Source organism: Cnephaeus nilssonii (assembly GCF_951640355.1).
Source record: "Cnephaeus nilssonii genome assembly, chromosome: 3".
NCBI classification, from domain to species: Eukaryota; Metazoa; Chordata; class Mammalia; order Chiroptera; family Vespertilionidae; genus Cnephaeus; species Cnephaeus nilssonii.
Window position 1 is genome coordinate 24,068,363 of NC_137074.1, and position 576,716 is coordinate 24,645,078.

The 576,716-nt window shown below is 40.6% G+C and overlaps 5 protein-coding genes, 1 long non-coding RNA gene and 2 pseudogenes across 12 annotated transcripts; 5 read left to right on the forward strand and 3 right to left on the reverse strand.

Annotated features, from left to right (window-relative positions):
* The first annotated feature begins 10,353 nt into the window (after positions 1-10,353).
* LOC307097274 (large ribosomal subunit protein uL30-like) lies at positions 10,354-10,950 on the forward strand (annotated as a pseudogene). The gene has a single exon. The product of its transcript is annotated as a large ribosomal subunit protein uL30-like (transcript).
* Positions 10,951-13,798: 2,848 nt separating this feature from the next.
* KPNA4 (karyopherin subunit alpha 4) lies at positions 13,799-58,984 on the reverse strand. The gene is made up of 17 exons (XM_079766651.1): positions 58,657-58,984; positions 47,157-47,201; positions 46,212-46,301; positions 46,073-46,102; positions 45,924-45,976; positions 42,497-42,592; positions 41,907-41,992; positions 39,681-39,767; positions 36,943-37,112; positions 36,798-36,842; positions 33,054-33,185; positions 30,625-30,753; positions 29,143-29,247; positions 24,672-24,743; positions 22,958-23,120; positions 20,754-20,848; positions 13,799-18,596 (listed from the first exon to the last, which is right to left on the reverse strand). Exons 1-17 carry the CDS (start codon positions 58,723-58,725, stop codon positions 18,498-18,500), a joined length of 1,566 nt encoding a protein of 521 aa, XP_079622777.1. The 5' UTR covers positions 58,726-58,984; the 3' UTR covers positions 13,799-18,497.
* Positions 58,985-124,439: 65,455 nt separating this feature from the next.
* Positions 124,440-130,413, forward strand: ARL14 (ARF like GTPase 14). Its single transcript, XM_079766962.1, has 2 exons — positions 124,440-125,547; positions 129,157-130,413. Exon 1 carries the CDS (start codon positions 124,938-124,940, stop codon positions 125,514-125,516), a length of 579 nt encoding a protein of 192 aa, XP_079623088.1. The 5' UTR covers positions 124,440-124,937; the 3' UTR covers positions 125,517-125,547; positions 129,157-130,413.
* Positions 130,414-138,272: 7,859 nt separating this feature from the next.
* LOC307095694 lies at positions 138,273-142,162 on the forward strand. Its single transcript, XR_013813218.1, has 2 exons — positions 138,273-138,359; positions 142,044-142,162. It is a non-coding gene; the product is annotated as an uncharacterized lncRNA (long non-coding RNA).
* A 31,615-nt stretch (positions 142,163-173,777) lies between these two features.
* On the forward strand, positions 173,778-415,870 carry PPM1L (protein phosphatase, Mg2+/Mn2+ dependent 1L). The gene is made up of 4 exons (XM_079766399.1): positions 173,778-174,993; positions 350,465-350,639; positions 408,358-408,519; positions 410,926-415,870. The coding sequence occupies exons 1-4, from the start codon at positions 174,595-174,597 to the stop codon at positions 411,270-411,272; spliced, it is 1,083 nt and encodes a 360-aa protein (XP_079622525.1). The 5' UTR covers positions 173,778-174,594; the 3' UTR covers positions 411,273-415,870.
* Positions 415,871-430,179: 14,309 nt separating this feature from the next.
* On the reverse strand, positions 430,180-447,232 carry B3GALNT1 (beta-1,3-N-acetylgalactosaminyltransferase 1 (Globoside blood group)). 5 transcript variants are annotated; one of them, XM_079766700.1, is made up of 5 exons: positions 447,092-447,232; positions 445,053-445,143; positions 441,328-441,424; positions 434,581-434,682; positions 430,180-433,597 (listed from the first exon to the last, which is right to left on the reverse strand). In XM_079766700.1, the coding sequence occupies exon 5, from the start codon at positions 433,563-433,565 to the stop codon at positions 432,573-432,575; it is 993 nt and encodes a 330-aa protein (XP_079622826.1). In that variant the 5' UTR covers positions 433,566-433,597; positions 434,581-434,682; positions 441,328-441,424; positions 445,053-445,143; positions 447,092-447,232; the 3' UTR covers positions 430,180-432,572. The 5 variants fall into 5 exon arrangements, with proteins under 5 accessions (XP_079622826.1, XP_079622823.1, XP_079622822.1 ...); XM_079766697.1 differs by lacking the exon at positions 447,092-447,232 and adding an exon at positions 446,861-446,975; XM_079766696.1 differs by lacking the exon at positions 447,092-447,232 and adding an exon at positions 446,570-446,849.
* Positions 447,233-512,795: 65,563 nt separating this feature from the next.
* On the reverse strand, positions 512,796-513,480 carry LOC307096588 (pre-mRNA-splicing factor SPF27-like; annotated as a pseudogene). The gene has a single exon. The product of its transcript is annotated as a pre-mRNA-splicing factor SPF27-like (transcript).
* Positions 513,481-524,985: 11,505 nt separating this feature from the next.
* Positions 524,986-554,778, forward strand: NMD3 (NMD3 ribosome export adaptor). Its single transcript, XM_079766766.1, has 16 exons — positions 524,986-525,108; positions 525,665-525,727; positions 526,847-526,981; positions 528,344-528,440; positions 531,590-531,670; positions 533,208-533,336; positions 533,594-533,684; positions 534,771-534,849; positions 536,040-536,136; positions 538,763-538,880; positions 540,732-540,877; positions 549,385-549,497; positions 550,268-550,340; positions 551,824-551,930; positions 552,987-553,057; positions 553,474-554,778. Exons 2-16 carry the CDS (start codon positions 525,684-525,686, stop codon positions 553,602-553,604), a joined length of 1,512 nt encoding a protein of 503 aa, XP_079622892.1. The 5' UTR covers positions 524,986-525,108; positions 525,665-525,683; the 3' UTR covers positions 553,605-554,778.
* The last annotated feature ends 21,938 nt before the right edge of the window (positions 554,779-576,716 follow it).

A 576,716-nucleotide genomic window follows, 5' to 3' on the forward strand; every position in this document is an offset into this window, starting at 1 on the left:
GGATGAAGATTCCCAGAGTTACAGCTTTAGCTAGGCCTCCTTCTCCACGCCAGAGCTGCTGATGTTCCTGCTCACTGGACATCTCTTCTTGGATGTCCTCCAGGTACCTCATCATTAACATGTCCTAAATCATAGTCTGTGTCCCCACATCTCAGTGAATGGCTCTATCACTCTGCTAATTGCCCAAGACTAGGTGTCTCTTCATTCCCACTTCACCTTCACTCTCTACAATCTCTCATTTACAAAGTCTAGAGTCAGGTCCTGACCTCTTGGTTCAGGTCAATAGGATTCCTCTTGGAAATTCTATCTCATGGGACTCCCCAGCTTGAGTTTTGCTCTCCTCCAAGGCAGGGCTTTCCAATCTGCTTCTCACCGTGGTACACACAGCTTTTGCCCAGTGGATACCATTTGGGACTGTGGGATGAAGCTATCGGGTGATGCCTTTTGCCTCAGAGACTAAGGCGTTTGTAATCTTGGCGCACGTCAAAGCTGTTCATGCCATGCTGAGAAGCTCTGGGCTAATTGCTTCACCCTCCGCCACAGAGTGAGCTTTCTAAAGCACAGACCTTCCCGGGTCCCTGTCCTGCCCAGAGCCCTTCCGTGGCTGCCCAGCAGCTTGCGCCGCTCTTCAAGGTCAAACCCTGTGTCCTCCTCCAGCCTCCTTGCTTCCTCTTGCCTTCTCCTCGCAGCCCCTTCATCATCCTCCAATCACACCAGAAGGACTCGCCTTTATTAGCCAGAGAGGCCTCTGAGCTCTCCCCCTCCCACAGGACCCTGCACCTCCCCCATGGCTGGCACTCACTGCCATCTATCACGTAAATTAACCAAGGGCAGGGACTATGCTGGGAATTGGGTCTGACCCATAGTAAGAAGCCACATGTATCCTGAAGAGTGAGTGAAAGAGTCAGCTTTTGTGATAGAGCACTAAACTAGGGAGGAGAAACTTGGGTCCTGGCTGTGCCACTAACCTGCTAAACCACCCTAGAGACCACTAACCTGCTAAACCATCCTAGAGCCCACTAACCTGCTAAAACACCCTAGAGACCACTAACCTGCTAAACCATCCCAGAGACCCCTGTCTGAGCCTCAGTCTTCTCATCCACCACCCGAGGCACCTGACCTCTGAATTCCCTTCCAGCTCCAAAGGCCCATGCTCCCCGGCTCTTTGGATCCCGGTAGTTCTTCAAAGCCATGCAATTCTTCACCTTTGCAAATAAATGAAGGTTTACATTTGTAACAAGGACTACAAATTTCTGTACTAGTGGAAATCAGAAAGTAACTACATGTAAACAGTATCTTTTTAGTAATACTTTTTTAAAATCCCCAATTTGTGAAGACAGCAAACCTGCCCCCCCCTCCCCCACTGCCACTCCTCTGCGCCTAGTGTTGGGTGTTTAATGCTTGGCGTGAGGAGGTGAGGCAGGTGTCCAGGTGAAGGTGAAGGTCCCAGAGCCCTTGTGCCTCCTCTCTTCCTGCCTTCATTCCCTTTTCTCTAGGTTCCAGGGAACAACAGATATGCTGTTTGAAGGCTGACTACGAAATAAGGTTGAAGTGAAGGAGGTAGAGAGGTAGGTAACACAAAGTCAGAGCAGGCTCTTCAGTAAGTCCATTCAAGGTTATCCTGATCTTCCCAGACCAGTCACCAAACAAAAAGCTTTAGTCATAAAGAAAATGGATTACACGAATGCTACACGTTATATTGGGCAGCGACTCTAACTGAAACGAAGCCAATAAATGACCCAGCTCAAGAAGAAAGAGAATGTCACTCCTCCCAAGAAAAAGAACATAAGGAACTCAGCCACTGTTGAGGGCTTCATCCTGAAATTCTGTTGGGTTGTTTAGGACTGAAACCAAGTGTCAGACCAAAGTCATTGCTTCTATTAGGGTTCCTGCCAAGTAGTAAATTTACAGTTCAAAGGCCTTGCTAATAACGGAGATCTTATAATGCTGGCCATCAAATGCTAAACCATTGAGTTGTTGCATTGATTGTGGGCAAACTGAAGCTTATGCTATGGTATTCTTGATCATTTATATATTTCCTCTTTAGTTTGTGAGGAACAATAGCTATAATAACCACATACACATATATACACATACAAATACATCACTAGCCATTCTGGTATGTAATCTAAGCCATATATTAATGATTATTTTTATTTCTATAGGTTTTTTTTAACTTTTAGGTATATATTTCTTATTTGACCTTTATTCACATTTGCTTTTAATTTTTTTTTCTAATACACCCAATAGAGTAGTAGGCAAGCAGTGAGATTTGATGGGCTGAGAGACGAGAAGCATGGCAATGATTGGATGTGAGGAGTGATGAGGGAGAGGCATGCTTCAGCAGCTCATCATTTGCAATATGTGCCCCTGGAGATAAAATTACTTTTCTCCTGCCTTTCAAGGAAGAGATGGCGGGGTTGTTGAACTAGACCTGCCACACCAGGGTGGCTTCCTGCAGGAGGATGGGCCCAGAGCTGTATTTTCCAGGAAGTGATCGGTCCCCTGGGTTGCGAGGGTTGGAAAGGAGAAACTGACCAACCTGAGGGAACAGGGACAGGGATGGGATGTCACCCTGAAATTACAGTATGTTTATAAGACTTCATTTTGCTAGTAGTCTTGTTCTTGCTCTCCTGTTGGTTTTGGAGAAGCAAGCACCCCTGTTGGGAACTGGCTGTGAAGGGACCCACATGGTAAGGATCTGCATGTCACGTGAAGGAGGCCTACAGCTTCAGGGCACTTCAGGCCAATAGCCCAGGCGGGCCTCCGAGGGAATCCTTCCCCAGCCAAACCTCAAAGAGAGAACACAGCCCAGACAACTCCTTGTCCGCAGTCTGGTGAGTCCCTGAGGCAGAGCACCCAGGACTTTTCACCCTCAGACACTGTGAGGTAATAAAGGTATGTTGTTTTAAACTGCAAGAGATAAAGTTGAACTAACTAGGAATATTTACTTTTCCAGCAACTCTGTATGCACAGAAAATTTTTAAGTCCAACAATTCTCCACTGCCTAATTTCCCAAAAGCCTTATAACCTATTGCTGTCCAAAAGAAGGTGAAGTTTTTAAAATAAAAATATGTTTTTATTGATTTTTAGAAAGAGAGGAAGGGAGAGAGATAGAAACATTGATGAGAGAGAAACATCAATTGGCTGCCTCTTGCACACCCCCTACTGGGGATCAAGACCACAACCTGGGCATGAGCCCTGACCGGGAATCAAACCAGCGACCTCTTGGTACATGGGTTGACGCTCAATCACTGAGCCACACCGGCCAGGTGAAGGTGGAAAGTTTTTAGAAGGAAAATAAAAAAGGCATTTATAGAAGCAAAATTCAGCAATAATATTTCGAACATGAAGGAGATAAAATTTGCGAGGAGGGATTTTGTGACATGACTGACCATGGTCATTTTTTAAAATTGATTTTTTAGAGAGAGAGGGAGAGAGAGAGAGAAAACATCAGTTTGTTGTTCCACTTAGGCATTCATTGGTTGATTCCTGTATGTGTTCTGACTAGGGATGGAACCCATAACCTTGGCCTGTTGGGATGACATTCTAACCAACTGAGCTACCCGGCCAGGGCACCATGGCTATTCTTAGTAGCCACCTTTTGCTGCGCTCTTTTCTTTGTCCTTTTCCTTGTCCTTCTCTTTCTCTTTCCCACTCCCCTCCTCATGACCCCTCCCCTACTTCTCCTTCTTCTTCTGTCTCTTTTATATTCCAGAAAGGATGTTTGGCACTTTGAGTATGTCCTATCAGGAGACAGAACATGTGTATTTTTCTCAGACCAACAAACTGAGGCTGAGACAGATGAAGAAGTTGATCTCATCTAGTAAATGAGGCAGAAGTAGGAGTCAGAGCCAGGCCTGCTTGGCACAGATGCCCAGGTTCTCTCTACCACCCCCGTGTCAGCAAGTCAGCAAGTACACAGGGCTTGGTGGGCAATCTGCTTCATTAGAGGCCACCTCTTCCTTCTCCTTCTCCTTCTCCTTCTCCTTCTCCTTCTCCTTCTCCTTCTCCTTCTCCTTCTCCTTCTCCTTCTCCTTCTCCTTCTCCTTCTCCTTCTCCTTCTCCTTCTCCTTCTCCTTCTCCTTCTCCTTCTCCTTCTCTTCTCTTCTCTTCTCTTCTCTTCCTCTTCCCCCTCCCCTCCCCCTTCCCTCCTCTCCCCCCCTCCCCTCCCCTCCCCTCCTCCCCCCTCTCTCTCTAGTTAGGGAGCCAGGAAACCTATAAACCCTTAGGAAACAGGTAGGTGACAATACAGGGAAGATACAGCTAATTGCTCAAAGGACTGATATCGATGGCGAGTGCTCCGGGAGCATGAGCGGTGAGGTGATTGTGAACTCACGGAGAGAAAGGAGGCTTCAGGAAAACTCATAGAGAGAAAGGAGTCTGAGCTGGACCAGATATGGCTCCACCCTGGGCCCTTTCTTCGAGGGCCCACTCTGGTCCTTCTTCAGTCACACCCACCACGGGAGTGAGGGGTCTGTGAGGAAGTGCCCACCCAGAGCCTGCACCCCCCCTCTTTGCCCCTGCTCTGTGTACTGGGACCCCAGAATCTTGGCCAAACCCCCTGAAACCACTTCTAGGGACTGCACAGGGCTTCTGCTGACATCCACAGGTAGGTGCCGGGTTGAGCAGAAAGTGGAAAGGAAGCAGTGCAGGCCAAGGCCCTGAGGCTGAGGACTAGCGGCAGGCTCTTCCTGTAGCACCACATGCTGGCCCAGAACAAGAACTGCAAATGAGGCCAAAACCGGTTTGGCTCAGTGGATAGAGCGTCGGCCTGAGGACTGATCGATGTTTCTAACTCTCTCTCCCTCTCTCTTTCTCTCTGTAAAAAAAACAATAAAATATATTATTTTAAAAAAAAATGAGAACTTAGCCTTCCTGGGCTATCATGAAGGTCAGGGGAAGACGGTAGAACATTTCTTCTTTAAACGTTTTATGGTTAAATTGCAATATTTGAACGTGAGTAATATTGATTCAAACGTGCACTTTTGGGCTGAGCCTGGCCAGAAAGAATGTGGAAGGGGGCGGACGTGTGAGGAATGAGATGTTAGGAAGTGAGTCCATGCAAGTGGTACAGGTGGATCTCGCACAGTGCTCGGTGGGGGATGGGCTCTTCTTTCCAATGCGTAAGAAATGAGAAGCCCTTACCTGAATTTGTGTACACTCAAGTTTATAAACCACAAGTTTCATATGAGGTATTATGATCTTGTGGCCTCTCTAATTTCCTTTCAATGAACTCCACACAGCTTAAATCAAAGAGTACGTTTCTGAGCAGCAATTCAGACCGGTATTACAAGCAGGCAAGAAAAGCCGGGGGCCAGGGATGATAGATATGTTCTATAATAAATTAAGAAACAAACAAACAAAACCGGGACCAAGCAAAAGGACCAACAACAGGAGAGTTATTAAGTAATGAAAAACTATGTAGCCATTAAAAAATCATGTCATAGAAGATAATTTTGTGACTTGATAAATTATTCGTGATGTAAGTGAAAAGAGCAGGGCATAAAATTGAACATGGTATAATACCAAGTTTGTTTTAAATAGATATCATATGCCTATTTAAAAGATTGAAAGTAGCCCTGGCTGGTTTGGCTCAGTGGATGGAGCGTGGGCCTGCGGACTCAAGGGTCTCAGGTTCAATTCTGGTCAGGGGCACATACCCTGGTTGCGGGCTCAGTCCCCAGTGGGGGGCGTGCAGGAGGCAGCCTATCAATGATTCTCTCTCATCACTGATGTTTCTCTCTCGCTCTTCCTTTCCCTTCCTCTCTGAAATCAATAAAAATATATTTTAAAAAAAGATTGAAAGTAAATACATCATCATGGTTAACTATTTCTGGTTGGTGAATTATAGACATTTTTTTTATGTCCCCATATTTCCAAATGTTATTCGAGAAATGTGTGCTATAGTTATAAACTACTGTTATAAACACACACACACACACACACACACACACACACACACACACGCGCGCGCGCGCGATCTGAAGAAAAGAATAAAAAGCAGAACTAGGAGTTATTGACAGAGGATCCCATGTCAATAGGGTGATGAGTATTCCCCTGTGAGAACCTGCTTGAAATGTGGAAATGATGACCGTGTAGAAGAGCTAAAAGAAAGAAACCCTCACCAGGAAGGAGAGTGGGTGAAAGAGGGTGAGTCCGAGGAGGTATCAGGTGATTTCAAGGTGAGAAGCAGACCGAGGCAAGTTAATCAGAGCAGAGGAAGCCCACAATGCAAGTGTGAAGAGACGGAAGTGGAGATGACAGCCCACCTTAGCTGCAAAGGCTGAAGAGGCTTTGGCCAGGTAGATGGATGAGAAGGGCCTAAACACAAGCATAAACATCTGGCCCCTTAAACCCTCTACCCACATGTGCATGCAAAACAATTGACATTTAACTTCAAGGCAAAAAAGTGAAAAGGAAAACAAGTGGGCTCTTATCCAAAGAAAATTATCTGCTTAGGGCAAACTAAGCTTCCTCCCTCCTTTTCTGAAATGCTGAGGTGCTCAGCCTGTCCAACCAGCATCCTCTCTAAACACCTTAATGCCAAGTCTTCCACAAGAACTGCCCAAAGCATGCAGCATTCTGTCTCGTCAGTTTAAGGAGAGGCTCTAAGGGGAAAAGACTGCAATGCAACAGCAGAGCAAATGTAGACTAGCTACCTGGAATAATCAACAGGCTCTTCATTCTTAAGCAGGAGCAGAAGACTCAGGTATACATGAACACCAGTGACAAAAAAAGATAAGGATCAAGATAAGCAAAACTTAGCTGATCACAGAAAAAAAAACAACAAATATAATTCTTGAAATACAAGGAAGAATAACCTTTTGATTAATATTTAGCAAGATTTATGAAGCCAGTAGCCCATGAAATAAGGATGGAATGCAATGAAGAAGGAAGCTCCTGAATATGAAAAAAAGGGCAAAATTAAAAAAATTAATAAAAAGACTGATAAAGTGAAAAAAACAACAACAACAAACCACCCCCAAAAAACAACATTCCCAGAATGTTAAAAAAACAAAACAAAAAAAGACAAAGGGATGAAAAGTAGCATTTAAGACTCAGCATTTATGTTCCAGAAGGAGATAAGAGAGGAACTGGAGGAGAAATCAGGTGTTACAGAACAATGAGGATAAATTATTTTGAAAAATTACAAAACATTTTCAAGCCCTGGCTGGTCTGGCTTGGCAGTTAGAGCATCAGCCCAGGGACCGATGGGTCGTGGGTTCGATTTCCGGCCAAGGGCAGGTACCTCGGTTTCAGATTCCTCCCATGCCCCAACTTTTGGGAGACAACCAATCAATGTGTTTCTTTCACAATGATGTTTCTTTTTCTCTCTCTCTCCCCCCTCCTCTCCTTCCTTTCCCCTCTCTAAAAAAGAAACAAAAAATTTTTTTTTCAAAATCCGAAGTCACACGTCTGCCAAACATGATAAATTAAGCAAGATCCAGGGTAGATATGTCATCATAAAGTTTCAAAACACCAAGTGTAAAGAGATCCTTAAAAGATTCAGTGGAAAAGGGCAATAAACAGACCACCAATAAGGGAATGAGGATCCAATTGTTATAAGAATTATCATCAGTAATATTAGGTGCCAGAAGACAATGAAAAAATGTCTTCAAGACTCTGAGAATTCTAGATTCAAACATAGATTTCTGTACCTGGTTAAATTAATGCAAAGGAAAAACAGATATTTTCAGACAAACACTCAAAAATTTACTACCTTCAAGAAAATTACTTGAGGATAAATGTCTACAGAATAAAAGGAATAAATAAGAAAGAAAAAGACATGGGATCCACAAAGGAATTGTCAACCCCTGGATTACCTCTTGCAATGAGTCCACATTGGAGCAGAGAATGGAAGGCTGTGGAAGAGATACCTCAGGGGGAAAAAGGAAATAGTGCTGTTAATTTTATAGAGAAGTAAATATAACCCTAGCACACTATTTTGCTCTGCAGTGAGCAATATATACAAACTAATGTAATCCCATTAGTTATTTTTCAAGTTTTAGAACCAAATCACAGTCAAGACAGACAATTATAGTTACAGAATAAAAGGAAAAATAGCCCTAACCGGTTTGGCTCAGTGGATAGAGCGTCGGCCTGCGGATTGAAGGGTTCCTGGTTCAATTCCGATCAAGGGCATGTACCTTGGTTGTGGGCACATCCCCGGTAGGGGTTGTGCAGGAGGCAGCTAATCGATGTTTCTCTCTCATTGATGTTTCTCTCTATCCCTCTTCCTTCCTCTCTGTAAAAAAATCAATCCTATATAATAAAAAGCTAATATGCAAATTGACCGAACAGCAGAATGACTGGTCGCTATGATGCTCACTGACCACCAAGGGGCAGACACTCAGCGCAGGAGCTGCCCCCTGGTGGTCAGTGCACTCCCACAGGGAGAGCACCGCTCAGCCAGAAGCTGGGCTCGCTGCTGGCAAGCACAGCGGCGGTGGCGGGAGCCTCTTCTGCCTCCAGCAGCACTAAGGAGCAGTGAGCCGAGCAATAAGGAGCAACAAGCGAGGGGTCCTGGACTACAAGAGGGTGCAGGCCGGGCTGAGGGACATCCCACCCCCATGAGTGCATGAATTTTGTGCACCGGGCCTCTAGTAAAATTATTTAAAAAGGAAAAATAAATCTAACAGTTTATAGCAACATTATTCATAATAGCAAAAACAAAGTGGAAACAACCAAAATGTGTATCAACTGAGATGCAGAAACAAAATGTGGTATAGCCATACACTGGGATATTATTCCGCCAATAAAAAGGAATGAAATAATGATACACACCAAAACTTGGATGAACCTCAAAAACATGCTAAATGAAAGAAGCTATATGGAACCACATATTGTATGGTTCCATTCATATAAGTGTCTAGAACAGATAAACCTATAAAGACAGAAAGCAGATTAGTGGTTGTGTAAGGCTGGGGAAATGAGGAGTGACTGATAACAGGTATGGGTTTTTTTGGGGGTAATAAAAATGTTCTAAATTTATATTATGGTGATGGCTGCATAACTCTGTAAAAACTATTGGATTGTACACGCTTTTTAAAAAAATAAAGTTGGGAGGTGAAAGAGGTACAGAGAGGTGAAAAAGAAGAATTGAATTGATAATACCCTTATTTTACTTATTGGGAAGTTGAGACAATGTTGAAAACTGGCAAAATAAAAAATGGAGGTTTAGGAGAACAATTTAAAGTATAACAGGTAACCAATAGAAGAATTAAAAAACGATAGATCAGAAATGGGAGAGAATAGAAGTGGGAGGTGATATTAGTGAGCTAAGTGTCTGTCTTTCATATTTCAGGTGGCATATATTATCTAAAGTTGGTAGAATAAAAACTAGAGATGTATGTATATATTATTTAGAGTTTTGGAAGTAACCCCAATTATAATAAAAGGTAGCTGTCTCTGGGGAATGAAAGTGGGATGGAGAAGAAGACTAGATGTTTCATTACAAGTGCTTTAGCATATCTGTTGTTTGTTTTGTTTTGTTTTACCATGGGCCTGTAGTGCTTTGATTAAAGCGGAAAAAAAAAATAGAGTGATTATAAAATTGAAAAACAAAGGAAAATATTTATATGGCTTTCAAATATGCTATCTTGTATGAAAGTACATATTTTCAATCCTCAACTAGACAATTAATTACAGGTCAAGTTAAAATATCTGTAATGAGACCAATTTCCGAATACTGCATTCTTCCATAGAGCCTGTAACACCGCCACCTTGTGGCAGAAAAACACTGCCACCTTGTGGCAGGAAAGGCAACTTTATGTAGAAATTATATATTTATTTATATAATTCACCTGGTTCAAAATTAAAAAATTTTTTAAACACATGTGATTAAGAAGTGTCTCTCCATCCCTGTTCTCCACAAATCCAGTTCCTATCCATAAATAATCCAATGTTAATAGTTTCTTGTGTATATTCTTCCAAAAATATTTTAAGCATATTCAAGCAAATATGTATTAACACAAATAGATTACTATATGTAATTATATATTTTGATTTTTCAGTCTTTTACTATTTTAGAAATTTTTCCATATCAATACACAAAGATTCTTCCTTATTAGTAGGTGTAAAATATTCCATTATATGAATGTCGATTGATTTAACCAGTCCCTTATTGATAGTTAATTCAGCATTTTGATTTCTCAGATGCTGCTGCAATGAATAAATTTGTATATGTGCCATTCCTCACATTTTGGGAAGGTTACCTGTATTTATAGTTTTGAAAGATTTTATTGAATTCCCCTTCACTGAATTTGTGCTCCAAACAGTAAGACATGAGTATACTGTTTTCCTACACCAATGACGTTAAAGACTCTTCTGATCTTTAACAATCTGGCTGGAACCATGGAGGGTGTAAAAGAAAAAAAGGTTCTTACTGTTCCAAAAACCCTTAAGAAAAAGTGAAGGAATTTCTCAGAGCTGAAGATCAAGTGCCTGAGAAGTTTGACCAAAAGATACTCTGAAAGACAAGGAGGAAGCTTATTTATGAAAAAGCTAAGTACAATCACAAGGAATATAGGCTGATGTACAGAACTGAGGTCAAATGGCTAGGATGGCAAGAAAAGCTGGCGACTTCTATGTGCCTGCAAAGCCCAAATTGGCATTTGTCATCGGGGTCAGAGGTATCAATAGTGTGAGCCCAAAGATCTGAAAAGTGCTGCAGCTTCTTCCCCTTCGCTTCAGCGGTACCTTTGTAAGGCTTAACAGGGCTCCCATTAACATGCTAAGGATTGTGGAACTCCATGTTGCATGGGGGTACCTAAACCTGAAGTCAGTAAATGAGTTAACCTACAAGTGCAGTTATGGCAAAATCAACAGAAATGAATTGCCCCAGCATTGATTGCTTGATTTCTTGGTAAACATGGCATCATCTGCATGGAGAATCTGATTCGTATATCTGCAGCCCAGATGGTTCTAAATTGTATATTTGTGGTTTAAACAGCATCATTAAAATACTGAGGACAGATGCATCCACAGATTTTGATTACATGGTTCTTTGCCCATTCTTTACTTTCCCGAATATGGTTCAAGGTACAATTATTCACCTCCTATTTTGTCCACAGCTTTTCTTTTCTTTTTTTTTATTAATCCTCACCCGAGGATATTTTTCCATTGATTTTTAGGGAGAGTGGAAAAGAGAGGGAAAAACAGAAACATGGATGTGAGAGAAACACACCTACTGGTTGCCTCTTGCAGGAGCCCTGACCAGGGCCGGGCCGGGGAGGAGCCTGCAACCAAGGTACGTTCCCTTGACTGGAATCAAACCCGGGACCGTTGATCTGCAGGCTGATGCTCTATCCACTGAGCCAAACTGGCCAGGGCTTGTCCACTGCTCTTTAGGCAAGATCTGCTATCTCGTGGACAGGACCAGTGCTCTCTTAATGCAAAACATCATTGTTGTACAAGTTCTCAGGAAGCCTTCTTATGGCTGCTTTCACATCATCCATATCATCTTGCACGAACCTGTTGATTGAACCCCCAGCACTACAATACTATTTCCAATACACTCTAGCCACTGGTCTGATGCTGCAACGGCAGGCCTGCTCACCCTTTGACTTGAGACTCCATGGTTTTGTCTATTCCAGATTGTCATATAATAGGAATCAGATGGTATAAAGCATTTATTTGATTCTAGCTTTCATCAGGCATAGTGTATTTGAAGTTCATTCATGTTGTCATGTGTATTAGTTTCTTTTTATTGATCACTAAAGCCATTTGTTGATGGATATACCTGTTTATTCCATTCACCAGTAGAAAGAACTTTGATCCAGAAAATAGAAGATCATAGCCATGATAATGATTTTGGCTTAAATCAAGGACATTTGAACATGAACTAGATACTTGCTATTAAAAAATCGTCAGTTTTTTAAAGAGGTGATAATAGAACTGTGGTTATGCTAAAAAAATAAAGTCAATTTTTAAGAGCTACATAATATCTAGGATTTGCTTCTAAATATCCCAGAGAAGTAGGAAAGGTGGGTGGGTCAGAGATAAAAAGATTGACCATATGTTGATGATGGTTGAAAATGGTGATTAGTACATGAGAATTCATTATTTTATTCTAGTTTTGCACATGCTTAAAATTTCCAATAACTTGAATAAAAAGGATGTTGGTTTTGCCCGGCTGGAGTGGCTCTGTTGGTTGAGCATCATCCCATGCATCCAAAGGTTGCCAGTTCGATTCCTGATCAAGGCACATATTTGGGCTGTGGGTTCGATCCCCATTAAGGGGCATGTACAGAAGGCAAAATGATGTTTTTCTCTCTCCCTCCCTCCCTAAGAATGTCTTTGGGTGAGGATAAAAAAAAAAAAAAGATGTTGGTTTTTTTTAAAAAAATATATTTTATTGATTTTCCACAGAGAGGAAGGGAGAGGGACAGAAAGCTAGAAACATCGATGAGAGAGAAGCATCGATCAGCTGCCTCCCGCACACCTCCCACCAGGGACGTGCCCACAACCAAGGCACGTGCCCCTGACCAGACCCGAACCCGGGACCCCTCAGTCCGCAGGCCGACGCCCTATCCACTGAGCCAAACCGGTTTAGGCAAGATGTTGGTTTTTATTCTAAGAGCAGTGAGAAGATACGAAGTGTCCAAGTTAACAATGATGGCACACTCAGATTTGATTTTTAGATACCTCATTCTGTTTTCAATGCAGAGATCAGATTGGAAGCGGGGCAGAGTGGCTGAGGGAGACCATTTTCACACTTTTGTAATGGTTCAAGAAAAGAGATGATGGTTTGACTAAGGAATAAAAATGGAAATAAGTGAAAGGATGCAAGAACCATTTTGAAGAACTTTAGAGGGGAGTGGACATTCATGGAGATAGGGAACAAAGCAGCAGCTGTCAAATCAATTTTATAAACAGCAGAGCTTGAAATGGACATCCTGACCCAAATTTGTCACCTAAAGGGCCCGAATTTAAAAGCATATTAAAAATTAATGGAACTGCTAGGGGAAAATATTTAATTTACCCTCCCTGCACATTATTGACGTGCTAGTTGGCAATACAGTCCCCTGTTGCTTCTGATCACACTGGAATGCCATCTTCGTTTAACTTAGGGATTTAGATTACAATATCAATATACACCTTGATTTGATTTAAAGACATCTATGTGTAACTTTTATTTTTATTGTACTTTTTAAAAGCATGTATTTTGTTAATGTGTTTAACCAAAAAATTATTTTAGCTCTAAATGTTCAAAATATCAAGTTGTTAGGCATGGATCTGCTAGTAGTGCTTGAAAATGTTGGAACAAATGTCTGGGCAAATTTTTCCCTCCTAGTCATATTAAATTATTGGCTTGTATTTAATGAATTCTGCCAATGAGTAAAATAATCAAGACGACAGTAAGGCCCTGGCCGGTGTTGCTCAGTGGTTGGAGCGTGAACATCAGCCTATGCACCAGAGGGTCTCGGGTTCAATTCCAGGCACATACTATAGAGGTGTGTTTGGGAGGCAACCGATCGATGACTCTCCCTTTCCCCCTCCCTAAAAATCAATGGAAAAAATATCCTCACTCCTTGGGTGGGTGGGGGGGGGGGGAGGGAGAGAGTACAAAAACACATCAGATACACCGACCATCAAAATAGTTGACAATGGATTCTTATTAAATTTTATACTCATGAAGTAAATAATCCATCAAATCTAAGAAATTAACAATGGTAATTGCTTTTGATTCAAGCTAAGTTGGCCTATTTATTGTTCACTATAAATAGGCCAACTTAGCTATCTATCTATGATGGAAGATTCGATTTTGAAAACTCAAAAAGAAATACAGGCATACCTCGTTTTATTGCGCTTGGTTTTACTGCACATGTTGCTGTTTTTTACAAATTGAAGGTAAGACCCTCCACCAGCAAAAAGATTATGACTTACTGGAGGCTCAGAGGATGGTTAGCATTTCCTAGCAATAAAATATTTTAAAATTAAAACATGTACATTGTTTTTCTAGGCAACGCTATTGTACACTTAATAGACTATAGTATAGTGTAAAACATAGCTTTTATATGCACTGGGAAACAAAAAAAGTTACTCGCTTTATTGTGGTGGTCTGGAACCAAACCCTGAAATATCTGAGGTATGCTTGTATTATCAAAACTCGGAGACACGTTTCTATAATTAGCTATTCCTCAAAATATAGTTGAAAAAGCTGTGTAAACATTGTTTGTATTGGTTCACAAGCTTAAGTGAATTTTAGATCAATACCTGGAAGCACAGCTTCCAATGGTACGGGAGTTGAGATCTGGGTCTTATCTGACCCTTAGTAATTAATCACCTCTCATCTGAAGGGGAGGTTGGTACAGATTGTTCATCCATGCTCTGAAATTCATGGAGCCCAACAGATCCTCTAAAACTATACATATATGCATGGAGGCGGAAGGGGTAGGAGCTAGTCCAATTTTCCTACGATTCGCACAGGTGACCTTGATCTAAAGATAAACTTATTAGCTGATCACTTTCTAAATTGCTCCAGATCTAAATACTGTTATTACCTTGTGGTTGGCGGAACTCTTAAGATGACTCCCAAGATTTCCTGATGTACATGATCTTTTTAATCCCCTTCCCTCAAGTGTGGGCAGGATCTGTGAATGTAATGTGTATCACCCTGTGATAAAGCTACAGCACAGGCAAAGGGAGATTTTGCAGGTGTAATCAAGGTACTAATCAGTTCGATTTCGAGTTAATGAAAAGGGAGTTCACTTCTGGTGGGCCTGACTTAATCATGCGACTCCTTTAAGAGCAGGCTTAGGACTTTCTCCGAAATCAGAGATTTCTCCTGCAGGCCTTGAAGCAAGCAGCCATGAGTTCTAGAGCTGCAAGGAAATGGATTCTGCAACAGAAGTATGGAAGCGGACCAGCTTCAGATGAAACCTTGACTGTAGCCTGTGAGAGCCTGAGCTGTACCTGGACTCTTGACCCACAGAAACTGTGCAATAATAAATATGTTGTCTTAAACTCTAAGTTCTCGATAATCTGTTATACAGCAACAGAAAAGACGTAATTTCTTAAAGCCAAAGCTTAGCTTAATTTCTCTTCCTGAGGAAACTGAGGCCATGGAGAACCCAAATAGGGTTCTAGAAATTAAATTATATTACAATAAACCCAGTCACTTTACAAAAAAACAAAAAATAAATCTGTAAGCTGAAACTAAATATTAAAAAATCACCCAGATATATTTTTAATAGTCATGAACTTCAATTATAGGAATATTCTGGGTTTGGTTCAGAGTAATGTGGAAAGTACTAAATCCATCATGACACACAATAGAAAGAAAAAAAAAACTTTAAAAAATATATTTAGACCACAGCTACTCTCATACTGACATTCATATTTTTATAGCACTTGAAAGAGCTCAATACTCCAAAAATGCATTTTAAACATGAGAAGCCAAGTAAAGGCTTATTTCATTTCCCCCCTCATCACAAATAATGTTCTATGTTAAAAATGAATGTTTCCTACGTCACTGGCTGTGGTGAATTGTTAGCTGAGCTGAAACAAATTTCACACATGGTAAAGTCCTTCCTAGAATTCTATTAGAACAGGGGTGGGGAACGACCAGCCCCAGGGCCATATAGGCCCTTGAAATCATTTGGTCTGGCCCTACCAAGGCATTAGGGGTGAGTTAATTAAAAGTTTGACCAAATATAGCAGGGTAATTTTTAAGTTGATAACTTTGTATGGCCCCCAAATGATGTTATAAATATCCAAACGGTTCCCCACCCCTGTATTAGAATATCAAGGTCCTGTATGGGACCATGGACCATGGGTAGAAAGGAAATATTTAGACCATCAGGTAGCCCTTGTACTCAGAGATGTTAATATCACCTACAATTAGTAGCTATAATAATAAAAGCGTAATATGCTAATTAGACTGGACGTCCTCTGGACAACCTTCCAGGCAAAGCCAGGGCTGCGAGGGAAGCCGGTGCTGGCAGCTGGGGGAAGGAAGGCCTACTCTTGCACAAATTTCGTGCATCAGGCCTCTAGTGTATATATAAAGGATAACTATTCTATAAAATCATTTGGCCTACTATAACCTCATCAGCTTACTTCGAACAAAATTTTTTATTGCTAAGAAACATGAATCATGTATTGTTATGTTCACCTTGTGATAACTTGAGCCTTCTATAAAAACCATGCCTTATACGCAATCTATCATTAAGAACTGTATGTTGAAGTTACAGTAATACTTAAAATATAGCTCAAGTCTCTCAGTCGATTTTGCTGGAAGAATGAAGAAAGGTCAAAACTTTGATTTTGATAGGGAGAAAGCAGAAGTACAGATGGTGTTATCTGAACAAATTCAGTGGATTAAAATATTAATGTTTATATTGAAATTACAGAACTGAAGAAATATGTTCTGTTATGTTGGTTCTAGGTCAAAAGCTTATTTAGAAAGACAAGCGAATACAATACATTGAGTTATACTCTAACTTTACATTAATGTGTATAAAAAAATCCACACAGCAAACAACACACCCCATGTAAAACATTGCTTAAGTTTAATGTTTATTTCCCCAACACAGCCTAGCCTGCACTCTACTTGGATAAATTTTACAAGCTAGTTTTCTGCTGCTTCTAGTTTTAAACTTTAACCATGTTTCTGATGACAAGGAATGCTGCAAAAATACTCTAGTTCAACAAAGAGTTATGATCACAAAATAATTTTTATCCATTCTACAGTGTTTCAGATTTACCAGTTGATTCTTAAACACAAAGTAGATATAGATGCTAATGGTGGCTAATCTGGTATGTTTCTTATAGCAAACTGTTGTTCATGCAACACTTGTGCTCAAAGGGGAAGGCACAGGATTTCCTACAATGAGCCACCTTATAAAGAGTTCTTTTTGTACAAATTAATTTATGTCACATTTAATTTAGTGTGCATAACCTCAAAACTGAGGTATTATTCCAATTTATAAAAACCACTTGCATAACTCTTATGCAAGTCTTAAAAATACAAAGTTTTCTCCCTAAAGTGGCTCAAAATAGATTGTTCATGGCTGCCTACATCTAAGATAAAAAGATTCTAAAACAATTGAACAGATTAGGCATATTATTAAAGGTGTTCAAACCATTACTTGATTTGTACATCTATTCAAACCTCTTCATCAGTCTTTATTCAGCAGTACATATGCACCAAATTCGATTTTAGAAGTTTCCATATCATTTTCATAGAAAACAAAGTTTGAAAACAAATAACATTTAAACACAGCACGGTATTCTACTACAACTGAAACTTTTTTCTTCTTCTTTACAGGACTTAACAAAATCTAAAAATAAACTATGTTGTAGATTTACCTCATGCAAAGATCTTTATGTTATCTCTGAAAATGAAAAGGATGGCTTTTTAAAGCACATTTTACTGTTTATACTATTATGGCAACATGTGTACTGCAACACAGTCTATTTTGAGGGAAATTTGATTTTTTTTCCATGCAAAAATCTACACAAATTAGTTCTGATGATATGGAAAGCTTTTCATAGCATCAAACATTCATCTGGTGCAAATGCACAGGGAAACCTTCCTGAAAAGTTTTCTGACTTGAGAAGCAACTAAAAAGCCATACTAGGTAAACTAAAAAAAAAAAAAAAAAAAAGAAAAAAAATCCCCCAAAACAAAAAACAAAACTTAAAAAAAAGAAAAAAAGTAAAAAAAAAAAAAAAAAAAAAAACTAAAAAAAAAAAAAAAAAAAAAAAAAAGAAAGAAAGAAAAAAAAAAGGAGGGGGTGGGGAGAAGGAAAGGGGAAATAGAAAACACAGGCTGCAGAGTAAACCAATGTCTGCTGCTAAACCGGTCTTTGTTTTCATGTCCAGTGTACATTAACACTTCTGATCTCATTTTGATGATTTACTAGGTTTGTTATCAGCCCCCTGAAGGCGAATCAAGCTTGCATGCGTTCACATACAGCACCACAACCACACTCTCATACACAGTCACTCCAGGACTAGGAGTCTGCTTCATGAGTGAAGAGCCCTAGATTTGAAAGATGAACCTGGCTCTCTCATTGAGCCAGACATTCACTCAACACTGTCCATTCACACACTGCTTCATAGCAAGGCCTGGGCTCATTTTCCTTTGACTTAAATGGGCATCCTATTCTCTTTTATGCTTACAAGGCTTGAAGATGACAGTACTGCACTCTCCCTCAATTGATGTAGAGTAAGTCAACGTTGAATGTTTCTTCTCAGGCACTGAAGATCTGTGACCTGTAGCCCTTTTCACTTTGATCAACCTAAATAAGCATTCATGTAAAGTTTTCATTACACTTTGCCACTCATTCTCACTCGCACCCACTCGCCATCTTGACCTCATTTGGGCATTTTCTGTGATTCCAAATGAAATCTTCACATTTTCTTTCCCGATTTAATGCAGCAGTAGATCCCATGAGCCAAGCTTGATGGATCAAACCCTTTTATATATATGAATATATATATATATATCTCAGTGCTGCATTGTACCTAACTTCCACAGCATCTTTCTAAAACTGGAACCCTTCTGTTGGTACATTGGCAGATGAATTGAAACCAAATGTTCCACCTTGTATTGCCTCTGGAACAAGGCTAGCATCTTCATCAATCTAAGAGAAAAAAGAAAAAAAAAGATAATTAGTTTAAAAGTATATATAAATAGCATTATAGTAATATTCCCATTTCCCTTTAAAAAGTATGAGTGAGATAATGTGTCAACATTATCCTACCATCCCTTTTAGAAAGCTGAAACATTTTGTAAAGACTTTTTCTTAAGGATGCCAAAATGAGAAGAAACTTGAGAATATGCAAGATGGATATCTTCTAAAAGAATGAAATATAAGTAATAAATTGGAGATGGTCATACATTTTAAACTGAGAGGATACTCACTATAATTTCCCTTGTACCTGGGCAAATAGATAAGATGACATTAAAGAATTAATGCCACCAGTTTTAAAATAGGTATAATCTCTGGTTAATTTTTGTTTCAGTTGCTTTCTGTATGCACTCCGACTGGGGATCAAACCCGTAACCCAGGTGTGTGCCCTGACCAGGAATCAAACCGTCAACCTTTTGGTGCACAGGATAAAGCTCTAACCAACTGAACCACTCCAGCTGGGAGACAAATGACATTTGGGCTTAAAATAGTAAAATAATAGCTATTAACTGATAAATAATGTTCTATATGCTTTATATCTAAAGGTTCTTTTATAAAATACCACAAAATTATGAGCCTATAGTGAAGTTCCTATAAATGTGCACACCCCCTGAATTATCTTCACAATGTAAGAGAATAACAAAAACTGCATGTTGAGGTATTAAAAATCATAATGCCTTGTGTATATCTACTTGCAAATTAGGACTTCCAAAAATCCAACTTTAAAGACTTGTGATAAAAGCTACCCTTAAAAGAATATGCTTTTTCTGGATTTTATTTCTGATTTACTTAAACTGGCATTATATTCTAAATAGGACTTGATCATCTAAAGGACTTGATATTTAAATGGTTTAATCACCTATAAGTAGAATCCACAACTTCCTTTTCTAGTAGTCATGAGCTGCATTAACGATGGGGATACGTTTACACAAACCTAGATGGTACATATTGTCTATCACTGTCATTGTAATGATAAACTTCTGTATGACTGGCAGCAGAGTAGGTTTTTGCTACACCAGCTTCACATGAGTAATCACTGGGGTATGACACTGTGATGTCCATGACATCACTAGGCAATAGGAAGTTTTCAGCTCCATCATTATAATCTTATGGAACACCATCATTTGCATGGTCCATTCTTGACTGTTATATGGCACATGACTGGTTTTGTCTTTGTCAGGTTGTGTTTGAGTAATACATGCTTAACAAAATGTTTAGCTCTGGTCGGGTGGCTAAGTTGGTTGGAGCATCGTCACCAAAAGGTTGCAGGTATGATTCCCAATCAGGTCACATACTTGGTTGTGGGTTCGATCCCTGGTCTGGATGCATATGGGAGGAAACCGAGCAATGTTTCTCTCTCTCAGATCAATAAAAAATATCCTTGGGTGAGGATTTTAAAAAAAGTTTAATAATATTCTACGCTTTTGATAATGTGAAAAAGTTTGTGTATAAGACTAATTCATTAAAATGTTGAGAAAATCATTCAAGAAATTCACTGGTGGTGGTATCTAACCATTATAATTTTCTAAGGAACAATTGCTTTTAATTTAGGCTTACTTTTCCAAAGAGGCAATACTAAAAATTAAGTTAATACTTTAATTTCCATTACCACATAAGATACTTTTATATATTATACTTCACATTATATGGACACATCTTTTTTGATGATTTATTGTTTTCAATTTATCTACCTATCTTCATATTTGTTTTGGGTCATCAACTAAAAGTAACAGTGAGAATATAGTCAAAAGTGGATTAACTAATTATTGTCATGAAGAATTTATTACAGGGCATCTACTATCACTGTTTTGTTTATAAACATATTATGCTATTAAAATATAAAATATGAGAACTATAAAGACATCAAGTGAAAAACAAAGCTTGTCTTGTTCAGTGTCAAGAAAATATACCTAACTTTTCTGCTATCAGAGCTAGTACTACTTTTTAATGCCCTGAGGGACTTTGAAATATTAAATAATTATGTTTCTGAAACAAGTGATATTACCGTCATATACCTATTTTAATTCCATTTCCCTTAAGTATATACCCTAGCTTAATATATTATTTCATGTAGACTTATATTAAGAAAACTATAAAGTTATTAAATACATCATCTGTAGAGAAGAACTGATCAATGATCTCATAGGCCAATTTGTAGATGTCTTCATTTTCATGATTTTGCAGTTGTTCAATTTTCTCCAGTCCTGCAAAAGATTTTATAAAGTAAAATAGAGTAATACCTAAAAAGTACTGACAAAAAAAGTTACAATAATCTTGAACCACATATCCAATTATTGAATTGCAAATCTACAATTTTTGGGAACCTATTCTAAGGGTGAATCTTAAAAAATAAAAAGATTTTATGCACAAAGATATAGCATGTTTACTTAAAAAATTAACAACCTGAGTGTTTAAATGCATATAAATGATTAAGCAATGGGACATCTACCTATTCAGAAGAGTATTATATAATCACAATGTTTATATGGAGCAATAACATGTAAAATTGCTTTTGTTTGTTAAAAGCAGATTCATTCCACTTTCTAGCATCTGCCAAGTTTTTCTAGCGAGTATATATGAAAAAAAATTTACTATACTGGTAATTAATAAATAAATGTTAAGACATCAGTTAATTATAATAAGATCAACCATAGTATTTCAGGGAAAAAATGGAATTTGCCCTGTAAACATTAGTGAGTTTGTTAAATCATAGGTAGAAACATTAAAAATACATAAACTTAACCTGTTGGTATGCAAATTAGGTCTTGTTTTGCTTTTTAGGAGTAGTAATTTCAAGGTCTCTGAAAAATAATGAAATTGCCCTTTCACGACTGTTCTTCCTGTATTTTCTTAAATGGTGATAATTGTTTTGGGCTCATTTTCCATTCTACATTTTCCTTATGAGGCCCTCCCATTAAAAAATTTGGCTACTAATATAAGCTGAGGATCTGTAAATCTATTGAGCTTCACATTCACAAAATTTAAATGCCGGCATGATATAATTCCACCAGGACATTTCACAGTTACCTAAAACTTGAACTGTCCAAAACACAACTTGTTATTTGCCTTTACTCATTTAAACTGTTAGTTCTAATGTATTACTTGGTGATAACAGTTTGAAATCTAAGAGAAAGCCTAAGTTCTCTTTTCCTCAATACTCTACAATCAAATCTTAAAAGCCTAAAAGCCTCCATTTCTTGAATTTTTCGAACTCCCCTTTGTCTCTATAATCACTTACTGGGCCATCATTTGTTATGGCCTAATTACTAATACTTTCCTACTATGCCCATTTTTAATTTTTCTGGTATTTACTTTCCAATTAGTCCCCTAACACTATTTCCCATCTTCTGTTCCTAACTTGATAGTTATGCATTATTTTCTTTGTTATTCTATTTGTCACTTTAAAAATACTAACCTCTTAGTAATTTTCAAGCCTCTGCACTCCTTTACTAAGTTGAAGTAGTTCTGTTATTATCACCTTTCTTCATTTACTTCTCAACTTCTGTCAAAAATACCTTTACTTTTATGCTTATCCAGGTTAACATTTACACTTTGTTCCACAGTCACATGTGAAACTTCCATGTTTTGTGTACTTGTTAATTCTAAGAGTTGAAAGCTAAAATGTGCTGTTTACATTCCAGGTGGCTGATACACAGCCAGATTTGGGAACTACTGCCCTACAGAATTAGAATAAAGTATCTAGTGTGCTACAAAAGCTTATAAGATTATAGGGGCCTGCTTATTTGCCATGTCTCAGCTTCATCTTTTGGCAGTTCCTACCCCATACTTTGTGATTCAGCAACACTGAACTGCTTATAATTTGCTGAATGCTATTTCTCACCTCAGACTTTGCTCATGGTGTTATTTCTGCCTGGAACACCTTTCATCCCTTTTTACTTTATTAATCCTTATTCATCTCTCAAAATCCAGCTCAGGTGTGACTTCCTGCTTCTTCCAGGATGAATTAGGTATTTCATTTTGTTGTACATTTCTATTAGGGTAATTAGCACATTAAATCAGTTTATACTTATCTCCATACTAGACTACATGCCTTGAGGGCAAAAACTGTGTCTTATTTACCACTGTCTTCCAAGTACCTTAGTACAATGCCTGTTCAATATATGGCAGCAATTCAGTTACCTAAGAATATGCAAGAAGCGGAGCAGGACTGTACATATAGAACATATTTAACGTATTTACTTTATTCTGTTATTAATTATCTAAGACAGAAAAACACAGGAGTACTTTATTAGTCAGAAAATAGTTACAAAAAGAATATTAGAATGTGTAGTAATAGCTTATAGTAAACTTACCTCCACATTCTTCTATAAGATTGGCTATGGTTTCTGCCTCATCTTCAGCCATTTTTAATATATTACTTAGTCCATCGAGCACTACTTGCACAACTTGTGCATCTTTTACAGTCAGCAAGTTGCAAAAAGGTGGAATAACATTTTGTTGAATTAGGCAGGCCACCTGAAGAATAAAGACACCATGATATATTAAGCATAACTGAACTTTGTGTACCTTATTATCTCATTGAAGTAAAATTTTGAGTATGACCTCATCTCTCACATGTTGTTAGACTACATTAATCAAACTTCCTTTTCTTTTTTATATAGTAAGTTTATTTTTCTTAAACTTAGAAAATAAATTAACTGAAAGTGAATGAATCACTCAACTTCATATGAAACATTTCATTGCCATAAGGAACACTTTTTTCAAAGATCCTTTCCCCTTTAAGATGAAGAAATTAAAATATTAGTTAAGAGGCTGAATATTTTTTAAAGAACTACAACTGTTCAACGTGAGAGCATCCATTGGCTCTTTACTGTTGCATTTGGCATTCTCATATCCGTGGCCACCTTCTATTCACTATTCTATTGGTTCTGTAATATTTTCATAATACTTTCCTATCATTTCTATATAGTTAGCTGTTATTTACATGCATTTTTAAATTAAAATTTTTTTATATTGATTTCAGAGAGGAAGGGAGGAGAGAGCTAGCCTCTTGCACGCCCCCTACTGGGGACAAGCCCACAACCCAGGCATGTGCCCTGACCAGGGACAGAACTGTGACCTCCTGATTCATAGGTCGAAGTTCAACCACTGAGCCACACCAGCTAGGCTACATGAATTTTTATCTTCTGCTCTGTATTCCTATTTAAGTGGATTCACTGCTCACCATTAGTCTATAGCTTATTTGTGGTAATTATCAGTTTATTGCTTATCAGCTCCAAATTCACCCTTTTAAAATTATCTATGAAACATATCTGGGACCTTTAAAACCCATTTTTTTTTGCCACTTGGCACAATGTTAAGCTGTGACACCTGCACAACCAGAGTGCATGCCTTTCTAAATTTTGTGCCCTAAGGACTTCACTCATTCACACATTCCTCACTCTAGTTTGTACTCCCAGCCTTTTTTGGTTGAGTATTTAGACGCTGTAAATTTTTGTTGTTCATTTGTTAGAATCTGTGAGGCAGTTTCATTCTGCCCAATTCACCTAAAAAGTCATCTGGCTTAATACTGTGAAAGAGCCAAAAAACTCCACAACAAACAAAAAACACCAACCCAACCCTGACTATAAGTGCTTCGATCTTACTGTAAATTAGAAAGAAGTAGAAATTGTAGGCCAAGAAGTTGGAAAGAGAATACTTCTCATCTATGAATTATAACTAAAGGAAGTCAAGGTCACACACACACACACCTATCACAGAATGTCTGTTATCTTTCTACTATTTTAAAATTTTAAATTATGATTTTTTTTTTGGTTAATCCTCACTGAGGATATTTTTCCATTGATTTTTACAAAGAGTGGAAGGGAGAGGGAGAGACAGAAACATCGGTGTGAGAAAAACACACTGATTGGTTGCCTCCTGCACGAGCCCTGACCTGGGCCTGGGCCTGGGCCTGGGAGGAGCCTGCAACCGAAGTGCATGCCCTTGACCAGAATCGAACCCGGGACTCTTCAGTCTGCAGGCCGACAGTCTATCCACTAAGAAATAAATAAAAGCTGAACTTACCTGATCTTTCCTTCCACTAATTGTTAAGTTACTTATGGCCCAAGCAGCTTCTTTCTGAGTGCCAAAATCCCCCTGCAAAAGCAAAGCAAAGGATACAAAATGCAATACAAAGTAAAATGGAAAAAATGTTTTCTGAAATGAGTTTTCTTTTTCCCACCTTTCTAAGAATTTATTGGGGTAATACTAGTTAACTAAATTATACAGGTTTCAGATGCACAATTCCACAACATATCATGTGTACACTGTATTGTGTTCACTACTCCAAGTCAAGTCTCCGCCCATCACGATTTATCCCCCTATATCTTCCTCTAATACACACCCCACCCATTACCACACTGTTATTCGTGTTCATGAGTTTTTTTCTCTTTTTTTGCTCAATCCTTCCACACCCCACCCCAATGTAGAATATGACTATAATTTAGCGAACTTAACAGATTTATCTGATTTTTCAACTGCTAAATATTTCCCCAGGTTTACTGCTAGCCTTTCTATAGGCACATAATTTTTACTTATTAAAATACGCCTTAGAATCCAATTTACCCTAAATACATGGAGACTTGTTATGACTTGATATATATTATTGTTCAATAATATCAGATTAAATAAAGTCAAGGATAAAATAAAATGGTAAAAAAAACCCCTCAGAAAGATGTACAATTTAATCAAAGAAATGTCAAATTAAAAGAAAGTATCATTTTAAACATATAAGTTTTAGAAATTATAATGCCCACCATTATAAGATTATGATGAAAACATTACTATCATATATTTCCTTTCAAATATAAATTGGAAAATATAGTTAAAAATTATTTGTCATGTGAGTTAGTAATCTCACTTTTAATAATTTACCAAGAAAATAATTTAAAACAAGGTAATACTATATATCTATCTATATATTGTTTTAGCAGCACATAACAGTTAAAAAGTAAAAGCAGCCCTAGCCAGTTTGGTTCAGTGGCTAGTGTGTTGGCCTGTGGACTGAAGGGTCTTGGGTTCGATGCCGGTCAAGGGCACATGCCTGGGTTGTGGGCTGGATCCCCAGTAGGGGGCATGCAGAAGGCAGCCGATCAATGATTCTCTCATCATTGATGTTTCTCTCTCTCTATCCCTCTCCCTTCCTCTCAGAAATCAATAAAAATATATTTAAAATAAAAGTAAAAGCAACTCAAATTCTCAACAACAGGGGAATAATTAATTATAGTAAATCTACTGAATGAAATAATAACTAGTTATTAAATTTTAAGAAGGCTAGCAACCTGGAAGAATGCTTATGATGTATTAAGAAAAATATATATAAATAAGAGGAATGAAAAGTAAAACTGCAGCGGGATATCTACCCTTATTAGATTGATTAACTCCAAATATCTGTTAGGAGTGCAAAACACACACACACACACACACACACACACACACACACACACACACACACACACAAATTTACAAACTACTTTTTAAAGTACGACTTAATAGCAAAACACTAGGAACATCTCAAAAATAAAATAAGTTGAATACATTATAGCACATCCATATATACAGTGGAGTACTATGTAGCTACAACAAAAATAAGAAAAAAGAATAAGAAAGCTCATGTAATGGGAGTGATCTCCAGGATAATATTTCAAAAGAAGTATTTTTTAAAAAGCAATGCAAGAAAAAAAAAAGAAATAGTAGGTGCCAGCAGCTAATTCCATCATGTTAGCAGGGCTGAATCATCTGGAATGGCTGAGGGCATTTCCCCAAACCCTTATAAAAAGGATGCATTAAATGATTGCTTGCTGCTAGACAGCTGAGGGCATTTCAATCTACATGTTATTGCCTCCTACTGGCCAAACACCTGAACAGCCTTAGGCAGTTCCCCCAATCTCACAATGGATTCTAATTACTAAACCTTGGCCTTTGATGTGTATTATCTACCTTGCCTTAGGACAATTTGTGTTAATAAAAAGCAAGGGGTCCAGAGAGACAAGAGAACTTGGTCCCTTTAGCTAAGTCTCCTCTAGCTCTCCAAAATGCCTTTCAAAATTATGTTTCGTCTCTGGACTCTTTATTAATTTCTACACAGCACCTTCTCCAGATTCCTGAACCCTTCTAGATGCTGGATTAAGACCCCCGGCAGGTAGGAAAATGAGCATGTACAGAGGCATTTGCTTATATTTAAAGAAGAAACAATGAAGATATAAACCAAAAACAAAAACTATTATCTGTAAAGGAAGGGAGAGAATAAGGAGAAATGGACAGAAATGTAGGTTAGCCCTTTTAACTAAAACAAAAGGTATGTATTTTTTACTTGGAAACCACATAAATGCATTATATAACCAAAACCAATATTTTAAAAATGGAATATTCATGTTGTTATGGCAGTGTGGTTTTATTTTGATAGATTTTATATCTCACATATCCTCAATCTTTTCAGGAAGATTTCCAGAATAAAGATGAGAATATAAAAACAAAGAAGTGAAAATAAAACACTATTATCTTAAATAGACAGCAATATCCAATAGCTTCCTTTCATTCATGATTTGTTTTTTATAAATTTTCATGTTCACAACATTACAATATATTTTTCACTTTCTAAAAAATACATTATCACCTCTTTTGTTCACTCAGGCCTAGAAACAAAGACAACCTTGTACATACAGTAGCAATGATCATCCTTAGTACCTGAACTATGATCCGGAAATACAATTCTCTACAAAAAGGAACCAGGACATCCTGCAGAAATAGTTCAAGGTCTAGGTCAGAAAATATACAGGATAAGCCTGGGAATCATGTCATACCTAAAAAGAAGCTCTCAAAACTATAAGGTGATGTAAAAAAATAAAACAAAAACCAGACACCAAATTTAAGAGGTTCCTATTGGTCAGGGAACCTGAGTGCCAGCAAGAACTATAATGGACAAAAATATCCATAATTTCTTAATAATATTAAAAATTCCACCCTAGTCTACTTTTGAGGTTGTTAGGAAATGCAGTTATTCTAAAAATTGAGTGATAATAAGCAAGAATCAAGCATTTATCCGGCCTTGCCTATGTAAAATGTTACCCTGTAAAACTATAGTTAATAAGGAAAAGTTCTTTATTGAAGAATAATGGCAAATACATAAAGAATGACAAAATTAGAAGCATTTTGCATTTCTTAGTAAAATAAGGATCCAGGCAATGATCATCAATAAATGCCATTATGTGAAAGATTGATGTCTAACTTAATAATAATCAGCTGGCATAGGCTGAGAACACCTGACCTCACTCATCAATCTCAGTATCACTTGAAGCAGGACAGAATGTGTCTCCTGATGTGAATCATTAGAAAGTAGAGTAGTGCATAAGGATTCTTGCCTTACAAACTAAGCCTAATCTAACAGTTTATAAGAAATAGCTTCTACCCAAAGTTTGTAGAAAACATGGAGAAAAATAAGATAGAAATATTGTCTCTTTATAGACCAGTGTTCAGAAAAAACCCTCATACTGTGATTGTGACATTTTATTTTATTTTAATTTTTAAAAAAATATATTTTATTGATTTTTTTACAGAGAGGAAGGGAGAGGGATAGAGAGTTAGAAACATTGATGAGAGAGAAACATTAACCAGCTGCCTCCTGCACACCCTCTACCGGGGATGTGCCCGCAACCAAGGTACATGCTTGAACCTGGGACCCTTGAGTCCACAGGCCGACGCACTATCCACTGAGCCAAACCGGTTAGGGCTGATTGTGACATTTTAAATGGTCTCTTTCTCAAATGTTAATGTAAACATGAGGTATGATACAAACATATGATTAAATTGTACACTTACTTGCAGTTAGATCTTGGGCAATTTATTGGTCTATACCATAGTTTCTTCATCTGTCAAATGGGATAATTCTTAACCTCATATAGCAAAGGTATTAAATGAGGTAATATATTTAAAGTGCTTAGCACAATACATTAAGCATGTATAATCAGTAGTAATAATATGAATGTTTAACAAATCCAAGGACAATAGTAATTTTAGTAAAAGAATGATATAGAAAGATCAAGGGTTCCTAAAAAGAAATGTTTCTTGTATATAAAAACTGCTGGGTTTGAAAGTTTTAATATTAATACCACTTTGTGATAGTATTCATGCCAACTGTATAGGTTCTACTTAAATAAACAGAAAAGCATACATTTGCATAATTTAGTTTAAAAAAAATTTTTTTAGTTTTTTTAAAAATTGATTTTAGAGAGAAGGATGAAAAAAGAGAGAGAGACAGACAGACACAGAGACAGTGAAGAGAGAGAGGGAGAGAAAGAGAGAAGCATCGATCAGCTGTCTCCCGGCATGCATTCCAACTGGGTATTAAACATGCAACCTGGGTATGTGCTTCTACCAGGGTGGAACCCATGACCCTTAGGTGCACAGCAACACTCCAATCGAGCCACATAGGTTAAATTTAATTTGTTAAATTTAAACCCTTTACTCTTACTCAGATACAACAAGATAATTTTCTTACCTTATCCAAAAGGTGTATTATCATTGGGACAAGATTGGCGTCAATTACTGCCTGAACCTGCTGCTGATTTCCTGCCGTGATGTTAGAGAGGAACCACACTGCTTCCTGTAGGACAAGACCCCTTCAATGTTTCTCATTAAAAAAATAAAATCTGCATCCGAACTAAGAAAAAACATCTTCACTACAATGTCCAAATGATTTTATTATTGAATAATAAAAAAATTTTCCATAATAAAAATTTTAGGAATCTCAACCTCTCTATCCCTTTTTCATGTTTTCTTTGAACAAAATGCTAATGGTCCTAATTAAAGTCATAATGAACTAAATAACCCTTCTAGAGAATTCTTGAAAGCAATTTCCCAAACACTAAAACCGAAAAGAAGATTGGCTGAACAAATACTAAGGAGTCAATGGGCTGTAACACAAATACAAATGCTAAAACTACTGTAAACAGATTCAGCATCCCTTCACATAATGTGCTCTATTTTCTATCCTATTCTGATCAAGAGTCCTAGCCAAAGTAGGTAAATCTCAATTATCCATAATTGAGACATGAAAAATGAAATAGTGGGTTGCTTTAATGTACTTATTTGTAATAATTCACTGACCCAAGTCTCTCAAGAGCTAAAGCAGAACCAGATGTTTGACTGCTTTATTGGTCTACCTTAAGGATCTTTTTAAGCTACTCTTTATACCACAATGGCGCCACTTTGGTTGAAATGTTCACAAGTTTTTACAAGTTTTATAGATAATACATGAACACTGAAACCAGTTAGCATGAAACAAGGCAAAATATCTACGTAACATCCTATGTAGAATATGACTATAATTTAGCAAACTTAACAGATTTATCAATTTACTAAAGATAACATTTTCTCTAAGAAACTAGTAAACAAGTTTTATTCTAAAAACTATTAGTATTAGCTAGTGTGCATTAGGCTCTTTTGGATCAGATCACAGGAACACATTTAATGAACCTGTTAAAGATTTTAGGGTGTTAGGCTACTTAGGTGAGCTGTTTTTGGGTCATAATCATCAGCAATGTTGTAATCAACAACCCATATGTTTCTACAACAGCCTCAGATGCACTCCAATATCAGCATCACCAGTCAGTGCCCCCTTTCAATAGCCTCCACGAGCACGCGCACACACACACACACACACACACTTTCTATTAAGTACCTATAAAATATTAAACCTAGATTACTTAACTTACATATTAAAAACTTCCAGTCATACAACATTCAACACCCAATTATCTTTATTTCATCATTTCCAAGAGAGCCAATTTTGCACTGTTTATAATTGGCTTATTTATGGAAAATTACATACTAATTCATGTTAAGAAGAATAAAATATTTTATCTTGATGTCTAAATGACAGTTGACATTGATATTATACACAGTTCTGAGTCCCTAAGTTTACAAACAAAAACTGCTGATATTTTACATTATTTATTAAATAGTGTTTAAAAATACTTACTTTATTAATTTTCTCTTTGGGATGTGTCAGGAGTGCTGGGAAATGTGACAGAGCATCACAGTTCAAAACTACTTGTGTCTGCTCATCAGTTCCAGTAACAATGTTGCCCACAGCTCGAAGTGCAGCAGTCTGACACATAAAAAGATTTAATGAGATGTTGTTCTATGTGAAATATTCCTTCTTACCAGAGAGGTATGTCTGGCAGATTATGAAAGATCCATCCATTCATTCAAACCTATCCTTTTTGAAAAAGCTGTGTCAGACACTGACTTAGGAACAGAAGAGTGAATACAATACAAATCCCCCTCTTATGAAGCTTACATTATTGTAGAAATCAGTCAATAAACAAATAAGGATAATTTTAGACAGTAATTTGGGCCATAAAGAAAATAAGGTAGTACTTTAGATTTTAGGTTTAGTGTTTCAATAGGTTAACAAAAACAAAGTGCCTTTTCTGAAGGAAAGCAGGAGTCTGCTTAATATATAAGATTAGAGGCCTGGTGCACAAATTCGTGCCCCACTGGGGTCCCTCGGCCTGGCCTAGGGGATCGGGCCGAAACCAGCTCTCCGACATCCCCCCGAGGGGTCCCGGATTGCGAGAAGGCGCAGGCCAGGCCGAGGGACCCCACCAGTGCATGACTGGGACCAGGGAGAGACGCGGGAGGTTGGCCAGCCAGGGAGGGACTGCGGTAGGGCTCCAGGGTGTGTCTGGCCCATCTAGCTCAGTCCTGATCTGCCAGACCCCAGCAGCAAGCTAACCTACTTGTTGGAGTGTCTTCCCCCCCCTGGTGGTCAGTGCACACCATAGCAAGCAGTTTAGTGGCCTTAGCATATCATTAGCATATTATGCTTTGATTGGCTGAACAGCCGACTGGTCAACAGGACACTTAGCATATTAGGCTTTTATTATATAGGATTTCCTTATTCATATGAATTTGAATTGTCAATTATTTTCTTTAGTTGTATCAGGTCATTTTCTGGTAAAGATTTTTTTGGCTAATTTTTCTGTCTACAGACAAACAACCCAGTTTCCTTTTTAAAAAATTGAGATATAATTCACATAACATATAATTCATCTTTTCAAAGTGAATAATTAGTTGTTCTTAGTATATTCAAAGTTGTACAACCATAACCAATATATAATTTCAGAACATTTTCATCTGGACCCATTAACAGTAATTCCCATTGCCCTCATCACCAGGTTACTGGCAATCACATTATGCTTATTCCTGTGGATTTGCCTATTCTGGACATTTCATTGGAATAAAATAGTAGATGATGGCTTTTCACATTTGGTTTCTTTTACTTAACATAATGCTTTTAAGGTGCATTCATGTTGTGGCATGTATGAGTATTTCATTCTTTTTTGTGACTAAATAATATTGTACTGCATGGAAAGACTTCATTTTATTTAACCATTCATTAGTTGGTGAACATTTGTATTGTTTCCACATTTTGGCTATTATGAATAATACTGCCATGAACATTTGTGTACAAGTTTTTGTGTGAAAATGTTTTTTCCGTTCTCTTGCATATATACCTGAGAGTGAAATTGCTGGGTCCTGTAATAATTCTATGTCTAACTTTTTGAGGTACTGTCAAACTAATTTCCAAAGAAGCTGTGTCATTTTACAATCCCACCAGCAGTATATGAGGATTCCACTTTCTCCTTTGCCAACACCTGTTACTGTCTTTTTGATTATAGCCATCCTGGTGGGTATGAAGTGGTATTTCCTTGTGGCTTTGATTTGCATTTCTTTAATGACTAATGATGCTGAACATGTCATATGCTCATTGACCAACTACATGTCTTCTTGGGAAAACTATATTTAAATCTTTTGTCCATTTTTAAATTGGGTTACTTATCTTTTTATTGTTAAGTTGAAGGAATTGTTTACATATTTTGTATACAAGTCCCTTTTCAAATATATTATTGCAAAATTCTCTTCTATTCTGCAGGATGTCTTTTCACTTTCTTGATGGTGTCCTAAGAAGTACAAGTTTTAAATTCTGGTAAAGTCCAATTTATTTAATTTTTTCCCCTTTGTTGCTTGTGGTGTCATATCTAAGAAGCTACTGACTAACCCAAAGTCATAAAAATTTATGCCTGTTTTTTCTCCTAAGAAGTTTATACTTTTAGCTCTTACACTTAGGTATTTGATTCATTTTAAGCTATTTTTAAAATATGGTATGAAATAGGGGTTCAACTTCATTCTTTCACATGTAGACATCCAGTAGTTTCACCATCATTTATTGAATAAATTTTATTTGCTCATTGAATTTTTTTGACACCCTTGTTGAAAATCAATTGATCATATAGGTATGGGCTTGTTTTTGGACTCGATTAGATTTCATTGTCCATTTCTGAATGTCATGCTTAAGCAATTAGTGGTAAGAAAAACTTACACTTTTATCAACAACAAACTCACCTGAACTTTCACTTCCTGGTGGCTGAGCAGAGGAACCAAATGAGGGACTATTCCAGAGTCTATTACCATCTGTATCTGTTCATTGCCAGCATCAGTAAGGTAAGAGAGGGCCCAGACCGTATCTACCAGTATCTAATGAATAAAATGAAAATTTAAATTGCCTTTAAGTATCTTCTCATTTTAATAATTTAACCATTCAGACTAATTTACAATTGTTCTAGTACTGTCTTTTTCTCTCACCTCAACTCATTGGAATCTTTTTATTATACTAAATATTAGCATTTATGAATGTCTGTATTAAGCATGTACATCTTTAAGCCATATTCATAATGTTTAGGTTAATTAAGAATCTCAATCACAATTTGGTATCTAACCTTAATTCATTAAGATAAAAACACACTACATAGCACATGAAATAGGAGAAAAAAGAAATTCTTTTCCAAATGCTCAGACTGAGGGATAAATACAAGGACATTGTGGTAAATGTTTAAAAAAAACACATTCTAGGTAAAAAACAAACAAACACAACATAATTTACACAAGCTATCAAAACCACTTAACTTTGCTTTCAAAGACTTTCTAAATATGGACTCTGTCAAAAGACAAGCCAGAGAAGTTAGAAACCTTTTAAATTCTAAACCAATGTTGTTTAAAACATCCAAGAAGCTCTTAGAAGGAGGAAACATCATTTTGCTGTTGCTCCTTTCAGGAATTTAAGAAAGTTCTACGGATATTTTTAATATAAAAAGAAGATACCAAATGAGAAAATTCATACACATAAAGTGGTATTAAAATATGTGAAACAATGAAACTTCAACTTACAAATGTAACTTTTTTTCCCCTGGAGTACCAACATATGCCAAAATTTGTTTATTTTTGTTTTATTAATCCTCAGCTGAGAATATTTTCCCCCCAGATGATTTTTAGAGAGAGTGGGAGGGGGAGAGAGACACAGAGAAACACTGATCTGAGAGAGACACATTGATTGGTTGCCTCCCAAATGTGCTCCGACCAGTGCCAGAGATCAAGCCTCAACTGAGGTACCTGCCCTTGACTGGAATCGAACCCACGATCCCTCGGGCTGATGCTCTAATCACTGGGCAAAATTTTAGAGAGGTAGTAGGGAGAGGGAGAGAAAGATAGACAGCTAGGGCCAAAATTTTTTTTATAAGCAAAAAATTTCAAGTTAATTGTGCATGACTGTATATAAAGTTTAGATAGATTTTTTAAAAAGGCCCAATAGTGTCAAGCCAATGTGGCTCAATGGTTGAGCGTCAACCCATGCACGAAGAGGTCACTGGTTCGACTCCCTGTCAGGGCACATGCCTGGGTTTCAACCTCGATCCCCAGTGGGAGGTGTGCAGGAGGCAGCCGATAGATTGATGATATTTCTCTCTCATTGATGTTTCTCTCTTTCTCTCCCTCTCTCATCCTCTCTCTCTCCAATCAATAAAAATATACTAAAAAAAAAAAAAGGTCCAATAGTATACAAGTCATTGATATGCTATCAAAATCACAATTTAAATCAGATTCACTCTCTGATTTATAACAGACAAATTTAATATTCCATGATAAGTTTACTAAATTTGAAACTTCAGTGTTTCACTTATGGTTTGTAAAAGCCGTTTTGTTTTTATTTTATTTTTTACTTCTTTGATAGTCTGATTTAAGAACTTGCTGCTAAGTGCTAACCTAAAAATATTTTATTTTTAGTAAATGCTGTCACTTAGTAAACATGTACTAAAAAAGAACAATGCAAACTGGCTTGAGAAATTAAAGGTATATAAAAGCAAGAAAAATCAAGTTACAATCTCAACTTGATTGGTGTAAACAGTATAAAGACCACAATACATCTCTGAATAAGGTCAAACAAGATGTTTCGTTTTTTGGTAGAGGTATAAACTTTGAGATTACCCTTTCTTGGAAATCTTGCAAAAGTAAAATATTAACATTTATAATTTTATCAAAGACTTTGGCTAGAAGGAGCAAAACCAAAAAAATCCTAAACTATGTGGAGCTAAAAAATATATAAAAGATCATATTCATCTAATGAGTTTTGTACATTATGTCACTGCTTGATATAGTATAATTATAACTTTAATTTGTTCCATATGCTTTAGAGATATCCTGACAAAATGATATTACCCTAGAAACTGTAAAGGAATGGAACAGTTGATCAAACACTGGTCATCATACATGTGTTTTTATTTTGTTTTTTTTTTAAGATTTTTAAAAAACATTAAAAAAAATATATTTTAATGATTTTTTTTTACAGAGAGGAAGGGAGAGGGATAGAGAGTTAGAAACAATGATGAGAGAGAAACATCGATCAGCTGCCTCCTGCACACCCCCTACTGGGGATGTGTCCACAACCAAGGTACATGCCCTTGACCGGAATCGAACTTGGGACCCTTCAGTCTGCAGGCCGATGCTCTATCAACTGAGCCAAACCGGTTAGGGCATACCTGTGTTTTTAAAGAACCACACAAGTTCCTGACTGCTACTATGCATTTAATCCACATGATTTCCTTGACCCATTACATATAATGCTAGCTTTTCTAACACACTGAAGGCTACAGTGGCTTTATAAGCAGTCAGGACAGTTTTCCATCTCATTCATACTTCCTGAGTTGCTTTTTCCTTTGCCATCTGTGTTAACAAGAATGAGTAAGATATATTTTTTATGTTTAAAATCTAGTTGCACTGATTTTTTTCCTTATTGTCTGGATTTCAAGTTATCTCTATACCAAGTGAAGCCACTTCCAAGGTCACTGTAAGTGGAGAAACAGAGTAAAAATAAAATTGAAGAGCAAAGAATGTCCACGGTTTGGTGTATATATAGGAATACAAAGTCATGCATAAAGGCACAAACATTTCTCTTTTAACTTAAAAAAAATTGTTTAAGGATTTATTAACCAACAACTTATTTAGGTCCTCTTTCAGGTTTTTGTTGTTAATCCTCACCTGAGGATATTTTTTCCATTGATTTTTAGAGAGAATGAAAAGGAAGGGGAGAGACAGAGAGAAAGAAACATTGATGTGCAGCCTGGGGATCGAGCCTGCAACTGAGATACATGCCCTTGACGACTGGAATCGAACCCGGGACCCTTCAGGCTGCGGGTCTATGCTCTATCCACTGAGCTAAACCGGCTAGGGCTCTTTTTATCTTTCAAAAAACAAAAACAGCCCGAGCTGGTTTGGCTCAGTGGATAGAGCATCGGCCTAAGGACTGAAGGGTCCCGGGTTTGATTCTGGTCAAGGGCATGTATCCCCAGTAGGCTCGATCCCCAGTAGGGGGTGTGCAGGAGGCAGCCAATCAATGATTCTTTCTCATCACTGATGTTTCTATCTCTCTCTCCCTCTCCCTTCCTCTCTGAAATCAATAAACAAATTTTAAAAAGTTGGGCATATGTATTCTCTTATTGGTCAAGCTATCAAAATGAGATTCCATAAAAAGCTCATGAACAAATTGAAGAACTTGCAATGTAACTTTTATAACACTAATAGACATGTGTATATACTTGATTGCTTAGACCAAAATAACAATTAGTCTTGATTTTTTACTAAAATTAAATTTAGTGATGTAAGTAAACACAGAGTATAAAAATGGCAAATTATGTATTTTAGCTCTTGAATGGAAAAATCTGATAGAATAAACTGACATGATGTCCAGTGTAACATTTTCTCCCCTATCTCACATGCATACATACACACACATAAAAAATATATGAAGCATTTACTCACATTTACGTCTGTGTGATGAATTAAAACACAAAGAGCTGGAAGAATCTGAGGAGAAAAATATACAGATTTTAAAATACACATAGATAAAAACATACACCTAATATTTACCTCAGTTTGAAAATAAAAACAAAAAACACTTGTTTACCTCCTGAATGGTTTCCATTGGGGGTGGTGGGTCTTTGTGCCGACATAAGTTGACCATAACCCAAGTAACATTTCTTAAGAATGTTATAGGAATAGATGGACTTATGAAGGAAAGTAAAGGTTTCACAACTCCAAGACTTATGACATAATCTCTACACTGTGGCCCATCACCTGTAAGAAGGATTTAATAATTTAATAAAATATGTTGACAATAAGCAATTCAGAAAATAAAGCACTAGATTCAATATGCTGCATTTTAATCAGTTATACTATTTAGTTTTATATAAAAGTTCTAGACAATAATAACCAAGCTCACATATTTAGGTCTTTGAGCCAAGAGAAGCAATATAAGGTACTAAGTTTTTTTGAAAAAAATATTACTCACATATTCAGGGTTATAAGCTGTTCCACCTATAAAACGTTTTTATGCTATCTTAACGCTAGAAGCCTAAGGGTACCTTAAAATACTTTGCGAACAGAGAACGGGTGCTTTTATCTTTTCTTTCAATGGCAATCTCAGTTTAACAAACTTTCATGTAATAAAAAGATATACCACAATACTACTGGAGAGAAAGTATTTGTAGAATTTATACTGATGATCCAATATCAAAGCATTAAGAGTATTAACTATAAATTATTCTCCACGATAGTCTTTTGAATTTGGGTGAAGTGTAGGCTCAAGTTAAAAAACAATCCTTGAAACATTAGAATTGTCTTTAATTATTTTTCCTACATTATTTATTAGAATAAACCTGAAAGTATGGTAATCATGATATTCAACATTTAATGAGACTGTAACAGGGGTGAGGAATGTCTGGCACTGGACTATGACATCATTTGGTCTAGCCCTGCCTAGGCATTAGGGGTGAGTTAATTAAATGTTTGACCAAATATAGCAAGCTAATTTTTAAGTTGATAATTCTGTATGGCCTGTGAATGATGTTATAAATGTCCAAATGGCCCCTGGTCTATATGCTCTAGATTATCTTCTATATACTGATTTCATTATGAGAGTAGATAACATTACTATAATGTACTAAAATCTACTAGGTGTACCAGTTAATAATGGCAGATTTTGTAATCAAAGAAAACAATAATTTCAAGAGAAACATCAAAAGTGCTTTATTCAAAGTAATGTCCATCACTACTAGCTACACATTTCCCCCATCCTTCAGGTCATTTATGGATACCGTCCCAATAGAATGTTCCTTGTTTTGAGGCAAACCATTCAGAGACCCAATTTTCCACTTCTTCATACATTTTGAAGTGTTGCTCAGAAAGTGCATGTGCCATGGATCGGAACTAGTGGTAATCTGGAGCAAGGTCTGGTGAATACAGCGGGTGGGTTAATACTTTCCAGGCAAGATCTTTTAACATGTCTTTAACTGGTTTTGCTTAAGGTGCGTCATCATGAAGCAAAATTACTTTGCCGTGTCTTCTGGCACATTCTTGTTGTTTTACGATCAAAGCGTGGTTAAAATTGATTGTTATTGGTAGTGATCAGTATTAACGGTTTCACCTGGTTTTAGAAGTTCATAATACACACCTTCCTGATCCCAAAGCAGAGCATTGTCTTCTTTCCGAAGTAATTTGGCTTTGCAGTAGATGTAGATGGTTGACCTGGATCAACCCATAATTTTGTGCATTTGGGATTCTCATAATAAACCCACTTTTTATCGCCAGTCACAATTCCATGCAAAAAAGACTTTCTTTTATGCCATTGAAGGAACATTTTACCAATGACTTTTCAGTTTTTCATTTGTCTTTCGTTCAGTTGATGTGGCACCCATTTTCCTTCCTTTAAAATCTTTCCAATTGCTTGTAAACGATCAGAAATTGTTTGCTGAGCAATGTTTAATCTTTCTGCAAGTTGTTTTTGAGTCTGACATGTATCTTCATCCAATAATGTTTGTAATTGTTGGTCTTCAAACTTTTTCGGTTGACCTGGACGTTCTTTGTCTTTCACATCGAAATCATCAACTTTAAAGCATTTAAACCAGTGTTCACAAGTATCTTGAGATGGAGCATGTTCACCATAAGCTTCCCGAAGTATACGATAATTTTTTCTTCAAAATAAAGTAATGCGTTAAAACTTCCTGCAAATGTTCTCTTTTTGGCATGAAATTTGACATTTTTAAGCGTAAAAATATCTATGATGTTAACACCTTCAGCAGATTTGACATATGAAGTTTTGAAGCTTGTTGTCAATACAACAAAATAGCATACATATCAAAACGCATATATATCAACATATGTGTAACTCCATCTATTGAAAAAAAAAATCCGCATTAACCGGTACACCTAGTACAAAAGGTATAAAAATTTTAATTCAAAACTCTTCTTAAAACTGATATTATGGAGAAAAATTTTAAGTTTTGCTTATTCCTTATTATTACATACTTTCTATGACAGAGGGGAGAGCTAAGAAAATGGACCCCATCATAATAAAGGAGCAGGAAAAGATCTAAATCATATACATACTTCATAATTTTCAAATAACTAAATATTGACTAACATGCCAAAATATATTATGTCATCATAAGCAGCAAAAATATTCATTTTGTTTACTATCAGTTTATACTTAAACAGCTTTAATTTCTGTAAACTATTTCATAAAATATTCTATAACAGGGTATTATAGTACTGATCCAGACTAACTATTTTTTCTTTTCAATTACTAAAGTTATTTTCATTAGTATATGATAACAATGGCTGGACTATTATAAGTTTAAGACAAACCTATGATATTTCCCAATGCCCACACTGCTTGCTCACAGACATTTTGATGGGGTGAATGAAGAAGCCTCAGGAAAAGTGGCACGGCATCTGAAGGAGGAAAACATAAGAGCAGTTAAGTCTAAGCAGTTAAGTTGCAAATGCAACTGTGACCTCCTGGTTCTGTCTATTCAGTATAATTATACGTCAATTATATTTCTAATAAAATTGGGAAAACGGTTGAAGATACTATAATCTAAACCAAAATCAATCTTTTTTTTTCTGAAACCTCAAAAGAAACTTATCTAAAATATACTTTTATTACATGATTTTCATTACAATAGCAGCAGCGGAAAATTTTGACCAGCAGATTGCTTAGTTAGCCTTAAAGGACAGTTTTAACATGCAGACAAATGTAAATTTAAGCTGGTAAGATTTCATTCACAATTAAACTTGGATTTAATTCCAATTTTAAGGTTAATTCCTTATAGATTAACATTATTTTCAAATTAAAAAAACAAGAGTCCAATTGTTAAAGTAACTTATGAATTATATCACATGGGTCTTTAGACAGACCAGCAATTCCTGTGCCACATGAGACTTTCAGATAGTGACTCTGTTGCTTAATAACAAGGATGGGAAACACAGAGAAAGGTTTGTATCTGAACAGAATACTGAATTGAACAAATGATTCTTCATTGGTACAAGACATCAGTTACATACTTAAAGTTGGCCTACTTCAAATATCTTAAGTATTACTGAATAGCTATCCTATATAACAATCCTATATAATAAAGAGGTAATATGCAAATAGACCACCACTCCAACACACAAGATGGCCACCCCATGTGGTCAAAGATGGCTGCCCCCATGTGGACACAAGATGGCCACCAAAAGATGGCCAGCAGGGGAGGGCAGTTGTGGGCAATCAGGCCAGCAGGGGAGGGCAGTTAGGGGTGACCAGGCCAGCAGAGGAGGGCAGTTGGGAGGGACCAGGCCTGCAAGGGAGGGCAGTTGTGGGCAATCAGGCCTGCAGGGGAGAGCAGTTAGGGGTGACCGGGACGGCAGGGGAGGGCACTTAGGGGCAACCAGGCCCACAGGGGAGGGCAGTTGGGAGCGACCAGGCCTGCAGGGGAGGACAGTTGGGGGGGACCAGGCCTGCAGGGGAGGGCAGTTGGGGGGGGGGGACCAGGCCTGCTGGGGAGGGCAGTTAGGGGTGACCAGGCCTGCAGGGGAGGACAGTTGGGGGCAACCAGGCTGGCAGGGGAGGGCGGTTAGGGGTGACCAGGCCAGCAGGGGAGGGTAGTTAGGGGCAATCGGGCCAGCAGGGGAGCAGTTAGGCATCGATCAGGCTGGCAGGGGAGTGGCTATGGGGTGATCAGGCTGGCAGGCAGAAGCAGTTAGGGTCAATCAGGCAGGCAAGCGATTGGGAGCCAGCAGTCCTGGATTTAGGTCCGGTGGGATTGGGCCTAAACGGGCAATCGGACATCCCTTGAGGGGTCCCATACTGGAGAGGGTGCAGGCTGGGCTGAGGGACACCCGCCCCCCCATGCACAAATTTCATGCATTGGGCCTCTAGTTATTTTATAATATAAATTAGAGGCCTGGTGCACAGATTCATGCACTGGTGGGGTCCCTCGGCTGGCTTGTGGGGTTCAGGGCTGAGGAGGGACCGTATGAGGGCTCCAGGGCGTGTCTGGCTCATCTTGCCCAGTCCTGATCAGCCAGACCGAACCCCAGCAGCAAGCTAACCTACTGGTTGTAGTGTCTGCACTCTGGTGGTCAGTGCGCGTCATAGCGACTGGTCAAACGAATGGTAGGACACTTAGCATACTGGGCTTTTATTATATAAGACTAGAAGCCCGATGCACGAAGATTCGTGCTAGAATGGGCCTTCCTTTCCCTGGCTGCCGGCACCGCCTTTCCACTCCGGCCCAGCCCCAGAGCCGCCTCTTTCCGCTCCAGCCCCGCCTTCCCATGCTGCCCAGAGGCTCTGAGAGACCAGGGGGTGGGGCAGAACACCTGCGTCATCACCATGGTGACAATGCAAGCGTCCTGCTGCCCCAGTCACTTGGCGCCTGTGTGTGCAAATTAACCACCATCTTTGGTGGGTTAATTTGCATACCCACTGTTTGGCTGTGGGCGTAGGGGAGGTATGGTCAATTTACATGTTTGTCTATTATTAGGTAAGATAGCTCTATTCTTATTAGTAGAGTCACTACTTATTTTGTCTGTTAATAACCAACTTACTGGACTGAACTACTGCTTGAGTTTGTTCAGAGGTTCCAGACGCAATATTTGTCAAAGCCCATGCAGCTTCAAACTGTAAAGAAGGACTATAAAAAACATAATAATTAAAAAAGAATTATTTTTATGTATCAAATATCTATCAACCATTCCTCCCTTATAGAGCATTATAAAAGCATTGAATATTTTGTTTCAAAAGGTATCTATGCATCCAGAACTTCTTTTAAACCTCCAACAATTTAAAATTTCCCTTCAGTATAAAAAGCATATAACCTACTCACATGATCTTATTTCTTAGTAAGAATTTCTTATTAAGATACCTACACATTACAATCTAAACAGTGTTCTCAAGGACCTATCTGGCCAAGATATTTCTTGCCAATTTTCAAAGCTTAAAAGTTATATGTATCATTCTCAAATTCTTCTATGGCCTCTACCTTCATCTCTTGGTATAATTACCTTGCATTGTTTTTCATGTTGGCTTTTCAACTCCATCTCGTAGCCCTTTTCTTTAAAGATCAAACTAATTACTAGGAAATCTTATCTTCTGCAAAGAATACATCCTAAATTATTTCTTAAAATAATGTACTTACTTGTCATCTCTTTCAAGACAATGGACTAAAATAGGCAATATTCCAGATTTTATTAAGTCATCAATTGGTGGATTTCGATCACTGGACAAAAGCTTCCTATAAGAGATGTACATATTCGTGAAATTTAATCATACATAATTAAATTCAAGTTCATATTTGATACTGATTACAATAAATGTGACTATCTGGTACTAATACTTGCTCTGAAAGTTACTTTAAAAATTTATAATGCAAACTTTTCTGTATTATAAAATTAATTCATAAATATATAGATTATTAATAATAGGAAAAATGGTAGACATAACCACTTTACCTCTTTTTTTATTAGTATAGTAATATTATTCCCACAATGAAGTCCTAAATATGACAACTAGATGTTTTAAGTGTTACCTTTGCAATTTTTTTTTTAGAATATATTTTATTGGGTTTTTTTTCTTTTTTATAGAGAGGAAGGGAGAGGGATAGAGAGTTAGAAACATTGATGAGAGAGAAACATCAATCAGCCGCCTCCTGCACACCCCTCACTGGGAATGTGCCCGCAACCAAGGCACATGCCCCTGATCGGAATCGAACCTGGGACCCTTCAGTCCGCAGGCCAACGCTCTATCCACTGAGCCAAACTGGTCAGGGCTACCTTTGCAATTTTGAGGTCAGAGAAAAAAAGTGGGCAGACTCCTTCACCATGTCCTTGACCTTGCTAAGGAAAGTCACCAAAATACCGCAAATTATTCAAACCATGTCATAATAGAAGATAAAGGACAAAAGCACGTAGACTGCTGGTACAAGTTTATAGCTGATACTAGTGTCCAATATTTCATCTTACTGCATACACTAAATGAAATGTCATGTAAGATCTAACTTTTCATCAAAGTAACTAAAGTGAAGTGAAATAAGTACAACAATACAAAGAAAAATATCCAGAGATACTGGAGATATCCTTGCTCTTATGAAGCTTAGAGGGTAAAACAACAAAACTTGGTGTCTATTTACACATGTGGTAGACTGTAGGTTTAGCTGATTTAAGTCCTCAATGTGGCCTAACCCAAATCTTTACCCATTTGAATACCATGCACTACTATATAAATGCAATGTTTTAAGAAAGCTTACTGAGATCATTCCCCTGTATATATACCAAATGATGGCTACTTAATGTAAACTCCTAAGCTCAGTTCTCTGTCCCACCACTTCTATTCCATTTCCAAGCCCTTTTCCTATTTTCCACGCTTGGAATGCCCTTTTCTGTCTATTCAAAATCTACATAATCAAAGTCCATTTTAAGTTCTATGTTTTCATAATATCCTCTCTGAATTCTAAATTCTCTGAATTCTAAATTCTCTGAATTACTAAAAGCATATTTACGTAGCATACACTTAGTTTCACCTTCCTAATTAAGGCTCCCAACCTCTTATAGGGCAAAAATTATGCCACATGCAGTATTTTCCATAACACATGGCACATAGCACAAAGTAGGAAATAACCGAATCATTCTTAATTGAGGTACTACTTCATTGAAGACATTCTCTTTTAAAAAAATATTTTTATTGATTCAGAGAGGAAGGGAGAGGGAGAAATAGAAACATCAATGATGAGTCAATGATCTGCTGCCTTCTGTATGCCCCGCGACTATAGGTTGAGCCTGCAACCTGGGCATGTGCCCTGATTGGGAATTGAACTGTGACCTCCTGGTTCATAAGTCAATGCTCACTGGCTGGGCTCATTGAAGACATTCTTTAACAGAAAATGCCTTTTTTCTTTGAGTGCATAATAGTACAAATAATATCTGAAAAATAGTCATAGAATCCATTTTGTGCCAGTCTTGATCTGTGCTAAGGTACCAGCAGTTTTACTCAGTTGCCTCTGCAACATCAATGTAAATGTTTACACAGTGAAAAGAGGCAAATAAGGTCTTAGAATTATTGTGAAAATAGGCTTGATCTTGTATACCCCTTGAAGTTGTCTCAGGATCTCTTAGGGAGATTGAGAATCCCTGCCATAGGGATTTAATTATCTTATAGAACTCATATTGAGAAGATTTGCTCCAAAACTATAAAATAATCAATTCAGACAATGGTGAGCATAATGTATCAATTACTTAATCATTCTTCCTATAAACATTAATTTTACGTTTTGAGGTGTGAAAACCTCTGTAATTTTCTTCCTACAAAACAAAGTCTTCTCTAAGAAGTTCTGTTACCTGTAGTGGGCTAAACATTGTATTTGTATAATTCTGCCATCTGTTCTAGGTAATTTAAAGTGAATATAAAAGGTCCTGGCTGGATAGGTCAGTTGGTTAGAGTGTTGTCCCCAAATGCCAAGGTTTTGGGTTCAATCTCTGGTCAAGGCACATACAAGAAGCATACAATGAATGCATAAATAAGTGTAACAACAAATCAATGTGTTTTTTTTTTTTTTATTCCCTCTCTTTCTTTAAAATCAATAAATAAAAATTAAAAATACAGCGAATATTACAAAGTAGAAAAAGTCTATAAAGGGTTTTATGCACAAGGTAAGATATTGGATGGACCTGTGAAATCTTTTTCCACTTTAAAATTCTCAAAGTAGGATCAATTTCTTGCTTAACTCTGTCCTACTACTAATTGCAACACAGGGTGCTATTCTTATATTTATACTAGAGGCCTGGTGCATGAATTCGTGCACGGGTGAGGTCCTTCCCAGCCAATGGGAACCGTCTTGTCCAGTCCCTATATAGGTGATCGGGGTTGGCCGGCCAGGGGGAGGGAGTGCAGGAGGAGGGACCATGGGAGGTTGGTTGTGGGAGCACAGTGACCACCAGGGGGTGGGCTCCTGTGTTGAGCGTCTGCCCCCTGGAGGTCAGTGTGCATCATAGCTATTGGCCGGTTGTCCAGTTGTAACGGTCACTTAGGCTTTTATATCTATAGATATACAAAGCAAACACTATGATATAACCATATCTTCCCCAAACTATTAACTATGAGAGCATAGGTCTTACAACAGAAATATTTTAGTATTCTTACCTGGAAAGAGACTAGGAGTCTTTGTAGTCCTAAATCTTAATGTCTTCTTGCCTATACACTGCTACATTAAGCTTATAACTTAATTTGTTATTTGATCAATATGAGGACTATGAGAAGAATTAGCTACATGGGCAGGATCTGAACAATCTAAGTTTTTATTAAATTAAACCTATAATCAGTAAAAGGTAAAGCTTTTAAGTAATGTTTTCCAATTGGTCTATAGCGATAACCCATCAAATCAACTTTTTCCTATCATCTGTACATATTAAGTACACTAAAGTTCAGTGTATTTGTGAGTTTAAAACATTGCTACCAATTTTAATATTCTAAATCAGAGACTAATTTTAAAATTAATCCAGTTGGTTTATGATTGGTTCTATATTGTTTGCCATCAAAGTTAAATGAGTGTATATCCTCAAAATTTAACTTACCTAGCAGCTTGAACTGCACTTAATTGAATTCCTTGGTTATCACTTGAAGCATTCTATAAAAACAAACAAAACAGTTTTAGATGTAGATACACAGTAATTAGCTAAGTTCAAGAAATGTAATGAAGAGAGGAAATAATAACTCAACTTACTTGAACAATAGCTTCTAAGGAGGTATTTTGCTGGGAAAAAAGTTAAAGTGAAAACTAAGTTAGAAAATCACCTTAAAATTCTATATTTATATAAAATATTCACTGGTAGTTTTAAGTAACCAGGATATCAATAACTTACCACTCTATAATCACCATCTATATCAGAGTCTTCACAGATATCTTCATGTGGTACATTCCTCCTCTTTAAGAGATGTTCATCTCTTTTATTCTTAAAAAAAAAATAAAAAAAGAAGTAACGTTAAATAAAGAAAGCTAAATACTTTCATACAAAGGTTAGGCTATTCTGTGCCTACAAAGTGAAATATGAAGTGCCTTTTAAAAGTAAAATGCAAATGTAGAAAATTAAACCAAATTGTGAATTAAACACTTAAGTAACTCTAATTTGAGACCAGAACCCCAAATATTACGGTTTTAATAAACGGTGTACTATGTAAAAACAAAGTAAAGAACAAAAAAAAAAAATTGATTAAAAAAGTGTGTACAGTTTAAGCCAGAACCAAACATACATATTTATTTAAAAGTACTAAACCATTTATACATCATCTGGGAGCTTCTCTTTACCGCCTAAAAAAAAAAAGTCAAAGCAAAAGTTGGGCAGTTCAAAAATCAGACAAAAATCAACATTGCTTTACAAAAATCAAGGGCCACTTGAATTTCACTTAAAATGTTTGGGACAAATTAAAAAAATATGTTTTCAACTACTTTAATACTTAAAAAGTTGATGAAATATATAAGTAACAAGTTCCTTTCAGGGTGTAACTGCTATTGTAAATAGAATTATTTAGTATAACTACTAGTATACTCATGACTTATAACTTATATAAATCATTAACAATTACAGAAGGAAAAAACCATCTGATAACTAGTTTCTCTGTTTTTTTGATAGTGGTCAAGCTGTATTTTGCCAACTTCAAAAGCTTGCCAAATTTAGTCAAAATCTTTCAGTTTTCAAAAGAAAAAGAAATGCTCAGCACATGAGATTTACATACATTTGATATCTTCTATACCTACTGTAATGTTATTACAATGATGCTTACAAGTACCCAATAATAATCAGACTTACCTTCCTTAATTCAACTACAACTTCATTTCGTTGTCTTCTCATAGTCTACAAGAAATTAAAGAAAAATATTTTTAAAAATTCACTTCAAATTTCATCATCCACAGAAAACCACCACTAACATTCTGATGTGCATCTCCTTATCTTTTCTTCTAGTCATGTATGTACCTGTAATATTTTATTCATAATAAACATATTATATGAAAAAATTTCTATCTTTAGTTCACATACATATTCTCAATTAACAATCTCTTTGAAATTATTAACAGATCTATAATATTGGATATATCATAAAATTTTAAAACTATAACATAATAAGTCCATCCAGTCTCTCTTTCTAAATATAAACACTGTTAGATTTATTATGATTCTGACACACTTATCTATTTATACTATTCTTCACCTCATTTGTAGATTTTAGAGATCTTTCATGGTTGTATACACAGATCAATTTCATTCTTCCCAATGACCACAATAATTATTCTATCAGGGACTATAACAATTCTCATATTTTTTAACATGCTTTTCTCATTTTAAAGTCATGTAACACATGGATATATGCTCACTATAAAACATTCACATATTCAAGAACAATACAAGTTCAAGCTCTTTCTATGTATGGGTTCACCTTATTCTTTCTAATGACTGCATATGCCAAGACATATTAAGTGGAAAGAGTAAATCACAAATTCATACTTAGGTGTCTAATAAGTATCTCAAACTTATGTCCAAAACTGAATTTTTGATCTTTAACAAACATACGTACTCTATCCCATCTCACATAGTTTATATATGGAATAAGATTGTTATTTTTAATTAAAAGCCTTTGTATTTTTATAAGCCTTATGTTACTGTTTAAAAATTTGATCTATCCAATATTACAGATTTATTAATTACTTCAAAGAATTTCAGCATATGGCAATTCTATCCTTCCAGTTGCACAGATCAAAAATCTATGAGCCATCCTGGATTCTTCTTTATCCCTCATACATTAAATCTGTAAGCAAATCCTATTGGTTCAACTTGTAAAACTTATCTGAAATCTTCGTGCATCGGGCTTCTAGTACAAATATAAAGCCCAAGACAGTATTTGGAAAAATTAAAACAGTAGCTGAGTTAGCGTCTGGCAGAGCAGTACAGAGAAGATACGTGATTTCCTATCACCTACCTGAAACATCTTATATAATAAAGAGGTAATATGCAAATTGACCCTCATGGCAGCACACAGCAGAGGCAGGGTTCCCATAAGGAGCCTTAACGAGCGATCAGCACGGACCTGAGGCTGCGTGGTGCAGGAGACCTGAGGCTGCAGCCCCTGCCCGCCTGGCAGGGCTTGACGGGGGACCTGAGGCCACGCCCCCTGCCTGGCGGGGCTTGATGGGGGACCTGAGGCTGCACCCCGTCTGGTGGGACTTGACCTCAAGGTGCACCCCCACCTGGCGGAGCTTGATGGGGACCTCAAGGTGCACCCCCCACCCTGGCCTGAGGGACCTCAGGCAGCGCCCCCTGCCCAGTGGGGCTTGACAAGGGTGGGGCTGGCCGGGTCTGGATCTCGCCCAATGCGGGTGGGGTTGGCCAAGTCTCGCGCAATTTTGAGGCGCGCATGGGTGGGTGGAGACTTGACTCTGGGTCTTGCGGCATGCCCCAGACTCTGACAGGAGGAAGATTTTCATATACATTTTACTAATTTTCTTTCATCTGACACTTCTATTATAGAGAAAGGGAAAATAGCAATATTAAAATACTAGAGGCCCGGTGCACAAAATTCGTGCATGGGGGGTGGGGGTGTCCCTCAGCCCAGCCTGAACCCTCTCCAAACTGGGACCGCTCGAGGGATGTCCGACTGCCCGTTTAGGCCCGATCCTACTGATCGGACATCCCTCTCACAATCCAGAACTGCTGGCTCCCAACTGCTCGCCTGCCTGTCTTCCTGATTGCCAGTTAACCGCTTCTGCCTGCCAGCCTGATCACCCCATAGCCACTCCCCTGCCAGCCTGATTGATGCCTAACTGCTCCCCTGCCAGCCTGATTGCCCCTAACTGCCCTCCACTGTTGGCCTGGTCACCCCTAACTGCCCTCCCCTGCAGGCCCGGTCGCCCCCAACTTCCCTCCTCTGCTGGCCTGGTCACCCCTAACTGCCCTCCCCTGCAGGCTTGATCGCCCCCAACTGCCCTCCCTTGCAGGCCTTGTTCCTCCCCTGGTGGCCATCTTGTGTCCACATGGGGGCAGCAATCTTGTGTGTTGGGGTGACAGTCAATTTGCATATTACTCTTTTATTAGATAGGTTAGAGGCCTGGTACACGGGTGGGGGCCGGCTGGTTTGCCTTGAAGGGTGTCCCGGACCAGGGTGGGGGTTCCCTTGGGGCGTGGGGTGGCCTGCGCGAAGGGCCTGTGGTGGTTTCCAGGCCGGCCACGCCCTCTGGAGACCCAAGTGGATACCCTGGTATTTGGGATTTATTTATCTTCTATAATTGAAACTTTGTAGCCTTGAGTGGAGGCTAGGGCAGGCCAGGGCGGGCGGAAAGCTTGGCTTCCTCCATCGCCAGGGAAACCCAAGCCTCCTGCTTGCTCAGTGGCTGCAGCCATCTTGGTTGGGGTTAATTTGCATACTCGCTCCTGATTGGCCAGTGGGCATGGCTCGTGTGTGTAATGGAGGTACGGTCAATTTGAATATCACTCTTTTATTAGATAGGATTTCCTCTAATTAATTCCCTTTTAACCTTTTGCACTCTGATGTCGAGTGTGACTCGACACGGTTAGCATCGGTAGCAGCTTGAGAAAAAAGCAAGCGAGTAAAGGGTTAATGTGCACAAATTTCGTGCACTGGGCCACTAGTTGTTAATAATGTGAGAACTGGTTCCTTAATTTTCCTAAGACCCCATCTTTATTTGACCTAGTCTGAGTGTGTTCCTTGCATTCTCAAAAACTTCATCAAAACAAGTACCCACTATGGTGGAATTTTAATTTTCTAGGTATTGAAATTAAATCATTACTATTAAGCTTTTCTAATGACATATAGCAAATGTGATACAATCCTAGTTCTTCTGATTATAAAAATCAAGCTTTTCCACAAATCTCATGGGGAGAGTTATTGAACACCAAACATTTATTGAACATCCTTTCCTTTCAAATTTGAGGTACACTCAGGCTAGTAAGGCAAGATAAGGGATCTACTACAACTCTTGCTCACAGTGGTTGAATATCCCTACAGGATCAATTTAGAGCAGTAATCTGAGAAAACTTGACCTGCCAGAATGTAAACTCCATGAGAACAGGATTTAGCCCATGTTATTTCTTGCTCTATCCTGACTGCTTACAACAGAACCTCGGACACAGAAGCTGAACAAATGAATTCAATACAGAAAAGAGTAGATGGAGAAGTTAGTAAAAAAGAGTTGCCAAGAGTTCCCCTGTGACCTCCGGTAGTAGAAAGTTGTCACAGCCTCTACTTATTTCTCTTAATTAAGTTTTGTGGTGTTTTCTTTTTTTTAAACATACAACTTTATTGAGATATAATTCACACACCATACAATTCACCCATTTAAAGTGTACATTTCTGTGGTTTTTAGTATGTTTAAAAACTTGCACATCAATCTTCACCATAAAAAGCCCCATATCCATTAGCCGTCACTCCCTATCTCCCTGTCCCAGGTACTGGCAACCACTAATCTACTTTCTCTATGGATTTGCCCACCCTGGACATTTTATACAAATGGAATCTATCCTATACAATAAAAGCCTAATATGCTAAGTGTCCAGTCGTCTGGTCGTCCATTCAACCAATCAAAGTGTAATATGCTAATGATATGCTAATGCCACTCAACCGCTCGCTATGATGTGCACTGACCACCAGGGGGCAGACACTCCGACTGGTAGGTTAGCTTGCTGCTGGGTTCTGGCTGATTGAGCCTGAGACGGGCCAGACAGGCCTTGGAGCCCTTCCATGGTCCCTCCCCTGTTGGACAACCTCCCACATCCCTCCCTGGCCTCGATCATGTACTGGTGGGGTCCCTCGGCCTGGCCTGTGCCCTCTCACAATCCGGACCCCTCAGGAGATGTTGGAGAGCCGGCTTTGGCCCCATCCCACAGGCCAGGCTGAGGGACCCTACTGGTGCATGAATTTGTGCACCAAGCCTCTAGTATATATATAAAAGCCTAATATGCAAAGTGTCCCCTCCGGAGTTTGACTGACTGGGAGTTCAATCACTCGCTATGACGTGCGCTGACCACCAGGGGGGGGCGCGGAACGAATAAAGGCCCTGGCCTGCAGCCACGAGGGACCCTACCTGTGCATAAATTTCATGCTTTGGGCCTCTAGTTACAGAATAAGTGATCTTTTGTGATTGGCAAAATGTTTTCAAGATTCATCCGTGTTGTTGCAAGAAGCAGTATTTCCTTTTATGGCAGAATAATATTCCATTGTATGGATGTGTCACATTTTGTTTATTCACTCATCAGGTGATGGACATTTGGGTTGTTTCAATGTTTTGGCTATAATGCATAAGATACTTATAAGATTGAGAAAAATGAGAATACAATTAAAAGCATATACAAGAGGTACTCAAAGAGTTAGTTCCCTTCAATCCCACTTCTCTGTTTCAAGACTAAGCCAGCAAGTACCAAAATCAGCATTCAAGGTTAGATTTCACAAGCTCTCGTTGTTATTATTGGCCTAAAGTAGATGAATGCTGTTCCAGTAAACATTTAAAATATTTTAAGGATCCACAACCACTATCAGGTATTAGGAATCAATGTTTAAAAACTTACACATTTTTTCTAGTTTCATTTTTTTAAAGCTAAAATACTCCTACAATTCTTCTAATCTTGTATATTCATTTGACATACTAGTGACTATGAAAGACATCTTGTTATCTCTTAAGAAAATTTCAATGAAGCAATTCTGAAATTGGTTGCCTTGTAAACTAGGAAAACTGACAGGAATCATGAAAATAATTTAATTTTGAACTATATTTCTATCAGATATTTCATAGTGTCACATGCTTGGACTATTATATGAAAAATTAGACAGTAGTTATTTTAAGTATAGTAAATATGTTCCAAGATTTGTGATGAGAAAGGTCAGTCTCTAAAAGTTAACAAGACTTAATAGCTTAACAATGCTTTTCACTCTGTACAACTTAACAAATCACCAAGGCCATTTTAAAACAAAACAGCTGATCATTTTTTAAATAGCTGATCAATTTATTAAACTCCTGGCAACCAAGAAACTATTTTTTTTTTTAAGTTCAAGCTGATTTCATATTTTATGTTGTGTGGACAATCAAGTTTCCAGTATTTTAATATTCTTTTGTATTCAGGGTGAGTTTTTTTCCTTGAAGCTGTGTGTTTATAAGATCTAATTATTCTCGCCCTAACTGGATAGAGCGTCGGCCTCCAGACTGAAGGGTCCCAGGTTCGATTCTGGTCAAGGGCATGTACCTTGGTTGCGGGCACATCCCCAGTAGGGGGTGTGCAGGAGGCAGCTGATCGATGTTTCTCTCTCATTGATGTTTCTAACTCTCTATCCCTCTCCCTTCTTCTCTGTAAAAAATCAATAAAATAGATTTTTTTAAAAAGATCTAATTATTCTTTGAACATAATTTATGTTCTATTCAAACCTGGATACTTTCATAACTGGATACTAGAGAATTCCCTCTCTACTTTTAAAACATAAATTAGATGTGCCCTGGCCTGTGTGGCTCAGTTGGTTAGAGCTCGTCCTGTGCACTGCACACCGAAGAGCCTCAGATTTGATTCCGGGTCAGTCAGGAGAGTGCAGAAGCAACCAGTCATGTTTTTCTCTCTTAGGAATCAATGAAAAACATATCCCCAGGTAAGGATTAAAAACAAAACCAACAACCAACCTCCCCTCCCCCCCCCCCAACTAGATGAGCTTAATTTGCTTTATCCTTGACAAATTTTTTATTTGAAGTTTGGTCACTACCCATTTCCTATGTTGCATTGTGCATATCCTTCCTATAGTTACTGTTCTCAAACTAATAATGATAATCCTCTACATTAAAGAAGCCAAGATTGGATATAATCTGACAGTTCCTGTAAATTATTTTAAATGGATTCTGACATATGCCTTGTTTGGTGCTTTTGTTTCTCAAGAAGTTAGCATGACCCATTTGGAGGAGCCAGTATGGCTGAAAGAAAGATAGGAATGAATATGAGATTGGAAGCCATGAATAAGTTTTGACTCAATGACTTATGACTTTAGAAAAGTCACTGATTCCTTGTGCCAAAAATACTCTTCAATAAGCAATAAGATGTTTCTACTTTAAAAACTTTCCCCATTAATTGTAAGCTCAACTTAAATTATATATGAACCCAGAGAAAAAAACAAAGAGGCAATTGCAAATAAAGGAGTAAAAGAAAAAGTTACACAGAATCCTTTTAAACTCTCTTCCTCCCCCTCAAGGAGAAAAGCTGAAAGTGATAAAAATGCTCAGAGAATTGCTAGGCATCTTCCCAACAACCTATTAAACTATACAACACTCATGAAACAGTACCTCTAGTTTTAGAGAACCCCAAGTCTGATTTTCCCAAGGTCACAAAGTTAGAGATCAGATTAAACTAAGCTCTAGGACTTTGTACTCTTCATAATTTCGAAAGAATGTTAGATCATAAACCAAAAAATGCTACAATTACTTCACTATGCTATATTCTATATCTGTGCTGTCCAATAAGGTAGACAGTCACAGGCAGCTATTAAGCACCTGATAAGTAGCTAGTCCAAACTGAGATAGGTGTATGTGTAAAATATGAACTAGATTTTGAAGACTTAGTATGAAAAAATAGAAACCATTTCATTTTTTTTTTACATTGATTACATGTTACAATGGTAATACTGGATTACATAAAATTCACTGGACAGCACTGGTTCATTCTTCTTGCAAGACTTTTCAATGAAACAGGTAATGTCTTTACAACCAAACCAAAAAACAGTACTGTCTTAGAATTTGTTGCAGTACAACATAGAACCATATTTAGAAATGTGCATAATTAAGTGTTCCGAGACACAGACATATATGTAATCAATAAATACATAAACTAGGCCATCCTAGTGTGCTCTAAGGATAATAAAAGATGTTTCTATCTCAATACAGGCATATGAGACTTTGAGTAAGTCACAAGTGAGGAGAAAGTATGATTTTCCATTACAGTAATTTGTCATTTCCTTAGGTGGAAAAGTGAAAATACTACTAATGTATACACAAGGCTATCAAAGTTAGTAGAAGATGCCCATAAGGCACTATGAACATCTCAAAAAAAGAAAAATTCTGTCTAATGGGTGTATTTTTAGAAGTCATATATAATAATATTGTTCTAATGTAGAGTCAGCACTTAATCTTATTTTGACTAAATAAGAGATACACAGTAAGGGGGAACATCAATTAAAAGAAATAAGGATTACTTAAGAAAACAGTTTGGCAATCCACAAAGTGTTACACATAAAGTTACAACATGACCCAGTAAGTCTATTCCTAGGTATACAACCAAAGAGAAATGAAAATATAGGTCCACACAAAAATGTGTATGTTCATAGCAGCATTATGCATAATAGAAAAAAAGTGGAAACAATGCAAATGTCCTTCAACTGAATGGATAAACAAATGTGGTATAGCCATACAGTAAAATATTATCCTATATAATAAAAGCCTAATATGCTAAGTGTCTGGTCATCTGTTCAACCAATCAAAGTGTTATATGCTAATGATATGCTAAGGCCTCTCAACCGCTCGCTAACACGTGCACTGACCAACAGGGGGCAGACAGTTGACCGGTCAACCAGTTGCCATGACATGCACTGACCACCAGGGGGCAGACAGTTGACCGGTCAACCAGTTGCTATGGTGTGCACTGATCACCAGGGGGCAGATGCTCCGACTGGTCGGTTAGCTTGCTGCTGGGGTCTGCCTAATTGGGACTGAGTGAGACAGGCCGGACACACCCTGGAGCCCTCCCTCAGTCCCTCCCCGGCTGGCTAACCTCACATGTCCCTCTCCAGCCCTGATTGTGCACTGGTGGGGTCCCTCAACCTGGCCTGCATCCTCTCGCAATCTGGGACCCCTCGGGGGATGTCAGAGAGTCGGTTTCAGCCTGATCCTGCAGGCTAGGCCGAGGGACCCCACTGGTGCACGAATTCGTGCACCGGGCCTCTAGTTCAGCTATAAAAAGGAATGAAGCACTGATACATTCTTGTTACATGTGTGAACCTTAAAAACATGGTGCTACCTGAAAGAAGCCAGCCACAAAAGATCATATATTGTGTATCTCTATTTATATGAAACTAGAGGCTCACGCCACTGCTGCTGCACTCGCCAGCTGTGAGCCTGGCTTCTGGCTGAGTGGTGCTCCCCCTGTGGGAGCTCACTGACCACCAGGGGGCAGCTCTTGCGTTGAGTGTCTGCCCCCTGGTGGTCAGTGCGTGTCATAGCAACCAGTCATTCTGCAGTCCAGTCAATTTGCATATTAGCCTTTTATTATATAGGACTAGTGACCTGGTTCACGGATTCGTGTACAATGAAAGGAAATAAATTAGAAGGTGGCCAGTGGGGCAGGACACATCTTGGAGCCAACCTCCCATGGTCCCTCCCTGGCCAGCCGCACTTGGGGCAGCGCCACAGCTCAAAGGGCTTCTGTGGAGCGAGCGGAGTCCTTCCAGCAGGTCGGGTCCCTCGGCCTGGTCTGCAGGGATTGGGCCGAAACTAGCTCTCTGACATCCCCTGAGATGTCATACAGGGTGTGGAACACAAACACAAGTGTGCAGTAAACCAGATTTGGTGCCAACAGTGCCCCAGCAACAACATAACCCACAGCTGAAGGTAGAATTGCGCAGCCCTGCGAAGAATCGGGCTCCTTCTTCTCTGGTTTCGTGGTGTGTCACCCAAAAACCGCTGTTGCCAAGTCACTGCAGCTCGGCAGCTCCTGCATTGAGCGTCTGCACCCTGGTGGTCAGTGTGCATCATAGCAACCGGTCGGTCAGTCAGACACTCAGCATATTAGCCTTTTATATATATATACTAGAGGCCCGGTGCACGAAATTCGTGCACGGGGGGAGTGGGGTCCCCTCAGCCCAGCCTGCACCATTTCCAATCTGGGACCCCTTGGGGGATGTCTGACTGCCGGTTTCGAAACCGGCAGTGGGACATCCCTCTCACAATCTGGGACTGCTGGCTCCTAACTGCTCACCTGCCTGATCGCCCCCAACTGCCCCCCCTGCCAGCCTGATCACCCTTAACCACCTCTGCCCTCCCACCAGCCTGGTCGCCCCAACTGCCCTCCCCACGCCTGGTTGCCCCTAATTGCCTTCCCCCCGCCCCCCGCCAGCCTGGTCACCCCTTAGTGCCCCGCCCCCGCCGGCCTGGTTGCCCCCCAACTGCCCCCCTCTGCCATCCTGGCTGCCCCTCACTGCCCCCCCCTGCCGGCCTGGTTGCCCAACACAGCCTGCTGGTCAGTTGTTTGGTCGTCCCTTGCTAACCCCCTGCCGGCCAGGTCGCCCCACGCAGCCTGCTATTTGGTTGTTACTGTGAGGGTGTCATGACTAATTTGCATATTACCCTTTTATTAGTATAGATTATTAGTATAGATATGTTCAGAATAGGCAAACCTTAAAAGACAAAGAGTGAATGGGAAATACAGAGTGACTGCTAATGAGCTTGGGTTTCTTTTTGGGGTGATAAAAATGTTCTAAGAGTGACTGTACTGTTAATTGCAAAACAATGTGAAAACAACAAAAAACACTTTAAATGGGTGAACTGTAAGAATTATGTATCAATTAAAAAATGTAGCCAAGCCCTAGTTGGTTTGGCTCAGTGGATAGAACATCAGCCTGTGCACTGAAGGGTCCTGGGTTCGACTCTGGTCAAGGGCACATGCCCGGGTTGCAGGCTTGATTCCCACTGGGGGGTGTGCAGGAGGCAGCTGATCAATGATTCTCTCTTATCTTTGATGTCTCTATTTCTCTCGTCCTCTCTGAAATCAACAATAATATATATATTTTTAAAATTTAGCTAAAAATGGAGGGAAAAGGATTTGTCAAGCACCTAATTGCTATTTTTCTGGATTTTGTAACTGTATTTATGTTTTTAAGTTTTGCCATTTGTGACACTCCCCCCCCGCCCCCCCATTTTAACTTTAAAACAGAGAATAGCCTAGTCCCAGCTACGGAATAGTTTCTCAAACTATGAAACCCACGAAGACAGCACAAACTACTTTAGAGATCAAATGGCTCTGTGGAAAGCCCCCCAAAGTTACTATTTCAGTCAAGCAAATGGGCAAAGTTCAGAGAGGGGTGATGGGAATTTGAACATCTCAGCATAAAAAAGTACAGAGGAACAACATAAAAATATTACTTTACCGCTTTCTCTTGAAAACTTTCGATTCAGATGCAGAACGGATTTTTAAAAAACCCACGAAACCCTACATATCTAAACTCTTCGATTGAAGGGAAGAAATCTATCAAAAATCTGTGGTGTGTGTGTGTGTGTGTGTTTAACCCACACACCTTATGTAGCCTAGGACCCCGGGAGCAACTCTATGTGTTAATTAAAGTTGGTGGGTGCCCTCCCCCCCCCCCCCGTCTTTAAAATAACAAAATGTGATGGTGCCATTCCACAGCCCACCCCATCCCCCACTACCATCACCAGCAGGTGGAGGGAAAGGATACCCATAGACTAGAGGATGAAAGCTTTGTATAGCCCTTTGGACTTTACATGTCAGAATGCAGCTGGTGGTCTCTCAGGAGGGGGTAAAGAGGTCTGTGAACAAGCTGAAATAAGGGGCATCCTTTGCTCGGAAAAGGGCACACCGTGAGCCACATCTTGAATCAGCTGTACCCACAGTTAAGACAGAGGCCGCAGGAAGGCAGTTTTAGCATCACCAGAATGGCCCCTCACGCCGGGGGCGTTTTTTAAAACAGAAGTTGACTCCTGCAGTTTAGATATTGGGAGGAGGCAGAGGTAAAACGGGAGTGGGGAAGACCAGAAAAAAATGGCTTTAAGTGGAGAGGCCTCGGGCCTCGCCGAGGAAGTTCCGAGTCCCACTCTGTCGCCACACGCTCGCCGCCCCCTACCCCCCGTACCCCCCACCGCACTGCTTCCCGCGGCACCAAATGCCGGTGCCGGAGCGAAAGCCGGAATCTCCGCGGCTGCCGGGATGGGGCCCGCGCCGGGGCGCACACCCGCCTCCTCCGCACTCGCCGCGCCCGGCGTCCCCGCGGCGCGGCCCAGCCCCTCACACCCGCACCGGACCGGCTCCGCCGGGCAGGCCTAGGCCGCGCCGGCCGTACCCCGGCACCTCGCTTCCCCGCGGAGGCGGACCAGGCCCGACACAAACTTCCCGGCGCGTTAGCAAAGGCGTCACGGACGGGCCGGCCCCCAGCGCCATTCCCCCGCGGCCCGGCGACGGCTCCCGCCCCTACTCCCCAAACTCGAAGTCCCGGCGGAGATCGGTCCGAGGTCCCCGGCCCCCACCCCTCCGGCGCCCCCGAGTGTACCTCCAAGTCGCGGCCTTTGTTCTTGAAATTCTTGAGCCGTTGGTTGTCCAGTTTCTCGTTGTCCGCCATGGCCGGGCCGGTGACTCCTTCCCCCGCCCGGGCCCCGCGGGATCCGCCCCAACCACCACGCCGCACCGACACTCCCAGGAACCGGGCCGCCGCCTGAGCTGCTGCGCTCGCCGCGCCGCCGCTTCCTTCCTCCTCAGTCACCTGCTTCTGCCGCGGCCTTCGCCTCTCCCCACCCGTCCCGCCCCCCGCCCTAACCCCAGCACGACGGCAGCTCCAGCAAAGACAACTGCGGGGCCGGGCGGCGGCAACCGCGGCGGAATGTGCTGCCGGCTGAGAGGGGGAGGCAGCCTCGATCTGAGGGCCCCGGCGCCGCGGCCACGCCCTTCGCCGCTAGCCTGGCTCGCCGATTGGTTGACCAGGCCCCGGTGCGCTCGGCCAATCAGGAAGGACGATGGAGAGCGGGGGCGGAAGAGCGAAGGAAAAGGGGAAGCGAGAGGCGCTATGAGGAAGGGGTTTGCGGGAAGGTTGCGCTGGCCGGGGCACGGCGGGGGCCGGGCAGGGGTGGACCACGTGCCTCCGGAGCTGGGGCGAGGGAGCCCAGAGAATTAGACCTGAGAGGTGGGAAGGGAGGGACTTGTTGGTCCCAGGTCTAGGGGCGGCCCAGACATCTGGGGTACAAGGTAGAAGCCGAGTTAAAGTACGCTCTTTCTTCTGTGTGGCTCCCTCTCTAACAGGGCGTTACTTGCGCACTCCGCTAGCTTTACAGGAAGTGGGAGCTGCGCCTCGGCTTCACGCCGGGTCGGAACACCCCCTTGATCCTGGTCCCGGTCCTATTACCTAGCTCCGTTACCAGGCAAGGGGTGCCTGCCTTCCGAGGGCCGGGCCTGGGGCCTGGGCTGGCCATGGGGACGCGTTCCGGGGGAGCTGCGGAAAGCCGAGGGGCGGTGGGTGGGAAAAGACGCGTTAGGCAAAACGCATTCCTCCCCTCTGAGCAAGTCCCCGCAACAGGTAGAAACTTGGGGAGCACTGATGATCGCCGACTAGGCATTTCGTTCCAGAAAGTTAAAGTAGCTACTTGGCCACCAAGCACTAAGTTCTGTAAGGCGGGCACCGTGGCACCTGGCACAGTAACGAAATATTTTTAACTGTCGAGAAAGGAAGTCAATTACAAGGATATACGTCTTTATCAGGAATGTTATTGCCAGAGGTAGAACTAAGACAAACTACGAAAGAACGTACTCAGATATCTCAGAAAATGGGAGAAAGAAATGGTTAGAAATATATTTAAGTACCAACGAATAACACTTCAAATATGCAGGAAAACGTGAGGTAGTCAGCAGCAGCTGAGGTCAGAAGGAAAGTGTGTGTGTGTGCACGTGTGTGCCTGTGTGGGCGCGCATGTGTATGTGTGTGCACGTCTGTGCCTGTGTGTGTGCGCGTGTGTGTGTATGTGTGTGCACGTGTGTGTGTGTGCGCGCGCGCGCTCTCTCGGAAGCTTGGGATGTGTTTAAATTTGGCGAGGTAGGGAGGGGAAGATGACTCTAAACTCCTTTGTGAACTTTTACTCCTCGTCTCCTTCTCTCCCAGTTTACTGATATATATATATATATATATATATATATATATATATATATATATATATATATATATATAACAACGTGCAGAGATAAAACGTTTAAAATCAGAATAATACCTTTAAAGTCCTGGATATTTTTTATACTTTGAGCTATCTAGGCAAACAAGCTGTATCTGGAAGTAATTCGCACTGAAGGTTAACTTGAATGTAAATTCAGTGCTGATTTTAAATTTAAATGATAATGTTTCTTATAAATCTTTATAACCCCGAGTCATTTAATTGAAGTAACATTGCACACTGGAGCACTGATGTTTTCAAAAATATGTTAAGGATAAGAAAATTCAATGGGAAAGCTGGAATATGTGTGTTCCACCAACATGGATTTTGTCATGCACAGAATTCAAGAAAACAAATGACGAGTGAATTCCTACCCTATAATTAGAAGTTTTCTTGCTAACATAGGTGTATAGACAAATATTTTGTACTTTTTGGAATAAATTCCATGATAGCTCTCATGATAAAGGCTATTAAATTGTCTACCATTATATGTCTTCAAGTCTCCCAGCTACAACTGATTGTCTCTGATGATTAAATGACAATGGAGCTTCTCTGCAGAATACTCTTAAAAGGGTGTGATCACAGTGACCTACTGAGAAAGATGCAATACAAACAGGAAATAACCACAACATATAATTTCAGTTCTTTTTTTTTATTATTTGTTTAATGTCTAAGGCAGTGGTTCTCAACTTTTTTTGGCCATGCCCCACCTAAGCATCTCTAAAATCCTGATGTCCCTCCTCCCATGACATATAATTCTTATTCAAAAAGTGAACTCCTATTCACTTGGAGAAAGCCTAAAAGGCCATTAACTTGGTCTAAACAAGCTTCCAAAGAATATGGCATCCATGAAGGAGAAAATTAAAAGAACGAAGGGACAGTTGAAGTACTGAGGAAGAAATCACTAATTGTTAAAAAAAAAAAATGAAGTGATATGAAAAAATAGCAAATAAAGTTTTAAAACATAATAGAGAACTGAAATGCATAAGTATGACAAAGTATATACTTATATACTGTATATGAGGCCCCTAGAACCATAAGAAATCCAAAAAAAATTCACTGTTAATAACTCATTCTCAAATTGACCCCTCCCCCCACCCCTTAAAAATCAAATTGCCTCCTGTGGGGCATGTGCCCCACGTTGGGAACCACTGGTCTAAGGCCTGTTTCCCCTCCAGGCAATAAGCTCTCTGAAATCAAGGACCATATTTGTTTTCTATGTGTATCCAGCACGTGGTAGTACATGGCACATTGTATGTCCTCCGTGACTATTTGTCAAATGCAAGACCTGACTCTAAGCTACTCTGAGTGTATGTTCCATAAGTTTAAAAACAGGCTAATACTTCTTGATTAAAAATGTGGATTGAGTTGTTACTGCTTCTAATTTACACTGGGTTCCTTCTAAAATTTCTTAATTTGGTATCATGTTCATTCCAGGGTTAAGGTTCAGAGAGGAGATCAGACATGGGTTTCAGGGCAACTCCCCTCCCCCCACTCCTACTACATGTTTAAAAGTAGTCGTGACAAACTTTGCTAAGATGAACAATTATCCTTAATTATCATGCTTAGGTAGTCTGCTTGCTGGCCTAAATTTTTCATTTGAAATTGGTATGTTTTTCCAACCAGTTTACATGTTTGGTGGTTGTACTTCCAGTTGTTCTAGAATCTAGATAGAAGATACATAATTTATCAGAGGAGTAAAGAAGTTCATCCAGGAGTTGGTAATAGCTCTAAATGCAGATTGGCAACCTAATTGGCAATATAAGGTAGAGATTTTAAAAATTCAATTTGCTGAACTAAGAAGGTAGTAGTAGTATTCAGTCATCAATACCATTTTAACATGGACTATTTAACAAATGCTCCTTGTATATATGAAACATAATTATAACCAAACACTATAAAACCTATACAGGCATACCTCAGCAATATTGTGGACTTGGTTACAGACCACTGTAGTAAAGCAATTATCGCAATAAAGCAAGTAAATTTTTTTTTTTCTGGTGGAGGGTCTTGCCTTTAATTTGTAAAAAATGCAACACCTGTGAAGCGAAATAAAGTGAAGCACGGATAAAAGGAGGCTTGCCTGTATATGAGACATGCTTTCAAATAGATGTTCATATCCTGAGTTGTTACTACTTCGGTATAAGAAAAGTTTAAAGTATTATGAAGATAATTGCTTTCAATGTGTCACGAAATTCTCTTAGAGTCACTTTTCTGCATGAAGAAACTTTCTGTGTTCTGTAGGAGAGATTTGTGAGAGCAAGATTTGTGAAGCTTTACACTGGATTTTAGTTGATTAAATGTAACTTCAAAAAATTATAATTGATAATTATTTCATTTAAGCAGTTTGAAGTACTCTCATGATATATACATTAAATTGAAAATTGTGAAATCCCTCTCTATCTGGACTATGAGTCTTACAGTTTCTGTCACTGTTTGAGGGATTATATGTGATTTCTTGAGCAAAACTCATGCATATGAGCCTAACCAGTGATCACGGACAACAGGGGGGTGGGGACATGCGTGGGGAGGGGTTTGGGATGGGAATGGGGGGATGAGGACAAATATGTGATACTTTAATCAATAAAAAAATAAAATAAATAAAAACAAACAAACAAATAAACTCTAGAATTATTTGCTGGAACAAAAAGCAATTTTATATGTTGCTAACTCTTACTAAAATGTAATTGTGTTTTTTATAGTTGTACTGGTTCTTTTTTTTTAGATAAAGACACTGGACCTTTGGTAATATAGTATACCTTTATTTTCTTAGGAAAATATAGTTGATCAATTATTGGGGACTTCATTTATTCTTCTTCATTGCCAAAACTTTTCTGGCTTACAACTTGAGGAGCCTGGGAAAAATTATTTTGAGTGAAGTACCTGAATGGTAAGAGACGATGATTTAAAAGTCTAGCTGTTGATATTAATGTCATTGAAATAGATGAACCACTCAGTTTTTCTTTGAGTTAGTTTTTTAAGCTTAGTTTTGACTAATTAATTGGAGAAAAACTTATAATTTATGTGTACAAATTATTGGTTGATATCTGCTACTAGGCAAACATGCATAGATTTTCAAAAGCTTTTTTTCACTTGCTTTTTATTTGGGCCTAAAATATTGGAAAATGAAAGGATATACTATTAATTTTTAATTTTTAAAATATAAATACCATAGAAGGAGCAACTTAAGAAGCCAAATAGTCAAGGAGACTGATCACATGACCTAAAGCAATGTTACTCAAACAGAGAATCCCTTAGAACTAGACGTTTGTAAGTGTTCCTTAAAAAAATTTCCTTGGTCTAACAATTTGAGGAACTCTGAGACATTAGTGTTAAGTAGAACACAATTTGAAAACAAAATCAGTGAGCCTAGAAAGGTCACTTCCGCTCCTCAATTAAAAAAGTTGTGTTACCTCAGAGAGAAGGTAGGCGGGGTTGGGAGGGTTGAGGGGTAGAGGGATGGGGGGGGGGGGTAGGATGGTAAGAGATCAACCAAAGGACTTGTACTAGTATGCATGCATATTAGCATAACCAATGACACGAACACTGGGGCAGTGGGGGCTTGTCCTGGGGGGCGGGAGTGGCGGCGGGGGGGGGGGCGTCAATTGGGGGAAAAAGAGACATATGTAATATTTTAAACAATAATAATAATAAAAAGTGCTGAACAAAGAATTGGGCATGGTCCCTGCTCAGTAGGTTTTGCGATCTATGTGAGCCTGATTTTCTTTCTGCTCAGACTCTAGATCAGAGCACACACTTGATAGGAACTTGTTTAGTATTGCTAAGATCTGCTCTTGTGCCCTGATATCTACTGAAAGAAAGTCCACAGTCCTTTGAAAGACCAGGCCCTTGGGCATGATGGAAGGGTAGGCACAATAACATATAGTTTTATCAAATAAAGGAGAGTTCTGTGTCAAGAATGGAATTCTAATAATGACTTACCTTTTTTTAGTTTACTACATAAGAAAGCTTGTCAGGAATATTTGGAGAGCCAACTTTACCTCTGAATGTGTGTAAGTCTAGCACAGTGCCTGGAATATAAGTATTTGTTAGGATGATAGGACCAATAAAAATATATATTTGAAATAAAGCATTGTATGTCAACAATAAAAAAATAAAAAATGTTGTGTTAATAGCATCAACCAAGTATAGTGACTTACAGATGGGTGGTATTGAAAAGTTTCCTTACAGATTAGTTCTTTGAAATATGTCTGTAAGAACATGGTCATGACCAAGGGTAGATATTCAGGTTAGCCCACAAAGGCTTATTTAATTGTAAGTACTTATATGAACATCCTAGAACCTAGTCACGCAATATTCCCATGAGGAAAATATTTAGATTTACAACTTTTATCAGCAGGAGTACATCCCATGTCTTCGTTATTTGTATTTCTGCTATTATATAACAGATAACCAGGAACTGTGTTGGTGATGAAGTTACCAAGGTCACATTGTTCCTTGCACGTAGAATTCCATGGATCAAACATTTTACAAATTCTTTCCTGACCTGATATCATGGGAGCCTGGCCTAGCTCTCACCGGTCAGGCTCCCATGGTTTCCAGTAGCCCAAACTGGTAGAGGAAAGTTAGAATTCTAGTGACTGGGAAATAAGGAACTGAGTAGTATATGGGTTATAAATCCCCAATATTCTCTTGCCCCAATATTGTCACTTCAGGCAAATTCCTTACCCCTATCTTTAAAAACAAAAATACCCTCAGTCAGCCCCCAAACCCCCATGGTAGCATCTCGTATAACTATAGCACACTGTCAAAACCAGGAAATTGATATTGATGTAATCCATAGAACTTATTTAGAGGGGAGGGAGGACATTAGAATGTAAAGAAAGTATCAGGGGTTGCCTATATACTGGAACCTCTGATAACCCTATGCTTTATGAGAAAGAGTTTTATGACAGTAATAATAATTATTACCACATATTGAGTACCTACCATATTCTCGGTCTAGGTGTTTTATCTGTGTGAATTATTTTGTTGTTATTGTTATTTGTATTTCTACTATTATAAACAGATAACAATTATGGAGCAATTATGTGGTAGGACGTCTTCTAAGCAATTGATATATATTAACTCATTGAATCCTCACAAGTATATTATTACTCACTTTACAAATGAGAAATTCAAAACACAGTTTTAGTAATTTGCCCAAGATCACACAGTAAATACAAGAGTTGACATTTGAACCGGGTCTGACACCAGAGCCAGCACTCCTGATTACTATGTAGGTACATACATTTCAGTGTTCATGGTAACCTTTCAAGATAGGTATTATCACTTCCATTTCCTCTATGAGGAACCTGAGCTTCAGAGAGGCTAAGCAACTTGCTCAAGACCCTACACAATGAACAAGTGCTAGAGCCCCAGTTTGATTCCAGGCCTGACTAACTGCAGAACCCTCACCATTTTTAGTTGACCATTGCTATGGGCTGAATGTTTATGCACCCCCTCCCCCCAAAATCATATGTTGAAACATCATCCCCAATGTGAGGGTGTTTGGAGGCAGGGCACCACATCAGCCATTGCCTTGAACTTGAACTTCTTAGACTGAAGAATGTGAGAAAGAAATTTCTGTTTATAAGCCACCCAGTCTATGGTATTTTGTTATAGCAGCCTGAACAGACAAAACAATTATACTGCCTGACTGGCCTGTAACAGATCTGTGCTGGACCTCTGTGTTATTGTGATTTATATAAAGAAATATATATTTGGTCTTCTTCCATGGTTTCTTGCACATAGCACTTAAAACTTTTATAATTTCCTAAGTGATAAGAGTTAACTGGGGGGAGGGGCGTATCTTTCCTTTACAGCTTCTGAAATAGCTCCAGAATGAATATTTGGGTGTCCTTTGTTATTCATAGCAAACCCCTTTCAATGACATCTGAATTTATGTTAATTCAATGACTTTTGGAAAGTCCCTAAGATTAGGGGGCTGGTTGTCAGGGGAAGTAAATATGTGATTAGAAGGTTGGAACTTGCAGTCTTACCCCCCTCTGACCTCTGGGAAGGGAGAGGGACTGGAGGTTGAATGGCCAGTGCTTTAATCAATCATGTCTCCATAATAAAGTCTCCTTTAAAACCCCAAAAAGAACAGGTTCGGAGAGCTTCCACTTGTTGAATGTGTGGGGGTGCTGAGAGGGTGGTAAACCCCAGGAGGACATGGAAAGGAAGTGTTTTGCACCTTACCCCATACCCTGCCCTACGCATCTCTTCCATCTGGCTGTTCCTGATGGAAGATCTTTTTATAATAAACTGGTAATCCAATCAGTAAGCCTTTTGGAAGTTCTGGGAGGTGCTCTAACAAATTAATCAAACCCCAGGAGGGGTTATATGAACCTCCAATGTATATCTGGTCAGTCAGAAGCACAGGTGACAACCTGAACTTGTGATTGGTGTGTGAAGTGAGGTGGGGAGGCTTTAACCTGTGGGATCCATCACTATCTCCCAGTAGTATAAAAACTGAGTTAAATTATAAGACACCTAATGTGTCGCACATTGTTTGGTGTGAGGGAAGAAACTACTACACATTTGGTGATCAGAAGTGAGGGTAGTGCTGTGAGTACAAAGAAAACAAGAGTGTTTTTTCCTTAACAGGCTCTAAAGAGATGCAGTTGTGAAATGCCTAAGGCAACAGTTCTCAACTTTAGGGTGTGCTTTAGCACCACCTGCAAGACTTACAACCCAAATTGGTGGACTCCATCCCCAGTTTCTGATTAGTAACTCTGGGAGATCACCTGAAGATCTGAATTTCTAACAAGTCCTCACTGATGGTACTGGTTCCTGGAACATACTTTGAGAACCACTAGATCTGATGTAACATGTCATGTAAGGTGGTTTCAGCCTCAGGTAAGGACAGAGTTAAATTAGGCATAATTAGGCATCACAGTAATAGGTGATGATATTTCATGCAAAATTTCAGAGTAGTGCAAATGTAAAATAATGGCTATATAGCGCTTACTCAAAAAAAAAAATGCTCCAAACAATGTTTCAAGGACAGAATTTACAGGCCAGTAATATCCAATTCCATTTTACTTTCTGAATAGATTTTTGTAATATTTTCCTGGGTCCTTTCTGCCTCTAGTTTTTTTCTTGAGTTTTTCAAATAGCATTTTCTAAATGATATTCTTCTAAAAGACTGGCTCCATTGAGTCTGTGAAGTCTATTCTGAGTTCTTAGCTTAAATCTCATATCCTCTGCCACTGCCTTCTCTAGCTCCTTGAGGGTTCAGGCCTGTCCCAGTTCTTGAGTCAATTACCAAAGAGACAGAACCTGTCTCAGTTAATGGTTCTAGATCAGCTCCTGAATTCCAGCCCATTTGCCAGGCATTCTGGTTTCCCCCTACCTGCCTCCTCCTCGGGGCCATGCCTTCACAGGTCCAGGGGTGGGGTCACTTGTCACATCTGGACTGATCTCCTGGAACCATCTCTGATACCAACAAACAAAACAGAAATGCAGAGTTAACTTCTCTGTTTTTAGTCACCCTGTTCAGGGGAATTACTTCATAATGAGAACAATGGGAGAAAACCTGTTCATTCTTCATTCCTTCTCATTTCTATTGTGCTACTCAGTTTCTTGAGCTGAAAACCTTGGGTTTGCTCTCTTTTGGATTCTTCATCCTTTTCTTCTATGTTCCTTGTTCAATCAATGGCAAATTGTATCGAGGTAATAGGATATCTTCATAGTGTCTCATTTGCCACCTCTCCATTCTCCCTGTCATCATCCTCTGCCCTGTTCAAGACTTCTAAAAATTGTTTCAATTTCCTGATGTCTCAGAGTTGGAGAAGAGCACAAATATTATCTAGCTCAACTATCTATTGAATGTTTGAATTATCACTTCTACATTCTCATTAAGTACAACACATTCATTACAGGGGAACTCAGTATTTCTTGAATCATAGCCCATTCACTCTTCAGAGGATATCATTTAGAAAGTTCTTTATGTCAAACACATGTATGCATATAATATCTTTTTAAAGAGAAAGTCATTATAATATTTAAGGTAGGAGCAATTAAGTATCTATGGAGATAATAAAAAGCAAATACATTAAAAGAGCTCTCTCTTTTTTGGATTTGTGGAAATAATAGATTCCTACCTTCAGTAATATCTTTATACCTGGATTTTGGGTCCTTTTTTCAAATTTGAGAATAGTAGTGCTAAGTCAGATTGCTGAAAGTTAAATCTCACAAATATGAGTGATTTTAATAATGTTAATGAAGACAGAACTGATGGTCTAAGACAGATGTCTGCCTTGGATATTCACATACAAGGAGGACTCTGATATATTTATTAATTGTTTTTTCCCATTACTGAGCATTGAATATATGTAACATATGGTACCATTTGTACTCATATAATTCTGGAAAATGAATTAAAAACAGTACAATATTGGACACATTTAAGGCACTGAATGTCTTGAAATACACAGTATACCTCATAGGATTTATCAGTTTCTATTTATATTTCTGACACTATGTTATACAAAACCCCAAAGTCTCTTGGAGAGCTTCTCAAATAGTTTCAACAAATTCTCCAGATGCCTATGAACTCAAAGGTCTATAATTCCTGGTGTGTCATTTAGACTTAGTCACCACTGATCATCTTAAGATGGACTTCAAAAAAATCTTTCACAACAAATCTTTTAATGTTTTTCTCACCCCTGCCCCACTCCGTTGGATCTTGGAAACCCTTGTCCTCTCACCTATGTGCGTATCCCACCACTCATTAGGCCCTGTTAAAAGTTGTTGTCCTCATTACTAGTAAGAATCAGTGCCTAATAAGTGTTAGACCATCTTATTTAGAGCCTATTAGATATAAGAATGTCACGTTCTCTTGCCTTTTGGCTACAGCCCTAAGATCTGCCTAATCAAACCCTGATCTTCTGCATGGCAGAACATAAGCTACCATGCTGATCCCAAATTAGACTTCCCAGGTTTTTAATTCTACTTATAAATAGAAGTATCAGAGAAAACATTCAACTTGTAGCCAGATTAAGTCAACTTATGACTAGTAATACTATTATTTGGATAATCAAGGATATCATAAACCATTTAGAGCAGTAGAAAAATATTTGTTGATTCCTAGGTGGCCTGGAAGAGCTATTTAATTTTTAGAGATAGGAAATTTCTGTTTATAATTTTTATTTTTATTTTTTCTTATACTTCTACTTGCCACATAAAAGGAAGGAAAAATTACCCATCATTTATCTGTCTTGATAGACACTATTGTAAAACCTCTTTAAAAGTAATTAAAATTTGCCACAGAAATCTCTTTTGAGAGCTGCACATCTCTGTCTCCTCATTGAATCTCTGTCAGTCCTCTTGGAGGCACTCTCGTGGCATGCAAAGTGATCCAAAGGGCACACCAGAAAATCTCCAATCTCAGCATTATTAATATGCTAGCTTCTTTTAGGAATAACTTAAACATGCTTTGGATTGCATTTATCACAAAGTATTTCACTTATTATAATTCCCCAAATAACAAAGAGGTGTGTGTGTGTATGGCACGGGGGGGTGGGGGGGGTGGGGGGGTTGGGGGGGGGTTTGACAACATGTACATTTCCAACCACTCACCCATATACTACTATTGAGTGTGGTTTATATCCTAACATTTACCTTGCACTGTAATGTACAAGGTATGGCAAAAGTAGGTTTAGAGTTCTTCATATGAAAATAATACAATCTATATATATAAAAGCCTAAGCAACCGTCACAACCAAAACAACCAAACAGATGACCAAACAGGCTGCGTGGGGCGACCAGGCCAGCAGGGGGGACAGTTGGGGGTGACCAGGCCATTAGGGGGGGCAGGTAGGGTGATCAGGCAGGCAGGCAGGTGAGCAGTTAGGAGCCAGTGGTCCCGGATTGTGAGAGGGAGGTCCGACTGCCGGCAGTTGGACATCCCCCAAGGGGTCCCGGATTGGAGAGGGTGCAGGCTGGGCTGAAGGGATCTCCCCCCTCCCCCCATGCACGAATTTTGTGCACTGGGCCTCTAGTAATTAATAATACAAGAATAAACTGTTTCACATACACACAACTATAAACCTACTTTTGCTCCACCCTATATAGGATAGTGTAACATACATCTAAGTGTATAGTGTAGTATATAGCCAAGGCCAGCTTTATGGACAATGCACCTATATAGTTGCACAGGGCCCTACACTTAGAAGGCTTAATACTCTGCTGTCATTATTTTGAAATTCTTAATTTTTTAATGAGGGGCTCTACATTTTTATCTTGCACTGGGCCTTGCATGAATAATAGTCTGCCATGAATAATGCAATGCATATTTAACTATCTACCAACAATTTTTTTACATGTTATTTCAATCTTTTAAAAAATGCCTACATCATATTTCTATTTTAAATGTAAATAAGTAATATAAATATATATAGGACCATACAATAAATACTATTCTGCAACCTGATTTCATTTAATATATAGGGATATTGCTGACATTTATCTCATATTTTGTGATGGCTGAAGAATATCCTCTTGTATAGATAAACCATAACTTATTTAATCTTTTGATGGACACATAATGTCTCCAGTTCTTTGCTGTGACAGAGTTAATGGCCTTGAATATAGATCTTTCTTCACTCAGCTCACTATTTCCTTAGGATAAATTTCTAGAAGTAGAATTGCTAAGTCAAAGGGTACAAACATTTAAAATGTGATACTATCTGATTTGCTCCTCAAAAAGATTATACCAACCCAAATCCCACCAACAGATTACAAATCCCATGGTTGCCGCGCATGCCAATTGAGCATAATAATTCAGCTTCATCTTTGCCAATCTGAGAGTGCCTGCTATTTTTAAATGGCCTTAGCCTGAGTGATTAGCTCACTAGGATATCATAGATTCTGCTAATATGGAATGGTAGTAGAGTGAATAAAAAAATGAGTGCACCTATCAGAGTACTTTCTAGGGAGTGCCTTCCTAACCAAATATTTGAGGCACTGTAAGCCCCCAATTTTTCTTTTAAAGTCAGGTTTTTTAAATGCTGTAAGTGCTCAAAAAGACCTTCAGGGACATTAATCTTACTGTCTTTCTGCTCTTAACACCCAACTTTTAAAAACCATTTTTATTTTGAAACAAATAGACTTTCACTAAAGTTGTAAGAAAATAGTAGAAAGAATTCCCATATACCTCTCTCCCAGAGTCCCCAAATGTTAACATTTTACCACATTTGCTTTCACATCTTCTCTTTCTCTGAACTCTGAAAGCAAGTTGCAGGCATGATGCCTCTTCACCCTAAATATCTTAAGTTCATCCCTTGTCAGGAAAATTAATACAAAAATTATCTTACAGACATTGTTTAAATTTCATCAATTTTCTCAATGATTTCCTTTATAGAAAAAGAAGAATTTTTTTTTCTGGTTTAGGATTCAAACAAGGACCACACATTACATTTAGTTGTAATGAGTTTTCCTGACACATACATTTTTCTGGTAATATATATTTTTTCTAGATAAATTCTAGGTTGATGTAGAAAGATACTTTTTGGCAACCCAAATTCCAAATATCCTGTTGTTTAGCTTTTTTTTTTTTTTGTATTCATATGTTTTAAAGCAAAGTTGCTTAAAAAGGAAAAAAAAAAGATTCAACAAGTTAAGGAAGTGGCACACTCTTACTATAGGTAATAGACATTTACAGCAGTTAAATCATAAGCTATAAAAAAGGAAAATTTCAGAAACCTTTGAAAGTGGCCTGGAATATTAAGAAAAAATTTTCCAGTGCCTTTCTAAAGAGATTGTTTGCTACTTTTACTAATGGTACTGGGTGTTGAAAGTCCTATTTGATTGTATACAAATCAAGTTCTTAGAGATCCTAGGGAGGGGAAAAAATGAAACAGATGTAATGAGAATTGACTCAACACCAGGGACAAGGGCATTTGTGTTCTTTGTAGGATGAAAGCGAACAGCTTTCCTTTCTCTTGGATCTTTTATTAATAACCAAAATAGTGTGAGGTATATTGACTGGATAAATTAAATCTTTAACTATGGTTAGCACTTGAATAGACTTCATGAGGCACTAAAGATTTTGAATAGTTGTGATCAGTTGATCTGAGAGTTTCTACAGTTTAAAGGAGTTCATAAAGAAGGTGCAGATAGATATTTTACTTATTAAATAGACATTAAAAATTTGATCACTGAGTGTCAAACAATGTTTTAACCACCTTGAATGAAAACTCATTATCATATAACATTTTCTATGTTATGAATGGGGAAACAAGGCACAGAGAGATGGAGCAAGTTGTCTAAGGTCACACAGCTTACATGGCTAGGAAAATGAGGATCTCAAAGGAAGGCCTACAGGGGCCAGAGTGGTTTAATCCCATAAAATCTCAAATCTAACCCATCAGTTTTACTTTGAGGCTGGGCCTTCATACTGAGGAGAAATGGTTGGGAGCACAATCAAAATTGAGCAGGACAGGGGCAGTGAAGAAGGAAAGAGAGGGTCTGGACTAATGTAGTAGAGGGTCAACAGTCAGAAAAGCTCTGAAAGCAAGCTTCCATATTTATTTCTTTTTTATTAAATTTATTGGGGTATCATTGGTCAACATGAATATATAGGTTTCAGGTGTAGGTTTCTATGTTACAAGATCTGTATATTGCATCACCACCCAAAGTCAAATTTTCTCCTGTCACCATAAGCTGCTATATTTTTAACATACGAAGTTATAAACACTCTGTTCCTAGCTTCCTTTTTAAAGTTCAGGAAAACTAAATTCACGTAAAAACGAGCAACAGAAAAATATCAAGGTCTGGTACCATAAATAGTTATTACTGCTATAAGGAACAGGAATAAGGGGTAAAATAACAATAAAAGCATACCAGAAAGATGTACTCCAAAAGGAGATCTGAAGCATTATATTACTTCAAAATGAGATAAAATACCTTAAAAATTATATAAGAAATGAAAGAGCAGGAGAGATCAAAACAAAGGACTTGTATACATGCATATAAGCATAACCAATGGACACAGACACTAGGGGGGGTGAGGGCACGAGCTGGGGGTGGGGGTGAGAGGCAATGGTGGGGAAAAGGACACATATGTAATACCTTAATCAATAGACAAAAAAATAAGTAAATAAAAATAAAACCCTAAAAAAAAAAAGAAATGAAAGAGCAAAATAAATTAGAATTCAAAAAAGAAGTGTCTGAACTCAAGAAAGAATCTACCTAATAAAAGAGTAACATGCTAATTGACCATACCTTTGTGATATACTAATTGCCCGTCAGCCAATCAGGAGTGAGTATGCAAATTAACCCAACAAAGATGGTGGGTTAATTTGCATACACAGGCGCTGAGAGGCCGGGGCGGGGAAGGACACTTGTGTCATCGCCATGGAGACAATGCAGGCGTTCCACTCCGGGCCTCTGGGCAGTGTGGGAAGGCGGAAAGGTGGCTCTGGGCTGGAGCAGAAAGGCAGCTCCAGCCAGAGCGAAGGTGGTGCCAGCAGCCAGGGGAAGGAAGGCTCATTCTTGCATGAATCTTTGTGCATCGGGCCTCTAGTTAGAAAATAAAGTAGCAGAGTTTAGGTTCGCAGTCTAGAGCCTGACTGCAGAGGACCACACCACGGGCCACCCTCCAGGTTTAATAAAGGTCCTGAATTTCCTTACTCTTAAAAATGGCTTTAAAATATTTTAAAATAATAAATGTCATTGAGTGGTTTTAGTAAAGATGATTATTTTAAATAAAATATGAATATTTTCTTTCATATTTTGTGGCTGCTTCAGTAGAGAATTATAATTTAAATCTCAGGTCCTGTAATTTCAATCCAAAGACTGTGGTGCCTTACTACATTAAATGCAATTTTTGTGAAAAGCAAATGAAAATTTTTTTAGAAGCCAAAGCCATAAAAGTGAATTTAATAAGTGACAGCATATGTCAGAATATATTATGGAGACATTATACTTATGTAGAAACTCACCCAAAATTTACGAGTGCAATCTTTTGTAATGTCACATTGCATTATTATATATTGGAATTTTGCCATCATAAAGGTGTGAGGAATGTGTTTAAGAAGATGGCGCTGTTGGCAGAAGAACCGAGTGGTAAACTGAGTCATTTTCAGGGTGGGAGAGCATGTGTAATTTTAAGACGTGTATTAAATGTGACTATTGTTTTCCTAATACAATTCAAGAAAATTAAGCTTGATAAAATCTATTCAGTTGGTGTTGTACTGTGAGAAGGTACTATAATGGAATAGGGTAAAATCTAATATATAGTGACATAGACCTCAGTGTGTGTGTGTGTGTGTGTGTGTGTGTGTGTGTGTCCACACTGGAGGTGAATAAGTGCAGACTACATGTATTCAAATTATTTTGGTAGATTTACCAAACTAGTACATAGGCCAACCCCATTCCACCCTTGTTGAAAAGCACAAATACAAAATATTAAGGCTAGTTAAAGAGATATTTGGATATTTGGACTATGTACAGAGGCTGTGTATTCTAGCACAGATCATCCCAGAAAAGTTCCCTACCCCTGAAATTTTTTTTGCACAAAAACAATCAGCAAGTTGTTTTGAAGTTCTCCATAACTGTGAACCAACACAGAGCTGAAGGGGAAAGAAGCATTGTTTAAAATCAGATTTGGATGAAAATGGAAGTCCTAGGTTCTGATTTGGACCTTTCCAAAAACAATTTGGACCTGGACTTTGGAGCCCTAAGTGGGCCTACCTCACGAAGAATGAAAATGGAAGTGACTTAGATCTCTTTGCCCACTACTCGTTAATACATTAATTTACTAGTGCAGCTGAGCCACAGATGAGCGCAGATGACATTAGCCAATTTATCTGGGGCTCACTTCCAGGGTGACTATGGACCCTGGGCCCCAGGTGAATTCTGCCTGCTTTGTTTCCTAGCACCTTAACCTCAATGTCTTACACAGCCTGTCCTTTCTTACCCAGTTACTGAATCCTTTCATGACTTGTTCAGATTCTTGGCCTTTTTTGGGGGGTTTGTTTTAAATGCATTTTCACCGCCCATGACGCATTCATTGGAGCTTGGAGGTTAAGAAATAAAAAACAATTTAACTCAGCACATTTTATTTCTTCTGAACAGGTTTAACAAAAAGTTGGTGGGGTGGGATAAAAACATTTGATTAAAAAGAGATTTGAATTTTGAAGAGTCTGGTTTATTTTTGGTACTATGACTCTGGGAATACAGAGAACTAACTTGTTCCTCCTGACTATACAGAGATTCAGTTTTGTTTTTACATAATATAAAAGAGAATTTTATAGTAAGAATATTAGTAAGTTTCAAGAAACTTTGGGGAAAGCACTTAATATTTTTAAGGAAGATACAAAAAACTACTTATATAGTTTTGTTTTGTTTTTAATTTTCTGATTTTTATTTTATTTATTTTATTTTTTAAAGTCCTCACCCAAGGGTATTTTTCCATTGATTTTATTTAAGAGAAAGTGGAAGAGAGAGGGAAAGACATAGAGAAATATTGATTGGTAGCACCCAGACCAAGGCCCGGGCTGGGGAGGTACGTACGTGCCCTTGACCGCAATCAAACCCTGGACCCTTTGGTCCACAGTTTGACACTCTATCCACTGAGCCAAACCGGCTAGGGCTATAGTTGTTTTTAATGTAGCTAACTTTATTTTTTAAATTTTGGCTTGTACTTACCGTAAGATAATACATACATGTGGTAAAATACATAAAGGAAATAAAACAGTAGGAGTTATCCAGTAAAAATCAAATTTTCCTCCCAGATCTGCTCTCCAATCTTCAAATTTCCCTCTAAAAAAGACATGTACAACAGTTTCTGAAGCTGAGGCTGATGAGCAGGTGGGGAATTAATCCTTTTGCAACTCAATCTTTGTCTTTAAAGACTTAAAAAAACCCCAACATGTTGGACTGTAAACCTCAGCACTGCTGGAAAGAGCCAAATAGCATCGGTTTCCTAAGAGTCATCAGTGGTGTTGCTATGTAAAGTGGATAGAATCCAAGGTTTATAAATGATTGCACAATAAAAAGTAGAATGCCCTGTTGTGGATCACTGAGTAGGTACTGCTCAGGTTACAATTTAACCACTCTAAGGAAAACAAACTATGGAAACAAATGCTAATAAGTGAGACATTCATCAGAGATTTGCAACAATTTTTTTTTTGATTTGCAACAATTTTGTTTTAATTTATAGTTTATGGAATATTCCTCCTTCCTCAGTGTCAGGAATTTGAATGACTGTTTAAAGTAATTGTTATCTTTGATAGAATAGTAACTTCAAAGAGATAGATGTATTCAAGATAAATTTATTTTATTTCTTTATAAACCTAATTGTAAATGTTTATCTTTGTGTTATTCACTGCTAATTGATTTTTTTAACGTAAGAAATTCTTTGTCTTTTTCTGTTCAATACCCACTTGTCTTTGATATATGAATACTACATTTCTAAAATTACGGCAAATATAGTCTTCCTTTACAGTTATTTGCATTAAGCTACTATTCTAAAGAGAATGTAGAATAGGTAATTTTTAAAACAAGTTATTTATATTCTAGATTATTTTTTTGCTTGTATTTTTGTAGCTCAGAGCCCAATATTTCATTAGTGTGATCTGACTTATTTTTTTCTAATGCATTGTCTTAACACTTGTCTATATTGAATTCACCTTCATCTTTCTGCATCTTTAGAACCATTATTGATTTAACTGCATTTCACAGTCCACATAATAAACATTCATTTCTTTATTCATTCAGCAAACATTCATTGAATATCCACTATGTTTCAAAGCTGGATAAGACACAGTGCTGTTTCTAGCAGCCTCACAATATTTGAATTGAGAGGCCAACCAACATGGAAATGCAAAACACACTTGAACAAATCAATTTTATGAAATGTTAATACAGAAGATATGTTCACAATTGGGTACCACTTTGGCGATGAAACATAAATAATGTTGGCATAATAAATTGTATTCTTGCTTTGAAAACCAGTTTCCTGCTATCCTCAGGTAATTGGACAAGAGCTCAGAAATGTTCTGTTGTATGCAGAAGAGAAATATTTTGGTTATTCATGATAATTTCTGTTCCACAAACTCTGAAAAAGTTGTTTGGTCCTATTTCCAAAGGTTTTACTTTCTGGTAACTATTACATCAGCAAATGTAAGATTAGTCACCTGCAGGGTGCTTGGTTTGCCTAGTTCTAAGATGCTAGAGTTGATTATGAGGAATACTGCCCAACTAAGAGAGTGTCCTTAGCAGTCCCATTCAGAAATAAATTGTAGAAAAAGCCCAAAGGTTGCTTCTTAACATGGTGGTGTGCTTCTGTAGCATATATATTTTATCTCCTAACTCTTAAGACAATTCTATATTGAAAAGCAAAAATCATGTGTTTCAATTGTTACCTAATCACTAAAGCAGAACATACGTTCACATTGGGCACCACTTTGGCGATGAAACATCTGGTTCTCAGATGTAAGTCCACATGCTGCTTGCCAATGATGTTGGTACTGTTACTCCTGGTGATTTCCATTGGCCATTCTTTGCTTGACCCCATCGTCATGACATCTTACACTCTATAGAAATTTATTTCTATTGAAAAACTGATAAATTTTGTTATTTTCCTCTCTTCCAGATTATTATTATTTTTAAAACGTTCTTTTAAAAAATATATATTTTATTGATTTTTTACAGAGAGGAAGGGAGAGGGAGAGAGAGTTAGAAACATCGATGAGAGAGAAACATCAATCAGCTGCCTCCTGCACACCCCCTTCTGGGATTGTGCCTGCAACCAAGGTACATGCACTTTACCGGAATCGAACCTGGGACCCTTGAGTCTGCAGGCCAATGCTCTATCCACTGAGCCAAACCAGTTAGGGCTCTTCCAGATTATAACTAAAATAGTACTAATACAGATTGATTTTTACTGTGACATCTCCTCCTAGTTTTTATCCCTAAGCCAGTTCCCTATTGTGTGGGGCAGAGTCTAAGATGGGCCCATGATCTCTGCCTCTGGTATTTATGTCCTCATGCAATCCCCCTTCCTAATACCCCTTGCTTGAGTGTGGGTGGGACCTGTGACTTGTTTCTAAAGCAGAAGAACACAGCAAGATGATGGGATGTACTTGGTTACATGGATGTGATTACTTACTAAGACTGTAACATTTGTCTTGCTGAGAGACCTTCTCTTGTTGGCTTTACAGAAGCAAACTGCTATGCTGTGAGCTTCCCTAGGAGAGGACCATGCCCAGGGCAGCCTCCAGCCAACAGCTAGCAAGAAATGGCAGATCTCAGTCTGAAAGTGAGCAGATCCTTCCCAGTTGAGTCTCAGATAAAAACCAGCTCTGGCAAACATTTTAATTACAGTCTAGCAGAGGACTCAGCTAAGCTGTACTACAACACCTACTCACATAAACTGAGACAATAAATGTCCGCTGTTTGAAGTCACTATGTTTACAGAATATTGTTATGCAGCAAGAGATAGCAAATACATCGAGCCTTGACTAATATGCCTTTCTGGTACATTCTTTCTCCATCCATTTATTAGTATCTTTCAGCATGGAATTTGGTCAAGGCTTTTTGAGAAAATAGATATTATGGCTTCCTCTTTCTACATGTAATTACTTACCTGCCAAAAAAATATCTAAGCAAGTATGACTTTTTGCCTTAAGAATCTGCATAATTGTTTCTTCTGCCCCCAGGGATCACATATACATATGTACATATTGAGTAATTCCTTTTATAATTGATTCTATCAGTTTCTGTCTTAAGAAAACAAGGCTGTAGCTACTCCTTCCTTGATAAAATCTCTCTCACCAATAGGATAGCTCCTATTTGAGCACAGTGTAATGTAACACAGTGTCATTTGTTAAGCATGTACACTCTAAAGATTTCTCTGGAAAATGGCGTGTGAATGTTTGGTTCCATACCATGTGTATTTTTTCAGCAGTATGTCTGAATTGGAATGTACCTGGTCCTAAAAATGGACATATGTGTAGGGTAAGCTCTAGATTAGTGCCATCCAAAATAGAAATATAATGTGAACCACATATTTAATTTTAAAATTTCTAGAAGCTACATTTAAAAAGTAAAAGAAGCAGGTGTAATTGATTTTAACAATATATTTTTACTCAAAATCAAGATATTCAAAATAGTATAATTTTAACATGGAATCAATGTAATCCAATTAATGAGATATTTTCTATTTTTAAAAAACGGAATCTTCAAAATTTCACATATTGTTTGCATTCACAGCAAATCTCAATTTAGATTAGCCACGTTTCACATGCTCAGTAACCATAGGTGCCTGTTGGCTAGTGTGTTGGACAGTACAGCTTTAGAGAGTTACATGAGCATGTTAAACTATAGACATAAAATAATCCACATAAAATTCAGCTTGATATGGCCTAAGCCTTCTGGATTGAAAATGCATATTATATATACATGTAAATATAATAAGACCTAAGATGTGGGTCAAAGAAGGAAGCCATGGTAGGTACTATGATTTAATAATTATACAGTGGGCCCTGGCTAGTGTGGCTCAATTGGTTGAGGGTCGTTCCAAAAGGTTGCCAGTTGATTCCTGGTAAGGTTGCAGGCTCAAGCCCCAGTAGGGGGCTACAGGAGGCAGCCAATCGATGTTTCTCTTTCCCTCTCCCTCTCCCTCTCTTTTCCGATCCCTCTAGAAATCATTAAAAATACTTTTTAAAAATTAAGTGTACAGTGTATCCTTGGCATGTACAGATTTTACATTTGTAGTATTACCTGCCCAAGAGTGATTCTTGTAAATTTGCTGTGGTGTAAATTTAAATCACCCTGACTATAGGAGCAGTTCCTTGGCTGGCTGGTGTGTAAACCTGTCTGACCTCCCTGTATCTGTATTTCTTTATTTATCTCACTAGAGGCCCAGTGCATGAAATTCATGCATGGGGAGGGGGGGTCGCCTAAGCCCAGCCTGCACCCTCTCCAATCCAGGACCCCTCTCAAAATCCGGTACTGCTGGCTCCTAACTGCTCACCTGCCTGCCTGCCTGATTGCCCCTAACTGCCCCCCACCCCCACCCCGCCAGCCTGATCACTCCTAACCGCCTCTACCTGCCGGCCTGGTCACCCCTTACTGCCCCCCCCTGCTGGTCTGGTTGCCCCCAACTGCCCCCCCCACCAGCCTGGTTGCCCCCAAATCCCCCCCCCCCCCCCCCCGCCAGCCTGGTCGCCCACGCAGCCTGCTTGTTCAGTTGTTTGGTTGTCCCTCACTAACCCCCCTGCCCGCCTTGTTGCCCCACGCAGCCTGCTGGTCATTACTATGATGGCATCCCAAACAATTTGCATATTTCTCTATTATTAGTATAGATAAGCATTAATGTTCACTAAAATTCTGAAGGAGTCACTTAATTTTTACCATGTATATTTGTGGCATTTTATGGGAGAAATCACATGCTTAGTGGAATACACAGACAAGGTCATGCCCATACTAAGACTGAATCTTTCACCAGTGCCAGATTTTGATGGAGCTGAGGGGCTCATAAGACTAGATTGTGTTCTCCTGTCTGATTCATTTAAGCAAAATCTCCATGAAATGTTATGCCCCATTTATTGAAAATTTTCATCGTAACACATAGCAGTTTTTCTTTCTTTTCCAGATACTGCTATGCTATCTTAATGTTGTTTGTTAATATTGCTTAGTGAGCCAAAGAGAAAATTCTTTCTCTTAATTTAATAAATTATTCCTTTCAAAAACTTTCTATTTTAAAGTTCTCTGAAGGAGAAATGAAGGACATTTACCTGAAGATATTTAAGTATGTTTCTCAAGGATTATCTGACTCATGGCTCTACCTCCTTCTCCTTGATGTAGAAGAGCCACATTATGAATATCTCTTACATTTTGCTACTAAGTATGTGGATGTTTGTTATATTTAAAGTATGTTTTAAATATTTCATAATTTTTTTAAAATTGAGGAAAGGTCATTCAACTTGTTCTCTGATTTCTTTCCATCAATACAAGGTTCCTTAACCCTTGGCACTACTGACTTTTGGGGCTAGACAATTCTTTGTTGTTGAGAGCTGTTGTGTACACTGTGGGAGCCTTGGCCCCTACCCACTAGATGCCAGTATCTCCCATTCTGTCATTTCTATTCTAACAGTCATTACTTATTTTGGGTCCTCATCACTCTCACCTAGACTCTACATCAGTCCCTGAACGGGGGCCCACGTATACTAATTTGTTAATACACCCTCCACATTACCATAAAAAGAATAATCTCTATAATTTATTCAGCCTCTAGTGTGCCATGAAAGTCTTGGAGTGCTTTCTTTTGTTAACTCTTGTCTGACATGATGAAACAAAGAAACAGAGAAGTGAAATGCCACTGCCAGTGAGTATAAGACAAGATTCAAATTTAGGTCTGCTTAACTTCAAAGCCTGTGATCGTTATGTTATCACACTGCCTAACCATGACATCTTCCTGAAACACGAGTGGAACTTGTTCCTTCCTTATCACACACTTTCAGTGGTTTCCCAGTGCATTCCGAAGGTGGATGATCTGTTCATTGCTTTCTTCATCCTGCTCCCATTAGCATTTTCATGCACACCGCATTCTTATCTTGCTTATTTCTCCAAACTGCCATGTATATACATGTTTTCATGCCTTTGCCCATGCTGTTTCCTCAACTTGACGTACACTTTCTATCTCCCTTTCCCCCCTCTAAAATGCTAATCACCTTTCAAAACCTAGCTTAAATGTTTTGTGTGTGTGTGTTTCAGGGAAAGCTTTCTTGATATGCCCAAGATAACTTGTTTCTTCTACTTCACCCCAACAGCTCAATGCTTACTCATATCTGCCTGCAAATACCTGGAAGGTAGGGATCACTCCTTATTTACACGCTGCCCCACTTAAAAAAATTGAGGCAACTACAAGCTTCCTCTTTTTAGCTCTGTATTTCCTAGAACATATCACATAGGGGTTTTTAGAAAATACACACATAACTATTCAATAAAAATTGATTGAATACATGGATAAATGAATAAGTAAATAAATAAAATATTAATGATTTTTTTTTTTTGCATTGTAGAAAGTTTGGAAAATACAGGGGGAAAGAGTAATTTCTATCCCCACCACATAGATTTTGGAAAGTATTCCTCTGGATAGCTGATGCTGTGATATGGCTTAGAAAATCACCAATATGTGTTGTTTGGTCTAGAGTAGACCTAATGGGCAAAAGGCAACAGTTGCACAGATTCCTATCCTCTCAGAGAAGTGTACTCGTCTCAGGTGAGGCTACACATACCAAGGACTGGATAGTTATTTTTATGTATGGGTATAAATTCAAAAGCTACAAAAGGGTATGGAGTGAAAGCTAAATCTCCTCCATTTTTGTTGTCAGCCACCTAATTCCCCTTCCCAGAGGCAACCATTGTTAGCAATTGATTTTACATATTTTAAAAGGTGATTATTCCAAATAATACTTATTTGAAAAAAATTTTTTTTTTTTGTTAATCCTCACCTGAGGATATTTTTTCATTGATTTTTAGGGAGAGTAGAAGAGAGAGGAAAAGACAGAGAGAAACATTGATGTGAGAGAAACACATCGATTGGTTGCCTCCTTTACGAGCCCTGACCAGGGCCCGGGCCTGGGAGGATCCTGCAACCAAGGTGCGTGCCCTTGACTTGGAATGGAACCAGGACCCTTTGGTCTGCAGGCCGGTGCTTTATCCACTGAGCCAAACTGGCTAGGGTGAAAAGTTAATTTTTATACATTACTCTTATACCATATACAAAAGCGACTATTAAAAAATCTAATATCTAAAAAATCACACTCGTTTAGCTAGAATTGCCAGTAAATTGATTTTGTGAACCACCAATTCTTTTTAAATAGAGATGAATGAATAGTCTTGAGATTGCAGTACACATGCCATATTTGTCCATTGTGGTGGTTTTTGCTTCTTAGTGGCTCACAGTAAGGCTTCTGGAGAAAAAAAGGGTTTAGGAAAGGCTTTAAGGAGGAGGTGAGCGTCTGGCTGGGCTTTGAATGTTAAAAAAAAATTTCTTTTTTTTTTTTAAAAGATCTTTATTGTTGAAAGTATTACATATGTTGCCTTTTTTTCCTCATTGACCCCTTCTAGCCCTCCCCTGCCTCCCATCCCAGGCCTTCACCACCCTATTTTCTGTGTCCATGGGTTATGCATACATGCATACAAGTTCTTTGTTTGATCTCTACCCACCCACAAGACAGCTGGTTTTCAACAAAAATTTGTTTTTTCTTTCTCCCACAGAGGCTGTAACTATGTCGTGCCTGCCCAGCTACGAGCCACAGTGCCGGCCTTCTTTGCCTCTGAGTGTTTCATGTGGCCAAGCTCCTGCCAATAGAAGGCAGCAGAAGTCATACATGCCCTCTGGACTGTGCTTTCAAGAGAATGGGTGTTGTGCTCCTCTCCCTCTCATGGGTTAGGCAGAATGACTTTAGAAGCCAGATGTTGGAGATGACAGAAAGTCTGTCTGGCTGAGTCTCTGAATGACTTCATGGAGCAGAGCCTCTACCCCTCCAGGCTGGGACACCACTCTGAACCATTTCCTTAGAGAAAAATACGCTTCTCTTGTGCTTGAGTGATTATTGCTTAAGGTCTATTTATTAAAACAAGTAAGCCTACCCTAAGTAGTTATGTTCCTCAAAATTTAAATGCTTAATCATTTCTCTAGAGTCTAGTCTTACTGTTATTTATTTCTGTATTTGTGTGTTAATATAGTAACATTTTATTCTGTAAAATATCAGATATATAAAAGTAGAAGAAATCATATAATGAAGCCTAATATACCCATCACTAAATTTCAATATTTATGTTATAAAGCCATTCCTATCTTCTATGTGTATGTGCCATTTCCTATATATTTATGGCTATTCTTTAAAATATATTTTATTGATTTTTTACAGAGAGGAAGGGAGAGGGATAGAGCGTTGGAAACATCGATCAGCTGCCTCCTGCACACCTCCTACTTGGGATGTGCCCGCAACCAAGGTACATGCCCTTGACTGGAATCGAACCTGGGACCTTTCAGTCCGCAGGCCGACACTCTATCCACTGAGCCAAACCGGTTAGGGCTATGGACATTTTTATGTCATTGGTACCCTCTTCCCCCTGTGCTCCCTCCTGGATAATTTTAAAGCAAAGCTCAGAATCTCAAACATCATATCATTTCATTGTGTCCATTACAAATGCCATGTAAGAAACCTCCTTCACTTTCCCTGGAACTCAGTGCTCTTTATGAAACTGTGGCTGTGAAAAGGCCACTTCCCATGGCTTGACAACACATGATGAAGACAGTGTGAGCGGTAAGGTTAAGCTTGCCTGCCAGTGTGAGAAGCACAAACTCTCCAGAATGTCCCAGAATCTACCTTCACCCCATTCAAGCTGGACGTTTTGAGCTTATAAAGGGGCGTGGCTGGGCCAGGAAGGCTGAAAGTATGGAGTGACTGGCATCGGGTCAAGAACTGCCATCAGATAACTTGGGTTCTAAAAGTCTAAACTTTTTGCTCAGTTACTTACTAGGTGTATGTCCTTCAACAATTTACTTAATTATTCAGATCCTCATGTTTTCTTATTTATAAGATAGAAATGAGCCCTGACTGGGTAGCTCAGTTAGTTAGTGTCATCTCATACACCAAGGTTTCAGGTTCGATCCCTGGTCAGGGCACATACAAGAATCAGCCAATGAATGCATCAATAAGTGGAACAACAAATTGATGTCTCTCTCTCTCTCTCTCCCTCCCCCTTCCTCTCTCTCAAATCAATAAAAAAAATTTAAAAAATCCGTTTTAAAAAAAGGGAATGATACTCATTCTATCACTAGATTGATATAATAAAATCAGCTAAGGTTTTTAAAATTATCAACTTTCTATATGATAATCAATTTATAATGTGGAAGCAAAAATAAGCTAAGTTTTCATTCTTATTTAATGTTTTCCTCTGCAGTGGCATTTGTAGTCATTTAAGCTATAGGAATCTATTAAAATCAGTGTTATTGGTGGGAGAAATTATTTTTTTCTAAGTAGGTTTTGGATATGAATCAGCACCACCATCCATGAAAGGAAAAATGACGCTGCAGTTTGTATATTTCTAAACACCTTTTGTCTGAGAATATTGGACAGCACAGTGTGAGCTCCTGCAGGGAAAAGAGCCAATAGAATCTTAACTGAATTTCCCCCTCAGCTCGGCTTCTCTGCGTCCTCACCAATATCCAGGTTTTGACCCAGACAGTTCTGGGTAATCTGGGGTGTGGAGATTTCCAGATCGTAATGACTTCCCTCATACATCACAATGCCTCTTTCTGCATAACTGAGCTCAATTCCAACTGGGTCACAGTGCTGAGTGTTGACAGGACAAGGCCAAGCAGGTTGCTTGGCTCTGGGCTCCAACCTTGTGGTGCCTGCTTGGCAGCCTCTGAGTCCTCACTTGGGCTTCCCTAGCCTTCACCCTAATCTCTGACCTGCCTCTTACTCTTTTACCTCCCTATTTTCTCTCTTCCTTTACAGTATTTTAGTAACACCACTGTAAAGCTGTTTTTAAAAAAGAAAGTATACAATAACTCATGTGAAAAATAAGCAATATATTTTTTCTCCTCTTCTGCTGAATCTGTATGCAATGTTCCTCCTTTCTGGTTTCTGTTTTTTTAAAATTACATTAAATATATACCTGGTAAGTTAGAACCTTTTTGGTTGTTTTTTTTTAACTTTTAAATCTAGTTGGTTAAACTAACCCCAGACTTTATTTGGATTTCACTAGTTTTTCTATTAATGTCCTTTTTCTGTTTCAGGAGCCCATCCAGGACACCGCATTACACTTCGTCATCATGTCTCCTTGGTCCTTGTCTGATGTGCGACAATTTTTTAGGCTTTCTTCATTTTTCCATAACCTTGACAGTTTTGAGGAGTACTAGTTTTCATGACAGTCAGGAATTTTGTACAATGCATCTCAATTTTTTTTCCTCGGATTAGAGTGGTGTTATGGTGAGTTTTGGGGGGAAGGGAAGTACCATTCTCATCAAATTACATCAACAGTATCTGCTAGCAATATGACTTATTGGTTATGTTAACCTTGATCATTTAGTGTAGGCAGTGTTTGCCAGCTTTCTTCACTATAAAGTCACTTTCCCCCTTTTCCTATAGTCTATTCTTTAGAAGCAAATGACTAAACTCAGCCCACAATCATGGGGGAAAGAGGGATTAAACTCCATCTCCCGTAAAGGAAGTATCTACGAAAATTATTTGGAATTCTAATAGAAGGAAGATTTGTTTTTTCTCCCTTGTTCATGTTTTCAATAATTTATTTATATCACATGGACTTCTGGACATGAAGAGATGATGAAACCAATACAGGAAGTTTTGTAAATGCCCAAGCTTGGGCCCCAGGAGTGGGGTTTCCCATGTGGTTGGTCTGAAATGGGGCTGAAGCATGTGCCCTCTTTTTAAATTTCTCCAAACTCTACCATCCTGCCCAAGTTGAGAACCACTACTTTGTTTTTTTCTTTTTAAATTTCAAGTTCATAGGACAGATTGGATCCTACTCAGTTCATGGCATGTTATCATCATTGGTCCATGCGATGTCCTTCTCTAATTTTGTTAATTCCGTTTTGTTTCCCATTTACACTGCCCCCAAAGATTACCATTCTAATGTATTAAATGAGTATATTCTCTTTGTATGTGCTTTTGTAAAATGTTTTGTTGTTTTCTGTACATGCATGTCTCAATTATTAAAACAGCACTTTGTAACATAGCCCATTTTCTGTGTGTGTGTGTGTTTTAACTTTAAAAACATTAACAGGCTTCATTTTTTAAGAGCACTTTTAGGTTTACAGAAAAACTGAGTGGAAAAATACAGAAAGATCCTATATACTCCTCCCTACCCCGGTGTCTCCTTTTATTATCATCCTGCATTAGTGATTAACTTTTCAACTTTAGCTGTCTGAGAAATGAAGAAGAGGACAGTGATGTGTGATAAGAGAACCTTTTGACTCCCAATAAATAATTTTCTTATGAAAGGAAATAAAAAAGATGTCTTGGGATGTGGAGATGGATACCATGAGACTCCAAGCTCTTTAAGCAAAAAGAGCTGGATCATTGAAAAATTTCTTTCCCTTCTGACTTTAAAATTCTTGACTCATCTTCAGAGAAAAAAGAATGTAGGTCATTACGAATAGCATAGCAAGATTTCAAGTTTTGTGATTTCATACTTGTGAGAACTAGTTTCAAAGTAAGTTCTCAATTCATTTTTTTTTTTGGAATTAAATTGAAAAAGAAAACTGCATCCAGGAGGACGGGTCAGTATCTGAGGGGGTGGTTGAGGCTCTTCTGATGGTGACTGTCATGGGGAGGTGGCACAGGACACTAAGATCTCCACAGGAAAAAGCAGTTTCTGTCTCTACCGGGGAGGCTGCGGGGAAACTAACACCTTCTCCGTTTCTGGGGAATGCTGTAAACCTCTCTGAGAGGCATTTGGGGCATTTATCTGTCAACTTTTCACAGGTGTCTACCTTCAGATCCACGGAAATTCTATTCAGTTTGGACTCAATCTGGAAGTTATTTCTCCCCCAGAGGAACTGAACTGGCTATAAATCTTACGGAACACCTCAATATAAGCGGAGCACAGAGACTGCTGATCAGAGACAGATACAAAGCTTCGAATGTGGAAAAGGCGTTGCTCCCCAGCAGTAAGAAACTGGCAGCAGGTTCAGGGTATTCAAGGGAAGCTAAGCCCCCGTGGCATTGTTCAGAGAGATGTCTCAGTAAAATCCGAACGTTAAGCAATTGCAAATGCAGATTTGAAGGATCCTCCTAACTGATTTGTTAAGGCAAACTGATATGTGGTAAGAACAAAGTGTGATATCTGGAGGAGGATCAGTGACGTCTAGATAATATGGAAAGTGAAATTCAGTTGAGAACTAACACTTCCTGAGAGTTGCCTAAAAATTTCCACTTCCTTAGTGGAGACATTGAAAGATGACACCAGAATGCATCAGCTCAGTATTTGTTCTGACATATTAGGGGTGGGTATAATTAGTGGACTGCATGCTTTTTCTTTCACACTGTGATTCAGTCAGTTTCGATTAGTCTTTGTATTGTTTTCATAAAACCCCAAGCTGAAGAACCCCTCCAGATTGCTATAGATAATCATCGGGGCTGGGTGGACCCAGATGACAGTTGCAGGCAGTTGCCTGAGTGAGGTGACCAGGTGGCCCGTGGCCCTGGCAGTGTGGTGCCCGACTGTTTTGTCTGGTGTGCAGCCGTTCCAGTGGCACTGGGCAGGAAGTAATGTTCATTACGGAGACTTGGGCCCCACAAGGAAGGAGCACTTTATGTTTAGTCTGTTCTGTCCCAAAAGGCAAGGAAGTATGTGATGTATTATAGAAGTAGTTTCAGGGAATGAGTGATTTTTCAGTTTTTATGGTGGAGAGCAATGATTCTCTAACATGACGGTGGATCAGAATCACCTAGAATGCTGTTGAGACACAGGTGGCCGGGCTCTTCCCTCAGAGATTCTGATTCAGTAGGTCTGGAATAGAGCCCAAGAATTTGCATGGTAAGCTTTGGTTATCTAGAACATCCAGATACATTTCTCATTCCCTCATGACGCTGGACTTAAAACTTCAGATGTTATCGCCAAATGACATGGAAAGCAGGATGCTCCTGACAACGGGCCCTACTTCCTTTCCTGCACCAAGGGCTTCTGGGATCAATCTGCTCCACTTCCTCCATCCTCTGCCAACGCCCACCTCCAAATCAGAATACAAAATGAGAACGTCACTCTCTTCTTCTCTTTCCCTTAGTTCCTGGTGCTAATACATGTAAAAGAATAGTGAATAATATGTGGCAGTATATAATTGAGCAATTGTATTTCAGGAGTTCAAAGACAGGGGCAATCAAGAAAGACCCATGGTGAAGGGATTAAGAAGAGAAGAAGAAAAAGAAAACTCATAGACACAGACAACAGGATGGGAAAGGAGGGGCTGGGGGAAGTAGAATAGGGTACAGGGGGAATAAATGGTGATGGGAGGAGACTTGACTTGGGGTGTTGAACAATACAATATACAAATAATGTATTATATGGAATTGTACACCTGAAAGTTACATAATGTATTAACCAATGTTACCCCAATAAATTCAATTTAAAAATAAGTAAACTAATAAATTAAAAAATAAAGGAAGATCCATGGTGGAATTGAAATGGAACTTGGATCTTGCCAGAAGAAGAGCACTCGACTAGGCAGATAGGAGACATCATACATTTCAGATCAAGGCAGTGTCTTGGGCAAAGGCCCAGAGGCAGGACAAGTGAGACAGGCCTGAGAGAGGGGTGGGTGCTGGAGAGAACTATGAAGGAAGAATGAATAGATAGGGCGGGGCTAGGAAGCCAGGAAGAGTTCAGAGTTGACTTCCTAAGACATGGGAAGGCCTTGTAGGTTTTATAAGTGATTAAAGGCCTGCTTCAACTGGTTTGTTAAGTGATGGAGTGTGCGGGATGGCATGACAGTGGAGGACACCCAGCAGGCTGTTCTGGAAATTCACATCTGTGTATGCCAGAAGTTCCTTCTTATAACCTCAAAAGCACCTAATTCATGATCTAAGACATCCCTACATATTACCTCAGTGGGTCTGGGCGAGCTGGGCTACCCCATACTCTGCTCACTTTCTTCCATTTAAACTTTCTGAAAATCACTCTCACTTACGTCCAAAACTTGGCATGTAATTGTTCAAACATTTAATTTTAAATAAAGCCTTATCTTTTTCAGCTTAAAACTCTACTCTCCCCTTTTCACAATGTCAGTTATTGTTTCTGAACCAGCCTTTAATGTCTTTGTACCACCTCACTTTCTCATCCCTCCAAGCTTTTTCTTTCCTACCTCAGTAACCTCTATTCTTCATTTGATCATTGAAACCTAAATTATCGTTACTTTTTTTATCCCACCTGGCTTAGTTTAGAGGTAAGGATTTTCTTTTGCCTGATGATCAAACTCATTAAAAGATACACTGACAGATTTTTCCCCCTAATGTTGCTTCCACTTAATTTATGTCATCTATGATTCATAGAGCATCGCAGAATAAAAATAGGCTATTTTCCTCATTTGAGTAAGGGAATGTGAGTCCTGTCCCCTCTGTTATCTGTGTAACCACATTTCCCTAGCTCATGTTGATGAAACAGCAGCCTGTGCCTCTCAGTCTTCACCGGCAAAACGTGGAGCTGCCAGGCCTCAGGTTCTCACAGAGGCCATAGGGCATCGGCCTCAGAGGGCGTGCTCCCGGCTCCAGCATCCTCATTTGCCCTCCTGATGTCAGCCCTCTGGTTCCCACTACCCTCACACCCCCCTCACTCCAACACAGGCAAGTTCATGCTTGCTCCTTAATTTCACTTAACGGCTGTCTGTCACCCTCCCCTCCCTGCTTACCCTCCTCCTGGGCCCCAACGCAGATGTGGTTTTTGCTCTGTGGTTTTCAGGGGCTCTGCTCTTTATTACTGCCCCTTTCCAGGAACAAAGCACCAGCCCGGAAGCTGAGCGCAGCTGCAATCACAGGGACACTGCACGGTGCTGCCTCATTGCCATCCCCCCTTTGATCTCCTCCAGTGTGCCCAGACCTAGCATCTGCGCCTCAACTCTCTTCTCAGAGAACAAAGAGAATCATGAATTATGCTGTGAGATTTATATGGTGATTTCATAAACGTTGGGTGGTTTTACCATGGTTTCCACAACGCTAAAATGTTGACTTTGGGTAATTTTGAAATGATGATGAGGTACTGCAGGGGTTAAAAAAAAGTAATGCTTTTTCTCCCACCTTCGAAGTTCATCTAGCTGGGCTCAAGGGAGACAGATTAACAGGAGAAAGTTCAAATTGTAATATTTGTGGATAGGGTATATATGACATTATGGACAAAGGAGAAGAGGGGGGTAGGGACCGGGTTCTTGGATTTCAGAAGTGAGAATGGATGATTTACAGGTAGTTGAGGAAGAGTGGAGCAAATGTGGCAGGCAAATTCTTGCTACTTGACTGAGAAACAATGAGACCCAGGGGGATCTAGCTAACAGGCCTCTCCTATTTACCACACTTCATTCAAATTAGGCTATTCAGGCTAAGGGGACCATCCTGAAGCAGATTTTATATATATATATATAGAGAGATTGATTTTAGAGAGGAAGGAGGAGGGAGAGAGAGCTATAGAAACATCAATGATGCGAGAGAATCATTGATTGGCTGCTTCCTGCATACCCCACTGGGGATCGAGCCTGAAACCCAGGCATGTGCCCTGACTGGGAATCAAACCATGACCTCCCAGTTCATAGGTCGACGCTCAACCACTGAGCCACGATGGCCAGGCCTGAAGCAGATTTTTTATTTGAATCTCTTGGACAGGAAAGGGGGGAGTGTCAGTACATTTCCCCGTGCTTTCTGTTTCATACCCCAGATACTGTACATGTGGCTTCAGTGTGCCCAGGAATGGAGTTTCTGAGGCTCTCATCCAAAACCAAGTGCAGCTCTCAGCACCCCAAATACCATCACAATGTCTACGTTTCCAACGTACACAAATTAGGTCTCTTTCATTCATTCAAAATGTATTTTTTGAGAATTTACTCTGTGCCAGGCAATAGTCTTAGCACCTGGGTGATAGCCGTAAGCACAGCAGACAAAATCTCTGTTCTCAGAGAATACATATATAACCAAATAATATCAGACAGTGAAATGTGCTGTGAGAAAAATAATACAAGGTAATGTGATAGACAGTGATGGGGATGATAAGGGAGGCCCTCTAGTTGAAGTGGTGATATTGATCTGAGATCCCCAGAATAAGAAAGAGGCAGTCATGAGAAGCCCTAGTCAAAGAATACTCCAAGCAGAAGGAAGATTAAGTGTAAAACATGAGTTAAATGGGGGGCGGGGGGGGGGGCAGGGAAGGGAAATGAACCTGCAATGAAAAGTCAGTGAGGAATGAGGAGTAAAGGGAGGGATGGGGATGAGATGAGAGAGGCAGATAGGGGTCATATCATACAGAGCCTTATAGGCCTAGGTAAGGGGATTAGATTTTATCTGAGTGCTATCAGAAGCCATTGCAGAGTTTAACCAGTACCAGTGGAAGATTATGATCTGGTGTAAGGTATTTTTTCCTTTTGAGTGTTTCAAAAATTTATAGTTCAGATAACACAAATGTCACCATTTTAAAGTACATAATTAATTGTGTGTTTTTTAGCACTTCATAATGAGTGCAACTATTACCACTAATTCCAGACATTTCCATTACCCCCAAAAGAAACCCCCTATCTATTAGCAGTTACTTCCCTTGCCCCTTTCCTCAGCCCCTGGCAAAAAAATAATATTATTGGTCTCTATGGATTTGTCTATTCTGGACATTTCATCTAAATGGACTTGCTATAGTAGGCAGTTAGATAGACATGAGCAGAGTAGGAAAAGTAGGCCAGGTATAGAAAGCCCTGGGTGCCTAGCAACAGACAATTGTTAGGTGGGACCTTTCGTCCCCTAGTATATCGCTAGTTGAGGGGTTTAGACCCCCTGACTTTTCATATCTCGGGTCATGTGGTTTGGACCCCTCCACCCCACATTTCCTCTTCTGGCATGTCGCTAGTCACGCGTTAGACCCCTTCAAAAGAGGAACAAGGGGCCTGGAGAAAAGCCTCATATGACTCCCATACAAGCCCTTGCAGGACCACTCACTTCAGCATCAAGCCCTCAGGACAATGAAGTTCTGACCCGCATCAAATAATCTTAGGAACAAAGCGTCCGGTCTGTTGACCACAGAGACAGAGTTTGGGTCAAACTAGAGATAACATCTAGCCCTCACCTGAGCTTCAGCTCCAGGCCCAGAAAAGCAGCAAAACCAGAGGGACCCCGCCATAGTTGATATCAGGACCAGCTGCAATGACTAATGACCCTCAATCAGTAGAGACCACGACCTCCCCTAAAATCCCTGCCTTTGGAAAGCAGATAAAAGCCCTTCAGATGAAAAACCCACCTCTCTCTCTCTCTCTCTCTCTCTCTCTCTCTCTCTCCCTCCCTCCCTCCCTATCTCCCCCCGCTCTCTCTTTCTATCTCTGTTTCTGTCTATCTGTCTCTCTCCCTCTTCCTTTCTCATGCTCATGCCTTCCCCTCCCCCTTTCTTCTTCCAGGTGCGTTATCTTTGCCTTTCTTTCTCCTAAATTCCGAAGACCCTTCTTTTGCCTCCAACTTGTTTCATGAGTCCACGCAGCAGAGCTGGCTCAAATCTTCTATCTCTGTGACTTTCTAAATAAACTTTCACTTGTGTTTGAGTTTGTTGGCTCCGAATTATTTTCTTAGCCCAACTCAAGGACGGAGGTCCAACATCTGGAGCTGTTTGCCATTAACAGAATCATACAGCCTATTGTGTCTAACTTCTGTTACTTTGCATAATGTTTTCAAGGTCATTCATTTTGTAGCATGTAACACTACTTCATTTCTTTTTATGGTAAAACCATATTCCACTGTATGTGTATGCCATATTTTATTTATTCATTCATCTATTAATGGACATTTGGGCTATTTAACTTTTTGTCTTTCATGAATAATGTTGTTATGAACATTTGTATACAAGTTTCTGTATGAATATATGCTTTCATTTCTTGTGGGTATATATTTAGGAGTAGAATTGCTAGGTCATATGGTAACTCTGTGTTTAACTTTTTTTATTTTTATTTATTTTTTTATTTATTATTTTTTAAAAATATATTTTATTGATTTTTTACAGAGAGGAAGGGAGAAGGATAGAGAGTTAGAAACATCGATGAGAGAGAAACATCGATCAGCTGCCTCTTGCACACCCCCTACTGGGGATGTGCCTGCAACCAAGGTACATGCCCTTGACCGGAATCAAACCTGGGACCTTTCAGTCCGCAGGCCGACGCTCTATCCACTGAGCCAAACCAGTTAGGGCTTAACTTTTTTTTTTTTTAAATAAGTCTTTATTGTTCAGATTATTACAGTTGTTCTTCCCCCCCCCCCCCCCCTATAGCTCCCCTCCACCCGGTTTCCACCCCACTCCATGCCCTTACCCCCGCCCCCCCACATTGTCCTCGTCCATAGGTGTTTGATTTTTGTCCAGTCTCTTCCCACACCCCCCACTCCCCTATTCCCCCAAGAATTGTCAGTCCACTCCCTTTCTATGCCCCTGATTCTATTATATTCACCAGTTAATACTGTTCATCAGATTTTTTATTCCCTTGGTTTTTAGATTCTCTTGTTGATAGATACGTATTTGTTGTTCATAATTTTTATCTTTATCTTTTTTTCTTCTTCCTCTTCTTAAAGAATACCTTTCAGCATTTCATATAATTCTGGTTTGGCGGTGATGAACTCCTTTAGCTTTTTCTTATCTGTGAAGCTCTTTATCTGGCCTTCAATTCTGAATGATAGCTTTGCTGGTAGAGTAATCTTGGTTGTAGGTTCTTGCTATTCATCACTTTGAATATTTCTTGCCACTCCCTTCTGGCCTGCATAGTTTCTATTGAGAAATCAGCTGACAGTTTGTATGGGTACTCCCTTGTAGGTAACTAACTGTTTTTCTCTTGCTGCTTTTAATATTCTCTTTGTCTTTTGCCCTTGGCATTTTATTTATTTATTTTTTTAAAATATATTTTATTGATTTTTTTTATAGAGAGGAAGAGAGAGGGAAAGAGAGTTAGAAACATCGATGATAGAGAATCATCGATCAGCTGCCTCTTGCACAACCCCTACTGGGGATGTGCCCGCAACCAAGGTACATGCCCTTGACTGGAATCGAACCTGGGACCTTTCAGTCCGCAGGCCGACGCTCTATCTACTGAGCCAAACCGGTTTCGGCAAGCCCTTGGCATTTTAATTATGATGTGTCTTGGTGTGGTCCTCTTTGGATTCCTTTTGTTTGGGGTACTGTGCACTTCCTGGACTTGTAAGTCAATTTCTTTCACCAGATTGGGGAAGTTTTCTGTCATTATTTCTTCAAATAGGTCTTCAATGTCTTGCTCTCTCTCTTCTTCTGGCACCCCCATAATTTGGATGTTGGTACACTTGAAGTTGTCCCAGAGGTTCCTTACACTATCTTCATATTTTTGGATTCTTTTTTCATTTTGCTTTTCCAGTTGGGTGTTTTTTGCTTCTTCATATTTCAAATCTTTGACTTGATTCTTGGTATTCTCTAGTCTGCTGTTGGATCTCTGTATATTATTCTTTATTTCAGTCAGTGTATGCTTAATTTCTAATTGATCCTTTTTCATATCCTTGAGGATCTCACTAAAATACTCAGAGGTTTCTAGAAGATTCTTGAGTAACCTTATAACTGTGGTCTTGAACTCTATATCCTGTAGTTTGCTTTCCTCCATTTCTTTCATTTGTGACCTGTTTCTTTGTCTCCGCATTTTGGCTGCTTCCCTGTGTTGATAGGGTGGCTTTGTGTGCTATGTGTCCTATAGGGCCCAGTGGCTCAGCCTCCCCAGTCACCTGAGGTGGAAGCTCTTGGTGCACCCCTTTATGGGTTGTGTGCACAGTCTTGTTGTAGTTAAGCCTTGATTGCTGTTGGGCAGAATTGACCTCTAGACCAATTGGCTGTGAGGACCAGTTGTGTCTACAATGGGAGAACCAGTTGTGTCTACAATGGAGACACCCTTATGGGGCAGGACTTGCTTCAGTGGGGCTTTGGTGCTCACTGAGTCTTCCCCCTGAGTGTGTCTCTTACCGATCTGAAGAGTTGTAATCTGGTGTGGTCTCACTTTGACCACTGGGTGCACTGGCTCTTGGATTTCCAAGGAGGTGGTAAGTCAACCCCTGCCTGAGGCCACCCAGCAGGAGCTACAGAGAGATCTGCAGTTTCCTCCTCTTAGTTTGGGGTTTGGAGGTGCCCAGATGAGGCAAAGCTGTGAAGCAATGCAGACTGCTGACGAGCCTTAAGCAGTCTTTTGGAAACTCTGGGGTTCTTTGACCCAGCTGCAGTTTGTAAGATTAGGTTGCAAAAGGACAGGCCATTCATATGCAAATGCCTCTGCACACAGCTTGGGTGGGGTTGTAAATTGAGTTGGGCGTGGTCTTAGGGAATCACTGGGCAGAGCAAACCTCAATGGCTGCCAGTCTGCTCTGCCCTGGATAGGTCTCTGGGTCTTTGTGTCCCGTGGCTCCATGCAGGAACAATGAATGCTGCGACCACCTCTGAGAGAAAGCTGCCCTCATGTTCCGGCCTGATGCCAGACAGTCCAGTTTCTCTCCATATGAGTCTGGGTCCCCTGAGTCTCACCCGGTACTGGAATTCAGAGCAGTTGGGAGCTTGTGTTTCCCTCCTGATTGAAAAAGACCACAGCGTACTCAGTTGCCAGCTCATTTCCGCACACGTGCACCTCCATACGTTCGCTCTTCCATACTTCTGCACCTCCTACCAGTCTATATGTGCTTTTCTCTTTCCTTCTTGTTGTAGAACCTCTCAGCCAGCCTTCCCATGGTTCTGGATGCTATCCATTTTTTCTTTTAGTTGTAGTTTTTTTTAAAATATATATTTTTTTATTGATTTCAGAGAGGAAGGGAGAGGGTGAGAGAGATAGAAACATCAATGATGAGAGAGAATCATTGATTGGCTTCCTCTTGCATGCCCCCTACTGGGGATTGAGCCCACAACCTGGGCATGTGCCCTTGACCGGAATCGAACCTGGGACCTTTCAGTCCGCAGACCAACGCTCTATCCACAGAGCCAAACCGGCTATGGCTAGTTGTAGTTTTGATGTGGTTGTGCAAGACAGCAAGTTCAGGTGTTTACCTATGCCACTATCTTCTCTGTGTTTAACTTTTTGAGGAACTGCTAAATTCATTTCTAAAGTGGCTGTACCATTTTATATTCCTGCCAGCAATGTATGAGGATTCCACTTTTTCCACATCTTTGCCAGCACTTGTTATTTTCTGATTATAGCCATCTTCAGGGTAAAATATCTTATTGTGGTTTGACTAGCATTTCCCTAATGACTAATGATGAATCATTTCATATGCTTATTGGCTATTAGTATATCTGCTTTGGAGAAATGTTTATCCAAGCCCTTTCACATTTTAAAATTGGGTTTGCAAAAACTTTCTCCCATTCTATGAGTTATCTTTTTACTTTCTTAACAGTCCTTTGAACTTATGCAAGTTTTTAAAAGATCATTCAGGCAGCTATGTAGCAGATGACCTATTGGGAAGCAAGAATGGTGGTAGGGAGATGAGTCAGGTACAGTGGTAGTGATCTAGGCAAGAGATGATTATGGCTTGAATGGTAGACATGGTCTGGCTTTAAATTGTTATTGCCAGATCTAACTAGGCAGTGTTAGATCAGCTGCCTGAGATTTTGTTCCATTTTATATTGTTTTGAGCTCAAGAGAGGAAATTGTGGCACAACTAACATTCAAATGGCTTGTCGATGGACTCAACAAGCAGGCCTATCATGTGACCTTAAGTGGCTGTGGATTTGTTATACAAGTTTAACCATGGCTTTAGATTTGGAATGCTCAAATTGCAAATTTCCCACAAAAAGATGGTAAATTTTATCAGTAAACTCACTTTCATGGAACCTCTTAAGGTGAAGAGAATAAGCATTTTTATTGGGTTGAGGTAGAAAAACAACCCAAAGGCCTGTGCCTGAACTCTCCGTCCCCTGCAACAGTTTCCTCAGGAAATCAAGGAGGAATTGGAATAATTTGAAAGTTATGTAACAGCCTGATTATAAGAGTAAAGGAAGTGGAAGAATGGAATCAAAGTAAAGGAAGACAAGATGATTATCTAGAGGGAGTATAAATTTTTCTTAGGAAACTCCCTTAGTCCAATTGGGATGCTATAACAAAATATCATAAACTGGGTAGCTTATAAACTGCAGAAATTTATTTCTTACTGTTCTGGAAGCTAGGAAGTCCAAGGTCAAGGTGCTGGTAGATTCAGTGTCTGGTTCATGGACACTGTTCATAGACAACTGTCTTCTCACTGTAACATCACCTGGTAGAAGGGATAGGGAGCCCTCCAAGCTCATGAGAACTCCACTCTCATGACCTAATCAACCCCAAAGACGTACCTCCATTTAACATGAATGTGGAAGGCTACATTCAGTCCATAGTGGAAACGGGGTGAGCACTTAGTATATGGTAGTAGACTGGGCATATATGAAGACCAGCATAAGCTCTTGGAGACAAAGGTGGATATGCACAAAAGGAATAGGATGTGTACTCAGACCTAATTGTTTGTAAAGAGGGTATTAGAACAGTTAAATATGTTTTAATTATTACTGGTTCAGCAGCAGGTGACTGGACCCATTAAAAAACAAACAAAAAGAGGTAAGACCTCTGACTAAATTCATCCCCACTGCCTGCAAAATGCTAGATCCAGGAGTGAACTGAGAGGCCCTCTGAAAGGAGCAGATGAAGACTCCACAGTAATAGCAATTGGGGAACAACTTTTGAAGACTGGGCAGTTATATCAAGTGGTCACAAAGAATCTGGACAGATCTGAGAGCGGAAAAGCATGAAATACTCAAATAATGGTTGTATGGGTAAGATTCGGAGACAGGCCCTTACTGCAGGTGGCAAGCAGGTTTTGCCTGTGCCTTTAGGGCGTGTGTTGGAGAAACATAGGAAATTGGCATTCTAACATTAATCAGCTAAGTCTAGGCCCAGATTGGATGTTGGTTTGATGGAATAATATCTTCCAGGTGGGACTATCCAACATGGGTAGGAGAGAGTGGCCAAGATTTGTTTGAACAGTGTAGCTTTTAGTAGGCTTATAATTGATTGATTTCATATGCCTCCCTAAAGTGGACCTCTATGCATCAAACACCTAGACGGATATACTAGACAATCTATTTTCTGGGTTAGAAGGTAAAGAGAAAAATTAAAAAGGTCTTTAATCCCAGCCGTTCGTGTGTTAGAAAAGGAAAGTAACCAATTTAAGGAGTAGGTTGAACTTTTAGAAAGTCAACTGAGTCATCTGGAAGGAGCAGAGTAACAGTAGCGGGAGGTGAAGCACTAGAAGCATATACTAGTACTTTAGTTAAAGATGTCCCAGTAATAAATGCCACCCCCGGCCTGGAATATTTAAAAGTGGAGGAAAGACAGAGAATCGAGGGTCCCATTGGAGAGGAATAGATTCCCACAGACCACAAGAAACACAAGCTTTGAAAGCATCACAGTAATTCAGTTCAGGAATCTGCTAAGAGTAATTCTTCAGGGGAATCAACCTGGTGACAACTAGGTGAACATCTCTTTTCTAAACAGATTTTAGAGTTCTAAGCAATTTCATAGCAAGAGGCAATGGAAAGTATCCTCTGTGGCCTGGGACCGAAGAGGCCTGCTGATGGGTCCTTGATGAGGCCCACATTCAGTTCAGCACTGGGATGCCAGAAACATGACGCTCAGAGGGAAAATGGAAAGCTAGAGATTATGAATAATTAGAAAAGTAGGAGCACATTAAAAAAAAAAAAAGCCTGGTTATTTGGGCTTCCACCAACACAAACTTCTAACTTTACAAGAAGATTGTAATGTCTCTAATGCTACTATCTTAGAAAGAAGGCTATGTGCATATATCTTCAGTACGACTGCCACCCTCCCCTCACCACAATATGTCAAAATTAGTTACTAGACGGGAGATTGATCCTGAATCAGTATAAATTCAGAGATTGTGAATTTCAGATAACTAGCCTGGACTCACGGGCATCATGAAGAGGTTTTCTTTCATCCAGAACCACCGAACCTATACTAGGGTCACTGGTGACACTAACTGTGGGCTCTGGACACATCATTTTACTTATAACAAGATTGAGTTGTTCCCTAGATTTGGTGAGTTGGGCTAGTGCTGGGATAGTCTTTTGTGTTCTGGTATGTCTTGGAGTTTTTAAACACAAGACATAGTGGAGATGCATTCCATATGCTTCCTTTAGGACCTATTTCCATTACATAGAAGATAGCCCAGCTTTAGTTACCAAAGACAGCATATGTACCTGACAGCAAAGACCCTTTTAGCTGAGAGGGGGCAGAAATAGGACATTGGAGAGGATAAAGTTTGGACTTTAACTTTTGGATCTTTAACTCACAAGTGCAAGAGAACATGATTTTGAACTTCAATTCTTTTGACCTCTAAAATCTTTGGACTAATTTGCATGGAATTTAATCTTTAACTTTAATTTCCTCCCAGGAAAATCCATTAAAAAGGCAGTTAATATTCAAATTTGGGACGTTGTATGTTGATGGCATTTTTATGATTGGAATATGTTTATGTTGTTATTTTATCCCATTGCCAGACCTTTGACAACCCTCCCATGGTTGAAAGTAAAACACTGCCTACCAGCATCCCAGAAGAACCGTGGTTCATGTTGAAGGAATAATCTTTTGACTGTGGGGCTGGGATTGCCCAAGTAGATTGTTAACATTGTCTCCCAAGGAGGGCAGTCATACCACTAGTTCAAAAATCTGGGGAATGTTGGCAGAAGGGAATCTTTCCTGTGACTTCTCAGTAATCTTCCTGGTCTTTCCTCATTCCCACTCACTCCTCCCAGAACTTGTCAGGCAGTGCCCAGTGATACCAGCAGGCTCCTCCTCCTTCTCCCTCTTTCTTCCTATTGGAGAAGCCTGCCTGCTGCATGTGCATATTCTGCCCGGTTCCTCCATGTTGTAAGTGTTGCTAGGACAGGCATTCTGCCCTGCACAGGGGGGTCTGCGACTTGCTAGCTCTGGGGTCACATTATTAGGATTCGTTTACTTGCAGGTAGAAGAATGAGCTATCATTCTGATTTCCATCGGTGTGACTTCTGTGTCTACTCCTCAGTTGATTCTTAAATCAGCTTGGGCACGTAACATGTCAATTTAACTCCTTTTAGCTCTGTTAGCATTACTATACATTTTTGAAGGGAGAGCTGATGGTTGCTGATTAATTTGGTGTGGGGTATGAAGGAAAATGACAAACCAAAGATGATTCCTAGGTTTATTGGCTTGAGTGACTAGGTAAAGAGTGGTACTATATAAGATAGAAGAATTAAATATTCTATATTTAATACATATCAGAGGTATACATGTGGTGAGGTATACATGACTAGCATGTGTTGAGGGAGGTCTTCCATGTGGTGAGTCTTGACTGGAGGGTGGATGGGTACCATACAGATAGTGAGAATGACTTGGAAGAGGTGGGATGGCTTGAAGGCCAGGAGAGGAGGAATCCATTGATGTAGATCTGGTATGGTTCAGATAAGAGATTAAGGCTTCAAACTTGGTGCTGGGAGTAGGGAAAGGAAGATTAATGTAGGAGATATTTAGGAGGTTGAATCAATAGAACTTAACCAGTGGATATGAATAGAGGGATGAGGAGAGGGAGTCAAGAACAACTTTAAAGTTTTACATTTATGAACTTGCCCATCTAAATTAAATATCTGGTAGTTACAAAAATATGCTAATTTTATAGATTCTTCAATTTTAAATATGACAACTCTTTTAGCCACTATGAAGGCATGCAAAGTATAGGGAGAGAAAAATGGAAGGATTAACTTCTCCAGAGTCTATGTCTTCTATTCCAAAGAAAAAACTATCCCCAAACATTAAAAGCAGCAGCTAAGATTAATCCCTCTGGCTGAAGTGGTCTTCCTTTTAGATGTGATATACTACATCAGGGGCTGACAATGGAAAAATATCCTCTGGTTTTTCTGTAAGGAACCAGATAGTAAATATTTTAAGCTTTGTGGACCATAGGGTCACTGTTGTAACTACTCAGCGTTGCTGTTGTGGAACAGAGACAGTAATGGGTATGGCTAGGTCCAATAAAACTTTACTTATAAAACAGGTGGTGGGCTGGATTTGGCTCACTGGCCATAGCCACAATATGCTGACATCTGCAATTTACATAATACCTTACATGTATGATGAGGTTGCCTTTCCTTCCACTCTAGAGAGCAATGGCTGATCCCCAAACTAGTGAATTAGAGGGCTTTGCAATGTTACACAAGGCTGGGAGGAAAGCAGTACTTGTTTGATTAATGAGTTACTAAGTTACAGTATCAAGGGAAATATGATCCCCATATATCGACCTGTAGAGGGCTATTGGTAGGAAATGAACAGTCTGAGGCAAGATGTCTGAATTTGTTTAATGGATGGCCAATGCAGAGGGGAAGGGGAAGAAACAGAATACAAATCTCTCCAGCCCATGTCCTTCTGACCACATCTTCACCTTCAGGATATAAACCTTCCAGTTCCTTCTATCCAGCGGCAGGAACAGGTAGAAGAGAGAAATGTTGTGACTCATAGCGCCTCAGCAAGGACTGAGAATTTCCAGGACCAGGAGGAGGACAAAGGCTTGCTAATGTTGGGGAAGGGTCACTCCTGGAGAGGAAAGGTGGGGACCCCATAGGGGCAAAAGAAGTAGGTAAGCCCAGCTGGTGTTGCTTGATGGTTGAGCATCAACCTATGAACCAGGGTGTTGCAGTTTGATTCCTGGTCAGGGCACATGCCGGGTTGTGGACTCGATCCCCAGTAGGGGGTGTGCAGGAGGCAGCAGATCACTGATTCTCTCTCATCATTGATGTTTTTATCTCTCTCCCCCTCTCTGAAATCAATAAAAAAATGTATGTTTTTTTAAAAAAATAAAAGCACAGTGATTGTAGAAGAGAGGGGTGGTGTGATGAGAGACGAGGGGTTATGAGAACACTCTCCATTGCCATGGGAGTATCCGTGGGGGAAGCCCTCTCAAGGTCTGGTCAACGAGGCCTGTGCTCATGGACCATACTCAGAGATGAGTCAGTTCAATAAGGACGGTAATGGTGAATTTCTTTCCTCTACTAGACTTACACAGTTTGGAATCTGTGGGAATACTTGAGTTAAGAATTATTTGACTCCCATTTAGCAATTTCCTCACACTTCTATGCAAACAACCAAGAATTTCTTAATAAATAAGTATAGCTTTTTAAAAAATTATTGCATACTAATTAAGGAAATTAATATGCAGCACAAATTCTATTGTTTTATTGTGTGAGAACTAAAAAAGCATAATCTAATAGCTGTTTTTAAGATCATTAAATATTTAGGGTTTTTCATAATGTGTTACTTTTTTTGTTGTTGCTGTTTTTCCTTTCAGGCAAACCCAGATATAGTTATTTGATACAAAATAACAACAAATCTTTACTCCACTCTTTTTGTTGTTAATCCTCACCTGAGGATATTTTTCCATTGATTTTTTTAGAGAGAGCGGAAAGAGAGGGGGAGCTAGAGAGAGAAACATTGGTGATTGGAGAGAGACACATCAGTTGGTTGCCTCCCGCACATGTCCCAGCCAAGGCCAGGGATTGGGCCTGCAACCCAGGTTCTTGCCCTTGACTGGGAATTGAACCTGGGATCCTTCGGTGTGGGGGACGACACTCTAACCACTTAGCAACACCCATCAGGGCTACACATTTATTTATTTTGATTATGAAACACATCTCACTTTAGATACCATTTGTGTATTGATCAGGCTAGGTTAGGCTATATGCTATGGTAACAAATTAACTCCCAAATCTCAGTGGCCTAACCTAACAGATTTATTTCTTGATCACATTACATGTTGTATTTGGGTCCCTGGGGAGTGCTCCCCCACACATCTTGTAGCTGCGTCATCTGGAACATGAGGCCCCAGGGTTGCTTCCACAGAAGAGAGCTGCAGGGTCGCACACCAACTCTTCAATGTTTTGCCCAGAAATGACACTCATGATATTTACCTGATAAAAGGTGTTTTAATATAATTACAGTGCTCTTTTGAAGTTCAGAATGTCACCCTTCACACAGCTCTTATTGGGTGAATTCCAGTTTTGTTAGCCCAGCATTCTCAGATGTACACAAAGGAATAAAGCCTAAGTCCTTTAAATGAGAAGGGACTTATAAAGGGAGATTAGAAAGTCCAGGTAATCATTGGAAAGGCTGGAGGAACAGGTTCTAGGGCAAGTAACCACCAATCCCAGCACCAAACTGTCCTTGTTGCAATGGGGAAGCTACGGCTCCCACTGCTGTCCACAGAACCGTGACGTTGAAACCACCCCTGCCAGCAGAATAGCTATCGGGACCCTGCCTGTTCTTCAGGTAGTTTCTGACAGGTGCAACTGAGAGCCAGAAACTGAACTAAAGAACCTCACCCTAGACTCAGACAGAGGCTCTGGAGATCAGGAAATTTTAAGTTTTAGAATTCACTTATTCGAAGACAGAATTTACACTGTGGAGAACAATAAAAATGTGAGGCTGCTTTGAATCACAAATGTTTACTATACTTTCTTTTATAGAACTCATTTTCTTTGCACTTGTTAAATTTTTTTTCTGTTACAGAAGTAATATAACTAGAGATAAGAAAGAAGCACTCATATTGCCACTACCCTAACACAGCTGTTATTATTTCGGTATTATATTTTTTCTGCCCCTTTTCTGTGCAGAATTCTTTTTCTATAAAATTATGTGACAATGAATACTGATTTCCTGGTGAAATATTAGAACACAAACATTCCTCCCCATGTTGCCACATTATCTTCAAGGTCATGAATTTTAATGGCTGTGCAATATTGCAACCACTGGAATGACTTTACTATGTAAATTTACTGTGTAAATATAATACTGTGATGTAAGTCAGTAGGTATAACTTTTCTGATTACAACTGTAAACGGATTCTTTCATTGATACTGCAATTACATCAACATCTTGATAGTTAACTTATTTTGTAGTTTTCATCAGGATGTTTGGCCTCACAGAGACATAGCCCAAGACTCAATGATAGGGAAGGAAATGTGAACATTTCAAGTAATTGTTTCATTTAAGTACAAAAACCATCTTTACTCTTTAGAAAAAGGGACTTTAGTATGTATCAGCCATCTTGCCAGTCAGTCTTACTTTATATAATGCCAGATCATTTTAAAAGATTCCAGGTAACTGTTCCATTATTCATTTGCTTATGTCAGCACAACTGCAATGTAGTTTCTAACTATTATATACAGCAAAATCCAATGTTGTTAAACCATTACCCTTCCTCCCAAAGAAAAAGTCACATACACTATAGCCTTAAGAAAAATCCATTAATTCATTTGAAATGTATGTATTGAACACTCACTCTTCCAAAGAACTCTGTTATCCACGATATATGGCATGATTCCTGCCAAGAAGAGGTTTCAAATCTCTGATCAGGAACTTTTGTCCCCCTAAAGCAACAGTATATTGTAAAGCCTTTTAAGTTTTATTTAAAGGCACCAAAACAACATTGGACTGATAGTCAAGAGACTTGAGTTTTATTCATGGTTGTAGCACTGTGTGATTTTATTTTATTTTATTTTATTGTCTAAAGTTTTACATATGTCTCCTTTTCCCCCAATTGACCCCTCCCCGCCAGCCATTTGCACTGTGTGATTTTTGACAAGTTACCCAAACTCTGGACCCCAGTTTCCTCATCTATGAAGGGAAGTTATTAATTGGGTGACAGCTCAAATTTCTCATTGCTAACATCCTAAAAGTAGGTGAAATATTCCACAGGCAACCAGTGGTTCTCTATCAAAAACAGAATAATAAAAATATATTTATTATACATGTGTATTTTTATATACACACATGCACATAGGAAAGATATTTGCTTTGAAAAAACTTATAAGCACCGGTGGTGTCGCTCAGTGGTTGAGCATCAGCCTATGAACCAGGAGGTCATGGTTTGATTCCCGGTTGGGGTACATGCCTGGGTTGAGGGCTTGATCCCCAGTTTGGGGCATGTAGGAGGCAGCTGATCAAGGATTCTCTCTCATCATTGATATTTCTATTTCTCTCTCCCTCTCCCTTCCTATCTGAAATAAAAAATATATATGTTAAAAAAACCTTATAAAATGTGTGTGCTGTGTAAGATGTATGAAGTACTAATATAATCTTAAAGTCTATCATGAAAAGAACCATTACCTCTGAAGAGTCATCTCTAACACTTGTAGCTGTGCAAGTCTTGATCCGTGTCAGTTCTGTAAAAATGCTAATGAACTGTTGGACAACATTCTCTCAAATGGGGTCATTTAGGTACAAAATCATGTTTAGGTACAGGATTCAATGTAAAGAGAATAGTTACTACACTGAGTGGCCAGATTATTATGATCTCTGAATGCATAATAATCTGGCCACTTAGTGTGTGTGTGTGTGTGTATATATATATATATATATATATATATATATATATATATATATATAAATATTAGAGGCCCGGTGCATGAATTTGTGCATGAGTGGGGTCCGGCCAGCCTGGCCAAGGGGAGGGGACATGGGCGGTTGGCCGGCCTGCCTGCTGGTCGAACTTGTGGTTGAGGGGACAATTTGCATATTAGCCTTTTATTATATAGGATATACACCTAGTGGCCAGATTATTAATTTGTTCAGAGATCATAATAATCTGGGCACTCAGTATATTTTTAAGTGCCTAATAGACAGCCAGCCTCTGAATAGGTGCTTTTCCAAATGAAATCTCACTTAATTCTCACAGCAGCCCTATGATGGAAGCATTATTATTTGTTTTATAGAAAAGAAACTGAGACTTAGGAAGTTAAGTAATTTGTCCACAGCCATCCAGCTAGCAAGCAGCGGAGCCAGCCAGCCCAGGTCTGCCTGACTCCGAAGTCCATGCTTCTTCCATCCCAACCTAGTTTGTAGCCTCTCTCACTGGACTTAATTAACATTCCCCTTATGGTAATAATCATATCTTATTTGAATTAATTTCTCATATCCTGATGTGGTCAAAACCAGTAAGTTTTCCAAATGAAGTTTAAAATATAGTCTTACTTAAAATCTAGTCTTATTTAAACATACACACACACACACACACACACACACACACACACACATGTCCTGGCATTAGTAGAAAGCATCATTACTTAGCGCATAAATAATTTCCTTTATAGGCTGTCTGTCTTTCCCATGAATCATTCTAAAATGAAGTAAAAAAGAGCTTTCCCCCCTGAAACCTGACTACTCAAGAACGTTTGAGTCAAAGTTTCTTTCTGAGTCTCAGATGAACCCCAGAGTAGTTTTTTTGGAAGGATGCCTCATTTGTAATCATTGTCACTTAGTGTGTAACTACTCCATCAGACTTGAAAGGCCCTTTACAATTATTGTCTAATAAATACTTCCAACAGCTTCTGGTGACACCAATATTTCACAGAAAAGCATAATGAGATATAGATATGTTCATGCACTTGGCCAGAGTGACATTCTGCAGACACAGCCAAAGAAAAGCTGAAGCAGTCCTGGACTGTTAGGACAGAAACTCTGCTGCTGGAATAAAACCATTTAACAGTCTCACTGATCCTGTAATTGCAGAAAATGAATCAGTGGTAGAGGTGCCCTTAAAAAAATCTAGTTTCCAATTTGCTACCCAGAACTGATTCACTTTATTTTCCAGTTACCTTGAAATCAAGGGTGTGCCCTTGAGTGAACTGATATAGCTCTTCATTCTTACCTTTACATTTTGCACTGATTTCAAAATGAGAGAAACAATGCTATTTAATGTCCTAGGCTTCCCTCTCGCCATTTTGGATGGCTCTTTTAAATTCCTGTATTCACATAAGGCTTGATGCAAAATAAGAAGTGTGAGAGAGAAGTTGCCGCTCTCCCCATAAACAAAAGTCCTCTTGTATTTGACTTCTGGCCAGATCCACATGAACACAGGTCCGTGTTATTAAGTTGATACTTTCTGATCCATTTTATTGTTCACTCTTGGCAAGAGGAGCTTTCTGATTTTAACCTTTCTGATGACTAAGCTGAAAGTGTTTGGATGAAAAATTATATAGTTAAGAGAAGACAATAAATCTTTGCGGTGTGGCTAATAAATACGACTGTCTTATTTTATACTTGATTTCATGATGCTTCAGATTTGTCATTAATAAGCAGACTTTCCAGCATCACATTATAAATGAAATGCCGACTTCACTTAAAATTTTATGTTAGGTCATCGGATAATTTGACAGTAACTTCGATAGCTACAAAGGAAATCAAACAGCAGCAGGATTTACATAAGAAGCTGTGTCATCTTGTGCATTCAGAATCAGAAAAATAAAATTCCTGTAATAAAAGCACTGGTGTGTTTTATGAGGTAAAATCTAAACAATAATCTTTAGATCAATTTGTGGGTAAATTTACGGATGGGATATTTATTAATTTCTCTGAGGTATAATTTAGAAATTTTGGAAGACAATGTCATTACTTGACAAATACTGGCAGCCCCCTTCAGAATTGATTTTTCTCTGAATGGTTTGTGAAGGATGTCTTCTTAAAATTAATTATGATGAAATTTTGTTTAACTAGTTTTATTTAATCTTCTGAATTAAATAACCTCTTTAAAATATTTATGTAAGGTCAGATTTCTTGGGAAATCCAGAATAAGTGGAAATAAATTTATGCAGCTGAGAAACTTAATATATATATATATATATATATATATATATATATATATATATACATACTAGAGGCCCAGTGCATGATTTAATCATGCACCTGGTGCACCAGCGGGCTGGCTGTCCGCCGGTGCCCCAGGCCTTCCGAAAGCCTCCGGCTGCTGCGGAGGCTTTCGAAAGGCCTTGCGCCGGAGCAGACAGCCGGCCGGGTCCCCCGCTTTGGCCTTTGATCGCGGGGGACCTGGCCGGCTGTCCGCCGGTGCCCCAGGCCTTCCGAAAGCCTCCAGGGCAGCCGTGGCACAGACGCTGAGCTCGAGGCGCCAGTGGCACTGCGAGCTCAGCGTCCTGCTGGCCCAATCAGCTACCCCGGCCACCCTGAGTCCCGCCCCCTGCGCCTCCTGCTGGCCCAATCGTGGGCGTAGCGGAGTGATGGTAATTTACATATTACCATTTTATTATGTAGGATATGTCTGAAATGTACATAAACCTAAATTCAAACATTTCTGTTTGATGGCCCTAGTGTGATGAATTTTAGTCTTAATAGAATTAATTGGGAGAAAAATTTAATTATCAAAATGGTGTTTCTGTTACCAGATTAGGTAATTGACTCATTTCCTGGCAGAGGGAGCTATCCATATGAAGTTGCCACTAGACTGGGGACAGAACGATTGGGTCCAAACCTGTCTGCTTGATGATGAGTCACTGATGTCTGGTATCGGCCCTCACCCATAAAATGTTATTATGATATTTTTAGACTTCAGTGGGTGGTGAAGAATATTTTATTAAGTACCTATAGAGTGCTTTGAAGGTTCCAAGTTCTGAATGTTATTAGATCACAATATACAGAGTAGACAGATATTTAAAAACTGCTCACTCATTACTGTCATGCTTGAATGGATTTCCTAGGATTGGGAAACTTAGTTAGCTAAATATAGAGCCCAGTTGCTGGCATTGGGAGGAAAACTGCTATGTTAGACTCACTGAGCAAGAGTACGTCAGTGTCTAACAGAGCATGGGTCTAGAATTACCTCCTCTATTTGACTTTACTTATTGTGGTGTCTTTCAAACTGGTCCTATGGAGATTTCATAATTTTAACTGTGAATTATTTATTTTTAATATTACTTTCGGTTCCATCCAATCCTTAAGGGCAGGGAGATATTTACTTAAACCTGGTCACAGAAATGTAAATGGTTCCACTATATATTGGTGACCCTGTTATTACCAATGCTCTGTTGATTGTGTCACTGATTGCAGGGAGCTCCGGTTTTTAGCTGACTTGGTTACGTGGATGTTACTGGGACTCCTCCTCTCTAAACCACAGAGACACCTTTGTTAATAGCCCTTCTGAGAATCTCCAAAGTAAAACAAACATAAAACCTCAAAATCCTGAATATTAGCAGGCACAGATAATTATATGATCAATAAAGTCTCTTCTAGGCTCCAAATGCTGTAATGCTGCAACTTAAAGAAAACACACACACACACACACACACACACAAAAGCTCTCCTGACAGTTTCTACTTATCCCGCCCAGTGGACGGCACACAGGTGGATCTGCTGCTGCCTAGCAAGTTCTTCACTGTTCCATGAGGAGAGGCCTGGGGCATTGAGGTGCAGATAGCAAGGCTGCCCACAAAGACAGAGGGGCCAGGATGTGGAAGACTTGGCGGCTGTCTTAGACACACGTGGTTGCCACTTCTACCCTTTCCTGTTTACCCTGGCCCCACCTGAGATGTGCTCACAGGTCCCTCTGCTCTCAGATCCCTCAGAAAGAAGTTTTATTTCCAGGTGGGAGAAAGCAGCAGGACGTAGGCTACGGTAAAGCAGTGAGGCACCTGGGATGCAACATTTAAAGAGGCATCTGCTGGCTTGATCCCCAGTGTGGGGCATGCAGGAGGCAGCCTATCAATGATTCTCTCATCATCATCATCATTCTCTCTCTCTCTCTCTCTCTCTCTCTCTCTCTTCCTCCTCCTCCTCCTCCTCCTCCTCCTCCTCCTCCTCCTCCTCCTCCTTCTCCTCCTCCTTCTCTGAAATCAATAAAAATGTATTTTTAAAAAATACAGAGGCATTTGCTCTTAGGGGCAGTCTGAGGGTGAGTGCCTCCTTAAATTTGGTACCCCAAGAGCCAGCCCTGGGAGAAGGTCTTAACAAGGTCCGTGCCAGGGAGAAAACAACCAGCCACAACCTGAGAATCTCCAAGCTGGCAGTGTGAGTTGGAGAAGCCAATCAAATCAAACCAAACAAAGAGCTAGAAGTTCTTTGGTTTCTGTTGTTTACTGTCCCTGGCTTCAGGGCACTAGATTTCAGCAGTTTCACAATCTTAATGGCCCCCACAAAGAGGAAAGGACTATTAATTATGGGGGTCAATATGGAGACAGCAGGAAGAAATAAGGTGTGTGTCGGGGGGGAAAAGGCAAGGTCAGAATGAATTGTGTACACAAAGGTGGGACCATGAAGTTCCTTCTATGTCAACATTCTGTCTGCAGGGCTGGGACCCAGGCCACCTCAGTCAAGGACCCAGGGCACCCAGCGTTAAAGGCCTGGCTGAGCTCTGAGAAACTCTTTCACCCTCTCGGTAGTTATTGCTCTCCTTTGCACAGAGATCAGGGTAGAAAGACCTGTTTTCATTTCACAAAACTGAACTTAAAAATCTAGAACTGAACTTAAATTTATATTTCATGCTTTCATTCTCCCTGATAGCAGAAATATAGTGAATAGATTGCAGATAAGCTTACTTCTGGTTTTTAAAAAATAATTTCTGGTAAAGTCTATGAATTCAGAATTCCCCCTTTCACCTCCATCTCCTTAGAGTCGCACCAACGTTCTAGGGGAGGGGACATGGGGTGGAGTGTGGAGTTCCAGGCTGGCATTACCATGTGAACTTGAGAGCAGGGACTCTGTCTGTAGCATTCACCACCATACCTCCAATGTTTAAAATATAACTGACTCACAATTAAATGTTTACAAATATTTGTTACTGATTGATTTTTATTGGACTGAGTCAACTTACTGATTAAATTAGGAGTGAACTGGCATTTTTACAATGCTATATCTTAGCCTTTACTTGGTTATTTTTTTAAGATTAACAGTAAAAATTTAATATTTTCTTCATACAGGTCTTGTACATTTATTATTGAGTCTGTCCTTCGATATTGTACAATTTTTTATTGCTAATGAGAATGGGATCTCTCTCAGTTATTGGTGGCTGAGAGGAATGCTACGTATCTTTGTATGTTCATCTGGTGTCTGGCCACAGTGAAGTCTTGATTTGTCATCCAATTCTCTGGGTTTTTTAGGTAAACAGTCATGTCATCTGCAACTCTCCTTCCCTTTTCTTATGGCTGAGGACTCTTGGATGACTGTCTTATGTTTCTGGGTTCCCTGGATGCTATTCAAATTAATATTTCATGACTTTTCTATGTTATACGTGTACGTGTTTGGCATTCTGGATGGCAGCTGAGAGGCTAAGCCCCTCCTTTTTCCTTAGTGAAGATTATGCCTGTTCTTTCAGTAGGCTGTGTCAGGTATTGGGATATTATGAGCCTGTAATGATAGAATCCTGGAGACCACTTACATGTGGGTGGGAGAGAGAAATCATTAGTAAACACCTGTGGAAATGCAAGAAGCTAATAACCTGAGCTGAGGACCCGCTTGGTCAGGTCGTCAAACTGCGGATGTTGGCCAGCTAGCTCCTGTACATGATCTGAGAGTCAAAGGTGCCCCCCTCCAACCACAAATGGGAACTCTAGAGGGTAGCTGAAACAGGAGGTATCAAGATTCTATTCAGAGCCCCTTCTGGCCAAACCCCTAGAGAAGTAGCACTCCATTGGAGGAATACTTTGAAGGAAGAGAAAGCTGTGGCTCCTATGAAGGGCCCCCACAATCTAGACTCTCCAAGAAAGGTTCAGATCTTCCTGGAGCATACTTGGTTATCCTTTGCAGTGGCATCATCGGTGTAATTTATGGAGGCTCAGACACACAGCCACCCTGGGAAGGATCCCTTGGTCAAAGGAAGACTGAGTCACAGATTCTTCCACTAAAGCTTCTTAGGCGCCTTGGAATCTAACTTTCAGGATAAAGCCTTTTTTATCTCCCACCACCTGGCTCAGTGGTTGGCACATGCCAATTAATAAATATTTGTCTAATTGCTTACATATAGATATTTTCTGATGAATACATTTTATTTCTGTCAGCCCATAAAATTGAAAAAAATAAAGATTTTCTATACCAAATTCAAGGGAAAGCCACATTCTTTTTTTAAAAAAATATTTTATTGACTTTTTACAGAGAGGAAGAGAGAGGGATAGAGAGCTAGAAACATCGATGAGAGAGAAACATCGACCAGTTGCCTCCTGCACACCCCCCACTGGGGATGTGCCCGCAACCAAGGCACATGCCCTTGACCGGAACCGAACCCGGGACCCTTCAGTCCGCAGACCGACGCTCCATCCACTGAGCCAAACCGGTTTCGGCAGCCACATTCTATATTTATGAACTTTAGACCTTCCTTACTTTTGTAGTTATATTTCATGCTGAGATTTGTGTAAATATATTTTTTTTAATATATTTTATTGATTTTTTACAGAGAGGAAGGGAGAGGGATAGAGAGCCAGAAACATCGATGAGAGAGAAACATCGATCAGCTGCCTCCTGCACGCCCCCTACTGGGGATGTGCCCGCAACCAAGGTACATGCCCTTGACCGGAATCGAACCTGGGACCTTTCAGTCCGCAGGCCGACGCTCTATCCATTGAGCCAAACCGGTTTTGGCATGTGTAAATATTTTAATGCAAACTTATGTGTGTGTGTGTACACACACACACACACACACACACATATATATATATGAATTACAGAAGCCTTTTTTTAATTAAAAATATTTTAATCAATTTTTAGAGAGAGGAAGGGACAGAGAGACATCGATCAGTTGCCTCACACACCTGCCCCAACTGGGGATCAAACCTGCAACCTGGGTATGTGCCCTGACTAGGAATTGAACCCACCACCTTTTGGTGTATAGGACAATGCTCCAACCAACTGGCCAGGGCCTTATGCATATATTTTTGACCTGGCAGGTATTCAGTAAAAGGTTGGCAGAGCAAGATATACCAACATGTAGTTGGGTATAAAATTGATGGAGAATATAGAGTGGGCAATAATGAGAAGCCCATACTCAACAATCAAGAAGTTTTTAATGTTTTTTAAAAAGGCTTTATCCTGGAAGTTAGATTCCAAGGCTTAGGGATGCTAGTTTTAAAAGTTTTTTTTTTTTGTTTTTTTTTTAAACTGATTTGAGAGAAAGAGGAAAGGAGAGGGAGACACACACATCAATTTGCTGTTCTACTTATTTATGCATTCAGTGGTTGATTCTTGTATGTGCCCTGACTTAGGATGGAACCCACAACCTTGGCATATTGGGACAAAGCTCTAACCAGCTGAGCTACCTGGCCAGGGCAGGGATGCTAGTTTTAGAAAGTGTATGGCAAATGTGAGTGAGGGTACCTATTTCAGGAATTGGAATGCAAGAAACCCAGTACCAGACTTGAGTTTAACATTTGCAACTGGGACTTATTTAAAAAGCCCCCCTCCCAAATTAAATTAAATTTACAAAGGCAGTTGCCTAGTTGTTAAAATTAAAATACCCATGTTATGACCAGGTTAGTGGTAAGGATGACTGTGCTGAGTCTTAGAAAGGAAGATTGGAGCTGCAAAAGTACATGATGTCTCAGATTAGGATTGAGACTACAGTTAACTTCTAAAAGAGGATCAAGTGGCCTCAACTATGAGAGGAAGAATTATAGGCTTGGGAACCATGCTGTATCTGAATCCAACAATTGAGAATGGCAAATGTGGTACTATGACCCTCCTACACTCATAATAGACTGTATTAGTCAGGATTCGGCAGGAAAATAGAACAGATATAGTTAGAAACGTATAAAAAGACATTTATTACGAAGGATTGACTCATGTGATTATAAAAGCTGAGAATTCCCATGATCTGCTGTCTGCAAGCTGGAGGCCTAGGGAAGCTGGTAGCGTACTTTCAATCCAAACCCAAAGGCCTGAGAACCAAGGGAGCCAATGGCATAAAACACAGTCTGCGTCTGTAAGCCCAAGAACCAGGAGGATGGATGTCCAAGAGCAGGGGAAAATAAATGCTCCGTCTTAAGCAGAGAGCGATTCACCCTTCCTTTGCCTTTTGTTCTATCAGGCCCTCAGTGGATTGGATGATGCCCGGCTGTATCGATGAGAATGATCTTCTTTACTCAGTTTACTGATTCAGATGCGAATCTCTTCCAGAAATACTCTCCCAAACACACCCAGAAGTCATGTCTATCTGGGCATCCCTTAGTTCAGTCAAGCTTGACACATAACATTAACCATCACACAGACATTGATAATGGACCACAGTACTCTTTCCCATGAAGCCAAGATATAACTTTATATCCCCTCTCAGAATGTTGCTGACAATGTATCTCATTTGGCCAGCAAATATAGATCCACCTGCTATCCCTGTGACCAATCCGATATAATAAAAGGGTGATATGCAAATTGACCTTGAGGGCGGAACAACCAGAACGACCACTCAACCAGTCACTATGAGGCGCACTGGCCATCTCTTGGTCCCTTTCCCTGGCCGGCAGGCTCTGATCGCCCAATGGCTAATGGGGAACCTGGGTGGTTGGTGGGGGACGCGCGTGGTGCCAGGCCAAGGCCCCCGCCCCACCAGTTGCCCCAAACAGAGGGAAACCTGCAGTGGGGGCAGGGCCAGCAAGCAGGCGGGAACGGCAGACCTCTCGGTCCCTTCCCCTGGCCATCAGGCTCGGATTGCCTGATGGCAAATGGGAAACTGGGGGTGGGTGGCAGCAGGGAGCAGGGCAGCTGCAGGCAGCCAGGGAAGATTGCCCTGGTCACAGGCCAGGCCTAGGCACCGTACCCACGCACGAATTTCATGCGCCGGGCCTCTAGTAATAAAGTAATAATAGCTACCATTTACTGAGTGTGCATCATGTGTCATGTATTAGGCTGTGTTGTATCTCATTTATTCCTTACAATAACCCTGTGAGGCAGATAATATTATTTTCCAACTTACCAATGAAGAAACAAACTTGCTTAGGTTTATACTAGGGCATGGGGGGGGGGGGGGTGGTGGGGAGAGATACAGTTGTGATTGGAAGCCAGGTCTGTCTGATTACAATCTGTGCGTGACTAAACCTGGAAAGTTTAGGGCTTCAAGCCTATATGAAACTAAATACTTTGATTTACTTCTAGAGTATTTAATTTGTGTCTTGAAATTTCTCATACCGGAGTTAATTTTAGCTATGCACTTGAACCAGTTGTGCACCGTGGGTTGCACTATTTTGAGGCAAGAGGGCTACTTATGGAGAATAAAAGTGCAAGGGCCAAATCTTTGATAAAAATAATTTCATCTCATCTGACCCTTGATTGGTATTCCTGGAAAACCAATCCTGAGAACCTGCAGCAATGGGCGGGTTTGGGGAACCTTGGGGAGGATGCCATATCCCTTGGTGGCCTGACTTATTATGTCACTTGTCACTTTAAGTGTGATAACATTTTCTTTTCTCTCTTACTCTACCATTTCTTTTCTCTCTTCTTATTCAAAAATTCCCTTTGGCATTTCTCATCAAAAATTGTTATTTGGGTATATTAGTATACGGATAATTATTTATACAAGTATTAAACTTGGTCATAGACTTTATTCACATCCATTAAGAAAGTGAGACCTGAATCATATTAAGTAATATTTTTATGCTCATCATTTTTACTTTCATGCTTATCATAGGAAGGAATTATGTTTTAAAAGATAAGAAAGAAAAGAGTGAGGCAAAAATAAAATTTGTTGCTTATATGAGTACTAGCGCTCTCTGAAACATAGTAGTTTATTTACATACTTTTAACAAGTGTAATTAGCATACATTAAAAAGGGCACAAGATGAGCTTTTCCATTATGACCATATTAAGGACCATTTTATTTTAAAATGGAACTTTGAAGCTCATATGGATCTCAGCTTACTAGTATATCTTGATGCCCTTTACCCATGTTACAGGTCTGGGCAGAATTTTTGAATTTATTTTCAATTTAATTGGTGCAAACACCCAGGAGAATGTTGACACTATTTCCCTCTACAACCTCGTGGTTCAGAGCTGGGGAAAGGGACAGCAGGGGCTAGTGGGCAGGGAACTTGAAGAACTTAAGAAAGGCTCTATTGCCGGCTCTGGGTATAGGAAATCATAATGCAAAACAAAAACAAACCAAATTTGTAAAGTGAGAAACTTGTTTACCTAGGCTGTAATACATAATAACAATTCATTACCTTGTTCCTGGCCACTACTCTAGCATTTCACAGACCTAACCCAAACAGATAGAAGAAAGGGGGGCAAAATTAATTGAGAGGAAGAAGGATAGAGCAAGGAGGTAAGAGGGTGAAAAGAGAGAACCGAATGACCTGAATCCTAACCACACTCTCCACATTGCTGTCCATTCTCCTTGGAGGCAGTATGAAGTAATAACTACGTCAAGTAGATTTTATTATCCACCGACGTACATCCTCTTACGACTTTGACTTCTTGGTTTAGCCTCTAGAAAGACCAGAAAGGAGAATGCCAGTGAGTGGCAGTGGACACACTTAGATAAGGTGACCAGATTTTAACATTGGTAAAGTGGGACACCATTGACGGGGGTGGGGGGGGGGAGGGGGGATGCTCTTTTTTATTTTATTGATTTTTTACAGAGAGGAAGAGAGAGGGATAGAGAGTTAGAAACATCGATGAGAGAGAAACATCGATCAGCTGCCTCTTGCACACCCCCTACTGTAAGGTGACCAGATTTTAACATTGGTAAAGCGGGACACCATTGACGGGGGGGTGGGGGGGGTTCTTGATTAAAAATTTGGTCTATATGGAGCAACAAAAATTTTCATAGAACGCAAAAATAGTATTGTAATATATTTTTTTAAATTTCAACATAAGTACAATTTACAAATATAATAAATAAAAAATTATGTATAGTATTATTTTATTCTTTGGCATATTTCTCATTTGAGTGAATTTTTTTTAGTAGATTGCTGTCGTTGTTTAAAAGGTCATGAATTTGCCGTAACGTAAGTCGTAAGTGTCACTTTTAAGGCCGGCGCTAGACTTTTTGCCGCCACTATAAAATATAAATAATACAAGTACTGTCTGCTAAATTCAAGAAAATTTATGTATTTATGAAATAAATAAATAAATTACTTACCTAAATTATCTGAATAGCTGATTTGTAATGACATCACTTGTTTAACTAGCTTACTAGCACGCAGTACGATGTGTATCATCTGAGAGACAGTTACAAAATGTTTTCGTCGTTGCCAATCCCAAAAAATGCCATTGTTCATTAAGTCCAAACAATGTGGTCGAATTCTAACAACTGATCAACAATGCGAACTTTGATAAGCAGTTCTCGATAATCAGTTCTCAACAATTATTTGTTATTATTAAAGTTTAACATAAAATTAACAAAAATAATATAAAACTCATATCCTGGCTAAATAGCCACATGGCCACCGAAAACCGTATATTCCCTTCCTGTTCTCCCGTCGTTCCCTAGCTTGTCGTGCATTCTTTCCAAAAATAGGGACTTTTTTAAAACGCCGCGGGACACGGGACAAATTGTTAAAAATCGGGACTGTCCCGCCAAAAGCGGGACGTCTGGTCACCTTACACTTAGAAGACGCTATGCGGACATGGCACTCGAACCTTTCCTCCTGACACTAGCTCCAGCTTCCTCCTCTCATGAAGCCAGGCAAGCCTCAGGGGGCCTCTGGTAGGGTGACCAAGAGCCTAGTTTTCCCAGGACTGCCCTGTTTTCTGACATACTCTCTGTCAGTACCCCTTCCACTTTCAAAACTGTCCAAGTTTGGATGATAAAGGATGTGAGCACCCCATGCATGAGCCAGGCTTGCTTGACACCCACCTACAGCCTCCTCTCCTCTTATTCCTCTGCCACCACACGCGTCAACTCCACAGAAACTGCTTCCAGTTTCCCGGACACAACTTGCTATCTCACCCTTCTTTTTGATGACTTCTGTGCTTCCTTCAAGTTTTATTACCTTACTGATAGCAATATCTCTGCCATGTTAGTGTCTGTCTCCTTCTTAGACTATTAGTTCCTTGAAAATGGAGACTAGTTGGATTACATCCATATCACCAGTGTTTTCATTATATCCAGACATATTACATGCTCAATACAAGTTTGATGAATGAAGCATGTCAAAATTATATATGTACATAAACTAGGACAGGAAGAATATAGACAAAAGTGAAATTCAGAATCACATTCGATTTTTGATGTCTCAGATGACTTGAGTTTGTTTAAATATTGTTTTTTAAAATATATTTTTATTGATTTCAGAGTGGAAGGGAGAGGTAGAGAGAGATAGAAACATCAATGATGAGAGAGAATCATTGATCGACTGCCTCCTGCACACCCCCTACTGGGTGGGGATTGAGCGCGCAACTCAGGTATGTGCCCTTGACCAGAATTGAACTTGGGACCTTTCAGTCTGCAGGTCTGACACTCTATACACTGAGCCAAACCAGCCAGGGCTTAAATAATATTTTAAATAAATTTTTTATTTTTTAAAATAGCAAGGTTGTGTATAGTGTTATTTTGAAAGGCTTAAAAAATAGTTTAACCTTCAGTTACTTCTTAAAAGGTGAACTCTGTTATTCTGAACACAGCAGATAGAACAGGGCTTGCCACTTAGTGTGTTCCACTCCGTAGATGTTGATTGAATAATCACAGATTTATCATGAATTAGAAGAGAAATGAGAAACTATAAAGAATGGAGACCTATGAAAACCTGTGATTTGCATAATTTTTTTTAGCTGAAGTGAAAAAGAAACCAAATAAGGTAAGGTGGTCAGGTTGCACCACCCAGTTCTTTGGTTGCTGGCTGGGCAGACACACAGAGGGTACTATCTATAAATTATAATAAATCAATTTTAACCGAGGAAGAGTGGGGCTGCCCCTCCCAAGTTCCAGATGGCTCTCACGGCCCCTTTGCTGTTGTATCATCTCCTTGTTCATTTTAATCTCCTTTGGGGCGGGGGGAATAAAAATGTTGGGGTGCTGGGAGAGAAGTCCAGCACACAGTAATTTATTCTGCTAGGGGAACACACTGATGGTAATTATCAAATGAACAATTTGAAAATTGCAGGTATTTTTAAATATTAGCTCATATACAAAACTTGTAAGAGGAGAGAAAGAAAGTTTTTATCGGTCATGTGCCAGGTTCGGTGAAATGTGTTTTCACACTTATTCTATGTAATACTATAAGTAATTATCACAACAGTCTTGATTTTATCACCATTCAACACTTGGTAAGTGCCAGAGGCTGGATTTGAAGTCAGACCCAGTGGTCTACTCATATGACCAAGAGAGTTCTCTGCCATTGGGGATGTGGATAGAAATGTTGGTTCTGTCCTGGAAAAATGGCATTTGGAAAAGCTTTGAAGGTTGGAAGATATCATTCTTCACAGCATCAAAGAATCTCAACTATGATAATGAGTACCTGTTGTTCACATCACATGTTTGAGAACAGAGTATATATCTGACAACTGGTGTAGAAACATTTGAAGTCTGGAATTTTCGCTTGCAACAAAAAATGGGAAATTAAAATGTAGCCTAGCGTCAGTGGTGGTTGCATATTTATGATTTTTGCATTTTTCTATGTGTATATGCTACTTCAGTATTCCAAAAGTTTATTTTTTAAAAGACTGGTAAAATAGTTCTTGTAGATAAAGCAGGGTATATTTGAAGTCTGCATAAGCTAAGCAAGTCGCATGACCACATCCTGATTCTTTCTTTTTTATCTGTGAAAAATAATGATAATGGAATAAGTTGCCACTTTCTTACAAGAGATAAGTTTCTATATCTTTACTTGGTCAGTACATGGTTGAGTTTCTAATTTATGTCTATTTGCCTCCCATTTCCATGGTAAGAAATTAAAGAAAGTATTTCTTTCATTCCTGTATTTTAAAACAAATTTTCTGTGCTACTCAGCCTGCCAGTAACTCTCTCCCAATTCTACCTTTTTGCATAATCTCAGAATGATTTACAGAAAACAAATACCTTGCCTTTCCTCAGGTTTGGCTGGGACAAATGAATCCATAAATGTTGTGGGACAAAAGGAAAGGATGCTGAAATATTTATACACCTTTAAAATGAAAATTAGCATGGAAAATAAGTTATTTTACTCCCTTTCATAGGAGAATTATCTTCTCACTTGGATGTAATATTCATCCAGAACTTGACCTCTCATTTGCTTGGCTATCCTGAAAATAAGGCACAATTGGTCAAATAGAAAACAGAGTGAAGGCATATACATACCAACAGTGGGTCTCATAAAGAATAAATCAAGTTTAATAAAAAATAAATGTTAAACATTTAAAAAGTCAATTTATTGAAATATGGAATTGGGAAGAGCTCAAGTGGTAGTGTAGTCAGGGTTCCTAAATTCGCCTTTGGAAATACAGTCTCATCACAGGTGTAAGCTGAATAATATCTCTACATTACTTCAGACTGCAGCCTAATTTGATTAGCTCATTTCATTAAATTCTTTTTTTTCAAGATGTTATTTTGAAAATTTTCAAATCTACAGGAGAGTTACAAGATAGTACAATGAACACCAAATACCCCTAACTTAATTCCACCAGTTATTAATTTTTACCATATTTCTGTGAGTGCTCTCTCTATATGTGTGTGTTTGCTGAATCAATTGAAATTAACTTGCTGATATCACCCCTAAGTACCTTAGCATGTGTCTCTTTAGAATAAGAACATTTCTTATACTAGTATAACCACAATACCGTCCCTGTACACAAGACATTTAACATCTATAATAATAAAAGTGTAATATGAAAATTGACTGAAAGGCCAAACAGCGGAACGACTGTCCATCCGGATGACCACACTATGACACCCACTGGTGCCAGACCAGCCAAGGTGGGTGTGATGCGATTGGTGGGGGGCCCCACCATTGCCCCATGATCGCTCGCAGAGGGAGGCCCAGGCCCCTGGCCGGTGGGGTGATCAATTGGGGGGCTCCGCGATCACCCCAAAAAGGCTCAGGCCACTGACCGGTGGGCTGTGGCGGGTGGGTGGGGCCTACCTCTTTGGAGTGATTGATTGTGGAGCCCCGTGATTGATCACCCAACAGAGGGAGGCCCAGGCTACTTGGCCAGCGGCTCCGCGAGAGGTCGCAGGCTGGGCTGAAGGACCCCACCCCCCAGTGCACGAATTTCGTGCCCCAGGCTTCTAGTTGATAAATAACAGCATCTAATATATAGTTCATAATAGAATGTCCTCAATTGTCATACTTTCTTTAATCATTTTTTTGGACAAAGAATCCAATCAAAGATAAACAATCTATTTAGGAATAATTTATCTTTTAATTTAGAATAGTCTTCCTCTCCTCTTTTTTCTCTTTTCTATCTTTCATGATATGGACATACTTTGACGAGTCCAGGCCTGTTGTCTTGTAGCATCTCCTACAATATAGATTTGTGTGATCGTTTTCTCATAAAAGTTAAACATGTTTGTAGGAAAAAAACACATGTGTATATGCTATGCATTCCTGTTGATTTTCCCATATATGTTATATTTTCCCATATGAGACCTTGCTCACACAGACCATCTCTTTAATTACTGCCCTTCCCCCACCACATCTTTACAAGGCTCTGTTCAATATTTAATCTTGTCTAGGTGATTTCCCTAATGCCCTCTATCCTGAAATAATCTTTCTTTTTTTTTAAAAAAAAAAAATATATTTTATTGATTTTTTACAGAGAGGAAGAGAGAGGGATAGAGAGTTAGAAACATCGATGAGAGAGAATCATCGATCAGCTGCCTCTTGCACACCCCCTACTGGGGATGTGCCCGCAACCAAGGTACATGCCCTTGACCGGAATCGAACCTGGGACCCTTGAGTCCGCAGGCCGACGCTCTATCCACTGAGCCAAACCGGTTTCGGCCTGAAATAATCTTTCAATATCCAAAATACTTTAGCTTTTCTTTTCTTATTAGAATTTACAAATTTTTGTTTGTATTATTATTTTTATTTATTCACATATTTTACTTTACCTTCTCTCCAATGAAATCCTCCTAAGGGCAGACCTAATTTATCTAGATTTCCTGTAATCTAGCATGTTGGTTCACAAAGTAGGCAATCAATATATATAGTTGAGTGAATGACAAGATAGATGAATAAATGAATGAAAATGTTATCTCTATTTTCTGAGATACAGTGAGTTGGTTAAAATATTTCTTTAAAAGGTTAAAATAATTTCTTTATAAGTGTATTTCTGCACCCAGAATAGTCTACTTAATTAAAAAAATAAGAATTTAGTTTTAATAAAAATAAAATATGTATATTATATGCCTTGGTATAAGCTGTTTTAAAAAGCAACTTGCTAAGCATTGAGGGAAGCCTTTCAATCTGGACAGTTCATTCTTTCAGTTTGGAAAATAGTCTTATATTATTTTTCTTATATTATTTTTTTAAAATAATTTCTTCTTTTGCAATTTTCTTTTCCCTCTGGAATAAAGAACTATGTCAAACATTGAAACTTCTGGATTAATCCTCTACAACTCTTACCTTTTCTTTCATATTTTCTATCTTTTACTTTCTAAACTATTTCCTTCTAACCTATTATTGATCTTTATTTAAAATTTGGAAGTCGTGTTTTTAATTTTCAAGAGTTTTGTTTTTTGAGTGGTCTTTTTAACAGCATCCATTTATTGTTTTATGGATGTGATACCTTTTTAAATCTTTGGAAATATTGATTAAACTTATTTTCTTCTGTTCCCTGCACTAACTGTTTAAACTTTCTTTAAGTGTTCTTATTTCTATCTTGGTCTTTCCCTCATTCACATTAAAGGCATTTTAAATATTAAATATAGAAATCTCTGTGTGCTGAAAAGCTGATTGGAAACTCTGTGTATATGAGCAATGTTTGCCAACTGCCAGGATGGCTATAGGTTACTTGAATGTTGAGTTAGGCATTATAATGTGAAAACTCCCAAATGCCAAAACATGGAGGTCTCTTTTTCTGACATCATTCAGTTTCTTTAGAAAAGAACCGTTCAGTTTTTGTTTTGGTTTGGGTTTTTTTTTTGTGTGTGTGTGTTTGTTTGTTTTGGCCTGGGGAGTAACTTCTCATTGCTGAAATGTCACTAGGCAAAGGGGTGTGTGTGTGTTTTGCTCCTGATTCAGAGTTTTAGCTTGACCTCCTATGTTTTTACACCCTCATCTCACTCCTTCCCTCTGTAGCCTATGAATCAGCACCCAAAGCCTCAATTTCATCCTGTTGCATCAGTTAACCCTCATCTCCCATCTATATTCCATCTGCCAGAATTTTCTTAAAATCCCTAACCCTTTGATGGACTCTCCTGTCTTCTTGTCATGGGTTTATATGTTCTTTTTATTTTTGTTTTATCATGATTTTGGTGGAATCTTGAGAAAGAGAGGAGATAAATACAAGAAAATATTTTTTTAAGATATTGATTCCAAATAAATCAATTTGTCATCTTTAATCAGACTGTGTGCTTAATTTTAAAAGTGTTTGTGTGATAAGCTTCCTCCTCTGTAAATTTGGCCTTATGAATAGGGCAAATCTTCTGCTTAGAAGATTAAAGAAGTGATTCCCTATGTGATTATGGGAGTAAGGTTCAGACAACCTTGGGTGGTTTCAAGTTTCCTACTGAGTAATCTGGACAAGGGGAAAGTACTAAAGATACTGCATAGGGAAGTATGAGATCAACTCTCTCTTTATGACTTCAGAAGGCTGGTTACTTATTTGCTGCTGGGATAAGATAAATGGTCAAATAATTGGAGAAGTTCTACAAACCACTTGTCAAGTTAAGCTTTATTCTGCCGCCAACTCTTGCTCCCATGCATGTCTGAACCTTTGGTTACCTTAGATTTCCATCACCCGGGCAGGCCCCTCCTGAGCCCGACTCATCTACAAAACATTTCCCCTTTGAGCTCTATGGCATTGGCTGGTTACTCACACCACGGATTCCTCAGGATTGGTTGGAACTGCAAATAAAACACTGTTTGCCCATCATCAAGCTGATAAGGGACAGCATAAATACACACAAGTTCCTCTTCTCTGCATATAATGTGAAGTATCTGCTCTCTTCCTTCCTCCTACCATTTTCATGCAAGACCCGGGGAAGAAACGCGGTCTCTGGCCGAAAGGAGAATTCATGAAAAGCTTGAAATGGGCCTGTCGAGTTCTAAAAATCCCAAAGTCAAGCAAGCCCAGATTCTTCTTCTGGGACTGGACTCTGCTGGGAAGTCCACCGTCCTGTATAAATTAAAGCTCGCTAAGGATATCGTGACCCTGCCCACCGTAGGGTTCAACGTGGAGATGCTGGAGCTGGGGAAGCGCCTTTCCTTCACGGTGTGGGATGTCGGCGGCCAGGAGAGAATGAGGGCCGCGTGGGACTGGTACTGCGAGCGTGCCGACGGGCTGGTGTACGTTGTGGACAGCACGGACCGAGAGCGACTGGAGGACTCCAGGAGGGAGTTTGAGCGCCTTCTGAAGAATGAGCACATTAAAAACGTGCCGGTGGTCCTGCTGGCCAATAAACAGGATAAGCCGGGCGCTCTGACCGCGGAGGACGTCACCCGGCTGTTCAAGGTGAAGAAGCTCTGCTGTGACCGCAGCTGGTACGTGCAGCCCTGCTGTGCCGTCACCGGGGATGGGCTGGCCGAGGGCTTCCGCAAACTGACCGAGTTCGTGAAGAGCTACATGAAAGCACGGGCAGACACGTTCGCCTTCTTCAAGCAGAACTGAGGTCCAAGCAGGGGAAGACGAAGTTGAAAGGGTAATTTTTTTTTTTTTCCCTTTCTCTCCATGCCGAGTGAGAAAAGAAAGTTGCTGAGATGGCAAACTTTTTTTTTTTTTCCTGAGATGGTCTTTCACCCAAATTAAGTTAAATAAATCATAATAATAGCTATAAAATATTATTTTTGGCCAGTCACTTTAGCAGACTGTGGTAATAATCATTGAGAATGAAAAATCTACTATTTTGTGCATGTTGAGTGGTTCAGAATAATTATATTTGGGACCAAATACATTATGGCTTTATTATTTTTATATGACTACTAAGTAAACTGTCTGCTCATAGAGCCAGAATTCTTTCAGGTTGTTTTCAGCTGTTTCCACCACACTCCTCTGTAATAGTTGGATGGTGTTAAAAAAAAAAAATCAACTTTAAATTATAGAGAGGAAAAAGTTTGATGTTACCATTTTGTAAATCCCTATCTATTCCCTATATAAAATTTCTCTTCTGGATTCCTGCCAGCTTTTTGAAACCTATTGCTGGGAATTTTGAATCAAACAATGAACTGCTAATTTACCGGAGGCTGTGTTCCCTCATAGGTGGCAGAAGTTTGTATCTTAAAGCTCTGGGGATCAGGATAACACCTTAGAGTTTAGGGCAAGGCCTGGGATTTAGCTCAGCTTGAGCTGCGGCCCCAAGACCGGCTTCAGTATAATTCAGCAAAACAATCATTACTTGAGAACTGTGTACAGCTCACTGTACTGATCAAACAGGAATGAGAGCCAGACTTTGCTCACAGTGGGTAACGACATAAAGCTAATCAGTAGAAAAGGACAATGAGTGCTTTGTGATATAACAGGAGAGACACTTTCTGACCTGGAAAAACAGGAAGTGCTTCATGCAGGAAGTGGTATTTAAGAGGGCACCCAACTCCTGGGACCCCACAAAGTTATAGGTTAGTCACTGGAAGTTCCCATCATGAGGAGACTCTCTAGAGATGCCATGGGGGGGCGGGGGGCGGGCAGGAAGAGTGAAAGAACTAGAGATTGAATTGGAATTCCCCTGAGAGTCTCAGAATGCCTAAGGAGGCCCTGGTACTAACTATTTCATCCTACCCCACCTTTAACAAGGCTCATTTGGGCTAGAACAGTGGTCGGCAAACTCATTAGTCAACAGAGCCAAATATCAACAGTACAACGATTGAAATTTCTTTTGAGAGCCGAAAACCGACTTTTGCGCATGGGCCACGAAGTTTCAATCGCACTGTACGTGTGCGCCCGCACGTGGTGTTTTGTGGAAGAGCCACACTCAAGGAGCCAAAGAGCCACATGTGGCTTGCAAGCCGCGGTTTGCCGACCACTGGGCTAGAAGAAGGCTTCAAACCTCCATGGCAGACCCTGGGACTCCAAATCTTAATGTCACAGAGAGAAATAAAGGTATAATAAAATAAGGGTGCCAGGCCCTAGATTCCTTTCTTGGTTTTCTTCTCTTATCTTGGCCATGATTTGTTTAGCAAATATCTGAGCAGCTACTTTTGTGCTATGTGGTAGCAATTCAAATAATAACATAGGCATACACATAATACTAGTTACCATTGGTTGAATACTTGGGTGTGTTCTATAAACACTTTCATACATCTTCTCATTTAATGTTCACGACTGCCCTGAGAGGAATAGGAGTTACCTCAATTTTACAGATGGGAGTACTGAGACTAAACAAGGTTAAACAACAACAACCACAACCACAAAAAAAAAAAAAAAAGACTTAGTATTTTAACTAAGGAGTGGCAGAGCCAAGATTAAAATTTAGCTGTGTCTAACTTCAAGACCTGTGCTGTTAATTGCCATGATATTGTTTTATAAGTCAGGTTTGGTCTCTGTCCTCAATGAGCTTACAAGACACAATTAAGAATAAATCCAGGCTAAATTAAAAATAGAACTACCATATGATCCAGCAAGCCCACTTTTGGGTATATATTCAAAAAAATGAAATTGCTCTCTCAAAGAGATATCTCTACTGTCATGTTCAGTCCAGCATTATTTACAGTAGCCAAGACATGGAAACAACCTACGTGTCTGTTGATGGATGGATAAAGAAAATGTGGTATATACACACCATGGAATTTATTCAGCCACAAAAAAGAAGGAAATCCTGCCATTTGCAATGACATGGATAAAATGGGAAGTCATTATGCTAAGTGAAATAAGCCAGACCGAGAAAGACAAGTACTATATGATCTCCCTTACATGTAGAATCTTAAAAAGCCAAATTCATAGTAACAGAGCAGATTGGCAGTTGTCAGGAGCTGGTGGAGGTGGGAGGATGGGGAGAGATTGCTCAAAGGCACAAACTTTCGCATAAGATGGGTAATTTCTGAGGATCTAATGTACAGCATGGTGACCATAGTTAATAATACTGAATAACATACTTGAAATTTGCTAAGAGAATACATTTGAAGCATTTCCCCCCCAACACACACACACAAAAGTTAACTATGAGGTGATGTTAATTAACTTGAGTGTACGAATCCTTTTACAACATATATCAAATCATCAAGTTGTATACTTCAATATATTACTATATGTGAAATATAAAATGTATTTTGTCAATTATACTTCAGTAAATCTGTGGGGGGAAAGACTAAATCCAGGCCAACATATGGTATTTTTATAAGAAGTTTCTTTGAAAAAACAAGCCAGACAGAATAAATTGAGTATAATAACAGAGTATAAGAAAAATGCTGAAAGACTGTGGAAAAGAGTTTCTGATTTTAGGAAGACCTCTGGGTAGTAGCAATGTTAAATGCTTAATAGCAGAGTTTTCCCAAAGTTTCACAAAATGATTAAAACCTCAAGAAATGCATTTTTAAAGAATATGCATCATCCCTTAATATTTTCCCTATGTGTTTTTAAAAAATCTTCTTAATCTTAAAACTAGGAGTCACTAACTTATGTCTATAGAAAATGTCTAAATAGAAAATGTGTCCTGAGATTTTGGTAGTTTGAATTGTCAAGTCCCTTGTGGCCCAGTCTTAGCATAATATATAAAATTCAGAGAAACTGAAAAAATATTGAAAGCAAATAAAACCTTCACTTCAGAAAGCTCTAGGTGTGTGTGGTGGGTGTAGTGGACAGATGTACTCTTTAGAGCAAAACTTATAAAGTAGCTCTTTTCTATCTGTCATTTCAACATCCCTCTTCCATTCAGTGGCTATACCTCAACATCTCTACTAATATTTCTCAGAAACTTGAGCACTTTCATGCTGTTTCCCCTTTCTTCCCTGAGACCAAATTTATTTTCTTCCATCAGTCATTTGCTTTCTTTTCAATGTAAATTTTACCAGTCTTTCTTTGGTATTTCCCTCCTGCTTTCCTAGTATTTTCTCCTCCCAAACACGCGCGCGCGCGCACACACACACACACACACACACACACACACACCCCTTCACTCTGATCTACTAATAAAGCTCCAAACTGAGGGAAGAAGAAAAGGTTAGGTGGACAATAGCAAAATATTGCTTAGCAGGTGAGAAGAAAGAGGCTGTGAATAGACATGCCTTGATATTTATTATTGTCATACATTTTATTCTTTGTTATCTATATGTAATAAAGCAAAACTTTAAAAATATTTTTTATTGTGTTTTGTTTTTAGAGAGAGAGGAAGGGAGAGAAACATCAATGTGAGAGCAAAACATCGATCAGCTGCCTCCTGAACATCTCCTGGGGATCAAGCCTGCAATCCTGACAGGGAATCGAACCCGAGACCTTTCAAGTGCATGGGATGATGCTCAACCAACTGAGCCACACTGGCCAGGGCAAAGCAAAACTGTTAATTTATCAAAATAAAATACTGACATGGATCTACAACAACCAAAAGCAGAACACTTCTGAAATGTTCCTTGTTTAAAGATTTAAAGAGCCTGAAAGGAAATATCAGTTAAGTATTTCTAGCTAACGTTCTAAGTATTCCCAGGTGGAAAAAAAGAAATCCCTCCAGGGCATAAGAATAAAGAATGGCAAATAAATAAAGCAGCAGCAGTGACTGACATATGTTAAAATTAATTTGTCAGTTTAAAAAGCTGATGTTTGGACTTGATCTTTTGCTGCAAGCAGGCTGGTGTTGACGCCGGAAGACTGTGTGAAAAATGTGGTGGCTAGTGTGTGACCTGTGACTCCGATGTGCACATATGTGAAGAGTGAAACTGTGGCTCCTCTCGGGGCTGTGTGATCTGTGGAGGCCCTGGAATCTGCTGCCCATCATTATAACGAGTGCGCCATCCAGGAGAAAGATAGAGATGGTTGCCCAAAGACCGTCAATTTGGGGAGCTCTGAGACAGATGTCTTCTATGGATACAAAAAAATAGGGCTTCAAGAAGAGGTGATTGGTGCACGGCCTCTTCCTCCCCATCTACTACCAGCAGAAAGGTGGGGAGAGCAGAACATCGCCCGAATGGCCTGGCAGGACACTGGCACCTTCCCACCCTTCTGTCTCCTCTTATCCAGATAAAGTGGTGGGAATGGAAAGGACTCTTCACAGACCACTCTGCAGACTGTACCAGAGAAGGAAATGATAGATTCATTCATGGTTTTTCTTGAATTCAAAAACAAGACTGTTTTCCACACTGATAAGTCCTCTCTGTACCAAGAACCTCTAAAACAGGAATATCATTTCAATCTTCTGTTTGAAAGAACTGACTACGATGTGTTCTTACAGCAGCTCTGATGGTGGTTGTCCTTGACGAAACATCTGCAGTGTGGTGGGGAGCTCTCAGAACAACAAATGTGGGCATTTAAACTTGTAACATGTACCAGGTAGTGCTGGTCCATGTTATTTTTCTTCTAAGAGATTGGTAACCCTTTCTTTTTCTATTGTATTAATAAATGTAATCATTTTCTGGTAGTCAGCCACTGTCCCCATTAAACACACACACACACACACACACACACACACACACACACACACACACACACACTCATGTTTTCATTATGTTCTGATGATGAACAAGTTGGTTTCTGCTAAAACAAGGAAGACCGGGAATTAATTTCAGATGGAGAGTCCTGAAGTTCTTGTCCCTTGTAAGTGGCAAGGAGAGACAATCCACAGAGGCTGCAGTGCAGTGAGTGGGTGGAGGAACAGCCCAAAGACAACGTCTGGAGGGCTCTTGTAGACCCTGTGATTGGCTGCTTTTGTTTGCATGAGCTCTCTCTCCAGAGAGAGACCACGATATGGAAAGAAGACGGAGGGACTTCTCCTTTGGTGGCTAATGATTATTTAACATAATTTGGGATATAGGGTCACAGGGGTTTCAGTCCACCAGCTTTTTAACATGATATTAACTATGAGCAAACTGAATTGCGTCAAGCACAAGAAAGCACATTTTACCTTGAAAGTGCCACACAAACACTAAAGTTGGTTATTATGTGACTTAACCATATGAGTAGTATTTTTCACAAATATTACCTCATTTTGTTCTTGTCAAGTCTCATAACGGATCTCATAACAAATATCAACACTATTTTAACAATATGAGGAACTGATTGAGAAGTTACTGAATCTAGTCCTCTTATTTCCAAGATTTAAAAACATGTAACTTTTACCATACAATGGGTTTTATAATAATGCGGCACATACCACATTACCATTAAATTTCTCTGTTTTATAACCAAGTGGGACTGGTGAGAGTATTTCCTGAACCCCAAACCTAGGAGCCATCTTCCTTTTTTCCTCATATCTCACATCTATCAGCAAACTGTGGTACCTCTCCCTTTAAAATACATTTCCCTCTGGCCATTTCTCAGTCCCCACTGCTACCACCGGACCACCATCCATTCTCAGCTGGATGGCTGCATTCTCCACACAGAATTCTGCAGGAGGTCTAAAATGAAAGTTAGATCACATTGCTGCCCTGCCTTAAAACCCTCTCTTTACTTCTTACTCTGTCTTGTACCTGCCTCCTATATTTCCCACCTCTCTCCCTCTCCAGCCACACTTGCCTTAATGTGCCGGTATCACTTCTAATTTGTTACAGCCTCAGGGCCCTTAAACTTACTGTTTCCTCAGTTTAGAATATACTTTCCTGAGGCCTTCAAATGGTTCAGGCTTTATATGCTTCAGGGCTCCAAATGTGCAGAGGTGTACCTGAATCCTTCTCTAAATGGACCTCCTCCTCCTTGCCACTCAATACCTGTTTATCCCGCTTCATTGTTTTTTTTCACAGCTTTTATCATAGCTTCAGTTTATTATTATTATTTATTCCATGTTTCTTTCCCTCCCTAGCAGGTAAGCTCCTTGGGAGTGGGGACTTGGTTCACTCTTGAATCCTAGAATAGTACTGAGGATGTTAAAGATCCTTAAAGGATATTTGTAGAACAAATGAGTGAATGGTCTGGATCTACTGCATTTGGTTATATGACTTTTAATTTAGAATATTTAAAATGAGGTGTTCTCAGGATCCCAGGCTGCCTCTCAGGATGGAGTATTGATCCAATCATGGAGAGTAAAAAGAATATCGCATTTGGGTTGACAGCCTTATTCTAACCTCAGGAGCATGTATGTGCTGTGCTGAGAAGAACATGGGCTTTGGAGACAGAAGTGGTTGGGAATTCTGGTTGCCTCTGGTTTTGGCTATTACTTCACCTCTGAGAGTCTCCGTTTTTTCTACTAGAACAAGAAATCAGTTTTTATTGTATTAAGCCATGGAAATTTGGAGGCTGTTCCAGTCATCACTGTTAATTACCCTAATAAATTAGGACCATGGGCCTTGCTCCTCCCGTATGTCTGGAAACCCTCCTTTTCCTCATAAATCCCCTCTTCCCTAGACCCATTCTAGGATCTTCATTGGACTCCTCCAAGAACAGGAAGGCAAAAAAATTTTTGCCTCAACTTTGTATTTTGAAAATTTACAAACCTTCAGAAAACTTGAAAAAAGAGTAAAACTAACACTGATGTGATTTTCACTTAAATTAACCAATTATAACAATTTTGCCATATTTGAGCACACTCACCTCTCTCTACATACAGACACACACACAAATGCAGTAATTCTGACACTTCCCACCTAAATACTTCATCATCCATCTCCTTAGAATGGACCTTCTGTTATATAACCACAGTATCATTCTTACACATAAAATGTTAAGCATTAAATATCATCTCATAGTCTATAGTCAAATCCCCCCAAGTAGAATTTATTTATAGAATTTATTTGATCCACGATCTATTGCATTTGGTTATATCACTTTTAATTTAAAATATTTTCTCTGCCTTTTCCTGTTGTTTTTTTTCATGACCTAGAAATTTTGAAGAGCCCAGGCCAGATAATTTAAAGACTATCCAGCAGTCTGAATTTGTCTGATTGTTTCTTCATGATTAAATTCAGGTTAAACATTTTTTACCAGAATATTGCCCAGGTGATGGTATACTTCCCACTGCATCCATTTAGGAGTCTCTTAGTGTCCGTTTGTCCCTTTATTGATGATGTGAAATTTGACCACTTCCTTTATGATAGGGTTGACTAGATTGCCCCAAGGTAAAAACATAAACATAAAGCCACTGTTAAACATTGTTGAGCTTAGTTAAAAAAAAACAACAACAAAAAAACAGGTCATGAATTATAACACATTGAATAAATAAAAACAAAAACTGGCCATGGCCGGTGTGGCTCAGTTGGTTGAGTATAGTCCCATGTACCAAGAGGTCACAGGTTCGTTTTCCAGGAGGGGGCTTGTAGGAGGCAAGCAATCAGTGTTTCTCTCTCATTGATGCCTCTCTCTTTCTCGCTCTCTCAAATCAATAAAAACATATTTTAAAAAAGAAGAAAATTAAAAAACAAAAACTATAAATTCATTTAATAAATATCATTAACAATATAAGAATACAAAAAGAAAAGGTATGGGGAAGGGGAAAGGAAAACTCTTTTATACAGAAAAAATGTGGAGGGCATGATAAATTGGAAAGCCACTATTTTGCAACTGCAATGTAATAGCTAACCTTGGGTAAACACATCTTATTTATATAATAAGATCACACAATGATTTCCTGAAATATCTTTTGGCTCTTCTGTGACCTAGGATTAACAAACCTTTGAAATGAAAAGCCTTGATCAGATAAAGGAAAAGCTAGGGGATCCTTCTTTTTGTATATTTTTCCTTTCTCCCAAAGCTGAAAAAGTCACCATTTACAAGTCTAAGATGAGAAGATTTCCAGTTTTCTGACCTTGGGTTCTTTTAATCTTTTGTCATGAGGCTACAAGGTATATTGGAACTACCTGCTAAAGGAGGCTTCATTGTAAACAAAATTGAAGACAAATGTCAAATTGTGAGTTAATATTTATAATATATATGATAGATAAAAATCGAATGTCCCTAATATAAACCTTATATTGTTTTATATTGCTAAAGCACTAGAGAAAAAATATCCTGTTTAGTCTGTTGAGCTAGATAGTGTCTGATTTCCAGCCTAAAGCACATATTTTCAGAGCAGAGTAAAGCCTCCCAATGTTTCCTTGATTTCTTTCTAAGAGAACAGGCTAGAGTAGAAGTCCATAATAATGTTGCTCCAACTCAGGGTAGGGTCACCATTTCATCCTGCTATGTCTGATCAGTCCATTGTACACCTATTGGCCTGGTATAAATGTTAATAGTACTCCCTTTCACTCTCCAAAGTGTCTAAGTTTGGGCTACAAATGGTTTCTCTACTTCTAGGAGACCCCTGATGCTTTTTAAGAAGACTTCATTTGGTTGATGTTGAAGGGTAAATGCCGAACTGGAGAGAGGAGCAAGAAAAGACTGGAATGTGATAGGCAGAATAATGATCCCCCCTAGGATGTCCTTGTTTTAATCCCTGGTTGTTACCTCACAGAGCAAAAGGAAAAGTGATTAAGTAGGTTGAAGTAGAAAGATTAGCTTGGATTATCCAGTTGAGCCCAATCTAATTACATGGAATCTTTAAAATTGGAGAAACTTTCCTGGCCAAGTTATTAGTTAGAGGAAGAAGGGACTATAAAAGAATGCTCAGAGAGATGCAACATTGCGGACTTTGAAGATGGAATAAAGGAATCATAAGGAATGTGGGCAGCCTCTAGTGGCTCAAAAAAGTAAGGAAACAGATTCTCCCCTAGAGCCTCCAGAAAGGAATACAGCTCTGCCAACATCTACAGAACTGTGAATTTGTGTTGTTTGAAGCCATTAATTGTGTGGTAATTTGTTATAGCAGTAACAGGAAACTAATACATGGAATTGACAGCATTTCTAATGAACCTTGAAGGGTTCAATAAGTCATCCATTCATTTAACAAATATTTCAGTTCTAAGATATCCCTGACCCAATGGTAAATAAGATGAACTTCTCAAGGATGACATGAAATATTAACAAGCTCAGGGTAGTAAACCAGGATATGTAAATATGGATGAAGGATATCCCAGGTTGAAGGGATGGCATGGTTGAAGGTTCAGGCAGGGGTTGGAAAGTATATAGATTAAGGCTGTAAATAGCCAGTAGTACAGTTTGGCTGGACCATAAAATGAATGGGAGAGAAGAAATAGAAGTGCAGTTTGGACTTTATCCTTCAAGCAATGGGAAGATACTGAAAGTTTTAATGCAGGGAAGGGGACATAACCACATCTGTGTTTTACAGAGATACCTCTGCTATACCACTGGGAAAGAAACCAAATTTGGTTTTGCTCACTATGTAGGTACTTATCAATCAGAAGAGGCTAGCTTATGCTGTGGTAATCAACAATCCCAAAAGTCTATGCCTCAAGACAAAAGAAGTTTCTCTTTCCCATGCTACATGTCCATCATGGGTCAACATGGGGGATCTGCTCTTTTTTTTTCTCTGAACATAATATTTTAATGTATTAATTTGAAAGTGCTCGATAGCATAAAAATTTTAAGGCAAAAGAGAAAGAACATAGCAAGAAGCTATTTAAACTATTTTTTGTGACCATTAGCTAAATATGTTAGTTGGATCTTTGAGAGTTTTCACATGAATGCACAGAAGTTCATACTCTACTATTACATATGCCTGTATTTGAACAAAAGATAACCAATTTCCCCTTAAGCCAGAACATGGAGTTGAGTTTATTAACTGAACCAAGTGCCATGGGAATAGGAGAGCTTAGGTCAAAGAGTAGTGACTAGTGCCAGAGGTCAAGAACATATTACTGTATTCGCTTTCTTGGCTTCAAAGAGTACTAAGAAGGCATTACAAGTGCCAAGCCTATACAACAGCCAAGAGAAGCTGGTAGAAGAGAGGGGTGCTAAGGTTGTTCTTGGACATGAAGAGGGAAAGGGATTGCACATTCTCCAAATGACCTCTATTTTCACATTGGTGAAGCTGACTCTGTCCTCAGCACTCATCAGCAAACTGGTCACAGAGTTTTTATTTTCTCATAGGGATTGGGATTGTTCTGTGTCTAAAAACTGTTTCTTGTTTTTGATGAGATGAGATGTGCTTTTTTTCTTCTTTTCTCCTCCCCCTCCCAGTGCGCCCCCCGCCCCCATTACTTTTAAGCAACTGGGAGCTGAGAGCCTAAAGAAGAAGGTTCTCTTTTCATGGGCAATTGTGCGACTTTATACATGGTGCTGGGCCAGGCCCTGGGGATGAAGGGCAACATCCTGGCCACAGGAGCTAGTCCCCTTGGCATCCACAACGGCATTCTCACAAGGGCCACGGCCTGCAGAAGCATCCATGAGGCTGTGTCTATCGGACGCCTTCATGGGAAGTGGATAGCAAAAAAGAGAAAGCCAGAGAAAGAGAGTGACATAAGGGACTTCTGCTGAGGACACATAACACACAAATCTGGTACGTTCAGAAAATACAGACATTAATAGGAACTGTACTATTTTTTCCTACATGGATCAAGATAGATTTCCCATTTCCTGTTCATTTGGGTAACTGCTTGGACGGTATCTTGTAAATGTGAATGCCAGGTCAGGGTTAGGTGCAGAGTTAAATTAAATCGTTTATTTTGAAAACTGACATCATGTCAACATTAGCCGTGAATATGTATATGGTTTAAAAAACATTTAATAGTTTAGCTGACCTATAACTTAAGATGGTTCCCGATGAAGGAGATAAATAAATTATATGGGAAGTTAAGACTTAGGGGAAGAGGCAAGAAAACGTAAGAGAATGGAAATCTAGGTAACCCAGTGGACACTTCATGTCACCACTGAGGGTCATTATTAGAAATAGGATGCCTCTGCTCACTTTAATCAGGGATGCAGGCTGAGGAAGCTATCACCATTTCGTGTTAAAATAAAACCAGTTTAGTCATTAATTTAGCTTAATTATCAACCACTGTGAAGACACTTTTTCACTATGTAAATAAACTGCTTACCCCTGAGCCTCATTCCATGTTTTGGTCTGAGTGCTACAAGGTTGCAAACTGTCTCTTTAGTGTGTGCACAATGCATTTTTACCAGTAACTCATTGGCTTTCCTTTGGCTCTTTCTGAACCTTTGGCATTGGAAAGTTGCCTGTTGCTGGGCCAGAGGGAAAAAAGCTCTGGAGCGCCTCAAAGTGGCAATTAATTACAAGCTGTGTCTGAAAGTAACCCATCCCATCCACTTTTATCTCATTGATCCCCGGGTCCCCCTAAGTGGGCAGAAGGAGTAAAATTGGCAACGTTTGGTGATGCTTCATGACTAAACATCAATAAATATTCATTGGACAAATGAATCAATTGGAAGGGGTAGGTTAGAGGTCATTTGATGAAGTCTTATCTTGTGGAAATAGAGAACAGGAAGCAAAAGGAGACGGGAGTCAGTGACTAATCAGATGTGCAGGACGTGAAAGAGCAGTCTGATTTTCAGTCCGGACTGCAGGAAGGGTGATGCCAGTAAAACACACACACACACACACACACACACACACACACACACACACACACACACTGAGATAAGGCGGGCATTTGGATGTGTGCCTACGCGTGTGGTTAGTAGAGTGCAGCTGAGACACCTACATTTTCTCACCTTTTGCTGGGTAAACTGCAATCTCGGCTTCAGGCCTTTTGCTCTGCACACAAACTGTTTCTCTTTTGTGTCGAGGCGCTGGGACCCGTCTGGAAAGCAGAATCGGTCGCTGTTCTGGGGTGGATGGCCAGACCCACCACAGGAACGCAGGATGTGAGGCGCTTTACGTGAATCAACTCACTACATTTTGTAATATATGGTTATATATTTACGGTGAAGAGAACTAGCAGATTGTCTGGAACGCAGCTCTGCTGGGTCACCTGGTGCAGATCACTTCGCTGCTCTGAGCCTTAGCTCTTTCCATGTTAAAAGCTGAATACCACCTACACCGAGTTTTGTGAGGATGTGGGGAGGAAGGGCCGAGAGTCCGATAGCGCGCACACCACCCCGACCTCCCCTCGCACCTGCCGGGGACTGAGAACCAAAGGCAGGGTCTGGGGTGGGGATGGGAATGGGGGTGGGAGTGGAATTGGGGCTGGGGCTGGGACTTAGCCCCGCCCCTGGCCGCGCAGAGAGATGACGTCAGCCAACCCCTCTCCACTCACCTGGAGCCGCCGGGAGCCGAAAAAAAAAAAACTAGACTCCGTTGGCGGCTCGCGCGAAGTGCTGACGTCACGCCATTCGCAGCCTCCGCTGCGCGCTGACGTCACCGCGGGCGTCCTTGCCCTCCTGGATTCTGACGCTAGTTTGCTAGACGGACAGGTGTGTGTGGAGAGAGGTGGGGCTTTCCTGAAGTCAGTGTGACGTCAGCTAGTAGGGAACGATGGCTTTGGCCTCCTGTGTCTGGAACAACGGGGCACCTAGACCGACGGTGGCACTTAGACCGACGGTGGCACGGAGGCTGCGTGCCGTTGGGGTTGGGTAGCTCCCCAGAGCAATGTAAGTGCTTCCTCTCCGAAGGGATCTTGGAGGAACGGGACCTCTAATCCAAACTTCTTTATGTAGTTAGTTGAATTTATTGGGGTGACACTGGTTATCAAAATTGTACAGGTTTCAGGTGTGCAGTTCTACAGCACATCATCTGCCCACTGCATTGTGTGTTCACCACCCCAAGGCAAGTCACCGGACATCACCGTTTATTCCCCCCCCCCCCCCCCTACCGTCTACTTTATAGAGCTGTATACACGTGTTAGCCGCTACTCATTTTCCATTCCCTATGCACCCGTGTCATACGTTAAAGATTATTTATTTTAAAAAGGTAGAGTCACAAATATTTTTGTATGCAAATAAAAAAGAACTTTAATGAGTTTAATTCATTAATTAATGAGGAACCTGTAAGATGTTACGGGTTCCTAAAGACCGTAAAGTTTGTAAGGTATTCTGAAATGAATTTACACCTTTCCTTCCCTGACTTCCCCTCCATCCAATAGATCAGCAAGTTTTTTTTTTGTTTTTTTTTTTACTCAATTTTCAAAATTGGATTCCTCTTCTCTCCATTTTCACAAACACTATCTCAGTCTGAGCAGAAATTTTCTATGGATCGGACCACAGCCTTCCAACTGACTTCACCCCCCAAGCACCTCCCCCCAATTAGCCTTACCTCCCAAATCCATTCTCTACACAGCTTTCAAAGTGATCAAAACAAAACAAACAAACAACAACAACAACAAAAAACAACAACAGTAAGTATAATCTAGATTATGTTACTCCCTTTCTTAAAATCCACCAATAGTATCTAGTTTGCCTGGAGAATTAAATCCACACTCCTTATGCTTGCTTACAAAGAACGACTACATGATTTCCTGTGCCTCTTCATCTACCTCATCCGACACTTTCTGAGTCTCTCACTGTGCTTCAGGGCCTTCTGCTTGGACAAGGGAGGGAGAACATGCTGGGACCCTTCGTTGTGAGGGGTTTTAAAGGCTGGAGGCTTAGGGGAGGTCTTGGAGAGGCTCTCAATAGAATATTCATCATTTTATGTGGATGCACCAAAATGACATTTATTCCCTTAACTTCATCTGTCCTTGGGTGTGGTTGGCACAAATGGCACCAATTGGATTTCTATCTATCTATCTATCTCCCCAAGTAGGGTGATTTCAGCTATTTACCCCCTGGTTGGGGAGAAGTGCAAACCATTTACTCTTAAGTGTCTTTGGTTACAGAAGATATGGTTTTGTGACTTATTAGATGGCTATATAAACTGTCTGGCTATCTAACTGCCTCAGTTTCCCTATTCTGCTTGTCCTGGCTTACTAGCCAGCCTCAAAGGCAAGGGGAATATTCACAAGGGAAAAGTAATACAATTCAGATTCCACCTTTACACAGTCTCTTTTATGTAGAAGTCAAACCTGCTTTTCTTCCTCTACTTTCCAGCTCAGTGATTGATGGCCACACCACCATTCATTCAGCTATAAAACCCAGAAGCCTGGGCAACATTTTCAATTCCTGCCTCATTTTATTTCTCCTATTTAATTACACGTCAAACTATTGCCCCCAGTTCTGAAACTTTTCTAGAATGTTACCCTCTTCTTTATTCATGCTATTATGGCCTTGCTTGATGTTATAGGAAACACTTCCTTCACGACACTATAGCTTTTTCCTTTGCTTTGCAGAGTAGGTAGAATGAACAAACTGTTGAGCAAACTGAGGTCCATGTGACCCTGTCCAAAAAGATAAATTATGTGTAATGCAATAGGGAAGAAAATATGTCATATTTGTCAAGTTCCTGTGAGGTATCCTTCTGCACACAGGAGTTATACTTGCTTAGATATTTATTTTTTTTATTAGTGTTCTTCAGTGTCCTGCATGAGCTAGAAAGTTGTGATTGGTTATCATAATTGAATCTGTTTCAAGTGATGGAAGCAGGTGTGATGGGGTGTCACCACAGGCTCACCATTCCTGCCTCTGGAAGTTACTGGTATAATGTGGCTACATCACTCCCCTTCTGGGCCAGTTTGGCCTGGTGGTGTTCATGCAGAAATGCGTGTAATAACTCATGGCTAGCATTGTCATAGATAGTGATAGGGTTTCAGACATGCTACCCCAAATATGGCACCTTGGCAAAGTGAGTATTTTAAGCTGAAAGAGTCTGAGAAAACAGCAGAAACTGGAAGGTCACTTTGACTCCCCTCTACACCTTCGCCCCTGAAGCAGGCCAAAACACCCTCGAACATGAGGGTTTTATGACCTGGAAAGGAGCAAGACAAAGGGACAGGGAGAAGAATCCAAACAAACAGGTTTTGCTAAGTTTCTCCCAGTTTACTACACTTAACTTCATACTTTTTGACCTATCATATTTCCCCACAAGTATCCACTCTTCATCAACCTGGCATAAAAATACTCTGGATTAACCCTTTCTTCAGGTCTTCATTTCCTATGAAGGTTTCCATGTCACATAAAATTTATATGCTTGCTCTGGATGATTGCAGGTTCAGTTCCTGGTCAGGGCATATACCTAGATTGCTGGTTCGATTTCTTATTGGGGCATGTAGGGGAGGCAACCGATTGATGCTTCTCTCTCTCATAGATGCTTCTTTCTCTAAAAATCAATAAAAACATATCCTCAGGTGAAGATTAAAAAATTATATGCTTTTCTCTAGTTAATCTGTCTTTGTCAGTTTAGTTTTCAGGCCTATCCCAGGTAGGAGGACCCAGGAAAATGTTTTCCTCTTCTACAATAGGTAATAAAAGTAAAGTTAAAGACACACACACACACACACACACACACACACACACACCCCCAAACAAACACACAACCTTTCAGCTTATTCTACGTCCTTAAACTACTACCTCTTTGCAATTAAACTAAAACCTAGCCTAGTAAGGTAGAAGTTGCAGTTGCCTACCCAACAGCCATTTTTTCTCTTTTCTTATAATATTTGGCACATAATAAAACAATTATTTGAAATTCAAATTTAACTGGAAATCCTGTATTTTATTTGGCAACCCTAACATTTATATATTCAATGGTTATATTCCTTAGTAACATGTCCTTATATGAACACTAGAGGCCCAGTGCACTGGTAGGGTCCCTAGCGGCTACCAGCTGCCAGCCGGGTACTCCCTCCTTTCCCCTGGTCGGCCCTCCCCCTGGTCGAACTCCCTGACAACTCCCAGTTGGGACAATTTGCATACTACGCTTTTATTATATAGGATAGTCAGATTAGTAAACAAATAATTTTTAAAAAAGCACTTGTGAGCATATATATCCAATATCAAGTCCTCAAGGTCCATATCCCCAAAAGTCCGGGGTCCCAGTCCATGGCTCCAACTTTGTGCACATTGAAGAGCCATGTCATATGGCAGAAAGTATAGCACCTGCAGGGTCATGTTAGCAAAGGAAGTGAGGTTGTTGTCCCAGATGAATCCTCTGGAGGGAAACTGTGATGCTGAAGATCCATTAGTGAAGACAAAATGACATCCAGCCAGCCTCCCCACCCCCTGCCCAAGAGAGAAATGATGCAGCCAGGCCTGCTTATCCAGGTCCTTCCAGTTACCACCTCTGGGTCTGAAAGGGCAAGGGGAGGGACAGACTGAGAACTTTCACTGAGAGATCCCTCCCTGGATGGGGGTCTGGGGAATCTGGGCATAGGTACCATGATCTAATTCTCCTTCCTCTTGAAGATCTCTTGCCAATGCCTCCTCACCACCAATATTTTCTGATTGGACCTGGAGGTCAGTGTGTGAGAGAGTTAGAGGAAGTCCACACTGGTCAGCCTTCAGGGGAACAGAGCGAGACAAAGGTGAGTGGAGAATGTATCCAGCGAAGCAAAGGAAAAACACTCCACATACTTTCTGAGGCTCTGGGGCTTGCCAGCATTATACCTCCCCTTGTTTCCTTCCCTACTGCTGGGAAAGAACCAGCAGAGATGGGCAGAAGAATCCTGCCTAGGAAATTATTTTCATAACAGAAAGCCACATAGAATGGACTCAGCGTGGCTATCCATAATTTTTGGATTATGCTTCTTTGGGAATGATTTTTTTGGTTGCCTTCACTACCCCAACCCAGGAAGGGTGCTCTGTCCTGTGACAATATTTTATCAGTACACTGTGACTGTATTCTACATAGTGTCTTATCTCATGTGCCCAGAGCTTAGCCAGGGCTAGCACAGAGTAAATGTTGAATGAAAGGATGAATGAATGCATGAATGCTTAATCAGAGGATGCTAAGGAGTTTAGGGAGATAACAGTATCTTGAATTTCTTTCACTCTCCCACAAGATGGCAGCAATTACCATGGTCCAATTTTCCTGTGGATGGAACTCAGCACATCTTCATTGAGTGCATTATGAATACAATAAGTCTATTTTTCAAATCATTATATCAAGGACAGAGTAATACACTAATGACAAGGAAAAGAAAAAATAAAACGTAATATTTACTATCACTAATATTGGATATGGCACAATAAATTTTACTTTAAAAATCATTTGGGAAACACATGTTACTGAATTTGTGAAAGAAAAATTGCCCTCTGTGCAAATGTTAGATAAACAAATGAATTATCTCTGCCCCATCTGGTACCTGGCTGTTATCTGATCTCGTAGAATCACTGTTGGGCTCTTCCCATACACCTGGCTCTGTTTTCTTGCTCTCAAAGTTAAAAAGTTCATAGGTTCCAGGTTCTCAGGTGGCTTGCCTCTTATTCCAGCCACTTCAGTCTGTGCAGAGACCATACAGTGCTTCTTATACTGGACAGTGAACGGTTAAACTCATCACGGTGTCAGATCATACTTACTTCTGAAAAAGGACACGACTTTCAGAAAATTGTCACTGAGTAAGTATTCTTGACAGGCTCAGAGATCAGAGTGTCCCAGTGAGGGTGAGGGTAACTTAGTTTTCTTAAAAGTATTAAAAAATTATTTACACACACACACACACACACACACACACACACACACACACACACTAGGGGCCCAGAGCACAAATTCATGCACCTTGAAAGGAACTGTAGGCCATGAGACTGTGGTGAGCACAGGGGCGGGACTTGGCCAATCCTCCGCACCCCCGCCCAGCCCCTCCCACAGCAGCCCCCCCCCATCACCTGTCTGCCAACAGCCCAGTTCCCGCCACTGCTGCTCCCACCCACTGAAGGTGCAGAGTGATTGGGGCTGGCGCTGTCAGCAGGTGCCAGTGGCAGCTGCTGCCCCAATGGTCCCTCAGGAGCTGGGGAGGTGGAGTAGCCCTCAGCTGCCAATCAAACCTGCTGATGGCACTGGGCACTGGCAGCGGATGCGAGAGGGGCCAGTGCCGACTGCAGGTGTGAGTGTCGGACGGGACCACTGCGCGCGGGAGCAAAGAATTTTCAGTAACCACTAGAGGCTTGCCCCGATGTCAGCGACCGGCACCCCGCCTTGGTCTGGCGCCCCTGCTCACCTGCTCCACCATCCTGCTGCGGCTGACACCCGCCATGTTCCGTGCACACCTCTTGGTGGTCAGCACGCCCCTTGGTGACTGGTTGTTCTGGTTGTTCCGCCGTTCGGTCTATTTGCATATTAGCCTTTTATTATATAGGATTATTTCAGAGGAAGGGAGAGGGGGAGAGAGATAGAAACATCAATGATGAGAGAGAATCATTGATCGGCTGCCTCCTGCACGCTCCCTACTGAGGATCAAGCCTGCAACCGCAGGCGGATGCTCTGTCCACTGAGCAAAACTGGCTAGGGCCTTAAAAGTATTTACAGTTTCTGAGTGTCTTAGAAATCAAGAGCATGGTTCCTACATTAAAAAAAATAAACTTAACTTGCAAAAATCTTGCTTGGATTTTGCTACTTTTGCACTGCAAGATTGCCAAGACTTGTCTTCAAATTTACCAATTTTGGAATTAGTATATATTTGCCCTGTAACTTTAAGCAAAGCTATGTCCCAGAGACATGTCTATGTTAGTAACACACAAGAATACAAAGGATGAGGAGGTGGAATAGAATACAGAGAAGAATGATCACAGAGCACAGTTGTTCTGGTCCCTGGGCAGTGGAGAGAGTCCCTAAGAGGCTGGTTCTCCTGAATCTCAGTTGCTAAGGGAGAGCCCACACTCCTGTATCGTCTCCCAGGAGCTATATTTATCTTTTTTATATGATATCGTTTAAGCATTACAACTGCTCCATGTCAAAGCACAATTTAAAAAAGTTAAAAACATGATTTTCATATAAAAATAGAATGCATATGTGCCAAAATATATTAAGCTCAATATTGAATGAAGGAACTAGTAACATAACAAAGTTGGTTTCCAAAAGCATTTAAGGAAAAGGGAATTATGTAGCATGCCAGGAAAAAAAATGTTAAAGATAGTGAATGTCCTATAAACAATAAAATTATAACCTTTGGTATGTCTTTTTTTCTATTTGACAGAAATCTAAAAGTTAATATGTAACTTCATAATTATGGGACTCTAATCAAATAGCAAATAGGAAAATCAAACAAAGGTACTTTTCCCAAGGGAATCAAATCATCCGTGCAGGCCTGATAAATAATGACCCAGCATGACATTGAAAGGACATATAGTGATCCTCTTTATTGCTTATAATTTCTTTGTTTATCCTCCAGGCTTTTCCTCTCTAGACTGAAAGCATCATGAGGTCAGGGGCTGGCGTGTCTTTTCACCATTGTGAAGAACGTGCAAACACATAATGGGCAGTGACGGGCGCTGAGTATGCAGTGAATCAATGTTTGTTTAGCTGAATTGAATTGAGTTTTACAAAGATGAATAACTTGCATAAGTGGTGAGTGGCAGATTCCCTGAGATTTCTTATAACTGCTCAGTAAGGAGGTGTACTATTTCCTAGGAGTGCTATAGCACGTCATCACAAACTGGGCCCCTTAAAGCAACAGAAATTGATCTGCTCACACTTCTGGAGGCTTGAAGTCTGAGAGGGGCTGGCAGGCCATGATCCCTCTGAAGGCTCTAGAGACGAATCCTTCCTTGCCTCTTCCTAGCTTCTGGTGGTTGTCAGCAGGCTCTGGTGTTTCCTTTTAGCTGCATCACTCCGTTCTGCCTGTCTTCCCTCCATGTGTGTCTGCATCTCTGTGTCTCTTTTTATAAGGACACCAATGATTGCTAATAAAATATGGCCTCATCTTAATTTATATCTTAATCAAAGCTGCAAAGACTATTTTCAAATAAGATCACATTCACAGTACCATCAGTTAGGACTTGAACGTATTTTTAAAAAAATACATTTTTATTGATTTCAGAGAGGAAAGGAGAGGGTGAGAGAGCTAGAAACATCAATGATGAGAGAGAATCATTGATCGGCTGCCTCCTGCATGCCCCCTACTGGGGACTGAGCCCACAACCCGGGGCTATGCCCTGACAGGGAATTGAACCATGACCTCCTGGTTCATAGGTGGATGCTCTACCATTGAGCCACACCAGCCAACTTGAACATATTTTTATGGTGGACACAATTCAACCCATTACAGGAGGCTTGGAGTCAGAAGGTCTAGGGTGTGAATACCTTTAGTACATTTAGGTAAGAATCTCTCAGCATTGTGTGTAGGCTTTCTGCTTCCCCAGGTGTTGGGGAAAAAATCCTGTTCTTAGCTACATGCAATTTCAGGAGCCCCAGGCACTTATCCTGACTATTTTGCATCTAGTCACCTTGTTTTGATCTTTTATCTCTAGTTCTAATAAAAAAATCCCTTTCATGTTCTCCGAAATGAAGTACTTGCCTTTTACCTAGGTTCTAGTAAATAAGTTCTTACCTTGACCCTGTGTTATCTGAGGTTGTGGTACCTGTTCAGGAGACCAGTTCTTCTGGGACCTAGTCCATGCCCTGATCTTGCCAAAGCACCCAGGTGCAATCAAGTACCAGCTGAGCTGTAAGTTACTAGAGAACAGGGAGGGAGCAGGCCCTCCACTGTGACTGGCAAAGAGAAAAGTGGGCAGAGATGGCTTGCTTTTTTGTGTGGTTGGCCTGGCATTCATAAGGTGTGCTTAGCAGATTTCTGATCTGATGGGTGTCAGTGGCATCCTCTCATGGTGCCTGTACTAGAGAGGCCTTTTGGGGTTTGGGAGCAGCGCAGTTCTCAGCATTTGGCTGAAGAAAGCAGTAATATTCAAGTGTTTAGCTGTAAAAACCTTCCAAATCAGTTTTTTATTTTTTGCACATCTCCTATAGTAAGCATTTGTTAGTTGACTAGAAGTCCAGTGCATGAATTCGTGGACGGGTGGGATCCCTCTATCTGGCCAGCAATCGGGGCCGGGGCCAGTGGCTGGGGAGGGACTGCAGGAAGGACTATGGGAGAGCTCCAGGGTGTGTCCGGCCCTGTCTTTCCCAGTCCAGATCACCGGATCCCAGCAGCAAGCTAATCTACTGGTCGGAGCATCTGCCCCCTGGTGGTCAGTGCACATCATAGCAACCAGTTGGTTGACTGCTCGGTTGGACACTTAGCATATTAGGCTTTTATATATATACTAGAGGCCCGGTGCATGAAATTCGTGCACGGGGGAGGGGGTGTCCCTCAGCCCAGCCTGCACCCTCTCCAATATGGGACCCCTCAAGGGATGTCCGACTGTCTGGGATCGGGCCTAAACGGGCAGTCGGACATCCCTCTCACAATCCAGGACTATTGGCTCCCAACCACTCACCTGCCTGCCTGCCTGATTGTCCCTAACCCTTTCTGCCTGCCAGCCTGATCACCCCCTAACCACTCCCCTGCCAGCCTGATCGACGCCTAACTGCTCCCCTGCCAACCCGATTGCCCCTAAATGCCCTCTCCTGCAGGCCTGGCCACCCCTAACTGTCCTCCCCTGCAGGCCTGGTCGCCCCCATCTTCCCTCCCCTGCAGGCCCAGTCACCCCTAACTGCTCTCCCTTGCCAGCCTGGTCTCCCCTAACTGCCCTCCCCTGCTGGCCTGGTCCCCCCCAACTGCCCTCCTCTGCAGGTCCGGTAGCCCCCAACTGCCCTCCCCTGCAGGCCTGGGTCCCCCCCCCAACTGTCCTCCCCTGCTGGCCATCTTGTGACAACATGGGGGCAGCCATCTTGTGTGTTGGAGTGATGGTCAATTTGCATAATACCACTTTATTATATAGGACTAGAGGCCCGGTGCATGAAAATTCATGCACTGGAGTGGGGGGGTCCCTCAGCCCAGCCTGCCCCCTCTCACAGTCTGGGAGCCCTTAGGAGCAGGAGGCGACCCGGCGATCAGGGGAAGGCAACGCCCCCATCACACCTCTGCTGCTACCATTGCTGGCAGTGCAAGCCTCGGCCAGCCCTGGTTACCTGAGCCTCAGGTAGTCCTGAGTGGCTGGGCAGCCACTATCTGAGGCTTGCCTGCACCTTGGGCCAGCCCTGGGCAGCTGGGGGGGCTGAGAGGACTAGGGGACTCCGGAGGCAGGCGCGGAGCGGCTGGATCCACCTGGGGGTGGGCCCGGCTGTGCCATGCGCCTGCTGCTCCGGCAGGGCTGAGAGGACTGGGCACTGCCATCTTGTGGCTGTGGGCGCCGCGATCTTTGAGGGCGTGGCAGTCAATTAGCATATCCCCTCCTTATTGGCTGTGGGCGCTGCCATCTTTGTGAGGGCGTGATGGTCAATTAGCATATTCCCTCTTTATTAGATAGGACTAGAGGCCCAGTGCATGAAATTTGTGCACTCATGGGGGGGGGTGTCCCTCAGCCCAGCCTGCACCCTCTCACAGTCCGGGAGCCCTCGGGGGATGTCCAACTTTCAGCGTAGGCTCGCCAGTCGTGAGCCTGGCTTCTGGCTGAGTGGCGCTCCCCCTGTGGGAGTGCACTGACCAGCAGGGGGCAGCTCCTGCATTGAGCGTCTGCCGCCTGGTGGTCAGTGCACATCATAACGAGCAGTTGAGCAGCCTTAGCATATCATTATCATATTATGCTTTGATTGGTTGAATGGCCAATCAGACAACCAGCCACTTAGCATACTAGGCTTTTATTATATAGGATATATAGATGAGAAAATGTGTTTCTAGAAAAGGTTGTCCTAACTGGGAATTCAACCAGTGACTCTGTGGTGCACAGGACAATGCTCAACCAACTGAGCCACACTGGCCAGGGCTAGTTTTTTTTTAACTTAAGTTTTTTATTGTTGACACCATTGCAAATACCTTATCTCCCATTGCCCATCCCAAATTAGTTCTGAAAAACTATGAACCGCCTCATACATTTTTAAGTTAGCATCTGAAACTTTTCACCAAAAGTTTAGATAATTGCAAAAGATGAAATATTGGGTATTTTGTAATATATTAACATTTAAAAATAAAACTGCTCCGTCACCCTTTTAAAAGTGTCCAGTGGAATGTAGATACCATAATACTTAGATACCACTAGCATGTCTTTACATATCCATGGATAAGTTCTAAAGTGGTTGGATTTTTGCAAATTTCTTTTTTCTTCCTTGAATTCATATTTCCATTTTAATTCTTTCTCAGAATTTAAACCCTCAAGTAATATATTTTTAAGCATAAAAGTCTTTTATTGTTTGTTCTTTGCAAAAAAAAATCAAGTTTTAAAATTGTCCTCTTGAAAAATGCCATACAGTTCTAAGAGTTAAGTTTTTTTTGGATTGAGTTATTATCATCATTATTAGAATAATAATAAAATAATAAGGATAATAAAGTTTGATAATTAGTAAATATAAAATGTAAACTTTTAGTAGAAATCTAATTTCAAATGAAGTAACTGTTTCCCCCCACACTCAGTTCTGATATCTATGAATGATTATTGCTTACTGCTAGAATGAGATAGAGTTTTGTATAATTCTATTACTTTTTCATTTTTTGCAGATAAATGTGCCAAAAATATTTTCAATATAAATAATATATCAATATATCAAATATTTAAAAAAGGCTTTATCAAGACTTAATAAATGATTATTAATTATAGTTATTACTCTTTCACTTTGAGATGCCTTGATTAACTCAATATAATCACAGAGGATTAGAAAAGTGGAAATATTCCTTATTTTCTATGTCTTTGCCAATACAATATGTTTTATAAAATGCTTTTATCTTAATTACATAATTTAAACATATTTTTACTGTAATCTTGGAGCTGAAAATTTTCTTCATTTGTATAGTGGAAGGTCTAATTGGCAAACCAGTCATCTTTGTTAGTCCCATCTGTCCTAGTCAGATGACTTATTGTCCATCAGAAAAAAGTTTGACCTCATTTTTCAATTTAAATATATGTGTGTTGCATTTCAGAAGAGAGTATAAAAATCACTGGAAGAATTATGGAACACATTTTATAAGACAAATTACTAAAAGCAGTCAAGATTTAAATGATGTAGATATAACATAGTTAATTTATCAATGTCTTATCAAGTTATAAAAAAGTAACAAATCAAATGCTATTTTTCATTACTTAATTTACAATAATGCAGTGTAATTTGTAGCTTAAAATACTATTTATTTATGAGCGAGAGAGTATGATAAAAAGTATGCTTAGATGCTGGTGTTCAGCTTTTGGAATTAACTAAATAAGAACAATGTATACAATTAGAATTAACTCCATTAATTTTATTAGACATCATGATCAAGCTTTCCTATGTATTTAAAGAAAAGAAAAGGTAAATAGCACTATTAAAATTAATTAGTTCAGCAGCTAGCATTTATTTAAAAAAAAACAAAGAAATACTAAACATTTTAAGATGACATCAAATCAGGATTGTAACTGAAGTAAATATTTCCTTGTATGATTTGATAAAAATAGATATATATCAATTCTAAAAAAGGTTTGTAAAGTTTTATGTGTAAATTTTTATCTACTTATTCTTTAAACTCTTGGTAGATCAAGATAACATGTTAGTTACATTAAGAGTCAGCTACTCAAAAAAAAAAAAAAAAAAGTCAGCTACTCACTAATGTAGAGAGCGGCTATAAGGTCAAGCCTCAGACTGACCTGTGGCAGGGCCACAAACAAGTCCCAGCTTGGAGGGCAGAGCTCTCCTAGCATAATTAAGCCTGACCTTATAGTCCTCCCTAGTTCCTTCCTAGGTAGCTAATGGGCTGTGGGAGGTGCAGCAAGTGCTGCCAAAACAAGGTGAAACTCACAAGAACATTGTAAGCATGTTGACCACTATCCTTGTTTTGCTTTGTGTGCTCTGACTATAAAATAAAGACTCGACTTGCAGGCCATGGAGCTGTCTCTCCATCAGAGAAGCAGCATCCCACCAAGCCCCAGCTGTATTCTCTTGTCTGTCTTATTTAATCCTTCACCGCCCCTTCTCAGGCTCACCAAAACTGCCCTTGCTGGACGCAGCCCAACTATGGTAGACCACAATCCTGCCCCTTGGAGTTCCCACCTTAGTGTAATCCCTTTCTTTTGGTTCTAACTAACAGAGTATGGCAAAGGTGATTCTATGACTATGTAATGTTATATGAGATGAGACTGTCTTGCTAGTAAAGTCACTCTAGAGCAGTGGTTCTCAACCTTTCTAATGCCGCGACCCTTTAATACAGTTCCTCATGTTGTGGTGACCCCCAACCATAAAATTATTTTCGTTGCTACTTCATAACTGTAATTTTGCTACTGTTATGAATCGTAATGTAAATATCTGTGTTTTCCGATGATCTTGGCGACCCTGCTAGCGGTTCTCAACCTGTGGGTCGCCTAAGACCATTGGAAAACACAGATATTTACATTACGATTCATTAACAGTAGCAAAATTACAGTTATGAAGTAGCAACGAAAATAATTTTATGGTTGGGGGTCACCACAACATGAGGAACTGTATTAAAGGGTCGCGGCATTAGAAAGGTTGAGAACCACTGCTCTAGAGCCTTACCTTCCTGGTCTGATGAAGTAGTAATTGGCCATATTGAGGAAGCTCACGTGGCAAGGAACTATGTGCTGGTGGCCTCTAAGAGCTGATGTTATTCTGAAGAGCTGAGGGTTACTGCCAGCAGAGGGTCAGCAAAAAGCAAAGGTCCTCAGTCCTATAACTGCAAGGAAATGAATTTTCCAATAACCTGAGTGAGATTGGAAGTGGATCCTTCTCCAGTTAAATCTCCAGATGAGAATGTAGCCTGCCTAACCCTTTACTGCAACCTTGTAAAACCACAAGCAAAAGACTCTAATAAACTCTAGCCAGACTCTTGACTCACAGAAACATGAAATAATGAATGTATGTTGTTTTAAGTTGCTAAATTTGTGATAATTTGTTGTTCAACAATAGATACCTGATAAACTAATCTATTCAGTTTTGTCATTTTTAGGTGCTTTATAAATAATAACAAATCCAAGAAAATAATATTAGAATAGCTGAAAAGAATTGTCTGTGTTTAAATATGAGGGGAAGCCTTTTTAAAAAGAATTTAATATACCCTATTGATTCTTTCTTTGCTTTTTTTTTTTTCATGGAACATTTCCAGAATAATGTATGTATGTTTGTTTGTTTATTTGTGTCAGTAGAGAAAAAATAGGAAGAGCCCTAACTGGTTTGGCTCAGTGGATAGAGTGTCGGCCTGCAGACTCAAGGGTCCCAGGTTCGATTCCCGTCAAGGGCATGTACCTTGGTTGCAGGCACATACCCAGTAGGGAGTGTGCAGGAGGCAGCTGATCGATGTTTCTCTCCCATCGATGTTTCTAACTCTCTATCACTCTCCCTTCCTCTCTGTAAAAAATCAATAAAATATATTAAAAGAAAAAAGGAAGAAAAAGTAGGAAGAGGCATAGTCCTTACATAGCAGAATTCCCCAGGCCAAAATACTATTTTTAATACAATGCTTTACTCTTAACCGAAATGTATGTAAGACTAGGAAAGACAAGAGACTCTAAGGGTTTATTATATCCTGATTATTCATTAAAAGATTCCACTTCTTCCTTTAGGCCCCTGGAGGTTTGTACACTCAAAGAAATTCTCCACTGTAAGACTTGGGATGGGTGAGAGGTGTGTCTTTATTTAAAGAGTGGGAGACCTCTTGGTTCTTGGTTCAGTTCCCGGGTAGAGCACATGTCCTGGTTGCAGGCTAAACCCCCAGTAGGGGCCGTGCAGGAGGCAGCCAATTGATGATGTTTCTATCTTATCGATGTTTCTATCTCTTTATCCCTCTCCCTTCCACTCTCTCTAAAAATCATTAAAAAATATTTTTAAAAAGTGAGCAAAACTCTCATGTGAACATAGGCACTCTGTCTGGCTCATCAATATTGGGAAAGATGATCTCGGGAAGTTGAGGACCTAGAATTTAATTCTCTTTACATTTTCTCTGCTTTCATACCCCTTGGAAAGTTTTAGGACTATGCGATTAATCAAAGGCATCTCTAACAATGAAAAAACTCAGTCTCCTGATGCAGAGACTTAGAGCCTATTTAGTTCTCATGGGAAAGATAAAGCGAAGGGGAAGAAAAAACTCTCCACCCCTTTGAAACTTATATTCTGGTGGAGGGAGACATACACTAAATAAAATAAATGTATATAGTAGGTGAGGAGGTTAATTATTATAAAAAAATAAAGATGTGGGATAGAGGTTATTTGAAGACGGCAATTTAAAGAGTTGGTCAGAGAAGTCCCCACTGAGCAGGGTAACTTTAATTTCTGGGGGAGGTTCCATGCAGGTAAAGGAAATCCAACTGGTATTAGATTTCTAATCTGTAACCTTATGCAATGGAAAACAATGGATTAATCTTTTTACAGGGTTATGAGCAGAATGGTTGTATCCCTAGAATTCTATACCTTGCTAAACCATCATTCACATATTGAAGGAAGAAAAGGCACCTTTAAATATGCAAGAACTTATGTCTCCTTTTTAAAAAGTATACTCGAGGAAGTTATTGCAGTCAATTTAATGTGAGTCAGAAAAACTACTGTGGTCTATAAGAAATAGTGGTGAGCAATAAAACCAGTAAGAACTATAATTAAATCTAAGTAATTATTTGAATTGTAGTTGTAGAGATTAATTTAGTTATTTAAAAGGATTTTTTTTTTCATAGAAGAAGAAAATGTAAAATTTTAAAGAGTCTGTTAATTCAGAATCAGATATTTTACCTGGCCAGAATGGCTCAGTTGGTTAAGCATCATTCTGTGCACCGAAGGTTGCTGGTTTGATTCTGATCAGGGCACATACCTGGGTTGCAGGTTTGATCCTCAGTCGGGGAATATATGGAAGGCAGTGTTTCTCCCTCCCTCTCCCTTTCTCCCTCTCTCTTTCTCTCTTTAAGCATGTCATTGGATGAGGATAAAAATAAAAAAGAACTGGATATTTCAAAAGGAAACCTGAGACATAGCACATTATAGAAGTGAGAAGTACAGTAGAAAAGGGGCAAGTAAAAGCATTATAAAATTTTTATCTTCTTGGGAGAAAGATATAGAAACTTTAACTCTGGACTTTTTTTCTCTTTGACATTTAAAGGTTAATACAATCAGGATAAAATGGAATATAAAGCTTCATCCTTATAGTGGAGAGCAAAAATGGGTGGCACGGGTAAAGATTGTGGCTTTATCTCGAAGCTTCATTTCACAATAATAGTAACGAACAGAACAACAACAAGAAAAAAAATTCTAAAGGGAAGAGAGGGGAAATGTGAGAGAATGTTAATATATATTTAAAACAAGGAGTCAGCAGTAATGATGAAGTAGATAATTAACTTAGTAGGCCCTTGATATAAACTTCTTGTTGGGAAAAACTAGAATATCTCAAGAGAATGTTTATACCTCTTTCCCCCTTTCTCTGTCTTTCTTAGAAATGTGAACCCATTTGGGGCTGCTTTTTCCTAGTGATATCTGCCAACTCTAGAATAGGCAAAGGACAAAAAGCCGAGCAGGGCTCCTGAGAGACTCCTAAGATTTGGAGGAGTAAATTGGAGTTCAAGGCCCATGAAGGCAAGAGGCCTTGGTAAGCCCCCAGTTTTCGGACTGTGATATGGAAGGGCTGCACCCTATGAATAAATGAGAAATAGACTGGCCCTCCTACAGACGGAAGCTTGGCTTTCATCTCAATCAGAATTAAAGGAATCTGGAATTTCTAGTGTTTCCAGCTGTTGGCCAAAAATAAACGTATTCTCTGTACAACTTTTCATATATACTGTCTGGTATTAGTAACAAGGGCATTTAAGATATAATACAACATGTTCAAAGCCAAGAGAAAAAACACAACAGAAATGGATTCATGGAGGATCTAGATAATGAAATCATCACTTGTGGGTTTCAGCTATGTGACTATGTTCAAGAAAATAAAAGAAGAGTGAAATTTTCAGCAGAGAACTGTAAAGCATGTACGTGCGCCTGCACACACACACAAAGCAGATGGAAATTCTAGAACTTAAAAAATTATGGTAATTGAAATTAAGAGCTCATCTTTTAAGGTCCTGGTAAGTCTATTGAATTAAAGTGCATTGATCAGGTATTATCTATTTGTTCAAGTTGACGGGGAGGTAACAGAATATGCATCACTAGATCAGTGAGAGGGGCAAGGTACTGGGTTAGCCTATTAGTAGTTAAGTTTTTGGGGAATCAAAAGTTATATGTGGATCTATGACTGAAGAAACCCCCACATTGTTCAAGGGTCAAATATATATATATAAATTTTGTGTATGATGAAGATCATACCTGTCAATGGGTGAATTATTCAGATTGTTTAATGTATGGTGCTATGTTAATTGAATAACCATCTGAAATATACATTATAATTTAATATACATAAGTATATATTTCTACTTCATATCATACAGTAAATTAATCTTGAGAATGTGAAATGTTTACAAATAAGTACCATGAAGTAATAGGAAAAATGTTAGAATATATAATCTTTGAGGGAAGATGTTAGCATTTACCAAATCTAGAAATAATAAAGAAAAGATTGAGTACATCAAAAGACACCAAAAACAACTGAAATGAAAAATTGGGGAAAATAGTTAAGCATATATGGCAGAAAAAAATTAATGTTCTTAATGCATAAAAAAACTTTTGCAAGTAAATTATGAGAAAAGAAATCAGCTTGATAGATAAATGAGCAAAGGACATAAAGGGGCAATTCAAAGAATAAATGCAAATAACAATAAGCATTTGAAAAGACCTTAGACTCAGTAACAATGAAAGGAATGCAAATTCAATGAGATGACTTTTTTCCCCTGTTATATTGGCAAAGGTGAAAAAGTCACATTGGTGAGGGCATGTGAGGATATAGACTTTGTTGGTGGCAGTGTGAACTGGTGCAGCTTTTCTCGAGGTTAGTTAGGCAATATATTGAAAATTTTTAATGTGTAAGGCCTTGAATTCAGCAATTCCCGTTACAGGAGTTAATCCTAAGTAAATATCATATACAAAGTTGGACAAAATGTATATTGCAGTATCAGAAACAGCCTAAATTTCCTGATAGAGAATTGGTTAAACAAACTAATATAGACACATAGAAGAGAATAAGTAGCCATTAAAAATAACAATGTAGATCTATGAAAGCCTGGTTACTACACATTATTGAGAGAAAAAGAGTAAAAATGCATGCATATTTACTAGTGGGAGAGTAACTTGGTAGAGCAGTGTGGTAATATCAAAAAGGTAAATGCAGAAATGCTTTAATGCAGATGTTGCACTTTTTAAAAGATATATATAAAGATATGTTCAAAACAATACAACAGGCCCCAAATGGAGTCACTGATACTAAGCCTCTTGTTAACAAACTGAAACTTACAGTCTCGGCCTCTCCCAGAAATGGATTCTTAAACCAACAGGGATCTACCGGGCACATTAAGTAGTGCTGAGCACTACTTAATGTGCCCGGTAGATCCCTGTTATTTTCTAAAGGAAAGTAATCTTGCCTTGACTCAGAATAGACCTGATTGTCTGAGAACCTCCAAGTCCTGGCTTGAACACTGGTGGGACAGGACTTCTTTTTATTTCTAGAACTCGATGTCAAGGCAATCAATAGTGATTTAAGCAGCTGCTTCAGGAGAAATGTCAAACGCTTTGCTCTTTAAAAATATTAATGGAAAATTTAAAAATCTGTGAACTCTTCAACACCTCCACTTTTCTGAAATCCAAAATTACTAATATAAGAAAAGAATGCACTGCAATTCAGTCGAATTCACAGATACTTACTGGCACAGCTGCCTTTTGCACCAGAAAATGAAGCAAAAGTGGCAGGATACGCAAGTAGCTATTTGCAGAGGCACTTGAAACCCACAGTCTATGTTTGCATGGATTCCTGGCACTGGATGCTCAGTGGCAAACCGGCATCCAAGAGCCTCGCTTAGGTACGTATCATCCTGCAAACCTTAAATTTACTTCACACCTGCTTTTGAAACCTGGAAGTACTGCCAACTTGTTTTCACAGATGGATTTGGCAAAAATTCCAGCATCTTGTACAAAATTGTAGATCATAGTAAATCCATGTCCTAAATTCTTTGGACATCTGGAATATGTAAAAAAAAAATGATATCTACTTCAGAAAGGAGCCCAATGCCCTCACAGGTCCTTATCATTTTGACCAGAGCAGTACAAACCAGGAACGGGAGAAGCTGTGTCGGCTTGCCCAGTATTCTCCCCTCAGAAAGCATTCCTAGGCGAGACTATCCGTGCCCAAAGCTTTAATGACTTTGCTGCATTCTCTCAGAAAATAATTCTACAAGGTAATTGCTTTTATTATGGAATTGTATTTCTGGACTGAAGTTCAGGGTATTTTGAAAATTCAATGCAGTGCCATGTGTATACAAATAAGCTGCTTAGGAGGGGAAGAAAGAGGCAGCCAATGAGAATTCTTTACTAATGCTTTGAGATTGTCTGTGGTTTAAGCAATTAACCTTGTAATTTTGTCTTCAACTCTTAGAAAAAACAATTTGGGTACTTTAAATAACCACAACAGTGCTATATTCGCACTGTAAGTAGAAAGTGCAAGTAATGGAAAACATTGATATTTTCCTGACCATACACACAGCTTTCCTCTTTTATGTACTAAAAAGGCTGTATAGAGTAGTGGTGAAGAGCTTAAATCTAGACCACAGTGCCTGAATCCTGGCTGTACCATTAAAATATATATATATATATATATATATATATATATATATATATATATATATATATATATATATATATTGATTTCAGAGAGGAAGGGAGAAGGAGAGAGACACATCAATGATAAAAGTAAATCATTGATTGGCTGTCTCCTGCACGCCCCCTACTGGGGATGGAGTCCACAACCTGGGCATGTGCCCTTGGCCAGGATCAGACCTGGGATCCTTCAGTCTGCAGGCCAAGGCTCTATCTACTGAGCCAAACCAGCTAGGGCCTGGCTCTGCCATTTGTTAACTGGGTGATCTTGGATAGATTACAAACTTTTCGTGCCTAGGCTTCTTTATCTGTAACATGGAGAAAATAGCTGCCTGTGTCATGGGCTATTAGAACATTTAAAGCAGTAAGCACTAAGTAAGCACTATTTAAGCATCAGTGGTCATTATGAACTTTCGGATACATTTTTTTTTTTTTGTGCACCGTTCCCGGAGGTACTGAAATACCGGGTCGATGCGTGGAGTGGACGGAGCAAGCTCCTATTCCAACTCCCAGCTTCAAAAATCCATTTAATATATTGTCCTCGGATAGAGGACATATCAGATATTAAACTGATAAGAACAGATACTACACTTGATCTTAGCCAAAAGGCCAATAAGCGATCGGATACATTTTTTTTGTATTGGAAGTTTTATTGGAATCCCAAGATAACTAAATCAATAGGTACTTCCATACTATATTTTTGCAGACAAAAGTATTTGCTTTGAACAGTCATTTAACTCTTATTAAAAGATGAATAGCATACTCATAGTTAAAAGTAATTTAGAATATTATACCAGAAGCAGTCTTTGTCTGTTATAAACATTCCAAAAAGTATATCATTTGGGAGCCCTACAATTTATTTAACAAATATTTATTGAGCACTTACTATGTGTAAGACACTGTTCTAGCAAGGGATTGGTGTGTGTGTGTGTGTGTGTGTGTGTGTGTGTGTGTGTGCGCGCGCAAAATCCTTGCTTACATGGTGCTTATGTCCTTTAAGGAGGACACAGACAGCAAATAAACAGATGATAAAGCTGGTGGTGATAGTTCTATGAAAAAAATATAAGGCCAAGTCAGGGTAGAGAGTGATGGAGAATAGGCTCCTATAGGGAAGGCCTCTCTGATGAGGTCACACTTGAGAAAAGAGCTAAAGAAGTGAAGGAATGAGCCATGTAAATATTTGAGAGGAGGGGTGTCCAGGAAGAGGGCACAACAGGTGCAAAGGCCCTGAAGTGAGAGAGTGCTTGGTATATTTAAGGATTGGCAGTATGGAATGTAAACCCAGGAAGTTTGTCTCCAGAGCCTACGTTCCATATTCCCACATTATCTTCCCCTGTAAACTCTCTGCTTCAGATCTGAAGAGTATGTGAAAAAGTAATCATCACTATTATAACATATATAAGTTACATAGACTTACATTTGTTGTTCTGTTGACTTACACATTCCAAAGAATCAGTGTGGACAACAAATTTGACTTTTCCCTTTTCAAAAGCAGCTCAGATTAGCAAGCAAAAATATTATGAGAAGCAAGTAGGACACTGTGAAATGCTCCTTAGCCTACGAAGACCCTTAGCCTAAGATTTTTGTGTAAGAATTTTCATGCCTAATTTTTTTTTCTGAGGCCAGTACTGGGTCCCTGAAGGGTCTCTGAACCCAATAAAAGTTGAGAATCATCACATCACCAAACAGTGTTTCAGAACCTAGAAATCTTTTTGGTTTTGTTTTAAAAATAACATCTCAAAGAAGCAAAAATGTAACAAAAAATTAAGCATGTTTTTTAAAATATAGAAGAAACCAATTGCTTTTTTTTAAGGTTTTGTGGTTATGACACCATTTAGAGAATAATTACTAATTAGATGAATTAAAGTTCAGGATTTAAGTCTGGAAGAGCTTATTTTAGGGGAAATTATAAAGAGTAGCAGATAACGTCATAGAAAAGCAGCCACCTGGCTAGAGGAATATTCTGAAGAACATGTAAAACTGAGTGGTATAAGCTTTCTATTTCTAACACAGTGCCGGAAATTCTGGGGATGGAGAATCTAAATCAGTGGTTGTAAACTGAGAAAGTGTGTTATTCTGGGTCCCCTGGGAAGCCTCCAAAATGGGATTAGATGTGAAAGGATTTTAGTAAGGGAAACATTTGTTTGAGAGAAGATGGAGAGGAAGGCAGATAAGCTGGGGAGCCATCACACTGTGATGCAAGCCTGACTCTGACTGAAGGAGACAGAGAAGGAAAGTTTGACAGAAACATCCTAGATCACCTACAGTCTAAGGAGGGTTCAGCAAGGCTGCCATGGAAGTCCTTGAGCCAGACACGGGCTAGGGAAGTTCCCATCTCCCAGGACTCGGCTTGTCTTGGTATTTAGTGTCTTTGCAGCACTCGGTCATAGGCTGGGAATAGCCTGCTGGGATCCTGGTCTCTCCACAAACGCAGCGATGGGTTTCAGCGCAGGGCTCTTGGTCAGTTATGCTGCAGCTGATGTTGGAGCAGTGCAAGGTCATGGCCACAGGGTTGGGTCTCTGAATCACCTGGGGAGCCATCTCTCTTCATGTTCCATCACCTTCAGCCCCAGCCCTTCCACTCCAACTCATTTTTTGGGTGGTGGTGGTTTAAGTGTTACATTTTTAATCACTGAGAATGCCATTTCAAAGTTATACTCTCATCAGGAAAATGTGATAAAGTTATAGGTACATTTTCTGTGATTTTATGTCACAAATAACAATATTTAGTAGATCGTTTAATATGAAACAGTTTCTACTGACCTAGCTTGTTTCATTTTCCCATTAGATAGAAATACAACTTTAAGATGGCTTAAACATAACCATTAATGTTATTCTACAAAACAAGGCCATGTGGTCATTAGCAACCATAGGGACCTGCTGCAGCCTTGCCCAGGCAGCCAGAAGCTGGTGGGGAGAGAGGTACCATGTCCCGCATGTGTTCTGAGGTGGTGGTAAAAGTGGTTGAAACCCTAGGAAACAGAAAAATATCTTCTGTGTTTATGTTTATTTTATGCATGCGTTATTGGAAGTGATCTTTTCTAAATGGCTTACTAAGGATTTGCAACAACGTTACTTAGTAGCTGATACACTACTATTTCTGTATCTCTGATTCGCTCTAAAAACTTCGAGGACACAGTTATTTAGCAAACAGTTCTCATCTATCTATATAAAACCCTAATGAGGCAAATTGGCCAAACAGCGGAATGATCGGTTGCTATAACGCACACTGACCACCAGGGGGCAGATGCTCAATGCAGGAGATGCCCCCAGCCTGAAGGCCCCCCCGACTGGTGGCGGTGGTGGTGGGGGGCAGGGCCAGCAAGTGGGTGGCGCCAGGCCAGCCAGGGCGGGTGTGAGCGGGGGGACCCCGATTGCTCTGCTGGCTGTCCAGCAGATCAGCCCTGATTGCCGGCCAGGCCTAGGGATCCTACCCATGCACAAATTTTGTGCACCGGGCCTCTAGTGGTCATATAAAGATGGAGCCCAGTTCCTGTTGTCCCAAGATCATTTCAGCAATGATAAGTTTAAATGCTGGCTGGGGAAGGGTAGCTCCAAAAGATTACACTGTGGGTTTGCCATACCCGCTGCTTTCCGCTCTTCCTCCTCACTCTCTCAGACTGTGCAATGAAACACTTCCCACCCCCTGTGGCGCAGGCACAAGGATGTCTCTTTTCCCACTGTGGATCTGGCCTGGAGTAGAGCACTTGATTACAGGCATCTCCTCTAAACATGAGTATTCCAGTCCCGACTATCAGGTGTTATATGCAACAAAGGCTGATGGTGTTCTATTTGCCATTATTTTAAGCGGGAAAAACTGCAATGGCTATTGGTCAATGCTTAAGCATTTCCTAAACTGTAACACAATAAAGAGCCTGAATATAATAAACAAAATGTTCATGTTCAGATATAAATTGCTCAGTCATCATTTTCTGATCACCAAAAAAATTAATACAATTATTAACTAACGATTGCTTTGTGTGCAGTAAAGTGCGCTATTTGAGTGTCCTATGTAGCTATGCTGGCTAATTTTATGTGTTGACCTCACTGGCCTAAAGTGATGCCCAGATATCTGGTAAAATGTTACTTATGGGTGTGTCTGTGAGGGTATTTTTGGAGGAGATTCACATTTGATTCAGTAGACTGAGTAAAGAGATCACCCTCACCAATGTGCGTGGGCATCATCCAATCTGTTGAGGGCCTGAAGAGAAAAAGGCAGAGGAAGGATACATTTCCTCCTTCTTCTTGAGCTGGGACATCCATTTTCTCTTGTCCTGTCAGAGCTCCTGGTTCTCGGTCTTCAGGCCCCAGGAAGGTTCTGAGGCCTTTGGCCTCAGACTGAATTGCACCACTGGCTTCCTGGTTCTCTGGCTTGCAGATGGCAGATTGTGGGATTTCTCAGGCTCCATAACCGCATGAGCCAGTTTCTATAATATATCTCCTCCTATATCTCCTCCTGTATGGGTTCTGTTTGTTCTGCTTCTCTGGAGGTCCCTGATTAACACAGTAGCAGACACCGTCTGTGACTGTCCATATCTCCCCTGGCCTTTCTGGCCCATAGCTGATTTCCAGCGCCAGCACCAGAGATTCTTTGCCCGAGGGCTCTCAGAGGCCATGAGCTCACTAGGTCTTTGTCACCGGGTAGAACTGTGGGAGCAGTCCTCACCCAGGGACTGACCAGAACAAGGACTGCTGCTCCCTCACCCTCTGGGGGAGTAATGTTGAGGCCTGTACTCTACACTGACTTCCTTTACTGGTATTTCCCAGATCATTAGCCAAAAAGGTATTTGCACTTGAATCCTTGTCTTAGGTTTCTGCATTTAAAGAACCTAAACCAAGACTTTTTACTGTAAACTTTATGCACTAGGGATGACTGTGATCTCTTTCTTAGCTCCAGCAATATCCCACATGGACTTCCCTTCATTGGCCCTCAGCATGCTTTTCAAAGTACCTATGTGTTAGAATATAAACCGTTAATTTCCTCATACATCATTTTGTTTAAAATGTTGTATTGAGTTTTGAGGATGGAAATATAAATTTTTCCTATATAAATATCTCTGAAATACATTGGCATTGTATGCAGCTTGAGTACTAAAAATCAAGAAGTATAGAAAGTTGGAAACAATTAAAATGTCCATCAACATTGGTAAATGGGGGTGGGGGGGGGAGAGACATACAAACAATGGAATATTATTCAGCCATAAAAAGGAATAAAGTACTGCCCTGGCTGGGTGGCTCAGTTGGTTGGAACGTTGAAAAATATTCCTCATCAGGGTACATACCTAAGTTGTGGGTTTGATCCTGGGTAAGGGTGGGTATGGGAGGCAATACATCAATGTTTCTCTCTCACAATGATGTTTCTCTCTCTCTCTCTCAACAGAAAAACAAACACCAAAAAAATCCCCCACAAACATATCTTTGGGTGAGGATTTTTATAAAGGAATAAAGTACGGATACGTGTGCAACATGGATGGATTTAAAAACACGCCAAATAAAGGAAGTCATGTACAAAAGGCCACATATTGTATGACCCCTCTCCCCGCCTCCTGCCTTTAAATGGAATATCCAAATTAGGCAAATAAGAAGACAGAAAACAGATTAGAGGTTGATAGGGACTGGAGGAAGGGCAAATGGGATTGATTGCTAATGTGTAAAGGTTTCTTTTGGGATGACAAAAATGTTTTGGAATGAGATAATGGTGATTGTTGTACAACATGGTAGGCATACTAAAAACTGCTGAAATCAAGAGGCATCATACCAGGGAACTGATGACTGGGAAGATGTTCTGTGGGATATACACATACTGACTTGCATTGATTTGTATATCAATCTGTTCTGGCTATGTATGGTGTCAGATGGGTACTAGACTTATCAGCATGTTCACTTTGTAAGTTATATAAATGTCTAACCACTATGCTGTACACCTGGAACTAATATAATGTTGTATGTCAATTATAATTGAAAATAAATAAAATATCATAGACTGGGTGGCTTAAACAAAAGATGTTATTTTTTCACCATTTTGGAGGCTAGAAGTCTAAGATCAAAGATCAAGATTGAGGCTGACTAATTCAGTTTCTGATGAATATTCTCTTTCTAGTTTGTAGATAGCCACCTTCTTGCCGTGTGTGTGTGTGTGTGTGTGTGTGTGTGTGTGTGTGTGTGTGTGAGAGAGAGAGAGAGAGAGAGAGAGAGAGAGAGAGAGAATGTGTGAGATGCCTCTTCTTATAAGGACACTAATCCTATTGGATCCCATCCTATGATCTTGTTTAACTTTACTAACTTCCTTAAAGGCCCCATCTCCAAACTCAGCTACACATTTGAATGCTCAGGCTTCAACATATGAATCTGGTGAGGGTGGGGAGGGACACAGACTTTTAGTCCATAACAGATGGCAACTGATGTATTGGTCATGGTTGGAAACTCTAACATGACAAGATGCGGTTATAGAAAAGGTCATTCAAATCATGAGAAGATTTAACACTTAGTAGAATATGCTTTCTTCTTTCTCCTTATATTTCCTTTTAAGATTTTTACTCTAAAATTGTGTCTTTTTTTCCTAATAGTTGAGCTCATTTTATATTAAGATAAATTTCTGATTTGCTCTTATTTCTATAATCTCACATCCACCCTCCACTATGTATCTCTTTACCCTGAGATGAACTAATTAAAAATGAGGCTATTCATTTTTGGGTTATTTCAGATAGTTCAGTAAATTATCTTTAGTTCTTATTTATTGACTTTGGTTGGTTCTATTGGTCAAAATAAAACAAACAAATAAGTTACTCTGCAAGGTGAGCAAGGAAATAGAACACATACTTGCCCATCCACAGACTACTTTACATATTGCATTGTTTCAGAGATTTTGTTATTCTCTAAATAAATACTGTGAGAGACATTAAAGCATAATGAGCCTTCACAGTGTTTATCATTAGATTGCATACATGATAATATTTGAACAAATTCATTATCAGGTACAAAGAGAGCAGAAGGAAACGAGATGGGAAGACCAAGGGACTATCTGGAAAAATATCTAAAGATTTTTGTCCATAAGATAATTACATGATTTTTTTTTATGAAACAGAAGACTTCCATCAGGAGCAAACATTGTTCTGTGGTCAGGAAAAAATCTGGCAAGGAGATGTTCTACGGGATTGCTAGATAGAACTGGAAAAAAACAAAACAAAAATAACAGAGGAGAGACCTGAAGAAAAGATAAAGTCCTGAGGATAAGAAGAAAGATATAAATAGGAAACAAATGAAAAAGGTTTTATCTCAGAGTAATATGTTTATCATTGCCTAATTCCCTTCTCTCCCCACTCTCATGGATGAACTCAAGCCAAAAAAAAAAAAAAAATGCAGAAAGAGAGATTTAGATATAGTTGTAAGGAACATTTTCTGAGAAAACTTGTTAAACACTGTAATAGGCTAACAAAGGAAAGTCCAGAATCCTTTTCTTTGGGTATTCTTAAAAGAAAAACAAGTGTTTTTTGTTTTGTTTTTTTCATTTTCCCTGAAATGTGGCTCCATTCCAATAGACTTGAGAGGAGATATAAATTAAAAACAAACAGAAATTGACTAGTCATTATTCACCATTAGAGCTCCGATGTTATAAAAATAGCAATAATAATAAAGAGCTATTATTCTCTTTCTCCTCACTTAACTGGGCATTCATTTCCTCAGTTCTTTCCAGTAGATCTATTGAAAAAATTATAAAGAATAGTATTTGTTTAATGCCACAGCATAGTTTTAGGATGTGAATGAAATGTAAAGTACCATGAGAGAAACTTTAGAATGAGAAACCATATAGTCAAACAGACTAAGTAGACCAGTGCTAATGATCATTTTGAGGTTTCCTTTTGATGTCACATGAAGGAAACAAGCAGCAGCTAAGGATACATGTTATATGAGGATTCTCTGCAGGAAGAAGAAAAATGTAGGTGCTTCCAGCAGACAGGTATTTAATATCGGGAATTAGGTAATTACAAAAGCATTGCAAGTCTCTGAATAGCTGAAATCAAGGGGCTGTCATTAGGCAGCTTGCCTCACTTCCACAAAGCTAGAGACTACAAAGGAGAACCTGGAGTCAGACACTCAAACATTCAGTTTACCAGAGCTTGACTATTGAACAGAAGAGCTATAGCTTCTACTTTCTAAACCTCACACCAGGTCATCTCATCAGTGGAACCTAAACTACATCCAAAATTCCAGCTGCAAAGAATTCTGGGAAAGGTGGTTTTTATTCTTCCATTTCCCATGATTGGGAGGATGTTTAGAAGGTGGTAGAGATGACTATCGAGGTCCAAGAGACAATATCCAGGACACACACACACACACACACACACATATATATATATATATATATATATATATATATATATATATATATATATATATATATATATATTTTTTTTAGCAGAAAAGAGTCTTGCCAGTCTGTTGTTAAACACAGCACATAAAATCTTTAATGAAATAAACTATATTAAAAACAGAAGTAATAAATATTCAAAACTCATCACTTTCTAATTATTTTACTACATTTTAATATTATTATGTTCTTAAAGTTATTCAAATCAATGGAATCTATGATTGAAATACTATATAATATTGTGCTATGATCAACTCTAACTTCATATTCATTGATATAGCTTCAAATCAGCCATGGTGGGAGTATTTATACTATAGAAATTGGCAGACAATACAGACCTGGGTCACTTCCCATCCCCAACCCTCCAGAGCAAGTGGTTAAACATTTACCATCACTGGTTAAAAGTATTAGAAGAGTTGTGCAATAAGGAGAAAAATAAGGTAATTAATACGTTTTCAGGCAGTTAGAATAGGAGGGTCAAAACTGGAATGATGATTCACGACCCAGAAAAACATTGGGAAGTAGGAAATAACCAGTAGATAATTAAAATTCAGTGAAATACATATTTGTTAATTGGTTGGGATCTATCATTTGGAATCTTAGAAATTATGATATTTAATTTCAGTATTTAGGCTATCTGGTCAATCTCTGGAAATTCCAGGGCCACACATGGTCCAAAGAATGTTCTCTAGGGGTCATTGAGGGTTGAAACCCTTTTAAATTATGATACAATTTGGGAAATATATGTGGAAGTGTAACAGCTTTGGAGAGAAGGATGTATGCTTTGAATAGATGGAGAGAAGTGGGGAGCCTTTTAAAGAGTCCCTCAGCAGCACAGGTAGGACCGGAGACAAGGAATTGACCAGCTACTTTATAAGCAATGCAGGAGTAAACTAAGGTTGTGGCCACAGTGTAAGAAGTTATAGGAAACTTAGACTCAGGTAGCAATGAATAAATGTTGGAGACTACTGAGGCAGCCTAAGACCCAGGAAAGAAGAACTCCAAGTGCCATGCAAATGGAATGTGTCCTACTTTTACTTCTATATAATCTCAGATCATGTGATTATTTTGTCATAACCATCTTTACCTGAAGTATCTCATCAGGAATCAAACCTCAAATTATATCATGTGTGACTGAAAGGCTTATCAAGCATTCTACCAAGAAGAGTAAAAACAGAAAGGTTTTGTGAATAATCTTATATTCAAAGTACTCTGACTCCCTAATTTAGTCTTTCTACCAGTGCCCCCAACATAAAACAAATGTTTTCAACATAAATAATTTCTGGAACACAGGATAACCAAAGGGACTCCAAATTATTCTCAGGGTGTTCAGAGAAGTCATCAGAAGAATTTGGGTATAAGAGTGGGACATAACCATTAGTCTACTTTGGTATACTACAAATAGACATCACATGTGGATTGACTCCAGCTCTCAAGGACCCTGTTCTTACTGTTCTGCCAGACTACCAACCAGGGTTAGTTGTGTTTTTGAGGTTGATACAAAATTTTGTTCTTTTTAAATTGCTCTAAAGAAAAAATATCACTACCTCCTATAGGGAGAGAAACAAAATTTTATCTTTCCACCTATGCTATTTTTTGTTAGCATCAGATTATTCAACTATTCAGAGTGCTTCATACTATGAATTAGAATGTTGATGTGTGTTAAATTAGGATAAAGCAATTTAGGTAATGCTTTAGATTAACATTGTCATTTAGGAAGCTTGTTTGGAGATTATCAGAGGAAAGCCTAAGGCAATTAGATGAAAGATTCTTAGGATAAGTATGGTTTCTGTAAACAGAGTTGGTGCAATGCAATAAAAATTTTATTCTGAAAACAAGTATTCTTGATATATCTCTGTAACTAATGTAAAAACTTGAATTGTAAGAAAAGGACCTTGTGCTTTTTGAGTCCAGTAAAATAAAAATCATATTGCACCCTAACAGGATTAGTATTTGCCAAATTAGTTCTCCATTTGACAGAACATGTGGGATATTAAAGTAAGTTTAGATCAATACACTATTATCCTAATATATAAAAACTCAGGGTCCGTAATGTCCAAAATGACTGAAGGCTCAACCAACTGGAAGTCAGTCCTGCAGTCAGTGCTGGGTTGCCGTGACGACCCAGCACTGACTGCTGCTGCTGTGGGCGTGGCGACCCACACTGACTGCCAAGGGGGCTGCAGATCAGGCCTGGAGAGAGGCCTAGGGGGAGAGAGGCAGGGACTGATCCACAGCCTCCGTAGCAGCTGTTGATCGGCACTTGCCTCTCTCTTTCTCTCTGGGCTTCACCAGCAGCCACGCCTCTCTTTCTCTCCCGGCCTCCATGGGGGCTGCTGATCAGACCTGCCTCTCTGATCAGGCCCGGAGATAGGCCCGGAGACGCTGACATTCATAGAAACTGACCAATCAGAACCAAATCTGGGTGAAGTGCGAGGAGCCAATGGCTGCCTAGGAGGCGGAACTTTTGATGCTGACTGGCATAGAAACCGACCAGTCGGAACCTAATCTGGGTGAACTGTGAAGGCAGAACCTAAGGTGGGGCTGAGGATGAGTTTTAAGGGCAACAGCTGTTTGGTGTAAGGTATAAGAAAGCGATTCAATTTTTAAAAAAATATATTTTATTGATTTTTTACAGAGAGGAAGGGAGAAGAATAGAGAGTTATTTTTTATGAGAGAGAAACATTAATCAGCTGCCTCCTGCACACCCCCTACTGGGGATGTGCCCACAACCAAGGTATATGCCCTTGACCAGAATCGAACCTGGGACCTTTCAGTCCACAGGCTGACACACTATCCACTGAGCCAAACCAGGTAGGGCACGGTTCAATTTTTTAATGACTGGTTTGGCAGCATAGTGCATATGGCTGGCTATCAGTCCAGATATAGGGATTATGTATTTTTGTCTGCAAAGAACATCTCCTTCTGCTGAAAAAGGCTTTTTCCCACCCATTTAAGCAATCCTATTCTATATAATCTATCTATATAAAAGGGTAATATGCTAATTAGACCGGGTCAACTGGCCATCTTCCTGATGTCCAAATTCCTTCTGGACAAAGCCATGGTGGTGGGGGCTGAGGCAGAGAGGGCAGTTGGGGGCAAGATCAGGCCGGCAGGGGAGGGCAGTTGGGGGCAACCAGGCCAGCAGGGGAGGGCAGTTGGGGCGAGATCAGGCCGGCAGGGAGGGCAGTTAGGGATAATCAGGCAGGCAGAGGCAGTTGGGGGCAAGATCAGCCGGCAAGAGAGAGCAGTTGGGGGCGAGATCAGGCCGGCAGGGGAGAGCAGTTAGGGGCTATCAGGCAGGCAGGTAGAGGCAGTTAGGGGCGATCAGGCAGCAAGCAGGTGAGCGGTTAGGAGCCAGCCATCCCAGATTGAGAGAGGGGGGACGGATATCCCCCAAGGGTCCTCAATTGGGGAGGGTGCAGGCTGGGCTGAGGGAACTCCCCGCTCTGTGCACAAATTTCGTGCACCGGGCCACTAGTACTTATATAAAATGAATTAATTTTGTTAGATTAACTGCTAAGATTAATTTTCACTTAAAGGGCATTTAAAACACAAGATTTATTATATTTTACATCTAGAAAGGTTTTATGAGAAGCACTGCAGATTTAATATAGTTCAATAGTCATGCTCATGATTAACCATTTAGCAAAAGGACAAATATCATTTTTAAGATAAAATTTATAGTAAGGGACCCTTATAAGAAGGAATTTTTATCACACTTTGGAAGTATATATAGAAGCAAAGTATTTTCAAAAACCATTTGGCGATAAATTGTGAGGTTAAACATTTTTATTCCCAACTATCCAGTAATTTCACTCCTATAGATATACTTTAGAGAAACTTTTGCATATATATATATATATATATATATATATATATATATATATATATATATTAAGATAGTAAAAAAACAATTTGTGAAATCATTGATTATAATAGTAAAACATTGGCTTAATCTCCACAGAAGAAAGATGAACACATAAATTATGAAACAGTATACAGTGGAATATTATATAGCAGTGAAAAGGATTGAATTACATGAAACAACATGGAAATATCTATAAATATTTCACTCAATATAATATCAAGTTAAAAAAAGTACCAGAAGACTATATACAGTAAGACAACCTTTTAAAAAAATATATTTTTTTATTGATTTTAGAGAGGAAGGGAGAGATAGAAACATCAATGATGAGAATCATTGATTGGCTGCCTCCTGCATGCCCCCTACTGGGGATCGAGCCCACAACCTGGCATGTGCCCTTGACTGGAATCAAACCTGGAACCCTTCAGTCCACAGGCTGATGCTCTATCCCCTGAGCCAAACCAACTAGGGCAAGACAACCTTTTTATAAAGCTCAAAACCAAGCAAAACTAAAAGACTATATCACCTAGTGATGTAGACATATGATGACCTTATTTTTTTAAAGATAAGGAAAGATAAAACATAAAATACAGGATAGTGGCTTCCTGTGGAGTATGGACAGGAAGGTGGGATGGGAAAAGAATCCCTAGGCTGGTACAAAAATTGGTCACAATCCAGTTTTTAGGTTGGATAGTGGGTTCATAAGTATAGAACTTAGGGTTTTGCTTCCTAAAAATACTTTCATACACTCTTTTGTATGTATAGTTTATTTTTTTGTCTTTCTTTGACTGATTTCACTTGTATGTATAGTTTAAAAGGTTATACACACATAAGGTGTATATCTACAAAATATTAGTAAAAGAGTCATACTCAATACCTAGTACATATTTATAAGCAGACTAGAGGCCCGGTGCATGAAATTGGTGCACTGTGTGTGTGTGTGTGTGTGTGTGTGTGTGTGTGTGTGTGTGTGTCCCTCAGCCCTCTTGCAGTCTGGGAGCCCTTGGGGGTTGTCCAACTTAGGGGAGCGGGCCTAAGCCGTCAGTCGGACATCCTTAGTGTTGCAGCGGAGGCAGGAGAGGCTCCCGCCACTGCCACTGTGCTTGCCAGTTGTGAGCCTAGCTTCTAGCTGAGTGGAGCTCCCCTGTGGGAGCACACTGACTTACCACTAGGGGGCAGCTCCTGCATTGAGCATCTGCCCCCTGGTGGTCAGTGCACGTCTTAGTGACCAGTTGTTCCATCTTTTGGTTGATTTGCATATTAGCCTTTTATTATATAGGATGTCAGGACAATTTAAGAATACAAATCAAACTGGGAAATTTTAAAATGTGCAGAAATTTCTGTGTGTAAGAGGCTCATTTAAAATTCAGAGATTTTTATTTACATTCATCATTAAGAAGCTCTGCTGATAAGTCACTTTACATTTGATTTTTACAACTTTGTAATAAGTGGCAAAACCAAAAAAGTAATGAGGACATTATGGAACAACATCATACTCAAAACAGATTTATAATTAAACTCTGTTCTAAAGATTTCTTAAACCCAAAAGATACAATTCTGAAAGTTTCTTCTGAGAATTTATTATTTTTAAAAGCTATTTTTTATGTTCTTTATATACGTGCAAGGCTGACATGAGTTAATTGCATAGTTGAAATAGTAATTACCTGGTAACTATTTATCACTATTATTATTATCTCAGGAAAACCTAGGATTGCAACTAGCTTTGTTCATTATCATGTCACTTGTAATGGTAAAATATTTGCATAATGTACATTGTATGATACTCTTTTCTTCCCTGTGAAATTCAGATAATATTTTACTTTAGCAACAAATATTTTAGGCTTTTATGTAGAGATTAAGGAAAGTTAACTTGTACTTGTTTTCTGCCCCACAAATATTCATAGTGCTTGTCTCAAAGACTAAAGTCTTTGTGGAATAAGAACTTGTGTATTCTTTTTGAGATTTATGTAACAGATTTACTAAAATGTTACTAGAGAAGTATAAAAATTAGACTAATCATCTCAGTATCAGCAGGCAATCAATGGATGTTAAAGTATTGAATTGGTGGTCAGAACTGAGCTTGAATTCCCAACCTCTTATTTGCTGAATTGTGATATTCATTTAACATCTTTGTGTCTTACTGCCCTCATATTTATAAATAGAGATAATAGCTCCTCTAACCTCCTCACAGGCTTGTTATGAGAATGGAAATATATATGAACCTTTATAATCTCAAGGAATATGCAAACGTTAGTTTGTCACTAGAGTAACGTCTTTTTTATTTCTCAAATATATTAAAATTCACAGTAAACTATATCAAAAAGTTTATTTAGGTCTCTACAAATTACTATGTAGACGACATGTATTTCTTAATAGAAATAAGAAAATGCTGATAGGGTCTGCTTGAAAAATCATTCTACTGATTTTCACACAAAGTAACTACTTAGATGTAAATATCAAAGACTCTATCCACAGACTGCTTAGAACATTTAGATTTATTAGTGAAGTCAAGCCCTCCTTTTCCTATTTAACCTCCAGAGAGACCAGTGTGGTCTTTTCTCATCTTTATTTAGGTATTATGGAAACAGAAATCATGCCTCTCACTAGTATCTGCTGTTATCATCATGACATTAATGAATTACCTTTGCTTTATAGTTCCCAAAGGCATTTGAACCCAATATCTCATATTTGAACCTCATAATTTATGAGTTTGGGACAGAATGACCTAATTTATTTCTAAACTGTTTCTTTATTTACCAGGCACAAAATACCGAAAAGTAGAAAGCAGAACAGGAGACCATATCTTAGTTGTCAAAAATTAAACACTGTTAACAGTTTTTCATATTTCCATCCTGTTTTTTCTATGCATGTTTATGTAATTGAGGTCATATGGTATATGCCGTTTAGAAGTCAACGTTTTTCATTTTTTTCTGGTTATGATGGCAATCTATGCCTTTCGTAAAAACTTTGAAAAAGTTGTAGAAAACAGACAAAAGTCCAAAGCAGAAAATGAAAAACACACACACATATAATATACTACTGTGGTTAACCTCCACAAACATTTTGGTGTATTTCCTTCCAGTATTTTATTCCTTCTTCTTTTTTTTTTTAAAACGTAGTCGGGCTCACACCGAGGCAGGAGTGCTTGGGCGGCCTCCACGGTCCAGTGCAGCGATGGGAACTGCAGATCAGCACTCTGCTTCCTGGACAGGGGTAGTGAGAGGGAATCGTTTCCCTTCACGCTCACCCGTTTCCGTATCCTAAGCGGATGTGTACATAGTTCTCTTCTTTCCCCAACATCTTCACGGCCACTGACACCTGCCCATAGTTCAACAAGTGATCCTGATGGCGTCTGGAAGCCCCTACTCTTCTCCGCGGTCTCTCCCTTCTGCCCATTGAAAGACTCCCGCCCCCCACTTCACCTTCGGCGAAGACTGAGGAAGTGGTAGGAGCTTTACAGGGGCCTTCAAACCCAAACAGCAGTCAGAGCCCTCGCCCCGCCGCAGGGTCAGGCGACCACCGTGTCTCCCCGGGAAGGGTTGTGATTAAGTGGGGCCTTCGCGGCGAAGTCTCCGTTCTAGGGATGCCGGCCGCCCGCAGAGAGGCCAGCGCATCTTCGCCTCTCCCGAGGTTATCGTCGGAGTGCATTTCCCTGGGGCTCCGACTCTTCACATCCTACTGTTCTCGGGAGGCTCTTTCTCCTCTAAAGCTCACGGATCGTCCTTCGCCTCTCGGGGATCTTGGAAAGCCTCGGCCACCGAACCCCAAGGTCCGATCCCCTTCGCTTCGCTTTGCGAGCCCGGAGAAGTGCGTCCCTCCTCGCTTGCCTTATGCCTGGCGAGGCGGGGACCGCACTATTGTGCCGCCTGCCGGAGGGGGGGACGCTCACGTGCGGCTCTCCGCTTTCCAGCCGGCTGCAGGGGCTCCCGAGATACCGACGTTCAGACCACCAGGCTCGGGATTACATTGTCCTGGGAGCCCGCGCTGAAGGGAGGAACGGCCATACACTGAGCTAGGCAGCGGGCGCACCCCTCTGCTCCCCCTCGATTCGCCTGGGCCGCACGGGGCTGCCGGCGCGCCAGCCGCCGCCGAGCTTCCTCAGCCTTTGACAGCTCGGCCCGAGCACCTCGCGGCCCGAAGTCCCCGCTCCAGGGGCGGGGCGGGGCGGGGCGCGCGCGTGCGGCGAGGGGCGGGGCGAGCGGGAGGCGGGAGGTCGGGAGGGGGCGCGCGATCGGAGCCGAGCGGAGCCGAGCCGGGAGGTGCTGGGAGAGGCAGGCAGAGCCGGGCGGCTGCCTGCGTCTCGGCGCCGTTCGTGCCGCGTCTCTGGGCTCCGCGTACCCCCCACCTCTGCTCAGGCTCCCGCAAAACTTTTATTCTCTTGGGCCCCCCGGGGTGTCTGAAGGAATCGGAGCACTCGGCCGGCTCTGTGCTCCCCTGCAGCGCCGGCCATAGAGGGGGACCTGCATCCTTCGCCCGCCGGGCTCTCGCGCCCCGCGCCTCCTCACCTGCTGATCCGCACCCCGGAGCTGAGAGGGTGCACCCGAGCCGGGGCCGCGCGGACGCCAGCGCCCCCCGAACTCTCTCGCCTACCGTGGCAGACCTGCCCCGCGCAACTTTAACTTGATTCCTTGCGCCCAGCTCGGGCACTAGCTGCTGCCGCTGCCGCTGCTGCCGCCGCCGCCGCCGTCGTCTCGGCCGCCGCCGCCTCACAAAGGCGCGCAGGGAGGGGAGGCGGCGCGGGCGGCGAGCACTGGCGTCCGTGCGCTAGGCGCGGGCCGCCGGGTCGCCGAGGCCGGGAGACAAAAGGGAAACTGCCTCTGTTGGCGGTGCCTGGTCGGAGTAGGGTGCCTCCTGCCTGGCTCCGCGGTCCTCCTTCCCCCCCGCCATCGGCTGCTGCTCCGCCTCCCTCCCGGCGGACCGTCCCCGCAGTGCTCTGGGACCCGCCAGCCTTCGGGGCGCGCGTCGCTGCTGGTGGTTCGGGCGCTAGCGATAATAAATGATAGAGGATACAATGACTTTGCTGTCTCTGCTGGGTCGCATCATGCGCTACTTCTTGCTGAGACCCGAGACGCTCTTCCTGCTGTGCATCAGCTTGGCGCTGTGGAGTTACTTCTTCCACACGGACGAGGTGAAGACCATCGTCAAGTCCAGCCGGGACGCCGTGAAGATGGTGAAGGGCAAGGTCGCAGAGATCATGCAGAACGATCGGCTCGGGGGGCTCGACGTCTTGGAGGCCGAGTTTTCCAAGACCTGGGAGTTCAAGAGCCACAATGTGGCGGTGTATTCCATCCAGGGCCGGAGAGACCACATGGAGGACCGATTCGAAGTTCTGACGGACCTAGCCAACAAGACGCACCCGTCCATCTTCGGGATCTTCGACGGGCACGGGGGCGAGGTAGAGTTTTCTGGGGCTGTGTGTGTGTGTGTGTGTGTGTGTGTGTGTGTGTGTGCAAATAACAGGACGTTGTGTGCTGGAGGGGGCGGGGAAGGGGTAAGACTTGGGTGCGAGGGGTGTGGTGAAGACCTGGTGCCAGATTGTCAAGCCACTAGTTCCAAGTTGCCAAAAACATTTTTGGACTCAGACTTCTTGGGACTGAGGGTCCCTTTGGGAAGAGGGAGGGTCATCCTTAGCTTATATCGTGCCTCATCATTTACGGTGTTTCTCAAGGCCAGAACCCAGCAAATGACTGTGCTGGTTTTGCGGGGAGAGTTAATGGTTTCTACAGTGAACTTTGGCCTGGGGTCTCGGCGCCTCGGTTCTAGGGTTTGAGACCTAGGAATGCACAAAGAAGGAAGAAAATACCTTTGATTCTAATTAGGGAAAAGAGACACAAAATGCAGAGCCGAGTCAGTGAGGATGAAGGAAGCTGTGACTCCTTCCCATCGCTTTCGCCTTGAGGAGGAACCCTAGGGACTTCCCTGCGCTTCTTGCCAACTCCATTAACTTTGCAAATGCAGTCGGGCTAGTTGACAGCAGCGCCTCGCTGGCCGCTTGTGTTTAGCTGGTTCTGCAGCCCGGGACCGGAGATGCCCCTGGCATTTGCAGAGGTGGCGATGCCAGATCTCGCCCCTGCGCCCTGGTCGAAGTGAGGCGCAGACGGCTCCCAGCTTCTCAAATCCTTTATTTGGGGTTCACGTGTTGAGGTTAGAAGGCCGGCTGAGGTCCCTCGCCCTCTTTTCTGCGGCACCCTGATTGCGCGCTGGGGCTCAGATTTCCTGGAGGTCCGGGGAGGATTGGCTCTGGTCCTTGGGCATGGGCCCAGTAGAAATGAGTGGCAAATGTGACTCCAAAGAGCACCGGGCCAGCCACCCCATCTCTCTCAATTTGGCAGTTTATAACAGTTTCATTGTTGCATATTCTTCTTCTTCTTCTTCTTTTTTTTTTTGGCAGCATACTTTCTTCCTTATGTCCTCCCTACCTTCTTCCCACCCCTTCTTCATCATTTCCCCCCTCTCCTCACAACCCCATGCTCCCATCCAACTTTCCCCCAAACTCTCTTCTTAGCCCTTCTGATCTCTGGGTGGGCTGTAGGGGATGTCATTCTCTTCCCATCTTTGCTTGTTCTTTGGCATTTGTTTTGGGTGAATATTGAGAAAGCTTTCAATTAGTTATCTTATCTGCATTCTATCTCTGATATTAAGTCACTTCACCTACCACTCTGCTAATCTGTCCACGATGCTGTATCTACCTGCCTTGTAGAACCAGGTTTGCCAGGAATGGCAAACTTAGTTGGAAAATTTATTTGGTGGAGCTGAAATCAGTTTTTGCTCTTTCCCATTCACCCTAGCTCTTTCTATTCTGACTTTAAAAATGAAGGTTTCCCATTGGTTGTAAATGTGTAGCCTCCTGTGTAGTGTGGGTTCCTTTCCCCTTGGTCAGGGAGTGGGGGAAAGATGTGAAGTTAATTGGAAGAGATGCTGTGTACTTGGGTACTAAATATTGACATGGTTGCCAATATGATAACTGATATGTTTTCTTGCCTTGAGTCAGAATGTTTATATTTTCATTTTGTGTTCTATTCTGTGATGGGTCTTCTAATAAAGCTTATATTTCTTAAACATTTTTATAATTAAGTTGTTGGCAGATGATAATCTGTTCCTGGTCTTAGAAAGCACAGCTTTATTTTTAATTTAGAGGTCTGTATGTAATGTTAATGTTGTGAAACTTTGGCTTTTGCTTGTCTGGTGTGCTCTGTTGGCATGTTTTATTCTGCATGTGTAAGTGAGTGCTATTTTAAATTTTCTTTTACGTTGATATTTTAAAACCTGAAAATTGCAGACCCAAATTGGTTGAAAAATTTTCAGTACTGTCTTCTGGTAAATGTGTCACCCAGAAAGGGGACTAGATAAATGCTTTTATTTAACCAGAACTATTTTACGTGTACAGGGCTTTTCATTAAATTTTTAAATAATAGAGAAGTGATTATTGTTAGAAAAATTATGAAATGCTTTTTATTCTGCCTTACATTAAAAATCCCTCTCTTTGTAAAATAATCAATATTATCACATTTTAAGGTAATTTCTCTCTTGCTTTTTCTTTCTTTCAAAGGAAATCCCACCATCTAATTCTTACCTTTTGTGTTGTTGGGCTCCTTTAACATTCACCAGAGGAGGGTGCTACTGTTTGGTTTTGGTAGAGATGATAGTTATCTTCTTTCAGAGAAGAGAAAGCTTTTTCTGAACTCTCTGTTATTTATACAGTATATATATGCTGCCTGTAGAGTGCTACAGAAGGTAACTGAGGAGGCTAATTTTATTTCTAATAATTCACACTAATAAGATAGGCTATAAAAAACCCACCAGGGCCCATCTAGAATGGTAGTGCTTTTTAGATCCAGGAAGTAGGACCTAAGCCACATCGTGTGTTCATTTTATCCCATTTTTAGATGAGATGTTTGTTGATGGCTGGAGAAGTTGTGACCTTCCTAAGGCTACATGCCTAGTTCAAGGCCTTCCGTTTGGTGATTTTTATATGAAACCACTGGACAGATTAGTTTGCACATTAACCCGGAAAGGCAGATAACACACTAGGGATACAAAGGTGAATGAGACGTGACTCTCATTCTCAAAAAGTTTCAGTGTAGTGTCAGAGATAGACCTATATGCCAAAAATTTCAGCTATGGTATACATGGGGTGATAGGGAAACACCGAGGGGGGCATATAAATCAGACTGGGAGGTGGGAGGCCTGGGAAAGACACCATTTACTTCAAGGTTGAAAGCGTGGGTTTTGGCTTGACATCTAGCTTTGAATCTCTGCTCTGCCTTATACTAGCTATCACCTTGGGCAGGTTGCACTTTATCTGGGAGCTTTTAATTTGAAAAAGAATAATAGTGCATGCAAACTGTACCCTCATCAATTGTATCATACACTACCTAGAGGAATGCCAATGGAGAGAAGGATATGGAAGAAGAAAGTTTAGAGACCAAAAAGTATGCAGTGTTGGGGCAACAATATCCAAGGAGAGAGGCCATACATGTGAAAGCTACAACGTTGATCACTAGAAAGGTGTGTATGTTGGATATGGATCATTCATTAGGAATACCCCAAACTCTGTCTCTCTTTATTCTAACTTCTGGTGAACTGACTATTAAATCAGGATTCCCAGTATCCTAATATTGGGATAGCAATACCCTGGCTTCAGGTACAAATTTTAGGATTGGTTGAAAGAATATTCTCTATGATTAATTAATAAATTAGTATTTTTTTGAATCATATATGAACATTTATTCCAATACTGCCAGCAGTATGGGAGAGCAGCAATAAATTGGTATTCTTATTTGTACTTCAGGCTCTTATGAGTTGGGTTAGCATGAGTTAGTTCTCTTGAGTCTATTCAACTGTGTATTTTTGGCAAAGATATCTTTGGCTTTGTTATGTCAAGGACCAGACTCTGGATGACTGCAATTTCTAGATGGGTGAAATCTTAAAGAGCCTTGTCTTGATGGTCCTATAGGCCAGCTTCCTCGCTTGATATGCTTGGGCCCTTGAGACATTCTAAACACCAATACTATGGGTAGATGGTTGACTGCATGTGTGTATATGTGTGTGTGTGTGTATGTGTGTGTGTGTCTAAAGCTATGGCAGTGATTGTTTTGCTGTATAACAAAGATTAAAACAACTAAGAGGTAAAAAAAAAAAGCTCAGGTTGTATCAAGTGATGTGGGAAGTTTATTTTAAAAATTAAAACATAATGTTTATCTATGAAAATTTTTGTGTGCTTACCTATAATTTTTATCCACAGGCAAAGGTGGGTTTTGTTTTATTTTTATATATTATCTGAAGAAATATCACCAATTCTTTGAAGCAACTTTGTCAGTGTCCATGGCTGAAACCTATCTAGAAGAACAGATTGTTATGTATTCCATATGCTTATAGGCATTACTATATTAAAGGTCATATATTATTATATCATACATTTGACAAACAGCTTGGCCAGTGGTTAAGCTCAGAGTTCCACACTTCTCAGCAGAGAGAAGCTGTACTTCAGATGCTTGTCAGGGGCTACAGTCTTGAGGCTCAGCACTTCTCAGGAGCTCAGAAGAGAAACAGCTCATGAAGGGTTGCCTGAAGGAACTAAAAAGTCTAGTTCTTTCGATGAGTGGTTCTTAACTTTTCTGGAGTCCTGCTTCTCTTTGAGGATGTTGGGAAACTACAGACATATCCCCCAGAAAAAGGGACATGTGCATCAAGTTTTGTTTATAATTTCAAAGATAAGTGGATGCATGAAGCCTCTGGATTTTAGGTTAGTCTAGATACAATGAAATCTGTTTCTGATAAATCTAGACCTGCAGGGAGCTGTCTACTTGGACTCCTTGGCCCGATCGCCTTCCTCTCCATCATTTGCAAATACTGATTTGTGTGCTGGCTAGTGAGGGTTGTTATGAGGGGTGGTCTTCCAAAGCTGTCTGACAAATCAGCTGCAAGGATGTTATTGGGGACTTTTTATGCGGACCAAGGGAGAGATAGTTCTCTGATAGCTTTTTGTTTTTATCCGAAGGATGCCAAATCATGTACCTGATTGGATTGTTTTGTGTTTGTTGGCAGCTTGCAGTGTTAGAACCAAACCTCTGGCCTGCCTCTAGCAAATATGTGGAATTTTACTGAAAACATTCATTTGGTGCATGAACTTCACTCCCAGGACAGCTTATCTTCCTACGTTTGGCTCCCCTTTGTCCTGTTTCTGTCTTTCTCGTCTTACATATGTCATTTTATCTTGCTCTGGTATATGTATTTGTGTAAGCTTCATTGGATCCTTTCTGAAATGAGATATGATTCTGAATAAATAAATTATGAGTTGCACAATGAATGATCTGCTTTACAGACATTACAGCTGCTGCTGGTAAATGTTGGGCTCCCATATTACTGACGTACAAGAGGCCTATGGATTTAGTGTGGACAGATGCCTTATGGTTTAAGAGAACATTTGCATTATTTTGGTTTAAAATGGCACATTAGCCCTGGTTGGGTGGCTCAGTCGGTTGGAGTGTCGTCCATACACCAACAGGTTGTAGCTTTGATTCCCAGTCAGGGCACATACCCAGGTTGCAGGTTCAATACCTGGTCGGGGCAGGATGTGTTTCTCATATTGATGTTTCTCCCCACATCCCTCCCTCCCTCCCTCCCTCCCTCTCCCTCCCCCACCCCCCCTCTCTCTCTGATCAATAATAATAATAAAAATCTTCAGATGAGGATTAAAAAAGGCATATTAGCATTTCTGACAAAAAGAGCGGGTGCTTCCCTCTTAATACCCATTCCCCCTATGCTTTGTAGGTGTAGGTGAATGTAGGATTCTGGCTGCTTAACTTGGTACATCTTCTGAACAGATTGTTTAGAAATTCAGTTCAGTTAAACCAACGTTTTCTGTATACTCTGCCATAGGTGGAAAACAATGTTACAATGTAGTGCTCTCTATGATACCCAAAGATGAATCAGTGCATTCTCTGCCCTCCAGAAGTATTCTATCTACTGGGAAAGATGAGCTTTTTAAAAACAGCAGAGCTTACCAGACCCAACTGGACCACCTACAGGAGGGGAATGGCCTGACTCAGGGAGCTTCGGAAGTCTTGGATAATTTTTTAAAAGTATACATTTTTATTGATTTTAGAGCAGAAGGGAGAGGGAGAGAGATATATAAACATCAAAGATGAGAGAGAATAAAAAATTGGCTGCCTCCTGCAAGCCCCCTACTGGGGATCGAACTCGAAACCTGGGTATGTGCCCTGACTGGGAATTGAGCTGTGACTTCCTGATTCCTGGGATGACGCTCAACCACTGAGCCATACTGGCTTGGACAGTCTTGGATAATTTTGAAGAGGAACTGACATTTGACAATATTCTAGCAATTCAATAGAGACTGGTGGAGGGAGGATGAAAAGATGACATTACAGGTGGAAGAGCAGTGTGCCAATGGTCTGGAGGAAGTAAAATGCAGGCACAGTTGGGAGAAAGGCAGGTAGCCCCATGTCATGACCCAACTGCTGTCATTCTAGGAGCCCACTCATTATGTCTTTCCATATTTGAGGAGTACCCTCTGTGTTTTGATATACTTAATATTGTTTTTGGGCTGACTATTTTTAAGTTAAGTCTATTATTTAAAAAAGAAACTTCTTATCAGCACTATAGTGGAAAATCCATACAATGAAACTCTTGGCCTCCAACTCACTAGAAGCTGTCTCCATCTTGATGGCATAGAGTGATTCTGAAAAGATTCCTCTCCTAGTCTCTGGTTACCTCTGTCTCCCTCCTTATTCGTTTTATGAGTAGAAGGGTGGCTTTTAAAATTTAACTGTTGGCCAGAATTTGAAGCGAGGCAGGCTGCTTGCTCCCTTCGCAGAAGGAAGTTACCTCTAATGATGCCATTCCTTGAGGTACCCCGGTTTGAAACAGCTTTCCACCGTGACTCACATGGCAGATGAGATTTCATATATAATATACCTCGGTGGGGAACGCAGAGTTATGGGCAGTTCCCAGTGTTCTCACAGAAACCCCACCTCATTTCTAATGCAGGTAAATGAGACGACATTATAGGAATAAACCTGAATTCTTTTTAGCTTATTTAAAAAAAGTAAATAATTCACAAGTTATGGTACTCGAGCCATTATTGGTCACAAATTGTGACATATTTACAATGATAAGACACACCAGTGCGCTGGGACCACAGTTGAGGAGGCTGGCCTGGGTTTAGTGTACACTCAGGTGATGCTCTGGAACTGTTGTCAGCACTGATATTGAAAGCCACGCTGAGGAGCCTTGGGCTGTGGGCTGTAGATGTTGGAGAACCATTGGATAGTTTTGAGCAGAGGAATGGCATGTGATCCATGCTTCAGTACTCCTGTCCCTATAATCTATAGAGAAGATCGATGTGAATAAACAAGAGAGAAAGGGGAGGGGAGGTAAATTGGTAAGGCTGGGCCAAAGTAGTGAAGATGAAACCCAGGGGTGTGGGCCATTGCTGAGAGAGAGGGGGAGGATGAATTAGAGACGCTCTGAAGTGGTAAGACTGCCGTCTGGGCGGCACCATCAAAATGAATGAGGGCAGTTGGATGGAGGAGGAAATTTGGACAATAGTGAGTTCGGCTATACATTTGTTTCCTTTTTCCTTAGATTTACACATTTTTCCGGGATTCATAAAACGTTTGTTGACCATTTGGTTGTTCCATTTGTAAAACATTATATCTGTCATACCTTATCTAAATGGACACATTTTAAAACAGAAAAATATACATTGTTTATAATATCTAATTATCCAAATGGTAAGACATTTCTTACTATTTTACCTTGTTAAGTTTAGGTGTTGTTACAAAGTCTGGCTTTTCCAAGACTAAAAAACAGCATGTTTTCATTCCTCTTCATTTCCCTGGCACTGATTTTAAAATAAAAAATGTGTACATCATTCAGTCTCAGATCTAAGTGGTCCTCTAGGTGGTTCCTAGGCTCTGATCAATTTATTTATTTTTAATATATTTTATTGATTTTTTACAGAGAGGAAGGGAGAGGGATAGAGAGTTAGAAACATTGATGAGAGAGAAATATCGATCAGCTGCCTCTTGCACACTCCCCACTGGGGATGTGCCCGCAACCAAGGTACATGCCCTTGACCAGAATCGAACCTGGGACCCTTCAGTCCGCAGGCCGATGCTCTATCCAGTGAGCCAAACCAGTTAGGGTGGCTCTGTCCAATTTAAATAGAGGCAAATAATTCTTTAGGAACTCAGTTTTTTATAAAAGGTAATATTTTTATTTTGAGTGTTAATATTTGAAGCATTTGTTTTATTCTTAACTTCTATTTTGATCTTTGTCTACTTAAGTAATATTTTCTTATGGTTTAAATTTTTCACTATTTTAATAATACTACTTAATGGATATTAAAATAAATCCAGATCAAGTTAAAATATTTTAAAATAAATTAATTTTAAAATTATAAAAGTAATATGACTACATGATAGATAGTATAAACCCCCAAATTAATCCAAATCTTATTATCCTGTGATATCTACTATTAAGATTTTGGTGTATTATTTGCTTGTATTTTTTATATGCATTTTAAAAAATACGTTTTTAGTGATTTGAGAGAGGGGAGGAGAGAGGGAGAGAGAGAAACGTGGATGAGTTGCCATCCCTACAGGGATCAAACCGGAAATCTGGACATATCCAAGATCCTGCATTTGGTGTATTTCATCCCTGGGAACTGCTCTCAAGGAAGAAGCAAATGCAGTCCAGCAGGATGAGACTTTTCATCTAAAACTAATCTCATAGATAAGAGATGATAGAAATAGCAGTGGGGAAATGTTAGGGGCAAGAAAGGAATATTGGGGACTGGCTATGGTTGTGGGAAATATTGATCATGTTCTGTTAACCAGGATTGCCTTGTGTTGGTTAAAGAAAGGACATTCTGACCTGGCTGGGAGTTGTACACCCTCGGGACCTGGGAGTCAACCTTGGAATATGGTCCATTCTCATGGAAAGATTTTGGTTGCCCAAACAATGGAGTCCCACTCCAGCCTCCTACTTTCCCATGCCTGTAATCCCTACTTCCCCATGCCTATAACCCAATTCCCCTGTGTGATCTTTGTCCTGCCCTATATAAGCAGCTGGCTTATGGGGGCAGCAGAGCAGATTTTTGTGGATGACCTGCTGTTCTCCCATACTGCAGGCAGTATTGGAAAAAAACAGGTCCTTTTCTGAAAACAAAACAATACAACTCTCCCACCCCCATAAACGCCCCCCCCCCCAAATAGCCATTCACAATAAACAATAATGGTTTATGTTTTTAAAAAAAATATTTTTATTGACTTCAGAAGGAAGGGAGGATAGACAGATAGAAACATCAATGATGAGAGAGAGTCTTTGATCGGTTGCCTCCTGCACACTCCCGGGGGGATCGAGCCAGCATCCCAGGCATGTGCTCCTGGCCGGAATCGAACCTGTGACCCTTCAGTCCACAGACTGTTGCTCTATCCACTGAGCCAAACTGGCTAGGGCAGATTTGTGTTTTATTTTAAAGTAATAAAGGCTTGACTTTAGGAAAGTGTATGGGGTGAATATATCCTTGCATAATTTCTCTTCATCCAGAAGCACTGTTTTGTTTTTAGAAGACCAAATAATGTCTTACTACCAAAATGATTGTTAATTTTAAACAGCAAAATATTATTTTTCTCATTTGTTTATAATACTGGAGTTGGTATGTTTAGTTTGAGCAGATGCTAGTCTTGTGTTTCCATTCCAGGAGGCTACTTAATAAATTACTCTCTTAGTCAACCTTAAGTCAAGCCCAAGCTTTGGTGATGGCTAGTTATAATCTGTTTTTAATATAAATATTCAAAAGCAAAGTTTAAATAAACAAAGGAAGCCATCATTTAAAATAGTCACTAGCATTATAGTACTCTTTATAGCTTTCTTTTATAGTTATAGCCCTCCCTTGAAAAGTATGAAATATTTTAAGTAAATATTCATGTAGAGAAAAACCATGCATACTGATAAATTGATATCCTTTCAATGAACTTGAAATCTGTGCTATGTGAAGCTGTGCTTAAAGAGTGAAGATATAGCCCAGCTGGTGTGGCTCAGTGGTTGAATATCGACCTATGAACCAGGAAATCATGGTTCGATTCCCGGTCAGGGCACACACCAGATTGCAGGCTCATCCCCAGTTTGGGGCCTGAAGGAGGCAGCCAATCAATGATTCTCCCTCATCGTTGATGTTTCTATCTCCCTCTCCCTCTCCCTTCCTCTCTGAAACCAATAAAAATATATTTTAAAAAAAGTAAAGAGAAAATATTTTACATTTGAAAAACAAATCTATAAATTTAATTACTTGATTTCTCTGGATAATTTTTTACCCTTTCACTATTTAGTGAGAACAGGCCCCAATGTAATGGACCCTTAGCTGCCTCAACCCTTCCTAGAATGAGGGAGGGCTATGGTAATTGAGTCTGTAAAGAATGAGACTTCCTTTCCTCCTTTCCTTGAAGACTAAGGAGTTCCTGTCTGCCTCGGGGCATGGGGTTCCTCTGAAGGTAAGTTGGGGGCCACTGCATATAATTGTGCAAGAGGGACATGTACAGCAATACCAGAGACATCATTTTATAATGTGTCCAGAAGAACTGTCTGCTCCCCAAGCTAGGTAGCGCTGGGTCTATAATCACTTGGAAAGAGCATCCTTCTCTAATTTGTACAAAAATGAACGGTTCCATAGCATTAGGTTTCTTTCTGAGACTCACATTCTTTATCATACCATCCATCACTGTTACCCTCCATATTCTACACCTGTGTGAGCAGCTGACAGATAATCTATGTGTCTTACTTGCTAAACCAAAGACCAGTTATCCATTGCACAGCGTGTCAGAAAACCTTATGACTTCCCTGGAGAAGTGAACACTTATTTGCATTTGCTTTTCCATGATAATATTCCAGGTTTTGGTCATTATAAATGTGAGTGGGAATTTAATGCCCTGTAGTAATGAATCTTAAATATTTCAAATTATATCTTTAATAAGACAGTCTCTATTCAGCACTGCTCTTGGACAGTAAAGATTTTAATCTAAAACCACTTAAAAATTATTCTTTTAGCTATAGAATCACTACAGAGTTGGAATGGTTCTATTCTAATAAGTATATAATGCTATTTTAAAAAAATCTAATAAGTATTTCATTTCTCTTTTTAATTAAGTAAATTAACTTTCAGTTAAATTAGTCACTGGACATTTTCTGGCCAAAGAAGTCTGTACTGACATTGTCAGGATTTTATGGAAATTGATTCATAGGATTTTAGTCATGTTTGCTTTTTTCCTCCCTAGAATAATGAGGTGCATTTGCTACAACAACTGGTTTACATAGGTATATGATAAATATGGGTGTCCTAGAGTTTGGGATTAAGAAGTTTTTACTTCTCTTTTATTTTAGCACTTAGATGTTTTTCTCAATTTCTGTTGAGAAAGAAGATAAATTTTGTCTTTAGATAGGCTTGGCAGGAATCTTGAATTGTCATATAATCCAAATATAGTGCCTAAGGCTTCACAGCTACATGAATAATCTATTTTTAAAGACTTTCATCAAGGAGATTCCATTTGTCCCTGAAGAATTTTTTTTTCTCTGTAATCCTTTCTTTCAGGAAATTCATCTTATTATGGGAACTAGATCTCTTTGGTTTAAGCTTATTTCTCTTTATTTGGCCCTCAGCCAACATACATTAGGATTAGGTTGTTGCCATTCATATTTCAGTAAGATTATAGTAATAAAAAGTTTCCTTTTTCCCCCTCCCCCATTTTAAATAAGTGCATCAATGTATGAGAGAAACACTCATCTCAAAGGAAAAGGAGACACAAGGTAATTTCTACCAAAGACAGTATCGAGCTAGTTTGGTAATAAAGGGAACGTCTTCCAGTTTTACAGATTAGTGGAGTAAATTCTAGCTAGATACCTAGATGGTGCATTAATTGGAAGTTTTTGGTGGCAAGTGATAGAAAACTCAACTGGCAGCAGCTTAAACACTAGTGACATTTATCGTCCAACATAAGGAAAGGAATGGAAGTAGTTGTTTCCAAGACTAGTGAATTCAGCAGTTCAGTAACTTCAAGCCTTTTCTAAAACTACATCCAGAGATACGAGAAAGAAACTGTATTCTTACAGCCTGAGGAAAACCTCTCTAGAAACTACCGCTCATATCTCCTAGGTCAGAATTGTCTAAACTCATGACGTGGCCATGGGGATACTATCGTCTTGGTGAACTCTGACCCAACATAGTTCACCTTGGGTTTGGGGAGGAGCCCAGCCCCCTCTGGAAGTCCTGAAAGCTTGAAGGTGAACAAAACTAGGGTTTTGTTAGCTGGGAAGAAGGGGAATGGTTGGGAATGGTTGTTGGTGGGCCCCACAAGTGGTAATGGGGTTCAGAGATGGTGGCCTGGAACATTTCTTGTCTGCACATTAGCAAATTCATCAGACAGTGGGGCTATAAAAGTATATAACACTGACATGGGGAAAATTAGCTTTAGAAGACTTTTAAAAAGGGTAAACCATCATATTTTCAATTGGCTTCAGGATGACTTTGCCTGGGAGCTGAGATGTAAATTTGGTATTTTAGGGCCCTAACAAATCTTAAGAAACGATTAGGTAGTTTTGTAACTCAGATTTTCTCTCTGTTCTGTGTAAACTAGCAACAAGGAGGGGCCTGAGTGTTTAGAAAACAACAAAGTGGATTCTTTTCCTCTAATATATGTTGTTCAGTATGGTTAATGCTGCTGATGAATGTGAAACGTATTAATGTACCACAGCGGTTCTTCTGTTGTCTGTCCATTTCTATTTGACTCTCTTCCTGTTTTAGACAATGAATTTGTTGGTAAAATTCAGTAGAATTTTTGTCCCTTAAATATTAGATATTGTAACTTAACATTATTATTTTAAATATTTTAATTGATTTCAGAGAGGAAGGGAGAGAGAGAGAGAGAAAAAAACATCAATGATGGGAGAGAATAATTGATCGGCTGCCTCCTGCACACCCCACACTAGGGATCCAGTCCACAACCCAGGCATGTGCCCTGACCAGGAATCAAACCATGACCTCCGGTTTCCTAGGTTGACGCTCAACCACTGAGCCACGCTGGCTGAGCTATGATTTTGTTTTAAGGTATTTGTCCAGCCAGTGTGGCTCAATGGTTGAGCATTAACCTATGAACCAGGAGGTCACTAAAATCAATAATAATAATAATAATAATAATAATAATAATAATAAAAATATATTTGACTCCACTTCAGGTCAAAGAGAAGAGATTCCTGGGAGGTTCAGAATTTTTGTACACATTTTGGAGGGGGACAACCTGGCAGTGGTCTAGGATTCAGAGAGAGGGGAGGGCGCTAAGTCTTCAGATTTTTCTATAGACCAAATGAATGCACTTGGAGTAAATTCCATGTGTGAGGATGAAGTACTCATCCTACCGCTGCTGCTACAAATTGGTTACAATGAGGGCATCTTTTAATTATGTTGTTCTGACTGATCATTGCCAGTCTATACAAGTGCCTACTGACTAACCTTCCCATTTAGTTTTAATAGCCTTTCTGGTGATTCATTCTCTCCTTTTTTCCCCTCAAGATATGCAATCATATTGTCTACAAAAAATGTTAATTGTGTTTCCTACTTTCTAAATAATTGTACTTTTTGTTTTTGATTTTTTTTGCCTCATGACATGAACTAGAACAGAACAATGTTTTGTAATAGTCACGATAGTGGGTGTTGTCCTGTTCCTGTACTTGAGATTATTTTAAAAGTTTGAGATGAGCCCTAATTGGTTTGGCTCAGTAGATAGAGCGTCAGCTTGCGGACTGAAACGTCCCAGGTTCGATTCCAGTCATGGGCATGTACCTTGGTTGCGGGCACATCCCCAATAGGAGGTGTGCAGGAGGCAGCTGATCGATGTTTCTCTCTCATGGATGTTTCTAACTCTCTATCCCTCTCCCTTCCTCTCTGTAAAAAAATCAATAAAATATATTAAAAAAAATAAAATCCAGTTTCTATTTAAAAAATAAATAAAAGTTTGAGAGGAATGTGAAATGGCTTCCATTTATGGATAACAGGGCCAACATTTTTTTTTATTAATATAATGAAAGATGAAAACCAGTGGTAAAGTAGGAGCCAAAGAAGAAAGGATGGTCATAGTATAGAAACATAGAGAATGAATGATCACAAGAATGGATTAGAACATGTGATGCTGAAAAGCAGTGGGCATTGATTGCATTGATCACACAAACACTGTCTTTGAGGGAAATTGTCATCCATTTCACAGAAATGTCCTAGGATCCAGTGGTCGGCAAACTGTGGCTCGCGAGCCACATGGATAGGGGCTTAATCACAAAGAACAACAACAGCCTGTAATCATTGGAATCGAGAGTCTAGGTCAGTGGTCGGCAAACTCATTAGTCAGCGGAGTGGCAAACCGCGGCTCGTGAGCCGCATGTGGCTCGTGAGCTGCAGTTTGCCAACCACTGTCCTAGGAGAGCATTAGTCTAAATCATAGGCACAATATCGACTGAACAGGATACTGATCTGCAGGTTGTGGACGACCTGGAGAGATACACACACACACAGGAAACTGTCCCCCTGGAGCTGGAGGTCTGGTGCTATCTGCTCTGGCATTTCATCTGGTTTTGATGAAGGGTGTCCTTGTTTTATCTGGGATTCCTTTGTAGAAAACCCTTGCTCTCATTTTCACTACCTGTCTTGTAAGGAAGCTGTAGCTGCTTAAGGAAGAGTCTCATACTGTGTGGGGTTTAATGTACAAAGACAAAATCATGCATAGCCAAAATTTCCCTTGCAAGATTTTTCAAATCGTCCATAAAAAAACAGTGATTTTGTACCTCTCATTCTGTAGACTATATACTATGTAGTTATAAACATATAATATCCAAAGTAATGTATAGTATAGAATAAAGTATATGCATATAAAATAGAGCTTAACAGTGTTTTAAATGATGTAGAGTATCTTGAGTTTGTGTAAATTTGTGAATAATACCATTTCTCTGTATCTTCTATAAGATAACAGAGTAAGAAAGTGAAGAATATTTTGATTTTTCAGGTGGTGACAGGAACTTTTTTGTTTTAAAGAGAGCATATTATATATATCCTAGTGTGATCACTTTGAGAAAATGTCATTTCTTAAAATTTTAATGATACAAAGCAGAGTAAACATGTGGCTTTTTGGAGTTAGGAGTAAGATGAATATATCCTGATTATTTTAAAAGTCAATTTTAGAAAGATAATTATAATGCCATATTGAATACTTTATTTTTGATCTAAGTGCCAGCCATATCTTTGGCAGCAGATGGGAATATAGAGAGATGGGCGCTCAGCCTGGTAATTTATACTCATAAACACATAGAAAAGGTTTACACTTGCTGTTTCTTTCTGACCTATATGGCTTGAGACCCTGCGGGATTTTATTATCCTTTGATTTCAGAGGAGAGACCAATGGGGAATCCGACCTCTCCTTCTTTTCTGGCATCTCTCCTGAGCATCTGATATGGTACCTTCAGGCCTAAAACTGGTTTGGTAAATGTCTGCTCCTGGGTTTGTCTGAGAATGAGACTCTTTGAGCAGCAAAGAATTCTTGGAAAGGAAGCTTTTATTTTTAATACCTATGAGATCCAAGTGGCTGCCGATGAAGAAATCACACGGGTAAGGAACTGGGATCCTGATAGTGTCCAGAGCAGCTCTGCACATCTCTGCGCACCCCCCTGTCCCAGCCACAGACCCTGCTCTGATCCGCAGAGCCACACAGAGGTGGAAGTTCTTTATCCCCAAAGGATTTTGTATTGTACAGTTTTAGACGTGAAAGAGTTCAGGTAAGCATTTACTTTGGAAATATTGCTTAAGTAGGCATTCTTTGATGAAAGGACAGCTATTCCCCCCCCCCCCCCAAAAAAAAATAGAATAACAGCGAGAGTGCCCAACTAATATTCCCACTTTACCAGAGTGATACCTTCATGGTGACTTTATGTTATGGTTATTAGGACATCTACTTTCTTCACTTACGACATTTTAACATTGATGCAATGTTTTTTGGTATGAATTCCCTCTTCAGATTTTTCCAATTGACCCAATTCTTCTTCCTTTTTTAAAATAGATTTTTATTGATTTTTTTACAGAGAGGAAGGGAGAGGGACAGAGAGCTAGAAACATCAATGAGAGAGAAACATTGATCAGCTGCCTTCTGCATACCCCCTACTGGGGATGTGCCAGCAACTGAAGTATATGCTCTTAATTGGAATCAAACCTGGGACCCTTCAGTCTGCAGGCATCTGCTCTATCCACTGAGCAAAACTGGCCAGGGCCCAATTCTTCTTTTTAAAAACAGTTTTATTGGGGTATGATTGACACACAATACACTACACACATTTAATATATAGTTTGATTAGTTTTGTATATGCCTGTGAAACCATCATCATCATCAAGATAACAAACATATCCATCACCCTCAAAAGTTTCTTCACGCCCCTTTGTCATGCCTCTCTTCTGTTCTTCTTCAATCCCTCCGTCTCTAGGCAACCACTAATCTGCTTTCTCTCACTATAGATTTAGTTTTCATTTTGTAAAATTTTACAGAAATGGAAAGTTACAGTATGTACTCCCTATTTTTTTGCCTCCCCCTGCACATAATCATTTTGAAATTCATCTATGCTGCTACATCCATCAATAGTTTATTCGTTTTTATTGCTTAGCATTCTATTATGTGGATATACCACAATTTGAACATCCATTCACATGTTGTTGGACATTTGAGTTTCTTCTACTTTTTGCCTGTGAACATTCATGTACATGTCTTTGTATGGCTTTTATTTCTCCTGGGTATATATCCTAGGAGTAGATTGGCTGGATACTATGGTAGGTGTATGTTAGTTAAAAAAAACACAAACAAAAACTACTAAACTATTCTACAAAGTGGTTGTGCTATTTCACATTTCATTCAGTGGTATATGAGAATTCCAGTGGCTTTACATCCTTGCTGGTCTTTTAAATTTGAGCTGTTCTAGAAGTGGTTTCTCAACGTGGTTTTAGTTTGCATTTTCCTAATGACTAATGATGTTGAGTATCTTTTTAGGTACTTCTTTGTAAACATGAAAGAGGAATGATTATTAAATCTTGTTATCTTATAAAACCTGACTTTTGTCCTTGCCTCTGTGGTGTGAGTGAAAGAAAGAGCAAGAGAGGTGAAAGGGCTAGACATGATTAGACATGACCCCCTCTTACCGAAAGGAGAGAGGCCCAGAAGTATAGCCTGGAAATAAGAGGTGTTGACAGATTGCACAAGGTAACCAAGAAATCAGATGAAACAAGGAGAGCGGGAGAGAAAGACTAGGGCCTGTGACTACTAACGATGGTTTGTATTATCAGATTCTTTCATTTTTCTAAAACCACATATTCTTTTTTAAAATATATTTTATTGATTTTTTACAGAGAGGAAGGGAGAGGGATAGAGAGTTAGAAACATCGATGAAAGAGAAACATCAATCAGCTGCCTCCTGCACACTCCCCACTGGGTATGTGCCCGCAACCAAGGTACGTGCCCTTGACCGGAATCGAACCTGGGACCCTTGAGTCCGCAGGCGGACGCTCTATCCACTGAGCCAAACTGGCCAGGGCTAACACCACATATTCTTGTATTCCAGAGTAAAAATCTGAATGAGATTTCTCTTAGAAAAAATGCCTTTTAAAGCACAGACTATAGTCATTGCTTCTGCTTTCTTCCTACTTACTCATTTCCTCTTGCCACCGGCCACCTTTTCAAACCTGGTTTTTGGAAGGTTTTCAGGGTCTCATAATTTCCACATGTGCTGGCTTGTTTTCAGCCTCATCTTCTTAGATGTTTCTGTGGGATTTGGCTTTCTTGATCACCTCTCTCTTTTTGAGACTCATCTCCTTGGTACCACTTATATTTTTTTGCTCCTTCTCTGACTTCTTTGGGGGTGTGACTTCCTTCATAAACCTACGTTTCAAGGAGGGTTGTACACGGTGAGCTGGTCTCATTTTGTTTCTTTGAGCCAGAATTTTTGCAGCTTCCATGGATTCAGCCATTCTTTCTGAGTGGAGGGCTCTTCTTCCCATCTAGAACCCATATCACCACATGCTGACTTAATATTTTGTTTCTGGGTATCACTTCCTTAACTACCTATCTGAAACTGAATTTGCCTCCTGTGTCCCAAGATTCATTTTTTCTCTAGATGTGTCTCTTCCTCTCATGGGGCTGTCATTGCCTCAGTCTCCCATTCCTGAAACTACCATGTCATCTTTTTTTTTTTTTTTTTTTGTATTATTGATTTCAGAGAGGAAAGGAGAGGGAGAAAGAGAGAAACATCAATGATGAGAAAGAATCATTGATCAGCTGCCTTTTGCATGGCCCCCACTAGGGATTGAGCCCGCAACCCGGGCATGTGCCCTGACAGGGAATTGAACCGTGACCTCCTGGTTCATAGATCGACACTCAACCACTGAGCCACGCCAGCTGGGCTTACCATGTCATCTTTGTTTCTTCCCTCTTCATTTAAGTCTGTGAGATTTTGTATAATACCTCTCATCTCTGTCTCCATCTTTATAGTTAGACCGACAGCATGCTCCTTCAGGCTTTCATTTCTTCCCACTAGAATTGTGACAGTGGCTTCCTAACTGTTCACTTAGTCTCTGGTCTCTCTCCATTGAATCCATTCACTGATGATAGATCGGTCTTCTAAGAAGCTCTCTGGGCGTGTACATGGTTTCTTTTGAAAAAGTCTATGATTTCTATCAACCATGATTTATTGCTCTGAAATTTGGCTTTTGGGTTGTCCTGATGGCATCCCTGACTGCTTTACCTTATTCAACCTTATCTTCTGTCATTCCCCTACAAAACTCTGCACTACAGCAAAATTGGTCTCTTCACCATTCCCCGAATACCTGATGGACGCACATGCCCACTGCTGTTGTTTTGTTAACCATTTCATTCTATGAGAGATTTCTCATTCTTTATTTCAAGGCTCCTTTCAATTTCCAGCTTAAAATAGTCATTTCCTCCTTTGAACTTATGGTCTGTGACAGGCCATTGAACATGTTGTGTTAGTGTTCATTTTTAAGGTACTTTTCTTCTCTAACCAGAGTTCAACTTCCTTGAGTTTCTTGTCTCTGTTAGGTCCCCACGGTGTGCCTCCACTGATCCAGATGGCTTGCATTCTAAAAATAATGCCTCACAATAATTCTAGAAACAGTGATGCTTAACAAATGGAAAGAAAATGCTAAGTTGCATGACTGCATTTGTTATCACTTATATCTGTTGGATACCAGAGAGCTCTGCTCATTCTGACTGTCAAGTGCCTGCGGCATGTGGGACGCTTTCATCGATGCGCTCACTGAATCCTCAGGGTCCTTTGAGGCAGCTGTTGTTTATCCCCATTTTATAGTTGGGGAAACTGAAGCTCAGACTTCTGTGTGCCCAGGGTTACACAACTACTAAGTGGCAGAGCTAGCATGAAAATACTTTCCATGTCTGCCTGACTTCAAAGTCCTCCTCTTCTCTGCACCACACTGCCTTTTGCAGGCCTGGTCTGGCAAGACATTCATATGGGGGTTGTTTCTGAAGTACTGTTAGCACTCTGCTTCTGACACGTTAGATTATCTGTAATACATGTTTCAAGTACATGTGAATAAAATCAAATTGAGATGAAGTAAGTTATTTACATTATTCATTGTATTTACACTTCATTGTTTGTTTGTTTTTTTTATCAACTCTTATGTCTTGTGCTTTGTATCGTCCACACAGAGCCCTTTAAATAATGAACAAGGAAAATGCAAATTAAATATATAGATTTGATTGCCTTGTCACAGACCATAAGGAGGGAACTGTTACTTAAAGCTGACATGACCAAGCAAGAATTCATGGAAAAGTTGGAAATTGAGAGGAACCTTGAAATAAGGATAAAAGACAGATAGCTGTGGGGAAGAGAAATGAGAAATCTCTCAGAGAAGGGAATAGAGTTAACAACAGAATTAAAACCTAGGCAAGTGGTTTTCCTCAGTTTGACAGGTAACTATTTCTGGTTGTAAGGCAGGAATTTTGAGAATTGAGGCTGGCTCCTCAGAAGAAGCTGGCCAATATTCTCAGATTTAACTCCATCTGCCCTTCAAAAGGTGGTTCAGTTATTTCCTCAGGGGTGTTATGGATTATCGGACATTAGACTTGCCTCAATTTTCAAACATTAAGTACAAAAGAACATGTCCTAGAGCTCAATAGAAGAAAATTCAGTCTAGAGTTTTCCTTTCCAAAAGCATCATGCAAAGTAAAATTATACATAGTATTTAGTGAGTATCAAAGAGTGGGGAAATGTAAATGAACGATTTCATCTGCCTGGGGGTGGAAACAGGGATTTGTAGACTTAAGATTTGGCACTCAGACATTCTTGGTTTGTACTCAAAGAATGGAAACATCAGATAAGTTGCACAATAGAGTAGAAAACAACGTATTGATACTGTGAAAATACCTTAGAAAGGAATAGAAATCATCAACTCGGTCTTATTTTGCCAAATGTCATCAGAATATATTTGTTTCCTCTACCCTAATTATTGAGTTAAAGGAATGACATTTTATTTTATTTTATTTATTTTTAAAAATATATTTTTATTAATTTCAGAAAGGAAGGGAGAGGAACAGAGAGATAGAAACATCAATGATGAGAGAGAATCATTGACTGGCTGCCTCCTGCATGCCCCCTACTGGGGGTTGAGCCCATAACCCAGGCATGTGCTCTTAACTGAAATTGAACCCAGGACCCTTCAATCCTCAGGCTGACACTCCATCCACTGAGCCAAACCAGCTAGGGCAAGGAATGGCATTTTAGAAAATGTCCAACATGAGAAATTTATAAATTCTCAGGTACAAAATGGACATTTTCTACTTTGGGGAACTTTATGAATCACGTTGAAAACCAAAGTAACTCAATTCATAACACCATCAGCTACCTTCTTCTCAGCTCTTCCAACTGTGCGAAACAGAACTTGCTTGTGGGTTGTTTTAATAAACCATGCAGTTATTACTAATCACCATTTCAGAGAAAAGTGAGGTATCCCAGGATAAAAACATGATATTTCCTCAAGCATTAGATTAAGTTTCCCCTTGGCCATATTGCATCTGAGTTGCAAAACATTTTTACCTTCCTGAAATTGGGGAGAAGTTATAGCTATAAATGGTTAGGTTAGCATTATGTCTGTTTTTCCTGTTTAGTTATTGTATGTCTACTTTCAGATGTACTGTACCACCTCAGTGCCTTATTCATAGTGGGTACCCCATAAATGTTTGTCAGATTAGCCTTATCGTAGAATTAGGGAAGGTTAGCACTATGAAGAGTCTTTTCCATTTCTTCTAGAATGAGCATTTAATCTAAATACTTTCTAAAACATTTTCCTAAAAATTTTAAAATTGTGGTAAAAATCATTTAACAAAATTTACCAGCTTAACCATTTTTTAAGTATAGAGTGCAGTAGTGTTAAGTATATAGTAATCCCTTCTTATCCACGGTTTTGATTTCTGTGGTTTCTATTACCCACTGTCAACTATGGTCTGAAATAGTAAGCAGAAAATTCTAGAATTAATTCGTGAGTTTTAAATTGTGTGCTGTTCTGAGTAGTGTGATAATATCTCTCGCCATCCAGCTCTGACCCTCCAGGATGTGAATCATCCCTTTGTCCAGCAGGTCCAGGCTGTATACACTCTGCACCCATCAGTCACTTACTAGCCCTCTTGGTTATCAGATCGACTGTCACAGTATGACAGCGCTTGTGTTCATTACTTAATAATGGCCCCAAAGCGCAAGAGTAGTGATGTGGGCAATTCAGATATGCCAAAGAGAAGCCATCAAGTGCCTCCTTTAAGTGAAAAGTATAATCAATAATATATTTTAAGAGAGACTAATATTCACATAAGTTTTATTATATTATATTGTTATAATTGTTTTATTTTATTATTATTGTTGTTAATCTGTTACTGTGCCTAATTTATAAATTAAACTTTATCATAGGAATGTATGCATAGGAAAAAACATAGCATATATTGGTAGGGTTCAGTACTATCCCCAGTTTCAGGTATCCACTGAGGGTCTTGGGATGTATCTCCCATAGATAAGGTGGGTGAACTCCTGTATGCACATTGTTATGCATCATCTCCAGAATGTTTTAATCTTGGAAAACTGAAAGTCTATACCTATGAAACAACAATTTCCATTTCCACTTATCCCTATCTTCTGGTAACCAGGAGTCATTCTGTCTCTATGAATGACTACTTTAGATACCATGTAAATGGAATCACTCAATATTAGTTAAGGAACTAATAAAATCTTCAATAATATTTTAACAACTCAATTTCCCTTTTATTTATTTTATTTTTTACTTTTTATGGACATACACACATTCAAAAAGTGCATGTCATAATTCTATAGCTTGATGAATTTTTGCAAACTGAACACACTCTTGCAGTCAACATCTAACTCAAGCAACAGTGTTACCAGTAGCTTAGAAGCTCCATTCATGTTCCCTTCTGGCTATTATCCTTTCATTTTTAGAAAGAAAAATGTTTTTTTCTGACATTAGAAACATTTTGTGACATTTGAACCTATTCATGGCATTATGTATACTTTTAATAGCTATGGCTGACAGTTATAGCCTTAGCGATGGCCTTATTATATGTTCTTATTTTCTTTTGCTTTACAAAGCACATCTGGAAAGGGATTTCGGTCCTGCAGGTTTTTACATTTGGACATGGATAGGCTGAGTGATCTTATAGATCTTTCTCGACAAATAGGTGATGTGTTTCTTGCTTTTATTGGTTCATAGATAGAAGTCCATTGAAACCAAAAAGCCGTCCAATTGTATTAAAAGAAAAGGAAAATGGCTTGGCTGCACCGCCCCCTTAGATGTCCTGTCTAAAAGCATTCCACATTCAAAAGAGTTCAAGCACATGAAAGAAATCCTCTGGTGGAGGCAGGCCACACAGTGCTGGGTGCACTTGCAGGCCCTTGTCTCCCACCATCCAGTGAGGTGAGTAGGCCAAAGGACTGGCAATTTCTGAAAGGAATGGACTGCAGAGTGTTTACCCTGCTTTTGTCTGGACATATTTAGAAAACCAATGGAATTTTTTTTTTTTTCAGAAAGCAACTTCCCTGGAGGAGAATAAAAAAATGGAGGTTGAGTTTGAGGCTTTTTATATCTTCTTTTGGAAATCAAAGTACAGAACACAGTAACTCTGAAACCACCAGGAATTTAGCCTTGCCTTGTGTGTCTTGTTGAACTTGCTGGTCCCCGCTAATGGCTCTGCTAAAATATTGTGCATGCATTTCAGAACGCCATTACTTATTTTTGGTCGCTCTTTTATTTCTTGAGATTTACTTTTTTTTTTAATTGAGGTAGAATTCATATAACATAAAATGTACTTGCTTCAAGTGTACAGTTCAGTGGTTTTTAGTATATTCATAAAGCTGTAAAAACATCACCCACTATCTAACTCGAGGGCATTTTCTTCACCCCAAGGAGAAACCTCCTGCCCAGTAGCTGTCATTCTCCATTTGATTTATTTAGTTTTGCCAAATAAATGTTGTCATTGTTATCTTTATTCCATAGAGTTGTTTCTTCTGGACGGTGTCATGACAGGTGTATGCCCTTTCACACAGAGTTTTGCCCCATCTTGTGTCTGTTCTGAAGTTGATTTGGGAGTGCATTTTTCAGCACTACCAGCAACACCATGTTGACTGAAACTGTTATAGGACATTAGTCACAATCACTTATAAAAAAAATTTCAATGCAGCTGGTGGGAATGAAGACTGGTGCAGCCACTGTGGAAAACAGTATGGTGTTTCCTCAAAAAATTAAAAATGGAACTTCCATTTGACCCAGTAATCCCACTTCTAGGAATATATCTCAAGAAACCAGAAAGGATATATGCACCCCTATGTTCATAGCAGCACAATTTACAATAGCTAAGATTTAGAAATAGCCTAAGTGCCCATCAGCAGATGAGTGGATTAGAAAACTGTGGTATACAGTATCTACACAATGGAATTTTATGCTGCTGTAAAAAAAGAAGGAATTCTTACCATTTGCAACAGCACGGATGGACCTGGAGAACATTGTGCTAAGCGAAATAAGCCAGTCAGACATGATCTCACTCATTTGTGGAATATAATGAACAACATAAACTGATGAACAAAAATAGAACCAGAGTCATAGAAGCATCGAATAGACTGTCCAACCTATGAGGGAAGGTGGGGGGTGAGGGGGTAAGAGATCAACCAAAGGACTTGTATACATGCCTATGAACATAACCAATGAACACAGTAGGGGGGGTGAGGGCATGTGCTGGGGGGTGGGGGCAGCCAGGGAGAGGTCAATGGGGGGAAAAGGAGACTTATGTAATACTTTAAACAATAAAGAATTTAAATTAGAAAAATTTTCAGTGCAATATGAGTAACAGTTCCCACACTCAGTTCCCACAAAACTAACTGAGTGTGACGAGGCATTCTGATTACCTGCCAAAGTTGGCCTGTGTTTTAAAAGTTCAGTTGATTGAAAAATCAAGTCTTGATTGTGGAAAAGCTAGGTTTTGAACAAAAAATGCATAAAATGTATTTGTAATTACACTTAGTTGATTTCTGAAGGACTGGGATTGTTTCTAAATGAATGAGATTACCCTACTTAAAAAACTTTAGATTAAAAAATTTTTTTTGAATCTGTATTTTTATTATTTAAAAAATAATGTACGCTCATTAAAAAAATGTGTAGAAGGGTTATGAAGATTTAGAAAAGTTGTTAAATAAAAAAAGAGTTGTCATCTCACCTCTCACTTCATAGAGTTTATATGTTAAGTACTTTTGTCTAATCATATAATCTGCTTAATTTGTATATAATTTTAAAAGATATGATGGAAGTGTTCACTTATTGAATTGCATTACTCCATAATTTAACATTGTTTAACATTCCTGTAAGGTTTAAAGTTCTTTTTCTTTCAAAGTAGTGATTGTTAAAAACAAAACAAAACAAAAAACCTCCTAGTAATCTTTCTTAAAAATTACTTTGGCCTGTTCATGGTCCAGTGGAATTTCTGAGCCACTGTAGAAATGTACATACTTCCAGAGGTGGTCTGTTTATCATCCAAGAAGTCCACACACATCCAGTACTCTTAAAGGGGCCTCCTCCCTCAGAGCAGCTTCTTTCCCAAGGCTTCAAAGCCAAATGACTTCCAAATTCTCATCTGCATCTTTTTTTATCTTTATTGTTGAGAGTATTACAAAGGCCCCCCTTTCTTCCCCCTCTTGACCCCCCCCCCCCACCTGGTTCCCACCCTGACCCAGGCCTTCACAACCCTATTATCTGTGTTCTTGGGCAAATTCTATATATATAAAAGGCTAAGCGACCATCCGACCGGCCGACTGGCCGGTAGGTATGACGCGCACTGACCACCAGGGGGCAGACGCTCAACGCAGGAGCTGCCGAGCTGCAATGACTTGGCAGTGGCGGTTCTCAGGTGATGCATCCCGAAACCAGAGAGGAGGGAGCCTGATCCTTGCAGGCCAGGCTAAGGTACCCCATCTGCCAGAGGGACCGCACTCATTCTGCAGATGCCCTTTGAATCCCGGCACTGCCCCAGGTGCAGCTGGCCTGGGAGGGACCACGGGAGGTTGGCTCCAGGACGTGTCTGGCCCATCTCGCCCAGTCCTGCCCCACCAGCCACCATTTAATTAGTTTTCTTTCAATGTGCATGAATCCGTGCACCGAGACTCTATTCTGCATATAAGTTCTTTTGTTAATCTCCTTCCCCTCCTTTCGCCCTGAGATTTGTCAGTCTGTTCCATGTTTCCATGCCTCTGGTCCTATTTTATTCATCAGTTCATTAGATTCCACATATTTAATCTTTTAGTAATTTTCAGGAAGAGTATGCATTTATCTCATGTACTATGTATAGAAATTAAATACTAGAGGCATCAAAATTCTGTGGTTGACTGGATTCACTAGAAAAAACTCCCCTTCTCTGGGACTGAATATTTCTCTCTTTTCACTGCTGAATCATAGAATTCTGTGTTGTCTCCTAGAGTTTCCCAGAGGCTTTTTGTAATTATATAGAGATGTTTGACTTCAGAATTGTGTTCCTGGGAAACAGGTATTGGACCAAAGAAAGATCTTGCAGGTAAAAGAGATGGCTCTAGCAGTAAGGTTTTTGAAGTACCAAAAAGGGGATTTGGAACAGAATCCTCAATTTTTTTAAGGTCAGATGTATCTAGGAAGACTAAGTGAACGGCGACTTAAGATAAACAAGTTAGAATCAGTTATTGCCTGAGCAACTACCTAATAATGAATTTAGCATCTTTGTGCAATAATGTTTTCATTCTAGGGTAACTTGTAGCAAATTAATTTTAGAATACTTAATATCTATTTCTACAGCTTCACTGTATTTTTAATACTATTCTTATCTACCATACTGTTTCATTCATATAGTATCATTTATTGAAGTTGTGTGGTTATTAGACTATGATGATAAATGATAATGGACTGGAGAAAGTTGTAGAAAGCCAAGCAAACAATTTTTTACTACATGAATAGTTAATCAGGAATAAGAGTATTTTGCAGAAATTCTGGAGCTTTAATGGATATTAGATAGCACTTACTGTTGAAAGAGAAAATGGAAAAAAAGTGTAAAATGAGGTCAGGTTACGCATACTCTGTTTCCTCAGTAAAACAGAGAAGAATTTGTTGGCTCTGAAGCTTACCTTGTGTGTTCAACATCCACACAAATTGAATAGTAATTTTAAAAATTGTTTTTGTTTCCTCCCTGCATGCTCTTTCATCCAAAGGCAAATTCATTATCTTGTGTAATCACCCTGCCAAACATTGATTTATCTCAACCAATCCTTATTATGTTCCTACTCTGTCGGGAGCACTGAATTTTGGATAAACACTGAATTTTGGATAAATCAGTGGTGAGTTAGGTTCGTTGAATGGAGAATACTTCTTTTATTTGTCCAGATAAACTTTCCCTAAGGGAAGAATTGGGAGGTTGAAGAAAAGGTGTGTTGATCAACAAACTAGGAGTGGAAAGACAAAAGTGATGATTGTTTGGGGAAGAGTACTTTTGCAAGAAAGCACTCTGACCAGTCTATCTGGCTCTGTGGCTGTTCTGAGGGTGACTGGGAAACTTTCTAAGCCTCTGACAAAACCAGCAAGTTGTTTCTCCTATTTGAAGAGTAGGGTTGGGTAATACGTTTTGTTTCATCCAGTTTATTTTTTCTTTATCTTATCCAACAAGCATTTATAAAGTGTTTGCTCACTCTCTGTTCGCCAGTGTGCTAAGTATTTAAAACCAGGAGTTAAATCATCAGAATTATGCTTGGGGGTCTATATATACACTTTTTTTTTTTAAGGAAAGAATTTTAAAAGTTTACTTCCTGGAATATTTTGAATGTTCTATATAATTTTAAGCTTTGTATAAGAAACAGTAAATGATTATTTTATTTACTTAAAAGAGAAAAAGAATTATATACTTAAAAGAAACATTGGTGATTTGTAGTACCATAAGTCTGAAAGTAAAAGGAAAGATATTCTTTTTTTTATATTATTCTTTTTATAACTTAAAAATGCCCAAACTAAAAAATTCAAACAGTGTAAAAATAGTTCAATAAAAATAAATTCCCTTTTACTCCAGAGCTCTAAACTCCCTTTCCAGAAGCAACTATCATTTACCAGTTTCCTGTTGTATCTTTTGAGTAATATTTTTAAGCTTGTACAAATATATCTATGTTACTCTAGGCCCCTTTCTATACAAATAGGAGTATATTATGTCAACTCTTCTGCTCCTTGTACTTTTGCAGATCTATTGCATTCTTGTTTACTGGCTGCTCAGTATTCCACAGTATGTGTGAACCATTCATTATTTAACTACTAGTAGCCCTGTGCACGAATCTGTGCGTCAGTAGCTCTCTGCAGGGCCTGGCCGCTCTGCGCCTGCTGTCCAGAGGCTCTCTGCGGCCCAGAGGCCCATCCGTGTTCTGGCCTGGCCAGAGGCCCATCCGCAGCCAGGCGCGGAACACTTGCCTCGTTGCCGGGCGACGACGCAAGTATTTCCTCCCCCTCCCCCTCAACTCCAGCCACTCCTTGCCCGCTGCCCAGAGGCCCTCCACGGCCGGGGTGGAACGCTTGCCTCGTTGCTGCGGCGACGAAGCAAGCATTCTGCCAGGCCGCTCACGCTGCCTGCTCTCAGCGGCTGCCTCCCCAGGACTGGGGGACTCTGGCGGGGCTGAGAGGACTGGGCACCGCCATCTTGTGGCTCTGGGCGCTGCCATCGTTGTGATGGAGTGACGGTTAATTTGCATATCACCCTTTTATTAGATAGGATTCCTTGCTGATGGACATTTAAGTTTTACTCCGGTTTTTACTCTAATAGGTAGTGCTACACTGTGTGTTTTTTTTTTTTTTTTAAATATGTCTTTTCCAAGTGTATATTTTTAAGGATAAATTCCTAGAAGTGGAATTGCTGAGTTAAAGAGAATATAGTTCTGATTTTGATAGATATTTTCAGAAGGAGCTTCATGGGATTTGACCAATTTATATTTTCATTAGTGCTAGGTGAGAGTTCCTAAATCCGCACATTCTTACCAGAACATTACATGTATTTTTAAACTTTTTGACCTTTGCCTGTTGGATAGGTGAAAATGGTATCTCATTTTAATTTCCATTTCTTTAACTATAGCTAAAGTTGAACATTTCTTATGAATTAAAAGCCATTTGTTAGTATTTATATTTTGTGAACTTCTGGTTTGTGTCCTTTACCATTTCCTCATTGCATTATTGGTCTTTTTCTGGTCAAGATGTAGAGTTCTTCTTTCTCTCAATAAAAAAATTTACCTTTTGTCATATGTGCTGCCATTATATTTTGAAGTTTGTTGTTTGTGTCATGACTTATGGCATTTTTTCTTTGCAGATTAAAAAATTTTATGCTATCAAATTTAGCTCTTTTCTTTTATAATTTTGGGATTTTGTGTTTCACTTAGGAAGCTCTCACATTTAGAGGTGATAAGGTTATTGTTTTCTTTTAGTATTTTTGTGAATTTATTATTTTTTGTCTTTGATCAATCAGAACAGTAGAGAGAGCTTCAGAAGGTCTTTGATTTGTAAACCTCTCACTAGTTCACAGTATTTTTATTTGCGTGTCCAGCTCGATTAGCGCTGCTCCGTTTTCTGGTCACACTCACTAGTGTTATCAGGCTAAGGTCATAATGACAGTCACTGTAGTCAGTATCTACTAGACTCTCAGTTGTCACGAGACCATTTTTTAAAGAGAGTGATAATACGAAGATGTAGGTCTACACACTAAAGGAGTGGAAAGAGCACAGGCTTAAAGTCAATCAGATGTGAAGTCCTGTCACTTCTGCCGTTGAACTACTTATTAGACTTCTCCCAGCCTTCATCTGCAAATAGTAAATAGGAATAATAATATGTACTTTGCAGAGTTTTGTAAAGATTTAATGAAATACTGAATCTGAAGAACCTGGAGCATAATTAGCATTTAATACATTTCTTAATAAATTCACTTCCCCTTCTCTTCCTAGCTTATCATTTAGTCTTCTTGAATAATTTTTTTTTCACAGCTCTAGTTTCATGTATTAATGCATTCAAAATCCATTCATCGAGTACGTACTTTGTGTACTTTGTGTCAGGCACTATTCCAGGGGCTGGCATTAGAGCAGTGATCAAGGCAGGCAAGGTCCTAGTTCTTATGAAATTTGCATGCTAGTGCATATTTTGACAAAAAATAAAGCAAACTAGAAAATGTGGCGATGTGATAAAAAAATTTAAAAAAGGAGAAATAGAAATAGAGTATTGGAAGTGCTTCTTTAGATTGGCTGGACGGGAAAGGCCTCTTGGATAAAGTGACATTTTACTGAGACCTGAACTACAAGAAGGAGCCAGCTGTATTAAGGTTTGGAGGAATAACATTCCAGGCAGAGGGACCAGCCAGGCAATGGTGGCAGTCAAAACTTGTTATACTTCAGGGAGAGGAGAATGGAGCTTTTCAGATAAGGGCCAGCTCTTGAGGGACCTCACAGGCTAGCATCTGGAGTTTGGTGGGAGGGGAATTTGGAGTTTCTCATAGGCCTAAGATCTATGGGTGTGTGTTAATTTTCATGGCTGAATGATTATGATAAAGTCAACTCTCAGCATGCTCTGGATAACATACATAATATCCTTTGGGGAGAATGAGAATGAGAGTCTTATCTTAATATAGTGAAGTTGGTGGATTAAAAATAAAAGTGAGGCCTAATACACATAACTAATTTTTCTGTGAGCTAATGAGAGGTGATTAAAATAATATGCTCATAGAATTAACTTTTAATTATTTTTTTCTTAGTGCCATTTAGTTTATGATAATTCTTCTTGGGATATTGTGAAAAGTTATGACCACTTAGCTACAAATTTGTACTGAATATCACTCATATTTGATGGTAGTTTAGGATTAAGACAAAAGCCTATTATTTATTTATTATTATTTTTTATGTTTTTTTTTTATTTTTTTATTTCAGAGAAGAAGGGAGGGAGAGAGAGATAGAAACATCAGCGATGAGAGGGAATCATCGATTGGCTGCCTCCTGCACACTCCCTACTGGGGATCGAGCCCACAGTCCGGGCATGTGCCCGGGGCACAGACATCTATTTTAAAAAATAAACTTTTTAGAATAGTTTTAGGTTTGCAGAAAAGTAGCAAAAAGAGTACAGAGTTCCTATATACTCCACACCCAGTTTCCCCCATTATTAGCATCTTACATTTGTATGGTACATTTGTGGGAACTGAGGAACCAGTAGTGACACGTTGTTATTAACTAAAGTCTCCACTTGCAAGGCAATTCTGATACTACTGATTACCAGGAGTTAGTGTAGACCTCACAGGCTGAGGTCTCAGTGCTCTACAAGGCTCTTCTCATTTCAGATACCTGCCACACCAACTTTGGGGTTCTTAGACCACCTGTGTTTCTGACCAAGTAGGTACAAATTCAGGGGTTTTCAGTACCCCCTTAGGTTCAATGATTTGCTGGAATGACTCAGAACCTAGCAAAGCGCTATACTTATGATTACAGTTTTACGTAAAGGATACAAATCAGGACTAGCAAATGAAGAAACTCATAGAGTGAGGTCTGGAGGGTCCCCTGGGAAGCTCTATTGACCTCAGGATGCATCACCCCCTTGGCACATGGATATATGCAGGAAAGCTCACTGTGGAATGTACCTCAATTTGAGCTTGTCAGATGTTTTTCTCATGATTAAATTGGGGTTATGAAGAACGCCACAGAGGTAAGTGCCATTCTTATCCCACCATATCAAGGATACATAACTCTCATGACTTATGACTGTTGATGTTGTCCTTAATCATCTGTCTGAGATCCTGTTTATCAGCTTTCTCCACCCTCTTTCTTTCATATTGTACTCTTTGGGAAAAAGTTACCATGTGCAGCACATACGTAAGGAGCAGGGAATTATTCTTCATCACACCTCCAGCATGGAGTAAGATAAAGGTATTTTTGGTAGAAAGAGAAAGAATTTGAAATTTATAAGTCATTAAGAATCTGTTAACCTTTTCAAATATTAGAAAAATGGAATCTTAAAGCTGGATGGGATCATTCTTTGTTTTGTTAATCCTCACCCGAGGATATTTTTTTTTTCATTGATTTTTTTTTTAGAGAGAGTGAAGGGAGGGGAAGACACACAGAGAGAGGAACATCTGTGTGAGAGAGACATATCCCTTGGTTGCCTCCCACACACACCTGGACTAGGGATCGAGCCCGCAACTGAAGTGTGTACCCTTGACCGGAATTGAACCCGAGACCCTTATAATCCCAGGGCGGACGCTCTAACCACTGAGCAACCGGCTAGGGCATGACCATTCTTTTTTTTTTTTTTTTTTTTTTTGGTTAAGTAAATTATGGTAGATCCACACAATGGCATATTGGGTAGATATTTTTTTTATTGTTTAAAGTATTACAAATAGTAGTACATATGTCTCCTTTTTTTCCCCCATTGACCTTCTCCCAGCCTCCCCTACCCCCTGGCACATGCCTGACCATTCTTTATACAAGCAAATTTGGAGGAGCCATCAAGTTAGAGGCGAGTAGAGTCCACTGAAGGGGAGAGGGGCTGCAATAATTCAAGTGCTGCGTTTACATGGTTATCTCAAGTTGCCTTCAGTCTGCTCTGACTACCACTTTAGGCCTCTGATTTGCTTTGTGATGGGAGATATGGTGGGAGTCGCTTCTTTCCATGTATAAAGCGGTGTGCACATTATTTAATGCCAGCTTGGTAAAGTGGTGTGCATGTTAACTTCCATGAAATTTAATTCTTCCATGGGTTGACTTTTAGAAATTGAATTTTGGAGATTTTGTTATTGTTGTTTTTATCTGGGCAGATTCAACTTCTGGCTTATGGGAGCATTGTTTAAAGTATCATATATGTTCAGGTTTTGTGGTTTGGGATGTCAAATTACATACTTGTGGAACTACTTAGAGGAAAAACAACCACTATGTTAAATCTGATAGTTGGTGAATGGGTAAACGTGCATTCTGAGTTGCTGAAGGATTTGAGAACCATACTGTAACTGGTGTCCTCATGTAAATAGCTTCCCTCCTGATAAAATTATAGCTTCCAGTCAAGTGGAAATAATGAAATTTTAAGTCACATTATGTTCTGAAAACCATTTTGACTGGGGAGGGGGATGTTGTTCACCTTGTAGTTTTGTTTGCATCTTTTAAATTATTATTCCTTCACGTGCTCCAAGCAGCAAGCATCATCTCTACCTTCTAAAAACACTTAGCCCTCTTGTCTTCATTGTAAACCTTGTGGTTCTTAATGGGCTGAGTAACCCAAACAAAACCCTCCGAGAGCAAGAGCACTGTCTTCGCTTTATGGGAAGAAGAAACTCAGGGAGGGACTGTGAAACATCGGATTCGAGGCAGTGGCTGAGCTAGGAGGTTAGCCTTGGTTGTCTTGACTGGTTCCATCTCTACTTGAAGAAGAAAAGCTGCTGTGTCTGCTTTAGCTGGTGAGCCTCAGGGAACAACACTATGGACTGGGCAACTGGAAAGTGCCACCTGGAAAGCAGACTTTGTCATGTATTGCCATATCTTTTCTCCTTCAAAACCCATCAATAAGTATTTCCCCCCAGTAATTTTTCCAACTTAAAAAATTGTTTTTTAAATCCTTACCTGAGGACATGCTTAGAGAGAGGGAGGGAGAGGGAGATAGGAACATCCATCAGCTGCCTTCTGTACGCTCTCCAACTGGGGATCAAATCTGCAACCCAGGCATGTGTCCTGACTGGGAATCGAACTGGCAACCTTTGGTGCATGGGATGATGCTCAACCAACCGAGCCACTCCGGCCGGGCCCAACTTTTCTTTTCTTTTCCCACTAGAATATAAGCCTCCTGATGACAGGGACTCTTCATGAATTTGCTGTATGCTCGGTGCCTAGACAATACTTGGCCTGAATTTGGTATTCAATAAACATTTATTGAATGCATGAATAAATGATTTTTTTTTTATTCCTGCTACATTTTCACTGAGTTTTAAGAAAAAAGCATTTGTACTGGTTTTAAAAAATAGTTAACATACTTAAACCATCTCATTGTTATTGCCTCAAAATGTTATTCACTGTAGAGGTGACCATTTTTAGCCTTTACTGTTTTGTATTAAAATATGATTTCTTCTGAGGCTCGTTTCCTTTATGCAGTTTTAATTTTAGAGAACTTTTAATTGTATCATTAACATTCCTGTCTGTAGGTCACTGTTGTATGGTGGATTGGGAAAACAGGGAGAGACCCTGTTCTACTTATACCAACTTTTTGTGACCTTCAGCTAACTGTGCTTTTCCCTTTTTTTAATGGAGAGGTTGAAAATACATGATATATTGAGGTAGATTTTCTCAATAACTTAAAATGATATTGAGAGATGTTTTGTGGCCAAAAACCCATGGGGGGAAATCCGAATTGTTTTTTAAAAAATTTCTGTGTTTTCTCTGAAAGGATAGCATGCAGTATTTAAACACCCACAACTGTGGTCATTTTTATTTTAGCAATTTTGATGATAATTACATTTGCTGGCCAGGTGATTCGCCATGTGTCTTTAAAACTCTCACCTAAAATGCTGTTTTATTTCTCTCCCTATTTGGTACTTTACCTTGGATTCTGAATCCAGACTCCTTTGAATTAATAAAGTACTGTAAGAACAGAGATCTTTGGTATTCTTATAGCTCTATGGTTTTCATATGTTTTCTGTATTGTTATTTCAGGTAGGGAACAATGATTTACAGTTTAAACAATTGTTTTAATTTTATTTTTTATAGTTCTGGAGGCTGGAAGTTTGAAATCAAGGTGCCAACTTAATTGAGTAAGGGCTTTCTTCTGGCCAAATACTTTTCGTTGTATCCTCACCTGGCAGAAGGGGTGAGGGAGCTCTCTGGGATCCCTTTTTAAAAATATATATATTTTTATTGATTTCAGAGAGGAAGGGAAAGGGAAAGAGAGAAACATCAATGATGAGAGAGAATCATTGATCAGCTGCCTCTTGCACGCCCCCTACTGGGGATCGAGCCTGCAACCCGGGCATGTACCCTTAACCAGAATCGAACGTGAGACCCTTTAGTCAGTCCACAGGCCGATGATGTATCCACTGAGCTAAACCAGCTAGGGCTGGAGGTCTCTTCTTTAATCCTCACCCAAGGACATGTGAGAGAGAGCGAGAGATCGAGAGAGCGAGAGCGAGAGCGAGAGCGAGAGAGAGAGAGAGAGAGAGAGAGAGAGAGATATGAGAGCAAAACATCAATCAGTTGCCTTCCATATGTGCCCCCAGTGGGGATCAAATCTGAAACCCAGGTATATGCCCTGACCAGGAATTGAACTGGCAACCTTTCAGTGCACAGGATGATGCTCAACCAACTGAGTCACTCCAGCTGGGCCAAACAATTTTTAAAACAAACTTTGAGCCCTAGCTGGTTTGGCTCAGTGGATAGAGCATCGGCCTGTGGACTGAAAGGTACCCGGGTTCGATTCCAGTCAAGGGCACATGCTCAGGTTGTGGGCTCGATCCCCAGTAGGGGGCGTGCAGGAGGCAGCTGATCAATGATTCTTTCTTATCATTGATCTTTCTCTCTCTCTCTCTCTTTCCCCCCCTTCCTCTCTGAAATCAATGTAAAAAAACACGAAAAAACAATCTTTCATAAGATAGATGTTTTTATGAGCTAGTACACAAGCTCTGTGTGTGTTTAAAAATAAGACTCCATACAGCTTCTATTTTCTATTTCTTACTATATATAAAGCCTGTTTAGAAAGTGTTATACTTTGCTATAGGTCAGCTTTCACAATTTATAGTATTTGAGAAAACACAGACTAGAAATAAGTCTTTTCTAATGTGGGAGTGACGAGATTTACTAAATGTTTACTAATATTCATTGGGCTCCTTTTAGTATCGATGAGAGAAAAAAAGCAAAAATATTCATGAGGTTGTTTATTGTACCTACCTAGATTATCCTAAACATTGGTGATTTTTATCTAGCAGGTTTAAACAGCCTTTTCTGAATATGAACATAAAACCTTTACTTTGAAGGGCATTATATACTTGGAGCAAAGTTTGTTAAGCAAATGGGTTTTATATCTTGCAGGGCTAGGGGAATAGTTATAGTTTATTTTTGGCAACCGAGGATAAAGAACACTGTCCAGTTTAAGACAGCCAGTCCACAGTCATTTACCAGTTGAGTGGTTTTTAAAGCAGAACCATCTACATTTTCTAAGTTTTATGTACATCAGCAATTGATTCAAACTGTGTTTGTTCCCATGGGCCAAGGGGCTCTTGTGCTGAAGTGATGAAACTTGGCATAGTACAGCCCCACTGATCGTGCCTGGCCATTTGTGCCAAGGTAACTTGTACTCTCTAGACTTTACTCAGGGGGCTTTTGCAATTCTTTTTCCCCTTTCCAAACTGTGTCCCCTGCCTCCAGTGCATTTCTCTTTCAGTATTTTTCCTTCCCTATCGTGTTTAAGCCTGAGAAAATTTAACTCGCTCTAGTATATGGGAATTTGGGGACTTACATTACCTATAGGTTAAGATGTTCTATGGAGACACATTGCTCAGTCGTGGTTGGCTCAGTGTCACACATAGTTTGAACTTCTATAGTCATTTCCAGCTCAACTTCCAGTTTCTCTTTACTTTCAGCCACTGTCTAATCTGGGCTGGAGCTATTTCTGTTTATTGCCTTGGTCACTGGGATAATAGGCAGCTTAAGAATTGCTTTCTTTGCAGCTTCACAGGAGTCTTACTTGGGTCTTGCCTGGCATCCCCTACTTAGATGTATTGTTCTAGGCATGAACTCGACCAAACTTCTCTTTTCTAAACGGATTCCTTACATTGGAAAGGTTAGTCTTTGTCTTTTTTAGTTCTGCAATGTTTCTGAAAGCTCTCGTTTTTTCTCACAACTCTGCCTTCATGGTTTTGCCCTACTTTCTCCTACCCTGGATCCCCACTCTCACCCCGACCCCAGGTGTTGTCTGGGATCTATGACAGTGCCTGGTCATGTGTTTAGAGGAAAAGGATGTGGTCAGCATGTGGCTAGGCAGTCATGTTACCATCTAAGCAAGCGGCTAGAAACCTACAGGCCAAAGTTCAGAGCTGAGGTTTAAAGAGCCCATGTGATGGATCCTATGCAAGTGAGCAGTTATGTCAGAATTCTTTTGTTTTTAAAAGATAGCAACGGGGTCTTAAAAGATAGGCAACTGGGTCTTAGGAAGAACACTAGAATTTATTGACCCCTGATCTCATTCAGCCCTCACAGCATTCCTGAGGAGCAAGTGAGGGACAGATGCATTTGGGAAACAGGCATATGGATACAAACATGCACATATTTATACTGTAAATCTTAAATGAGCCTAATAAATCACCCTAGAAGACAATGTGGTATAGTATGGGCTTTGGAAAGTCATGGAGGCCTGAGTTTAAATCTCTTTTATCCTGGCAAAAGTAATAGTCTCCTGGGACAATACTAATTAACTTTTTAAAAGTTAATTTTTAAGTGTTTTTATTGATTTCAGAGAGAGGAAGGGAGAGGGAGAGATGGAAACATTAATAATGAGAGATAATCATTGATCGGCTGCCTCCTAAAAGCCCCCTACTGGGGATCAAGTCTGCAACCTGGGCATGTGCCCTAACCCGGAATCAAACCGTGATCTCCTGGTTCATAGGTCAAGGCTCAACCACTGAGCCATGCCAATGGGCTAAAAGTTAATTTTTAAAAGAAAGAAAAGCTTTGGTTTTAAAAAAGTATAATTAAAAAAAAATTCTTACTATTCATCCCACTGGTGTGATTGTACAGGCTCTTTGTAGCTGGAACATAGACTCTATTAAGAAAGAGAATGGCAAAATTCCCTTCGTGGATTAACTGCAAGATTCCTAGATTCTTCATTGAGCCCAAACAGGTGAAATGGAACAAACAGTGCTGGCCAGCTGGTCTGACTTCAGCAGTTAAGCTAGCCCTGGGGATAACTCAACACTCAGTGTAAAATATGCATAAGGGAAATTTAGGGTGCTACTCAAAAGCTAATCCAGGAGAAGCAGAAAGAGATGTGTTTGTTTGTTTCCCCCCCCCAAGAGGCAGTCGTATACTCACAGTTCATTTTCCTTTTTCCCTGGGTGGTGTCAGTTATCTAGGCCTCTCTTCTTGGCATGACCAATCCTATTCCAGCATCTGATGGTTTGTTTAATCAAAATTACATTTGAATAAGAACATCAGAAATTAGGAATGGTACCAAATTTAGAGAAACCATTGAAGTGTTTACACAAATATTAATTTATGTATCAAGAAAAATGTTAAATAGTAGAGTGGACAAGTTTAGATAAGATCTAATGAAAAGTGTTCATGTTATCCACCCAATCTAATACATCCTAGATTGCTTTATGGGCTCATGAAGATGACCCTTTTCTTGCTGGGGAAAAAATCCCACTTCTAATGATTTTTCTGCTATTATTTATTTATTTAGCTATTTAATTATGCATGATAATTGATGGTTGGAGAATATATTTTCAAATTAAGCTTCGAGCCTTCATATTCAAAGATATTTTCCCTTCTCTATCTTTAGAGATCTTTTTTTGAGTCTGTGTAATATTTAATCTTTAAAAAATATTTGAGAGACTCTCAGCATAGAGATTGTTAAAGGATCATTGTGCTGAATTATAAATGTTACTGTATAATTTCAAGCTTTCAGATATTCTAGTATCTCTCAGTTCAACGACCCCTCTCGGGAAGTCAGAATGCCTGAGAGAATCCCATTTCCATATCTAAAATTGGAAATGACATTCAGAGACTACAGGCATTTTACCAGACAGTGGAATGATATGTTTTCTCTTTCTGTTAAAACCTGAAGGAAAAAATCAAGCAGAGCTCTTCACTAAATAAACTGTCTGTCTTTGGACAGTACTTTTTGTCCATTTATTCAAGTTGGGAATCCATTGTAGCCATGTATCTATGATGTGCTCCTTACCACTACCCATTTTTAAATTTAGGATATATATTTTTCCCCTAATCAAATCTGTAGGGTTTCAGTTTTCTTTCTTTTTTTTTTTGTTTTACATTTTTTTATTTGTTTATTTTTAGAGAGGAGAAGGTAGAGAGAGAGAGAGAGAGAGAGAGAGAGAGAGAGAGAGAGCAAGAGAGAGAGAGAGAGAAACATCGACCTGCTGCTTCATCCATTCATGCACTCATTGGTTGATTCCTGTATGTGTCCTGATCAGGGACTTAACCCAAGACCTTGGTGCATCAGATGATGCTCTAACCAACTGAGCTACCCAGCCAAGGCCAAACATTCTTGTTTTCTAATTTTGTTTATAGACAGCTATATCTGTGAAATATACCTTTGCCACATTTAAGCTAAGTGCCTTGTATAGATTTTTTTGAGACTCTAAGTGCTCTGTTTGCCATGCAGGGGCCTTTTCTTGTGACTAAACTGATACTAACATTTTAGAGAGAGTGCAGAGAATTCACATTTGCTCTTGCAAATTTTGGTTTTTACAGTATTTGACAACTGATCATCATGTGAGAGGAATCTGCCTTCTCCCTTACATTTGGGAAATAGACCTTAGGGAAGAGATTGAAGGAGGCCCAAATGGAGGAAGCAAAATCCTCTCTGGGGACTGAGTGACCTTCCCCTGGCATCTGGGTTTTCCACCCCCTCCTGTGAGGCTGCCCTGCTTGGCAGCTGGCTGTATTCCCAGCCTACAGGCGATCACTGCCCAGGGCCTAGAGCTCTACCCAACTTGGCAAGATCATCTGTGATTTTTGACTGCACCTCCGTACTCCAGCGGCATCCGTCATCCAAATCTGACTGTAGTTTGCATCACCTTGAAGCCTAGTAGTAAGTGTGGTCTCTACCGGGTACCTAATATTTGTTAAATTGTTTTTTTCTTCTTTCAGTTACAAGTAAGAAAGTCCCGTATTGAATGTGAGAAATGACAAAGTAGGGGCCTAATTTCAGAACAGCGGTAGCTTGACCAGCATTACCGTGGGGAAAGCTTTGTCCTGTGGGATTTGTCAGATTGCTTGTCTGCCACACTGCAGTTCAGTTAAAAAATGTACTTAAACCTAAAGTGGACACTATTTAATCCTTCAATAATTCTTTATAATGCAGTAAAAAGGTATAGTCCATAACTACAGCCCATAGGCCGTTTCTGGCCTGCACACTTGTTTATTTTTTTCTGTTCAGCATTTAAAAACCTGTACGTTTCACACAAGGACCAGATTCTCGGCATCCCTTGAAAATCTGGAAAGATGAGTCAATATTGAGCCTTTGTTCTCACATTGGCTGGAGCTAAGAACCAATAGCTCCTCCATCCCCCAACAGCCCCCTGGGTTGGGCAGTCGGCCACACCAACTGTTGCCTTACACTCAAGACTACGTTACCAATCTGGGCCCTCTAGCCCTCATTTCCAGCCTCATTTCCCTCTTATAGTGACACCCACCCCCTGTCTCACCTGTAAAGAACAACGTGCAGAGCTCCAGGGAAGGGACCATGCTCTTCAGCTTCGGGGCCTTCACACATGCTAGTGCCTCTTCGTGAGATGCATTTCCCCACTGTCTCCTCCTGGGGGACTCGCACCTAGCCTTCAAGGCCCGACTTGATCACTGTATTTGAGAAGCTCACCTGGACACCTTGCCCGCTGGCTTGGTTGTGTTAGATGCCCCTTGGCTGGGCTCCCTTCACTGCTCTCCGCACCTCGGCCACAGGACGCGGCACACCGTGTGGTAACTGTTGTTACATGTCTTTCTCCCCCTCAGATCGAGGGCATTGAGGGCAGAGTCTGTCCTACACTTTTTAACTCAAGAACTCAACAATTCTTGGCACATAACAATTGCAATACATATTTTTAATTGGTATGTTTAATGTTGTCTAAGGCAGTGGTGGTCTGGCTTGGCTGCACATGACCTGGACGCTCTGAGAAATTCCAATACCAGTCCTCACCCCAGACCAATTACATCAGAATCTGTGAGGGTGGGGTCCAGGCATTGGTCGTTTTTAAAGCTCCTTAGGTGATTCCTGGGTGTGGCCAAGGCTGAGAGCCACTAAGTCTCAGGTGTTTGACTAGGGTAACCTAAAGAAAAGTGGTTTGCTGCGATGTTAGTTTGGGATTAGCACATTTGGTGATGATTTTAGGGAAGTCCACCTGGGATGAACGTTTGTATTTAACTTTGATAGCACAAATAAGTAAGAACCTATCTTCAGGAAATTAGTTTCTTCTACAGCAGTCAAGTAATTCTGCAAGCTCTAATAGTGACAAGTAGCTAATCAGCAATGCCACTGCAGTACATTAACAGCGCTTCATCATTTTAATAGTTGATGTTGTGTAGCCACGCACCATTTCCCACCTTGCTGCATTTTTATTTAAAATTTAAGTGGATTATTTTTCAGTCACTCTGCAAATTAGCTTAGGCATTTGTTGAGTTTCCAACACCAACTGCTTCTCTTTTGTGCACATCCTCCCTTGTTTTATGTTGGGACTGCTAGTTGGAAAATAGACAAAACCAAAACATTAACTGGTGTCATGTGGAAAACACACTTGGGATAAAAGCTATTTTAATTTGGTGAAAGCTATCACCAGCTGCATTGTCCAAAGATAAAAAGATCAGTCCTGCTCTGGCCGGTGAGGCTCAATTAGATGGGCTTCATCTTGTGCATCCAAGCGTTGCCGGTTCAATTCCTGGTCAGGGCACATGCCCAGGTTGCAGGCTTCATCCCTGGTAGGGGGCATGCAGGATGCAGATGATCAATGTTTCGTTCTCACGGCAATATTTCCCTTTCCCTCCCTCTCTCTATGAAAATAAATAAAAATATATTTAAAAATGTTTCTATCTCTCTTTTCCTCTCCCTTCCTCTCTGAAATGAGTAAAAATAAATTTTAAAAAAGAGATCAGCCCTGAGATAATGAATAGTTTGAAGAAGGTTCAGAAATAAATAAACAACCAAATAAGGAAAAGGAAAATAGTGAAGAATTGAGGAAGCACTTATGAATTGGGATTGTGTTTATTTTGGAGAATAATAGGTGAAAAAATTTCTGTATGGGCACTTTTGTGTGGATGATGACTGTTGTTTCCACTGAGAATGAGGTATAGTAGGTATTTGGTTTAAAATTAAAAAAGTTTTAGAGATTTGTGTCTAAACAATCATTTATAAAGACTGTTAGATAGTGATGTGAACTGTGCGATCTCTTCTAGAAGAGCTTTTGGAAGATGACTGACTACTGTCTGTCTGACCAGATAACTGCTTGAGATTTCTTTTCTCTCTGGATTGAAAAATCACTTCCAATTAATCTTTTGTGTCTTTAGCAAATGATCTTTTTAAAAAGTGCCCGTTTATCTCGCCGAGAAAGCTGAGTTATCTAGATTGAATCTAGCAGTAGTACCTTATTGGAGTATTTTAGCTTTTCTAAAAATTTTCTGCTTATTCAACTCCGTTTCCCCTTGGGCTGAGGCTAAAAGGGAGTGATCTGGTTCTGACCTCTCTTCACAGGGATTCTCTTCCTTGTGGGAGGAGGATGGGAGGGTGCTGGGCTTCTGGAGAGATGTGGGAATTTATTAATGCGATAGAGTCAGCTCAGTGGCTGCCTGAGGAGCCCTGGCCAGGAGCTTTGGACTCGCCTCCAGCCCCACCTCTTGACCACTGGCTGGCTCATTCCCACTTGACCTGCAGCTCGCCCAGAAGGGCCAGACCTGCAGCTCTGCCCAGCCTGGCTGTCACCTGCAGGGACCTGAGTGAGGACACCCGGGATGTAATTACCTGCCTTGACATGGCGGCTTCCGGCACAGCGCAGAGAAAGGGCCTGATTAATCATCTAGTCAGCCCAGCCCTCCCAGCTGGATCCCTCTCTTCAGTCACAGCCTGGTGAATCAGGGGTTGAATTTTGAAATCCTGCTGCCCTTGCTCGAGTATTTGTAGGGCAGCCACTTTTTTTTTTTTTTTTTTCTGGAGCGGAGAGGGCGGTTGCCAGTGGTGGCATTTTACCTTCCTGGTTCTCTCCCTGTCCTTCTGCTCCCTGTTCCTGCTGCCAGCCTCCTTCCCTCCTGCCTCACGCCATCCAGAACTGGCTTCATACGTTTGCTTGGACGGCTTGGGTAAAGTGGTGGTGGCAGCCCACAGAAGGGTGAGGGTGCTGGCAGTAGGGCTGGGGAGAGATGCCAGCTGCTAATATTGGCGTGCCTGGCACCAGCGCTCTCCCGGAATCTGCTCCCGAGGCTCAGCTCTGCCAGCACCAGGCTGCTGTTTGGAAATAGAAAAATTCTGATCTAATTCTGGCAAAATACTATTTTTTTTCCCCCTTGAGTTTGCTTAGATTATTATCTAGATTTCCCTCCGTTCCTTTGATTGTGGGGATTTGGCCTTCTGTGAAGGTCATCAACGTGGAGAAATGCAAAGGAAAGTTGTGTTTGCTGTGGCCCTGGAGTAAAACATTGGCAGTCCTGTCTCATAACCCCTGACCTACTCCCTCTTCTTCCTCTCGTGGGATTTCTCCCCTGAGACTCAACTTCAGTTCCTCGGCCAATCTGAAGCCACTACAGACACTATTTAAACAGCTTCAGCCTCTCAGGCGGTGGGGTCCAGGCTACCTTTCCAGACAGGTGACCCCCTGGACTCCCGTGGTGCATCTGAGTCTCAATTCTCCCCCCTCCCTACGTGGTACCCTGCTTTCTAGCTTCGTGTTGACAGCTCTGGACCTTTGGAGCTGACTTCGGGAAGATCACTGGTGCCAAGTATGACATCGGTTGCAACTGTGGCACTTGCATCCTCAAATGCGCTTGACAGGAAAGCCCGGGCCGGAGCGTGGAGCTCTGCTCCAGGACCACCTGCCTGTTGACCTCCTGTATGTGGTCTGCTCCATGCTCTGTTTTAGAACTTTTTTCCGTGGGAGATGAAGCCTGATGAAATGAAAGGGCACATGTGATCCCAGACAGACCCCCGTTCAACTTGCCTGGCACTTTTTACTCATATGCTCTTGGGTAAGTGTCTCTCCAAGCCTCAGTTCTTCAGTAAAACCAGGGTGCTATTATCTATCTTACAAATTAATGATAGTTATGTAATATATATAATAATGATCCTATCTAAGAAAAGCCTAATATGCTAAGTGTCCAATCCTTTGTTCGACCATTTGACCAGTCGCTATGACGCCCACTGACCACTAGGGGGCAGATGCTCTGATTGGTAGGTTAGCTTCTTGCTGGGGTCCGGCCAATTGGGACAGGGTGAGACGGGCTGGACATGCCCTGAAGCCCTCCCACGGTCCCTCCCCGGCCAGCCAGCCCCGATCAGCCCCCACAGGCCAGGCTGAGGGAACCACCAGTGCACGAATCTATGCACCGGGCCTCTAGTAGTTATATAGTATATAACATAATGATGACTTATAAAAGCCTACGTGACCATTTGACTGTTCGACTGGTAGCTATGATGGGCACTGACCACCAGGGGGCAGATGCTCAACGCACAGACATGGAAACATGGAACAGACTAATGAATCTCAGAGGGAATGGGGGTGGGAGGAGGGTGGGAAGAGATTAACCAAAGATCTTATATGCATACTGGAGGCCAAGTGCACAGATGCTTACTAGAGGCCCAGTGCACCTGTGGGGTCCCTTGGCTTGGCCTGTTCCCACTCGCAATCCAGGACCCCTTGGGGGATGTCAGCTTTCTGGTTTTGGCCAGATCCCTGCAGGCCAGGCCGAGGGACCCCACTGGTGCACGAATCCGTGCACTGGGCCTCTAGTATATAATAATAAAAGCGTAATATGCTAATTAGATCGGGCAGCCGAATTACCTTCTGGATGACCTTCCTGCCGAAGCCAGGGCTGCTGCGAGAACTGAGGCAAGCTGCTGTGGCTGCGAGGGCCGAGCCCCTTGCACGAATTTCGTGCATCGGGCCTCTCTCGCTATATATAAAATGCCTAGCACACTTCTAGCCCTTAGGAAGAGCATCTAATTCCTTTCCTTCCTCTGCTTGGTGTCTTCATCATGACTGAGGTTGCCATGCCGTTTGGCCACAAGGAAGCACTTTCCTTGCCTGACTGCATCCTGTAATTGGCTTTTGCACTCTTGGTCACTTTTTCTGGTCTTTGTTGAATTTGTATAAGTAGGTCTTGGGCCAGGCAGGTCTTTTTCCTGGCTGTCTTGGGTTTCACAAGAGGGGATTATGCAATCGGACAAAAGGGGCAAAATCCAAGAAGGTAGCTGCTTTTATTGCTCTCGCTCCTGTCCCAATTTGCTAGCTGTTCCTTTGTTCCTGTATATATTTACCTGTTGGCTGAGCTGTGTGGTTCCACATGCAGCCTTATGAAATAAGATGCCAGCCTTTCGAATCTGGAGTCTTCTGGCTTCCAACTTGTTTAGCTCAGCAGTGAAAATAACATCCGTTGCTATTAAATTGGTCCCTAGTGGCCATCTTCTGTTTCTACTTTGTAGCTACCAAGCAGCTGGCCATGAATCAGCACAGTTGAAAATATTTTAACCAGACACTTGGACCAGGCACTAATGTTGTATTGCCCAGACCAAGGCAGAGGTCAGCCAGGCAACAACTGATAGGGCACATGGCTAGCGTGTGCTTCTGAATGGTCTGACAGCAAATCCTGGATGCAAGTTCAGTATCTAAAGAGAAGATTAAGGAGGTCATAAATTGTACAATATTTTGCCTTGTGTAGCAAAATCTCAATGTGATTTAAAATGCATCTCATTATGTGCTCTAGTGTTGGTGAGCCGGGTCCAGCTTGCAACATCTGTTAGGCTGATTTGATGGTTATTGCAAGTTGCAGGGAGTGTTCAAAAGCCTGTTTTACAAGTGTCATAAAGTGAAGGGAAAATATTTTCTATAATTTCAAATAATAGAACCTCAGAGGCCTTTGATCATATTGAAAAAGTCCACGTCAGCTCAAATCACCCTGGGTTTCTGTTCGTTATGTTGTGGCCTTCTGAAATAGTCAGTTTTAATTAGACTGCAGAAAGCATTTATTTTCAGTGACAGATTAATACTGAGGTTGGTATATGAAAAGGCATGGAAATAGAATGAGGAAATAAATGAAATAAATGCCAGATAGCTTTTGAAACTACTCTAATGGAAAAATCTATAAGTAAGGGGCAGCTCTTCCTTCCACTTTACTTAGTAATGGAATATAGATGAGGTGACTAGATTGAGTGCTGCTCCTCTGGGAGCCTCCTCTTTTCTCCCCTTCCTGAAATGAAGAGTGCTTTGGTAAATCAAGGCATGGAGTCCATGATACGTTTCTCATGCACAGAGTCACCGAGCCTCGCTTAGATTGTGTGTTCTAACACGGGTCAGCAAACCGACCTGTGGCCAATTTTTGTACAGCTTCATGAGCTCAGCATGGTTTTTATGTTTTTAAAGGGGTGTGAGCGAGAACAAAAGGAAATATTTGACAGAAACCTTATATGCTATATGGCTCACGGAGCCTGACGTATTACAGGAAAAGTTTGCCAACTCCTGTTTTTAATATACATACTATAAATAAGATCTTTCTCTTGATGAGCTTAAATTGAACATTCTAAACTGTACTTTTTGTCAGATGAATGAGAACAGTGGGAAACGTGTGCACTTCAGGGCTGGACAAACCTGTTGTGAATCCTGGGGTGACTTTCTACCTGAGAACTCAGGAGAGTTACTTCACTCCTCTGAGCCTCAGCTTCCTGGGAGTTGTCACTCTGTGCCTTGCACTTTAGTAAGATCTTAGCAAATGATAACCCTTGAACATCTGTAAAGCCCTTGAATAGTTGCAAAGAGATTGCAACAGGCTTGTCAGTAAATGGGCCCAGGACATGCCAGGCACTTGGTGTGATGCGGAGCGGACATCATCCTCTCTCTTCAGTCCCAAAGCAGGTCCCCTGGACTGTGGTATTGCTATTACTCCTCCCAGCAGCCCCTGCTTCAGACTCGATGAGGCCACTTTTCTCTCAGCTCATTGCTTTGGTGCCTTCTGTGTCCTTCAGGTTCCTGAAGATGTTCGTGTCCTTGAGCCTAAGCTCTGGGCACTTGTCCAACTATGTGTGAACATTTGGGCCTTTGATGGTGATTTGCTGCCAAGAACTGTTCTTTCTTCCCTCTTCTCTCCTTCCCCTATTCCTTAAAAACAACGTGTGTATTAACTGAGTCAGAAAGAAGAACTTGATCCTTCTTAACTGCCCCTTTCCCAAATTGTTCATTGGGATTTCCAGATGACTTCAGGCAAGGAATGCAAACTGTTGTTTGTTTTTCTTTCCTCATAAAATGAAATAGACAATGTCTTTGCTTTATACCAGGAGAACTCAAAAGCATTGCATTCTGGAATGAGTACGCCTGGGATGAATACCTTTCAATTGCTGAGGTTTTGGGTGTGGTTTTTGGAAAAAGCCTCAGTTTGCAGTTTCAGAATGATTGGGGCTGAGACGTTTGGTTATGTAGTTGTGCACTGCTTGACTTTTTTCAAGGAAAAGTTGGACAGGGTTATTCCTTTGGAGCCCTGCACTCCATCTCAGAGGTGTACCCAGGAGTGTATGCGAAGATCAGGCTGTTCTTTTCCTGGAAAGGTGGGGCTGCTGGGCAAGTCTAGCTTTGGTGCTCAGTGTGTAACCTCAGGGCTGGGGCTGCTGGCCCGGTTTTCTAACACTGATTACAGGTGGCAAATGCTAAATGAAGGTTCTGCACCCCTAGCACATGGCTGCACTTAGCAGGAAGTGGAGAAACCCAAATGTGAGAAAGTCTCTACCAACCTTATAAGAACGTAAATAAGCCCTAGCCAGCAGTCTCCTCCCCCGCCTGGGCCCTGATCAGGATTTGTGTAGAAAGCAACCAATTGATGTATTTTTTTTCACATCAGTGTTTCTCTCTGCCTTTCCCTCTCTCTTCCACTCTCCCTAAAAATCAATGGAAACAAATCCTCAGGCGAAGATGAACAAAAATAAAAAACAAAGAAAGTAATATTTATAATGCCCTTTTAAAAAATTATTTTTCAACTAGAGGCCTGGTGCACGAAAATTCGTGCACTGGAAGGGGGAGTCCCTCAGCCCGGCCTGACCCTCACACAGTCCGGGAGCCCTCAGGGGATGTCCTACTGACAGCTTAGGCTCCGTCTGTGGGAGGCGACCGGGCCGATCAGGGAAGGTGCTGCCCCTATCACCCCGCTGATGCTGCCACTGCCGGCCCTCACAGCTGCCGGCCTTCCTCAGCCAATGCAGCCTCTGCAGCTTTGTCCGGAAGGACGTCTGGAAGACGTCCAGTCTATCTGGTCTAATTAGCATATTACCCTTTTATTAGTATAGATTACAATTAACATTCAATACTCTTTTATATTAGTTTTAGGTGTACAGAGTAGTGGTTAGACAATCATATAATTTACAAAGTGATTCCCCTGATATTTCAAGTACCCGCCTGGCACCATACATAGTTATTACAATATTATTGACTATGTTCCCTCTGCTGTACCTTTATTATGCCTTTTATTTATGTAGCACTTTCCTACAAGAACAGAATGGTTTTATTAAGATACTAGAGGCCTGTTGCAGGAAGATTCCTGTAAGAATAGGGCTTCCTGTGGCTGGAGCAAAGCAGAGAAGGGAGCAAAGCCCGCCTCTGCTCCCTTCTCTGCTGCCTTGCTCCCTCCCATCTCCACTGACTCATTCCCTTCCTTCTCCGCTGCCTCGCTCCCTTCTGCAGCGCTTGGCTTCCTTCTATGCTGTCTTCAGTCTTCGCTTGGTGCCTGTGCATGCAAATCAACTGCCATCTTTGTTGGGTTAATTTGCATACTCGCTCCTGATTGGCTGGTGGGTGTAGCGTAGGTATGTCAATGCATGTTTCTCTTTTATTAGTGTAGATTACTTAAATATTATGTAAAGATTTTTTTGACCTTTTATGTACTATTAATAGTGTTTTGTTTTTGTTTAAGGGCTAAATGGCATTTTTTACTGAACTGGCTTGAGAAACCCAAATTTTCTAGATGTCAAAATCTAGTTTATGTAGTTAATGCCCATGAACTGCATACTTAAAAATGGTTAAAAGGGTAACCATGTTATGTGTATTGTACCACAATTTAAAAAAGTCTACTGTAGATGATCAAAATTCAGTTTCAAATAAGTTATTAAAAAGCAGTTATTCTTGATATCTTTTATTTTCTTCTTTGGATTTTTTGCATTTTTCAAGTTTTTTTAAAAAACAATAAATATGCAGTACCTTTTTAATCAGATAAAAATTTTAAAAGGTTTTTTAGTACTGTTCTACAAATACTAACAGTGCTTTCTACCCTCTCACACTTCTGTTAGTTTAGCTTCATGCATGCTTTTGAGCCATACATTTTTATTTTCAAATTAAAAAATATTGTTCTGTAATCATCCTTGCCTTAGAGATTTAGAAGTGAGGAGAATGAGTTTAATTCAATGGAACAATCTGCACACACCGTGTATCTACTTTATTCTAGAAAACAATATTTTTTGACAACTTGACATACAGATCTCCAGGTCTGTAACAAAGTAAGGCAATAAGTATAGTTTACATATCTCTTCTCTATGAAAAACAGAACATTTTATGAAATGGGAAAGAAAATTCATTTTTCTTTGAAGATACAAATATGCCTAAAGAAAATGCAGTTAAAATGTGAGATTTAAGATAAAGAGATTTTTGTTTTTTTTAACCCAACTAATTACAGGTTCTGTAAAAACTGAATATTCTTGAGTTGGTGGGGGCAGGAAGGATAATATATATATTTTTACATTTCTTTATTGATTAAGGTATTACATATGTGTGAAGGATAATATTAACAATTACCAAGAGTCCTTAATTTTGCCCGGCCTTTTTGGCTTGGTGGTAGGGCGTCGACCTGTGAGCCAAGAGGTCACATTTCAGTTCTTGGTTGGGGTGCATGCCCGGGTTGTGTGCTCAGTCCACAGTGTGGGGTGTGCAGGAGGCAGCTGATTAGTGGTTCTCTCTCATCATTGATGTTTCTATCTCTCTCTCCCCCTTCCTTCCTCTATGAAATAAATAAAAATATGTTAAAAAAAAGAGTCCTTAATTTTATATTGAGTTCTTCTCCACCTGAGATTTATCACCACTGGAGGAAAGCACAGGGCCCTATTTAGCTTCTGATTAGATAGAGGAGAAAATCTAGAAAAATGTAAAGAGAGGAATTATGTTCACGCTACTTCTGTATTCCTGAATAAGTGGCAGCAAGGCATACTTTTCATCCTCAATGAGGCCTCCATTGTTAGATCTGAGAGCTTGTATGGCCTCAATCCAAAACTTATTTTAGAATTATTGGCCCAGTGCACAGATTCGTGCACCGGTGGGGGTCCTCGGTCTGGCCTGCGCCCTCTCGCAACCTGGGACCTCTCGGGGGGTGTCAGATAGTCAGTTTCAGCCTGATCCTCACAGGCCCGATACCCCCAGGCCTGATCCCTGCAGGCCCGATCCAGACAGGAAGGGAGCCCAATCCTGTGCGTTGAGCGCCTGTCCCCTGGTGGTCAGTGCATGTCATAGCGACCAGTTGTTCGGCTGTTTGGTCGTTCAGTCACTTAGGTTTTTATATATATAGAGTAGGGGCCCAGTGCACACATTTGTGCACCTTGAAAGGAACTGTGGGCCACGAAGCTGTGGTGGGCACAGGGGTGGGTCTTGGCCCATCCTCCACGCCCCTGCCCGGCCCCTCCCACCGTGGCCCCCGGTCTCCTGTCTGCTGGCCGCCCTGCTCCTGCTGCCACTGCTCCCATACGCTGACAGTGCCAGCCCCACTCACACCCACTGATGATGCAGAGTGATTGGGGATGGCACCATCAGCAGGTGCGAGTGGCGGCTGCTGTCCCGATTGCCCCTCAGGAGCAGGGGGAGGTGGAGAAGCCCTGAGGGGTGATTGGGGCCAGCAGCAGGTGCAAGCAGTGGCTCCAGCACCGGCAGCAGGTGCAAGGAGGGCTGGTGCCAGCAGCAGGTGCAGTTGCAAGTGCCGGATGGGACCTTGGTGCGGGGGAGCAAAGAATTTTCAGTAACCACCAGAGGCTCACCCTGATGACAGCAACTGGCACCCTGCCTTGGTCTGGCGCCCCCACTCACCTGCTCCACCATCCTGCCACAGCCAATGCCTGCCCTGTTCCACGTTTTGCTGCCTGCTGGCAATGCCTGCCATGTTCCGTGCGTGCCCCCTGGTGGTCAGCGCACGTCATAGAGACTGGTTGTTTGGTTGTTGGGTTGTTCTGCTGTTAGATCTACTTGTATATTAGCCTTTATATATATATATATATATATATATATATTTTTATTGACTTTTCACAGAGAGGAAGAGAGAGGGATAGAGAACTAGAAACATCGATGATAGAGAAACATCGATCAGCTGCCTCCTGCACAACCCCCACTGGGGACGTGCCCGCAACCAAGGCACATGCCCTTGACCGGAATCGAACCCGGGACCCCTCAGTCCGCAGGCCGACGCTCCATCCACTGAGCCAAACCAGCCTCGGCAATATATTAGCCTTTTATTATATAGGATTATTGTATAGGATTGCAGCGAGAACCTTGGCTACACAGTTATTCCAGAGCTCAGAACTCCTTCCTACCACCTCCCATTCTGTTGTGCCTGAGTCTTTCTTATTAGTAACTACTGATTAGAATAATGATCAAAAATCGTTTTAGTTCTTAGGGTTACTAAGGATTAGAAATTCCTGTTGGTGCCCTGACATAGAGAAGAAGGTGGAAAAGAAATTAAACATAAGAAAGTGGTAGGAAAGAAGAAAAGTTATGAAGAGAAAAATAGGAGAGAAAGAGAATCAAAAGGAAGCTGTAGATTCGGGTTGAATAAATTAGTTATTTCTTTTTAAAAAATATATTTTATTCATTTTAGAGAGGAAGGGAGAGGGAGAGAAAGATAGAAACATCAATGATGAGAGAGAATCATTGATTGGCTGCCTCCTGCATTCCCCTCACTGGGGATGGAGCCCACAACCCTGGCATGTGCCCTTGGCCGGAATTGAACCTGGGACCCTTCAGTCCGCAGACTGATGCTCTATCCATTGAGCCAAACCAGCTAGGGCTAGTTATTTCTTTCTTGATCCCATACCTGCATGGGTACTTTCAGTCTGTGAACTGTGAGGATATCTCCGCATTGAAAAGCTCCCAACCCCAATGCCAGGAGTGGAATATAAGATTATATGCCAGACAAAGGAGTTTGAGGAGTCGTTGAAAATATTTGGCAAATGAATGGCATAACACACTTTAGGCATTGATTGATGTCAGCGGTTGATGGGCAGAATGGATCGGAAGAGGGGTGGGACATGCTGAGAAATGAGGTGATGGAAGCTTGAACTAGAGCAGAGGCATTTGTAGGTAGAGAGGAAGGGATGGTGGTGAAGACAAGAACTGGTAAAACGGGAGTGACAATAATTGGATGTGCATGATGATCATGCATCTGGATTGTTACATAGCACATACTGCAAATAGTCTGGCCTCAAACAGTACTATTTGGGAAACCCCAACATTTTAATATTCAAACTATTTTTCTTTAATACTTTACTTTTGTGGTGGTGCTTTTCATTTTTTTACTTTAGTAGACCATGTCCTAATTTTGGCTCTCTAAGTAAAGGTTTCAGTACATTAATGGACTGGAGGAAACAGAGTCAAAGATGATTCTGAATGTCTGTATCTTAGTAACTTAGAGAGCTGTGGTAAGACTGATGAAGAGAAGTTGAGGAAGGGAGTTGGTTTGATTGGAGGAAGGGGATGGTTAGGGTTAGATTGAAAGGCATGATAATTTACATAGTCTTACCATGGTGAAAATGTATTAATGTTGCAAATGGCTGAACCGACTACAGATACTTTGCTACAATTATTTAACAAATAGCTGAAGTGTCTATTATGTTTAAGACACTATCTCAGGCCCTGATGCATAAAATTGAATGCTAAATTAAGGAAAATTGAATTAGTATTTCTAAAAGGAAGAATTTTAAAAAAACGACTAAGACAACATGAGATCCAAAGGGGAAAACATACAAAAACTACAAGACAAAAGGAGTATGAAAGTGAATCACAGAAGACAAAGAAAGTAAAAAAACAAGTCACCACTTACAATAAGATGGAACTATCGTCTGTTATCTCAAGAGGGAAAAATGCATAATTTGTACATAATTTGTATGGGCACTGGATGCCTGGAAGGTTGCCAATATAGCCTTGGGTGAGAGTCCCCAAAGTTCAGGGGACTTCTAATTTGCAGGAAGCCAGTTAATGTTCTTTTCTGTTATTTATCTAGTTGTTTACTTTCTTTGATTTTTCTCAGTGTTGTTCTTGATTACAGATGGCCAGAGTAGTGAGGGAGTTTTAAGAAATAGTTGATGTGTGACATATTAATATCAAATAATGGTAAGGCTCTCAACCTGTTGTTCACATGGACAAATAAATGATATTTTTATCTTTATATATAAAGATTCATCTTTTAATATTCATCATTCATTTTCTATATTTATAACATCATTATTGGCCGAAACTGGTTTGGCTCAGTGGATGGAGCGTCGGCCTGCGGACTCAAGGGTCCCAGGTTCGATTCCGGTCAAGGGCTTGTACCTTGGTTGCGGGCACATCCCCAGTAGGGGGTGTGCAGGAGGTAGCTGATCGATGTTTCTCTCTCATCGATGTTTCTGACTCTCTATCCCTCTCTCTTCCTCTCTGTAAAAAAATCAATAAAATGTATTTTAAAAAATAATAAAAAAATTATAACATCATTATTGGCATAGATACGACCAGAGATAATTAGTATAACAGTAATACTGCTTCCATGTCTTCAACATTTTACTATATGCCAGGTACTCTGCTAAGTACTTTTCATATATTAGCTCATTTAGTTCTTACAAGAACCTTGTGTGTTAGTACCTCTCTTCCCCCCATTTACAGATAATGAACATGAGGCACAGAGAGGTTAAATGATTTAAGTTCCTATAGCTAACATGGCTGGGATTTAAATCTTGGCAGTGTGACATCGAAGCCTTTGATAGCAATGCTGTTCGGTATAGATCACCAGGTCTGATTGACTCAAAAGCTGGTTTATTAGAATTATTGTGGACATAATATCCAGAGAACAGAAGAGCGCTCACTTTTATTTTGCAGTTCAGATCTAGACATAAAGTTCTCACTGAATTTAAGAAAGGGTTATTTATGAGTGCTTGTTAAAGTACTGAATCATAAAGATGATGGTGTTTTGGCCGAAACCGGTTTGGCTCAGTGGATAGAGCGTCGGCCTGCGGATTCAAGGGTCCCAGGTTCGATTCCGGTCAGGGGCATGTACCTTGGTTGCGGGCACATCCCCAGTAGGGGGTGTGCCAGAGGCAGCTGATCGATGTTTCTAACTCTCTATCCCTCTCTCTTCCTCTCTGTAAAAAATCAATAAAATATATTAAAAAAAAAAGATGATGGTGTTTTGAATGAATGTGTTAGCAATGTTAGTGTGTGATTAGGGCAGGAGTTCCCTTGTGAGGGAAAGGTCATGGCTGGAATTCTGTGGGTGTCAGCCTGCTCCTAATATGGTCAAGGTCTACCTTTTTACCCTAGTTCCCCACATGACAAAAGCAGGCATTTGGGCATGAGGGGCACCACCGCATGTGAGGATGGGGATGGATCACTGCACCTCCATAACTAGGATGGTGGCCACAGTCAGAGCTCTGTCATTGAAAGCCTTTGTGGGGAAAAAAAAAGTGTTTTTATATGTAATTATTTTTTATCTACTTGAGTGCATATATATATATATATATATATATATATATATATATATTTGTCTCATTTTTATACTCTTCTTGCTTCTTTGGGCCTCTTTATTTTCATTGAACCCAACCTTATTTTTGAAATTGTCACTTTTGGGGTCTCCAAGCCACCATGTTTTAATGTAACTTCCCTTAATTTGCAATGCCTGTGCTAGGACAGTGTCATAAGCATGGTAATGGCGCACATGGTTAAACTATTTAGTGAAAAAGTCTTGTGGTCACCTCAGCCATTTTTAACATTCTGTATCCTGATGTAGACTGGCTTTCCTGTGCTGGGAGAAGATGGGTGGTGAATCTGGCTCCTTCTGGTTGGCCTGGTTACCCATGGTTCGACCTATCTGTCAGGATTCCACAGTTTTCAGATGTGGCCTCACTGTAGGTAAAAGTAATAGTCTTGCTTCTGAGATAACTCTTATGATGGACATAGGAATGCATTGGCATTTAGGTGTTTTAAACCTTTATTGTTGAAAGAATATAATGAATTGCAATTGGGATTTTACATGCATTTTAATCTATGGCTCAGAATATGATTTAGGGTCTTTGTTAAACTCTGGCTTAATGATATTATTTGTTTTTAATTTTTTCTTTGTTATACTTTTTTATTATCATTAGAGGCCATTGGGACAATTGGTAAATTGAATATAGTAAATGAAATAAAATGTTTTGTGAAGTTAATGAATATGGAGATCTATTAATAGCAACAAAAAAGTCACACTTGAGTATTATAGAGAGTTTCTTTGGCAGTTTTACATATTAATTGCTAAAAATGTGTCAGTATATTTTATGTGATTATGCTTACCAGGTACAGATGAATTCCCTTCCTAGTAAAATTATTATTCAAAGTCTATTTAGATTTATTTCATCTTTTTGTTTTTTAAAGTCCATTTTTTTAAAGTAATATGATCTTGGAGTAGGGGGTGAAGCAAATGGTGGGAATATTATCACCTGATTCTACTGAGCCTAGTTTTTCTTATTGAAAAGTACTATCTATAAAAGAAAATGTATATTTATAACACTCATTGAAACAAATTTATTGGATAATGACAACAATCTTTGGGTCGAAAATAGCAATGCAAAATTAGACGTAGTTTTATCACTTGCAGGAATTTTCATTATATTCCCTGTACAGAATTATCAGCTATAAATAGGGATCAGCTAATTTGATGAAGAGGCTGTAGGTCTACGGATAATTGAACAAATATATCATGGTTTTAAAAAACTCACATGAGATGACAGTAATAGTGAATAGGGCAGAGGAGAAAAATAGAAGGGGGAAAGAAAAGGAAATATAAAGGAACAATGATGGATTTGTGTGCAAGAAAATGTAGTTCCAATACCGACCTACTTACATGCTTTCTTACTAGAGGCCATTGTTCATTCTCAAACTTTTTTTGCTTGGCTGGTTTCTTTCCCCATTTAGAAGGAGGACAATCCTCCTCCCTCCCACTCTGGTCCTGTGACCAAAGACTAGTGTTATTGAGGTTGTTGGGAGAAGTAATGGAAATTTTCATCTGCAAATGCGGTAAGCCTTTGCAAGGACTGGCTTCCAGCAGAAATCCTGTCTTCTTTTTCTTTTTGTTAATCCTTACCCGAGAATATTTTTCCATTGGACTTTAGAGAGAATGGAAGGGAGAGGGATAGGCAGAGAGAAACATCGATGTGAGAGAGACACATTGATTGGTTGCCTCCTGCATGCACACTGACCAGAGCCGGGGAACCTGCAACCAAGGTACATGCCCTTGACCAGAATCAAACCCAGGACCCTTCAGTCCATAGGCTGATGCTCCTTCCACTGAGTCAAACCTGCTAGAGTGAAATCCTGTTGTCTTCTGAGATACTTTTTCACTGACTGATTAAAAAAAAAAAATCTTAATGCTTAATGAGATACCTAGAGACTGATCAGTAATATTCCTTTTTGTTGCTCTGTTCCTTTTCCCCCTTAGGGGTTATGCATGCCTTCTGTACAAAATGCCTATTGGAAGGTGTGTGTGTGTGTGTGTGTGTGTGTGTGTGTGTGTGTGTGTGTGTGGTGTGTGTGTGTGTGTGTATGTGTGTGTGTGTGGTGTGTGTGTATGTGTGTGTGTGTTTGTGTTTTGAGGAGTGGGGAGGAGTGGCAGAACTGAATAAAATATGTGCATATTCTAATATTCTAGTATTCAGAAAGACTTCTAGTATTCAAGAAGACACTTGGAGAGATAGGATAGAAAGTATAAAAGCATGTGGCTAGATCATAATGCTTGACAAAAGGATGGCTGTTAGACTGGGTTTTCACATAGGCCTTTGCATTCCATTCCGTTGACTTAGTGTCATTAATATAGATTAACGTGTATAGAAACCATGTGGATTAGAGAGTTAGTACTTCTTGAAGCTATGTAAGTATAATTAATTAAGGAGACTGATGATCAGAAGGAAATAATAATTTCAGGGCAGGAATGTTACACAGTGAGAACTGATACATGTTGTCATTTATTGGCTCAAGGAAGAGCAAGCAGTAGAAGACTGGTCTTCTCCATGCAGAATCCGCTCTGCACTTGTGCCTACCTACCCCTGCATCTCTTGTTTCCTCTACCACTGAAATGGGTTTCTTTTGTTGATCAAAACTCCACCCATCTCCTGGAAGATAGGGACTCAGCTCTTTATCTCTGTATCCTTAATAGCTTCTGTGGTATCTGGCATCAGTAAGTGGTCAATAAATGTCTAATACGTGAATGAGTGAGTGGGACGAAAGAGGTGAGCACAACCCGCATTTCTCTACCTCACTTTTCTGTCCACAAATAGCTGTTAGAAGCAGTGTTTCCAGGCTTTGTCTCATATCTGACCTGTCTTAGACTCTCCTTCCTTTCACATTCCTCTAATTAAAACAAAGCAAAACTGTGGTTAACGAGGCTGCCAGAAAACTCACTCAACTAACAGAGAGGATGACCACGGAAGCAGGAATATACAGTGGGGGAAAAGACAGTCTCTTTGATAACTGGTGTTGGGAACACTGGACAGCTACATGCAAAAAATGAAGCTGGAACACTTTCTTACACCATATACAAAATAAACTCAAAATGGATTAAAGACTTAAATGTCAGCCCTGACACCATAAAACTTCTAGAAGAAAACATAGGCAGTAAACTCTTTGACATTGGTCTTAGCAATATATTTTTGTATATGTCTGGCTCCTCAGGCAAGGCAACAAAAGCAGAAATAAACAAATGGGACTATATCAAACCAAAAGCTTTTGCACAGCAAAGGAAACCATCAACAAAATGAAAAGACAACCTATTTGAATGGAAGAAGATATTTGCAAATGATATATTTAGTAAAGGGCTAATATCCAAAATATATAAAGAACACATACAGCTCAACATAAAACAAACAACCTGATTAAAAAATGTGCAGAGCACCTGAATAGACATTTCTCTAAGGAAGAGATACAGATGGAAAGGTGGAAAGACAAACATGAAAAGATGCTCAACATCACTAATCATCAGGGAAATGCAAATTAAATCCACAGTGAGATATCATCTTAAACCTGTCACAATGGCTATCATCAATAAATCAATGAATAACTAGTGCTGGCGAGGATGTGGAGAAAAGGGAACCCTCGTGCACTGTTGGTGGAGTTGTAAATATGGAGGTTTCTAAAAAAATTAAAAATGGAACTATGATGTAACCCAGAAATTCTACTTCTGGGTATTTACCCAAAGAAAACGAAAACCCTAATTTGAAAAGCTATATGCAGCCACGTTGTAGCATTATTTACAACTAGAGGCCCAGTGCATGAAATTTGTGCATGGAGGGGTGGGGTGTCCCTCAGCCCAGCCTTTACCCTCTCCAGTCTGGGACCCCTCGAGGGATGTCCGACTGCCCGTTTAGGCCCGATCCAACCTGGACAGTCGGACATCCCTCTCACAATCCAGGACTGCTGGCTCCCAACTGCTCGCCTGCCTGCCTTCCTGATTGCCCCTAACTGCTTCTGCCTACTAGCCTGATCACCCCTAACCACTTCCCTGCCAGCCTGATTGATGCCTAACTGCTCCCCTGCAAGCCTGTTTGCCCCTAACTGCGCTTCCCTGCAGGCCTGGTCACCCCTAACTGCCCTCCCCTGCAGGCCTGGCCCCCCCCCCCAAACTGCTCTCCCCTGCAGGCCTGGGTCCCCCCCAACTGCCCTTCCCTGCAGGCCCGGTCACCCCTAACTTCCCTCCTCTGCCGGCCTGGTCACCCCTAACTGCCCTCCCCTGCAGGTTTGATCGCCCCCAACTGCCATCCCTTGCAGGCCTAGTCCCTCCCAACTGCCCTCCCCTGCTGGCCATCTTGTGGTGGCCATCTTGTGTCCACATGGGGGCAGGATCTTTGACCACATGGGGGCAGCCATCTTGTGTGTTGGAGTGATGATCAATCTGCATATTACTCTTTTATTAGATAGGATAGAGCAGTGGTCGACAAAGTGCGGCTCGCGAGCCACATGTGGCTCTTTGGCCCCTTGAGTTTGTTGATCGCAAGCCGCGGTTTGCCGACCACTGCTTTAGGACAATGATTTGGGTGATACCTTAGAGCAGTGGTTGGCAAACCATGGCTCACAAGACACAAACTCAAGAGGCCAAAGAGCCGCATGTGGCTCGCAAGCCTCAGTTTGCTGACCACTGGAATAGAGGCCTGGTGCATGGGTGGGGGCCAGCTGGTTTGCCCTGAAGGGTGTCCTGGATCAGGGTGGGGGTTCCCTTGGGGCGTGGGATGGCCTGGGCGAGGGGCCTGTGGTGGTTTGCAGGCTGGCCACGCCCCCTGGCAACCCAAGTGGAGGCCCTGGTATCTGGGATTTATTTATCTTCTACAATTGAAACTTTGTAGCCTGGAGCGGAGCCAAGCCTTCTGCTCGCTCTGTGGCGGCAGCCATTTCTGTTGGGATTTATTTATCTTCTATAATTGAAACTTTGTAGCCTTAAGTGGAGGCCAAGGCAGGCCAGGGCAGGTGGAAAGCTTGGCTTCCTCTATCGCCAGGGGCAACCTAGCCTCCTTTTCTCTCCAGCTTTGTGGCTGCCACCATTTTTTTTGGATTTATCTATCTTCTATAATTGAAACTTTGTAGCCTTAAGCGGAGGCCTGGGCCGGCCAGGGTGTGCAGATAGCTTGGCTTCCTCCATTGCCGGGGAAACCCAAGCCTCCCTCCTGCTCTCTCCATGGCTGCAGCCATCTTGGTTGGGTTAATTTGCATACTTGCTCCTGATGGGCTTGTGGGCGTGGCTTGTGGGTGTGGCAGAGTGATGGTTAATTTGCATATTATTATTTTATTAGATAGGATAGCCAAGGTATGGAAGCAATGTAGGTGTCCATAAATAGATAAGTGGATAAAGAAGTTGTGGTCTGTATGTACACAATGGAATATTACTTAGCCATAAAGAAGAAAGAAATAATGTGGATGGACCTAGAGGATAATTATGTGAAGTGATGTAAGTCAGACAGAGAAAGACAAATACCATATGATTTCACATTTATGTGGAGTGTGAAACAAAAGAAATGAATAAATAAAACAAAGCAAAACAGAAACAGACTCTATAGATACAGAGAACAAACTTATGGTTGCCAGAGGGTAGGAGGTTGAGGGGATGGATGAAAAAAGTGATCAGAAATAAGAGCTACAAACTCCCACTTAGGAAATAAATAAGTTGTGAGGATGTAGTGTATAGCCCAGGGGAAAATAGTCAATATCATAATTTTTTATGGTGTCAGTCAGTTACTAGTTATTGTGGTGATTACATTTGTGAGGTATGTTAATATCAGACCACTTTGTTGTACACTGAAACTAATATAATATTATATGTCAATTATACTTTAATAAATAATACAGTTTTAAAAATAAAGTGCTTCTCTTGTAGACAGGAAAAAATAAACTAGCGCAGAGGGAGGCCCTTTCGGTCTTCATGTTTCTAAGTGGACATCAGCTACAGCTTACTCTTTCCCCATCTACTTTGAAAAAAAAGGCTGATAGTCCCTTATCAGGGGCCTTCTGTTCCCTTCTTGCCTCACTTAACTCCCTTCACATCCTGCAGGTAGACAGGCTGGTACAGGATTTCATTTGTAGCCTGTCAGCTCTACTTGTCAGCTGGCAGAGATACGGTTGAGTATTAAGAGGGGTTGGGGAGGTAGAGTTATTATGAGAGCAGCAGCTCTGGTTTACCAGGGGGTGAGAGGTGCGGGAAGAACACACAGATATTTTCCAGTTCATTAAAGCGAGCAAAGATCGCCAGCTTTGGTCTCATCAGCATGCCACTCCTGGCTTGTTTCTTAACACATCAGGGTGTCCTTCACACACTACACCTCAGCCTGCAAAGGGGCCGCCTGGCAACTGCTTCTCAGCCCTGGGAAATTCAAGTGGATCGGCCTGTCACATAAACAGGGCTGAAGTCCTTAGGGCAGCTGAGAAAACAAGAAGGGATTTCAGAAACCTGGCATGAGGAATCTTGGCTTTGTGAGCTGACCTTGCTCTCTGTATAGGCATTTCTTCGGGGGCAATGGCTTTTTAGCTTAATTTAAAACGAAACTTAAGGATTTTTCTTTTGTTATCATCATCATTCTCATGCTCATTATTTTTTTTTTTCGGTCATTGTCATTATTGCTACTTATTGAATGTCAACTCTGAGCCAGTGTGGGCCTGTGCTTTGCTCATTTTCCCCAGTGTCCTTCCCAAGGAGGGATTGACCCCAAGCTTTAAACTACACTCTAGCACTAGACCCGAAAGAAAAATCATATACATTTTCCTATGGATATGTAAGTTGAGGTAGAACAAAGCCATGAAGAAAAGTCATTTATAAACTTTATTTTTCTTGGGAGTGAGAATATTTCATAGGATTGCCACCCAACCCTAAAAGTTAAGTATTTAGTTTTCTAAGTGGATTGGAGAAGTTTGGATTCACATAGAATAAGTCAAACCATCATTATATTTTGCTGCTCTGAAAAATTAGACTTTGAGGTCTTTCCACTTATTGCTAAAATTTTAAAAAATGTTTTTATTGATTTCAGTGAGAGGAAGGGAGGGGGAGAGAGAGAGAGAAATGATCAGAGAGGATCATTGTTGACCTGCTGCTTCCTGCACGCCCCACTTGGGATGAGCCCGCAACATGGGCATGTGCCCTGACCAGGAATCGAACTGTGACCTCCGGGTTCATGAGTCAATACCCAGCCACTGAGCCACACTGGCTGGACTATTGCTGAATTTTTTTATCTTGAGATCCATATGAGATTGATAGGTCAGATCCTGTCCTTTCTATAGTTGTACATTCTGTAGTGGGGGAAATGAAGACCTAAAAATTGCACTCAGAACTTCTTTTCTTGTGAATCTTGATATAATATTTTCTCATGCAATTTCAAACTATTTTAAATAGGTCAAAAATAGCCTACTTCTGTTACTTGTAAGCATAAATGACTTTATAGCAGTAGTAAACTTAATACTTAAGAACTATTTAAAGGAGCTTTCTAAGTACCCACTTTAGCAGAGATTATAAATCAAAACATATTCTAAATTCCTGTTCCATGTCAGGAGCTATGTTAGGTGTTGGAGGAATTCAGTTGAGCAGTACCAGTGATGGCCAGCACCCAAACGGGTTTAATATTGGATGCATTGGAATGCATTTGTTCAAACATGTTTCATATTTTGCCAGGGAGAACTTAGGTTTTTATTAGTGGCCACATGATTAAGAACCAACCTCTGTGTGGTCTAAATTAACTTTTTAATAAAAATTAGTAATGAGTTGGAGGAAGAGAATATTAGCTATGGTTCAAATATGAGTTGATGAGAAATAGAGGTTTGTTTATACGTATTTTCATTTTTGTCAGCAATCCTTCATGATGCCCCAGTATCATGATCTAATTTGAGTGGAATTAAGTTTAAATAGCTCAAAATCATATAAGTAAGACACTCTGCTTCAGATAACTATATTCCAAGTTCATCTAAGCCAGCTAGCATGACCCCTGTTACACAAAGACTGGTGCAGAAAGGATGAGGGGCAGGTGGCTACGGCCTCTGCATCACTAGTTCATGGGAACTGATTTAGTTTTAAAAAAATTGATTTTTAGAGAAAGAGAGAGAAGGAAGAGAAAGAGAGAGAGAGAAGGAAGAGGGGGAGAAAGAAAGAGAAACATTGAAACTGATCAGCTGCCTCCTGCACAGCCCCTACTGTGGATTGAGCCCTTAACCCAGGCATGTGCCCTGATCGGGAATTGAACCGACAACCTTTCGGTGCATGGGATGATGCCCAACTGATCCACACCAGCAAGGCTGGGCGGTTTTTTTTTGTTTTGTTTGTTTTGTTTTGTTTTGTTTTGTTTTGTTTTTGTCCTCTAATCTGTTAGGCCACCTTCTAGGGTTAGACAGGCTGTTTGTGAGAAGTTTGGGATCTGTGTGAAGCAATGAGTAGAGGTATGAGAAATCTAGATTTGAGTCCCAGCTTCATCCTATTTACTACCTCTGTTAATGAGACTTAAACTCTCTGAGGTTTGGTTTTGTCATCAGTGGAATGGATATAATAGTACCTTTGTTGTGAAGATTAAATCTAAAGATTAAATACAGGCCAATGTTGGCAGCCTCTCCTCAACTCTTAGTGAACTCCACCTGGGAAATTAACTACATACCCTGTTATGTAGTTAATGATAGTAACTAGTTCATATGTTGATTAGTTTGGAATATGGTATTTTCATTATAAATCAAGTGTAAATTAATCTACATATATTTACTTAATACCTTCTATGCAGTAGGCTTTGTGAATATTAAAGATATAAAGATGAGTAAGGCTTTATTTTATTCAAAGAGTGCACAATGTATTGAGGAAAGGGATGCAAAGTTAACCATCCAGAGTATAATATGGTGAAGTGTTTTACTCTCAGAATGGATACACTGCTGTGAATTATGGGGATGGAGAAGAACAGCCAGAACTCTGCCTGGTGGGATAGGGGAGCCCAGGACAGGCAACCCTTCTCAGAGATGTCACTGAACTGGGCCTTGAGATACGATAGAGTTTAAAGAGAAACTGAAGGGGTTGTGTAAAAGGGTATTTCAGGCAAAGGAGATGGCTAAGAGAGACATGGGATGCTGGCCAGGGGACTCAAGAGCCTTCTGCTCTAGTATTAATTTTGTAGCTTTTTAGCAAGAAAGTATATGCCTTTGAACAAGTCATTTAATTTCATTTTCATAATGTAAAATATAGGGGCTAGATTGAGATTTTTCAACTCTAAAATTTTGGTATTTGTGATTCACAGATGCAGAGAAGCTAAATGAGTCTTAGTCCATTTGGGCTATTTTGTAACTAGATACCATTGGCTGGGTGCTCTAAACAACAAATATATATTTCTCACAGTTGTGGAGGTTGGGAAGTCCAATATTAAGGTGTCAGCTTATCTGGTGTCCAGTGAAGGCTTTCTTATATCCTCATATGGTAGAGAGAGAGACAAAGCTCTGGTCTCCTCTCATCTTTTAAGGGCACTAATCCCATTACATGGGCCCAACCCTCATGACTTCTTCTAAAACTGATTACCTCCCAAAGTTTTCACCTCCAAATACCATTACATTGGAGAGTATGGCTACAACATATGAATTTTGGGTGGGAACACAAACGTTTAGTCCATAGCGCTTAAAGTCACATGATCCACCTGTGGTAGGGCCAACAATGGAACTCCAGTGTCATCCCTGTCTTCCGCTCTCCTCCTTCATCTTGCTCCCTGTAGCACCTGCCTTGTATGTGCATAGTAGATTTGCCTCATGGAGGTTGAACACCTGTGCTTTCTGAATGTACTCCTTGAGTCAGCAAGCTTTAGTCGACCAAATACTCTTGGTTATTACCATGTACATTCCAAGCCTTTTAGGTTCTTTAGACTGGTTGGTTCCCTTTTGACCTTTCAGTGGATTTTTATAAATTTCATTTGTTAAGGATTATGAAAGCCCTAAATAATGTTCTGTAAATGCAAATTGGTATTCCACTTAACTTCCTAAAGAGACGTTAGCTCTGCTGGAGGAAGAAGACATGAAAGCTTATTTTTACCTTAAGAGTCAGAGTTCTCTTGCCCTACATTCTAAAGCAGCATTTTCTACATTAAATTATTGAAAGTAATGATTTTTTTCCTTTCTGGTTGTCACCCCTACTCTTCTGTATTTTTATTTTTTCTTAATCCTCACCAGAGGATATTTTCCCATTGATTTTTAGGGAGAATGGAAGAGAGAGGGAAAGACAGAGAGAAACATCAATGTGAGGGAAACACATTGATTGGTTGCCTCCTCCACGAGTCCCCACCAGGGCCCAGGTTGGGGAGGAGCCTGCAACCAAGGTCTGTGCCCTTCACTGTAATTGAACCTGGAACCCTTTGGTTTGCAGGCCTGATGCTCTATCCACTGAGCCAAACTAGCTTGGGCATCTCCCCTACTCTTATATCATTAGTATTTATTATTAAGTTGACTTACTTTATTTTACTTAAGCACATTTAACAATTTTAATAACTGTGGGCTCACAGGTTGATTTCATTATGTCATTCATTATATTTGCTCATTATATATAGGAGGAATTGCAAATCTGGATTTTTGTGATGGTAACAATAAAAAAAAATACTGTGTGGACTAAATAAAACCTGTGGACTAAATAATTAAATTATTTTCAGTCCTTAAGAAAAAAAAAATTAAAAAAACCTTATTTTCTAAAGATAAACATTGGAAGTGACCAAGTTACTGTTTCATGGGAAGAAGCCATAGCAATGTCCCTAATTTTAATATTTTTGAGGAGGACAGCCCTAGCAAGAGATGGATTGGAGTAGGGGCAAGAGTTGCCAATGGATGTTAAGGATTATGATACAGAAGGAGCTCCAGATTTTCTATTTGGAGGGGCTTAGGGCTTAAAAGAGAGATTTTGGGGGGAACCTGTTTTGAAGCTGTGTTTGCCTAACTCAGTGGTCAGCAAACTGCGGCTCGCGAGCCACATGTGGCTCTTTGGCCCCTTGAGTGTGGCTCTTCCACAAAATACCACGTGTGGGCGCGCATCTACAGTGCGATTGAAACTTCGTGGCCCATGTGCAGAAGTCGGTTTTCGGCTCTCAAAAGAAATTTCAGTCATCGTACTGTTGATATTTGGCTCTGTTGACTAATGAGTTTGCCGACCACTGCCCTAACTAAATCACTCTTTTTACTTAGACTGTATGACATGGATTGTAAAAAATAACGCAGCTTTATAATATTATTTTCCTATACTTCAGATAAAATGGAAAAGACAGCAACTGCCCACCTCCAGGAATGGACAGAGATGTTTTAGGGCTGCTAGAGATAAAGGAAGAGTAAAAACTTCTCACATCCCCAGGCCAATCTTTTACTTACTAGTATTATGGTTTATTGTTAAAAGAAGGTATGGTGTTGCCTTCTTAGTCTGATGTCATTAATAATGCAATTATCCATACCCTCCCACCCCCCAATTGTGTGCTCACCTTCTCTTAAAAAAAAATAAAAATCAGTTTATTGATTTGAGAGAGAGGAAGGGAGAGGGAGAGAGGGATAGAAACATGGATGAGAGAGAAACATCAACATGGACCGGCTGCCTCCTGCATGCCCCCTACTATAGATTGAGCCTGCAACCCGGGCATGTGCCCTGACTGGGAATCAAACTTGTGATCTCTTGATGCCTGGGTTGATACTCAACCACTGAGCCACACTGGCTGGTCTGTGCTCACCTTCTTTACACATTTTGACGTTCCAAGTGTATCTACCAGAGGGAGGCAGTGGTTGGGTTGTCAGGGTAGAATATAGGTGTTTCTGTGACTGCTTATTGCTAATTATAATTTGATAAATTGACATCCTAGTGTTGTACCTATGACAGTGGCTACTAGGAATCTGCTAGTGAAATTTGGAATCTCTGGTGTGCTGACAAACTCAGTTGTTGTTTTTTTTTTAAATATATTTTATTGATTTTTTACAGAGAGGAAGGGAGAGAGATAGAGAGCTAGAAACATCGATGAGAGAGAAACATCGACCAGCTGCCTCCTGCACACCCCCTACTGGGGATGTGCCCGCAACGAATGTACATGCCCCTGACCGGAATCGAACCTGGGACCCTTCAGTCCGCAGGCCGACGCTCTATCCACTGAGCCAAACCGGTTTCGGCCAAACTCAGTTTTGAACTTGCACAGCTCGGGGCCGGACCCTATACTATGGCAAATTTATCAAAGTAGTGAATGCCACTTTGGGGAGGCCCTTTGGGAGGACTTCCCCTAAGTGATGCCAGAACTATACCTTGAATGTATGCCCATTTGAATTTCTTTAGTAATAGAGATGAGATATATAATGCATAAAAATCATGAGGTACAGAGGGATAGCCCTGTGGAAGTATTAATAGGATTTCCAGATAAGCTTGGGAAATGCTGGTTTAGGTGAAGGTAAATTGATTTCTTTTTTAAGAGAACTCTTTTCCAGAACATTTCATCTTCTGATGGGTGATCTCCAGTAGAAACACATGTTTAAGTAGTGTTTCCCGACTTCATTTTTTACTGGCACCTTTTCAATGTTTCCTTTGGCGACACCTTTGGAAAACCCCATGAATATTTTTTAAAGCATAGTCCTAAGAATGCACTGAAATGGAGGTATTTCTGGAATTCTCCTTGGGGGTAGAGATGTGTGTCAGTTTGGGGAATTTTTGTTGAATACCAGTTTTCACTGTGTTCCCCAAGATCTACCCGAGTGTTCTGAAATCCATAGAAAAACTTGGTATGACCATTTGCTTACTAGGCATTTGAACCTGGAATTGTCCCAGCATGGACCTGGGCCGAAATGGAGGTTGGCTATCTGGTCTTGGAAATTTGGATCTACAGTTTGTGGGTCAGCCTAGAATTCCCAGAGTCCAAGACTTCATCTGTTTTCTTGTTTGTTTGTTTTTCCCCTGGTAGCTTGCTTCTTAGAAAGGAGCTTGGGAGGTTGCCTATTAAGATCTATTCCAGAACTCAGCCATATTCTCACAGGTAGGACCCAATGAACATGGTTAACCCATCTTATAGAGATTATTTTCAGAGGATCCAAAGATCAGGATATAGAGTAATATGGTTTTATAGACACTCACGTTATTCTGATTCTAGGATAAGGAAAATGAATGCAGAACTCTAGTTCCAAATATGAAATGGTGATTTTAGGTTCAACTCAATTGTGAATTCTTAGTGTGTAATGACAACATTAAGAGGGAAATTGATTAACATTTTTAAAACAGCAGGACAATTATTTCCTGCCCAAACATTGATTAGTCTCTGAATAGGCTTTCTTATAATTCTTTTCTTGCATAGACTGCAGGGTGCAGCACACTTATATTTTATGTGGAGTCAAGCAGGGAAACCTACTTGCTGAGATTAAACTTATTGCTGCTTTTTTCAGCAGGTGCAAATAGCTTTGTCTTCAGTAGTTACACTTTCCTGGCTTGATAACACATCAGGACTTCTTTAGTTTTATTTTGATTAAAGGGATTAAAGAAGCTATTGTCTTATATTGTGAAATGTGGAAACAATGAAATACTGAAAATTTCCAATGATGTATAGTCCCCCCTTTGGCTTACAGATAGCAATTTGCTTAGCAACCTTGCATGAGTGCTTAAAAATCCTATTAGCTGAAGCTCATGTAACGTTACTTTGCTCCTGGTTAGGTGTTATGGAAAAATATAGGGATAAAGAAGACTGAAGCCCTTCTCTTCAGGGAACTTAAGATCTATGTGAAGGGTTAAGGCATAGAAATAAGAGAAATAAATATTGGTATGAGCGTGCTTATGGTGAGTCTCAAATGAATAGTTTATACTATTACATAACTGGGAAAGGATTTTGTAAGGGGAGAGATTTTTTTATGCATACTGTGGTAGTTGGGGGTGGGGGCCTGGAACTGAAGCTAGTCCCTGGAGGTGGGAAGGATTCAGCCAAGTGGAGAAGGTTAGAAGGGATGCTAGTGGCATTACCAAAGGCTGCTAGGCTGGAATATGCCTGGCTTTTCCAAAGCGAGTAGACCTGTTTGGCCCTAATAGAGAACTCATGAAGGAGAATACTTTTGGGAAATAAAGCTGGAGAGGTAAGTTGAATTTAAATTGAAAAACACTTTGAATGCCAGGCAAAGGAATTTGGACTTTATTCTGTGGAAAATGGCTAAACAGTGAAGCTTCTTGGACAAGAATAAGTGGAAAATGCAAGAAATGGCTTTGTAGTTAGAGCAGAAGTGGCACACAGCCCCTTAGGATGGAAGACTGTGAAAAGAACTGTGAGCAAGCGCTGTCTTCACTTCTGATGGGGATGTAGGGTCAGCTCCTTATTTTTCATTCTTCCCTTTACTTTTCCTGTTCTCTTTTAAGGCTTGTATAAAACCATTTCTCAGTCTTAAAATACATTAATTCAAACCTGACCTTTCTTACTGCAAGATGGTTTGAATATCCAAAGCTATTTTAGGTTGTTCCAGATTGTCACAAGAGTTGGATGTCCAGGTGCCAATTGGAAGGGCCAAACCTGGCCTGTGGAGGATTGTTTTTAAAATCCGATTCTAAATTAAGCACTTTGGGACAGAAAAATGAGATGTGGCCTACTTCTCACTCACCATTTAACTAAAAGTATATGTATTTTTCTTCTCTGCCTAAATATTTGTCTGGCTTTTTCAGACTTAAAAGGGATATAACTCAGAGCCAAGACTATTTAGAATCATCTTTACTCCATTTTTTTTCCAGAGTAGTTTCCACTGTGCTTAAAAAGGAATTTCTCCAAATATTAGGTAATAATTCTTAAAAATTTTTTTTTTTACTCTTGGCCTTCCTATTCTGTATCTCACAAATTATTGAAATGGAATTTAATTTTTTTGAAGTGTGAGACATTGATAGAAGACTTTTAAACATCTAAATTTAATGTGTAATTTTAGATCATATTAGTGGCAGGAGTATAGGGTAGTAGATCATAGAGCCAGAAATGGAGCTAGAAAAACTTGATTTCAAACCTTTCCTCTGCCACTTACTACCTGAGTGACCTGAGTGTGTGACTGTGACTATTTGTCATTTTTCGAGTTCCATGGATGGAATTTTCTCTCTATGTAAGTGGAATTATCCTGAGACACGTAGTGACAGAGTATGGGTAAAAACACAAATAGGCTTTTAAGAGTGTCTCAGCCTAGAGACTTTTTGAGACCTGCTGAGATACAGAGTAGAAGCAGTAGAGAGTGTTTCTAGGCAAAAAGGGGGGTTAAGGAATATGTTTCTTCAGATTCCAGACCCTTATCTTGTCTGAGCCTCAGCTTTTCATCATTAAAAATGGAGACTAAGAAAATGGCGGCGGAATAGATGGATGTGTCCTGAGCCTTGTCCTGGAGCAGATAGAATGAGCAGCTGAAACAAATAACATCCACCCCGAATTGGCGAAGGAGACTTAGCTGGTGAGACAATTTGCAGCCGGGATGGGCAGAGGACCCCTGGAGAAAGGTAAAATCAAGGATCTGGGCAGGAGAGATCTGCCAGATCTCTGAGCCCAGAGGGTCAGAGGGAAACTGCACAGACCTGAGCCGCATCCCTTGGGACAGGCACAGTGTCTGAGTATGGAAAGGAGGTCTGCAGGATTGCTGGTGGCAGGGGATTCTAGATCTGGGTCCACAGTCACAAAAGACTGAGCCCAGAGGGGGCAGCCTGAAGGGCTGACCAGAACGCGCAGTGCCAGCAGGAGAGGGGGTCACAGAGGCACAGTCTTTCCCTTCTCTGTGGCCTGTGCTTTTCTTCACTGAACCTAGTTCATAGGACCTTCTGGATATGGACACTCACCCATGGTTGAGGTGCAGAAGAAGGTGTGAACTTGTGGAGTCTGTGGAGAGGCTTGGGGAGAGAAGGGGGTCCAGGAGAAGTGGCAGCAAGTCTGGAGCTGACTCATACCAGAGCCCGGGACCTGGGCAGCCATTTTCTTCTGAAGAGATAGCCCCTCCCTCCAGTCTCCAGCAACCAATATAGCCACACCCAGAATACACCCTGAATGGTACAAAGGATTGAAAAAAAAAATCTGAATAGTCCCTGAGAGTCCACAGGGACTGGCCTAAAGAGAGGCGTTCAGTCCCAGCAACAGGAAACTGAGAAACTGCAGACAGTACAGAAGACTGGGATCTTAAGCCAGCCTAAGGAACGACACTTCACTTTTTCATTTTTATTTTAATTTTATTATTATTATTTTGTAATCTTTTTTTCTTTATTTTCCTTTTTTTGTATGTTGCTTTATTTTCTATTTCTTTTCGCATTATTTTTACATCATTTTATTTGCTATTTTTTATACCATTTTTTAAATAAATTTTTTTGGTAAATTTATTATTATTATTTTCTTCTTATCCACTCATCCCCTTTCTACTTCCTCTATACTGAACTGAGGTTCTCCCCATATTCATCCAATTCTTAACCTTATTTTCTGTATATAAGCTCAGCCTTTACAGATTCTGCCCCCACCCTCTTTGCTGGGTGTTTGATATATATATATATATATATATATATATATATATATATATATATATATATATTCTCCTTTTCCCTCTTATATTTTTCTCTCTCTTCGATATCATTTGTGCTCTCTTTCTTTCCCTTAATTATCTTTTCTCAGGTGGTCACTTATATTGGGGTTATCGGTGTCATGAGTACATTCATGTTTTGTTCTCTTTGTGTCATGTCTTGTTGAGGTGAATTTTATCCTGTCTGGCCAATGTGCTAGAGAGCGAGCCACATAACCAGACACCTGGAGAGAAAACCCCATCCACAAATGGGTCAATAATACTCCAGACTCAACTACAGAGGAAGGAAGAAGGCAGCAGTAAGGGAGAGAGTGTGAGTGAATGAGGGAGCAAAAGAGGAGTGTGTGGTTGTGTGTGGGGTGTGTGTGTGTGTGTGTGTGTGTGTGTGTGTGTGTGTGGCACAGTTAGATCCCACAGGACCTTCGGGGGGCAGGCTAACCAGGTTCACCTAACTAGGAAGCCTCTGCTATCATTGCAAACAGTACCGGGAGGCCGGCTCTTCCTCAGAGGCCTTGCCTTTTTGAAGAGGAGAGCTGCTGTAACTGGGAGCCCAGCCTCACCTCCACTCAGGGTGCCCTCAGATAACACCTGGGACTCTACAGCCAACCCTGCCAGGGACCTGCTACCTCGGCTGTGGTCCCACGGTCACCGAGTATCCAGCCACCCTGGGGGCAGGCTCCTGTGAGTTCCGAAGCGTGCTCACTTCTGACTGACCCAACGCTTTAGCCAGGGCACTGTGATCAAGCGAGCAGCAGACACGTGAGCAGCCCGCTCCTGTCCAAGGAGCAGCAGCCCTGCAAGCAGCCCACCCCAGGCCGAAGAGCAGCAGCCTCACATGACCTGCCCCTGTCCAAGGAGCAGCAGCTGTGTGAACTGCCCGCTCCCCTGTCCGAGGAACAGAAACCATGTGAGCAGCCCGCCCCCGTCTGAGGAGCAGCAGCCGCACAAGGAGCAACAGCCCCATGCAGCCCATCCCTGTCCGAGGAGCAGCAGCTGCGCGAGCAGCCTGCCCCCATCCGAGGAGCAGCAGCTGTGTGAGCAGCCTCCTCCCACCAGCCAGAGGAGCCACCACTGCTGCGAACAGCACCCACCAGAGGAGCCGCTGCCAACTGAGGAGCAGCCACTGCCATGACTGCCTGAGGAGCAACCACAGCCTGAGGAGCCACTGCTACCCAAGGAGCAGCCCCTGCACAACTCGACATCTAGATCTGTCGGTGAGATAAAAAATGGGTAGACAAACCCCCAAAGGAAAGAAAAGGAGGAATTGCCAGAAAGGCAGCTAAGTGAAACAGAGGCATGCATTATGTCAGGAAAAGAATTCAGAATAAGGGTCATACAGTTCATAAACTGGATGGATGAAAAAATCAACAACTTATGTAAGAATCAAGAAGAAATGAAGAGTGATATAGCTGCAATAAAAAAACACCATGGAAAGTTTTGGTAGTAGACAAGGAGAAGCGGAAGACTGAATTAGTGAATTAGAAGACAGAGAAGGAAAACACACCCAAACTGAACTGCCGTTGGAGAAAAAAATTAAAAGACAGGAGGAGAGCCTAAGGGAGCTATGGGACAACATGAAGCAAAGCAACATATGAATAATAGGGGTTCCAGAACAACAGGAAGAGGAACAAGGGTTAGAAAACCTATTTGAAGAAATAATGTCAGAAAACCTCCCTGATGTGGGGAAGAAAAATGTCACACAAGCACAGAGAGTCCCAAACAAGATGAACCCGAAAAGACCCACACCAAGACACCTCATAATTACGATGGCAAATGTTCAGGACAAAGAGAGAATCTTAAAGGCTGCAAGAGAGAGACAAAAAGTTACGTACAAGGGATCTCCCATTAGATTATCAAATGATTTCTCAACAGAAAAACATCAGGCCAGAAAAGAATGGAAGTAAATTTACAAAGTGATGCAAAGCAAGTGACTGAATCCAAGAATACTCTATCCAGCAAAGCTATCATTCAAAATTGAAAGGGAAATAAGGAGCTTCACTGACAAAAAAAGGCTAAGGGAGTTTATCACTACCAAGCCAGAAATGCAAGAAATACTAAAGGGACTGGTATAAAAAGAAGAAATAAAAAGGTAAGGAACACAGGCACAAAAAATAAAAATGGCTACAAAGGAGTACCTTTCAATAACAACTTTAAACGTAAATGGACTAAATGCTCCGATCAAAAGACATCGAGTGGCTGAATGGATAAAAAAAATGACCCATATATATGTTGTCTACAAGAGACCCACCTCAGAACAAGGGACTCACACAGACTGAAAGTGAAGGGATGGAAAAATATCTTTCAGGCAAATGAAAATGAAAAAAAAAAAGCTGGGGTAGCAATATTTATATCTGACAAAATAGACCTCAAAATGAAGGCCATAACAAGAGATAAGGAAGGCCACTTCATACTACTAAAGGGATCAATACAACAAGATGATATAACCCTGAAAAACATATATGCACTCAATGCAGGAGCACCCAAATACATAAAAAAAACCTCCTGAAAGATATCAAGGGAGAGATTGACAACAAGACAATCATAGTAAAGGGCTTCAATACACCACTGATATCACTGGATAAATCCTCTAGACAAACAATCAGTAAAGAAACAGCAATCCTAAATGACTTACTAGAGCAGATGGACTTAAGTGACATCTTCAGAACATTTCACCCCAAATCCACGGAATATATGTTCTTCTCAAGTGCACATGGGACATTTTCAAAAATAGACTACATATTGGGTCACAGGCAAAGTCTCCCCAAATTCAAGAAGATTGAAATCATATCAAGTATCTTCTCAGACCACAATGGCATAATATTAGAAATAAATTACAATAAAAACAATCCAAAAAATTCAAACACTTGCAACCTGAATAGCATGCTATTAAAAAATAATTGGGTTACCAAAGAGATCAAAGAAGAAATTAAAAACATCCTGGAAAATAATGACAATAAAAACACAACAATGCAAAATCTACGGGACACAATCAAAGCAGTCCTGAGAGGGAAGTTTATACCTCTGCAAGCCTACCTCAAAATACAAGAAAAAATGGTAGTAAATCATCTAACTCTACAATTTAAAGAATTAGAAAGAGAGTAACAAGAAAAGCCCAGAGTGAGCAGAAGGAAGGAGATAATAAAGATCAGAGCAGAAATAAATGACATAGAATCCAAAAAAACACACAACACAATACAAAAGATCAATGAAACCAAGAGCTGGTTCTTTGAAAGGATAAACAAGATTGATGAACCTCTAGCCAAGCTCACCAAGAAGCAAAGAGAGAGAACCCAAATAAACAAAATCAGAAATGAAAGAGGCGAAATAACAACAGGCACCATAGAAATACAAAAGATTGATAAAAAATACTATGAACAACTCTATTCCAACAAACTAGACAACCTGGAGGAAATGGACATATTCCTAGAAAAATACCACCTTCCAAAACTCAATCAGGAAGAATCTAAAAATTTTAATAGGTCGATAACTATGGAAGAAATTGAAGCAGTCATCAAAAAGCTTCCAGCAAACAAAAGCCCAGGGCCAGATGGCTCCACAGGGGAGTTTTACCAAACATTCAAGGAAGAACTAAAACCTATCCTCAGACTATTCCAAAAAATTCAAGAGGAAGCAACACTTCCAAGCTCATTCTATAAAGCCAACATTACCCTAATACCAAAACCAGCTAAAGACAACACAAAGAAAGAGAATTACAGACCAATACTCCTCATGAGCATAACTATATGCCAAAATTCTCAACAAAATTCTAGCACATCGGCTCCAGCAGTACATCAGAAAGATCATACACTATGACCAAGTAGGATTTATCCCGGGGATGCAAGGATGGTACAATATCCACAAATCAATAAATGTGATACATCACATAAACAAATTGAGAGATAAAAATCACATAGTCATATCAATTGATGCAGAAAAAGCATTTGACAAAATCCAACACCCTTTCTTGATAAAAACTCTCAACAAGGTGGGACTAGAAGGATCATACCTCAACATAATAAAAGCCATATATGACAAACCCACAGCCAACATCTTACTCAATGGGCAAAAACTAAAACCATTTCCCCTAAGAACAGGAACAAGACAGGGATGCTCAGTCTCATCACTCCTGTTCAACATAGTACTGGAAGTACTAGCATTGAGATTAGAAAAGAAGAAATAAAAGGCATCCAAATTGGAAAAGAAGAAGTAAAACTGTCCTTATTCGCAGATGACGTGATACTGTACATAGAAAACCCTAAAGACTCCATAAAAAACTTATTAGACTTAATAAATGAATTCAGCAATGTAGCAGGATACATAATTAACGCCAAGAAATCTATGGCATTTCAATATACCAATAATGAACTTACAGAAAGAGAGACTAAGAAAGCAATCCCATTTACCATTGCAACAAAAAATTAAGATACCTAGGAATAAACTTAACTAAGGAGGTAAAAGACCTATACGTGGAAAACTACAGGACACTGAAAAAAGAGATAGAGGAAGACATAAACAGATGGAAGAACATACCATGTTCATGGATTGGTAGAATAAACATCATTAAAATGTCCATACTACCCAAAGCAATCTATAGATTCAATGCACTCCCCATTAAAATACCAATGGCATATTTCACAGACCTAGAAAGAACTCTCCAAAAATTCATCTGGAATAACAAAAGACCCCGAATAGCTGCAGCAATCCTGAGAAAGAAGAACAAAGTAGGTGGGATCTCAATACCAGATTTCAAGCTGTATTACAAAGCCACTGTTCTCAAAACAGCCTGGTTCAGGCATAATAACAGACATATAGATCAATGGAATAGAATAGAGAACCAAGAAATCAACCCAAACCACTGTGCTCAATTAATATTTGATAAAGGGGGCATGAACATACAACGGAGTGAAGACAGTCTCTTCAATAAATGGTGTTGGGAAAATTGGACAGAAAATTGGTTTGTCATATATGGCTTTTATTATGTTGAGGTATGATCCTTCTATTTCCACCTTGTTGAGAGTTTTTCAATGCAAAAAAATGAAACTAGAGCACCAACTTATACCATACACAAAAATAAACTCAAAATGGATAAAGGACTTAAACGTAAGATGGGAAACCATAAAAATACTAGAGGAGTCCACCGGCAGCAAAATCTCAGATATATGCTGAAGCAATTTCTTCACCAGTACCACTCCTAGGGCAATGGAAACTAAAGAGAAAATAAACAAATGGGACTACATCAAAATAAAAAGCTTTTGCAAAGCAAAAGAAACCATCAACAAAACAACAAGAAAGCCCACTGCATGGGAGAACATATTTGCCAATGTTATCACCAATAAGGGTTTAATCTCCAACATTTACAGGGAATTCATACAACTTAACAAAAGGAAGATAAACAACCCAATCAAAAAATGGGCAGTGGACCCAAATAGGTACTTTTCAAAAGAAGACAGAAGGAAGGCCAAGAGACATATGAAAACATGCTCAAAGTCACTAATTATCCAAGAGATGCAAATCAAAACGACAATGCGGTACCATCTCACACCTGTCAGAATGGCTATCATCAACAAATCAACAAATGACAAGTGCTGGCGAGGATGCGGAGAAAAAGGAACCCTCGTACACTACTGGTGGGAATGCAGACTGGTGCATCCACTGTGGAGAACAGTATGGAGTTTCCTCAAAAAAACTAAAAATGGAACTCCCATTTGACACAGTGATCCCACTTCTAGGAATATATCCCAAGAAACTAGAAACACAAATCAGAAACGATATATGCACCCCTATGGTGATAGCAGCACAATTCACCATAGCTAAGATTTGGAAACAGCCTAAGTGCTCATCAGCAGATGAGTGGATTAAAAAGCTGTCATACATCTACACAATGGAATACTATGCTGTGGTATAAAAGAAGGAGTTCTTACCATTTGCAACAGCATGAATGGAACTGGAGAGCATTATGTTAAATGAGCCAGTCAGAGAAAGATAAATATCACATGATCTCACTCATTTGTGGAATATAATGAACAACATAAATTGATGAACAAAAACAGGTCCAGAGACAGAGAAGCATCGATTAGACCATCAAACCTCAGAGGGAAGGTAGGGAAGGGTAGGGCTAAGGGGGAGAGATCAACCAAAGGACTTATATGCATGCATATAAGCCTAACCAATGGACACAGACACCAGGAGGTTGAGGGCATGAGTGGGGGTGGGGTGGGGGAGCAAGGAGGAATAAGGACACATATGTAATACCTTAATCAATAAAGAAACTAAAAAAAAAAGTCAGAAACAAATAGAAAAAATAAAGAATAATACTTACCTTACAGGGTTTTTATGAAGATTAAAATAAATAATTTAGCACAATGCTAGGCATGTACCAGGCACTCAGTGAAAGAAAGAGTAGCTGTTATTATTGCTGGTGGTGTTATTTGTTGTATTTAATTAATCTCTTCCTAGTTCTGCTACTCTTTTTTCTTTATTTCCTTTCCCACAACCTAGAAGATGTGGATGTGTTCAGAGCCTAAGATCTAGAGGTAGGAGAAAGAAAAAAACAAACAAAAACCTTAGGGATCAGAGTAGTCTTTGAAGGAAGGTGGCAAGAAATTACCATGTGACACATATCCATCTCATTGACCAAATCATAGTCACATGGCCATACCTGGCTGCAATGGAGGCTGGGAAATGTAGTCTCTTCCCTGGGTGGCTATTACAATGGAAGAGGAGAAGATTGGATTTTGATGAATAACCAACAGTTTCTGCCAAAGCATTCAATATATTCCTGTGACTTAGGTCAGTGTTCTCATGGAAACAAAACCAATTATGATGTTTTTCTCATGGACAAATAATAATCTTTAATATCCTATAAATATGTTTGCATTTCACTGATTCTCTTAATGTAGAACATTTTACCTTCAGTTTTTAACCCTACCTAATAAAAGAGTAATATGCAAATTGACTGTGCCTTCGCTACGCCCACCAGCCACGCCCACCAGCCAATCAGAGTGAGTATGCAAATAAACCCAACCAAGATGGCTACAGCCACAGAGAGCAGGAGGGAGGCTTGGGTTTCCCAGGCAACAGAGGAAGCCAAGCTTTCCGCCTGCTTTTGCCAGCCTAAGCCTCCACTCAAGGCTACAAAGTTTCAATTATAGAAGGTAAACAAATCCAAACAGAAATGGCAGCAGCCACGGAGCTGGAGAGAGCAGGCTAGGGTTGTCCCCGGCGACATAGGAAGCCAAGCTTTCCACCTGCCTTGGCCGGCCTAGGCCTCCACTCCAGGCTACAAAGTTTCAATTATAGAAGGTGAATTAACCCCAACAGAAATGGTTGCTGCCATGGAGTGAGCAGAAGGCTTGGCTCCTCTCCAGGCTACAAAGTTTCAATTGTAGAAGGTAAATAAATTCCAGATACCAGGGTCTCTGCTTGTGTTGCCAGGGGGTGTGGCTGGCCTGCAAACCACCACAGGCCCCTCGCTCAGGCTGCCCCACGCCCCAAGGGAACCCCCGCCCTTATCAGGGACACCCTTCAGGGCAAACCAGCTGGCCCCCACCCATGCACCAGGCCTCTATCCTATCTAATAAAAGAGTAATATGCAGATTGACCATCACTCCAACACACAATATGGCTGCCCCCATGTGGTCAAAGATCCTGCCCCCATGTGGACACAAGATGGCCAGCAGGGGAGGGTAGTTGGGAGGCACCAGGCCTGCAAGAGAGGGCAGTTGGGAGGGACCAGGCCTGCAAGGGAGGGCAGTTGGAGGCGATCAACCCTGCAGGGGAGGGCAGTTGGGGGGGACCAGGTCTGCAGGGGAGGGCAGCTAGGGGTGACCAGGCCTGCAGGGAAGGGCAGTTAGGGGCAAACAGGCTTGCAGGGGATCAGTTAGGCATCAACCAGGCTGGCAGTGGAGTGGTTAGGGGGTGATCCGGCTGGCAGGCAGAAGCGGTTAGGGGCAATCAGGAAGGCAGGCAGGTGAGCAGTTGGGAGCCAGCAGTCCTGGATTGTGAGAGGGATGTCTGACTGCCCTTGAGGGGTCCAAGATTGGAGAGGGTGCAGGCTGGGCTGAGGGACACCCCCCCCCCTTCGTGCACGAATTTCGTGCACCGGGCCTCTAGTTTATTATAAATCATTTGACTTTCCAGTTAGGGAGGGTAAGATTTTATAATCATTCAGTCTAGTATTATATTATTTGTGTTTATGGTAATGAGGTGTTAGAATTTTGGATCTGATCTCCTCAACAATCTCATCTCACAGCCTCAACTGACATAGACTTTGTGTCAGTTTCTCCTTTGTAGTCACAGATAATTGTATTGGTCAGCACCTCTAGAATTCTGAGGATTACAGTCAGTGAAATATGTACCACAGTCATAGTAGTATCAAATGTGTAAAAACAATGATCACGTATCTGATAATATCCTTTTGTGTACCCAACCTACTCTTGTGAAAGCTCCCATTTGTGTGTTTTTTTTCTGTTCATCATCTATTTAGGTCTTTAAACTGTATTAAATTTTTTTTTTAATTTTGAGATAATTGGAGATTTAAGAAATAGTTAAATAATACTAGTACAGTGATATTCATTTTTTCCCATGAGTAACATCTTACATAACTATAGTACTTTTCACAACCATAATCCACAGTGCTTACTCATATTTCAGCAGTTTTATATGCATTCATTTGTAAGTGTATGTGTGTGTGTAGAATTCTGTGCAATTTTATCACATGCATAGATTCATGTGACCACATTTGAGATACAGAATAGATCCATCAACACAAGACTCCTTTATGTTATCCTTTTTTAGCCATAGCCACCTCTCTCCCGAACCCCTGTCCTGACAACCACTGAACCACTGATCTGCTCACTAGCTTTATCCTTTTAAGAATATTATATAAATGGAATCTTGCGATATGTTGCCTTTTTTTTTTTTTTTTTTGGTAAACATCCAGGGCTAGGAACCATTGTCTTAGTCATTTACCACAGAAGGCAAAGAACAGTTAATATTCTAGGTGTTAGCTACCTTCCCTACATCACAGAAAGTTTATGAAAATACAGAAATCTGATATGCATGATTTTTTTATTACTTGCAGTTTTTAAAATAATTGTGTATGTAAGCTTTTGAGATTGTCTTCTTTCAGTCAGCGTAATTCCCTTGAGATACATCCAAGTTGTTGTGTGTATCAGTTTTTCATTCCTTTTATGTGGAGTAGTATTCTGTGGAGTAGATAGAATATTTGAACAATTCAGCCATTGGAAGGATATTTAGATTGTTTTTGGTTTTTGACTAATACATATAAAGCTGCTATAACCATTTATGTACAAGTTTTTGTGTGGGAATTCGTTTTCTTTTCTCTGGGATAAATGCCCAAGAGTGCAATTGCTAGGTCATATGAGAAATGCATGTTTAGTTTTATAAGAAACAACCATGCTCTTTTCCAGAGTGCCTGCAGGATTTTATGTTCCCACAAGCAAAGTATCAGTGATCCAATTTCTCTACGTACTTGTACTTCGAGTCCTTGCCAGAATTGTTATCACTTAATTTTTTTACTATACTAATCTGATAACTTGTGCTATTTCATTGCGATTTTAAGTAGCACTTTTCTAATGTAAATAAAGAAATATATCTCCAATAAGCACATGAAGAGAATATGGCACATCTTCTTTGGAGAAATGTCTATTTGAATTATTTGACCATTGAAAAAGTGTTACCTTTTAATTGTTGAGTTGTAAGAGTCCCTTATATATGCTGGATATAAATCTCTTACCAGATATATGATTTGCAAATATTTTCTACCATTCTTGACTTGTGTTTTTACTTTCTTGGTGATATCATTTGCAGCACAAAGGTTTTTCATTTCAATGAAGTCTGATTTATCTTTTTATGTTTTGTATCTTAGGTGCTTTTGTTGTTGTTTCTCAGAATTCATTGCCTGACCCCAGGTCATAAATTTACTCCAATGATTTTTTTAAGAGTTTTATAGTTTTAACTCTTACATTTAGGTCTATGGTCCATTTTGAATTAATTTTTACCAGTGGTGTAAAATTATTTTTTTCAGCTTTATTGAGATATAATTGACATATAACCTTGTGCAAGTTTAAGTTGTACAATACAAAGATTTGATGCACATATGTATTAGCACAATAAGGTTTGTTAACACCTCTATCACCTCACATAATTACAATTTTTTGTTAGTGATAACATTTAAAATCTACTGTCTTAGTAACTTTCAAGTAATACAATATTGTTGTCTATAGTCATCATACTATATATTAGATCCCCAGAACTTATGCTTTTTTTTCTAAAAGTTTTAAAACTTTACATTTTATATTCAAGTCTTGTGATATATTTGAGTTATTTTGGTAAAAGATGTGTCCATTGTGCCAGTACCATTTGTGAACTCAAATCAAATTTTTAGGTTAAAATTTTAACTATCCCATATGTAGTCAGACTTTAAGCTGACTTTCCTTCTGAGAAGGAAGTATATCTGAGATGGAATTTTCCACTTATTAGCCTTTAAAGAAGAAAAATAAGAAGTGTAGGTATCAAGAATCTAAGAAGTTGGTCTACCACCTCAGGTTTTCTACCTGAAAAAGGAAGATAATGCTTCTTGCCAAAATAAAAATATGAAAATTAAAATCAGAAATACCAATTTCTTGTAACAAAGATACTTTATAATTCCACTTAACAGACATAGGACTAGAGTAGTATTTGATAAGATACCTCCCAATAAAAATAAATAAAAAATGAAGTTCTCCTTGAAAATGAAAGCAGATGTATTTTTTAGAAGCTCTAAAGTCTTCAAGCTAGAGTAATGAACCACAATAAAAAAGTATTGGCTTTTCATATTTCAGGTCTTATTGTCTGGGACTTTGTTCATCCGTGGCTTTTATTAGGTTGTTTGTGAACAGTTGGTGCACAGTATGGCGAAGTTACACCTCATTAACAGAATATAAATTTTCCATGTGGTTTTGTTGTCTCTTTCTTTATAGTTATTTTACTTTAAGACATACTTCTGTTTTGTGAAAGTTTGGCATTTCTGTCTTGGGAAATCTCTTCTGATACTTTATATTTGTCTTAAAATTACCCATCTTCTGTGAAGTTTTGCAGTCATGCATTAGATACTTTATACCTTATTGTATTCCTTTAGAAATTTGTGTCTTTAGGTTGCTCAATTTAAAAGAAGTATTTTAAAAAACCATTGTGGTGTATAGCAGAATCACTGAGAGTTGTTATGTCCACCATATGTGGGTTACCAGTGAAATCAGTTGGTTAGTTATGAAGTATATTTTGACAATGTGCATAGTGCTTTTGCTATGCTCTTTTTAAAATATTTTTTTATTGGCATATACTTTTATGATTCCTATACCATAAAATTTACCCATGTAAAGTGTAGTATTTAGTGGTTTTTTTAGTACATTCACTAAGTTGTGCAACCATTACCATTAATTCTAGAACCTTATTCTGTTGCTTATTCGTCAGTCCCTTATGATTTATTCTTGATAATTTTGCTTAGTTTACTCTAAAATCTATTAGAGGTGGTTTACCAGAAGAGACTCATTATAACAGGGCCAGTATGATATAAGATAAAAAACAATAGTAGGAAGAGAGGAATAAATATACCAAAAATGTAAACAGAAGCTAGTATAATATTGCTTTTAAGCAAAGCATACAAATCTAAAACTTTGAATCTGACAGTATCTTATCTTCTATCATGGGTACAAAATTATATTCCTCAAAACAAGTCACATCACTCTGCTTCCCTCTTTAAAAGTCCTTAATATCAATAACCAAATGTCATGTTAATGTATGAAACTCATTCAAGATTACATATATAGAAACTGGTAGGTGGGTAGGGGTTTTTGTGGGACATGGCACCAATTTTACGTAAACATTTTAGGAAGAGACATAATACTTCATATTAATTTGAAGATATTGCTTAATGTAAGAAATACAACATAAAACTTCAAATGTAGGCATACCTTGTTTTATTGTTCTTCTCGGATATTTCTTTCCTTTTTAACAAATTAGAGGTTTGTGGCAACCCTGCATTGAACAAGTCTGTTAACACCATTTTCCTAACAACATTTGTTCACTTTATGTCTCTGTGTCACACTTTGGTAATATTCACAATATTTCAAACTTTTTTTATTTTTACATTTGTTGTGGTGATTTGTGATCAGTGAGTGATCTTTGATGTTACTTTTGTAATTGTTCTGGAGTGCCACAAACCGTGCCCATATGAGGTGTGAGCTTATATTGATAAAATGAAAGACAGTACCTGCTTTTGATTAATCTGTATTTACTTAAGTAGATATATTTTTATAGACTGTCTGTTGTCTAGGGTTAAAAAGGTATCAACGCAGTGACTCTATTCTTTTCTTTGAAAAGCTGAGGTCTATGTCCAAACTTAAGGCCAAACTGTGACAATAAGCAATTCAAGTGTCTATTTTCTTGGAAGTAAATGAGCTTGGCCGGTAGATTCTGTGACTGCCTGCAGGGCTTTCCAACTTGAGGTGATTTATCCCTTTTAGGAAGTTCCATCTTCCTGGAAGACGTAAACACTTCATCTTTAAGAAGAAAGCTTGTTAGGCTATTACTATTAGTTGAACGTCTAATATGAAAGTTTTGATGAGAGAAGAAAAGAGATACATTTTGAGAACAAGATTTTTTATAAAGAGGGGGTCTTTGGTAAAGTGCTTAGTAGGAACATTAGTTAACTAGCGAGCAGGCATTTCAGGAATGGAGAGAGGCAAGCCAGGAAGTGGGAAGGAATGAGGGAGGGAGGAAGGAGGAAGATAGAAAGGCACCCAAGACACATTTTGTCCTTGTTCTTTAGAGAGAGCCCTGCTGGATGGAGCCTGTTTTGTCTGAGCCAAGACCTTCCATTCTCTTTCAAGTGTAAGTCCCGGTTTTGCTCGTCATAGAAAATGAGTTCATTGTTGTTTCTGACATCATGTCAATTTTTTTCCCCTCCTAGGGGACAGATAATTAGAACTCTCTGATGAAGAAAAGGTCCTACAGTCTCTTTTATAGACAATCAGTTTCTGCATCATCAAGTGAAATTCAGCTTTAATCTTCAGAGCAAATGAAGATTAGTTGGGATGTATTGAATTTTGCGTTTAATGTTTATGACAAGTGTTGCATAAGGAAAGATGCTGGCTATTATTCCTCCTCAGGAGGAAATGGTTGTTAAGGAACAATTTTAAGAAGGAAGATTTGTGGCAACATCAGAAGCTGGAGAAGCTGAGGTAGCTGAGCATCCAGGACATCCAGGGCAGCTGGGGCAACTGAGTTTTATTGGGTATTTGTGCAGTCCGCTTCCCCCAAAGCCTTTACAGAAAATATTCACTTTGAAAGCAGCACTCTATTTTAATGAAGCATGCTAATTCCTGACAGGGAGAGTTCAGTAAAAAGGGATACTAGTGAGAGAGTTTTCACAATTCTTGTCTTATTATTTTCCCCCTTAAATAAAATCCTTACAGTTGAATAATCCATTGATTAGGATACAGGGACCTAGTAATTTTATCTTGACCTCATTCATCCAAAGATGCTTATGACCCAAATGCAAAAAGTCAGACCCTTATACTGCAAAAACCAGCTCATCCTGTTAAAACAAACTGTATCGAAGGGCCCCAATCTTTCACTTGCCATCAGTCAGCCACTGTGCTTTTAACATTGTGCTTTTCAATTGTATTCTGTGGACAATTAGTCACCTCTAAAGGTATTTCAGGTAGTTTATTGTAGACTTTTTTTTTTATACAATGGTATCTTTATTTTATTTGAGGTTCACCAACAGCAATGTTATTTCCCTAACTTACTGAAAACAAATATTCTTTAGAGTCCTGTATTAGTTTCCTGTGGCTGCTGTTATAAATTACCATAAAGTTGTCAGCTTAAAACAATAGAAATGTATTATCTCACAATTCTGGAGGCCGGATGCCTGAAATCAAGGTGGTAGCAAGGCTGTGCTGCCTACAAGGCTCTAGGGGACTACCTGTTCCTTGCCTCGTCCAGCATCTTGGTGGCGCCTGGCATTCCTTGGCTTGTGGTGGCATCACTCCAGTCTTCATCTCCTCCTCCTAAAACTCCCTCTGATTGCATTTAGGGCTCACTAAACCCCTCTTCTCAAGATTAGTTTAATCCCATCTTTTGCCATATAAAGAAATATTCACAGGTTCTATGGATTAGGACATAGGCATCTTTTTTTTGGGGGGGGGGAGGGGGTATCATTTAGCCCACTACAAGTACTTTGTCTTTTCCTATTAGTCTATAATATTCAGAAAGTTCAATTTACCCTGCCAGCATTAAGAATATATCATCATAATCTTTCTAAAATTCTGATTAGATCTAGGTAGAGATGAAAATGTGAACATTTGCTTTTCCCAATAATCAACCTAGATTTAATTATTCATGTTATAGACTGCACTAGTGGGAAAAAAAAAAGAAAATATGAAAGGGAAGATAATTCCAGTATTATTTATACTTGACCTTGGCCAACTATAAGCATAAAATATTAAAGCCATTAGACTATTAAAAATCCTTTTTACCATCATTTACATAGTTGGAAAATATTAAGTGACAAGGGATACATTTGGGTTATGCCGAAAGGGTATTGAAAATAATTTATTTGGGGTTGAAATTTTGTCAGTGAAATATCCATAAGGTGCATACATTATGAGAAAGTTAGCAGGAGTATTTTGATACAAAGTATTTGTGAAACTAAAGATAGTTTGTACTGAATTTGTTTCCAATTTAATTCATTTTGACAGATGCCAACCAAACTGTTTCTTAATATTCAGAAAAAAGAGAGCAGGTGATGTCAAACTATAATGAATCTTTCTGCTCCTATACCTACACTTTCCCTACAGGAACATTTTGTAATGTTATCATTATAAATCTGCATACATTAGTTACTGACAGCAGTGTCACGTTAGTGCACACCCAGAAAGTAAGGTTTACTGAATTTTCAGGTGGCCTTCTGCATGCTAGGCAGGTAGTGCCAAATTATTTAAAAAGAGCTTTCTTTCAGATCTTAGGAATGTCTTCTATTTGTAAACCAGATAGATGTCTTGACCCCATTATGTGGTTCAGTTAGTTTAAAAATGAAGACTGGGGCTTGGGGAAGAGTTACCTTTGTTGCCTGTGTTTACCTGAAATTTAGAGAACTCATTTTGAAAGAGCCAGAGCCAGTTGGTGTATCTCTGGGAACTGTCCTTAGACGCCCTTGGCTGGGTGGTATTTTCCCTGTACTTCTGTATAGGAGTAAAGGTGGTGGAATGTACAAGGTGAGGTGTTTTTATGATATACCTGTCTGAGTGTATGTAGGGAACAGTGAAAGATAAGGGTAGAACCATTCACTGAATTCTGATCATGGAAAGCCTTGACTACCAGGCTTAGAAATTTGGATTTTCTTCATTTTCTGATCGTCAGCAATCCTGAGAAAGAAGAACAAAGTTGGAGGGATCACAATACCAGTTATCAAGTTATATTACAAAGCCTATAATTTTAAGCACATTTTTGAAACTTGTAAAAATCTATTTTGATGTTTGATTGTAAATTTCCTTTACTTTACTTAGCCAAATGTAACAAACAAAAAATCCTGGATTTGGAATTTTAACTTTTAACCTATTTTTTAAAAAAAGAAAAGAAATAGGTTATATTCTTGATGTTACACTTCTTCTTAAAAAATGCCTTTTGTTTTCAGACAAAATATGGAAATTTTGCTTCCAAAGGTCATGGTTTCTTCTTTCTAATTATGTTCTTTAAAATTCTGACAGTGTGCGCCTTGAAAAGTATACTACCATAATTCTTAAATGTACTTTTCATAAAATTCAACACATTTTATCTTTGGCCCCCAAAGTCCCTAGGACTTAAACGATTATTTGTAAAATTCATGGATTTATACTTGAAAACAAAACAAAACACCCAAATATCCAAAATCCTGCTTTGATATATAACTAAAATAGTTTTGGTTGAGTTTCTGGTTGGATCATCAAGATCAAACTCTATGAGCAAGTGGCGTGATTAAGATAGCTGCCTTAAAAAATATAATGCAAAAAAAGTCTTCTCTTGTCGTTTGTCTTGCAACTGGGACCATATCATTTTCTGAACTTCATATGTATAATAGTCCTGATTTGTGTGGACTGCATTCATTTATGTTCTATTGTTTATTCATTCATTCTTTCATACTGAATATCTATTCTATACCAGTCCGGTGAATACAGAAATGTAAGGCGTGGTCCTTGCCCTTAAAGAGGTTATAGGCTTGTGGGAGAGGCAGGCATATAATTATTTGTTTATATGCCTGAAAGAATAAATGCTGTTATAGTGGTAGGACAGAGTCCTGCTTGTGGCTTAAACTCTACCCACATCCCCCATCTGGATCTTTTCTTCTTGTCCCTGAGCCTTTCTAGCATGTTGCTTGCTTACTCTTTCCTGCTTTCCTGTTTCCCCGTTTTAGGTGTGAAAGCACTTTCCTGTGACTGCATCCTTTTCTGACACTGTTGGTAGCCCTCTGCAATATTCCAGCTTTGCCTTTACATGTTAACAGAGAGAAAAATAACGTGTCTTATTATTTGTGAAGCATTTAGGATATCACAGTTGATATGAAAAAAGCAGAGCCTACTGTCCTAAAAGGAAAATTACCCAAATTACTATTTATGTGAACTATTTGTAGAATATACAACCAGGTGCACAATACCTATATATACCTATATATGCAGTAAGTAAAGCAGTGCCTCCATTTTAGGACAAATAGCTTTCACAGCAGCTTCAAGTGCATTGAATCACAGTAGAGTCATATCTCCTTATTGTTAGATTTGTTTTTATGGTGAAAGACTCTATATTGCCCTTAGAACGAGGGAAATTACTCTCTTTATTTCATATCTTACATTTTGAGTAAAAACACAAGGCTTAAGAGAGCGTTTACTAAACAATGAAGCACAGGTAATTAAAATTCAAGATTGTCTATGTAGGTGACATTAATTTGTTTAAATTCTTAAAGCTTGAGATATAGTCCTAACTCTCTGAGTTTGGGCATGTCTGTAATAAGGGATTGGTGCGGTAGACTTTTGTTTTGCCGGCTCAGCTTCCATTCTTCTCTCTTCTTGGGGGAGTTGCCTTTTTCCAGAATTTGGCCCTCTTTGTTCATGTGGATCCAACTTGATCCAGAGACGTGCTTATGAACCAATCCAGGTCAATGAATCGCTGTCTGCCCTGGCCACTGCAGTTGGTTAGGATCAGCAGACAACCCAGGCTGGATGAATCAGAAGTCAACTTCTGGGCTTTTGTCTGAAACAATTGAGAAGATGCTTTTTGTCCAATAAGCAGTTCCAGTAGAAAGCTAGATCTACCACTGCCTTTTCAGATATTTGACCAATTAAGGCTTTTTTAAAATTGGTGTTTTTTGGTTTTTTTTCGGTCTTAATCTTGTTTGAATAGTCCTTTCTTCATTCACATGCAAATGGCAGGGTACAGCCTAATTCATTTGAGTTAGTTAACCTCCAAAGCCTTTCTGTTTTCCACATTCTTTGATTCTCCTCCTTTCTGTATCACATATGAGTTAGATTGCTGTGAATGAAATAGGTCAGACAAATAATAAATGGATATTCTCAGGAGGAGTACTTTCCCCATCTGAGAAATAGCAGTGGAAGAGTTAAGAGTAGTTATTCTCCATTTTTATTTCATTTATCTTTATTCTGTAGTAGACTTTACCTTCTATGACTTTTAGCTACCCTTGGTCTAGTTGTATCTATTCTTACTGGGCTCTATACAATAAAACAAAAGAAAACCAAAAGCCAAACTCTGCTTGGTATTAGAAATGTAACTTTTTAAGAATATTACATGAGAATGGAGAAAAAGAAGACATCTGTGGTATGCCTGATAAAACCGTAAAGTATCTGTGAGAGGGTTCATGCTGAAGTGAGTAGAATGGGTGCAGTGACATGGTACTTGGTACAGGATCGGAAAGTAACATGGACATAGAAGTCCAGATGAGAGTCTTGGCACTACCCTTATTTAGCTGTACCCTGATCAAGTCATGTAAACCTCCCTCATCTTTCAAATGTTTGGGTCATTGTGAGAATGATGCATATACTGTGTGAAAGCAGTTTACATGTAAAACCTCATGGTGACTGAAATCATTTAGGAATGAATGAGCGTAGCGCACTCAGTGAGTTTTATTGATGAATTTGTGACAGGAGAAACAGATTGTGAAATATTGGGAGATGAGATCAGATTTGGAGATAGTTGTCACATTTCCGGTGACTCTGAAGGTTCTGCCTCCTTCTTTTAAGGACCCCTGTGAGTACATTGGGTCCACTCAGATAATCCAGGATATAATCTCCCCATGTCAAGATCCTTAACATCATCACATCTGCAAAGTCCTACCTGTCATTTAAGGGAACATATTCACAGGTGTCAGGGATTAGGATGCGGGCAGCTTTGGGTGATCACTGTTTTGCCTACCACACTGATGATAATACTAATGAAGACGATGAGGAATGGTAGTTACTACTATTAATATTTCACTTGCTCCCCAAATTACTTCTATTATTTTGTCAACAAAATAAGCTCTATTATCCCAAAACACCTAAGAAGAGCAAGGCTGACCTCATAAGGGAATTGAACTTCTGATTGAATAAAAGCTTCTCTTTTTATATTTTTATTTTTCAATTATAGTTTACATTCAACATTATTCTGTATTAGTTTCAGGTGTATAGCTAGCTCTTATACAATCAAATACTGTACAGAGCATCCCCCGGATATTTCACGTATCCACCTGGCACCACGCATTGTTATTTCAGCCTGCAGACAAAATGGCTTTCTTCCCAAGGCTGCCCGGAAACCCCTGGAACGTTATATATTAGTCATCCTTTGATTCAGGCATCGAAAGTCTAGCAAAATGCAATTATGTTTTCTGGAAAGAAACCAACTATCAGTCTAGCGCAAGTGACTATTAAGAAGATTGAGTGATTCACTAAGGAGATGTGAAACAGCATAGGTGGGTTTTGATTTAGAATGAGATAAAGGAATTGCTTATAGCAGAAGGTCAGTATTCCTGTTTGAAATATTGAACAGTTTGTTTGGCTCAGGTCCAGGTAAGGACACAGGGACACAGTCTTACATAGAAGATGCACAGGAAGTTTTAGTCTCCATCCCTGATCCTACACACACACACACACACACACACACACACACACGCAAACACAAACGGATACACAAATAGTTCTGAAACCACAATACTGCCACATTCCAAATGAGTCATAATATTCAGGAATAACTATGAATAGAAATTAAGAGGCCATATTAGGAAAGTAGTCGAAAAATAAATCTTGAGTGAAGGGGCAGAATAAGATGCTGATCAGCTTTTAAAAAACACTGGTAACCGCTTGCTTTAATTTTCCTTCTAATTTATTATAAATTATAGGTCTGACTGAGGAGAATAATAAAGAATAGATTGTCATTTTCTTTAAAAACACAAATCAGACAAATTGTTACACGGCGGGAGGATATTCCACTAATTTTGGCAGCCACTCAATGTGTTCATTTACTAGCCTTTCTCAGACATCAGACCTGTGTGGGGCTTTTATTTTTCCAGATGTTTCCACTAATACATCTTCCCTTGATATTTCAAGTACCCACCTGGCACCATGCATTGGTAATTTTGTCAATATATGACAGGTATAAACTCGAATTTTTTTTTACTTCCAATAAAATACCACAGATTAAAATAGTGATTTTAAACTAAAGTCTGTAGAACTTAAAAACTGCAGACTTGGAGACCACATTCAAAATAATCTATGGCCAACCAGAGGCCATCGGTTATCTGGTTCTACCTTAGTGTTAGCTTCTAGCCTTCTTTCTCAGCTCCTGGAATACCCAACATGATCTACCAGCCAGCTAAATTCACTCTTTTCTGCTTGGCAGTTGTATATTCCCCTTCACGCCACTAAATGCCTTCTGTGATTAAATTATTTCCTGCAGAAATTTAACCTCATCCATCACTCTTGCTATCTGGAGAAAGCTTTGCTCTCATCACCCAGGAGCGAAACAGGTTGACATTTCTCATTAAAGCTCCAACGCCTGGTCCTCGCCTGATTTAAGGCATGTGCTGTTGTAAAAAGTGTCTAGTACCTGCATAAAGTGTGACTCTGATGTTATTAGCTGGTGACAGGGCACTTTATAGACTGGATAGCTATCAAGTATGTTGTTGCAGTTTGAACCTTATCAATGTATAATCAATAGGTGGCTCCTTGGTCACACACAAAAAAAAAGCCTAATTCTTTAATCTGTTCTTTCTGCCTGAAACCCTCATGTCTCACTTTTCTTTGATATTGTTCCAGGTGTCAAGGGGGCAATTTTAGGAATTTCAGAGACTCCTGAAAGCCCCCATGGAGAACTCAGGGTGAAAATGTTCATTCTGTGAGGAAGTTAAGTTATCTAATGGAAGTATTTGAGTTGTAAAACCAGCTGGTTGGATGTAGGTATATGAAGGAACCCTGGGTGGGTAAAGAAGTTGGATTCAGTAGTGCCTGAAAAGTCTCCTGACAGACCATCCCAGAATCTCTACCTCTCTTACTCAGAATCCTGTTAGACATCCTACCACCCTATATCGAACTATAGGGGTCCCACTGACTCTTTAAAAAAACTCATGTCCCAAGATCTTAGAACCGTATTCTCCATTGTCTTTCTTCACCACCTTCTGTTACCCACCCCAGAAGGAAGGCGTGAAAGGATATATAATGAAAATTAGAATTCCAGAGTAATCCGTTTACCTCCATTTAGTCGTAGTTGCTTTCAAATCTTGATCGATTCTTTTAGGAACTATTTCTTGAGCAGCTACCACTTGCCAGGTGTTGGGCATAAATGGGTACATCAGACATGTGTCTTGTCCTCATGGAGAGCCAGCACCACTGCCCTGTGGCCCTTCCTGTCCCCAGAGAGAGGCCCCTGGCTCAGTGTTCCTGGGGAATTATATGCAGTGCTCTCTTCTCTACAGGAAATAAAGAGTAGAAGGTTGCAGAAATTTCTGGATCGAGTATTCACCAAGATAGTCTAGGAAGTTTTTATCTTATGAGTGGATAGAAAAATTGGGAACACATTCAGAGTTGCAAGTTTGAAGAAATGTATATAATAAAAAATCCAATGGTATTTATAGAAGATGGACTTTAATCTATGGAGTGTTTAAACTGTGAGAAGGTTAAAGTTCAACACTTAAAATACCAAGTGTTGTCTGCAGATAAAACCCAGACAAAAAAGGAAGGATTTTTTTGGGGGAAAAAAACCCACCACGAAACAAATTTTAAAAATTCTGGTGTCTTTGTCATGGCCATAATTTGTTTCTAAAGTATCTAGTTCCGATTATGGGTACCAGAAAGCAAAGAGCTGAGGTGTTCTGGAAAAGTCAGTAATTGAGGCTTTGAAGTAGTTTCAGTATAATGACTAACCAGGAAGACTGACTTTCTAGAAAGCCAGAGTCTCAGAGGAGATAGGATCCAGGTTCATGAAATCATGAAGTAGGCGAATAGGGCAAATATGAACTTGTTCATCAAATTCTAGTAACATTTTAAAGCTTTGAAAATGTAATTTTAGGGTAGATGGAAGGTCACAGGGATTCTATTTTATTGCTGACCTTAACCTGTAGGATTGCCTTATTTGAAACCACATCAAGGTAAATATCTTTTGCTATTTTAGTATTAGCCCCCCTTGGATTAGTAAAATTGTTCTACCTTTTTCTGAATTTTGTTATAAGGCAAATGGGTCTTTTAGCCATTTTCTGATACAAGTAAGAAATTCTTTATTTTAGTGAGTGATATAAACTTATTATATTAATACCCATTCTGTAGTGGATGGTAGTTTCATAGTGTGAAGTATTAAAGACATGGATAATGTTAAATGTGTATCTCTTAGCATCAGAAGTTGTCATGGAGAGCAAATGTACTTTTTTTTCAAATGTGTTTTGATATTTCAGAAAGTAAGTACCGAGTTGACACGGATCTTTTTTAATCAGGCATCTCTCATGCTCTCCTGAAGTATTTCAGCTGCTGTGGCCTCCTCCCCCTCTAATGGACATCGAGAATTGTCCTCCTCTCCGTGCCCAGAAAGGTACTCAGCTAAAGCTCTTCTGAATATCAAGAGAGTAAAGCCTCCTACTTACAAACTGTCTGCTTTGTACTGAGTGCTGTGCAGAATGGCCATGTAGACATACTCTTTAGGATTTTAATATTAATGGGATGGTTTCACTTTATTAACTTTTGACAAATTATAAAGGCCAGTGGAGCTGGTGAGGCCCTGGTCCATGGAAATATGGCAAACCTTGACAATTTCATTTTGCTTTGTTGGAAGGATCCATGTCCCATGTACACTTGATGACTTACATTTCCTTTAGAAATATTAAACATGTAATACTTAATTCTTAACATTTTAGGTGGTAATGTGCTCATGATGAAAATAATAATACAGAAATAATTATTGTATCACCACATAATACAGGTGACCCTTGAATAACACAGGTTTGAACTATGCAGGTCCACTTATACACAGATTTTCTTTTCCAATAAATACCTGCACTGTTTTCTCTCTGTGGTGTGGAGTTCACAGATATGGAAGGCTGACTGTATGCATTGATCTATGCCATTTTATATAGAGGACTTGAGCATTTGTGGATTTTGGTATGCATGGGGTCCTGGAACAAGTTCCCACAAATACTGAGAGACAACTAAGGATTTGAAGAGTCAAATGTTTTATGCGTTGTTCAAGGATCAATTGTGTAAACATTATTTTAAGGTTTTCAGCTCAAAACCACTTTAATAGATCTCGCTTAAAAATCTAATGTGTTGCCCTGGCTGGTGTTTCTAAATGGTTAGAATGTTGGCTCATGCACCCAAAGGTCTTAGGTTTGATTCCCTGTCAAGGGCAGGTACCTGGCCCTGGTTGGGGCGCATGCTGGAGGCAACCAATTGATGTGTCTCTCTCACATCGATGTTTCTCTCTCTCTCTCTCTCTCTCTCTCTCTCTCTCTCTCTCTCCCCCCCCACTCTCGCCCCCTCCACTCTCTCTAAAAAATCAGTGGGAAAAAATATCCTCAGATGAGGATTAACCAAACCAAACCAAACAAAAAAGTCAAAAGTATTATCCACGCTGTTGTACAAAGGTGTGATAATGATAATCTAGCCCCCAAACACAGAACTCATTCTCCTTTATATTTCAGGTGATTTATCTTCATTCAGGAGGTATTTTGAGCAACTAATATGCCATCTGATTACCTCTCTTTTTCTAATTCATAATCTCTCAGACTAATTTTTAGACTAAAAAAAAAAAAAGCTTTTTTAAAAAAAATCTTTTTTATACTCCTAGAATCAACTTATTACAAGTTTTAAAAGAACTGAGAGAAAAGATGATCAGCATATAATGTGTAGTTACTGGAATTTATTTATTTTTTAAAAAATACATATTTTTTATTGATTTCAGAGAGGGAGAGAGATATAGAAACATCAATTATGAGAGAGAATCATTGATTGGCTGCCTCCTGCACAACCTCTACTGGGGATCAAGCCCGCAACCCGGGCATATACCCTTAACTGGAATCGAACCTGGGACCTGCAGACCAATTTTCTATCCACTGAGCCAAACCGGCTAGGGCTAGTTACTGGAATTTATAGGATTATTTTTGAATTTTTAATGAACCCTTGAAAGTACCTGAAGCCTAAATTGATTTAGTAGGAATCTTAAAATCAGATTACTCTTTGCTGTTTGGCCTAAAGTAGGTTCCATATTCTGTGTGCAGGAGAGCACATGGACTTGTTAAGTTCTTTGTATCTCTATCTTTTTATTTCCGATTTTAAGGACATATAACTAAGGGTTAACCTAGGTTCTCTGTCTCCCTCTCTCCCTCCCCTGACACATACCTTGTACTGTTATGTCATTAAAATTATATTAGTAATAGATAACTTTCCATGATACATTTCCTAGCCTCCTTTTCTCCCCTTTCTTTCCCTTGATGTTTAAACCTAAAAGAATTTTTTGCCCTGAATAAGTATTTTTTTTAGTCAATATTGAAAACAAACAATTGTAAGCCTTGTATTTGTTGAGGAAATATTTGAAACTGGATTAATGTTCTTCTTTGTTTTTATGGTTAAAAAATAGTGATAATGTTTTGATGAATGGCTGGTGAAAGGCAGCTGACAGTGCATTTGGTGGCATGCTGTCATTCTAAAGGTCAAACAGCTGTGCCGAAAAGAGTTGTTTAGCCCTTTTAATGAGGAACGTTTTTGGAAGCTGAGTTCCGGGACAGAATGTCCATGACACTTCAGCCTATTTAACATATTCTCAAAAATGATTACGATTTAGGCTAAATAACCTAACCCACTTGACTTCCTACTGGATTACATTTTGGTCATCAAGAAAAAATATAGTGTTTAAAAGAGCAGACTGGCTTGTAAAAAGGCTATGAAGAAATATCAGTCTTGGATGGAATTTGAGAAGGATTATATAAGCATTAGGCTGATATTGTAGAATGGCTTCTAAGACCGAGGAATTGGAGGCATCCCGATTTAATCTTTTGTAACCCAGCCACTTGCGTCAAACTGAGCCCTCTGAATACCTGATATTTTTAAAAAGGGCAAGTGCCCCGTGTTTCTTACAGTGGATAAGTATAAAAGTGGCATCTATTGCCTGTCTGCTGTGTTCTCCCAACCTCAGTCTCGGGGACGGAGGGTCCTGCCATTTTTCACCTGGGGATCAAGTGGCTGTCAGCACAGGCCGTGTTGGTGACTTCCCGGACTGTGGCTTGTCTTCAAGGCATCCTGCCAACTTCATTGTTGGGGCAGCTGGAGGAACAGGGTTAGGTTTCAGGGCTTTACCTGTACAACATGCCCATCACATGAACTCCAGCGGCCCTGGCCATTTATTTAGCACTCCTCCCCTCCTGGCCACGAGCAGGGCCTACTTGCCACTGGCCCCTCTTCCTTGGATGTTTTCATAAAAGTTTGTTTATTTTTCCACCGAAAACCAAATCTGAGGAAGAGGGATCTAGTTATTCTTGATGCAACCACTTTATTTTACTAAGGTGGACAGAGTTTGAGTCATGGTTTCACTCTTAGTAGAAAACCCTTTATATTTTAAATAAAATACACTTCATCTTTGAATCAAAACTTTTTTTTTTTTTAATATGACCCTTAACTTTTCCTTTTCCACAGCGAGAAAATGGCAAACGGCACTTGAAGGGATCTGTTATGTGGCTGGATGCAGACATTTCAGATTCATGCAACCTGTTGCCTCTGGCCACAAGATCCTGCTTTGGGCTTTAGACTCGGAGGTCCAGCCCTGGTTCTCAAGGGGGATCTTTCATCGGAATAGAGTTTCTAAAATTATGCTGTGATTAGAAGCTATCTCATACCTTTGAACTTAAAATCTGGGCTTCACCATACCTACTCAGAGATTTTGCTTAAATTACTCAGCTTCTCTAATGCTTGATTGCCTCATCTGTACAACGGTAACGAGCTCACCAGAATACTGTGAGGTTTTAATGAGCTCATGTGGGAAATCTAGTAGTACAAGGCCTGGGACAGAAAAGGTTCTTTTTTTCTTTCCCTTTTCTCTGGGCTACATTAATAACTGGGCTTTTGGGGAGAATTAGGGTAGAGATAGGGCTTTAAAACGATCAATATCATAATAGTAACAACATAAATATTTAGATATAAAAAACGTTCTGCCTCTTTTTTGGTGAATTTCTTGTTTACATCCTTTGCCCATTTCTATTGTTTGCTCAGCTTTGTTTTGATTTGTAAAAGCTCCTAGCTATTAATGTGTCAGGCATGTTGTGAATTTTTTTTTCTTTTTCTGTTTTCCCTTTTAACAGTATATGTAGTGTTTTCTGCCCTGCAGAAATGTCAAGTTTTGTTTTCATGTCCTGGAGATCTGTTGTTTTTCTTTGAATATAAGCACCATCAATTGAATGACATATATTGATTTTAGAGATGTCTTGTGAAAAAGGAAAGTCTTAGATTCAGTGAAATCAGATATTAATCTTTTAGTTCCTGCCTTTGGTGGTGGTGGTGGTGGTGGTAGTGGTGTGTGTACAAATGTTTGTATGTACGTATATTGGGCTTATTTTCAATACTCAATAGAAAGATAGTGCAGACATAACTGGGGATGGGATTGTTCTCTCCAGTTAAGAAAATTTTGGAAAGAATATAGTTGTGTGGAGCTCAGAAGCGCTGGCATGTACCTCAGGTATTGCTGTGGGATGCTCTAAAAGTCTTGGCTTCTCTGTTGCCAGCATCACCTGCTGCCCTGGCTGCTGCTCTTGGCCAGCTGTCACCGTGATACCTATCACTGTGGCTGCAACAATTCAGAATTTGCTGAGGACAGGGTTAGTGTTTCTTGCCAGCACCTGCCACTTTCCCTTCCAGACACTAACTAAAAGAGAAGTGGGGGAGGAGGACGACAACCCCTGAATGCAGGACACAGCGGAGAGGCTGAAATACCAGGTCAAAGCTCTCAGGGCAGAGCGCTTTCACCACCACAGCACTGTAAGAAAGTTGTCCTGCCCTCCTTTCAAAAAGTAAAAGTCAAGGTTGATCTAAGGCCAGGAAGCAACTGTCCTCCTAAAGTACCCCAAGAACATAACCATGGAATAAAAAGATTGTTTATTTAGGAGTCAAGGCATCAGAAGTATCTAAATAGATCAAATAGGACTTTAAATTCATTATACATTTAAAGAGACGTGCCACTGTAAAAAAAAAAAAAAAAGAGCCACTTTATTCTGGTGCAGGGTAAGTAATCACCAGCAAATCATTAGTTGATGATGTCACAGTGGCCTAAGACCCACAGGATGGTGGACACTGAGCAGAACATGGTTGCTGTGTCTCCATGGTAATCCATAAACTGCGACAGTTCTTTGTTCTGTTTTGGCAGGTAATGGTGGCTTTAAATCTTGAAGCCTTGCAATTGTAATTTGTTGTCTGAAGCTGATAATTAGACTTACTGAGATCCTCCCACATACGACAGGTCTTTACACACAATTTATAAAAACAGAATACTTAGTAGAGAATTATTTAAATTTATCTTCTGTAATATTTCACTTAAACAAATGTTGTAGCATGGTTTTAGCTCTTGGCAAATCCCAAAATGGTTATGATGATGATAAAGTAAAGGCAGTTATGGGAAAGAGTAGTTATTTTATTTATCTATTTTTATTCTCAACTGAGGATATGCTTAGAGGAATGGAGAGAGTGAGAGCGAGAGTGAGAGCGAGAGTGAGAGTGAGAGAGAGAGAGAGAGAGAGAGAGAGAGATTGGTTGCCTCCTGTACAACCAACCGTCACTGGGGATCAAACATGCAACCTAGGTATGTGCCCTGACCGGAAATCAAACCCACAACCTTTTGGTGTATGGGTCAATGCTCCAAGCAACTGAGCCACCCTGGCCAGGGCAAGAGTAGTTAGTTTTAAATCTCAGTAGACAAATAGGACCAATCCACTTATTTACTGAGCACACCTTTGTGATTTCTCAGAAATTGAATAGTATGACTCTTCGACTGAATCCCGAGCTGGAAATTTAAATAGGTAACTTCAGACTAATTGGATTGAAATTCGAGATTGATTCTGGGATGCTTTTAGAAATTCCCTTTTTTACCCCAGCTTTAAAATGTCAACTATACTTTAATTAAAAAGAGCTTTACATTCCAGAATGAAAATTAGACATGAGGCCAGTGTTTTCTTTACTCTCTTTAAAAAGTGGTGTAAGATACCCAAGCTTGTTTATACTTAATTTCAGGTAGAAGTACCCCCATGCCATAAAAATTTACAATCAGTATTCGGAACAGAGTAACTGGGACTGGATCATTACCCAGGTCCATGAGCTCCTTCATTTTCTTATTTCCTTGTACCTGTTACCTTCCCCGCCCCCCCCCCCCAAAAAAAAAAAAAAGAAAGAAAGAAAGGGAAGAAAAGAAAACGCACTGTGGAGTGGCTCTGTTCTGTTCGTTTGGACAGGAGAAATGAATTGCTGTGGTCTGACTCTGCTCGGTGAAAATGGAGCCTCTCATCATTGTCCTGGTGAAGTTGTTGCCAGATTTCTCCTTCAAACCTGGCAGTCCATTGAATCCAGATGGTCCTTCAAGAAACACGTTATACACGTTGCAAAACAAACAATCTCATGCTTGCTATTCCAAAGTACTAATTTAAATGTTTATGTATATATGATAAATCCCCAAATATAGAAAGGCATCACAAAAAATAGTGCCTTATAAAATGGCCAAACAGCCCTGGTCTGTGTGGCTCAGTTGGTTGGGCGTTGTCTCGTGCACCTAAAGGTTTCAGGTTTGATTCCTGGTCAAGGAACATACCCAGGTTGTGGGCTGGATCCCTGGTAGGGAGTGTGCAGGAGTTAGACAATCAATATTTCACTCTCACATCAATGTTTCTCTCTCTCTCCCTCCCCTTTCCTCTCTCTTTAAAAATCAATAAAAACATGCTTTTTTTTTTAAATGGTCAAACTGAAGTATGGTAGCAACCATACTTGGGTAAAAATTGCTGTTTAATATTTAACCCTGCTGTTTTGGGTTCTGTACTCATTTAAAAGTTATTTTGATTTTCTGAACTTATGTATGATTGAATATTCCCTTGATGGCGGTTTGAATATCCCATTAATTGTGATCTCACTGGTCATTGAAGCACATTCCTAGGACCCAAGACAGTTCAATTATCCTAAATTGCCTCAGTAGCTATAGATAGTGCATTCCTGTTGACTCAGTGATCCCAGAATCCGGACAGTACAATTATTCTAAAGTGTACCGGTGGTCCCAGATAATGTGTTTCTGTCGATTCAGTGATTCGTAGATACTTTAGATAACTAACTTGCTCAGTTTCACTTCTGTAAAATGCTTTTCTCGAAACAGGTTCCTCATTCCAGACCCAAAGATGTAATCGATACCTTTGTGATATTCTGCCAATATAAGCCAGAGTGGCAAGCTGTTCGGGACTGCGAGATTTGGAGCTTTAGCCCCTCATCAGCCGCCGGCTTTTAATAAATGACTCCATAATTCAACTTTTTTTTGAGGCGTCCTTTATGAGATGGGGGTTACACCACAACAAAACAATATTATTAAATGCTGCCTAATGTAAAAAATTGTATATAGATGTCAAGGCTTTAGTTTAAAAGTCTGCTGTTAAACTTCTCTAAAACAATTTTCTTATAATTGGCACTGTTCAAATCTTTTTCAGAATAGGATTTGAGCTTGAGTGGGAAGAAAAGATGGTTTGGAAAAATCAACAAGTATATAACATTGGGATCTAAACACAAAGACAAAAAGAGGTTGAAAGGACAGATTGGATTTATTCCAGAGGAGCAAGAATAGAAAGGTGATATATTATCATAAAGGTTTTCATGCCCATGAAGTATTCAATGTTAGACTTTGGGAATTAGATGCTTTCATCTTTGCTAAGGGCAAAATAAAAGGGTTTTAAGACTGAAACATGAAGTGGTTAGGTTAGACAAAAATCACTTAGAAATACTTGTTTGTTAACCATCTGAATAAGACTAAGTATACCCATAATTCTACCCTGTTAGTCTGGTTAGGTTGTAGAGTCTTGAATTTCCCCTAGATAGCTTTTAAACTGACATGGGATGGTCAGGTATTTCTCAAGGTTATTTCCAACTAAGATTCAGTGATTTATTTTATTTCAGCGAGCTATATAATTAAATTATGTGCTTGTTTCCCTCGCTCCTTGCCTCTCTCCCCATCCTCCCTTTCTTATTTTGAATAATATCAAAGAATATTTACATTTAGGTGTCATTTTAAAAAAATTCATATTGCAGTCTCCCTTTTTACTGTGATTCATTTTATATTCAGATAGAATAATGAGAACATTTATTTTTTAAATACATTTTTATTGATTTTTGTAGAGAGAAATGGAGAGGGAGAGAGAAAGAGTACATTTTTATTGAGCAGAAAGTGTCCACTTTTGTGTTCTATTTAAAGCATCCTTTTAAGCTCTTATTTATCTCTTCAAGCAGTCCCTGAACACTAAAGTTACATTATATATAACACAGGTCTTTTCTCCATCTTATTCAGGACAGTAATTGCCAGAGAAATGAGTCTTTGCCCAAAGCAAGACACTCCTGTGGTGTTAAAAGTTGATATGGGTTTTAGTGTGCACTGAAGTTAACAGCTGGCAGTCACTCAGCGGTTTAACAAGTGTATGTTGGCCATTTCCTGTCTTGGTGCGGGTGGGGAGTGGGCAAAGAGATGGGGCATATGAATTTTGGAGGAGAATGGTTTAGGGAGTATTTATTGGATCCAGAACAGTCCTTACAGTCATTGGCTCAAATATATTTTATAACATAATCCATTATTCTTTTTAAATTCTTTTTGCTATTTTCTTATTCTCTCTCTTCCATCTCTTTAAAGCTCTCACACCAACTCTTATTTATGGAACACCTGCCATTTGGCCCCTACTGGGAACTGGGAATACAGCAGGGAGCAAGACAAGATAGGTCAGGTCCTGGCTCTCAGGGAGGAAACATTTCTCCACTTTTTTGTGTTCCCTTAAATGACAAGGAACAAAACTGGAATTAGTGCCTGAGATGTAGCATGTAGTTAATATTTAGACTGTATTTTAGCATATTGTTAAAATATTTTAAGAAAAACCAGTAAATATACTACTAGTTTTACGCATTCAAAATAGAAATAAACACATTCGCTCTACTGTTTAGGATTTTGGGAGAACAACACGTCTGTCAATATTTGCAAAGGATTTAGGTAGGTCTGTTATTCTAATATTTAGGTAGTGCCTAAATTTTAAAAGATTAATGTGCAAATTTTCCTTCCATATGAACAGTCACCTGGCATGGAACATCTTTTCTTCCCATCTTAGCAGGGCACTTCCTTTCCTGCTGCCAGCAGAGACAAAGCGAGATCTTCCAGGTTGAGCATGTGTGCATCCCTTCCCCATAATAGCTATGTTCTAAATACGGCTTATATTCTGCAAGCAATATTACTGGCTATAGTCAGATACATACATTTTTAGACTAATTAGATGTTTATGTGACAGCCTGGCAATTTAATCATTCTTTGGAAAATTTTGTTTTAAATTCAGAATAGCTGATTTATAGGTGGGTATTGGAGTGTTATCTACCCTTTTATTGGGGATATATAAGCCCATCCTCTGTGAAGAGAAAAAGCGCATTTTTATTTGTGGGATGTTTATAGTGTTAGAACACAACCTTGCTCCAGTAAAATGAAGATCTTAGTTCACTGAATACACTTCACTGTGAGGAATTTTCTTATCCTCATGGATTGCACCCTGGATTGAGGATTTGGCCTCATTCCAGGTTAAAACGTGGTTATTAACTAGGCTCTGCTCTCACTCTGTGCTGCCAGAAAATGGTATGACCTTTCATTTCAAAGTCATAGAGAGCTGTTAGTTTTCTGTGCGTGTCAGTTACTGGAATTTTGGCTACACAGCGTTTGAATCTCTTCTCAGTTGGAGTGAATTCTTTCCTGGATGGGCTTCCTCCAGCAGGGACCAGATCCTCCACCTTCTTGTCCCGGGATTCTAGGTTTCAGGCATGTGACATAGGCTAAGGGGAAGAGTCGAGATTCAGAATCATTTAGAACTTTGAATCTTGAGGGCATGACTCAAAGAAATATAGAAAGTTTATTCTTGTTAGCAGTGCTTGTATTGCGAGCCCAGCAACGTGACTGTCCAGTCACTACAGTGGTGGTGAGAAAGGTGTGCTAACTGGATTCTTCTGCGGCTGAGACTCTTATTTTCCAGTCTCCCTTGCTTCTGGCTCATTTCCAAGCCAGGCTTTCAGATTTTCCTTTGGGTCTTAGAATTCTCAATATCCTTCAAATAAACTATTTTATTTTTTGCGTAAGTCTGCCAGAGTTGGTTGCTATTGCTTTGTAACCAAGACCCTTGACTGATTCATTGTATGAGAGCCAACTGTGGCTGATTATATTTTCCAAAAATGGTCTCACCAATATATATCCCAGCCTCTGTGCCCTTCTTAGAGTGTAGTTTCCAGTGAGGGTCTGAATCCCATTCTTTAAACCTGGGTGGATCAGTAGAATGTGGTGAAATTAATGATGGGTGACTTCAAAGGTGAGGCCGTAAAAGCAATACAGTTTCCTCCTGGTCCTTCCTCCTTCTTGTGACCTGTGCCTTGTGAGCCCCGAGTCCAGGCACCCTGAATCTGCCATGTGAGAGAGATCATATGGAAAGACTACATCGAATTAGAGGGAGATGCCCGAGGAGCCCCATCTGTTCCAGCTTCTAGCTGATTGAGTTTTCCCGAATTATGTGACACACAGACTTGTGAATGAGTGAGCTTTCAGATTATTCCAGCTTCCAGCCTTTGAGCTGGTCCAGCAGATGCTGAGTGGAGCAGAAAGAAATTATCTCCATTGAGCCCTGTCCAGATTGCAGACTCATGACAAAATCAACATTGCTATTGTTTGAAGTCAGGTTGGGTTTATTATACAGTGTTACATACATCTGGAACTATGGCTCCTATAAATATTCAAACTAGAACACCTAAGTGGCAATTCCTAGCAAAGAATCATACCTTCAGGACATGATTACTGATAGGGAATGGACTTCCTGATCTAGTTTCCCCCTTTTGCATTTCCTAGATTAAGAGAGTGATTGCCACTTGGTCTATTGTAGAATTACTTGGCTAAAATAAAGTTACAAAGCTTTATTGTTGTTGGAAATGCAAGATATCAAGGCAATCTTCAATACTGAGGTGTTAAAAAGACTAGTTTTGTGGATATTTAGAGCATCTGGTTCTTTTGAGGCCATGATAAAATGTTGCTTGGCAGTCCCCTGTGTAAATAAATCTCCAAATATAAATTCATTCCCTCTATTAAGACTCTAATACATCTTTTAAGAAGCATGATGAAAATTCTACTTTTGTGTTGGATGACCTACTTGACAAGGGGATTTAGAGGGAGTTTTAGAAATTAAGTAAGAATAGCCAAAAGTTATTGAGGATTTACGGTTGCCAAGGCACTATGCTAAGTGCCTCCAGGTCTTCTCATTTAAGCAACACACGAATCTTATGAGGTAGATTTATTATACTCCCTATTTTAAAGGAGAAGAAACACATTAAGGTTACATAAAACTTGCCCAGGTTACATAGTTAGTGGTTGGTATGTGAACCCAGGAATATTTGTGTCTCCAGGGTCAGTGTATTTGTAACCACCATGCTCTACAGCCAGAGTGGCTATGAGGGATACTTCAGTATTTCAGCTCCTGCCTGCCTCTTCCTTGTCCTGAATTACCTTTAAGGCCCCTAAAATTTAGCGACTACACTCACAAACTCTAGCCCTTTCTGCACATTTCCCTTTTAGAATCAGACGAAGATACAGTTTTTGGACCTCCTCCTATTTGTTATAAGCCTTGGTCCCAAAGCACTAGAAGGGGCTCCATTTACTCTTTTTAGGAGAAGTGTGAAAACATATGCTTTATGGGGATCTTGATGGCCTGTGGGCCACCTTTTCCCACCAATTTTTTAAATCAAATCTACTTTTTGAAGGAAGTGTACAAGTTGTATACAAGTGATGCAAAGTGATTTATTCTTCATGATAACACTAATTGTTAAGTGTTTAAATAGAAGATTCCTACCTCTAATATTTCGAATTTGAGTGACTTGTGGCAATAATTCAAAGGTGGGGCTTCCCAGGGAAGAACTTGGAGACAGCTGTGTGTGTGTGTGTGTGTGTGTGTGTGTGTGAGTGTCTCCCTGCCACACTTCTTAGCATGGAATAATAGCAAAATGCTGACCTAGAGTCAAAGGAGAACAAGGAAAATCATATTGATGTTGAATGAGATCCTGAATATTTTAGCTTTTCTTCTTTTAAGGTACATCATGTCTAGTTTCACCAGCATAGATCAAGGCTTATAACAAATGGGAGAAAACTGGCAAACAAGACGTTGGAAGAAATTTATCTCTGTGCTTCCTCACCAAAGCCCAGATTTCCTCTCTGCAAGTGCTGCTGTACGATGCTGCAGACACGATGCTATTAGCATAGGCCAGCACCACAGAATTTAAGTTTGAGAGGAATTGATTTCCTAGCAAACAAGAAGCCCCTGGAAACTCAGCGCTCCCACATACTCTGCACCAAGCTTCCAGAGTCCTTTGAATGCAGAGGCTCCGTGAAAGCACAACTGCAATGGTTCAAGTGCTTTACTGGGAGGCGGGCATGTCCCATTTTCCCTAATGACACAGAAGGGAATGAAAAAAGACTTTATGTTGTCTTTGTGTGTCTTGTACATAGCAACCTGAGCCTAGCCTGTGACAAAAAGCCTTTGCTGTTTCTGTATTCTTTGAGACTGACTTTTGTACCTAGGCAACCAATCTAAGGCTGAGGACCCCCAACGGCAGAGGAAAAAGGAACATTAGTAAAAAGGAACATTTTACTAATTAGCCACAGAGAAAGGGGCATTGCCTTCTTTTAGAGCATCTACGTTTGCAAGAATCCAGCCAAGGACAAAGCTTTGCATTTTTAAGTCTAATATGTGCTCTGGTGTTTCACTGCAGAGACCTAGATTTAACTTGAATACTCCTCCGACGGCTCTTTATTATGAGCCGTTGCTTCATAGGTATAAATCTGTCTTGAAACTCAGGTCAGTAAGAAATATTCACAATTAAAAAGTTCCTTCTGGTTAGCTTAATTTTTAGCAGAGGGTTTTCCTCATTCTCACCAGGCTGGAGAGAAATTTGACCTTTGTTATCTTTAGAGTTGTTCCCAACTCTAGTTCGTGGCAAGCTGGGGATGGCAGTCATTTCTGCAGATATGCCTCTTGCCTCAGTGTGTACATCTTAGGTCTGGCAATTCTCTGTTTCTTTTAGATTATGCCTGGCTCAAAGAATTGTTTTTGGGTTTTTTGAGGATGGGCGCCCAGTGGCTGCAATTTCCTCCCATAGCTCACCACTTACACTGGCCCAGTTGGACTGCCTGCAGATAATTCAGCTCACACATTGGTGTATGGAAACAGAAGGCTCTCTTATCTTTACTAAAAACTTGTGGTCAGACACCGAGTGAAATGCCAGGGAAGAGAAGTTCAAGTTTGGAGCCTGTATCATTAGTCCGCTCAGGTTGCTATAAGAAAAAATGACAGACTGGGTGGCTTAAACAAGAGAAATTTATTTCTCACAATTTTGGGCCGTCCAAGATCAAGGTGCTTTAAATTTGGTTCCTAGTGAGAATCTTCTTCCTGGCTCGTAAACAGCTGCCTGCTTGCTTTGTCCTCATGTAGCAGAGAGAGTGCGCATGAGCAAGCTTTCTGATGTAGTAAGAGGACACTATTACCATCTTGAGGGCCTCACTCTCATGACCTCATCATAATCTAATTAACCCTTAAAGGCCCCATCTCCAAATACCATTGGGTTAGAGTCTCAGCATATAAAATTTGGGTGCATACAAACATTAAATCCAAAACAGGGCCTCTTTTTTCAAATCAGCTTGAAGAAGCTACAGATGTATTAATCAGAGAAGTGGAATAACTTAGAGACACTTCACTCTTAAGTGTGCATACATTTTTAAAAAAATATCAGGTCTAGGACAGGGGAGGTACAGTAATACTTTCCATTATAATGTGGAACATTTCTATAAATTTACTTTAATAGGATACATGCTCAATGCTAACAACACTGTTGAACAAATTTCACTTATTTATACCAGGTGGGAGAATTCTTCTGTGGTTAGCTCTTCTATCTACAGGAGCTCCCACTAAGCTTCCAACATTGATTAAACTCAGAACCTGACTCATTAGCAACTGAGCAACTAGTTCCACTTTGCTCAAGGCTAGTGAAGACATGCTGTGTGTGAGGGGAAATATTTGCCTTATATGTTTTGAATTTAGCAGAGAAAGAGAAGGCAAATAAAACAACATTTTCATATTAAAAGAGTTTGGAAGGTTATATCGTGCCACAGGTGTAACTAATGAACATTTCCATGTATATGACCACTACTGTGCACTTCTGAGAAAGAAATGCTACTTTTTCTTCCTCCTCTCTCCATTCAAGTTTGCAAATCCTTTAGGGGAAATAGTTCATGCAACTTTTAATTTGTTATCATTTAGATTGTCCAAGTTATGAAGCCAAACAGTTCCATCCGAAGAATTAATGAATCCTCTATAGACTGTAAATTGGAAAACTAGGGCCTTTTATTCCTAGATCATAATTAAGGGAGATAGATATATCTCAGGTAGATGGGAGTATCATATTCTAAAAGGGAGAACTCTCCCCAAGGTCCTCCTCCCTTGTTCCTGTCATTATGAATGCTCATTATGTTTCCTTTTGCTTATTAGCTCTGTGTAAGGTACTGGTGGGTGAGGGGAAGCAAACAGGATAAGGGAAGAGAGAATTTTTTTTGCCCCCAGGATCTTATTAGTTGGAGAATGCATGCATATGGAAATGTTTAGTAACAATTCTGGTGGCATATAATTAAAAGCCAGAGTGAACTGGCAGATAGTAAGTTCTGCAGGATATGGATGATCAAATTAGAATTGCATAGAATGCTTGTTGAAACAGATTCCTGTGTCCTTCTTCTAGAGTTTCTGAATCTGGGGCCCACTAACTTGGATTTCTTATAAGTTTCCAGCTGATGTTGCTGATCTGGAGACCACAGTTGGCTAATTACTGCTGCAGGAGATCAGGGGATGGAGAGGGGATGGCACAGGTGAGACTGAAGTGTGTTGGGATGGTGCTTCCTGTCATCACTCATGGCCTGCATTTACCCACGCTTCTCTTTCTGGCCCCATTTTAAGAGGACAGCTTGTGGCCCTCTTTAAAATGTCCACTTTTGATGGCATCAGCAGAGTGTGCTTTTTTCTATAATTGGGTAATTCTTCACAAGGAGAAGAAATATATACCATCTTCTTGGCAACAGTAGAGAAACAATATTCTTGTTTTTGCTTTGACTATTATTTTATCTTTTATCATTCTTCTGCTCTAAGCCTTCACCTCTATATTCCCTATTATACATTAAGAATTTTTTTTCTGCAGCCAAATGCAAACAGGAAAAACATGGTTTTGGATTCACAACCCATTAAGTTAAAATTAGGAGAGGAGAAGAATTCAGAAATAATGTAGGGTGAAGAGTTCAGAAAACAAGTTTCCTTGCAAGGGGTTATTTGGTGCTTTTGAGAATAACATTTGCTGATTGAGTACATACATTTCCGGAGCAGAAATGCAATAACATTTTCCCATCCTCTAAATGGGGGTTTGTCATAACGTTTAACTGCAGCGAAGTGGGATGTTTCATTGCTATTAAGTTAGTAGCAATCCAAATGTTTCTACTCCCAAATACGTGTTCCTACTACTTTGTATTACTGGGGAAATAGCATTTGCAGATTTTTTGTTGTTGTCAGAGCAATACATTTTACTTAAATGTGTCTGAAGTTTCTGTCAAATACCAGGACGAGCTGAAAAAATATTTTTCCTAAAGTATCTCTGTCCTGTGTTGAAACCAGTTCCTTATGTGCCAATGACTTAGGGTTGATTTAATCACGTTGATTTTGGTCATTTTGAACAGGAACAAGTTATCAAAAGTCTTGCTCGGCTCCAACTTATATCCTGCAACTTTCTTCCTTTTCTCTATTGTCTTCCAGTGATACATACTCAACTCCCAAAATATAGTGATGCTAGGATTTGGGGATACAGTGAAACTCAATGTCTATTTCATAGGATAGTAGTTCTTTGTTTTACTTTATGGCATTTTTTTTTAATGTTTGGTTGCATGTGATTCTTAAAATAGAGAGCCACTTGTTATTCCCACTTTTCAGCAGCATTTAAAAACTCCCATGCTCTAAGGTAACGTTCTTCTGTTTTGAAGCACACCAGTGCATACATATAATTAGGCACTAAAAAGGACTGCTATTTTTTTTAAAAATAAAGATTTTAACTACAGAATTGGACAATAATCCTTGGAGGTGAAAATGCATGTTACATGATTTTTTACTTCTAAGAAGATTGAAGACTTGGTTCTAAGAGAGGGCTCCATGTCCTTTAAATCAACGGTCGCCAACCTTTCGGACCTCATGGACCACCAGTTGGCGACCGCTGCTTTAAATATTTTCACCGATTTTTTTCATGATGAGGAAGTGACTGAATTATACTGTCAATTTCTTGAAATGGAGTTATCATCAATTTTTTCTTAGTTTGGCAATCACATAGGAACAGAAGGTTAGCAGAGAGGCCAGTATGAGGAAGTGGGTTGAGCCTGAATTGTTATTATTCTGTTCTTGACCAGTATCTTTTCAGAGTAATATTATGACTCTCCTTCCTTCCTTCCTTCCTTCCTTCCTTCCTTCCTTCCTTCCTTCCTTCCTTCCTTCCTTCCTTCCTTCCTCCCTCCCTCCCTCCCTCCCTCCCTCCCTCCCTCCCTCCCTCCCTCTCTCTCTCTCTCTCTCTCTCTCTCTCTCTCTCTCTCTCTCTCTTCTTTCTTTCTTTTCTTTCATGGCAGATTTCTCCAACATGACTCTTTTTTTTTTCCTCCAACATGACTCTTAATACTGGTGTTGTAGTGATTTCAGAATCTGCTTCCATTTTCAACTATTCTCTTGAGTGGTTTTAAAAATACATATTTATTCTTCCTTTTCAGAATTCTTGATAGGGTTTTCTTGCTATGTACATATCCAATGACTTCACTCTCTTATAATTTGCATCTTGTCTCCCATGATGCTTCTTGAACCAGTCAAGTAATTAATATACATTCAATATCACTAATCTCTGAATCTAGAGGGAAGGAGAAAGGTCATCTGTCTCATATACATGGTAGAATAATATCTTAATTCTTGATCTTAATCTTAATTCCCCAAGAATGATGCTTTCACTAAGAGTTGATATAATCTGTTTCATCTACGATTGTTAGTGTAGACATCCTAAAGGACAGGAAGTATCTGATTTTTAGATTCTCTGGGATCTTTCCCAAACTACCACATTTGTAAGCATTTAGTTAAAGTTTGAATGAATGAATGAACAAAGAAACGTGTAAAGGAAAACTATATATATCTCTTGTAATATGATAATGGAGTGTCAATATATGTTCATCACTTGTAAGTGACACTCCATTATCATCCCAAATCTATAGTTTACATTAGGGTTCACTCTTGGTGTTATACATTCTATGTGTTTGGACAGATGTACAGTAGTCCTCCCCTTATCTGCATTTTCACCTTCCACAGTTTCAATTACTCGTCATCAACTGAGGTCAGAAAATATTAAATAGAAAATTCCAGAAATAAATAATTTATATGTTTTAAATCAGGTGCTATTCTGAGTAGCATGATGAAATTTGATGCTGTCCTCTTCTGTCCACCCAGAACATGAATCATCCCTTTGTCCTGTGTATCTATGTTGTATGGTCACCTAGTAGCCATCTCAGTTATTAGATCCACTATTGTGGTGCCTCAGTACTTGTATGCAAATAACCCTTATTTAACTTATTAATGGCCCCAATATGCAAGAGTACTGATGCTGGCAATTCGAATATGCCAAAGAGAAGCTGTAGAGTACTGTTTCCTTTAAATGGAAAGGTGAAAGTTTTCAATGTAATAAGGGAAGAAAATATATCAAATTATGAAGTTGCTAAGATCTGCATACAAATGAATTTTCTAAACCAATGTCACCCTAATAAATTTAATTTTAAAAGAGTGAATTTTCTATTCATGAAGGTATGAAGAAGGAAAACTAAATTAATGCTAGTTTTGTTGTTGTACCTTAAGCTGTAAAGGTTACAGCCATGGTGTGTGATAAGTGAATAGTGATAAGTGAATAGATAAGAAAATGGGAAAGCCATTAAATTTGTGGGCAGAAGACATGAACAGAAAATGTGTTCCAATTGATGGTGATGTGTTGCACCAGAAAGCGTTGAGCCTTTATGAAGACTTTGGCAGGGGATCCCCTGAAGTGAGTCACACCAAGCCATTTACTTCAAGTAAGGAAAACAGATTTAGGAATAGGTTTGGACTGAAAAATATAAAAATTACTTGAGAGAGAGACAGAAAGAGAGGACATTCACATAACTTTTATTATAGTACTAGTGGCCCAGTGCACGAATCTGTGCACATTGAAAGGGAATTAATTAGAAGAAATATTTTAATATCACAATTTTCCCTTTCTCTTGTAGCGTCAAGCCCCCATGGGTGCCGGCAGGGACGCAGTGTCAAGCCCCCCGCTGGCGCCCACGGGGATGCAGCGTCACGCCCTCGCTGGCACTGCGCGGGACTCCCCCAAGTCCCGGAGTCCTGCCCCACAGGGCCAGCGCCGCGTGGGACTCCTCCAAGTCCCGCCCCGTGGCCAGCGCTATGGGATTCCCCCGATGCACCTATTGGTCAAGTCCCTGCCAGCACCCGCGGGGATGCAGCATCAAGTCCCCGCCCACCCACGTGCGCCCCGCCCACCCGTGCACACCTGCCACACATGCAGCCTTCTGGTGATCAGTTGTTACGGCTTGAGGGTGTCACGACCACAGGCTTCCTCTCTAATAAAATGGTAATATGCAAATTAACCATCAATCCGCCACATAAGCCACACCCACCAGCCAAGCCACGCCCACCAGCCAATCAGGGCGAGTATGCAAATTAACCCATCCAAGATGGCTACAGCCACAGAGAGCAAGGTTTCCCAGGTAACAGAGCAAGCCAAGCTTTCTGATAGCCTTTGCAGGCCTAAGCCTCCACTCAAGCTACAAAGTTTCAATTATAGAAGGTAAACAAATTCAAACAAATGGCGGCAGAATGGAGCTTGAGAGAGCAAGCCAGGGTTGCTGGCGGCAACAGGGGAAGCAAAGCTTTCCGCACTGGCCAGGCTCACCCTCTTAAGGCAACAAAGTTTCAATTGTAGAAGGTGAATTACCTGCCACAGAAATGGCTGCCGCCCCGGAGGGAGCAGCAGGCTTGGCTCCGCTCCAGGCTACAAAGTTTCAATTGTAGAAGGAAAATAAATTCCAGATACCAGGGCCTCCCCTTGGGTTGCCAGGGGGCATGGCCGGCCTGCAAACCACCACAGGCCCCTCGCTCAGGCCGCCCCACACCCCAAGGGAACCCCACCCTGATCCGGGACACCCTTCAGGGCAAACCAGCTGGCCCCCACCCCTGTACCAGGCCTCTATCCTATCTAATAAAAGAGTAATATGCAGATTGACCATCACTCCAACACATAATATGTCTGCCCCCATGTGGTCAAAGATCCTGTCCCCATGTGGACACAAGATGGCCACTACAAGATGGCCAGCAGGAGAGGGCAGTTGGGAGGCACCTGGCCTGCAAGGGAGGGCAGTTGTGAGGGACCAGGCCTGCAAGGGAGGGCAGTTGAGAGGGACCAGGCTTGCAAGGGAGGGCAGTTGGAGGTGATCAACCCTGCAGGAGAGGGCAGTTAGGGGTGACCAGGCTGGCAGAGGAGAGAAGTTGGGGGCAAACAGGCTGGCAGGGGAGCAGTTAAGCATCAACCAGGCTGGCAGCGGAGTGGTTAGGGGGTGATCAGGCTGGCAGGCAGAAGCGGTTAGGGGCAATCAGGAAGGCAGGCAGGCAAGCAGTTGGGAGCCAGCAGTCCTGGATTGTGAGAGGGATGTCCGATTGCCCGTTTAGGCCCGATCCCACCAGGATCGGACATCCCTCCAGGAGTCCCAGATTGGAGAGGGTACAGGCTGGGCTGAGGGACAACCCCCTGCCGTGCATGAATTTCGTGCACCGGGCTTCTAGTTTTATAATAAAGGATATTGTATAATTCCTCTATTTTATTATTAGTATTATTGTTAATCTCTTACTGTGCCTAATTTATAAATTAAACTTTATCATTGGACTGTATATATAGGAAAAACATTTTATATATGATTTACTACTATCTATGGTGTCAGGTATCCACTGGGGGGGTCTTGGAACATATCCCCCGTGGATAAGGGGGGACTACTGTACAGTAACATGCATCCACCATGATAATATCAGATAGAGTAATTTTTCTGCCTTAAAAATCCTCTTTGCTTTGCATCTATGTCCCTTCATCCAGCTTAACCCCTGGCAACGATTGATCTTTTTACTGTGTTCATAGTTTTGCCTTTTTCAGAATGTCACATAGGTGGAATCATATAGTGTATAACCTTTTCAGATTGGATTCTTTTACTTAAGATTCCTCCATGTCTTTTTATGGCTTGATAGATCTTTTTCTAAAAGCACTGAATAATATGTAATTGTCTGGATATACCACAGTTTATTCATTCACCTCCTGAAGGACATCTTGGTTGCTTCCAAGTTTTGGCAATTATAATTAAAGCTGCTATAAACATCCATGTGCGGATTTTTGTGTGGATATCGTTTTCAACTCCTTTTGGTAAATATCAAGGAGCATGATTGCTGGATTATGTGGTAAAAGTATGTTTAGCTTTGTAAGAAATTGCCAGAGTGACCATACGATTTTCATTCCCACCAGCAATGAATGAGAGTTCCTGGTTCTTCACAGCCTTGCCAGCATTTATTTGTTGCTGTCAGTGTTCCAGACTATGGCCATTCTAGCAGGCGTATCTTATTGTTGTTTCAATGAGAATGTACTTATTTGCCATCTGTTGTCTTTTAAGATCTTTAGCCCACTTTTAATTGGGCTTGTGTGTTTCTATATTGTTGAGTTTTAAGAGTTCTTTTCATATTATAGATAACAGTCTTTTATCAGATTTATATATTTTGCTAATATTTTCTCCCAGTGTGTGGTTTTTATTTTCATTCTTCGAGCTTACTTTATTTTAATTTGATTAGTTTTGGGTATGTGGTTTACTGCACTATTACTATAAAATTTAAAAGGTATTGTATTAGTTTCTTAGGGTTGCCATAACAAAATACCAGAAACTGTGGGTGGCTTTAAACAACAGAAATTTATTCTCTCACAGTTTTGGAGGCCTTAAGTCTGAGATCAAGATGTTGTTAGGGCCAGGGCCTCTCTGAAGGCTCCAGTAAAGAACCTTCCTTTCTCTTCTAGCTTCGGCTGGATAGAGGGGATCCGTGGTGTTCCTTGGCTTGCAGCTGTGTCAACCCAATCTCTGCCTCTCATCACATGGAGTTCTCCCTGTATGCCCCTCTGTGTCTGTATCCAATTTTCTCTGTTCTTAAAAGGACCTTAGTCATTGGATTAGAGTCCACCCCAATCCACTGTGACCTCTTCCTAGCTTGATTATATCTGCAAAGACCCAATGTTCAAATAAAATCCTGTTCACAGACATGGGGAGGTGGTGATGTTAAGACTTGCACATATTTTTTTTGGGGGGGGGTGTCATAATTTTATCTGCTACAGTTATTAAAGTGTACAAATGAAATATTTCCCTCTCACTGCTGTCCCCAGGCCACCCAGTTACCCTCCGCAGAGGTTACCAATGTTATTTTAGTTTATTTTAAATAACTGCAACCTAAGCTAAAAATGACAACTGGGGGAAAGTCTCGCTTGCTCCTAGAAGAGTTAGTCTTGTTTTCATCTGTGTCATTCAGCAACACTTCTGATTTTTAGTCATCAGATTTATCCCATGTCCTTGGCTGGGTTCAGGGATGGGGAAGAAATGTTCAAATGCACACTAAATATAGTGACCCTATACTAATCATTGAATGAAATAATATGGTACATCAACGTGACTCCCTCATTAAATGCCAGGCATTGTGTGGGTAGCTCTTAATCACTCACTTGCTTGTACAAAGTAGGTTTTTGCTAGTTTTAAATCCCAGTAGAATGTTGCTAGTTTCAAATCCTAGTAACATTAAATCCTATAGCGTTTGGTTGTGAGATTTCTTATTTGAATGCATGTTTTTAAGTGGGTATGAATTTGTTGCTCTGTATGTTATATTGTGAAAATGGTGCTGTTAAAGTAAAACTCTTTGTTACGAGGCACTGCTATATTAAATTAGATGAAATTTATGAAAGATCGTTTTGTTCAATGATACATAACGAAAATGCATTAATATCGTATGCCTTCAAAAACATGAAATATGGATACAAAAATTATAATGCTGCATAGTAACATAGTAAATGATCTGTGAAGTCCTGCAGTAAGCACCAACATGTTTAATTTTGGTTAGTCTACAGCTTCCCATAAATCTCTTTTTAAAAAACAATTACCTCTCTCATTACGCTTGTTTCCCAGAATACACTTGGAGAAATGAAGGTCTAGATAGAAGGTAGAGTTAAAACATTGAGTCAGAAACCAGGCAAAGGGAGGAGATAGGTAGAACTTTTATGCTGCCAGTCTCCAATAGGAAGTGACTTGGGGATGGGGGGTGGGGGAAGAAGGGTATCTTTCTGTTGCCATAGAAACCATTCGCTAGCTGTGTAAAGAGTTGGGTGGAGGGAGACCAGGGGAAAGACATATCTGGTGGGAATCCCAGCACTTCCACTTGCTAGTTATGTGACCTTGGACAAGTTGCTGCATTTTTTAAGCCTAAATTTCTTCATCTATAGAAGGGGAAGATACAGTTTTTATCCTTATATTTACTATCTAATTAGAGGATGATATTAGAAAGACTGATTGTTATGTAACAAAAATATGATTATTGCTTTAAGAGAGATTCACAGTGGCTGGTGGTAGGGTTTAAAGGAGATAGAAGCCAGCCAAGTGTGGACAAACTGGAAAAGCTTCATGGAGGAGCTAGCATTTAGGTAGGTACGTCTACACGAGTTAGTAAGGCTGACATTGGGAGACTTATTAGCGGGGAGCACATTCCCGGCAGTGCACAAAGCAAGGGCAAAGGTATGGAGACGGAAGAGAAAAGACATTAGCAGGAAAAGGAATAGCAAGTGGCCTTATTTCTCCAGAGGCAGTAGAGATGAGCAGCCGTTTTAACTTGGTGGCTTGTGTGCCCTACGGGACCCAATGGTACAAATAGAGTTAGCAGTGCTAACGGTGGCTTTTGAGTAGACTGATGCATTTAATAAGCACTGTGACACCATTACCAAGTAAAGAACCTTGTACTTGATTAAAATTTAGTCTTTTCTGGGTGTTCTTAAAAATTTGATCACCGTGTTAAGGTGCCTGTACACCTAATAGACTCCGGCACAGAGCCCCCATGCAATGGGATAGGGCCATTTTCATAAATATTTCAGGACTTCCAAATTAGTGTTGAGGGAAAGCTCAATAGATGAGTAAGATTTTAACACCATTAAATAAAGTAAAACAGTTTTCTTTACTCCTAAATTCGGAAAGTTTACTGTGTTGGTGCAGTGTGATTCCTGTGGAGGGAGATTTGATCTGTGGCATTTCCCGAAATTTTTGGATCTCGGAACTTTTTGCATCCTGTGTTCATATTAACATCTCCCCAAAGATGTTCTCTTTCCGTCATCAGAGTCAGTATTCTTATTATCTTGGAGCTTTACTTATCCTTTTCCTTACCCATATTCCCTTTCAGTGTACCAGACTTTTGGTGGGATAGGGTTGGGACAGGTCCTCAGAAGGTTAGCAATCTAGGCTCCCTGGCAATTCTGGTAACTCCTGTCTCCTCCTCCAACCTCCCACTCCCTAAACTCCTCCGCTTCTCTGACCTGACCTAAAGTATTAGAAATCATCCTGTCAGTTGTGTGAACAGTTACAGCCCATTCTTCTAATCACCAATTGTTAAACTTTATTAAAAAGTTGTGAAGAAAAATATAAATACAAACACATAAGCAAAGGAAAGTAGGTTATATAGATCACCTCTAGAATAGCAGCAGAGCATTGGAATAGAGTGAAATATGCCTGGACTATTTCATGCAAAGGAAATATGTTTTAAAATTTGCAAGTTTATGTCTAAGCCTACTATACTTTGATATTTTATATTTTACATTAATATTTTAAACTCACATTAATGCATGCTCAAACCAAATAATACAATATATATATATGTGTGTGTGTGTGTGTGTATAATGTGTGTGTATGTGTGTGTGTGTGTATGTATATATATATATATATATATATATATATATATATATATATGCCTATTAAATGTAGTGTCATGTAGTAGAACAAAGAAGTCTGTCTTCAGTAATCCTCCACCAAGATGTCTTCACTTCCTGACTGGATACCTCAAAATATACTAAACTTGCTTTCCTCTCATCATCAAAATGCATATACTTCCTGTTGGAAAAGATAACACCTTTCCTTATTATGATGGATAAAAATTTTCTCTAGATAGAAGGCAGGGAACCAATATAGGGAAATGCCTAAAGGAATGTGTATAAGTTGCTAAAATGTGCCCCTCCTGAGATGTTTCCAAAAGCATCGTGAATAGCATGTCGTGAATGCCTTCCCTCCAGCTGAGCTTTTGGAATAGCTCACTCAGCATTTTTGTTAAATAATATCCCTGGGACATGAACCAAATAGCATTCTCTGTTCAGTCTCATTTGTCATTTTCCTGATTCCACAAACCAGTCTCCAGATGTCAAAATATGAAGGTGAAAGTGAATGGAGTTGTTTTTATTTACAGAGCTCTCTAAATCAAACCAGAGACCAAGATTGTCCTCTGCCTCCCATGCCCCTAAAGGCTTGACACCAGGAGTTTCTAAGTCATCTTTAACCTTCATTGTAGTTCAAAGCCATATACTATACTCGGAGGCCATTTTACCTGAGTTATGTAATTTGTTTCTTAATTTTGCCAGAGTAAAATTATGATGGGCCTTGGATAATCATTGTAACAGACACTTTTAGGATATTTACAAGCATTACACCGAAGCTCGGTTGCTATTTTAATATCTCTAGCATTGCATAAAAGATTTAGACTATTGTTTTCCATTTCTGTCCTAAGTTCTTGTAAGCACAGCTTCAAGATGTAAAGGAAATGTGAAAATGTGCTATGAAATACCAAAGTGTTCTATAAGTATTGGTTATTATATTGTTTTTGTGGAGCTTGACTTACCTGTTCTGTGTGCATTTTAGGCTTTCAAATGTGCAAGTTTTATTATATTCTATTGGGGAAAATGGCTCATCTAGTCTTTTGAATTGCCTCAATTTTAGAAAAGAAGAACTCGTAAATATTACCAAGTTGAGTTGCTTTATTTTTCAGACCAGAATAAAGGCCTAGAGAGTACCTTGCCCAAGATCACAAAGTGGAAGAGTTGAAAGAGGAACATATAAGCTCAAATCCCTCGCTTATTCTTCATCCTTCAGTTTAGTAGATATGGAATCTTATTTAGCAACATCAGCAACAACCATAAAACATGTTGGTTTTGCCCATCTTATTAGCATACTTTTTTTGGCATAAAAATATACTCAATAACAAATATGCCTTAGCAGATTTGATTTTCCCATAATCAGGCATCATGATAAATTTAGAAGTGTGGATCTAATGATTTTGAAATTATAGATTCCTGTATTTTAATTCACTCCATAGGACTTGTTAACTTAGTGTTATCTGGTTTTATTCCTTTTTGCTAAACCACATGTCTTCCACTGTTTTTCTCCTATGCTTTGTATTACACTATGCCTTGGGGAAGAAAAGAAAGTTTTCATAGTTTATATCTAATGTTACATCCGCATTATTGCTCAAGAACAGGGGTTAGATGTAATTTGGGACTTTACTGTGGTATAACCTGACTCTGAATTTTGTCCTCACATTGGTGAGCTGGTGGGGAAAGCCCTCATTTGCCATTGGGAAACCTGGCTGAGTTTCTGCAGTGCTATTTTTCACACAGTTTTCATATGGGGCATCGCTATCCCTCGGAACCTGTTTCCTGATCAATAACAATGGGAATACTTGTCCATTCTGTGTCTTAGAATGTGACACTCACAGCATTTCTTAGAAATTTGTAAGAGAGTGCTTTGTTTTGTTGGGGGCCCTTGATCCTTGGGGTATGTTGTCTCAATAGGGACATTAAGGATGTCACCCCAACCCCCTAATATCTATTAATGAAGAAGAAAGAGGAGGAGAAAAATGTGTAATATGTTGAAAAAATGTAGCCAAAACAGTTGTAAAGAGGTTTAATATTGTTAGCAGGAATAACCCTCCTCCCCCAACTTTTAAAATGGATACCTTAGGACCAAGAAATTGCTTCACTGTGCTATTTTGTATCTTCTCTTCTCTTTCAAAATCTTGCCCTTTCCTAAAGTCTCCTGTCAAATGCTGCTGCTTCTTTAAGCTTCTCTGATTCCCCTCTCCCCTCCTGTGTTAGGTTGAGTATCATATATACTTATTATTTTTTACTTAGTCTAGAACTGGAATGAAAGCTTCTTCATATGTCCAAAAGCTTGGGAATGAAGACTCAATTTTAGAAAAGAAGAACTCATAAATATTACCAAGTTGAGTTACTTTATTTTAGGAGAAGGCCTTACATGTTACAGTTGCTCAGTAATATCTGTTAAATTGACTTTGGGGGGAAGTGCATTTTTTAAGTATTGTTTCCCAAATTCCTTTTTTTTAAAATTTCACATTGAGTTATTTACCTAGGTTTAAACAGTAGTTTTTTTGGGGGGAAAATCTTTCACGTCAAATCCCTTTTAGTATATCTTCCTTTATTAAGTAGAATTTTAGAAGTTTAAAAAGTGTTATTTTGTAGTATATTTTATATCGTAGTCCCCCTTTATTCATGGTTTCACTGGCCACAGTTTTGGTTACCCACAGTCAATTGCAATCTGAAAATATTACATGGAAAATTCCAGAACTAAACAATTCCTAGGTTTTAAATTAATCACCATTCTGAGTAGCATGATGAAAGACATCTCATGCTGTCCAGCTCCATCCCATACAGAACGTGAATCATCCCTTTGGCCAGCATATCCACACTGTGCATGCTCCTCACCCATTAGTCACTCAGTAACTCATTGGGTTATCAGATTGACTGTTAAGGTATTGCAGGGTTTGTGTTCAAGTAACCCTTATAGTAGCCTAACGCTATTGCACACTGCCTACATCATTCACCTCACTTCATCTCATCCCGTAGACAGTGTACACACATCACAAGAAGAAGGATGAGCCCAGCACAATAAGATAGAGAGACCACATTCACACAACTTGCATTACAGTGTGTTGTTATATTTGTTCTATTTTATCATTAGTTATTGTTGCTATCCTACTGTGTCTAATTTATAAATTAAACTTTATCATAGATATGCTTATATAGGAAAAAGCATAGTATATACAGGGTTTGGTACTATCTTCAGTTTTAGACATCCACCGGGGTCTTGGACCGTATCCCCTGTGGATAAGGGGGGACTACTATAAATCAATTCAGATGCACATCTTTTTTGAAAAGCTTAATTTTAAATATAATTTTCCACTCACATTTTCCCCCCTCTAGTGATCATATTTAAGTGTTCAAAGTTAAAAACTGAGTGTTGGGCAAATCATGACTCAAAACATTATTTTTAGAAGTAAGTTTATATCTATTTTCTCATAGCAAACCAACTTTTAGGTTAAAATTGTGTTGTCTTAAAGATTGATGGCATGTTCAAGGTGGTAACCAAAGCCTTCCTACCCCCTTTAAAAAGTAAGTACAGGAGCCATTGTGAGCAATGATGCTTCACGTTTCATTTTCCACTACTAGTGTTTTAAAATGATAAAAATTATTCTTTTAAATATTATGGTAGAAAATAAAATATATCTATTGGCTGAGAGCTGCGAGTTTCTGATAGCTTTGTCTGGAGTTATGATGGAAATTTAGACAGAATTGTAACTCAAGTTGACATTAATGGGAATCACTTTATTTTGATCTTGCCTGGCCTTATTAGAAGGTCATTTAGGAATCTTAGATAATCAGATGGTTCTGAACAAGTAGAAGTAATGCTTTATTTTTTGAGTTTTAATCTTTGGGTGCTCCCACTAAGTGTAGCTTCAGTGTGCACCCTTCTTTTGACTGTTAACATCTCTTATAGCTATGATGATTACAAGTCTAGTCATAGTAAATGGCTGACATTTCTTTTATTCTGACTTTTGTAAAGATTCATTTTCAGATGATGCCCCTAAAGTCTCTGACTAGATAGTCCCTCTTTGCTTTTCTTAGTCTTCTGCTCTGTCCCCTCTATGCATCTCTTTAATGGAGGTGGTCCTTACCCTTAATCCTAATATAAATGAGACAGAGAAACACCAAGAGAGCTCAGTGCTAGCATCAACTCTGACAGCTAATGAGTTTTAAATCTTTCAGCAAATGACTTCTCCTCTCCAAACTTTATTTTCCTGATCTGTAATATGTGGGTTTTATTAGGGGATCCTTAAATGCCTCTGACTCTAATATTCTGTAATTCATCAAAATTCATCCGACAAAATGGCACTGTGATAATTAGATAGAGTGACAGCTGGGTGCAGAGAAATGGCAGAGCTAAAAGCTCCAGTCTACACTATCCCTGGTAAACATTCATGTTTGCATATTTTAATAATAATATTCTCAGCATTCCACCTCTACCCAACCACTCACTTAGCAAGAACCCTTCTCCCCCTTAACGTTGTACAACTGTAATTTAACGAAATCCATTAGTACAAACAACATGGAGTAAGAGTGATATTTTATTATACCTTTAATACTATTCCTATTACTTGAGAAGCCAAATGAAAGATTTTTAGCTTTGACTTTCAAGAAAGAAAAATATCAGCCATCTTTATTTAATGGAAGGGAAAAGGTCTCCAATAAAGAATAATGCTCCGGAATTGTTCACTCCACACTTGCTTCTTCTCTTTTGGCATGCGTAACCTCATACATTCTTAAGCATAGAACAGAAGGTGGCACGTTAAATGAAGGTTCATTCTGAAAAATAAAGTAGACCAAAATATTGCTTTACTCTTAAGGATAGTTGTAAAGTAAAAACCAAAATAATAGCGTATTCATAGCTAATATTTGGAGGCATTTCTTAAGTCCAGAAAGGTCAGAGGGAAAGCCAGTAAATGTCAACACTGTTTGTCAGGTGGGGAGACACATCTCCTGAGGAATTTAATCTATATTAATAAGGAGTGAGACCTGCCTAAGGCTGGCTCAGAGATTGTTCTGGTGTCAATTTTAATGATTTAACTTCTTAAAAAGGATTCCTAACAAATTATTCAACTAGTTGCTGTTTAATTGTGAGGCCTCAGTTACTCTGATCCATGCTGAACTGCAGTCATGTGTTGGGGCTTCTTGAGGACTTGCTAACTAATCTGATAACTTGCTGTCATTTCTGGCCTTTGTTTGGTGATCAGGGAGGGGACCAAGCCAATCCTAGTGAGATTCTGACAAATGCTTTAATTCAATTCAGCAGAAATTCTTGAAGACCTATCATTGAGGCAATGTGGGAGTGACAACAGAGCTGCTCTTTATGTGTACTCACTGTGTGCCAGGCCTCCTACTAAGTGATTTATATTCCTGGTTTCTAATCTTTACAATAACTGTACAGAATTACAGACATGGAAAAGGAGACTTGGAAATGTTACGTAACTTGCTGAAGATCATCCTGTTAAGTAACTGGCAGAACCAGGTTTTGAGAGGTTGGTTTGGCTCCAATATCCATGGTTTTATACTACTTACCTATTTCTTAGGTTTTTCCTTTATTCATCTAACTTCTCAGTGTTCATAATAGTTTCCCTTTATAAAGCACTGACTATGTTCCAGATATTGTGCATGGTGTTTTAGATTGTAAACCTACTAAATAGATAATACTAATTTCACTTATAAATGAGAAAGGAAGGCTAAAGGGTTAAATAGTTTGCCCTGTCATACAGCTAGAAACTGGTAGGGCTGGGATTCTAACCTCAGTCTATTTGACCTTCCAAAACTATGCTCTAACCATTAGAGAACAGTTCTAACAGCACTGTACCCTGCGCTGGTGAAAGGTGATAAAGCCTGGTCCCCTCCGCTCTAGTAACAGGAATTCCGTTGGGTTGAGCTGGACACAAACTCCAGTGCCTGTAAAGCCAAGCAGAATGGTGTAAGCGTGAAATGAAGGGATTTTAAAAAGGTGCTGGAAGTACAGAGGTAGGAAAATTAATGTGAAATGGAAGGTCCAGAACTGTTTTGCCAAGATGGAGGCATTTAATGAATTGGATTTCAAAATACAAAGAATGAAAGGAAATACATTTCAGACTCGGGAACTAATTTCTCCTTGGGTACAGCTTTGGTCACATTCTTTAGATTTGAGTGTATAGTGTTTTTGTTATTCATTTCAAAGAGTTTGTAACTTTAGTTTTGATGTTTTCATTGGCTCATGACTTCTAGTTGTCAGAATCTCTAATTGGTTATATTTTTTGTTATCTATTAAGTTGTTTTGATTTGTATTACCTTTGTGTCAGAGAAAGTAATTGAGTCATTCTTACTTTAGCAATTTATCAAGGTTTTCTATGGGGTCTAGTAAATGATCAATTTTTAGAAATATTCTATGGATATTTGAGATGAATATTGAGATGTTGATGAACTTTATAAAGAATTAAAGCTATAAACTTGTTTATTGATCAAGTTTATTAATTATATTATTCTGATCCTCACATATTATTTCTTTGAGTAGCTAACAAATTCTGAGACAAGAGTCTCCCACTGGCATTTTAGATTTATGAGATTCTTCTCATATTTCTTAGTTTTTACTTTCTGTAATTTGATGCTATGTGTTTTGGTATATAAAAGTTTGTGCTTATGTCTTCTTGAATTATACCTGTTATCAAATTAAACTATCTATCTTTGCTCCATTTAAATTTTTTGCTTTAAATTTATAGTATTATGAATATTGTCATAGCTAATCTATTTATATAGCAGATATATTGTGTTCACCCTTTTGTGTCATTTGTTTTTAGGCGTGTCTTTTATATTAAGAGCTTTTTACTCAGTCATAGTTTATCAAACTATGATAGTTTGTTTCTCTGAGTTTGTTTAATGCAAAAAAACTATGATAGTTTGTTTCTCTGAGTTTGTTTAATGTTTTATCAAACTATGATAGTTTGTTTCATTAACAAACTATGATAGTCTGTTTCTCTGAGTTTGTTTCTGTTTTGTTTGTTTTATTTTGCTTTTAGATTCCATATGCAAGTGAAACCATATAGTATTTGTCTTTCTCTGCCTGACTTATTGCACTTAGCATAATACCCTGTAGGTCTATCCATGTTGTTGCAAATGGCAAGATTTCATTCTTTTTTTTTATTATTCAGTAATATTCCATTGTGTCTCTGTGTGTGTGTGTGTGTGTGTGTGTGTGTATTCACATCTTCTGTATCCATTCATCTAACAATGATCACCTAGGTTGCTTCCATATTTTGGCTATTATAAACAATGCAATGAACATGGGGTGTATATATATATATTTTTTTTTTGAATTAGGGTTCATGTTTTTTTTTCTTTATTGATTAAGGTATTACATGTGTGTCCTTACCCCCCATTGCCACCCTACCCCCCTCACTCATGCCCTCACCCCCCTGGTGTCTGTGTCCATTGGTTATGCTTATATGCATGCATACAAGTCCTTTGGTTGATCTCTCCCCCTTACCCCCACCCTCCCCTACTTTCCCTCTGAGATTTGATGGTCTAATCGATGCTTCTCTGTCTCTGGATCTGTTTTTGTTCATCAGTTTATGTTGTTCATTATATTCCACAAATGAGTGAGATCATGTGATATTTATCTTTCTCTGACTGGCTTATTTTGCTTAGCATAATGCTCTCCAGTTACAACCATGCTGTTGCAATGGTAAGAATTTTTTCTTTTTTACCGCAACATAGTATTCCATTGTGTAGATGTACCATAGTTTTTTAATCCACTCATCTGCTGATGGGCACTAAGGCTGTTTCCAAATCTTATCTATGGTGAATTGTGCCTCTATGAACATAGGGGTGCATATATCCTTTCTGATTGGTGTTTCTAGTTTCTTGGGATATATTCCTAGAAGTGGGATCACTGGGTCAAATGGGAGTTCCATTTTTAGTTTTTAGAGGAAACTCCATACTGTTCTCCACAGTGGCTGCACCCTTGTGCACTGCTGGTGGGAATGCAGACATGTTTTGTTTTTTGGGGGGGTAAATACCCAGAAGTGTAATTGTTAGGTCATATGGTATACCTATTTTTAGGGGTTTTTTTTGCGGAATCTCCATACAGTTTTCCATAGGGTCTGCACCAGTTTGCAGTCCCACCAAGGGTGCATGAGGGTTCCCTTTTCTCCACATCCTCGCCAACATGTTATTTTGATAATAGCCATTCTGACTGGTATGAAGTAGTATCTCATTGTGGTGTGTGTGTGTTTTTTAACTCTGGAATTATTTTTATTCTGTTCTCCATCTTATAGAGAATTTGACATTATTACTGATACTAGAGGCCCAGTGCACGAATTTGTGCACAGGCAGGGTCCCTCGGCCTGGCCAGCAATTGGGGCCGGTGGGGGAGGGAGGCTGGCCCACAGTGGGGAGGGACCACAGCCGGCCTGGGGGAGGGACTGCGGGAGGTTGGCCCCAGCAGTTAGCTAACCAACGGCCGGCTCCCTCCTCCCTCTTGTCTTGGTACGGGGTGCGAGTGAACCAGATTTGGGGCTATCAGGGCCCCAGCAGCAAGCTAAGGCACAGATGATTCTGCAAGGAATCGGGCTCCCTCCTGTCTGGGTACAGGGTGCGAGTGAACCAGATTCGGGGCTATCAGGGCCCCAGCAGCAAGGTCTGGATCAGTGCACATCATAGTTACCGGCCCGGTCGACCCAGTCTTTCGGTCGTAATGGTCACTTAGGCTTTTACTAATATATGTATAGATAGGTGCTAAGTAATAAAGTTCTGAATGTCTGTTTAGAAAACTATGACTAGGAAAAGTGTATATTTTTTCCCTTCCTGTGACATTCTAAAGAAGGGGAAAAAGGCATTGTTTGATAATTAGTGCTATAGATATGAGATGAAATGCTTCAAGCTGCGTGAATCTGAATGAGTAAAAATTCTAAAGACAGTGATCAAGATTTTAAATGTCTTATTAAAACACATTTCTTCACCAGAGGGAGAGACTGTAAACACCATCTGAAAATGAGTCTCAGTCGCTGGAATCTCCTTTCAGAGTGACTTGATGACTTTGATGAGCTCTCTCTGTGACAAAATTATTCTTTGACTCTGAAGGGTAGCTATTTGGTAATTATATAGAAGTTGATTTTTTTAAACCTAGGGAAACACTTCATTTTGATGAAGTGACAAACGTTATATCTCACTAATTTATGAAAACCAATTTGTCATGACAATTTATCCATCAAATAAAAGACGAGTCAAGAGAGCAGTGTGTCTTTGGAATGCCTGATGCCGTGGACTGTAACAGATTCAGCAAACACCTGGTGAGTGGTTAATAATGATGATGATGATGATACGTATGGAGTGCTTATCATGTGGTAGGGACTTGGAAGCAAGCTTTATTTTAACTACCAATTCTCACAATGACCCTAGGGAGTCCTATTGTCCTTCTCATTTTAAAGATGGGGAGGCTGGATCACAAAGAGGATGGAGAACCTGAACAAAATCACAGAATTCTGAGATGGTGGAGCTGGGATTTGAAATCAAACATCTGCCCCTAGAGTCTTAAATCACTGCTGTTTTTAAATATGGGATGACGAAAGTTTGAGGTTTTCAAGCAGCAGGCCATAGTCATTGTGGTTTTGATTTGCATTTCCCTGATGATTAGTGAGGTCTGTGCATAGCTGGAAAGTGTTTTTTTTTTTAATTAACTCTGGGTGAGAAATGTTATGTATTAATCTTTTGTTGTTGTGGTTGAATTCTGATCAGATCAATTTTAACAATCTTTTGGAGAAAACTGTCCACCTTACTTCATTGGTTGCAAGGAATCCCTGTGTTTGTGTTGAAAAAGTTTGATCTCATTTGTTCATATTCTTCAAACAAATTCTTTATAAAAGTATGATTTATTTATGACTTCCTGATTTTCCTATGCTACATTTTTTCTTATAATTATTGTTTGTCTAATTTTTATCATAGGATTTTTTAGAAAGATGGGAGGCAAATGAGTAGGCTCAATTCTAAATCTTCAAAACAAAAATATATAAAATGTGTTTGGATTTAGCCAATTACAATCATATCTATCTATTTGAAAAATGAAACATTTGTCAGAGTGCATGTGTTTATTTTAATTTGTTAAGTCTAATGACAATGCTCAGTGGCTCGTATGGATTTTCAGAACCTTTGCAATAACTCCACAGCCCTGGAATTTGAAAATCATTGCAATGAGTATGGAGCAGAATCATAGTTACTATGAATGGTGGAAATATGGGTGTTAAGTGGTATCTCTAAAGAGTATTTGCATGTAGAAGAACTCAATCTTCTTGTTTCATATTCGAAAGCTATTTTAGATCATTCCCTGGTACTATCTTAGAAAATTCAGGGTAAGTAACACAGGTGCAGGAGAAGTAAAGGCTAGGCAGCTCTTCAGAGATGTTATAAAGATAACATTTTCCTTCATTTTCTGAAGTCTATGCACAGTATATTAGGGGAGTGGAGAGAGAGAAGGAGGGAGAGAATGAGGGAGAAGGAGAGAGAGAGAGAGAGAGAGAGAGAGAGAGAGAGAGAGAGATCTGTTATGATAGTAAGCCTACGGTGTGAGATGTGAACATGTGCTCCTCAGTCATCTCGGCTGCCTTGTGCCTCTCAGTCAGGTTGTGAGCCTCTTGCTATGCTGGGTGTGACTTTAGTGATGAAAGATATGTGATTTTGCACAACATGCTCCAACTTCTTCATCTGGTTCTGGTGTTGGAGGAAGGACTGGCTGAGTTAGACTCACTGGGAGATGATACAATCTATATTTCCATGATCCTTTCTAATGTATCTTAAGGGTAATTTTTATTGTGATTTTCTAACCTAACCTCATATAAGGTTGCTCTACAGAATTTCTGTATTTCCCCTACCAGTTCAAATATATACCGTCTTTCTGAATATGTGTTCTTCTGACAAAGAGCATGTTCTGCTAATCAGTCATTCTCAATCCCATTACATCCCAAATTGAATCCTGTTCACCTTGGACCATTATGTTTTCACTAGTGGCCTGGTGCACGAAATTCGTGCACAGGGGTGGAGAGGCAGTTCCCACAGCCCAGCCTGCACCCTTTCCAATCGGGGACCCCTTGGGGGATGTCCGACTCCCCGTTTAGGATCGGGCCTAAACTGGGAGTCGGACATCCCTCTCACAATCTGGGACCGCTGGGTCCTAACCACTCACCTGCCTACCTGCCTGATCGCCGCTAACTGCCTCTGCCTGCCTGACAGATTGCCCCTAACCCCTCTGCCTGCCTGATCACCCCTAACTGCCTCTGCCTGCCTGCCTGATCGCCCCTAACCTCTCTACTTGCCTGCCTGCCTGACTGACCCTAACTGCCTCTGCCTGCCTGCCTAATTGCCCCCAACTGTCCTCCCCTGCCTGCCTGATCTCGCCCCCAATGGCCCTCCCCTGCCAGCCTGATCTCGCCCCTAACTGCTCTCTCCTGCCGGCCTGATCGCCCCTAACTGCCTCTGCCTGCCTGATTGCCCCTAACTGCCCTCCCCTGCCGCCCTGATCTTGCCCCCAACTGCCCTCCCCTGCTGGCCTGATCACTCCTAACTGCCTCTGCCTCGGCCCCCACCACCATGGCTTTGTCCAGAAGGAAGTCAGACATCTGGAAGATGGCTGGTCTACCTGGTCTAATTAGCATGTTACCCTTTTATTAGTATAGATAGGTTGACACTTGATTTATTGATAAATGTGGAATATTGACCTTCCAATTACTTGAATGCCCATCTAATAGTTCTGAGAACTATATTTTATCATCCTAGTTTTTTTTATTTTATATATTTTATTGATTTTTTTACAGAGAGGAATGGAGAGGGAGAGTTAGAAACATCGATGAGAGAGAAACATCAATCAGCTGCCTCCTGCACACCCCCTACTGGGGATGTGGCCGCAACCAAGGTACATGCCCTTGACCGGAATCGAACCTGGGACCTTTCAGTCTGCAGGCCGACGCTCTATCCACTGAGCCAAACCGGTTTCGGCTCATCCTAGTTTTTGATGAGTCCTCCCCTCTTCCCTCATCATTGAAGGTAAGCTTTAAAATCAGTAACTTTGAGGATTACCTTCTTTTAATAGTTATAATGAAAATCATCGTATATTTATAATTTCTATATATTACATATATGTTGTTTTAAATAATTATGACAAGTCGTTATCAAGAAACTTAGGCAATTTATTTAGTATTCTAAGAGCAAGTCATCAAATATACAGATTGAAAGCTATGTAGCTTTTTATATTATCATTCATTAATTCTTTCCCTTCCTTAATTCTTTTTTTTTTTTTTTTTAATTTCTTTATTGATTAAGGTGTCACATATTTGTCCTCATCCCCCCATTCCCATCCCACACCCCTCCCCTTGGATGCCCCAACCCTCTGTTGAACTTAAGCATTGGTTAGGCTCATATGCATGCACACAAGACCTCTGGTTGATCTCTCCCCCCTCCCCCCACCCTCCCCTATCCTCCCTCCGAGGCCCGATAGTCCGATCGATGCCTCCTTGTTTCTGGTTCTGTTCTTGTTCATCAGTCTATGTTGTTCATCATTTCCCCTAGATGAGCGAAATCATGTGTCACTATAGATATACTTATAAGAATTGAATGTGCGACGAGCAAAAATAGTTATGCTGACAGGCTAATGAATCAGTCTGTAGTGAGTTTCTTTCTGGACCAACAGTTCTTTTGAGACCCAATATCAATGTCCACCGGTTCCCTATGAGTACATGTCGGCACTGACCCCTCAGCTCTGGATGGTGGACAAATGGTGGTAATGCAGGTCCGACTCCCTCTGGTTTGGTCTCGGCTGGACCCAGGGGCACTACTTCACCCGGATCCAGGGGCCCACGGCCTCGCCCGGACCCGGGGCCAGGCTCACCCGGCTCCAGGGGCCCGCGGCCTCGCCCGGACCCGGGGCCCAGGGCTCACCCGGCTCCAGGGGCCCGCGGCCTCGCCCGGACCCGGGGCCCAGGGCTCACCCGGCTCCAGGGGCCCGCGGCCTCGCCCGGACCCGGGGCCCAGGGCTCACCCGGCTCCAGGGGCCCGCGGCCTCGCCCGGACCCGGGGCCCAGGGCTCACCCGGCTCCAGGGGCCCGCGGCCTCGCCCGGACCCGGGGCCCAGGGCTCACCCGGCTCCAGGGGCCCGCGGCCTCGCCCGGACCCGGGGCCCAGGGCTCACCCGGCTCCAGGGGCCCGCGGCCTCGCCCGGACCCGGGGCCCCTTCCTTAATTCTTGTTCCCTTTCAGAACAGTTTTCTGTTCTTAAAATTCTAGTATTGGTTAACCCTATTCCCATTTTCTTTTTGATGGGAAAAGTAGAACTAGAGAAGGCATATTTTAAAACATTTTAAAAATCACAACATATATAAAAATCACAGTTTCTCTCTTTATTTGGGTGCTATACATTTTAACTTTTCACTTAAGCCTTTTAAAATCTTAGCTCTAGTTAATCAGTTTTATCCTTTCATTTCTCTTTTGTTTATTTTTGGGCTTCTATTTGTTGAACAATTCCTAATTTTAGCTAGAGTTCTTTCTATTTCCTGCCCCTTCATAACATGTTTTTAAAAGGAAAGACCACACATTCTGATGTTTTAAAATGTTATCCTTCCCTAGTGCTATTAGTTTCTGCAGGTTGTATTTCTATAGGAATATCAATTTAAAAAAGGATTAAGATGCCGAAACCGGTTTGGCTCAGTGGAGAGAGTGTCGGTCTGCGGACTGAAGGGTCCCAGGTTCGATTCCGGTCAAGGGCATGTACATTGGTTGCGGGCACATCCCCGGTGGGGGGTGTGCAGGAGGCAGCTGGTCGATGTGTCTCTCTCATCGATGTTTCTAGCTCTCTATCCCTCTCCCTTTCTCTCTGTGAAAAATCAATAAAATATATTTTTTTAAAAAAAGGATTAAGATGCTTGATGATATATGTATATTAGGTATCTATTGCTGCATAGCTGATAACTCTAAAATTTTACTGCTTAAAACAACAACCATTTGTTTTCTCCCAGTTTTGGTGGATTAGAAATCCAGACACAGCTTACCTGGTGCTTCTGACTCAGGATCTCTCATGAGATTATAGTCAGAGTGTTGGTTGGGGCTGAAGGCTCATCTGAAGGCTTGACTGGGGAAAGATCCACTTGTACACTCACTTACCTGATTGTTGTGAGAATTTAATCCCTTGTGGGAAATTGGACTGAGGGCCTCTGTTTCTCAGTGTCTGTTGCCTAGAGACCTCCCACAATTCTTTGCCATATGGTCCTTCATAGGGCAGTTTACAACATGGCAGCTGGCATTTTGTAGATCAAATAAGTGAGAGAGCAGGATGGAGCACCCTAGATGGAAGCCACAGTCTTCTTGTAACTCCAAAATCATCACTTTTGCTATGTTCTGTTCCTTTGAAGTAAATCACTTGTTCCAGCCCATATTCAAGGTAGAGATTACACAAGGGCATAAATACCAGGAGCAGAGATTATTGGGGGCAATCTTAGGGGCCACATGCCACTGTATGTGTGTTAGGAGCATAACATAATACATACTTGGATATAATAAAAACATAACTCCTATGGAAAAGGGAAGGTGGCAGTGAAAGTACAAGTTTGAACAAATACCTTGGGCTACAGTAGCAGGGCTTTGTAAAAATATAGATAATGAGAAATAAGTAGTTTAGGATGAAAATTAAAGAAAACTTTCTTGTCAACATTAATTCTAGTCTACTTAGAAAAAAATCACATAAAAAAGTAAAGAATAATTAAGCAATTTATATTTAGGATTAAAAATTTTTTAATGTATCTGCTTTTTTCTTTTTCTCTCAAGTTTATATTTTTATTTGTTCTGCACATCTTCGTTTTCCTTAATTGACAATGTAGTTTTTTCCCCCTCTGAGGTATATAAGTGTATTATATTCTTTGTATTATTTTATTTATTGCTGGGCTTCAGTTATTTTTTTTCAGCATCCAAGAATTGTCACTATGGTTAATGAAAGGACGATTTACAAGAGTGGGGAAGACAAGATTGGGTGCGTTCAGGGTGGTGTGTGTGTGTGTGGGGGGGGGGGTAATGGGGGGGATAAGGACACATATGTAATACCTTAACAAAGAAATTTAAAATAAATAAATAAATAAATACGGGGCGGGGGAGAGTGGGGCAGAGTTAAGGAAAATAAAAAAGGGATGGTGAAGGACCCCTGTGTTAGCAACAGTTCAAAGCTGTTTGTTCCTAAGCCTAAAGGGGAAGGGGTATCATGTTACTAGGAACCAGCAAGAGCTGAAGATAGGAGAGAGGGACTTTTCAGTAGGAGCAGCAACACAGTCACTGCCGGCCTGTAGTCTAGAGGGAGGAATCCAAGAAGATAAATGTCTCTCCTTATCTTCCCTCCCTCTCATTTCCTGCTTCTCATTAGTCAAACCAGTGAGAAGCCAGAAGCCAAGGGAGTCCAGTTGATGCTGGCCGTGCAGATCAGCTTCTCTGGGTAGAGCACGTAGAAAGTAGAGAATGATTCTGGGAGCAAAAGGAGACTATTCAGCAAAGTAGGAAACGTCTTTTTATTTCTTTGTATTGCCCTTGTTTGAAGTATAAACCTATTTGAAGATGTCCACTATCCTAAAAGATTTTTGAGTTTGTGCTGATATTTAAACTTTGAGTGACCTTATGTTGCTTACGATCAACTCAAGAAATTTGGCCTTAGGTTTTCTTTTTAAAGTATTAGGTCATGTTTATATTAGATTGTACTTATGATCAAAGTCATGACCTAAGAGTTGCTTTTACTGTAGATGTTTGATCTTAAAATGACTTACACAGAAGAACTATGGATCCTTGTTACATTTGGAACAATGAGAAATGGATGTCATGCTTATACAAACAGATTTTTTGTTGGAAATTTGCTTATCAGTTTCCTTGAGCCCTATTTTATAAATACCTATAAACTAGGAGAAGAAAGTCTGCAAGACAGAAGTTGAAACTATATGTAATCTTATCACTACTTTTCTTTTTTAGAAGAGTATTTTAGATTTAGAAACAGTAATCATAACACAGAAGCAAAGAGGATTGATGAAATTTATTCACCGAATACTTTTGGAGGCCTGTCTACTTAATGTGAATGCACAGAGATAAATAGTGTAAGAATATGATGATTACCAAGACAGAGTCTCAAACAGTTCACTATCAAGTAGTGCAATTAAATGCATGAACAACTAACTACACTGTGGTCGGCAAACTGCGGCTCGCGAGCCACATGCGGCTCTTTGGCCCCTTGAGTGTGGCTCTTCCACAAAATACCACGGCCTGGGTGAGTCTATTTTGAAGAAGTGGCATTAGAAAAAGTTTAAGTTTAAAAAATTTGGCTCTCAAAAGAAATTTCAATCGTTGTACTGTTGATATTTGGCTCTGTTGACTAATGAGTTTGCCGACCACTGAACTACAACAATGGGCAGAGTCCCATAAGCACTCTATTAGAGGTGCAGGTTCTCTGCACGCCCATACAGGAGTGTAGATGGTGATGCAAAGGGGCTAATATTTAATATTTAAGCGGAGCTTTGACTAGTGAATTGAACAACTATTGTTAGAAGTCAACAGTACTACATTAGGAACTATGTTTATAACAACTTGCAAATTGCCCCCTTTCTCCCCAGGACCTCTAAATTCTGCTCTTATGGGTGGGTTGAGAGGATCTTCAGTAGCTCTGGATCTCTAAAAAACATGAAGGGGGTCCCTGTAGCTGAGGTGGTGTTCTGGCCTAGTTAATACCCCTTAGTCCTGAGAAGAAGGAAGGGGGTGTGGCTGAAGAATCTATTTTTTGTCATGATAGGTCCTGCCATACCATGTCAAATCATGTCCTGAATATTAACCATTTCCCCCTTTAAGCCACAAGTGAAAGAAGAACCTGGCTGTTAATGTTAAAATATTGAACATATAAGAAGAGCAATAATGCTTACTATTATCCTCAGTCTTGAAATGTAATCAAAACTTAAAACTTTTCAAGTTTCTTTCAGTTAATTTTATGGCTGGCCTGCCTTTCTCTCTTTCCTTCCTTTCTCCCCTTCTTCCCTCCCTCCCTCCCTCCCTCCCTCCCTCCCTCCCTCCCTCCCTCCCTCCCTCCCTCCCTCCCTTCCTTCCTTTTTATTCTCAGTTATTTTCTAAGTCTATTTTTTAATGTGTGTATATGATTAAAATTTTTCTCAACTGCATATGCTAAATGAGCTTTTATGAAGTGTTTATTTTGGTTTTTGTGTTTCTGGTTCTTTTTTTCAGAGCAATTGAGATAACATTTTTAGCATTGCATGTTGGTTGTAGGCTGTAGCAGGTAACCAAGATGATATATGGCATGGTGAGTCATTTCTTCTGGGATTCAAAGTCATTTAAAAATTGTTTTTGAGGTACAATTGACATATTATATTAGTTTCAGGTGTACAACATGATGATTTGATGTTACAAAATGATCACCACAGTAAGTCTAGTTAACATCCTTCACCATACACATTACACATTTTTTTTCTTATGATAAGAACTTTTAAAATTTATTCTTAGCAACTTTCAAATATGCAAAGCAGTATTATTAACTATAGTCACCATGCTGTATATCATATCCCCTATACTTATTTATTTTAAAACTGGAAGTTTGTACCTTTTGACTCCCTTCATTTCTCTCACACCTCTGGCAGACACCAATTCTATTATCTGTATCTATGAGCTTGTTTATTATTATATTATTTTTTATTCCACATGTAAATGAGGTCATATGTCTTTCTCTGTCTGCCTTATTTCACTTAGCATAATGCCTTCAAGTTCCATTCATGTTTTCACAATTTGCAAGATTTCATTCTTTTTTATGGCTGAATAATATTCTATTGTGTGAGATATCACAATTTCTATATCCATTCATCTATTGATAGGCACTAAAGGTTTTCCATATCTTGGCTATTGTTAATAATACTGCATTGAACATGAGGGCACATATTTACTTTTGAGTTAGTGTTTTCATTCCTTTGGATAAATCCCCAAAAGTAGATAATATAGTAGTTCTGTTTTTAATTTTTTGTGGAAACTCTCCATATTGTTTTCCATAGTGACTACAACAATTTACATTCCTACCAGGAGTGCACATTTCTCCACATCCTCAACACTTATTTCTTGTCTTTTTTGATAATAGCATTTCTAACAGATGTGAGGTAATATCTCCTTGTGGTTTTCATTTGCATTTCCCTGGTGATTAGTGATGCTGAACATCTTTTTATGTACCTGTTTCAGACATTTCTTAAACTCAGGGAATTCAGGAACTGAAATTTGAACTTAACCTACTCTATAAACTACTTTAACATTGTGGTGTTTTTATAAACAGCATTCAAGTTCCTCCACATCTTTCCCAACACTTGCCATGGTCATTCTTTTTCATTTTAGCCATTCTAGTAGGTGTGGTGGTATATCATTGTGATTTTAATTTATATTTCCCTGATGACTAATGATGTGCTTGTTGGTTGTTCATGTATCTTCTTTTGTGACATGTCTATTCAAGTCTTTGGTCAAAATGTTTTCTATTGTGTTGTTTACTTTCTTATTATTGAGTTGTAAGAGTTCTTTATATATTATGGATATAAATTCTTTACCACATCCATGTGCTGTGAATTCTGAAAGTAATTTTTGACCACTAGAAATTAGTGGTTTCAATGCATAATTGAAATAAAAATAATGGTCTAGATGCTAAAATATAATGCATCTGGTGTGACGTAGCTCCCTTGAGTACAATAGGAAAATGTAGATTAAAAATACTTTTTGCCACCTCCAACCTTCATGATCTCAGATATCAACCAAGATGCCTGCCCACGTATTTCTCTTTTCAGTACACTCTTATATCCACTTTTTTTAAGTGTATTTTCTTAGACAGATGCCAGTTGAGCTACAGCTTCATATTCCAGTTTTCTTTTTATGGTAACACCTTTGAAAACCATATGCATACAACTTCAGCTTCTGCTTTTTGCTCCATATGCTTCTTGTTCCATTTCTAGGTCTCAGAAATGCATTTTGGCTAAATATGTGCATGATGAAAATGGAGCTCAGTGGTAGAGTCGGGCCCCCCAAATAGGAAGGAAAAGAGAACTTGACTACCACCAACTTTTAAAAAATGACTTAGAAACATTGAGCACCAAACCCTTTTCTGCCAGCGACTTTCATTTCATGGGGCAGAACGGGGACATTCCTCTCAATAGCTTAGAGGACAGGTGCTGAGGGACGAGGGAATTAGGATTCTTGAATGCTTCTAATACCATTTATTTCTGTTCCTCTACAACTCCCTATCATCATCTGCTCTCATCGAATTAGAGGCTTACATGACAGTATTTGGTTCAGTGACATTGTGTAGGCATTCCGTAAAAGCATTAGTGGGACAAATTTGGTCTCGCAATCCCACTAATGCTTAAAGATATTAAAGAAATCTCCCAATCTACTGGCATTATAACTCTCCTGTTCTAGCTAGATTCATCTCAACTTACATTGTTATGTAAGGTCAGTGAAAGTGTTTCACTTTTAGAAATTGTTGACTTTTCCAGAACCTGCATTCTAGGCCTTGATGACTCTGAATATAACTAGTCAATGAACGATAAGCAAAGTATTCTCTGTATGACTAAAATTGATAGCATAAGGTCCTTTTTTCTATCTCATATACTTTAGGCATAGCAGAATTCCTCCACCTCACTCATGTATTCTTATGTTAGACATGATTTTCATAAGCCTGCTTATCTGATTTCCTTGTCCATAGTTATTAAAACAAAAAGGCAGGTATGATACAGAGGGTCTCCTATAAGCAGAAACAATGATAGCAGAGACCACCATATTAAAAAAAAGAAGGAAGGACATGATTTCAAAGCGAAGGCTAATTTGGGACCAGTTAGTATAGGTAGCAAACCCCAATGGACCTTGAGGATATCCCTATGTTATAATGTGTGCCAACAATGTGATGGCCCGAATTACAAAGAAATATTAAATTTCCATCAGTGTTCTTTTTGATCTTTGTTTGTAATAAAATTCTAGCTATATATATTTCATTTGAAATGATTAAATAAAAGTTGTTGCACATCAATATTTAAGGCCTTGACCATAGGAAAACTTTCTTCTGCCCTGATGCCCTGTGCCCTGCCTCCACTCCCCTGCGCCCACACACATCCATTTAACTCTTCTCACCCAGGACTCACCTGCTAAGGGCACTTCCCCTAAGAAAAGCCGGTTTACCTGCTTCTCCTTTGAGCGCCTTTAGCTTGTACTCTTCATGCCGTATGGCAATTGCCTGTTAACTTACTCATCTTTCCTACCAGACCTAAAGCTGTTTGCTGATGTATATGCTAGCACTTAGCGCAGTAGTACCTGGCACATCATAGATGCTTAATAAATAGTTTTTGAATAAATGAATGTCTGAATAAATGGGAATGGATCTACAATAACATCTGGTTAAGATTAGTCTGTGCCGTACTTTGGAAAAGCAATATGCTCAAACCTTTTGAAAATTTGTTTTTGATTGTGTCTGGAAATTTCTGTTACAAAGCATCACAGTGGATAAGATTTCAGAATAGGGTGAGGGATGTTGTTCAGATGTGAAAAACAAAAGTAAATCTAAAACGTGATGATATGCATAATCTAACAAAATAGAGAAGTTATGATTTAAATGTGTCTTTCTAGAAGAGCTTTTGTTTCATACTAAAATATCCACATCAAGTTGCAAAATTGGATCGAGTATATTCCTATAACTTTAAAAATATTTTGAAAAATGATACTTAAGAACCATTAATAGTTCACCATTGTCTTGGCTGATAGAGAACAATAAGAAACGTGTTTCACAGATCTAGTAACTAATAAAATACTGTTGTCTGGAATCATTTGAATCCAGAAAAGAATAAAAGCTATATCTGGCAAGTTTGCTAATAATAAAAAAATTGATGGTAGTAGGTAGCATTAGGTGAAAGCATTAAATTTCCAAATGCTATGTTCAAATCATTATACTTGGAAGCACAATGATACATACAGATGAAGAGAGGCTCAAGTTTAAAGTACAGTGCCAGGAATAAAACAGATTAAAGAGAAGGATTATTAAACTCTGGGTAGTTAATGAAATCCTTTTTTGTGAAATCTCTTCAGATGAGGGTAATGGCTTTGAAATTTGTTTTATTTGTATGAGTGAGAATCTTAACCATTAGTGCCCTTCAGTTTTAGAGTAAAATTGGTGAAATCCACTACATGCAAGAAGTGTTGGGCTAAACTGGCTATTTTTAAGGCCCGCTCTGTGAACCCTGTGATTCAGCAGGCTGGCTGCCGTACCAGACTTTTCTGAGAGCTTCTCTTTCCGTTGGCCTTTCCCCTTCCATCTGGCCTGTGTCAACTATTATGCTTCTGCTTTTTCATTTATCTTAGATCATAATTGGGCCACTTAAGAACTGGGCTTTCTTCCAGAATAGGATATTTGGTTGTGATCATTTTGACATAAGATTTAAGGCCCTGAAGATAAGCAGGCACATTAAACAAAAAAGAAAGCAATGGATATAATAGGTACCCCCAGACCCTATCCTCATGCCCCTGACAGTAGGTACTCTGTATTGTATTATGTACTTTGTATACAAAGTGTTTAATAGTTTGTTTTTAGACTGAAGAAAAATATCCTCCTGTCAGAAATGGCTGCATCAAAATGTCATATACCTGCCTTTTCCTGTTTTGCATTAGAAAGTTAATAAGTGAGTAGCTAGTGTGAATTACTCTATGAGCCTCAGGCTTAAGAAAGCATTACTTGCCTTTATTTTTATTACTCATTAAGTAGGTTTTTTGAGCCCTTCTTGCCAGGAATCTGATGTTGGTCATTATTGTGGTCTTCCCCAAACACAAATTCTCTCTCTCTCTCTCTCTCTCTCTCTCTCTCTCTCTCTCTCTCTCTCTCAGTATTGTCCTGCCTCCCAGGGCTTCAATGGTCCTGGGAACACAGGGAGAGGCCTGGTCCTGAGCCGTCATCATGGTCACCGTGGCTCTTTCTGTTCACGTTGCCAGAGCTGAAATGGCACTCCATCGCTGGGAGTGGGGAGCTCTGAGAAGCGCCCACCACCATCGTTGTCCCTGCAGCCAGGCCTCACAGTGCCAACCAAGGGCAGCATGCTTCGAAGCCAGCCAGTGTCCACACCAGTAGGTGGGCAACCTGTTCACAGATGTGCTACCTCTGGGAGCTCTATGGGAATAAGGGCTGTCCCCTCAGACTTGACTCAAGGGACTGACCCACTGCCGCGCCCCCCCGCAGTCTGCCTTTCTCTCTCAGGCTCCCAGTACAATTCTGGAAGGACCTTTTTGGCCTTTTCTTTAATAGTGATGTTGTGTGTGTGTGTGTGTGTGTGTGTGTTTAATATATTTTTATTGATTTCAGAGAGGAAGGGAGAAGGAGAGAGAGTCTGCAACCCGGGCATATGTCCTGACTGGGAATTGAACCAGGGACCTCCTGGTTCATAGGTCGATGCTCAACCACTGAGCTATGCCGGCTGGGCTTACAGTGATATTTAATGACCCATCTGGAAGCTCTAAATTGGTAAAAGTCTAGGACCACAAAAGCCTGTTTACTTTTCCTGCACATAAGAAGGCCTTAGTTTTTAGGAATGCAGGATATGGTCTCCCATCCCCCAAGAATAGACTGTGTATTTCCTGGGGACACTGTGCTAGGCAAAGGGAACACAGTCATAGTTAAGACAGACACGGATCCTCTCCTCATAAAGTATATGAAAAAGTGAGATTGATCACATCCTGGTGGTGAAATTTTGGAAATATAAGGACAGGTCTGATTTCTGCCAATGCATAAATAACTAAAGGTCCTAATTTTCTGCTGCTTTGGCATGTAACTAATGCCTGTTCCGTTGGGGTTCCTATAAAATTAACTTGGGGATTATTACTAGCAAAGGAACTAGAATTTGTGTCTGGTTACATCAAGAGTAACCTTGTGGAACAAAGAAAAAAGTTCACCTCTAAAAGCCATCTATTTCCTATTCACTGATGAATTTTATTTTTATTTATATTTTTTGCTTTACTTTTAAAGAAGCTACTCTGCCTTTTAAGATCTCACTATAGATACCACAGGAAAGCTTGATCATAAAGAGTTTGGGCAGCCCCTTGGAAGCCAGTCAGGAAATCGCAGTGAGTCACACAGAGAAACCAGTTAGGCTGATTGCTGCCTCACTTCCACTTGAAGATATTTTTTGAATGAATATTTTATTGTTCCAAAAGAGCTTCATAAAAACCGGATGTTTTATTTCCTGATTTTCAAGAAAAGGACTTTAGAAGTTATGCTAATCAGTCAAGATGACTTAGAAAATGTGTCCTTATTTCAGCAAGTTTTAGGTCATTGAATAGTATATGCAACTGGTTTATTCAGTGAGTTCAACTCATGGCAACACTTGTGAAATAGCCTTATTCTCTCACCACTGCCTTCAAATCTTACCATGTCAATGAATATTGAAATGGGTGCTAGTACACTAAATAGAAAAGTAATTAGGCTTAAGAAAAAAATCAGTTTCCTCTTCAGTCATCCTCACTTTTAAACCAGTGTTGAGGCTGAATTGGAAATCCAGACAGTAGATGCTACCTGTATTCAATATGACCCAAGAATGATTATCTGCTGGCCAAAATTGCAGTCTTTTTCAACAAAGCCATGTGGGGGTGCATTTGAACCTTTGAGAATGATAACATCTCAGGCAATCTTCTTCTTGGGCTCAGGGACTCCTGACATATTCACAAGATGGTTATTTTCTTCTCAGGGGAAGCAGATGGAATTAATAAACTCTATTATTTGTTGTTCTTAGGCAAGTTAAACCACAATCCGTGTTCCCCTTTCCCAGAGGATGAGCAACTTTAGCAAAAAAGGTATCAATTTTTTCTGCAAATGTACTGCTAAAAGTGTCTCTTTAGAAATGATATTCACTTGTTTCTTTTAGGATGGAGGTTCGGGTTTATTCTCTCTCCCAAAAGATGAAAGGGGATGTGATTAGATGTCACCATTGAGCAATGATTTCTGTCTTAGGGAAAAGAATTACTCTCTTTGGAATAGTCTGTTGGTTGCTCCCACAGCAGTCGCCTATGGGCTATGAGCAAAACTCTGCCATATCAGCTCGAAGCCTAGACATTTTGGATACATTGAAGAACACATTCTTTTGCAGAGAGTTAGAAGCAGTGTGGGTAATAACTAAATATTGTATTTGAGAGAGACATTAACAACTTTTAGCTGGTCTCTGCTTCTTTACATTCTGAAACTTCCAAAATCAAAGTATGGTCCAGCCTAGAGAGTAAAATCATTTCTAGTTTTGGCAGGTTCTGTCATAGGGAGTGAGGGAACCAAGTCTAGCCTGATAGTGACTGTGGCACCTTTCAGATGTGGAAGTCAGCACCTAACTATACTTCGTTCTCTAGGACAACATAAAATAGTTTAATAAGCCATGGAGCTTAAGCATTAGGAAAGTGCAGCATCCACAGTATAGTTGGTGCCTGGAAAGCATTTGCTATTTCAAGGCTTGATAGAGGTGTTGTCATATGCCCTCCTTCACCTAAATATACGTAATATATGGCATCTCCTGGTGGAGCATAGAGAAAAATCTATGTGCAATAGTTAGGCTTACATCCATATGGGACTGAGATAGGTCAGTTATGATATTTTTACAAGGTCAACCTAAAATTACAAGCTAAGTCCTGACTATGCCTGATGATAGGCAATAATTCACATTTAGATTTCCTTTCAGATGTGTATCCTTCTGTCAGCTCTTAACTGACATAAAACTTCATTGTAGAAATGTTGGAGGCTCATTTTTACCAAGCTCAGCAAAAACTTGTAAAATGGCTCTTCTCTTCTGTTTGTTTTATGTTCCCTTTAAGAATAAACGGCACCTGTCCAAACAAACTCAACTTGTAAAAATCAGAAAATCAGGAAGCTGTTTCTAATCATTGAAATTGGCTCTTAGAATTCTAAATGCGGAGGCTACCTGTTATCATCAAACGAGAAGCAGTCATTTGCAGCAGTCGCTCTTTTGAAAATCTGATTTACCAGTTCACCAGAACCCCGATTTGTAAGTGTCACACTCGCATGCATACAACTGAATGTCTCAATCCAATTCGCGCTGCCAGTGAGTTTGGGAAATAGGAATCATCACGTTTTGGAGAGGGTTATTACAATTTATTTAGTACCTGTGTGTTATAGAACACATCCATAGAAAGACAATATAGTTTTACTTCTAAGCTAGCCATTTGGTACTCAAAACAACAATTCAGTTGAGTGTGGCTTATTTTCTAATGTTGTCTTTATTAACAAAATTTGTGGCCTTGGATTTCTTCAGCAGTTGTTAAGTGTTTTAGTAAGTGAGGCTTTGTGTTCTCAGGAGACTGTTGGTTTTGCTGTCAACTAGTCCATTATTATTGAAAGTAGAATAACAAACTCTTTTAACCCATCATTTCAATAAGTCCTCACCTTTGTACCGTTAATAATAAGCATAAAAATGATGACCTTATGTTTTTAGAGAACCTTAAGCTTTAGTTTCATCTGTTATCTCATGTAGTTTCCTCAGATGAAATTGGTAATATGACTAAAGCAGATGTTTTGAAGGAAGAAACTGAAGCTTAGGTGGCTGGTGCAGGGTTGAGAAGTTAGTTGAGGGCAGTTGCAGACAGACCTTTTAGTTCTCGTTCTGCTCTTTCTGGTCTTACAGGGAGCTAGCACTGGGTTTTGAAAGGGTTGGTGATGGTAGATGATGAAGCCTACTCTGGCCGTAGGGCAAGCTAATTTCACAGCCACAAACCTCAGATTCAGAAATCTAGCAGCAAGGAGTACTGTTGATAGCAAGAGTGGAGGCCAAAGTGAGGGAAGCAGGATGAGAGATGTAGGTGTGTCACTGGGAACTTTGAGGCAGGGGCCCTGACTACGAAGGCTCCTTCGGTGACCTGATGTAGATGTAGCCAGAAAGGCTCTGTACCAACCTCCCTCCTTTCCCGTGGCTTCTTTCTCTCTGCTATTTCATATAGCTCCAGTGAGTCTCTCCCTTCATGATTTCTGAACCATATCGATGGTACCATGCCTTTTGATACTAAATTAGAATTCCGGAATTTGGGAACTGAAGTTTACAGATCTAGCTAGGCCCTATATTCAAAGGTGATGGATTGAGGAGACTGCAGTGTTTGTGGTGAAATGACTAACATCGTAGCCCTGGTTCAGACCTCTTTCTACTACGTAATTACTCTGTTGTTTCATTTCAATTAGCCAGTCTCCACACCAGGAATTTAAGCTCTGTGAGGACTAGACTTCCTAGATCTCCCCATGACAGCTACACAGTACTGAATACCACATTCAACTAGTGTCATGGAAGCATGTGTTGAATTGACTTTGGAGCAAAAGAATTCTGCTAGCTGTGCAGCCAAGTAGGGGGATGTTTGTCTCAATTTGAGAAATCTCTTTTCTGGCTCTGCTCTGAATGTACTTTGGCAGTGGCAGCTGCGGGTGATGGGTACAAACACAAGTGCTAATGCTACAGGATTGCCTCTGACCCAAATAAATGGTCATCAGGACAGCATTCTCCAGAGCCCTCTGCACTTGCATGAAATATTGGATATGTAGAGCATGAATTGATAGAGGAACTTCTTTAAGAGGCAAGGCATTCGTGCTTGTTTTATTTCAAGTATATTCCAAGGAGCTTGTTATAGCCCTATAAATAATCATTGATCCTCCCAGGATGCCTCACAGCATATATTTCTGTTTTGCAGATGAATCAAGAAAGCTAGAGCTGTTCGGTTTTCTACCTGAGGCAAATGGGTTGATATCATGCAAATTAGATGCTCCGAAGGATGATGGGGCAGGAGGTCTTTTTCTGCATCTTTACTTTTGCCAGATATGTATACAAGGAACACCTCATGCCTGAGCATAAAGATAGAAAACCCTCACCTGTGTCACTTTAACACACCCACCTCAGCAAAGGCCCAGAATCAAAGCCAGACTGCGTTATCTCTTCTAACCAGAGTTCTCTCAAGAAAGTACAGTTGGGAAAGCAAAATAATTTCCAGTTGTATCTTGAAGTTGTCTAGTGTGGTAACATAGATGTATAATATATATTCTGGGTATTTTTAAAATAGGGAGAAATTGCCCGGCCGGCATGACTCAGTGGTTGAGCGTTGACCTATGAACCAGGAGGTCACGGTTCCATTCCCTGGTCAGGGCACATGCCTGGATTGCAGGCTGTGATCCCCAGTGTGGGGCGTGCAGGAGGCAGCTGATCAATGAATCTCTCTCATCATTGATATTTCTAGCTCTCTCTACCTCTCCTTTCCTCTCTGAAATCAATTTTAAAAAATACATTTTTTAATAGGGAGAAATTATATAGTGATAAACAGAAGAATGGTTTAACAACTACATTTAAGGCCTAGAAAATCACCTACATAAAATTTTGTTTTCGTTCTTTACTTTGTAGCTGTGTCTGTATTCTGATGCTGTGGAGTTTTCTTTTTAGATTGGAGACTTATCCGGGCTGGTGGTGAAATTGTTACATCTTATGTGATTTTTATGCCATGAAGTTTCTCATTTTCACTAGATCTGTCATTGTGTGTGTGTGTGTGTGTGTGTGTGTGTGTGTGTAAAAGAGAGAGAGAGAGAGAAGAAGAGAGATATGGTGATTAATATGTTTATAAGAAAATCTTTTTGTGGCTAGTCAAATGAAACTTGCCACTAATGCTTAATTTTATTTTGAGTATATGAACTTATTATACTAATTTTTCCATTTTTGTCAGGCAGTTGCTATGTTGTTCAAGGACCTAGCTTGGTATTTGGGCTCTTTCATGTGCAGTAGGACAGGAGAAGAATGCCTGGCATATAGTAGGTAGTAGGTGCTCAGTATATGTGCATCGGATGAACTAAATAAATAGAAGAATGACTCCAGAGCATACCACAAAACTGGAGTAAACCAGCGAGTGATCTATTTTATAATCATAGAATTTTACAGTTAGAAGTGACATTAGAGGTTACTTATCTAGTTCCCTATTAGGAGATATCAAATGAATTAGATATGTTTGCTCTAAAATATCTTTTAAAAGACAGATTTGGAGTATTAGGAAAGGTACTAGATTTACATACAGTTACATGATCCAGTTTCCATAGCCAGCCTACCACCTGCTTTTCTGTATGCCCTTGGATATGTTACTCAGTTTTTCCCCTCTAAAGTAAGGATAAAATGAAAGAATGGATGTATGGATATAAATTGTGGGGTTTGTGTATTTGATCTGCTTGACAGCCTTCTTCACTTCTAGCAACAGCTGACACATTCCTCCTGACCACAGAGTGCATGGCCAGGTACCGTGCCCCATCTGAACACAGCTATTGGTCTGGGAGGTGGAAGCATGATTGCAGGAGGACCAACTAGAGTATTCCTGTGGGATTCTTCAAACCAAACCGGACCAGGCCTTTTCTTCTAGGACAGAATTGCTGTGAGAATTTGAGCTTGGAGCACTGTTGGAGAGAATAAGAGGACAGAGAATAGTAGAGATATAGGGCAGATGCCCCGGGCTTACGTTTCTTGGCCTTGAGGCAAACCTAACTCTTATCTTCACAGCAGTTTTCTTTGTTTTTAACTTCAAAAAAATTGCCATTTAGGGTTTAAGATAGTAGATTAGTTTGTTAGGCTGCCATAATAAAGTACTGCCTTCTGGGTGGCTTAAAGGACAGAATTTTATTTTCTCACAATTCTAGAGGTTAGAGTGTCAAGATTGGGGTGTTTGCAGGTTTGGTTTCTCCTGAGGCTTCTCTTCTTGGCTTGCAGATGGCCATCTTTCTCAGTGTCTTCACATGGTCTTCCCTCTGTGAGTGTCTATCCTAATCTCTTATTTTTATCACTAGTGGCCCGGTGCACGAATTTGTGCACCAGTGGGGTCCCTCGGCCTGGCCGAAACCCACTCTCCGACATCCCCAGAAGGGTCCCAGATTGCAAGAGGGTGCAGGCCAGGCCAAGGGACCCCACTGGTGCACGATCAGGGCCAGGGAGGGATGCAGGAGGTTGGCCAGCCAGAGAGGGACCACGGAAGGGCTCCAGGGCATGTCCGGCCCATCTCACTCAGTCCCAACCGGCCAGACCCCAGCAGCAAGCTAACCTACCGGTCAGAGCATATGCCCCCTGGTGGTCAGTGCATATCATAGCAAGTGGTTGAGCGCCTTAGCATATCATTTGCATATTATGCTTTGATTGGTTGAATGGACGACTGGACACTTAGCATGTTAGGCTTTTATTATATAGGATGACTGGAAAAGGAAGGAAGAAGAGGAGAGAAAAAGAGAGGGGCAGAAAAGTGCTTATTTGATTGACTGAAATGGCCTCGAGCTTTCAGTGCCTCCTAAGTGCATAACAAACAATGCCTTTCTCTCCTGGTCACCGGGCCCCTACATTTTACTTGTAATATAAGCAATGCATTTTCCTTACCTCTGGGTTTTTGACAATCCATTCCATAGGACCCCGTTGTGGAGTCCTTTCACCCCTCCGGGTGGTCCTCTTGGGTAGGATCTAAGTGGCTTCAGACCCATTTTCTCCCTGTGGCCCAGATCTGTCTGCAGGGAGGACTGCAGAACCTCGGACAGACCATAGCCAGGAGTGCCGGCCAGTCTGTCAGTCCCTTCATCCTCCCACCTTTCCTCCAGCCAGAGTCAGATACACCCCGCCCCCTGCGTCCTCCCCCTTCCCCCCCACCGTGCTGGGCACATGCCCAACCTTCTGGATGGCCCTCCTGAAGCTCCTCTCTCCCGGCATGAGCCAAAGGAAGATGTACCCACTCCTTCGCCCTTATGTGTGAGGGAGGGACACATGGAATAGCACTCTCCCCAGAATCTTCCTTCAAAATTTTTGTTTTTATTCTCTGGACCCTTCATTTTGAATGTGAGGCAGGGCCTTTTAGAACCACAGAGCTGGTTGTTAGGTGTTTCTTTATAAATTTGCATGTGGGCCTGGACCCTCAGGTTGGAATGTTACGACCATTATATCTTGGTATCGCCATTGAAACTTACACATTTGAAAAACCTTTTTTTAAAAAGTGCTTTGTGAATTGTGAGTTTCTACCCAAATGTAGGGAATTAACTCCCTTTGCCCTAAAGAAGTACAGGGTATGCATGAGACAGAACAGAGGATAAAGTGTGGCTTGAAGAAGCAATGATTTCCAAGAGATTTATATAGGTTGGTCTGTATGACTTTGGTTTGTGTCTAATGAATACATACTTGATTACTTAGTTAAGGAAGAATTGTTACTAATACACAGCTTCCAGTTTGTGCTGCTCTCCTAACTAAATGTTTAAACGGCAGTAATTAGAACAGTAGGGGACAAACATTTGAAATGAAAAATGAGAGTCATCCAGGAAGCCAGCATTGCTCTCCCTTTAGTTGAGGCAGCCTGCAGCTGGCACACATACACACCATGTCTACACACTCAGTGTAGGTTTTTGTGGTGTGGTGCTTTGCCAAGGTGCCCAGACCGACTGACCATCCTGTCCTCAACTCCAAGAAAAGCCTTCTTCACTGAGAGGTTGGAGAAATTGTCAGAGAAAAGTAGAGATCCAGTGGGAGCTGCAGTCACGGAATCCACAAGTCTGCATTCATCTGTTTAGTTCATCCAACCAATGATTTACTGAGCACCCACTCTTTCCCAGGCACTTATATGTAGTGGGGAACTACACAGACAGAACTTGCCATCTAATGGGGGAGACAAACATCAAACATTTTCATGTACAATTGCAATTGTGCTAACGGGCAAGAAAAAAACAAGACAGGACGGGGGAGGGCAGGGACTTCCTAGTTTGGGAATGGGGAGAAGGCATTCTTAGCCCAGGATATAAATGGTGGGTCTCACTATTTATCTACGTTTGCAGTTCACATGCACTTATAATTAGATAGCAGTAATCAGTAATTCTCAATGAAATATTATATTTGATTAGAACGTAGTGTTTTCCAGGGGAACGACCCAAGCCTGTTCTTCCAAAACGTTGTCTTCTTCAGGTGGTGTTTGACCCTTTCCCCAAGTAGAACTTAGGATTTGTTTAAAGAGACTGCTTTGGAAATCCTCCTTATTTACCGGAATAGAAGTTTGTGTAAAATGTGTTCTCTAAGTGGTCAATTCTGTCCTCTAAGAGCTTCTTGTTATCTGAAACCTGAAGAGCTCTCACAGAGGAGTCGTTCTTTTGTTTTCTGTTTTCTCATTCTCTGTGGTTAGTCCCTCTGTGTTTTGATTCTGTTTCAAAGCAGGGGAAGTGGAGGGAGTCGGAAGGATGAGTGAGGAAAGTTTCTGTGGCAATGAGTAGTTTACTAAGAGGAATGTTTTCTCCAAAACAAATTACCGGAGGCTTTCTTCAAGAAAGCAAGAAAGTGAAGATGGTTATGAATGAGTACATTGTGAACATCGAACAGTTCAGCTAGACTGAAATGGCGGACTGAGGGAAAAAAAAACCCTGAATTTCTTCTGTGATAGAATGTCTGCTTGAAGCAGAGAATGCTTGACACCTGCTCAAGCTATGGGTTGTCCATTTAATTTGGATAGAAATTACTCCTCAATGCCTTGTGACAAAGGAGAAGTGCTGTACAGTGCACTAAGACACGTGGTTTCTGGCTTCTATTTTGCCACTGAGTATTGGTCCTCCTTCAGTAAGTCGCTTGGTGCTCTGTACTTAGTTTCTCTAGTTACAAGATTAGAGTAGGGATAATACCTGCCTCACTGAATCCCAGGATTGTTGTGGGGATAAATGAAGTAAACTTAAGATGTTTTCTGATAATAAAAATCTTCACATTTAATAAATTATTTTCATTGCCATTTGTTTGTTTTTGAGTTTTGGGGTGTGACATCTTAGACCATCAAGCCATTCTTCCCAAGTTCATTTATCCTGGGGCCAAGATTCATGACATCTTGCCGGTGTACCTGCTTGAGTAAGTTTTACAATGTGACTGTGACCAATCTGGGTATTCCAGGTGGTCGGGTGTAATAGAAAAGCATGCCATTTGGAAACAGGGTTGGCATTTCAACTCCATTGTTCCCTGCTAAGTGACCCTGGGGGAATTTATTCCTTCTGTGTTTCCGTTTCCCCATCTGTAAAATGGCTCTGAGGATAAATGATAAAGATGACCAAAGTGTTTAACACAGTGCCAGGTGTTACGATCGGCTTTTAGTAAGTGCTGGTGCTCTCCTCCTGAGACAGTGAGGAACCCAGTATTTGCAAAACAGAATTTTTTTTTAGAAAATAAAAGGATCCATGAAGGGTTATGATTAATACAAATTTAGTTTCTTATCAAATTTTGCTGCAGCTGAGAAAGTGAGGCACATCTGTACTTGTTTTCTAATAAAATCATATTTGAAAACATTTTAGTCTTGGTTTTATATACTTACGATTTACAGGGAACTGAGTACAGCTGTTTCTTGATAGATATATCATAGAAAGTCATTCATTTTTATTTTATTACAATTTGAAATGTTACAACTCGAATAAATGATTTTTGTTGGTTATGTGGGATTTATATCTTACCTATTTTCAGAAAAGTTTTTAAATTGTTTATAAAATTAAACCTGGTGGAAAACAAAGCAGTTAAAAATGACATGGGAATAAAAATAATAAAGGCAGGAAAATCGAGAGGTGCTATTATTTTTATTATTTGAATAAAAATAATAAAGGCAGGAAAATACCACTAAGGCAAAAGAAGAGTAGGAGTTCTTGTTTGTTGCATTTCTTGTTTCATCATCAGTTTTCTTTGCCCCTGTTCGAGTGCCCTTGCCCTCAGCCCTGCCTCCTCATTATTTGCAGGAATGGGAGACCTGGGAGCTTGGGAGGTTGGTGGGAAATGAGCCACAGCTGCCCAAGAATTCGCAGCACACAAATAGAAAGGGTACATTCTTTTTGTTGCCTTGACAATCTTCCCTGAATTGAGAGCTTCACACATTGCATCTGCAAGTGTGTTGTGTCTTACCTGGGATAGAACCTAACTTTCTCTCTTTCTCAGAGAGGTTTCTGGGCCAGGAATCACCGGTAGAACAAATGACTTCAGGCAATCTGATTCCAGAAAAGAGGACTTCGATGCATAGCTTTCTGTTTATGAATTAAAAATGACTATTTCTCTTTAAGAAGAGTGCCTCTTGAGGAATGTTTAATGGAGGTTTATGCTGTTATGGATATTTCAACCTAATGGTGTAATTACCATATGTCATTAATCCTATTCCTAAAGGGATTTTGTCTTTTTTTTTCCTTTGAAAGCTAGAGGGTAACAAGAGCAAATGTTCTCAACTTTAGCACATTATTCATTTTAAATGCAAGTTGACAAGTTGAGAATATGAAAAACAAGAAATGTAGATGATCAATTTTTTAAAAAGTAGAAACCACTAAACTGTGTTTAAAAGAATGCCTCATGGCATCTTCCGTGTTGGTATTAGTATAAAACAACTTCTTGCTTCATCTTCTATATTTAGACTTTGATTATATCTGTGCTCTTCCCCACAACCTTTTTGGTAGGTTTCCTGCTGGGACCAAAGTCAAATGATTAGAAAGGAGGGAAGGTTAACATTTAAGAGGTACATTTAAGAGATTATACATAATTTTGGGCTCACTCTTCTCTGCAGGAAAGAGATGGTTCGGTCTATGTTTTCTTCCTTTCTTTTCATCCAAGATTATTTTATTACAAAAGTAATATGTATTCATTTTGGAAATCCTAAAGAGTAGGAAAAAACTTAAAGAAGAAAAAAATCACATTTAATTCCTCCACCCAGGGAGACGCACTATTGAGAGTTGTCTGTGAGTGGCATCCTTATTTTATGTGAGTTCATGCCATGGAACAGTTTGGTAAACTTTTTTTTCCAGTGAGCAATATATATATTTTCACGCTATTTTTTAAAAATATATTTTCATTGATTTCAGAGGGGAAGAGAGAAGGAGAGTGATAGAAACATCAATGATGAGAGAGAATCATTGATCGGCTGCCTCCTGCATGCCCCACACTGGAAATCGAGCCACAACCCCAAGCATGTGCCCTGATTGGGAATTGAACCCTGACTTCCTGATTCTTAGGTCAATGCTCAACCACTGAGCCACGCCTGGCCGGGCTGTTTTCATGTTATCAAAACTTCTTCTACATCATCATTTTTGATGGCTGTGTGGTGTCCTCTCTATTGTATAATTAATTGTATCTGACAGGGACAAAACATTTATCTGAAGACAAAAGCCTTCACACCTGGAACCCGAAGGTAACTCGCAGCCCATACATCCCAGGCACCAGTGAGGACCTGTGTGTACTGGCTGAAGGCCGGCTGCAGGGACTGCTCCACCTCTACTTTTTTATGCCTGGAGCCTCGATTCCCTGGTGGCTTTCTCAGCTATCATTGGTCAAAGCCAACAAGATAACTTGTATACATTTTTTTTATTTAAAGAGAACGTGGGGTCTGCAGGGACTCTTCCACTCCTTTTAATTATAAATAACTAGAGGCCCGAAGCACGAAATTCGTGCACGGGGGCGGGGAGGGGTTGTCCCCTCAGCCCAGCCTGCACCCTCTCCAATCTGGGACCCCTCGAGGGATGTCCAACTGCCCATTTAGGCCCAATCCTGGTAGGGCCTAAACGGGCAGTCAGACATCCCTCTCACAATCCAAGACTGCTGGCTCCCAACTGCTCGCCTGCCTGCCTTCCTGATTGCCCCTAACCGCTTCTGCCTGCCAGCCTGATCACTCCCTAACCACTCCCCTGCCAGCCTGATTAATGCCTAACTGCTCCCCTGCCAGCCTGTTTGCCCCTAACTTCCCTCCCCTGCAGGCCTGGTCACCCCTAACCGCCCACCCCTGCAGGCCTGGTCCCCCCCAACTGCTCTCCCCTGCAGGCCTGGGTCCCCCGCAACTGCCCTTCCCTGCAGGCCCAGTCGCCCCCAACTTCCCTTCTCTGCCGGCCTGGTCACCCCTAACTGCCCTCCCCTGCAGGCTTGATTGCCCCCAACTGCCCTCCCTTGCAGGCCTGGTCCCTCCTAACTGCCCTCCCCTGCTGGCCATCTTGTGGTGGCCATCTTGTGTCCACATGGGGGCAGCCATCTTTTGTGTTGGAGTGATGGTCAATTTGCATAGTACTCTTTTATTACATAGGATTATTAGATAGGATAGAGGCCTGGTGCATGGGTGGGGGCCAGCTGGTTTGCCCTGAAGGGTGTCCCGGATCAGGGTGGGGGTTCCCTTGGGGCATGGGGCAGCCTGGGCGAGGGGCCTGTGGTGGTTTGCAGGCTGGCCATGCCCCCCGGCGACCCAAGTAGAGGCCCTGGTATCTGGGATTTATTTATCTTCTATAATTGAAACTTTGTAGCCTTGAGTGGAGGCCTGGGCCTGCCAGGGCGGCAGGGAAGCTTGGCTTCCTCCATTGCCAGGGAAACCCAAGCCACCTACTTGCTCAGTGGCCACAGCCATCTTGGTTGGGTTAATTTGCATACTCGCTCCTGATTGGCTGGTGGGCGTGGCTGGTGGGTGTAGCAGGGTGATGGTTAATTTGCATATTACTCTTTTATTAGATAGGATGAGCCTTGTGAACTTTATATTGGCAATCATTTAATTCTCTCATTCTGCAGGATGCAGTTTTAGATTAGATTTACTAATGTAATCTCTACTCCAGCTCCAACCTTAAAGAATTGTGTGATTTGCAACAGCCAGGGTTCCCTTTCTGACCCGGAGAGGCCACGGGAGTGACTGGGTACATAAATCAGTACAAGTACTTAAATGTTTCTTACTTGTGTGTGGTTTCAAGTAGTCAAAAGAGTGGTGATCCATCAGTTACCTTTTGTCATGCCAGAAATGCTGCAGCGGAGACACTGGGAAATGGGAAGATTGCAAATGCTTAGGCAGTGCTGAAGTTGCCTTGTGTAAACAGTGCATGCAGCCGCTCCCCTGTCTGTTTTTCCCAGAGGACTTGTCCTGGGGCCTGGAGCTGTGCACCGCAGGAACCTGAGTGGAGAATGAGCCCACTGAAGGAGGCCTAATTGCACCACATCAAGCTCATTGAGCCAGCCAGGTCATTAACTCCTTGATAGTTAATTACTAGCTGCTGCACTACTGGAAAATGTCATCAGGTCCTTGTACTAAGTCTCCTAAACAATGCATTTTTCCCTTTGCATAGTTCATGTTTTCTTGTAGTGTAGAAAGATCAGAAAAGCATTTTGACTATCTAATAAGCTGGGGGTGCCAGCTGCTGTGTCCTCCGCCACCACTGCTCTCCCAGGCCTGCACCTGACTGCAGGCACAGAAAGCCCTGCACAAGGAACATCGTCAAAGGCTTAGTGATAACCAAAGACCCAGAGTTGCATATGGGATTTGAAAGGGATCCTTGGCCTGGTGCTTTGTTTGTCTGTTTGTTCCTCTCATCTGTTATGACTGTCATATGTGGAAAATTGGGGGAGAATTTTCATTTTACTTTCTTGACATTATTTTAATGGCTCAAGATTCATTCAATCCTAGGTATCAATCTAATGACACATGAAGAACTTATGCAGCATCTTTTCTTACACAGGTATAAATGTCTCAGATGTTTAGTATTCCCAAGGGCATGTGTTTTGTTTTATATTTTGAAATATGGTCTCAGCATCAACAAAATTGTTTGTTTGCTTTTTTAAATATATTTTATTGATTTTTTTACAGAGAGGAAGGGAGAGGGATAGAGAGTTAGAAACATCGATGAGAGAGAAACATCGATCAGCTGCCTCCTGCACAGCCCCTGCTGGGGATGTGCCTGCAACCAAGGCACATGCCCTTGCTCGGAATCGAACCCGGGACCCTTCAGTCCACAGGCCGACGCTCCATCCACTGAGCCAAACTGGTTAGGGCCAAAATTGTTTTTTTAATATACTATGTATTTTGCTTGTGTAATTATATGAGTTAACTAATGGCAGAAACATTAGAATCCAAAACAACCTAAAATCTGAAGCATTGGACATAGTTGTGAGATTTATGTTTCTTAAATGGACATAATACATTCTGCTTATTATTATTATTTTATTTTTTTGGAGGGTTTAATTAATTTTTCACCATAATTATCTTATTGATCATGACCTTTTAAATTACTTTCTTAAGCTGAAAAAATGAAATCCTGACTTAATAATTTCCCAGTTAACTCGACTTATACGTAAGCATAAAGTTTACATACCTACTTTTAATATCTCCTACTGCACAGTGTGCTTTTTTCTCTCTGTTAATAAAGTAAATATTTAATTCTCCCCCTCAAAATTACTTTTTTAAATTTTTCTTCATTTCACATAGGTGGAGCCCCATATCTATCTATATATATAAAAGCCTAAGTGACCGAACAACCAGAATGACCAATCGCTATGACGTGCACTGACCACCAGGGGGCAGACGCTCAATGCAGGAGCTGCCCCCTGGTGTCAGTGCGCTCCCGCAGCAAACCTCCCACGGCCGGCCAACCTCCTGCGGCCCCTCTCCCCTCACCCTGCCAGCCAACCTCCCGGGGGGAGGGGCCATGGGAGTTTGGCCGCTGGCCCAATGGGGACTGGGCGAGACAGCCCCAATTGGCCCTGATTGCCGACCAGGCCGAGGAACCCCACCCGTGCATGAATTCATGTACCGGGCTTCTAGTATATATGTAAAAGGCTATGTGACCGACCCTACATGCATCTGACTTTTCTACTCACCGACTGGCTGTACATATGATGCACACTGGCAATTTAAAAATAAACGTTGACTCGCGCATGTGCGATACATATAAAGCTCTCACTGGTTCCAATCGCATGCGTGTGTTTCGATCTGTCATCGTCGATCCTGAATTTGGTTGACACTTCTATTATAGAGAAAGGGCGAATAGCAATATTAAAATATTTCTTCTAATTAATTTTCTTTCAATGTGCACAAATCTGTGCACTGGGCCACTAGTATGTTAATAATTGTGCAATGTTTGATAGGATAACTCTGAAGTAGAATGAATTTTACATGAAAAAACCAATCTAGTATAATTTTTGTGCTGGCCAAGTGGATTTATTCTTCCCAAATTTAGTTTACTTTCATTGTGATAATACATCAATGGTTCTTAGCTCATTGCCTGGCACATAGTACATGCTCAATAAGTGTTAGCATTTGTGAACATTTTGATTATACGCACCAAAATATTTAAATTCATTTTTTACCTATAATAGCAGCTCATCTGTTTTTTATTTGAAATAATTAAATCTCCAAGTATTTACATAGTCTTACAGAATTAAAAGAAAGTAAACTCGGAATAAATTTTAATAAAATATGTTTCCCAGGAGCTAGTAAAATAATTTACATTCATTTCATAGTCATTAAAACTCTTCATTTATCATCCAATTCATTTAATGATAAAAGAATGCAAAAAACACATAAGGGAAATCTTTGACATAACAGGAATTAATGCCTATTGTCTGGTTAAAGCATTTCAACACTTTGTACTGTTTTTATAATTCTGTATTCATCTAGGTCCCAAATGTTTTATGCCCCAAAATGCAATGAGTTAGCATGAAGAGTTATTGAATGGTAGAAACTCATGCTACAAGTTCAGGATACCTTTCTAAGTGAGTGTATGTCAATATTTACATTATTTTTCAATATTAGTTTTTGTAGTTATAGATTTACATAAATTAATTAAGAGTGCATAGTTTAGCCCTGACCGGTTTGGCTCAGTGGATAGAGCGTCGGCCTGCGGACTGAAGGGTCCCAGGTTCGATTCCGGTCAAGGGCATGAACCTTGGATGTGGGCACATACCCAGTAGGGAGTTGCAGGAGGCAGCTGATTGCTGTTTCTCTCTCATAGATGTTTCTGACTCTCTACCCCTCTCCCTTCCTCTCTGTAAAAAAAAAAAAAATCAATAAAATATATATTTTTAAAAAAAGAGTGCATAGTTTAAGTTAGGTGATACTTCAATCTTTAAAACAACAACAACAACAAAAAGCTGACATCAAGAGTGCTTGCCCTAAGAGGTATTTTTAAATTTTTACAACTATTTTTCCTGCTTCATTCTCATGTCATGACTACTTATTTTTTTAAATAAACTTTTATTGATTTCAGAGAGGAAGGGAGAAGGAGAGAGAGATAAAAAACATCAATGATGAGAGGAAATAATTGATTGGGTGCCTCCTACACAACTGGTAACCTGGGCATGTGCCCTGACTGGGAGTGGAACTGGGACCTCCTGGTTCATAGCTTGACACTCAACCACTGAGCCATGCCAGCCAGGCATGACTGCTTATTAACACTACACTTGTAATGTTGAAAATCATTCAAACTAGGTCTCATTTTTGCAGCCTTAGTTAAGACTCAAGAGAATTGCTGTTATTTAATAAATTCATTGTTGCTAATGTGACAGCAGGAATTTGAAACCATCTGATTTCTTAGCTGGTTCTGTTAATTCATTTAGGTCCTCATACTGCCAATTGATGGCTGCTAAGTCACAAAAGCTAACATAGAGATTTTGGAGAAACTTCTGTTCTAATGCTACATGAAAATAGCATATTTTTAACCATCTGGATAATCGATATGCCTCTGTACAATTGAACTTTGTGAGATTACTACTTAATATGTTACCTGCAAAGCAGAAAGTTTGCCAAACAGATATTAGGAACCTGTGAACTACTACTTTTCTCTGTTACTAGTCTATTGAATTATAGAATTAATCCTCAGGCTTTCCAGCTTGTATAGATTTTACAGATGCTTTGTATTCTGCATTACTCATTAGCACCTCCAAAGCCGGATAGTATGATAGAGGGAGAGAAACCAACAAGCATACAGATAAACATATTTTAAAAATTTATGGCACAACATTGAAGACAGAAAGAGATTTTGAAGATCCTCCAACCCAGTGTTTTCCCTTCAGCCCACTTTCCTGTCTTGCAGACCAGGAGACAGAGGGGTTAAGGAGTGTGTCTGAGAACACACAGCCACAGAGCTGGCCTCTGCAGTGGGACCCGAAACCCAGGTTTCCTAGTTGTTTGTGTTCAGCTTTCCTTCCAGAAGAAGTTGAAACAACAGAAAACTTTACTGCCCCACAGTTGACGGTGGAATAGAATGAATTGCCCAAGGAAAGCATGCCTAGCGTATTTCTAAAGGTTTTTAAAGTATGTGGGTGGTGGGGAGAGACTGTTAGTAGAGCCGGTCCACAGTGGGAACCCAAGGGCAGGCGGGTGGCAGTGCTCCAGCATATTGTTTACAGTGAGTTCTGGGAATTAGCTGGGAAATTTACTTTTTAAAATAACATCTGTCAATTGGTTCAACTATTCTTTTAAAGTCAGAGAGAGAGCAATCACTCCATTCCTTCATGCATTCTCAAACATTGATCCATCACATTTAATTCACAAGTCCATGAAATGGCTCAATAAGAATGTTATATTTCCTCTTCCATGAAGTGCATTAGAAAAGTAAGTTGTCATATAGGTCGTTTTAAGTCGTCCCTTCCCTGATTGGTGCCTGTTTAAAGAACAATTAAATTGTAAAATTGAAATTTGCTGAGAGAGAACTTAAATGTTCCCCCCACACACACACACACACACAAAAGATAAATATGAGGTGATGAATGTGTTAACTACTTTGGGGGGGGGGGTCCTTTCACAATGTATACATATAACAAGTACCATGATGTACACTTTAAATATCTTACAAATTTAGATATCAATTATACCTCAATAAAACTGAAAAAAAAAAAAAGAATAGCTGAAATGTGATTCAGTCATACCTTGGAATTTCTCTGGGAAATATTTGGGTTTTAGGGCCCCAAAGCATCATCAACTATGCAGCCCGCAAATTGTTGGGGGGTTTTTTTTGTGTGTGTTTTTAAAAAAAAAAAAAAGCTTTCAATCTCAATATGATAAATCTGGTTTCAGGCCCCAGTAGGCAATTGTATTTGAAAATAATGGAACTATTTCCATCTGATTTAATATGATGAACTTATTAAACTTCAGATCTCCCTTCTGCCAGACTTTACCTATATCAATGTGTCCACACTGCAGCTCCACTTTCTGCTTTAAATCACAAATCTGGTGTTCCATTATTTTGTTTAAAACACATTAGGGCCTTAGCCAGTTTGGCTTGGTGGTTAGAGTGCCGGCCCGAAGACTGAAGGGTCGCTGGTTCGATTCCAGTCAAGGGCACTACTTTGGTTGCAGGCTCCATCCCTGGCCCAGGTCAGGGGTGTGTGGGACACAACCAATCAATGTGTCTCTTTCACATCAATGTTTCTCTCTCTCTCTCTGTCTCTCCCCCTCCCTTTTACTCTCTCTAAAAATCAATGGAAAAAATATCCTCAGGTGAGGATTAACAACAAAAAACAAAACAAAACAAAAAACACTTTAGGGATTTGTTCACAGGTAGACTCTACAATAAGATTCTTTACATGCTATGGATTTAATAATTAGATCTTAGAATCAAGTATTGACTTGAGTTGAAATCCCAGCTCTACCATTTGCTAAGTTAAGCAAGTTAACCTTTTAGGGCCTTATCTGAAAATTAGGAATAAAAATAGTATATATTTATGAGTTATAATGAAAAGTAAATAAGATAATACATTTGAGTGCTTAGTCTAGTATTCAGCATATAGACGTATCAATAAATATTAACTATTGCTACTTATTATTATCATAGATTTAAAATTCCTAAGTATAAGTACATGATTCCAGCCTGCTATCAGTTCTTCATCTTATACCATTTCTTTCACCTGGCTCTCCTTCTTGAAAGTCACATACATACTCTTCATACCAGCTTAGCCTCAAATATACCAGGCTTTTTCATACCACCATATTTATGTGGACTACCAGAGGCCCGGTGCATGAAAATTCATGCACTGGAGGGGGGGGGGTGTCCCTCAGCCCAGCCTGCCCCCTCTCACAGTCCGGGAGCCCTCAGGGGCGGGAGGCGACCTGCCCATCAGGGGGAGGCGATGCCCCCATCACACCTCTGCTGCTGCCACTGCCGGCAGCGCAAGCCTCGGCTGGCCCTGGTTACCTGAGCCTTGAGCGGCCCAAGGCAGCTGGGCAGCCACCATCTGTGGCTTGCCTGTGCCTTGGGCGTTGGCTGGGCAGCCACCATCCAAGGCTTGCCTGCACCTCGGGCTGGCCCTGGGCAGCTAGGCAGCTGACATCCGAGGCTTGCCTGCACCTCGGGCCAGCCCTGGGCAGCTGGGGGCCTGAGGGGACTAGGTACTGCCATCTTGTGACTGTGGGCACTGCCATCTTTGAGGGCGTGGCAGTCAGTTAGCATATTCCCTCCTTATTGGCTATGGGCATCGCCATCTTTGTGATGGTGTGATGGTCAATTTGCATATTCCCATTTTATTAGATAGGATGTTTTCTGCCTGTGTGGCTACTCAGCCCATTGTTCTGTTCATCCCTTACATCCTTTAAGACTCAGCTCACATATCCCTTCTGACATGTGTTTCCAAGGCTGCTCTAAACAGAAGTTGTGCCCTTTTGTAGTTATCTCTTGACCACTCATACGCTTCCTTAAGCCATAAGCTCCTTGCGGGCAGTGGCTCAGCTCAGTATTCAGTGTAATGCTGGCATTGTTGACACTCTGTAAATGTTGAAAGAATGAACACTTGTCTTACTTGGTAACCCAGTACAGGCAACCATCTGCTTTTCATAACTGAATTTTGATAATTGCTCGTCTAGTACACAAGAGGACAACCGTCCCTTACTACATTTTATCGTTTCCCTTTTAAATGTCATGGAAGTTAGGCATTTCGCCTGATTCATGGATGCCATCTGGTGGAGAAAAGGGTAACTATAAGTGCATGCTTAACCAAAACTACTTGGAAGTTAAGGTGATTACTGTCCATTTATATAGAAGTTCCTGCTGTTTCATGGTGGTTTCCAGAGGCATAGTCAGGAACCACTCCCTCGCAATTGTTCTTTCATTCTTGTATACTTGGTTCCCTAATATTTTAGGAAGTTGGTCAATCACGTACAAGGGTTGAAAACATTAATTTGGCTAATAAGATGTATGTAACTCAATATTAGTGACCTGTGCAGTATGTGATAGAATAAAACTCAACATTTTATGATGCTTGTTTATAAAAACATGTAAACTGTAGGAACTTTGCGGACCCCAATTACTTTTCTAACTGATTTAGATTCTCTAGAGGATACTGAAAACTAGTGGCAGAGATCCTAGGGCAAATGGTCCATCCAGTGGATACAACTATCAGTTTCTAGCTTGCATGTGGATTTTTTCTAGTAAAATGGAGAAAAATACAGTGCAAAGTGATTTAAGGTAAACTGGTTATCTGAAATTTGGACGTTTCTGTGACACTGAAGTCTTTTGATTCATCCATTCACCAAGCGTTTATTGAGCTAATGCCTGCTCGTGTACAAAGTGTTAAAGAACCAGAGATGGAAGACATAGTTTCGATGTTGGCCCAAATAATGAATATTTAAGTAAGAATACAAAGCTGTATAAATTTGCATAAGATGAGTCATACCAACTCCATTTAAATTTTCTAAGAGTTCCTTATGTTCGTTGACCCATCCATGTTCATTACCAATATCATATGTGCAAAGTATTACCAGTCTTGTTCATGTAATTTTGATGGATTTTCTGAGTATGTGAATCTAAAAAATTTTTTTCTATGATTTCTAATAAAAGGTAGATATGCATTTACATTTTATATATTTACATTTTTGACTTGTACTTCACTTATCTAAAGAATAGACTTTTTTCTTTCTTTCCTTTTTTTCTCTTTTTTTTTTTTTTCTCATGTCTATTATCTGGAGCACTGTAATGGGTCAGGAAGTAAACAAACAAACAAAAAAAAGACTTACATGATAATAAGAATCACAAAGTCCATGTACCTTTTTCTCCAGTTAGAAGGTTAAACATTTTTCAAGTCTCTAGACTAGATTATTATGCATAAAGTAGCTGCTTTGAAGCAGGATTATCTGCCTATGGAGGGAGAATCCAAAGCTTATCACAGCAATAAGACAGCAATTTGGTGCGGGAACCAACTTCACATGCAGTGGACATGCACGTATGTTCCCACCCTCCCTTCATATTCTGAAGATGGCCATAAATCATCCCCCCAAAAATAAATAAATAAAGCTTGCCCAGCCAGTGTTGCTCAGTGGTTGAGCATTGACCTGTGAACCAGGAGGTCACAGTTTGATTCCTAGTCAGGGCACTTGCCCAGTTGCAGGCTCAAGGGGGCATGCAGAAAGCAACCGATCAATGATTCTCATCATTGATGTTTCTATCCCTCTCTCCCTCTCCTTTCCTTTCTGAAATCAATAAAAAAAAAAAATTTTTTTTTTAAATTTCTGGATATTCTCCTGTACATTCTCTGAAAAACTGTGGAAGTATGTGTTTTACTCTAGAAACATTTCTATCAGAAGAGGTTAAAATAATTTTCCATCATTTAGAGTAGTAAAGTTGAGTTAAATGGGACATTCACTTATGTAGAACTCTTCATTCCCTGATGGCACTTGTTCAATGATGCATTACAAAATTGAGCTATCATTTATAGAACTTTCATTTGAAAAATTACATAAGACACACACGTATATATCCAAATTTAATTTTCTCTTTAACTGAAGAACCAGGAAGGACCCTAAGAATTTACTTACTTCTTGGAAAGGATACCATTAAAGTATTATGTTTAAACTAGAGGCCCGGTGCACAAAATTTGTGCACAGGTAGGGTCCCTAGGCCTGGCTGGCAATCAGGGCTGATCAGTTTTCCCTGCCTCCTCCTTCCCTTGCTCCCTCAGCGCCCCACCACTGCCACTGGTCACCCACCATGTTCCGTGCCTCCCCCTGGTGGTCAGTGCACATCATAGCAAGCAATCAAACTCCCCTTCTCCCGGTCGAACTCCCGAGGAGACACTTTGCATATTAGCCTTATATATATAGATGTTACATATAAAATTTTGTTTGGTACAGCTCTTGAAGGAAAGGTTTCAAACAGAGCTGGCAACTCATTTACTTTATAAATAGCTATTCAAAGCAAAGGTGGCCAGCCACTTTCTTCTAAAGTTCTACTAAGCTTCACTATTTAATTGCCTGAATGAATGTGGATGTATGATTTGTATTAGAAAATAAATCTTGGTTTGTTGAGTGTGTCTCAGAAGTCACGTTGATTTGTTTAACGACTTCTTTATCTTAGGGCACTTAAGTCAACATAGTATGTTTTGGAGAAGAATCATAGGTACTATCTTGGGGATTAAAAGGAAATCAACAATTGAGTATTGTAGATGGCAGAGTTTATACTTTTTCTAGTCTGACTATTTGCATGCTGATTTATGACATTTGGAAATAGCTTGTTGCAACAATCAATTTTTAGGTGGATATGGACTGTCTGGGTATACTAGTATATAGGACATAAAGATAGGACACTACTCCCTAGCAGATGGATTTTGCTTGCCATTTCAGAGACACCAGCCCTCACTAAGCAATTCATTATTTTCTAAGGTTGAAGCAGCTGTGGATTACTACAATTCTGAATTTATTATGTCCCTGCCAATCTACTATGAATCCTAATTCAAACTCTGCATGTCTCTTTGGAACCTTGTTAATTTTCTCATGATTATGTGGTTCCTGACAAATGGCAGTTCTGAGACTCCCAAGTTGCTTAAGTTCGTTTTTTATGAGGCATCACCAGTTGCCTTTGGTTTTAGAATGCCTAATGAATGACCTTTTCATTTTTACTGCTACATCATGTCAAAGCAGCCATGCTTAACAATGTCTGGCTGTATTTTTACCCACCCATTTCCTCTAGAATTGCTGAGGTACTATACCCTCCAAGGCTCCCTCTGACTTTTTAGGTTGTATGGTCAAGTGGAAAGAAATAGAATATTTCAGAAATCTCTCTGGGGTATTAGAATTTTAAAATTGCTTTATTTGATTCACACAGTAAACTGTACATGCTTATGTTTTTGAACTGATCAAATTGTTTTGTGGCCTAGCCGGTATGGCTCAATGGTTGAGCGTTGATCTATGATCCAGGAGGTCACGGTTCGACTCTGGTCAGGGCACATGCCTGGGTTGCAGGCTCAATGCCCAGTGTGGAGTATGCAGGAGGCAACCGATCAATGGTTCTCTCTTATCATTGATGTTTCTATCTCTCCCTCCCTTTCTCTCTGTAGTCAATAAGAATATATATATTTTCTAATTTCTTTTGTGATTAGCTAGACCGTGAGTTATTTCAAGGTAACAACTCTGTACAACTTATTTTTATACACCTGGAACCTAACACAGTGCTCAATACGTGAAGGCAAATGTGAACTAAATAATATAAACCGCGCACAACACACACACACACACACACACACACACACACACACACACACACACACACACACACACACACATTTTGCTTTAGTTCAGCCATTTATCTAGACCAGGGCTTGGCAAACATTTTTTGTAAAGAGTCATATAGGGCATATTTTAGGCAAGATGATATGTAAACAATTGGGTGGGATTGTGTTAAAATAAAACTTTATTTACAAAAACAGGTATTTGGGCCATAATTTGCCACCCTGGATTTAGACCAAGGCTCATAACCAGGTTTCATCTTGTATGGTAACTTTGATTGGTGGCTACTTGGAATACTATATTGAGAAGGATTCCAGGGTGGGTTGGGGCTTAAGGCAAATAATTATTTGATTGATTAATAATGTCTGCCATAAGCATTATTTTGGCCCTTCCTCTAATTTATTTTAAGAACTCTGACCTGTGCAGATGGTTGCCTTTATATTTTGGTTTTGTGTGCCAGAGAACTCAGTCAGTTTTTAATTAATCTCTAACAAAGAAAAGGAATCTTAAGGCATATATTTTGTGTTTCAACTTTATTCTTGACTCCATCTCTATTGTACTATCTTACTTTCCTTAGCTGTGGATTCCTAAAACTTGCCTATACAAAATATTTAGGAAACTTAAGATTTTGTTGAAGAGTAAAGGACTGTATAAGAGGTGCGCAGAGGCACATCTGCAATGCATTGATACTTTTTAGGGTTGTTGTGAGGAGTGAATGAAAGCATAATGCCTGGCACAGGAAATACTCAATAAATATTATTTGTTAAAGATATGCCTGCTAAGGAGCTGGGCCAGCCCACCTCTCTTATGATTTCTACAGCCCTCCTCCCAGGTAGGTGGGAAAACCCATGGAGAAGTGAATGCTCTCTCAATTACCCAGATTTCATCTTTCTGAACAAAGTCTCTCCCAGTGGGATATACTAGCTATACTGGACAGTTGAGTCCTTTGCTCTGTTCTTCTGTTTGTGGGGAACTTTCTGCATGGAATAAGACCATGTATCCAAACAGGAGGATAATGAAGTGGGATTCAGCATGGGGAGACCATTGGATTTCCTTCTTACTCTCCATACATTTCTGAAAAGGGAAAACCTAATTTTAGTGTTTTTTTAAAAAAATATGTTTTATTGATTTTTAGAGAGAGAAAAAGGGAGAGGGATAGATACAAACATTGATGAGAGAGAAACATCACTGATTGGCTGCCTTCTTCATACCCCTACTAGGGATCCAGCCAGCAACTGGAGTATGTGCCCTGACCAGTGACCTCTTGGTTCATGGGCTGACACTCAGCCACACCAGCCAGGCTCATTTTAGTTTTATTCCTCTGACTTTTAGGGTGAGAACTTCACAAGTTGGGACAAATGATTCCCAGCTAGTTGATGCGTATCAGTTGATGCTATTTTAGCTGCACAGTTACCTTCATAGACATCTTTTCTGACTTAAAAACAAAATGAATAGTGTAAGACACCCAGATGTGTTATGACTCTGTATGCTATTGCAAAAAGGTCAAAATTTGGTGTAAATGCAACATTTCAGAGTAATGTGGAAGGAGCACTAAGGCTCTACCGGTTGCCTGTGCTAAACAAATGTAGGCAGCCCTGTGGGCACTGGGTGAGAGAAGAAGCATGAAAAGTACGCGAGGCATTGACTGGGCAGTCAAGGCTTAGGGACCTAACACTGTTCTTCACTCAGATTCTTTATAATAAACGCATTTTAATAAAAAGAGTACAGAAATGAGCTCCCCAACCCTGTGCCCTGCCACAACAGAAAGTTATTATTGGGTTTAGTTGGGCAAGTGTAGTGCACATTGCTTCCTTCCTTCTGTTCTCATCAGACCAGAGGCTGGTCTCCAACACCTCAGAGTGCGAGTCCCTCTTGAAGCCTTCCCTCCTATTAATTGCAACTTTTATTCACCCATGGCTTTCATTTGTCCACATTTTAAAAAATTGGTATCAGTAAAAATGCTCTCTTTACTGACTGTATTGACCTCTTCTTCCTCCTTCCTCCTTGCCCTTTACCTGCGGACCTCCTGAAATGTTAGATCTACCCCCAATCAGGCTGTTTTGTTTTTTCCCCTCCAAGAACCTTTCCTTAGCGCTTCTGTTTATACACTTAAGTGGTGATTTGATTAATTTTTGTCTTCCTACGAGACCATAAGCACCAAAAGAACAGAGACATGTCTACTTTAGCCCACCTTTCTTCCTAGCAACTAGCACGGTGCCTGCCACATGGTGGAGACTCAAATATTAATGGAAAGGCTGTAGCCCATGACTGCATCCCTGCTCATCCAGCAGTTGCCTTTCAGTGTTGAAGCAGGACTTGGGAAAGGACATATTTTTCTCTGTAAGTTCCGTGAATTATTTGCCCATTGAGATTTTAAAATGTGTCACTTTCTATTTACACAAGCAGGTGCATTCACTGCTGAAATTATAGCTTTTTCATGCAATTAGGTATCCCATTTTCCTCCTGCTAAAATAAGATACCCTTTCAAATTCTATATGCAAAGTTACACAGTACTGCTGGTGATGCTGATTTGCTTCTTTTCTGCTCCATTTTACTGCGACTTCCCACTGGTGGTCCCCGCAGAGGTCAGGCCAGTGTTCTGTCCGTGCCTGGGCACGGTCGAGAGGAAGTCATTGTGTTTTCAAGGTGCTTTGCCACAGGTCAAGTGGTGGCCTGTTTCACACAGCTTGCCGAGACTTGCTTGATTGCCCACAAGCTGTTGGGAAAGGGTTCCAAGTGCTCGTGGCATCACAAGTACTCAGGTCAGTTCGCTTGCTTTAGGGAGGGCTAAGCCTTTCAGAAACTGAGCAGGCTGGCAATTTTATACGGTGGAAGAAAGCCCATGGCATTGAGGGTCAGGCCATGTGGGAAAGTCACTGTGTACAGTCAAGGTTTTTACAAGAATTAAACATATTCACTTGCCAAACTGAGTCTTGGGGGATGCAGATGGGGTATTATTGTGGAGGGTCTGATGCACATCAGAATTCATTGTATAGCTTTGTAAGAATACACGTGCCTACACCTTATAACATTAGAACTCTTAAGGGGTAGAAACTGGTCAGTTTTATTCTTTAGTGATCTTGCTAAAATGCAGCACAAGTTTAAAAAGCACATTCTAGAGTCGCAACGGAAATATCTCAATTTATTAAAAATGGAGCAGGACCAATGTTCTGCATTTTTAAGGAGACATTTCCTTTCCCATCCGAGGTGATTCAGGAGCCGTTGGTTGAAGTATCACTCTTGAGCAAGTTCAACTACGAATTTTGTAGCTGTGCTGTGGGGCAGGAGTCCACTGAGGTCCTAGAGGGGTTCTCTTGCCCAATCACCAGCCAAGGAACATTTTGTCTGACTGTGTTTGGGCTGCCTTCCTAAGGGACTTCTCCATCGTCATAGCTACAGAGTTCTTTTTGCTTAATAACTCCGGAGTGTGTTATAATTCATGTATAACAGTTGGTCCCACTGGCTTTCTGGGTCCCTAAGGGCATTTTCAGTTAGCGTTCTGCATGGAACTTTCTAGAACACACTTGGATAGCACTCACAGAAGTTAATATTTCCTCGAACTTTATAACCCAAAATTCAGAAATGGAAAGGAATTTATGCGTAGCCATATTTTTCTTTGAAATAGGAAATATTTTTCCTCTCTGTAAACAAACATTGCCTTGCATTTTTCTTCTATACATCTCACATGTATAGAATGTGAAACAATTTCCTATTTCTTTCTATAACTGCCGAAAAGATAGGAACTCACTTATCACAAAAATTTAACAGGACTGCATTGGCTGAAGGCTGCTAGTTTTCTCAGCAGATTTACAAAAAACTCTGCGGGTGGGCTGTTTTTATATTGCCATCTCTCAGGAGGTCTTAAATGTGTGTGTGCTTTAAAAAAAAAAAAATTAAGCCTGGCCAGCGTGACTCAGTGGTTGAGTGTCCACCATGAACCAGGAGGTCACAGTTCATATTCCCAGTCAGGGCACATACCTGGGTAGCAGGCTCGATCCCCAGTGTGGAACATGCAGGAGATAGCTGATCAATGATTCTCTCTCATTATTGATGTTTCTATCTCTCTCTCCTCCCCCTCTTCCTTCCTCTCTCAAATAAATAGAAATATATATATTTTTAAAAATTAAAAGAAGCACCATGGAATTAGCCTGTTCCCCCTGCCTCTTTGTAATGTGTGTGGTGACCGAGGGGCAAAGACTCCATGAGTCATCCCTTTGGTAGTAGGGAAATAATCTTAACTTTTCTTCAGGCTGTATGCAGACACGTTTTTAATCCCTTCAAGTTTGAATGTAGATTTGACCAAAACAGTATGATTAGGAAAATGGATCACAAAGCTAAGCCGTATTTGATTACCTTACTGCCATTAGAGAGTAGGGATTTAGAAAAAGGAGGTCATTTAAGTTTATACCTTTAAAAACCACGATCTGAAGTCAGGGAAGCCATCATTCAGGACATGGGTTTTGAATTATACTTTTCACACTATGGCATGTGTGGTGCTATCATGGGAAAATGGCCTCAGGTTAAAAATGGATGAGATGACTGATACAGTTATTGAAGGTTTGTCATTTGAGAAATTCCAGAGGAATTGTCCTGAGTAACCTATAACTTAGCAGTCATCACCTTAATGTTTATACTAAATGAAAACTTCGGTCTTTATACTCAATAGGAGTATGATTTCAAGCCCCTCCCATGCTGAGTGCTATGCCCTCTGTGGTGGTCATTTTGCCCCATGACTAGCAGCTGCACGTCCATATCTTTGGTTCTCCATCATAAGCATTGGCTTTCATTTACATACTTCAGGGTTAAGCCTGGGTCTTTTTCCTGATGCCATCTCTCTTTGGAAGAATCAAATCCGCCTTCTTGGTGCAGAGTTATGAATTCAGGAGTGCAAGATGGTCTGTCTTCTCAAAGATGCTTTTCTTATTTAAATGACCCCTCCAGGTTAGAAGTGGCAAAGACCAAAAAGGGCAAGAAATGACTTGGCAGGTGTGAGAGGAACAATTCTCTTGCCTTATGTCCTCTTCCTGGTGGGCAAGGATACTCACTCTGACTTTGTTTTAAAGTTGCCTGGAGCCGAAGAGCAGTTGTCAAATGTTAATAATAATGTTACAGAAGAAAGATGGATCACAAGGTGAACCCAAGTAAATTAACGTGTGGTCTGAACGCTGGCTGCTGCGAAATCAGCACATTCGCTTCCTTCAAGGGCAGGGAAACCTTGTCTGCAACAGAAGTAGCACTCCCTTCTCTCTCTGTCCTCTTGCTGTGTGAGTTTGGGAGGATCTCCTTTACCATCTCTCCTTTATCGTCGCTCCTGAATTACCATTTCTCCAGGTTCAGTTCTTTTCCTACTCACTGTTTGCAGAATTGATTTGCCACTTGACCTCTCTCGTATGTCTTCCTCAGCGCCAAAGCCCGCTTCGCACCCAGGGGGGCACTGACCAGGTGCCCTTCGAGCCAGATTTAGCACCTGCTTGTGTGTGAGATCGCTGTTAACTTCATCCACAACGTGGGCCAAGGATCAGTTCCTTTGCTTTAGTCTCCTTTTTATCCAGTTTTAAATGCCTGGGTCCATTCATAGTCAACAATCATGTAGGAAGCATAGCACCATGTTCCAGGTCAGGCAGACGTGGTATAAATGTAAACTGAAAGGCACTGCCATCAGTTGTTTGTCCCATTCATTCCGATGGAGCTTGAGGCCTTCTCTCTGCCAAATTAGAGGAGTGTGTGTGTGTGTGTGTGTGTGTGTGTGTGTGTGTGTGTGTACGTATGTGTTAAATAAACTGAAGGGCAAAGGGTAATTTATAAAATCAGAGAATTTGAAAGGTATTAAAATTCTGAAACTTTTCTTTTATCTTGGCAAAGCACACTTTGGCAGACCATCCTGGAGGCAGAAGTGGGTATTTCTTCTTAACATGCATTGCCCAGGTTTTGCAATCTTAGAATCTCATCTGCTGGTTTTTGTTTTTTTTTAAGTTGCCTTGAAATTGGGTCTTTACAGCAGGACCAACATTTATAACACAGATTATTAGAAACTAAATGATAAACTCCATTCCTTGGTTTTAAAAATATATTCCAAGTAAGAATTTATTTGCTATAGAGGGAGCTTTCTTTCTTTGAATACCATACCTGAAATTTTAAAGGACAAAATTGCATGCTATAGACTAAGTCTTAGAATTGGTAATAAAATAGAACATTTGTTTAAAAAGGAGGGGACAATAAAATAAAAAACTCCCACAACTGTGAAATATGCAGTATTAAATAAAAAATTATAAGGCATAGTTTCGTAGTTAAGGATATCAGAAGCCTGTTTTTATTTAAAGTCTATTAAAGTTCAAAATGAATAGTAAGTTGACCTTTGCAAATTCCCAGAGACAAATACATACTAAAAATGATTTGAACATAGGTCTAATTTACTTGTGATCTTTCTCTAATGGGGGCTCTGTTAGATTTGATTCAATATCACTTAATGCTTTTCTTGAAAATAGCTTTTGCCTCTCTGGAACTCATAACCAAATCATTACTCTGGTATTTTTCTTTGGAATTCTATTAAATATGTCTAATACCTTTTCCTTGGGGAGGTTTGCCTTTTTTGAGCAGAGGAGTAGATAGTACATAACATATGAAGAGGCGGGTAGTTTTCCAGCTTGCAGTTAAATGTTCAAAAGTAAATTTAATATATTGTTTCACTTTGCTCAGTTTTCCCACTGAAGCCATTTTACATATTGCTTTTTCGCATCTGTTGTGAGTCTTTGCTCATGTGCTCTTTTGTCTCTTCTTAAGCTGCTTTGCTTTACAAGGCAATGTCTACAGTAGGCATCTCTTCTTTAAAAAATATGTTTTTTTCTTTTCTGGTTCAAAATCTATTGGTGTTTCCTGCTCCACCACTCACTGTATAACCAGAGGTAAGTTGTTTAACTCTGAGTCTGTTTCCTCATCTGGATAAACCTATAGGGTTGCTTTGAGGATTAAATAAGTGAGTACAGGTAATACATTCAGCACAGTGCTCAACCACTCAGTAAGTGGTCATTTGTTTTTCTATTATATGTATTTTAGAAAAATTGAAATACGCTGAAAACATCATAGAGGAAAAATTAATATCACCCAAACTTTTACTACCTTTGATAACTAATGATATATCCTATATACTAAAACCTAATATGCTAAGTGTCTGACCGTTTGACCAGTCGCTATGACGCGCACTGACCACCAGGGGGCAGATGCTCCAACCAGTAGGTTAGCTTGCTGCTGGGGTCCGGCTGATGGGGACTGGGCGAGATGGGCCAGACACAACCTGGAGCCCTCCTGCAATCCCTCCCCAGCCCTGATTAAGCACTGGTGGGGTCCATAGGCCTAGCCAGCACCCTCTCACAACCTGGGACCCCTCGGGGGATGTCGGAGAGCTGTTTCAGCCCGATCCCCACAGGCCAGGCTGAGGGACCCCACCGGTGCAAGAATCTGTGCACCAGGCCTCTAGTATTAACGTAATTCAGCCAATTTTTTCTCATACATGTAGTATACAAACTGTTTAGTAAACTGTGTTTCATTATGAACATTTTCCCACATAATTGTTACTCTTCCAGAACATGATCTTTTTTCCTGATGAATTTTTTAAATTCATTTTTAAATTATAGTTGACATACCATGACATGATTTTCAATAGCTTTGTTGTTGTTTTTCCAATGCATGGACATCCCATAATTTAATTACTGGTTTCCAGAAATATTATTCATGAATAATATTTGATAAACATGTTTGCACACAAGTCTTTAAAGCTTATCTTTATCTTCTTAAAATAAATTCCTAGAAAGACATGCTAGGTAAAAGGTGTAAACTGTTAAAGTTTTTGTCACAGTTTTTCATTTTCTGTACAGGATTGTCTGATTTATAGTCCAACCACTGTGTAGAAGGCCAGCTTTCCTTTCCTTCAGGTTTTTTTCCTTGTCTCCGTACTTTAATCTCCTTCTATTTCAGTGCGTCTTAAACTGAGCGCCAAGCACATTCTACCTCGAACAATATTTGATGATTTCTTTTACTCCTTAAGACGTTTCCGTTTCCTGTGACTGCCACAAGTCAAAACTCCCTGGCTCACAGGGAGGAAAGCCTTCTCCACCTGCCAGCTTCCTCCTCCTCCCAGTCTTATCAACTTCATTTCTTATTATCTCTCCCTGGGAACTCATATTTACTACTTTCTAGATTGCATTTCTTTTCTCCAGTAAGTGCTTCTAACCTCTAAAACTGATCTTTAAACTCTACTGGAATGATTTCCTGGTTCTTTTTCTTGTCTCTTCTCCTGGATTTCTCTCTTTAGAGGCTGGGCAGCACTTAACAGGGCTCCTATGTTAATTAAATATGCTAATTCATCTCAAGATTCATGCCTATTTTTGTATTGCTTTGGAAAATGTTTTTCCCTCGTATTTCATGTGTGTGTTGTTTGAATATTAAAATTGCAGGTTCTTTAATGGCAAAGGGTTGATCTCCAGATAGTGTCTAGTCTAATGTGCTGTACTCAGCAGACACTCAATAAATTGGAATTGGATGGCTGACGGGTTTTCTTTTTAAAGATGAATTGTGAAGCATTTAGTAGCTTTTAAATTACGCTTTGCACGCCAGCTGGCCAAATCTTTTCATATACATTAGTAATTAATTAAAGAACATACCACTGTACAGTAAATAGTTTCTGTAGTATAATGACTAGTGTCAGCATTCTACGTACTGGGTTCCCAGAATTTAGATCCCTAGTCCTTCTGCTTCGTTACTGCCTTCCAGACTGCAGTTGGCCTGGGTAATATAAACATATGCAAATTCTTTAAGAAGTTGCAATAGTCATCTTTTGTGCCTTACCTCACAAGCATTTACTGGTAGCTTATCTAGCTCATCTTGTTATTCCCGCTGTAAACTATCTTCTTGGTATAACCAGAAGACTCTGTGAACTATGTATCTTCTACTTTCTGCCCTGAAGCGTCTCTGCTGCCCCCCTGGGGTTTGTTTGGGGGGGGGAGGGGAGGAGAACCTACTCAGTAATTCAGACAAGCACAAACCCTGGCAGAATTCGCACCCATAAGGCAACTCTTAACTCGGGCACAATTCTAAGGTATTCAACTCGTCAGAGAATCACTAGCAGAATCAAGCCTATTGCCAAATGAAGAAAGGCAAGAATGGAGATCAAACAGTTATACCAAGGAAATCATTAAAGCTCCATATGTAGCATTGCATGTTAAGTACTCCATAATTTACCATTTTAGCATGTAAATGTTGATTTGGGTTTCAGCCTTCACTTTCCTAAAATAATGGCATCAATGGCAATTAAAGACCAAGTGTCGTTCCATTTGCCAGTAGGAAACCAGACTCTTGTGGTCTATCTGGAGTCATGAGAGGAGGTGCTGTTTGCAGACAAATAGTTATGAACTGTAAACAGTTTTCTCCAAGGGCTACCTCTAAGTCCCTGATTCTTGGATCTGGTCAAGATATAAGCTTATAGGGTGCAAAGCACTAAACCTGATGCTGAGAGAACACAAGGATGTGTAAGATACAGTACTTATTCCAGCCAAACTGGGGAGCTAAAATACCTATACAGATAGCTTTTTAATACTTGAAAGTTCACTTGCTGCTCTTAGGTGTGTTACTAACAGAGTTTATAGCATTTGAGCCAAACTTTGAAGGATGTAAAAGATTGACCAAAACCAATAATTTGTCTACTTTCACTGAAAGTTATTCTGAAGATACAGAATGTAACAATATACATTGCTCAGAAAAGTATAAAACACTGCACACATGCAAGATACTGATAATGGTTATAATACAGCGTGGGACAAAAGTAGGTTTAAAGTTGTTCATATGGAAAATAATCTAATAATAGGTAATAATACAAGAATAAATGTTTCATGTACTCATAACTGTAAACCTACTTCTGCCCCATCCTGTATTATTGTTTCTGAAAATAGATGATAAGAATATGCAATTTAGGATTTAAACTTCTAGAAGCTCTTATCACTGATTAAAGAATAGATGTCATCCTATATTTTAAATTTGTTTTTTGCTTTATTTTTGAATTCCAGTGAAATTTTAAATTATTCTTTGAATTATATATTACTTTTGCAATAATTCCAATCTCAGTTCATATGACAGCCTGTATTTTTAATTGAGATATAATTGACATTATATTAGCTTGAGGTATACAACATAATGATTTGATATTTGTATATATAACGAAATGATCACCACAATAAGTCTAGTTAACATCTATCACCACACATAGTTACATCTTGTGTGTGTGTGATAAGAACTTTTAATATCTGTTCTCTTAGCAACTATTAACTATACAATACAGTATTATTAACTATAGTCCTATAATCAGCATGCTGTACATTGTATCTTCAGGACTTATTTTATAACTGGAAGTTTGTTCCTTTTGATCACCTTCACCCATTTTGCAACCCCTCACCCACCCCCATCCCCCACCTCTGGCAACCACCAATCTGTTCTCTGTTTCTATGAGTTTGGTTTCTGGTTTGTTGTTGTTGTTTTTCTCTTTTTAGATTCCACACATAAGTAAGATCATACGGTATTTGTGTGACAGCCTGGTTTTAAGCATAGGTACGTGCTTGAGAATAAGGATTTAACTGCCATTTGAATACATTTAGAGCATCACCTCAATATAAAGGTGATTTCTTGAAATATCTTGACAGAATCTAGTACTTTGCTAGAATTATTTCTTTCTGTTCTTCCAAAGAATCTTTCCCCATGGAAAGAACTCTATATATGAAGTTATACTGTTTTAGAAATGAAATGCCAAACTATAACTTCAATATAGTAAAAAATATAAATCCTGTTTGAAGACCAATAACATAGTTTTAGAAAAGTAGATAATTGGACATAATTGGAAGGAAATGTGTGGTATGCTTTCAATAACACAGAGCACACCGATATTTGTAAAAATATGCATTGTACAATTATTCATTATAGAATTACTTCCTATGCCTCATAGATATTTCCAAGGGAAAAAAGACAGATGTTACACTGACTAGCAAGGTCATCTGAGTTTAAAAATAGTTATTCTGCAGTATGCCTCTTTCTTGTCCAGTGTCAGAAGAAAATTGTCATTAAACTCTAGAATTAAATATATAGTGCTAACATGTTGATTCCATTCACATTTTGTGGAATAACTTTATTTGTTCTGCACTAGGTGGCTAGCAAATAAATTGAGCAATGTTTGATGATATTTTAAAGTTGTAATTTCATCAACAACTTAATTAGGGGATATAAATATAAATCTGAAAATAAAAAGTATTGTATGCTATATTTGGCTGCTCTGAAGACTGAAAAATAACTTTCCAGTGGACTTTTCCTGGGAAGTCAGTTGTTTGTTCTGGCAAGTTTCTTTTCATCTTAAATTGTGTAACATTTAAAAGAAAAACTATGAAGGTTACAAAAATTATATTTTAAAAATAATTTTTTAAAATTACAGAAAAATTTAAAAGTATATTAAATTATATAGGTGTGCTATTCCTTATTCTGGGCCCATACCCCAGGGACAATTCTTTTTAACAGTTTCTTTTATTTCAGTTTCTAATGGTTATGAGTATAATTTTAAACAATATGTGTATGCCTTCATTTATTTTGTCAAATTCACAGCAAGGAGATGTTAAACTCTTGGCATTCTTAAGAAATATGTTTTAAGAATTTCAGTTTCTGATTCACACATGCCACTCTATCACTTAATTTCTTTCTTATAGTTCTGTTTAGTTGTGTTCTCGGCTGGAAGAGGGAAGAGTGTGCTATCTCCCCAGCCCCCCAGACGAATATATTAGAATCTTCAGGGAGGTCTTTGCCACAGTATACATGCCTTTCTTCCTACCTCCAAGGGAAGCATGCCCACCGGGTTGAAAATCACTGCATGTAATTTCAGATGTCTTTAGTTGGGAGTGCATTGTGAGACAGTGTAGAAGCAGAACAAAGTCAAATTAAGAATAATCCTATATAATAAAAGGCCAATATGCAAATTGACTGAACAGCAGAACGACCAGTAGGTATGACACCACTGACCACCAGGGGGCAGATGCTCAATGCAGGAGCTGCCCCCTGGTGGTCAGTGTGCTTCCACAGGGGGAGCGCCGCTCAGCCAGAAGCCCTGAGCCAGGCTCATGGCTGGCGAATGCAGCAACGGTGGCGGGAGCTTCTCCTGCCTCCGTGGCAGCGCTAAGGATGTCTGACTGCCATGGGGAGCGGGCCTAAGCCATCAGTTGGACATCCCCTGAGGACTTCCGGGCTGCAAGAGGGCGCAGGCTGGGCTGAGGGACCCCCCAAGTGCACGAATTTCATGCACTGGGCCTCTAGTATGTATATAAAGGCCAAGACATTTAAGTGGTGAACAGTTCTTTTTTCTGGCTAACAGATATCATTGTCTTAGATATTTTCTTTTTCTGTTTATCCCACTATTCCATTATCAGCTCGTACAGTGGGCTCTCCATTCTCTTCCCTTCACAAGAATTCCTGCGTGAGCATTAACGAGTAGAGAACAACAAAACAAAGTAGAGATACGGCTGGCATAGCATAGACTGTCTTCTGCTGAGACGAGTGACTGGCTTCTGCATTCTAGACAAGGGCAGTCATATTTATATCCAGTAAGATTACTATGATGGGACCTTCAGAGTTCAGTGGGATAGTTGTTGAAACTTCGAGTACTAACTCCATGAATGACAAACTAAATCTATCATCTTTTAGACCTTTCAGCCTGGTAGAAAACTCTTAGAGGTCTGTGATTCTGCCTATTTTGAAGAGTCACCTTACTGGTGGAGACTAAAAATGACAAGGACATGGTTGTCTAAAGGGTTCGCACCACAGTGCTTTTGAGTTCTCGCTGCAGCACCTAAGACGAAGTGAAAAGCCTAAGATGAGAAATACTAATTTTCTTTTACCTGTTTTATTTGCAGACTGCAGCTGAATATGTAAAATCTCGACTCCCAGAGGCCCTTAAACAGCATCTACAGGACTACGAGAAAGACAAAGAAAATAGTGTTTTGTCCTACCAGACCATCCTAGAACAACAGATTCTGTCGATTGACCGAGAAATGCTAGAAAAATTGACTGTATCCTATGATGAAGCAGGTATGTTGTCTTTCATACACACACAGTCACATGATTTTTTCTCCCTGCAGAAATTTCTTTATAGATTGGTTAAATTTAGGGCCTTTTCTGAGGTAGAAGATGAAGGGCAAACTGGACCCAAAGTTAGATAACATGGATTAACAGTGAGTTTCTTCTCAGTGAGTTTTAGTATAAAAAATTTCATCAGGAGGTTCCTAAAAATGTCTCTTAAATATCAAATTCCTTTTACAGTTTTGCTGGTTCTTAAAAGGAAATTTCTGGTCTTTTATCAATCATGGACTCTTACTGATTTAATCTTTTGAAGTGTCACTTCAATTTCAGATACCAGCTGAAAACTTTTGCATCTGATAATCCAAGAACTATTATTTGCTTCAAGTATTATTTTTTAATTTCAGAGAATTTCTTTTCCAAAGAGGTGCCATTTTTTCTTCAAGTTTCAAGCTGAACTTGATTTTCTTTTTCTTTAACTCCTTATATGAATCCTAGTCCCTCTTATCATACCAGATACTTTGGTTCATTGCCTCCCATAAGTTCATCCTATCTAAGGGAGCTTATTATTGAAGGCATAGACAGACTTCCTTATAACACCATTTTTCTTTATTACATGGTCTGTCAGCTAAAACCCAAATTTTAATGAAACCAGTGCAATATTACTTGGAATTATTAAAATATTTAATAAAATTAAACTTAAGAGAAATATCCTAATTAAAATGGTCATATTGTCCACCCCCCAACAAAATGAAGAAGAAAGTACAGGAAAATAACATTTCTAATAGTCAAATGTTGGTAGTATCAATCCCTATTACTAGGACCTTCTGTTTTTATTTCCACAAGGAAGTTGTTAGCATGCATCTCATTTTCTTTCTCCTGATCCTAAGCAGTCTCAGTGCTGATGTTCTTAACATTTGATTTCAAGCTTGAATAGCAAACAGAAGAGTAAATTAAAAAAACAACAACATTATGCTACACATGCCTAAACACTAATGCAATTTTTTTCGTTATGAAGCTGTCCCCATTTATATTCTGCCTTATAACCCCTTTGCCTCCCTCTCAGACAGGCTTCACATTTCAAGCCTTGCCTAAGACATCTCTGCTCTCTCTGGTTCTTCTTTACTTCATTAATTTTCCAGACACATTGGTTTCTTCTGCCTGCTGGGTGGTTGGCTGTTTGGTTTCGGTATTTGCCTTGTTTTTCACATTCTTGTCTTTGGAATTCTCATTCATCTCTTCTCTCAGCCCTCATGGAGTAAAGGCTATGGTTGGTCCAATCAAAATAATATTTAAATATTTATAGTATCTCAGAGATCATGGAACTCATATACTTCACCTACTTCCTACCCCCATAATCATTTTATGATGAAAAACCTGAGACTCACAGACTTGCCTGCAGTAACACAGTTACTTGGCTGTAGAGCTGGTGCTCCAACCTCCTATTACAAATCAAGCCAGGTTTCCACGGCCTGAATGCAGGTTCTCATTCATTCAGTCGGCATTTGTCCAAGGCATAGTGATATACTAGGCCAGTGGTCGGCAAACTGCGGCTCTTTGGCCCCTTGAGTGTGGCTCTTCCACAAAATACCACGTGCGGGCACGCACATACAGTGCGATTGAAACTTCGTGGCCCATGCGCAGAAGTCGGTTTTCGGCTCTCAAAAGAAATTTCAATCGTTGTACTGTTGATATTTGGCTCTGTTGACTAATGAGTTTGCTGACCACTGTACTAGGCAGTTGGAAGAAAGAGGGAAGAGTTTTGAAAAGGCAGAGAGGAATTAGAGATGTTGAAAACACTTTTTTTTTTTAAGGTTAATCCTCACTAAGGATATTTTTTTCATTGATTTTTAGAGAAAGTGAAGTGGAAGGAAAGGAGGCATGAGGAGAGGAGGGGAAGGAGAGAGAAACATGTATGTGAGAGACATGCATCACTTGGTTGCTTCCCATACACTCCCTGACCAGGACTGGGAATTGAACCCACAACACACTCCAGCAGGGCAGATCTTGTTTAAAGTTTAGCTGGAGAGCTAAAACACACATATATGACTTGTGGATAAAAATTCCAGATTTTGGGAATGAGTACACTCTATAGTATTCACAAGCGATTGGAGTTAAGTTCTTTAGGGGAGGACACTGGTTTAAACCCCGAAGGACAAACGATGAATGTGGGTTTGTGCAGATAAGAGAGATGCAGTCTTTGTGAGGAAGGGGCCCCTGTAGACACCAAGGTGAAAAAAAACTAAGACCCATAGACCTGCTTACAGTAACATAGTTACTTAGCCATAGAGCGGGGACTCCAGCCTCCTATTATAAATTAATCTGGGCTTTCCCTGCCCTGCTGCCACCAGCTACAACTTCCCACCATTGAAATTTTCTACTCACCGGCATGTTGTTGAGCAACTACTGGTCTGCAGAGGTGCTCTCGTACATGGCCTTTGGGAGCAAATGCTTTGGCACAGAATTAATGTATCAATAAACTTGCAGCATGAAACAGCAGAAATCACTACAGGATTGAGAGTAGAAAATCTGAATTCCAGGCTTTTCCTCTAGCTTAATGGTGACCTTTAGCAAATTAATGTCTTAGAGCCTCGGTGTCTTCATCTATAAATTTGAGCTAATAATATCTCACAGGGTTATTATGATAAGAAAGTATGTCACATTTGAGGAAGTCCTTAGAAATTGTATTAGAAATGCCACTCATGCCAAATGAGAACAGATTTATGATCTTTCTATCCCACACACCAGTTTAAAGTACTCGGAGTTTTTTCTTGGCATGTCGTCTTTGGGGAGGCAAAGGCAAATTTTTTAAAATGATCTTCAGAAGCTTTGAGAAGTCAAGCAACATCTATGTTAAATCAGCCACTCCGGGCTCAGTTTGCCCTTGGTCATTTCTGCATGAGGTGACGCATTTGGTGGGGGCTGTGTATGTATGAGTCAGTGAAGGTCACTGTGTGTTGTAAAATCTCAACTGCCTTCTGCTGCACTACCCATATCTTAATGATTTCATTCAAAGAACGAGGAGAAGATATGAGAAGTCATTGCTATTAAAAAGAAAAATAGGTTATCATAATACAAAGGAATCAGAAAATAGGATAGAAGAGAAGGTATCTAATACCTTCAGATGTAAACATTTTATATGAAGACATTTGTTTCAACTGCTTACCTTCTTTCCATGCTATCCCAGTTTTTACTTGTTCACATTCTTAATTCAGCTCTCCCAGTTTTAGGAAGTGGTTAATTATTAATTAGAAAATGCCCTTCTTTGTCTGTGGAGAGGTTAATTTGCCTTTCATGCTCATCCACTGATAAATCAGCCTGCGTGACAGTTACCACATCTGTGGTTTCTAAACTTCTAAAAACCAGTTAATGAAAAATCCTTAGACACTTGTCTAAAAGCATTGGCTCAGAACCTTTCCTCCCTCCTCTCTCTTCTGTCTTTCCCTCTCAGTTTCCTCTCTTCCCCATCTATACTAATAAAAGGGTAATATGCTAATTAGACCTGACATCTTCCGACAGACAAAGCCATGGTGGCCGGGCTGAGGCAGAGGCGGTTAGGGGAGATCAGGCCAGCAGGGGAGAGCAGTTGGGATCAGGCTGGCAGACAGGTGAGCAGTTAGGAGCCAGCGGTCCCGGATTGCGAGAGGGATGTCTGACTGCCGGTTTACAGGATCAGGCCAAAACCAACAGTCAGACATCCCCCGAGGGGTCCCAGATTAGAGAGGATGCAGGCTGGGCTGAGGGGACCCGTCCCCCCACTTCCCCCCCCCCCCCCCGTGCACAAATTTTGTGCACCGGGCCTCTAGTTAAACATATAAGTATCTGACATTTTTACTCTTCCACAATTCAACTATCCAGAAACCTGACTTTCAGCAAAGAAATGGGAAGGAAGCAAAAGCCACCCTCAGCCATACCATGTCACAGAAGCTTTAGATTCTCACCTGGAATCTATATATTTTCATTTTAAATCATTCTCACCTGTTAGATTATATTTTCCAATGTGATGTTTTTAAAAATTCTTTTTCTGACATTGAGTATTGTACTTTTATTACAGAAACAAATAGAAATAAGTAGAATTATATAATAATAGAATAATAATTATCAGTAATTCTGTCATTGTAAACATTTGGTACGTTTCTCTCACTCTAAGCATTTTTGAAATGTTATTGATATCTAGCAGTTTTCTATTCTACATTTTTAATCTAACGCTATGACATAAGCTCTTCTTTATTTTATTAAAACCTCTTTATGTGACAGTCATTTTAATGGCTACATAATGTCCTGTTCTTTGAAAGTACTACTTACTAACCATTCTTCTATGTTGGACATTTGTGGTTTTGTTTTTGTGAATAATGCTGCAATAAATGTGATGTGCATTTGTCTGCATTTCATATTACTCTAAAAAGCAGATTTTAGAAAACCAGAGTTTAGAATTAGAATTAGAAGGTGGGGAAAGGAGATGATACTGGGAGCAGAGACCTGAAAGCAGCAAGGAATAAAAGCAAAGAGCAAATTCATAGAAATATACGAAAAACAGTTATCATATTCCCAGCATTGTGCTGCATTCTACGTTAAGTCGGCATTCATAGACTCTGTAGTATATAGAGTTGACATCATTAATCTTCATAATGATGACCTTGAGTCACAGAGAAAAAGTTTAATTATACTCTATATATAAAAATAGGAATTGTATAAACCATTTTAGAAGGATTTTTATCCAAATGTGTTTTTTTAAGTTTGGATTATTACAGTGATTATTAAGTTTTGTGGTATAATTGAAAGAGGTCTTAGAACCAAAAGATCCAGATTCTATTGCTAGCCCTGCTGCCAACCAGATATATGACCTTGATTAAGTCACTAAATCTCCCTAAACCCTATTTTGCCATAAAACAAAGGATGAACAGGATCTCATAGATGTCTTCCATTTCTAAAACTATGATTCTGGTCTCTTGGCAATGGAAAACTCAGGTAGCCATAGCTTCTGCAAGGTAGCATGTAGCTTCTTCTTGAACTTCCTGCTTGCTCCATCAACTTTCTCCTGTCTCTTCACACAGCCATGTAATTTACACAATATCAGGCTCAAAGACCACTATTCAGTCTTTCTAGCATCTTTACAAGAAGATGCCCAGGCATACTTTTGTTGGTGGGATGGGAGCCAGGCAAAACTAGATTTTGAAAGGAGAGGCTCTGAGCCATCATTCATGGGTCCTCATTAAGATAGCTTAGATATTTTTACTAGCATTTATTAATGCTACAGAGTAAGAAAATATGCTTTGCATTTGATCTATTAATATTTTTATTTCAAATCCAAGTTTATACACATTTCTTAGATTCAGCTTAGACACTAAGGGAAGCAGTGGCATGATTTGAGAAGTGATTAAAATAGCATTTCACACCATCTCAGAGAACATCGTTAACCTAAATATTCATTATTTGTTATAGGAAGCAAAAATTGAAGGGTTAAAATAGCAGGAGAGGGAATCTTTCCTCTCATTGTTTATTTTTGTGCTGGTATATTATTATTTATGTTTCTTTAAGTAATGTTAAATTGTTTTTTTTAAAATATGTTTTTATTGATGTGTTATTGTTGTTTTAGAGAGAGAGAGGAAGGGAGAGGGAGAAAGACAGAGAGAAACATTGATGGGAGAGAGAAAAATGGATCGGCTGCCTCCCATATGCATCCTGACCAGGGATCAAGCCCTCAACCTAGGCATGTGCCCTGACTGGGAATCCAACTGATGACTTTTCAGTGCATGGAACGATGCTTAACCCACTTAGTCACACTGGCTGGGGCAAATTGTTTTTCATTTATTTTTAAGTTTGGGCATGAATAAATAACCTACATATTCCCTTGTTAAGGATAAAGTAATATGGCTTGTGATGCCTTGTGTTTGAGGGAATTGTGAGGAGAGTAGGCCCCTTTATTTGAGAGTGATATTCTCTGTTGCACACTCAAGCACCCTCAGGCCTAAGAAACGGCACTTTGGGAAAGGCTGAGTATACCTGTGGTGGATGGACTGGCCAGTGGCGGTATATTGTTGCAGGCCTCAAGACAGTTGCCTAAGTTTCAGCTTAGATCTTTTTCTCAGTTAAACCTAAGACCAGTGAGGATTTTATTTCTGCTCTTACTAGAAATCCACATAGCTTTCCAATGAGCACAAGTTCCTACCACATACAACGAGCGCTTACAAGTAGAAAGTGAACCGGCATTGCAGGTGAGGGAAAGAGAGAACTCGGCTGGCTGTTTATTGTGTTCATTTGGGCATCAGTTAAAGCTGGGGACCTACAAATCCATTTCCCAGTGTCAGGCAATCACACAAGTTTCCCAGAGGAGGTGAGAAAGCAGTGACAGCATTCATTTTTCAGCCTCTGCTTTGTGATCCCCTGATGCAGGTCTATATTGGACATTCCTGAGAGCTGAGCCCAAGCAAAGCTACCTGCCGGGAAGACACAACACGTACTGTACTGTGCTTTTTGGGAAAATAGCTTTTTTAGAGGTTGGGGGAATGTGCTTTAAACAATTTAAAAAGTAGCTGGAGGGTTACCTCCTATTGAGCTTATTTTATTCTTCTTAAAATAGGAGGTACCTAAAAGTTCATCTATGATTTAATTGAGCCATTATTGTCAGAGTAATCAGTGATCTCCAAAGGAAAGCCATTTCCTGCCATGGGGCGGGGGGGGTGGGGGGGTGGGGGGGGCTGGAATTGAACACACATCGAGAAACCAAACTCAAGAAAAGAGATTATGAATTATTCAGAGTCTTTTCAGGTTTGCCAAGAACATAAAAAAAAAAAAATGTAGTAAAAGGCATTTGCAGGAAGTTCTTCACTCTAACAAATAGAGTGAATTTCTCGGTAAGTTTCTCAAAAAGGTCCTAAGGGAAGAGGTGGCACTAAGGTTTCTTTACTTTAAACCTTCAATCAGCACCCGGTTTCTGATCTCAAAAGATACTCTTGCCAGAGGCTTGCTGATAGGATTTGGAAGGAAGAAAAAAACAGGGACCCAAAAGAAATTTAAAAAGGGAAATTGAATACTGGTCATGCAACCTCTGACTCCAACTTCTGAATTTCTGTAAAAAAAAAAAAATTGCTGTTTTATTTTTCCACTATAAGAGTAATATATAGTACATTTAAAACATTTTTAAAATACGGGAAAATAGAAAAGGAAAAGATAATCTCTATATTGTTACCGATGAGTAGAGGTCCTCGTCCCCACCTGTTGCTCATGGAAGTGGAATTCTTGGGATATCCCAAGAAAAATAATTTTATGAGACTTGCATGAGAGACTGAATGATTTTTATTTGCATGGAATTAAATCCCCGAGTTTCCAACGTCTCACTTCCCTTTGTCCTGCCAAGGAAGTAGTCCCATTTTGTCTTTAACAGGGCTAAGATCAGAGCCAGTGTCCAGAGTTTCCTTTCCATGTTGGAACTTAGTCACATGCAGCATCAAGGTAGCTTAGTTTGTGTTCCCAGTTGCAGTCCATCAGTCCATGGTACGTGGGGTCTGCAGGGCCCCTTGGCTATGGGAAACATGGGCAGGAACAAAGCCAAAGGAACCAGAGAGCTAAGAGAGCCATGAGCCTAGAGCTGAGAGAGCAAACACCTCTCTTTGGGAGATGGTGTAACTCCAAATTTTCTCAGGCTTGCATTGGCTCCACTCTTCTAGCCAATGATTTCTGTTCCCAGGTTTGATTGACAAGCACTTTCCCTGGGTCACCCCAACTTTACTGTGCATGGGCCCATCTCCCCTTTGTTGGCTCCCTTTCCTCCAGTGTTTTGCAGGGAATGGGCTGGTGCTTCCCTGGGGAGTGCAAAGTTTCAGCTTCCTGGTGAAGCTTCCCAAATGGCCATGCTTATGTCTGGCCTTCCCCTTTGCTCCTTTCCTATCCTATATAATAAAAGGCTAATATGCAAATCAACCAAACAGTGGAACGACCGGTCGCTATGATGTGCACTGACCACCAGGGGGAAGACACTCAATGCAGGAGCTGCCGTGACTTGGCAGCGGTGGTTTTCAGGTGATGCATCCCGAAACGAGAGAGGAGAAAGCGTGATTCCACTTCGGCGGTGGGTTATGTTGTTGCTGGGGCACTGTAGGACCCGAATCTGGTTTACTGCACACTTGCATTTGCGTTTCACACCCTGTACAACAGCAACTTTGCAGCGTGCCCTCTTGCACTCTGGGACCCCTCAGGAGATGTCAGAGAGCCGGTTTTGGCCTGATCCCTGCAGGGCAGGCCGAGGGACCCCACCTGCCGGAAGGGCCCCACTTACTCCACAGACACCTTTCGAGCCATGGCTCTGACAGCCAGGGAGGGACCGCAGGAGATTGGCTCCAAGGCGTGTCTGGCACGTCACACCGGCCACCTTCTAATTAATTTCCTTTCAATGTGCACAAATCCATGCACCAGGTCACTAGTTATTAATAAGTAGCTAATACAACAATATCACTATTACTTAAACATAACCACCATTTTTAGTGTTTTTACTTCTAGTCATTTTTCTCTGCTGGGTTTTTAATTATTTCTACCCAAATTTTTATATCTTTTTTCATCAACACTGAAATATAATTATATTTCTCTATGCTCTTAGAAACTACTCAAAAAAAGTAATTCATAATGGCTGCATAATATACCATCATTCCTATAACCCTTTAATATTTTCAACACCGTCTCTCTCTTTTATCCGTGTTTTAGTTCTCATCACCATGTAGAATCCCTGAATTTGGAGGTGTGTTTCTTATTTGTGAAAAGATGAGAATAGTAACTTGATTGGCATAAACATAATGAAGATGTTTGTACTGCAGCTAGTTTGTAGTTATATAACAGTGGGAACAGAGGACATAAATAGGTAGTCAAAATCCACTTATAATCAGAGAACTTCTTTCTGTCCAGTAATATCAATCTCGTTAACCAAGCTGATTTGAATTTCTTACACTTCCCCTTTTGTATCGTGGATTGAAGAAGCCAAAAGATAGCGAGTGGGGGAGTAGTAACTAAACAAAGTGTCTTTCCATCTACAAACTAGAAAACTGACATCCATGGCAGTTCAAAGCACCCAGACGTGTGATTCTCCAGCTCTGGGGTCAGTTTCTGTGTCTGTGGCGAGCCATTGAACCTCACTGATTGGTTTCTTCAACTGTAAAACGAGGACTTTGGATTAGATATTTTCTTAGGTCTCGTCCAGCATTTGACATTCTGTCTTCAGTTCACTTAGCATTCATTGGCTCATTCATTTATTCACTCTGTAAACATTAACTGAGCACCAATGAGCCAGGCACTGTGCCCGCCTCTGGGAACACCGGGATGACCATGTGGCCCTACACTCCGTGTGTGTGTGTGTGTGTGTGTGTGTGTGTGTGTGTGTGTGTGGCACGTGCGCATACTTCTCTGTGCATGTGCAATGTGGTAGTGGGAGGCCAGGGACAGAGACAGTGGTAGAAACAGGTGACTAGAGTAGAGAGGAATCAGTGCTGTGTTCAGAGGACAGAAGATACCCAGAGGAAGAAGGAATTAGGTTTAGGATAGAGAAAGCAGAAAATAAATCTATTTATTTCTCTTAAATAAATCAGAAAATCATAAGAGAACCCATAAGTGTCTTGAACTGTTCATCTTGAACTTTAATTAATGCCCATTGCATTTTTAAAGGTAGGTTTATTGTAATGCTCTTTTCTTACTTTCCTTCTGTAACTGGGGTTATATGTTAGTGCCTTATCACGACTTATTCTTGTCCTCTGCTATAGCATCACCTTCCATATTCTGTTACTCTTCAAATAATATTAATTAGTTTACATTAGCTTATCTCAATGTTATCAGCTTGACTGTTTCCTTATGAGATCTCCAAAATTAAAAAAAAAAAAAAGATAATTAGCGTTGAAAGATTGTAAAAGTATTATGATGGGGAAGACACACTGATCCAAGTTTTGCAGTGGACAAAATAAAATTTAAAAATTTTTAAATACGGGAAAATACTGGAAACCACAGGCTAACACTGAGGTTTTGAACCAGGAAGTGCCACCTCTGGTGATTAGCACATTTGACTGGAGCTGTTTATCTTTCCAATCAAGTGGTCATTGTTAGCCACAAGGGAAGTAATGTTACTACCTGCTCTAAAGTAGTGTTTGATTGCGATGGGCTGGAGAAAATGTGTGCACTTCAAAGAAAATAATTGTGCCAGGTGGTCACAATTTAGAAGGCATTGACCAGCCAGAGACAGGATGCCGATGCTATCTGTATCTCTTTCTTTCTTTCTATTGGAATTTTGTAGCCAGGATTCTATAGACCTTGTTGGAATGCTCATAATACATTTTAATGAGATCCAAGTTAGTGGTAAGACCTTCAATCTGTCGGGGAAAATAGGACAGTTTTAAAGTGCCCGAATTCCTAATGTACTTTACTGTCCATTTGTATTAGTGAGAGGTAAGCAAAATGCATCCTCTGGCTGGCTTCCAGACCGGGAAGATCTGTGATCAGAGGCAGCTGGACTGCTCTTTAATGTCATACCGTAAGAATGTTGAGCTTAGTCTTTGGGAGCTAGTAGACACTGAAGTTTTGTCTGATAAATTGCCTCCTGAAAGGCACTGTTTTCAAGTCACCTTCTAGTGCCCAGAGGTATTCTCTTTGTGTTTATTTCTGTAGTCAATGTCCTTGTCTCAAGGCTGTGTGGCTTAAGCCATGCTGATGAATCTGGTTGGATGAAGAGTTTCTACAGTATGTGCCCTCTGGAGGCACCTGGATGTGCGAAGTTCTGCAGTCAATCCAAGGGAACTGTAAGGCGCCTACACAGAAATCACTAGGACAAACGCTGTTCATTCACACAAACATTTACTGTACCGGGTTCTGGCTGGGTGCTGAGAGTCTAAGAAATGGAAAAGGACGGCCGCGTTAGAAGCCTTCTCCCTTTGAATTTATTGCTAATCTTTACTATGGTGTCTATAAATCTGTCTTCTAAGGCCTGCTTCAAAATCACACTCTTAACTGGCTTCTTTTTCACCTGAGCCTGGCTTTCCATTCCTCTGATCTCAGTCTTTCTCATTCAAGGAAATAGCAAAATTACATTTTTTTTGTTATTTACATTCTACTTGCTTCCTGAAAGTTTGATTGAACATACATCCAATAATAATGTTACAATAAAAATAGAGAATCAAAGCCACAGAAAGAGAAGGAAGCAAATATGCTAACCAGGAAGGATAGACAAAATAAAACAAATTTTCACTAGAGACGACTTCTCTTCTGGTACTAACGTTTATGGGGACTTTTTTCACAAGGTACCTTGTATACCGGGCATTAAACATGCGCTCCACCTGAGTTCCCTGAAAGCAGAGCCTGAAATAAAAAGCTGAGTGCAGCTAGTTAATTCAGGAATACAAGCTCTAGGAGCTGACGTGAGGGGCCTTGGGAATGAAACAGGAAAGAAGAGAAAAGAGAAACAAGGGAAAGCTACTAGGAGGATACACAGTGGAGTTGGTCTCCCCTGAGGGCACCTGCTAAGGAACTTTCTAAGGAAGCTTATGAATGGGGCTCAGCCCATCCACCAGCAGGTGAAGGGGGAAGCATTTAGCTACTACCCTCATTTGTCGAGGGTAGCTCCATTTACATTAGCTTCCCTGCACTTTGGTTAACATATGCCCGAATGCTAAGTGGGTTCTTCAGGGCCCCCCTGCGCGCGCGCGCTTACACACACACACACACACACACACACACACACACACACACACACACATTGGCATCAGGGAAGCTCCAAGGAAGGAGTCAAGTCTGCATCTGGGCTGAAGTGGGCCCTATACCAATAGCAAGAGAGTGTGAAATGGTGCATAGGAGATGTCCCGTATAAAAATGCAGCCAGTGAAATCTTAACACTACTTTACAGGAAATACATGTGAGTTCATCATATGACCATTTCTTGTGTAACAATCAACTATAATACTGAGGATACTTAATTCATGTTTTTTTAAAGCTCCTGTATAAGCATATGGCTATGTCCAATGTAGAGAGTTCTCAAATGCATTTAAAGAAAATCTTACATATAGCAGAAGACAGAAGGTGACGGTGCTTTGTTTGATGTAACCGTTCTCAGCTTCCCAGCTCAAACCAAAATAAATGGACTAATCCTCATTTTTGTGATGGATGACTTTTTCACAAGTCCCCCGGCCCTTCAACCTGAGTGGCACAGTGAGATCCAGTTTTCAAACTGGGTTGTATATTTTCATATAAGCAAAAAATAATTGCCTTCCATAGATAACTCACAATAGTGGTTGTTCTGGAGAGGAGAAGCTGGGGAAGGATACTTAATTTTTTATTTTTTTTTTTTACTGAATCCTCTTATTGCACTGTTTGAATTTTTAACTTTGCCCATGGACCTTCTATTTTTAAAACTTTACAAAAAATAAATAAAACTAAACAAAATCTTCCTAGTACATTAACCCTTATCTTCTGTGCTGGAAATAGACTATAATAAGGCAGAAAGCCATTCTCCTTGTTTTTAATAAAGCTTTTCACTAAATCATGTATATCCCTGGAATAAGTCAAGGAAAGAACTGAGTGACAAGGCCAGCCATCATGGAACTGCAATGTCAGGGTTAGAGGAAGTGGGTAGCAAGACAGACTCAGCACTGTGCCAAAGAGCACCTGGGTGCCAGGGCCCCTGCCATCGGGTTCTTAGTAGTCTTCATACCTTGAGCCAGAGCTGATCCCACAGTCCAAAGAGGGCTGGTTTTATTGGAAAAAGAAGAAAGAAGAAGAAGAAGGAGAAGAAGAAGAGTATTCATGGGCAATGAGCTGTTGGGGATTCAGCAGTTCCTAATCTCACTTCCTGTTTGTTGCCTCTGCTTCACCTCGAGCTTGATATTCCTGTGTCTGACAAGTTACTTGACTTGCTGTGTTACTTGGCCTTTTAGTCGCATTCTTTCTTTCCTGAATGACAGGCAAACCTCTACTGATTTTCTTATAAGGAAGTATAGTATAATGGAAAGAGCCTAGGCTTTGAAGACAGGCTTCATGATAATTCCTTATATCATACCTTATGGGGCTTCTTCTGAGAATTCAAGATAATGTATGGAAAATGATGGACATATGGTAGGCACCCTAAATGATGGCCTCTTTGTTATTATCTTTGCTGATACTTAATTTGGAATGTATTTAGTTTGGTATATAAGGGTAATTTGTCAATCCCCTTCACGGTGGAGAGGATTAACTATCTTGTACTTTGCATAAATCAGGGGTCCTCAAACCGTTGGAGGGCCGGACTATAGTTTAAAAAAAACTATGAACAAATTCCTATGCACACTACACATATCTTATTTGGAAGTAAAAAAACAAAACGGCAAAAACACCCGCATGCGGCCCGCGGGCCGTAGTTTGAGGACGCCTGGCATAAATTAGCTTCCTAACCAGGACAAAACAAAAACCAGCAAAAGACTAACCCTGTCCTTGTCCTTCCTTGCCCTATCCTGGGTGGAAAAGCAATTCCTCAAGTTAAGTGTTGTACTATGTTTTTAGAGTCTGTTTATTTGTTTTTTGCTTTTTTCATTGCTGTATATTAGTTATCTCCTGCTGCATAACTTAGTAGCTTAATTTTCAAAATTTAGTAGCTTAAAACAATAAACGTTTATTATCTCACACATCTTCTCAGTGTCCAGAATCCTGGTTGGTTCTCCCGTGAGGTTGCGGTCAAGTCGTCAGCCAGGGTAGCAGTCTCTGAAGACTTGGAAGTGCTGCTTCCAAGCTCACCCCTGTGGCTTTTGGTAGGAGGCTTCCTTCCCCCATGGGCCTGTCCACAGGCTGTTTGTGCACGGCTTCCCTCAGTGTAAGTGATCTAAGACAAAGAGCAAGGGAGGACCTGAGACAGAAGCTGCGGTCTTTTATAACCTAGTATTGAAAGTGACATGCCATAATTTCTGCCATATACTCTTGGTCACCCAGACTAACCCTAATTCACAGTGGGAGGGCACTCCACGAGGGTGGGAATACCAGGAGATGCAGTCACTGTGGGCATCCTGGAGATAGGCCACCATAGTCTGGGTTGTAAAAAGATCTATTCCGACTCTGCCAACTCCTTCATCTCCCCCCTCTATTATCATCACCTTTTCCTCTCATTTTCTAATCACTACCTACATCCGCTTCCCGTAAGTCCAAAGCTGGAGTGTTCAACCCTGGAACCAGCACCAGGATGACCTTAGATTGTTTAGACCCAGCATCCTTTCCCGTATTTGTAATTTATGTTTCATTTGATCAGTGGCAGTGCCTTCAATGTATCAGTTATCAAATATTTTGATGATCACTTCTGACTCCTCAACCCACAAGGATATTTCTTTCTAGAGTTTCTTAAAATGCACAGTGTCTTGCCTGTTCCAGGTGCTATAACAAAATACCACAGACTTATACCACCCACCTGAAAAACAATAAATTGATTTCTCACCATACTAAAGGCTGAAAGTCCAAGATTAGGGTATTCTCATGGTCAGGTGAAGGCTGTCTCCTAGGTCATATACTTCATACTTCTTGTGTCTTCACATGGTAGATAGGGCTATGGGGCTCTCTCAGGCCTCTTCTGTAAGGGCACTAATCCCCTTGATGAGGACGCCATCCTCATGACCTATTCAAGTCCCAAAGGCCCTGCCTCCTAATGCCATCATATTGGGCATCAGGATTTCAACATTAGAATTTGAGGAGGACACACATATTTAGACATAGCACCCACGTACCTCTACAGATGTGAAATTGAATCTTAGTTTTTCACAGCAGTATCCTCAATGCTTCAAGATTAAGGTATTATTCTATAGATTGTAATAGCCTCTCTCTCTCTCTCTCTCTCTCTCTCTCTTCCCTCACTACCCATCCCTCATTTTTTTCTCTGTTTATTCCTTTAACTAGCTATGTTCTAAAATTTAACACAGTTAAATTTTTTGTTTTTATTACATAATTTGATGACCTGTTTGTTTTTAATTTTTAAAATAGAAGAGTAGCCCTAGCTGGTTTGGCTCAGTGGATAGAGCATTGGCCCATGGACTGGAGGGCCCCAGGTTCAATTCCAGTCAAGGGCATGTACCTTGGTTGCAGGCATGTGTGGGAGACAACCAGTCAGTGTGTCTCTCTCACATCGATGTTTCTCTCTCTGTGTCTCTCCAACTCCCTTCCACTCTCTCTAAAAAAAAAATAAAAAAAAAAAGGAAAAGTATCCTCCTCGTGTGAGGATTAACAAAAAAATAAAATAAAATAAAAAGATAAAGTAAAATAAAAATATAAAAGAAAAGAAAATGGATGAGTAGAATAACTGCATAAATTGTTTCTATATTTGACCCAGCAATTGTCTTCAGTAAAAAAAAAAAGTTTTCTCTCCTTTCTTTATTGATTATTGGGTGCCTTTTCTATAGTGTAGACTGCAGTGATGGTGAACCTATGACACGCGTGTCAGCACTGACACGCGTAGCCATTTCTGATGACACGCGGCTGCTGAGGCGGCTGCATGCCGAGGATGAAACATTTGCGAAATAATGTTTTTTCCTCAAAGTGACACACTACCCGAGTTATGCTCAGTTTTTTGACGAAGTTTGACACACCAAGCTCAAAAGGTTGCCCATCACTGGTGTAGAGAAAAAGTGAAGAAGCCAAAACAAGGAAGTCACCGATTATCTTGTCTTCTCTTCCACTTCTCACTATGCCATAATTGCCCTTACTTGTGGTCCTCTACTTTTCTACCAAAGCCTTATCTCAGATTCTTTGTTCCCAAAGAAAACAGCTGTAAACAAGTAAGTCTCTCATTGTGTCAGCTTTAGTGGGAGAAGAATGTGGATGACATAACAAGTAACTTTCCCCCCATTTCCTAGCTGTTTCTTTGCACCTAGATTCTTTTTAAAATGTTTTGAGAAAAACATTATTTTTGAGAAAACTCATATATTTTTAACCTACCACTCTTTTCAAATTGCTTTCCAAGCCACAGGAAATTCAATCTGAGATTACCCATTAAAGAGCTAGGAAAAATGAAAATGCCCTCACGGAATTAGAGGTGCATTTGATGTTTGCACTCACGATTCAGCTTGTGAAAAGTCTTGGCCCACATAAATAGAAAAATTCAGCCAAATTTGCCTACTTGTCTGCAGGCCTACATGTATTTTAAAAATCAGACCTGAAAGTGTTATGGGCCTGGAAGGTCTAGTGTTCAGAGTACAATTAGGTGTGTTATTTTCCCTTTTTGCTGTAATTTCAGTAATGCCACGCCTCTTCCATTGACTGTACTTCCCTGTAAACCTCCCTCTGTAGGGGAAATCAGTATTCCAGAGCTACCAAAGAAAATAAACTTGTCTAAGAACAGTTGCCTGTTGACAAGATTTTAGCAGATATTTATTTATTTATTTATGTTGTAACATGAAAGCTTTACAAAATACAGTGAGGTCAGATATGACATCTGTGGTCAAATCTACTTCTAATCTGTAAATCCCTGACTAGCTGCAGTTGTGCTAGTTTTTAAATGGATATTTTGAAGGCTTACTGAATTTATGGCATTCTCAGCATTTTTATATCTCTGAGCACTTGGGGGTCCACAGTTGCATTCTGTGCGCTAGCACCAGCATACTGTCCCTGGTGCCTGCTGGGTCTTTCTTGCTAGAGTCTCAAATGAGTATCTGTTTTGCCCTGCTTTCATTTATCAGGAATTGTTTTCTAAGAGCCCAAAATAATAAAATTGGTTTACTCTAATACTCTTTACAGGAGTGCTTCTCAACCAGGGGCAATTTCCCATCTAACTCCCTCCCCTCGACATTTGACAATGTCTGGAGGCATTTTGATTGTCACAACTGAGGAAGGGGAGTGGAAGGCAGGGCAGGTGGTATCTAGCCAAAGATGCTGCTAAACATGCTGTAATACACAGGACAGCCCCTCACAGCAAAGAATTATCTGGCCCCAAATGTTGATAGTGCCAAGGTTGAGAAACTGCTTTAGAGCAATAGTTACCAGCCTTTGTAGCATATGAGAATCACCTTGGGGGCCTTATGATCCTACTGCACCCAAGTAAGTTAGAATCTCTGAGCAGTGGGGCTCAGGCCTCAGTATTTTGTAAAAGAGAGTCCTTGCCCAGCCACGGTTGAGAACTGCTACTTTGGAGCAAACATTTTTAGAGGACATGACCAGTTTAGGCATAATCCCAGACAGTTTCCTTATGGACGTACTTGAAAAGATTAAAATGTGGTTTGAGGTATTGGACAATATCCATATTATAGTATTGTAATGAGTTTCCAATGAATTTTCAATAACTTTTTATATTCTCTAAAACCAGCACTTGAAACTTGAGAAAGTGCTATTCTCATTGCCATATTGGAAGTTGGTTTACCCTTGGTCCTTTCTAGTTAATAAAATATGTTCTTTCTCCTTCTACATGGAGATAACAAGTATTTATGGGTAGCTCTGGTCATAAAGTTCTCTCAGATAATGTTTGGAATGTTTGGAACAGTGATGATTTGTTTTCCTCAAAGGTTTCTCATGTGTCTTTATTACTTGAGGAACAAGTCTCATCACTATGCAAAAGAGCTAAAATGCTCCCGCTAAGAATATTTTATTCAAATTTGCCCTTTCATCCCTTTCTTAACCATTGTATCTCACCCCAAATTAAATCTTAAATGCATTGATAGTTACCCTGGACTCTAAACAGATAAATATTCTCCAAATATTATTAGTGTATAACTTTTTATTTTAGATGCCTGTGTTGATGGCATAGGTTCTCAGGACTCCCCCCCTTTTGCCCCCCCACAAAAAAAACAACCCAACACAAACATACCATAAATGCATCTCAAAGCTTTTGACAGTCAGAGTAGACTGAACAATTCTTAGTGATGTATTGTATCGTAAAAACCATTCCATTTATGAAAACCAACACACACCTGCCTAGTAAACAAAACAGTAAAACTGTCCTCTTCCACATTTGTCTCAAAGCCTTAGTGGAGATCAGGTTGTTGCACTCTGGAAAACATCCAGCTTCTTTGAAGAAATAAGAGTGTGGTGTAACTCATGGAGAGCCGTCTGATGGTTGGGTCATTAACCTGCAAAGCTACCTGTTCCCCCTTAGCTGGATCCCAACCTGAGGCCAATATACAAGGGAAAATATGACCAATGAGAGGACAGAGTGAAAAGTGACAGTGGTCTTACTTGATTATTTCCTACCTCTCTAAATTTTTCAATAACATATGACCCAGGCCTTGGAAAGGGCTTATGCAAGGGAGGGACCTTCATGTTTCAGCTTCATTAGCTTCAAGTTTATCTGCCTCTGGTTAAGGGCTTATTCTTCCTCTTGACTTAGGAATTAGACAGATGATTTTTATCATAGTTATTAGGCAGTTACTATCATTTCTGACAGTAATGTAGAAATGAGGTACTCTGATTACATTTTAGACTAGGTCATAAAACCCAAGAAAGGAATGTAAATGTCTGACTTCAAGACTCGGACAGAGGCAGGATATTCAGGGCATTCCAGCACCTAACACCAATCACTCCAATCCAAAGTGAGGGGTAAGACAGGCAAGAGTCTAAAGGGTGCAACAAGGCCATCATAATTTAGGCAGTCATTGATCTTAAGATTTTTAGAATAAAGCAGAGTTGTAGATGTAGGTGGCCCATAGCAACCAGGAATCTGGGCAACAATATTTACTCCTGAATCACTCAGGTATGAGCCCTGTCCCAGAGGCCTGGTTAGCTGTGGGAAACAGAAGCTAGGGAAGGGAACTGATTAGTGGCCTTAAAAAGAAAAGTTTGCAGATCTTTTCAAATAATTTTTAGAACTACAGACTTTTCTTGCACATTTATAAATTGACATATAAAACCTTTTGTCATAAGTTTAAATAGTTACAAAGGATATAATTTCTGTCATATTATATGAGCTTTAAATATGCTAATCAAAATCTTAAACAACAACTTTAGATCATTAAATTTGGGGGAAATGGCTACTATTTAGGCTAGCTGTCAAAGTCAGTCCTTACTATCAAACAAAAGGACCAAATTATATTTACCGTCTATCAGAAAATGCCTGAGTTGTTTTTTAACTCAAAGTAAAGGTATTAGAACAATTCCCTATAAAAGTCATTTCATGTCTGATTTGTAATTCTAAGATAGCTAGCTAGATGAAGAATGAATGGGTGGACGGATAGAAGAAAAGAGGGAGGGGGAGGGAGGAAGATGGAGGGATAGATAGACCGACCTCTAAGTGACACCTTGCTTAGGTATGTCAGCTAGATGAAAGAATGCATATTCCAGTTCTCCCTTGTTTGACCTCCAGCAAGTTTTTACACCCTGGGCAATGTTCATAGTCAGATTCTTGATGAATGTGAGAGATTCTGTCCTTTTGTGATATGGGAGGAGGGCAATTATGAAGGGAAGGTGGGAAAAGAGAACCTACAAAGGTGTTGGCCCACACTGGCCTAGGTTACCAGAAAGGTCTGGGTAAGGGGATCTGAAAATGGATTTCATTAAAACTCTGTCCACATGGCTTCTGAGAAGATTTTGTATATCCTTAAGGGTCAAGTTAGAGAAGGCTACTCTAAAACAATAGATATTACCTGGCTGAACATCAGAGTCAGAGGCATCTAGAGGAAGGCTGTCTAGATAAATTCCCAATATGGGGAGAAATTTATGCAAATCTTATAGTGGTAACTAAGCTCTCATATGATAATCTGTTGGATACTATTTCAAAGTCTAGTTAGATTTGGAATAAGTGTTTCTAGTTTAACCCAAACTGGCTTTAAATCCTAACCAACCAGTTACCAGGTATGTAACTTTGAGATAATTACTTAACTTCTCCAGTTAATAGTTTCTTCATCTGCAAAGTGGTGCTAATAAAGAATGGTACCTACAATATAGGATTACTGTTAAGATTAAATGACACAATACATGTAAAGCAGTGTGCAAGGATAACATGCATGAGATTGTTTACTTCATTTTTATTGTTATTTTTGGCTAAGGGAAGGAGTAGATTTCTTTTTAAAATGGGTTCCTGATATATGGGATGGACGTGTACCTGAGGACAATGGAGAGGATTTGATAATGTCATGCCAAGGATGCCTTCTGAGTTACCATGTGGAACATCCCAGAATTCAAGACAAGTTTCTCAATATCACAAAGCATGGAGTAATAGTTAGGCTTTATAAGGGAAAGAGGAACCTTATAAGGCCAAGATTGGTAAGAGAAGGTCTAGTTTCCACATACTCTGGCACTCCAAAGAGGTGTGTCCATGGCCAGTGCCCTCTACCAGACGCATCATGGTGCCAATATTATGCGGAGAAACCGCATCTTCACACCCCATGTTATCTTCCTTTTTCTATTACCAAGTGTGAAAGCATTCTTCTCACTGGTGGACACCTAAACTTCTCAAGCAATGTAGATTCAGGTGCTAGCTTTACATGTGTTAGCTGGGAGTACCAGCTTCCCAGCCTCTAGACACCTTGGGCCATGAAGTTGTAGCCCCTCTGGCTGGAGGAAGAAACACCAGATATTATGCGAAGCTTTCAATATTGCTTTTTCATGCAAACGTCTAGCACATGGGAGGAATGGCTAAAAGGTAGGGCTTTACTGGGAGTATTGGCCGGAGTTTCAACTCATGGGCTCATGCACATGGGGGCCAAAAGATAGTCAGGCTGTTTATTTGGTAATGCAATGTTTTGAGAGGTGGGGGGTGCGGGGGAGTTCCTAAGAGGGAATGTCAGAAAACGATCATTCCAAAGATCCAGGTAGAAGTTGCATGCCTATTGGTCAAGCAGTCAAAGGCCTGCCCAGATTCAAGGGCTGGGGGGGCGGGGGGGGGGGGGGGGCGGGGGACAGAGACTCTACCTCTTCATGGGAGGAGTGTTGAAGCATTTGTGGCCATTAAAAAAGATTGTTACATTGAGCTACCAGCTTCACTTGTTTTTGGTTTGAATGCTTTTTTTAAAAAATTTTTATTGACAGTATTACAGATGCCCCCCAATTCCCCCCACTCCTTTCCCCGCTTCCTCCTAGCCCCCACCCCACCCCAGGCTTTCTCCACACCATTGTCTGTGTCCATTGGTTATGCATATACACATATAAATTCTTTGGCTAATCTCTTCCTGTCCCCCCTCCCACTAGATATGTCAGTCTGTTGCCTGCCTCCATGCTTCTGGACCTATTTTGGTGTGAATTCTTGAACCAGGGGATCTAATTGGCTCAGCTCATTGTATGGATGGGTTCCTTTGTTCCTATCAGCTGTGGTGAAGGGGACAAGCTTGCATGTTTAGTAGAACGTCCCTTTCCTGGCTCTGGAAGAGGTAGGTTCTCTAAGAAGACTTCATGATTGAGGAGGAAATAATGGGATCTCTAGTGTAGACACTGCCAAGTGCAGCAACCATATTCCTGCCTTCCATAAGCAGTCTGATAAATAGAGGGAACCTGGAAAAGGGAGAAGGAATAGGGCAAATGCCATGAGCTGACTGAAGGTCATCGGAGGCACAGGCTCTGTGAAGAGCATGGCATTTGAGTTGTTTACGTTTATAGGACATCCACAAGAAAGTAAGTTCTGGAAGCATTCAGGTTAAGCAGTTAGTGAATGATTTGAGAAAATCAATCTTGTTCTTGAAATGAGAACAGATTTGACCTTGAGCAAAATCAAAGAACGATAGACTACTTCCCAGCTGCTATAGGTTTCCAGTTTTTAGAAGCAGATGTTAAATATCAGATTTTCTTGGCTTTTAGTCTGTCAGTCCCAGTCAATAATTAACAACACTGAATGAAACATCTTTCCTCTGAGATTCTCAAGCTGCTCAGCTGATCAGCTTGCAAACATCCTGGGGTAGTAAGCAAAGGAAAAATATGGTTTCAATTTTGGTATGTGTGCTACTAAAGCAGGCACTAAAAAGAAATAGAATGTTTTCTAATCTTTCTTTCTGCTTAGGAGAACGGATTCATGGGAAGGTTAGTAACTTTCTTGGGGTCTCAGAGCAACTTAGCAGCACAGAATAGCCAGTCTTTACCTACCAAAGCTTTCCTGGGAGCCACCATTTATGCTCTACTTACCTGCTGCGTCTGTTCAGATAGAATTTGTAGTGGTAGTGCAGTTAGCTGAGCACATCTGTCTGTGCAATTCTTTGTGCTTGAGAAGAGGGCAGGGAATGTCTGTGATTTTATAAACCAGTTCTGTGGATCTCTTGAGCAGCATATTTTAAGGGGAATCAACATCTTTACTAGAAAAAAAAAACATTTGCTATGCAAAGGAGAAGTCATGTTTCTTTTGTAGAAAAGATCTAACCAGAGGCAGCTGATAGAAAACCAATATGTTGATTAGAGTGAGTATTGATACTCATTTCTTATGTCAAGGGAAAGAAAGGAAGAGATCCGCTGAAACAAATGGGACAATTCCTTAGGAAGATCAGACATCTGAAGAGTAGAAGGACTTCAGTGCCTTGTGTTGAAGGCCTGCCTTTCCTATCAATATTTCTTAATCTGTCTACTTACTCCTTACCCATTACTACTTTTTCCCCCTTTAATTTTTATATCACCAGGTCCCGTAAAGCCAACATGATGTTTGCCCTGTAATAAGTTCCTCTGGAGTGGGAAGTCAGAGAAAAACAATTTGAGTATTTCTTTCCTCTCTATTAATACTCTAAAACAGTCATTCTCACCTTTACAGAACCAACACTTTTTAAATAAAAAAATGTTTTAACACTCTAGTTATTATCCTGAAGTGAAATTTATAGGTAATAGAATATATCTATATGCATAATGTTTTAAAAATTCAGTGAAATGCCCCAATAATACAAAGGGGAAAATGATATATAATAAAATTATATGTATTTCAGTATGTAACTATTCAGGCATACTGTGTTAGAAGCCATAATGGTATTGTCAGATGCCTGCACTTCGATGCTCGTGGTACCTCCCTAAGTATAATAGCTACAGATGCAGACTGAAGGTTGGATTATTTTGACAATTGAAATACAATGAGTGGTGCTATTGTTGGTGAAGTAATTTTTCCAAGATGGGACAATTCTTTGTAAAGTATTTTTATCGACTTCAGAGAGGAAGGGAAAGGGATAGAGAGAGAGAAATATCAATGATGAGACAGAATCATCTATTGGCTGCCTCCTGCACAGCCCCCAGGGATTGAGTCCGCAACCCGGGCATGTGCCCTGACCGGGAATCAAACCGTGATCTCCTGATTCATAGGTCAACGCTCAACCACTGAGCCACACAGGCCGGGCTCTGAGTCCATTTTGAATGTTATCTGATAATATTATTCTGTGTTAATAAGTAAAAATGATATTCATTTAGGTAATGAGCATCTAACAACAAAAACAACTTATTACATTGTGTCCTGTAGTATATAGGTGATGCCTAACAACAATATCTCAAGGCTTGTTAGCAACTACGTAAATTATGGAACAGAATTTCCTAATCTAGATTACTCTTGAGTTTGATAAATTATCTGATTTTTTTTTTTATAGCAGAGTTGGGAAGGGGAAAAGGAAGTCAGTTAAGAAAATATAGGAACTGAACTTCAACCTTTCATACTAAAGAGGCTCAGAGTAGAAATGGTCACACGGTTGTAAAATGTTGTCTCTTCCCTGCTCTGGGTCTGCCAGTTGAAAAGCATTCTGGTAATGATTCTAAACCATCAGCAGCAGTCTGCCTGGGTAACTTAGGAGCTTAGTCATACTATAGCTCACAGGCCTCAACCCTGCGGATTGATTTGGTAAATGGGGAGGGTCTCATATTCCCAGGGTATGTTTGTTGTGCAATTAAACATGAGAACTGCAATAATCAGCCTATGTAATTTTTAGAGGAGCAGATGTCACAGTAAGAACATGAAATGGACATCTGAGATCACTGGTTCTCCAATGTTAGCAGCATCAGAATCACCTGGAGGGCAGGGCCCTGCTTGGGGTTTCTAATTCAGTAAGTCTGATGTGGGTCCTGAAAATCTGCATTTCTGTCAGGTTTCCAGGTGATATTGATGGTGGTCCATGGTCCACATTTGGGAAATAACTGTCCAGGATAATACCTGATGGATATGGTTTATGTAAAAAGACAATGTTGAATTTGGGTATCGCACAAACGGCCAGTCTCAAATGTACTGGCTAAGGGAGTTTCTGTTGTACTTATAATTTGGTCATGTATGAGACACAATTCAGTTTGTCCATTCAAATTCAATTCATCAATCGAGAGAAAGCTGAGACTTAGAAGGACGGCAATGGAGAAATAGAAAAGATCACCAAGAGCAATGATGTGTCATCAGAGACCAAGGCTAAGATCATCCATAGCCTCATTTTCCCAATTACTGTGTATGGGTGCAAAAAAGTTGGACAGTAAAGAAGGCTGACAGGAAGAACATCGAGTCACTTGAAATATGTTGTGGGGGAGAGTTTTACAGATACCCTGGACTGCTAGAGCAAATTAAGTCTGAAACATCATTGGGGGCAAAAATGCAAAACCGAAGCTGGCCTACTTCAGTCAATCATGAGAAGACAGGGTTCTTTGGACAAGACAGTAATGCTGGGGAAAACAGAATGCAGCAAGCAGGAAAAGAGGAACAATGAGATGGGTTGACTCCATAAAAAAGCCATTGGCACGAGCAGGACTGTTGAGGATAGGACACTGTGGACGCCAATCATTCATAGAGTTTTCAGGAGTCAGAGCCAACTCAGCAAACAGATGATACCTTGGACTGGGTTTTGGTTTTTGTTGTGCTAAGCAAAAGGAACAGTCTCTAGCTAATTTAAGCAAAGAGGAATTTATTGGAAGGCTATTGGGTGGATTTCAAATTTACTGGGGAAGCTGGGGAACCAGGCTTGAAAAATATGCAGGAATAGAGGCGGGCCCATATCCGAACAACAGCTAAAATGTCACCACCGAACTAATCTAATAAGGACGCTGCTTCCCCAACTTATATCACAAACACTGGGTGCTGGACACTGTTGCTGCCACTGTTTCTCCTGGAAACTGGCTGAGACTACTACTGCCTGAAAGAATTCTGCCCCACCCCTGCTGTTTTTCATGTTGAGCTCTGCATCAGTCTCGGGCCAGGTGACCTGATCGCCCAGGCCTTGCTCAGGTGCAGCATCCTGGCTGGCAAGGGAGGCTGTGAAAATATGAGGGCATTTTCAGTTTCTCTGGCAGGAGATGGACTCTCCCTCCCACCAGTTATTAAAGTGATGAGGATATCCCCAAATAGGTTAAGTAGCCACTGGAGAGGACTTTTGACTCTTTGACCTTGACTGGAAGGGAGACTGGAACGCTGTTGGCAGAAATTTGGATGTTAACAGTGGAAACCAGATTGAGAAACTAGTTGTTGTATCCTTTTCCATGAGTCAGTTATGGCTATTTAAGTATGTCCTAGGAAATCTGGGCTGTTCCAAGCAGTCACACTGTCAGATGCCACATGGGCCAGTTTAATGACTCACTTTGTTGTCATCTTAAGAACAACCTGGGGTCAGGCTTGAGCAAGACAATAACTCCAGGTGTTGGTAGCTGGTCTTATTCTGGCTCTAAAATTCTCATGATGGGATTAAAAAAGTCATTTGGACAATCAGGAAGCAAAGAAGCAAATGTGTTTTGCAGTTTTGTTTTTCTAGTATTAAAAATTGCTTCTTCTACATTAAATAAGGACAACCTATTGCTACCAACCTCAAAATAAAATAAAGTTGTGCATGTCCCAAAGAACCAACCAGGACCTAGAACAGCTGAGAACCATGGGATCCTAGTCTCATACACAAGGAAATAGATTTGGTGAAAAACTTCAGAAGAGTATATAGCAGAGCCTATCTGAAAAATATAATAGAAGAAAAGTGATATAAGTAAAATGTCTGATTGTAAAATTACTTTGAATGTATAGATAGCTTTTGCATTCAAGACAAATAACAAACCTGGAAAACTTTCCCTCTGTTGGAAGACGTTTATGCATTGCAGTTTTCACATTAAACAACAATGTGGTGAAAGTGCCCCAAATTATATTGAAATGACCAAAAACATCATACTTAGGCACAACAGGATGGATTTCCACCTTGGATTCACTGTTAACAGGAAAAAACACATAAAATATTATTTAATCTGATGTGATTCTTATTGCTATTCTGTGCCTCCTTCTCCCTTCCTTTCCTTTTTTTCTTTACAGAAAATCAAAAAGGTGACTTTGTCGTCACCTTCATTATAGTCACAAAATTCAAAAAGGACTTTTTTGAGGAAGATTTTTGACAGGTGTCTTTGAAGAGATGTCTGGGGAGACTTGGAGCCCCTGGATGACACTTTAGGAAATTGAGCAAGACTGAATACATTTATTGGCAGTACTAGCAAGACTGTTAAAAGTCATTTCTTCAGTGTAAATTTTTGTGAAGGAAGAATAAATATTAACCATTAAGTTTGCCACTATAACACAGGGATCCCCTGTAAAGCCTAGTAGGTGGAGACTAATTGATCCTAATAAGCCCAGAACTGACAGGGTTGACTTGAAAGTTATTTCATAATTGCATTTATTCATAGCGAGTTACAAGGTACTAGTACATGGCTTTTTAACAAAGACCTTGACCTGGTGAGAGAATGAGTTTCAGTTTTTCTGACTCGATTAAAATAACATCTGCTTCTGAAAGCTCTGTTTTCTCAGTAAAGGCTACTCAAAGTATGACATGGTTGCTACCTCCTGGCAGTAGACACAATATTGGTGCAATGTGGATAAAAGGTAAAAATGCTAATAATAGCTTAGTGGGTTTTTTTAGCACCGTCTATGTGCCTGTATTCTTTTATGCATTCTAGATGTAGTAGCTCATTTAATCCTCACAATCACCATATTAAGAAGGAATAACTAAGTCCATGTTTATAAATGAAGAGACTGCAGCATGGAAAGGTAGAGTGATTTGCTTAAGACCATCTTATATAATAAAAGTCTAATATGCTAAGTGTTCGGTCATCCAGTTGGCCGTTCAACCAATCAAAGCGTAATATGCTAATGATATGCTAAGACCACTCAATCGCTCACTATGACGTTCACTGACCACCAGTGGGCAGACGCTCTGACTGGTAGGTTAGCTTCCTGCTGAGGTCCAGCCAATCGGGACTGAGCAAGACAGGCCAGACACACCCTGGAGCCCTCCTGCGGTCCCTCCCTGGCTGGCCAACCTCCCACGTCCCTCCCCGTCCCTGATCGGACACCAGTGGGGTCCCTTGGCCTGGCCTGTGCCCTCTCGCAATCTGGGATCTCTTGGGGGATGTCGGAGAGCTGATTTTGGCCCGATCCCGAAGGCCATACTTAGGCACAACAGGATGGATTTACACCTTGGATTCACTGTTAACAGGAAAAAAACACATAAAATATTATTTAATCTGATGTGATTCTTATTGCTATTCTGTGCCTCCTTCAGAATAGGAGGGGACCCCCACGGGTGCATGAATTCATGCACCGGGCCTCTAGTATTATTTGTAAATGGCCTTGCTGGGTTTCTACTGCAGACAGTCTGATTCCAGAGTTTATAGTCTAAGAAAGCTTTATGTCACATTGTGCCGCACTTAGTAGCCATATATCACTGCCTTAATCTTGCTATGACTTTTCATATACATTTTGAATCCAGATTATTGTATCATAGCCCTGACTGGCCTGAGGGAGATAAAAGCCTCTCAGACCTTAGCTATTGATCCCACGACACTGCTTCCCGGGGGACCACTTCACATGTGCTCAGTATTTTCTTTCTATCCATCTCAACTTGCTACTGCAATTTCAGCTACAATACCCTTAGGAGATTGCTGCTGTGCCAGGCATAATCTTCTTTTTTGGATGCAACTCCCTTATTTCCCCAATTCTGACTTCAGGAATGACACCGCTTCCTGTAATTCCTCAGAGTGCAATTAAAATCACTTAGCGACTTTCAAAGTCCTGCTCACATGCCCAGTTTTCAGTGTTCATATCTCAGTCTGAAGCTTCTATAATTTGGGCCATTTTGCTTTATGTAGGACTTTGCCAAGAACAAAACTAAAGTTCTTACCTTTTTGGCTCACTGAAAGTGTTTTTCCCAGAATCAAGAGAGTCTGGGCAGCCCAATTCTAATTGCAACCCATAAAATGGCAGTTTTATATAACGCTCCAACATCTTTTGTGTATTTATATTCTAACTACTGATTTACAGGTATTTTTCCTTTTTAAGACTCTGGGGTACTCCAGAGCAGGACCCGTTGTGTCCGCCTTGGTATCCACAGAATCCAGCATACGATAGACTGTTAGTAAATGTGTGCTCTGTGAAGAGGCGATAGGACAAACAGGCCATGGAAAGGAACAGCTCTTTGGTATAGCAGCAAGTCAATAGCGAAACATTCAATACACTTGTGCTTTAAGTAATTAGAGATTAGCGGCCAGAAATTGAATATGAGGTCAGAGCTACACATACAGACACAAAGATTTCCGATAAAGAATTAGAAGTTGAAGCTGTAATCCAAAAATAGGTCTTAAAGAGGAAAGCTGTGGAGCATCAGGAAGTCAAGAGTGAACCTTGAGAAAACACACACCGTGTGGGAGAACGAGAGCTAGCAAAGGAGCTGGAGAGGTGGCATCCAGAGAGGTCAGAGCAGCTCAAAATCAGGCCCATATCCGAAGCTAAGAAAGATGTGAATTCCAAAAAGTGACCAGTAGAAGCAAACACATGAAACACATGACCAGTAAGAGGATCAGGTAAATAAGGCAAGTTTAACCTTTTGCACTCGGATGTCAAGTGTGACTTGACACGGTTAGCATTAAATTCCGAGTAGAATAAAGGAATCGAGAAAAAAGCAAGCGAGTGCAAAGGGTTAAAAAATGAGGGAGAGGAGGCCAATGAATTTGCCAACAACAAAAAAGTTATTAGTGGCCTTTAAAAATATATTTCCAGTGCAGTAGGCTTTTTTCCCCCACATTTCTGACTTGTTTATATTGATTTCTTTAAAAAAAAATAAAACACACTATTATTTTGTTAGAAATATGTAGCCTTTTGTCATTTTGATAAGATATACTGGAGAAATTTACCAATTAGAAATAATCACTTTAGGAATTTCTACCCAGTTGCACTGTGTATAGAGAGTACATTCTTGAATAGGTCATTGGATTCTTTTTTTTTTTTTTTTCTGTAAACACTTTGCACAGCTCAAAGATATATCTGACTAAAACCTCTTTAATCCATCAATGACCAGTCTAAAGGCTATGCTGGGTACTTTCAGGTAATGATAAGAACACCAGGTCATTGAAGAATTAACTTTATTTTCTAAGTTTCAGGTGTATTTTAAACTCTTCTTGGGAATTTAATTTCAGGAACATGGCTTGAGTCTACTCAAACTATTAAGATTTAAGACCTTCTATAAATAATTATAATTTCTGATTAAGTCTAATAACAGTAATTGCTTTTTCCTCTCAAGTGTTATTCTTCTAAGAATCGCAGACCAATTACGTGGCCACTTCTCACAGCATTCTCATAGGCTAGATTTTAAGAAAACATCCCAGGAACTAAAAGCCTGTAGTTTTAAAGCAAACAAATTCAGCTTTTCTCAATGACAGGAAAATATATGAAAATCAGGCCCAGTCATAAAAAAATTATATCTTAAATATATGCCCTCGGGCCTTCTTTTTTCTTCCTATCAAAACATCACCATCCGTGCCCTCAAGCTCTCTATTTTCTTTCTCCCTCCTATTAGAATTTAGGATTGGAAAAGGATCTCTTTATCAGCCATTCATAACTTAATGTGAATTTAATATGAACCCTCCCAAGGCATCTACATTTCAAGCTTTTTTCTAATTTATGTATTTATCCACCCAATAAATATTTATTGAGCTTTCTGTGTAACGCTAGTTTCTGTGAGAACTATAAAGTGAATTAGATATGAAAGCTACTTTTAAAGTAGCATGAAATGTATGCAGTCAACTATGATCTAAGGTTTTTTTTTGTTTTTATTTTTGTTTTTAAATGAAGAGTACAGGTTTTCCAGAGTTTCTGGAAAGGAGAGGGCCTCTCAAGCCCAGAGTGGGAAAGTGTTATGGGAAGCAGTGGTAGTTGACAGAGTAGTTTTCATGATTTAAAACAGGGTATCTAAAACCAGCCTTATCTGGGTTTACATTGTGGCTGTCGTTTACTGAATAACCTTGGGCAAGTTACTTAGTAAGCTGTCTGTGACTCTCATTTATGAAGTGAAAATAGTAGTATTTACCTTATGGATCTCTTCTGATCATTAAATGAGTTATGACAGGTAAAGCACTTAAAACACAATGTAACAGCATATTTCACAGACCTAGAACGAACTCTCCAAAAATTCATCTGGAATAAAAAAAGACCCCGAATAGCCACAGCAATCCTGAGAAAGAAGAACAAAGTAGGTGGGATCTCAATACCAGATATCAAGCTGTATTACAAAGCCACTGTTCTCAAAACAGCCTGGTACTGGCACAAGAACAGACATATAGATCAATGGAATAGAATAGAGAACCCAGAAATCAACCCAAACCACTATGCTCAATTAATATTTGACAAAGGAGGCAAGAACATACAATGGAGTCAAGATAGTCTCTTCAATAAATGGTTTTGGGAAAATTAGACAGATACATTGGGGGAAAAAATGAAATTAGACCACCAACTTCCACCATACACAAAAATAAACTCAAAATGGATAAAGGACTTAAACCTAAGACGGGAAACCATAAAAATACTAAAGGAATCCGAAGGCAGCAACATCTCAGAGATATGCCAAAGCAATTTCTTTTTTAAAAAAATATATTTTATTGATTTTTTACAGAGAGGAAGGGAGAAGGATAGAGAGTTAGAAACATCGATGAGAGAGAAACATCGATCAGCTGCCTCCTGCACACTCCCTACAGGGTATGTGCCAGCAACGAAGATACATGCCCTTGACCAGAATCAAACCTGGGACCCTGGAGTCCGCCGGCCGGTGCTCTATCCACTGAGCCAAACCGGTTAGGGCCAAAGCAATTTCTTCACTGATACCACTCCTAGGGCAATGGAAACTAAAGAGAAAATAAACAAATGGGACTACATCAAAATAAAAAGCTTTTGCACAGCAAAAGAAACCATCAACAAAACAACAAGAAAGCCCACTGCATGGAGAACGTATTTGCCAATGTTATCACCGATAAGGGTTTAATCTCCAACATTTACAGGGAACTCATACAAGTTAACAAAAGGAACGTAAACAACCTAATCAAAAAATGGGCAACGGGCCTAAATAGATACTTTTCGAAAGAAGACAGAAGGAAGGCCAAGAGACATGAAAACATGCTCAAAGTCACTAATTATCCAAGAGATGCAAATCAAAATGACAATGAGGTACCATCTTACACCTGTCAGAATGGCTATCATCAACAAATCAACAAACGACAAGTGCTGGCGAGGATGCGGAGAAAAAGGAACCCTCCTGCACTGCTGGTGGGAATGCAGACTGGTACAGCCACTATAGAGAACAGTATGGAGTTTCCTCAAAAACTAAAAATGGAACTCCCATTTGACCCAGTGATCCCACTTCTAGGAATATATCCCAAGAAACTAGAAACATCAATCAGAAAGGATATATGCACCCCTATGTTGATAGCGGCACAATTCACCATAGCTAAGTTTTGGAAACAGCCTAAGTGCCCATCAGCAGATGAGTGGATTAAAAAACTGTGGTACATCTACACAGTGGAATACTACGCTGCGGTAAAAAAGGAATTCTTACCATTTGCAACAGCATGGATGGAACTGGAGAGCATTATGCTAAGCAAAATAAGCTAGTCAGAGAAAGATAAATATCACATGATCTCACTCATTTGTGGAATATAATAAACAGCATAAACTGATGAACAAAAACAGATCCAGAGACAGAGAAGCATCGATCAGACCGTCAAACCTCAGAGGGAAGGTAGGGGAGGGTGGGAGTAAGGGGAGAGAGATCAACCAAAGGACTTAAGCCTAACCAATGGACATAGACAACAGGGCGGTGAGGGCGTGAGTGGGGGTTGGGGGAGCAATGGGGGGATAAGGACACATATGTAATACCTTAATCAATAAAGAAAAAAAACCAAAAGAAAAGAAAACGCAATGTAAGTCCTCCATAAAGATTAGCTATTGTTCTTTAGACTGAGCCTAGAAAGGTAGGATAAATAAGATTTAGATGTGCAAAAATGAGTCAGAATGAAATAAACCTTAGAAGGAACAAAGGTTAAAATGTAAAAAATTAAACCATAGTTATTTAGAAGAAATCTCAGTATTTTTTACATATATTTTCAGGGTAGGAAAGCCTTCCTAGGTATGACCCCAGGTCCAGAAGCTATAAATGAAAGGGCTGATAAATTTATAATTAAAATAAAAACTGCCTAAAAATACCATAAATAACACTAAAATTTTGCAGAATGAAATAATGATCAACAAAGATAAATTTTTTATTAGCTGCTTATGCGATTATTATTAAAAAGTAAAATTTGAGCATAAAACTATAAAACTCCTAGAAGAAAGCATAAGGGGAAAGCTTTATGACATCGGATTTGGCAATAATTTTCTGGATATGACACCCAAAGCGCAGACAGCAAAAGCAAAAATAGGCAAATCGAACTATATCACACTTAAAAGTTTCTGCACATCAAAGAAAATCAATAGAATAAGAAGGCAACCTACAGGATAGGAGAAAACAATTGTAAATCATACTATCTAATAAGGGATCAATATCCAGAATATACAAAGAACTTCAACTCAACTCAACAACAAAGCTGATTTTTAAAAATGTACAAAAGACCCAAATAGACATTTCTCAAAAGAAGACATATAAATGGTCAACAAGCATATGAAAAGATGCTCAATATCACTAATCACTAGAGAAGTGTAAATTAAAACTGCAATGAGATATCACCTCATTAGGGTGGCCACTATGAAAAACAAACAAACAAACAAATAAAAAACTGAAAATAACAAGTATTGATGATGATGGAGAATTTGGAACCCGTGCACTAGGGGGAATGCAAAGTGGTGTAGCTACTGTGGAAAACAGTGTGCAGGCTCCACAGAAAAACCAGCAATTGAATTACCATATGATCTAGCAATCCCACTTCTGGGTATATAGCCAAAAGATTGGGAAGCAGGATCTTACAGAGGTCTGTGTACAACCATGTTCATTGCAATATTATTCATATTAGGAGATGGAAACAACCCAGCTGTTCATCGACAGATGAATGGATAAAGAACGTGTGCTATATACATACAGTGGAATATTTTTCATCCTTTTAAAAAAATGAAATCCTATCACATGCTACAATATGGACAAACCTTGAGGACATTATGCTGAGTGAAATAAGTCAATCACAAAGGGACAGACACTGTATGATTTCACTTATATGAATTATAATTTATGGAAACGGAAAGTGGAATAGTGGTTGCAAGGGGCTAGAGCAAGGGAGATGGGGAGCTGTTTGATGGGTATAAAGCTTTAGTTTAGAAAATGAACAAGGTCTAGAGATCTCTTACACCACAATGTGACACTGCTGAAATGTACACTTAAAATGGTTAAGAAGGAAGATTATATATATATTTTACAATTAAATTTAAAGGACGTTTTTTAAAATAAGCTGAATAATTCCAAAGGTGAAGTGGAAAAAATTTTAAATAATTGGTTATCCTCAACAGCCCATTTGCGCCACACACACCCCCCCCCCCCATTTACTCTGATATTTGAAGCTTTTATGCCATATAATACCTCCTGAATTCCTACCCTTTCCGTTGTGACTCCTTCCTCCCCTTTTGCCATTAGGAAAATGTGCACTCCAAATTATTCATCTTATCATCCCAGTCATTCATTCAGTTGATATTTATTGAGCACATAATACATGCTAGGTATTAGACAGGATTTTAGCACTGAACAGAACAAAATCCTTGTACCCATTGATTTATACTCTAATGGAGGGAGACAGATAATAAACAACAAGTAAATACATAGTGTGTCAGGTGGTGTTAAGAGTCTAGAGAGAAATCAGAGTGAGGGGGAAAGGAATGCCAGGGCATCAGAGGAACGCTATTACGTATAGGGAAGCCTCATGCAGAGGTTGACATGTGAGCAGACATATCTGAAGGACTTGAAGGAAGATGAATGGTGGGTATCTGGGAGAAGACTGTTCCATGTAGGGGATCATAGAGGGCAAAGGCCTGCAGGCAGGAGCAGCTTGATGAGCTTGGGGAAGAGCAGGAGTCCCGTGTAGCTTGCAGAGAGTGAGCAAGCAGGAGAGGGATAGGAGAATGGATCAGAGAAGCCGTTGGCAGCAGGACATGGACTTTGTGGGCCATTATAGAGACTGTGTTTCCTGCAACATGGAAGCCTTTGGAGGATGCTGAGCAGAGGAGTGTAGGAGGAAGAGGAGGGAGGCAAGTTAGGGGGGAAATGATGGTGACAGAGACCAGATGGTAGCAACAGAGGTGGGAGAAGTGTCAGGTTCTGGGTACATTGTGAAGGTAGAGCCAGTGAATTCTAATGGACTTGATGTGAAGTGTGAAGGGAAAAGAGTCAAGGAAGACTCCCAATGTTTTGACCCAAGCTGCTATCGGGATGGAGTTATATACCGAGGCAGGGAATACCACACAGAGGAACACTTCTGCTGGAATAACAGCAGGTTATTCGTTTGGGATGTGTTAAATCTGAGATGCTAAATTAGGTCAAGTGGGCCATTGAATATATGAGTCTGAGACTCAGTGAAAAGATCAGGGCTGGAAATAAAAATTTGGAAGTTATGAACAGGTAATATTTAAAGCCATGACCAGGATGAGACCAGGTAGAGAGTAAGCGTAATTGAGGGAGAGTTCTGTGGACTGAGCCCTGGGGTACCCCACTTCAAGGTGGAGAAATGAGGAAGAAGCTGCAGAGGCTGAAGAGCAGCCGGTGAGTGAGGTGGGAGACTGCATCTCAGAAAACGGCCCTTTGCAATTGGCTCTTTCATTAGTCAATGCTAGTACCTATGTCTACAGGGTTTTATCAGTTGCCAGTGTGATCCTGACTCCTGGTTATATGGTGGTGTTGGTCTTGGGTTATTCTTGACTAGTGAGACCAGTGTACTGGATAGCTTCCCACAGTGTTTTCCACATAGGTGGTTTCTTTTCTTCCCTTTTCATAATGAAACCCTTACCATTAGGTGATCTTACACATGGAAAGTTAAGTAAATATATTCAGAAGTTTAAAAAAAAATAATGTGACCACCTATTACCCATACCATTGAGAGATGCAGTATTTGTTTTTTCAAATAGGGTGCAAATCCACTTTCTACATCCGCTCAATGAAAATAATGTTTTGAAATTCCAGTCTGACTAGATTTGTGACCCAACCTCTCTTCTCATTCATCTCGATGCTCTGCAGCTAAGGCAGCCTTCCTGCAGCCTCTTAAAATGCAGTGTAGGAACCTATTGATTTCACTGTTCTTCCACCTCCCTCCCTGCCTCTGGCCACAAATTAGTCTGAGTCAGAAAAGGTGGTGAGATAAAAAGGCTATATATAGACTGTCCTTTTCATTCTTTCAAAAAGCTCTAAAGAAAAAAAGAAAAAAACAACCCTAGGTGACAAAAGACAAGCTCAAACCCAGCTACAAACTATATGTCCTTTAGTTGAAGTCCTTTGTACTTTCAAAGCAAATATTTGGCTCCCTACACCCTATCCATTAAGCACAGGAAGCAGTGCTGGTCAGAATGTATCTTTTCCTAAAAGTATATTGCAGAAGATATTCAAAATCACCCTGTCGCCCTACCTAGTTTGGTTCAGTGGATAGAGCGACGGCCTGTGGACTTAAGGGTCCTGGGTTCGATTCCGGTCAGGGGCACATGCCCAGGTTGTGGGCTTGATCTCCAGTGGGGGGGGGGGGGGTGCAGGAGACAGCCGATCAATGGTTCTCTCTCATAATGGATGTTTCTATCTCTCTCTCTCTCTCTCCCTCTCTGAAATCAATATATATACCACCCTGTCACTTAACTGAAGTAATTGTTTTTATCATCAACCCTGAAATGTAAAATATCCATGTTGTTTTTATATTTCTATTCTCTAATTTAGGGAAGAAGAAATTGAGCTATTGGCTCATAAAGCCAATATTACTTTCTTTTTTCAAGTCAGGTTTTTAGTAGTAAAAGAAAGTATTGTCAGCATTAGTTCTTTAAATGTCTCTGACCTTGGCTTCATCTTTTGGTGTGGGACTTTGGGGGATTATATTGTATTACTTCTAAGCAATGGACTCTACCATTCATGGAGCAAGATGAGTATGCCTGAGTTTCCCTGGTGCTGTGTGCCAGCAACCCCACTTCCATATAAAAGGAGAAGGCAAAGAAGAGAGCTGCTACCTGAGGAACGGTCACAGTTGTAAATCATGGAGCAGTGGGTCTAGATGTGTGTGGAGGGCAGTTGGTAGGGAGGGAAGCAAAGGGAGGGTGCATAGGGGAGAAGATTGTTAATGAATTATCTAACTACACCCCTCCCCACAACACACACACACACACACACACACACACACACACACACACACACACTACATACCAGAAGCATCATAATATGTTTTTATTTGGACATATTTTATTTTTAACTAATAATCATGCACTATATTGAGTTTTACTTCCCAGGTTTTGACAGCTTGACCCTAGAATCCCATTGCAGACGCTGTCTTATTTTTTAAAATAATGCTGGTGTCCTTCCTTCACTTCAGTGCTTCCAGATTGGCTGGAAAGCTAAGTGATTATTTACAGGGTACCTCAGTGAAATTAGCAGTAGTCTGAAATGTGGTAGTGCCGCTGATATGTGCAAATTCTTCATAAAACCTCACTGCTCGGAATGGAGATAATACAGTTGTAGTAAAACCAATTTGTCAAATGTGATCTGGAAACCTAAAGGGGATTTCCAGCAGACGTGTTCTCCTAATGCTGGCGCTGAGTCCATCAGAAGATGCAAACACCATCCCTAAACTGGTCATTATTTACATCCTTTGGCTGCACTCACTAATTAAGTCCTCCTAGCACCTGGGACCCATTTCCAGGCAAAGGCTCTCTTATGGCATGTTGCCAAGCCAGGTCTGGGCCCTTCTGTTTTATGTCAGAGGAAATATTTTAGCTGAGTCTCTTTGTCCAACCGGATTCGGCAGTTCTCTCGTAGGTTTGCTTTAGTTCTTCAGCAGGAATCGGTTTACTAAGCTAGCTGCTGTTTGGACTGGCTAATTTAAACCTGCTCAGTGTGTGTGCAGGCCACCTCCAAGCTAAAGACAGCCCTGCATAGAACTCGAGTTCCATGTGTATTCATTAGGACAGATGGGTATTGTGTTACCTACAGCCAGTCTGACTCCAGTGTTTGCTGTCTAATTGCATGTCCTTGTGAAAATATATCCCCACTTGAGAAGTGCCCAGAATTCCCAGTATTTGGGGAATCCTGTGAAAAGGAGAGAAGTGGGCTGAGTATTCCTTCATGGTTAGCCAGGCCACCAAGAGATGTAGCTATATGACATGGGACACTTGGCCTACAAAGAAACTTTGGAATTAGCTATTTATACTCACTTATCAAGGTTTCTTGCAAAGTGGATAACCAATTATGCAAGTTTTCCCAACACTGCAGTTTCTTTGGCTGGGGGTATTCTCAGCTGCTAATAAAAACAACAACACCTAAATATTGTCTCAGATAGTTAACTGCATTTCACTATGGTCTCCATCCACATTCGGGGAGAGACCCGTCATATTCCCCTAAGGAGCTATCAGCTTTATGGATTAAACAGCTGTGCAAACAATTCTACTGCAGTGTGATAGATGGTCTCTCAGCTTTCTAAATGAGGTAAATGGCTGGATGGTGATGCCCTAACCAAGTTTTAGAACCCTGAAGAAGGAGGGAGAAGGGTGGGGAGAGATGTTAATTTGGGTTTCAAGTGCTTACAGAGGCGGTTCTAAATTGGGCTTAGGAGACAGATGAGGAACTGATTTTTACAGGAAACTATTATTTTGTCAGGACCCTGTCAGAGGAGTAAGGCATAGTACAAATCAGTTTTGATTGGAGGGAGAGATAAATAAAAGGTTAAGCATGGAGGTCACAGTGATAGGACACCAGGTTAGGGGGCTAGCAAGCTTGTCAAGAGCAGTTTTACTAATTCTCCGTTTTATTAAGAGTGGGCCCTGATGACAGTATGTTCAAGAGTTGGGCCGAAACCGGTTTGGCTCAGTGGATAGAGTGTCCGCCTGCGGACTCAAGGGTCCCAGGTTCGATTCCGGTCAAGGGCATGTACCTTGGTTGCGGGCACATCCCCAGTAGGGGTGTGCAAGAGGCAGCTGATCGATGTTTCTCTCTCATCAATGTTTCTAACTCTCTATCTCTCTCTCTTCCTCTGTGTAAAAAATCAATTTTAAAAAAAAAGAGTTGGAAACGTTCAGAGAGGTTAACCAGTGAATGGGGTTTTAAGAGAACAGCACATGCTCAGGGATTGGGTATGAGAGAAGATGCTATTTTCATCTCTTAGAACACGATATTTGGAATGTTGTCTGAATCAAATACAAGTCACTTTTTCTTTTTGTTTGCCAGATCTGCCTATCTTGCCAGATGTTGAAATAGCCAGTTTGAATAATTTCCATTGTTTTTTCTAGCTAGAAAAGAATAGATTTCTGGAATCTGTCATTATCTTTAAAGAACTATGAGTAGAAGTGATTCATAACTTTCATTTTTGTATGTGACGCCTTAGAAAGAGGAAGTTGAGGGTATGTCTTCTGTTACCGAGAGGAACATGGTAAAATTCTCTCCCAAATGACCCTCATTTAAAGAACGTTCTTGAATCAATGCCATAGTGAACATTAAAGAGGAAAGGTAATGTCACAGAATACAATACACAGCAGATTGTCGGAACTTTAAGGAGTCTGAGGGAGATTAGATACAGAGCAGTGTTACACTTTTCTTTTTAGCTCAATTATGGAGTCTGAGCATCTTGACTCAGCTGATTATGCAGATTGGCTCTTCAGCAGCATTTTCATTTCTTCACCAATTTTCCTGTTCTCCAAAGACCTTCAAGTTTCTGTCACATCGCTTAAGGAACTGCCTCCATTTTGGGTGTTTTATTGAAGGTCCACTGGGTTCCATCTTCTTAAGTAAATGTCCACCTCAGAAGTAAGTGCCCATTATGCCTGTTGAGTTACAATTTTACTAAACTCAGAATTGTTGTGGGTGGTTGAAAACATTTCAGTGCTCAAAGAGAGGGTAATTAGCTCATTTCAATCCTCTTCTGTGCCCCATTCTGTCCTTGGTACAAAGGTGCCAGCCTGTCTGTGTAAGAATTAGTGGGGCATATAGCCTGGTGTTATTTAAGTCAGCTATCCGTCTCAAAAGAAACTGAGCAGATTATGAACCGAATTAAATTTGCATGCAGACCGCGTGCACATGTGTTCTCCTCCTCGTAGATTACGTGCTGGCAACCCGCTTCTCAGCAGCAGCTCGCCAGGGAAGGCTAGCTCTTTATAGAAGAGTGTTCCATGGCAGATCACAAATGCGGGATTTGCATTTACACATAAAAGACCATGGCGAGTCAATTTTAAAAGTGCGCTTTTCATTTTACACACAAATTGGCTCTAAACAAGAATTTTTCAAGTAGAAATCTTCAAATGTATTTTGTTTATTCAATAGTAATAACATCAACTGGTTTTTATATCTTCTCTCTTTCTTCTATTAACATGAAAGGTAACATAGATATTTTTGTTAATGAAATTCCAATAGTATTGCTTTAGGCTTTTCAAAAACTTTGATTTAAGATACCATATTAAGTAAAATGTCAAACTATAATTGATGGCAAAGAACATTAATTAGTTTAGGATTAGATTTAATTAGCATTTTAATGAACTTGAATCATATCTCTTTGAAAAGGAATTTAGTAGAGATTTAGTATTGTGAAATTTTTTTGTAGTTAAATATTTACTGCACACTAGTTACTATAAAACTGATATAAAATTTAAATCCAAGAATGATTATTTCTTAAAAAAACTAAAACTTAATAGGAAAAAAAGGTTAAGAAAACAAAAGATCTTATTATTATAAGAAGCTGATGACAAGATAATCAAAGCAGAGCTGCATATTTTCCAATGTTTGTTCCTTGGGACCCAGGTATTCCAGGGAAAAAATGTTTGGGATACGTTGCATACATAGCCCCTGTTAGGATCTACCATTTGACAGTATCTTAAAAGTTGTATATAGACCGATAGTTTAACTGAAACTTTGATAACTTAGTATTTCCCAAACTTACTAAAGCCTGAACCCTTTTACTGAATAACCCCTATTTACTTCCAGTTGAATTGGTACTCCATGGAACCACTAAAGTGGAGGATAAGATTATTTGATGAATTTAGTCGATTGATTTTAATAACACTATATATGATGCTCAATTTTAAATAACACTATATATGATGCTCAAAACCTCATTCCAAATTTAGATTTTTTGGTAATTATGGTTCTTGTTTTAACTACTAAGATACATTCTAGGTACTTTTCGGTGAGTTCAGTAGCTGTTTTTCTTTGTTTAGATTTGTTTTTAAAGGAAGATTTTTTAAATGTTTTCATTGATTTTTAGAAAGAGAGGAAGGGAGAGGGAAAGGGAGAGAGAGAGAGAAAGAGAGAGAGAGAGAGAGAGAGAGAGAGAGAGAGAGAGAGATCCTGCACACCTCCTACTGGGGATGGAGCCCAAAACCTAGGCATGTGTCCTGACTGGGAATTGAACTGGGTGATCTCTCGGTGCATGGGACAATGCTCAACCAACTGAGCCACACCAGCCAGGGCCCAAAGCTACTTTTTTAATATTGCAATATAACGGAAATTCATTCAGAAGTGTAATAGAATCAAACCACCATTTAGCGGCAAAACTTTCATGTATAGAATAAATTTGAGTAGGTTTGTTTGTCTGCCACGGTAATATTATTAGTCATTCTGCTCATATTTGCTAAGTACACCTATTGTGTGATGTATGTCCACAGGATGATATGTCATATAGCAAGCTGGTCTTAACCTCTAAAATCTTAAGCCAAGCAAACTGTAAAATGTTATGGTAAGCCTAGAGAAAATAAGCCTTCTCATAACTCAATTTTATACTCTAATATATTCTGGTACTTCAAAATATTTGAGCATGTACTTAAATCCTGAACTTTTAGGTAGTCAAATTTGTTCATTATTCATTTCTTAGTGGAACATTGAAAATACCCTTTTTTCCCCTTAAAGTTTATAAGCAATTGAGAAATAAGATATAGAAGACACTTAAGTAGCAATTAAAATAACAGCTCTATTTTGATAATGTGGATTGAGGAACCTGATTTTAATATGAGCAGGCATTTCAGAAAAGAGGAAATAGGAATAAGCCTTAAAAAGATGTTCAGCCTCATTACTAATCAAGTAAATGCAAATTAAAATCACCAGGAGACACCATTTTATCTACATCAGATTAGCAGAAATTAGAAAGCCAGCAACATAAAGTGTTGCTGAGGATGTGGAGCAACAGAGTTCTGCAGTTGAGCATGTGATTTGGTAGAATCACTTTGGAAAACAATTTGGCATTATCTAGTAAAGTTGAAACTGCACGTATGCATGACCCAGCAGACCTATCCCTAGGTATATATTGTAAAGAAATGTGTAGCTCAGCCGGTGTGGCTCAGTGGTTGAGCGTTGACCTATGAACCAGGAGGTCATGGTTCGATTTCCAATCAGGACACATGCCTGGGTTGTGGGCTCGATCCCCAGTAGGGAATGTGCAGGAGGCAGACAATCAATGATTCTCTCTCATCCCTCTCCCTTCCTCTCTGAATTAAAAAATAAAAATATTTTTTTAAAAAAAGAAAAAATAAGAAATGTGAAACCTTGTACAAAACCATGTACAAAAATATTTGTAGGCATTTGCTTATAATTAGAAAAAATAGAAAACAAAAATATTTATCACCAGGAAATGGAATAACAAAGAGTAGAGTACTATTTGTCAAGAGAAAATGAATGAATTACAGCTACATGTGTCAACATGGATAAATCTCAAGAATATTAGATGAAAAAAAGCAAATTGAAAAAAATGCACAGAGAATGATTCTGTTTTTGTAAAGTTAAAACTTGACAAAACTAAACAATATATTGCTTAGCGAGCCATCCATTCATAATTAAACTTGAAAGAAAAGCAAGGGAATGATAACCACGCACTTCAGGGTGGGCAGGAGCAGGATGAGGTCAGAGAAGGGCATACTGAAGACTTCCCAGTCATCCTGGCATGCAGCCTTAGTTGTAACCCTCATGCTGCACTGGTTTGCATGACATTTAGGTTTTCTTTTATTATTGTGACTAGAAACCCGGTGCACGAAATTCGTGCATGGAGGGGGGTTGTCCCTCAGCCCAGCCTATACCCTCTCCAATCTGGGACCACTGGGATCGGGCCTAAACGGGCAGTCGGACATCCCTCTCACAATCCAGGACTGCTGGCTCCCAACTGCTCACCTGCCTGCCTTCCTGATTGCCCCTAACCGCTTCTGCCTGCCAGCCTGATCACCCCCTAACCACTCCGCTGCCAGCCTGGTTGATGCTTAACTGCTCCCCTGCCAGCCTGTTTGCCCCCAACTTCTCTCCTCTGCCGGCCTGGTCACCCAAAACTGCCCTCTCCTGCAGGGTTGATCACCTCCAACTGCCCTCCCTTGCAAGCCTGGTCCCTCTCAACTGCCCTCCCTTGCAGGCCGGGTACCTCCCAACTGCCCTCTCCTGCTGGCCATCTTGTAGTTGCCATCTTGTGTCCAAATGGGGGCAGGATCTTTGACCACATGGGGGCAGCTATATTGTGTGTTGGAGTGATGGTCAATCTGCATATTACTCTTTTATTAGATAGGACAGAGGCCTGGTGCACGGGTGGGGGCCAGCTGGTTTGCCCTGAAGGGTGTCCCGGATCAGGTGGGGGTTCCCTTGGGGCGTGAGGCAGCCTGGGCAAGGGGCCTGTGGTGGTTTGCAGGCTGGCCACGCCCCCTGGCAACCCAAGCAGAGGCCCTGGAACTGAGAATGTGCTAGGCTAGTGGTTCCCGTGATTGGATTGTTATAGAAGCAAAGTGATGGCCCAGTCATCCGTGATGACATTACAGTATGTAAGCTCCTACTCCTGCTGGCTTTGAAGCTGCCATGTGGCTAGGAACTGAGGGCCACCTTCAGGAGCCGAGAGGGACTCCCCGCCAACAGCCAGCAAGAAAGTAAGTCTGTCCTACATCTTCAAGGAACTGGATTCTGCCAGCGACCTGGATGAGCTTGGAAGCGGATACCAGGTTCCAGCTAAGAACCATAGCTCTGCTGGCACCTTGATTACACCCTTGGGAGACTCTGAGTAAAGACCCAGTAAAGCTAAACCCAAACTCCTGGGACCCAAAGAAATTGTGCGATAATAAATGCGTGTTGTTTTAAGCTGCTGAATTTGCAGTAAGTTGTTACAGGGCAATAGGACATGAATATACACCTATTATTATGCCGAACAGCTGAACAACCGAGGCTGCCAACCCGTGTTGGCCCCTTCTTTCTTGCCTTTCTCCACATTTTCATAGAGTTGTCAGTTTCTAGGAACAAGCCAGAATTGATATCCTCTTTCATCATGAAAAGGAAAGAAGATTGCCGCAGTTTAAAGCCTGTACTCCAGCCAGTCCTCTCTCCCCTTTTATCCAAGAAATGCCCTCCTCATATGCCAGGGAAAGGCTGCCGAAACTATAGCACAGGTTACTAGGTAAGAAAGTCAGGCTAGCTTCCTTCCTTCTTTCCTTCCTTCCTTCCTTCCTTCCTTCCTTCCTTCCTTCCTTCCTTCCTTCTCTCCCTCTCTTCTTTCTATATTCCTCCCCTCCTCTCTTTCTTTCCCTTTCTTCCTTCCTTTCACAAGCATTTCTTAAGCAGGAGCAGTGCTATGTATGCCCCATGCTTGCAGAGATAAAGAAAATAACCTTTTCCTTTAAGGAGCTCACTATTTAATAGTGGAGACAAATTACCACATGGTAATTATTCTGCTCTTGAACAAGCAGCTAAAAAGTGGGGGAGAGAAGGTAGTAATTATTCTGGAATCTCTTCCTTCCACTGTACACACCCACTCTCTCCATCCTCTCATACGCTCATTAGGACCCTATATAAATAACATTTTTAGTTTTAATCGAGGTTGATTTCTGTTTAAGGTACTAAATTGCTGTTCAAAATGATGGGGCTCTTTTAAACTGACTTGTGCTAGTGGGGGAAGCTGATTTGGTTTTTAGGCCTGCATTTCCCTGTAAATTTCAGCCAGGACATTGATGATGTCTTTTGGGTTTTATTTTTCGAAGTGTGGAGTTTGTTTACCCTAATAGTCAATGGAATATGATTTCAGAAACACCATTCTGAAACATTAAAAGTGGGAGGAGTACCAAACAACTATTTGGTACTAAAGCCTGCTGCTGTTTCCGTGGCTGACGTTTACGGGGTTTTATAATTAGAGCAGTTTATGCTGGCACCACATCTTGTATCTAAAAATGGCCAAATTAAACAGGATGTTGATAATCTGCTCTTAGAACAGTTAGGTTATCTAGATAGCTGCAGCATACCTGGACAATTTGAACCAGAGACAAATTAGATGAATATGATGAAAATAAGTTGTTGCCATCAAAAGGAATTTGTTTACAGTACTTAGATTTTCAAATAAAAATAGGGTCCTATCAGAATTCCTATATCACAGGTTGAGGAAAAGCAAGTACAAAATTAAGCAAACTCAAACAGGTCTTCTATTCTTCTAAATCCAAAATCTATGTCCAATTGCTTATAGGTGGCATTTCTTACACAAAAAAAACAACCCATAAAAGAAACTATAAATCTACACTAATAAAAGAGAAAGATGCAAATTGACCATACCTTCACGACGCCCACCAGCCAATCAGGAGTGGGTATGCAAATTAACCCAACAAAGGTGTATTAATTTGCATACACAGGTGCTGAGTGGCCGGGGGCGGGGCGGGAAGGTGTTCTGCACCGCCCCAGCCACTCCGGGCCTCTGGGCAGCGTGGGAAGGCGGAAAAGTGGCTCCAGGCCGGAGGGAAGGTGGTGCCAGCAGCCAGGGGAAGGAAGACCCATTCTTGCACGAATCTTCATGCATCAGGCCTCTAGTATATATATATATATATATATAACAACTATAGAAGAGAACTTAATCTCAGCCTTTGGCTAAGGACTGGTTTTCATTGCTGTCCTTTTATCAATGTTCAGAAACAAATTGCTTGATGCCTCTATGGGGTGAACATTCAGAAGATGAAGAGGCACCCAAAGACATTCTGCTATTGCACAACTGGCCTTCCTGACTGTGCTCCATAAGATTTCACATGAAAGTGCACTTATGTCAAGCCTTTCATTTCATTTCACCATGATCATTTTACTATAGACACTGTTTCTGATGTAGCAATCCTCTGCATCCTCTTATTTGACTTAAATTGAATAAATGTGGCCATGCCCTACTATACACTTAGAGGCTAGAATAGAGAGAGGAAGAGAGGCAGTGTCTGTACAAGAGGTACATCCAGATTAAGAGGGACCATTCAGTCAGTATAAGCAGCCACAGGAAGGATGAGGTAGTGGGAGGAAATTCATCACAGACTCCCAGCTGGTGTGCTTAGCTTCTAGTTTACAATTATTACTTCTTCTAGATTTATTTTTCTAAAGAGCAAGTGTGGATGTCTGACTTACACTTCTTAGCAAGAATTATTCAGGGTCTCGGGGTGCCAGAGTAATTTGAAGTATCTGTACTCATTTTTATATACAGTTGACCTTTCAACAACATGGGGTTAGGGGGCACCAACCCCCTGTGCCATCAAAAATCCACATATAGCTCGGTTGGTGTTGCTTAGTGGGTGAGCGTCAACCTATGAACCGGGAAGTCACGGTTCAAACCTCTGTCAGGGCACATGCCCGGGTGTGGGCTCAATCCCCAGCTGGCATGCAGGAGGCAGCTAATCAATGATTCATCATTGGTATTTCTATTGCTCTCTCCCTCTCCCTTCCTCTCTGAAATCAATAAAAATATATTTTTTAAAAAAGAAAAGAAATGGGATGTTAGACAAGACTTCTAAGTAAGAGAACAAAAGGAGAAAGAAACCTTAGGCAAGTAGGCTTGCCCCTGAAGACTGTTTCCCACCCTCCCTCCTGAAATGGGGACCCAAAATGATTCCTTCGTTTTCATTATCTTTATAAGCTTCCACCATAGACTAGATGACCACTAAGGTCCCTTCCCCCAAAAAATTCAGGAAGGTTAGAAGATTGTATTTCTGAGAAGTATCAAGGGAGGATCAGATGTCCTTTATCTGAAGAGCAGACAAGAGGTCAGGTGCAGTTAAAGCAGAAAGTACAGGAAAATATCACAGGTAAAAGCTAATGGTAGAGGTTATGGTGTTCTTGTAATGACCTGGAAAGAAAACCACAGAAAACAACCATTGAACAATGACTGTGTGCCAGATAATTTCTTAGGCCTTGCTAGAGATTGCTGAAACCACTAAAGCTTAAATCATTTACCTGAGGGCATTTAGCTACACTGTGAAGCTCGGTTGTCTAATCTAAAGCTCATGTTCTTTCCATCACCCTCTCTGGCAGAACAGCTCTCCCCTTACCTTGGTGGATGGCAGCCATGTGTTCTGCATCCTGAAGCAGCAACAGCAGCAATCTGTGATGAGGGTTCAGCTGGGTTAGCTCACCTGCTGATGGTGCTGTTGAATCCCAAACAGCTTTTCTGTAGGAGCCATGGAGTGTGAAATAGGGCAACAAGAGTCCATCGGTAGCATCTTCCTCTGCCTGAGGAAAAAGTAGGAAAGAGGAAGTCTAACAGCTGACCTTTTTCATTTTTTTTCTCCCTCTCACTTCCCATTTCCCCCAGTCCACTTTATTTTTAGGGCTTGAACACAAAAGGCCAAATTTTAAAGAATGTCCTTGTAATAGTATCAGTAGATTTAACCAAATGGTTAAAGTGGAGCCAGTTCCTTTCCCTATAAGTGGCAGCCATGAAATTGTCTTCATTTTATCCTGTTAGGATTGAGTATTTCAGTATTTCAAAGAGAGATGCCACCCTCACCTGTGTTCATTGCAGACCCCTGACCTTGGGTAGTTGACCTGGTTGCTATTATTCAGTGTTCACCTAACACCTAGGATCCTCAAACCTAGGTCATAGAAACCCTAATGAAGGGTAAGGGTGGAAAGGGAAGGGATAGATGTGGGATATTGTGAAGGCTTGGAGCATTGCTCGTGAAGAACAGACACAAGTAGAGTGCCTCAGTAGACAGAAAAGCCTTGGAGTATTGGGTCTAGGAGATGGGCTCAGGGCCCCACCCCGACCCCTGGGAAGGAGATAGAGTATGTGATCCTTTGAGACAAAATTGAGCCATCTCACAGTTTTGCTTGAGCTTGGGTCTGCTTATTGAATAGGTAAGTAACCCAAGCAAAAGGAAGTGGTGGACAATTGAGGAAGCTTTCAAACCTGGTATAAAACATGTAGTGTCGTGGTTTATGTGGTACAGGGCCCCTTAAACTAATTTTGAGAGAATTAACCATTAAATCTCCAGGAAGTGGTTTTGACTATTTTCAAAACTGCTGAGAGTTTGTGTCTCATTATTTAAAGGCAAAATGCTTACACACTTCTCTTTGTTGTTGGTATAGTAATACATGCTGAAGGTATAAATAAAACGTTAGGAGATGCAAGATGAAAATGACACGAATGGAAGAAGTACAGGCTAAAACTCATGTCAGAATGATTGATTTATTTCCCAACTAAATAAAATCATGTCATGCTTCATGCATGAGTATTGTAGGGGAGGAGAATTTTTCCCTCTACCCTTCTAGGTTCTTTTGGCTGGTCGCTTAATTAAATGGATATAAGTTGAGTTAACAGAAGAAAACCAAATTTACTTTTGTACATGTAGGAGCCTCACATAGACATGAGAGGTTCAAAGACAATCAGGTAATTGAGGCTTACATGCCATCCTGAGCTAAGCAAAAGGGGGTTCGGGTCCCCGGACTTCAGAGGGAAGGAAGGTAATTTACAAGAAGAAGGGAAGAGCAAATGTTTGGTAAACAAATGTTTGCTATGCCACCCAGAGACAATGGGACACAGAGGGGCATCCAGAGAGGACTCCCTGAAACTTACCACACTTACCCCAAACTCTTTGTAGTTATTTCTAGTGTTAGCTCTCTTTCTGGACTAGATTCTCTTGATTTAAAGGGAAAGTGAAATAAAAAGAAAAGAAAAGAACTCTTCCTGAGTCTTTTGGGACTTGTCTTCAGCTCAAAATAATCCATATGTCAAAGTGGCAAGCCTTTGGATATTTAAAAGTTGACTTCCAGAAAGGTGGTCCTGGATCTTAGGCAATGTATACTCCGTTTGGAAACTGGCTATAAATTTACCAGATTTTAGTCTAAAATGGGTTATTCCGTTTGTGTTCCTTCTTTAAGGCCACAGGAATTTTCCGAAGTTGATGAGCATACTCTAAAAATTATTAGCTGGCCAGTTGTTTGGTGCTTAGTGAAATATATTATTTTATCTCTGGATAACCCTTTATGTTCATCTTTTCATTAAGACATTTTTTCCAAGGAGTGCCAGGTCAGCATTTTTAAATAAAAAATTTAAAGAACAATACATCTACACTAATAAAAGAGTAAGATGCAAATTGACCGTCACTTCATGACGCCCACCAGCCAATCAGGAGTGAGTATGCAAATTAACCCGACAAAGATGGTGGCAGCCCCAGCCGCTCCGGGCCTTTGGGTAGGGTGGGACACCTGCTATGACGGGGAGGGCAGGGGACAGAGGGAGCTACAGGAGCGGTGCTCTGGCCGGAGCGAAGACTGAAGGCAGCAGCCAGAGCAAAGGTCTGGGTCCCGGGTGCCGGAGGAAAACCAGTGCCGGCAGCCAGGGGAAGGAAGGCCTATTGCATAAATCTTCGTGCAATGGGCCTCTAGTGGTATATCCTTAAGGATTTAATTCTTAAGTACTCCAAGACACATCTCCCTTCCTTTTTTCAAACTCCTCAGCTGGTTGTCATTCAGCCATCCAAGCAGGATACTACTATAATGTGTGTTCTTAATTTAAGATCCTTAAGGCTGGGAATTTCCCATTGCACATTAGTTTCAATTTCAATTTGCAAGCTAGCAAGAGCAACATGTTCCCTCTCTATAAGGTTAAACATGTGCACTGAAATAGAAGAGAAAAATCAAGTACCGTAATTTACTATCGGCAGCGCTGAAATTGGGCACTATAATATATAGTCAAAGCCTTTTATTAATTAAGTAATCACAGAAAATTCTATGTGGATGATATGTGGACATTTTAAAGTCAGAATGGGAATTTGCTTCTTTTTCATGTTTTCTTAATAAACTCAAATTTCTTAAGTAGCCTGTGGGTTTATATTCATATTTGCAACTCAGAAATGTTTTTAAGAGCTTTTGATGTCAGTAATTTCCATATTGAGATATGACATACACTTGCACTCATGTTAAATCAGGTGTCCTAGTTATCATTTTAAAAGACTCTTTACACATACACATACATACCACTCAAATACAAGCCAGAAATTCCTCCTTGCCAGCTTTGTTCGGCTAACTCCTATTCATGTGGAAATGTATCTCCTCCGTCTCATAGCACTGTCAGGCTCCTCTCTCACCCAGATTCTATCGGAATGCCTGGCATAGCAGAAAGTGCTTGTTGAAATCGTGCTAAATGAATGAATAACTTGAGCCTCCAGGCTAGCTAGCAAATGAGTTCAGAGGCTATGTAAGTATCATTTATAGACTCAGACAGAATCTTGTTGCAGCCAGCATGGCAGACGCCCAGCAAGTCAGGGAAGATGCCACCCTGGGATTGATAGCTCCTTTAAGGGCGGGATGAGGCCAGACCAACAGGGGAAGCCACGTGGTGAGGTGTGCTCCCACCTGCACCCAGCAGTTCTACATGGCCTGTGGGCCAGGACCAGCCCTGTGTGCAAAGGTCCTACAAACTTCCTGCTTTTGTAGGAACTCGAAGAAGTAGAATAGGTAGAGAGAAACATTCCCCTGGTGCTGCCCTAAACAAAATTTAATTACATGCATCATGCTTAATGTTTAAAAACCTCGTTTTCTAGTCAAGTCAGAGGTTGATTTCATTATGTTTGCCTAGAAAATAGCCTGGTGACAAGTGAAAAAGCTACCTTCAGAAGCCTGTTGGACTGCGGGTGGATCCACAGGGAGGGGCTGTGAGAAGCTTTACTTCTCAGCTCTTAACCAGAGGGACAGCTTTTCCAGGGATCCTGAAAGGAGCTCTAGATAAATGAAGGTTGTGCCCCTTGAAGTGTCGTTTTTCAGTTCAAAAGATGTCTCCTGCAGTTCACATGATAAACAGCTGGGGGTCAAGAGGAGGTTTAGACCTACTTAAAGCACAGTGTCCCCTGTTTACTTATAGAATCTCCTCATTTTTAATTGGCCTGGCCAGCTCCTTTATCAGTTGTGTTCATGCAGTTCATGCCTTAAGTGCCAATTAAACTCTTGGGCCTATAACTGCTCTCTTTTCACACTTGGAAAATATGAACCTTTAAGTTTTAGTCAACGGAAGCTCAAGCTAGCAGCCGGGAATGTGCCCCAGTCCTGGGGAGGTGCCCAGAGGACTAGACTGAGCAGCTAACATGCAGCCTGAGTTCTGGTTCTGTTGCAAACCACCAACTTTAATAACCAATATTCTCTTTGTTTCTAATATTTTCTATATATGTGTGTATTTATTAAAGTAAATGAAATTGCAGTAATATTTTATACAGTTTTTCCCCAAGTAAAAATACTAATGTAATATACTTGTAAAGAAATTTTATGTATAGTTTTATTTCATTTCTCACTTATCAGCACTTTCCCATGACAATATATATTCTTCAGAAGCACAATATTCGATGCTCATAAAATGCTTTATTATTTGGATATTTCATAATGCATATATGTCTACTCATTTTCATTATTTCTATTGTCTGTTTTAAATAATTCTGTGAGGTCAGTCCTTGTACATGAACTTCTGTTGTCATCTCAGAATTTCCTTAGGATAAAATTCAAGAATTGGCATTATTGAGTCAAAGAGTACAAGCAAGTGTTTGTTCTGTTCTTTGTTTTAAAAGTGAAATATATATTTTTAAATCCCTTTTAAGAAGCTGCTTTTACACTCATTTTTATTCTACAGAATCTTTTTTTACCTCTTCCTTTGTGCCAGGAACCATAGTAGGCTATGTGAATTTCTTACCCTAGTGTGTCTTCAAGGGGGAGTTAAGGTTTCACTGCCTCCCAGCCATCCTCCCTTCAATTCTCTACACCTCCTACCATCTCCCCAGACTGAACCCCTCTGCGTATCATTCCCATCCACACAGCCAGGCTCTCAAGGCACTGTCATAGCATTTACCACGCTGGATTCTAAGTGCCTGCTTTCATCTTGCCATTAGGTTGTAAATGCTTTGGGGTTAAGGACTATATTTTGCTCATCTGGATTGTTCCAGTACCCAGCCTAGTAATTTCCATGCAGTAGGCATTGAATGAGGGAACAAAGAACATAAAATGATTCTGTACACACAGATGCACATGCACTTATGCACACACACAGTCAATCTTATAATTAGAGGTTTGAGAGAATAACATGGTTGTATTTTCTCCACTGTTGATGTGCTGACGGGAATCTCACTTTTTCTGTGTTCAGATGGGCCAGATGGAAGTAAAGTCAGGATTTAATCAGATCTTTGGGCTAAGCAACCTTCTAGGAGGGGTAGATTTCAAGTCAGTTTGTAGTCCCACTGATTTCAAAGTAAGCTAAAGAGTTAATAATAGTTGGATCAAGTTGGCCCAAATCTTATTTGACTTTATTTATTTACCCTAAATACACATCATTGTACGACCTTTATTTTAGTCCTTTAAATGGGGCATAGAAATGATAGTGTTGTTTGGAAAAGATCCTCTGGAAATAATTTATATAATTACAGAACCTGCCAATGGCCCGATTCACAGGCAGCTCAGCCTTGGCTAGCAAACATTGTTGGTACCTGCTATCGCATTTTTTTAAAAAAAATTAAGTTCCATAATTGCTAGGTCAGGGTAAAATTTAAGATATGTAACATGCAATAGACATGTGATGTCTATCCATCTACACACATTATACAGCTACAAAATAAATTTGTGAAAAACTAACAATTTATCTCTGTAGAACTGAATATAACTTAGCTTTGAGTTTGTAGTAACTGATACTAAAATCTTACTCTATTCACTTCCAGGTATATTCCATAATTTCCTGATTTTTCTCAGGTTTTTATGTGTAAATACAAAGTGAGTTCATGTTTCCATTCCCCTTTCCCCCAGGGGCGATCTAAGTATTAGGATTTGTTACTGTTCTGGCATCTGCTGGGATGACCCAGGGTCTTCAGGACATGTGGTTGGATGGCCCACATCCCAGTTCTGAAGCTCCTGAGAGTTGCCATTCCTCCCTCAGGGGCAGCCCAGCAGCTCCTGATTCACACTAGACCAGTGGTCGGCAAACCGCAGCTCGCGAGCCACATGCGCCTCTTTGGCCCTTTGAGTGTGGCTCTTCCACAAAATACCACGTGTGGGCGCGCACGTACAGTGCAATTGAAACTTCGTGGCCCATGCGCAGAAGTCGGTTTTCAGCCTGGGCGAGTCTATTTTGAAGAAGTGGTGTTAGAACACTCAAGGGGCCAAAGAGCCACATGTGGCTCGCGAGCCACGGTTTGCCGACCACTGCACTAGACTAAGTGAGCTTCTCATTCAACCATTGCCTCTCCATACTGGGGCAAAAGTTGATGATTTCTTGGGTTATGCCCTGGAAAGCAAGGTTTAGGTCTTCTGGGCTTTAAACTCCACATAATTGTTGGAGATCCACACATCAAGGGCATCCTCTTGTTTTCCTCTTTCTCTCCCATCTTCCCCTCCCTGCCAACCACCACGACCGCTCACCACCCTCCTGCCTGGTCAGGGGGAACCAGAAGACAGGACTCAGGGCAGGAAAACTCACCGCTCCATCTTCATATGCCTGTGGTTTAGACCAGAACCTGGACTAAAAAAGGTTTTTATCTTGAGAATACTGTATCTTTGTGAATTTCCACAGTCACCTTGACATTCAAAAGCTAAACATGACTCTTTCTGTTTGCACTTCAGCCAGAGCAATCCTAATCTCCCCTGGGACGATTGGTGCCTCAGACCGAGTAAAGGAGGGCCAGGCACACGTAGTGGGGCAGTAACTTCGTTAATATCTCCAACTGTCACCCTCCAACACATGTGTATATGCAATAGGTTTATAGCTATGTGGTAATTTAAATAAGTAAAAAAAAGGCCAGGTTTGTTTTTAATTGAAACCATAGGGATGAGGGTTGATTCTACGCCAAGAGAAAGAAAGTGTAATTCTCTGTTAAGCACCAGATGAAGCCTTCTCCTCTTTTCTCTCTCGGCCTTTAATGAAAAAGCAAACAACTCTTTTAAGAAAACTCAATTTCCAAAGTTTTTATTAGACCCCACTCCCATAGACTTACGTATAAAGAGACAGAGACACTACCTGAAATTTGCTGGAAACCTGAAGAAATATGAGCTATCTCACCGAAGAATCAGCAAATAACACGAAGACATGAAAAAACATATAGTCTGTGCTTCTTTTGGCTTGTATAGGAAGAATCAAAGAACCATGAAATTAATTTTGTTTGCCATTAAAAAATACTAGACCTAGAATCCAGGATGTGATTATGTAATTATAAATTAATTTCACTTAGCATGCTCTCATCTGAACTAAATGTCAGCAATAGTTATGAGAAGTATGTTAATGAGCATCACAGAAGCTTGTCTGCTTGCTTGTTCTCAGGATGCCCAGGGAGTAGAGATAAAGGCTCCTGCACCAAGAGGACCTACTGTGGTTTTCAAGACTCCCCAATGCATGTGATCAGTTTAATAGGGAGCAGCTCTCTCTCATGGTCCTCCTTAACTGAAAAGGAAGGGTTAGAAGGATGTTCCCAGGCCACACTCAAGTGTGAAGTAAACATGATGATTATAGCAGCTGAAATGTGAAGTTGAAGAACATTTCAATTTCAAAATGGTGTTCAAGAGCATCTGATGACACATCTGTATTTTAACTCTGGTGAAGTGTGAAAATTAAATGAGTACTCCATCAGATTGTACGGATGAATTATGACCTCCCCCCTTAAATAAATTGTGTGTTTTTTATAGTTACGGTAGCATACCTCATTTGTGAAAAGACCTTTCTGGCATTCACACACTGTTTCTTATTTCTTCTAGTCATTTTGTTAATTATATGTTTTCCGAGGAAGAGACCAAGCGTAGCTAAGTCTAGAATTAAACTACATAGCACTGGGGTTTAAAATAATAGTATTTGTCATCAAGTTGACTGCCTCATATTCAGCCAGTGTCAAAATCAATGGTTGATATTTGTGCTTATGCAGAAATCTCATGGAAGAAATGACGATTCTAATTTGTAATGGACCTTTTTCTCACAAATTGTTATTCCTGCCACTCTACCCTCCAGAATGTGATGAGGGGAAGTTGAGGCAGCTCGATTTATAGAGGAAGACCCAAAAAGAAGCCATTCGGGGGGTGGCTTCTGTGCATGCCCAGTCTGGAGACTCACCTAAGCCTCCCTGCATGTATATATGTGCCCATCGCCGCTTTCTCTGTGTGGAAGCCCACGAAGAAAGTTTGCCCTCCAGTACTTCAGGTCTTGATGACCCAAGATCTTAACATGTTCTCAGCAACAAGGTAGTTCGTTCTGTGAAGTAAGAATAGATTGTAAACTGTCTCTTATAATCCTGCTAAGATTACAAAGCCCAAACAAGAAATTGCTTACAGTAAGGTGTCCTGGTTTGCTTTAGAACATTCTTGGGCCTGCAGCCAGGATTCAGGCAGGTTTCCACAGAAGGAAATAGTGACATTTCAGTGACCCTGAACCCTGCCTGCAGCTCTGATTTCACATCGGGGACGCAGCCATTTGGCCATGGCTCAGATTCTATTGTTAGCATGGGCAGTCCCCACTTTCTCAAAGCAGTACCTTCCGGAAATCTGCGTCATGAGGTTGCTCTTATTTACCCATAGAAACAATGGGATTGTGTTCTTGACAAAGGAATGGGCAGGCCATGAATCTTAAGTATATCCAACGCATGAGTAAATCAGAACAGCCACACTCTAAATCCCTCATTGATGAGCCCGTCTTGGACAATAAGCCCGTGAATCAGGATGCGACAAGGAACAGAAACACCCAACTTAAAAGCCTTGAGCCGTAAAGACATTACGTGTCTCACAGAACAAGAATAGGCGAGTCCACGCTGGCTCAACAGTTTCATTTTGTCTCGGGGACTAGGGCGCTTTACTTCTGCTCTTTCCTCAGCACAGTACCTTGAATTGAGCCATGTCCCCTCAAAGTTGCAAGATGGTGGAGAAACACATGAGCCAATGGTATCCCAAAGAAGTGAATCATTTTCAGCATTGAGTCCCTTCCAGTGAGAGAGAAAGCCTTTCCAGGAGCCCCAAGCAGACACCCCCTTAAGTCCTTGTCCATGGAGCACCCAGGACATTATGCTAGACTTTCCTCCTCTCCTTTATTTCCTTCATTCTCCATGACCTACTCTTTCTGGTTTTAAATAACCTGTCCCCTACCCTCTATTTCTTTGTGTACTATGTTAGTTCAGATCCTCATTAACTTGACCTGTTCTCCCTGCTTTTTACAGTGCCATTGAACTGATCTTTAAAACACAAATATCACTATGTCACTGTCCTGCTTAAAACCCTTCAGTGTTTCCTAATCACATATGCAATTAAATTTCCACCCACACCCCCCACACACACCCCTGGCTATAAGAAGGACCTCTCCCCTCTTAAAAAAAAACAGCAAAAAAAATCCTACATGGCAGCTCAATACAGCAGACGATGGATGGAGAGCTGCTGAGGCTGGAATGGGGATGGGGAGGGGGCTCAGAGCTCAGCCGGGTGGATGCCTCTGCTTCCCTCTCGTGGAGACCCCAGAGCCTTTCCTTGGATCCTCTGTCGTCAAGGCAAGTGGACGCACCTACGAGGCAGTTAATTTGGCCCTCAGGAGTGTCATTCAGGCAGCAGCATCGACTTCGATGGCAATGGAAGAGGTCAGGAACGTACTCTCTCACACTATGCGGAGTGAGAAGGGAAGAGGGCCTTCTAGAAAGACAGCTCCAAGAGTTATGGTGATAGAATGCCCCCAAGTCATGTAATATTCAGTAACACAATGTTTCTATTTCATCTTTCAAACTCTGGCAATGTGCCTTATAGGAGAATTTATGCTTTGATAGTGTTAGACAAGTCAACCCAATCAGGTGCTTGCAGACAAGGTGAGAATGCTTTTGAAGACCAAAATGCAACTAATATCAAAAACTGAGAATAACAAATTGTATCTGTATGAATAGTTCCTGTGTTTACATTTTCATTCTTACAGTGTGTATGTGGTTGTTTTGTGTGTTTTTTAAGGTAAAATATTTGCAATTGGTTTTGATAATCCCTAAGATTAGTCTTTTTCCCTTTCACAAGGATTTCCATATCAGAAATCCTGAATTGACCAACATTTCATGTGTTTCCATGTCTGATCAGGGTAGTTTGGGGTTAAATGGGCTTAAGAATGGAATTTCAAATAGAGCTATAAGAACTGAATATGCTAATTATTCTCCCAGCTCTTGATAGCAACCTGTATTTATTCTTTACTCTATTTAAGAATTCAGTCTTTTGTGTTGTTCTATGAAGACTAAAGAGCTGTTTAGATGCAGTTTACATTCTGTTATGGAATATGACTTTCTTAATGAGGAGTTTAAATATTAATGAAGACTAATTGATGAATAATTTTAACAAGCAAAGGCATTATCAGTTTGAAGCAAGCACTTAAAGGGTTGTGCATTCCAGCAGGTATTTGCATACTCGGCGACACTGTCAGAAGGGAGGGGGGAGGAAGGAGAGGAGTTGGACAGGGCATCGGGCAGGTAATGAGGGCCGCTCCAATTAGACCAGACTGTCCAACTCTATTTGCTTTAATCCATTCTCATTCCAAGAAGGGTTTGAAGAGAACGTGTCTTTTTGTGTCTCGTGTGGGCTCCAGGCAAGCAGTTCTTCAATCTTGTCACCTACCCTCCCTCCCCAACCCTCGCCAAACCCTCCCTCCTGTCTACCGAGGCCTCATTTCTGCCATCACGGTAGGTTTTTCTGCTTCTACCTTTATGGTCTGCCCCCATCACACCCTGTTTCTAACCACTAGTCTTTGCTGTCAGGCTGTGCAGGCACATTTGTATAGGCAGCTCCCTCACGACTCCCGATGGCTTCATAGGGTCTGGCTGCTGGCATCTGTCAATTACTGGCTCTTCCAGGCTGTCCAGCTGAGGGGCACCCCCTCCCCACCCCCAATTCTCCCCACTTTCAAATGGATCTTCACAGAAACTGGGCACTGGCGAGAAGCAGAAAATATGTATCAATTGTCTGAAGCTTCCAACTGATTTTTATTCTCTCCTAATCCTTTTAAATGTGATATGTGTTTAAATTAAGAGTAGCGGAGACAAAATGACTTGGGAAAATGATAATGTTATGCTAGCCTGTTTCAGTGACACGGTAACTTGGTTAAGAAAATTGACTGTCAGATTTGATCAGTGTGGTTGATGTGAATAGCTGTCATTCCCGGGCTGGAGTAGAATTCTCCCCCCGCAGGAGTGGTTTAATGACTGAAGGATCCAGTCACCATGTGAAGTGGCCGCACCTCCATGCATTGCTGACCTCCTACACTGCCTCTCTCTTCTGCTTTTCAGGTACCACGTGCTTGATCGCTCTACTATCAGATAAAGACCTCACCGTGGCCAACGTGGGTGACTCCCGAGGGGTCCTATGTGACAAGGACGGGAACGCCATTCCCTTGTCTCATGATCACAAGCCTTACCAACTGAAGGAAAGAAAGAGGATCAAGAGAGCTGGTGAGCTTGTGAACGCCTCCAAGCCCTGTCTGCTGTCTCGCTGGGTGGACAGGGGCCTTGCTTGGATAGCCCCTGGGGCATAAGAGGTTTAGTTACTAGTGATTAGTAGACCACCACAGAGGCTGCCGCTGAAGTAGTCGAGACTGGATTTTGTAATATTGCCCAGCAAAAAAAAAAAACACACCAAAAAAAAACATCCACTGAATTCGCCCTTCTTTGTGGTCAAGGATTCCAAAAGGGCCAAAGAGCCCTTTGCTCATTTAAAGGCTAACGAGATCTTTGGACCCCTGCTTGCGTATCCTGCTTCCCTCCAGCCATGCCAGACTACTAACCTCTCCCCAAATGAGCCGTGTTTCTGATACCTCATGCTTTTTTTTCTTTGTTTTAAATATATTTTAATTGATTCTAGAGAGAGAAGAAGGGATAGGGAGAGAGAGAGAAACATCCATGAGAGAGAAACATCGGTCAGCTGCCTTCCACATGCCTTCTACTGGGGATCAAGCTCTCAACCCGGAATTGAACCGGTGACCTCTCGGTGCATGGGACGATGCTCAACCAACTGAGCCACACCGGCCATGGCTGATAGCTCATGCCTTTGCGAATGCCGTTCTCACTGTCTAGTGGATAGCCATTCCTTGTCCTATGAGACCCAGTTTAAGGGTGTCCTTTCGGAAGCCTTCCCTGTCACACAGTACCACAGGCTCCCCGGGGCCGGGTTAGGTGCATCTTCGTTCCTTCCCCAGCGTCCTCTGTGGACCTCGTGGGTCACCTTTTACAAAGTAAAAGGGCTCTCTTTTCTGTCTTGCCTTCACAACTGGGAGTTCCTTGAGGCAAGAACATGGTCTGTTCATTACTCCAAGCACCTTGCTCAGTACCTGGCATAAGTAAATACTTTAGGGAGTGGGAATCCCTTTTTACTCATTTTTTTTTCCACAACTAATGGCTGGGGATATAAACTTACATTCTGGAATTGGGATGGAGATGGGGAATGTAGTAGACAGCCTTCCTTTTTGGGACACCTATGTCCCCTCCTGCTTTTGTGTGACAATTTGCTGCACCCAGTTGGGCCAGACCATGTTAGTCTTTCCGTCTCCGTTCCTGATGGTGTCTCCAACAACAGTGGCACCAACAGCTATCGCAGGACCATTGTGTTGGGGGCCAAGCCTAGCAATTTACATGCGCTTTCTCTTTCCCTGCCTTATGAGAGCGATACTGTCATCCTCACTTTACCACCAAGAAAATGGAGCCTCCAAGAGGCTTGTGTACACGTGGCTAGTGAATGGTGAAACCAGAATTGAGACCAGGACTGTCTGACTCCAGAGCCCGTGCTCTTGCCCATTAGACCACACTTCCTGAAATGTTCTCAGACATCCCCAGCCCAGCTTCATGCTCACTCCGTCCTGATCATCACAACTGGAAATCATTCCTTCCTCCTCTTCTGTGGGTGCTTGTCTCTCCTGCGAGGATACTGCTTTGTGCTTGGAGCTGTTGATGAACACAGATTTTCTTTCCTGCCAGACTGTCTAGTTCTTTGGAGAAAGGTCTGGATCTTGCACAACTTTATAGCCTGCAAATCGTCTTGCATGGAGTATGTATTTAATAACTACCTGACAAATAATATGTGAATGAACAAAGTTCTAATTATTTTAAAGAAAAATAATATAATGTACTATTGAGTGCATGTTACATTCAGGCACTGTGCTAAGTGATGTACATGGAATAACTCCTTTCTTTCTCACAGCTCAATGGAATAGGTACTATTATTGTCCCCATTTTGCAGCCAAGGAAACTGAGGGTCAGAGAGATAGCGTTTCTCATCCAAAGTCACATATAGCTGGGAATAATAGGCTAGGAATTAAATCTAAGCAGCCTGATGCAAAAGCTGAGCCTTGAAACACTGTGCTAAAATACACAGGGTTTTGTTTTTTTTTTAATCCTGATCCTATTTGGGGTACTGTTTTGAGAACTATAGAGGCACAACCAAGGGCAGTCTCAAGCTAAATGATGGATTCCAGCGTTGTCTCTGGTCTCCAACCACCTGCCTTTTGACACTCTCCTCAAATCCCCACCCCAGTGCTCTCTTCTGTCAATCACTGAGCTGTCAAGGTGTTAAGTTAAAACTGACGCCCTCATCCATACACATCTCCTACCCTCATTATTCTTATTGATATTTTCTTGAAGTTGTTTAAGATACAAGGATGAGGGCAGGAGGATCTGCTGGTAGAGTGTCAAACCTCAAGCCATGCAGCAGGGTGCTGTTCCTTCCTGGCAGTGCCAGGGTGGGGTGAGGGGAGCACATGCGATATGTCACCTGCAACAGGTCGGCCTTCTGTACACGTGCCCAGACTGTACCATGTGTGTGAGCTTTCTCTGTTGGTCAGGCTAATGATCTCATTCTCTTCCCAGGTGGTTTCATCAGTTTCAATGGCTCCTGGAGGGTCCAGGGCATCCTGGCCATGTCTCGATCCCTGGGGGATTATCCGCTGAAAAATCTCAACGTGGTCATCCCAGACCCAGACATCCTGACCTTCGACCTGGACAAGCTCCAGCCCGAGTTCATGATCTTGGCATCGGATGGCCTCTGGGATGCTTTCAGCAATGAAGAAGCTGTTCGGTTCATCAAGGAGCGCTTGGATGAACCTCACTTTGGGGCCAAGAGCATAGTTTTACAGTCATTTTACAGAGGCTGCCCTGACAATATAACAGTCATGGTGGTGAAGTTCAGGAATAGCAGCAAAACAGAAGAGCAGTGAACCCTTCGGGGCTCAGCTGCCGTAGACTAAAGGACTTTCAACACACTGGTCTCTTTTAATGTCGTGAAGCTGTGCAAGTTACAGTTAGGATCCCCCCATCCCAGACGTGGGATGCCCCCTCCCTGGCGGTCTTAGGTCTGTATCCAGTGACGATGAAAAGAGGGCCGATGTTGAGAGGCTGCAAGATTGTTTTTTCATGTTTCCCAATCCTTTCATCCAACATTCAAAATGTACAAATATCTAGTCGTAGAGTCACATGTATGAAGTGAATGGCGTGTGTGCCATGTGTTCTCCCTTTTAAGGTTCTTTTCAAGATTTCAAGATCCCTTACAGGGCCCTCCCGGCATCAGACTTGGGAGCGGTGAGCAGGGCAGGCTGCCCAGAGCTGCAGGAGATAGGCCCCGGCGTCCCCTGCGCGTCAGGGTGGCAGTTCTCTTACTGAGGGCAGGGCTGCCCTGAGAAGGCTTTGCCCTCCCGAGCCCAGGCTTTCCACTCCACAGAAACCGGTTTGGAGTGGTTTGCTGTTCTGTGGCTGCTCTTGGAAACGGAGGGAAGAAGGGAGGCTGCAGCGGCTACACAGCAGAAGTAACCTTTTCCCTCCTCCCTTTATTTCTTAAATAGACTTGTATACCATCTAGCCGGTCTTCGTGCCAGTCTTTGTGCGCTTATCCTAATCCTGCATGACCTTAACCTTTTGCTTACACCTTACTGTATGTAATAGGCAGCTGTTAAACTTCACAACTGGAAGCCACATTTTTTTTGTCTTTCGTCACCCGGAAACCTATTAGGGGAAGTCAGAAAAGCAAATCACAGTATCATAATTCCTTCCATCTTTAAGGGTAGATAGGGGGGAAATAATGGCTGAATAAGTCACAGAGCCCCCTTGGGAAGTTGCTTGTTTGCATTGGGAGAGAAAGCTGGGGAATTGAGCTCCAGCTGCCAGTTTTATGCCCTCCCCCTCTTCTCCTATCCTAGTAGCTTTCAAGTATCTTTCAAGGAGTGTTCTGAGAAGCAGCAGAACTGCATAAGTATTTCTTGAAACCCAGGCCAGAGTTCCCACCCACATTTTGGAGTTTGGTGGTAAACTGTGGGATGCGCTTCTCCATGACCATGGAGAAGCAGGTAGCTTCCCCAGGCCAACCATTCAGTGACCAAAAAGCGGGTTGGGAATTCAAGCTCAAACCGTTATTGTAAGGCGGTCCAGAGTTATTCTGGGGCCAGGCTTGCTGCTCTCTGTGTCCTATTACCAAAGTCACATTTCCAATCTCAGTATTTTATAAGTTAATTGACAGAAAATGCTCAGGCATCCTGTTGGCCTGACTGTGGTGGCTCAAGTAGCCAAACAGGATTTTCCTTGGATTCCCAGCCCTGTGTCTGAAATGCCGGGGTGTCCACCTGGCTCTGTTCTTTCTGAGTCAGCATTTGTCATTATAGCTTCTCAAAGGCCCCATTCGCTTTCCTCAGCTGGGGAGTTTTTCTAAAGCAGGTTCCAGAGAGAACCTGGGAGGATGAAAAGAGTCCCTCACGGACACCAAGGACTGTAGTCTGTCGATTCCTCCCAGCACTTACCTTTCTTTGACTCCAGTGAGAATGAATAACAGTTTCCCAAGAGCTTTGATTACTTTTGTAAACTGACTTTAGAATTCCAACATTAGGATTAGAACCTTAATAATTTTTTTAGCCATAGAGTGTTCTAGTACCAAATACCTACCACCATGGAGACTGAGCTCTTTGCCTAATTAAGAGACACTGAACAGTTGAATGTGTGTATTTGGGGTGGGGGTCAGGAGGAGAATGTGGGGAACACGCTGACTGTGGTCAGTGTGGGACAGTCAGGCCAGGTGGCCTGAGTTTGCCCGGAGATTTAGGATGTTCTAACTCCAGAGAGTTACCAAAGCCCATCGTCCAACTCAAGTTCAAGAATAAGCTCTTTCATTTTATGGTACACAGTCAATTTTCCTTTTTTATTTTTAACTTAACTCCAAAATTCATAATCACAAAGAAAGATGTTTTTAAATGCCATGATCATTGTTGTTGTCCAAAATGAAAATAGTATGGTTTTGGTGAAGATGAAAAAGAAAAGCTACTAAGTTAATTTAGTAAGTTAGTGTTGTTTGCTGCAGAACATCTCAGTAGGTGGTGCTGAGGGCAGGAATGCATGACTGCCCCCCAGCTGAGGTTTACACGGCATCTACGTTTTGCTTTGTAGAATTAATTAATTTCTGACTTTAACCACGTAGTATGTGTAGTTCCTATTCCCTTTCTCCCCTTTTTCCTCTCATTTTGGCTTGTAGATTTTTAAAAGATAGAAGTTCTAGGCAAAATAGCAGCAGTTTGGTTAATACCTATGTCTATAAAATACTACAATCAGAGTATTTTGCTCCCTTCCCCTGTCCTGGAGCTCTCTCTCTCTCTCTCTCTGGCCCTCCTCCAGCTGTTGGGGGTCTACAGAACCACGCTTGGGGTGCACTGTGGCTTCTGGCTGCTCCCTTCTTCTAGGGACAGGGAAGGTTGAATGTAGCCACTAAGGAAATTGAGTTGAGGAGTTTGCATGTCAAGCCTCCCTAAGCAGCACTGCCAAAGCTTTGGATCGTCCACCAAGGCTGCCCAGACTCCCCAGCCCGAGTTCACCTTGCCAATAGCTCCCACGGTGCCAAATCTGGGATGGTTTTTCAGTCTTGGAAATGAAGCTGGGAACGAATGACCACATGCCATGAGCCCCCAGCAAGATGCCAAGCCCAGGCCTTCTCCATGCACTGCTCTGCTACTGCTCCACGGCCATTCTTAAAATGGATCGAGATTGGGGGGTGGGGGGCGGGGGGTGTTAAGGAAGGGAAATTTTTAAAAAATCATTGTATTTGCAGTTCTCTAATCAATGGAATAAACGATACTTACATAGAAAATTCCAAAGCTAGTTCCCAAGACCTGCATTTATTTAATGTGACCCATTAGCCCTACTCTGAAGTTGTAGTTCTCATGCACATATGTACACATTACTGGTTACCAGTGGCCTCTTGAATCTTGTCTATGTAATACTCTTATTTCAGAGAGTGTTTTATAGAGTGAAGGGGCATATGCAATCTGGATAAGTTTAAACAGGCCTTATTTCATACAACTTGAACGATTTCAACCCATGTACAGGATTGCATGAGAGTGGTGGCATCATCATTTCAATCCCATCTAAGGTAATTTTAGGAAATTGATTACACTATTGAATTGGGATATCCATATCACTAGGCTATCTGACAATACACAAGGGATTCAGAAAGGCAGTGATCACTTTTTTCTTTACCAGGTAAACCTTTATGTCTCCCCACCCCCCGGGTTGTTTTCAGGTCAAACTCTTAAATCTGAATCAATGCAGAAGGTTTAGAAAGGGCAACATTTCATTGTACATTTCAAAGTATAGTAATACATACTCTGGGTACACAGTTTCCAATGATGTCAGATTTTTTTCCCCTCCTTTTGACCCATCTTTAGACTGATCTCTCCTTATTATGCCCCCCAAATTGCCTTAGCTCGTCACACCAGCATTCTTGACCCAGAAATGACATGCCTGTTAGATACCACACTGGGGCCTATTTAACTGCCTCTAGATTAAGTCATTGATATCTAGACTTTTGAGCTAGTTGGCTGCATACCACCAGAGTCATCAAATCTCAGTATCTCCCAAAGTGAGTTCCACAGAACACACGTTCCAAAGATACTCTTCCAAATACAAGGTTCCAGGGTTAAAGGAGTTTAGAAAACAAGGCATCTGGGAAAGTTAGTGCAAATAAGCACCTCGAAGGTTCTAAATTAAATGTCCTGCAGAAGGGAAGAAGCGCACCACGGATGTAATTTCAGTTAGGGTAGTGTTTTCCAGATTAAGCTGACCACAGAAGCTTTTTTGAGTAGCACTCAGTAACATTCCAAGGAGCTCCTGTTCCATAGGACCCACTTTGGGAAATTTTGAAATATGGAAATATTACTGTTTTTTCCATCCACTGTGATGTGACTCTTTGTAGTTGTAGTACAATTTGTAATTTAGAAGCACCAATCCTTTGGAGTAAGAGGCTGAGCTGTTCATGAAAGCAGTTTTGAGAAAGAGCATCATTTACTACTAGAGGCCCAGTGCACGAATTCGTGCACAAGTGAGGTCTGGCCGGCCAACCCCAATGGGGGCCTATTGGGACAGGGCCAGCTTGGGAGAGGGGCCACAGGAGGTTGGGGCAGGCTTTCGGGGCCAGATCGGGCGGGTTAGCCACTGCAGTGTGCATAATAGCGACTGGTCATTCCAGTGGTTCCGCCATTCAGTCACTGGCCTTTTATATATATAGATGACCATCAGCAGCCTCGCATTGACAGTAGAAGCCCAACAATCCTACCTGAAGCCCCAACCGTTGTCTCCCTTCTTCTATGTGAATACTCAGCAAGAGTCTTTGCCATCCAGTGTGAATCAAAATAAATATTTTTACATTTCATCACTATTGAGAGTAAAAATATATTTAAAATAATAGAAAATGAGGGGAAAATTATAAACTATTAACACTTACTCTGCTCTTTTCTTCTTTCCAGATTCAGTGAAATCATTTGAAATCACAGTTCATTTGTTCTAAAATCCCTGTCCCATGTTGTCCCAACTTTCATATTTTCTGTACAGAATTAAGTTGGGTGAGTTATCTCTTGCCTAAAATATCAGGCTTATTGTCACTCTCAACCTGGACAATGGGTTCTGGAAACTCAGAGAGATAATCTCAAAATAACAGATGAGACAAATCTTGTCAAAAACATGGTACAAAGTGAATTTAGGGAAAAGTCATTAACTTAAAGTCACATCCAATATTTAGGAATACACCTGCCCTCTGGACATTACCCAAAATAGTAAAAAACTGAAAATAAAATCACTTAGATCAAGATGAAGATTACAAAGAGCAGGTGACAGTCGAGACTCTAATGGTTCCACTAGACATGTGCTTCTCCACATGTTTCTAACATGGAAAAGTTTTGCTGATTCTTAATCATGTGGATGCTTTGTCCGTTTTTAATTTTTTCCACTGTGAAGTTGAAAACTGTTTAACCAAGGGATGATTATAACAATTTTTATGTGTTTAGTAACAAAACACACTATCATCTGTACAATCACTTTAATAAATCCAAGGTGAGGACTTTGAAGAGAGCAGGTAGTAACTGTTCATTTTAACAAATCATCACAGGCATTTTCACAATTCAAAACTGCCCCAGAGCAAGCAAGCAGCAAATATGTAGATTATATTTAGAGGTATGGTTCTGTTGCAGAAGACCAAAGAAAAACCAAGCAACGCTTTTAAAGAAAAGGAGTGACACTGTTTATTTACACCGGCAGACCCAGAGGAATAACTTCCCAAATCTGAGTAAAGTAACATGCAGGGGCTTCTCTTTTATATCTTTCTGGGGTCTTTGCCCCGCAAATATGGATTATGCTTCTGGTCCTTTTCGCGGGGTTTGCAAGAAGGCCCCCAGGTGTTGGGGGTCTCCAGGCCGTATCTGATGGTCTGGCCTGGCACCAGCGTTAATAACCCTCCCTCCGGGGCAGTGCACTGTTCACAGTTTTATGGCCTCTGTAACAGGTTCTGCAAGACCAGCTTCTGGGAAACAGGTAGTGAATTATAGGTTATCAAGAATGTACACTGGGCTTGCTGTCATGGATTCAGATTGCTAGCCCTCCTACCCCCAAAATATCAGGGTTACATTGGAATTAGCCTCTTCTTCCATTTATTCTGAAAGTCCTATAATCTGGCCTCTGACATTTGCCAGATTCAAATTAATCTCAAAAGCCTCCATCCACCGGAGTCCCTAAATCTAAGCAAAGCAGTTTACTGTAAAGGCCTAGTAGCAGGTTGTGGCTGGGCCTGCGAGGGGGCAGGCCAACCTTCCTGGTCACTGGCTGCCTCTGTAGGAGATGTGTGTCAGGAAGAAATTCAGAGGTTAAATGTGATATCCTGCATTAGTATCCCCACCTATTTCTAGATTAATTAGATAATGCATAATTTAAAATGTGTTGATTCAGAAGCAAAGGTAGAATAGTCAAGGAATTGGGGGTGAAAAACACCTTTAGAATGCCCAGATAGTAAAAATGTGTAAAGTAGGTTATCCAAAATTTGGATTATCAGACTTTTACCATTCACAAGTTGTATTTAAGAGCGAGTTTTTTGACATCAGCATACACATGAGTAGAAGGCAGTTGTTCCCGCTTTTCACCTATTCAAATGCAAGGCTAATGCTTTGCTTACATGTTAATGAAGACAAAATTCTAATGCTCCTTCTTATAGGACTGATGACACAGGTAGAATCCCATTTAAGAAAAATAGTCTGGAACATTCTTAATCAAAAAAACAAAATTAAATTCCAGTGTGATCAAAGTCAGAATGTAAAGAAAACATTTTTAAGAAAATATAAAAGACAAAATCATAGGGGAATTCTATAAGAGGAAATATTTTAAATTAAGAAAAGGAGACATTTTATTACATCATGAATCATGCTTTCTGGTATTTGTGCTCTTTCTGATATGAAGAAGATAATACTGAAGTAAGAAAATGAACATTGAGTTATTTATAAAGCTAGTAAAATTACAGTCCCTATTTCATTCATCCCCAATGAAAATGGATAGATATGGTCTTGTTTATTGCTGTCCTAAACTTACCTTTACTGTCCTAGAATCTGTTCCCTTTCCAAACCCTAGACATGGTTTTACCCTAAATCCTTAGAATGTATGAATTTTCGAGAAGGAAATACCCCGTTTTAGAATTTTAAAAAATAATACAATAGACTGCATGATAGACCTTCCATTTCAGAGGGCCCAGATAAAACTGAGGTCAGATAAACAGTCACGGCTACACGTGAGACTGAGTTTAACCACTGGTAGTTTTCCACACGCCAACGTGAGCACCAGTGAGTATTCAGATTAAAACAGAATTTCACAAAAACAAACTCTAGAGTGATTGAATGTTCTTTCTTCTTAGAGATATTTCTAATCCATATAATGCAAAGGGTCATGTTTGCTCATACAAGCTTTTAAGATCCTGTAGAAGTGATGTATTAGACATCTCTAACCCAAGAGAATGATATCTCTTGTGCAAATTTTAAATTATCATCTGCTTTAGTATGTAAGGACAAACAGTGGCTGCTTAGTTTAATAATGAAAAGGTACAAAATCCTGCTATGGGCAGGGCGGGGTAGGGGGGGCGGGACTAGAACCATGGGGCCTTTAGTGAGAATACCCATATTTGAGCTCCAAGACCATAGCCAGTCTATGTGTTCATCATCTTGATTGCCCTTTTACCTCGAGCATATATTCAGAAAATGGAAGAAAAAATACAAAAATGAAGAAAACCCAATAACTTTTGTTTCTGTTTTAGAAAGCAGTTTGCCCTTTTTAATTGATCTGAAATGCGTTTACATTGAAACATTAACATCTACAACATTGTCCCCAGTTTACTGTTCTATTACTAAAGTCAATGGTTTTGATTTATAGCCCTTAGCACAGCTTCAATTCAGATTACAGAGTAGAAATCTATTTTGCAATGCCTCGACATCCCCATGGGCAGCCAGAAAAAAGAAAACGAAATCAAAAGGAGAAATTCTAGTGAGTTCAGAAGAATGATTATTTTGACGAGCCTGAAAAATAGTAATGAATCAGTTAATTCCAAAACACCCCAATGTGAACTGTGTTCACATAGATAATTCCTATATACCCAAAGTACACGGTATATTTCTCTTTAATATAAGCATCTTTGCATTTATAACAGATTGATCTACCTGAACAGATTGAATTGGGAAAGTCACTGTTTTTGTTCTAAGTAAATCTGCTTATTTATTTTATTCTTTCCTTTATTAATTTTCTTCCCTGAGCACTTGCCTTGTGCCAAGCAGAGATAGTCTAATTGAGTGTATCTAGAGGTAGGCACTCAGCTACCATCCCTGCCTTCTTGGCACTTGGAGTGGAGGCTGCACAGATAGACTAATGCTCAATATTGGTCAAATGGGTTGAAAATTGGCATCTTTCATGATTTCCTTCAATGGGTTTAGATTTGAGAAGACAGGCAGAATTAGAGTAAGTCTTTCCTACACATAAGAGAGAGAAGGTGGTAAAAGATTGGGAATATCTTGCCCACATTCAAGCAAATTACATAGGATAATTACACTGTTTGTTTGGTCACCTATGTTTCCCTAGGATGGAGTGGGCGGGGGTGAGACAGGAAGGTGGGGACCAGGGCAGGGGTAGGCCACCACTGGAAGCCTTTGTCCAAGGGGGTGGGCTCAGCAGTACACGCCAAAGCCAGGTGTCTTCCTCCTGGTCCTTCAGGAGGAAGGAGAGAATTCCAGAAAAGGAGAATGAGAACATCTCTCCATGGCCTGTTTTTTATTTCTGTTCCCAAGAGGCTATTAGTGTAACAACCTCATGCCCACAAAGAGAACCCAGAACTGAGAGTGTTTATCATCAATTAGTGAATTCCTTATATAGAAAATTAACATATTTCAGGAATACAGTTATTTCTTGGTTTTGAATATGAACAGAAGACTAAATGCCAGATTTTTTTTTTGAGAAATCATAAATTTGGTAGCCATACTTTAGACATTCCAGAACCTATGCATGGAATTTAAATTTTACATTTTGAACAAGAATAGCAACACCTATTTTCTGTATGACAATGCAAAACTAAACACCAGACTTTTGTTTTTAACCATAGAAGTCATCACTTCTTTCTAAATTCTTTGGTTATTTTCCCTAGACATCTCTTTCTGTTTGTGCCAATTGCTTCTTTATCCCAGAAGTATTTGCTGTTGCCAAGTTACATTAGAATCCTATTGAATTAGAATAATAGAAAGTGAATGAGCCTTAGCTGGTTTGCTCAATGGATAGAGTGTCAGCCTGCGGACTGAAGGGTTCTAGGTTTGATTCTGGCGAAGGGCACATGCCTGGGTTGTGGGCTCGATCCCCAGTAGGGGGCGTGCAGGAGGCAGCCAATCAATGGTTCTCTCTCATCATTGATGTTTCTTTCTCTCCCTCTCCCTTCCTCTCTAAAATCAATAAAATATATATTTTTTTAAAAAAAGAAAGTGAATGAAAAGAGATTGGGAATATCTCATTGTGATCAGAAGTGGGGGTTTTGTCGTTTTGTTCTTAAGCACGAGAACATATAAAAGGAAATTAAGCCAATTTCTGACTTGGTAAGATTACTATTAAAACAATAGGTGGAGCCAAATAATCAAGGAAGGAAAGGAGGGTTGGAGAGGGTAAGAAAAAAACAACAAACCCACATAATTGAATAGTTTTTTCATGAATGGAATATAGCAAAAGTTCTGATCTCTTTTTCTGCTGAATTTTAAAATAATCTATAATAATAAAAGCGTAATATGCAAATCAACCAAACGGCCGAACAGTGAAACAACCATCCGGATGACCTTCTGGACGAAGCAGCGGTTGCGAGGGCTGAGGCAGCCACCCAGGCTGTGAGGGCCTACTCTTGCACGAATTTCGTGCATCGGGCCTCTAGTAACATTATATAAGCCTTTTCTACACCTACTTCAATACTAGGAAGCTTTTTCCATCAGCCTTTTCTTGCTATTTGAAAAACCATAAGAGGTTGTTTGTTTATAAAATGATACCAGGATCCATAATTTATAAGTCAGTGCTCTCTTTTAGGAATCTTCAAATTGTATTTAATAATGAAATCACAGGTCAAAAGGACTGCTCAACTCAGTCAGGCTTTCTGGTAAATTAGTCTCTGAGAATCATCCATAAGAAATACCACAGAACCTTGGCAAAACTTCATTGCTCTTGTTATTCTTCAGAGGTTTTTATACCTACTCTTCTATTTTTGTCTCCAAGAGACATTTGAAACAAGGTTAAAATGTCAATTGGATGCAGAGCTCAGAGTACAGCAGTGCATGGTCACTCAAGATGCATGGCGTGTCCTTCGGGTCCTTCCGATGTGTGCTAGGCTAGGGGTAGATGCAGCTTTGTAGAGACTAATGTGTTCATGCAATCACCAGTTCTGTGTTGTTGTATACAAACCGAAGAGCTAAAAATCACCCTTGATGACAAGATTAAAGCAAAAATAAACACATTCAAGTTATTGGACTTTACACGTGGGACTGCTTGTTTTTTTTTCTTTTTGGTTAAAATCATTTTCCATTCTAAAATTTTGTAATTACCTAATGCTTCTGAGTTAGAGTAGCTGTTGAGTTTAGAATTGCAGAAAGCAAAGAAGCAATTTGTGGGCAGAGGATAAGACCAAAGCATAATAGAAGCAGGAGCTATAGGAGATGTCAAGACTGGGCATTCTCATTTGGAAAACAGCCCTCAGCCCCTCATCCAGGCTGGCCACGGCCCCCCAGCAGGGACCCTCACCCCATGGGGGCATGGCCGGCCTGCAAACCACCACAGGCCCCTCGCCCAGGCCACCCCACGCCCCAAGGGAACCCCCACCCTGATCCAGGACACCCTTCAGGGCAAACCAGCTGGCCCCCACCTGTGCACCAGGCCTCTATCTATACTAATAGTCTATACTAATAAAAGGTTAATATGCTAATTAGACTGGAGACCTTCTGGACGTTCTTCTGGACAAAGCCATGGTGGCGGGGCCAAGGTAGAGGCAGTTAGAGGACAAGAGGGGAGGGCAGTTGTGGGTGATCAGGCCAGGATGGGACGGCAGTTGTGGGTTATCAGGCTGGTGGGAGTGGGGCCATTGGGGGTAAGCAGACCAGCAGGGGGGCCAGTTGGGGGCAAGCAGGCAATCAGTGGAGGTTAGTTGGAGGTGATCAGGACAGCGGGGGTGGGGGGGGCAGTTTGGAGTGAGCAGGCCAGCAAGGGCGCAGTTGGGGGTGAGCAGGCCAATGGGGAGGGAAGATGGGGGCGAGCAGGCCAGCAAGGGGGGCAGTTGGGGGTGAGCAGGCTGGCACAGGGGGCAGTTGGGGATAATGAGGCTGGTGGGGCAGGGGGGGCATTTGGGGACGAGCAGGCTGGTGGCAGGAGGCAGTTGGGGTGAGCAGGCCAGCAGGCAGAGTGGTTAGGGGCAATCAGGCAGGCAGGCAGGCAGGCAAGTGAGCAGTTAGGAGCCAGCAGTTCCAGATTGTGAGAGGGATGTCTGACTGCCGGTTTAGGCCCGATCCCTGTAAACCTATAAACCTGCAGTAGGACATCCTTTGAGAGGTTCCAGATTGGAGAGGGTGCAGGCCGGGCTGAGGAACACCCTCCCCTCCCCGTGCACAAATTTCGTGCACCGGGCCACTAGTATCATATAAACAGTACTAGGTGACAAGGGTTAGATTAGCTATCCATACATGTAAGCTCAAGCAATATGGCATGATACTCCTCTGAGAAAAGGGTTCAGAAAAGCACATACATCTGAAAGGGCTTTCACAAGGTGCAGGAAGAAACACTGGAGAGTTTGAAGGCAGTGAAATATACATATACACATACACATACACATGTACATGTACATATACATGTACATATACATGTACATATACATATACATATACATACACATATACAATGCTCAAATGTGAACAGTGTCAGGGACCTAGATGAAGAACAATAAAAGTTAATCACCAGATTCTGAAATTGGAATTGGGTGTCAAAAAGCTGAGAAATGTGGCCTTGGATTATTTTTCTCCTTTTCATTAAAAATAATATTTGATAGCCAGAGTAGAAAATAAATTCCAGAAATTCTGGTCTTCCACTCCTTTTTCTGGGTAGAAAGCTTTTAACATAGAAATGAAGGATATGATTAGAGATTTTAGAATGGATATTTATCATCTGGGTTAGAGGAGGAATTGTAGACTTTTCCAATACTACCCACAGATCAAAGAAATAAGAACCAAAGGCCACAAACATTTTTAATTATTTCGATATTTAGATATTTAGATATTGATCTCATAGCAGTTATAATAAATATGGAATTAAATGCAACTATGGGCTTAATGAGGAAATATATAAGTCTCAACGGAGAAATGGAAAATTAAAAATGAAAATTAAGAAAAGTAAATAACTATAATGAAAAATTCATTGGATTGGTTTAACCGAATTTGGAGATGGCAAAAGAAGGAGTCAGTGAACTTAATTAAAACAAATTACCCAATCTGAAGAAAGACAAGAAAATTAATGGAACCTCAGGGACATGTAGAATACTATGAAACAATCCTATATAATAAAAGCCTAATATGCAAACAGCAGAACAACAGGTGGAACGACCCATCGCTATGACATGCACTGACCACCAGGGGGCAGACACTCGATGTAGGAGCTGCCCCCAGCCCGTAGGCACTAGGCCCGCCAAGGTGGGTGCCAGTGGGGGTCCCACCGGTCGCCCTGCATAGGGAGGTGACCGGCAGCGGCGGGGGGCGGGGCTGGTGAGCAGGTGGTGCCAGGCTGGCCAAGGGGGGACCCCCAATCACCCTGCTGGTCACCTTACAGATTGGCCCTGATCACTGGCCAGGCGTAGGGACCCTACCCATGCACATATTTTATGCATTGGGCCTCTAGTATAAGATACACATTATTCTAATGCCAAAAAGGACAGAATGAGAATGGGGCAGAAAAATGTTTGAAAAAATTATGGCCATAAATTTCTCAAATTTTATGAAAATACTAGAGGCCCAGTGCACCCAGCTCCCCCATTTTTGATGGTCTGCGGTGGGACGTGAGCTCACTGCCCCAGAGGCCCCTTCTGTGCCACAGCACAGCCATGGCTCAGACGCTGAGCTCGAGCCGCCGCTGGCAACGCGAGCTCAGCGTCCCGCCGGCGAAGCAAGCGCAGCGTCCCACCGGCCCAATCGGCCACCCCGGCCACCCCGAGTCCCGCCCCCCCCCGCACCTCCTGGCCAATCGCGGGCATGGCGAAGGTACGGTCAATTTGCATATTTGTCTATTATTAGATAGGATTAACATATAGAACCAAGAAGAACATCAAACTACAAAGAAGTTAAATAAAAAAGGAAGCACACCCCACAAAGAATTATCTGACCCAAAATGTCATTAGTGCCAAGGCGGAGAAGCCCCACTCTAAAGGAATCCATTTTTAAAAGTACTAGCTGGGATTGTGGCCTCTGTGGTGGGACAGCCGCTGCCTGCGTGGGGGGTGGGGGTGAGGGATGGGGAGCAGGCAGGGCTGGTGCCTCCGCAGCAGCAAGCCCAGCATTTGACGCTCCCCCACCAGCTTTCGCCCAAGACAGTTTCTGATCCCGCTTGTAAGTTTGTTAATATACTTGTTAAAACATTTATGTTATAACAGTCATTTGTCCTCGTTGTTGAAAATGAAGTCGTAAAAATTGACAACTCTCAGGGGGAAAGGGGTGTGGGGGCTGCGGGAAGAGACTGGACAAAAATCGTACACCTAGGGATGAGGACAGTGGGGCGAGAGGTAAGGGAAGAGGGCGGGATGGGAACCAGGTGGAGGGCAGCTATGGGGCGGGGGGGTGGGGAGAGGAACAACTGTAATAATCTGAACAATAAAGATTTATTAAATTTAAAAAAAAGACTAACCTTAGTTAAAAATATAAAGAGAAGATTTTAATCAGAAACCATCAGATTTAAGGGCTTAAAAAAAAAAAGAAAAGAAAAAAGTGACTGAGAGCGACTCCTGTGAACATTTTGGTGTATTTTCAACTACTTGTTCCTGCAGTTTCCACATATGTAGCCAGAGGGGGAAGCGTGGCATTTCCACTCATTTCAACGGCAGCTGCTGCAACCTTTTATGAGAAGGGCATGTTTTATCTTGAGGGAACTTGGTTTTTTGTTTTGTTTTTTTTTTTTAATCTGGGAAATGTCTTGAATGGGCTTCTTTAAGGGGAAAATGCCAGCAGTACTCACCTCCCACACCACCTGAAAGGCGGGAGTAAAACATCAACAGGGCTAAATTGGAAGGCATTTGAGAAATTGTTCCTCCATCACCTAAAACAGGGGGAAGGTCCTGGAACATGGAGAAAGGGCCCGATCGGAGAGAGAAGTCTTGGCCCCGGGCCATGGAGGGTGTCTTGGTCCTTTCAGGCTGCCATGGCAACGCACCACAGCAGGGTGGCTCATCAACAACACCGTTCTGGAGGCGGGCAGTCTGAGCGCAGGGGCCAGCGTGGTCAGGTCCTGGCGAGGGCCTCTTCTGGGGTGCAGACCGCACACTTGGTGCATCTCCACGTGGTGGAACAAGAGACCAACTCTCCGAGCTGGTCTGGGAAAGGCACTGCTCCATTCATGAAGGCTCCCCGCTCAGGACCTAACTCCCTCCCACGGCCCACCTCCACAGCCATCGCAGTGGGAGGGACACACACACCCAGTCCCTAACAGAGGGCCACAAGGGTGGGAAATTTGCTTGATGAGAAACGTTTTCATTATCTGTGTGCAACACACCACCCCAGAACTTGGTTAGTTTCAATAAAATTTAGCATTTTTAATGTTTTTATTAATTTCTGAATAGAGGAAGGGAGAGGGTGAGAGAGATAGAAACATCAATGATGAGAGAGACTCACGGATCGGCTGTCTCTTGCGCACCCCCTGCCGGGGATCAAGCCTGCAACCCGGGCATGTGCCCTGACGGGGAGTCGAGCCGTGACCTCCTGGTTCATAGGTCAATGCTCAACCACTGAGCCAGGCCAGTCGGGCAAGAAAAGGTAGCATTTCTAATGGTTCTGTGGGTTGATGGCCACCAGTCAGGAGGTTCTCAATGTCAGGCTGATGTAGTTGGGGCTGGTGTTATCTGAAGGCTCAACTCCAAACTGGGTTCTTCTCTCACGTGCCTGGTGCCTCAGCTCGCGTGGCAGGGGCATGGGGAGCTGGCCGGCCAGGCATCTCCGTCGCCACGTGGCTGGCTTGGCCTTCCTCCCAGGGTAGCGGGCTCAGAGCCGCAGGACCTTTCGCCGAAGAATGCATTCCCAGAGGTTTCTTCTCAAGGACATCACACTGGGGACGTTTTGTATCCTCGTGGGGATTTACGGATTCTGTTCAGATGCTGATGGGAAAGGAAGGCTGGAGACTTCGGAGGGATCAGGGCACACACAGTTCAGCGCACATTAGACATAGAAACACACATGTGCCTCTCACATTGTTTACTTTTAAATAAATTCAGGCTCATGACAAAAATTAATCTTTCCATAAACATAATTTTTAATGGCTGTATTATATTCATTTTTTTACAACACTGAAATTAATCAATATTCTCTTAATGCTGAACACTGAAAGATTTTTAATTAAAAAAAAATAACATGGCCATGAGCATCTCTGGTAAATTCGTTAGGAAAGACTCCCTGTGTAACTTCTGAGGCAAAGAGCATAAACGTTGGAGAGGCAAACTGCCAAAGTGCCTTTCAGAAGCATCTGCCAATTTGCACACCACCTGCAGGGTAGGAACTGCGCTCTCACTTTAAGGTCAGCTGTAAATCAGCTATTGCGGCCTTCCTCTCGTGTTCTGTTCTGTTTTTAAAATATGTTTTTATTGATTTTTACAGAGAGAGGAAGGGAGAGGGATAGAGAGATAAAAACATCAATGATGAGAGAGAAACATCATTGATCTGCTACCTCCTGCACGCCCCCTACTGGGGATTGAGCCTAAAATCGGGGCATGTGCCCTGACTGGGAATCGAACCAGTGACCTCTTGGTTCCTGGGTCGACACTCAACCACTGAGCACCACCAGCCAGGCATCGTGTTCTGTTTCTGCCACGCCCACTGTGGCCATGTCCTTTTCCGGGGCACACACCACCCTACTCACCATTTTACTGGAGAACGTCCCCCTCCCCTGAAGCATTTCTTCTGGGTCTGAAGCTCAGAGCCATCCACCAAGGACTCGAAGAGTCTTTCCTCACCTGGGCAGTTCCTGGCTGTGGGGGAGCCTTCCCACACCGTGGGGATGGGGAGACATTGGGATGGAGGGGGTTCTTTTCGGTCATGAAAGGAGGGATTCCTCATTCTGGAACTGGCAGTCATCAGGGTATTGGACCAGAGACTGAAAGATGCATCTTTTCATGGGATGGACCTGGTGGCCTCACCTGGGAAGGGGATGGGCCCGTTACCACCTCACAGATGCCAGAGAAGAAATGTCTGCCGTCAGCCTGAGTCCTCCTCCTCCACTGGTGGCTGGCAGACTGTTCCACGGTGGCCCAGAGGTGTCTGCCTGCCCCTCCTTCCGTCTCTCCATCCTCCCAGCCCCGGGGCTGAGTTCAGACTCAGAGCAGTGGGAAGGGAAGGGACAGAGGAACAGAGAGCCGGGACGGGGATGGAGACCAAGCCCAGAGCCCTGGGCGGGTTGCACCTGCACTGAGCTTGGGCAGCCTGGGCTGCAGGGGGGCTGGTGGGAGTCAGAGTCTGTGGGCCCCAAGAACCTCAGCTGCTTCTCAGTGGCAGCAGCAAGATGCCTTCAGATGACTTATTTAACCACCACAAAGTGTGGGTGCTCCGTGACAAATTCTGAAAAACTGTTTTACAAGTCCAGAAGTAGTTTGTTTTCTTACCAATAACAAAAATGGTAACGAATAGTTACATAGCTATGTGCCAACAGCCCTACTAGGTAGGACATTCTCCTCATTGTTGTAGGTAAAGAAACTGAGGCACAAAGGAGGTAAAGTGACTTGCCCAAGGTCGTGGAGCTAGTAATCAGAGAAGTCCTGGTTCAAACCCAGGCAGCCTGCTTCGGCTTCCTAAAGATTGAGAGCCTTAGTGTTTCTAGCCTTAGGATCTGAAATAGCAAAGAAATATATCCTCCATTACACGTGGCTTCAGGATTACCATAGTATCATTTTACTGTATTCTTTCCCCCTGGGTGACAGATACCTTTCCATTGAAATTGTAGCACCCAGTCCATTCGGCTTCGTGGTCCTCATGATTCGAGTCCCAGTCAGGGCACATGCCCAGGTTGCAGGCTCGATCCCCAGTAGGGGGTGTGCAAGAGGCAGCCAATCAATGATTCTCTCTCATCATTGATGTTTCTCTCTTTCTCCCTTTCCCTTTCTCTCTGAAATCAATAAAAACATATTTTAAAAAAAGAAAGGAAGAAATTGTAGGAAACAAGTGGAAGCCTGTGGCACAAAGACCCCGGTTCCTATTTGGAGCTGACTCACTGGCCATGGCCCTTGCCCCCTTCCAGAATCCTGGATTCTACACCCCTGTCTCCTACACAGCCCAGGGTTATTTCCAGAAGCGAGCATCCTAGCCATGGGTACTGAGGACATACTTTTAATTTGAAATGCATATGCAGCAAACTTGGTGTGATGTCATCAGAGACGCCACTGACCTCTCTCTGGGGCCTGGCTACAGGCCTGTCATACAGGGAAGCTCTCCATTTGCTGCTGCTCACTGGCACCTCCCACCGTAATACTGAAAATTGTACATAAATTTCATTAACTCCTTTCCTACCACAGACAAGCCTGGGAACCATGGTGAGAAGATTTCTAAGATCTCTCCCAGCTCTAATATTTCACTACCCCCCAGGTTGGGTTGACCACACCCAGGACTTCAAGACTATCGAAATACAGGTTTTATTTTTTTATTTTTTTTTATTTTTTATTTTATATTTTTATTGATTTTTTACAGAGAGGAAGGGAGAGGGATAGAGAGTTAGAAACGTTGATGAGAAAGAAACATCGATCAGCTGCCTCCTGTACACCTCCCACTGGGGATGTGCCTGCAACCAAGGTACATGCCCTTGACCGGAATCGAACCTGGGACCTTTCAGTCAGGCCGACGCTCTATCCACTGAGCCAAACCGGTTAGGGCCGAAATACAGGTTTTATGCCAGTCTTTTTTGTTTTGTTAATCCTCGCCCGAGGATATTTTTCCATTGATTTTTAGAGCTTGGCAAGGAGGAGAGACAGAGAGAGAAGCATTGCTGTGAGAGAGACACATCGATTGGTTGCTTTCTGCATGGCACCCTGACCAGGCCCAGGATCGAGCCTGCAACCGAGGTACATGTCGTTGACCAGAACCAAACCCAGGACCCCTCAATCCGAGGGCCAGTGCTCTATCCACTGAGCCAAACTGGCTAGGGCTGTGCCTGTCTTTATCACTTACCTTAACTACAGGGCGAGGGTGTCCATCTTTGTATCTTTTGTCCTTACAAGACCCGTGAGGTGGCCCTTCTCTTGGGCACAAATTTTGTCAAGAGACTTCCACTCAATTGCGCCTTGGCCACTGCGGCCTGTGTCCCGTGCTTGCTTCCCTGTCCGACCAACCCCCCATCAGCATGTGCCATCTATTCTGATAGACTCCTTGAATGTTTGGTCCCATATTAACCACACGTGGGATGATCAAGGAGCTGTTGGGAGAGTGAGAGGGGCTCCCAGTGAGAGTTGGTCTTCGGCTCACACAAAATCCAGGAGTTGGCTTAATATGAAGATTAATTCTCAGTGGATTAAAGCACAGATAAACCCCAGGGTCAGCAGGATGGGCCTGCTACATTCCTCATATTCACAGTCCCCGCCCCTTCAAAGTTGGCCCCCTTCCAATTCCTCTCTCCCTCCCTCCATCCTGCAGACCCCAAGAGAAATGCGCTTTATCCCCAACCTCATGCTCGGAAATACTGTTGTTATAAACAGCTCAGCTCTAGCTGCTCTGTATCTGGAGACTGATGGGAACACAATAATGCCAAGACCATGTGGGGGGGTAGAGCAGGAAAAGATTAACAAGGGGGTAGCCCTCTCAGTTAAGGGCCCAAAGCACCAGCTCCAAGTGAGCCAGAAAACCACTGAGCAGCTCAAGCCAGCCTCAGAAACGCAGGGTTCCCCCCCCCCCCCTGTCCCCACCGGCCAAGCCCTTTCACATACTCGTTGTGGCAGATTATATGTCTGTACCCAACTATTCAGTCCCCACCCTGCAGAACAATGCATCTGGCCTGCTCCAACGTGACCTGCGCTACATCCTGTGAGAACACCCTCACGCGCTGAGCTTGGTATGAGGTTTGCTTTGGTCAGTGGACCTGTATGCCGCGTTTCCTCCAACTCCTCTTTCCTTCCTTCTAGAACAGCACGCTCCAGACCGCGGCTGCCCTTCAGCCTGGGTCCTGAGATGAAGACATGCCTGCAGCAGGGCCCCAGCCAACGGCGGCAACCAGAGGTGTGCAATGCGGGTAAAAAGAAAACGTGGCGTCAACCTCTGAGATCTGGGAGTTGTTCTTGCAGCATAATCTGGCAAGAGCTAACGTGCGAGCGGTCACAAACTCGGTGCTTGTGGGCAAGCAAACTGGAAGAGCGAAGCCGAAAGAATGTGTGAGACATGGGACTGGCAGGGCTGTGGCAGACAGGAAGTAGCCTCAGGTTAGGCTCCAGTGTTAAACTTGATTATGAGTTAAAATAAAAAATGCTGTTTATGTGGTTAAATATCAGAGGCCAAGATTTTAATAACACAGAGGACTCATTTTCTTTTTTTACCTGAAAGCTTAACTACAAAGAAACATGTAGTTAAAAACAAAAAATGTAATGACACCACCTCATATTGATTTTTATAATTATTTAACTTTTTCGAGATCTTTCAGGCACCAATCTCTAGTTGAGAAGGAACAATTTTCTGAAATTTGGCAACTATTCACATTTTATGTCTGTGTTGTTGTTGGTTTTTTTGTGTTGTGTTTTTTTTTTTTTTGGTCTTATTTTAAAGTGAAGAGAAATTATTTTTTATTTTAAAAGCTCTCTTTTAAAAACTTCTGTGTTAGCTTCACAAACAACAATATAAACATTTACAAAATTAATCAAGTCTAATCATATCGCAAAAATAATCACCATTTGTCTTAAAGAAAGTGACTCCTCTATGAATAGGGATTGACAGGGGTATAGATTGATTCCACAGACTACCTCACTGAATTGATTTTATTATGACTGAATCAGGTCTGAGACCAGGGAAATGGAAATAGCCTTGTTATAGAGAATCATAAATTACAATAGTTCTAATTGAAACTTGTTCTTATAGAAGAATTACAAATATTTGTGTATTACAAGAGCTAACTATGTACTTTCAAGTTTGTATTTTCTGCCAAAGGATTTGATCGCTTGCCATCATGTAATCGAGAAAAAAGGAATCAATTGTCCATGTCAGTCATAATAGGAAATTGCACAATCCCAAGAATATGGGGAACAAGTGTTCCTCTTTAATCTACTAGTAACAGATCCAACAAAAGAGACATCACTGCTCCCATAAAAAAAATAAATATACTTCTACATGACATGAAAATCCGCTTTGATTTTAGACCACACATTAGGGCTTCCTCTTGATGTGAAACTAATAACAATAGAGCAGCATTGTGGTTTTTTTCCTCTTTATTCTCAAACTGATTGCTAATGAGAAAACACACGGAGATTAGTAATGTAACTCAAATCTTTAGTCTTCGCTTTCCAACTCAAGTACCAGAATAACGGCATTCCTTTCAATGTATTCTGACCATCAGATTCTTTTCTTTTTTGCCTTTAGAGTCCTTTCCCAAAGGAAACATACCGCCTGGCATTCTATATTAATCCTAATTCCCAGGTAGAAAATGAGACCCATGAAGTGTCATCTAAAAACACTGGGGATTATATTTTTAAAAACAAGACAATAATTTAGATTTTCTCCCTTTCATTCTTCTCTATATTACCACAATAAAATATTTATCAAAGTTAAAGAGATCACTGATACACAATAATGACCAATGACTTTACATTAATGGAGTTATCAATAACTCATTAGTGAAGTAACTGGAAAAGACTTCAAATGTAAAGGGTGATTCACTATTCTGTTTATACAGTATTGAAAAAAAAACCATAACATTTAAACACTCAAAAATTTCTAAGCAATACTAAATAATAACTGATAACTCTGAAATACTGCAACATCTTGAGGTACCTGCTGAGTGACCAAAGACAGGTAATAGTTTGGTATAACTCTAAGTTTTTACACAGAACTATATATTTTTAAAACTGGTAATCCACATAAGAGATACACAAAACCATTAACTGACTAGACTATTCAATAAATAGAGCTCCACGTTGCTTTGTTGTTATGAACGAATGAGCTTATAATTTAATAAAACCCCTTTAAGAAGTTCTAGTCTACAGAATGATATATTCCTTGTTTGGTCCTGTTATTAACAAAAGACTTTGTTTAATGCCTCTCAATATCATCTTGAAAGGGCCTGATTTGATTTCTGTCAAAATACAACACAAGTAAAGTGTAAGCCTGCAGTCTCTAGTCTATGGGTTCGTCATGAATTTCAGTTCAGAGCAAACCAACACAGCGACCTTCTCAGGAGTGTTCCCTTCCAGTGCCAACTCTGGCGCTTCCCACAAAGTGTCCTGTCCTTTTCTAAGTTCTGAGTAGAACATGAAATTAATAATGGCATGTGGTGTTCCTTAGCATAACCTGCCAAAATGTGATGATTTCCTTGGAAGAAAAGCCATGGGCTGCAATCACACGTCTGAGTTGACAGACATCCAAATGAATCCTATACAAAAAGAAGAGGTTTGTGTCTTCTGGAATGTGAATGTCCACCTTCAATAAATTCAAGCAGATCCCAACATAAACGTCTTCAAACTTGATGGGTTTTACGTGACTCATCATCTCATAGATTTTTGGCACCAAGTCTCTGGACATCACATAACCAAACCCACTGCAGTAGGGTGGGAACACCTTGAAGGGATACTCCTGATAGGAAATATGGGCTTTTTGGTAAAATCCTCTATAGGAATAATTATCAATTAGAGGATAACCGGTGAAAAACTTCTCTGACTGGTTTAAATTTAAAAGATACTTGACTAAATTGCCAGTATTGATAAAAACATCAGTGTCTGTTTTCATGACGTACTTGGCATTGGGGCAAAACTCATTGACCCACCTGAATGCCATAATTGTTTTCAAGGTCAGGTTATTATATGTGTCTAAAAAATCTTGTCGTATTATGTCACCGTAGAGAAGGTTCTCATCCTCTAGGGACAACGATAACATTTTGTCTTCCCTTTCAGCCTGTTGGCCTAGTAAGAAAAACGTAAGAACCTCATATCCCCACCAAGACTTTTTTTCACCCCAAGTAACTCTAATGGCCTGTCTGGCTTTCACATCGGAGGGGTGTGAGGTCACCAGGATGACAAGAAATGGGTTTTGATGAGAGCAGTTTGAATGCTCTTGCGTGAAGCGAAAGTCTTGCCTGTAAATGGGCTCATACTCATAGAAGTACATCCAGTTCACGCGCTCTATCACATTGTACTGGGGCAGGCTGAGGTACCACATCACGAGGAAGCTCAGGAGTGACAGCAGCAGGAGGCTCCATTTGAGGGATCTCAGTGACATCCTACTGGGGAGTGTGGTCAAGAGAGCCAGGGCCATACACAGCAGCTCAAAAGCACGTGGCTCAGCTTCTGGAAGATTGACCAGAGACCAGGTTAGTAATCCACCACCCAAAACACATTTTCAAACAATATCTGATTATCTACTTAAGGAGAAAGAGCAGGAGAACAAAGCTCCAAGCAAACCCCCAAATCCTAACCCGAATCTTATTAACTTCATTTAACTGTAAATAAGTGGATACCAACAAACAAAAATACAGTTGAGCTTTTTACATCCAGATAAAGGTTAAAAATATTCTTGATTATTTTGGAAAGTTAATAGTTCCTGTTTCACATAAATAACTGTTGCAATATGTCTCATTCTAACAAAGCAGCACACCTTAACAAGTCTCGGACAAACGGAAGGAAAGTGTCCTGAGTAAAGGGAGTCGTTTATAATGGCATATAGGCAGTGGAGGCCCTGTTACTCTTCAACAATGGGGAAAACTCAAAACAGCAAATCCCATTACAAAAGTTAACTTACATGCATTTCATAAGCCACGGTTTCCAAATGTGAAAATGTGACTGTGGTTATGATGCCTATGGCTTATGGGACCACGAAGAAAATAAAGCAGCAACAAAAAGCAGAGGAACTATTAGTCCAAAAGGCAGAAAGGCCTCTCAAGGACTGGCCAGAACAGAATTTTGGCTTCCTATTACACAGGTGGGCAGAGAGACCAGGGTCTACAGCCCAGCTCCTTCCTTCACCAACAAGGCAAGCGTGTATGTTGTTTACCTCTTGGGGTCTCAGCTTCCTCCTCTTTACATCCTGAAGGTGTTAATACAGGGCAAATTAGTGCGAATGTGTGCAAAGTATGTGGCCAATGTTAGTTATTCAACAAACAGAGGCTGCCATCACCAGCTGTGTTCTACGCTTGGCATCTTTTCCATCCTATTTGTGTCTCTAAATTGATTTTTACTGTCAAAAGGGATCATTCTAAAGAAATAATCTTGATGAATTCTTACTACCTGATGAAAAGGGGGTTTCAAAGCCATAAATATATTTCTATTATTACCTTCTTCTTCTGGGTTTCTTTTTCCTGAGTGAGTGGAAGACCTTCAATTTTACCAATTGAACGTTCAGTAGTAAGCGGTAGTCGTCAGAATGCTTGAAATTTCTGTAACATACATAAGAAATGTAACAGCATTGACATATGGGTCAGGGAACTAGGGAGGTCAAAGAGGGGAAGGGAGACTTATAACTTGAAAAAGTTAAAAAAAAAATACTGCTGGTCCACAGAATTCAGAGTTCCTGACTTCATCACGGAAGAGGGTGGCTGGTATTCAAGACTTAAAATCTCTATCTAAGTTCTCACGTCAGCTGGTGTCTCATGGCCCTCTACCACAGTTCCACTTCCCCCTTAGAGACCTCAGGAGCCACTACAGAAAGTAAGACACGGCACTTCTGAGTGACACTGCTGTATCCTATCTTTAATTCTGTTCCCGTAACTACTTTGTAAAGCGACTGCAGGGATACCTCCCACACTCAGCAGTGTGGGTGTCGGTGTGGAAGAATGAAGGAGGCGTGTTGGCGAAAAGGGGAAAAAAGAGACTAACCGCAAATACTATAAAATAGTTGTTCGTTCAGGGTGATGGAAAGAGAGGCATTCTCATATATTTATAGGTTTCTTTGTATTTGAAATTTATCCCCCAAAAAGGAAGAAAAAGCGTAATAAAAATGCTTGGATATGCGCTAAATGGCCCACCCTCCATCTTGGCTGCAACACTTAACGACTGTGTGCCCCTTGGGGAAGTTCTTTCACTTCATAAGAGTTTCTGTTTTCAGCTACAAGCCAAGCATCCCAACACCAATTCAGTTAGTCCGAGGTTTGTGGGGGAGAAGATGGATGGCCCAGTCAGCTCAGGGGCCCTCAGCAATTTCCGAAGTGGAATGGCACGCAGGCATGCGGGCGGATGCACACACTATGATGTCATGGGAATCCCACTGGCCTGGCCTCAGGTCTGGGATGGACTCATGCCCTGACGCGGGATCACAGGCAGCTGGTCTCCCAGCACAGGCCTCCTAGGCCAGCTGAGCAGCGGGCTCGGTGAACCCTGACGTTGTTCTAAATCCCAATCCCAGGGGAGGGACAGGAAGAAAACCCGGAAACAACGACGAACAGAAAAAGGCCAACAGGGAAGTAGACCATGATTGTATTACTGATGTCTTAAATAATAATGTCACATATCACTATCAAGAAATAAGCTATATATAAATTACAATTTAAAAGCAATTTCCATTTTATTAAAGACAAACTCATGATTATGTAACTACACGTGCATTCCCCAACTGGATTCCACATCATCTACATTAAGCAAACATCCTCTCCTAGCCCACAAGCCTAGCGCAATGCTGGCTACACAGCAGCTGCCAGTAATTACTTGTTGATTGGGTGGTTGATCCTTAACAGCTGAAAAAACATCTCAATAACAGAAAAGCCCAGAAAACCTCCAGAGACAGAGCACGTCAGCTTCCAGGTTATGAAGCGTGCCAAGGCTGTCACCATCATAGGAAGCCACCCTCCCGACCAGTCACTGGCACCTCCGTGATGGATGCCAGAACTTATTCCCCAGTCCAATCCCAGGCGGAGTCTATGTCTTATCTACAGGTGTTTTAGTTTCAAAAGGGCTCTGTGGGCAAAAAGAATCAAACTTAAACCATTAATTTTGAATGGAGGGCTCCTCAGAGTTCTTCATGTTAATGTACATTCTCTCAGAAGAGGATATATTGTGCAATGTTTCCCAAATTTGTCTGAACAAAGAACCCACTTTAATTCTCAGAGTCTGTGGCAGGGCTAGAAGAATTCCATACTTTGGGAAAGCCTGTCCTAGAACATCACTGCAATCATTGAATTAAGAAACTAGTTTCCGTGAATTAATAAATAAAACTTTAAGAGTGGTTTAGAGTAAAAAAAAAAAATTGGGGGGGACAAATTGGTTCAATTACTTTGGAAAACTTTTCAGTGTTATTCACTAAGGCTGAACATCTATGTACCCTATGATACAGCAATACCACTCCTAGCTACAACACTCAACAGTGTGTATACATATAAGGACACCCAAATATGCCCAAGAATGAGAGTAACAGCACACTTTTCATGACAGCCCCAACCTGGAGCCAACCCACAGTTGAAGAGAGAAATACATGTATATAATAGCACATTATACAAAATGAAAACGAACACATTTCAACCTCACATGACATCACAGAGAATCTCTTAAAGATAACGTGGAGCTAAAGAAACCAGACACATCAAGAAGAGACGTCATGATTCCATTTACACAAAGTTGAAAAGCCGGCAAAAGTAATCTGTGGTGTTAGAATCGAGGACTCTAGGGAGAGGGAGGAAATATTCACTGGGAGAGGCTGAAGGGGACTGGCTGGGCTGATGGTTCTATTTCTTGACCTAAATTGTGGTTACACATGCGTTTACCTGGATAATTTATCTTCTAACTTTGTGTACTTTCTTTTTGTTTGTTATACTCCAACAGAAACATTAAGAAGCTTGGCAATCCAATGAGTCATTTTGCCTATCTGGTTACTGGGTGCAATCGGTGTTGGCAGGTGTCTACATGACATGACGGCCCTGGGTGCCCCAGTCGTGGTGTGTAATGTTCAAGAGAGCCCACAAGTTAAGGCACCTTTAAAACCTTTACTGTTTGCATTTAATAGGTAAGAAAACAAAGGCTTGGGGAGAGTCAATGACTTGCCCAAAGTCCCAGGTTTGTAAGTGAGGGAGACAAAATCAAACAGGACCCCAGATCTCAGGTTCTTGGCCACTACCTTCTTATCTATCCTAGGGAGACTGCTGCCCACCCCTTGACCAGGGTTAGGTTGAGTGCGTTTTAATTTCTTGCAACCACTGAATCTTGATGGAAACAGTAAAGCAGCATCACAGTATTCAAACAGAAAGACTCGATTCCCACTCTCAAAACCGGAAACCTGAAGTATTACCAACAGTAACAGTTAATAACTAATCATTCATGCAAATACAGACCTTCTTATTTTGTAACAAAAACATGCTGGGCACTAAGAAATAAATGGGGGAGGGGAGAGTGACCTGGGGGATTCGGTTCAAATGAAAATAAGTACTCCAGAGAAACAGAACAAAGAGTCACTGCAATGGTACCATTATTTAAACCAGAATGACCTGGAATTCTTTCCTGGGATGCAAAAATGTTGGTTATTTTTTGCAAAGGGAAAGCAAATTTAATTCTTTTCAGAAATATACAAGAATTTTTCTAATTGCAAATGTAATGTATATGTTCCCTTGCAGAGTCTTGCACTTGCTCTTCCTCTTAACTCACAAGCCGGTTCTGGAAAAGGCTGGCTCCTTTCATGCTGCAGGTCTCAGCCACATGTCATTTGGGAGAGTCCTTCCGAACCTCTTATCTCAAGCAGTACCCCCAGCCCTTATTTTCTGTCACATCTTTCATTCTCTCCTTAGCATTTAACCCTACCTGAAAGGTTGTGTCTACTTGTTTACTGCCTGTCCTTGCCTGCCTTGTTCACTGCCATATCCCATAAACCCAGTGGAAATCTCCAAGTGGTTGGCAGGAATGTTACAGAAAGTAATTCCTCATATCCCTGGTGCCTACCACATAGTAGGTGCTTGCTAGATATCTGAATATTATGCAAATAGCCTGGTGATGTGCTTGTATGCACTTTTGTAAGTACCATACACACATCAATCATGTCCTATTTCTTATGAATACATGGGGAAAATTTCTCAAACTGAACACATTCATTCAGAAACAAAGCAATACAAAACTCTGCCATTCTGACCACTGAGTACATCAGAAACAAACAACCGGTGATGTTTCACAACTTCTCTCCCGCCTCTTTCTTTAGCCCAGTGGTTCTCAAGCGTTGCTGCACATTGTAATCTCCTGGAGAACTTGGAAAAACTCGACACCAGGATATACGCAGGGCCAACTACCTCGGAGTCACTGCAATGGTACCATTATTTAAACCAGAATGACCTGGAATTCTTTCCTGGGATGCAAAAATGTTGGTTATTTTTTGCAAAGGGAAAGCAAATTTAATTCTTTTCAGAAATATACAAGAATTTTATATTATTCTTGTATATTTTAAAGTTAGAAGATGAATTATCAGAGGGTGGTGAGGGTCAGGGAGCGTCCCAGGTGACTCCAATACGCTGCTCTAGGCCCTCGAAGTGCAGTGCATGGGACCTTGTTAGACATGCAGACCCTCAGGCCCCACCCTAGACCTCCTAAACAGAAACTACATTTTAGAAAGGAACACATATAAACACGCAGGATGGGGCTGGCACACAGTGACAGCTGAGTAGATGGTACTGCTATTGTCACAGTCCACACTACATGCTCCATAACTTACTCTTATTTGCTCATATTCGTTCTATTGACAAACCCGCTGCTGGCTCCAATGTCTCCTACAGGACAGTGCATGCTCTAGAACACATTTAAACAGGCAAATGAATCCTAGTCCATCCACTTTTCCCCTCCAAATCAGCAGGCCTTCTTTTAGAGCCCTCGGATTATGTTTCTTCCAGGATCTTAAAATTCCTGCAGTTCTGCTATCCTGAACACAGAAGCCGACGGGACCCGCCGGCAGCGGTGCACAAAGCCCAATGTGGACTTTTCGGGATCCTCCTCCACACACAGGCTCCCCTCTCGCATGACCCTTCCTCCTGCCCTACAGTCTCCCCATGGCTGAATGGCATTATTTTTCGAGGTGTGATGTGCACTGTCCAAAGTCCTACAATGGGTACTTCTAGCCACTGGAGAGGAACGACAAAACACATTAGCCTTTCCAAATGGAGGTGTGAGGTATTCAAGTGGCATCAACCTACTGCAAGAATTGTGCGATTTGATAAGGTTTATGTTTTTCTTTTTACTTTGAAGCACACAGCTGGATGTAGAATAGAGAATCACCTTGTACTTATTGAAAGAGTGAACTGTGACTATAATGTTTACCTAATTTAATGATGCTTAAAAATAAAATACGCTTTAATCTGTCAAAGGTTTGCATTAAAAAGAACTTGCCTTTTGCTTCATCCATTATATATATATATATATATATATATATATATATATATATATATATTCCATTTTAAAAGGACCACTGATAAGTTAGATGTAAGTCAGAGGAAGGTAAGTCGTTGGTTATGCATTTGGTTTATCGTCTTCCATGAGGACTAGAAGTAGTGGCACTGGGGGATGTTCTAGTCGGGGGAAAACAAAAGCTTAGAAGAGCGATGGTAGATGCTTTCAAATATTCTGAACCATATGTGAGTTTTAACTACAGAAGGCAAATCGAAGCCCAAAGATTAAAATTAGTGAGAGGGTCCAATATAGATTTCTAGAACGGACTGCTCCTCACCAGTGGAAATCTCCAAGTGGTTGGCAGGAATGTTACAGAAATTAATTCCTCACTGAGTTTCAAGTTATTTTGGGTAACCTCTGTGGTCTCTCCCAACTCCAAGATTCCATGACTTTGTTACTGACGTTTAAAATGCAGTATATGGAAAAGGTTTATTTTTTTTATGTAACTTAAAAACATTGTTCAATTTTTAAGAATGAATCTGAAGTATTCATTGAGTTGAAGAAAAAAAAAGACGACCATTAAGCACAACTTTCCATGGTTGTTACACAGTTTTAAGTAGATGGTGAGCATAAATACCTAATACTCCATCACCACCTCCCAACTCTGCCCTTGGATTCCCTGCCGGTTGCATCAGTACTACCTTCAGGTATATTCTGAGATATATGGGAGAATGTCTTTCATGCAAGTCTTATTAAAATAAAAGCCTCCTGCCTTGGTGTGTTGAAGTAGAAGACACGTGGAGTTTTAAAAACATATTTTAAAAAGACATGATATACTGGTATACATATAATATACATATACACTGAGTGGCCAGATTAGTATGATCTCTGAACGCATAATAATCTGGCCATTCAGTGTATATCCTATATAATAAAAGGCTAATATGCAAATTGTCCCCTCGACCAGGAGATCAACCAGCAGGCAGGCCGGCCAACTGCCCATGTCCCATCCCCCTGGCCAGGCTGGCCGGACCCCACCCATGCATGAATTCATGCACCGGGCCTCTAATACACACACACACACACACACACACACACACACACACACACACTGAGTGGCCAGATTATCATGCAATCAGAGATCATAATAATAATCTGGCCACTCAGTGTATATGTACATATATACATATATACATACATACTATTTGCAGACAATGTACTTTCTTATAGGAATAATAATATGTGGGAATATTTATAAATTTCTGGGATTGTGCAGTGTAGAGTCACAGGGCTAAGAAAAATGAGGAGCAGCCAAAAGTAGCAAAACCTGAGAAGGAAAATTCAGCTGCAATTTTCTCTTTGCTTCTGCTCTATCTGCACTTGCAGCAACAACAAAAACTACTCTTAATAATGTGAATGCATATTAGGATTTTAAATGGGGTTTTTTGTTTTATTTTTTTAAGGAAAGATGGGCTTGGGCTTAAGTCTGTATCACTTCTATAGCAATTTACAAAGCACGGTGACTATACTGTAAAATAAGTGTAATCACCCCATTTTTCAGAGACCTGTGCAGTCCAAGTACAGGCAGACCTGGAGCCCAAACTCAGGCCCACCTCCAAATGCTGCGTTCCTTCTCCACAGCACAGTGCCACAGAAGGGCCCTGGCTCACATCCGATCTTACAGCCTCCTGAGATTCCTGGGCAGGGAGCAAAGAGTAGAGCAAAAGTGGACTTACCTTTGCACTCAGGGGTGGGTGGTCTGAGAGAATGCCATGACAGAGCAGCCTGCGGGAAGAGGCAACAGGATGGCCGGATCCGGAGAAGCTAGGAAAACTGGAGCAGAGCAAAGACCACACCCATCAGGCAGAACAGCAGAAGGCTGGACTTCTGTCTGTTGCATTACAGCTTTACCAATTGGAGGACATTTCATTCACTCATTCGGTACACTGGACAGGTGTCAAGAGGCTGGGGCTACAACGGGGAAGACGACAGACAAACCCTGCCCTCAAGTTGCTGCACTCCATGGAGAGCGAGGAGGAAGGCTTATATCTCCAAGTTGTGCACCAAATGTAATGAGTAAAGCTCCCCTGGAGAAGATGAAGGGAGACCTCCCTCCTCAAATGTCTCCAAATTAGTGGGCAGCCTCCATGGCGGGGAGCTGAGTTTGCAACTCTCAGAATGTGTAGATACTCAATGCGTAAATTATAGGAACAGAGTCAGTTTAGAGAACCATTTAATACTAAGAGGTAAGAGTCAATTACCATTTTTTATCTTAGAAAGTGGGTAACTCCATCTTTGAAAACAAAGTCTGTTACCAAAATAGTAGCCAAATACAGTTCCAGATAAGAGACATGGTTTGAGTCCTCAGTCATAGTGAGGGTAGGTGGCCGCAGACTTGTCTAAGCACAGCTTAGGAGTTTAGCAAAATTCTATGTTCTAGTCCAGAAGTGGGCAATTTAAAAAAATAAATAAAAAGCCAGACAGCAAACATTTTCTTTGTGAGCCATATGGTCTCTACTCAATTCTGCCTTTGTAGTAAAAACAGAGCCACAGACAATATTAATATATAGGTTATATATTATAGGTTAATATATGGCTATGCTCCAATACAATCATCTATATTATAAAAGGCCAGTGGCCATAACACCGTAATGACCAAATGACTGGTCACCAGGAGGTGCATTGATGGGTCTCATGGCGAGGTGGGTCTGGGGTCTTGCGCGATTTCACGTACCGGGCCTCTAGTCTTACCTAATAAAAGAGGAAAATGCTAATTGACCGTACCTTCGCTACGCCCACAGCCAATCAGAGCAAGTATGCAAATTAACCAAACAAAGATGGCGGTAAATTTGCATACGCAGGCGCAGAGCGGAGTGAAGCCTGCTATGAGGGGAAGGGGGGCGGTGGAGGGAGCTACTGGAGTGGTGCTTCAGACAGAAGTGAGGACGTGCCGGCTCCGGGCGGCCTGGAGCGGGGAGTGGGGACTTGCTGGCTCTGGGCGGCCGGGGAGCGGGGACGTGCCGGCTCCCAGGAGGCTGGGGAGCGGGGACGTGCCGGCTCTGGGTGGCCAGGAAGCGGGGACGTGCCAGCTCCCAGGCGGCTGGGGAGCGGGTACTTGCCGGCTCCCGGACAGCCACGGAGCGGGGACTTGCTGGCTCTGGGCGGCCGGGAAGCAGGGACGTGCTGGCTCCCGGGCGGCCGGGGAGCGGGGACTTGCCGGCTCCCGGGAGGCTGGGAAGTGGGGACTTGCCGGCTCCCAGGCGCTGGGGAGCGGGGACTTGCCGGCTCCTGGGCGGCTGGGAGTGAAGCCAGGGGCCTATTCTTGCACGAATATCGTGCAATGGGCCTCTAGTCATACCTAATAAAATGGTAATATGCAAATTACCATCACTCCGCTACGCCCACGATTGGGCCGGCTGGAGGCGCGGGGGGCAGGACTCAGGGTGGCCGATTGGCTGGTGGTAGGAGCGGGGGGGCGGGGACTCGCGAGTCCCTGACCCCCGCTCCTCCCGCCGGCTTAAACGGCCGGCGCTGCTTAGGCTGGCGCTGCGGAAGACGCTGGTGGTGGAACTCGGGGTGGCCGATTGCGTGGCTGCTGGCACCAGTTTTCCGCCAGCAGCAGTTTTCCTCTGGCCACCCGCCCGATCGGAGCGCCTCCTGATCGGAGTTCCTCTCCTCGGGGTGGCCGATCGTGCTGGTGGGAGGCGCTCTGATCGGCGGGTGGCCAGAGGAAAACTGCTGCTGGCGGATAACTGGTGCCGGCAGCCAGGTGAAGGAAAAGTCTATTGCACGAAACTTCGTGCAACGGGCTCCTAGTATATAATAAAAGCCCAGCAACCATAATGGTGTAACGACCAGAACGACTGCTCGACAAGTCGCTATGAGGTGCACTGACCCCTTCTCGATCCCTCCCCTCAACCTCCCCCACCCCAGCCCACAGGCTCTGATCGCAGGATGGCGAATGGGGAGATGGGATGGATGGCGGCGGGGCGGGACTGGGGACTGGCGAACTGGTGGAACCTCTTGGTCCCTCCCCCCGCCTGCAGGCTCCAATTGCAGGATAGCGAATGGGGAACCACGGTGAATGGGGTGGGACTGGGGACTGGCAAGCGGGCGGAAGATGGCCCTGATCGCAGGCTAGGCCTAGGGACCCTACCTGCACACGATTTCGTGTGCTGGGCCTCTAGTTTTGTTTATAAAACAGGATGCTGGTCTGGAAGTGTTTGTTCTAACCACACGAAATAGCATGCCTTAGGACATCAATAAAATGTCCTAAGAAGTATCTTCTCTATGTTCCCTAGTGACCTCAAAGGGCCAGGCTACTGAGAAGAGGGTCCTAGCATGGGTAATGTGTTTCCTAAGTGAAATGGTTCCTGGAGGGTAGGCAGAGCTGGTAATTATTAACCTGGGCTGTGGGTGTCACATGGGGACAACAAAAGGCCTTGGCTCTCTGGCTAACTAGCTATATTCAGGGTCAGACACACACAGAATGGTAAACTCTGATCATCTACTCTAGTTTTCGGTTTTTATTCCTTAATTTATCAGAGCTTCGAGTGGTACAAGCTCATGAAGCCAGATCTTCCATTCTGCAGCCTCTCAGGCTCTACCCTACAGATGATCGCCCCATATTTAGATGTGGCCCCTGCACCTCTCTATGCTTCTAGCGCATACCCTCTTCTACCCTCTCCTCAAATTCACAATGTGTCAAAAGCTCTGGTGCCAAACACAAGTCACTATTTATAATATGCAACTTCTTATTAAAACCATTGTTCATAGTCCCAAAAGAGCTATTTGCCAAAGAGTTTACTGTTAAAGTGAACTGCAACTTCTGAATGCATCTGTTGTATAAGGTCATTTGAGGACACTCTGTTTGACCCCACACATTTGACCTCAATCATGAGCTGTGAAGTATGGTTACCCACCAACACTGTGAGCAACAATGAGCAATGATAGCTTTTAGAGCTGCAACAGAATAGTACATTTGTCCTAGACATTATATACTGGTGAAAGGGATAAAGGCATTTCCTAAAATGGGATTCTACCTATATCATCCAATGGTGGACAGAACAGAGCTAGAGACTGGACAGACAGAAAAGGCAAATCACTGGAAGGGGAAAGAAAAGAGAAGAAAGTATCCAATGGGTTATTTTCTTAGGGATAAAGAGAACTGAGTCAGAACTTGAAGTTGACTATAACCGCCAAATTAAGTTTATATAGTTAAATTTTTCCTGAGGTACTATATGGTATTTTAATAATTCCATTTTTGAAAAAAAATTCAAAATGATTTAGTAGACCTTAAGTAACTCTTGTACCTTCTCAAATCCTTTGGGGAAAGAAATATACTAGAATATGTAACAAAATTTGTAGCTGTGTAAACAATCCTTAAAATTTTGTAAAGGAGACTATTATGTCAATTTTATGCACGCAGGATAATTTCTAAATTAAAATAAGATGAACTTACCTGCAGAATTCCAGATGAGACCAGAGCACTAGCTGAACTTCTTTGTTGTTTTCTGTATTCCATGCTTTAATGAAAACAGATTTGCTGGGGACTATTGAACAGAAGAACAGAAAAAACAATACATCCGAGTCATAACAACACTGGGCACTATGACATTTAACATCAATGTTCTAACCTGGCTGGTGTGGCCCTGTGGTTGAGCATTGACCTATGAACCAGAAGGTCATGGGTTCAATTCCTGGTCAGGGCACATGCCTCGGTTGCAGGCTTGATCCCCAGTGTGGGCGATGCAGGAGGCAGCCGATCAATTATTCTCTCTCATCATTGATGTTTCTATCTCTCTCTCCCTCTCCCCTCCTCTCTGAAATCAATAAATATATATTTAAAAAAAATAAAACCCATGTTCTATATACCTAGCAAGCTACTATGGGAGCAAATTATTATATATCGACACTTCATTTTTGGAGAAATGATCCTCTCTTCTTCCTTCTTGTTCACAAATCACTTCATGCCTCTAATCTGGAATTATATTTAGCCACTGTATTGGTAGACTTTTATTTTCAGGGTTGGAATTACCCACTGACCATTCATTTGAATAAGCCTTTCTAGTCTAGCAGAAAAAATGTCATCGACTCTTATCCCTCAATCTTAAACAGTTCCCTTCTCTAGGCTGATACAGGTCCAATTTGCGCTTTGATCAGGCATCGACACAAAACCAGATTCTGAGAGCACAAAACCAGCGCCCTACACCTCTGTCCTAGCCGTCTGAGGAGAGCTAAGACACAAAGTTGTTCCCCGCGGAGGACTGCAAACTCAAACCTTTTACCTCTGAAATCAAAAAAGGGGCATGGTCTGGTCATTGGTTCCTTGGTCGTAGCTCTCTCTTCCTGCCAAAGCAGCCACCTCCTAAACGCTGACACGATGTGCAAAATACTCCAAGAGAAAGAAAGCCGCCTCTGAGCGCCCCTCTCCCTTCTGGTCCAGCAGTGAGAGGTGGGTGGGAAAGAAGGGCTTCAGAGTGCAGCCCGCGCTTGCTGCGGGCATCTCTCCTGGCTGCGTGGGAAAGTGCGGCTCCGCGGCACCTTTAAGATTTCTTTGGAAAGGCCTTATGTACCCGTTAAGATCGCCTCTTCCAAATCACGCAACCGCTAGGGGTTCCTCCGCTCTCGGCCCAATGTGCCCGTTCTCCTCCTCTGTTCCACATTCTTCCCAACCCCTCCCCAGGAAGAGCCCTCCCACAATTCGGCTCCCGGGCCCGCCCTGCGCGTTGGGAATGCGTTCGCCTCGGGTCGGTTGGGGATCCACGGCCACCCAAAGCCCCTCTCCGTCCGACCCCCGCCGCCGCCGCCCACGCCCCCCGGTACCCGCCCGCCGCCCAGCTCCCGCGGCCCCTCGCCGGAGCCGCCCGGAGGGACGGAGAGGCTGGGGCTGCGCCCCGGAGCCGAGCCGGGCCTACGGCGGGCTCCTAGCAGCCGAGGCCCGAGTCCGCGCCACGCATCCCCGAGTCCGCCACGCACCCCGGCGCTCTCCGGCTCGCCCAGGGCGCCGCCGGGCCCCTTCTCCCGCGCCCGCCGGCCTCGAGCAGCTGTTGGTCGCGGAGGCCCCAGCCCGAGGGCCCGGCTACTGCCCGCGCTCCCGACCGGGCCGGAGTGGGCGGCGCCGCCCAGCCTCCTCCCCGCCTCGCTGCTCAGCTCCGGGCGTCCCCGAGGAGGGCGCGACCGGGACGCAAGGGTCCCCGGACCACGCCCGCCACCCGCTCCCGGGGTCTCAGAGCCTCGGAGCCGCCCCAGCCCCCGCCGCAGGCTCACCTTTTCGCGAGGCGCGCACCCCGTCCGTGCGCAGGCGGCGGCCGCCTCTCCCGCCCCGCGCTCACGCACCCTCCCCGCTACCGGGCGCGCTCAGACCGCGCGCAGGGCCCGAGCCCCTCGCTCGCTCGCTCGCACGCACGCGCGGCCACGCGCGGCCCCACGCGGCCGGTGGCCCGCAGCCCTCCTCGCTGGCAGGGGCGCGCGCTCACGACCCTCGCCATCACCAAGCACCGTCACCGTGGCACTAGGTATGCATTTGACACCCGAGGATGGCAGAGGTCGGGCGGGGTCGTGGCGGACCTCACGCAAAGATTTGTTTCAGACTCGCTCCCCTTTGTCTCCTTGCAAAGTTCCAAAGCTGCGTAAATGCCACAAGCTAGAGGCAGTCATGGGGGGTGGGGGGGATTTACTTATTTATAATCCCCATAGAACTAGTAAGGAAAGAAGGAAACAGGAAATTCTTGGCTCTCTCAGAAGAAATGAGCGTGCGCCTCCTAGAATCCTTGGAGAATGAAGGGTGGGAATACGTCGGGGTGACCACGGTCTGGTGTTGGAACAGGAGTCCTAGGGAGTCCCGTGCTGTCTGGGAATGCCTCCCGGGAAACTCTCCTTTGGTCTGGAGAATTCCAAGAAGGTCAGCCCCACCCGGAGTCCTCACCATCGACGTAGAGCTCCCTGGGAGGGAGGAGTGGCGAGGCGCTCAGGCGTGGGTGGAGGTGGTTGAATTAATCCAGGAATAATACTTCTCCTTTCTCGGAACCCCTGGAGGAGTGCCATCCAACCACAGTTCCCCCTCCTGGCCACTTGGCTGTGGGTCGGTGAACAGCTTGGCTTCAGCATTCCTGTGTGAAAAGTTGATAGAGCCCTCGCCGGTTTGGCTCAGAGGCTAGAGCGTCCTCCCGCAGCCTGAAGGGTCCCGGGTTCCATTCTGGTCATGGGCACATCCCCAGAAGGGGGCGTGCAGGAGGCAGCTGACCAATGATTCTCTCCCATCATTGATGTTTCTATCTTTCTCACCCTCTCCCTTCCTCTCTGAAATCAATAAAAATATATTTTTTAAAAAAAGTTGAAAGAGTAGGTCAGTGAACACCCGTTTAATAAAGGCCTCCAAGATTGTATAACTTAACATTTTTCCATAAATGCCTTCTTTCTCTCTTTCCTAAATACTTCAGCCTGCATTTCCTAAGAATAAAGACAGAGACATTCTTCTATGCAGCCGTATAAGAAACTTAATCACATAGAAGAAGTTCAATAATTTGATGGCATCTAATTTCTAGCCCTTATGCAATTTTCTCCAGGTGTCAAAAAAGTCACATGTTGTAGAAAGAGAATCCAATGAAGAGGCATGCATTGCATTTATTGTTATGACTAGAGGCCCGGTGCACAACATTCGTGCACTGGGGGGTGGGGGGATCCCTCAGCCCAGCCTGCACCCTTTGGTAGTCTGGGAGCCCTCAGGGGATGTCCCTGCTGCAGTTGGACATCCTTAGTACTGCTGCGGAGGTGGGAGCCACCACCACCTCAGCGCTCACCAGCCATCAGCCCGGCTTGTGGCTGAGCGGGGGAGCACACTGACCACCAGAGGGCAGCTCCAGCATTGAGTGTCTGCCCCCTGATGGTCAGTGCGCATCATAGCAACCAGTCATTCCACCTTTTGGTCAATTTGCATATTACCCTTTTATTATATAGGATGCTCTCTTTTAATGCGGAACAATCCTCCACCTTTTTTGTTTCATGGCATTGACTTGGTGAAGTTTTAGGCCAGTTATCTCAGAGGGTTTTTCGTTTTCGATTTCTCTGGCCTTTTCTTCCTCCTGATGTCATTTAACTTTTTCTCTATTGACCTAATTTTCCGTAAGCTAGAAGGAAGGTTGAGATGTTTGACTGGATGGCAAGAATTCTTCACTCTTTATGAGGTGCTCTTCATATTGTTTCCCCACAGGAAGAATACAATTTTAAATATGAAACACATAATAGTAATTCTTAAATGAATAATATTAGGTTGACCCAGTATCAGTGATCACTGAAATTTCAAGTGTCCTCTAGACTTTTTATTATAAAGTCCATTTTGAGGTTAATAGGCATTTTGTGAGGTGGAGACTTTGGAACTTGTTGGAGGAGAACATGTTACAAATCCACTCACCTACATGGACTGAGTAATCGTCTGGATCATTCTGGTACCTACTTGCTTCGGATGCTTCACTAAATTAAATACTAGCATTATTCAAAGGACAGTACAGTTCTGGTCTCTGTGGAGCTTGGGCCACTTTAGAGTTCCTGTGCATAATTTTGGTAAAAGCGGTGATGCATTCTACAAGTTCTTGTGGTGTATGTTTTTAAAGAATATGTTTTTATTGGTTTTTATAAAGAGAGGAAGGGAGAGGGAGAGGCAGAAACATCAATGATGAGAGACAATCATTGATTGCTTGCCTCCTGCACGCCCCCTATTGGAGATCAAACCTGCAATTTTGGCAAGTGCCCTGACCGGGAATCAAACCAGTGGCCTCTTGGTGCATGGGATGACACGCAACCAACTGAGCCACACGGGTTGGGCTTGTGATGTGTATTTTAAGAAAATTTGATAAAATCCAGGGGGGGTTTTCTATATTTAGCTGGGCATACTTGATCTAAACTCCTAGTTCCATTCTATTAATAGAAACAAAGCAAGAATATGTAATAGTGTATATGACCTCTGCCTGTGGTAATCTTGTCTCTGACTCATAGCATAGATGTCTGTGAGTGTGAGCTCATCCACTTAAGCTCATAAACTCTGCTAGGCAAGAGCTATGTCAAGTTTACTCTATATAACAGTGACCACCTCACCTCCCACAGAGAACTCTCCAAGGGTATCATCTATTCCACAGACAAATGTAGTGTTCTAAACAGACAGCCTGTATCCCCACTTCTCAAAACACAGTATTTAGTAAGGCAGTCTAAGTCAGTGGGTAGCATCAATTGCTTTGCTATCAGACAAAGTCGGGGGGAGGGGGGGAGGCTTTTCCCCACTGGGTTCTAGGGGTGGAGTCCTTATGATATCTTTTTTTTTAAAATATTTTATTGATTTTTTACAGAGAGGAAGGGAAAGGGATAGAGAGTTAGAAACTTCAATGAGAGAGAAACATCGATCAGCTGCCTCCTGCACAATCCCCACTGGGGATGTGCCCGCAACCAAGGTACACGCCCTTGACCGGAATCGAACCTGGGACCCTTGAGTCCGCAGGCCGACGCTCTATCCACTGAGCCAAACTGGTTAGGGCTCCTTATGATATCTTAAGAAAAAGAATTTTCTCAGACTTGCATGGCAAAATGAGTGATTTTTATTTGCGTTTCCAAAGTCCCGTTTCTCTTAGTCCAGTCATAGAAGAAGTGTAGCTGGGGTTTCAGTAAAGCTGAAGCAAAGCCACTGTCTAGAGTTTCCTTTCCATGTTGGATCTGGTCCAGTACAGCATCGGGCCAGCTGCAGTCCATGAGTTCATTGCGGGTGGGGCTCTGCATGTGGAGGGGTCAGCCATGTGGGCAAGCGCAAGGGAGCCCCACAAGCCACAGTCACACAAGTTCCAAGAGTCCCAAGAGCAGAGAGAGGAACCAAGAGAGCACAAGAGAGCAAGTTCCTTTGTTTAGGGAATTAATATCCCAAATTTCCGTGTGCTTGCAGCAGCCACACCCATTCTAGCCAATGACCTTTGTTCTCAGGTGTAACTGACAGCACCTGCCTAGGTCACCCCAACTTTACTGGGCATACATCTATCTCCCCTTTGTTGGACCCCTAGGGAGTGTAAAGTAGCTTCCTGGTAAAGCTGTCCAAATGACACGCCTATAATATCTGGCCTTCCCTTTGCTCCTTTCCTGTTATTAATAACTAGTTAATTACAACGTATCAGTTTTTGTTTGCATCAGCAAATTAGTGTTTGCTCTTGGCCTTGCTAGTTGATGTGAATTTCATCAGAGTCAGCATTCTAAGAGTCCAAAACAGAAGCTGCAAGGCAGAAGTTCTATAGCATCATTTTATCATATTCTACTAGAGGCCTGGTGCATGAAAATTCGTGCACTGGGGAGGGGTCCCCTCAGCCCAGCCTGCCCCCTCTCACAGTCCGGGAGTCCTCAGGGGATGTCCTACTGACAGCTTAGGCAGGGAGTGGGCCTAAGCCGTAGTCTGGCCTCCCTCTGTGAGAGGCAATCGGGCTGATCAGGGGAAGGTGCCGTCCCCATCACCCCACTGCTGCTGCCACTGCTGGCCACGGCTGCTGCGAGGCCTGAGTCCTGGGCCTCACAGCTGCCTGAGCTCAAGGCTGCCTAAGCCCACGGCTGCCATGAGCCTTGGGCCTCGAAGCCACTGTGGCTTTGTCCGGATGGACATCAGAAAGACTTCTACCCTAATTAGCATATTACCCTTTTATTAGTATAGATTGGTTAAATGCAAGATTAGATTCAAGAGGAGGGGATCTGGCAAGGACATGGTCAGCAGCAGATGAGGATTACTAGGGGCAGGGCAGAGGCCATATATTGAAAGGAGCTACCAGACCAATTGCAAACACAGAAGTATAGTATTAGTCACCCTGGTCCTTTCCTCAAAATCATGTGGGTCTGAGTCATCTGCTTAGTGTCAAGCCTAGCCATAATCCTATCCCCCATTGTGACCCACACATGTGATTCGACTATTAACACGGCCCACCGTTTCTTTTTGCTGACAGATTCCTTGGTTCAACAGCTTCTTCCTTATCAGCGCCTCTCTTTCCTTCCTTTCTTTCTTTCTTTCTTTCTTTCTTTCTTTCTTTCTTTCTTTCTTTCTTTTTTTTCTTTCTGCAGAGGGAAAAGAATAGGGAAGTGAAATATGCATTTAAAAATCATGTATGGTAATTTGAAAGTTCTCTGAAAATAACAGAGGTGAATGTAGGGGTTAAAATGGACGTGCAGCAGAACTGTGGTTAGATAGTAGCTTCGTAAGTGCAGGCACTGGACTTCGTTGGCACCATATAAATATTCAAATCTAAATCACGATTGTGAGTCTTTTCCTAGTTCCAGCCTGGGCAGGTTGCAAAGGGTAAAGTGATTGCTGCCTACTGATGGCTTTATCACAACCACTCCTGACCCCACCTTGGCTAAGTAAAGAAAGCCTCCCTAAGTAAAGAAAACGCATTGAGAAGAAAACGAGGCAGGCTCCATTGCAAATAGATTAATATATGGAAAAATTTGGAAGGATGCTGTAGGACATTGATATTATGTCTTAGAAATTCTGTATTTTTATTTTAGAAGTTATATTCCAAAACCTGTTTTTAAAATGTTTTGAATGTCCCATGAATGACTAGTGGGTATGTGTGCTTATGCCTGCCCCAACTTCCCCAGAATGCAAAACAGAGCCATGGTCAACAGTTTGGGGGGTAAGAAACCCTCCCCCCAAAAATGAATGTGAAGAAAAGGTCTAAAACCTTTAAGACACTTATTTCCTTTGAGGCAGTCTCCTTGTTCTCTGTGTGGCATTTATTAGCCTGTGACTCAGTTATCTACTGCTGTAGAGCCAACCATCCCATTTATTAAAGATATCAATGCACCCGCCCTGTCCCCGCCTCCACTTCCCAGGCCATAGCCGCAGCCACCGCCCTGTCTGCAGCCCGGAATCAGGCGCTGAAAGTCCATGGGGTTCACGGGAGGAGAGGGAGGCTGGGCCCGCGCTGCCCGGTGCCAGGCGCAGGTGCGATGCGGTGCCAGGTGCAGGTGAGATGCGAGGCTGCTGGCACCGTTGGACAGAGACTGGGAGGTGGACCACGGGGCACACAGGACCCGCCCCGAGGTGCCCACGTGCTGACACCTGGTGGCAAACAACCTGAGTTCTTGCTCCGAGCCAGGGCACCAACCCAGAAATAGAAAGTGGGGTAGAGGGGAGTTGCCGGCTCTGCCCGCCCCAGCTCTCAGAAACGCCCCCTGGCTGCGGCTTTCAGAAGGCGGGGAGAAAGCTGCCAGAGGGCCTTAGCCCGCCGCCTTCTGGGCTCCCTGCCCTCATCAGGACCAAACCCGGGTGCTATAGGCGGTCCTCCGAACTGAGGGCGAACATTTGACTTCGACAACAGCAGGGCCTAGCACAGATTATCTGTATAGAGCTGCAACCTAAAAAGGGTGAGAGAAGAGTAGAAGAACTCAAGAATTTGGGAGATGAAAGCATACTGTCTTGGGCAGGCTTTTGGCCTCTCACCAGTCGCATTACAAGGAGGATCTCTGTGAGCTTTTTGCTGCCCTTTTAGATTGGGAAAGGAATAGGCAGGGAGAGAGAGACTGCTTTATGATTTCTTCCATCATGCTCTCAGAACCTAGCGCACTAACAGTAGCAAATGGAACATATGTTTTAGAACACTGGTCATGCGCAGTACTGGGGACCTTACCTCACTTTTAACTGTAATAATGGCTGAGTCAAGAAGGTTTTATCCCACATTTACAGCGAACTCATACAACTTAACCAAAGAAAGATAACCCAATCAACGGACCTAAATAAATACTTTTTGAAAGCGGACATAGGAAGGCCAAGAGACATGTGAAAACATGCTCAAAGTCACTAATCATCCGAGAGATGCAAATCAAAACAACAATGCGGTACCATCTCACACCTGTCAGAATGTCTATCATCAACAAATCAACAAATGACAAGTGCTGGCAAGGATGCGGAGAAAAAGGAACCCTCCTGCACTGCTGGTGGGAATGCAGACTGGTGCAGCCACTGTGGAGAACGGTATGGAGTTTCCTCAAAAAACTAAAAATGGAACTCCCATTTGACCCAGTGATCCCGCTTCTAGGAATATATCCCAAGAAACTAGAAACACCAATCAGAAAGGATATATGCACCCCTATGTTCACAGCAGCATAATTTACCATAGCTAAGATTTGGAAACAGCCTAAGTGCCCATCAGCAGATGAGTGGATTAAAAAGCTGTGGTACATCTACACAATGGAATACTACGCTGTGGTAAAAAAAGAAGGAATTCTTACCATTTGCAACAGCATGGATGGACCTGGAGAGCATTATGCTAAGTGAAATAAGCCAGTCAGAGAGATAAATATTACATGATCTCACTCATTTGTGGAATATAATGAACAACATAAACTGATGAACAAAAACAGATCCAGAGACAGAGAAGCATCGATCAGACTGTCAAACCTCAGAGGGAAGGTAGGGGAGGGTGGGGGTAAAGGGGAGAGATCAACCAAAGGACTTGTATGCATGCATATAAGCCTGACAAATGGACACAGACATCAGTGGGATGAGGGCATGAGTGGGGGGTGGGGGAGCAATGAGGGGATAAAGACACATATGTAATACCTTAATCAATAAAGGGGGGGGGGGAGAAGGTATTATCCCTATTTTATAGATGAGAAAGATGAGGCTCAAGGTCTTAAAGTCAGTAAGTGATGAAACCTGATTGAGATGCAACTCGGAGGCCAGCATGGTCTGCCTCACTGTGGATGGTCAGTGTGCCTGAAAACGGCCCTAGAATACACTGGCTGAGTGACGGTAGGACCGAAGGAACAAAATCTTGGACTCCCGCTCATAAGTCTTCAGTTATTTTGTGTCCTCAGCAGCTTCTCTTCCCTTCAACCCTAAATGAAAGATCAAAGGATACAAGTTTGTGATTTTTACAAGATTGTTACTTTGATAATTACCAGTGTACCTTGGCTAAAATTGTTTCAATTATGCAAGCCAAATAAGTTCTCCAGATCTGGCTTACGGCCGTGTGGCTATAGTTGACAATTGTGTGTATTTGAAATTTACTAAGAGTAAATTTTGAGTGTACCCAACATGAAGGAAAATGGTTAAGATATTAAGTGCTGGATATGTTGGCTGTCTTGGTTGTGAATATTTCATCATTTATATGTATAGTGAGTCATGAGATTGTATACCTTAAATATATACAATTTTTTAATTGTTATACCTCCTTGGGGAAAAGGGCTTTACAAAATATCAATGTAATCTTTCTCACCATTCTGAGACTTGGTTGGGTGGTTCCACTGTGGTTTTGTCTGAACTACTCACACAGTTATATTCAACTGTAGAAGGAATCAGCAAAATTATCTGTAAAGGGACAGATAATACATATTTTAGGCTTTGTGTCTGTTGCATATTCTTTTATTTATTTTAATTAAAATTTTGTCTTTAATTACAGTTTCCATTCAGTATTATTTTGTATCTGTTTAGTTGTACAACATAGTGGTTAGACAATCATATAATTTACTCCCCACCCCATATTTCCAAGTCTCACTTGGCACCATTGGCTGTATTCCCAATACTGTACTTTACATCCTGTGACTATTTTTTTTAGTCTTTATTGTTGAGAGTATTACAGATGTCCTCCATCCCCCCCCCATTGCCCCCCATCTACCGAGTTCCCGCCCCACCCCAGGCCTCCACCATACCACTGTCTGTGTCTATGGATTATGCATGTATGCATTCAGGCTGCTTGGTTATTCTCTGTCCCCCGCCCCCTTCGCTCTGGGATTCACCTCTGGACCTATTTCGTTCATCAGTTTATTTTGTTCATTAGATTCCATATATTAGTGACATCATGTGATGCTTGTGTTTCTCTGACTGGCTTATTTCACTTAAGATAATGCTCTCTAGGTCCCTCCATACTGCCGTCTCAAAGGGTAAGAGATCCTTCTTTTTTACAGCTGCATGGTATTCCTTGTGTAAATGTATCACAGCTTTTTTGGTGTTCTTAATCCTTACCGCAAGATATTTTTTTCCATTAATATTTAGAGAGAGTGGAAGGGATGGAGGGAGGGAGGGAGGGAGGGAGGGAGGGAGGGAGGGAGGGAAGGAGGGAGGGAGGGAGGGTGAGTGAGAGGGAAAAAGATAGGGATTGGTTGCTTCCCCCAAGAACCCCTACCAGGGCTGGGGATCGAACCTGCAACCCAGGTATCTGCCCTTGACCAGGAATTGAACACCAAACCCTTTCGTGTGCAGGCCGATGCTCTAGCCACTGAGCAATACTGGCCAGGGGTGTACCACAGCTTTTCTATCCACTCATCTACTGATTTAATTATTTTATTTAATTAAAATAAAATGGGCACTTGGGCTGTGTCCAGATCTTAGCTATTGTGAAAAGCGCCGCTCTGAACATTAGGGTGCATATATTGCTTCTTATTGATGTTTCGGGATTCTTAGGATATATTCCTAGAAGTGGAATCACTGGTCAGAACAAGAGTTCAATTTTTAATTTTTTGAGGAAATTCCATGCTGTTTTCCATAGTGGCTGCACCAGTCTGTATTCCCACCAGTAGTGCACTAGGGTTCCCTTTTCTCTACATCCTCACCAGCACTTGTTATTTGTTGATTTATTGTTGGTAGCCAATCTGGCAGGTGTGAGATGGTACCTCATTGTCGTTTTAATTTGCATCTCTAATGATTAGTGACTTTGAGCACTTTTTTATATGTCCTTTTTGGAGAAGTGTCTATTTAGGTCCTTTGCCCATTTTCAAATTGGATTGTTTGTCTTCCTTTCATTGAGTAGTATGAGTTCTTTATATATTTTGGAAATTAACCCCTTATCAGGTTTTCAGTAGGCAAATATGTTCTCCCACACAGCGGGTTCCCTTTGCATTTTTTCCCCCTTGCATTTTGAGGATGGTTTCTTTTGCTCTGCAGAAGCTTTTTAGTTTGATGGAGTCCCATTGGTTTATTTTTTCCTTTCTTTCTTTTGCCTTAGGAGATGTATTTGTGAAAATTCTGCCACGTGAGATGTCTTATGTTGCATATTCTTTTGAATTATTTATTTATTTATTTATTTATCTATTCATTCATTTATTTATTTATTTATTACAAACCTTTAAAAGGCAAAAGCTATTCTTAGCTCAAGGACCCTACATAAAAATAGGCTGAGGGCTAGATTTAGCCCACAGGCTGTAGTTTGCCAACCTCTAAACTGGAGAGTCAGCTGAGCTGAAGGTCCAGGTGGCCTCACTCACGTGTCTGGCAGTTGGTGAGCTGTCCACTGAAGGCCATGATTCTCCCCCTCGGGAATCCTCCGGAGGTTTCTCATTCTCCATAGGCTACCCTGTCAATCTGTGGGCAGCACCCAAGAGAGTGGGGGTGGAAGCTGTCAGACTTGTTAAGACAAAGCCTGGGGAGTCAAGCAAAGTCACCATGCCACATTCTGTGGATCAGAGGAAGCCATGAGGCCAACCCAGATTCAAGGGCACACGGGCTCCTTCCCAATGCGGGGAGCTGCAGATGGTATGTATGGCTGCAGCCAGCAGGACTAAGTGGCAGATTCCTACTGCGTGCACCACCAAGGCAGGCCAAGGACTGATGCCAACTGACTTTGACATTAGATTGGCTCTCAAAGCCTTAGTCGGATAACTTCCAGTTGAGTCATAAAATGGAATTTATAATCTCTGATGGCAGCTATTGTTCTTACCTTCTTCTTTGCCCATACTGCCCCAGGCTGCTTCTAATTCTGTGAGCACGCACTCATTTCCCTCAGTACTTGTTTACAGTGAGATTATCAGCTGCCCAGATTCTAATTCTGCACATAAAGTTCTTCATTCCTTTCAATATGCAAACAAAAAAAACTATATATATCTATTGAAGATGTCTATTTAGGTCCTTTGCCCATTTTCAAATTGGATTGTTTGTCTTCCTATTGAAGATATATATAGTTTTTTTTGTTTGCATATTGAAAGGAATGAAGAACTTTATGTGCAGAAAACCTGGTTGTATACATAGAAAATTCAACAAATCCAGATATACTTTAAATCTAAATAAGAATGATAAAATATTAAACTTCTAGAAGAAAAATATTAAGTATCTTCAAGATGTTGGGATAAGTAACAATATTTTAAATAGGACACAATAAGTAACCAACATAAAAAATTGAGAAATTGGACTTCATTAAAATTAAGGACTTGGGCTCATCCAAAGTCTCCAATAAGAGGATGAATATGCAGCTGCACACGGAAAAAATATTCGTAATACAGATATAAGTCAAGGGGTTCTGTGACATTCCTCACAAGGCCCAATTTTTCATTCATTTGTATAATTTTTAGGTTAATTAACTCTCCTTAACTAGATCTTAATTTCCATGAAAGCAATATTACATGATTTTGCTCACCATTTTGTTCTGCCTAATACAATGCTTAATGCATAAAAGGCAGTCAATAACTATTTGGTGGATGAATAAATTTAAACCCAATACAAAATCAATGAATTAAAATTGAATGGCCCGGATGGTGTGCTCAGTGGTTGAGCATTGATTGATTGACCCATGCACCAGGAGGTCGCTGGTTGATTCCAGGTCAGGGCACATGCCTGGGTTTCGGGCTCAATCCCCTGCAGGAGGCAATTGATTAATGTTTCTCTCACATCAATGTTTCTATCTCTCCCTCTCCCTTCCCCTCTCTGAAATCAATAAAAATATATTTTTTAAAAAAAAACATTGAATGATGTATTTGTGCATTTAATTTAACTAACAAGATAATTTTTTATTTGTTAATCTCTGTCAGTCTTCTATATCAAGAAAATTGAATATGTTTAAAATTTTACCAAAAAAAGCAAAATGAATGATAAACAGAAAAATCTTAAAAAGTTGAAGAAAAGCCTGCAAAGTAAAAACATGAAAATTTGAGGATTTGAACTATATTATAAAAGTCATTTATATTTAGAGAAAGCTAATATACTGCCCCTCAATAATTGCTGAAAATAAGATATGTACAGAATTTAATTGACTAGCCTCATCGAGGTTTAAAGTCAGGTTATTTGTTTACTTCACAAAAATAAAACTAATTTGACACTCTAGCACTACCTGCAAATTGCAAAAGAATAGTATGCATCAAAGAGTTACATTTTACATTCAAATACTGTCTGTGTTTAAATTTCTTAGTTTTCCAAACATATAACCAAGATTTAGGAAGTAATATGCTTAATGATAAGTTTCAACTAGCAATTGCCGTTAAGGACATATTACATTTTAACTTGATTTGTCTGCAGATGAAAATCGAACTAGAACAACAGTTTGTAATATATGCTGTGTATGTTCCAAGGCAGAAGTGATTCTGGAGAGGGTTTCTCATCTATAGTAAATGCTGCTACTCATTGCTCAGTTGAATTTTATAATATGTGTTTTCTCCCAAACCTCATTGTAACTGTGTCTTCTTCCACTGGATAGAAAGCTTTGACAATTTATTGTGTTTCCAAGCAGCGGGGGTGTGTTTCTAATTGGTGATTTGTTACCTTATATTTCTTACTTGACTATCCACATTTTTCATTCTCTTCAGCACTTTCCTCCAGCGTCTCCTGTGTTACTGAACTAGATGGATGTGATGCTTTGTGCAAGTGTGGGCAGCATTCCCATCTCTCCTCTGCTTCCCTCCATCAGACTGCAGATACATGCAGACTGATGCTAGATACTATGTAGGTGGCACTTACTAGTATACCTTAACAAAGTGTATTCACATCTATATATATAAAAGCCTAAGCGACCGTCCGACCGTCTGACCATCCAACCTGTAGCTATGATGCGCAATGACCACCAGGGGGAAGATGCTCCGACCAGTAGCTATGATGTGCACTGACCACCAGGGGACAGATGCTCAACACAGGAGCTGCCAAGCTGCGGTGATTTGGCAGCTGCGGTTCTCAGGTGATGCACCCAGAACCAGAGAGGAGGGAGCCCGATTCTAGGGTGCGTCACCCGAGAACTGCCCTCCCTCGCAATCCGGGACCCATCAGGGGATATCAGAGAGCCGGTTTTGGCCCGATCCCTGCAGGCCAGGCCGACGGACCCCACCAGTGCATGAATCCGTGCACCGGGCCTCTAGTATACTATATCATTATTATTAATACATAAGTCCTATGTGATGGACACTATCACTACCTTCATTTGGCGGGTGGGGAAACTATCAAATAAATGTTCCATAATTCCTCAAATTTAATGTGTCCATGTCGACCTCAGTAGCTTCCCATGAAATCTGTTTATTCTCCTTGGTTCCTGATTTGGTTAAAGCTGCCCATCTATCAGTCACCCAAGTTTGACCCTCAAGTCTTCCTTCTCCCTTACTCCACATGTCCAGTCAGTCACCAAGACCCTGTGGATTCTCTCTCTGAGACCCCTGACCTTCTGGTTCTTCTGTTGCTCCCCAGAGAGCCTCATCTCTCACCTGAGTTTGTGCCAGAGCTTTCTATCTGCTCCCCTGACTTCCAAGTTGCCCACCTAGTCCTTCAGGTTACCACGAGGTCTGTCTTCTTCAAACCCAGACTTTTGTTTAAATTAAATTTATTGGGATGACATTGGTTAATAAGATTATATAGGTTTCACATATACAAATCTATAATACATAATCTGTATATTGCACTTTGTACCCACCACCCAAAGTCAAATATTCTTCCATCACCATATACTTGACCCCATTTACCCTTTACTACTCCCCCATCCCATCCCTTCCCTCTGGTAACCACGATACTGTTGTCTGTGTCTATGAGTTTTTGTTTTGTTTGTCAAACCCAGATCTTTTCATGCACCCTGTTTTAAATTGGTCTGTGGCTGTCCATAGGGCTCAATCCAAAGGGCTACAAAGCTCTTCCCAGCCTGCCTCAGCCTGCCGGCTCCTGCTGTTGTGCTTCCTGCTGTAGGTGCATTTGCATGCATTTGTCTTTGTACTCCATGCTCTCTCAGAATGCCTTTTCACTCCTTGATTCCCTCCACCCAAGAACCACATCCACCTGGCTCACCCAAGGCCCGCATCTTCTATAATAGTCCTTCTCAAATCTAAATGTGCATGAGAATCACTGCAGCAGGGGGGGTCTTGTTAAAAGCATATTCTGACTCAGTAGGTCTTGGAAGAGGCATGAGATTCTGCACTTTAACAAACTGATGATAAGATACTGCCCTTTGGTGCCCACACTTTGAGCAGCAAGTGTCCAGAGCTACACTGTCCCACAGAACTTTCTGTGATGATAGAAATGCTCTCTGTTTTCCAATACCATAGGCATTAATCATTTGTGGCTACTGAGCACTTGAAGTGCACCTAGTGAGACTGAGAAACTGAATTTTTAATTTTACTTAAAAATTGAAATCGAAGTAGCCCCATGTGGCTAAGTGGCCACCAGGTTGAACAATGAAGACCTACATATATTCCTTTTTCATTCTTCAAAACTCATTTTAGCCCTGGCTGGTGTGGCTTAGTTGGTTGAGCATTGTCCCATACATTGAGAGGTTGCCAGTTTGATTCCCGGTCAGGGCTCATGCCCAGTTGCAACTCAATCCTCAGTATGGGACATGGAAGAGGCAGCCAATTGATGTTTATCTCTCTCCCTCTCCTTTCCTCTCTCTCTCTCTCTAAAAAAAAAAAAAAAGAGTAAATATATACCGTATTTTCCGGCATATAAGACGACTTTTTAACCCAGGAAAATCTTCTCAAAAGTCGGGGGTCGTCTTGTACGCCGGGTGTCATCTTATAGGGCAGGTATATCCCAAACTCTATATTTTAACTGGAAAAGTTGGGGGTCATCTTATATGCTCAGTCATCTTATATGCCGGAAAATACGGTATTTTAAAAAACACTCAATTTAAACATAGCTCAGCCTTAGGACCAGCTACATAATTTGTGGAACTCAGTGCAAAATGAAAACTCAGGGCCCCTTATTAAAAAATTATTAAGAATTTTAAGATAAAAAAAAAAAGAATTTCAAGATAGCAATAGCAGAGCATTAAAGCACAGGCACCCCTCTAAGTGCAGGGCCCTGTGTGAATGCACAGTCCCCATGCCCACAAAGATGACCTTGCGTAGACTAGTAGAAAAATTGACCAAGTAAATGATAGGTAACTTACAGAAGATAAAATCTGTGTAATCAACAAATATCTGAAATATGCAAATTTTCATAGGAATTAGAAAAATGTAAATTAAAGCCACAATGAGATACATGAAATTGCATGAACTTAATTGATAAAGCAGTACCAGGGTTAAGAACATTTTAAATTCTTTGTTGTCATTTCAACAATCCTCATAGCATCTTTACCAGCGGTAGATTCCATCTCAAGAAACCACTTTCTTTCCTCATTCATAAGAAGCAACTCCTCATCCATTAAAGTTTTATCATGAGAGTGCAGAATTCAGTCACATCTTCAGGCTCCACTTCTAATTCTAGTTCTCCTGCTATTTCCACCACATCTGTAGCTTCTTTCTCCACGGAAGTCTTGAACCCCCAAAAGCCATCCATGAGGTTTGAAATCAACTTCCAAAGTCCTGTTAATGTTGATATTTTGACCTATTCCCAATATCACAAATGTTCTTAATGATATCTATAATGCTGAATCCTTTCCAGAAGGTTTTCTATATACTTTGAAGGTTTTCCATCACTATCTATGGCTGCTATATCGCCTTATGAAATGTATTTCTTAAATAATAAGACTTAAAAGTCAAAATTACTCCTTGTAGGCATGGGAACAACATCAATGTCATTGTGCATTTCTATCAGAACTCTTAAGTGACCAGATACATTGTCAATGAGCAATAATATTTTTGAAGGAATCTTTTTTTCTGATTCTCAACAGTGGGCTTAAAATATTTAGTAAGCCATGTTGTAAACAGACATGCTGTCTTCCAGGCTTTGTTGTTCTAGAGCACAGGCAAAGTAGATTTAGCATAATCTTTAAAGGCCTTAGTATTTTTAGAATAGTAAATGAGCATTGGCTTCAACTTTAAGTCATTTGTTGCATTAGCCTCTAACCAAAGAGTCAGCCTGTCCTTTGAAGTCAGGCATTTGAAACCATGAAAGTCCTGGATGGCATCTTCTTCCAATACAAGGCTGTTTCTGATCCATTGAAAACCTGTTTTTTTGTGTAGCACCTTCATCAGTTATCTTATCTAGATCTTCTAGATAATTGCTGAAGCTTCTACATCAGCACTTGCTGCTTCGCCTTGCACTTTTATGTTATGGAGACAACTTCTTTCCTTAAACCTCATGAACCAACCTCTGCTAGCTTCAAATTTAGCTTCCTCACCTCTCTCGGCCTTTATAGAATTAAATGGAGTTAGACCTTGCTCTGGATTAGGCCTTGGCTCAAGGGAATACTGTGGCTGGTTTGATCTTTCATCCAGACCATGAAAACTTTCTCCATATCAACAATGAGGCTCTTTCATTTTTTTTTTTTTTTAACATTTGTGTGTTCAGTGGATTAGCACTTTTCATTTCCTGCAAGACCTTTTCCTTTGCATTCACAACTTGGCTATTTAGTGCAAGAGGCCTAGCTTTTGCCTTATCTTGGCTTTTGACATGCCTTCCTCACTAAGCTTAATCATTTCTAGCTTTTGATTTAGAGAGAGAGACAGGAGACTCTTCCTTTTACTTAAACATTTAGAGGCCACTGTAGGGTTATTAATTTGCCTAATCCCAATATTGTTGTCTCAGGGAGGTCTGAGGAGAGTGGGGGGGAGGGAGGGGAAAAAACTGGTGGGTGGAGCAGTCAGAACACATACAATATTTATCAATATAAGCTCATCATCTTATATGGGTGCAGTTCATAGTGCTACAAAACAATTACAAAAGTAACATCAGAGATCACTGATCACAGATTACCATAACAAATATGATAATAATGAAAAGTTTGAAATATTGTGAGTTAGCAAAATGTGACTGAGATACCAAGTGAACAAATTCTGTTGGAAACCTTCAATATGTAAAGGTTTGTCACAATATGTAAAGGTTTGAAGCAAGGTTGTCACAAACCTTCAATATGTAAAAAATATTGTGATGTGAAGCACTATATTGTGAATCATAATAAAATAAGGTATGCCTTTAATAAAGATTAAAAAGCAGAAATTAATGATTGGGACAGGAAAAAAATGAACTAGTAATTAGATCTTTGGAAAAGAAAAATAGATAACCCCACCAGATAACCTAATCATGAAAAGAAAAAGGAGAAAATATCTATAATAATCTATAATAATAAAAGCATAATATGCTAATTAGACCGGACAACCTTCTGGACGACCTTCTGGACTAAGCCGCGGTGCCCCCGGGGGCTGAGGCAGAGGCAGCCGCCGAGGTGGCAGGGGAAGAGCCCCTTGCATGAATTTCGTGCATCGGGCCTCTAGTATAAAATAAGAAATGACAAGGAAGATATAAGTATTAAAATAGAAGAAAATTTTAAATATTTAGATGACTGCATAACTTCATGGAAAAACCTAGTTGCAATAAATAATTCCTTTGGAAAATAAAAATTTCCAAAATTGTCCCTAGTAGGGATAAAAGTTAAAGCTAGTCAATTTTCATAGAAGAAACAGAGAATAATCTAAATGCCCATCTAACTAAAACTAGTTGAATAAATGATGGTACATCCAAACAATGAATACTATGCAGCAAAGATCTCTATGAACTGATATGGAATGTTTTCAAGAAATATCAAATTTTAAAAAGCAAGATGTAAAAGAGTGTATATATAATATAAATAATTTTATAAGAAAAAGTGGGGATTAAGCTGACATATATTTGCTTTTTATTTAAAAAAAGAAATAATGATAAACCAGAAACTAATGAAAATCTTGAAAGTGAAAGAATGAAACTTCTCTTTGCTTATCTCTTTATACAGTTTCTACTTTTGAACCATGTAAATGTTTTGCATATCTATATTATAAAAGGCCAGTGGCTGTAACGCCATAACACCGTAATGACCAAATGACCAGTCACCAGGAGGTTCGTTGATGGTTCTCACAGCATGGTGGGTCTTAGTCTCATGGAATGGCGGGTCTGGGGTCTCATGCAATTTCACACGCTGGGCATCTAGTTAAATAAATTTTTAAAAGCAAACCCTGATGATGTTGAACACAAATAACCACAAATTAACCTAACTAATGAAACTATCATATTGATACCATAACCACTTAGAAAAAAATTAAATTAACTAAGTTTTGAGCACAGTACTCCCTTAATAGAATATATTTTACAAAAAGAATTACAAAGAAATATTGATCTTTTGCTAATAGGCTTGGTTTTTTTTTTAAGAAAATGAGATTAGTGAAGAAATTCTTAAATTATCTTATAAGTATTATAGGTTAGAGAAAATTGTTGGAAACCAGGAAGTTTTGTTTCTCACCATGGGAGAAGGGAGAACAGAAGTTTTATCAGAATCATATTTTTTGAAAATGATTTGATCTGTTTTGAATTGAAGGTATCAGTATTAACTCATGATTCTTTAAATTTGTTTTATTTTCTAGCTATCTTCTGAAAAAGCCTAGAAGCAATAATATTCCAATAACATTGAGTACATCAAGTATGCAGATGCTGATTTCTAAATATTATTCTCCATCGAAAGGAACCAAGGTTTGGAGAAATGGCTGACTCCAAGCCTGGGATATGGGAAGTACACAGTGAGTTGGAAACACCTTGTGCTCAAAAGTGAGGAAGTGCTCAAATTTAATGGTGACAGGTAAAAGAATACAGGGCTAGCTTAAATTTGTTCCCCTGGTCAAATTTGTGATAAGTTGAACATCAAGAAGAATAATGATGGTGATGGTTTACATTCTTTTGAGCTAAAAAAGAACCCATGAGTCCTTAGCGACACCCACAATAAAGGTGGTGATAAAGGTGAGCTTTCTTCTTTCAAAGCCTGAGAGTTAATAAATGAAGAAAAAGTTATAGAATTAGAAAAATCAGCATTTTGTAATCACCGTTGCAATAATCCAATGATCATCAATGGGTGCTAAAATTATTTGGTGAAAGATTTTTGAGAAGTATTGGGCCATAGGATATTCATACATAATCATGTATCACCCAACAGATTATTTATTAATTGCAATATAGTTCGTACCCACACATACTCCAGAATTTGTACCATGATCTTTACAAATCTCAAGTAGCCCAGAAATGGGAGCTATTCAACAGTAACCTCCATTGGAAGAAGAGACTTTCTTTTGTCTTTGGGTATCATGCTTTGGAACACTCCTAATCTAGAGACACAAAGGTATTTTCCTGAAGGAAACGGAGGCTACCAGAGTAGAGAGGTTTAGGATGAGAAGCTAAGCCAAGTAAATATGGTATGTCTTGCCACAGAGTGGCATCTTAGCCAAGCCAAGACCCTGCAGAATTGTATCGTGCACAGGAGAAAGGATTCTTTTCCATATTTGGATGTAGACTGTGTTCTGTTTGGTTCTTATCTCTGGGGATGCCTATATGCTCTTCTTCTGTGTGGAGTAACACACATAGAACCAGGAGCAGAACCCCTAAAGCTGCAGGGGAGATACACCTGATCTTCCTCCAGGACTGTAAAGATGTGATCTGGACTTGGTCTAGTTAGCACAGAGTGGATTGTGGATATACCCACTAAGATTCCATAACCCAGAATGTGTTGATATTGGCTGCTGATATGTTGTGATTATCCTAAAGATTGGGAGGGGGTAGAGCTCAGGATAACCATAGCCATGAGGCTTGGTGTGGGGGGGGGGGGCGGTGGGGAGGGTAGATTCTTTTGAAAAGAAGTGTAATTCGCCAAAACCGGTTTGGCTCAGTGGATAGAGCGTCGGCCTGCGGACTCAAGGGTCCCAGGTTCGATTCCGGTCAAGGGCATGTACCTTAGTTGCGGGCACATCCCCAGTAGGGGGTGTGCAAGAGGCAGCTGATCGATGTTTCTAACTCTCTATCCCTCTCTCTTCCTCTCTGTAAAAGATCAATAAAATATATATTTTTAAAAAAGTGTAATTCCACATTATTCGCAATAATCCACGTGAATAGTAGTTATAAATTACTGAGGATGGAGAAGGGGCAGGAAATTGAGGATGGAGGAGGGGCAGGAACTAGAAAGGAAGAACTTTTTGCTGGTTTGATTCCTCATTGAGAGTTTGGCATAAACCTTAAGGCATCAAGATAGTTGGGAGCTGAACAGAAGGCAGGCAAAGCCAGGTCCCACTGAAGGGTGGCATCTCTAAGAGATGCCATTTCTTAGAGCCGTTGGAAGTGACTACCTATGTGAAACTTCCCTGCCACCTGTCTCAGCGATGCTGGGGGGATGAAGGGGAAGGACCTGCCCAGGTAGGGAGACAGTGGTAAAGGCCAAAGTTGAAATAGCAGGGATATCCCCAGTTAGCCGAGATACAAAAATAGTTTCCAACCAATAGAGGCCAGTAGATATAAATTTTATAGAAGTTGATTAAATGATGGAGTGTGTATCCATTACTCATTGGTTTTATCTCCCTTTTGTAATAGGTTCATAATCTCCTATCAATAAAACTGAAATCCCAATGATTTTAAAGCATTATTGTTTATAATTTACAATGATTTTACTTGGTGACAAAACTTGACTGGGACTTGTGTGAGGTTATTTATACTCTTTATTTATCTCACTTGACTTCTGAATGTCTATATGATTTGCTGTAGAAAAATTGATGTGTTTGTTAATAGGGCTCAGCCTCAGAGTTCTCTTGGCATGTGGCCTGGGCCCCATAAATCGGAATTCCAAAACCTGTCTGGCCACCAGATAAGGATTTAGATCTAGATAAGGCATTTGTACCTGTATCCACTTTCATCTAAGCTGGAGATCTGCCTCGGGGCCCCTAGGGAAATGGGGCCTGATTCCTTTGATTCTTGGCAATAAATGCCCTCCCCTCTCCACGCCCACACACAACCTTGCTGTAGGATAGAACCTGCACACTGGTGTGTACCACTGGGTCACAGATCCTGCCTGGTGCACACAGGTTTAAAATACTTGAATGTGTTGCCTACAGTTACAATTTAAGAGGTTACACATAAACGTCTAAATTTCTAGTGTCTCTCGGGAAATTGGACCGCTAACAATATTTAGTCCGAGTTCTGGGCAGTGGCTGGAACTGAACAGCAGCTGTTTTGTGTAGATGGGACCATTGTCCTGTCTGCCACAGTTTCCACCACTCCCAAGAAAGCCATCTACTACGAAATGAGACTCACATTAGTGACAACCTAGAAATCCGTCTTCCTTCAAGCCAGTAGCTGTTGTTTTTTGAGGGGGATGAAAAAGGGTGGCAAGCTCACTTCATTTATCTTTATTATCCCTCTTGGTGCTGTAGACATTTTGATTTTTCAGTTTTTGCTGTATCCCCCAGTCAGAGCTTTTTCCTCAAAGACCCTGGAAACCCCAGTGAGTCACCATCCTAGCTGTTGCCCTGACCCAGCTGTGACCTATAGTTGACTTTGGCTCTGGACAGAACCCAGGACATTTCTCCGTAAGAGGCTTGCTCCTCTGGTGAGTCACTCCCTGTGCACTCCTTTCTCCAGGCCTGGGAAGTCTTCTCCAGTCAGTGCATTTCTCTCTAACTGTCCTGTAGCTTTCCAGCCTGTGCCAGCCGGTGCTATTTGCATTCTTTCACACCGCAGGCCTGGCTGCATAATGAACATGAACGATCATCTCCTGTGTCTCTGGCTTTGATGAGGTGCCCTTGTTCTGACCCTCCATGCTCCTAGGTGATTTCCTGTCTCTTTGTGTTTCTAACCCCAGCCTGGCCGCCTGTAGTGTTTGTTTGTTTGCTTGTTTGTTTGTTTACCCTGGAGCTGACACTTTTGGAAACCCCACCACGTATATCAGCCAGAAGGACTCAAGGCTTCATCCTGATGTGTAATGGAAAGAGAGCACTGATCTAGGGCCCAGATCTGGCCTCTGCTCCCAGTGACAGCCTCACGGGTGGGAAGTCCATGAATGAATCACTTTCCTCTCTGGGTCTTGGCTTTCTCGGTTGTAAAATGAGGCGACCATACTGTAGATGTACTCAATATCCCTTTTCTCTGGCTTAATAGGCACCCCCTCCCGTGGATAAAATATATTTAATCTTTTTGTGTGAACCTGTTCCCCTCCTTTTCCTACTGGTCATGGTTAGGGGATCTTGATAGAAGAAAACATTCATCTCCTTATTTGGTGCCTGAGGATTTCCTTGTTGTAATCATATACAATATGTACAGATAAACCTCATTTTATTGTACTTCACTTTGTTACACTTCATAGATTTTGGGCTTTTTTATTCTTCTTATTTTTTTTTTAACAAGTTGAAGGCAAAACCCTCCACCAGCAATAGATTATGACTCGCTTTATTGCGGTAGTCTGGAACTACTAGTAAACCCGCAATATCTCTGAGGTAGGGCTGTATTTCAGAGCTGGCCTCTCTCCTGGGAGCAGACACAGAACCTGAGTAAGACCAGAATCAGCATGGGGGGTGGGGGTGGGGGGCAAAGGCTCCAGATCTTGAGATCAGATCCTGGGCAGGTAAGTGCTCCGCTCTGGAGAGGAACAGATGGACACAGACATAATGAAGTTTTATCACCCCTCCTAGCCTTCCTGCCAGGCAGTCGGCTCCTGTTCTTGAGGTCAGACACCAGCCTCCGGCTGGCAGGCCTCATTTCTCATGGGCAAGGGCAAGAGCGGGAGGACCTGGGGTCAGACCTCTATATGAATCAGGGCTGAACCACTTACTGCTGGGTGACCTCGAGCCATTTACCTTACCTCTCCTCTTCTGAGAAGTGAAGTAATTATAGTGCCTTTTGCATAGGGGTGTCAGGATTAATGAGATAATGCATGTAAAACTCTTAGTACAGTGCCTGGCACATGTTAAATATCCAAAAGCTGTTATAATGCTTTATCATTGTTAGCACAGTTTATTTCCCCAGAGCCTCCAAGACTCTCAGTGAAAAATTATATTCCATCTCAGGAGTATGCAAAAAAAAAAAATTCTTTTTTTCTCAAAAATTAGCTTATGAAGCTGATTTGTTCTTATGAAGCTAGTAAGCAGGTTCTCCATTGAACATCTGCCCTTTGTCTTCCTAGTTCCCACGGACAGATTGAGTACAATGGAAAGCCACTCCCAGAGCTCCGTTAAACTAGAAGAACCTATTCTAAACTAAAAGGCCACTGCCTCACTCCACCTTCACGTGTAGCCCCTAATGTAAGCTACAGATATTCCTAAGGATCTTTTTCAAGAAAAGGAGAACTTTCTGTGATCATGACATTTTCATCCCTTTAAAAAAATGTTGTTTTCTGGCACAACAAATAGGTATGTTTTATTGATTCGCATGGGTATTTTTCTGGATTTGTATTTATCTTCAATTTCACATGTAATACTTTCATTCTGGTAAAAACCATTCAAACAATGCAGGTAAAATGAAAGTGTGAAAGTCCTTATCACCGTCCCTTCATTCTTTTCCCTGTATCCACACCGCACCTGGCTCTCCCCTCCCCACCCCACCCCCCCACCCCCCAAAAAAAAAATTCCACTGCCCTTTCAGGAGAAACCACTATGTGGCTTCCCAGTCCTTTCCCCCACAAACCATTGGAGAGCAGGATTTCCATATTATGTAAATGAGTGTGGGCTAGACTTAGTGACTTGTTTCACTTCATAGATGTTGTGATATTCTATCAATAGAATAGGGTAAAAGTGATGGCATGTCACTTCCAAGATTAGGTTTCAGAAAGAATGAATTCTGTTTTGTCTTTCTCTCTGAGCCCTGCTCTGGGGATGCAAGCTGCCACATTGTGAGCAGCCCTATGGAGAAGCCACATGGAAAACATGTTGATCTCTGGTCAACAGCAAGTGAGGACCTCATTGTTAGCACAGCTGAAAACAGTCACAACAGTGAGCTGGTAGTACATCCAGCTCCACTCAAGCCCTGGATAATCGCAGCTGTGGTCAACACCTTGCCTTCAGCTTCCTAAGAGAGAGCACCTGATTCCTGACCCACAGCAGAGACACAATACTATGTCTGCTGTTTTATGGTAATTTTTGGAATAATTTGTTATGGATCAGCAGAGGTGATGGTTAATTTTTTAAAATATATTTTTATTGATTTCAGAGAGGAAAGGAGAGGGAGAGGGAGAGAGAAACCTCAATGATGAGAATCATTGATCAGCTGCCTCTTGCACACACCCCCATTGGGAATCAAGCCTGCAATCTGGGCATGTGCCCTGACCTGGAATCAAACAGTGACCTCCTGGTTCATAGGTTGATGCTCAATCATTGAGCCATGCCAGCTAGGCAATGGTTAATTTTATGTGCCAACTTGACTAGGCCATGGTGTACCTATTGGCTCTGTTTCACTGGAGAATCCAGACTAACATAGATTTTGAACCGAGAGTGGTTCTAGTGGAACAGAACGTTTAGGATAAGTTTTCTGGAAATGGCTCTCTAATCTGATTCTATTAAAAGACGCTAATGACTCTCTTTCTAGTATAGTAGAGAGAGCGTGATAGTCCATGATGTGATCTGGTGACAGATATGCAGAATGTCTGCATTGGATACTCCCAATCAAGCATTTATAAGAAGCAAGGAGCTGGGTGGCTGTGTATGAAACTTTTAAACATTTTTGGAAATGTAGCAAATATCATGAGGTTGGCTGATTGCTCCTCACGTTGCTGGACAAAGTAGTGAAGGAAAAGTTTGAGCTCCGTGATTCAAATTTCCAGCTCAAGCACCACATAAATAACCTGAAAGCATACTTCCATGTGCCCTGAAGGTCTCTAATCTCCTGCAGCTGCAGGGCTTCGAATGCTGAAAAGCAAATGCTGAATCTCATCCTGTGCTTAACTGAATTACAACACACGTTAAACTCCCAGTCTCTGCAGGATGTCTGCTGTTAGAATAGGGTATTGATTGGGAAACAGTGGGATCTTGTAGCCTGTAATGGGAACATGTGAAAGACGCTGATGAAGCTGGAGACATTGAGCCCCTAAATTCTGAGGAGTCTTCTTTGCCACTGGAAGAGTCTCCCCACCCCCAGTAGAAGTACCTTCCCTACCCCCAGTGGTAGCAAGCAGCCTCTCCACCACTCTCTGATGGGATTAACCCTGTCTTGTCAGGAGACTGTATTGGCATCCCCTGAGGCTAGTGACCCACTAGCAAAATTTTTGCTTCTTATTCCCATGACCTTATGCTCTGCTAGCTTAGAGCTCTTAGGTCAAAGGGGGAAAATGCTTCCATTATGGGACAAAACAATGATTTCATTGAACTGTGAGTTAAAACTGCCACCCAGCCACTTAGGATTCCTCAGACCTCTGAATCAACAGGCAAAGAAGAGAGTTACTGTGCTGGCTGGAGTGATTGATCCTGACTACCAAGAATTATTACTCCACAATGGAAGTAAGGGAGAGTATTCCTGGAATATAGGAGATCCCTTAAAGAGGCCCAAGTATTACCATGCCCTGTGATTAAGATCAGTAGGAAACTACAACAAGCCAATCCAGGCAGGATTACTAATGTCCCAGATCCTTCCGGTATAAAGGTTTGGGTCACTTCAATGGGTAAAGAAACACAACTGGCTGAGGTGCTTGCTGAAGGCAAAGAGAATCCAGAGTGGTGAGCGGAAGAAGGTAGCTATAAAAACGACCATGTAACCAGATACAGAAATGGGGACTGTCATCGTCATGAGTATTCCTCCTTATTTTGCTCTGAATGTTTGTGTGTGTGTTTTTCAGCAAATATCTTTGTTTTCTTTTCTCTTTTATTTCCCTATCATGTAGCATAAGATGTATTAACTTTTTATCAGAGTATTTAAGTTATAGGCATCAAGGAGAAGAGTAAACATCACTTAAGGGCTTAGTACATTTCTTGTACACAGATTAGTTGTATGACGTTAGGTGGAATTAGGAGCCTGTTATTGTCTTTATTTGTAGATTAACTATAGTTTAAGTCAAGAAGATGCATGTGACTTCCAAGTTGACAAGGAGTAGACTTGTGATGGTTAATTTTTTGTGTCACCTACAGGGTGCCCAGTTGTTTGGTTAACCATTATTTCTGGGTGTGATTGTGTTTCCGGAGGAGATTAACATTTGAATCAGTAGGCTGAATAAAGCAGATTACCCTCCCCAATGTAAATGGGCTTCATCCAATCCACTGATGGCCTGAATAGAATAAAAGGCTGGGTAGTAAATAATTCTTTCTCTCTGCCTGTCTTCAAGGTGGGACATCAGTCTCCTCCTGCCTTCCAGTCAATACTGGGACTTGAACTTACACCATCAGCTTTCCTGGTTTTCAGGCCTTCAGACTTGGACTGGAGCTTCATCATCTGCTCTCCTGGGTCTCCAGCTTGCCCATTGCATCAGCCAGTTCTCAGACAATTGTGTGAGGCAATTCCTTTCTCTCTCTCTCTCTCTCTCTCTCTCTCTCTCTCTCTCAATTTCATTATGTATATAAAGCTCATTGGTTAAGTAGCTATCTCAGCAATATTTAGACATAAGACAGGTAAAATAATAACTGCATATAGACACATATCCAATACTATGTGGTGTTCACCCCTGACAGCATCTTATTTTGCCCTAATTGAGAGCAGCCTTAATACTGGACCTAGGACAGACAGTACTTTGTCTCATCTGGTCCCTCCTCTCCTCATTGCTGGCTCTTTTTTGTGGCAGCCATGCTGGCCTTCTTTCTTTCTTTTAAACACATCAAGTTTCATATGTATTTGGGTCTAGTTTGGATTTCATTCTGTCTCATGATCTATTTATTTATATCGCACTACTAAATTTTAAAAAATGGTACTATGAGGATGCTATATTGTGGCATGAAATACAAGGAACTACTATAAATCTAAGATTTTGGAATGTCAGAAATCAGGAAGCTTCAAAGACTAGGAGATCTTTCTAGAATTCTTCCATTAAAGTGACTCAGTTCTAACAATTTATATTCTGGGTGACTTTTAGTCCAAAATTTCAAATTCCTTAGAAGATATAACTGGCTCAGTATAGGCTGAGTGTCAATCCCAGAATTAATTATCTATTCTTAGGAGGACAAGTCTCTTTATTACAGACATGACTATTGGGTGCCCAACCCTGTGTATCAATGAAAGTTTCCATAAAGTGTTGTGAGCTGAACAGTACTCTAAAAGCTGTCTACTCCACTATGCCCACCCACCCATCTCATATATCTGAAGCTCTTCTACCTCTGCATGATGCAACTCTCCCACACAGAATTAGAGCCACCACTTTTCAATTTGAGGTGATGCAAATCATGTCTCTGTATTGATCCAGAGGCAATGTCATAGGATCATATAACGGTAAGCCGAGGATTTTCTAGAGCATACCTACTCCTCCAGTTCTACCAAAATATCCTTTATGTATTCTACAACCCATGAATTAGCTGGGAAATGTAATCACTAACACATCCTAAACAATAGTGGTTTACAAACTGGGGGTACAATACATATAGAGGCACACAAAAATATTCCAAAGGATACTCCAGCATGGAACATTTTGAGGGGATCCATGTTTAGACCCTCAGCTTCAATATGGAGTCTTTCAAATAACGGAACTACCTGAGTTGTGTTGGAGTTAGAGGACTCTTTGCTTTCTCACCTCCTCTTTACAACAGACTTTTACTTACTTCATTTTCCCCTTCACAGATCTTACATGGAGCATCTGCTAGGGTGTAAAACCCCGGGAGGACCAAATGCCTTTGCAAGTCAAGTGGTTTCTGATCTTTTGCTTGCAAATTGAAGAAAGTCCTAATTGTAGTGTCAGCTATTAGAGTCTTTAAAATATTTCAGTGGTAGCCCTGGCCGGCTTGGCTCAGTGGATAGAGCGTCAGCCTGCGGGCTGAGGGGTCCCGGGTTCAATTCCGGCCAAGGGCACATGCCTGGGTTGTGGGCTGGATCCCCAGTCGGGGTGTGCAGAAGGCAGCCGGTCAATGATTCTCTCTCATCATTGATGTTTCTATCTCTCTCTCCTTCTCCCTTCCTCTCTGAAATCAATAAAGAAATATATTTTAAAAAATAATAATAAAATAAAATAAAATATTTCAATGATAGATACCAGAGGATTTTTTTAAAAAACACAAAAGAATTCAAAGACCCACCTGGTGCTACTAGAACAAAACTCCATCTGTTCCCATCTACTTATTTATATGAATAAGATTTCTCAGAAATGAAATCTGTAAAAATTTTAAAATTAGAATATAATGCTGGACTCTCTTTCATTCTACTAATGAATATTATTTATTCATAAATCCATAAGCTATATATTTTAAAAAGCTCTGTCTAATTCAGTAGGAGATGAATCTATACTCAATTTTTAATTTTTATATTTATTATTTTTAATCAAACTATTTTGTATGTATATTAGAGGCCTGGTGCACAACATTCGTGCACTGGGGGAGGAGTCCCCTCAGCCCAGCCTGTGCCCTCTTGCAGTCCAGGACCCCCAGGGGTCCTTAACCCTTTGCACTCGCTTGCTTTTTTCTCGATTCCTTTATTCTACTTGGGATTTAATTTTTTAAATACCCCAGATTTTACAAAGCACGGCAGTAGAATAAAAAACCAGAGTTTCTTTTCATACAAACTTATTTATTTGGATTTTTTTATATTTCAAATTATTGATACATTCAATACAATTCAACATACGAGCTGCTACCAATGCTAACCGTGTCGAGTCACACTAGACATCCGAGTGCAAAAGGTTAATACTGCCATGGAGGCTGGAGAGGTTCCCGTCATCTCTGCTGTGCTCACCAGCCCTGAGCCAGGCTTGTCTGAGCCGTGCTCCTCCTGCATTGAGCATCTGCCCTCTGGTGGTCAATGTGCATCATAGTGACCAGTTGTTCTGCTGTTTGGTCGATTGCATATTAGGGTTCTATTATATAGGATTGCTTTGATCATTTGTGTTTACATAAAAGTTTTAAGGTTGAATCAATCTAGAAGACATTTCTTTAGACTTAGAGTTTTTTATTTTTTACTATTTTTTTCAGTTTCTTTTAAAAATATATTTTTATTGATTTCAGAGAGGAAGGGGAAAGGGAGAGAGATAGAAACATCCATGATGAGAGAATAATTGATTGGCTGCCTCCTGCACACCCTGTATTGGAGATCAAGCCCTCAACCTGGGCATGTGCCCTTGGCCAGAATCAAACCTGGGACCCTTCAGTCCTCAGGCCGATGCTCTATCCACTATCCACTGAGCCAAACAGGCCAGGGCTGACTTAGAGTCTTTTATATTCACAGAGAATCTAAAAACATGAATCTCAATGCATGTACATATTTTCATTAAATAGAGTACGGAAAAATGGTTAAAAAGACACCCAGGCATAAAAAAATATAATACATTAGGATAAAATTTCATGAAGGAAGTAGAATGCAAATATGAGTTCAAGGAGAAAAAAATGATGTAAAACTTTTGACTGTTGTATAAAAACTTGTTCATATATTTTTTAAATGGATGCTTATACCTTTGATTGCTAACTTGAGTTTATATTAAATTTATTTTTAAAAATGATGTGTTAGTCCAGCCAGCATGGCTCAGTGGTTGAGCATCAACCTATGAATCAGGAGGTCAAGCTTCGATTCCTGGTCAGGGCACATGCCTGGGTTGTGGGCTCTATCCCCAGTGTGGGGCATGCAGGAGGCAACCGATCAATGGTTCTCTCTCATCATTGATGTTTCTACCTCTCTCTCCCTCTCCCTTTCTCTCTGAAATCAATAAAAATGCATTAAAAAAAATAAAGAATGATGTGTTTTAAGGTTAATACTAATATATCACATATTATAAGCATTTAAGCTCATGTTGAAAATTTTAGGTAACCTAACATTGTGTAATACAGTTTTTTTTTAAATTCTTTTGAGGATTTACTGGCAAAGAAGTCTGAAGACTATTGCTATAAAGAACAACATAGAGTCTGGCTGGCATGACTTAGTGGTTGAGCATCAATCTATGAATGAGGAGGTCACAATTCAGTTCCCGGTCAGGGCACATGCTCAGTTCGTGGACTCAATCCCCAGTGTGGGGTGTGCAGGAGGCAGCCGATCAATGATTCTCTCTCATCATTGACACCTCTCTCTCTCTCTCCCTTCCTCTCTGAAATCAATAAAAATGTATTTTAAAAAACACATAAAAACACACACAACAACATGGAAAAAAGAAGAGGAAAGAGATGAAAGATTTTTGTTTAAATTATGCTAATTCTTACAAATAGTAGCGGAAGGGGCAATTAGTCAATCTTCTAGCACTATGCTCACATACCTAGCAGAAGTCTGAAGTTTAAAGAGGGGAAGGAGAAGTGTGCTAAATAGCAATATCCAATTGAGTAAATTTGAAGATCTAAGTGGCGTTTTTAAACAATTCATGAAACACACAGCATCCCATCTAGCAGGTAGGAAGTGCCCCAGGGAGCTGTGTCCAGCTTGTAGATTTGGACATTGAAGATTTTAGAAGACATTACAAGTTAGTTGATTTGCCCATTGTCTATCGACCTACTTTTGTGTCTACCCAGCCCTTTCTTTTCCTCATTTCTATGCCTGGAGTGCCTCCCCATGTCCTTTGCATGGGTAACTTTTACATGGCCTGTAAGACTTACCTCAGCCAATCCCTTGGAGCTGTACAAAGTGGCAGGCAGAAGCGGGGAGGGAAAAGGAAAGAATGGATGACCTCATCTTCCTTTGGGGGATGGGAAGGGCTTATGTGGGGGATGACTTCATTGGAGCTGATTAGAAAATTCCAGTGACTGGTTAAGACTACATTTCATGGAAAGGTTGTAACTGCAATTTGGTTAGGTATTAAGTCTTGGTCTGGTGACGTGGCCTTAGCACAAGTGAGTTCATTTGGACCTGCTGTCTCTCTTTTTTATATATATATATATATATATATATATATATATATATATATATATATATATATTTTATTGATTTTTTACAGAGAGGAAGGGAGAGGGATAGAGAGCTAGAAACATCAATGAGAGAGAAACACCGATCAGCTGCCTCCTGCACACCCCCCACTGGGGATGTGCCCGCAACCAAGGTACATGCCCTTGACCGGAATCGAACCTGGGACCTTTCAGTCCGCAGGCTGACACTCTATCCACTGAGCCAAACCGGTTTCGGCCTGCTGTCTCTTTTTTAACAAATGAAAACTTAAGATTTTAAAGAAATAATATCTCTTGATTTCATACAACAAAAAACAATGTGACCAAGCAAAACACATTTGTGGGCTGGAATTTGTCCTTGGGCCATCTGTTTCTGGGTTTAGGACAAACTTGTTCCATTAATGAGGTGTTTTACCCTGAATTTAGAATGTGTTCAGGCTTTCAAATAACTTCTGGAAGCCAGCAGTAATGGTTCAGTTTCTGGGGACACAGAGTCAGTGACACGTTGTGGCCACCCCAATGGAGCTCTGAGCGTCATCAGGGAAAGGGCATGTGGCCAGAGGCTGATAGCACAACATGAGTGTATGCAGGTAAGATCCTGCAGACATGCAGTTAGCCCAGCCATGGTGCTCTGGGCTGAACTGTGTCCCCCACCCCAAATTCACATGTTGAGGACCTAACTCCAGCACCTCAGTATGTGACTGTGTTTGAAAAAGTTAAATTGAAAGGGGTTGTTAGGATGGGCCCTAATCCAATATGATTGGAATCCTTATCAGAAGAGGAGGTTAGGATACAGACAGTCACAGAGGGAAAGCCATCTGAAGACACAGTGAGAAGGTGGCCATCTGCAAGCCACGGAGAGAGGCCTCAGGAGAAACCAAACCTGCCAACACCTTGATCTTGGGCGTCTAGTCTCCAGAATTGTGACAGGATAATTTCTGTTGTTTAAGCTGCGGAATCCGTGGTATTTTGTTATGACAGCCCTTGCAAACTAATACGTATGGGAAGCCTTACTTTTGCTTCAGAAATCTGTGAAAGTTTTATAAAGTAAGTGTTACCCATAAAAGTCCTGATTTCCTGCCTGGCCAGCATGGCTCAGTAGTTGAGCATTGACCTATGAATCAGGAGGTCACAGTTCGATTCCCTGTCAGGACACATGCCTAGGTTGTGGGCTCAATCCCCAATGTGGGGTGTGCAGTAGGCAGCTAATCAATGCTCCTTTCTCTTCATTTATGTTTCTATCTCTTTCTCCCTCTCCCCTCCTCTCTGAAATCAATAAAAATATGTTTTTTTAAAAAGTCTTGATTTCCTTGAGTCACTTCAGGACATTCTCAGGTTCAAGTCCCAGTCACTGCATCTTCTAAGCAAAGTCATCTCTCCTATAACTTTCATTGCTTTCTATATGTTTATAACTTAAAGTCTGTCCCTCAATCCTCATTTTTCCTCTACCTGACCATTCTACTGGCCACTAGACATGTTCACCTAGATGTCTCCTAAACCCTAAATGAAAATATCTTCCTGTTCTGCCCACATTCTAGATTCTAGAGCAGAGCATCTTGAGGACACCTTTGAGACAGAGTAATCACTGGAGAAGTTGAATAGCCAACACCAGATCAAGGCCAACATTTGGTTCTCTATGAAGGATCTTCTATCCATCTCTTTTGGGCCCAGCAGGAGAGAAGAAGTCTTTGGAGGCAAAATCTTGTTATTTCATGCCTTTCTGTTTCCTGCATAATTGTTTCCTTTTTGTTTGTTTTTTTTTGGTTTTTTTATAATAATTTGCAAAAACACTTTTAAACCTGCTGACTTGTCACAGCAATGCTAAGTTGAACAAATCATAGAAATTGAAATCAGTTACTAGTCTTTATATTCCAAGGCACATAAACCTAAACTGGGTTTATCAATAAAGAGAAGTTAATGGTTCCTGAATGGTAGCTGAAAACTCTGGAGGTAAGGCTAGCTTCAGGTGAGTTGGACTATGTCAGTAATTTCTGAGTCATTGAGGGAGGCCACTGCTCTCACTGAACCTAGGAGAACAGGTGGGTCACAGTGACACCAGCTACAGACACTGGTGGCTGACAGCCACACAATGCTCCATGCTGCCTCACTGGTAGTCAGCCTAGGGAGCAGTAGAGACCTGTCAGTCCGCCTTAGACCACGGGGAATAGAGGGAACATAAGGTGCTTCCCAGGACCTGCTCTGCGCCTCCTGACCATCACACACCTCTCCAGTGCACCCACAGCCCGCCTTGGAGAAAACCTGGGAAAAGGTGTGAAGCTCTGAAAAACAGCCTTTACTTGGGTCATTCGGACAGAGTGCGTTACATAAAAAAGATAGTTTATTTAGTTGGATTGGACTATGTTGACCAGATTAGAATAAAATTTACCTTTCCCCCCCCTTATCCATTGGATTGGGGGTTTATTTAAAATATCAGATAAATTACGGAAAACTTTTTAAAGGCCGTACTTTTACTGAACATCTGATTATATAATCAGTAGATTTGTGACCACATTGTTAAGCTTATTTCACTATTGACAAATAATGAATGCTCCTTAAGAAGAATTAGCAAAGTTTGAAAATAGAGGAAAAATCTGATTCTTAGTGGTACCCAAAGACAGTTACTACAAATCTATAATAATAAAAGGGTAATATGCTAATTAGACCAGACATCATTCCAGACGTCATTCCAGACATCCTTCTGGACAAAGCGGGGGCTGGAGGAAAGTCCGGGTCCCGGGTGCCAGAGGGAAGCCAGTGCCGGCAGCCAGGGGAAGAAAGGCCTACTCTTGCATGAATTTCATGCATCGGGCCTCTAGTATTTTTATAAAATACCTTCCATTGTTTTTTCTATGAGTAGGTTTACATAGTTGAAATCATATATATGTAGGGTTTTATTACTTTTTTGTCTAATATTATATCAAAGAATTTTGCTTTATCTCTATACATATAATTTAAATTACTCCACTTCATAATATCCCAGAGTTTACTTAACTGATCTTTTAATGCTATATCATATTCCTTGAAGAAGAGGAAAAGTAAAAAATATACTAAGGTTGAAACATGCATAAAAAGAACAAAATAATTTTAATTATTTCTTATCCTATACAGAGTCTTTCCCTGAACTCTATCTTGGTTTATAATTAATCAAGTTGAAACGTAGGTCCAAAGTGTCTAATAAGCTCTCAGAGTGATATGTCACAGGCCTGAGCAATGCAGAAATTGTTCATCCGGCCAATTTTGACAAAGTCAGATCAAGGGACAGGGGACAGTTGGCTGGTAAGTGTGGGCGGTTGTGTATTTCCAGCTCATGCCACCCTGGGTGGTTCCACTAATTCCTGGACTTGGCACCTTGTGAGTCAGTGGACTGGATATCTGATCTACTCTGGTTATGCAAAACCGGCCAGGTCTGTACTATAACCCCTCAGACTGATAAGTTCACAGAAAGGGTTTGAAAAGCCTGAAGAATGCTAAGCCATGCTATTTCCTTGTTTCTCCCAGCACACACACAATCTATCCAGATTGCTTTCCATAAGTGGATTTCATAAGGAGAAATAGGTATGTGTGTATTTGAACGTGAGTGTGTGCGTATTGTGTGTGTGCGAGAAGCATTTCTTAATTTCTTACTCAACAGCATCTCCTTCAGTCTGCACTAGCATCCCATTTCCTCTTTTTTTCTTCCTTTCTTTCTTCCTTTCTTCCTTCCTTCCTTCCTTCCTTCCTTCCTTCCTTCCTTCCTTCCTTCCTTCCTTCCTTCCTTCCTTCCTTTCTTTCTTTCTTTCTTTCTTTCTTTCTTTCTTTCTTTCTTTCTTTCGCCATCCCATTTCTAACATTTTTCATTCTTTGGTCCAAATGACCTGGATCCTGCATTTCACTTTGTTCCGCATAACCAGCAACACAAATGTGCATATAAATAGTAAAATGGAATGAGAAAAGAACAGGAACATGTAAAAACACTGTCTTTCCTTTTACTTGATGAAGCAACCAAACTATTCTCTAAATATTTCCTTTGTGGTGGAAGCATACATTATTGCACGGACATTGTGTTACATTTTGGTCACATTTTTAACTGCACATAAAGGTAATAGATACAGAATACAACAACATGTGGAATCTGTTCCTAAAATTTGTTTCTGGTAACATAGTCTTTATGTTGTTTGCCAGCTAAATTTCATATTTAAAGTGTTTATTTTAGCACTAACTAATATATACTTTATTCTCATTCGGGAGGGCATTTTAAAAGGAAAATATCTAAAGAATGGCCAGGTTTTCCTGTAGGTGAATTCTGATTCAGTATGCAGGGTCCAATTATAGTGGGAGCTATACTTTGGCCAGCTTATTAAGGTCAGCGAAAATGGAATTCTACGCATCTCAATCAAATCACCTATGACTAATTCAGTCCATAGGATTGTGCGTATGAATATTTTATATATAGCTTCCAGTAATAGTGCTTATTCTATCAATCAATATCAAATTAACCCCAAGATTACTGACAATCTGGAATAAAATATAAAATATCGAATCATTAATTATTAATAGCATAGGTTAGAGATGTGTATTGCTCTGGAGAAATGACTCTTGGTTTTGTAATGTAGGATTTGTGAGGCGGTCTGGAGCAGGGGAGGAAGTTCTGCCCTCCCTCCTCCATGTCAGAGGAGCAGCTCAGTGGGAACAACCAGCAGCCATCATACATGAGGCATTGGCCCACCTCTGTCTTGTATTCCTGAAGCTGCCCGATTCCAATTCCACTTGCGGAAATTCTGTTCAATGTAATGTTGTCTAACACTTCAATTTAATAAGCATTTAATGAGCAAAGCACAATGCCAGGCTGTATTAAAAAGGACCCCTTAGTTGTACAGAAAGGCAGTTCTAACTCAGGTTTGCTCATGTGAAGGGTAGGGGTGCAGAGAGGTCTCATAAAACCTATGCTGGCATGGAAGCCAGGCCTCACTGGCATGAAAAGCTTCCCGACACCTTCTTCCTTCCCTTCTGTTGACTCATACACCCTCTTCTGTTTCCTTTTTCTCTTTGCATGGCGTTCTAACTCTGCCCTATTTCTGCTTTATTCTGCTTTGAGTAAGCCTCCTGTCTGCTCTCTTACTTGCCTGTACATGGCCCATCAGGGATACCCCAAATGAGAGCCCTAGGTCCTATGTCCACATTATCCTCCATCTAGGCCTTGTGTATTTACGTAAGTGTGTGTTCATGTTCTACATTCAAATTCAGAAGAAGAGCATCTGATTGGCTTAGCCCTCGGCCAAGTATCCACTCCTGCTCCAATCAGCTGTTGCACAGGAAGGAGGGTTCAAAGGTCAGGTATAATTAGGTATGTTCCTTTTATACTATGGAAAGCACTGACAAACTATCCAAGAAGAAATGGGAGTGGGAGGGTAAACAAAACACTAATTCTGGCCCTGAGGTTCCAACCTTACAGAAGAGGCATATATGAGGACAGATTGTGGTAAGAGTACAGAAAGCTCCTGGAATATGGAGGAGGGCAAGGTGGAGATAACAAGGGTGTAGGAGCCCTTCTGTGCTTGGTGGACGTGCAGTAGGACTAGTATACCAGGAATGACAGCCTGGAGGTAAGACGTGTGGCGTGAAGCCCAGGGAGATGTGGTGCTGTGGGCATAGGCATGACTTGAGAGGCCGCTGGTGTTACTCCTCTGCCACGGGCAATCATCCAAGGTTTGTGATCACGAGAGTCACGTGATCAAAGCTGTGTTTTATGAAGGTGTCTTAGGATGTGGCAGTTGGGTAAACTTGACGTGGCATCGGGCTGGGAGCTTCTGCAGGTGAGTCTGCATAAAATGTGGTAGGGTCTGAATGAGGAGAGAAGCCATGGAAAACAGTGCTCCTGAATAATTAACATTTAACAAAGATGCTACGACTTCACTGTGGAATGTAGGCATAGTAATTGGAGTTTTACATGCTGGGGAAATGCTAAATATTCCTAGTAAAATCTGACATGGTTTTTAAATAGTTGAATCTTTAAGTCTAGGGAAGAGGAAGAATACTAGTATGGAGATGGAGGAGTGTTAAGACGGTTGTTTTTAGTTTTAGAACACACACAAATACTTCCTGTGAGCCCTGGAGGACGGCTGCCTCACAGGCCAATGGCTGGGATGGCTCCCCCTGCTTGGTCCCCGCCTGGTGTGTTGGGTGCCATCGCTGGTGTCTCAGGGAGGGACCAGGAGCAGACAGTGATGGAGTTGATGTGAGGGAAAGAGCTGCTGTGCAGACACCGATGCAGGAAAGACCATGTTGCATCCTGGATTAACATGCTGACAGGAAAGACGTCCTAAGGTCCACAAGTTGCTGAGTTCCATTAAAAAATAGCATCCCAGTTCTCTGGACGGGGATAAAGACAGAGAACTTGGACTTGGGATGTTGGGAGGGGGCGATGGTATAGAGGAAGTGAGGCTTATAAATCTGAAAGACATCTTGTTATCTGCGAGGACCATCAGGCCATGGCCAGGAGCCCCATCCTCAGTCGTGGAATATTTTCTTAGCACTTAGCAGAGGTAGGGCACTGTTCAGGCACCAGGCAGCCTCGAAAGCCAGCGGGGCAGAGGGGCCAGTGTTTTCTGAGGACCTGCTATATTCAAGGCACGTGGTTAGAAGCTTTGCAAATGTCATTTAAAATTCTTTCTTTATGTGTTTTACTTCTAGAGCTCTCCTTTTTTTCAAATTGCAATTAGTAGGACTTTTTCCTCTGGCAAATCAGAGAAATTTCAGTAGAACTTTCTCTTTGATCTCCTTCCTCATCCTTTGCCCCAAGCTCACAAGAGGGGAAGTACTTCCCTCCAGAAGTCAGCAGTTGAGATGAGGAACTTGCCTTGTCCCCAGGTCACCTGACATTTCACCAGCCCACACTTCTGACTCATCCTCACCCCTCAGAGCCTCTGTCTGTCAGCTCTCGGCCTGGTCTTCCCCCAGGGCCTGACACTCATCCTGAGCGGCTGCTGTTTCTTTTCCTCAGGCAGCTGCTTCTTTCTAACCAGAGCCCACAATCTGTTTGGGGAGCTTTGTCTTCCAAAACCTCCCCTTCCAATGCATGGGAAGCACACTTCATCAAAAAGACATTTTTTAAAAACAGTACACATGTGCACACACACACACACACACCTGTCACCTACTCTCAAACATAAAATTTGGGGAGGAAAAAAGCACACTGAGAAGACAGCACGTTGCACTATTTATTCTGTCAGAGCTCACTGCTTTGTATCTCATCTCTTTATTTGTTTATGCAATACTAGCTTTCCAGTTGACAAAGTAGAAAATTAAGAACTGGAAGGATGGGAATCTTTTAAAATTAAAAATAGTTGTGAAGGTGATGAATAGCAAGAACCTACAACCAAGATTACTCTACCCAGCAAAGCTATCATTTAGAGTTGAAGGTCAGATAAAGAGCTTCACAGATAAGAAAAAGCTAAAGGAGTTCATCACCACCAAACCAGTATTATATGAAATGCTGAAGGGTATTCTTTAAGAAGAGAAAGAAGAAGAAAAAGAAAAAGATCAAAAATATGAACAATACATATCTATCAACAAGTGAATCCAAAAATCTGATGAACAGAATAAACTGGTGAATATAATAGAATCAGGGGCATAGAAAGGGAGTGGATTGACAATCCTTGCAGGGAAAAGGGTGTGGGGGGTGCGGGAAGAGACTGGACAAAGATCTTACACCTATGGACGAGGACAGCGGGGGTGGGGGGTGGGCGAGGGCATGGGGTGGGGTGGGAACCGAGTGGAGGGGAGCTATGGGGGGAAAAAGAGGAACATCTGTAATAATCTGAACAATAAAGATGAAAAAATTGACAAAAAATAGTTGTGGAGTGATTAAGGGTAAAATTTTGCTGTTTTCAAGCATTGTTCTAATGTTACTATTTTAGATTTACAAATTAATGTTTTTAAAAATAATCTATAATAATAAAAGCATAATATGCTAATTAGACTGGACATCCTTCCGGACAACCTTCCAGATGAAGCTGGGGCTGTGAGGGAAGCCCAGGTCCCGGGTGCTGGAGGGAAGCCCTGGTCCTGGGTGCCAGAGGGAAGCTGGTGCCAGCAGCTGGGGGAAGGAAGGCCTACTCTTGCACAAATTTTGTGCATCAGGCCTCTAGTTATAATATAAAGTGCAAATCTGGATTTTTTTTCCCCATTTGTATTGGTGCAGGATTCTTCCCAGATAGTTTCCCATCTAACAGGACATGCGTGAATGCCATAATAAAAAATCAACCCAGTTTCTTCCCTCCATGAAGAATTTTGCATTCCAACCCTTAGCTTGATCTAAACATTGTATCTTGAACACTGAATGATGTTGCATAGGGAATTTATTAGATAATTTTAGCAATTGATCTTTTTAATAAAAAGTATATACAATTACATATAATTATTTTAGAATTATTTTCTACACATTTGGATATTTTAAAATTATTCAGACTATTTTCTCTATCTGGAATATCTCCTCTTCACTCATTGTATACATGAATTTATTCTAAATTTAAAAAGCAGCCTGGCAGGTGTGGCTCAGTGGTTGAGTGTTGACCCATGAACCAAGAAGTCACTGGTTTGATTCCTGGTTAGGGCACAAGCCCAGGTTGTGGACTCGATCCCCAGTAGGGGGCATTCAGGAAGCAGCCAATCGATGTCTCTCTCTCAGTGATGTTTCTCTCTCTCTCCCTCTTCCTTTTTCTGTAAAATCAATAAAATATTAAAACACACACACACACATACTATGTAAATACATTCTTATTATAAAAATGGAAACAATACAGAAGTATATATAGAAAATGTTTTTCTCCCTTAATGTAAGATAATGTGATTGTGTTTGGGGTATCAGTGTGCCAACTGAAAAGCTAGGTTCCCCAGACTTCTGTGCAGCGTGCTGGCTGCATGACAGTTCTGGCAACGAGCTGTAAGTTGGAATCTAATGGAGACACTTGGGAAAGAGCCTAGAGCCTTGAGGTGTTCTGACCTGGAGAGCCTACCTCTGGACTTAATTGAATCAAAATAAACCCCTTTCTTGTTTATGTCAGTGTTCCTGTTCTAGGCAGCTACATGCTATGTACTCCCAACCTCCAATTCCATTCCTACCCCAGAGATAAACATTCTTAATATTTAGTATGTGTCTTCTGAGACCAACCTATAGTCATACAACATTAAATTTTTATTTATTTTCCCCCCAAATACTATATGTATTATTCTGGGCCTTCTTTTTTGACTTAATAATATGACCTAGACTTTTTTTCATATCAGTACAAGAAATCACATTCTTTTAAAAATATTACTTTTAAAAAGATTTTTTTCTCTTATAAGTGACACTTGCTTATTCTAATGATGAGGAAAAATTGAAAATAAAAAGCAGTAAATGTCCTAAACCTCACTATCTTGAAATAACCAGTGTTATTGTTGGTGAGTGTTATTCCTATCAGGTCTCTTTGGAAATACCAGGAGTCCTCCTCTCTCACTGCCATCTGCGTGTACATGTGTAAAAACACTCACAGACCTGCACACACACACAAGCACAGGCACAAATATAATCACACACACATACAAATATACACATCTATTCACATGGAAGGAGAGCAAGAGAACTAACTTTCAAAACCAGAACCTATTAAAAAGTGTTTAATTTAGTTGAATTAAACAGAGGAACTAGTAAAATGCCTCTGAAAGTTATGACTAAAATAGTCAGAAAACCAGAGAGATACCCCAAATTCAACCAGATACCATTTTAATACCCATACAAATTATAGAACTAATAACAAATAGTTGAGACCAAAATATATCATATTAATATTTTTTTTGCTAAAGAATCTGTGTATATTTAGAATTACAGAGTTGTAATAGTAATAAGAATTTTACTTATTAGGTTAACAAAGTAGCCTTGTGATTATAAATTAAACTGTAGAATTGAGTAATTTATTTAAATGTATGGATTTTAGTAGTTTTACTGTTTATATATAGTATTAGAATATATAATAGTCTTTAAGTTTCAACATATTTTTAAGTTTAACTAATTTAATTCATAGGAATGACTTAATTACTTGGGACTATTTGTCATTTAGATAATTGAAGGACTTTAAAAAGACTGTATTAAATTTATAAATCCAGTTTAAAACCCTTAAAAGAGTTTAATTAACTAAGTTAGAAAATGTAATCAAATATTAATTGAAGGTCATTAAAATGACAGTTCAAATCTTTTAGGCTTATAATGGAATAATAACATTTGTAAGCTGAACTTAAATGTTTAAAGAAGAATTAAATTAGAATCTGTGAATTAATAAATTTTTAAATTTTAAAACAAAGTTACCTCTAAATTGCTTTTTTCCTGTGACCATAAAGAAATTCATGTTTATGCAAGAAAAAAACAACAACACTAAAGTGAAGCTTAAAGAATTGTCAAGTTTGAATCTTCACCTTTGAAACATACTGTGTCTTATGTACCCTATGGTGAAGACAAAAGACTGAAAACCATTAAAAATTAGTAGTCATTATGGTTTTTGTATTTATGTTTTAATTTTAGCATTGAATGTTTTTCTGCTATGAAAGATGACAAAATTAACACTAGGATAATAGGATGACCAGCCATCCCTGTTTGTCTGGAACTAAGGACCCCCAGTGCTAAAATTGTATCATTGGTCATCTTCATGGAAGGCATTGTGGTAGAGATGCTACAACTCTAGCATCTACATATGAGACTACATATGAGACTAAGCTCTTCAACTTACCACCAATTTATCATGGGCAAATGACTTACTTTTGTGCTTCTATTTTCTCCTCTGTAAAATGGTCATAAAACTATGAGTATCGATCCCAAAAGGTTATTTTGAAAATTAAATGAGTTACTGTACAGAAAGCACCTACAATTGTACCTAGAATGTAATAAGCACTAAGTATATATAGCCTGCTATTGCTGGGGCCTCAACCCTCTTCTCTTTTTATTTATTTATTTGTTTGTTTGTTTGTTTGTTTGTTTTTAGAGAGGGAGGAAGAGAGAGAGAGAAACATTGATGTGTGAGAGATAAATCGATATGTTGCCTCCTGTATGCACCCCAACTAGGGATCAAACCTGCAACCTAGATATGTGCCCTGACCAGGAATTGAACTTTCGATCTTCCAATGCATGGGATAATGCTCCAACCAACTTTATTTTATACCTTAGTAGATCGGATGATTGCCACCTTGTTATTGTTTTTTGTTTTGTTTTTCTCTTGATTTACTTCTCAGTTGGCTTTTATACTAAAACTAGAGGCCTGGTGCACGAATCAGTGCACCAGTGGGGTCCTTCGGCCTGGCCTGCAAAATCGGGCCGAAACCAGCTCTCTAACATCCCCCAAGGGGTCCCGGATTGCAAGAGGGTGCAGGCCAGGCTGAGGGACCTCACTGGTGCATGATCGGGGCCAGGGAGGGACATGGGAGATTGGCCAGCTGGAGAGGGACTGCAGGAGGGCTCCAGGGTGTGTCTAGCCCATCTCACTCAGTCCCAATAGGCCAAACCCCAGCAGCAAGCTAACCTACGAGTTGGAGTGTCTGCCCCCTGGCGGTCATCACATGTCATAGCAAGCAGTTGAACAGCCTTAGCATATCATTAGCATATTATGCTTTATGCTTTGATTGATTGAACGGCTAACCAGATGACTGGACACTTAGCATATTAGGCTTTTATTATATAGGAAATATATATTTAAAGATTTTTGTTACAAGAAACTCATAGGAGCTGCATTCTCTGAGATTTGGGGTTTTGAAAACGTCTGGTGCTTTGCCTTATGACTGAGTGGAGTTATGTTCTTGGCTGGATCTAATATACTTGGGTTCTTTTTTTCTTTCAGCTCTTGGAAGACAGTTCTCCATTTTCTTTCTGGCCTAGAAGTTTGCCATACCAAAGTCGAAGGCAAGCCTGACTTTCTTTTCTCTTATAAATGAATTGTTTTGCCAGAATATTTTAAATTTCTTTTTAAAAATTAATGTTTTAAATTCTTGACGTTTAATAACTTAGCCATATTGTATCTTGATCTATATCAATTTTTTTCTTATACAATATGTCCTAACTACAGATTCAGTTCTTATATATCGGTAAAACTTCACTGTAGTTTATTTTTAAATTCTTTTCCTGTTGAGTTTTACCTCAGGGCATCAATTATGGAACAGATCATCTTTGTGTTCTTTGTTTTTCATGTTCTCTAATATTGCTTTAATCTCTTTGCCTTTCTTCTCCTCATTCATTATGATATTCTCAAGTCTTTTTTTCATGCCATAAGCTGACAGTGGTAGTGGCCTACTTGATGTAAGTTTCTTCTTTCTCACTAACAGAACCCCAGACACAGTTCTGGCCAAAGAGCTATAAGTCTACCATGTGGGATTTAGGAAAACTCTCTATAAGTTTACCAGGTGGGACTTAGGTCTGACTAAGCAGGCACATGCCTTTTCTCTTTCTTCCTTCATTCTCCCCTTCTGGAATATAGATGCAAGGTGGAAGGAAAAGAGCTACTTTGGTATTATGAGGTGAAAGAATGAAAGTACATGCTAGAAATGTCAGAGCAGAGAGCTAGCAGGATCTTTGATGGCTCCTTTGAAGAAACAAGAAAAACCACTACCACAATTTAATTGACAACTGTTTAGTTAAGTTTTCTGTACATACAATTGAAAATAATTCCTACTGATACAGACCATTTATTTAATTTTTAACAGTGTTAAAATGTGGAGTATTTGAGTAGTTTTCATGTCATTTTGAGTTGGAGTCATCCTAATTCATTTTTGGAATTTGCTCCAATTTTGATATATGTACTCCTGAAGGGAGCAGGATATTGTTTTTTCTTTAATGGTGAAAAATATTTAAAAGGCAGGATTTTTTAAAGATTTAAAAGTCAGGTCACCAAGATCAAGCAAGTGTCATCCTCAGTGATAATTACATGAGTCCGTGGGAGAACCACAGAAGGGGAAAGAGACAGTCAATGGGCTATTCTTAGAGAAATGGGCACTCTTTCTGCCTATTTTCAAATATTTGACAATGAGATGTTTTTAAAAAGTATTTTCTGTTTTCTACTGCTTTTTAGGGATTAATCCAGAGTCTAGAATTCAGAATTCAAAAATGAGTTTGAAATCACCTTGATCATATGTGTATTGGATAATAAATTTGATAACAGGTATTTAAAGCAAGAAAGCATGAAATAGTTCAACTCAAGACAAAAGACTATAGCCAATATTGGCTTGGGATTTAGAACAAATCTGTACCTTTTGTTGTCATTACTGAATTAGAGTTGCCTGGTGGCTCTACCCAACTCTTAATTTAGCACTTAGGCAGCCACAGTCATTAACTCCTTCAGGTCCCCAGGATACTACTTGGTTATTGCTTCAATTTACTATACTAAGCTCACTAGTAGGCAATGCCTTAAAACACTGAGAATACCTGGGTCATAATATGTTTAGATTTCTATATGATTAGAAGGAAAAAGCAATTCTAATTTAGTTCCTCGTTCATTTTAATTTGGGTTAGCAGATGTTCGCTGTGTACTGCCGTCAACTCTATAATTTGCATTATGAAAGAGCCTATAATACCAATTTGTCAGGGTCTATTTTTTGTTATAGTGTGGTTTTAATTTCCTCCAAAATGTTGCTATAAAAATAGGATACATTTATTTTCTAATTCATGTAGAATACCCCAAGAGCAAAATTGGGCTCATAAAATTCAAGCAATATTTTAAAATTAGTTTTGGCTGACGAGGGAATGAGGGAAATAGAGGGGAAAAAAGCAAAGCAAGGGAAGGAAGGAAAGGAAGCTGAACAATGAAGCTCTCAGCTTGCCCAGAACCCACAGCCACTGTGGGAACAGGTGGTAGTGGGTGGGGGAAGCAATTCACCTGGAGAACATTCCTATTTCTAGTATGCTATCTAGTAAAGAGGTGATATGCTAATTGACCCTCACACCATCGCAAAGATGGTGGCGCCCACAGCCAATAAGAAGGGAATATGCTAATTGACTGCCCCTCCCTCAAAGAGGGCAGCACCCACAGCCACAAGATGGCAGTGCCCAGTCCCCTCAGCCCCACCGGGGCGGCAGGCAGGCGGCAAGTCCAGGCCTGCCCCCAGGCGGGCCTGGCCGGTCCACACACCTGCCTCTGGAGTCCCCCAGTCCACTCAGCCCCCCAGCCGCCCAGGGCCAGCCTGAGGCGCAGGCAAGCCTCAGATGGCAGCTACTCCGCCACCCAGGGCTGCCCGAGGCTCAGGTAACCAGGGCCAGCCGAGGCTTGCGCTGCCGGCAGTGGCAGCAGCAGAGGTGTGATGGGGGCATCGCCTTCCCTTGATCGCCAGGTCGCTTCCCGCCCCTGAGGGCTCCTGGACTGTGAGAGGGGGCAGGCCAGGCTGAGAGACCCTCCCCCCCCTCCAGTGCATGAATTTTCATGCACCGGGCCTCTAGTCTATATATATAAAAGCCTAAGTGACCATTATGATGGGGGGTGGCAGATGCTCAAGGCAGAGCTGCCCCCTGGTGGTCAGTGCACTCTCATAGCCAACCTCCTGCGGTCCCTCCCCCTGGCTGGCTGGCCCGATCGGCCCTGATCGGGACTGGGTGAGATGGCCCCTGATCAGCCCCCATCGCCAACCAGGACAAGGGACCCCACCCATGCATGAATTCATGCACCAGGCCTCTAGTTTCTAGTATAATGTTACTATTCAAAAACGTACCTTACATGGGGATTTTTGTCATGGGTATGTAGATATTGAGGAAGATTTATTTTTACAAGTCACCATTTTGATAAATGGAAGGGAATGTACATATGAGCACTTTAGTTTTATAATTATTTAGCCTATTTGGAGGTAATCAAGCAAAAAATGTTTGTTTGTATGTTTGTTTGTTTTTGTTTTAAGCCTCTGAGTTTGGGGGGAGGGGATTTTTTATGCAGAATAGATAATGAATACAACCTACCTCATACAATGGTCTTGATGAGAACAAGTGAAAAATACATATTATCATTATGAGTTTGGTTTATCAGAACTTTGGTCAGGACACTACTTCTTTTATAAAGATTACACTATTCTGTTGATGGGTTCAATTTTTTGACATTCTGATGTCTTTTAGTTCTTGTTTTTAGTTTCTCTGGATTCTCCTGTCACTCTTTAAATTAGGGGTTACAAACATTCCTACTTTCACTTCACATTGGAAATATACTTGACAAAAATAGTGAATTCCTAGGTCTTATAATAAATATAAAATACATTATGTTGAAAAAGTATTCAACTACACTTTGGATACCTGTATAGATAGATGAATAGAGAAAAAGATAGTTTTTGACTCATCTGCTGAAAAGTCACTTAGCAAGGCCTATATAGTCTCTGTAGGGGTTTAATTAAAGAGTAGTAACTTCTATAATCTCCTATATTTGGGCCTGATTCTTAAAAACCATAGGTCTTACCAGTAACAACTTCATCTTTACATATATTGGTGGATAATGCTTACAAGATAATATTTTAATCACATAAAGCCTAGATCTCAAACTCAATTTCTTTAAGGCTGAGCAGGTCAAGTACATGAATGGAGACAGGTTCTTTAGGAGCTGAAAATACTCAGCTCACCCCAGTGTTTGCATGCAGGAATTTGAATTCTGGGTTGCCAGATTCTCCAAGTTTTAAGAGAAGATATAAATTTGTGGGATGTTTTTACAATGCTTAAAAAATTTTTTTTAATTCTCCATATTTTAAAGTATTATATAATTTAAAAAAAAAACACTTACAGTTCAAATAAAATATGTCTGTTGACTAGCGCCATTTCCTAGGTACCAAGAGATGAGAGAGAAGCTAAGTGTCTGGTAGTAATTATATTGTGGACAAAGCCTGTATCTACTGGGAGTTTTCGAAGTTCGAGTTCTGCACGTTTCTAGGTGTCGAATAACCAATGCATGGTTTCTATAAAAAGCTCAGCACTGATGATCCATCATCAGACCGAAGGTAGTGTTTAAAGTCTTCTCATCAACAGTTCTCCTTCATACAGACAGACTAGTTAAATTTCCAAGAAAGACATTCCCCTGCATCTGTAACCACTTCCATATGGATACACAATGGTCTATGACAGTGCTATTTAACCAGCTGCAAAATCAGTAAATGGAAGCCAATGTAGAAATAAGGGGTCAGCTGCCAGCTGGCTAGCGCTGATTAATAATCAGAGGGCTAAGAAAGCTGAGGTTCTCTCCTCCTTGCTTTACTGTGTCAGCAGTTTGGAGGGTCCAGAATACATGTGCTCTACTTGAACCTTTCCTCCTTCCACTTTCACAATGTTTAATACTTTATTCAGCATGGCTACTCATGTAAAATGCGAGTTTATTGTCCTTTAATCATAACCTCAGGAATATTATAATTGTATAATTACAGTGTAGGTATAGGAGATACCTTTTGAATTGTTGGAAAATGAGAGAGGATGACATCTTAGGCATCATTTCTACCATATTCTGTTGGCCAAAGCAAACTAAAGGCTAGCTGAGAGTGAGAAATACACCCATCTGCCCTGTAGAACCCCTGCAGGACTCACACATCAGGGATACCAGGGGTTAAGTATGGTCTTGACAATGGGAATCGCCTGAAGTCAATATGTAGAGAGGTCAGAACTTTAGTTTTCCTTCTGTGCATCCAGTGATTCCCCAGGCAGGCAATCACAGGCTTGTTTTCTGGAGAAACTGAACCAAGTGTAGGCACACGATGAGTGGTAGAGGGTGGAGGTAGAGGATAGAGCTTCTAAAATCCTTGGAATTTCATGAGTGATAGGAGTCTTTGTTATTCATAATGAACCCCTTTGGATGCAACTGAATTTATACTAATGAGGTGACTTAGGTTGAGGTCCCCACCTGGCCTCAGAAGGTTGCTCATCAATCAGAAAGACCAAGTAATTAGAGAGTTGGGACTTACAGCCCCAACCAGAGACCTCCAGGGAGGGAGGGGGGCAGTGGCTGGAGATTATAAAAATTCTGAACAATGAGAGTTGATGAACTTCTGGGTTGATTAAGATGAAATGCATGCTGGGAGGGTGGCAAGCCCAGAGAAGGCATGTAAGGTTGCCCTATATGCCTCTCTTCCATCTGACTGTTTCTGAGTTGTGTGGACAAAAAAGGGGCCACATGCTAAACCTGATGAGTTTAGGGGAGGCCTGCATGGCAGCCTTACAAACTCAGAGACCTAAAGTAACTACATAGGAGGGTCTGAACATAAAACTTCCTAACTAAAAGCGAGTAATGGTGAGTAGTCACATCCCAGGCCTGTAGCTTCTTGTCAAAGGTCAATCTTTATCTTAAGTGAGTCTGTGTATTGTCTTTTTACATCTAAGATAACAAACCTTTGGAATGTCGAGAGTAATCCCCTTTTTCCAGACCCCTGAGGGCACAACCTCCTCCCAGAGCACAAGACTACAGAACCCTTCCTTGATATCTGGTTCCCACATACCATCTCTATGTGCTGTAATGTTAATTATTAACTATCCTATATCCACCAATGTGAAAGAGGTATGTGTCTCTTTGTTTTGTTTTGTTTTTTATACAGTTCCAGAGATTTCCCTGCTTTACTTTCTCCCACCCCCTTAATCTACCACCAGTGGATTTCAGGTAACCCCTTTTATGTCTCCCCCTTAGATTCTAATGTATAAAATAAGCTGCAAAATGGCCATTCTGCCGAGCATTTTCTCAATCCATTGAGATTTTGCTTCCCGGCAATTGTCATCAGTTTGGCTCAAATAAACTAATTAAAATTCTCGACAAGTTTGGATGTTTATTATGTCAACAGTTGTAAATGTAAGCAAGGTATTTCCCTGAGTTCTGTGAGCAATTCTGGAAAATGATCAAACCTTAGGAGGGAATCATAGAACCCATTTATAGTACAGGTTAGAAGTATGGGTGGCCCAGATTTGGGGTTGTCTGAAGTGGGGGCAGTCTTGTGGAGGACTAAGTCCTTAACATGTGTGTGTGTGTGTGTGGGGGGGGGGGGGGTCTATGCTAAATCAAAGTAGTTACTATCAAAATTGGATTGTAGGACTCCAGTTAGTGTCCAGAGAATCAGCGAATTGATTTTGGTGTTAGCAAGTATTCCAGGCATGCATACATATCCTCTCTATATATACTGATTACTAGCATCTTATTAACTAAGACTTATTCTTACATTTTCCCCTCCTTGAAATAATTAGAACATTAAGTCCTTTTCACTGGTAAGTATAAATTCAGCAAGATTTTAAATTGATTTACTGGCAGGACTTTTGGCAAATGTCTGATTTCTACAGCAAAGTGTTTATTAGCAATGCTATTATTCTCCTTGTTGATGTGTCAGAAGTTTGTATTTCTCTAATTAATAGATTTGGGGGAGCCATTCATATTTTTCCCTTTTCCTTTTTCACAACCTATTTTTATTAAATTTTTAATTCAGTGAATTTAGAAAGAACATAATAAAGAAATCAGAAATCTGTAGAAAACAATTACAAAGCTCTGAAAGTAAAGTTAAATATATTTTCTAAAATTTTATTTATTGCCTAAGCTTTTGGTTTTTCAGATTCCAACGATCTATTTTCCTCTTTACTTCTTTTTAGAGTTTCAAAACAATGTTCTATACAAAATATATATTAATCACACACACACACAAAAGTGATATGTTTTTTATAAAGATGAAGCAGAGAAAAAATAAAATAGAAAATGAAAGGAGATTGAAAGGAGGTGCGTGCATAAAATTGTTAATCATGGTTTTCTCAGCTAACTGGAAGGAGTAGCAATGAAACCTGAAATGTTCCATTCAGGCTTTTACTCGCTCCAATGATATTTATCACCATCATGTTATTACCTCCTGTTAACCGCCTGGACAGCTGCCTGCCTGCCCCTGCTCCTGCCTGGCAGCTCCACAGACCTTGAGGCTGTGTTTTCTGAGTGCTGCTTCCAAGTTACCAGAAAGTTATTCCTAATTTAGTCCTCAGGTAAAAACAGCCTTTGAGGTCTAAGGCTTTAGAAACTCAGAAAATTCAGAAATAAGGGCTTGTAGTACAATAGAAAACTGGGCAGAAAGGGAAAGAAAGAGAGAAAAAGACAGAAGTTGTTTGAAATTCCCCTGATACACTCAGGAAAACTGAATGCCAAATTGATATTTTTCCCCATAAATTACAGTTCCTACAAGTGCATATATTTTGGAATGTTGCTATGTGCTCAGCCATTTACAGTTAATTTTCCACAACTAATTTTATAGATGAGAAAAACTAAATGTAAATGTACTTTACGTAAGGTAGCATAGAAACATTGGGATTTCCAAATAAGTTTTTAGCTGAAACATAATTTTCCGAAACAACCCGAAAAAAGAAAACACAGTGGCATTTTAAAAAATGCATTAAAAACCGTGTATGGTTCACACATCAGTATGCTTTCCTCCATCCAACCAAAAATAGGCAGAATCACTATTTCTCTATTTTAAACTAGAGGCCCAGTGAATGAAGTTTGTGCATGGGTAGGGTCCCTAGGCCTGGCCGGCAATCAGGGCCGATGGGGGCCTTCCGGCTGTCGGCCAGGGCTTTCCTTTCCTGGCTGCCAGCTGCTGGCTGAGGCCTCCCTTCATTCCGCACCACCCCCTGGTGGTCAGCGCACGTCATAGCGAGCTATTGAACTCCCAGTCTCCTGGTCGAACTCCTGAGGGAACACTTTGCATATTAGCCTTTTATATATACAGATACCTCTGCACCTTAAGGCAAGTTACAAAAATCACGGTCATCCACACAAACCATGCTCAGGCTTTTTTTTCTCACTGTTTGTGTTGTCCTTCACTTCATTTTTCTAGTTAAAGCATAGGTGTTCACAGGATGTGTTCTGTTTAATAACAGAGAACAGCACTGGCAGAGTGAACGTATTTCCAGGTTGTTTTTTTCTTCTCAGGATAGATTTTTCAGCACTTTGGAGAGTGCTGAGGCTTGCCTGGTGTGATGATGATAATGTACTCTCTCATAAAAGAAACCCTGGTTCTTCAGATGGGAGCTCATTTATACTCCACCATTCCCCTGATGAAGGAGAAGGTACAGCTTTTTGAAATGGAATAAAACATCCAGACATAGTAGATGATTGAACTGGAAAAGTGATTTAGGCTCACTGATAAAATGAAAATAACTTTGGAGAAAGTGAGATTTAAGGCCTCTGAAGTATTAGAGTAGAAGTCAGAATATCACTTGTTAGGGATAATGCCTGAGGGACTCAAGCATCATGGATAGTAGGACAGGGCAACTTCTTAAGAGCACTGGCTCCCTGAAAATACTACCAAAATAACCTGTTGATAAAACAAAGTTTTTATTGCAATCATAAAGGAGAATGCTACCTTGAAAAGTCTTATTCGTGTTTCTGCATGGAGGACAAAGGAAGGATACTTATGAAGTTTTTAAGATACGGTTTAAGGTGGGCCCTAAAATTCAGGCTGAGGGGGCTGAGGGAGAGGGTCCAGGGCTTGGAGAGGTGGAGGGAAGGGATTGATTAGAATTGGCAAAGTCAGGACATAATGGTTTACATTTGGTAGATACAGTGAGGGGAGGGTTTCAAAGCAAGACTCGGAGAAACTGAATTGAGCCAACTATTATTAGTTTAGCACTTTCAAGAAATTCCCATTTCTCTCTCTCCCATTTTTTTTTGGAGGCAACCAAAATTTTTGGTGGCCTTGTTTCGACAAGGCTTAAAAATTTTTTTTTCTAAAAAAACAACAACAAACAATAGTCCAGCCGGCATGGCTCAGTGGTTGAACGTCAATCTATGAACCAGGAGGTCGCAGTTTGATTCTGTCAGGGCACATGCCTGGGTTACGGGCTCAATCCCCATTGTGGTGTGTGCAGGAGGCAGCCGATCTATGATTCTCTCTCATCATTGATGTTTCTATCTCTCCCTCTCTCTCTCTGAAATCAATAAAAATATTTTTTAAAAAACAACAGTAAAGTTATTTACAAATTTATTTTCTTGGGCAAGAGTTTCTTAAGATAGAAAAGTCATTTTATTGCAGTTAAATTGTAAAATCATAATGATAAAGACACTCAGTTCTTCATCCTATGGTGCTGCTTTCAATCTTGGCAATCCTGAAATACTATGATTTCCCTGCTTCGATCGGAAGTGGGGTAACTGAAAGAAAAGAGGACTGGTTGGTTGTCTTTGGCTATCTTTTAAAAGACATTTCACTTTATTTATTTAAAGAGCTAACTTTTAAAATAATAAAAATCAATACATGTTCATTATAGAAACTTGAGAAAACAGAGAAAAGTTTAAAGGAGATGTGGGTAGGGTTTTGACCTTTAATTTTTTTTCTCTATTTCCCAAAGTTTCTATAATTAACTTCAAAGTAAATAATTTGAAGTTTTACATTTGATGATATCTTAGTCTTTAGAAAAAACAGATTATATAAAACTGGAGGGAAATGGGATGGACATAGTTTATTATGTACATGTAATAGTTAATTAGATTTTTTCTTACTAACTGTCCTAAGTACATGTTTATGGGTTGAACTGTGTCCTCCCCAAATTCATAATCTGAAGCCCTAACTCCCAGTACCTCAAAATATGACAAGTTGGAGATGAGGCCTTGAAAGAGGTGATTAAGTTAAAATAGGTTTCTTAGGGTGGCCTTCATCCAATATGACTGGTGTCCTCATAAGAAGAGAAAATGTGAACACACAGATGAATATCAGAGGTGAGCACACATGGAGTAAAGGCCACATGAGGACACAGCAAAGAGGCAGCAGTCTCCAAACCCAGGAGACAGGCCTCAGGAGAAAGCAAACCTGCCAATACCTTGATCTTGGACGTCCAGCCTCCAACCCTGAGGAAAATTTCTGTTGCGTGAGCCCTGCAGTCTGTGGTATTTTGTTATGGCAGCTTGAGCAGACTAATACCATGTGCCTATATAATTAACTTCTTTTCCCTTCAGTACTGCAATTGAAATTCCAGTCCAGGACTTTTCTATTTTTGAATATGAAAATTCTCTGCCGATCATCATGGAGACATGGTAATGTCAAGAGCAGGAGCTCCTGGTCGTCATTCTTTAGCAGCCTTCAGGTCGTCATTTCTTTAGCAGACAGTTTTATTTTGAGGCTTATCACGGAATTCCAGGGTTTTGACTGTGTCACCTATTTGGTTAAATCCTTTAGGTCCGTGGTCTGCAAACTGCGGCTCGCGAGCCACATGCGGCTCTTTGGCCCCTTGAGTGTGGCTCTTCCACAAAATACCACGGCCTGGGCGAGTCTATTTTGAAGAAGTGGCATTAGAAGAAGTCTAAGTTTAAAAAATTTGGCTCTCAAATTTCAATCGTTGTACTGTTGATATTTGGCTCTGTTGACTAATGAGTTTGCCGACCACTGCTTTAGGTGAATTGAATTCCTTTTTGAGAGAGGATAAGTAGCTTCCCTAAATGTCAGCATGAGACTTTTGACAGATTGATGCTCAGTATCTTAGTGAGAGTCCTTCATGAAGCCCAGATGAGTCAGATCAACCTCCCCTTGCCTTGAAAATTCTATTTCTACTCCAAAAACTCTGTAGTTTCTCCAGCCTTTGACACATTTCCTGGCATGTGACAGGCAGTCATTTTGCAATTGTATTAGTGACAATAAGAAAGACAGCTTTATTTATATGTGGCTGCTCCTTCGTTGCTAATATTTACTTCACAAAGTGAACACTCTTGCAGCTCCATCTCTGTGCTCTCTGCGTGCACAGTTTTTGAAGACAATTTAAGAAAATTGCGACTCCAAACTTAGGTTAAAATGTTTAACCTTGAATGTGGTTATCAATGCCAACTTACTACTCAGCTGGTTACTGACAATATATTTTTAACTTCTCTGGTCATACAAAGACTTCGTTAATTTCATATGTAAAAGTGGTAAATCATCACTTCATGACACATATAAGGTGTAGCTCAATTTTTAGATAAGAGGTGAATAAAAATGGATATCTGAGAACAAAAAAATTTTGAAAAATCAGAGAAAAATAATTTAAAACCAACTTTGATCTCTCTCCCAATTTTATTTTATTTTATTTTATTTTACTTTATTTTATTTTATTTTATTTTGTTTTATTATTTTATTTTATTTTAATTTAATTTTATTTTATTTTTTGGGGGGAGGCAACCAAAACTTTTAGTGGCCTTGTTTTGGCAAGGCTTGCTTTTAAGTGTCCAAAAAAAAAAAAAAAAAAAAAGGAAAATGTAGGAGTAACGTTTTAATGTTCTTAGTCACAGGAAACAGAAGTGCTAATTTAAAATATTTTATAACACTAGGACTAGAGTGCAGAAGACCTCGTTAGGGTAAGTAGGGGCTGGAAGAAGCGGGATAGAAATTGGAGGTATCTATAATACTATCAGCAAAAAAAAAAATTAATTAATTAAAAAAAACCTTGTTTTTAAAGAATTATTTCCTAGACAAGGTTTGTTCTAGTAAAAGCCACGGTAAAATTTGCATAGCACGTAAACGCAAAGGCTGATGGGAAAATGATATTCAAGAGGAAATCCAAGATTAAAAGACAAACTTAAATTTTTTCCACTTACATTTTCTGAAAATTGAACTGCTTTTACAGAGTAACCTGAAAGTGTTTACTCAAGTACTGAATTTTGGTATCCACTAACCACATACACACTGTAATAGGAGTTGCTTTTACCCGAGGAGGGAATTACAAGGTTGCCTGTCTTCTCTCTCTCTCCCAATTTTTTTTTTGGGAGGCAACCAAAATTTTTGGTGGCCTTGCTTCGGCAAGGCTTTTCTATGTTGTTCTAAAAATAGAAGTGGAAGTAGCCCGGTGGAAATCGGGAGGTTAACCTAGGACGTTACACGCTTCTCCGTAGTGGCCACCACCAACGGGTTAACGTAATGCAAACCCGCTGGGAGCCAGAGGGCTGCCTGAGGGGAGGGGGAGGGGGAGGGGGAGGGGGAGGGGGAGGGGGAGGGGGAGGGGGAGGGGGAGGGGGAGGGGGAGGGGCGGGGGAAATGGCAGATACTTGTAATAACTACCAACAATAAGGAATATTTTTTGATAAAGACTTCCAGGCGGGAGGGGGGATGGCAGATACCTGTAATAACTATCAACAATAAGAAATATTTTTTGAAAAAGACTTCCTAGACAACGTTTTATGAGCAATGTGCTCTAGTGAAAGCCACGGCAAAATTTGCATAGCACGTAAACGCAAAGGCTGATGGGAAAGTGATATTCAAGAGGAAATCCAAGATGAAAAGACAAACTTAAATTTTTTCCCCCTTACTTTTTCTGAAAATTGAACTGTTAATTACAGAGTAACCTGGAAGTTTTTGTTCAAGCACCGAATTTTGGTCTCCACTAACCACATACACAGTGAAATAGGAGTCGCTTTTACCCGAGGGGTGGATTACGACGTCGCCCGTCTTCTCTCTCTCTCCCAATTTTTTTTGGGAGGCAGCTGAAATTTTTGGCGGCCTTGCTTCGGCAAGGCTTTCTTTCCAGTGTCTAAAAAAAGAAGTGGGAGCTCTTGGAGCTTAGTTATAGGAAACAGAAGAGCTAATTTAAGGTATTTTTTAACACCAGCATTAGAGTGCAGAAGACGTCGTTAGGGTAGGTAGGGGCTGGGAGAAACCGGATAGAAATGGGAGGTATCTAATATCATCAGCAATTAAAGGAAACACACCAACTTTGAGCACAGCCATTTCTGCCTTCTGTGAGGGGCATGGAGGGGCAGGATACCATACTTCATTTCTGCAGTTAAGCAGTGCATCTCTGCTTCTCTCCGCCTTCTCCTCAGAGACTGCTGGGTGGCCAGAGGACTTTGGCAAGAAGGGTATCTAATGTTCACCTTTATGTTGTTTGTCAGGTGCAACTATCATGCCGTCCCACCCTTTGTATACTTCATTCCAAAGTCCAAAAAGCAGCTGCATATGTATTAGGATTTAAAAAAAAAAATGTTTTGTCTGTCCGGCCCTCGTGGATCAGTGGTTGAGCATCAACCTATGAACCAGAAGGTCAGGGTTTGATTCCCTGTCAGGGCACATGCCCGGGTTGCTCCCTCCATCCCCAGTAGGGGGCGTGCAGGAGGCAGCAGATCAATGATTCTCTTTCATCATTGATGTTTCTCTCTCTCTTTCTCTCTCTCTCCCCCCTTCCTCTCTGAAATCAATAAAAATATATATTAAAAAACAAACAAAAATGTTCTGCCTACAAAGGGAGAGAAGAATGTTCCTTCTTCCTTTTTTTTTTTTTTGAAAGGGTCTCTTTAGAAACAGAACAGGCCTTGAGTTTCTCCCCTCACTTTTGGGAACATACATGAATCTCTCCAGGGCTAGATCAGCCCATCTCCGGCTCCCCTTGAAATGTCTACACACAACTCTGGAGTTCATCAAGGAGAAGAGGGAAGTTCCACTTTTCTTTCTTCTGCTTTGCTTAACGAATTGTGTGAAATTTCCTCCTGACTTCGTAGTTCCTCACAGACTGTCTATGTGCATGTGTTATTCTGTTGTATTTACTCAGTGATCAGTTTTTCTTTTCTGTATTGATGTGCAGGGATCTCTCTTTGTTGGTAGGACTTACTTTTAGTTCCCCAACATGTGCAAATGAGTTATTTTGTGCTTTAAAAAGAAGCCAGGAAAAGGAGATGTGACCATTCTCTAGAGAAGAGATGTGGCATCCACAGCAGAGCATCCTTACACAGAAATAATTTATCAAAAGCAAAAGTTTGGAGCCAGAGAAGACCAGGAGAAATATAGGGGCTCTCCCCCCACCCCAACACAGACACATTTTAACTCCTAGAACTGTTCAGAGTGACTCTGAGTTTCCAGTTTTGAAATTGGAATCAATTTTATTATGATCTTCTCATGAGCTTACATCTGGACAAACACATAAACTGTTAATTTTTTACGTAATTGGGGTCAACCTGTATGGGTTGTTGATTTCAACATTTTTTTCGGTTTTGTTTTAAGGAACATTTATGTAACATTTTTCCATGTTATGGAACATTTTTAAAATATCAGTTTTGATGGCTATGATAACATTGAATAGATACAGAAAAGTTGAAGAAATTTTTTTCTTTTATAGATATTTCAATGAGTAGCTCTTAAAAAAAACAAAAACACAACACCTTTTATTTGGAAATAATTTCAACCTACAGAAAATTTGCCAGAATAATACAAAGAATAGACATACACCCTCTACCTAGATTCACCTATTATTAACATCTTGCCTCATTTGCTTTATCCTTTGTTCTTTGTTGGGTGTGTGTAGGGGAGGGTCGGGGGACCGGGGGACAGGGGATACTTTCTACCAACTTAGGTCATCAGAGTGCGGTGGGAGCCTGGGAATTAGCTGACAATAGCCAGATTTGTGGGAGAAAAGACAAGGTTTATTTACATGCATGTGGGAGTACGCAAAAACAGTTTATATAGCAGTTTAATAAGAGGAAAAGGGGGTGGTTAAGGGCTTTAATCGGAAAGTATGGAAGATTTTACTGGGCTTTCTCATCTTGCTGCAAATGGCCCGTCTCTTTCCTGGCTGGAAACTCCCCTGGAGTGGAATTTTACAACAGCCGAATTCTTACCTCCCAGGTCTGCTTCCTCCCAAACAGGAAACTCCCTTGGAGAGGGGTTAAAGACAGCTGTATTTTCAGGGGCCCTTGCTTTAGTGAGATAAGGGGAGATCAAATAAGATTTTTCTCTTTATATCTATATAGATAGATAGATACTTAGATATAGATAGATGTAGATGCATAGACAGATATATTTAAACTCAGAGAAATAATATGTGTATTTTTCTTAACCATTTCTTCCCACCATATTTACTCCTAATACTTCAGTGTGTACGAACTGTTAAAAAGATAAACGGAGGCGTATTAAAAATTTTAAGAGTTTAGTTGAGCAAAAACTGATTTTGTTTGTGTACGATTCCCTCATGCTTGGTTTCCGATCACGTATCCTGGCTAGAATTGCACATTAGTGATGTTGTGTCCTCAGGAGACCACATCTGGAGGCGTACAATGCGTGCGCCATCTGCCTTTCTTTCCTGATGTTAATTTTGATCTCCTGGTCAGGGTGTTGTATGGGTTGTTCACATTCTGATTAGTTGTTTTTTTCCTCTTTTTACCCATCCGCCACCTGTGAGATGGCACCCTTTGGTGAATATCAGGTTCTAATCCTGTTAATCGTCTTTGAGGTTTTGCTATCTGCCTGTAAACAGTTGGCTTCAATTATATAGACTAACATTTCAAATTTTCTTCCCCTTCTGACTTGAAGCCATTAAGGACAAAGCCTGCCCTTTTTTCCCTGCAAGCTCAAGCTGGACAACTTGATAAAAATTTCACAAAAATCACTGCAACAATTTAGGTATGGGCAATCGTCGTGCCTATTGCATGGGCCGCTCATAAAGTTCACTGAACATCTGGTGGCATCACCAGAGACATTCACACTTCAGAAGGTGCTTCAAACTCAACATCTGCAAATCACTGGCTGTTCTCAGGACTCAGAAACTAGGTTTATAGTCTGCTCCAGCTATTAACCTTTGCTTTTGTTTTGTTTCTACAGTAATGCCTCTTACTAAATACCTGATTGCTTGACCCAGACAAGCCTAACTTTGATACAGGGACCCCACCTATATCATCACTGTAAGGATTCAGAATATGCCACATTAGCATATTGATTATTTTGTGATTAAAGGTACTTGTGAAACAGCCAGTGCTAGAAGGACACTCTGGCCCTCCTTTGTCCCCCCTAAAAAGAGGAGATAAATCTTATCACTAGAGACAGGGAATTTACAACCAAGAATTTATAACCAAACCTTGCTACTTTTTCACCATTTTATTACCCTAAGCTTAAACCCCTTGTCTTGTTAATTTTCCACAAATGTATTGTTTCTTTGTCTAAAATGTATGAAGCTTCCTGCTTTGGTTACTTCCTTGAATCTCTTATCTTTGTGGGGCTCCCATATGTACGTAAATAAATTTGTTTTTCTCCTGTTGATCTGTCTTTTATTATGAGCCGGGTGGCTCTCAGCCAAGAACCTAGAAGGGTAGAGGAAATTATTTTTCCTCTCCTACACTGCCTCCTGAAATAGGCACAACTATTTAACTGAACTCAGCTATTATTGGGATTAAGAGATTGGTTCAGTGAGATGGAGGAATATACCAACTCAGCTTTCTGGACTATGAAACTTCTTTGAGATTACCGTATTTTTCCGTGTATAAGACGCCCCCATGTATAAGACACCCCCCACTTTTCCAACCCAAAATTAAGAAGTCAATATTTTAAACATAAAACAGAACCCATTTTTATTTAGTAACTAGAGGCCCAGTGCACAAAATTTGTGCATGGGTAGGGTCCCTAGGCCTGGCCAGTGATAAGGGCCGATTAGGGCCTTCCAGCTGCCGGCCAGGGCCTCCCTTCCTGGGCTGCCAGCTGCCAGCTGCCAGCTGGGGCCTTCCTTCATTCCACACCACCCCCTGGTGGTCAGCACATGTCATAGCAAGCAATCGAACTCCCGGTCTCCTAGTCGAACTCACGAGGGGACACTTTGCATATTAGCCTGTTATATATATAGAATAGAGGTCCAATGCATGAAATTCATGCAAGGGTAGGCCTTCGCAGCCCCGGCTTCTGGGGCCTTCGCAGACCTGGCTGCCAGGGCCCTCGAAGCCCCAGCTGCCTCGCAGTCCTCCCCCCCCCCCTAGCTGCCTTGTGGCCCCATCCACCACGCATACCCGCCTTGGCCTGGCACTGCCCACGTCCATCGCCACACACTCCCAGTTCTGCGGAGCCCCCCGATTGATTGCCCCACAGAAGGTGGCCTGGGCTTCCCTCTTTGGGGCGATTGATTGCAGAGTTTCCCCTCTCCCCCATTGATCGCCCCACAGAGGGTGGCCTGGGCCTCCCTCTGCCGGGAGATCATGGGGCGATGGCAGACCCCCCAACCAGTCGCATCGCACCCACCTTGGCTGGCCTGGTGCCAGTGCATATCATAGTGTGGTTGTCCGGATGGTCGTTCTGCTGTTCAGCAGTTCAGTCGATTTGCGTATCACGCTTTTATTATTACAGATTACCGCAGGTAATGGTTACATATCAGTACTGTGATATTATGCAGCATATCACTTTATTCAGCCTCTGTTGCATCACTGCTCTCTTCTTCATCACTATTAGTTCCAGACATATCCATTTCGTCAGCTTCTATTGTATCACTGCTGTCTCCTGAGTCACTGTCTATATATGTGAGATCTTCATAAACTGATGGCATTTTCTGAGCTAACTTTGTTCGTGAAATTGAAGCACCATTTTGCCTCACCTGTAAAATTGAAAATGCTTATTTCGCTTGTGAACATTCTTGCCTGACATTGAATAGGCTTATGACACACATAAGCCACTCTGGCACTGCTCCATAATCCAGGTCTTAAGCCTCTGCTCCAAGTTTGTCCATTTTGCTGGTTTTCCTCTGAAGGCCTTCTTCTTTTTTGGCATCTTAAGGAGTTGTTCTTCCTGTTTTCTCCACTGTCTGATCAGACACTCGGTGGGAAGGAGGTTCAAATTGTCTCTCTGCAGCTCTTTTCCATGCTCTTTTGCATAGCTGATCACCTTCAGTTTGAATTTTGCAGAGTAAGACAATCACTTACTGGTATTGATCTTTTTATGTTTTGACATCTTTATGGGCTCAGAACGCTCGGGTCCCTGTTGCATCTGTGCATTCTCCACCTCCACCTCCAATTACAGCATCAGCTGAGGTAAGTAACAATAAGACTCATGATTGGAGGAAGCCTGTTTAACAAGGTATGGGCAGCTACACACCTGCCCAGCTTCCTCCTCAGCTGACTTCCATATGTAAGATGCCTTTCGATTTTCAGTCTAATGATTTTAGAAAAAAATAGCGTCTTATACACGGAAAAATATGGTATTTTTTTAAGACAGAGCAGTCACAAGAGAAGCTCTGAAAACATAGTTGAATTTACTGTTTTGTAAGGGAAATCTCTATTGGTCAGTGCTTCCCTCTCTGTTTCAGGAAGAGAGAGATAACTCTAAATAACAAGTTTGCATAACAATCTTACCTTTTTACTCTGTTTTTCATGATAACATCCTATAACTGGCCTCCCCACTCCCCAACATTTTTATTTTGTCTTTGGCTGAAAATGGTATTTAAGCTGGTGGCTTGGGCCATTTTGGGGAGTTTTATTTAGTTTTCTTGGGTATCACCTGTGTATATATGAGGCATATATATTAATAAGCTTCTGTTTGTTTTCTTCTTGTTCATCATCTTTTATTAAAGGGGTTGATTCTTAGCCACAGAACTTGGAAGGGTTGAAGGAAAATTCTTTGTCCTCCCCTACAGTGGGAAGACATCATGAGACCATGCAAATATTCTGCTTTTTCATCAGTTTTTTTTTTTTTCCTCTCTAGATTTAGCATTTATTGATAAATTTTGCCTGAACCAATCAATACTGTTTTGGCTGAAAATGAAGATTTTTTTTCAATTCAAGCATTCTTTCACACTTATAAGTCAGCACTTTTTTTTTTTTTTTAATCCTCACCTAAGGATATGTTCTTATTGATTTTATTTTATTTTTATTTTATTTTTTTTTAAATTTCTTTATTGATTAAGGTGTCACATATTTGTCCTCATCCCCCCATTCCCATCCCACACCCCTCCCCATGGATGCCCCAACCCCCTGTTGAACTTAACCATTGGTTAGGCTCTTATGCATGCACACAAGACCTTTGGTTGATCTCTCCCTTCTCCCCCCACCCTCCCCTATCCTCCCTCTGAGGCCCGATAGTCCGATCGGTGCCTCCTTGTTTCTGGTTCTGTTCTTGTTCATCAGTCCATGTTGTTCATCATTTCCCCTAGATGAGCGAAATCATGTGTCACTAGAGATGTACTTATAAGAATTGAATGTGCGACGGGCAATAATAGTTATGCTGACAGGCAAAAAATCAGTCTGTAGTGAGTTTCTTTCTGGACCAACAGTTCTTTTGAGACCCAATATCAATGTCCACCAGTTCCTTATGAGTACATGTCGGCACTGACCCCTCAGCTCTGGATGGTGGACAAATGGTGATAATGCAGGTCCGACTCCCTCTGGTTTGGTCTCGGCCGGACCCAGGGGGGGCACGGCTTCACCCGGACCCGGGACCCAGGCTCACCCGGATCCAGGGGCCCGCGGCCTCACCCGGACCCGGGACCCAGGCTCACCCGGATCCAGGGGCCCGCGGCCTCACCCGGACCCGGGGCCCAGGCTCACCCGGATCCAGGGGCCCGCGGCCTCACCCGGACCCGGGGCCCAGGCTCACCCGGATCCAGGGGCCCGCGGCCTCACCCGGACCCGGGGCCCAGGCTCACCCGGATCCAGGGGCCCGCGGCCTCACCCGGACCCGGGGCCCGCGGCCTCGCCCGGACCCGGGGCCCAGGCTCACCCGGATCCAGGGGCCCGCGGCCTCGCCCGGACCCGGGGCCCAGGCTCACCCGGATCCAGGGGCCCGCGGCCTCGCCCGGACCCGGGGCCCAGGCTCACCCGGATCCAGGGGCCCGCGGCCTCGCCCGGACCCGGGGCCCAGGCTCACCCGGATCCAGGGGCCCGCGGCCTCGCCCGGACCCAGGGGCGCGCAGCTTTACCCGGATCCGGGACCCAGCGGGGTTTCGTCTTCTTGATCCCATTTCCTGTTGGTCAATTCCACCTCAGTAATTCATTCGGCCATTTTCTCAGAGCTCCAGGGCAGCCGCCGCAGAACTCGTTGGGCGGCGGGCTCGGCGAAGCTCCGGTGTGCCCGGTGCGCGGCAGCGGGCTGGTCCGGGGTGGCTGCGTCAGCCCTTGGGTCTGCAGCGGTGGCCAGTCACCGAGCGTGCGCACCTGGCCGCTTCCGGGGCGTTGAGATTCTTGAAGGACTCGGAGGTCAGCAAGCGCGGAGTCTCCCACCCCATGACTCCTAGGGGCTCGTCTGTCCGTGCTCGGCAGCGAGTGGGGCCTTCCCCTCAGCCGGAGACCGCCGGGGGAACTGCGCCGAGCACGTTCCAGGCCGCCACTGTGTCGTCTGAGCCGTAGTTCTTAAAGTGTGATCTTTGGGTCGCCGGCATCAGCATCATCCCGTGTACCCCTCTCTTTTATTCTAGTTGTAGAGCATCTGCTCAGTCAGCCCTCCGGTGGTTCTGGATGGTGTCTGCTCCGCTCTCCCGTCGTAGACTCAAAATTGTTGTGGTAGGCAGCAATCAGGCTTCCGCCCTATGCCTCCATCTTGGTCTTCCTTTGTATAGTTAAGTCTTGATTGTTGTTGGTGTCGCTGGGAGGAATTGTCCTCCAGGCCAATTGGCCGTGCAGATCCTCTGTGTCTATAAAGGAAGAGTTGCTGTGTAGGAGACAGATTTATGGGCCGGGTCTTGGTGCAGCAAGGCTTTGGCGCTCATTGATTCTGCCTCTGGAATGTGTCCTTTATGCGAGTGGTTGAAATCTGGTGTCATCTCACACCGACCACTAGATGCCCTCGTTTCTGGGTCTCCAATGGTGTGTAGGTCAGCTACTACCTGAGACCACTCAGCAGGACTTACGGCAAAAACTGCAGTTTCCTCCTCCTGTCTGAGCGTCCCTAGAGCAGTCCGACTAGAACCGCAGTTTATCTGGTCAAGCTGCCATAGGGCAGGCCACCCACATGCAAAAGCCGTTGCTTGGAGCCCAGGTGTGCCTGCAAGACGTGCGGGGCGGATCTGCAAAACGAGCGGGGCGGGTCCCAGGGTGGGGCGGGTCTCAGGGCGGGGCGGGGCCTCAGGGCGCCACCAGGCCATGGCGAGGCGAACCGCACTGGCTGCAAGTCTGCTTTTTCTGTTTTCCACGTTTCCAAGCCCCCTCATTCCGCACTCCAGCGCAGCAAACACTGATTGCTGGGCGCACCTCCACAAGGAAGTCACTCCCACTCTCCGACAGGAAGGCCGAGAGTCCAGCCTCTTCCCGCAGGCGTCTGGGGAGCTAATCTCCCCTAGGGTTGGAACAAAAGCCACAAGTCCCTTCCCCCGACCCACGCGCCTCCGCACCTCAGCTTCTCCAGAGTTCGCTCTTTCCTCTTCTCTCTTAGCTGTAAATCCACCATTCAGCCAGCTCTCCTGTGGTTCTGGGTGGCAGACGCTCTGTGCGTGGCGAAGTTCCTTTGTTTAACTTTGAAATTGCTGTGCGCGAAGTTCCTTTGTTTGACTTTGCTGCCTTCTTGGTCCTCCTCTCTCAAAATGGCTAGAGGACTTGAGTGTAAGACAGGAAGTCTTAAGAATCCTCTAAGTCGGTGTTGGCGGTCTCCGGGGCCCCGAGGATCTCAGTGGGGAGCTGGGCCAGGTCGGTGACACGGGTGGGCCCGTCTCGCAGAAAGATGGTCTCTTCCTTCACTGAGAGCCGCTGCGCTGAGTCCGCGGCCGCCGCCACAGCAGCTGCCGCGGCGCCCACGAGCTCATGGCCCCGGCTGCGGTGCTGGCTGAGAGGAGCCGCAGCCCAGTCTGGGGAGACGCGAGCAGGAGTCGCCTCGCTCACCAGTCCATCTTTTAGTTGTTTTTCCAAAACTGCCATGCGAAGCAGCAGATCAGCCGTTCACCTCCGCCGCCATCTTGGCTTCTCTTCTTATTGATTTTAAAGAGAGAGGAATGCCCTGACTGGTTTGGCTCAGTGGATAGAGCGTCGGTCTGCAGACTCAAGGGTTCCAGGTTCGATTCCGGTCAAGAGCATGTGCCTTGGTTGCGGGCACATCCCCAGTAGGGAGTGTGCAGCAGGCAGCTGATCGATGTTTCTCTCTCATCGATGTTTCTAACTCTCTATCCCTCTCCTTTCCTCTCTGTAAAAAAATCAATAAAATATATATTTTAAAAAAATAAATAAAATAAAATAAAGAGAGAGGAAGAGAGAGGAGAGAGCGAAACTGCATCCCAAGCAGGGATTGAAAATGTGCCCTGGATATGTGTCCTGACCAGAAGTCAATACCACAGCCTTTTGGTGTATGGGACAATGCTCTAACCAAGTGAGCCACCTGACCAGGGCTATAGGTCAGCACTTTCTCACAGCTACAGTGCATGAAATTGTGCTTTTCTCACCCTCATTAATACCTATTATCTTTCCAACTTAACAGATTATAAAGTATATTGTATCTTTTTGTGTTTCCTAGGTTTTTAATAAGTTTATTAATTTTTAACTGTTCTTATTAAACAATATGTTTATATTATGCGTACTTTTATCAAGAGCTTAGTGTTTTATATATCTGCACGTTTATATATATATTAATGCTTTTAAACCATTTTCATATTTGTGACTCTTATTTTTCTAGTTTGTTATTTGCATTTAAATTTTGTTTATACTTTTAACTTAGACTCACATATGTAATTTTTATATTGAGTCAGATGTATCCACCTTTTCCTTTGTGATTTTTTTCCCATTGAGATAATACTTAGAAAGTCTATTTCATAGAGTACATAATAAATTATGTACTAATTATTTCAGTGTTGGTTACATTCATGCTGCCCATATTGAAAGAGGTTAATATTTGTGCAAGAGAGGGGATAAGAGAGAATGACAATTAGTTCCAAAGATAATTTCATAAGAGTAACAGTGTTAATACTGGAACTTTTAATAAAAAAGAATGTGTGTGCATTTCTAAAAGCTCTTTTAATATCAGGATCATTCACAACTCTCTCCTTAGGGTCAGGTATAGTTGAAAGGTAATATAATAGCATTAAGCAAAAGATTAATTGTTATTTTTACAAAAGACAAAATGGGGTAAAGATGCCCTCTAGTGGAAGATTAGGTCCTTTCTACAATTAAGCTGAAAGGAGAAAAATATACCCATCTATATTATAAAAACCCAGTGGTCCTAACACTGTAACGACCAAAGACTGGTCACCACGAGGCTGTGTGCACGGTGAGACGTGCGGGGGTGGGCAGGGACTTGACGCTGCGTACCATGGTGCACCGGGTCTGGGTCTTGCGTGATTTTGTGCGCTGGGCCCCTAGATGTTTTATAAAATGCTCCACATAAACAATTGCAGTGTGGGGCTTTTGCTTTCTTTCTAAACAACAGAATTGATAACAGAGATAAGAAATTAATTCCCTTATATGAGAAATTGTATTTCCACTCATATGTTCTTCTTGAATGGATTTTATTTATTTCTAAGCTGCATTATCCTGTAAATAGGAAAAACCAAATTGTCAAGATCAACAAAGTTTCTTGTTTTCCCTTTTGATAAAAAGTCACTCTTTATTGATAAGTAAAGATATTCTTTCTCACACAAGTAAATATTTTTTTTCCAAGTTGAAACCTCTTATTTTTCTAATGTATAAATACAAGATCACAGTCCACTTTTTACGGTTTCTAAACACAACTGATGATTTCCGTAAGATGCTGCTGACCTTCACAGAGCAGTGCCTGATCTTCTGTGAAAGCCCCACCTGCCTTCCTTCCGACCCACCGAATTAATGTCTTTTCAGAAGTCTTGGCGGATGTTTTCTTTGTTGCCTCTCCAAGTTGCTGCTTCATTTGAAAGACTTCATTTTCTAACTGCACAATAGTCCTTTCAATCTCATAATTCTTACTGACCAGGGATACCCAATTTGACTCCATTTCTCTTAATTTAGATCCAGCTGTGAGTTGCATGTTCTTTTGCTGCCAGTTTAAATCTTGAATATGTTTCCTTAACTTCTGGAGCTCTTTCTGTGCATGTCCAGTCATATGAACTGGATTTTCATTATATACTTTCTAAGCATTGCATCCATGCTGTGACATTAGTTCTAGATTCTCAATTTGAACCATGTGATGCTCTAACTGGGCCGTAGAATTGTTTACACATTCTTGCCATGCAGTTATGTAATTTTTCTGACCCGAGGAAGGGGCTGGAAGTTCATATCATTTCATACTGAGCAATACTGAGCAATTCAATTGGTTGTTGAGCAGCCAATCTTTCAAATTTATTTCTCATTATGTCTGGGGCTGTCAGGATAATCTGGGGCTGTCAGGTAGCTCAGCTAGTTCTTAGTAGGTCGGTATCTGCGAGTTTCCTCCTCCACCAGTGCCACAGCCACGCCCCGCACTCCAGGCGCTTCATAACCTTGGTCAAAATATGACAGCGCATCCACCACAGCCTCTCCAGCCACCAAACCTGTGCCTGCCATTCTTAAGTTCGCCTAAGTTTTCTCTCATGCAAGTAAATATTGATTTCTTATACAAGTAAATATTTATTTGTTTAATAGATAATCAGTTTTCAGAATTTTCTTTAATTTTATAAGAGAAAATAATTTGAAAGTTATCAAAAGATCTATGATAAATACCTAGAAAAGGAAGATATTGACAGAAATGTTTGTTTTATGACTTTCTGTGTCAATGTGTTTGGAAAAGAGGCAAAAAGATAAAGGAATTGAGTGCATAGTGTTGATTTTTTGTGTGGGGGGAGGGTATATTCTCAGAGGCTAACTGCGGGGTCTTGTTCATAGTGAAAATCAATAAACACTATTGATATGAGGTGAGAAAAGTTATTCCCCAATCATCTAAATAAAATCTCTTCTCTTTTGGATGAATTATTAAAATGACTGAGATGATAAAATATTTGAAAAATGCAAAAATTCTTCGTTTCATTGATTTAAAATTATGCCCCAGCCAGTTTGTCTCAGTGGATAGAGCATCAGCCTATAGAGTGTAGGTTCCCAGGTTCCATTCTGGTCAAGGGCAAGTACCTTGGTTATAGGCTCCTCCCCAGCCTTGGCCCTGGGAAGGGCTCAGGCAGGAGGCAGCCAATGGATGTGGGTTTTTTTGTTTTTTTTAAATATATTTCTTTATTGATTTCAGAGAGGAAGAGAGAGGGAGAGAGAGATAGAAACATCAATGATGAGAGAGAATCATTGATCGGCTGCCTCCTGCACGCCCCCTACTGGGGGTCGAGCCCACAATCCAGGCATGTGCCCTTGGCCAGAATAGAACCTGTGACCCTTCAGTCCACAGGCCGATGCTCTATCTACTGAGCCAAACCAGCTAGGGCAAGAAATGATTTCTTGAAGGTTCCTGTGAACCTTACATTTTGGTCAAGGATGAGAATCATCACTAATTGTACAATAGTCCTTTAGTCAGTTTTACAATAAATCTACCCATCTCCTTTCAAAAGATCTCAGAACTGTTTTAGATATCTGGCTCTGTACACTCACCAACCTTATAAATGTGAATAATAGGCTCAGATCGACTACACAACCACATGAAGACACCACTTGGGTAAGTCAAACAAGATTTCTGTATTTAAAGGTGCAGCATTGTAGTCAGAGCAGGTAGAGTATGCAGCTCTCATTTCCTTTTAACAGAGAGAAGTGCTTCCACTTGAGGATCCCTCAGAATGACCACACCAGCAGATACGCATTTGGGGATGCTAAGTCTGAGCAAATGAAGCTCACATCAGGCCTTTCAAAGCTCAGCTGCCCTTTCCAACCCAGTCTCACTCACAGGGTGCTAAAGCAGTTTGAGACATGGCATTACTTGGGTACATGGTGGAGACAACTCCACCCTGCATCTATCTCAGAGTCATGTAACACGGTAGGTTAAATAAACGCCTCACTCATTACTCTTAACCTCTCCAAGCCAAAACAGCTTGGACCAGATAGAATCCTGAATCCCATGCTGTGGAGCCAGAGCGAGGATCTGTTACCCAGATGGTGCTGGGAGTCATACGAATACACCCTTGGATCAACTCTTGGGTTCCACACTGGGGATCGGGGATCGAGCCCACAATCTGGGCATGTGCCCTGACCGGGAGTCAACTGTGACCTCCTGGGTCATAGGTTGACGCTCAACCACTGAGCTATGGCAGCCAGGCTGTGATTTCTTTTTTTAAGTCCCATAGACCTTGAGCTTTGCTTTCCTTGTCAGTGAAGTGGGATTAACTCTACCTTGTGTGTTTGTAGTGATAGTTAAGATAATGTTTATAGCCTTGCCTAGAAAAGTGTTTGTAAGGTTATGCTAGGTAAATATAAAACTGAGTCTAAATCTGACAGTTTAGTCTTCGGCAATGTAGCACATACAAAAATTCTTCTGCCATGGATGGGTTTTATTGAGAAACCTCTACACTTCAGCAATAAATTTAATTGCTAGGATTTTTAGAGGATGAGTTTGTTGTGTTCTGAACAGAAGTTAAAGTGCTTACAGCTAAAAGCATTTCCTTGTATGTGAAATTAAGGCTGTGACTACATGCCAAGCAACTCATGAATAAATATCATATTCTGGACCAACACTTACCCTCCTGGAAGCCTTTTGAGAAAATTAATGAGTGCACCCAAGAACGTGTTGAACTCAAGCACGTTTTCACTGAGCTGTTCAATTGCTCACCCCGTGAGATGGGTTAAAGGCGATTGGAGGAGGGCCGTAGTCGGCAGTGCAGCCGATGGACTAGGAAACAGTGAGTCTGCACAACAATGCAGGCAAAGAGTCACTCCACCGAGGGATTAAGATTTTAATTGGTTTCCCAAGGCACTCACCGACTCTATTTAGATTCTAATTCTGAATTTGAAAGGATTACTGGAAGAGTGCAGTCATAGCCATCAGACCATTTAGGGCTGTATTAGACCATTTAGGGCTTTCTAGTTTGCATTCATAAATATTAATTGAATGCATTACCACTGTCTAAAAATGGCCTAATAAATATTTACCAAGAACAGGCAGCTATTAGACCTCTTAACTTAGTGCTTCCAACTGTGTTAATTTTGCCAGTGAATGTGCAAATTACTAAGCCTGTTTAGGGGTTCTAAACTCAGAAGGGGCAAAGGTGGGGGAGTAGGAGGGAGATATTTGAAAATTAGCCAGGAAGGGACAAGGGCAGTAGCAGGCAATGGCTCAACTCTCCCTCCATCTCCAGTTCCTGCCCAGTCTCCTTCATCCACTCGCATGATCTGGGCTCTGATGATTACAGGAGCCTGCCCTGAACTTCTCAGCTAGTGATGCAAAGAAGCAGGGGCTACGGGAAGCCCTGTGGTGGCCACATAGTGGAGTTCCCAGGGAAACAGAGGCTTTGGTGCCAGCAGCAGGAGCCTTGTCTGAGGTGTAGGTGTAGCATGTATCCTGTGAAAGTGTGGTCTTGACGGGGTGAGTTGGCCCTGCTGTGTGGTTTTGAGTCGTGTTCCTGGCTGCATGGCCCTGAGTCTGGCCCTCCATCCTCAGTTGGATTCTGGGGCCGACCAAGAGCATGTTCACAAATTCTTTTCTGTTAAATGAGCCGGAGTCAGTTTTTCTTGCTTGTCACTAAGAATATAATGTGGTAGAGCAATTAATTGCATTTTTTTAAAAACCAATGTTAGGCTGTCAAAAAGTTCCATAAATTGGATTTGGTATGGTGCGCCAGTTTGAAACCTCCCTGGTATTACAAGCTCCTTTATAAATGAAGTGGGAGAAGAGAAAATATGATGAACAGAATCCATACAAGTTAGATTTCTTAATTTTTCCCCTCCTCATTATCAAAGGAATACATCATCCTATCTTTTAATTTAAAAAAATATATATTTTTTAATTGATTTTTTACAGAGAGGAAGGGAGAAAGATAGAGAGTTAGAAACAATAATGAGAGAGAAACATCAATCAGCTGCCTCCTGCACACCTGCTACTGGGGATGTGCCCACAACCAAGGTACATGCCCTTGACCGGAATCGAACCTGGGACCTTTCAGTCCGCAGGTGGATGCTCTATCCCCTGAGCCAAACTGGTTAGGGCCATCCTATCTTTTAAAAAAAGATAGTAACTCTTTATCAAATTGTTATAGGTTCAAAGAAAAGGCAAGGGTCAGGGGTGGAATGGTTGGTAAAGGGGATGTCTAGTTTGCTGGAGCCCTTGACAGTCAATAATTGATAGCGACAAGTGGGCTAGAAAATGCATATTCCATGATACCTAGAACAATAGGATAGCCCAGTAAGAAAGGAGACTTTTCCCTTTCCTCTTTTGAACTCTCATACAATCAGTAAATGTTCTTTATTTTAAGCAAAACCTGTGCTAACAATCTAAAGAAACTCAAAGACATATGCGTTACCTTAAAGGAAACATATTCATTCATCCATCCATCCATCCATCCATCTATCCATTTATCTTTCAAATGTTTATTAGACTCTCCTATGATGGATACAAAGGTATACAAGGTATAGTCCTTGCCTTCAAGGCTTATGCTTAGAGTATGATCATTTGCATGACTAGAAGCTTGGGTAATCATGACACACAGGAGCCTATTAGATATCTTTATTTACTTGTTAAGTTATTTATTTATTTTTTGTTGAAATTTTAGGCATGTACTACCAATTATCATAGCTAATGATATATTTTTAAAAATATATATTTTTATTGATTTCCAAGAGAAAGGGAGAGGGAGAGATAGAAACATCAATGATGAGAGAGAATCATGGACTGGCTGTCTCTTGCATGCCCCCTACTGGGGATAGAGCCCACAACCTGGGCATGTGCCCTTGACCAGAACCAAACCTGGGACCCTTCAGTCCATAGGTCGATGCTCTATCCACTGAGCCAAGCCAGCTAGGGCAGTTTATGATATATTTTTATTTTATTTACTTCTATCTTTTTAAATATTTTTATTGATTTCAGAGAGGAAGGGAGAGGGAGAGAGAGACAGAAACATCAATGATGAGAGAGAATCATTGATCGGCTGCCTCTGGCATGTCCGCCACTGTGGATCAAGCCCACAACCCTAGCATGTGCCCTTGACTGAAATAGAACCTGGGATCCTCCAGTCTGCAGGCTGACGCTCTATCCACTGAGCCAAACTAGCTAGGGCTTTAAAAAAAAATTGATATTCACTGCAGTATTTTGAGTTCATAGATTTAAGCAGTATATATTCAAAATGTTATGTTCCCAAAAGTAACATGTACATTAATTAAAAGCACGTATCTAAAATTATGACTAAACTCTTTTTAAAACACAGAAATGTATAATTTTTAACAATGAAGAGACTATCTATAAACGTCAAAAATCAAATGTGGTTTATATTGGAGATGAATGACAGCTACAGGATTGGACTCTTCAGAGCTGGTTACCTAATATTTTTCTTGTTACCTAAACAATAGCAATGGCACTAAAAAAAATTACACTTGCATTTCAATCACCAATTGAGCCTTAAGGAGATTGTGCAAAAAGGTAATGCCACTGAACGGCTTCAAACTCCAAATTAAACAATCTGCTAGGCCCAGGTGAAAATATGGAATGTGGCAGATGAAAAATAAAGATACAGTTGGTTTATTGAATAGAATCAAAAGTTGCCAACATTTCTTTGACTCTAGGAGCTTAAGATCTAGTTGGGATGTTAAGCTGTAAACCCATGAAGAGATAAGAAAAATCCAGGAGTTAAGTTACAATTCACATGCACTGAGGTGTCTGGAGAAGATGATCTTTAATGTCCCTTCCAGCACTAAACATCGATTCTCCTGTGACAGCTGTAAGAGGAATGTCACAGGGCAGTGCATGATGAATTGCAACTCGGAGTGCAGACACTAAGTACTGTCAGGTCGAAGAAGGGAGCGACTGCCTTGGGCTGGTATGGTTTAGGAAGACCTTTAAAAAATTCTGAGCTGGCTACAACAAAAGCTCAATTCAATTAGGAGAGCGAGAGTCTGATTATAATACAAATTCAGGCCAAGCTGAGGAGAATAAGAAACATAAATTAGAGAAAGGAGAAACGAAAAGACAGTATCAGCAATTTGGTTTCTGAAACACACAAAGAATATTAAGTGCCCTAGCTGGTTTGGCTCAATGGATGGAGCATCAGCCTGCGGACTGAGAGGTCCCAGGTTCGATTCCGGCCAAGGGCACATGCCTGGGTTGCAGGCTCGATCCCCAGTAGGGGGCATGCAGGAAGCAGCCAATCAATGATTCTCTCTCATCATTGATGCTTCTATCTCTCTCTCCCTCTCCTTTCCTCTCTAAAATCAATAAAATATATTAAAAAAAGAATATTAAGTAGTTATCATGCTTTTCATCCTTACAATAAATAGTTTTATTGATAGGCAGCGTTTATCAGCCCTGCTGAGAATCTCCTGTGAGTGAGGAATCCGTTAGAAACGTGTTACAGTTAATAGAAAACCTGGCCAATAGTGGCTTAAACCAATAAAGTGGCTTTTCCCCCCCTCCTTAAATAGGTAGAACTCTGAAGTGGACGGCTCTTTCTAGCTCTCTGTCACACCAGCCTTAGCATGATGGCATTTGCCTTTATTGCTTGTTGCCTATGGTCAGGAGGTGGCTGCTGTTCCTCCAAGTACCACATTTGCATTCCAGACAGAAAGCAGACAAAGGGCAAAGGAGCAAAGAGTGAGAGCAAAATGGCATACCCACCTAGTCTGTGCCCTTTTGTTCAGAAAGCTAAAGTTTTCCTGGAAGATTGCCCAATGTACTTCCCATTTTAACCCGATGCCGAGGAGACTGGGGAGAAGTGTACTGTGGATGGGGTTAACCAGCCAACCAAGGATGAAGACCGAAGTGTTGAAGCCTTGTGAAAAAAATTACAAAAGATAAAACCAGGGAGTTGCTTTCCTTAAACAGAAAACTTTACCCTACATCTGAAAAAATCAAACTTTTAAAAAGTTTTTGATAATTGTAGATTCACATGCCATTGTAAGAAACAAAACAGAGAGATTCCTGAATGCTTTAACCTCAAAGACAACATCTTGTACAGCAATAATACAAGATCACAACTGGGATATTGATATGGATACAGTCAAAATACAGAACATTTCCATCACCACTAGGATCCTTCATGTTGTCTTTGTATAGCTACACCAAATTCTTTCCTGCCCTTTGCCTCTTTTTTCATTTGTGGCAACCATTAATCCGTCCTCCAGCTTTTTAATTTTGTCATTTCAAGAATCCTATATAATAAAAGCATAGTATGCAAATTGTCCCCTCCACCGGGAGGGAGATTGTCTGGGAGTTTGGCCAGGGGGCGGGGCTAGCTGGAGGGAGGGAGGGAGGTCCCGGGCTGGCAGCCGGCAGCCTAGGGACCCTACCAGTGCACGAATTTTGTGCACTGGGCCTCTAGTGTTATATAAATGGAATGATACAGTATGTAACTTTTTGGAATTGGCTTTTTTCCCCCCATCCACATAATTCTCTGGAGATTCATGAAGGTTGTTGTTTGTACTATACCACAGTTCTTGTTGCTGAATGGTATTTCATAGTATGGATGTAATAAAGTTTGTTTAATTATTCATCCATTGAAAGATACCTGGGATATTTTATCTACAACAAATAAAGCTGCTATAAACATTTGTGTACAGGTTTTTATGTGAACATAAGTTTTCGTTTCATTAGGATAACTGGCTAAAAGTACAATGGCTAGATTGTATGGTAATTGCATTTTTAGTTTTTAAAGAAACTGTCAAATTGTAAAATGGCTTTACCATTTTACATGCCCTCCAGCAGTGTATAAGCAATCTGGTTTCTTGGCATCCTTGCCAGCATGTGGTGTTACCACTACTTTTTATGTTAGCCATGCTGATAGATGGGTAGTGATAGCTCATTGTGCTTTTAATCTGCATAGTCCTACTGGCTAATGACATTAAACGTCTTCCTATCTGCTACTGGATATCCTCTTCAGTGCAATGTCTCTCCATGTTGTTTGCCCATTTTCTAATTAGGTTTTTTTTTCACGTTTAAGTTTTAAGAGTTCTTTATGTATTTAAGATACTAGTCCTGCCCGGCCATCACAGGTTTCAGGGTCAATGCCCAGTGTGGAGCGTGCAGGAGGCAGCCAATCAATGATTCTCTCTTATCACTGACGTTTCTATCTCTCTCTCCCTCTCCCTGTCTCTCTGAACTCAATAAAAAATATATTTAAAAAAAGATACTGAATATATTAAAAAAAAAAGATTCTAGTCCTTTGGTAGTTACCGTTTGCACATATTTTCTCCCACTCTTCTTATCTTCTTAACAGTGTCTTTCAACAGAGCAAGTCTTTAAATCTTGATCATTTAAAATCAACTTACCAAATTTTCCTTTTGTGGATGATGCTTTTGGAGTCAAATATAAAACAATTCTTTCCTTAGTCCTGGATCAGAGATTTTCTCCTGAGTTTTTGTAAAAGTTTCATAGTTTTACATTTGATCTTAAATCCGTGATGCATTTTGAGTTAATTTTTATAGGAAGTGTCAGACTTAAGCTGAGGAGGTTTATTTTTTTGCTTGTGGATGGACATCGACTTGCTCCAGCACCATTTGTTGAAAGGGCCATTTCCTCCATTGACTTTCTCTTGGTTTAGGTCTGTCAGTAACTTCCTCAGAAGGGTGCAAGTGAAAAGATCTTTATGCTACACTCACATTTTATTGATAGTTTGGCCTAGAATAGAATTCAAGGTTGAAATACTTTTCCTTCAGAATTTTCAAACTATTTCTTTCCTTTTTAAAAAATATTTTTTTATTGATTTCAGAGAGAAAGGGAGAGAGAGAGAGAGAGATAGAAACATCAACGATGAGAGAGAATCATTAATTGACCGCCTCCTGCACGCCCCCCCTGGGGATCAAGCCCACAGCCTGGGCATGTGGCCTTGACCGTAATTGAACCCGGGACCCTTCAGTCTGCAGGCTGATGCTCTAGCCACTGAGCCAAACCAGCTAGGGCTCAAACTATTTCTTTATTGCAGGCATCCTCAAACTATGGCACGCGGGCCACATGCGGGTGTTTTTGCCGTTTTGTTTTTTTACTTCAAAATAAGATATGTGCAGTGTGCATAGGAATTTGTTCATAGTTTTTTTTTTAAACTATAGTCCGGCCCTCCAACGGTTTGAGGGACAGTGAACTGGCCCCTGTTTAAAAAGTTTGAGGACCCCTGCTTTATTGCCTTCTTGTTTCTGGTGTTGCTATTGAGAAGGGTGAAGCTGTTCTGATCGTAATCCTCTGGATGTGACCTATTTTATTCTCCCTGGAAGCTTCCTGGATCTTTCTTTCATCACCAGCATCCTGAACCTCAGCATAACGATCTAAAAATAGGTGGGTGCCTATTTTTACCCAGTTTGATGAGAATATGGTGGACCCTTTCAATCTGTGAATTTCATGTCCTTTCAGTCTGGAAAATATTTCTTGGACTGTTTCTTCAATATTACTACTTTTCATAATTAACTGAAAGATCACAGTTCAACTAACTGAAAAGTACCCTAAAGTACATCAGCTACATATCTAGACATTTTAGAAAGTACTTTTTTCTGATATCCAAACTTGCTTACTTGGGAAATAACCACTGAGTGGTTTTAAGCTGTCTTCCTCAGACTCTCAAGCAGAAAATGGAACTAAGGTTGATGGGAAAGGAATAGTTTCTTAAAAGAAAGAAAGAAAGAAAGAAAGAAAGAAAGAAAGAAAGAAAGAAAGAAAGAAAGAAAGAAAAAAGCCTGTGGATAAGAACAGACGGCCTGAGTCTCAGAAGGACAGGCAGCCTGATATGGTGTTGAGGGCACGGGTACAAAGTTAGACAAACTATAGTTCAGGTCCTGGTCCTGCCATTCACTTACTGCAGAACTCTCAGCAAAGTACCCAATCTTTCGGAATATCAGCCTCACCTGTAAAATGTCAGCTCCATGAGGGCAGGGACCAAGTCTGTGTTGTTCACTGTTGTATAGCCAGTGCCTAACAAGCCTGGCACTGTGGCTCTTGGTGCCACATCAAATAGGGTATTGAAGGAGTATGTTGAGAAAGAAAAAAAGAGCTGCCTTTGACAGTCAGAGGCTGGCCTGGACTCACAGGTAGACCATATTATTCTCCTGTTAGGCATAAAAAATGTCACAGAATACCAACCTCAGACAAGGTTACTCCGAGACCATGATAAAACGAGACAAAGCAAAGCCACTGCATAATTTTGTCTGAGCATAAATAAATACAAGGTCACTGTGCTACCCACACAATACCAGACACTCACTCCCTCTTTTGGCCAAAAGGAGTGACTGCTACTTCATTACCAATTGCAGCTTTATCCTTTTGCCTCTCTTTCTATTTATAAGATTTATTGAGATTTCCAATAATAGAAGCATCCCTGCTTTCTGACTACATCTAATCTACAGCAAATTCTTGCTTTCATAGACTCTCTCCGAGAGTCTAACCCATAATACCTTTCTTTCTACCACCCTTTTACTAAAACACTCCAGGATTACTCATGGTCTGTTTGCATTTACTTCAATGAATAATAAACACAATCTGTTTAACTAGCAGTCTTTCAGGTGGTATTTGACTTAAGGGAAATGACAATGTGAATGAAAAAAAAAAGGACACTGTCTCTTGTGAGTTTTTATCAAATGGATAATTAATTTGCCAAGATACACTGAGGCTATGTTTTGTGCCAGGCATTGTGTTAGGTTCAGTGAATACCAAAGGGAACAAGACCCAGCCTGCTCTTCAGTAGTTTGAGCCCGTGGAACATGCAGAATAGAACCTGTATGATCCAACTTAATGTTGCTAGCACTACTATAGAGGCATATACCGCCTATCAAGATGTTATACAACCATATGTAAAGGAGGAGGAGCATCTATTTTTAGATCTATAATCTCCAGAACTGTAAGATAATAAAGTTGTGTTGTTTTAAGCCACAAAATTTGTGATATTTGTTATGGCAGCAATAGGAAATGTACATAGGATGCTCAAGCTTAACCTTTAAGCTGGAGTATCCCAGGCATAAACAAAGGTAGACTAGTTCTTGTGAGGACCTTCTAGTGGGCTGTGTGCTTAGAAATGTGACAGGATTTGTCAGGGTCAGATCCTGAAAGGTCTTTCTATGCAGGAAATTGGAAATAATTCAGGAGGTGGTCAGAGACCACTGAAGGATTAACAGCAGGGAAATGTGACAAAATCAGATTTGCATTTTAAATGGCTGCCTTAGAAGGATGGATTGGAGTCTGGAAAAAAAATAATGAATTGGAGACTATTTAAGTACCCTGGGCAAGAAATGACGAGAGACCTTCTTTGATCACCTGCTGTAAGATGATCTTGCTTTTTCCTTGAAAGTTGGGTGAGAACACTTGGAAAAAATCTAAGTGTGCTCTTCAAATATTTGAAATTCTGCCATGAGAAAGAGTGGATATACATGGTCTGTTCTGCTCTGTGCTCAAGGTATAAAGTTATAAGGAAACATTAAGTGCACTATTAAGAAGTACATTCTAATAATTAGAGTGGCCTAAAAACGGCATAGACTTCTTCTCAAATAATCATGCCTTACATTTTTCCTTTCATCTGTTCAGCAAGTATCCATTTGAGCATTTAGGATGAGGCAGGCATTAGGTGGTGAACACAATAACAAAGGCACTGCCCTCCATGGAGTTTAATTTCTTTGTGTAATCTGACACGGTTTACAGATAGCTTTCATATAATCATTTCACCAAGAAGCAAGCTCCCAATCCGGATATCTGAAAAGTGGGCGAGGTTGGGTTGGCGTTAACTGGGGCCCAAGAAACTCGGTAAGGAAGGTACCCCAATAGGAGAGTTGGAAAGTATTAGTAGAAATAAGTCTCAAGCATCTTTGGATAGTGCAACCCAGCCTTTCCTCCAGGATCCTTGCAGCTGCCCCGCCCCTCGCCCCGCCCCTTTCTCCGCCCCGCCCCTCGCCCCGCCCCTCTGCTCGCCTGTGCCCGCCCCTTTCTCCGCCCACACCTGCGCTTTAACTCCCAACTCTCAGCCGCGAGATTTGGATCCTTCTGTCGCGAGATCTTCACCGTACTGGTCCGGCGGCGGAGGCCGTTGGGGCGGGTGGCGGGGCTTCGTTCTGTTGCGGTTTTTGAGAAGTTTGGGCCCTGCCCATAGGAACTAAGTAGGTTCTGGGGGCCGAGACCCAGGCTTTCGTGGCGCGGGGTCCCTGGGGCGAGAGTGGGGCGCACTCCCCGGGCTCGGCCGGCCTCTGGCCGCGTGCGCGCCGCGTGAGCGCTGCGGGTCTTAATCCGCGGTCTCACCGGCGGGTGCGGGTCCGGGTGCGGGTCCGGGGGCGTGGGTGGCCCGCGGCGCAGTGACACCGTCCGGGGGCCCCCGCGGGTCCGGGTGGGTGGCCCGCGGCGCCGTCCGGGGGCTCCTGCGGCTCGGGTCCGAGGCGTGGGGGTGCCCGGAGCGGCCCGGTCCGCCGGCTTGGCGCCCAGGTGACACGTTGGGGTCCGCGGCCGAGGCGAGCGGCCCGAGAGGGTCACCGCAGATGGGCGACTGGGGAATTCCCTTGGTTTTCATATTAAAGAAGTTCTTTCAGAGTTACCAAATAGAATTGGTTTTTTCTTATTTGCTGCTTTACGAGGCGAGGCTGCCTTATTCAGAGAGGCGGGAGGAAGAGGTGTGTGAAGAAGTGGACAAATGACAGATCCCACGTGTTCTCTCCCTTTTAGAATCGGGGCGCCCAGCACCATGGAGTACCTGACCGAATCCGCCGAGCGCACCCCCGGACACATGTGAGTCGCGCCCCGTTCCTCCCTGCCCTTAAGTGTAAAGATGTTAAAGTGAGTCTGAACCTTACTGTGAGAAACGCTTTTTTTTTTTTTTTGAGGGGGCAGTTCTTAAGTGGAAAAAGATGAAAATCCTTATTTCCTGAGGAAATAGAATTGATTTTTACTTGGAAAGGTACTGCAAATATTTGCTTTAGGAGTGCTAATATATATATTCATCCTACCCTCTTCTAGGTGGGCACTGTCCAGTACCATAGCCATTAGCCCCATGTGGCTATTGAAATTTAAAGGAATTACGATGAAATGAAATGAAACATTCAGCTCCTCAGTCGTGCTGAGCTACATTTCAAGTGATCAGTAGTCTACGTGAGCCTCCAAACAGGACATCGCAGATTATAGATCATTTCTTTTGGACAAGATCAGTGATTCTTTTTTTTTTTTTTTTAATATATTTTATTGAGTTTTTACAGAGAGGAAAGGAGAGGGACAGAGAGCCAGAAACATCGATGAGAGAGAAACATCGACCTGCACACCCCCTACCGGGGATGTGCCCGCAACCAATGCACATGCCCTTGACCGGAATCGAACCCGGGACCTTTCAGTCCGCAGACCGACGCTCTATCCACTGAGCCAAACCGGTTTCGGCAACATCAGTGATTCTTAACCATCATCTGCTCCCAATGCATCCAGGACCCTGACACTCTCACCGGTTACATTGAATCACTAAACATGATACTCTGCAGCCTGTAAAAATTTTCTGCTCTGGGTAAATGTTTACATTTTGGCAGTCCCTGTGCTATGCTGAAGCTTTAAAAAAAATGTCTTTGGACGATAATGCTATCTGAGGACTGTTAGACATAATTCAGACTAGACCCTTTGGATATATTTTGAGGCTTTTTGGAATTTTGGCCATCCTTGATTTTTTTTTTTAACCTCAGTATTCCAGGTTGTTCTTTATTGCCTCTTTGAAGATTGCTTTTTTTTTTTTTTCTTATTTGCTGTTTTAGGGCAGAGATATTATGGCCCTAACTTGAAGGCTTTTGTTTATTTGTTTGGTAGTTTTCAAAACGTAACCAGTGCATTTGTGACATCTAATTTGTAAACTTCATGCTTTCTTTATTTAAGCTTGTGCTGCGAATGTGGTGTTGTAATCAGTCCAAATCCTGCCAATATCTGTGTGGCCTGTCTGCGAAGTAAAGTAGACATCAGCCAAGGCATCCCGAAACAGGTCTCTGTATCTTTCTGCAAACAGTGCCAAAGGTATGGTGCGGTACTCTTCATCCTACTTACAGTTGAGATTTATGTATAGGAGAGCAACCAGGATGTGCTAGTCTACCAAGGTACATGAATAAAGTGCATGTAATTGAGAATTAAGTTTTATTTATGTCAGTGTTGCCAAAGATTTTAGCACTTGCAATTTTGTAGTGTACTTTTTAGTTTTCCCTGCTAATCTGGTAAAGATGCGTAAGGGTATATAAATTTGTTCTTTTTATGTTCGAGATTAGTGGGTTTGATGTATACAGTGAATATATAATGAGTTGATGTTTGTAAGGGGGTGAACAGTTTAAGGACATACTATTATTATCATGGTAGTTTTCCCCCTCTTAGTCACTAGAAGCTAAAAAAGCACCTTATATTTTTAGTAATTTAGCAATGTGTTTTAAAAATTACATCTTTAAATGTTCCCATGTAACTAAAATGACTAGTTGGTGGGGAAAAAAGCTCAGTAAATCATATCTGGAATGGTCTGAAATGAAACTGGATTTGAAGGCAAAAGACCTGAAAATTAATGTGTGCATAGATATAGATATAGATATAGATATAGATATAGATATAGATATAGATATAGATATATGAAGCCCTTTCTAACCGAAAACATGCTTACAACAAAGGGACCTGTATAACATTTTTGAATGAATCTTTAAAAGTGTGGCAAAAAAAGTATTTCTATAGCACACAAATGTATCATGTATTTAACAAGCATTTATTGAGCACTTAATATGTGCTAGGCATTGTTGTAAATCCTGGGTGGGCTGGGCTAAAAAACTTACAGCACGTACATAAGGGATTTCAATTTTAACTTAGGTTTTATGAAAGATTTTAAAACTTGAGGTTTACAGTTAAAATTTGGAAAGGGACTTGAAATAGATGAATAGTCTGAACTATATTGGTACATAGTATGTGGTACTAATTTATCTTCTTAGTGTGAGAAATAAGCAGTTCCCTAACATTACAGAAGTACATTACAAATCATTTTAATGGCATTTTGAGATTCATGGAACTTTTGATCTTTTTGTCATCCTCACTGGAACTCTTTTTTTTTTTAATTTTTTTTATTTTTTCTCACTGGAACTCTTATTGGTGCTTGAAGAATAAGATCTCTTTAATAGGTTATTTTAGTTTATCTTTGGCAAATACCCAGAATTTTATCTTTTTAACTAAAGCTACACTTCTTATTGAAAGTTTTCTAGAACTATTAAAGTGTAATTGGGGTAAGTGCTTCAGATTAGCCCTGGGTTATTATATCTGGTTAATAATCAGTATTATATCTGCATATTTAGATGGAAATTTTTTGTTTTTCCTTGAGAATGGCTGGGTTTCAGTATATTATCTCTCTCTCAGATATTTCCAGCCACCAGGAACTTGGATACAATGTGCATTAGAATCCAGGGAACTTCTTGCTTTGTGTTTAAAAAAAATCAAAGCCCCTCTGAGTAAGGTACGTCAAATAGCTACCTTTTTGTAATATCTTTTTAATATCTCATTTTCAGAAAATCCTTGTATAAGTAGGTTTTTCAAAAGTAAATATTAAATGATACTGTTGAAATACAAATATTTTGTTTTTAAAGTTACATATCTTTTTTATGAAAGTGAAAATCCACCTGCTTTGAAAGACCTAATATACAATCAAATTTGTCATTTATTATTTATGGAGAACTTTTACATGCAATTAATTTTTTGGGAAATATTTGTATAAAACCATTGCTAAACTTTGTCTTTTTCCTTTTGTATTCTTTTAAATCTTTATGTTGTATTTTTTTTTAAATTTCTTTATTGATTAAGGTATCACATATTTGTCCTCATCCCCCCATTCCCATCCCACACCCCTCCCCACACATGCCCCCACCCCCCTGTTGTCCCCAACCGCTGGTTAGGCGCATATGCTTGCACACAAGTCCTTTGGTTGATCTCTCCCCTTTACCCCCACCCTCCCCTACCCTCCCTCTGAGGCCCGACAGTCTGATCCGTGCCTCCTTGTTTCTGGGTCTGTTCTTGTTCATCAGTCTATGTTGTTCATCCACTAGATGAGTGAGATCATGTGCTATTAGAAATACACTTATAAGAACTGAAAATGAGACCAGCAATAATGGTTATGGTGACAGGAAATGAATCAGTCTGTAGTGAGTTTCTTTCTGGGCCAACAGTTCTTTTGAGACCCAATTACAATGTCCAACAGTTCCTTATGTGTACATGTCAGCACTGACATTACAGTTCTGGATGGTGGAGAAATGGTGGTAATGCAGGTCCGACTCTCTCTGGTTTGGTCCTGGGCAACCTGCAGTGATGCACAGCTGCTAACTGCTAGTATGGGAAGACCACGTCAGCGTCTTCCATCTCTGGACTGCTTCTCTTCTGTCTTCCTGGCTGGAGTAGTCCTGTCGATTCCTCTCTGTTGCTAGAATCCACATGGTCTCGGAGTTGTTTTCTGAAAATATACAAACATATTCTCGACCAAAAGTTAATAAAGGAATATTTTCTATAAATTTGACTTGGGATCCTATTTCATTTTTTGCCCAAATGATTTTCCTCTGGCTTGTTTTGTCACCTTGTGTGTTTTTCATGGGTGTCTTGCTTTTAGCCTTACAATTAATTTTCTAAAGTATTAATTTTCTAGATGTAATTTACTTACAGGTTATTTTTCCTTACATGATATTCTTCTACTATCCCCTCCTTTTTTGATTTAAATGTTAGGAGGCTTTTGAAAATTTTATAATGTAGTCTTGATGGCTTTTACATTTTAATTTTTTGCACTATAATATTACTGTTTTAGGTTCATTACATGGTGCACAATTTTATCATGAGATGAAGTACCAATAAAAATTTTAGTTAACACTTTAGGAACACCTTTTTGTCTAGTACAATTAATTTTTCTAGAATATTCGCTTGTTTCAACTAGCCAATTTAAATTTGCCTGAAAACTTGACTACTATTTTACTGTCAAATTTATTACTCTAACAACAATCTTATTTTACCCTGTAAATATTAGTGGAAGGGATTATTTGCCTTCTTGAGTAGGTCCTGAGCATTCCTGGTGGTAGGCTGGATTTAGATATCATAAACCCACTTCCCCACACCATGGGTACAAGATAACTCAAACAATTCTTGTTGGAGTAAGAGGGCAGCTGCTGTCGGCCAAGTCTCTGTCGGTCACCTGGGTCCTGATCTGAGCTGGGCATGGGAAGCACGAAGCAGCCATGGGGGCAGGAGACCTCCCTCAGAAGGGGCTAGGGTTCAGGCCCCTGCAATGTTGGGGGGGGGGGGGGTGAGGGTCTGTGCCCCACCTCTGTTGATCCCCAAATTCTATCCTGATGGCCCCTCTGCGACTGTACCTGTCTTAGGTTGTTCCTTCCTTGAGGAATGTTGTATTGTTTTGTCTTTTTTTTTCCCCCGTATTCTTGGCAGTTTTCTTTATCTTCCTATCTTCGTATTGATTCCCCCCCCCCCCCCCCCCCCCAGGAGTAATATTTTTAAGCTTCAGACTTGATGCATTCTGTTCTTGAATTTTACTGAGGGTTTGTTAATAGGTTTAAAAAATTTTTTTTTTCTATTTTCTGATTTGTCTCCTTTATTTCTAGAGTCAGTTTTTTGTGTACAGTAAAACCTCAATATATTCTGGATTGCTGCAGCTATACTAGCTAATCTAGCTCTTACCAGCCAGGACTTGATTAAATTATCACCTGCCACTGATGCCTCCCAAATACATTGTCTAGAGCTCAGATTTCTCCATAGAGCTCCAGACTAAATGTATGTCTTATCTACTGAACAGCTTCTCTTGGACATCTCATAGATGAATCCTCTTAAACTCAAATGTCTGAAACCAAATGTATCATCTTCTCCCTATTAAATCTGATTTTTTTGTGTCAGAAAAATAGCATTATCTAGATGCCCAAGCTGGATACTTGAGCATCATTCTAGAATGCTCTTTTCCTCCTTCCATATCTAGTAATTAAATCCTATAGATTTTATCTACTAAATAGCTCTTGGATCTTTTTACTTCTGTTATTTCCAGCACCTCTCAGTTCAGCTCACCTACACCTTCCAAATTATTGAAACAGCCTCTTGTTCTCTCATCTCCATCTTTAAAATACCCATTTTAGCAATGTGCATGAAAAGCCCTCCAATGAATGTTCATTTTTTATTTATTTTTTGTTAATCTTTACCTGAGGATATTTTTCGATTGATTTTTAGAGAGAGTGGATGGGAGGGGGAGAGACACAGAGAGAGAAACATTCATGTGAGAGAGACATATTGATTGGTTGCCTCCTGCATGCGCCCTGACTGGTGCCGGGGATCGAGCCTACAATCAAGGTATGTTCCCTTGACCGGGAATTGAACCTGTGACCCTTTAGAGTGAGGACTGATGCTCTAACCAGTAAGACACACTGGCCAGGGCAGTTGTCCTTTTATTTGCTGTTTTTGTTGACATACCTTTCATGATAAATTTTTATTTTTTACTCGTTAGTTTGGGTAGCGATGCTAATTACAGATTTCTTTACATCTTATGAAATGTATTTGTTAATGAACTGTCCTTTCATATTTTTCTCCTCATGGGAATTTATGTTTTGTTCTGTTTGTGTTTTATTGAAGGTTCGGCTTGTAGATGCAGGCTTTGTTTGGACTGAGCCCCATTCTAAGAGACTTAAAGTTAAACTAACTGTTCAGAAAGAAGTAAGTTGTGCATAATTTTCTCAGCATTGTTAAAATATAGGTAGTCAAAATGAAGGGGCTATTAGTAAGTTACTTGATGACTTGAACAGCTTAAAAGGACATGAATACACTCTTAATTTAAACCTTTGTTTTCTTTTGGATCATTTGCATAGAGGATTGGGTCACTAATAATAGCAACCATTGCTTATGATTAGTGGGCTAAGATAATCTTATTTTTGTGTTAACTACTCAATTTATTTGGTTTGCTTAATGGCCCAACTTGGGCTCATAAAATAATCTTTTCAAAGTTACTTATTTAATTTTTTATTACTTTTTAAAATATATTTTTATTGATTTCAAAGAGGAATCGAGAAGGAGAAAGAAACATCAATGATGAGAGAGAACCATTTATTGGCTGCCTCCTGTACTCACCCCCCACTGGGGACCAAGCCGGCAACCTGGGCCTATGCCCTGACCAGGAATTGAACCATGACCTCCTGGTTCATAGGTTGACACTTAGCCATCTGGCTGGGCTTAAAGTTATTTTTATTAGGAAAAAGATTGAAGTAAAAATATGAACTAAGACAGTGCTTCTCAAACTTGTTTGATGATTATGACTCATAGTAACTGAGTCAAAATGGATTCTACTGGTTGTGAGAAAAGCTTCCCAGGTGATTGCAGATGATTGGCTATGTTTGGAAACAATTAACTTAGAGAGTTTTTGTCTTATTTTTTTTTCCTAAGGATGAATTTTATATGCACATATGCAAATACTAGAGGTCTGGTGCACAAAATTTATGCACTTGGGGGTGGGGTGGGGATCCCTAAGTCCCTAAGCCCAGCCTGAGCCCTCTTGCAATCTGGGAGCCCTCGGGGGATGTCCTTAGTGCTGCCCCAGAGATGGGAGAGGCTCCCACCACCACCGCTGTGCTCGCCTGCCGTGAGCCCAGCTTCTGGCTGAGCGGCACTCCCCATGTGGGAGCGCACTGACCACCAGGGAGCAGCTCCTGCATTGAGCATCTGCTCCCTGGTGGTCAGTGCGCATCATAGCAACTGGTCGTTTTGCCGTTCGGGTGATTTTCATATTAGCCTTTTAGCCTTTTATTATATAGAATGCCCTATATAATAAAAGTGTAGTATGCAAATTGTCCCCTCGACTGGGAGTTCCTCTAGGAGTTCGACCAGGGGGCAGGGCTGGCCAGGGGAAGGGAGGGAGTACTGAGCTGGCAGCTGCTAGGGACCCTGCCAGTGCACTAATTTCGTGCACTGGGCCTCTAGTATAGGTAAAAAATTCCGCAAAAAAATTCTCAACCATTTCAACTAAAGGTAAATTTGAAATGTTAATATAGTAATAAATACTACAAATTAAACCTGTATATCTTTCTTGAAATAGTATAACTTATTCATATGAGTTAAAGTGATTAATTGTTGATATTCTCAAAGCATTAGTGGAAATGATTTTGAGTTAAATATTAAAAGTGTCTTCTTTTAAGAAAAAGATTTGTTATTAAACAAAAGGAAAGGATGGAGTATGATTTTTTTTTTTTTTTTAAATCAGGTGATGAATGGTGCTATCCTTCAGCAAGTGTTCGTGGTGGATTATGTTGTTCAGCCCCAGATGTGTGGAGATTGCCATAGAGTAGAAGCTAAGGATTTCTGGAAGGCTGTGGTTCAAGTTAGGCAAAAGGTAATGAAAGATGATGAGTGAATCCTCCAGTTTGTATATAATTGTCAGTTATAAATAGCTAGTAAAACCTTCTTTTTCCCAAATCCTTCATGCACCAGGGCTAATCCCTGGAGCATCCACCTTTAGAAATCACTATTGCATTTTAGATAATCTTTGAAGATTATTTTAGTTTTAAAATCAGTGTGCTATATCTATAGATAGCTTTTTTTTTTTTTTTTGCATTTCATGTATTAATTTAATAATGCATTTATGTTTAGACTTTGCACAAAAAAACTTTCTACTATCTGGAACAGTTAATTTTGAAATATGGAATGCATCAGAATACACTTCGTATCAAAGAAATTCATGGTGAGTTAAAATGTAAAATCATTTGAAATGATGTCAGAATTTTATTTCAGCTAACCTAAGGAGTCTTTTATTTTTCTGATAATATCTAAAATAGTACTGTTTAAAAGAACTTTCTGTTAGGAAGAAAAAAATCTTAGTTCTTTATCTGGACTGTCCAGTATGTAGCCAGTAGCCATGTGTGACTATTGGATACTTGAAGTGTGCCTAGTGCAACAGAGGAACTGAATTTTTATTTTTTTTATGTTTTAATTTAAATGTATGCTAAGTAGCTAGCAGATGAGTAAACCAGTAACTACATTAATAGATTGTCAAATACTATGATAGAAAATTCATTGGAAATTTGTTTTAAGCAGAGATCAGTTTTTGATGGGAAGAAAGTTATTTTTGAGAACTAAGTTATTCTGTAGTGTATTTGTTTTTCATATGCCTAGAGGCATTTATTATGGATATATTAAATCAGAAGACTAAACTTAGTAATAATAAACAGTGGTTAAACAAATGAAATAATTAGATTTCTTGAAGATGGAATTTAAATTTTTTTTTAAAATATATTTTATTGATTTTTTACAGAGAGGAAGGGAGAGGGATAGAGGGATAGAGAGCTAGAAACATCGATGAGAGAGAATCATCGACCAGCTGCCTCCTGCACACCCCCTACCAGGGATGTGCCCGCAGCCAATGTACATGCCCTTGACCGGAATCGAACCTGGGACCTTTCAGTCCGCAGACCGACGCTCTATCCATTGAGCCAAACCGGTTTCGGCGGAATTTAAAATTTTTTGCATAATTTTATAATGGCTCTTTAGAGCATATTCTTATCACTTGCTGTTGATGTAGCATACTTATACAATTAGATGATGGATGAATATTTCTTTAATTAATAGTAAAAAATATAAATATTCTTTAGCACACTCTTAAATTTCTTGCTAACAGTGCTTGCTGTTGGTGGACAGTACATTGTTTTTCTAGTCTCTAAAGTACAGGTTTAGAAATAGCTATTCTTAAAGGATTTGTTATATAGTCATGTTAGTAGAGGAAAATCTTATTTTGCAGAATTATTTTCATGTTTTTTTTTTTTTTTTTAAGATGGACTGGATTTCTATTATTCTTCAAAGCAGCACGCTCAGAAGATGGTAGAATTTCTTCAGTGTACAGTTCCCTGTAGGTATGTTCTGAACCTAAATGTGATTAATTAAATCCAAGGAGTGGGGAGTGGATATAGGTCATATCCATGCTTTACACTGAAACAGCCACTCTTATGCTAAAACTAGAGGCCCAGTGCATGAATTCATGCACTGGTGGGGTACCTCAGCCTGGACTGCACCCTCTTGCAATCCAGGACCCCTCGGGAGATGTTCAACAGCCAGTTTTGGCCTGATCCCCGGGGATTGTAGGGTTTAAACCGGCAGTCCGACATCCCCGAGGGATGTAGTAGAGCACGAAGCAGCAGGTGGCCAGAGAGGAGCCTGAGCCTGGGCCAGGCACCGCACCACTCCCGCTCATCCTGGCCCTACTGCGCCTGCCGCTGCTGCCACTCAGTAGCACTGCCATGGAGACAGGAGAGGCTCGTGCCGCCACAGCTACGCTTCACAGCCGTGAGCCCAGCATCTGCTGCCCGTCGGTTAGCTGAGAGGAGCGCGCTGATTACCAGGGGCCAGTTCCTGCATTGAGCGTCTGCCCCCTAGTGATCAGTGTGCGTCATAGTGACTGGTCGACTGGTTGTTCAGTTGTTTGGTTGTTCGGTTGCTTAGGCTTTTATATATATAGATATTTAAAATTGTAGGAGGAATACTTACACAATTAGTGAACATTTATTTGTTTTAGTCACTTTAAGGGAGGAAGTATTATCCTAAGAGCACATAAGAATCACTTTGGGGATATAGATCTCACCCTGTGGTAAGCACTGTAGTGCCAAACGATTGATTGAATATCTTTAAATAAGACAACAGAAAGAAGGGGTAGAGAGCTTTGGGGAGAAGCTTCATGGAGGAGAAAGGACTCCTAAAATGGGAAATTTTCAAAGGTAGAATTTATGTTGAAAAGTGAGATTAGTGTGAACTAAGACTTATGGATATTAGTGTACTTTTTAATAGATACTGCATATGGATTAGAATGGTCTGAGCCAAGGGAATGTTTGTAGGTTTTTAGTAGATGAAGTTGAAAATAGTTAGGGTGCAGTCATATTGGTGAAGGTTTGAAATGTAAATGGTTGAAATTAGGCTTCACTATAGTGGACATCAGAAAGCTGTTTCAGACTTTTGCCAGTGATGATTGGATTTGACGAAAATTGATATTTCGAGACCTTATAAGTAAGACATTTGTCTTTTCGTTACTATTAACTTTTTCTCTTAATAGATACAAAGCCTCACAGAGACTGATCTCTCAGGATATCCATAGTAACACTTACAATTACAAAAGCACTTTTTCTATGGAAATTGTTCCAATATGCAAGGTACTTTTTCTTATTTAATTAATCCATGTCCATAAAAGAGTACAAGTAATTAATTGGTTTATATGTAATGATTAGCTTTTGGTTTCCTTCTGGGGTTGGTTAAAATTTTAGAATAACTTCCTTAATAAATGATTTCTAACACACGCAGCCATGTGAAAAAGATGTTGAAAAGTAATTACACTTAAAATTGGCATACCCTTTCTTTGAGTGTACTAATTAAAAGGCCTATTTCAGTTTTTTAATGTCCTTATTCCTTAAAATTTGTGGTCCTTGTGGACACATGACAATTCTATGAAACTTTGAATACAGAAATGACATTAAAATAAATATCAGTGAACTACTTTGGAATATGTTCAAGTTGGATTTTAGCATGATGAAAATAAACAGTATTGTAGAAATGAGACCATAGAATCATTTTTGTGATTTAAAAACATAATATGAATAACACTTAAAATGTGTAGGTTATCATTTCATTTAATTGTACTAAGGTAAAAACTTGCTTCTAAAAACATAAGTGGATTAAAATTCAACAAATAGTTATTGAGGATCTAGTGTTACAGAAGACTGTGCTAAGGACTATGTCTCTAGAGGTCTCTGCAATATAGGATCTTATATGTTGATATTTAAAACAAATAATAATAAGTGCCATAATTTATTCTGAGCATTCTGTATAAGTTAATATCTAAGTACTTGAGTATATTTCACCTCTTTATGTCTCATAATAACTAGGGTAAATTATACTAGCATTTTGAAGATGAGGTAATTGAATCTTCCGGGGATTAGATGACTTGACCAGAGTTACACAACTGTAAAATGATGAAGCCAGGATTTATTTGTACCTAGGTCTGTGACTTTTAAGCTTTAAAGCTATAATTGCTAATTTATCATGTAATGCAATTTCAGGGATGAAATGATGGCTTAAAATAGGGTTAGCAAAGTTTTTCTGTAATGGGCCAGATAGTAAATATTTTCAACTTTTAGGCCATGTGGTCTCCTTTGCAACTATTCAACTCTTGCTGTTGCACAAAGTAGCCATAGATAATAAGTAAATGAATGGCTGAGGATGTGCTCCATAGAAGTTGGACTGTGGGCCAAATTTGGCCTGAGGGGCATATTTTGCAAACCCCTGATTTAAAACTGAACATTTTACTGGTGCAGAGCCTGGGAAATATAAATCTAGGTGTGAGGGCATATTTGAGGCCTTGTGTATAAAGTACTTTGAGTGATTCATACAGATAACTGGATGCATGCACCATGTAAAGTAGTATTTTCATTCATCTTTGGAGACTCTTAAGTTAAAAAGGAAGTACTGGACTAGGTGCTATTAGGGATACACAGGTGTCCTTTTAGTGGAGGAACCTATCTATGATTGTGAATAGATACAGCTTAAAATATAACCCATATTCTTTTATATTTTAACTAAAGGCCCAGTGCATGAAAATTCATGCACTGGAGGGGCATCCGTCAGCCCGGCCTGCCCCCTCTCACAGTCCGGGAGCCCTTAGGGGCAGGAGGCGACCTGGTGATCAGGGGAAGGTGACACCCCCATCACACCTCTGCTGCTGCCACTGCCGGCAGCGCAAGCCTCGGTCGGCCCTGTTTACCTGAGCCTCGGGTGGCTGGGAGGCTCAGGGGCCTGGGGGACTCCAGAGGCAGGTGTGTGGAGTGGCCAGACCCACCTGGGGGCAGGCCCGGCCGTGCCTCGCTCCTGCCACCCTGTCAGGGCTGAGGGGACTGGGCGCCGCCATCTTGTGGCTGTGGGTGCCGCCATCTTTGAGGGCGTGACAGTCAATTAGCATATTCCCTCATTGGCTGTGGGTGCCGCCATCTTTGTGAGGGTGTGACCATCAATTAGCATATTCCCTCTTTATTAGATAGGATACGGTTTATAAACAGATAACCCCATTAATGGTATTATTTCCCAATGTACACATAGAGGTGTACTGTTTGGGGCATATTGTTAATGTAGCCATGAAAGAGAAACATGCGGCTCCCCTGAAAAATTTTTTTTTTAAAATATATTTTATTGATTTTTTACAGAGAGGAAGAGAGAGGGATAGAGAGTCAGAAACATCGATGAGAGAGAAACATCAATCAGCTGCCTCCTGCACACCCCCCACTGGGGATGTGCCCGCAACCAAGGCACATGCCCTTGACCGGAATCGAACCTTGGACCCTTGAGTCCGCAGACCGACGCTCTATCCGCTGAGCCAAACCGGTTTCGGCTGAAATTTGTTTTTTATGGAGATTGAAAGAAGTCACAGGTAGATTTAGAAAATCACTCTCCTTCTGATACTTAATACTTTGCTTAGAATGTACAATGTTAACATAGAGTGGTAAGCATTCACACTTCAATAAAATTGAAATAAACTTAATAGCTTGATGAATATGACCTGAAAAAAAATTAAAGCATTTTTATTAAGACAAATATCCCCATTTTAAGAAGGTATAGCTTATTTTCTGATTCTCTAAAAATTCCTTTTTTTAGGCCCTTTGATACACAGAATTAAGAATTTAATGTTTTAATTTGAGCAAATGCATTTGAATCAGGTATGCGTTGATGAGTGTTTTTTGGAGACTGTTACTTAAGATTAGCTTCACTCTGAATGTGAGTTCTTTTGTCTAGGATAATGTTGTTTGTCTGTCTCCAAAACTGGCGCAAAGCCTGGGAAATATGAATCAGATTTGTGTGTGTATTCGCGTAACCAGTGCCATCCATATCATAGATCCAAATACCCTACAAGGTAAGTTTTCGGAACTGTTTGCCTTGACAATTCTATCTGGCAAGCAGTAATAATTTATATTGTTAACTTTATCAAATTTTTCAATAATATTCTGAAAAACTAGTTAACATTTTTACTATTATTTCTTACAAAACCCTAATTTTTAAAGCTTTTGATAAGTTACCTTGTATTTTTTACTTGAAGAAATAATTCTGTGAACTTTTAAAAATGTACTAATTTTATACTACTTATTTTATTTTTTAATTTTTAAAAAACATATTTTTATTGATTTCAGAGAGGAAGGGAGAGGGAGAGAGAGAGAGAGAGAGAGAGAGAGAAACATCAATGATGAGAGAGAATCATTGATCGGCTGCCTCCTGCATGCCCCTTAGTGGGGATCTCGAGCCTGCAACCTGGGCATGTGCCCATGACCAGAATTGAACCCAGGACCCTTTAGTCCACAGGCTGATGCTCTATTCCCTGAGCCAAACCAGCCACAGCATATGCCATTTATTTTTACTGAAATTGACTTATTTACCTCATTTTACTTTTGTGACTAATTAAAGTTTGGAGCAGTTAACTTTTTGTAATTCAGTAGAACATTTAGTTTAAATATAATTTTAACTAATTTCATTACTATACATAATTTTTAACATTTCCTTGATAAAAACTATTTTTTTAAAAATATATTTTATTGGTTTTTTTACAGAGAGGAAGGGAGAGAGATAGAGAGTCAGAAACATCGATGTGAGAGAAACATCGATCAGCTGCCTCCTGCACAGATGTGTCCGCAACCAAGGTACATGCCCTTGACCGGAATCGAACCTGGGACCTTTCAGTCCGCAGGCCGACGCTCTATTCACTGAGCCAAACCGGTTTCGGCGATAAAAACTATTTTTTAAAGAAGATCCCATATTGATAGGTGTCTCCTCAGGACTTGTTTGCATCCCCTACTTCTTGATCTTTTTCACTTTTTATTTCTAATATAAGTTTTCTGTTATAAAAAATTGAGTTTATTTTGCTATTTTCCCAAAAGTCATTTATTATCCTTGTCAATTAGATTAGAATTCATCAGGCTTAGGTGTTTTTTTATACAATATTGGGATGAACATCAGTCAGGTAAAACTTTTCCATAAAATTTTCATAAATTAAGTGCCTAAGACAACTGATAATGTTTCTGAAATAAAATGCCAACCCATGAAACAACTATACAGCTGATTGTATCTGACTTTATATTAAAGGCACTTAGCTTTGTGGTGTTGTGATGTTAGTAACTTCTTAAAGATAATGTTTGACACCTGATAGTCTCTTGAGCTGTGAGCAGTTTGGGCTGATTTATAGGAATAAATGGTGACTCAAGAGCAGTGGTTCTCAACCTTTCTAATGCCACGACCCTTTAATACAGTTCCTCATGTTGTGGTGACCCCCAACCATAAAATTATTTTCGTTGCAACTTCATAACTGTAATTTTGCTACTGTTAATGAATCGTAATGTAAATATCTGTGTTTTCCGAAGGTCTTAGGCGACCCTGCTAGCGGTTCTCAACCTGTGGGTCGCTGTAGAGCCTAAGACCATCGGAAAACACAGATATTTACATTGCAATTCATTAACAGTAACAAAATTACAGTTAGGAGGTAGCAACGAAAATAATTTTATGGTTGGGGGTCACCACAACATGAGGAACTGTGTTAAAGGGTTGCGGCATTAGAAAGGTTGAGAACCACTGCTCTAGAGAGTGAGTTGCCCCTGTTGTTCCTGTTGACCTGATGCTTCCTAGTTCGTACATACCAAATTGTTCCTACTTATAACACGTGTTGACTTTTAAAACACGTTATTTCTCTTGTTCTTTAACAGTCTATGTTTATTCTTAGTGGCAGATATTGATGGGAGCACTTTCTGGAGTCACCCTTTCAATAGTTTATGCCATCCCAAACAGCTAGAGGAGTTTATTGTGATGGAATGCAGCATAGTCCGAGATCTAAAACGCAAAGCAGGTGCTGGAATGATATCAAAAAAGGTAAGTACTATCTTGCACATCTTTTTTTTTTCTCCCCCAAATTATTGTTTTGGTCCCAGTAATTCTAAAATGTGTTTACAAATAAAGCTAACACCACACTAGATTAAAAATGCATTCCATGTTTGTATATTGTTTGCTTTTAACATGGTCATTGTGGTGATTATTATCAGGCTTACACTATCTGGTAAATTTATTTTTTGTTTAATGTGAAACATTTAAAAAAAAGTTTATTATTATGGAAAAACATTTTCTTGCTTTACTTTTGTACAATAGGACGAAGTGACAAGTTAATCTTTTATGAAAGCTGTATTATCAGTATACTAGAGGCCCGGTGCATGAAATTCGTGCACAGGGGAGGGAGTCCCCTCAGCCTAGCCTGCACCCTCTCCAATCTGGGACCCCTTGGGGGATGTCCGAATGCCGGTTTAGGCCCGATCCCGGGGATTGGGCCTAATCCGACAGTCAGACATTCCTCTCACATTACTGGACCGCTGGCTCCTAATTGCTCACCTGCCTACCTGCCTGGTTGCCCTAGCTGCCCCCCCCCCCCCATGCCAGCCTGATCGCCCCTCATTGTCTGCATGCCAGCCTGGTTGCCCCTAACTGTCCCCCGCTGCCGGCCAGGTCACCCCCAACTGCCCCTCTCTGCTGGCCTGGTCACCCCTAACTGCCCCTCCCCCCGGCCTAGTTGCCCTTCACTGCCCCCTCTGCCAGCCTAATCATCCCCAACTGCCCCCCCCTTTCTCCCCTCTGGCCTGGTCGCCTCTTACTGCCCCCCCTGCCGGCCTGGTTGCCCCATGCAGCCTGGTTGTTCAGTTTCAGTCGTTTGGTCATCTCTCACCAACCTGCCGGTCTGGTTGTAGGCAGCCATCTTGTGAGGGTCAATTTGAATATTACCTCTTTATTTTATAGGATACTGAATACATCAGTTTGCATTTCTAAAACATGGGAACATTCTCTACCTAATCAAAGTGTTAACATACTGTTATGCAAAGTGCTGAGGTCCCAGAAGACCTCAGCATATTGTTTGTGGATTCCAAAGAAATAATCTGGAGGATTGGCTGTGAAAGACAGGTGTTATTAGGACTTACATGCACACTTTCAGAGTGGCCACACGGGGTGGGTGGACGGGCAGGTGAAGGGGCAGCCAGTGCTATTGTTTTGCTGCCACACAAGGTTTTATAGAATACAGAAAACAGGGCATGTAGCGGGAGGGGGACGTGCATGAATTCAAAACAGTAACTGTTTACAATCCAGGCTCATATCTAGAAGCAATTTCTCTTTGGCCTTTCTTAGGTCGAGTTGCTGGCCAGGTTCCCAAGGTTTCACAGTCTGCTTACAGATGGCCTTCACTATTTTCTGTAGGGTAGTAGGGGGGAGTTGGAGCATGGGAAGGGGCCCATGTTCCCATTTATCATAGACATACATATAAACATTATTATTTATATTTAAATTTCCTCATTTGTCCCCAAGTATCTTTTATGTGTTAAACTAATATCAATTTGGGGATCATACATGGAATGTAAATATTATACCTCTTAAATCTTTTATTTAGTGATAGCTCCTTCCATCCCCCCCCCGTTTTTTTTTATGATGCCACCTTCCTAAGTAGGGCATTTATCTTGTGGATCTCTTATTGTTTCCTCATGATGTTATTTAACTTGCTACTTAATCTCTAGTAATTCCTTTAAGAAAGTGGATCTAAAGGCTTGCTTAAATTTATTTTTGGCCAGAACATTTGAGTGGTGATGCTGTGTATTTTCTATGATATATCAAGAGAGAAGTAACATTTGGCTATTTCACTGATAGCTAGATCTCTCTATTGTAATATTATGACTCCCCCTCCCCCCTTATTAGCTGGTCTGCCTGACTTCTTGCTTTGCTTGCTTCCTTTCTTCCTCCTTCCCTCCTTCACGCTCTCCCTCCCTCCCTCCTTCCCTTCGTTCTTTCCTTCCTTCCTTCCTCCCTCTCAGATTGCCCCAAATTTTGCCAGTGGGAACCCCTTCAGAATAGTTTCAGTGTCTTGTTAAAAGTTTTTTTCTAGTGGCTTTTATTTTTTTAGAGCAGTTTTAGCAAATTAAGAGGAGTTCAGAAATTTCCCATATACCCCCTCCTCTACACATGCATAGCCTCCTCCATTCTTAATATCCCCCATCAGAGCCTTCCTAGCCATGAACATGGAATTTCTCTACATTTATTTAGCTGGTTTTTTTTTAAATTTTATTCATCAGAGTTTTGTAGTTTTTCTCATAAAGTTCTTATACATATTTTATTAGATTTAGACCTAAGTATTTCATTTTTGGGGGTACTAATATAAATGATAATTGTGTTTTTAATTTCAAGTTCCACTTTTTCATGTTGGTATATAGGAAAGCAGTGGACTTTCATTTATAACCTTGTATCCTGTAACCATGCTATATTCTGGTAGTTTCTTTGTTCATTCAGATTTTCCACATACACATCATTATCTGCAAAGATAATTTTATTTTTTCCTTCCCAATCTATATATTTTTCATTTTCTTTTCTTGTTTTTTACATTATCTAGGATTTCTAATAGATATTGAAAAGCAGTGATAAGAGAGAGCATCCTTGCCTTGTACCTGATCTTACTGGGAAATCTTTGAGTTTCTCACCATTAAGTATATTAGCTGTATTTTTTATATATTCCTTATCAAGTTGATGAAGTTCCCCTCTGTTCCTACTTTACTAAGAGTTTTTAACATGGATGGTATGTTGGATTTTGTAAAGTGCTTTTTCTGTATGGATACTATCATAATTTTTTTGGTATGATCGATAGATTACATTAATGAATTTCAGATGTTGAACTGGCCTTGCATACATGGAGGTAAGTCCCATTTGGTCATGACATACAGTTCTTTTATATTTTGTGGAGGATTTTTATATCTATGTTCATGAGAGAACACTGGTCTGTAGTTTGCTTGCCTGGTAATATCTTTATCTGGTTTGGGTATTACAGTAATGGGTAGCCTTGTAAATGTGTTAGGAAGTATTCCGTCTTTTTCTGGAAGAGATTGTAGAGAATTGGTATAATTTCTTGTTGAAATGTTTGGTTAGATTCACCAGCAAATCCATCTGGGCCTCCTGCTTTCAGTTTTTGAAAGTTATTAATTATTGATTCAATTTCTTTAATAGATACAGGTCTTTTCCTATGTCCTTTTGACATGACTTTCCTAGTCTTGAAAGCATTCTTAGTTTCTTGCACAGCACCACAGTGTTTAGGTGTTCTAGAATCACATTGTATAGTTTCTTACTCCATGTCTGAAATCAGGTATTTCTTCAAGGATATAAATCTGTTTTTTGGTTTTTTTACTGTGAATTAGTATTTAGATACCCCTAATCTGTATACTAATGGTGCTTACATTGCTTATTTCTAGAGAGGTAATATTGTGTTTTGAGGCAAAATTAAGTTCTGATAATTTGGGAAATCAATGGAAAGGGAAGACAGGTTACTTTTCACATTTTTATTTAAAATGAAAAAATGTAGTAATAAGATTAAGAGCAAACTTTTATCATTTACAATAAATGTAGAATACCACTTTCCCTTCGGCAAATATAAGACCAGAGAGTATATATTTTTGATTTTCAAAAAATATGCTTAACTAGAACAGGTTCATATGTTTCTTGTAAATAGAAGCAGTCTCATAGCCAGAAAGTAAATCCTGTTACATAGGATTTAGTCTCTTTCTGGTGATTCACTTTTTAAAAAAATTTTTTCCCCCTAATCCTAAGACTTTAAATTTCAATTTTTCCTTTTATCGCTACTTCTTTTCAGTTCTTTGAGTTTCCTTAGTTCTATCTGTAACTCATAGTATTGCTCTTGATCTTAATGGATCTGTTTTTGTTAGTAAAAGGTCTTGCCAGTCTGAATGTCAGTTAGAATTACTTGTAAAATTCTGTGCTGGAAGGGGACTTGAATGGTTTTTCTAGTTTAAAGTTTCAAACTTGGGATGTTGTTTCTGCAACAGTGTTTTTTTTTTTTTTAAAGTGTTACACTTCAAAATAGTAGGCATCCAAAAAATAAATTTGAAAAGTTTTAGGTTCTCTAGTAAGTAGTGTAGATCCCACCTACAATGTTAATCTGAATCCTGATTTTTTTTTTAAGTTTATGTGTAAAAAACACAAGGGGTTGCTTAATATTGGATATTTATTTATTTATTTATTTATTTATTTATTTATTTATATTGTTTAAAGTATTACATATATCTCCTTTTTTTCCCCCCATTGACCTTCTCCCAGCCTCCCCTAACCCTTGTCGCATGCCCTCATCCCTCCCCTCAGTGTCTTGTGTCCATTGGTTCTGCTTATATGCATGCATACAAGTCCTATAATTGATCTCTTTCCCCCTCTCCCCAACACTCCCCAGCCTTCCCGCTGTATTTTGACAGTCTGTTCGGTGCTTTACTGCCTCTATCTATCTTTTTGTTTATCAGGTTATAATGTTCTTTATTTTCCATAAATGAGTGAGATCATGTATTTTTCTTTAATTGCCTGGCTTATTTCACTTAACATAATGCTCTCCAGGTCCATCCATGCTGCTGCAAATGGTAAGAATTCCTTCTTTTTCATAGCAGCGTAGTACTCCATTGTGTAGATGTACCATAGCTTTCTAATCCACTCATCTGCTGATGGGCATTTAGGCTGTTTCCAAATCTTAGCTATGGTGAATTGTGCTGCTATGAACATAGGGACGCATATATCCTTTTTGATTGGTGTTTCTAGTTTCTTGGGATATATTCCTAGAAGTGGGATTACTGGGTCAAATGGGAGTTCCATTTTTAGTTTTTTGAGGAAACTCCATACTCTTCTCCACAATGGCTGCACCAGTCTGCATTCCCACCAGCAGTGCACGAGGGTTCCTTTTTCTCCGCATCCTCGCCAGCACTTGTCGTTTGTTGATTTGTTGATGATAGACATTCTGACAGGTGTGAGATGGTACCGCATTGTTGTTTTGATTTGCATCTCTCGGATAATTAATGACTTTGAGCATTTCATATGTCTCTTGGCCTTCCTTCGAGAAGTTTCTATTTAGGTCCGTTGCCCATTTTTTATTGGATCATTTATCTTCCTTTTATTAAGTTGAATGAGTTCCCTGTAAATGTTGGAGATTAGACCTTTATCAGTGATAACATTTGCAAATATGTTCTCCCATTCAGGGGGCTTTCTTGTTGTTTTGTTGATGGTTTCTTTTGCATTGCAAAAGCTTTTTATTTTGATGTAGTCCCATTTGTTTATTTTCTCTTTAGTTTCTATTGCCCTAGGAGTGGTATCAGTGAAGAAATTGCTTCAGCATATGTCTGAGATTTCTCTGCCTGTGGATTCCTCTAGTATTTTTATGGTTTCCGGTCTTATGTTTAAGTCCTTTATCCATTTAGAGTTTATTTTTGTGTATGGTTTAAGTTGGTGGTCTAGTTTCATTTTTTTGCATGTGTGTGTCCAATTTTCCCAACACCATTTATTGAAGAGACTGTCTTGACTCCATTGTATGTTCATGCCTGCTTTGTCAAATATTAATTGAGCATAGTGGTTTGGGTCGATATCTGGGTTCTCTATTCTATTCCATTGGTCTATATGTCTGTTCTTGTGCCAGTACCAGGCTGTTTTGAGAACAGTGGCTTTGTAATACAGCTTGAAATCTGGTATTGAGATCCCACCTACTTTGTTCTTCTTTCTCAGGATTGCTGTGGCTATTCGGGGTCTTTTTTTATTCCAGATGAATTTTTGGAGAGTTCTTTCTAGGTCTGTGAAATATGCCATTGGTATTTTAATGGGGAGTGCATTGAATCTACAGATTGCTTTGGGTAGTATGGATATTTTAATGATGTTGATTCTACCAATCCATGAACATGGTATGTTTTTCCATCTGTTTACGTCTTCCTCTCTTTTTTTAGTGTCCTGTAGTTTTCCCCATATAGGTCTTTTACCTCCTTAGTTAAGTTTGTTCTTAGGTATCGTAATTTTTTTGGTGCGATGGTAAATGGGATTGCTTTTCTAGTCTCTCTGTAAGTTCACTATTGGTATATAGAAATGCCATAGATTTCTTGACGTTAATTTTGTATCCTGCTACATTGCCGAATTCATTTATTAAGTCTAATAGTTTTTTTATGGAGTCTTTCGGGTTTTTTTATGTATGATATCATGTCACCTGCAAATAAGGACAGCTTTACTTCTTCTTTTCCAATTTGGATGCCTTTTATTTCTTCTTCTTGTCTAATTGCAATGGCTAATACTTCCAGTACTATTGTCGAACAGGAGTGGTGAGAGTGAGCATCCCTGTCTTGTTCCTGTTCTTAGGGGAAATGGTTTTAGTTTTTGTCCATTGAGTAGGATGTTATGGCTTTTATTATGTTGAGGTACGATCCTTCTGTTCCCCCCTTGCTGAGAGTTTTTATCAAGAAAGGGTGTTGGATTTTGTCAAATGCTTTTTCTGCATCAATTGATATGACTATGTGATTTTTATCTCTCAATTTGTTTATGTGATGTATCACGTTTTTTGATTTGCGGATATTGTACCATCCTTGCATCCCTGGGATAAATCCTACTTGGTCATGGTGTATGATCTTTCTGATGTACTGCTGGAGCAGAATCGTTGCTAGAATTTTGTTGAGGATTTTGGCATCTATGTTCATGAGGGATATTGGCCTGTAATTCTCTGTCATTGTGTTGCCTTTATCTTGTTTTGGTATTAGGGTGATGCTGGCTTCATAGAAGGAGCTTGGAAGTGTTCCTTCCTCTTGAATTTTTTGGAATAGTCTGAGGAGGATAGGTTTTAGTTCTTCCTTGAATGTTTGGTAAAACTCCCCTGTGAAGCCGTCTGGCCCCGGGCTTTTGTTTGCTGGAAGCTTTTTGATGACTGCTTCAATTTCTTCCATAGTTATTGGCCTATTGAGATGTTTAGATTCTTCCTGATTGAGTTTTGGAAGGTGGTATTTTTCTAGGAATGTGTCCATTTCTTCCAGGTTGTCCAGTTTGTTGGAATAGAGTTGTTCATAGTAGTTTTTAACAATCCTTTGTATTTCGGTGGGGTCTGTTGTTATTTCTCCTCTTTCATTTCTGATTTTGTTAATTGCATCCTCTTTGCTTCGTGGTGAGCCTGGCTAGAGGTTCATCAATCTTGTTTATCCTTTCCAAGAACCAGCTCTTGGTTTTGTTGATCTTTTATATTGTTTTTTTTTTTGGTCTCTATGTCATTTATCTCCGCTCTGATCTTTATTATTTCCTTCCTTCTGCTTACACTGGGCTTTTCTTGTTGCTCTCTTTTTAACTCTTTGAGTTGTAGGGTTAGGTAATTTATTACCATTGTTTCTTGTTTTTTGCAGTAGGCTTGTAGAGCTATGAACATCCCTCTCAAGACTGCTTTCGCTGTGTCCCATAGATTTTGGAATATTGGGCTTAAGATTCCCCTACTTTCCCAGTTACTCTCTTTGCTCAGTCTGTATTGGCCCATCTCCCTGTGAAAACATTTCTTATGAAAATTCTATATATGTCACCCTGGCCAGTGTTGCTTAGTTGGATGGGCGTCCTCCTGTGCACCAAAAGGTTGCCAATTCAATTCCCTGGTAGGGGGCGTGCAGGAGGCAACCTTGTTTCACTCTCACATTGATGTTTCTCTCTTTCTCCCTCTCTATTCCTCTCTCTAAAAATCAGTTTTTAAAATGTTTAAAAAAATTCTACATATGTCTGTTTTTAGGTGACATTGGTATCCTATGTAATAAAGAGGGAATATGCTAATTGACCCTCATGCTGTCACAAAGATAGTAGCGCCCACAGCCAATACGGAGGGAATATGCTAATTGATTGCCCTGCCTTCAAAGATGGTGGTGCCCACAGCCAATAAGGAGGGAATATGCTAATTGACTGCCCTGCCCTCAAAGATGGCGGCACCCACAGCCACAAGATGGCAGTGCCCAGTCCCCTCAGCCACGCCGGGGCAGCAGGCATGCGGCAAGACCAGGCCCGCCCCGCACTCCTGCCTCCGGAGTCCCCCAGTCCCCTCAGACCCCCAGCCGCCCAGGGCCAGCCCGAGGTGCAGGCAAGCCTTGGATGGCGGCTGCCCAGCTGCCCAGGGCCACCCAAGGCTCAGGTAACCAGGGCTGGCTGAGGCTTGTAGTACCGGCAGTGGCAGCAGCAGAGGTGTGATGGGGTGTCGCCTTCTCCTGATCGCTGGGTCACCTCCCGCCCCTGAGGGCTCCTGGACTGTGAGAGGGGGCAGGCCGGGCTGAGGGACCCCCCTCCAGTGCATGAATATTCATTCACTGGGCCTCTAGTATTTTATAAAAGCTTTGACTGAAATCTTAAGAATAATTATTTTATGAATTTCTTAGGACTCTTTTTTATATTCATAATTAAGTGATTTCTTTATTTGACAGTGTTTCAAAGATCTGAAAAATAAAATAATTTGTTTTTAAAATGAAAATTAGAAAACCAAAATCATTGTATTTAAATTTTCTAAGAAATGCATTTTGAGTTCCATTTTCTTTCCTGTTAAGCATACCCTTGCGGAAGTCTGGGTACAGAAAACATCTGAAATGGATACAGATAAACAGTATTTTTGTCGCACTCATTTGGGACATCTTCTGAATCCCGGGGACCTGGTATTGGGGTTTGTATTATTTTACAATATTTTCAGCTGTCAGTTTCCATTGCAGATTTTCTTCTGGAATCAGCAAAGCTATTTATAAAATACTAAAGTTTATTCCAAAAAGAATTTAAAAGTTCCCGCTATTGATAAGTAAATGAAAGTGTGGATTGGACAGAAACCCATACTTATTCCATTTGGCCATCATCTTAAAGCATTATTTGTTCCAAAATTTTGAGTAACTGAACTCTGAGGTTGTATGGTTACATCATATTTACAGCTTTTTGAGGGCAGTTTTTATTATGCATATGCTCTTGCTCAGATATTTCACTTTTACAAAATGGCAGCCATGTATGTAAGGGGCCTTGACAGGCATAGGATAGCCCTTTCTGATGCAGAGCTTATCATCATGCCTTAAGCATTACTTTTGCGCTTAGGGTTTTAGTTAGTTTTACTAGAGAATTGAAGGTGTTTTTTGTTTGTTTTACTATAAACTGAATGGAACAATCTAACAGTCCTTTAGACTGATAGATAAGTCTGTTTCGCTTCTTTATAAATACATGGTGAGATAGAGAGTAATAGGTATGTGAAACTCAGATATAGTGTGCATTATCTTTACTATGATATGTAGAAGCTTGTTCACTGTATTTGTACACTGCAAAACTTTTGAAATTGTAACTCATATTAAATGTTTGATCTGAGGAGGAACTTTTAGGTGATTATCCATAAAATAAAAAGTTACATGGAAAGGGAAAATGTTTTTGCCATTAAGTGTTTTATTATTTTCATTTCAGGTTTGATTTGGCAAACTGTAACGTAAATGATGAACATGTCAACAAAATGAACTCCGATAGAGTCCCAGATGTGGTAAGGCTTTAGATTTTTTCCTTTTTCCTTGTGTTAAAGAGGATTGATGTAACTCTTAAGTGTAAGATGCACAAGTTCACATTTTAAAAAATAACAAGTCAATTTAGAGTTTTTTTTTGAAATTGCACTTAAGGTATAATAGCAAAGGCCTTCATTTTAAGTTAGCACTTTTCAACTAGTATGCCACAAGATTTTTTAAAACTTGCAATACCTATTAGTCAGATGCACTGACCTCTGTTCTCTTAGATTGTCAAATAAAAAAATGACAGCCAACACAATAGCCGTCTGGTATGAATGAATCAAAAATATACTTATTTTTTTGTAAGATCGGCAAAAAATACATTTTTTGGTGTACCACAGAATTTTAGTAACTAGTTTATGTGTGCCATGAGATGAAAAGGTTGAAGGTTGCTGTTTCATATGATTTTTCTTAGTGGGGAAAACCCAAGATTTAAAGAGTTCTTTTGTTGCTCTTATAATTAAATTTTCATATTCTGTCAAAATAACTATTGGTAGAGAAAAAAAGAAATTTGCAGCTAAAGTCGATGAACCTTTATAGTTTATTTAGGTTCACTCTTTTAGGCTCAGCTTATTTCATGTAATGTTCAGTTAGGAAGGCATTTAGAGTTAAACTCTTTTTCTGGTTGGAATATAATTACAGTTGAAAGTGATCTTCACAGTAGCAAGTCTTAGAGAAAGAATCTGACCTTTGAAAAAAAACCTTAAATTCTAGCATGAGTTTATAAGAGCCATGAGCAACAGTGAATGTGAAAGACCTGCTTCCTTAATCTTTTAAAATAAACATTGATCCCTTTAGCTGTGGGCAGAATAAAGTCATGGTATAACTCCTCTCCTCACCACCCAGTTAGGCTTCTGTTAGTTAATAGATTAAGATATAGAAGCATGGCTTAGGTGTAAGTTGATATTTCTAAGTAGGTCATAAAAGCAGATCATGATGGTCTTATAAGGTTTTGTATTGTGTAAAATTATTTTATTTATTCATTCTGCAATTTATTAAACTGTTCTAGGACATACGTTGTGAATGATACTTATAGTTCTGTAATTAGTGGGAATAAAAGGGAGAAAAAGTGTCTGTGATAATGTTTCAGAATGACTTATGTGAATGGTAGCTAAAAACTGAATGATGCTGTAAAAACATACCAGACACCTGAAGTTTGTGGTATGAAGAAAAACATTTTTCAATTACTGAAAAATTTTAGTTAGTAAATTTTAACAATTATACAAAAAAGGCTGAATGCATTCTCATAAAATAATAAGTACATGCAGAAAAATATTAAAAGTTCTCTTGACACTGCCTCTCGATCCCTCTCTATTCCTTTCCCCTAAGGTATAACCATTGTCATCAGTTTGGTGACTTCCTGGCATTCCCATAACCTTTTGTTTTTTATTTTTGCTGGATTTTGAGGCAGTGTTACCTGGTTCCCATTTTGTATAACTTTGCAAATATTTTTGTTACTTATAGGTATTAATTAAGAAGAGCTATGACCGTACCAAACGTCAGCGTCGTAGAAACTGGAAACTGAAAGAGCTTGCAAGAGATAGAGAAAACATGGATACAGATGATGAAAGGTCCCACTTTTCTTTCAACCTGTGTGTTGTCTCAAAGGAAATCCTTATGATAATAAGTCTTTATGGTTTTTATATTAGAAAGAAATAGTCATCACACAATTGATCCTTGCACTCAATATTAATTTTCTTTTCTTACCAATGTTTGATAGAATTAGTATAACAGACTATAATGACATTTAACACAGATCTAGGTATTATTTCCTGGGTTATGACCTGATAATTGCAGTGTTATTGTAAACAGTTTATTTGGAAAGACAAAATATAGTAATAGCAAATGAGTACTATGACTTGGGATAAAAAGAAAATGGGTCATTGATACCAAATATGCTATTTTCAAAAAAACTTGAGAAATGGAGATACTATGTTCTAGTAAAGTGTATTGGATAATTTGAAAAGTGGCCTTAATGGTAAAGACACTGATATCTAAAAAAATGAAGAGTTTAAATAAAATTGTGTCATTAAGTGTGTGTGAAACAGCAGTATTTCTAAAACATAATCTCACGTAATTTAAAATACCAGTAAGTATTAAATATTTACTCATAAATTAAGTAGCTATAAGTACGCTTTGACTATTTCATTTATAGTCTTAAAAGTATATGATGTAATTTTGAAAGAAAAAACTTAAATATATATATATATATATATATATATATATATATTTTGTTGATTTCAGAGAGGATGGGAGAGTGAGAGAGAGATAGAAACATCAATGATGAGAGAGAATTGATCAGTTGCCTCCTTCACGCCCCCTACTGGGGATTGAGCCGGCAACCTGGCATGCAACCTGGGCATGTGCCCTGACCGGGAATTGAACCATGACTTCCTGGTTCATAGGTTGATGCTCAACCACTGAGCCACACACTGGCCAGGTGAAAGAAAAACTTAAAAAAAAACCTCATCAGAATATTTAACATGCATATTTGAAAATCAGATAATATTTTAAAGATTGTAATACTTGTAACACACTTACCTTATACTTCTGAAAATAAAGAAAATATGACTTTATACTTTCTTGGTAAAGATGAAATATTTAAATGTTTCTTTATTCTTCTATAGGCAATACCAAGATTTTCTTGAAGATCTTGAAGAAGATGAGGCAATTAGAAAAAATGTAAACATTTACAGAGGTTGGTATTTGAATGTTTTGTGTCTTCTATACTATATAGATGTATCCCCCCCACAGTGAGTATTCTGGTACCTTAAACTTTGATTCTATAAATGACTTTTATTGTGTGTTTTTTAAACTACTCTAGTTAAACATTTATTTTTTAAAAACTTGCAGAACAGTAAATCTTATTAGGATGTTTGCTATATCACATTTGTATCCTAGGATGATCTCTCAAGTTGTTGACCCCTATACTAGTAGATATTTACTCATATATTATGCAGCTCAGTCATTCAATGAATGTTTAAATGTCTGCTCTAGATATGATGTAAGAACTGTGGATATAATATGGTTAAACGATAGTAATGATGGTAGGGGCTGGTATTTGCATATTTCCATACTTGTATTCATTTGAAATCCTCTGTGGTTTTTTCTTAGATCCCACCATTCCTGTGGAAAGTGAGACAGATGATGAGGGAGCACCTCGAGTTAGTCTGGCTGAGATGCTTGAAGACCTTCACATTTCTCAAGATGCTACTGGGGAAGAAGGTGCCTCGATGATGACATAATGAGATCATGTGGATGGTTTTCATATCTGTAGGCTCAGGATGTTGGACAAAAGAACCTTTTCTATTTCATTTATGCCTTCATATTTAGAGAGGAGAAATTTAGTTTTAAACCTAAATAAATAAGACTATTTTGATTGCCCTCTCAAAGCATTGAAAAAGATGGCTTAGAAATTTTAGATAAAAGATTATGGAGAATATTCTTATTACTGATATTTAGGCTATTTTACCTGTAGGATTTGATTGGTTCACTTTTTTTCTTACACAGTATTTTTAACATAACATTTTTAACATAACATTAGCATGGGATTTAAAGCTTACCATAAAAGTTGTGATTCCTTGGAGGTTACCTAAGTCTGAAAGCATAAAGCAAGCCTTTACATTCTTTTTATATTGATTGCTTTAGTAAAAGAGCATATGACGAATCATTTTTAATATGAACTTGTTATGCACTTTGATCCACTTTAGATCAGTTTTATGTCCTTGGGGTAGGTAGAGAAGTTAGGGTTCAGTTTATCACTGGACATTCAGGAGGAAAATTAATAATTTTTATTAACACCTTTAAAAGTTGATAAATTGACCTGGCAATTTATCAGAAGAAAATATATAAATTATTTGGGGATTTGTAGCAAACATAGACTAATTATTTAAAGGTTAAATAACAATTTGTACCTTTGTTATTTTTGCCTGTGCCAGCAGCGTAGGGCAGTAGCTACTTATGTCATTAAAATGTCTTCCTTTCATTTCAGTGATTTTTCTTCTAAAATTTTGGTTTACAAATTGAGAGGGAAGGGATTTTTTCTATATAAGTTTCTATTATTGAACACATAACCATCACAAAGAATATTAAAGCCAGTGTATAGATGATGAAGTAGTAAGAATGATCTTCATGCTTTATAAAACCATGAATCAGATTTGAATGAGGAATGCCTTCCACATCCTTGAAAGAAAAGAGCTGGCTGGGGTTTTGAAGTGTTCTCAGAATGAAATAGTAAGATCCTATTTTTGTAAGTGAGATCATACTTACTAAATATGCCAGAACTAAGAGCTAATTTAAAAATTCTAGGTATACCACTAAAGAAGGAAATTGAGTAAGTGCTGAATGGAACATTTTCCTTTTTTTTTTTTAAGATTGAACTCCTTAATTCTGAAGTTATGAATAAAGGCCTGAACTTACTGTATGGCTTGTTTTCTGTCTCCATATTTAAAGTATTCACTTGTGGTCTGTGTTTACTTGTTCTATGTCAAGACTTTAAAAAGCATGAAAATAAAAAATAAAAATTTCCCCTTCTTTGTGTCCTTGAGGTGATTTCGTCAGTGTCATATTTAAATGACAATATCTCATGTGGTTTTCCAAACTGGAATTGCATTATTTAAGTATTTGTCAGGTTTTTCCACTGAAAAAATATAGTTGGCCACTAACCTTGTATAGTCTTCTCTTTTGGATGCCATGTCTTTCTAAGTAATGAAACTTACTGGTTGAAATAAGTTGTGACAGGTGCAGCAATGTAGCTAAGAGAAAAGCTGTTTGTCAGGAGTTGCACAGCTATATGGCCTTGATAAATCTGCCATTTTAGAGTATAGTGTATAGGCTATGGGTCTCAAAATACTCTTGTGATGTTGCAGAGTTGCTACAATTTGGGCATGCTGGTATTAGTGAATTTCACAGGAAGCTGATTGATAACCCAGTTCATAGATAGGAGTAATTTCTAAGTCAGTATGATTAATTGTCTTCTTTGGAGCCAGATCTGCACTGGAAACTGCTGTTTTATAAGCAAAAATCAATCGAAGAGCCAGGAAACAATTGAGGGAGAGAGTTGCTTGTGTAATTCCGATGTTGAACAGCATCAAGCTAATTGCTTGCCACAGCAGAACCTGGAACTCGAGGCTGTACGCTGGGACACATCTATCTGGTCAGTACTGAATCAGTGCTAGAGTTTGCTCTATACTCTTAATTTATCCTTTAAATTACTTCCTCTGTATTTTTAGCCCAAGTAACATTTACTTTGTTGTGTAACTTTTCACATTTTCCTCTTCTAAGCATGAGGATACAAAATAAAAGGGCTGCTGGCATTATTTAGCTATCTTTACCATGCTGTCACATTTCTTTCTTTTATATGACATCATGGGGAAATAAATATATGTGTGTGAAAGGAAGTATAGAATATAGTTAAGCACATAGGCTCAGGAGCCAGATGTGTACTGGGTTCAAATTCCAGCTGTGACTCCCAGGCAAGTACTTACCGTTTCTGACTCACTCTCTGGAATGGGAATTAATAGTTGTTTAAAATTGTGGGTCCTATTCTGAGGTTAATAGAAAAGCAGTTTTTTCAGATGGTCTTTATTCTCTGTACTGACAAAGTACAAAAAGGAAGATGAATTGAGCAATAAAAAGGAAGATGAAGGGGTGATACCCAGAGATGAGAAGCTGCAGGTGCTGCAGCCCTTAGTTGACCTGCTGCTGCACTGTTAGAGGCAAGCTGGGCTCACTTACCAAAGGTGCTGCCTATGCCCCCCCCCCCCCCCCCCCCCCGCCCGCTGTTCGATTGGTTGCCTCTCACACACCCCTGACCAGGGCAAGGGATTGAGCCTGCAACCCAGGTAAATGTCATTGACTGGAATTGAGCCCTGGACTCTTCAGTCTTAGGGTTGACGCTCTACTCACTGAGCCAAACTGGCCAGGGCCAGGGACATATTTGTTTTACTCCTTGTCTTTTGGGCTTTGTTTTTAATGCCCTTAAGAGTCACAGAATTGATAATATTCATTTCATGGCATAGTGATTTTGGCCCATGTAAATCATCATGCCCATTCCTTTTTGTCACCCGTGCCCACACAATACTGCAATGAACAGTCTCATCCCTTTTTTGTTGATCTGTTGAGAGTTTCTGGGGTGTATACCCAGTGTGGTAGGCAGCCTCTAAAATGGCTCCAGTGATTCATGTCCCCTCTTTTGAAGTATAATTGATGTAGAACATTATATTCGTTTCACATGTACACCATAATGATTCACATTTGTATACATTGCAAAATGATCACCACAATAAGTTTAGTTACTATCTGCATGCCTGTGTTTAATCTCTTCCCTTGAATGTGGGCTGGACTGAGTGCCTTCTGATGAATAGAATATGGCAAATATCATGAGATCTCACATTGGAGGTTTACTAAAGATTTGTGACTTCTGTTTTTCTTGCTATTTCTCGTTCTCTTTGGAGGAAGCAGAGGACTATGTTTTTTTGTTTTAAGTTTATTTTATTTTTTACAGAGAAGAAGAGAGAGGGATAGAGAGTTAGAAACATTGAGAGAGAAACATCGATCAGCTGCCTCCTGCACACCTCCTACTGGGGATGTGCCCGCAACCAAGGTACATGCTCTTGACCGGAATCGAACCTGGGACCTTTCACTCCACAGGCCGACGCTCTATCCACTGAGCCAAACCGGTTTCGGCAAGAGGGCTATGTTTTAAACTGCCCTGTGGAAAGGTCCACGTGGCAGGGAACTCTGACCTAAAGCCAGTGAGGCCCTAACGCCTGCCAACAGCTCTGAGTGAGCTTGGACGTTGGCACCTCCCCATTTATCCCGGAGATCACTGTAGCCCCGCTGACCCTTCCTTGATTGCCGACTTTTGAGAGACCCTGACCCAGAGGCACCCAGCTAAACCACATCTGGATTCCTGACCCACAGAAACATTGAGATAAATATTTGTCATTTTAAGCCTCTAAATCTTGGGGTAATGTGTTACACCTAGGAATGTGATTTTTGGGTTGTAGGATATATGCACACATACTTCACTAAGTACGGCTAGATTTTTTTCCTACCAGCAATACTTGGGGCTTCTGTTCATACTCTCACGAGCACTTGCTAATATCAGACTTTTAAAATAATTTTTGCCTTAATAGGTGTAAAGTGATATCTCATTTTAACTATTGGATAACATGCTGAGTATCCTTTCATATCTCTGGTCAGGGCTTATACATAGTCTTTGCTTTGTTTCTTTTCCATTGAAATGTCTTGCATAAGTAGCCCTTGTTGATTTTAGACATTGCATATATCTTCACTCATTTTATTAAATTTTCAAGTACTGTTAAGTATTTATTTTACAAATAACGTGGTAACTTAATCCATTCATAAATGTGCATAAAGATGAGGTATGGCCATGTGGTAAGTGACCTCAGGCTGATAGAACTAATGCATTGGTCCCCAAATTACAGAAACTATAAGATAAATATGTAGCAAAATAACAAAAATGTACTTTTCTATATTTTTATTTTTAGCGAGGGGAAAAAGCCCCCAAATTTTTTTAAACAATCATTTTAAGTTTAGTTAAAAATGTCCACCAGATGGCACCAATGCATGATAAATACTTAGGAAAATTAGAAGCATTTTTCTCACACTTATCTTAAAATCTGTTGAGATAAAAATATATTGACAGTGTAATTAAGGTTCTATGGTCCTATAATAGCATTTATCTGATTGCTCTAAATAGCATTTATCTAATTATTTGCTAGAGTTTATTTCAGTTGGGGTAGAAATGAGAACATTTTTAGCCTCACTAGACCCTGAATAGTGGGGCTTTTGTTTATTTTTTTAATAAACATTAGGTTTTGAGTTAAAGCCAGGTTTGGCTCCAATTTAAACATCTTTCAGTGCTTATGAAACCTGTAGGTTTGGAGGAATAACGGAAATAAACATTTCATTGCTGTAATTTTGTATATTGAATTGATAATGAAAAGAATAGCCAACATTATCCACCTCATTCACTGGATTGATCTATAAATCCATTTCCTTTTGGGAAAAGGACATAGAGAAATTTATAGCCCTTGAAGAATAAATTTATGAAGTAATATGTTCAAGGACCATAAAAGTGACTTCCAAGCAACAGCCTGGATTCCAAATATAAAACTTTAATACCATTTATCCTGAATGGCACTAAAGAGTCAGGCTCTGTGTCTGTGCTGAGTATCTTTGGGAAGTTTCTATGAGCTCCCTCTCGTCTTCTGGGGGATATCTTTTCCGCATTATTGATAACATTGAGAGACCCAGCCAAGCATCAGGCTTTTCATCCCTGGAAAACATCTCCAGCACCTCTTTACTGCTGTTCACTTGTGGCAGGTACTCCGTATGTTTTCACTGTTCGACCACTCTTTAAAAATGCTTACTACCAGTATGTCCCAAAGTGTGATTAGTGAAATTATAGTCTTTCCAGAAGCTACTTGGGGGATAATGTATGCTATGATTAAGCATTGGCAAGCTACTTTTGTCTTCACGTTATCACATTAAAGACTCTTTGAAGCCTTATAAGCAGTGAATCTCAATAGAGTGGTACTGCCCCCTTGGGGATGTTTTATAAATTTGTGAAAGTGTTTTTGTTGCCCTGATTGGCCAAGAGGTCATGGATGCTAGATAGACTGCAGTAAAAGACAGTCCCATAAAAGCAAGAGTTGTTCCTCGCTCCCTGGGACTTACACTTGTACCTATAGTCGTGTAGCTGAAAATCTGTTAATCATTAAGCTTCTGGCCTAGCTGTTTTATGTATAAGCACAAAGTAGTTGTGATTTTATCATTGTAGACACTGAATGTCTTAGGAATACAATGACCGTATAAGTTAAGGAAAGGTTGGATTTCATTTTGTTTGGAGCTTTACAAATAATTGTTTTTACTATTTCAGAAAAGCACAGTATGAGCAAATGCCACTGCATGTAATTGAGTCGCTGATACAGCACAACTTTGTACACTGGGGCAGGTGAAATATTCCACAGTGAGTAGCTGTCATATTCACCATGATTCTTCAACATGATAGATGCAAGCATCTGACTACTTATGTCTTTTGGTTTAGTCAGTCCCAAGCACCTATATATATAAAAGGCTAAGTGACCATCACAACCAAAACAACCAAACAGACGACCAAACAGGCTGCGTGGGGTGACCAGGCCGGCAGGGGGGTTAGTTAGGGACGACCAAACGACTGAGCAGTGGGCTGCATGGGGCGACCAGGTCGGCAGGGGGGTTAGTGAGGGACGACCAAATAACTGAACAGAGGGCTGTGTGGGGTGACCAGGCCGGCAGGGCGGTTAGTGAGGGATGACCAAATGACTGAACAGCAGGCTGTGTGGGGTGACCAGGCTGGCAGGGGGGGCAGTAAGGGACGACCAGGCCGGCATGGGGGGGGGGGCAGAAAGGGGCGACCAGGTTGGCGGGGGGGGGGAGTTAGGGGCAACCAGGCCGGTGGGGGGGGGGGGTCAGTAGGGGGCAACCAGGCTAGCGGGGGGGGGGGGGGCACAGTTGGGGGTGACCAGGCCATTAGGTGGGGCAGTTAGGGATGATCAGGCAGGTAGGCAGGTGAGTAGTTAGGAGCCAGTGGTCTTGGATTGTGAGAGGGATGTCCATAGGGATAGGGCCTAAACCGGAAGTCGGACATCTCCTGAGGGGTCCCGGATTGGAGAGGGTGCAGGCTGGGCTGAGGGGATCCCCCCCCTCCCCATCCCCCCCTCAGTCCCCCCCCCAACCCCCACCCCCTGTGCACGAATTTTGTGCACCGAGCCTCTAGTTTACGTATAAAGGATACATTGGTGGTGGTGGTGGCTTTCTGGATATTCTATTTGTGTAGGACATAACTATGAATTTGTTTTAGGATGGTGAAGGAGATGTTACAAAGATACATATTTACAACAAGGGCTCCATGTATCTGATAGGGCTGGGAACTGCTATCCTAAGTACAGAATCTGGACAATTTTCTTAATGCAGCATTTGCTAAATTAATTGGATAATAGAACCTTTACTTTGTGTAACATCTGTTAACTCTAGGGAAAGCTAAACTAATGCAAACCCTGCCATTAATGAAACCTTATATGGTACTTTATATTTCCTTTTTTTAAAATATATTTTTATTGATTTCAGAGAGGAAGGGAGGGGGATAGAGAGATAGAAACATCAATGATGGGAGAGAATCACTGATCAGCTGCCTCCTACACACCCCCCACTGGGGACCGAGCCCTCAACCTGGGCATGTGCCCTTGACTGGAATCGAACCCGGGACACCTCAGTCCCCAGGCCGACACTATCCACTGAGCCAAACCGGCCAGGGCAGTACTTTATATTTCTCAAAATGCTTTCACATGCCTTATGTCAACCTATTTTAACATTTTCTGAGGTGCATAGCATAGGCATTCTCATCCTGTAGACGGAACGAGAGAATTCAGGTGACTTATTCCTAAGTCACTCAGAGGTCTGGCAGAGACTCAGATGAGAAGCCTGGTCCCCTTTCTTCTACATCTTGTGGTTCTGAACATTTGCCAGTCCTAGCACAGAACTCTCTCCACCCTCCATGCTTTTGTGGCTGGGAGTAGGTGGGGGAGAGGTCGAACTCTGCCTTAGAGCAGCCCTGGGGCAGGTGAAACATTCCACAGTAAGGGGCTGACCATCCAGTCTGAAGCGCACCAGTTTCTTATTCCTACTTCTTGCTGCTTGCCTTTCTTGTATCTCTAGACCAAAGGGATGATCAAGGGAAGGGAGAGAAAGTTAAAACTGCCAGATGGAATGTGCCACTTGTGATTTAGCATGGCTTTGTGTTACTTTGTTTTCCCATTATCTTCAGTAACTCCTGGGGCTTATGGTTGGTATTTGCATAACCAATTCTAGTTGAGATCACAGGCCTATTATAGGATGTCTTTATCCTCAAGGGGAAATAATAATGGCAAACAGTGCTTACTGCATATCAGACATCATGCTAAGTGCCTTATGTATAGTAATTCATGTAATCTTTATGAGGTAAGTAATAACATTATCTTCATTCACATGAAGAAGCTGAAGCAAAAGAGGGTCAAATCACTTACTAAAGGTTATACAGCTAGAAGAGTGGGGAGAAGGGTTCAGTACTTTGCTCGACAGCTTACATGTAGTAAATCACAGAACTGGGCTTTGAACCTGGGCATTCTGGCATTAGAGGAAATGTGGATTACCAAAGAGGAATAGACTGGGGTATACTCAGAACATGACAGCTGGAGTCTTGGGATTTTCTTTTAGAATGAATGTTGTGAGAACTTGTCTTGAAGACATATAACCAAGATTGAGCTTTGATTTTGAAATCTAAAGGGTGTCATGGCATAAGAGGTCTTATAAACAACTTTCTACTTCTACGTCCCTCCATTCAGGTGTCAAAGTCTCTTAAATTCCATCCCTAAGTATCAGACCTTTGAGTTTTCTCCTGGTTCAACTGTTAAAAAGATACAATATTCTTAAAAGACTAATGTATTAAACTAATTGACAGACAAGTATCAGCGGCATCACAGTTTTGAGCAAAGTTCCAAAGAGGTGAGGTAGAGTTTTCTGGTCAGCTAACTTCCTTCTATCTTTCCTTTCCTCTTCCTTCCTCTGTCCTTCTTTGGCTTTGCTTATAGCTGTAATCTAAGTAATATAAGCAGCAAATAGCAACAACAACAACAAAAAAGATTTTAAAAGTGGAGTAGGACATTTGTCTTTGATGCTTGCTGCCAAGTTTCATGAAGCCATTTTGCTGGGTTTTCCATGTGTCCCTTGGTGACATTTGTGTAAATTTTTTACCCATCCAACATATGGGGCAGTGCTTCTTCTCAAGGTGGTGCTAACTAATAAGAGAGACCAGAGCTGGAACTCCAGGCAGAGCCACAAGTGGGACACTGGGTGAGAGGGTGGTGGTGATCTCATTGGTGACCAGAGATGTGGTGCAGTGGGACCTGCCCAGGAAGTGCTGCGGACCATGGGCATGTGCCAAGGGAGTGCCTGCTTGCTCAGGGTTAGGCCCTGGGCACTTGCCATACAATGGCCAACAGGTAAATAACTTACTTGGCATCCTTTCTGATTCCTGAATTCAGATTTTAAAATAAGGCAATAAATGTTTTTTTCCAAAGTCTCAGTTCTAATGAATTGTTCCTTAGAACTCCTTATCAGCATGTTTTTTTCTGCCCTTTTCATACAGTTATCCAGATCTTGATTTTAGACATTTACAAGCCTGGTGTAAAGTTTGGTTTACATTCCTCTTATTATATGCAAAAGGAAACATGCATGATAAAGAAAAGAAAGATGAGGAGCATGTGTTTCAAACACTACCATGGGACATTTTCATGAAGGTATTAAGAAGTTAGGTGCTTTGAATGCTGGTCAGTCACTCAGCTATAGGAATTCATCTCCGGAGACATTCAGATGGTAAGCTTCTGGCAGATGAAATCTGGAAAGGGCTAAAATGATTTCAAGGGCTTTATATGGCCCAAGGGCCAGACATCTCCCACCTCTGTTTGAGACCAATGGACCTAATAGACATATACAGAACATTCCACCCAACAGAAGCAGAATACACTTCCTTCTCAAGTGCGCATGGGATATTCTCCAGGGTAGATCCTATGCAAATCTTGTTCACTTAAGAAGATTAATATCATACCAAGTATCTTTCCTGTCCTCAATGGTATGGTCTAGAACTCAATAACAGGAAGAAAGATGAAAAATTAATAAATATGTGGAAATTGAACAACATACTTGTGAACATCCAACGGGTCAAAGGAATAAAAAGGAAAAAATTTATTTTGAAACAAAAATGGAAAAAACAACATACCAAAACCTATGGGATGGAGCAAAAAACTGTCCTAAGAAGGAAATTTATAAGCGATAAATACCTACATTAAGAGAAAAGAAAAATCTTCAATAACTAACTTTACACCTTGAGGAACTACAAGAAGGAGAAGAAACTAAGGCCAAAGTTGACGGAAGGAAATAACAAAGACCAGAGCAGAAATAAATGAAATAGAGACCAGTGAAACAGTAGAAAAGATCAATGGAACTAAGAGCTGCTTTTTGAAAAGTTAAACAGAAGGAATGGAGGGGTTCACTAATGCTGCTGTGGTAATCACTGTGCAGTATGTAAGAGTATCAAACAACAAATTGTACACCTTAAACTCACCTGGTGCTAAATGTCGGCTCAGCGATGCTCAGCTCTGTGGGTGCAAAAGAAGAATCTTAAAATGTAGTCTCTGCCCCTTAAGGAATCCGTAGTTTAGAAGAAACACACTTAAAATGAAAAAGAAACAGAATAGAGTAGATTAAGCCTGAATTTAATTAAAGACCAGCGGATGAAGGCCTAAGTGGACAGTGGTGGGTCATTGTGATTTGAGGGTTGGGAGGGCTTGTGAGCCTTGAAGCACCAGCTCATTCACAACCAGCAATCCAGGCCTCACAGTTCTCTCTCATGCTGGGAACCTCAGTCTGTGCTCAGGCCACAGCTGACACAAACGAAGGTATGGACATCAGCAGAATGCTCAGAATGCGGCCTTAGTCAATTCAACTTTCTTCTGAATACCTTGTGAAGAAATCGCATTTACCATGGAAATATTCCTGGCTCTCACACTTCAGGCATGGGCTCCTTTTGTTTGGCCAAAGCGTGGTGTAGAGAAATGGCCACTGCTACATGGCTGGCATTTCACCACATGTGGACGACACGGGTCAATCGGCCTTTGTGCCTGGGAGAGTTTCCCAGCTTCCCCTGGGGCATGACTCACTTTGTTGGCCTCTGTTGCCCCTTCTGTGGCATGTTTTCTGTTCTGCTAGATTGCCTTTCACTGTTTGAGAAGACGGCTGCTCATGGCCTGTGCAGGCACATAACTCTCAGTACTGTGTGGGAGCCCCACATTTCCCGGGGTCTCCCCCCAAGTTCTGCACCTGGAACACTAGCCTTTGTTAATTTTTTTGAATTCCTCTGGGGCATGAGATAAGATGTCCTCATCAATAATTGGCTTTCCTGTCCTTGCATTGCTGCCAGGAGAGTAAGACCCACGATTTATTTGGACTGGCTCTATTAAGAACTGACAGAATAACAGTTTGATTCCAATCATGCTTTATTCTTCCTCTGCCCTGACTATTTCATCCCTGCTGGGAGTGACTCCCAGTCACTGACTTTAAACTCCAAGAGTGTAAAACAGCACATCTCACCTAAAGTATCAATGAGATTGCCTCTTTCCCCACAAAATTTGGAGGATTTTCAAAGTCTTTCCTGAATTATTACCAAAAGGATTGGAAAGTCCAGACAACCTACAAGTTCACTTTCTGACTTATTAGCTTACTCTTACAGTGTTTCAAAGGGATCTGCAGTTGGCTGCCCGGTGATGAGTTTGTTGGTTGATTCATTCTACACATGTTTGTCAGGTGTCTAGTCTCTGTCATGCTCTGTTCTAGGTGTTGGGAATAGAGCAGTGAATAAAACAGAAACCTGCTTTCACTTAGTGGAGGACAGACAAAAACCACACACAAAGGATATAAAATAATTGGTTATTTGAGCATGAGAAGGAAAAAAAATGAATTGTGGCAGGCAATGTAGGCTGCTAGTTTGGGGGAGAGAAGGAGGGAAAGTGTTTCCGTCTATACTAATAAAAGGGTAATATGCTAATTAGACCAGGAGACCTTCCCAACATCCTTCTGGACAAAGCCATGGTGGTGGGGCCAAGGCAGAGGTGGTTAGGGGTGATCAGGCCAGGAGGGGAGGGCAGTTAGTGGTGATCAGGCTGGTGGCGGGGGGGGGGGGGGGGGGCGGGGAGGGGGCAGTGGGGGGGGAAGTTAGGGGTGAGCAGGCCAGAAGTGGGGGATAGTTGGGGGTGAGCAGGACTGCAGGGGGGGGGCAGTTGGGGGCGAGCAGGCCAGTGTGTGGGGGGGGGAAGTTGGGGGTGAGTAGGCTGGCAAGGGGGGCAGTTGGGGGCGAGCAGGCTGGTGGGGGGGCAGGGGGGGTGAGCAGGCTGGCGGGGGGGGGACAGTTGGGGTGAGCAGGCCAGCATGGGTGGGGGCAGTTGGGGGTGAGTAGATCGGCAGGCAAGTGGTTAGGAGCCAGTGGTCCCAGATTGTGAGAGGGATGTCCGACTGCCGATTTAGGCCCTATCACTGTGGGATATCCCTCGAGGGGTCCCAGATTGGAGAGGGTGCAGGCTGGGCTGAGGGACACCCCCCCCCTCCGTGTACGAATTTTGTGCACCGGGCCACTAGTTTTAAATATTATTGTCTGGAAAGGCCTTGCTGAGAAAGTGACATTTGAGCAAAGGCTTGAAGGAGGGGAAAAAGTGAGCCTTGTATGAGGGGAGAGGGTGTGTCAGGCAGAGGGAGCAGTGGGGACAGGGGCCCTGTGGTAGGCCCAGTCTGGTATGTTCCAAACAAGGCTGGTGATGACAGTAGCACAGACACAGCTTCTACATGCCTGAAGGCTTTATATCCATTGTGTAGTCCTCCATGTTTCCCCAGCTCCCATTTATAGATGAAGACACTGAGGCACAGACAGGTTATGTAACTTGCTCGGGATTGTGGCTGGAATGTGGGAGAGCCCAGGCGCCTGGCTCCAGGGTCCTCATGCTCAGCTGCAGCTGGGTGTTTAGTCCTTTGCAGATGTGAGGGCTTGCTCATCATGTTGTACTAGGCCACTTTGTTTTCAGAAGAAAATATCTCCCTGACCTTAATGTGGGTATCAGTTATGCTTGTCTTGAGTTGCTGGTTTTTTTTTTTTAATATAATGAACACTAGTCTCTGCTCGTCATGATTTTATTTATCTTGTCCGCTGAGTATTTCAGGATCTACTCATTTCTTTTTCTTTATTACTGCATGTTCTATTTTTGTGTCATTATAAACTATATCCTTGTAGATCTAGGGAATGATGAATGAGTGAAAATACCTGTTAGAGGAAGGCTTAGCAGTTTGGAAATGGGAAGCCAGGCTCTGGGAGAAGCTGCTCTCCAGCTCGACCTTCATGACTGGGATGCCCATATCTCCTTTTGCTCACCCCAGCCCACCCCTGTGGCCCATTCCTGATTCCCTCAGGAGCTGGTGAAAGAGAAGAGAAGCCAGCTTCTCTCTGAAACGCCAGCACTGACTGCTGCAGTCCAGGTAGCAGTTAGGAGCATGGACTGAGATCAAACTTCATTCCCTGGTCCAGGGTCCAGGTCCTTGGCATCTTCACTTGTAAAATGAAGATAAAAAATAATGCCTACCACCCTAGCCGGTTTGGCTCAGGGGATAGAGTGTCAGCCTGTGGACTGAAGGGTCCCGGGTGCAATTCTGGTCAAGGGCACGACCTCAATTGCGGGCTCATTCCCAGGCCCTGGGACTAGCCCTGGTCGGGGCGCATGTGGGAGGCAACCAATCGATGTGTCCCTCTCATATAGATGTTTCTCTCTCTGTCTCTCCCTTTCCCTTCCACGATCTCTAAAAAAATCAATGGAAAATATCTTCTGGTGAGGATTAACAATAATAATCTATACTAATAAAAGGGTAATATGCTAATTAGACCGGACATCTTCCAGATGACCTTCCAGATGTCCTTCTTGACAAAGCCAGGGCCCAGGCGCCTGCGGCTGCAGCCTGCCCAGGAGAAGAAGCCGCCCGCGGTCCTTGGTGCCTGAGGCTGCGGTCGGCCCAGGCAAAGAAGCTGCCGCGGTCGGCCTGGGCGAAGAGGCCACCCGCGGTCCCAGGTGAAGAGGTTGCCCGTGGTCCCGGGCGCCAGCTTAGCAAAATCTTGCAGGAGGAGAATTCTCTCTGGGTTTCCCCAAATTCCTCAGCTCCTACTCACCCCTCTATAAAGGCACAGAACAAGTGAGGCCCCTTAAATAAAAATCAGAGGTCTCCAGCAACTGATCCGGTGGAACTCTCTCATCACAGTCATTTGGACTGGATGGCATTTGAGTATTTATCTAGACACCATGACAGAGAAACACAAGTCATGATCTCTGCCCTTAAATAATTCACAATCTTATTACAGCTAGTGGATGATAAAAGCGCAGTAATGACATCAGAATGTAAGGCAACAACACCGAGAGGAACAGAGGCAATTGCTAGGGTGATTTTCTGACAATTAGTACAAAGTGTATGTGCTATGAATTAAAAAATGTGTGGAAGTAGTTGCTTCATGAGTATGGCATCCCTTCCTATTTTAAAGGAAAGCTGAGTTCTGTGTGAACTGTGTACTATGCTATGATATTTGAGACATTCTTTATTATTCAATGTGATTTATTTCTGTATGCCTCAGTTTTGTAATAGTTAAATTACTAGAATAATACATCTTGCTATAAAATATTACTAGAAGATCAAAGGATCAGGCAACGTTTATTATTTTCTATAAATGAATACAATCTCTGGTATGCTAAAGTGATAGGTATTATAGAAATATTCAGATAGGGAGACCTACAGGCTTGATTACAAGTGAGGTTTACTATCACAACTCAAATTTATTGCTTAAAAAACAACAACAGGGAGTCAACTAGAAACTGAACCAAATATAAGCCCTTGAAGGGCAAATGTAAATTGGATAAGCTTTGCTCTTACAAGAGCAACAAGAAAGAATTCAGAGGCAAGAATGAGAATCAGATTGCATCCACTCTAAGTTGCTGCTAAAGAAAAAGAATGGTGTACTATGAAAATACTTAATACAGATTGTAAAGAGATTCGAAGAGGATTTCCTAGAGTAGGTGGTATTTCAGTTAATTTTAAATGTGAAGAGGTTAGCTGGATAAGAAAAAAGTGTAGGGCTCCCGGATTGGAGAGGGTGCAGGCCAGGCTGAGAGACCTCCCCCCGACCACCCCCTCTGTGCTCGAATTTCATGCACCGGGCCTCTAGTCCTATATAATAAAAGCCTAATATGCTAAGTGTCCAGTTGTCCAGTCGGCCATTCAACCAATCAAAATGTAATATGCTAATGATATGCTAAGGTCGCTCAATCACTTGCTATCATGTGCACTGACCACCAGCGGGCAGACACTCCGACTGGTAGGTTAGCTTGCTGCTGGGGTCTGGCCGATCGGGACAGAGCGAGATGGGCCGGACACACCCTGGAGCCCTCCCACATCCCTCCCCGGCCCCGATCATGCATAGGTGGGGTCCCTCAGCTTGGCCTGCACCCTCTCGCAATCTGGGAACCCTCAGAGGATGTCTGAGAACTGGCGGAATGACTGTGGTCGCTATGACACGCACGGACCACCAGGGGGAAGATGCTCAATTCAGGAGCTGCCCCCTGGTGGTCAGTGTGCTCCCACAGGGGGAGCACCGCTCAGCCAGAAGCTGGCTCACAACAGGCGAGTGCAGCAGTGGTGGCAGGAGCCTCTCCCGCCTCCGTGGCAGTCGGACATCCCCCAAGGGCTCCCGGACTGCAAGAAAGCGCAGGCTGGGCTGAGGGACCCCCCATGAGTGCACAGATTTCATGTACTGGGCCTCTAGTAGTAGTAGTAATAATAATAATATAATAGTGCCTACTTCTTCATGTTGTGAGGGTTAAGTAGGATCATGTTCATGTGTACTGTGCGCAGCACAGAGCTGATTGCATGTAACATTGTGGGAACTTTAGCTGTTATTGTTTATTATAGTTATTCTTATTTAATTACAACAAACAGAAAACCACTGGGCTTGGTTGGGACCTGGCTCTCCATCTTACCTGTCAAATGCCCTGTGGGGCTTCTTGGTGGCTCTGATCACTCACAGCTTGGCTCCCCAAATGGGTAAGGCCTATTGGAAACAAAACAAAACAAATATGAATCAAGAATAAAACCAACAAGCACCACCAGGCTCCAACTCACTAAAAGCCTCAGTCATGCTAAAGTCAGGGCTTCGCAGAGGTGCCACAGGAGAGAGGACAAGGAGGAAAGGAGCTGCGTCATACCTACCTCTGCTTTGTAAGCCAGTCCCCTCCCCTGAGCCCCTTTCTTTTCTTTTCTTTTTAAATATATTTTTATTGATTTCAGAGAGGAAGGGAGAGGGTGAGAGAGAACCATCAACGAGAGAGAATCATTGATTGGCTGCCTCCTGTACACCCCCGACTCTGGGATCAAGCCCTCAATCCGGGCATGCCCTGACTGGGAATGGAACCATGACCTCCTGGTTCATAAGTTGACGCTCAACCACTGAGCAACACCAGCCGGGCTCCCCTGAGCCCCTTTCAATGGCTCACAAATAGTCTAGGCTTCTCATAAAATTGGCATTGACTTTTTAGGATTGCTTCAAGTTCTGCAAGAAGAAAATGATCCTGCTAAGAAGTCCAATTATATATATTTTAATTAGTGGTGTTAGAAAAAAAAAAAAAAGGCTTTTTCAGACCATATCTGCATGTTTGGTCATTTTGTTTTATCCCATAGGAATGTTGAACTCTGACCTTTGTGGAGTGGCTCGGTGCTGTGGGGAGAACAGGGAAGTTGGGCCCAATACTCAGCTGTGGGAACCTTGGTCAAGGCAGCGGGTCCTCATCTGTAAAATGGGAACAGCACCTGCCTCACAAGACTGTTGAGAGAATTAAGTGGCGTGGCTGTGGGAAAGCTCCTAGCAGGTAACCAGCTTTCAGTGATGTCAGTCTGATTTTTTGAAGCTTTTTCTTTAATTGTTTAACTTTCTGCCACATCATTAGAACTGCTTAATTATTGAGGGTTTTAGCATCCAGTTTATGGATAATCAAAGTCCTTTGCTAATAAGTCTGTCTCCTGTTGATTTTTAAAATTGCAATGTAACTGCCAGTCAGCCTGTCACTGATCAGAAATAGCAGATGATTCAACATCAGTATTGCTGAATGCCTTGGTAAAATGGTTTTATGAAAAAGTTTAAAACTATAGTTAAAATGAAGTTTTAATTTTTTAAGTTTATTTTATCTGTGGACAGATTTCACAAGTTGATAGTTTTCTCATTTTTAAGTTTTATTTTTTTTTCTGATTGTGCAATTACCACAAAAATGTGAAGCTCAGAATTAAATCTCTCATCATTTTATTACTCAGAAATAACCATTATTAAATTTTATTTTTTTTTCCTTTTTGTACACATATGTCTTTATGTGACCTGTTCCACCTAAAAGTGTATCATAAGTACTCTCCATATTGCTAACATTTAAATCACTTTCATAATGGATACTACGATCTACATGTTTATTTTCCTAATTTAGACAGTAAGGTTTTCCAAGCTTCTCTGCCAGCGGTGTTTGGGGATGTAAGCCTTTGTGTGCTTTTCTGATTGGTGCCTGATGATCAGTTTCTAGAAGTAAGATTATTGGGTCAGTCTCAGGTGTCTATTGCTGGGTCACATGTCCTCAACACTTAAAACCTAGTCACGTAACCCCCAGCAATCTTTCATTGGCTCACAGTCTTGTAATCTGGGAATGCTTTGTTTCTGCTCAATGCAAGGTTAGCTGGCTGGGTGGTTTACCTGGGGCTGGAGGACCCACTTCCTGGTGACTCTTTCACATGGCTGACAAGTTGGTCCCAGCTGGTGGCTGGGGCCTTGGTTCTCCACCGGGTGGGTTTTTTCAAGGGGTTTTAAGATGGAGGAGGTGGGAACTGCCAGGTCTCTCAAAGGCTAGGCCCGGAACTGGCGCAGACTGTCTTCCAGAATGCTCTCTTGATATAAGCAGTGACAGGCTGGATCCCAGAGGGAGGTACAGGAGGAAGTGACAGATAATTTGTGGCCATTATTAACCTGGCAGAATCAAAGAGCATCCCTGAGGGGTCTTTATACGTCACCACATCCCTTTCCAGGAGGTTGTACTGAAATGCAGCTCTACCAGCCACTCACCTGACACTCACCTGACACTCACAAACCCAAGATCACACTCGCCAACACTAAATATTAACCATTTTAAATCTCCACTTATTTAGTATGTAAAATGTGGACTCTCATTGTTTTACTTTAAATTTATTATTGAATTCCTATGTATTTGATAAAAATTTATATGTTGTTTTCTTTGTGAGCTGTTCGCTCATTTTTGGGGGCAATTTGTTTATGTGTTAAACAAACATAAAATTACATAAGCTGTTTATTTATTATTGACATGAAGAATGTGTCATATTTGTTGTAAATATGTCTTTCATTTCTCTACTTAAAAATCAAAAACCTTTCCCTCTTAATTGAGAAAAAAATCAAACTCTTTTCTATTAAGTTCATATAATTTTCATAAGAGTCTAGCAGAAGTGCATTTGTCTCAAAATAATGATATAATAATAAAATCTTTTGAATCAATGTCAGTTTTATCATGGAACATGTCAACAGAAAACCTGGAAATGATATGATTTATTAATTATCTACATTTTGGAAGGACTGAACAACAAAAAAAAGTGTAGATAACTTTATAGGAATAGAAATGGAAGAACAAAATTGTGTCATCACCCCTTGATTTTCTCTTTATCCCTAAGTTGTCTGGAGGGCAAGTGCATTACCTTATCTGGGCCTCGGTGTTTTAAAGTGTGAAATGGGGATAATGGCAGGTGTACTGCCAGGCTTAGAGAAGATGTTTATGAGGGGCCTAGCGCAGGCAGGGCCTGGTATGTGGTGGGCAACATCATTATCTGCCTGTTAACCATCATTCTGTCTCAAGAATCAAAAAGACCTTCTGCCAGAATAGCAGAGTAAGTTCTCTGACTGGCTTTCCAGGCCAGGATTTGGGTTGTGTGAATCGTTATTTAGCTCATCTCAGTGTCCATTACCCGCGGGTCTGTGTCTCCACACAGTATGTGCATCGTGGTGCAAATCAGGTGCCTTGTTGCAAATCACACTCGTCAAACCACAGCTGGAGTGACTGTCTGTGGGATTGTATGACAGAGTCCTTGAGAACGATCCTTGGGGAGTTTCTCAGAGCAATCAGGAGTCCGATCTCACTGCTCTGAGAGCTCCATGCTGGTATTATGACTAACATACCTTTTATTTGTGTGGCACTCGACAGTGTTCACAGGGCTTTCATGTGCCTTGTCTCCTTTGATCTTTGCAGCTATCCTGGGAGGCCTGCAGATCAGATAATATTATTTCCCTTTTATGCATGAGAAAGTCAAGCCTGGGGGTGTATGACTTGCCCAAAGTTACAAAGCTAATAAGTGCCAGACCTAGAGGTGCCATCCAGAATTTTCCTATTGGATGGTATGCTGCCTAACTCCCCACCAAGGACACTGTAGTGGGGCCCCTACACGAAGAGATGTGTGTGTAGGATGGGTATTTTCTGTCTGTCTTCTATTCAAAGGAGTGGGAGAGTGTAGTAGTCAATATGGACTCTGTCATTGTCTATATCTGGATCCTGCTTCCATCTCTTGTTAGTTGTGTGCACTTGAGGAAGTTAATTCACCTCTATGTGCCTCAGTTTCTCCGTATGTAAAATGAGAAGAATACCGGAATCTAACTCATAGGACTGTTGAGGGTTTAAATGAAACCATCTATGGCAAGCACAAGGCCTGGCTCCCAAGTAAATGACAACTAAAACCCTTGGTGTGATCTGAGAAACTGAAAGCTTACCTCCCTTGAAACAGTCTGCACTGCTTGCCTGCCACTGTGCCTTGGGCTTCAGGCATTGGTTTCAGGAGGGTCTGTTGTAAGAGAATGGTGTCCCATGGGAGAGGCAGCCATCCGCATTGCACTGCACTGAGGGTCCACCATGTTATTACTGCTTATCAGATTAGCCCTGAGGGGATGGAGCATGAGACAGGTGACTATTGATAGTTTCTGGTTTGGTTCAGTGGTTAGAGCATCGCCCTCGGACTGAAGGGTCTCAGATTAGACTCTGATCTAAGGCAGTACCTCGGTTGCATGCTCGATCTCTGGCCCAATTGGAGTGCGTATGGGAGGCAACCAATTGATGTGTCTCTCTCACATCGATGTCATTCTTTCTCTTTCTCCCACCCCCCCTTCTACTCTCTCTGCAAATCAATGGGGTGGGTGGGAAATATCTTTGGGTGAGGATTAAAAAAAAAATTAAAGTGGCCTGGCTAGCATGGGTCAGTGGCTGAGCGTCGACCTATGAACCAGAATTCCAATTCGGTTCCATATGCCCGGGTTGCAGACTCAATCCCCAGTGTGGGCCATGAAGGAAGCAGCCGATCAATGATTCTTTCTCATCATTAATATTTCTATCTCTCCCTCTCCCTTCCTCTCTGAAATCAATAAAAATATGTTTAAAAATTAATTGAAGGAGAGGAGAATATGCCACTCCCATATATGCCACTTGGCATATTGATTATTTTGAATTAAAAGTCCTAAAGAAACAGACAGTACAAGGACTCTCTGACCCTCCTTTGTTCCCCCTGAAAGCAGGAAATAGTCTCCCATGTGAAAGGTACCCGACCCCTACCAGGAGGGTGGAAGGCATCCTTACAACCAGAGATGGGGAACTTAGGGCCCAGGAGATTGTATAAACAGACTTCATTACTTTTTCATTAATTTACTGCCCCAAGCCCAATTCTTCACAAATTTATTGTGTGTTTTTTTTTTTTTTTCAGGCTGGTTAAAAAGCTGCCTGCTTTGGTGTCATATTTCCTTTATGGGCTCATGTGTGTACAAAATTAAATTTGTTTTTCTTTTGTTACTCTGTCTTAGGTCAATTGAATTGTTAGGTCAGCCAGAAAATCTACAAGGGAAGAAGGGAAAAGTTTTTCCATCTCTACAGTCATATCATATGAAGACCTTTTGTGATTTGCCGTCTTCACTTCATGTTTACGTTATCTTTCCGTCTCCTTAGTAACCCTGAGAAATCTCCCTTCATGGTTGCACTGGGTTCCATATATGGAGATATTATTTGTTATCAATTTGGTATGGGAGACAGTTTTATTTTCCTATTATATTCAGTAAACATCCTTTTACAAAAGTCTTTTGAGATATTCTCTAATTATCTTCTTAAAAGAAATTCCTAAAAGTTGGATTCTAAGTCAAAGGGTATATGCATTTTGAGAAATATTGCTGAACTGTCCCCTAGGAAGTTTTATCAATCTACTATTCCCACCAAAAGCATATGTATCAGTAATCAAATCAATCAAGGCCTTCCACATTTTCTCCTAACCAACTTTTCCTTTCACCCTTTATTCTGAATGTATTCCTATATTCCAGGTGTTCTGGTTAATTATGCGGATTTTTCTCAATAGATGGAGTTACACATATGTTGATATATATGCAATTTGATATGTATGCCATTTTGTTGTATTGACAACAAGCTTCAAAACTTCATATGTCAAATTTTCTGAAGGGGTTAACATCATAGATATTTTTACACTTAAAAATGTCAAATTTCATCCAAAAAAGAGCATTTGCGGGGGAAGTTTTAATTCATTACTTTATTTTGAAGAAAAGTGCTGCTGAAAGTTATTGTATACTTTACGAAGCTTATGGTGAACATGCTCCATCTCAAGATACTTGTGAACGCTGGTTTAAATGCTTTAAAAGTGATGATTTTGATGTGAAAGACAAAGAATGTCCAGGTCAATGAAAACGTTTGAAGACCAACAATTACAAGCATTATTGGATGAAGAGGCGTGTCAAACTAAAAAACAACTTGCAGAAAGATTAAACGTTACTCAGCAAACAATTTCTGATCATCTACAAGCAATGGGAAAGATTTTAAAGGAAGGAAAATGGGTGCCACATCAACTGAATGAAAAAGACAAATGGAAAACCGAAAAGTCATCAGTAAGATGTTGCTTCAACAGCACAAAAGAAAGGCTTTTTTGCATTGCATTGTGACTGGCGATGAAAAGTGGATTTATTTTGAGAATCCCAAATGTACAAAATCATGGGGTGATCCATGTCAACCATCAACATCAACTGCAAGGCCAAATCGCTTTGGAAAGAAGACAATGCTCTGCGTTTGGTGGGATCAGGAAGGTGTGGTGTATTATGAGCTTCTAAAACCAGGTGAAACCGTTAATACTATTGCTACTGACAACAAATAATCAATTTGAACCATGCTTTGATCGTAAAATGACCAGAATGGGCCAGAAGACACAGCAAAGTAATTTTGCTTCATGATGACATTTCAAAACCAATTAAAGACACGTTAAAAGATCTTGCCTGGGAAGTATTAAACCACCCACTGTACTCACCAGACCTTGCTCCTTCAGATTCCTACTTGTTTCGATCGATGGCACACACACTTTCTGAGCAGCACTTCAAAACGTACGAAGAAGGGAAAAATTGGGTCTCTGAATGTTTTGTCTCAAAACAAGGTAAGTTCTATTGGGATGGTACCCACAAATTACCTGAAAGATGGGGGAAATGTGTAGCTAGTGATGGACATTACTTTGAATAAAGCACTTACGATGTTTCTCTTGGAATTATCATGTTTTCTTTGATTACAAAATCCGCATTATTAACTGGTACACCTGGTAAAGTCTCTACCTCAGATCTGCCCTCAGTTCGGCTCCATTGTTTTGCTCAGTGTCTCTCCAACATCCTCCTTGTACCATCTCTGGGCCTTTGCCATGCCTTCCTGGAAGTATCTTCCTCCTCTGAATCATATGTCATTAAATCACGTCCCAACCCAATGCATGCCTTTCCTGGTTGTCCAATTTAGTCGACTACCCTCCCTCCTCTGAAGTCCCTCCACCCTCCAATGTCTGTGCTGCTCATTTGTCACTCATCACATGCTGCCTTGTTTTGTGAATTGTCTTTTCATGAACACCTGGGTTGTTTTCTGAAGAACTTGTACAGTATAAAGTTACACTTAAAAATCCCTCATAACATGTACAAATGTAGCTTTGCATATGCACCTATATTGTGATTCATATATGTCATAATATATAGTACTAGAGGCCCAGTGCACAAAATTCGTGCCTGGGTAGGGTCCCTAGCGGCTGCTGGCTTACAGCCAGGGTCTCCCTTCTCCAGCTGCCGGCTGCCAGCCGGGGCCTTCCTTCATTCCGCGCCACCCCCTGGTGGTAAGCACACATCATAGTGAGTGATAGAACTCCCGGTCGGTCAAACTGGGACTGCTGGCTCCTAACTGCTCGCCTGCCTGCCTGCCTGCCTGCCTGATCACCCTTAACTGCCTCTGCCTGCCGGCCTGATCTCCCCTAACTGCTCCCCTGCCAGCCTGATTGCCCCTAACTGCCAGGCTGATCGCCCCCTAACTGCCCTCCCCTGCCAGCCTGACTGCCTCTGCCTAGGCCCCTGCCACCATGGAAGGACAGTGTCTGGAAGGACATCCAGAAGATGTCTGGTCTAATTATATTACTCTTTTATTAGTATAGATTAAACTCTGATGTGGAATTATAATGAAAGCTTAAGCCACCCTTTAGGCAACTGTCCCACCAGCTCCCACTGCTCCAGGCACCAGCAGAAACCAGGTTTGTCTGTCAGGCCTGTCCCAGGCATACAGAAGACTCTGACCCCAGCTCCTTGAATCTAAACT

What these genes read in the sequence shown, in the direction of transcription:
- KPNA4 (XM_079766651.1), bottom strand. Translation starts at nt 58,725, where the DNA reads ATGGCGGACAACGAGAAACTGGACAACCAACGGCTCAAGAATTTCAAG. An exon ending in AGTGCAGTTCAAGCTGCTAG is followed by an intron (nt 42,593 to 45,923) that starts GTAAGTTAAATT and finishes CATCTCTTATAG; the next exon opens with GAAGCTTTTGTCCAGTGATC. An exon ending in TAATACACCTTTTGGATAAG is followed by an intron (nt 24,744 to 29,142) that starts GTAAGAAAATTA and finishes TTGCTTTTGCAG; the next exon opens with GGGGATTTTGGCACTCAGAA.
- ARL14 (XM_079766962.1), top strand. Translation starts at nt 124,938, where the DNA reads ATGGGCCTGTCGAGTTCTAAAAATCCCAAAGTCAAGCAAGCCCAGATT.
- PPM1L (XM_079766399.1), top strand. Translation starts at nt 174,595, where the DNA reads ATGATAGAGGATACAATGACTTTGCTGTCTCTGCTGGGTCGCATCATG. An exon ending in TGTATCCTATGATGAAGCAG is followed by an intron (nt 350,640 to 408,357) that starts GTATGTTGTCTT and finishes TCTGCTTTTCAG; the next exon opens with GTACCACGTGCTTGATCGCT. An exon ending in AAAGAGGATCAAGAGAGCTG is followed by an intron (nt 408,520 to 410,925) that starts GTGAGCTTGTGA and finishes TTCTCTTCCCAG; the next exon opens with GTGGTTTCATCAGTTTCAAT.
- B3GALNT1 (XM_079766700.1), bottom strand. Translation starts at nt 433,565, where the DNA reads ATGGCCCTGGCTCTCTTGACCACACTCCCCAGTAGGATGTCACTGAGA.
- NMD3 (XM_079766766.1), top strand. Translation starts at nt 525,684, where the DNA reads ATGGAGTACCTGACCGAATCCGCCGAGCGCACCCCCGGACACAT. An exon ending in TTCTGCAAACAGTGCCAAAG is followed by an intron (nt 526,982 to 528,343) that starts GTATGGTGCGGT and finishes TCTCTCTCTCAG; the next exon opens with ATATTTCCAGCCACCAGGAA. An exon ending in CCCGGGGACCTGGTATTGGG is followed by an intron (nt 549,498 to 550,267) that starts GTTTGTATTATT and finishes TTTTCATTTCAG; the next exon opens with GTTTGATTTGGCAAACTGTA.